The sequence below is a fragment of the Delphinus delphis genome, chromosome 15 (genome assembly GCF_949987515.2).
Source record: "Delphinus delphis chromosome 15, mDelDel1.2, whole genome shotgun sequence".
NCBI classification, from domain to species: Eukaryota; Metazoa; Chordata; class Mammalia; order Artiodactyla; family Delphinidae; genus Delphinus; species Delphinus delphis.
In genome coordinates this window covers 17,907,578-18,484,293 of record NC_082697.1, presented here as the reverse complement: position 1 = coordinate 18,484,293, position 576,716 = coordinate 17,907,578, and the positions used below count along the sequence as shown (strand labels likewise).

Below are 576,716 nucleotides of genomic sequence, written 5' to 3'. Positions count from 1 at the left end.
TCTAAGATTCCCTATCAGAGATTTGTAATTCTTTTACCAAAGATTACCTTTACCCTTTCTTAATGTAATGAATAAACAAACCCTCTTAAAGTCAAAAGTCGAAATCTCTGACCAAGGCTCCTTCATGTATAAGATGCTTCCTTGTTGATTTAACAAGCAATGGGACCATTTCAAGACTTCCCACTGTTATAACCAATTCTGGAAAAGTTGCCTTTTTCTCTTACTGAGGACATGGAATCCCATCTCTATGGCCATACAGGATAACTCAAAGCCAACCTTGATTTTACAGCACTTTGCAAACTCTGCAGGACTATTTCAGTGCCTCCGCCTTTGCCATCTCCCATATCTAAACTACACACATGATGAGGTAACACAATTTTACAAATTACTTGAGCACGTATTGGTGACCATGTTAACCTTTTTTTTTTTTTTTTTTTTTTTTTTTTGCGGTACGCGGGCCTCTCACTGTTGTGGCCTCTCCCGTTGCGGAGCACAGGCTCCGGACGCGCAGGCTCAGCAGCCATGGCTTACGGGCCCAGCTGCTCCGCGGTATGTGGGATGTTCCCGGACCGGGGCACGAACCCGTGTCCCCTGCATTGGCAGGCGGACTCTCAACCACTGAGCCACCAGGGAAGCCCCATGTTAACTTTTTAAATAAACTTTTGATTTGCCTGTTGTCTTGCTTTTTGGGGGCTAGAGTGGAAAAAGCATGGACTCTGGAGTCCAAGAGTATCCCTATTACTTATTAGCCACATAACTTTGCAGCCTCTTCATCTATAAAATGGAAATAAGTATGCATACCTCTTATGAGGATTAAGTAATATATTACTTATAAAAGTGCCTAGCATATCATAGGTGCTCTCTTGGATCATTCCTACCTTAGTTTCCTTTTTTCCAACTACTTCTCGTTTATGATTTATGCTTTATGCTTTTATGGACCTAAATGAGTCACCTTAAATTCTTATGGAACAAAAAAAAAGCACATAAAAATACAACATAAAAATAGTAAACGCTCTGCTGGGAAGTAGGGGTGGGCACTGACTGGGAAGGGATATGAGGCAACTTTCTGGATAATGATACCCTCGTAGGAGTTTGGGTTACACAGGTGTATGCATTTGTCAAAACTCAGCAAATGTACAGTTAAAATTTAACTACAATGAAATGTACCAATCTTACCTCAAAAGAAAAAAAAACTATAAACAAATAACAACCTCTACTTAGTGATAGGCATGCTGAAGCACTGAGAGGGAATGCATAAAAAATAGGATGGACAGACGGCTGGACAGAGGAACAGGAAGCACAGAGTAAAATGTTAATGGTCAAACTTGGTGGTGGGTGGATGGCTGCCCACTGTAAAATCTTTTCAATTTTGCAGTATGTTTGAAATTTTTCATAATAAAATGTTGGGAAAACATATGCTATGGAAAAGAATGGAAGGCACTCAATACACATTAGTTCTCTTCCCGAATCCTCTCCCTTATCTTCATGCATCCATTTGTTCATTTACCTGCAAACATTTCCTAGGCACACACCGCAGAATCGCCTAGTACAAGTTGCTTAACCCCAAGCCCTCTGAATACGTTTCCTCTAACTACATGTGCCTCATGGGGTTTCTGTGAGGATTAAGATGATAAACATATAACGCTTAAGCTCAGTACCTGCCCTGTAGCTGGTGCTCGACAAAAGCTAGCTATGATTATGTCAGTATTACATAAAGAGCCCAGGCATTATAGTGTATTATTCTAGTAGCAAGTAGTGGCTAGAAGCCCTGACCCCTAACTGACTGCTTGGGTTCAAATTCCAACTCTACCACTTTGTAGCTTTGGGCAAAATCCTTAACCTTTCTGTGCCCCAGTTTCCTATTCTGTGAAAAAGGGATAAGTGTTCTCTTTCATGGGGTTATTAGGACAATTCAACATGATAATATATACAAAATGCTTAGACAGTGGCTGGAACTGTATAAGCACTCAACCAATGTGAGCAAACTCACTATGCTGGATATTTAGAGAATATGGAGATGAATGGAATGCATAAGTCCCTGACACCTCAAGGAGCTGACTACCCAGGAGAGGAGAAGGCCATGTCAACAGAAGCATCACAAAGTGGTGCGCGCTGTGTGCCATAGGGAACCTGCTACTATGGGCTTGGGATACCGGAAAAACAGACTGATGATAACGACCGAGGAAGACCAAGGAAGGCCTCAAGGTAGCGGCACTGGATGACCTGGAACCTGAAGGCAGAGACAGGGAAGAAAAAGGTTGGTAATGTGAAAATACATGGTACAGAGAACTTAATAAAAGATAGGTAGGGGCGGGTTAAAAGATTTGAGGCTGGAAAGAGATTGGGATCAGATGGCAGAAAGCTCTGCTGATGAATGTGGACTTTGTTCTGCAAAAGTACTTTGAAAAAATGATCATCCATTCATATATTCCATGGATTAGAAGAGGTGAATCTTCAAAATTAATTGTTGACCAAAAAAAAAAATTCTTGATTTTTCTATCTGATAAATAACAAATACTGCTAATCATTTATCCACTGCACTCTTTATGTAAAGTAACTAAAAATTCATTACAATAACTATTTTACCAATTCACAGCATCTCTACTAGATAAGAAGGCCCAGAGCCTCTGGAAGGAGGGCCAGGGAAAAGCTTACTAACAGCATTGTGGAATCAAGTTAGTTAGCACCACTCTAACTGGTCATTGCTTTGAGGTTCAGTTTGGAATCTGACCCAAGATATTAAATTCAGGAAGGGAGAAAAGTCCAGGCAGCAGCAGAGAAGGGCTGGCTCCCTTTGGATGCTGCCAGCTGGCTACGCTGCGCCTCTCAGAGCTCACTCTGCCTTGGTAAACACATTTCTGATGGCCGTAGGCACTGAGCAAACCCGCTAAGCCTTACCCAAGTGTCTTCAGCATCAAAGCCTGAGGGGAGCGGCCAGGGGACGGGGAAGGTTTTACGATTAAAGGCAGCAAATGCTGCTTCCAAATTATGTAATTTAAATATATGAACCACCCATGAAAACACCTCTTCTTTCTAGCACTATTGGAAGGAAATTAAAATAACATAAAACATATACGGTGAGGTTTAAAAGTTACAGGATTATCTACAGGGAAACTTTTATCTTCGTGTGGACCAGGTCCTTTTAGCGGAGGCACCTTTGAATGGGCTGGTGCGCTGGCCGGCTCCGGCTCGGAGGCACAGTCTCCTGGCCTGCGGGCTCTGTGAGGAGCTCAGCTGTCTTGCTCCTCTGTGTTCTCAGGGCCTAATACAGTGCCTGGCCTGCAAAGGGTGCTCACAAAATCTTTGTTAACTCAATAAGTAAATGATCTAGTCCCCAGCTTTATAAGTTCAGAAATATGATTTGTTCTAGTTCACTGAGATTATTAAATTCTTAATTGAGTGGGGGTAGAATTGGTTTAATACCAACCAAACTCAATGGAGACACGTTAGATCTTACCCCACCCTCCCATTTTAGAGGGGGTATAGCTTTCCAGGAGCCCCACTGCTTCTGAAATTTACCCAGAATTGTCCTTTCCTAACATGAGGGCACCTGGGAAACAGAATCCCTAATCAGGTGGTTGCCTGAGGAACAAATTTAGAACTTCTAAGAAGGTTTGCAACCTAGGTATGCAGCAAGCCCAACTTTGCAGCAAGCAGAATGTTTGCCCCAGGCCAGTGTGGCATCTCGTCTCCTGTGGACAGCGTGAGATGTACTCTGACGGAGTGCAACCCTCCACATCCTTCCCAGGCTCCATGCACACTCCCAATGTGGTGTCCCTTTGCAGCATTCTTCATTTGAACAAGTCATGAACCCCTCGCTTTTAAGATTTTTCTGTTTACAGGGCTTTAATTTGGCCTCTAATGACGAAAGAGGGACTTTCATCTCCACATGCCTCCAGAGGATCACTTGGATCTGGTCGTCTCTGCATGGATGTACACCAATTTTCAGGCCATTTTGGGCTCAGCAGCAAATGCTGAGCAGTATCTTCAGAGAACCCCAGGGTACTAAGTGATACCCACCCATAGCTCTGTTTAAGACTGGTTTGGATTTTTTTTTCCCCTAAGTGCAGTATTTTGCACTGTCTAATTTTCTATCCACTTGGCCTCATAAAATTTTCAGAAAAATTTCCCATCAGCATAGCTTTTTACTACTGTACCCTTTAAAAAGGTCTCGGAAATTCAACATATCTGGAATGAGTCTCGAGGCAACACTGTGAGAGGTCATCATTAACAGTTACCCACTTGGAGAAGGGACCATAATTGTAAGCTTTCTTTCCTCTTCTTAAGACAGTTTCTACCCAGAATCAAATAGTTTCTCTATCCCATGATGGCTTTTTACTTAAAAGAAAAATGAGATAGAGAAAAAACAGAAAATTTTAAATTTTGAGCTAATTTTAGACTTACAGAAAAGTTACAAAAATAGTACAGAGAGTTTCCTTATGTCCCTGACCCAGCTTCCCCAAATCTTACATAACCATAGTTAACTGAACAGAACCAGGGCATTAATATTGGCACAGTACTATTAACTAAACCAAAGATCTTATTCATATTGCACCAGTTTTTTTCTACTAATGTCCTTTTTCTGTCCCAGGATCCTATCCAGGATCCCCATTGTATTTCGTCGTTATTTCTTAGTCTCCTGTGGTCTGTAACAGCTTATCAGTCTTCCTTGTTATTCATGCCCTTGACACTTTTCAAAAGTATTAATCAGTTATTTTGCTGAATGTCCCTTGATGTGGGTTTGCCTGATGTTTTCTCGTGATTACACTGAGGTTACGCATTTCTGGCAAAAATGCCACAGAAATGATGTTGTGTTCTTCTTAGTGCATCATATCATGGGGTTTCATTGATGTTGCTTGTCTTATTACTGGTGATGCTGACCTTCATCTCTTGGCTAAGGTGCTTTCTGCACTGTAAAGTTACTATCTTTTCTTTCCTTTATAGATAATAAATAAGTTGAAGGAGTTGATTTGAGACTATGCAAATTTCTGGCAAAGGTTTCTTAAAGGATTACTGGCTCCCTCATTCACAAGCTTGCTCGCTTTCCTTAAAAACTCGAAGAGGTTAGCTGATAGTATTTCCCCTTATTATGTTTGTCATGCAAGCATTTTGTTATTACTTTTTTGTTTGTTCAATGAGATTTATTTTTCTTCTACTTGTAAAAAGAGCACATCTTCACTGTCAAAGAAAATATGGCATGTTCATAAACATGGCTTTAGAGATTGGCACCTATCATGGACTGAACGTTTGTGTCACCCTCCCTCCAAATTCATGTTGGAATGCTAACCCCCAATGTGATGGTATGAGGACATGGGGGCTTTGGGAGATAATTAGGTCATCACAGTGGAACCCTCATGAATGGGATTAGTGCCCTTATCAAAGGGACCCTAAAGAGCTCTCTCACCCCTCTCCACCATGCGAGGCTACAAGAAGAAAAAGGCCATCTGCAACCCAGAAGAGGGCCCTCACCAGAGCCCGACCATGCTAGCACCCAGCCACCAGGACAGTGAGAAAAAAATGTCTTTTGTTTATAAGCCACCCCTATTTTGTTACAGCAGCCTAAACTAAAATAGCAACTCTATATATAAATGCAGATATAGATATACAGATATCAGTGAACCTCTTTTCCTCTTTTAATACCACTGGAGTCAGATACCATAGGCTTATTCATTAAGTCCCAGCCCCACCACGGACTTCAGGAAAGTTACTTAATTTGTGTGCTGGTTTGCCCAGCATCTGTTATTTGCTGATGGGATGAGCAAAATTAAATAACATTTTTTGGGAAGAACTATTCAGAAAGGTAGAGGTAAAAATTTTATGGTCTGTGTTTAATGGAAGTCAACTGAACACTGCCATGGGGAAGGTGAGGTCACACAGTAGACATCTGCAACTCCAGATGCCACCTGTGGACAAAGGTTCAGTGTTCACTGCTGAATTCCTTAATGACAGGAAGGACTGCTACATGGTCCCCAGGATTTGCCTATTTCCAGTTTACCAAGTGAGGCTCCAACAGACTGTAAATTTATCACTTATTTGCGTGGCCCAAATACAATCAGGAAAAGGTTATTACCTCTCCCACTATTTTCCCCCAGAACAATAACAACAACAGGAACAGTTAACAATGGTGGAAAACACGACTCGCACTGGACACTGTGCCTTCTAAGCCCGTTACGTGCACTGGTTCATTCAACTCTCATCACAGTCCTTGCTAGGAGGTATTATTATTGCCTCCAGTTTACAGATAAGGAAAATGAGGCACAAAGAAGTTACAAAAAGTAACTTGCTCAAGGTCACTCAGTTAGTAGCTGGTAGAGCCAGAATCTGAACCCAGGCAAGCCTAGTTCCAGAGCGCAGGCACTTAGGCACTATGCTCTCCTATTGTCAAGAGAATGCAAGAACACATTATCATCTAGAAGAGAGAGACAGTCCATGAATTCAAGTTCCGGGGGAAGCTGAACTGAACAAAAGATTCACATGACAGACGAAAACCACTTCCAGAATGGAAAGACCTGAGAGAAGAAACAAGAAGGGGCTCTCAGGATCGATCGCACACATAATTAGCAATCAAAGTGGGTCACTAAGACAACAGCCTGGAAACATCTGAAAACAATGCGTAGAAAAGGACTCCAAGTTGACAAGTTAAACAAGCAGGTTATGTGAAAGGGAACCCAGCAGTTACTTTTGATTTTTTTTTTAAGTAACAGAAGCCCAGAGACAAGGCGATCTAAAATATAAGACCTCAAAGGAAAAGAGATGAGTGAATCAGAATACTTCAAGCTGTCATCTCTAAACAAACAAAATGATGCCAACCCCCTAGGCCAGATGCTCTTGTCATTCCTCTACCACCAAGATGTCTCCAAGAGCTGTGGTCAACAGCGCTGTCTGCATTTCCTCAGCTGGTCTGACTCCAGTGTGAGCTGACCTCCGCACCCTGTGGACTGAGCACGGTGGAATCACTATCAATTTTCTAACTGAGAAAACCAGGGGCTGAGCTTCTCCTTCTCCTTCTCCTGCTGGACCCTCTGGGTGAGTGGCCACTGCCCCTCGTAGGAAACCATCTCTTCCACAGCACTCTTTTCTGCTTCTCCCCTACCTCTTCCTCTAGCATCAGTTTGGCGTTCAGGCCTGGTTTGCATCCCACTTACTAGCTTAGTGACAATGCCTTGGAGCCTTAGTTTCCTGGCCCACGAAGTAGGGTAGTAATAATTTCCACACGCAGGGCTATTAAAAAGATAAAGTAAGCCATCTGAAAAAGCTCTCACCGCCCCGTGCAGGACATGTATTACAGGGCTCAGTACATTTTGACTTCCTGCACATAAAGACTGGTCTTGGCCAGGAGGCCAACCTAAGCCCTTTTTTCTGCCTACATGCTCTGACAGGGGGAACTTTATATCTATTCCATGGCTTTGACCTCCTCCTTGGAGCAAGTATATCTCACAACCTTTATTTCCGGCCCCTACATCTCAACTGAGTTTCTAACTCATATTTCCAATTACCCCTAGATATGTTTTCCTGGATCTGTTGACAATTTTTTAAACTCAGGAAGTCCTAAAATGCTCTGTCTCTCTCCAAAGTAGTCTCTGCGACCCCCTCCACAACATCCACCCCGTGATATAAGGTAGTCGATATTTCCACCGTCTGTTATTACCTTCCCTAAAACGAACAAACAAGAAAACCCTCTAAGTCATCCTCTAATCCCAATCTCACCTGAGTCAGGAACGAGTATTTTTAGATTCTTCCTCAAAACACCTCATCTTCTCCATCGCCACTGCTACCACCTTGTTTGAGTTCTCATCATCTCTTACCTGGATGACTGCCACAGCTGCTCAAGTGACTTCCTCCCTGCAGTCCGTGCCTCACATGACAGCCAGAGTTATCTTCCTAAAAACAGGCTTGAACAGAGTACTCCCCGGCTTTAAAACCTTTCTGGTGGGGCCACAGAAAGCCGAAATTTGTTGGCCAGGCATTCCAGGTGCTTCGCAATCTGGCCCCAACAACCCTTTGTCCAGTCTCCTCTCCAGCCACTTAGGTACCTTCAGGCTTTTGCCCATCCGCTTTATCCTCTATCCAACAAAGCCCTACTGGCACAGTAACACTCAGCATTCAGGATGCCTTCGCTGACTCACCAAACATCATTCCCTCCCTCCCTGTGTCTCCAGGACACCTGACACATCACGTCTTTCGCCATTGTGGGTTTGCATGCATGCCACCTCCTCAACCAGAAAGGGACCTTGAAGGCAAGGACAGAGCTACCTTTCTCTTTGTATCTCCTGCACCTAGTTCAGTGTCTGTCCAGCTCAGAGTGAGGCTTCAGTGGTTGTTAACTAACTTAATCAAGAATAACAAAATACTTATGAGTATCAGGCTGAAACCTAGAAGAATTAGTGCACCTCACAGAACAAATGTAAAATGTGAAGGGTAAAAATATCTGGAGTAGATGAGAAGTAAGAAGAGGGGATGCCAAAACAGGGAGAAACTGAGTTTCCTTATATGGAAGGAAAGGAAAGTTCCTGCTTTTGCTTTGATGATAGTAAATAAATTTAGGGAACAAATGTTATTTTTAGCACTAAGAGAATTGTTCACGTTTAAATTTTGTCTTAAAGTTAAAAAGAAGAAAAGGCCACTCCATAAAACAGAAGGCGTAACAGGAAAGAGACGACTAAGCAATACAAAAATTAAGAAACGAATTATACGTAGAAAACATAACAAATGCAAAAGCAACCATAAATTAAAGATGCTAAATTCACACATAAGTTATAGAATCTTCAAGATTGGTTGAACAGAAGACAAAATCTGACAACATTCTGCTTGAAATAACAGAGCTCTGAAATAATAATGAAATTAGAAAATATAACAAAATCACTGCACAAGAAATTTATAGACTATTAAAAAAAAAGAACAGAGGACAAGCATTGCTTTAAGCATTGTTAGAAAACAAAGATTCTAAAATACTTAACTAGACCAACATCTTTGAAAAAATAAATAACTACACCCCTGCCTCCAAAGCAACTCGCCCCTGATGGTTTATTAGTGGATCATTTCAAACTCTCCACAAACAAACAAAACATATTATAGAAAACATATCTAAAAAAGGTCAAGATATAGGTTATCTAGTTCATTCTACGAACCCAATTCTAAAACTGGCAGAGAAAATGAAGAGAGAAAACTAGATGAAGCTTACTCAAAATTTATGCTCAAAAATTAAAAAAAAAACCGTAAACAGAATCTAGGAATAGGTTAAAATTTTAAATTGCATCATGTCATCAGATACCAAAAATTCATTTGTTAAACTCCAACAGATATTCTTAATTTTAAAATTCTAAAACTAATAATAAAGGTATACTTTCTTACCCTTTTTAGAGTAACTATTTAAAACCAAATGTCAACAGTATACTTCAAGGAAGAAATGAGACATGCAGTCATTAAAAACAGGCACAAAGTGAAGCAGCATTTTATCATCACTGTTAATTAATATAGGATCAGAAGTGCCTTCCAATACAAAGCAACATGAAAACGAGTAAGAAATACAAATACAATAAAGGAAGAGGCAAATTTTTTAATATATATAACACCACTGTAACTTGCAAACCCAAAGAAATCACTTAAATGGTTACGATGAGCTTAAAGTGACCAAAGTCATCACCAGTATAGAAAAAATCAACACTATTTCTGGTCCTCAAACTTGACCGCAGTGAAAATCACCCTGGCAGATTTTTAAAATGCCAATGCTTACAACTCACCCCAGACAAACTGCCTCAGCATCTTTGGTGGTGGGACGAGACATTAGTAATTTATAACGCTTCTAAGTTGATTCTAATGTGCGGCTAAGTCGAGATACCATTACTCTATACGTAATTATCTAAGTGTCTAAAAAAATGCAACGCAAAACCATTTGTAATATTCGCAAATGGGAAGAGAAAGATTGCTGTAAGGCAACAGGAGTGCAAAAGAAGAAGCCCAAAAGGGGACACTTAGCTCCTGTGCCTGCAGTTCAGGCAAAGAGGCAGGCAGCCGCCCAAGTTATTGGACGGGGACATGACCCATGCCAACAACGGAACAGTGGCAGCAAGAGATAATTAGTCTCAGTCCAAGTGCTACTGAAATCAGAAGCATGCATGAAGATTTAACAGAGGCTGAGGAGGTTCAAGATTACTTGCATACCTGTGCGAGGTTACATGTGAGATCAATTCCTAGAAATGCAATTGCTGAGTCAAATGGTATGTGCCTTTGAAAGTGAAAGATTAATTTTAAAAGATCTTAAAGGTGAAATAGAAAAAGCATGATGTGTAGAATAAACAAAACATCACATTTGATAGGTAGGAGGAGTGGAGTGGGCGAAAGGAGGGAAGCTGGAGCTAGGCGAGGTGGCTCAGTGCTGCCAGGGGCTAGGTAGGGAGACTGACATCACAGAAAATTCCTGGTGATTCCAATTTGGCTTTGGCCTTCACATTCACTTTGCCCCCACAGCAGAGACCTGAAGGAGAAGGCGGCCAGGAGCCACGTGGCTACCTGGGAGGACAAGAGTCCACGACTGACTGAAGAGCCGTAAGGAGATCAGTGTGACTGACGCAGAGTCGGTGTGAAGGTGAGCACTAGAAAATGTGTGCACAAGTGCACTTGTAATAAACTTGTCTTATGCCGTTTTTCGTTTAGAGGATTGATATACAAGGCCATTAAATAGTTTTTACTCCACCTTCCAACTCAAAGTTAAAGAATGAGAAAACTGGAATATACCTTCTATCTAACAGTAGGCCTGCCACAATCCACCATGAGACAGGAAGTTCCACAAGTGACAGCTGTGAGGAAATTCCCATGGGCTGGGTGGCCCAGGCTTGTGGGGAGGGAGTGATGTTGCCATGGAGTTATCCAAGTCAGGCTGCTGTGCACAGAACTTCCATTATATACCAGCAATGACCCTGACTCCATTTCCTCCCCTTTCTTTCCAAAAAGTTCTACTTATTAAGGTTCTTAACTTTATAATGATAAATAAGGTAGTAAATTTCCTTTATTTAAAAAACTTTAACAACAAAACCCCTCAAAATCTAAGCCTGTGAGCGGCTCAGTAACAGAATAAACTGAGTTCCCAACGCATATATGTATATACATATGTGAGTATATAACTTTACTAGGGCACATCTAGTTCATCAAGGGGAGGCTATGCCTATTTACATTAATTATTGGCCAGTCAGCTTTGTCTTTAGTATTAATTTTCATATTCCAGAGAGCAGTACCACACATCCTATAGCCTGAGAACATGGCTTGGATAATTTGGTATTCAAACCAGTGTTTTTCAAGTCAGTCATTTAATAAAGCAGAAGTATGTTTTGCACTCAGACTAAAAAATTGACCTTGAACTAAACCTGCACATCACAAGAGACACAACACACAACTCTTTTATAATACCCAATGGTCAACCTAAGATATAACAGGTTCCTATCAAGTGATCTAAGAAGTCACCTAAATTGTATATTCAATACAGATATTTTTAGATTAATCCAAATGATTAATCCAAATGATTAAAAGAATCATTTGATCAAAGAGCTCAGCAATAAAAATCAAGGAAGGAGAAAATAAAGAATGTTTAACAAAGATTAAATACAGCCATAAAGACTTAGGCATGACAAAGTAATGGTAATTGATATGCAAGAAACCTAAATTCAGAAGTGTACTATTTACCTAGGAAACATACTTTTTCCTTACTTCCTTGGTTTCTCCAGTTCCTCTCTTCTCTTTGTGCAGCCCCATATGCATCTTTAAAGGTTCACTTGTTGCTTCTGCAGTTGTATCCCGTCCTGCAAAAGAAGCGACATATCCTCACTTCATGAGAAAAGAGATAAAGTGTATTCTAGGATGCTGAGCTATCCAATCTCATCAATCTCCTTTCCTAACTCATTTTCACCAGAACTATACACAAACAGAAAAACCAAGGGGGTGGGGAGAGTAAGAAGAGGTCACTAAAATACAAACTAGCAATTTTAAATGATTAAAAATGCTAGTAGTAACTGAAAAATATCAATGGAAAAAAGGCACACTTCATTGTCTCTGATGATAGATCAGAACAAGATGACTCATTAAAATCTCTTTCCACCAATGAGTTTCCATCTTTCTCTCCTGGCTAAGTTTGAGATGGCTTAGCAGAAATGATCAAATTAACTGATGTGTGGGACTTCCCTGGTGGCACAGTGGTTAAGACTCCTCGCTCCCAATGCAGGAGGCCCAGGTTCAATCCATGGTCAGGGAACTAGATCCCACATGCATGCTGCAACTAAGAGTTCACATGCTACAACTAAGGAGCCCACGAGCCACAACTAAGGAGCCTGCCTGCCGCAACTAACACCCGACGCAACTAAATAAATAAATAAATAATATTTTTAAAAATTAATTGATGCGTAGCCTTACAACTTCAAGGGTGAGTACCATTAAGGATGTGCTATTTTCTGATGCTCTTCCATTCAAAGCCCTGGGGTTTTCCTGACATGGATTCTAGAGGTACAAAAAATGATCTAGACTGAGTTCCGGGCTAAGGAGTTATGTTATCTTCATCTTTTGTCTCTGACCCTTATCCCTATGTCATCCCATTCTACCCAATGACAGACACATGGTAGCTCTTGCTTAATGAATGAGACAGTAACTATGTTTTCAACAAACAACCAGAAATGCTTCACATGATCCTAAAATTACTTGGGAAGCAGTTGAAAAACCACTGCTTTTGAGTTCTTTATTTCTTTCCCAAAGCATTCTCTTTGGTTGAGATGCCCAGTAAAATGGCCCTCAAGTGAGTATACCAGAGGGTCTCAGAACTTCAAACGGTGCATGGGTACACGAGAGAGTAGGGACTACGAATATCTGAATGTTAACAAGTTTGCCCCTCGAAAAAGCACCCTGGGGACTTCCCTGGTGGTCCTCCAGTGTAAGGGATGTGGGTTCAATCCCTGGTCAGGGAACTAAGATCCCACATGCCGCGGGGCAACTAAGCCCATGCATCACAATTAGAGAAGCCGCGCATCCCAAGAAAGACCCAGCGCAGCACCGAGTGATCTTTCCCCATCATTCTTCTGTCTTTAGCATACACATGTCAAGCTTTTACTCTGTGTCAGGCACTGCTCTAAGAGCTTTAACTAGCTGTGGGTTCAATCCACTACAAACCACTTCGCTTTGTTTGCTTCAAGTCTGCAAACCCTTAGCCTGGATGGCACGTTGTGGGTCATGAGAGGAGCCAGGTGGAAGCGTGCAAGACAACTAGCATAAATAACATCTGCTTGAGAAACAAGTCTACATACAACACAGGGGCAGGAGCATGACCCTGAGGCAGAAGCATCAACTCCATACATAAAGAAAAGCTTCACGATCACTGGCAAAGCACTGCTACCTTTCTGAGTTAAGACTCTCTTCTCAAGCTCAGATCTCTTTGCTAGAATCTAACTTAAAGTCCCTCCTTCAAAAAACAAAACAGGTATAAGATTAAAATAAGAAACTAAGGATTTTAGTTTTTGCACACACAAAGAATTTCTTATTCCTGACACCAATTCCACTTATAATAAAAAGCACTTGTAATGGCTTTCGAAAGTGTCACAGAAGTCTCTAGCAGTGCAACACAGCAAACCACCAGAAAAATCTTACTGCAATTCCATATGTATAGCTCACATTCTTGAGAAATTACTCCTAATTTTCATAAAACCAAAAGCTGCTCCATCGCCAAATACTATAAAGTTACTTTAAACACGCTCTTTCAAATTAAATGAAGAGACCAAATCCTATCAGTCCAGATCACACTTTAAAACAACCAAGGGCGCACTCAAGGTAGAAGTTTCAACAGCTTCCACAAGTCAAAAAGAAAAGGCTATATTCCTTAACTGTTATTCTATGACGAAACCCACTTGGGATCATCTGTCTTCGTGTTTTCTTGCCCACAGCTGGAAAGAACTTTCCCAATGTATTAATGCTACAAAGTACATGGATTCCAACAGTCACAAGGTAACCATGACAGCAAAGCCACAGTTATTTATGAGATCACAAAAACTATATGATGCAATTTTTTTAATTTGAGGGAAAATTCACATAACATAAAATTAACCATTTTAATGTGTACAATTCAATGGCATTTAGTATATTCACAATGCTGTACAACCCTCACCTGTATCTAGTTCCAAAACATTTTAGTCATCCCCAAATGAAACCTTGTACTCATGAATCAGTCACTACCATTCCCCCTGCTCCAGCCCCTGGCAACCACTAATATGCTCTTTGTCTCAATGAATTTATCTATTCCGGACATTTCACATAAATGTAATCACACAATATGTGACCTTTTGCGTCTGCCTTCTTTCACTTAGCATGATGTTTTGAGGTGTTTCCACATTATCACTGCATCAGTACTTTACTCCTTTTTATGGCTAAAAAATATTCCATTGTATGGATAAATCACATTTTGTTCACCCATTCATCCACTGATGGACATCTGGGTTGTTCCTACCTTTTGGCTGCTGTGAATAGTGCTGCTGGGAACATCTGTGTACAAGTACTTGTTTGAATACCTGTCTTCAATTGTTTGGGGTATGTACCCAGAGGTAGAACTGCTGGGTCATGTGGTTAAGTCTATATTTAACTTTCTGAGGAACTGCCAAACTGTTCTCCACGGTGGCTATGCAATTTTACATTCTCGCCAGCAAAGCACAAAGGTCTGACATCCTCACCAACACGTCATATTCTGCGTTTGGGATGTTTTTAAATTATAGCCATCCTTGGGGGTGTGAAGTAGTATCTCATTGTGGCTGATTTGCATTTCCTTAATGACCAATGACGTTGCACATCTTTTCATATACTTGTTGGCCATTTGTATATCTTCTTTGGATAAATGTCCAATGAAGTCTTTGCCCATATTTTAATTGTGTTGTTTTTCTTTTTGTTGTTGAGTTTTTAGAGGTCTTTTTTTTTTTTAATGTATTATGGATACTAGGCCCTTCTCAGATTTGCATATTTTCTCCCATTCTGTAGATTGTCCTTCCACTTTCTTAATAATGTTATTTGGTTAGGACCTGTGCAGCAGGGAGAGGAAGCACATCGAAAGGAGGGCCTCTGGAGTGTGGGCTTCCAGAGTGTGGAGCCATGTGGCTGACAGGGTCTTGGTGTTCCGGCAGGGTGTCAGGCCTGTGCCTCTGAGGTGGGAGAGCCGAGTTCGGGACATTGGTCCACCAGAGACCTCCCGGCTCCACGTAATATCAAACAGCAAAAGCTCTCCCAGAGAGCTCCATCTCAATGCTAAGACCCAGCTCCACTCAACGACCAGCAAGCTACAGTGCTAGAAACCCTACGCCAAACAACTAGCAAGACAGGAACACAACCCCACCCATCAGCAGCAAAGAGGCTGCCTAAAATCATAATAAGGCCACAGACAACCAAAACATACCACCAGACGCGGTCCTGCCCATCAGAAAGACGAGATACAGCCTCATCCACCAGAACACAGTAACCAGTCCCCTCCACCAGGAAGCCTACACAACCCACTGAACCAACCTCACCCACTGGGGGCAAACACCAAAAACAAAGGGAACTACGCACCTGCAGCCTGCGAAAAGGAAACCCCAAACACAGTGAGTTAAGCAAAATGAGAAGACAGAGAAACACACAGCAGATAAAGAAGCAAGGTAAAACCCCACCAGACCAAACAAAGGAAGAGGAAATACGCAGTCTACCTGAAAAAGAATTCAGAGTAATGATAGTAAAGATTATCCAAAATCTTGGAAATAGAATAGAGAAAATACAAGAAACATTTACAAGGACCTAGAAGAAGTAAAGAGCAAACAAACAATGATGAACAACACAATAAATGAAATTTAAAATTCTCTAGAAGGAATCAATAGCAGAATAACTGAGGCAGAAGAATGGATAAGTGACCTGGAAGATAAAATAGTGGAAAAAACTACCACAGAGGAGAATAAAGAGAAAAGAATGAAAAGAATTGAGGACAGTCCCAGAGACCTCTGGGACAACATTAAACGCACCAACATTCGAATTACAGGGGTCCCAGAAGTAAGAAGAGAAAAAGAAAGGGACTGAGAAAATATTTGAAGAGATTACAGTTGAAAACTTCCCTAATATAGGAGAGGAAATAGTCAATCAAGTCCAGGAAGCACAGAGAGTCCCATACACGATAAATCCATGGAGAAACACGCCAAGACACATATTAATCAAACTATCAAAAATTAAACACGGGGCTTCCCTGGTGGTGCAGTGGTTGAGAGTCCGCCTGCCGATGCAGGGGACACAGGTTTGTGCCCAGGTCCAGGAGGATCCCACAAGCTGCAGAGCAGCTGGGCCTGTGAGCCATGGCCACTGAGCCTGCGCGTCCGGAGCCTGTGCTCCGCAATGGGAGAGACCACAACAGTGAGAGGCCCGCATACCGCAAAAAAAAAAAAAAAAAAAAAATTGAATACAAAGAAAAAATATTAAAAGCAGCAAGGGGAAAATAACATACAAGGGAATCCCCATAAGGTTAACAGCTGACCTTTCAGCAGAAACTCTGCAAGCCAAAAGGGAGTGGCAGGACGTATTTAAAGTGATGAAAGGGAAAAACCTACAACCAAGATTACTCTACCCAGCAAGGATCTCATTCAGATTCGATGGAGAAATTAAAACCTGAACAGATAAGCACAAGCTAAAAGAAGTCAGCACCACCAAACCAGCTTTACAACAAATGCTAAAGGAACTTCTCTAGGCAGGAAACACAAGAGAAGGAAAAGACCTACAATAACAAACCCAAAACAATTAAGAAAATGGGAATAGGAACATACATATCAACAATTACCTTAAATGTAAATGCATTAAATGCTCCAACCAAAAGACACAGACTGGCTGAATGGATACAAAAACAAGGCCCGTATATATGCTGTCTACAAGAGACCCACTTCAGACCTAGGGACACATACAGACTGAAAGTGAGGGGATAGAAAAAGATATTCCATGCAAATGGAAATCAAAAGAAAGATGGAGTAGCAATTCTCCTATCAGACAAAACAGACTTTAAAATAAAGACTATTACAAGAGATAAAAAAGGATACTACATAATGATCAAGGGATCAATCCAAGAAGAAGATGTAACAATTGTAAATATTTATGCACCCAACATAGGAGCACATCAATACCTAAGGCAAATGTTAACAGCCATAAAAGGGGAAATCGACAGTAACACAATCATAGTTGGGGACTTTAACACCCCACTTTCACCAATGGACAGATCATCCAAAATGAAAATAAATAAGGAAACACAAGCTTTAAATGATACATTAAACCAGATGGACTTAATTGATATTTATAAGACATTCCATCCAAAAACAACAGAATACACTTTCTTCTCAAGTGCTCATGGAACATTCTCCAGGATAGATCATATCTTGGGTCACAAATCAAGCCTTGGTAAATTTAAGAAAACTGAAATCGTATCAAGTATCTTTTCTAACCACAATGCTATGAGACGAGATATCAATTACAGGAAAAAATCTGTCAAAAATACAAACACATGGAAGCTAAACAATACAGTACTAAATACCAAGAGATCACTGAAGAAATCAAAGAGGAAATCAAAAAATATCTAGAAACAAATGACAATGAAAACACGACGGCCCAAAACCTATGGATGCAGCAAAAGCAGTTCAAAGAGGGAAGTTTATAGCAATACAATCCTACCTCAAGAAACAAGAAACATCTCAAATCAACAACCTAACCTTACACCTGAAGCAATTAGCGAAAGAAGAACAAAAAAACCCCCAAAGTTAGCAGAAGGAAAGAAATCATAAATATCAGGTCAGAAAAAAATGAAAAATAAATGAAGGAAACAATAGCAAACATCAAAACTAAAAGCTGGTTCTTTGAGAAGATAAAAGTGATAAACCATTAGCCAGACTCAACAAGAAAAAAAGGGAGAAGACTTAAATCAATAGAATTAGAGGACGAGGGGAAGATGGCGGAAGAGTAAGACGCGGAGATCACCTTCCTCCCCACAGATACACCAGAAATACATCTACAGGTGGAACTACTCCTACAGAACACCTACTGAACGCTGGCAGAATACCTCAGACCTCCCAAAAGGCAAGAAACTCCCCCACGTACCTGGGTAGGGCAAAAGAAAATAGAATAAACAGAGACAAAAGGATAGGGACGGGACCTGCACCAGTGGGAGGGAGCTGTGAAGAAGGAAAGGCTTCCACACACTAGGAAGCCCCTTCGCGGGCGGAGACTGCGGGTGGCGGTGGGGGAATCTTCGGAGCCGCGGAGGAGAGCGCAGCCACAGGCGTGCGGAAGGAAAAGCGGAGAGATTCCCACCCAGAGGATCGGTGCCGACTGGCACTCACCGGCACTCACCAGCCCGAGAGGCTTGTCTGCTCACCCGCCGGGGCAGGCGGGGCTGGGAGCTGAGGCTCGGTCAGAGCAGCGCAGGGAGAGGACTGGGGTTGGCGGCGTGAACACAGCCTGAAGGGGGTTAGTGCACCACGGCTAGCCGGGAGGGAGTCCGGGGAAAAGTCTGGAGCTGCCGAAGAGGCAAGAGACTTTTTCTTCCCTCTTTGTTTCCTGGTGCTCGAGGAGAGGGGATTATGAGCACTGCTTAAAGGAGCTCCAGAGACGGGCACGAGACGCGGCTAAAAGCGCGGACCCCAGAGATGTGCGTGAGATGCTAAGGCTGCTGCTGCCGCCACCAAGAAGCCTGTGCGCGAGCACAGGTCACTATCCACATCCCCCTTCCAGGAAGCCTGTGCAGCCCGCCACTGCCAGCGTCCCAGGATCCAGGGACAACTTCCTCGGGAGAAGCACGGCACACCTCAGGCTGATGCAACGTCACGCCGGCCTCTGCCGCCCCGCACTCCGTGCCCCTCCCTCCCCCACGGCCTGAGTGAGCCAGAGTCCCCAAGCAGCTGCTCCTTTAACCCCGTCCTGTCTGAGCGAAGAACAGACGCCCTCCGGCGACCTACACGCAGAGGTGGGGCCAAATCCAAAGCTGAGCCCCTGGGAGCTGTGAGAACAAAGAAGAGAAAGGGAAATCTCTCCCAGCAGCCTCAGAAGCAGCGGATTAAAGCTCCACAATCAACCTGATGTACCCTGCATCTGTGGAATACATGAATAGACAACGAATCATCCCAAATTGAGGAGGTGGACTTTGAGAACAAGATTTATGATTTTTTCCCCTTTTCCTCTTTTTGTGAGTGTGTATGTGTATGCTTCTGTGTGAGATTTTCTCTGTATAGCTTTGCTTCCACCATTTGTCCTCGGGTTCTATCCATCCGTTTTTTTGTTAATTTTTTTCTTAATTATTTTTTATTTTAATAACGTTATTATATTTTACCTTACTTTATTTTATTTTACTTTATCTTCTTTCTTTCTTTTTTTTCCTTCCTTCCTCCCTCCCTCCCTCCCTCCCTCTCCTTCCTTCCTTCCTTCCTTCCTTCTTTCTTTCTTTCTACTTCTACTAATTCTTTTTTTCTACTTTTTATTCTGAGCAGTGTGGATGAAAGGCTCTTGGTGCTGCAGCCAGGAGTCAGTGCTATGCCTCTGAGGTCGGAGAGCCAACTTCGAACACTGGTCAACAAGACACCTCCCAGCTCCACATAATATCAAACAGCGAAAATCTCCCATCTCAACACCAGCACCCAGCTTCACTCAACGACCAGCAAGCTACAGTGCTGGACATCCTATGCCAAACAACTAGCAAGACAGGAACACAACCCCACCCATCAGCAGCAAAGAGGCTGCCTAAAATCATAATAAGGCCACAGACACCCCAAAACACACCACCAGACGTGGACCTGCCCACCAGAAAGACAAGACCCAGCCTCATCCACCACAACACAGCAACCAGTCCCCTCCACCAGGAAGCCTACACAACCCACTGAACCAACCTTAGCCACTGGGGACAGACACCAAAAACAACGGGAACTGCGAACCTGCAGCCTGCAAAAAGGAGACCCCAAACACAGTAAGATAAGCAAAATGAGAAGACAGAAAAACACACAGCAGATGAAGGAGCAAGATAAAAACCCACCAGACCTAACAAATGAAGAGGAAATAGGCAGTCTACCTGAAAAAGAATTCAGGATAATGATAGTAAAGATGATCCAAAATCTTGGAAATAGAATAGACAAAATGCAAGAAACATTTAACAAGGACCTAGAAGAACTAAAGATGAAACAAACAACGATGAACAACACAATAAATGAAATTAAAAATACTCTAGATGGGATCAATAGCAGAATAACTGAGGCAGAAGAACGGATAAGTGACCTGGAAGATAAAATAATGGAAATAACTACTGCAGAGCAGAATAAAGAAAAAGAATGAAAAGAACTGAGGACAGTCTCAGAGACCTCTGGGACAACATTAAACGCACCAACATTCGAATTATAGGGGTTCCAGAAGAAGAAGAGAAAAAGAAAGGGACTGAGAAAATATTTGAAAAGATTATAGTTGAAAACTTCCCTAATATGGGAAAGGAAATAGTTAATCAAGTCCAGGAAGCACAGAGAGTCCCATACAGGATAAATCCAAGGAGAAATACACCAAGACACATATTAATCAAACTGTCAACAATTAAATACAAAGAAAACATATTAAAAGCAGCAAGGGAAAAACAACAAATAACACACAAGGGAATCCCCATAAGATTAACAGCTGATATTTCAGCAGAAACTCTGCAAGCCAGAAGGGACTGGCAGGACATATTTAAAGTGATGAAGGAGAAAAACCTGCAACCAAGATTACTCTACCCAGCAAGGATCTCATTCAGATCTGATGGAGTAATTAAAACCTTTACAGACAAGCAAAAGCTGAGAGAGTTCAGCACCACCAAACCAGCTCTACAACAACTGCTAAAGGAACTTCTCTAGGCAAGGAACACAAGAGAAGGAAAAGACCTACAATAACGAACCCAAAACAATTAAGAAAATGGGAATAGGAACATACATATCAATAATTATCTTAAATGTAAATGGACTAAATGCTCTCACCAAAAGACACAGATTGGCTGAATGGATACAAAAACAAAACCCATAGATATGCTGTCTACAAGAGACCCACTTCAGACCTAGAGACACATACGGACTGAAAGTAAAGGGATGGAAAAAGATATTCCATGCAGATGGAAACCAAAAGAAAGCTGGAGTAGCAATTCTCATATCAGACAAAAGAGACTTTAAAATAAAGACTATTAGAAGAGACAAAGAAGGACACTACATAATGATCAAGGGATCAATCCAAGAAGAAGATATAACAATTGTAAATATTTATGCACCCAACATAGGAGCACCTCAATACATAAGGCAAATACTAACAGCTATAAAAGGGGAAATCGACAGTAACACATTCATAGTAGGGCACTTTAACACCCCACTTTCACCAATGGACAGATCATTCAAAACGAAAACAAATAAGGAAACACAAGCTTTAAATGATAAATTAAACCAGATGGACTTAATTGATATTTTTAGGACGTTCCATCCAAAAACAACAGAATACACATTTTTCTCAAGTGCGCATGGAACATTCTCCAGGATAGATTATATCTTGAGTCACAAATCAAGCCATAGTAAATTTAAGAAAATTGGAATTGTATCAAGTATCTTTTCTGACCACAACACTATGAGACTAGATATCAATTACAGGAAAAGATCTGTAAAAAATACAAACATGGAGGCTAAACAATACACTACTTAATAACGAAGTGATCACTGAAGAAATCAAAGAGGAAATCAAAAAATACCTAGAAACAAATGACAATGGAGACACGACGACCCAAAACCTATGGGATGCAGCAAAAGCAGTTCTAAGAGGGAAGTTTATAGCAATACAATCCTACCTTAAGAAACAGGAAACATCTCGAATAAACAACCTAACCTTGCACCTAAAGCAATCAGAGAAAGAAGAACAAAAAAACTCCAAGTTAGCAGAAGAAAAGAAATCATAGAAATAAGATCAGAAATAAATGAAAAAGAAATGAAGGAAACTATAGCAAAGATCAATACAACTAAAAGCTGGTTCTTTGAGAAGATAAACAAAATTGATAAACCATTAGCCAGAATCATCAAGAAAAAAAGGGAGAAGACTCAAATCAATAGAATTAGAAATGAAAAAGGAGAAGTAACAACTGACACTGCAGAAATACAAAAGATCATGAGAGATTACTACAAGCAACTATATGCCAATAAAATGGACAACCCGGAAGAAATGGACAAAATCTTAGAAATGCACAACCTGCCAAGACTGAATCAGGAAGAAACAGAAAATATGAACAGACCAATCACAAGCACTGAAATTGACACTGTGATTAAAAATCTTCCAACAAACAAAAGCCCAGGACCAGATGGCTTCACAGGCGAATTCTATCAAACATTTACAGAAGAGCTAACACCTATCCTTCTCAAACTCCTCCAAAATATAGCAGAGGGAGGAACACTCCCAAACTCATTCTACGAGGCTACCATCACCTTGATACCAAAACCAGACAAGGATGTCACAAAGAAAGAAAACTACAGGCCAATATCACTGATGAACACAGATGCAAAAATCCTCAACAAAATACTAGCAAACAGAATCCAACAGCACATTAAAAGGATCATACACCATGATCAACGGGGGTTTATCCCAGGAATGCAAGGATTCTTCAATATACGCAAATCAATCAATGTGATAAACCATATCAACAAACTGAAGGAGAAAAACCGTATGATCATCTCCATAGATGCACAGAAAGCTATCAACAAAATTCAACACCCATTTATGATAAAAACGCTGCAGAAAGTAGGCACAGAGGGAACTTTCCTCAACATAATAAAGTCCATATATGACAAACCCACAGGCAACATCGTCCTCAATGGTGAAGAACTGAAAGCATTTCCACTAAGATTAGGAACAAAAGGAAGTTGCCCATTCTCACCACTCTTATTCAACATAGTTTTGGAAGTTTTAGCCACAGCAATCAGAGAAGAAAAGGAAATAAAAGGAATCCAAACTGGAAAAGAAGTAAAGCTGTCACTGTTTGCACATGACATGATATTATACATAGAGAATCCTAAAGATGTTACCAGAAAACTACTAGAGCTAATCAATTAATTTGGTAAAGCAGCAGGATACAAAATTAATGCACAGAAATCTCTGGCATTCCTATACACTAATGATGAAAAATCTGAAAGTGAAATCAAGAAAACACTCCCATTTACCAGTGCAACAAAAAGAATAGACTACCAAGGAATAAACCTACCTAAGGAGACATAAAACCTGTATGCAGAAAATTATAAGACACTGATGAAAGAAATTAAAGACGATACAATTAGACGGAGAGATATACCATGTTCTTGGATTGGAAGAATCAACATTGTGAAAATGACTCTACTACCCAAAGCAATCTACAGATTCAGTGAAATCCCTATCAAACTACCACTGGCATTTTTCACAGAACTAGAACAAGAAAGTTCACAATTTGTATGGAAACACAAAAGACCCCGAATAGCCAAAGCAATACTGAGAACGAAAAATGGAGCTGAAGGAATCAGGCTCCCTGACTTCAGACTATACTACAAAGCTACAGTAATCAAGACAGTATGGTACTGGCACAAAAACAGAAAGATAGATCAATGGAACAGGATAGAAAGCCCAGAGATAAACCCATGCACATATGGTCACCTTATCTTTGATAAAGGAGGCAGGAATGTACAGTGAAGAAAGGACAGCCTCTTCAATAAGTGGTGCTGGGAAAACTGGACAGGTACATGAGATTAGATCACTCCCTAACACCATACACAAAAATAAACTCAAAATGGATTAAAAACCTACATGTAAGACCAGAAACTATCAAACCCTTAGAGGAAAACATAGGCAGAACACTCTATGACATAAACCACAGCAAGATCCTTTTTGACCCACCTCCTAGAGAGATGGAAATAAAAACAAAAATAAACAAATGGGACCTAATGAAACTTCAAAGCTTTTGCACAGCAAAGGAAACCATAAACAAGACCAAAAGACAACCCTCAGAATGGGAGAAAATATCTGCAAATGAAGTAACTGACAAAAGATTAATCTCCAAAATTTATAAGCACCTCACGCAACTCAATAACAAAAAAACAAACAACCCAATCCAAAAATGGGCAGAAGACCTAAACAGACATTTCTCCAAAGAAGATATACAGACTGCCAACAAACACATGAAAGAATGCTCAACATCATTAATCATTAGAGAAATGCAAATCAAAACTACAATGAGATATCATCTCACACCAGTCAGAAAGGCCATCATCAAAAACTCCAGAAACAATAAATGCTGGAGAGGGTATAGAGCAAAGGGAACCCTCTTGCACTGTTGGTGGGAATGTGAATTGGTACAGCCACTATGGAGAACAGTATGGAGGTTCCTTAAAAAAACTACAAATAGGGCTTCCCTGGTGGCGCAGTGGTTGAGTCTGCCTGCCGATGCAGGGGACACGGGTTCGTGCCCCGGTCCGGGAAGATCCCACATGCCGCGGAGCAGCTGTGCCCGTGAGCCATGGCCACTGAGCCTGCGCGTCCAGAGCCTGTTGCTCCGCAACGGGAGCGGCCACAACAGTGAGAGGCCCACATACCGCAAAAAACAAAAACAAAAAAAACCCTACAAATAGAACTACCATACAACCCAGCAATCCCACCACTGGGCATATACCCTGAGAAAACCATAATTCAAAAGAGTCATGTACCAAAATGTTCATTGCAGCTCTATTTACAATAGCCCAGAGATGGAAACAACCTAAGTGTCCATCATCTGATGAATGGATAAAGAAGATGTGGCACATACATACAATGGAATATTACTCAGCCATAAAAAGAAACGAAACTGAGCTATTTGTCATGAGGTGGATAGACCTAGAGTCTGTCATACAGAGTGAAGTAAGTCAGAAAGGGAAGGACAAATACCATATGCTAACACATATATATGGAATCTAAGAAAAAAAATGTCATGAAGAACCTAGGGGTAAGACAGGAATAAAGACACAGACCTACTAGAGAATGGACTTGAGGATATGGGGAGGGGGAAGAGTAAGCTGTGACAAAGTGAGAGAGAGGCATGGATATATATACACTACCAAATGTAAGGTAGATAGCTAGTGGGAAGCAGCCGCATAGCACAGGGAGATCAGCTCAGTGCTTTGTGACCAGCTAGAAGGGTGGGATAGGGAGGGTGGGAGGGAGGGAGACGCAAGAGGGAAGATATATGGGGATATATGTATATGTATAACTGATTCACTTTGATATAAAGCAGAAACTAACACACCATTGTAAAGCAAATACACTCTAATAAAGATTTTTTTAAAAACCCACACAAAAAGAAATAGAATTAGAAATGAAAAAGAAGAAGTAACAACTGACACTGCAGAAATCATGAGAGATTACTACAAGCAACTATATGCCAATAAAATGGACAACCTGGAAGAAACGGACAAATTCTTAGAAAAGCACAACCATCCAAGACTGAACCAGGAAGAAACAGAAAATATAAACAGACCAATCACAAGCACTGAAATTGAGACTGTGATTAAAAATCTTCCAACAAACAAAAGCCCAGGACCAGATGGCTTCACAGGCAATTCTATCAAACATTTAGAGAAGAGCTAACACCTATCCTTCTCAATCTCTTCCAAAATATAGCAGAGAGAGGAACACTCCCAAACTCATTCTAAGAGGCCACCATCACCCTGATACCAAAACCAGACAAAGATGTCACAAAGAAAGAGAACTACAGGCCAATATCACTGATGAACATAGACGCAAAAATCCTCAACAAGATACTAGCAAACAGAATCCAACAGCACATTAAAAGGATCATACACCACGATCAAGTGGGGTTTATCCCAGGAATGCAAGGATTCTTCAATATATGCTAATCAATCAATGTGATAAGGCATATTAACAAACTGAAGGATAAAAACCATATGATCATCTCAATAGATGCAGAAAAAGCTTTCAACAAAATTCAACACCGATTTATGATAAAAATGCTACAGAAAGTAGGCATAGAGGAAACTTATCTCAACATGATAAAGTCCATATATGACAAACCCACAGCCAACATCGTTCTCAATGGGGAAAAAATGAAAGCATTTCCTCTAAGATCAGGAACAAGACAAGGTTGTCCACTCTCATCACTGTTATTCAACATAGTTTTGGAAGTTTTAACCACAGCAAGCAGAGAAGAAAAAGAAATAAAAGGAATTCAAATCAGAAAAGAAGAAGTAAAGCTGTCACTGTTTGCAGATGACATGATACTATACACAGAGAATCCTAAAGATGCTACCAGAAAACTACTAGAGCTAATCAATTAATTTGGTAAAGTTGTAGGATACAAAGTTAATGCACAGAAATCTCTTGCATTCCTATATACTAATGATGAAAAATCTGAAAGAGAAATTAAGGAAACACTCCCATTTACCAGTGCAACAAAAAGAATAGACTACCAAGGAATAAACCTACCTAAGGAGACAAAAGACCTGTATGCAGAAAACTATAAGACACTGATGAAAGAAATTAAAGAAGATACAAACAGATAGAGATACACCATGTTCTTGGATTGGAAGAATCAATATTGTGAAAATGACTATACTACCCAAAGCAATCTATAGATTCAATGCAATCCCTTTGAAACTACCAATGGCATTTTTCACAGAACTAGAACAAAAAAATTTCACATTTATATGGAAACACAAAAGACCCCAAATCGCCAAAGCAATCTTGAGAAACAAAAACTGAGCTGGAGGAATCAGGCTCCTGGACAACAGACTATACTACAAAGCTACAGTAATCAAGAGAGTATGGTACTGGCACAAAAACAGAAATATAGATCAATGGAACAGGACAGAAAGCCCAGAGATAAACCCACGCACATATGGTCACTTTTTTTTTTTTTTTTTTGTGGTACGCGGGCCTCTCACTGTTGTGGCCCCTCCTATTGTGGAGCACAGGCTCCGGATGCACAGGCTCAGCAGCCATGGCTCACGGGCCCAGCCGCTCCGCGGCCTGTAGGATCTTCCTGGACCAGGGCATGAACCCGTGTCCCCCGCATCAGCAGGCAGACTCCCAACCACCGCGCTACCAGGGAAGCCCTGGCACCTTATTTTTGATAAAGGAGGCAAGAATATACAATGGAGAAAAGACAGCCTCTTCAATAAGTGGTGCTGGGAAAACTGGACAGCTACATGGAAAAGAATGAAATTAGGACACTCCCTAACACCATACACAAAAATAAACTCAAAATTGTTTACAGACCTAAATGTAAGGCCAGACACTATAAAACTCTTAGAGGAAAACAGGCAGAACACTCTATGACATAAATCACAGCAAGATTCTTTTTGACCCACCTCCTAGAGAAATGGGAAAAAAACCAAAAATAAACAAACGGGACCTAATGAAACTTAAAAGCTTTTGCACAGCAAAGGAAAACATAAAGACGACAAAAAGACAACCCTCAGAATGGGAGAAAATATTTGCAAATGAAGTAACTGAGGAAAGGATTAATCTACAAAATTTACAAGCAGCTCATGCAGCTCAATATCAAAACAACAAACAACGCAATCCAAAAATGGGCAGAAGAGGGCTTCCCTGGTGGCGCAGTGGTTGAGAGTCCGCCTGCCGGTGCAGGGGACGCGGGTTCGTGCCCCGGTCCGGGAGGATCCCACATGCTGCGAAGCGGCTGGGCCCGTGAGCCATGGCCGCTGAGCCTGCGCGTCCGGAGCCTGTGCTCCGCAACGGGAGAGGCCACAGCAGTGAGAGGCCCGCGTACCGCAAAAAAAAAAAAAAAAAGACAAAAATGGGCAGAAGACCTAAACAGACATTTCTCCAAAGAAGATATACAGATTGCCAACAAACACATGAAAGGATGCTCAACATCGCTAATCATTAGAGAAATGAAAATCAAAACTACAATGAGGTATCACCTCACACCAGTCAGAATGGCCATCATCAAAAAAATCTACAAACAGGGCTTCCCTGGTGGTGCAGTGGTTGAGAGTCCACCTGCCGATGCAGGGGACACGGGCTCGTGCCCCAGTCCGGGAAGATCCCACATGCCGCGGAGCGGCTGCTGCCGTGAGCCATGGCCGCTGAGCCTCACCGTCCAGAGCCTGTGCTCCACAACGGGAGAGGCCAGAACAGTGAGAGGCCCGCGTACCACAAAAAAAAAAAAAAAAAAAAAACTACAAACAATAAATGCTGGAGAGGATGTGGAGAAAAGGGAACCCTCTTGCACTGTTGGTGGGAATGTAAACTGATACAGCCACTATGGAGAACATTATGGAGGTTCCTTAAAAAACTAAAAATAGAACTACCATACGACCCAGCAATCCCACTACTGGGCATATACCCTGAGAAAACCATAATTCAAAAAGAGTCATGTACCACAATGTTCATTGCAGCTCTATTTACAATAGCCAGGACACGGAAGCAACCTAAGTGTCCATCGACAGATGAAGGGATAAAGAAGATGTGGCACATATATACAATGGAATATTACTCAGGTGTAAAAGGAAACGAAATTGAGTTATTCGTAGTGAGGTGGATGGACCTAGAGTCTGTCATACAGAGTGAAGTAAGTCAGGAAGAGAAAAACATATATCGTATGCTAACACATATATATGGAATCAAAAAAAAAAAGAAAATGGTTCTGAAGAACCTAGGGGCAGGGCAGGAATAAAGACGCAGATGTAGAGAATGGACTTGAAGACACGGGAAGGGGGAAGGGTAAGCTGGGACGAAGTAAGAGAGTGGCATGGACATATATACACTACCAAATGTAAAACAGACAGCTAGTGGGAAGCAGCCACATAGCATAGGGAGATCAGCTCGGTGTTCTGCGACCACCTAGAGGGGTGGGATAGGGAGAGTGTGAGGGAGACGCAAGTGGGAGGAGATATGGGGATATATGTATATGTATACCTGATTCACTTTGTTAAAAGCAGAAACTAACACACCATTGTAAAGCAATTATACTCCAATAAAGATGTTTAAAAAAAAATGTCATTTGATGCACAAAAGTTGTAAATTTTGATGAAGTCCAATGTATCTATTTTTTCTAGTGCTGCTCCTGCCATTAGTGTCATTTCTAAGAATCCATTACCAAATTCAAGGTCATGAATATTTACCCTTATGTTTCCTTCTAAGAGTTTTGGCTCTTCCAGTTAGGTCTTTGGTTCATTTTGAGTTACTTTTAGTATATGGTGTGAGGCTGTAATATAACTTCATTTTTTTGCATGTGGCTATCCAGTTATCCCAGCACCATTTGTTGAAGAGACTGTCCTTTCCCCCATTGAACGGACTTGGTATCCTTGTCAAAAATCAATTGACTACAGATAAATGGGTTTATCTCTGGACTTCCAATTCCATTCCATTGATCTATGTTATCCATCCTTATGCCAGTACCACATTGTTTTGATTATTTGATTTTTTTTTAAGGTAATTAGTGGATTTATTTAGAGAGATACACATTCCATAGACAGAATCTGGTCCATCTCAAAAGGCGAGAATGGCCCTAGGGGAAACATACTCCATAGACAGAGTGTGGGCCATCTCAGAAGGCGAGAGGCCTATTGTAGCTTTTTTAAAATTGGGAAGCATGAGTCCTTCAACTATATCTTTCTTTTTCAAGACTGTTTTGACTATTCGGAGTCCCTGGCAATTTCATATGAATTTTAGGATCAACTTTTCCATCTCTGCAAAAAAGGCTGCCTGGATTTTGGGAGAGATTTCATTGAATCCGTAGAGCACTTTGGGTAGTATTGCCATCTTTATATCAAGCCTTCCAATCCATGGATGTGGGATATCTTTCCATTCTATGACATAATTTTAAGTTACCTTAAAATGTCCTTGATAAGGTAATGCCATAACTTCCTTTAGTGGTCTGTCTACCTCTATCTAGGTAATCTACTAAGTACAGCCTGGAGTAAGTCACAAATATGAAGTTTATATTTACCATGGAGAGCCCAGTATTCATATTCCAGAGAAGGAATGTCAATTATTCAGGGTCTTGCTGTTTGCTTTTGTCTATGCAAAAGGTTAGAACTCAAGGACTTTCATTTCCTTGATTTATAGTTAATTATCATCTTCAGTTCCTAGTAGAGGAATTGACACACATGAATCTTGTATATTCCCTGATAAGAGTAAGTTGTTTAGGAGATTTCATAGAATGGTATCATGAACTCTCTTTCATAGAGTTCAAATTAAAAAAAAGTTGATCCTGAAACATTAGCTACTTTGCCAAAGATTGTGCTCAAACACCCTTGGTTAGTTAGAGCTTAAAGTATCAACTATAATTGGGAGGGAGGGGAGGAAGTCTTTAAAAGTCTTTTCTCCAAAAAATTTTTGCTAAAGACTATGAGAGGACAATTGTTTGAAGTTATAAAAGTAACTTGGGCTGGACACAATCTGTTCTTCGCACTCATGTCAAAATTAGAACTGAAGACAATATAGTAGCCCAGGAAAAATAACTGTGGCTTTTTCTAAGAGTAGCAATTTCAAGGAATTTATAGATTCCTCAAAGTAAAAGTCATCTTAAAACCAGTGGACTATTAGTCTGAGGTGTAACAATTGCTTCAGTTCCCATGTTTGGTGTCAACTTTTTGAAGCTTCCATTTATACCTCCTCTCAACATTATGGGTCACATGGGACTCATGGTCCACGGTGCTCCAGTAAGATCAAAAGAGGCTTTAAGAATCAAACTGCCTATAATTATAAATCAATCAGAAAATACCATCTGGTGTTAAGATAAACTAGCAAACAAATCCTGGGAAAAAGAAATCCAATTCCATGTATTTTGTCATCTATAATGAAACCAAAGGCAATAAAAATATCTTCTGACAGGTGCTCAGGGTCAGTGCCTTGGCAGGGAATGTTAACTAAGGCAAAGTTAGAAGGTCCAGTTTTTAACCAGATAGTTTAAGCTGAAGAGGGCAAAAAATAAGGAGGCAAGGGGAAAAAATAGACCCGGGCAAGAAATGGGGGCCAGATAAGCAGGTAAGAACCTGACACACTGAGGTAACAAACAACAGTCCAGGGAAGGGACAGCTAGCCTGGGGGGTACGTGGGGTGGACAGCTTGCTGGCTGAGTTCACTGCCGAACATCAGAGGATGCTTTTAGCACAGTTATCAGCAAAGCTGGTCAGTATAACATCCGCAGTAGACTCACTCTCATGGCATGACTTTTGCTACAAATTCTTCTAGAACTGGAAAGCCCTTATCACATGGCAGGTGGAGAGCGCACCCTCTCCTTTGGTCCTGCCACTGCCTAATGGGGGTCCTATCTTCAGAGATCACACCATTTCCCACCCCCTAAAAGCAGTTTCCACACACTGACTAAACAACTGTACTTCTCCCTCCATGCCTCCTCAGCTCTATCTGCACTCAGTTCATCTGACCCTGTGTCAAAATTCAGGGGAAAGGCGGGAGAAAGAGGCAGTGCCCAAGGAAGTGGGATAAAGGCCATATTTTCCTTGGTGGGAATAGGACAGATGGAAATGAACTCTACAAGGAGTGAACTGGGGAAGGGGAGTGCTGGGCCCTTCCCTGTCCCAGAGAGAGACATCCTGGGCCTCTCAAACCCAGAACTCGTAATTTCTGCTCTTGTGTAATAACGGTGAATACCTGAACGTGTGATAGCCCCTTGGGTCTGAGAGGAGTTTTTTCCCAATTATCAAATCACATGCCCCAAGAGGCTGTGGGGTTTTTTATGTAGCTCTATTGGCAGTGCACTCAGAGCCACAGAGCAAGTGCTTCAAGTCATCCTGCTCCCCTCACCCCAGAAACCCCAGCAGAATGGAGTCCAGATGGGCACTCGGGCAACACCTGCTGCAGGGCCAGCTGGGGTGAGGAAGCACCCCACCCCACTCTCAGTGTAGTTAACACTGAGCATCCCGAGTAACCTCAAACAACTGCTGTGATTTGGACCTAATGTGGTAATGGCTCTCTTGGTCCCCAACTGGGTGCTCTGAGCTCTTTCACTGCTTAGCTTTTTCTTTTCTTTCTTTCTGTAAAAGGAGCGTTCAGTTAATCTGCAGGCCTGCCACTCTGTGCCCAGGAGCTGAACTCCTGGGGCGTCTGCCCTGGACTTGGTGGGCCCACTTTACTTTCGTTCTCTGATCTCTTTGTGGTGGTCTTAGTTACAAGCTCCTGGAAACAAGCCCTGATTTGCAAGCACTGCTAGTCAAGAAAAGAGAAGTGGGGGGTTAGGGAGCAGCTACAAACTCAGCATCCCTGATTTTGAAAGAGTCCAAACCCAGATACATCCTACATGTCTGTCAACATGACAGTGGATAAACAAATTGTGGTATTCGTACAATGGAATACTACTCAGCAATTAAAAAGAAAAATGTTCCCAATACACACAATACAGAAGAGTCTCAAAATCATGGTGAGCAAAATAAGGTAGACATGAAAGAGAATATATTATATGATTCTGTTTATGTGGAGCTCTAGAAGAAACAAGATTAATTTATGGTGGTAAAAACTGTAACAGAGCTTATGTTCAGATGTGAAGATTGACAAGAAGGGAGCATGACGGAACTTTTCTGGAGTGACAAAAAAGTTCTATAGATTGTTGAGGTGGTATTTACATGGGTAGAAACATCTGCCAAAACTTATTAAACTACACAGTTAAAATCTGCACATTTTGCTATATGTAGATTATATCTCAATTTTTAAAAATAAGAAGTTCAAAAGTCTTTACTAAAACTGGCAAGAAGATAGTTTTCCATCACGTTGCACCTATGTGGCTAACATTCTGAGAAAGAGACAAGATATTCAAAGTACTCAAATATATTCCTATAGACAAAACAAAGATAAATCTCTCAAAGTAACATGAAATTTATATCAATGCATTCATTTAATTCTTAAGATTGAATTAGGTAAAGAAGTCCCTCAAATTTCTCTTACTCAACATCCAAGTTAAATATTTTAAGAATGCTTTAGAGCAGAAAGTATAGTATAGAGGATAGAAAGACAAAAATAATGTATGAAAACCATTTCCCCTGATTATAAGAGCAATATACATTTAGTACAGGAAAACTGGAAAACACAGAAGATAAGACTATAGGGGAAGAAAACTCACATAATCCAAACCAGAAGCATAACGAAGAAAATTAAAAGTCATCTGAAAAATATTCCCTACCCAAAGCTAGTAAGCACTGTCAACATTTTGATACACACACACACAAATTTTAACCAAATTGGGATCATAGTGTACATATTGTTACTATTTTTTCACTTAAATTTATGTAACAAACATTTTCCATGTCATTGAGCATTCTTCGCATTTTTTGTTACTACTGAAATTAAATAGTTTCATGTGATTATTGGCCATTCTTATTTCTCTGTGAGACAGCTTGGCAATTTAAAAAATAATATTGATTCTTTTTCCTGATTATAATATAGTTACTGCTGAAATGTGGAAAATACAAAAGAGCATAAGACTATGGTGGGGGCTTCCCTGGTGGCACAGTGGTTAAGAATCCGCCTGCCAATGCAGGGGACACAGGTTCGAGCCCTGGTCCAGGAAGATACCACATGCCGCGGAGCAACTAAGCCCATGCACCACAGCTACTGAGCCTGTGCTCTAGAGCCCACAAGCCACAACTACTGAGCCCGCGCGCCACAACTACCAAAGCCTGCGCACCTAGAGCCCGTGCTCTGCAACAAGAGAAGCCACCGCAATGAGAAGCCCAGGCACCACAACAAAGGGTAACCCCTGCTCGCCACAACTAGAAAAAAGCCCGCGTGCAGCAATGAAGACCCAACACAGCCAAAAATAAATTAATTATTTAAAAAACTACAGGTGGGAAAACTCACATAATTCAAATCAAAAAACAATTGTTACTGTTAATTTTTACTTTTCTTTGCACATATGTTTTTCTTATAGAATTAATATTCTAGGTAAGTCCGTTTTAGAGTATATCTTTTTTCACTTAGCATTATTAAAAACTACATAAGCATTTTCCCTATGTAATTAAAGTCTTTCTAAACATTTATTTTTGTTAGCTTCATTTGTTTGTAGAATTTTGTTAGCTGAATAGATGTACCAAAATTTAACAACTGCTCAGTGTCAGGCACTTGAACGTGTACATTTTTGTTTGTTTGTTTGTTTGTTTGTTTTACTTTACAATGTGGAGATAAGGGCTTCCCTCGTGGCGCAGTGGTTGAGAGTCCGCCTGCCGATGCAGGGGACGCGGGTTCGTGCCCCGGTCCGGGAAGATCCCACGTGCCGCAGAGCGGCTGGGCCCGTGAGCCATGGCCGCTAAGCCTGCGCGTCCGGAGCCTGTGCTCTGCAGCAGGAGAGGCCACAACAGTGAGAGGCCCGCGTACCACAAAAATAAATAAAGAAATAAAAAACAATGTGGAGATAAATATCTCTATACATAAAATATTGTCTTAATCTATGATTATTTCCTTGGGATAGACTGCCAGTATTTTAATCCCTGGGTCAAAGAGTATGAACTTTTTTAAAGGCCCATATTGCCAAAATGCATTGAGCGTTATATCAATTTGCATTTCACAAGCAGTATATATGACCCTTGCTGGCATTAAATTCTTTCTCTGTCCCTCACATACACACACTCCACATTCCTTATTACTCCCTACCATACCTCCCACCATACCCCCCCCCAAAAAAAAACACCTTGCTAATTTGATATGTGCAAATGGTATCTTACAACTTTAAATGCAGTTTTCACTAATGGAATGAAGTCATTTTTCACTTGGTTAAACTGCCTATAGTTCCTCTTCCATGACAAGCCTGCTGAATTCCTTGGATATCTGATGTTTTTCAGAGGTAAACAAAAAGTGTTTGCGGGCTGCTGTTTCATGACAAATAATAGAGTATTAGAAGTATTTCTCCCGTCCTTTAAAATGCCAAATATAACAGACTATTTAGTTATTTATTATAACAGTAAGAATACATATTATAAAAATATAAAAGTAAGAATAAGTCCACAGCAGCACAGGATAAACAGGAACGATGCCATCAGGAGAAGAGCAAGGAATTGTGGGCAAAAAAAAAGCCATCGGAACTGAATGATGTCAGTGCTTAACCATGTAGAGGAACCTCCAACATGAACCAAGCAAAAGAAGAAAGTTTTTAAAATGTGTGTGCCCAAGAGAAGCTTGGTGGAAAACAAACCTAAATTCAGAGATAGTAGAAGCTGGATGTGGGAGAGGAAGAGCACCAGGGATGGTCAAGAGAATAATTAAAGGTCTGTGGAACAGCTACATCCTCCATTGTTCTCAGAAAGGCTAAGCTGTGAGACCAGCTCTCTATAAAGCGCGGATCAGCAGTAGGGGACCACCCACATAAGTGCCAGGACTAAAGGATGAAGAAATAGCACCACAAATGACAAGGCACACACCCACCGAGGACTCTAGAGGGATATCCTGGCCACTCAGCAGGACCTGTACTCTGAATTTACTCCTGAAAGGACAATTCTCAGGCAAACGCAAATCAAAACCACTATGAGATCTCACTCCACACCTGTTAGAATGTCTATTATCAAAAAGACAAGAAATGACAAGTTTTGGTGAGAGTGTGGAGAAAAGGAAAACTTGCGCACTGTTGGTGGAATGTAAACTGGTGTATCCGCTATGGAAAATAGTAAGGAGGTTCCTCAAAAAAATTAAAAATAGAACTACCGTTTTGTGGTGTGCTCCAAGGACAAAGAACAAGATAAACTCAAAGGGCCAATATTGTCAGAGGAAGGAGTTACAGGACTCCTACCACTCTGTCACAATGTGACCATTGCACTGTCCCAGAGCCCTCCCAAGTAGCATGCCCTGTCCCTTTCCCATCCCATATAAGAAAAGACATTTGCCCCGTTTTTCTCCTGCTCAGCACACTGAAGTATACATACTCTGCCCAGTCAGCAGATGACTTGCAGGTTCCCTGGCTATAAAAACAGACAAGCAACCCATGCTCATTGTCGACTTTCCCTGGCTACCAGGAAGTCGGCCCGCTGTTCTTGCAGCGACCCCTCCCTTTAATAAACTCTACCTTCCTTACATTCTGCCTCATGTCTGGAAATGCTTTTCCAACCCACACTCAGACCACGACATTTTGGTGGCCCATATGGCGATATCTCTTGGGGGGATCTCCTCCCCCACCTCCTCTCCTCAATTCTTGGGACCCTCTGTAAACAGGCAGGTTGCCGGGCAAGCAACAGAGGAACTCTGGCCAGGGCCACACCCTGGTGTGTTCTGAAGACTCCACGGCTCACTTCGCCTCCGTAACTACCGCCCAGAACCAGTGAGGGTCCCTCTGACTTCCTTCTGGCTGAAGACTAGGCCGATTGGTATTGTGCAGGCACAGGTCAGGCCATAGGGCGCCTGCCGCTTGAAGACTCCCGTGAAAAGATAAGGGGGTCACAGAACAGACCAGGCTGTTAGAGCATCTGCCCCCAGCAAGACAACTTCCGTGCACCGTGGGGTACATATTGGTTCAAGAAAAACCCCTCCCCTTGACCGCCACCTTCCCGGCAGGACTACGAGGCCTGTCTTCTCTGTTACTTTCACTTTTTTCTCTGTTACTTTCACTTCTCTGTTACTTTCACTTTTTTCTCAGTCTGGATTGATTTACAGGAGCCTAGGTGTTGCCTCTGAGCCATCCCAGGAGTGCCTTTTCACGTTTCAGGGAATCGCCAAACGGTGAGTCACCCGGTGGGTCCCGGGAATCTCTCTCTCTATTTCTTCCCCTGCCCGAGTCGCACGGTGCCTCAGTCTCACGGTTTGTGCCTCAGTCGCACGCTCAGGGGTCACCTCTCACGGTCGGACGCGATTGTTGGGACGGTCAGCCCATTTTGTGCCTTAGTTGCACGGAGAGATCACTGGGACAGAGGGGACGCCTTTCTGTCAGCTGGTGACTCTCAGTACCCCCTTTCTATGGCATATAGGCTAAGTAAGAACAGGTTCTGGTACGTCTCGGGAGCCTCCCTGAGACTCACCCCTCGATAGTATCCTCAGGAACTGGAAAAAATTTGACCCTGAAAATCTCAAAAAGAGGCTCACTTTCTTTTGTAACACAGCTTGGTCCCAGTATAAAGTGGGGGACCAAGAACAATGGCCCCTTAATGGCACACTAAATTATAACACGATCCTCCAACTTGATCTCTTCTGCCAGAAAAAAAGAAAGGACTCAGAGGTTCCTTATGTCCAGACCTTTATGGCCCTTAGTCAGAATCCGGATCTCAGGGACTCATGCCACATGTGTCTTTCTGTTGCCGCCTTATCCCCCCGACCCCCTCTGTCTCCCTCTCCAGCAGATCTCCTAGATGACCCTCTACTCGACCTTTCCTGTCCCCCACCCCATCAACCCCCTTTGCTTCAGCCCCCGCCCCCTCACCTCAACCCACAGCTCCCCGACAGGCACCCCCTTATCCAGGCGAAAGGCCCCCTCTCCCCTCCCCACACAAGATCGAGGACTGCCCAAAGCCAGGAAACAGATTCTGATACGCTTCCCTTGAGGGAAGTAGCAAATGGAGACATGGGCACTATTAGAGTCCATGTTCCCTTTCCCATGTCTGACATTTCCCAAATCCAAAACAAGTTAGGTTCCTTTAGTCAGGATCCCACCACTTCTATTAAGGAATTTCAGGCCCTCAATATAGCCTCTGACCTGACCTGGCAAGACATTCATGTAGTCCTGACCGCTTGTTGTACTCATGAAGAGAAAAACAGGATATGGGCATTAGCCCAAGCTTGGGCAGACGAGGCACAGTTCTGTTTCCAAAACCCGGATGGATGGGGACCCATTTTGGGCTGGCTAAATGACTCTCTTTGTAACTACACCCTCAATTCTAATCGGACTAGCCTGGAGTGGAATCCCTGTTCAGAGAAAATTAAATATGATGTACATGAAGGTAATTTCACTTTGTGCTGGGGAAATTCAAGGAAAAATGCGACTAAGAAATGTATTAATGAAGACCATATTCCCATAAACAGCTCGGCCCTGGGAACTAAATATGTGGGGAATCGGTGTGACCACCAGACACTTACTTAGTTTAACCTCCCGGCAAGATTCTCCTCCAAAATATAACATAATTCAGCTAACATTCAGAAAGTTGTTATGCCAATCCCCCAGTCACACTGATAATCAGTCAGAGCCCGGATTCTCCCCTTTATGTGTAGATGATTATTTCCTTGGAATTTGGCCTTCCCAATATAAGCCTAGGCCATGGGACCTCAGTCTATTTCCAGAGGAAAACTCCCAAAAGGTCAGGGCCTGGCTCTGGGGACCCACAACGGGGGTATCCTTGAGGGGCACCGGATTTTCATTTCTATGCGGTAACGGGGTCTATCTGGATCTTCTCACACTTTGGAGGGGCTCCTGCCCAATTATTGCTGCGGTCCCAGAGGCGACCATTATGACTACAAAGGATTTAGCTTCCTCAGGAGGCATTCCCAACCTTGGGTCCTTCCTCGAGGAGGCCTTAAGACCTGTCTGGGAGAGACAAAAACGAACCACTGATTGGGGGGGGACATGCGTATGAAACCCAATTCTTGACTGGCCCGAGATAATACACAGCATCTTCAGAGGGCTCTTCTGGTTTGCAGGCACACCCCTCTTAGAGACGAGTGTTCTCAGTTTCACCATCACAGTCCAGGAATCTTGGAAGGCTACGGTAGCAGCCACTGAGGAACAGCAGTCAGCCCTAGGCTCTCTGGCCAAGGTGGTTTTACAAAATAGAAGGGCCCTTAATGTTGTAACAGCTAAGGGGGGGTGTGTCTGTGCCCTACTAAATGGAACATGCTGCTTCTATATTAATACCTCTGGCCAGGGTGAAGAAGACCTTCAGATTCTAAATAAAAACATCAAATTAATAGGAGATTTAAAAAAGAGAGCAGGACAGGGCCCCAGCTGGCTTTCCAGCCTCCTCTCCTCTATGGGGATCCAGATATGGACATGGCTATTGCCCTTGTTGGGACCATTAATCCTGATAGCCCTTGTTTTGTTGTTTGGCCCCTGCATTATTTATTTTATTTATTTTATTTATTTATTTATTTATTTATTTATTTATTTAGGCTGTGTTGGGTCTTCATTGCTGTGCACAGGCTTTCTCTAGTTGTGGTGAGCAGAGGCTACTCTTCGCTGCGGTGTGCGGGCCTCTCATTGTCGTGGCTTCTCTTGTTGCGGAGCACGGGCTCTAAGCATGCAGGCTTCAGTAGTTGTGGCACGTGGGCTCAGTAGTTGTGGCTCGTGGGCTCTAGAGCACAGGCTCAGTAGTTGTGGCACACGGGCTTAGTTGTTCCGTGGCATGTGGGACCTTCCCAGGCCAGGGCTCGAACCCGTGCCCCTTGCATTGGCAGGCAGATTCTTAATCACTGCACCACCAGGGAAGCCCGGCCCCTACATTATTAACACATTATCTAAGTTCATCTCCTGACAGGTTCAAAGGATTCAATTCCAGATGGTGCTACAACAAGGGTACCAGCCATTTGGCACATGGACTACATTGGAACAAGCCGTCTTATCATTCCATGGGCTCTCATCTCCCTCCATAAATATACCCTGACAGAGAGCAGGCATCAGGAACCCAGGACCCCTACGACGCTCCCACCCAGAAGGAAGTAGCCAGAGAGATCATCGCCCCTTCTCCTTACAAAAAGGGTTCCCAAACGCCTGAGAAGGAGCTAGACAGGTAGGTAGACGTGAGCAGGGTATCCAATAGGGCCAAAGAATTGGCCCTGTAAATAAAGAGAGGGGGGAATGAGGTGTGCTCCATGGACAAAGAACAAGATAAACTCAAAGGGCCAATACTGTCAGAACAAAGAGTTACAGGACGTCTATCGCTCTGTCACAATGTAACCATTGCACAGTCCCAGAGCCCTCCCAAGTAGCATGCCCTGTCCCTTTCCCATCCCATATAAGAAAAGACATTTGCCCCGTTTTTCTCCCGCTCAGCACACTGAAAGTATACATACTCTGCTCAGTCAGCAGATGACTTGCAGGTTCCCTGGCTATAAAAACAGACAAGCAACCCATGCTCATTGTCGACTTTCCCTGGCTACCAGGAAGTCAGCCCGCTGTTCTTGCAGCGACCCTTTTCTTTAATAAAACGCTATCTTCCTTACATTCTGCCTCGTGTCTGGAAATTCTTTTCCGACCGCGCTCAGACCATGACACACATGATCCAGCAATTACACCTCTGGGTACTTATCCCAAGAAAACGGAAACATAACTCAAAAAGATATATGCACCCCATACATAGGACACTTAGGAAACCACCTAAGTGTCCATCGATGGATGAATGGATAAAGAAAATGTGGTATCTTTATATAATGGAATATTATCCAGCCATAAAAAAGAATGAAATCTTGCCATGTGTGACCACATGGATGGACCTTAAAGGCATTATGCTAAGTGAAATAAATCAAAGAAAGACAAATACCGTTTGATCTCACTTAAATGCAGAATCTAAAACAACAATAAGAACACCAAGCTCATAGATACAGAGGACAGATTGGTGGTTGCCAGAGGCAAGGGGTGGGGGGTGGTTGGTGAAACTGGTGAAGGGGGTCAAAAAGTACAGATTTCCAGCTACAGAATAAACAAATCATGGGTGTACTTATTTACTTATAAAATAGATAAGTACATCGTGGTGACTATGTTAATAACTGCACATTTGAAATTTGCTAAGAGAGTAGATCTTAAAAGTCCTAATCACAAGAAAAAAACAACTTTTGTAACTATATATGATGATGGATATTAACTAGGCTTATTGTGGTGCTCATTTCACAATGTACACACATATCAAATCATTATACTGCACACGTGAAACTCCTGAAACATAATGTTATATGTCAATTATATCTCAAAACAATTAAAACATCAGTTGCCTAGGCCCCCACCTTAATCCAATTAAACTAGCATTTATAGAGGGAATGAGGAGCTAGGCATTTGTATTTAAATGCGCTCCAGATAATTTAATGCACCCTTAGGACTGAAAACCTCTGACCTGGATCCTTATTTAGAAATGTGAACAGAAAACTAACTAAGGGGACTTCCCTGGTGGTGCAGTGGTTAAGAATCCACCTGCCAATGCAGGGGACACGAGTTCAAGCCCTGGTCCGGGAAGATCCCACATGCCTCGGAGCAACTAAGCCCGTGCGCCACAACTACCGAGTCTGCGCTCTAGAGCCCGCGAGCCACAACTACTGAGCCCGTGTGCCACAACTACTGAAGCCTGTGTGCCTAGAGCCCATGCTCTGCAACAAGAGAAGCCACCACGATGAGAAGCCCGCGCTCCGCAACAAAGAGTAGCCCTCCGCACCGCAACTAGAGAAAGCCCGTGTGCAGCAACAAAGACCTAAGGCAGCCAAAAATAAATAAATAAATTTACAAAAAAAAAAAAAAAGAAAGAAAACTAACTAAGAATAAAACACTAAGAAAAACAATAGATTGAAAGGAGGTACCAAACTGAATAGAGGAACCAAGCCCAGAGGAAACAGGGTTAACAAAGGAAACAAAATAATTTTAGTGTTCCCTGAAAGATCTATGAAGATACCATTTGAAAGATAAGATACTAAGGCGGGGAAAAGCACTACTATAAGTTACCAGTGGAGAATAAGGAAACAAAACTACAAAAAAAAATCATTTTTTAAATCCCTCAACAGCAAATCCCTGTATAGAAAAATAAGCATGATCAAAGATGGAAGGAGTGATCTGGAAGGCTGAACTGATAAATTCTCCCAAACCAAGGGATAAGAAATATGGGGTGGGGGGATAAATCTAGATGATCCAATGTATATCTAATATACATCTAGTTTTTTCAAAGGGAGAGGATAGAGGGGAAAGAAATATCAAAGAAAGAGCAGGAGCAAATTTCTCTAAGTTGAAAAAGGACCTGAGTGCGAGGTTGAAAGGGTCTGCCAATGGTTTATAACAACACTGAAAAAAGAAACACCTAAATACAACTTGGTGAAATTTTTAAACTGCAAAAATAAAGAGACCCTGACAATCTAAGGTGGGGAAGGATGGCGGGGGTACGAACCATAACAAAAGGAAAAGTGGATTTGCATCAGACTTCCCATCTATAACACCAGATGCTAAAACACAAATGAAACAATTTCTACAAACTTTTGAAGGAAAAAAGTCATTTTAAACTTAGAACCCTAGATCCCCCTAAAACCATCATTTAAGTATGAAGGCAAAATGAAGATATTTGGGGGTGTGCAAGAGCTCCATGAAGTTCACCACCCATGCATTTTGGAAGGGGAAGAAGTATAAGAGACATACTTAAAGTATAAGCTTATAAAGTATAAGCCTTATACTCAAAGTTGTACCTTAGCAAAATGTAATTTAAATTTAAGAAATAAAAGTCAAATTGAGATACAAGAAGCAGTGTCTATCAAAGAAATAAGTAAAACTTATAGTTAAATCTCAACAATTATTGCTCAAATATAATGTGAAGTGCAATGCAACTACTAATAAGAATTCTTGAAAGAGCACAGTATAATAATATAGAAAATTAATCAGAAACTTTGAAAAAAAATCTGGGAACCAAAGGAGTAGGAAAAAAGAAGCAGACATAGGTTAAAGTCTTTTCTTATTTGTGGAGGAAACATAAATGCTACTTAATTTTGATGCCTACAGAGAAAGTTGGGCTCAAATAAAAGGATAACCTGGCTCCAGGAACTGGACGGATGGTGCCAAACGTAGGTGAGAGGGTTCAAAATCACGTTAGCGAGTCCAAGGCCATGTCATGCAGCCTTGCAGACCAAACTGGCGATTTAAAAATTTTATCCTAAGTGCAATGGGAAGCCATTTAAGAGTTTTAAGCAGGGGAGTAAATCCACACTTGATTTATGTTTCCAAAAAGATCACTCTGGTTAAAGTATAGAATGCATGGGAGAGAGACAAGAGAGGAAGCCGAAAAGGAAGGCAGAAGGCCACCGCAGAAGTCCCAGACGGTGATGACAGCGACCTGCATTAGGGCGCTGGCAATGGAGGTGGGCTTTCTGTGTGCTGGAGGTGGGATCTGCAGGCCTTTTGGTGGAGTGGGCATGAGGGACAGAGTGGTTAAGCATGACTCCCAGGTTTCTGACTTTACCACCAAGTCTGCGAAGGTACTATTTTACCAAGATGGGGAAGACCAGAGATCAGCAAGCTGTCAAAGAAACACTAAATACCCTTTCAGTGATTTTGCTCTGGATCCTGTGGTAATACTGCAGACACTAGGGGCAATCACAGTTCTCTTCTCATCCTCCCTGCCAAGTAACAGTTTTCCTCAAGCACCTATTTTATGCATATTAAACACTGTGGAGGCAATGCCGCAGAGATCCATTAGACACATTTAGGCGCCTCTAACGAGGTCACCTCTAAATGATGGCCAAGCATCAACTCTAGAAACTTAGGCCCATTACATGCAGTAAAACTGGGCAAATAAGGAACCTAATAAAATGTACAGTGTCTCGTGACTAACTTCTCACTAACGTTCCCTAAAGATGATTATTTTGATCAGCTAGAGATTGGTACAAGTAATAACACCCACGATTCAGTGCCTCACCAAAGATACGTCACAACTCTTTAGGTATCCCGTGCGTGTGTGCGCGCACGTGTGCGCACACATATGCATGTGTTCACACGCCAATGATTTTCTATACCCTGGAAGTGAGATATTTCCCCTAACCTGCATCGGTCCAGCTGTAACAGAGCTTCGGAAAGTCCATAATATGGAGCTCCAGGTATCCACTAACTATGCAGTTGAATGACTTCCTATAAAGGCAAGGTTGCCCACCACTAAGGGCAAAGGCAAGTACATCTCCTGGGGAGGCAGTGAATGAATATTAATATAACTCATCTATGGTCACTGTGAGTCAAAGACACACAAGAGGAATCGCGTTCTCCAGTCTCCAACCTAGACGCTGTTCAGAACATAGCTTCTCTTAGGAACAGTACATGGAAAGTCATTGAAAAGTCTTGGGTGGGAAAAGGGTGAGGAGAGAGGTAAAGGGACAAATTTTGTTCTCTATACTCGTGTATTTTTTGGCTGTTACAAGTTTGTGAATTACTTATGCAAATCTAAAAAGAAAAAAAAGGAAAGGTTATTACATGAAAACCTCCATTTCTCAAACCTCTGTAATAGAAGAAAGTTTCCCCAAAGTAACAAGAAAATTGTACTTGCTTCATAGTGTTACAATTACCGAATAAGGAATGCCCTGGTGGCACAGTGGTTAAGAATCTGCCTGCCAATGCAGGGGAAACGGATTCGATCCCTGGTCTGGGAAGATCCCACAAGCCGCAGAGCAACTAAGCCCAGGAGCCACAACTACTGAGCCCACGTGTCACAACTACTGAAGCCCACGCATCGCAACAAAGAGTAGCCCCCGCTCGCCTCAACTAGAGAAAGCCAGTGTGCAGCAACGAAGACCCAACGCAGCCAAAAATTAAAAAAAAAAAAGCAATGCTTATTACATAGTTACTTCAAAAAGAACACAGCTGTACATCAAATAAATGAATTCATAAACATCTACTTGGTACTTTACAAGGTACCAAACATCATGCCATGCTAGACTCTCTTCTCTCAGACCACTCATTTTCCCTTCCTGACCTCTGCTCCAATTGTTTCAAATTCCACCTTCCATGCCAACAATCCCCAAAGCCAGTTTTCCCTCAACTACAGAGCCAGCTGTCCATCAGATACCTGCTCTCAGATGGCCCACTACCTCCCGTGTTCAACATGTCCCAAGCCAGAATCATCATCTCCCTCAGACCTGATCCATTTCCTTTATTTCACATTCAACTGCAACTTTAGGGCCACTCATTCATGAACTCTCCATGATGGTAGTTGCTTTTTGCTTGGTGCTATCATATCTTTCGCCTAGAAGAGTGACTGGTACACAATAGACACTTAATAAATATTAGCTAATTTAAAACATGGTTAAAACCATGTGCTATAATGGTAATTACAAGTTTAGAAAACTAAAAAGATCCTAGGATGTTTCTCTAGCCAGTGCCAGAGTTTACTGGAAGGGCTACAAACTGGAGGTCCAGAGGCAGAAACTGGACTGTGGAAGACAAGTCTTAGTTGGCCAGATGATACTTGGAAAAACAATTGTACTCAGACAGGGCCCAAAAGATTCCCATAGGTAACTACCACGCCTGTCTTATAAAGACAAATTCCCACCTTTATTTATTTTTTTAATCTTTTTATTTATTTTTATTTATTTATTTTTGGCTGCGTTGGGTCTTCGTTGCTGTGCGCAGGCTTCTCAATGTCATGGCTTCTCTTGTTGCAGAGCACAGGCTCTAGGCGTGCGGACTTCAGTAGTTGTGGCGCACGGGCTTAGCTGCTCCGCGGCATGTGGGATCTTCCCAGACCAGGGCTCAAACCCGTGTCCCCTGCATTGGCAGGCGGATTCTTAACCACTGCGCCACCAGGGAAGTCCCCCCACCTTTCTATTATATGCCCATGACCCCTGGTCTATAGTTAAACATTCTCCATCAGCAGAGGTGTTGGACGTAGGCTTGAAGGCATTTCTGCACTATAAGGGTGACTATCCTAAATTATCTTTAAAGCTCCTCTGAATTTTGGGACTCCATAATTATGTTTATTTATATATGTTACTTATGTATTTATTTGCAATTATTTAACATTAAGGTGTTAAAATTGAATATACACAAATATTTGCAAAGTTTTAAGAAATCAACACACTTTTTAGACATGCTAACCAATGGAACCTAACAAAGAGTCTTTTTTTTTTTTTTTTCAAAGAACCCAGGAATAATTTTAATACTAAACATACGTTGAAAACACTGCAGGTATCTAAATCCAAAAGATCCATCACGTATCACCACAACAAACTTGGCAGGTTCTTCACAAACTTAGATACCATTCTTTAGGGATTAGACTCCGTCTCCATTAACCTGAATCAATCTCAATCCTGGAAATCAGTCAGTCCATTCAAACAGTTGTGTCTCATTTCAGGAGGTGGTGGTATAGACAGGAGTAAATGCCCACTTCTTAGGTCTCTGTATGATGTGAGTAATCCTGCATTTAATAAGGGGCATTTTCAGTCCATTGGCCTGGTCTCAAAGTTATTCACATGATGGCATCATGGAGCATTCTTACTTATAGCTGATTGTAAACACTTTCAGGGAAGAATCAGGAGTAAAACACAACTGTCTTCCTCTCTTGACAGAGCACTATAAACAGAGATCTGGGAGGGCTGACTTTAGTAAGAATTCTTATTTTTCATTGACTTTTGTCAGTTTTCACAAGATCCCACCTGCAGCTTCCAGAACAAGTGGGGTGCCCCAGCCATCCCTTCATAGTCACCAGAAACTGTAGGGGAGAAAAAATATCTTTTTCCTCTACCATTCTAAGTTCCCAGCTGGGTCTCCGGGCTCCCTGTCCCGCGGCACAGGGCGGTGGTGGGGCCGGGAGGCATCCACTGAGGAGATGAGTGCCTGGGACCCTCCAGCTCCAATCCAGACCCGAAGCCGGACAAATACTCTTGAGTGCATAACCAAGAATTATTTTCAATCATCACCAGGCTACTGGTGAGTGATTATTTAGTTTCAATTGTGTTGTTTAATGGAACTGTGCTTCCAATTTCAAGTTCATGAATGACTCCAAAGTCACAGTCAAGCAGAGAAGAGATAAAGGAGCTCCTTGTCTTATTCCAAATTTGAATTTAAAGGTCTGGTTACATCATTGCACAGATACAGATCAGTGTCTCCCTCAGTACATCTCATTTATTCATAAAGAAAGCATCTGTCTTTCTTTGGAATAACATATCATGGATGTATTGGATATATCTACAAAATATTCCAAAATCTGCATTTTTCTTTTCAGCTGTTTTAACAATGTCAATTAGTGCTGTCACATTTTTGATACAATCCAAGCTGATGAAAGCTTTTTGCCCCTTAGATTACAAATGCCATGGGGAAATGACCCCATCTTACTTGTTCACTGCTATTATCCTAGTGTCTAGCAGTAGCTGACAAACAGTAGGTGGTCAATAAAAGTCTGTTGAATAAATAAATTTAATTATGTAAGTATTCACCTTTATCTTAGGCCTAATTTTAGCAAAAAGACACCTATAGACTAAAAATTAGTAAAAAGAAGTCCAAACACATTTTGAGGCACAGGCAACACTGGAATACATAAGAAGGTTTCAAGATGACCAGTTTGAAAGGAAAGCACTCCTATGTTTGACAAAGTTCTGTTCTGGTTGTTGGAAAATCTGCTAAATCTGTGGTCACAATTTTGAATGTTATTAAGCTACTAAAATTCTACAGCCTTCCTTTAGAAAGACTGTTAAGTCTAAAAAGAAGTAAAGGATAAATAGCAGCTTGCTTTGTTGAATGCTGATTACATACCAGATACTGTGCTTGGCACCTCACACACTTATTTCATTTAATCCTCACCAATACCCTATAAAACAGGTTCTCATTACCTCCCTGTTATTGATGAGGAATCAGACACAGAGAGGCCAAGGGACCTGTCTTATGTCACACAGTGGCAAGGCAGGAATTTCAACCCAGACTATGGCTTTTAACCACTTGGCTACCTTGGCAGAGGCAATGTTACACTGATCATAAAATTACCAGGGCAGCTATGAGGTCCAAATAAGCACATGGAAAAGAGATTACAGGCACTCAGTAAATACTACTTACCATCTCCCTTCCTGGTTCTCCTCTCCCACTTTGTGAGTCTAGGGGCCTCCCATCCTGGCTCCTTAGGCAATGCTCCCTAAGTTGTAATTTGGGAAGACAAGCAGTGACTCGATAATTTGTTTCCTCCCTGCCTACAGATTTGGGGAGCTTTTGGAGATTTTAAACAATTTGTGGTATTGTTTGATGCAGGCCACTGAAAAGGAAGTAGACATGTTACAAATAATTGGGGAAGTTAAATACACCACCTCGGGTCACACAGTAAGTGGTAGAACTGAGATTTGAACCCAGGCTTCTTTTCCCCCATGTAGTGCTCCTTCTATTACTGAAAGGGGAGTCACGTAACCTCAAGGTGGGCTACCCACATGAAAAAGGGAAGAGAAAAGAATTTACATAAAACTTTAAGAATGTGTGGAAGTCGATGAGAAATGCTGCCAGAGAAAAGCAAATCCAGAATAATACAATTCATTTTGCAGAAGGAGGGTTACAGAAGTGTCCGTAAATTGGTACTGTACTAGAGCAAGTTAGTACAGATTTGGAAAAGATGGCTGGATCAGTTTTTAAAATATCCTCTCTTCTAACCAAAGATGCAATAATTATGATAAAAAATGATTACATTTGTCTTTGGTACTAATTTAGCAAGCACAGAGCATGAGCATTGTATGAAAGCAGTGGTTATGTGAAAACAATAGAAGACAGATTAAGAAATATATCTTCTAAACCTACAACGATTTTTATATGGGCCATTAACTAAAGCATGAATCTAAAAAAAAAGACATTTTTGAGCAATAAGGAAAATTTTAGTGTACAGATTAGTAGGTGATATTAAAGAACTTATTGATATTTTTAGCTACGTTAATGGCACTACAGTTATAGGTTTTTTAAAGTACTATTATTCAATCATTGTTAATGCATTCAAGTCACTACTTTTCAACTTGGATTGAATATGGGCATTATTGCTTAATTTTCACTGAAAATAAAGCAGTCTAATTACTGTCAATATCAAAGCTTTATTTTTGTTGCTACTGTCTTTCTCCTGTGGTTGGGATTTCCTAATTTAATGTCTAGTCACAGGACTCAACTTTTAGGACATGTTTGAAAGACACTGTCTTTAGTACTTAGGAGTCAAAATTATCTAAACACATTAATCAACAGTGGTTGAAGTGATCAACTCATTGAGACTAATAATACTTTCTTTTTTCAATCAGAGTTAGGCAAATTGTGTTTTATCTATTCGGAATGAAAACTTACTTATATTACATTTACTTAATTAAACTGTGGACATACCATAAAAGCTTCAATTATGCACTGAAATAGGTTCAGAATGTTTAGTAAATCACAAGTTGGAGATTAACATTGATTTATCCAGAAAAGCCAGAAGTCCACCACTTGGTGCTGGCAGTGTTCTCTGTTTCTTGATCTGGGTGCTCATTATATAGGCCTATTCAGTTTGTGAAAATTCACCAGCCTCTACACTTATGTTCATTTTTATGTATATTATACTTCAATTTAAAAAGTTTTACAAAATTTCTCTGTTATGTTACATACTGAAGTATTACAGATGAAATGACAGGCTATCTGGAATTTGCTTTAAAAGACTAGAAGATGGGGCGGGGGGGAAGACCATGTATGCTAGTGGGTGGGGAAGCGGATGAAGAGGGGTGAGAAATAAATGAAGAAACATGATTAGAAAGATGCTGACATTGTTGAGATTATATGATGGGTGCATGGAGGTTCATAATACATATTTGAAAATTACTATAATAAAAGAATTGTTAAAGGGAAGGCATAATTGCTGCTGCACCTGTGCTTGCATGCGAGCTGCTGAAAGAACAAAGAGACATCTGACTGATCTTGGAAAACCATTACAGAAAGGGAGGAAATTAATGGGTGAACTACAGCAGCAACTACAGGTCGCTCCGTACCCGTCTCCCACAGGCTCAAATGACAAACTCAGGGCTAAGGGGCTTTAAGAACCCAGAGAGAGAGGGTTTTTTGATATTCAGTGAGCTGCATACCTTCCATGGTGGTGGCCACACCTACTATTTTCAAAAAAGGATAAGGGGGGAGGGATAAATTGGGAATTTGGGATTACAGATTCACACTACTATATATAAAACAGTTAAACAACAAGGACTTATTGTACATCACAGGGAACTATATACACACACACACACACACACACACACACACATAACGGAATCACTTTGCTGTACACCTGAAACATTGTACATCACCTATGTTCCAATCAAAAAATAAATAATAAAATTAAATCAAAATTCCTTCTGTTTCCATTGGGGGAAAAAAAAAAAGGAAAAGGTGACCAGGTCACAATAAGCTCTACAAAATAAGTAAGTGTCGATATTTTTTCTCTCTACATTTTGACATAATAATCATTCCTTGAACTGACCAAAAAAGTCTTGGCCACAGTGTTACCTGCCTTGTACAAAGGGCAAAAGAAAAGTACCTGTCCCCTGAGCTAAGAGAGAGAAACCTTGGAGAAAGGGGGGGTCAGGTGCTCATGACCTCCCTGCCTTGTGTTCTACAGACTCACTTGCTAAATCTGTTACTGAAAGGCTGCCAGCTACATGAGGATATTTCAGCTTAGGAATGTAATTTCAACAATGCATCCATTTTCTCCAAATTCCAATAGAGTAAAAAAATTTGGATGCTCCATAATATTTCTTATAAAAGAATTTTATCAGGAACACTGTATCTTATAACCAATGTTTAAAAAACTAAATATCCATTCAGTTTCTCTTCTGGTAACTTTCTGGTATATGAAGGTATACCATAACAATGAAAAAAATTTTAAAGTGCTCAGTTTACATGAGAACTTTTATCAAATGTCCAGATGACAAGAAACTTGAAAAGATACCAAATATGTTGGATAACAGCTAGTCAGGCTGGAATAAAGGGTCCAACAAACATGCACAGAGAGGTACATACCACTTGGAAGCTGGCGAAATAGCATCACTCTTGTTTTCTTCATTTACTTAGTGAGGTAGGAGATGAACCTCTGAGTATTTGGGGCCAAGTATCTGTATCAGAGAGTATCTTCTGGGGGCTCTGATGGGCACAGCACAGCTATCCAAACACTGAAGGGTTTTTTCTCATGAACAACTCTTTCCCAAAACTGGGCCTTTCTACTCAAAGTATGACCTGATAGACCTGCAGCATCAGCATCACCTGGCAACTTGTTAGAAAGACGGAATCTCAGAGTGCACCCAGACCTACTGAATCAGAATCTGTATTTTAACCAAACCCCCAGGTAATTTGTATGCACATCACAGTTTGAAAGAAGCATGGGATTAGGGGATTACTGTCAATGTGGAGGGAGGTTTCCAGAGCTCTTCCATGGGCCTCCCCTCTTCCTCACTTTTACTAATGACTCACATGAAGATACTGAAGAGCCTTCATCAAATCCCAAGTGACACTAATCTAGAAGGAAACACTCAATTGCACAAGCACCTCCTGGAGCAGGCCAGGCTTGATAGCAGATCACGTGAAAAGATGTAAGCAACCAGCAATTTGCTAAAGAAAAAAAAGTAGTGCACACTTGACTGTATTACTGCAAATCAGACCACTTCTGGAGAACAGGCTGCAGATCTGGCCACATATTCTAAGTGTGACTGAGAGCAAACCGTGGTCAAGGACAATGGTGAGAACCCAACTGGGAGGGAAAGGGATCCGGAGAGTGTTCCATGAGGAATGGCTGACCTAGAGGACATTAAACCCAAAGAGGAGGCGACTAAGTGGGGACATCATGGTTGTATTCACACATTTAAAGGACCGTCTCAAGACATTTCATTCTGCAAATGTGTTTTTGAGACTCTGCTATGTGCCAGGCACTATGCCAGGAGCTAAGGACAGAGCGAAAACCAGAACTGCTCTCTGATTTTCTAAAGCTTCCCGACTAGAGGAAGAAACTTGTCTGTTGTTCCAGAAAGCAGAACTGTGGCAGACGGAAGGCAAGTGGAAGGGCAAGGGCACCATACAAGGAAGCCCCTCTGGCCAGGGGGCTCCACCTTCATAAAGAGGGCACAGATGAAAGTGGCCTGGCCCCCCTGGGCTGAGCAGAATGGGTTAGGGAGGGGATGCATGCTTCCCGGGGAGTAGCCCAGGGGACTCCCGGGCCAATGCTATATTCCAGGGATGCAGGATAACCGGGGCCAATATCATTAATCAAACACAAAATTTGTTCAGAATTACACTATATTCAATTTATCCAAGAACAAATTTTTTTAAACTTAATCACAACTTAGGGTTTCAGCTAAATTTTATATGTAAATGTAAATGGTGTCTAATTTCTCTTTTAGCAGTAGTTTTTTAAACCTAGGATTTAATAAAAATCCGTATTAACATTTTAAGCAACAACTCTGCTTAATGACTCATTTTAACTGTAATCTTACTTCTCTCAGTGACCCTTAGAACTACTCTATTTAATGTCCCTTGATATACCTTCAGAGTTGCTCATCCCACTGCTGAGAAATTATCCTAAAAAAATAACAATTCCTTTCCCTCTGCCACAAAGAACAAAAAGGGAGGGGATGGGGAAACTAGATGCATGGAGATTCAAATGAACAACGTTTATAAAGAAAAACAGTAAATAAACCACTTAAATGTTCAATAAAACCACCAATCTTTTTATGGCATGAAGCAGGGGAAATAAACAACATCTAACAAGTAGGAGAATGTTTAAGGTGAATTGAAAAACTATTTTAAATAATCATGAAGGTTATATAGCAACATGGAAATATACACCTAATGACAAGAAAACAACATAAACTTGCACAATTCTAGCCATGTAAAATCTATGTATGCATGTAATGAAAACTAGAAAAAAAAAGAAAAATTTAAAGTTTATTTTCTAGGTTGTGAGAATTTCTCTTTTTTAAATTTAAAATTTCAATTTCACTGTTGACCGTTCAATAAATAATTTTACAATGAATGTATCAGGAATCAAAATAATTTTAACTTATAAGTGTAATAATTTGTGTATCAGCAAGAAATGAAATCACAAAGGTGACACACAGTTGGAGCTTAATGTTCAATTGGTTCTTTGTCTTTTATAAAGCTATTTTTCATAAACAACTAAAAGTAAAAGAAAATGAGATTCATGTTATGAACAGTGCTTAACATTCGTGGAAAGTAAAAAGGACTTTGTACAGCAGCTGCGCATGAACTTTGGGTAAAAGCAAAACTAAATTTCTGGATTCTATTTTGCTTTTCACCTTATTTGATCTCAGTTAACATCGTTCATGCCAAGTTGAATTTTTTTCCTCCTCTTTCCCCTTCTCTTCAAGTTCACAGATGTGAAGGAAAAAAAAAAAAAAATACACAGCAGCTCTTTTACAGTTCCCCCCGGCTCTCCCAGCAATGCCATGAACGGTGGCTTTCTGGAATGGGCTCAGAGAAAGTCAGATGTGAGAGCTATCTGGCTACCATCTGTCACCACGGGGATCACCAGGACTGAACTGACTTAGGGACAAGAGATTTGGGTTCAAGTTGTCCACATCTATAACGTATGAATACTTCTACTTACCCCGCAAGGTGATTGGATCAGGAGAAAGTACCTAACACGTGGCTATGGTAAGAAATGCTTACCTTATCCTTTTTTCCCACCTTGCACTACACACACACACACACACACACGCACACACACGCACACACGCACACACAAGTTCTGTCCATCGTGAAGTCACGTGGTCCTTCTGTCTAGTATCTTTCTATTGCTCTCCAGGTGCACTCTCCACCCTTCCCTACCTTGCTCCTGCCCCCGCAGACTGATCTCTATGGATCCCATCAACAAACCTCTGTGCCCTAGACTTCTAATTGAGTTTGTCCAATGCTGAGTCCCAGAAAGAGGTCAGGGAAGGAAACAGGAGGGTGGGGGCACAGGGCGAGGAAAGGGTGAGGTTAGGAATTCGAATATTCTACTTCTGCCGGCTGTATCCCTCAACCAGAAGTCACTGCTCCTCTCAAGGTGACCTCTTCTAAACGACAATCTCTTCTGGCTTCTGATGGCCACTCCATCCACTTGTCTCACTGCAGCTAGGGGTGGTATTAGTTCCACCATTACCACAGCTCTGGGTTCCTGCTCTGTCCCTTGAGATTTCCTCTACATCCTATCCACACCTCTTTTTTTCTTTTTTTTCTTTTATTATTTTTTTAACATCTTCATTGGAGTATAATTGCTTTACAATGGTATGTTAGTCTCTGCTTTATAACAAAGTGAATCAGTTATACATATACATATGTTCCCATCTCTCTTCCCTCTTGTGTCAAAAATATGGAACGCTTCACGAATTTGCGTGTCATCCTTGCGCAGGGGCCACGCTAATCTTCTCTGTATCGTTCCAATTTTAGTATATGTGCTGCCGAAGCGAGCACCTATCCACACCTCTTTAACTCTCCCATCATTTCCCTAAATTGAGAATACCAGCTTTTCCTGTCGGGACTCTGACTAATAAAGTCCTATCGACAGCATTCCATCTACAGCATTTACACCTTGAATCACAGGGAGAATGGGCAGTTCCAGAGTTCATCTCAGGCTGAGAGGCACACACAGGCAGGACCTGATGATTCTAAGATACCTGACTGGCAGGACTAGCCTGTGCTCCCCCACTAGGCCTGAAGTAGTCCTACAACTGAGCCCCTCTCCTCAGACCACAGGGGAATTAACATCAGCTCCTAAACCCTTGGGGCCCTGTGAACTAGGGGTGACATTCTGGGCAGACCTAGATTTTAATTCCTCAGTCCAGGCTCACTTAAAGAGTTCCAGTTTTCATAATTCAAAAACAGTCATGTACCACAATGTTCATTGCAGCTCGATTTACAATAGCCAGGACATGAAGCAACCTAAGTGTCCATCGACAGATGAATGGATAAAGAAAATGTGGCACATATATACAATGGAATATTACTCAGCCATAAAAAGAAACATAATTGAGTTATTTGTAGTGAAGTGAATAGACCTAGAGACTGTCATACAGAGTGAAGTAAGTCAGAAAGAGAAAAACAAATACCTCATGCTAACATATATGGAATCTAAAAAAAAAATGGTTCTGAAGAACCTAGGGGCAGGACAGGAATAAAGATGCAGACACAGAGAATGGACTTGGGGAGGGAGAAGGGTAAGCTGGGATGAAGTGAGAGAGTGGCACTGACATATATACACAACCAAATGTAAAATAGGTAGCTAGCGGGAAGCAGCCGCGTAGCACAGGGAAATCAGCTCAGTGCTTTGTGACCACCTAGAGGGGTGGGATAGGGAGGGTGGGAGGGAGATGCAAGAGGGAGGAGATATGGGGGAAAAAAATAAAAAGAAAAGTAAATAAAATAAAGAGTTCCAGTTTTACCCCCAGTTTAAAATGGTCTCCAACTCACCAATTTCTTAGGGACTGGGGGAGGGGAAAGAGCAGCTTCCCAAAGTCCCATCCTTCCAACTGTGCCACTGTCTCAAGTGTGGAGTTGGGAAACAGGGCACAAGAACTGACTCTCCAACACCAAATGGGCTATTTTAACCTCTGGAAGAGTGGGAAAAGAACGTGGAGTAAACAGCTCCCTGCTCCCCTCATACATTTCTCTCCCTCCCAACTCCCAGGAAAGGAGGACACTAAGGCTCACAGAGGGTGCGTGTGGAAGACAGAGCCAAGACTGATCTGGGTATCACATCCCTGTATTCGGTCCTGGCTGCTGGTCCAACCTCAACGACAATAACCATACTCTCCCCTTTGGTCTGTGCTAGCCAGCTGCCCAAAGGCAAATCAAAGGTTTAGTCCTAGCCCACCATGACAGCATCAGACTTTTACTGGTTTAAGATGGACTTTTCTTGGTCCTGGAGACACAGAACTAAGGACCTCAGTTCTCCTGTCAGCACCCACCATATGCAGAGCACTCTTCTAGGGGCCCTGGTGAGTTGCAAAGAACCACCCAATTCTTTCTTTTTAAAATTTACTTTTTAATTAAGAAGACCAGAGAGCTAAACGTGAGGCACAAGAGAAGGGCATGGTACACAGAGCTTTACCCAGCAGAAAGGTGTCAGAGAGGGAGGATAGTGGCATAGGAGGAGCTCAAGGTCTGGGTCACACTATGATATGTGAAACATGGGCAAGTCCCAACCTTTCTAAGACTCCATTTCTTCACCATTAAAATGAGGTCAGTAACAGTGTCTACTATTAATGATATCATTATTTACCAGGTTGTTGTGAGTATGAAACTAAATGATATGTGTAACAATCCCTGGCACAGTGGCAGCATGCTCTGAGGGCACAGTCAATGCCAGCCTTTATTATCAGACCCAACTGAACTTGCTTAAGCCTCCTCTGGCGAGAAATCAAATTCCATGCCTTACTGGTATTTTACCTGCACCCTAGGACTTAAAAGCCTTTGTTTTCTTTTAAGGGAAAGTATATTACAACATTATCAAATGTAACAAAATGCTTTCCTGTTACGTAAGACCACTGAGATAAAAAATAGTCCGTTAAATAGACATTTTAAAACCTCCGCTCAGAGGCGGGTTCCACGAGGGCGGGTTTCAGCTGAGAGTAAGTTTAACAAGAGATGGAGCCACCAGAGAAAGCTAACAAAACCATGGGATGCTCTATTAGGACCACAATATGTAGAAAAAGGAAGGAGGTTATATCTGAAGAAACCAGGAATCCACAGTCTATAAAGAAGGGCTTGGGCAATAAAAGGGAAGATAGCTGTCTTCAAGTACTTAAAGGGTTGAACATGTGGTGGAAGAGACTCACTAAGTAAATCCAAAGGGTCAAAGACTGTAGTTTCCTGTGAGGAAGAATGTTCTCAGGCTAACAGAGAGGTCCCCCACGTAAGAAGGGATCTCACTGGTGGGCACACTGGAAAACCCTGCGTCCTTTCCTATCTGAGCATCTGTAATCCTAATGTCTTGTTTGGACACCAGAAATAAACATAAGTGGGAATCAAAACAGTGGAGTTCGTGTGTGTGCAAGCATTTCTCATCCTGAGAACAGCAAACCCTCGAGAGAGTAATGTGGGGACTCAAACTTAGTCCCTTGTTACACACACTTAGGCATTCTTATTTCATTTGAGAGATGTCTAAATTTAAAAATAAATAACAGGGCTTCCCTGGTGGCGCAGTGGTTGAGAGTCCGCCTGCCGATGCAGGGGACATGGGTTCGTGCCCCGGTCCGGGAAGATCCCACATGCCACGGAGCGGCTGGGCCCGTGAGCCGTGGCCGGTGAGCCTGCGCATCCGGAGCCTGGGCTCCGCAACGGGAGAGGCCACAACAGTGAGAGACCCGCGTACCGCAAAAATAAATAAATAAATAAATAAATAACAATCTTACAGTGTTCTTTTCTTAGAAAATAATCAGCCCAACACTACATCCAAAAAACACAAGTACAACCTGCAGCATTATTTTGAGTAACGAAGCTAAGAGTTCCACTTAGTCAAAGGCATCTCTGCTTTTTGCTCTGTTAGTCTCAGAAAACTAAACACGGGGAAAAAAATTTTAAAAGATTCTAAAAATCCAGCCACTGGGAAGAAAGTGATTCGACATTTTCTTTTCTTTGTTCTACCTGCCAAAAAAGATAAAGTGGGTTTGGAACTGAGAGAAACGACAAAAAGAAAGAAAGGGTAGAAAAAGGCATTTGAAAGAGAAGCATGAGAGTTTAGTGACATTAACCACCCAGAACCTTACTGAAATTCCAGATGTGTGACGTGCACACTTTGCTGTCTCTACCCACCTCTTCTTTTTCACCCCTGGTTAGCAAGAGGGAAGGATATAAAGGCAGAAGCACATCTTTCATTCAGCCCATTTGCTGCCTTTGAAGGCGATCACACTTGAGCCCAGGAGAACGTTAATGCTCATCACCATAGAGGCAGCTGGAACGTCAAACCCAGAACTGTGGAATCTCAAAACATGAGGCACCTGTGACAGGTTTCGGGGTGGGGGCAAGGGAGCAGAGAACCAAGTTACCAGGCAATGCCGGTCTTCAGAAGCTCTTCTGAAGCAATTCATATTCTTAAATTCTCAGCTTTTTTTCCTTTCAGAAGATGGAGACAATTACTAATTCTTTGGAGCTAAATGAATTCCTTCTGTTCACAGAAGACATTATACCAGACTTCACAGCCCTCAGACCCAGTGAGAAATGAATGATCTACTAAAGGACATACAATCAGGTGTAGATACCTACATTATAAAGTGTGGCTTTCACCTGAACTGGAGAAAGCAATCTTTGTCCTAGATCACAGGGTATTTCGTTGTAATCCTATCCTTCCAGTACTGTTAGACTGGGGAGACCAATAAGTAAGCAGGGTGCTAAGTGCTACCATATCCACTTTATACTCCAGGAGAAGTGGAAATGGAGGAGAAGCGGCACCTAACCCAGCCTGAGGGGTCAGGGAAGGCTTCCTGAAGGTGGGGGGCACCTGACATGAAGCTGAAAGGCAAGTAGGCATTGTCCTGATGAAAGCGGAGAGGGCTCTTTCTTTTCCAAGAGGCACAGAGGAAATCCAGGAGGACCAAGGTCAGTAGCCTGGGTAATGCTGTCATTTCAGAACTGGTCTAAGGACTTGGGGACCACAAAAGGGCCAGAGAGACAGAGGGCTAAGGAGAATTTCAAGGCAGGAATGGCTCACAGTGTGACTGGATGCAGCTCAAGCCAGGAGAGGGTCAAAGGCCTGGACTTGGCTAATCATAAAGGGCCTTAAGTGCCCTATGCCCTAGACATTTCAGGGAAGTGGCAGTGACAGAGGCCAGAGCACAGAGGCTGGAGCTGAGGAGGCGAGGAAGTAGAGATGGTGGATAAAGCTACTCACAGGAAGCTTGGCTGAGAACAGGGAGGGAGCTAACAGGAAATACAGCATCAAATTTTCTTTGCCAGCCTGAACCTCTGCTCTGAGCTCCAGACTCACTTCCGTCTTGAATTCCTTTTCCCTTACCCACCGCATCCAATATACCCTGTGACCTTCCTTCCACCCATTCACCATTCAACAGCCAGAGTAGTCTTTTTAAGCTATAAATCAGCCCATCTTGCCCCCACGCAAAGTGTACAACGGTTTCCTGCTGCCCTTAGAATAAAATCTCATCCCCCGGCCATGACCTGTACATGCTTGTGCGACCTGGGCCCTGCTTCCCTCCCCAGCACCTTCTCCCGCACCCTCCCTCCTGCTCAGCATGGACCAGGCTGGCCTCTGTTCAGTCCCCAAACCCTCTAAGCACTTTTCTGCCTTAGGATCTTTGCTCAGGCTGCTCCCTCTGCCTGGAATGCTCCTCTCTTGCCCTCCCTCCTCCAACCCAAGCAGCCAAAGGGTGAATCACCTATAAAGGAACAGCCACCACAGAGGTGCTCCCCTCCCCCACCCCAGGGGTTCCCCTCAAGCCTACTTCAGAGTCCAGGTTCTCAGGTTCTCCAGGTGGGATATTTCCTGGCTCTCACCGCCAGGGGCTCTGATGTCAAAAACCTCAAGTCCTAGCTCATTTCTCTGCTGCCTATTAATTGGGTGTCTCTTGTCAAGGCACCACCTCACAGGGTCTGCCTCCCCAGCTGTTAGGAAGCTCATCTCAGAAGGTGTGTAGACACCCGGGTTCTCGCCCACCTGTCTCCCCCCGCCCTGGGGGCCCTCTCTCCTACCTTTGTGGTGCCCCGCCTGCCTTCATGGGGAACAGTCCTGGGCCCCTCAGCCCTTCCCCCTTCCCCAGCTCTGTCTCTCAAGGCAGGAGGAGTGTCCTCTCCATTCTGTCCTAGGCTCCACAGGTCCTGCCTCACTCTTTTCAGCCCCCTCTACCCTTCTGTGCACACTAAAACCCACACACCCCAAATTCATCTCCATCCAGTAAATGCCTCCTCTCAACCATCTCTCCTTTGGCCTTAGTCACCAGCTCCCATCCTAGGCCTGATGCATCAAAGCCTCCCAATCATAGACATTCTCTCCCCCCGCCCTGTTCCTGGACATCGATACCCAGGGCAACCATGGAAACCATGGTTTGAAGACAGCAGAGCATCCACCAGTCTGGGCCCCCCCCCACCTCCATGGCTGATTGGATTTGAAATGAGCATGAAAATGTTTTAAGCCACTGAGATTTCAGCAGGGTTTACCTGTTACAGGAGCTAGCATTTCTCTATGTAATACAGGCTGAATTTAGATAGTTGAAGAGAAGGGGACAGGACTCTAGTGGTAAAGAAGAAAGGTTATACAAACGCCTGGCTCTAGGATTATTCGTGGCCTGATGACACCAGCTCCATTTATATATTCCTTATCCTCTTCAAAATACTTTAAAATACGTTTTCTCATCTGACACAACCATCATCATCATCACTTATCATTGGTGGTGTTATAATTAACAGTTTACAAATGAAGAAGCGGACTGAGAGACGTTAAGGGGTGTCCAAGGTTCCATCGCTAGTAAACGGAGGAGCCAAGATTGGACCACAGGACTCCTGACTCACAGTCCACTGGCAGCTCCCCCGCAGCATCCAGTCTCGCAAAGCCACACTCCGGTGCTACAAGAGACACTCTCGGCTAAAGTACACAAGGGTGCTGGAATCAAGCAAGGAAAGATAGGGAGTCTGGCAGAATTGGTTAAAGGCAGACTGGAGGACTTTATAAACATCAGACTGCGGAGTATAACTTTCATTCAATAGACAATGGGCAACAATAATCAGCCTCCACTTTCAAGTCTCACAGCAGTAATTTTATACCTTTACCTCTGTCTTCAAAGACCTTACTGCACCCTCTCCCCTTGGCTATCAGATGTTGCCAGAGGTCCACTTTACAAAGAAAATAGAAGCTTTTATGAGGGCAAAACTTCCAGCCCCCTAGCTTCTATAGACATACCTGTATCCCCAAATAGCCTTTCCCCTTTCCATACCAAGTGAAAGAGGCATCCCTCCTCTGGTAAAACTACTGACCCTGTGCACATCCCTCTATCCATGGAGGAAACCTTGATCAATCGTTTGTCCTTTCTCTCCCTTCTTCCTTTCTTCTAGCTCTGTTTCTTCAGCCTCTGAACATGCTAGAACCCCTCACATCCTAAAATCATCCCTTCCTCAGGAAGTTCACAGCCCCTTCTCCTCATACGTCATAACTGAGCTCCTTAAGAAGCAGCAGCAGCAAACATGCACCTCCACTTCATCACCCCAGGTCCTCTATTCCACCCACTGTAATGAATTATGACACTGAAACAGTCACCTCTAATGATACCTCCTAAGAGCTAGGTTCAATGGACAGACAGCAACATTTCTCTCGACCTTTATATGGGACTTGACAGTGCTGCATTCTTGAAATTCTCCCTGGCCATGATTTCCATGTCCACTCTCTCCTTCCTCCTCTCTGTCTGCTCCTTCTTGGTTTCCTTTACTGGCTCCTCTTCCTCTGCCTCTCCCCTAAATGTTAGTGTTTCCTAGGATTCCATTTTGATACCTCACCTTACCTTACAAACTCTGTTCTCTCTTTCTGAAATCACCCACAAACACAGCTTCAACTGACAGCTATAGACTGGTGACTTCCAAATTTACATCCCTTCAGTCTAGACCACTCATGTGATCTCTCCACACCCTGGCTACATTTGCCTGCCGGTATCTCCCCATGGATTCCATGGGCGCCTCAAATTCAACACAGCTAAAACCAAACCACTAAGCATCTTGCTTACCACACTTGTTCCACCTCTTTCTGCATTGATAATGACAGCATTTGTTGAGTACCATATCCGTCTTGGTTCTCCAGGAAAACAGAACCAAGAGGATGTGTGTGTGTGTGTGTGTGTGTGTATGTGTGTGTGTGTGTGTGTGTGTACACACATGCAAATTAAGAGATTTATTTTAAGGAACTGGCTCACATGATTGTAGGGGCTTGCAAGTCTGAAATCGGAAGAGAAGACCAGCAGGCTGGAAATGCAGGCCAAAGTTGATGCGCAGTCTTGGACTTAAACAGGCACTCTGGAGTCAGGGTCCGGCCCTCTCACCTCTACATCCACAGCACCCTACACAATGCCTGACACATAGCAGAAGCTCCATAAATGTTGGCTAATGACCAACTGGGTATAAAACGAAATGCTTTTATTCATTTATTTATTTTTGGCTGCGTTGGGTCTTTATTGCCACGTGCGGGCTTTCTCTAGTTGCAGCGAGCGGGGGCTACTCTTCATTGCGGTGCGCAGGCTTCTCATTGCGGTGGCTTCTCTTTGTTGCGGAGCATGGGCTCTAGGCACGCAGGCTTCAGTAGTTGTGGCATGCAGGTTCAGTAGTTGTGGCACACGGGCTTAGTTGCTCCATGGCATGTGGGATCTTCCCGGACCAGGGCTCAAACCCATGTCCCCTGCATTAGCAGGTGGATTCTTAACCACTGCACCAGGAAAGTCCCCGAAATGCTTTTAAATGCGAATGGGACAAAATGATGTAGAAGGCACTGAATTGTGATGAAGAAGAATCAGGAAACTTGAACAAGGGCTGGGCTGTAAATCAAGATACAGCCCTTCCGGGGCATTCACTTGCCAGAATTACCTGACCACTATCCCTACAACCAAATGGGGGACCCTCACATTGAAAGTAGCACATCAGTTCCAACTTGAATGTCTCAACAACCCTGTGAAGTTGGTGTGGCCAAGAAAAGGCCACATTTTATGAGTAATTTGAGGCTCAGAAAAACTAAGGGTCATGTCTAGGTTGCTACAGAAAATATCTACAATGAAGGGTCTTAGTTCTTCAGTGACAGGTATAAGGGGACCATAAAAACAACAGAAAGTCAGAACCAAAAAGGACCCACGCAGTTCAAAACTCTTTATCAAAATCTGCAAAAACTAAAAGTATCTTCTACTACTTACAAGGGATACTTTTTATTTTATTATGATTATTATTCAGATACATTTCTGTCTTACTGTACTATAATTCCATGGTATATATTAGATTATTAGCACTGTCACATATACGTTGTTGTAGTTATATACTAAATACCTAGAGGCACGTACTGCTTTCTGAAGTAACTGCCAGATGTATTAAATCTGTCGTTCTTCAGGGATGACTAGGTAGTCTGTATTAACTCCAGGCACCAAAAAACCGCTGGTTTTTAAATTTATTATTAATAAACATTAGAATTAGTGAAATATTAATAATATACAGCCCAAATATTATATTCGGTGATTTTCTGAAGCCATGGAGTAGTGGAAACTCTCCATTAGCTATTCCTACTGAACAAAGCTGATTACCCCCACCTATATTTGCATATATAGTAACTTGACCTTTTCAAAACTCTTATTTATGTACTGTCATTTAAGTATGATAAAACTCTTATAAACCTTTTTAAAAGGTGTTTCAGTCCAGTTGACAGAAAAGAGAGGCAAACGTCTAACGTCATGTAATTGATAAAAGGCAAAAGCAGGACTAGACACCAGGCCTTTCCACCTCCGCCTACCGTTACACTACAAAGCTATGGTGGCTTCCTGGCCATGGAGCTGCCAGACTGTCAGTGATATGAGGCCAGAGGGAGACCACGTCTGACTTGCTCCCAACAGTGTCTAGCACAGTACCTGACACACAGTAGACACATAAAAAGTACATTACTGGTGAGCAACTGAATTCATTTTCTTAGAGTTGCTTTAGTCACCTGCATGGTAGTTTGGGACATACAGCATTGCCAAATATCTTGGCTTTTAAAATGCTATTGGCATTATCAGGAATAAGCAAAAAGTACTATCTTTTCAAAACTGTATGTGTTGATTCCCAAAGGGATCAGAATTCTGAGCCAGGGCCCCATTTCAGCACAAAAGGTAGCAAGTTGTATGTTTTTCAGCTTCCTAGAAAATTAAGTGTTGGCTTGATGGAGCAAGTGGGAGACTGAAACTAGAGTCTTCTCGTGGGAAAGAAAAAACTGCAAGGTCTCTGGCATAATATAACCATTTGCAAGGCTGGTACAATGGTCCAGCTGTCGCTAACTTACCACGGCAAGAAATGGGCTTGCTAAAGGAGTGTGGATTCACCCAGAAGGACACACATCAACACGACAGAATCTGTGGCACGAAGATGCAGGTCTGAGGCAGGACAAGCCCAGCAACAAGGAACACAGAGGCTTGGGGCAGGAAGAAAAATTCTGGGCATGGCTTCACAGCCTTCCTGTAAAACCCCACGTGCTCAGCCATGCTAGAGCAAGGAAGAACAAGAAGAAGCTGGCCGCCTTCAGTTTATTATGGTGTTCAAGAGGCCTCCTAACCCGGCAGACGATTCCTTTCCTATGAAGTTCTCACCAGTATCACTTACAGCTCCATCTTCCCCCAGTTCCTAAACCACACATCCAAACATATGCCTTCCATTGTCATTCAGATTGTCTAGTCACCACCACAGCACTGTATTTCCATTTCTTCAGGGATTTGAGATATCCACTGTGATTCCAAGATCACCTTTAAGGGCTTCCATAAAAGCACTTCCCCATCATACATTCCTTAATACTTCATATCTTACTTACAGAGACAAGTTATCCAAAATAATTAAGGCGTGAGGCATTCTGAATGAGTGAGTCATTTAGATAACTGAACGCTAATCCATTAAGCACCGAAATATTTCTATAGGCTTGCTAAAATAAATGATGCCTTAGTAAACAAAGAATATAAAAAATAGTTCAAAATTCTATCCAACTTTCAAGATCCAGTCTGATTACAAACATTCCCTGAAAGCATCCTCCAACCCCCTCTTGCCACCTCTACCCACCACCAGAAATAACCTCTCTTTTGCTGTGATCCCACATTTTGATTATACCTCCTTTGCAGCTCACTGCATGGTCTGCTTGAGGTTAGAGATTTAAATGCACCTTGTCTAACTTAAAAAAAAAAAAAGTTCCTGGAGACCAGAGACCTTCTTTTTAATACCAAGGTGCCTAGTTCAAGGCAGGCCTACAAACACTTCACAAACTGAAATACTCTTAGTGATTCAGACGTTGTAAAGGGCACCATAACACAGCAGAGCCTTCCAGGGTTCCCGAGGTCTGGAGGGCAGGGAAGTGTGACATTAGAGAATATGTTAGTATCATTAAAATCCTCTTTGGCCTCTGTCAGTATTTCTCAGCTTTAGAGAAAGTGTTTTTCTACAAGGTAAAAATACTCTAAATTCCTGTTTGTTTGGGTTTTTTTCCTAAAAGGGAATTAGTTAATCTCAACTTGCAAACAGAAAGCTCTGGTGGAGCTGGCATTGCTAAACCTCCACTGGTCTCAAGATGTGCATTCGAATGGCTGTCTGCAGTTCAGCAGGGAGATGAGACAGCGCATGGAAGGACGTGATAAGTGACAGGAATATAGCCAAGATGCTATGCCATGTTTGACATCCAGTTCACCAGTCTGAAAGCCAGACTCCTCAGTCTGGAAATAAGGAACAGAGCACACGATCGAGCAATTAAAGTTTCAGGCTCAAGGTCCAAAGCAACCACTTCTAGCAGGGTAACAACATTGTTTTCCCAAAGCTTTAGTGTTTGGGCATGACAAAACAGGTGGTAAGTATAGTTTAATATTCCAAACACTCAACTCAAACCCTCCTCACCAGCAACAAGGGATTCTAAGTGGTCAGCCCAGGATGGTGAACTCCAAGTTCCCTCCCCAGCAGCTATTCTCTTGCAGGATTCCTTTTCCTTGTCATGGAAACAAACAGAATTTTCTTCATAAAAATAGGGAGGGCTTCCCTGGTGGCGCAGTGGTTGAGAGTCCGCCTGCCAATGCAGGGGACACGGGTTCGTGCCTCGGTCCGGGAAGATCCCACATGGCGCGGAGCGGCTGGGCCCGTGAGCCATGGCCGCTGAGCCTGCGCGTCAGGAGCCTGTGCTCTGCAACGGGAGAGGCCACAACAGTGAGAGGCCCGCGTACCGCAAAAAAAAAAAAAAAAAAAAAAAAAATAGGGAGAATGGGGTGGTAGGGTTGCTGGTATCATGATATTAAGTATCTAGGCATGTTCGCAGCCCCTCAGGGATAGTAACTGCTCTTGTCTTTGCCTTGTCATTGAGTAAAGGGTTTTTTAATCCAGTATCTTCAGAGACAGAACTGCGTCACATAAGTTAATTGTACTGATAACTGAAGCACTAAAACATGCAAGATTAGAACAGAAAGCTTTCTAAATTCAATCGCATTACTTCCTTCTCAAGCTTTCTGAACTAACCAAACCATAATTTGACCTATTCCTGCTGAACAGGATAGCAATTATGATTAATTAATGTATTCGGAGACCACAGAGGCAAACAAGACTGTTTCCTCTATGAACGTCCCCAAACTGCTGTACTTTGAATTATTTTGTGGAGAGTTTTTGTCTCTGTCATCACCAGCTGTCTCTTCCTGCTTTCGTCAGGGGGTTTGCCTCTAATGGAGGGTCTCTTAATTCAGTGCATCTGGTATCAGCTAGACCTGGAAAGGCAAGCTATTAAGAGTCACCGGCTAAGGCTCTCTCTCACCAGCCTCACTTCAGACCCCGGCAGTCGGCCTCCAGACCCCGTGTTCTTACCCACTACAGGCACATTTCCCAAACTTGCCTAATTATAAAGGACTACCAGGTGTGTGTGTGGAGGGCGGAGTGTTAAAATGCACATTCTCAGACTCCTGTCCTAGAAATTCTAATTCAGTGGGCCTGGGGTGGAGCCCTGGAATCTGTGTTTTTAACACAGACCCTCAGATGATTTCCATGACCAGGTTTAGAAACACAAATCTATATGCCATCCATGCTGCCCACCTAGAATTGGGACTCCTTCAGAAGCATAATGAACCTGGGCCAAGGCCAACTTCTTCCAAAGAGACCTTGCAACCCACAAAGCTTCCAGGTCACTGCTCTGCCAATGCCCTGATCCTCTGCGGCTCCTGCAGGCTGGTCATCACACCTCTTCTCATTGCCAGTATGTCATTCACCGAAGATTTGGCACGCCTTCCTTCTCTCCACCCCAAATGTCCCGCCACCCTTTTGATGGCTTGGATAACCACATGGATGACCCAAACAACACTCGAGCCTCAGTTACTTGACCTTCTTCACTGAGTTCGCTTCACTTCAGCCACTTATTTCTGTGGCAAAACCCAGGTGCCTGTCATGTCCAGTAATTAATTGCTCCAACTCTGAAATCTTCCACTCACATGTCACTCTCTAACCACATCCTCCTATTACTCCATCGCTCCAATACATCCACTGCTTGATTTCATCCACACCTCTGGTCCTTTTCTCATCCACGTGCAGCAGAGACCCCCTTACTGCTCGTGTTAATCACTCCCTGCTCAACACCCTCAGTTCCTCTGCTCCACTGTCCTTCCGCTGCTCACCCCCAGCAAAATTCAACCCTGGCTCAGTCCAGCTATATGTCTTGTTTGCTCCTAAACCCAGGCAGCTGAATGCTCCTGGCGCCCTGATCAATCCACGGTCTCTTACCTCAACAGAGCCCTGCATACTGCCGAGAGGTCATGGACGTTGCCCCAAGTTCACTCTTCCTCTTCCTGACCTCAGCTGTACGTCAAATCTCCTTGTTTTTCCTCTGACCTCTTCCCTCTTACTCTTAGAGGACAACCTCACCCTCTATTTCACAAAGATGATGGAAGTCATCAGACTGGCACTTGCTCTTAAGTCATCCCACCAGAAAATGCAACTGTGCCCAGATATTCCATCATAAGGGCTGCCAAGCCCATCCATGCCTGTGCTGGGCCTACTGTTTGCTTGGTTATTTGAAGTAAACTCCCTGGTGATAATCATAACTGAAGTAAGCTGTAACGGTGGTGAATGGGGAAAAAAAATAGCCAGCCTCTCAAAGGATCCCTCTACCCTGAGAATCTTTTTAAGATTGGGAGGAGTTTAAAAAGAAAAAGAAGAAAACAAAACTATCTTACCTACAAGCATTGAACAAGTTTAAATACAAACATAAAGTTGCCTACATCAATAGAATGATTATAAATCCCAAGCCAAATAGTTAATTGCCTGATAATTTTTATAAACTCAAAACCAGAGTCACTGAAACACTACTGTTAGTTATGGTTTCTGTTTTTCACTCTTAACCAAACTCTAGTTTATTGATGGGGCTAAAAGTCTTTTCCTAACTTTTTTTTCCTCCTTATAATATTAATATTGATAGCTAACATTGACTGTTTTTTGCGTATAATTATGCTACTCACAATGACCCTGTGAGATAAGAACTATTATTTTTCTCCATTTCCAGCTGAAAAAAACAGACTTAGACATGTTAAGGAATTTGCCCAAGAGCTTGCAGCTAGAAAGTGGCAAAGGTAAAAGTAAAACACAGAGCCCAAACACAAACTCATCTCTGTTCTTTGGCACAGTGGTTATCAACAGAAACTTCCCAGGAAATGCACCACCCTAACCCAAGCATTTTTTTTTATACTCCAATATATGCTCAGAAACACAAACATGAGGAACCACCCAATATTAATATCACCGCATATTCCACATTCATTCACTCATTCCTACATTCATATCAGAAGGCAGCAGTGAATCAAAGGGAAGCAATGAATTCTACAGTCAGATCATACAGATCCAAATTCTACCTCCGCCACTTTCTTAGCTGCCATATTTTAAAAGTTACTTCTCTAAGCTCAATTTTCTCAAAACAAAAAAACCCCCCAAATGATAATATAATAATGATGGTAATATAATAATATAATGATGGTAATATAATAATATAATGGTAATATAATAACCATCACCACCTTAGTAGGTTCTCCCAGAGATTTAGAGATAATGCACGAACACACTTAGCCACGGACCTGGCACATAGTCTCAAGAAAGGTTAGCTGTTATTATAATTCTTATCATTCAGCAGGTACTGGGGACCTGCAGCTGGTGGAGTCTAGGCAGAGCACAGTGCCCAGACTGGACCATAAACAGGCCAAGGCTGTCCCTGCCCTCTTGGTCTTGCAGTCTACTGGAGTAGACAATAAAGAAGGAAACAAACATATGAATGAAATACTTGGAATTTTAGTGAAGTGCTAGCAGGAAATGAACACGTACTGAGAGGGGGACAATGGGGAGGAAGCTACTGTAAAGGGGTGATCAGGGAAGAGGCTCCTCTGAGGAGGGACATTTTTGCTGAGCCCAGATGTTGGAGAAGGACCTTCCACAAGAAGAGTCGGGGGAACAGTGTCGGACAGAGGGAAGGGCTGTACAGAAGAGGAGAAGAACTTGGCATTGAGAGGAACCGATGATGCTCCCACCTGACAGGAGCGCAGCGAGTGAGAAGCGGAGCAGAGAGGAGACAGAGGCCAGCACCTGAGTAAGTGTGCACGTGGGTCTGAGGGCGGTAGGGAGCCTCGAAGTGGGCAGGGGATGAGCAGGGTGACAGGGACTGGTAGGCTCACTGGCTGCTGGCAGGAGAACGGGTTAGCGAAGGCAGGAGTGGATGCTGGGAGACCAGGTGACAGGCAGGAACAGTCATCCAGCTGAGAGAAGACGGTGGCTGGATTAGGAGGACGGAGGGAAGGGAGGATCTGAAGTACCTGGAAGCTAGGCCGACAGGCCACGCTGACGGACTGGAGGTAGGGTGAGGAATCGGGAAAAATCCAGGTCAACTTTCAGGTCTCTGGCGAAACGATGAATGGACAGTAATGACATTGAGACAGGGAAGGCTCAGGGCAGGGGAAAGCTGGATGAGAGAGGGGAGAGGGGTCAAGAATGAGGAATACAAATTTGGAAGTTTGAGGGGGAGATTGAGCAATCGATTTTGGACACGTGAAGTTTGGGATCACTGTGAGGCTGCCAGGAGAGAGAGAAGGGGGGCGGTACGTAAAAATGTAAGTCTAGGGCTTCCCTGGTGGCGCAGTGGTTGAGAGTCTGCCTGCCAATGCAGGGGACACGGGTTCGTGCCCCTGTCCGGGAAGATCCCACGTGCCGCGGAGCTGCTGGGTGCGTGGGCCATGGCCGCTGAGCCTGTGCTCCGCAACGGGAGAGGCCACAACAGTGAGAGGCCCGCGTACCGCAAAACAAAAAAAACAAAAACAAAAAAAAAATGTAAGTCTAGAACCAAAGAAGGGTCCAGGCGGGAGGTGTTACTGAGGTAGTCATCTGCATCCAGAGGGTAATCAAGCCCTGGGAATGGATGAGATCACTTAGGAAGAGACTATGATGAGAGAAGGGAGGGAGCCAAGCGAGAAAAGAGAAGAAGTAATACCAAATCAGGTCGGTAATCTAAAACGAAATGTGGTAATGTAGCCCATACAAAACCACACAGAACTGCCCCGACTATGTGCTTGATAAATGCCCGTGGAACAAAGAAAAATTAATTAACACACTCCCTTTAGGCCTTAAAAGAATAAAATTTTTCATTTAGGATTTTTTTCCCCAAGTTCTCCTATGTTTGAGGCATAAGAAAAAAGATTTTGAAGGTTTGGATTGTGTTCAAAGGAATTCTTTTCCTTTAGAGCAAAAAGCAAGGATTCTTTTCAAAAACTCACTGAAATTAAAGATTGCCTACTTGAAATATAAGCTTTTAGAAAGCTTACACTCACACTATATTCTCTCTGTAAAAATTCTACCCCAATATACAATTTTTCCCTTCCTTATAATGAAAATGCAATTATATGTTCTATTACAGATGTCATTTCATCCTGAAAGATGAAGCTGGTACTTTCAAACAGTTCAAGAGTCACGTGAGAGTTGTAAAATGCTCAAGAGATCAAGGATTTATTTTAAAATGTTTAAAAAAAAAAAAAACTTAAGTTACCTGCTAGGCCATCCAAAAACTGATAACCAGGGAATTGAAAAGGATAAAACTGCCAGGAAAATAAGTAAATATAACAGCTACTCCTCAAATGAAAATGCATTAAAGCTGTAATTATATCTCTGGGTATCTATTGACACAGAAAACTCACTATCCTCTTGAGGCTAATACTATCACTACGAACTACCAGACTGAAATCATAGCAGTAAACACAACTGAGATACTTTATACGTTTCAAAGTTTTCCAATGTAACACAAGGTATAATGCATAAGAAGGAGAGTCAGTAACATTTGCCAAAACTGTTCCTTCCCTCAACTGTTCAAGTTAAATCAAGATTGTAATTCTTTTTAAGATCATAAGCCTCACTTTGTAAAATTCTTCTCCTCAGATATGTAAAGGAGAGGACTACCCTGACTTTTAAAGGATTGTTATCCCACTTCATGATATAGCAATCTAAAAGCCTAGGAGGAAAAAAATGAATGGTTCTGATGAACCTACAGGCAGGACAGGAATAAAGACACAGACATAAAGAATGGATTTGAGAACACGGGGAGGGGGCAGGGTAAGCTGGGACGAAGTGAGAGAGTAGAATGGACATATACACACTACCAAATGTAAAATAGATAGCTAGTGGGAAGCAGCCACATAGCACAGGGAGATCAGCTCAGTGCTGTGTGACCACCTAGAGGGGTGGGTTAGGGAGGGTGGGAGGGAGACGCAAGAGGGAGGGGATATGGGGATACATGTATATGTATAGCTGATTCACTTTGTTAGACAGCAGAAACTAACACACCATTGTAAAGCAATTATACTCCAATAAAGATGTTAATAAATTAATAAATAAATAAAATAAAAGCCTAGGAGGCTACCAGGAAGGTTACATGCATGGATGGGTAATAAGCATTCATTCATTCAACAAATATTAAGCACCAAAATGGGTCAGGTCCTCTCTGGGCCCTTGAAGATACACCAGTGAAAAAAGCCTCACACTTCCAGATTAATCGAGGGAAAGAGACAATAAACCAACAAATAAATAGGTATTTGCCAAGTGTGGTAAGTGCCATGAAGAAAAGTAAGGTTGGTTAAGGAGGACAGGGGAATGGGGTGTATCCTCCACAGAGTGGTCAGGGAAAGGCCTTAAAAGGTTACACCGGAGCAGAGCCTGAGGGAAGAAGAATCATGGTGTCCAGGGAACAGAGTTCCAAGCCGACGCAATAGCAAATGCAAAGGCGAGGAGGCTGGTGCATGCTTGAAGTTTTTAAGGAATAGCAAAAAGATCTGTCTGGCAAGGCTGGAAGTGAGGACACAGAGGTAGCCTTGTAGACCAAAGCAAGGACTTCAGATTTTACTTTAAGATGTGACGCTGTTGGAGCTCTCTAAGCAAAGGACCTAATCTTTTTAAAAGGCTCAAAAAAGGAACAAGTTCTTATTAAAACAAGACATACCTCTCACAATCTATTTATAAGTGTAAAAAAGCAGACAATAAAACAATCTTATGGTAAAGCAGCATTTCTGTAAGAAAAAAAAATACATATGGGAACAAAAGACTAACGGGATAAATACCAAACTATGGTTTACTATGGTTTGTGGGATGGTGGGTTTTTTCTTATGCTTTTCTTAGGTGTTTTTTTTCCCCTAGTTTTCTGCCTTAAACATGAGTTATTTTTGTAATTTTTGATGTTATCTTAGAAAAGAAAAAAACCCACTCCCACGTGAGACTGCCCTAGTCTGAAATCTTAGTTAAATATGACAAAAAAAAAAAAATGGGGACCATTTTCTCCCCAAATTACCCTGCTTCCCATGCAATGTTTTCCTGTTAGGAAGCACTGTACAAATCAAGCGCCACGCAATGTATCAAGGTCACAAAACCAACTTGGTTAATATGTTTATCATTACATAGCAGCTCTGTCCTCTACAGCAACTTTGATACCATCTTTCCAAGGCAGCAACAGAAGGGCCCTTTTCATTAATTTCCTAACACTCTTAGCTACTACTATGCCGCTTCTGGATTTTTCCACTGTATGTCTCTTAGAAACAAATTAAGCCCGAATAAGTTGTTCCAGCTAATGAAGTGCGCTTTTGGCTCTTTCCCCGTGGTTGAGAATTATCCGGCAAAATACCAATTGTTTTAGGACGCATTTTCTCTTAGTTTTGAAATATGCAATACGAAGTTACTGCAAATAAAGAACATTAAGATAACAGCATACAAGAGCATGTATAAATGGAAACTACTGTAATTCTTCTTAAAATTGAGGATGTGTGGAGGTCTCATGAATAAACATACTATACGTCCACATGACACAGATAAAGACGGAAAGGAGTGTGCCCTCCCTCCTCCTCTACACCCCCCTCCCCCCGCCCCACCACATAACATTTTCTCGCAGGGCAAAAGCCCAGGGCAATCACTGCTCAGAAATGCAAACCACGCAACTCAAAATGACTCAAGCTCTCAAAACACTTTCCACCTAAGCTCCTCATCCCACCCACTCCTCAATCACTTCCGACAGGCTTCTCTGAATGGAAATCCCAAACTGGGAAGGTTTAGCAAGCCCCCAAACTCTGCTCACATGCCACCTGCGGCATCCGGGGACCCAGAGCCCAGCTTCGCTGCCTTCTCCAGGGCAAACACCGGTCCCAGGATGGAGAAGTCTACTGCACCCAGAGTGGCTCGAGTCCCTGCTCAGCTGCCTCCCTGGCCGAGCGGACCAGAGCCTGGGGCTGCCCCCATCCCCGCAGGACGCAGCCGGCCCGAGGGACTTGGAGCAAGCGGCTCTCGGCCGCCCGGCATCTCCGCCCCACGTTGGTCAGGCCGCCCCCCGCGCTCCCCTCCCGGCGCTCGGGCGCACACTTGGTGCTCACAGCCGGCGCACACGGGGACACGCACCCTCACATGGTCCGGCGGGCATCTGCGGACACCCCCACTGCCCCGCCACAACCCCCTCGTTGCAGCCGTGTGGCCCGCGGGGGCTACTCGGACCCCCGGGAGCGGCGGCGGCGGCACCCTCACGCCTCCAGGGTGCCCGAGCCAGCAGCGAGGTCGGGAGGGGGGGGGGGGTGCTGACAGATGGGGCGGAGGGAGGGGCTTCGGGGGGAAGGGGCGGAGCGTCCCAGCCAGGGGGTGCTGGCGGCTGACAGAAAGACCCGGGGTAGCCGGCGGGAGGGGGTGGCGGACACTGCGGGCAGGGCCGGGGGCCAGGTGTGGTGGGAGGAGCTCGCGCAGACACAGGGGGCTGACAGGAGGAGACACACACACACACACGGGGACTGACAGTCGCGGGGGCACACGGGGCCGGCGGGCCGCGGCGAGCGCTCACCTGGCAGCGGCAGCGGCGGAGGCGCCCGCGGCCGGGCTGCTCTCCCCGCGCTCCGGGCCTCCCTCCCGGCGGGCGGGCGGCCGGCCTGCCGGCCGGCGCAGGCCCCACAGAGGTAAAGGCGGTGGCGGCGGCGGCGGCGGCGGCGCTGGCGGCAGCGGCAGCGGCGGCGGCGGCGGCGACGCCGGAGCCGCGGACTACTGGGCGGCGGGGACGCAGCTGCACCAACCGACTCCGGGCCGCTCGGCTCGGCTCGGCCGCACTCGGAGGCGCTCGGTTCCGCTCGGCCCCGCTCGGCTCGGCTGGGGGCGTGGCCCGAGGCCCCCCGCCCAGGTCGCCTCTGGCGCCCGGGGGGGCGGGGCTTTCGTGCGGGCGCAAGCCCCCTGACGTCGCAGAAAGCGGACCTTACCCCGGGCGCATGCGCGGGCGCCGCTCCCGCTTCTCGCCGCGTGGAGGCTGAAGGGGGCGGAGAAGGAGGGGACCGGGGGCGGATGCTGCGGTTCTGGAGGTTCCCGGCTTTTGTACTCCGTATCCTGGTCCTTCTAGAGGACCACCTGAGGAAAGCCACGGCAGGCTGTACTTTCAAAAAGATGCAGGCAGGGCAGGGACCCTGGCCCTTTCCCGGCCCCTCTGCTCCCACTCCCGTGTTTCCCAACGAGCATCGCCTGGGATTTGGTTTTTCTTTTATCCCACTAGCACAGCACCGCAATTTTTTATCTCTTCTGTTTCTTAACAACAACGACGACTTCCGATGACTGCTTTCTTAACATTAAGTCTTCAGGTACTTGAGAACTTTCAAGCATCAGTTAGCCCCCTCAGGTACAATAATGCTCTTTTTTCACAGCTTCTATTGTGGAACCTGTAACGCCTGAGGTGAGGGTGACCCTTTTCTGAGTTTTTGTCACAAGTTCCAGGCACCTTTTTTGTTATGGAGTCCATGTCTGTAGCAAATATGCCCAGAAAGTGGTCCCCACCTTTAGCATCTCTAGTCTGACATACGTAGGTTGAAATCCTGCGTCTGCGTTATACTAGCAGATTAATAATTGGCTGAGTGACTTTGGATATGCTATTTAATCTCTCATCCATAAAAGAGCAATGAAAATATCAGTAATGAAGCCAATAGGAATGACTGAAAGGATTAAATAACAGCACACGTGCAGCTTTCTGCACAGTGCCTGGTGTTCAATAAACAACACTGACTTTAACTTCAGGTTGCATCATAACCTTCAGATCCTGAAAACCAGTGAACATAAACAAGCGCTGAGCAATATGTCCAACTTGACACGTCCAAAGCCAAACTGTGGAACTTGCACCTTTCAAAGTCTTCCCCACCTCAGTTAAGGTCAATTCCATCCTTCCAGTGGCTTCCACCAAACCTTTAAGTCATCCTTGACTCCTCTCTTCCTATTATATCCCACATGTAATCCAGTAGCAAAGTCTGTCAGCTCTACTTTTAAAATACCCTCATTTGAGCCCTCATCTTCTCTGTCCTGGAATATTGCAATAACTTCCAAACTGCTCTCCTTGATTCCACTCTGCTCTCATAGAACTTGTTCTCAAGCAGCCAGAGAGATTCTTTTAAATCCTAAGTCCTAAACCTATTTCCCTCCTCTAAAGCCTCCAATGGCTTCCCATCTCAGACAGAGCAAAAACCAAAAAATTTTTTTCAAGGGCCTCCAAGATCCTATTTGATCTCCCCCTCCCCCCTCCTTACACTCCCCCACCTCTCTAACTGCATCTCTGTCCACTCAACCCCTTAACTACTTTCCAGTCACACTAGCCTCCTTCTTGCTCCTGGAATGTGCAGGCTCACTCCTACCCCAGGACCTTTGCACTGAGTGTTTCTTCCCCCAAGATATCAGAAACACATATGCCCTTAATCCAAATTTCTATTCAGAAGTCACCTTCCCAGAAAGACATTCCCAGAACACTCTCCTAAAACATCAAGTCCCAAGCCCCATCATTCTCTCCCATCATCTTGCTTTACTTTTCCTCGTAGCCCTTATGAGCTCAATAGCATCTGTAATGTTCTGAGAGCAGGAACTTTGTGTTATCCACCTGCAGCATCTGGAATATGGCCTGATGTTCTTAGCTGTTCAATAAATATTTTTTGAATGAGTAAGTATATATACAGTTGACCCTTGAACAACACAGGTTTGAACTGCACATGTCATGGATCTTTTTCAATAAAGACATACCACTGTATTACACGATCCATGGTTGGTTGAATCCGAGGATGTGGAAGCAGGGGTACCGAGGGCCAACTATGGGGCTTGAGCATCCATGGATGTTGGTATCTGCAGCAGATCCTGGAAACAACCCCCCACAGATACTGAGGAACAGCTGTATATAGGATATGTTACTCCCATTTAAAATTTCATTTATTCAACAAACTTTTTCGAGCATCTATTCTGATCCAGCACTGTGGGATACAGAGATAAACAATGCACTCTCCCAACCACTAAGAACTCAGTATTTCAGAGGAGCCAGACATGGAAAGAAAGAATTCTGGAAGAAGATATGTAACACTAGATGTATGTGTCAACTGCTTTCGGAAGCAGAGAGAAGGACATCATTCATACTACGTAGGAGAGCATGGAAAGACTTCCCAGAGGAGGTGACAGTGGGGCAGGGTCTGAAGAGTAGATGAGAAGAGGACACCAGGCAGAGGAAACAGCATGCACTTGATACCAGTGTTGGGAGGTATGTGGCAAATAATGTTTATCCAGGGAGGCAAATCATTTTCCTTTAAAAAACATTTTAAACGAATTCGAGGTGATCCGCATAATAATGTCACCTGCACTCATTCACATTCTGAGGAGCTTTCTCAAGCAGAAAAGAAACTGGCAGAAGTATAGTTGATGAAATAGAATTACAACCCGACCTCTATTCTGTAGGGCCAGGACAGTGACAGACCCCTTAGCTTAATCAACAGTACATAGTTCATTTCAGAGCAAGGGTCATATCACTCTCTATGAATCCTTATGTTGCCTTTATAAAGTCTGGAGTGAAAGAATCCCGGAGGCAGTTAGTTTAACATAGTATGTAAGTAAGTAGGATTTAAATCCAGAACTCCTGAGTTTGAATCCTGTCTTCCCCACTTACTTGCTGTGTGAGCTTGAGTAAACTGACTTAACCCCCTAATGTTGTGAAAATTGAGTGAGATAATCCACATGTTGCTGTTACCACGGTGTCTGATGCGTGATGAGAACTCAAAAGTTAAAACGGAAGTCCCATTAGTCTTCTTAAGAAAAGTTCTGAATCCAGTTATGCCAACTTATTGCCTCTCTGCTCTAAATCCACCCTTCCTTGCCTTGCTTTGTGATACTGGAGTTGAATTCTGTCAACATTTCTTTTTTGTCAGTGGCACAGTGTTTGGCTTTGTCAGTAGAGAGTGCTAGAGGGATGCTGCTAGACCAGAGATGAACTCGAAGGTCCATAAAAGCCTCCCAGCTCAAGGCACTGTCTGTCCCCCCCACCACCACTCTTTTTCCCAGTAAATATGTATTGTGCACCTACTATGTACCTGGCTGTGTTAGGCTCTGGGTATGCGGCCTTGAATAAAACCAAAGACCATCATGGAATTTACAGTCTAGTATGTCGGGCAGATATTGGTCAAATAATCAAAAACATAAATCTTACATGGTGCATGGTACCATGAGACCCAGAAATAGGCGGCTTTGGGTCAAAGATGTTTAGGGAAATAGTTGGTGTGAGATCTAAAGGGGAAAATAGGGGTTAAACTGGATGTATTGGTGTGCTTGGCCTGCCATAACAAAATACCATAGACCAGGTGGCTTAAACAGCAGAAATTAATATTCTCACAATTCTTGAGGCTGGAAGTCCAAGATCAAGCTTCCAGCCAATTCAGTTTTGGTGAAGACTCTCTTCCTGGCTTGCACATGGCTGCTTTCTCACTGTGTCCTCATATGTGTGCGTGGGGAGAGAAGAAGAGTAAACTTTCTGGTAACTCTTCTTATAAGGACACTAATCCTATGGGATCAGCGGCTCACTCTCATGACCTCATTTAACTTTAATGACTTCCTTACTCCAAATATAGCCACACCGGAAGTTAGGGCTTCAACATATGAATTTTTTGGGTACACATATGTTTAGTCCATAACACTAGGAAAATATGGGAAAGAAGAGTGCTCCCTGTAGAGGGAACAGCACGTGCATAGGCCCTGTGGCTGTCAAGGGTACATGGTGATTTAAACAAAGAGGGAGAAGGCGCACAGACAATGAGGCAGATAATGGGAGGAGATCAGGCTGGAGAGGCGGACAGTGGCCAGATCATGCAGGGCCTTGAAGGTAGTGGTAATAAGTTGAGTTGTACCCTAAGAGCCCTTCAGTAAAGGTGTAGGGACAATGTGCTGGGTGCAGATCAGAATGGAGGGCTCAGAATGGACGCAGGGAGAAAAATAATGAAGTTGTCCTGAGTGTCCAGATTCAGCCCAGGTTATACAAATGGGCACTGGTTGGCCTGGAGGAGACACTGGCCAGCCAAGCTGCCCAGGACTAGGGAAGAGAACTTGCTTCTGGCCCAGGTGAACAGAGGCCTTGGACTACAGAGTCATCCCCAGTCACATTCTCAGCTTCTCTACAGTCCTGGCTTCTCCCCTCCCCTCTTCTACCTTCTAGACCCTGTGCCTTATACCACCTCAGTCAGGACAGCCCATATCTGTGGCTGGTTCTGTTTCCCTAGCCCTAGTCTGGCCCAGCCTGCCTTCCTCGTTTTCCCACATTGGACCACAGAACCAAGATTCAACATGCTGCCCTCTAATGTAAGTTGGTGCAGCCACTGTGGAAAACAGTATGGAGGTTCCTCAGAAAACTAAAAATAGAATTACCATATGATCCAGCAATCCCACTCCTGGGCATATAATCAGACAAAACTATAATTCAAAAAGATACATGCACCCCTATGTTCATAGCAGCACCATTCACAATAGCCAAGACATGGAAACAACCTAAATGTCCATCGACAGACGAATGGATAAAGAAGATGTGATACGTATATACAATGAAATACTACTCAGTCATAAAAAAAGAACGAAATAAAGCCATTGGCACCAAAATGGATGCAACTAGAGATTATCATACTAAGTGGTGTAAGTCAGAAAGAGAAAGACAAACACCATATCATATCAGGACTTCCCTGGTGGTGCAGTGGTTAAGAATCTGCCTGCCAATGCAGGGGACATGGGTTCGAGCCCTCGTCTGGGAAGATCCCACATGCCATGGAGCAACTAAGCCCGTGAGCCAGAACTACTGAGCCTGTGCTCTAGAGCCCACAAGCCACAAATACGGAGCCTGTGTACCACAACTACTGAAGCCTGCGTGCCAAGAGTCCATGCTCGCAACAAGAGAAGTGCACCGCAGTGAAGAGTAGCCCCCCCCCTCCCTGCAACTAGAGAACAGCCCACAGCAACGAAGAAAAGCACAGCAACGAAGACCCAACATAGCCAAAAATAAATTAATTAATTAATTTTAAAAAAATACATCCAGGGCTTCCCTGGTGGCGCAGTGGTTGAGAGTCCGCCTGCCGATGCAGGGAACATGGGTTCGTGTCCTGGTCCGGGAGGATCGCACATGCCGTGGAGCGGCTAGGCCCATGAGCCATGGCCGCTGAGCCTGCGTGTCCGGAGCCTGTGCTCCACAACGGGAGAGGCCACAACAGTAAGAGGCCCACGTACCGCAAAAGAAAAAAAAATATATCCAGTCTGATTTTCTATGGCTTTAGAATTTTTACAAATTTTTTTCTTTTTTTAAAGTGGTTGCCCAAAATTAACACTTTGTGGGTTTTTTAAATGTCGTAGATACTCTACAGGCCAAATATTGCTAATATATTTGAATCAAACTGATATTTCATAGTAAAATCACAAACCATACATGTTTATTAGAGTTATTGCCAATAAACTCCCAAATAAATAGAAACAAAAGTAATTTGAGTCACAGAAGGAGAAGAGATAGTGGAAAGAAAAAAATATTTGAAGAGATGATAGTTAAGAATGTTTCAAAATTAATGAAAGATATTCATAGGTTCGAGAGGTTCAGCAAATAAATAATACATTGAATACTATATAAAGAAAACCACATCTTAGACACAACATAGTCAAACTACTAAAAGCCAACAACATAGTCAAACTACTTAAAAGTAGGCAGAAGCAAAAGTAAGACATATTTCAGAGAAACAACAATTAGAATGACAACCCGCTTCTCATCAAAAAGAAGACAGAAGACTAAAATGGTATCTTTAAAGTTTACAGGGGGAAGAAAACTGCCAACCAAGGAATTTTGTACTCAGTGAAAATAGATTTCAAAAATTAAATGAAATAGGGCTTCCCTGGTGGTGCAGTGGTTGAGAGTCCGCCTGCCGATGCAAGGGGACACGGGTTCGTGCCCTGGTCCGGGAAAATCCCACGTGCCGCGGAGCGGCTGGGCCCGTGAGCCATGGCCGCTGAGCCTGCGCGTCCGGAGCCTGTGCCCTGCAATGGGAGAGGCCACAGCAGTGAGAGGCCCGCGTCCCACAAAAAAAAAAAAAAAGGATGGTGCTAACTCTAGAGTTTTTACATACCCTGTATCAGATTGAGAAGTTCTTTCCTATTCCTAGGTTGCTGAGAGGTTTTATTGTGAGTAGATGTTGAATTTTATCAGATGCTTTTTCAGCATCTATTCAGATGATCAAATTATTTTTCCCTTTTATGCTGTTAATGTGGTTGGTAGTATTTAAATGTTAAACCAATTTGCATTCCTAGCCCCCTGGCTCACGGGCCTAGCCGCTCCGCGGCATGTGGGCTCTTAAACTGGGGCACGAACCCGTGTCCCCTGCATCGGCAGGTGGACTCTCATCCACTGCGCCACCAGGGAAACCCAACACCATCCTTAATGGTAAAATATTGAACATTTTCCTCCCTAAAGTCAGGAACAGAGCAAGGATATCAGCTAATACCACCTCTAATCAACATTTTACTAGATGTCCTAGCCAGGGCAGTAAGGCAAAAAAGAAAAAGTCATAAAGACAGGAAAGAATAAAATAAAACTATCTTTATTCAAAGATGACATGATTGTGTAGCTAGAAAATCCTAAGGAATCTCAAACAAACTTTTAGAACTAAAAAATGACTGTCTTAGTCTGGCTGCTATAACGAAATAGCACTCGGTAGCTTGTAAACAATAGAAATTTATTTCTCACAGTTCTAGAGGCTGGAAGTCTGAGATCAGGGTGCCACCATGGTCAGGTTCTGATGAAGGCTCTCTTCTGGGTTGCAAAATCAATATACCAAAATCAACCTTATTTCTATACTCCAGCAAGAATCAGAAAAGAGTTTTTGAAAAGAAGAGTCAAAATAGTTTTGAAATAGCAAAAAAAAAAAAAAAAAAAAAAACCAAGTACCTAGGGGTGGATCTTACAAAAAACATGTAAGACCTCTATGGCGGAAACCACAAACATTTTAATAGATATTAAAGAATAAATGAATAATGGAGAAAAATACCGTGTTAATTAGATGAAAAGACCCAATAATGTAAAGCTATCATTCTCTCCAGTTGGTCTACAGAGTCAAAGAAATCCCAGGTGATTTTCATATGGAACACGACAAGATGATTCTAATGTAAAATTTATGTGAAACTGCAGAAAGCCAAGAACAGCTAAGATACTCTTGAAGAAGTACAAGGTGGGAAGATTTACTCTATCAGCTAATAAGACTTATAATAAAGCTCTAATAACTACAACAGTATGGTATTGGCACAAGAGTAGACAAAAACTAATGGACAGAAGAGAGACACCCCCCCCAAAAAAAAAACCCAGGTTAATAATAAAGATAGCACTGCAGAACAGTGTGGGGTAATGATCTTTTGAATAAATAGTGTTGAGTCAATTTAATATCCTTATGGGAAAAATGACATTGGAACCCTATCTCACACCATACTCAAAAGCCAACTTCTGATGGATTATGGACCTAAATATGAAAAGTAAAACAATAAACATGGCCTGACACACAGAAGAAACTCAGTAAATGAATGGGTGTATATAGGGGATGCGTTATTCCAATTTAACTTAATTTAGTCAATAAACAAAAAACCAATTTCTGTTGGATTATGGACTTAAACATGTAAGGTAAAACAACACAGATTTAGAAGATAACATACAATAATATTTTCATGACCTCAAGGTAGAAAAGGTTTTCTTAAACAAGACAGAAAAAGCACTAATCACAAAGGAAAGACTGATAAATTGGACTTTTTTTTTTTACAGTTAAGAGCTTCTTTCATCAAGAAACATTAATAGCAGAGTGAAGAGGGAAGCTACAGAGGAGAAAGATTTGCAATGCATATAACTGACAAAGGGTTTATATCCAGAATATACCAAAAAACAACCTACTATAAATAACTAATGAAAAGATAGCCCAATAGAAAAGTGGGCAAGAACAGGCTCTTCACTTCACATCAAGAAAATCCAAATGGCCAACAACATGAAAGGTGTTTAGCCTCCTTAGTAATCAAGAAAATGAACCACAGTGAGCAACTACTACAGACCCACCAGATGGCTAAAAGTACAAACTCTGACAGTACCAACAGCTGGTGAGAACTGTTGGTGAATGTACAAGGCGAGCTCGTATATATTGCTGGGGCGGACTGTACGTGTATAATCATTTTGGAAAACAGTTTGGCATTATTTTTCAGAATTAAGCATAAGGCATACTTATAACCCAGCAATTCTGCTCCAAAGTGTATACCTAAGAGAAAAACATGCTCAGGTAGAGCAGTAGACACGTACCAAAATGTTCACAGCAGCATTATCTATAATAGTCCCAAGTTGAAAACAACCCAAATGTCAATTAGTAGTTGACGGGATAAATAAATTGTGGTATATTCACCCAATGGAATGCTATGTGCTGCACTAAAAGTGAATGGACTACAGCTGCACACAACAACATGGAAGACTCTGACAAATAATGTGGAGTGAAAGAAGCCAGACAGAAAAGCACACACACTTAATGATGGCCTTTATATAAAACCCATAACCAGACAAAACTAAATATGCCCCTGCCCCCACAGACTTCCTCCACTCCTGTACTTATGAGATATGAGAAGAGCAGTAACAAAAGACGGATTTGAAAACAAGTTGAGGAATCATTCTTTTGTCCTCAGCCGCAATCAGCCCACTGCTGGAATATCTCCTGTTTGGAGGGATGATAAGAGAAAATGACTGGGAGATGAACTGAAGGAAATTATTGACACAGCTCTCTGATGTCGGGGTGGAGAATGATAAAGTCAGGCACCCTTCTGTCAGGGTCCATTGTGATGGCCTCAGTGACATTTTAATAAAGTCACTCAAAGTTAGGGGACCATAATGACAAATTTCTAGTGTGTTAAACCTTCACTGGAAACCTGGAGACCGTGATATGGGCTAACAGGTATGGATAGTTTCTGAGGTGCAAGGTGCAATGGGGCCATGCAGCTTTTGCAAGATTCCCAATAACAAATACAATTTAGTTTGGTATACGTGCTTCCAGATTTTTTCAGGGTACCTAAACATTTTTTGTTATTATAACTATGGGATTATATTACACACACTGCTGAACTTTTTTTTTCTAACTTAATAGGTGTTCAACTTCTGTTGAACTTCATACTTTGTGGGGAGATGGATATATTCAGTAGCTTGATAGTGGTGATGGTTTCATGGGTATCTACACATGTCAAAATTCAAATTGTATGCTTAAAATATATGGGGTTTATTGTATATCAGTCATAACTCAGTAAAACTGGAAAAGCACTGTACTTTAAATCTCTTTTACTGTCTTCCCCACTTAACACTTTACGTTTCATCCATGCTGTTGGATGTACATCTAACTCATCATTTCTCAGTGCTGTATAGAATTCCAAGGTCTGCCTCCACCATGGTTTACTAACTCACTTCTGCCTCCTGCTCACCTATCTTGTCTTCTTATGTATCTGAGCAAACTTTCTTTAAAACATACTTCAAGGAGTAAGATTGCTGAATTCTCTAACCCATGCATACTTACTTTTGCTGAAGACTGCCTGTTTATTTTGCTTATTTTATGGAAGGACTGAGCAAGTTGCCATTTCTGCCAGCTGAGCATGAGAGTTCCCAGTCTCTTCACCTAGATTTCTGACCCTTCATGCAGCAACAGGACAGAAGGCATGGATGTCATTCTTGGTGCCCAGCCCCCCGCCCCTCCCCACGCTCAATTTGGTATAGACTTCATGGTTGCTGACAAATAATTGTTCAGTGTGTGACACATGGCTTTGGCCATTCCTTAGTGTTTAACAGATGGAATTTCTATTTTCACTTGTTTTTTCAATCCTGTTTTTGGGGAGAGGTGCAGGTGAGAGACGGGAGATCTGTAGCCTGTCTTTCCAAGGCACTCCCTGGCAGCCTTCAAAGGTCCCACCTACATGAAGGAACTGGGCCCCTGTGCTTAGGCCAGTGTTTTAAGCTGCAAGGAATGTGGTGACTCAGCTGGTCGTCCAGGGACACCTCGGTGAACAAGGCAGAGGAAAGGAAGTCATTACACAGACAGCTGGGTTGTAAAAAACAAAAATACTCCACACACCAAGCTTTACAAAGCAGTGTGGCTGTGTGTCCCGTGACTTAACGGGACTGCTTCTGCTACGTGGCCCTCCAGCCCACGATATGTGGCCCCCAGCTCATGACACGTGGCACCCAGCTCAGAATATGTGGCACGCAGCCCTTACTCAGTGCTGGCTGCTCCTCAAGCCGCTTGGAAAGCTGACTGGGTGGGGACCCCAGGAAAATCCGTGACTGTCTTCTCCCTTCCACCCTCTCCTACTGCTTCCTGCATCATCTCTTTTCTCCTCGCTCCTTCCTCTTGAATTCTCTTGCCCTTAAAGAAATTTAAAAACATGGAATTTAGTATTCAGTGGGAGACTTGGCAGAGATACAGCAAGATCCAAACACTGACCCCCTAGGAAGGCCCTACTGTGTCAGGCAGATACTGGCAACAAGTCGTATCACCTGCACAAGGTCCAGAGCACGGTGAGAGAGGCCAGGGGAAGACAGGCCAGAAGTACGGGATGGAGACTCCAAGGTGGAGGCAAGACCATCGAAGATGTGGACTCTCACCCAGCCTTCTTTATTGGATACCTACCATGCGCCAGACCCCATTCTTGGGATGTATCAGTGAAGACACATCCAGAGTCTTATCTCCATAGGGCCTGCATTCTCAAAGGGGGAGACAGATAAACATCAAATATCAGAAATAAGTCAATTATATAGCATGTGCATGGGTGGTTAGTGCTACTTTAAAAGATCAGAACAGGGAAAGATGCATGGGAGTGGTCCCGGTAGAAAGGTGACATCTGAGTGCTCCTAAGCGGTGAGGGAGTGAGTCACGTGGATGTCTGGGGAAAGAGCCTTCTGAACAGAGGAAACCTCCAGGGCAAGGGGGAGTGTGCCCGTGTGCTTAAACATCCATGAGGTGGTAACCCTGGTGGCTGCAGAGTAAGTGCTTGGGGGGAATGTAGTGGGAGGGCACAGCAGAGAGGTGGGAGGTGGGAGGGTGGGAGCCATTGGAGGGTCCTGAGCAGAGCTCTAACCCGAACTGACATCCCGCTGTCAGATGGCTTTGACCGCTGAGAGTCCAGCGCAAGCAGGGTGCAGAATGAAGGTGCCAATCTTGCCGAAGATGTAGAGTTTATGAAGTTGATGAGAGTGACGTTGAATACAGGTAGAATCATACAAAGCATTAGAAGATGACGGCCTGTCATTGTTAACAGGGCAGGAATTTCAGAAGAATAAGTAAGGGTTATGAGAAGGCTTTGGGGAAACCAAAGGAGCCCAGAAGCAATTTTTGATAGTTGTGCTTTTTCAGCAAATGCAATGCTCCATGAAGGATGTCATACCATGTAATCTATACCCTGCTCCCAAATCATTTATTCTTTAGTCATACTAAAAATTAGGCTACAGTGGTATGCACAACCAGAATTTTATTAAGTATAAGATAATAACATTTTGTTCAGTATACTTTTGAGTACATATAATATAATTGGTTTCCTTTTCTTCACATGTAACAATGCTTCCCACTTTACGAGATTGAGTAAAGATTAAATAAGAGCATTCACTCACTAACACATGCAACTAATACTTATTACGGGTCTTATTCTAAGTGACAGGCACCAAGTGAGGCTCTAGGGTACAGTGATGAACAGAAAGTACCCTCATGAAGACATAGCATTCATCAAATGGTATATATAAAGTTCACATAAAAGAGTAAGATGAAAAAGCACATGATGTTATGAGAGCCTATGTAAGGGAAATTTAACCTAGCCAGAAGGTGTATTAGTTAGCTATTGCTGTAACAAATCACTACCACCTTAGGGCTTTAAACAACATACATTTATTACCTCAGTTTCTGTGAGAGTCGGGAATCTGAGCATGGCTTAGCTGAGTCTCTGCCTTAGGGACTCACAAGACTGTAATCAAGGTGACAGCTTGGCTGCGTTCTCATCTGGAGACTCAGCCGGGGAGGAATTGCTTCCAAGCCCCCTCAGGCTGTTGGCAGGATTCATTTCCCTGTGGCTGTAGAACCGAGGACCCTGGCTTCTCGCTGACTGTCAGCTTCTAGAGGCCACCCAGAGCTCCTTGACATGTTTGTTTCCTCTACAGGGCTGTTTACTTCATCAAGTGAGCGAGGAGAGTCTCCAGGGCTAGTCTGCTAGCAAGACTCTTTTTTTTTTTTAGTAAATTTATTTATTTATTTATTTTGGGCTGCACTGGGCCTTTGTTGCTGCACGCAGGCTTTCTCTAGTTGAGGCAAGCGGGGGCTATTCTTCGTTGCGGTGCATGGGCTTCTCATTGCGGTGGCTTCTCTTGTTGTGGAGCAAGGGCTCTAGGCGCATGGGCTTCAGTAGTTGTGCCACGCGGGCTTAGTTGCTCCACAGCATGTGGGATCATCCTGGACCAGGGCTCAAACCCGTGTCCCCTGCATTGGCAGGTGGATTCTTAACCACTGTACCACCAGGGAAGTCCAAGACTCTTATATGATGTAATGTACTATGGGAGGTGACATCCCATTACCTTTGCTATATTCTACTGGTTAAAAGCAAGTCACAGCATATATACACTACCAGACATAAGGTAGACAGCTAGTGGGAAGCAGCCGCATAGCACAGGGAGATCAGCTCAGTGCTTTGTGACCACCTAGAGGGGTGGGATAGGGAGGGTGGGAGGGAGGGAGACGCAACAGGGAAGAGATATGGGAACATATGTATATATATAACTGATTCATTTTGTTGTAAAGCAGAAACTAACACACCATTGTAAAGCAATTATACTCCAATAAAGATATTTAAAAAAAAAAAAAAAGCAAGTCACAGGCCCCACTCACACTCAAGAGGAAGGGATTACACAAAGGCATGAACACCAGGAGGTGGGAATACAGGGGGTGACCTTAGAGTCTCTCTGCCACTGAAAGCTTTCCTGAGGACGGAACAATGGAGTCGGAATCTAAAAAGCGAGTTAACTATAGGGACAGGAGAGGGAACCACTGCCCAGGTAGAGAGAACAATGTGGGCAGAACAGTGCATATAACATTACAAAGGATCTAGCACAGTGACTACCAATACTGTGTCACTCTCCTGCTCAGCGACCATCAAGGGCTCCTCAGTGCCAATGGTTTTGCCCCATATTCAAGGTCAGACAGGCCATCTCCTTGCACTCACTTTCATGGTTTCACTCACCACCTCCACGGCTTCACTCATCACTGACACTGCGCCTGACCCTCCTGTACATACATACTCCATCTATATATAATTCAAGGCCCAGCATCAACTGATCTCTAAACAATATTTTTGGACATCTATTATCATTCTATTTATGAACAAAATTTAAATCTTTTGAACATCCATGCTAGACCCTCCTTGAATTGAAAAGCATACCGAGACATGATTCTGGATGCCAGATGGAGGGGAATGGGGCCAGAAAGTATATCTAAATAAAAAGAGGAAAAATAAGAGGTCCCCTTGCTGAAGGTTCACCCCATGGGACAGCTGCTAAGTCCTGCAGGGATTTTAGAACACACAGCTCCACTTCATAGAATGGTTAATGATCTTTTAGTTTTCTTCCCTAGGCTAGAAATCACAAATGGATCACAAAAGAGTTCGGTCAACCTGACGTTTTTCCGGGAAGGACAGTTGGAGCGGGGAACTGCCCAGCCGCAGCCCACACTGCCAGGCAACCTGGCCAGGTCGGGCCAGTCCTCGACTGGCACCAACGGCTTGGTTGGCAGGAGTAGAGGACAGCAACGGAAGTCCCCTGCCCTCCAGCCTAGGGATCCCTGACCGCATCCAGAGCTTATCCCTGAAGGGCCTGGGAGAAGAGGCCCCAGTAGCACCGCAGCCTTAGCCACATCAGCAGGGATAGAGAACAAGGAAGGGAAAAGCAACCCAGATCGCCGCCCAGAATCTGGCTTCCTCCAGCCAACAGCTGCAGGAGGGGCTGAGTCTGGGGGCGAGGCCGGCGATGGGGGCGGACCATGGGGGGAGGGCCGGTAGTGGTGGGCGGGGTCTGGTGGGGCTGCTTCCCCAGCCCCACCCCTGAGCCCCGGAAGGAGCAGGCCTTGGTTGCTGCAACTCCACCTGCCCAAAGCTGTTATTGGGGGCTGAGTCTCTGCAGCTGCCTTGGAGGTCAGAAGCAGGCTGGATCTAGGGGCGACGGAAGGCCTGACACCCCCTGGGTCTCTCCTCGCCGCCCTCCCCTCGCCTACTATCTTCCCTAGTGCCCGCTCCACATGGAAGCCGGAGGGCTTTTTCTCAATACCCATTAAAGCTTCCTCCTTTGCTTTGAGGGACCCCGCACTCCCTCCCCCAACAAACACAGTATCTGATTCCCCCCCCCGCCACTCACACTGTCACAGCTTCCGTCATGAACTATCAGACTTCCCTGGTGGTCCAGTGGTTAAGAATCCGCCTGCCAGTGCAGGGGACACCGTTTGATCCCCGGTCCGGGAAGATCCCACATGCCGCGGAGCAACTAAGCCCGTGTGCCACAACCACTGAGCCTGCGCTCTAGAGCCCGTGAGCCACAACTACTGAGTCCGAGTGCCACAACTACTGAAGCCCGCGGGCCTAGAGCCCGTGCTCTGCAACAAGAGAAGCCACCGCAATGAGAAGCCTGTGCAGGGCACCGAAGAGCAGTCCCCGCTCACCGCAACTAGAGAAAGCCTGCGCGCAGCAACGAAGACCCAACGCAGCCAAAAAATAAATAAATAATAATTTTAAAAAAAAAGACTGAACTATCCCCAGGTAGTTCTGCCCGGCCTCTGTACAAACTAGTCAGTACACTTGTAACACCGTTCCCACCCTTCTTCATCTAACTAATTCCAATTTATTTTTCAGGCTTAGATAGATATCTACTCGGGAAAACTTTCCTGGACCCTCCCATTCCTGCTACCTTACATCACAGTTGCCTGACTGCCTGTCTGTTCTTCTTCTTTCCCTTCTCCCTCCCCCCACCAAGACTGTGCCATCGCTGCAGCATCTCCAGTGCCTCACCCAGGCATGGGGCTCAGAATGATCATAAATGCCCTGCCTGGCGGTCCTCTACACCTCTATATCCTCTATACCTCTGCCTGGACGGGAGGTTCCTGCAGTTACTTCATGTCTTAGAACAACAGGTCGCAAACTAGAAACCCTTTGGTGTGGGGGAAGGGAGTTTATTCACATACAGATTGCTGGGCCCCACCCTCAGAGTTTCTGATTCAGTAGGTCTGGAGTAGGGCCTGAGAGTGTGCATTTCTAACAAGTTCCCAGGTGGTGTTGCAGCTGCTGGCCCAGGGACCACACTTTAAGAATCGTGTCTGGGACTTCCCTGGTGGTACAGTGGTTAAGAATCTGCCTGCCAAAGCAGGGGTCACAGGTTCAAGCCCTGGTCTGGGAAGATCCCACATGCCGCAGAGCAATTAAGCCTGTGCGTCACAACTACTGAGCCTGGGCTCTAGAGCCCGTGAGCCACAACTACTGAGCCTATGCGCCGCAACTACTGAGCCCACGTGCCTAGAGCCCATGCTCCACAACAAGAGAAGCCACCACAATGAGAACCGTGCACACTGCAACGAAGAGTAGCCCCTGCTTGCCACAACTAGAGAAAGCCCGCATGCAACAACAAAGACCCAACACAGCCAGAAATAAAATAAATAAATTTATTTAAAAAAAAAGAAAAGAGAATCATGTCTTACAACCTACAGACTAGGAGAAGGTATTTGCAAATGACACAGGGCTTAATTTCCAAAGTATAGAAACAGCTCATACAACTCAATATCAAAAAAACAAACAACCCAATCAAAAAATGGGCCAAAGACCTAAATAGACATTTCTTCAAAGAATCATACAGATGGCCAAATAAATGCTGGTGAGGGTTGGAGAAAAGGAAACCCTCCTACACTGTTAGTGGGAATGTAAATTCATGCAGCCACTATGAAAAACAGTATAGAGGTTCCTTAAAAAACTAAAAATAGAGCTACCATATGATCCTGCAATTCCACTCCTGTGCATATATCTAGAAAAGATGAAAACTCTAATTCAAAAAGATACATGCACCCCAATGTTCACAGCAGCACTATTTACAATAGCCAAGACATGGAAGCAACCTAAATGTCCATCAACAGATGAATGGATAAAGATGTGGTATACTCAGCCATAAAAAAGAATGAAATATTGCCAATTGCAGCAACATGGATGGACCTAGAGATTATCATGCTAAGTGAAGTTAGACAGAGGACAAATATTATATATCACTTATATGTGGAATCTAAAAAATAATACAAATGAAGTTATTTACAAAACAGAAACAGACTCACAGACATAGAAAACAAACTTATGATTACCAAAGGGGAAAGGGGGAGAGGGATAAATTAGGCGTATAGGATTAACAGATACACACTACTACATATAAAATAGATAAACAACAAGGATTACTGTATAGCCCATGGAACTATATTCAATATCTTGTAATAACTTGTAATGGAAAAGAATCTGAAAAATAATATATATATATATATATATATATATATATATATATATATATATATATAAAACCAAATCACTTTGCTGTACACTTGAAACTAACACAATATTGTAAATCAACTATACTTCAATTTAAAAAGAATCACATTTTAGAGCACCAGTTCCTTCACTGGCAAAAGAGGATAACTACTGTCCCTCCTGTACTAGGTTATGTGACAATCAAATGAGACAATGCAGATGAAAAACTCAGCATGTTGCCTGCACCCAGTAGGTGCTCAGTAAGTGTCTGCAATTACTACAGGGAATGGGCAGGAGAAACGCCAGGCAGGGAAAACATGAGAAGGGGCAGAGGTGGGAAAGGGCCCAAGCAGGGCAGCTGGCCTGGCAGAAGAGCACGGCCCAGCATAGCAGCCAGGGAGTCCTAGTTGCTCTATGGAAGCAGCTGGGAGCCACACATAGTTCTGGAGCAGGGCAGTGACAGGTGGAAGCTGTATGTGGCAACATTAAGCAGGAGGCCGTTGCAAACCCCATGTGCTGAGTACTCCTTGGCTGTTTGACCAGTTATAGGGGTGCCAGATTCAACCAGTAAAAATAAAGGATATCCCATGAAATTCGAATTTCAGATGCCAATGAATATTTTTTTTAGTATAAGTATGTCCCAAATATTGCATGGGACATACTTACACTAAAAAATCTTTTGTTATTTACCTGAAATTGAAAGTTAACTGGGCATCCTTTATTTTTATTTGCTAAATTTGACCATCCTGGCCAGACCTCAACTGCCTGCTGCCCAACCTACGAGTCTGCCTCCTGCAGGGAGCCCGTGCAGGTTCCTTTGCTTCCCTTCCCACCTTCAACGGGGCCACCAGGAGTGGTTGAGGAGACACTCCTGCAGCCAGTCTTGCTACCCATGACAAGTGGCCACAGCTGCAGGCCTGGGTGAATGTGTCCTCCCACTTCATGCCAGGTTCACCCAGCAAGAAAGCAGTGGGGAGCAATAAATAATCATTGGGTCTGAGACTTAAAGAACATATGGCCACCAAGTTCGATGAAGAAGGCAGTGCCCCCTACACTGATGGGTTACTCAAAAAACAAACAGTGGTGTAAGCCCCTCCGCCCTGCCCACAACCGGTGAGGGAGAGGAGAAAATTGCCTCTATCCTTAACACCAGAAATGGGCATACACAAGCGCTCATGCTGCTTGCACGCTCCAAGGACGCCTTGGAAATGGTGATGTAAACCACAGGCTAGAACAGGGTGGTCCCTGCCTCGTACATTTCAGTTGGGAGTTAGGACAAGTCATACCAGAGGCTGCCTGTCTTCCCCACCACCATAAGCATCAAATCCCAGATGATTCGTTGTTCTGGAAACAAGCCTGTCGGAAATCCAATTTCTGCAACAACCTTTATGTCAACTTTTTTTTTTCTAAGAAGGAACAATGAAAACAATGTGTACTCCTTTTTTTTTTAATGTGATAAACATTGTTGAACACCTAGTGTTTGCCCTGCGCTGTGCGCAGCGTTTTATTTAGCTCTGTAGTTCTCAGCCTTGACCGCACATTACAATCACCTGGAGAGTTTTTTGTTGTTTTTTTTTTAATTTCCACACCCCAGGCATCAGTACTTGCCAAGGGCATAGTGACTTCAGTGTGCACCCAAGGTTGAGAACCACTGATTTACTTCATCCTGTTTAATCCCCACAATACAATCCTGCAAGGTAGATTTTGTCTCCATCTTGCAGGTGAGGAAATTGAGCCTCAAAGAGGTAGCATTACTGTGGCATCTGTAGCCATAACCCCTGATCTGTCCTTCCTTCCCTCCCAGCCTCCCTTGAAGGATTCCTGATGTTTCCAGTTTTTCACTGCTGAATATAGTAGCTATATACAATGCTTCCACAGACATGTTTGTGGCATGGCTCTGCCCTCTGGCCACCTTAAAATAGCTTTGCTCCCGTCCCATCAGAGCTCTTCTGAGATACCAGCCAGACAGCCTGGTTTCAGGACTGACACCAAATGACTTTTGCTAAAGTAAGGACAACTGAGGCCAGTCACTTCCAGACAGGTCGTGTCATCTTGAGTCAGAACAAGAGCGGACACTTCTCACTCCCCACCGCCCAGTACTTTCTAAGCCTGACTCTTTGCCATTGTGCCCCATCCCTCCGAGCTTTTCCTGGGTTCCCGCCCTCTTTATAGCAAACTCCCTCACCTCCTGACCTTTCTCGGAGCATCTTCTTAGCAGGGGCCATCCTCACAGGTTGTGGGAGACGTCTTTGGTACAGGACAAGCCACCAACCACAGATCCAAAGGATAAAACCATTCCCTGGCCCAAGCCTCGATCCTTCAAATCTTCGCGCAACCCGGGCTTACCTGTTGCCTTCGTGGCGCCTGCCGGCGGAGAGGATGCGCAACTGGGCGAGAAGGCTGGTCATCGCCTGTCCTCTGCTGGCCAGTGGAGGTATTGACCCCGCTTCCGCTCCACCAGGGCATCAACTGGATGGAATGGAGAGTGGGCATTTATTGAGCTCCTGCTGTATGTCAGGACTGAACTGGACACGGGGGTGTAAGGATGAACGAGACCTGTTCTCACGGAATTCAAATTCAGAGAGGCTGACAATAATCAAATAGTTATTCAAGCGAATATGAAATTACAGCTGTGGGCTCTGTGAGTGTATAATACGAGGGTACGGTCCAGCCTTGGGGCGGGGGGAGTCAAAGCTGCCCCCGAGAGGGGACTTTTGAGCGCCAGGTGCCTCACAAAGTCATTTCAGGTAATCTCGAAAATCCTGCAAGGTGGCTACCCCCTTTGACAAAGTAGAAAAGTGGGGTCAGATTGGGGAAAGAATTTACCAAAGTCACACAGCGAGCTAGGAGCAAAGCCAGGAAGGTTTAGGTCGGCTCGATTGGAAAGTCTCTGCTTCTCCGCCGCTCCTGGGCTGGTGGCGGGCAACTGGGACTTTCCTTCGGGGAACGCTAGAGCGCGGGGCAGGACGGGCTGGAGCTGGAGTGGGCGGAGCCTGGAGCCTGGCCTCGCCCCTCACTCTATAAGGTGAAAGGACGCCCTTGGGCGTGGGGACTGGGCGGGGGCGGGGTCTCTTTAGGAGGTGGAGTCTAGACGGATTGAGACTTGCAGAGGCCGCCCTTGGCTCGTGGAAGGGGCGGAACCGGGATCTCACCCACTCCTAGAGGAGCCGGAAGTGCCTAGTGAGTGCGGGGCCGAAGACACCTGCTGATCTGTGCACTCAGGTAGAAGCGGCAGCTCCGGGGCCCGGAGTCCAGTGGGCAGCTCCTCAGGTAGGGCCCAACTAGAGCCAGAGATGAGGTATCCCTCCCCTGCCCCACCCTGCCCCGCCCATCTGTCCGGCCATCTGACCCTCATTCCTTCCTGTTCCCGGGCCTGAGGGGCCGGCTTCACTTCATCCCTCTCCCCGATCCAGGGGCTGCGGGCCCCCGCGGACATCCAGAATGTGGGATCGGGAGAGAGTGAGATGTAAAAACCTCTCAGGGGAAAAGTCTCACCCCAACTTCACTCCAGACTAACTGTGTCACCTTGGGGAAGACACCCACCCTCTCTGGTACTGAGTGTCCTCAGTTGCAAAACAGGGTCTGACCCTTGCCCACCTGCCCTGAGACTGGGCAGGTCAGATGAAGTAGTTGCGAAGGCTACTGGGGATCCTGGGTGGAGCTGCCTCCCTTCCAGGGCAATAGCAGTGCTGATTCTCCTGCCGCGTCTGGTCCTACACGGAGAGCCACATCCCCACCCCTCCCTGAATCTGGGAGCCCAGAAAGGCTGAGGGCTGACAACCAGGGCAGCTTGTTCTGGCTTTCCTGTGGTGGGATTGCGTGCAGGCCTGGGAGGCATGTGGATGTTCCCAGAGTAGGCTCTGAGGCCAGGGCACCTCTTGAGACCCTCCTGGAGCAAAGAGCGGGGCCACCATCATGCAGGGCCTTGAATGCCAAGTTAAGAAGTCTAAACTCTCAACTCAGGGCAGGGGCAGTGCATTGGAGTCTGACCTGTCGTGCCCTCAGGACCAGCCCGGGTGAGTGGGGCTGTCACGATTCCAGACACAGTGCTGCTGCTAGGTGGCGCGGGTGGGCGTCTACTGCATGCTGCTGCTTTACACGGGTTACGCCATGAATCCCTCATGCACCCCCATGTTACCCCATTCCAGAGGCCGAAAATGAGGCTCAGAGAGGTGAAGTGATTTGCACAGGGTCACAACTAGTAAGTGTCAGGGAGGGGATTAGAATCCAGACAGTCTCATGCCTTAACCACAGTGCCTGCTATCACCCAGGATCTGGGCATTGGTCATAAAGCCTTGACCTAGGCACCTGGAGGAGAAAGGAGGGGCCAGATGAGCAGGAAATTGGGGAATAAGACTCAGAGGGCTTGGGAGGGAGGGGTACCCATGAGTCCTGAGAGGAATTCAGCTGACCAGGTTCCCCAGGGGAAGGTGAAGTGTTTGATTTTAGCCATGTTAGTTTGGGGGTGAAGGGTGGTATAGGGGAGCCAAGAGGAGCTCTCCTCCATCGGGAGCAGACCAAGGAGGCAGAGCTGGTCCTGGGGGCAGGAGATGCCTTCAGGGATGGGGGCAGGTAGCGGAGAGGAGCCCGGGGCTTGGCTCACAGGAGTCCCCCTCCCTCTCCACAATGCTAAGCAGGCAGAGATGGGGGCATCCACTCGTGGGGCAGGAGGAACAAGGAGAGGAATGACTTCTAGGCTCCCATGACATTAGAGCTGAGAAGGTCTAAGAAATCCAGGTCTCGTTTCATAGAAGGGCAAACTGAGGCCAGCAAGTTACTTGCCCTAGAGTACTCCATGGGTGGATCAGAGTAGGACCCAGGTGCCCCCAGGTGCCCCCTTTGCCACTCAGCTCTTTCTGCTATTTCAGTGGCTCTCAACTGCGGGCAGTTTTGTCCAGCAGGGAACATTTGACAAAGTTTAGAGACAATCTGGTTGTCACAGCTGGAGGTAGGGTGCTACCTGGCATCTAGTGGGTAGACTAGGAATGCTGCTAAACATCTTAACAACACTCCCGCCAACCCTGCAACAAAGAATGATCCAGGGCTTCCCTGGTGGCGCAGTGGTCGAGAGTCCGCCTGCCGATGCAGGGGACACAGGTTCGTGCCCCAGTCCGGGAGGATGTCACATGCCGCGGAGCGGCTGGGCCCGTGAGCCATGGCCGCTGAGCCTGCGTGTCCGGAGCCTGTGCTCCGCAACGGGAGAGGCCACAGCAGTGAGAGGCCCGCATACCACACACACAAAAAAGAATGATCCAGCCCCAAGCAGCAGGGGTGGCGAAGTTGAGAAGCTCAGTAGTAGGTGGAGCCGAGCCTGTCTCCTCTGCCCCCTCCCCATCCACCCACCCACTGCCTGCTCTTTGGCTCTCCGCAGAGCAGATAGCTCAGACTTGGGCTGCCAGCTGGGCAGAACTTTGCCCCCACTCCCGGTGTGCCCCTCCCATGCGTGCTTCTTTATATTCCTGGAAGCTTCTGGAGTCTTCTCTGCTTTTCCTGGGCACAGTGGTCTAGAGCCCTGCCTACCACATGTCTCTTCTTGTCAGTCGGTCTGTCTCCCCAGACCCATATTCAGACTTTGGTGTTAGGGACAGAGAAACCAAAGTGGGAGTTTTCACCTATCACATAGCAGGTGCCTTGCAGATAAAAGATGTATTCAATTTGAGTGACGTTTTCGGGGTCCAAAGCGTTTCATTTTTTATCCCAAATTTTCACTTTAGCAAATCTCACAGGACCTTATGTTTGTGAAGCTCTCCGTTTCTAACCAGCTCCCAGGTGATGCTGGGCCCTGGACCACATTTTGAGTGGCGAGGCATTACAGGGCTGTGCAGAAGTGGGCTGGGGGCTGGGCGGCCCTCTCTGCAGACAATGGTGGTGTGGTTTGGGGACCATGGAGGGGAAGGAACCATGGTATGGAATCAGGAAACCAGGATATGAGTCATCACTCCCTCCCTCCATCTACGGCTTATTAGCTTCATAAGGTTTGGATAAGTCACTTGACTTTCGGACGCGCAGGCTCAGCGGCCATGGCTCACGGGCCCAGCCGCTCCGCGGCATGTGGGATCCTCCCGGACCGGGGCACGAACCCATGTCCCCTGCATCGGCAGGCGGACTCTCAACCACTGCGCCACCAGGGAAGCCCCCACTTGACTTTTTTGAAGGGTGATCTTGCATGGCAGGCGGAGCTCCAGGGGTTCTGTTGCAAGGTCAGAGGGAAATGCCCTGTGGAGCTGGGATGGTTTGGGGTCCTGGCAGCCAGAAGGGCCTAGGCCACTGGCGAGGCCAGCAGGGAAGGGGCGACGAGCTGAAGCTGGCAGGGCGGGCACCATGCCAGGGTAGAGGTGGCTCTGCCTGTTGTGGGAGCGCTGGAGGGACCGGCCTGGCTGGGGGAAGAAGGAGCAGCTTTGGTGGGCCAGGGGCCAGCCGAAGGCCTGAATGTGGGTCTGAGGAGTAGGGGTCGGGGGCTGAGAACTATGTCCTAGAGACACTGGGGTCAGGTTGTGGCCATGGACGGGCTTCCCACGTATCCCAGGGAGACTGGGAAGAATTTTGGAGTTTGAGCCTTAAATTTTGTAGTTTGGGCCCAGCTATAGGGGGTGCCCCAGCTATAGGGGGTGCCCTACTGCAAGCATCTGAGAACTGGGCAGAGCCTTAGGTACCTGAGGTACCCCCACCCCGGCCCCCCACAAATTAGCCACAATAGCCCAGCAAGGTCCCTTCCAACTTCTAGGACCAGGAGGCAGCAAGACAGCTGAACCCATTTCTCAGATGGAAAAACTGAGGCTCCCTCCTCCCCACTTCCTGGAAAGAGATCAGCCTTCAGGACTGTCACCTGTTACCCAGCAGGGCCCTGGGCCTGATCTATCATGAGGCTGCCCCTTATTGCCCCTCAGGGAGGGGTGCCTGTCCCCACAGTTGGGGCCATCCCAGTGGTTCACACCGAGGGCTCTGCAATCACACAGGCCTGTATGTGAACCCTGGCTCCTGACTAGTGGCCGTGGGCAAGTCACTCCACCTCTCTGAGCCTGGGCTGGCTTGTCTGTAAACAGGTATGATGAAACCTGCTCGGCCAGCCTGGCAGGTTGTTGTAAAGATGAAATGAGCTGCGGTCATTATCATTACTCATGGCATTTAGAGGCTCACAGCGCCCCGGATGGCCTTACCCGGTGCCCTGATTTGACAGATGTGGGCAGCAGCCCTTGGAGAAGGGAGGTGGCCGTCCAAGAGCCCCACGGCCAGTGGGGATTAGAGCCCACGTCTTCAGGCGCACCTCCCACCCCATCACTGCTGCCCATCTGCAGAGGTGCCCCGAGGGCCACACGCTGTAAGCTTGGGGTCCCAGGGGTCAGGCTGCAGAGCCCCGTACGGAGGCCGGTGGGTCAGGCCTTGGTCCCAGCACCACCTCCCTTTACCAGCACAGCCATGAACTACGTGGGGCAGCTGGCAGAGACTGTGTTTGGGAAGGGGCTGTACCGGGGCCTGAACCCGGCCACGCTGAGCGGGGGCATCGATGTGCTGGTGGTGAGGCAGGCGGACGGCTCCTTCCGGTGCTCGCCCTTCCACGTGCGCTTCGGCAAGCTGGGCGTCCTGTGCTCGCGGGAGAAGGTGGTGAGTGATGGCAGTAGAGGGACCTCTGCAGGGCGCACTCAGGAAGCCGGGATAGTCACTACAGTCCCAAGACACGAACCAAACCTCCCTGGGGCAGGGATGTGTCCTCTGGACAGGCTTCCCTTCTTTTGTATTTTCTTGGAAGGTTTTGGGTTGGTTTGGGGGTTTTGGTCCAGGAGGGCCCTTATTTTCCCCTGGAAGCAGCACAGCAGGGCAGCCTTCTGTACTGGGGCCATCAGACCTGGCTCCAGCTTCCTGAGACCTTACCTGTGTATTCCTGGTAAGTCACCTCACCTGAACAAATTGATACACTCTCATTACCTGGTGATTAAATAAGAGGTGGTAACACTGTCCCAGGGCGAGGCATGGGGCTGATACTCAAAAATTACCTCCTCACTCTTAGGAAACCGGCACCGTCTTCATGGGGCTCAGGTGAACGTGACAGATTTTTGTTAGCACTGAGTTCTGGTTCTGGTTTGGTGCGCCCAAACCCTCTTCACACTGGGGTGACTGTGAATCTTCCAGAATCCTAATGGGAGAGTGTAACCTTGAGGGAGACAGTATAGCTAAGTGGTTAAGAGCTTGCGTTGTGGATTCAGACCTTCTGGGTTCATAGTAATTCCCAGAGAATTACTTAACCCCTCTGAGCCTCAGTTGCCTCATCTATAAAGTGGGGATAATGATGGGAGGTACTGCCAGGGGTTGCTGTGAAGATTAAATAAGATGGTCTATGTAACACACTGGACGAAGTGCCCAGGAAAGTGTCATTCTTACTGTTGTTCATGTTACCCACAAATGTTCGGGCACTCTTCTGCGGGTTGGGGACACACAGGGACAAGATTGGATCGTGTTCTTGTTCTTATGGGCTGTGGGAGAGAGAGGAACACAGAAACCAAGGCATAAACAAGAATACTGAGATGGTGAGCAGAGACCCTCAGAGTGGGGAGCAGGGGGCTCCCCGAGGTCTGGGGGGAGAGAGTTCCAGAAAGTGCAGTGCTCTGGGGCAGCAGGGAGCCTGTGTCTCCAGGACCAGCTGGGAGTCCAGAGGACTGAAGCATGGGAGTAAGATCCGACGGTGGGGAGCCCCATCCCACCACGCCCCATTACAGGTAGACATCGAGATCAATGGGGAGCCAGTGGACTTGCACATGAAGCTGGGGGACAGCGGGGAGGCCTTCTTCATCCAGGAGCTGGAGAGCGATGTGGTAAGTGCCTCTGGGCCTGCCTGGCCCTGTCTCTTCACTAGTGTTCCCTCCAGGCGGGGCCTGGGGATTTGTCACCGTCCCCACTGTGGGGAGGACCCCATCGGCGAGGGTCTGAGGCAGGGGTGTCAGGACGTGCTGGTGGACCCTGGGGAGGGATGGGGGCAGGAAGGGCTGGCGCTTTTGGGGGGAAGTTTTCTCAGAAGAGGACACTTGAGCTGGGCCCCTGAAAGGGGAAAAGGAGGCCCTCCCTGGGCAGCTTGGAGAGGAGGAGGGTGCCGAGCAATGGCCGGGACTGGAAAGCATAAGATGGCTTGTTGTAGATCTGGTGCCGGCTCGGGGCAGCTGGAACATGGAAGTGTGGGAGCAGGGGAGGACCAGAGGGGTGTTTGCAGGAGGGAAGCAGGGCCCAGCAGAAGCCAGTAGAGGTGTTTAAAGTTTTGACAAACTTAATAATTGAGCCCCTACTCTACTGTAGGCCAGAAACAGCAGTAGACCTGGATGAGGGGTGACCCCTGCCAAAAAAGAAGGTTCCCAGACTAACCTGGGAGACAGACATGTAAACAACAGATGAAAGAACTATTTGGTTATTGCAGCGAAGGGGGCTGGAACTGAGGCTGAAAAAAGTCAGGGCAAGCTTCCTGGAGGAGGTGACACCTGGCTGAGTCTTAAAAGGGGAAGTAGGTGTCTGCTGTGGTAGATGTGGGCAGGGGAGATGAGAGGCTGATGCCCAGGTTTCTGTCTGGACTGTGTGGTTGCCGTGGGCTGCCAGAGGTGTAGGCACCCCTGGGATTGGGGCTGCTTTATCTCTGTTAGGGAACGTTGAGGCCAGCAACAGTTACAAGGCCATGCTACCACTGGCTCTGTCCAGCCTCCAGGCCTGTTTTCCTGCCCCCTGCCCCCAAGCTGCAGACCCCTCAGCCCTGCCCCCGATCTGCTCCACAGGAAGACATGCCTCCCCACCTGTGCACATCACCCATCCCTTGGGGGGGCCTGTCTGGGTTCCCTTCGGACTCCCACCTGGGCACAGCCAGAGAGCCTGAGGCCAGCATCGCGGGCACAGCCTCCACGGGGTGGAAGAAGAAGCGTCGCAGGAGGAAACCCAGGCGGAAGGAGGACGCGGTGGCAGCCGATTCTAGTTCGGAGGAGCTGGAGGCAGGCACTGGGAGTGAGCTATCCCTGCTGGAAAAGCCGAGGCCGGAGCCCCCGGGGTATGTAGGGGGTTGAGGGTGTAGGAATGCCACTTGGGGTTCAAGCACAGTGTCCTCTGCTGATGCTGTGTGACCCTGGGCTAGGTCCTTGACCTCTCTGGCCTTTAGTTGCTTTGCTTCATCAAGCCCCTGATGTCCAGGCTTCCATGCCCTTCCCAGGTTGCCTGTCCTATCACTGACCATTTATTTCCCTGTGGTCCCGCAGCAGTGTCCAGCCAGAAGGAGAGGCCTCACCGCAGCCGAAAGACATCTACCCCTACTCCGATGGGGAGCGGCCCCCCCAGGCCAGGTGAGAGTCCAGGTGGGCTACAGGCAGAGACTCAAAGCCAAGGTCTCAGAGGGCTCTCCATTTACATTTTTCTGATGAATAACGACATAGAACATATTTATTGTGTTTACCAGCCATTTGTGTGTCTTTTCAGTAAAGTGTTGACATTCAAGTCTTTTGCCCATTTTTTTTTGTTGTGGTAGAACACACATAACATAAAATTTACCCTTTGAAAGGGCATAATTCAGTGGCATTTAGTATGTTCACAATGTCATACAACCATCACCCCTTATCCAATTCCACAACTTTTTCGTCACCCTTAGTGGAAACCCTACACCCGTTGAGAAGTCACAGCCTTGCCATTGTTTCGTTTTGCTTTGGTTTTTCTACTGGATTGCCTTCTTATTGTTGATTTATAGGAGTTCCTTATACATTCTGGATCCAACACAGGCATAAATACGTGTTGCAGAAAAAATTTTCCCAGGCCAAGGAGGGCGGCAGGGGGTGGCAGGCTGGCCTGGGGGCCTCTGAGTTCTTGCTTCCTGCAGCCTCTCAACGGGTGGGCTAACATCCCCCAAGAGTGACTCGGAGCTGGAGCTGCGGACCCCCGAACCCATCCCCCTGAGAGCTGAGTCCCACATGCAGTGGGCCTGGGGGAGGCTGCCTAAGGTTAGTTCCCCTGTGTCAACCCTCCATCCTTACCTTTCAGCGGCTCCGTGGCCCCTGCGGGTCAGGACTGGAGTGACTTGAGACTTGGGCCACCTCCCTGAGGCCTTTTGGGGTGTGGGAGGCAGGCCCTGCACCGCCCCGTCTTCCCGCATTTGTTTGATCGAAGGTGGGCAACGCTGAGTGGCCCGCGTCCTCAGTGGTCCCTGATGGCAGCTCCAAGACAGCCTCTCCACCTCAGGGGGCGCCCAGCACCCCCTCTGCCTCTGTGGTTGGCGTGGACCCTTCGGGAATTCCAATCCTGCAAACAGGGCCTGGCACCCACCTTCTTCACCCTGACACGGAGGTGCCTGCTCTGGTGGGTCCCCCTCTCCAGCCCCCTGAGAGAGAGGAAACCAAGACTCAGAGTTCCGGGGATGTGGGCCTCCCTCCTCCCTCTGAGTCGTGGAGCTGGGCTGCTTTGGAGGCCCCCGCTTGCACAGGGCAGCCGGAGGGGATCTCCAGGAGGAAAGGTGAGTGATAGCTGGACCCCTCCCACTGCTGCCCTGGCCTCACGTTATCCCCTGGGTGGACTCTGGAATTTCAAGCATGTTTGAGCACCTCCTGTGTTCCGAGCACTGTTTCTGGCCCCGGCCCTCATGGGACTCACAGTCCAGAGGGGTAGACAGATGACAGACGCATAACAGGAGGAGCATGATGTTGGGGGGGCGGGACGCAGGACAGAATCATTGGTTGGGACGGGGGCTATTTAAATCATGTGGCCAGGGATGGCCTCTCTGCGCGGGTGATGCCTGAGCTGAGACGTGGGCCATAAAGATCCAGCCGAGTGAGGACCAGGGGAAGAGAATTCTAGGCAGAGAGAACATCAAGGCCATGAGGAGGGAGAGAGGTTTCATGTCTAGGAACTGAGGCAGCTGGTGTGTCCTGAGCGAGGCCAGGGAGAGGGTTGGGAGGGGAAGCTGGCACCTGGGCTATCCAGATGGGTAGTTACTGGCTATATGTGGCTATTTTAAATTAAATTTAAATTAATTAAAATTAAATAACACTTGCAGGACTTCCCTGGCGGTCCAGTGGTTAAGACTCCGTACCTCCACTGCAAGGGGTGCGGTGTGATCCCTTGCTGGGGAACTAAGATCCCATATGCCACACGGCATGGCGAAAAGAAAAAAAAGAATTAAATAACACTTAAAATTCTATTTTTCCATCACACCACATTTTAAGTATGCCCAGTAGCCTTCTGTGGCCAGCAGCTACCCTACTGGACAGTGCAGACATAGGACTTTTCTAGCATTGCAGAAAGTTCTACTGGACAGTGCCACCTTAAGGCATTCAAAGGTAGGGGGACGCACACTGATCACAACACTAGTCCTCACGGGTTAGGTCTACATATGTCCCCTCCTCTGCTCTCAGGCTCCCTGAAGAGAAGCCAGCACCTGGGCCCCAGTGAAATCTACCTGGATGACTTGCCCTCCCTGGATTCTGAGAATGCAGCCCTTTACTTCCCCCAGAGGTGCCTGGGTTCTGGACGCCAGGGTGTCCTGGGATTGGGGCCTGTGGGGCCAGGAGTCGGCTATCAGGGGCCTGGGAGGGCTCCAGCCCCTCCTCCCAGCCTCCTTGTATTCATGTCACTATTGGCCCCTTTGTCCCCAGCGACTGTGGGCTGGGGGCCAGGAAGTGGAGTGAAGCCGGAAGCCAGAAGTCTCTGGGGGACTACAACCCAGAGCCCACTCGGGACACAGCGGACACAGTAGTGCTGTCCCTCTCGGGGGGGCTGGCTGACAGCGGAGACATCTCTGTGGGTATGCTCAACTGTGGCCCCCCACCCCTCCAAGGACTGTCACTGAGCCCAGGGGACGGGAGAAGAGAGGGAAGACCCCGGGGTGGGGGGGTAGCAGAGGTGTGCACGACTCTGGGGTTTGTGGAGCCCACCCTGGGCCAGCAAGCCCTGGGCATCTCCAAGACCCCGTGAAGCAAATGCTAAGTCATGCTAGGCTGTGACTTATCCTGTGAATCCAGGATGGCAAGTGCCTGGGGTGGGACCATCAGGTGCCAGAACCCCAGGTAGCAAGGAGCCCTGCTAGGTCGAAGACCCAAGTTGCAGGAGGCCTGAGCAGCAGAGGCGGGGCAGCCGGGAGGGGCGGGGGCAACGGGTCACGTGGGATGTGCTGGCCTCACCCCTCGCTCTCTGTCTCTGTGCCCAGAGAAGTTCAACCAGCACATCGTCTCCTACCAGGACCTCGCCCAAAACCCCGGCCTCCTGGACGACCCGAACCTGGTGGTGAAGATCAACGAGAAGTGGGTATCGGGACTGGGCCGCTGGATCGCCCCGCCCTCCACGGCCCTAACACCCTATCTGTCTCTCCAGGCATTATAACTGGGCTGTAGCTGCCTCCATGATCCTCTCCCTGCAAGCTTTCCAGAAAAACTTGCCCAAGGTAATGGTTATAGCACCCCTGGGCCTCCTGGGGGACGTGGCCATAGCCTTGGGGTCGGGGGCCCTTGGCAAGGAAGTGGAGGGTGGGCAGAGATGGGCTTGGGGCTGCAGGACCCACTCTGAGAGAAGAGACCCAGGTCCTCTGAAGCCTTGCCCCAGGCCGTGTGGACGAAGCACCCCCCGCTTCCCTGGTTTCCTGACATGGCTGAATCCATTTGGATTGGATTTAGACTTGACTTCAAAGGAATTCAGGACAAACCAGAGGCGACAGGGACATGCCTTCAACAGGAGGTTTTGGGATCTGCGAGACAGTCTCGGGAGATGGAGGTCCTCTGAGACCCTCTCCAGGCTGGGCTGCAGGGGATTGCTTTATCAGCACACAGTCGTTGAGTACCTACTGTGTGCCGGGCCCAGACTGGGGACAGTCGTGCCCTCACAGGAAGACAGTTAATCAAAGACTCAGCCAAATGAATATAAAATTCAACTGGGAAGGAGAGGTCTGGGGGTTTGCTGAGCAAGCGCCCACCGGGTAGAGGTCTGAAGGATGAGTAGGCAAGGGGTGGGGAACAGCATGTGCAGGTGCTCAGAGGTGGGAAGGACCAGCCTCTATAGTCCCTCCCAGAACCTCTATCCTGTGCAGGGCTGGCCTGCACCTGCCCCTTCTGCCCCTCTGGGAGCCACCCAGTGCCCCACCCTGGTCTGGCCCATCATTACTGGCTTGGCTTGCCCAAAGAACATCGCTCACCTGATGTTGACAGCTGGTGCCTCCCTTTGGTGAAGCTCAGCTCTATCCTCTGGCTGGTTCTGGGTTGGAGCAAGGACCCAGAGCTTGTGGGAAGAGAGAGGGTCCCCCCATGCTTGGCTTTCCTCACCTTACCCAGAGAGACCCACCACCTAGGGGAAAACTCTCCCAGCCTGTTCCCAGCCCCAGTGGACACCCTGGCTGTTTTCCTCGACTTGGGTTCTCCATTCTGTGTTTGCAGGAAGCTGATATGTCTCCTAGGTGGGCCTGGGCCCTCCCTGGATTTATCTAGCACAAATCTAATCAGAATTTTTCGCAGGGTCATGTTGTCCCCACCAGACAATGACGGTAACAAGCAGAGAGGGAGGCTGTTCGCGGGATAGATCACTGACCTTAGGAATTGCCCATGTTGGTCTTGGAGGTTGAGGGTGGTACTGACTAGACTGTCCCTGCCACCAGTTGGTGGCATCATGCAGGGAGACCCAGATCTTGAGAGTCTCCCAAAGCGCTGCCTTTAGCTACTGGAATAGGGAGACTGAGCCACAAGGTCTGGAGGCCAGGCCAAGGCTGGTCTAGAGCTGGGGGTGGGGGGGTCAGGGCTGGGGTGGAGTGGAGGCGGGCAGAGGTGGCCCTTGTTCTCCCATGCTCATCTCCTTGAACCAGTGCTCAGAATCCCAAGATGGGGGTGAGGATGCTTCTTTAGCCTCCAGATGTTGGTAGCACCTTGCTGTAGGGTCAGCCCCAGACTCTGGGCCCATGGGGGCCCCAAGGGCAACGTAAGGTGGGATTTTGTGGTACAGGAAAAAATGCCATGGCCTTCATCTGCCTGCAGAGCACCGTGGACAAGCTGGAGAAGGAAAAGATGCCCCGGAAGGGAGGGCGGTGGTGGTTTTCCTGGCGATGCAGGGACTTTCCGGCCAAGGAGGTGGGTGGTCATGTCCACAGGGCGGGGCCGGCACAGGCAGGAGGCGGGGTTCACTAGATGGATATTCTCCCCACAGTGCAGAGTCCGGAGGGAGAAAACCGCAGCGCGGCAGCAGCAGCTGGGGTGAGCTGGATCTCCTGCCTGGGGCTCTGCAGCTGGAGCTCAGCCTGGGAAAGATCACTGTGGGAGCGGCAGTGGAGCCAGAACCCCTCCCCTGCCGTGGCATGTGTTTGTCCCTCTGCAATCACTTCTACACCTCTTCTTTCTCCTGGGACATGTCCCCATGTCACAGATGGGAAAGCCTAGATACACCAAAGTTCTCGCAGCCGGGAAGTGGCAGGGCTGGAATGGGTACCCAGACTCCCGGCCCAGACAAAGGGCTACCATACGAAGGCGGAGAAGGGCTTCCTCTCTCCACCAGGGGCCAGCTGGCCCCAGCTGACCTTGCTTCCTTTTTTCATGTCTGAAGTGACCCAGGATGTCCAAGGCTGGGTGGGGGGTGATCAAGGACGGGCTGACTGCCTCCCACAGCAGGTGGGATTGGCCACGATGCAATTCTAGATTTTTCTGGTGCACATCCCCAAAGCAGGTACCAGCATCCTAGCTGTGGAGAGCGGCCTGGGGCCTGGGCGACCCGGGTCTCTGCTCCAGCTCTGCAGTCACCGTTCTGGGTGTAGACTACTAGCCTGTTTCCTGATGTCTGCTGCCACCCCCAAAATGGGTGGCACCTAAAGGGAGGGGTCCTTAGAGGGGCAGAGACCAGCAGCAGGCTCCTTGCGGCCTGGGTGAGGGGTGGGCATCTACAGGAGTGAAGGCCTTGGCTGGGGGAAGTGGCTCAAGCGCCGGGCGGCCCGCAGGGAGAAGACGGAAGCCCCGAGCAGTGAGGACGATGCCCCCGACAGCCCCATCCTTCTGGAGGCCCCCTCCCCACCCCTCTCGCCTCCGGCCCACACTCCTACCTACAAGAAGTCCCTCCGCCTCTCCTCCAATCAGATTGTAAGTGTGTGCAGGTGTGGGAGTGGCGGGCCTGAGAGGACGGTGTTCCCGAGGCCCTCAGGGCCCAGCTGAGGAACGGCTGGTGTTCCGCAAAGCCCCGAATCCATCCCTGTGGCAGCCGCCTGCCGGCCTCTGCTTGCGTCATCCGGGGACAGCTTTCTGTGCCGCTTCTTCACGTGCCAGCCCATTCTCTGTTGGATGTTCTCGCTAGAAAAGCCCCCTCTTATGGCATCTTAATATACCTACCTGCGGTGGGCTGGCTGGCTCTGGGCCTGCCTTTGGGAGCTACAGGAACCAAACGGCCCATGACAGCCTCTCCGATTCTGGCAACCCCAGGCCCCCAACTCACACCTCGGAGTAACTGTGGCTCCTGTCATGTCTTCTTCCTGAGTGGAACTCTGTGGTCAGAGAGGTGCCCAGGAGAGTCTGGCGCACCTGGTACAGAGTGGCCGCCCTGTGTGGTTCCCTGGGGCTCACACCCAACTCGGGGTCAGCCAGGTCACAGGCTGTGGCTAAGAACTGCCCTGATCCTTATCTCTGGACCAAGGACAGGGCTAGGTCTCTCTTTGGCGGGGATGTCCCAGGTACCCTAGCCCCAGGCAGGAGGCTGCCTGTGAAGATCCCCACAGGGGCCCCTCTGCCCAGAGCAGTGCTGGCCCCAAGGCTGACCTGAGAAACCTGGACGGGGTCATGGGCCAGGCTTGGTCCGGGAGCGTCATCTCAAAGCTCCTGTGCCTGGAGCTCTGCAGGCCCCACCAGCACCCCTCACCTCCTCCTTGAGCCACCTTCTGCCTACATGGCTGTCTCTGCTGAGCTCAGGAAGGTTCTTGAGTTGGGAGGAACAGGAGAAAGAGAGGCCCATGGAGATGGAAGGCCACAGTTCTGGGGGGGTTGGCGGTGGGCGGACAGCGTCCAGCTGCGGCAGCTCACAGTTCCCCCCTTGCCTGGCCTCAGCGGCGCCTGAACCTGCAAGAAGGTGCCAACGAGGTGGTCTTCAGCGTGACCACCCAGTACCAGGGCACCTGCCGCTGTAGGGCCACCATCTACCTGTGGAAATGGGACGACAGGGTGATCATCTCAGACATTGATGGTACCATCACCAAGTGAGACCCGGTCGGCTGTGGAGGGGGAGAGGGAGGGCCTGGGGACTCGCCTCCCTCTGTGCTGGGGGAGGGGGGACAGGGAGAGAGGCCCTCCCCTCCCGATGGGCCATCCTGGGATGGGGGCGGGGCCACACCCACAGAGCAGGAGGGCCACGTGAGGCTGCCTTGGCGTGACCATCACTCTGGGTCTAGGTCGGATGTCCTGGGCCACATTCTGCCCCAGCTGGGGAAAGACTGGACACATCAGGGCATCACTAGTCTCTACCACAAAATCCACCTGTGAGTGCCTGGACTGGGCTGGGGTGGGACCCCAGGGAGGCAGGAATGGCCTGGCCTCAGCCCCGGGAAGCCAGGCTTGGGGACCCACAGGGAAGGAGACCAGGGCAGGTCCCTGGAGTGCTGAGACCTACTGCTCCTCAGTTCTCCTGTGAAAGACTCGTCTCTTGGGGCTGCGGTCGGGCTCTGAGTCTAGCTGCTGGCCTTCCTGCCGTAGGCAAAGCCTACAGACTTGCCCAAGTCCTCACCTGTCCTGGTCCACCTGGGCCTCAGGACTCTGTGCACGCTTCTTCTCCCTCTCAGCCCTGGCTCAGCTCTTAAGTCCCCTCCTTGCAGAGGCTCCAGGGTTGGGCTGAGCTGGCCGAAGCCCAGAAGGCGAGATGGGGATGGCTGGTCTCTTGACGGCTCTGCGCTACCCCTTTGTCCCGCCCCCAGAAATGGGTACAAGTTCCTGTACTGCTCGGCACGGGCCATCGGCATGGCTGACCTCACCAAGGGGTACCTGCAGTGGGTGAGCGAGCGGGGCTGTGGCCTCCCTGAGGGCCCCATCCTGCTGTCTCCCAGCAGCCTCTTCTCTGCCCTGCACAGGTAACCGCCCTGCACAGGTAACCTCCCCATGGGACGTGAGCCCACAGCCCAGCAGGGGGTTGCACAGGCCCACTGCCAGCCCTGCACAGCCCAGGCTGGGCCAGCATCAGACCTCGCTCAGATGTCCACTGGGTCAGACCCTGTCACCAGCACTGTCACCTCACCCTGCCATCCTCTGGTCGCTAACCCCTTCCCTGCCCATGGCCCCGACTGCCGCAGGGAGGTGATTGAGAAGAAGCCAGAGGTGTTCAAGATTGCCTGCCTGAGTGACATCCAGCAGCTCTTTCTGCCCCAGAAACAGCCCTTCTATGCCGCCTTTGGGAACAGGCCCAATGTGAGTGTCCCCTCCACGACGGGGGCGGGGGGCCTGAGCCACCTTCTCCACACCTCCCAGCCCACCGACCCCTCCTTGTCTCCTGTAGGATGTCACTGCCTACCGGCAGGTCGGCCTGCCTACATCCCGCATCTTCACAGTCAACCCCCGAGGAGAGCTCAGCCAGGAGTTCATGAAGAATCACAAGTCCACGTGAGGCCAAACCCTGCCACGTGCCTCCCCAGCCCCGCCTCTCCCTGGGACCCAGTGCCACCCCGCCCCCGCCAGGGACCCCTCCCCGGCCCAGGGCTCCCGGGAAGGACCCCTCCACCTGCCGTGGTGGGGCTGAAGCCCGGCAGCGGCTGAGCCTCACTCCAGCGCCTCCTGCCCGTAGGTACGAACGGCTCGGTGAGGTGGCTGAACTCTTCTTCCCACCTGTGGCCCGTGGCCCCAGCACAGATTTGGCCAGCCCCGAATACAGCAACTTCTGCTACTGGCGGGAGCCACTGGCCCCTGTGGACCTCGACACCTTGGCCTGAACGAGCCCTGGCTGCTCCCCAGGACTGTGTGTCCCAGGGCATGGGGGTTGGAAGTTGGATGCTGCAGGGCCAACCCACTGAAGGGGAGGAGGGGGCTGCGGGCTAGTTGTGGCCTCTCCTGTCCCCTGCCTTTGCCAGCTGAGCCGTGCTACAGGCCTCAGCATGGCCCTGCCCTGTAGCCATTAAGTGACTGGGTCCTTGCAGCATTCTCCATACCATTGATATCTGTCCCTGTCACCCTGGGACCCTGCCTCAACTCCTGATAGGACAGAGACAAGAAGGAAGCCCCTATGAGGTTTGAGACCTGTAAGCCCAGGAAAGGGTTGGTGGCAGCCAACAATCAGGGAAGAAATTTTCCCCCGACCCACTTTGGGGAGCCTGGACCATACCCTCTGAAGCTAGACCCTACATAGCCCTGGCCCCTTCCCATAGCTCTGGAGCCAGACATCACTGCTCTCCCACGCTGGTGCCCTGATTATCTCAGCACATCCCAACCCCAGATACTCTAGGGCCCCCCCAACATCTGGGAAGGGGGGATCCCAGGGCAGTGCCAGGGCTGAGGGGGTGTGGCTCCCACTTGGCCTAGTACATACCCAGCTGCCATCCCTGCCCCTCCTCACACCCCTGCTGAGGACACAGCCCCAAACCCTGCCAGGGCAGGTGCCTGGCCTCCCCCAGCCTTTGCCAGTCATTTCACTGCCCGCACAGCTGCTGAGTGAGCTTCTGCCCAAGGAGCAGGGCTGACACCCCACTGCAGCCTTCCCGCCTACTGCCTTTGGGGAAGAAAATTCCTTTAGACAGGCTAAAAGCTTTAATCCAGGCCTGCCCTCCCCCAACGGCACCAAAGTGGGGGGCAGAACACCAAATGTCAGGAACCCAGAAGGTGGGGCTGCAGGGACCTGCAAAACACCATGGAAGGGCCCGAGCTGCTGTGGGGAAACTGAGGCTGGGAACCTCAGCAGGGATGGGCCTCTGGGGCGTACGCAGGCCAGACGAACGCTTGTGTTCAGGTATGTTTTCATACCTGAATTTCTCACCACCTTGTGAACATCCGGGCAGGGCTGGGGTTTTCCAAGGATGTTGGAAACTAGGCCTGGAGCCCTTTTCCTCCAGCTGTGGCCTCCTGCGCAGGGTCTGGCCTCATTCAGGCCATGATGTGCATGAGGGCCACCCTTTGGAGAGAGGCCCTAACCTGGGGTGGAGGGAGATTCTCCTCCAAGTGGGAAGGAGAGGATCACGTGGGGACCAGAGTACCCCAAAAACATCTTTGGGGAGGGGAACGAAAAGGATAAATTACAGTGGGAGGCATCTCCAAACAGATCACTTGGACCCCATCCTTTCCTCCGGGAATCTGCGGCTGCCTAAGCCCTCACCTTGGGAGAGAATCAAAAGGAATAAAGAGAACTCTCCACTGAGTCCTTGTGTTTCCGTTCTGTCCTGAAGGACCCGCAGGGTGGTGGAAACCTCTGGTCCTTAGTTCAGGAACAGCATCCTTGAAGCTGCCAGGTGGGAGGACAGTGCCAGTGGGCACGACCTTCCTGAAGAAACCAAGCCCAGGTGGCTGAGAAGCCTCTAAGGGCTTGGAGCTGCTGTCCACAGGCGAAGGGAGATGCGGAGAGACTGCTGTCCAAGAACGGACCTGAAGGTCTGCGCAGATGCTAACTGGTGTGTCTGCAGAAGAGCGATTTGCAGACCGTGGGTGGTGCAGTCTCTTGGGGCCACCCCGGCCTTCAGGCATGACGTCCTGGCCTTGACCGCAGTCCTGAATTGCCCAGTTGGTGCCTGGGCAGTCAGGTGGAGCCGGACCCACACTGTTCCTTCAAGGCCCTCTGAAATGGCATCCGCGCTGGCCAGGGGAGGCTGGGAGGCACTGCTAGGCAAGGCTGGGCTCTGGGGGAGGGTCCCCAGGGTTGGCGGGATCTGGGGGTTGGCCTGTCCAGCCCACCTAGTCGGCCTGCCCTGCCCGGACCTGCTCGGCCAGCTGGGCCCGGCAGTCCAGCAGGTCATCCCGGAGGCGGGCAATGTCCTTTGCGTGCTGGGCCAGCGTGCGGTTCAGCTGGTCCACGTGGTCCCACAGGCCCTCCCTGGGCCCAAGGGACTCAGCCGCCAAGCTGTCCAGGCCCGCAGCCAGCAGGCCCAGCCTCCCACAGGTACCTTCCACTTGCGCCACCCTCTGGTCAAAGTGACCCACCGCAAGCTGCAGTTCCTGGGCCGTGTCCTGGCAGCGGCTCAGCCTGCCAGCCACACTGGCCACGCCGGCCTTGAGTTGTTCCAGCTGCCCCCGCAGGCTCAGGACCTGCCTGTGTCCGGCCCGAAGCCACGAGCCTTGGCTGCTGACCTGCTCCTGGATGGCGTGGACCTCAGCCTCCACCTTGCGTTCCCGCTCATCCAGGGATGTGTTGGCGGCCAAGAGGGCATCAGAATACTGGCTGACAGAGTCACTGAGGCCCGTGAGCGACTTGCTCACAGAGTTCAGGTTGACCTTGAGCAGGGTGATCTCGCCTTGGAGGGAGTTGCCCGCTGCTTCTGCCAGCTGCCCCTGGACCTCAGCCACGGTGCCATTGAGCTTCTGGAGCAGGGCCGCATGGCTGGCCACCTGGCGTAGGAGGGCCTCGCTCCGGCTCTGCCAGGCCTTCACTTCGGCCACGAGATTGTCCAGGATGGCTAGGGTGGTCCTAGGGGTACACGAGGCCTCCAGTGAAACCAGCCGTTGTTCCAGCACCGCCAGCTCCGTCTGCACGAGCGGGCGAGCCGATCTGCCTGCAGGAGCGCTATCGTGGCTCGGCTCCCCAGCCAGCGTCAGCAGGCGTTCCTCCAGCCTCTGCACGCGCTCTTCCAGCATGGTGTGGAAGCCACGCACACCCCAGCCCCCCTCCTGCATCCCCAGACAGCAGCCCCTGGCTCCACCCTCTGTGCTGTTGACGGTCTCCAAGCCCTCCAGCAGCCCATCCACGCCCCCCTCGAGCATGGCAGCAGAGAGCCGTGTGAGGTCATTCCCGTCGGGGGGGCTGTGGCCCCTTTGGGCCTCGGTCACTGCCTGCAGCTTCCTCTCGAGGCTGTCTACGCGGGTACTGATCAAGGCCAGCTGGCCACAGCAGCTGCCCCTGCCAGCCACGCCCAAGCCCTGCAGCCGGGTACCCAGCTGTGAGAGCTCCCGGCGCAGGGCCAGCTCCCGGCCATCCAGGCTCTGGTGCAGCCTCCGGCTGGCCGCCTGGCCCTCCTCGAACTGCTGCCGCACCTCCTGCACCTGTAGGTCGCACGCATTCTGGACACCCTGCAGCTTCTGCTCGACGCCATCCAGCAGGTTCCCCCAGAGTCGGTGCAGCCGTCGGTCCACATACTCGTCCAGCAGCGCCAGGGAGGTGAGCGGAGATGGGGGGCTCTCCCGCAGCCGCTGCAGGTGAGCCTCATGGCCGAGGGCCAGTCCATGCACCTCGTCCAGCAGTTGCACCTTGGTCCGGAGTGTGTTGCTCACCTCTGTCACCTTGCTCAGGATCTCATCCAGAGGAGGAGTGAGTGGTCCTCCAGCTCTGTCTCTGGGGTTCACAAACCCCTCGGGGATGACCCCAAAGCCCACAGGGGCAGCAGGAGCGTTGGAGCCACCAGTCACCCTGTTGGGGTCTTCGTGGCTGGCCACCAGGCCACTGAGGGTACCATATGCTTGTGCCAGGCGCTGGACATCACCCTCCAGGCGTTCCAGCCGTTCACCAAACAGCCCTGGGCCTTTCCTTCCTGGGAAAGAGGAGGAGAGAACCCCAGGGTCATCACTGGCCTGGCTCTCTCAGCTCGTCCTGTTGCCGGGCCACCCGAGAGGTTTTCTGGTCTGAGCCAGCCTTGCTGGGTATGGTTCCCCCAGCTGTGGGAGGGGGCTCTAGGGGCTCACCCCCACGTCCAACACGAGACGCACCCTCCCCAGCCCTGATCGGGCTCAGCCAGCTTGTGTCAGTCCCCAGAAACCGATCACCTTGGCGAGGGTCTCCATGGGCAGACTCACCGTGGGGGCTGGAGGCTGCTCTGCTAGAAGGAAGGGGCCTGGGGCCTGGGCCCACCTGCCCCGAGGGAACCTGGGGCTCAGGCTCCGGCTGAGGTGGGGCGGCCGCGTGGTCCGTGAGATGCTCGGGGCAGCCTTCTCCAGCGAGGCCGGGGCAGCAACGCCAGGCGAGGTCGGTCACTGTCTTGTAGCCCACCTTGTATTTGGGTCTGAGCACTGTGCGGTACCTGGGCCAGGGGCGGGCAGAGGGCAGGGCTCTGTACCTGTGGGCTGAGGCTCCTGCCTCCTGGCGAGTGACCTTGCCCCCTGGCTGGGGTCCAGGGCCACTCCAGACACTGGCAGAAGGTCTAGATGTCTCCCAGCTTCACTACACCATCAGCATTTTTCCTTCTTCTGTGCTTAAGGTGACAGGCGGTAGGGTGGAAGCAGGCCTTGCAGAGGCTCAGAGATGCGTTAGGGGAGGGGGCAGGTAGAAGCCCTACCCCATCTTGTTTGCTTGGGGAAAGGCTAGTGGGAATTTAGCCTCAAGACTCCCAAGACCACTTGGACACCCTGTGGCTCATACTGCCATCAGAAATTCCACTCTGGCTTTGGGGGTACCTTGAAAACTTTTGACAAAACCCCAGCCCCTCCCTCTGGGTGGATGAGGGGTACAGCACTGGAGCTGGGGCAGGCAGCCCTTCACACTGCCTGGGGGCCACTCCCTACCTGGGGGCCACTTAGTTCTTTCCCCTCCTTCCTGGCCTACTCTGGGAATTCAGCTCTGGTCCTGGAAGCTGGCGGAATGGCACCTCTGATTATGAGCACAGCAGGGAAGGCCCAGGGGTGCAGGGCAGAGCTCACCACGTGTACTCTCTCCCCTGTTCAGCCGTGTACCTGTTTACCCACTGACACATGGGAATAAACAGGTCTGTTTTCAGACACATGTTTGAACGTCTCCAAGTACATCACACCTGCATGCAACACGTCCTCACAGCCCACCTGTCTGGCTGAAGCCCCAGAAGTCTGGCTTCCCTCCTCTCACCCTTGGCCTGCCTTCTCCACGGTCACCACAACCCTCCCTGGGTCTACCCAGGGATCAACCATTGCTGCTGTTGATCCTCTGCTCTCCCCTGTCCCCAGCCACCCCCCTGTGCCTCTGCTGCTTCTTCCTTGCCTTGCACTGCTTCTCCCCTGGGAGCCCTCCCCTGGGTCCCCTTGGGGGCTCCAACCAAGCCTGACCTGGCCCCCCGGCGGCCCCCTCCAAATGGCCTGTGTTGGGGCAGGGGTAGGCTCTTTGGAGTCCAAGGAGTTACAACCCTTGTGGGGCTGGCTGCTGCCCTCAGCTGAAGACAGGCCTGGGGCTTATGCCCAGGGATCCTGAGTCGGTGAGATGGGGGTGCACTCACGTGACTGTCCCGGGGCAGTTGGGCCCCCATCCACACTGCCGGTACTCAGCCTTTATGTAGTTATCCGCTCCCTCCTGTAGGACACAGGTCACATTCCTGTGTACAATGTAGGCACAGAGGGCCCTGCAGGGGGAAATGGCATCCTTGGAATATCTGGCCTGTGCCAGGCCCACTGAGGCTTCTACTCCTCCCCTCCCCCAGCTGTGGGCCTAGGAAGGAGACCAGACTCCCATCTCTCCTCTGCCCCTTCTTCTTGTTCCTGGGATCCAGGGCCCTTGGCCTGGGGTCCTGCCCCACTGCTGGTCTCTCCAATCCCAGCCTCGCCAGTGGGCTGGTCACTGGGCTAAGTAAGTGCTGTACTGAACCAGGAGCCCAGTGCAGCTGCCTCCCTGCCTGGGGAAGAGGCCCACCCTGGATCCCCCTCAAGAGCCTTGCCACACTCCCCACCCTCCTCCAACTCCTTCACTGGCTCTCAACTCCTCATCTCGGCACTGAAGCTTCTGAGATCCCAACATACTGCCTTTGAGACCACACTTCTCATCTTTCCTCCCGACTGACCCCCACCCTGTAGTTTTCCCACTCCTGCCTTTGCTTCTGGTTCCTCCCTCTCAGATCACTTTTTGTACCACCTCCTCCAGGAAGCCTGCTCTGATGTGCCCAGGCCTACTGAGTGTCAGCCATGGGCTGGGTACACTCCTCCTATAATACCTCTCAAACTCAGCTAGAGTTCACATTCAGCTAGCACCCCAGGCAGAGGCCCTAACTCACCTGAAGCTACTAAAGACCAGAAGCTGAGGCAGGGGAGGACACAAGGGCTAGGGAGGCTACTGCCTGGCATAAGCCGACCACCTGTGGGCTGCTGTTGGGCTCTGGAGCCACAACACGGGCCCAGGACCCAGGAGCCCCCACCAGCTCTGCCGCCCATCCACGTTGGGCCTCCCAAAGGGTCGCAGGGGTCCAGGCTGAGCATGGGAGGGGTCGAGCCGCCGGGTGCACGGCCTCCATCTCCCACCTGGCGGGGCAGGGGAGAGATGAGAGGCCCTGGCACGGGATGGGGGTGGCCCCGCGTGCTCCGCGTCGCGGACCGCCCGCCCTCCCTCCCTCCCTCCTCTCCCTCCACCTGGTCCACTGCGCCCGGAGTCTGCACACAGAGCAGCTGGAAAATGTTACTTCTCTGGAAAGGTTTCCGCGGGCACTGCCAGTACCCCAGCCGCCGCGCCAGGCCCCCTCGGCTTCTTTTCCTTCGCCAGCCCCGCAGGCCCCCGGACCGTGGGGCGCCCGCCCGGGCGGGGGCTCATCCTGGGGTGCCCGGGGCCCCCGCGCGCGTCCGGGGCAGGTGGGAGCCTCGCCCGGGCCCATCCCTCCCGCTTCCCGCCCGCGGAGCGGCCCGCGCTTACTTGTGCGGCCCCGGGCGCAGCCGCGGGCGCCATCCCGTCGTGTAGAGGCTGTAGCGGGAGGCACCGGGCGGCGCGGGCCGCGCGAGGAGCGGGGTGCCCTTGGCCTGCGCCCCCGAGAGAAGCGCCGCGACGGCGCACAGCCAGACCGGCAGGCGGCGGCGACCCATCGCGGCCCCCGGGTCTCCACCTGGCCCCGCGCGGGTCCCCGCCGGGTGTGCGCCCGCCCACCCGCCGCTCGCCCGCCCGGGTCCCGCCGCCGGTCGCGGCCCCCGGAGCTCGCTGGCCCGGCCGCCTGGCGCTTCGCGGCGGCTGCGTCCCGCCGAGTGGCCGGCGCTGCTCGCGCCTGGGGCCGCCGAGGGGAGGCGGGAGGCGGGCTCTGCGCTGATTAGCATAAACTTGGGGCCGCGTCGCTCTCCTCCGCCGGCCCCCTCTCCGCCGCCGGCCCCCCGCCCCAGCTCCGAGCTGACGCCCGAGGGGCCGCCCGCGAGCGAGAGGTTAAGAAGAGAGCAGCCCCGGAGTGGCAGGGGCGCAGGCTGTCTTACCCCGGGAGGCCCCCCAAACACACCCATCACCCATCCGCCACTGTCTCCCGCGTGCACCCGGGCGAGAAGCAGAGCCAGAACCCTGGGGCCGGCCTGGACGCGGGGCCGTCTAAGAACGCCCACCCGCTGGACACACTGCTCTTAAAAACCCGTGTGCGCCCGGGAACCGCGGCCCGGGGCTCTGAAGCTGAGATGACCGTGTTTGGGGACGGGCCAGCAACACCTTCGCAGCCACTTCCTTGGAATAGGCCCCAGATCATCCCTGTTGGCTAGCTCTGCCTCCCCGCAGCGTCATTGTTCCAGGGTGCCCAGGACATCTGATAACTCTGCCTACCCCTCCCCGGACAACTTAACCCCTCTGTGCTCGAGAACCCTCCGCAATCCGTTTGGTGGCCAGGCTGTCCTTCTGGTTTCCTGGTGGAGTGCATCTTACCTCTGTCTCTCTCAGGTCTCTGGCTGCACGGAGTCCTGAACGCCTGTCACCCCTCCAGCCCCGCCAAAGGTGCTCTGCTTCTCCTTGTGCAACTAAAGCTCTTAGCAGGCTGGACTGCAGCACTGGCCCATTTTCAGCGTCTGGTCAAAGAAAACCTTTCGGTCTTTCTCACAAGGAGTTGCTGTTAAGTCAGGCTTCCTCCATATTTCCCTTGTGAAACTGACTCTTGGAACCCAAGAGTTGACCTTTACAGCCATCCTCATTCAATGTCATCTTGTTGGCTTTCTAAGCTGCAAAAAGCCTTTCGAGTCCTGCTTCTGTCCTCCAACAGACTGCCGCTTCTTCCTGGCTTGATCTTATCCACACAGATGATCACAGCCACCTGGGTCTTTCCCCAAGTAAAGACAGGTGTGCAGAAAGCACAGAACTCTGAGGCACACCTGGAGAGGCCTCTCTCCAACCGGACTTTGAGATGTGAATTCACACCCTTTGGGGAAAGCGATGCTATCAGGGGTGCTGGACTAGGGCAGGTCTGAAGCCCACATCTGCACCCCTGCCCTCTCCCAGCCGTGCTGGCTTGCGGGTCTTGGAGCAGGGGTGAGGCCGGCGCACACATGAGCCAAGCAGGCCAATTGTTCTCTCTCCTGGGTTTTGAAATTGAAACGCAGAGGCTGAGGGCGATCCGGCTTCCAGGTGGAGACTCTATTTGTTTCCTAGGGCTGCTGTAACAAATTACTACAAATATAGTGGCTTCAAACAACAGAAATGTATTCTTCCACAATCCTAGAGGCTAGAAGTCTGAAATCAAGGTGTCAGCAGGGCCACAGGGAAGATTCCTTCCTGGTCTCTTGCAGCTTCTGGTGGTTTCTGGCATCCTTGGCACTCTTTGGCTTGTAGCTGCATCTCCCAATGTCTGTTTCTGTCTTTACGTGGCCTTCTCTCTTGTCTCTGCATGGCCTTCTTCACAAGGCCCTCGTCTCTCTGTGTCTCTGGGTCCTCTCCTCCTACGAGGTCACCTGTCATTGAATTTAGGTCCCAGTCTAATCCAGTCTGACCTCATCTTAAGTAATTACATCTTCAGAGACCCTATTTCCAAATAAGGTCCCATTCTAAGGTTCTAGGTGGACATGAATTTTGCGGGAACGCCATTCAACCCACTACAGGGTCCCTGAGGGGTTAGTGAGAGGACAGGCCAGGGCACCCTGTAGCCATAGCTCCGCGGGAGTTATGGGGAAGCTGAGGAGGAGAGCTTGCAGGAGGAGAATGGGGCAGAGTGGAGGGGCTATGTACTCAGGGAGAAGTACGGTGAGTTGCCATTTGGTGACTGGCTTCCTCTGTCTGCCTCCATAACCCACTTCACTTGAGCCAGCTCCAGTGGGTTTCTGATCCCAGCAAATGAAGCCTAAGACAGTCTTCATCCTCCACCACAAATCCACCCAGTGTGCTCCAGACTTTAACAAAGACGTCCATCTCACTGGGCAAGAGACACAGTACGCATAACATGATCTTGATCTTGTAGCCACTGAATTTCTACTTCTCAGAAAGTGAGAGACATCTGAGTGGAAGATGAGCAGAGCCTGGCTCTTCCCCCTAGGCTGGGTTCTGACTGCCTGGCAGCACTGCCCATCCGGCTCTGGAAAAAACTCCCCACCTCCCTGCCCCAGAGCTCTGATCCTTTTCCAAGGGGTCCCACCCCTTCCTCTCACTCCCTTCCTCAACCCAGATGTGGGACCCACAACTCAGAGGGAGGAGGCTGGGCCTTGTCTGAACTTGGAAAAGCCCACATAACAAAGGGCCGAAAGGACAGATGGTCCCCTGCTTCCCCCTTCCCCAGGTGGTTGACATCAAACACCACGCTCCCTCTCTAATTGGAACAGTTTCGGGAGCCAGCACTGGGGCCACATCCTGGTAGGGGAGGAGGACATGGGTGGAGGAGATGCTTGGGGTCTTGGCTGTATCCAGCCAGCGGCTGAGGTTCTCCCCCTCCCCCCACAGATGATGAGGCTACTTTGCATCTGCCAGACAGGAAACCTAGGGAGGCCAGAGGCAAGGGAGGAAGACAGATGGTCGTGTCCTCCCCCCCCTCGGGCTGGAGTTTCCGCACCTGGATGGAGGTGGGCTGAGGGGCCACACACAGGATCAGGCTTTCTGTTCCCATATCCACAGCCATATCCAGACACATCCTGTCTACCCCAGTCCACTTCCAGACACGTGCAGAAGCAGATTTTCCCAACTTTCATTAGCCACTGGTGACAGATGTGCCACCTCTCTCTTCAGGAAAAAAATGGAGGATGCCATCAGGATGACAAGATAAACCTGGACAGGAATGAGTGTAGTCTTGCAGTTAGGGTTCAGCGGGGCAAGCGCAAGTGGGCACCTCTGCCAGACTCTGGAGCTTCCTTCCTTCTTCCACAGCCTCCCTGGGGCAGAAGGAAGAACTGTGTCCTAAGGGCAGAGAAGACGAGGGACTGGATCCCAGGAAGCTGCAGTGAGACAGATGGTGAGTTCACACATAGCTCCTGTGGAGCCTGGCATCCCATTGCCTGCCTCCACGCACTTCTCAGAATCTGAGGCGGTTCCTCTCCCCTCTTCGGGCTCCATCCACCTGCCTCAGGATGTGCTCTCCTTTTTCATTGAGGCCCCACCACATAAGATCATGGAGAGCCTCACAAAATTTTCTGGAATGTAGCTCCCCTGAAAGAGACAGAAATAGCAGTGAAACTGCTGACTTTCTGGCACAAGCCCTTCCCATCGCAGATGAGCCCTTGCCACTGGGAGAAGCACGCCTCCCCCTTCCCCAAGCCACCTGTGCAGCTCAGCCTTGCTGCACGTGAGGCACCTTTGGAAGTGCTGTGTAGCAAGGCTCTACCTGGGCCCACTCTCTCCTCAACATAAACATTAGCATGCTCAAAGCCCAGCTGCCATTTTGATTACACCCACACCTTCAAAAGAGGTTACTGTCAAATCCACATGCGTTTCAGAGCAGGAGCTTGGAGTGACCCCTTCCAGCTGGGCAGAAGCATGGCCTCTCTGCGACCTGGAGTGGGTAGTTATGCAGCCCCAAGGTGAGGGCCTGAGAGAGAGTCCAGAAATCAGGGAAATTGGACTCAGTAAAGCCCGGGTGATGGACTTATTAGAGTTGCTTAGAAGCAACTTAAAAATTGTGCAGCTGGGCTTCCCTGGTGGTGCAGTGGTTGAGAATCTGCCTGCTAATGCAGGGCACACGGGTTCGAGCCCTGGTCTGGGAGGATCCCGTATGCCGTGGAGCAACTAGGCCCGTGAGCCACAACTCCTGAGCCTGCGCGTCTGGAGCCTGTGCTCCGCAACGAGAGAGGCCGCGATAGTCAGAGGCCCGCGCACGGCGATGAAGAGTGGTCCCCGCTTGCCACAACTAGAGAAAGCCCTCGCACAGAAACGAAGACCCAACACAGCAAAAATAAATAAATAAATTACTAAATTCCTACCCCCAACATCTTCTTTTAAAAAAAAATTGTGCAGTGCTGACGGGTCCTCAGCATGGACACATGCAAACCAGATGCGATCATTATGCAAATAATATGCAAAATACATGTGTGGGCCTCCCGACCATTGCAAATGCCAGATGTGGCCCTTGGGGATCCAGGGTTTAGCTGAGCCAGGCTGTGGGGCTGAGAGATGACCCGGGACTAGTCTCTATGGTGGGCAGGAGGGGCTCAGCTCTGAGGCCTTTCACACACTGATGGAAGGAACCAGACGGGGAGTCGATCAGACCTCCAATCACAAGTCCCGTGACCTTCACGGAGGCACTTCACCCCTCTGAGCCTGTGTCTTCTCATCTGTAAAATGGTCGACTACGAGGACTAATTGAGAACATTGGCTAAAGGCCCCGTCTGCACAGCCAGGCACATAAGAGACACCTTTCACTCACTGAAATGCGGGACCTCCAAGGACAACATCGCAGCTGTGGGCTTGGGGAAGGTCAGGGTTGGATGGGTCAAGAATCCACATACTCCTCGTTCATTCAGAATCTGTGAGAGGTCTCACTTGACAGGGGGTGTGGTGGATGCTGGTGGTACCCAGCCAGACCCCCTGTCCCTGGCCACAGCACTCACAATCCCCACCCCCTACGCCCACTGCTAATGCCTAATACCCACAGCTGCCCCTCCTGCAGATTGCTATTGGCTAATGAGAGCCGCCTCCCCTGGGAAGTTCCAAACCCTCCCATCCCACAGCCAGTGACTGTCTGATAAAGGGATATGACGAGCTGGCCTCCTCACCTCAAGGGGACAGTCCAGCCGTGTGGTTATATCCCAGAGCACCCCTGCCCCCCAATCAGGCCACATCTAGACTCCACCTGGGATCCCTTTCTTGCTCTGCCCCTTCCCTCTGCTGCTTCCCTCCCTCCCTCCCTCCCTCCCATATGCATTTCTCCTGGGAGGCCTCCCTTCATAAATCTCATGTTCCTGAATCCGTATTTCCAGCTGTGCTTCTGGGAAACCCAACCCAAGACAGGGAGACAGCCCTGCAATCAGAGAGGGATAATGAATGTGATACTCATTATGTCAAGCACCACAGGGAGGTATGGGATCGCAGAGGAAGAAGTGACCAGAGTTGGGAGAAAGGATCAGAGACATCTCCACAGACAGCCACCACCAGAGATCAACTGTGGGGAGAAAGTATCCAGGTGGCGGGCGCAGCATGTGCAAGGCCTGGGGGCAGGAGACGGCCTGTGGGTTTGGGGAGCCCGGCAGAGCTCCAGTGGGGGGCCCGGCCCCAAGAGAGACTGGCAGGCGCCAGAAAAGAGGGGCCTTGAATCCCCCCCAAAGAGTCTGGACTTTACGGCAGGGGAACGACACATACAGAACTGCCTCCAAAAATGTCCCTTGGCTACCACTGCTCTGAGCAGGCAGGGTGCCAGGGAGGCAGCGCCTGCAACATTCAACCACCAGGCTGACAGGAATGGGGAGGGGGATTGGGTGGGGGGAGCGGGGGGAACGGGGTGAATCCCAAAGGCTTTCAGGACAGAGAGCTGACAGGCCTTGTTGCAGTCTGCGGGTGTGGGGAGGATTCTGGAAGGCGCCAGGCAGACCAAACGTCAGACGGCACGTTAGGGTGGGGCTGGGTGACCACGTGTGGTCAAGCGTGGGGAGAGAGGAGGGTGTCATGAGCCGTACGGGGCAGGGGTCTGCATTCCACGTGCGGCCACAGGGCAGCCACAGCCAGGCTGTCCTGAGCAGGAGGCCTCGGTGAAGGTGGGCGCCGATGGGAGTGGATGGCAAGCTGGCCTGCTTCCAGCAGGCGGCCCGGGAGCTGCTCCCGCTGGCGGGGCGGATGCAAGGCCCTGGGAAGACTGGCCTGCTTTCCTCTCTCTCCTATTCATGGACACCAGAGTAAAAACCACACGGGATTACCACTGCTTACAGAGGAGGCAGGCATGGGATGGGCGGGTGCAGAGAGGCTGAGCCAGGCCGGGGAGGAAGGGGTGGTCGTTGCCATGGAAAACTCATGCTTGGGTAGGCAGAACCTGACCTCTACCCAGACACTGCCCTGATCTCAGACCTGCTCTGCCTTAATTCCTAACGCAGGGACCTCTGCTGTGCACCGGCTCCCTGCTGCAAGCACAGACAGGTGGGCCCCAGGCTCTGTGCTCAAGGCACCTGGGACTGAGAGGCAGAGGTGGCCGAGAGTCGGGAGAAGCCTGGGGTTGGTGGGTTGGTGGGGAGGCCAGGAGAGGGACCTGGGGAGGGGGAGGGGCAAGAGAATCCCTGGTGGGGCGTGAGCTCCAATGAGAGTGGGGCTCTCTGGAGGGGATGTTTCTGGGATGGGGAGGGCCGTTTTCAGGCTGAGGACTTGGGGGTGGTGCACAGAGATGCTTGGTCTTCACCCTGTGAATCCAACTGTGAATCCCACGTGCCATGGTCATTGTCTTTCTGCATCGAGCTGCCCTCCCAAGAGATAGTCCGTGATGCAGGTGCCACCTCCTGCCTGTGTTTGCTGAGTGGATGAACTGTGGGTCCCCCTGTAGCCATGAGGGTACAGTGGGGAAGGTGGTGGTCCAGGCAAGAGATGCTGAGGATAAGAGAGGACAGGCATTTGAAGGGAGAGTTACCAGGCTTCCAAGAGCTGGGTCAGGGCCAAGGTCAGAGTCATGGGCCAGCACCACTGCGAGGTCCCAGGCTTTGTCTCCCTGCCTGTTTCATACTTAGTGCTAGACAGTACCTCTGGCAACTATTCAAAGGGCTTCCAGCCAGGGTCTGACCTCTCTGACCCCCAGCCACAGCGGCCCACACACCTGCTCTTGCCACCCACCATGTGACCAATGGGGCCTTCCCCAGGTTGAGCCTCCGCAGCCAGGGGCTCCCACATTCCTGGCTGCACTGATGTTGGCCGGCAGCCCCAGTTCCTTTGGGAAAGGCCAGGCAGGAGGCTCCCACGGTGGGACTTTATCCCTCCCTCCCCTCTGCCGTCCGGGGGCTGTGCTGGGATTAGGGCACCCTCCTCCCCTGCTGCGTCTCATCACTGCCCATGTGGTCCAACCACTACTGAGTGCGTCTGCAATTGCAGGCCCCTTCCCTCAGACCTCCTCCTCCCATGCCCCCTTTGTCTCCCTCACCTACCGGCCATGGAGTCCCCGGGTGGGTGATGGGAGGGAGACAGGGCAGCAGGCTGTGCTGACACCAAGGGCGCAGGCCGGAACTGCTGCGTGCAGTCAGGGTGGAAGGGAGGGACCTCCCTGGTGGCACAGTGGTTAAGAATCCACCTGCCAAGGGCTTCCCTGGTGACGCAGTGGTTGAGAGTCCGCCTGCCGATGCAGGGGATGCGGGTTCGTTCCCCGGTCCAGGAAGATCCCACATGCCACAGAGTGGCTGGGCCCGTGAGCCATGGCCGCTGAGCCTGTGCTCCGCAACGGGAGAGGCCACAACAGTGAGAGGCCCGTGTACCACAAAAAAAAAAGAATCCGCCTGCCAATGCAGGGGACACGGGTTCAATCCTTGGTCCGGGAAGATCCCACATGCCGCGGAGCAACTAAGCCCGTGAGCCACAACTACTGAGCCCGCGCGCCTAAAGCCTGTGCTCTGTAAGGAGAAGCCACTGCAAGGAGAAGCCCGCGCACCTCAATGAAGAGTCGACCCCGTTCGCCACAACTAGAGAAAGCCCGTGCGCAGCAATGAAGACCCAACGCGGACAAAAATAAATTAAAAAAAAAAAAAAAAAAAGGATGGAAGGGAGTGGAAAGCGTCCGGGAGGATTAGGAGAACAGGGAGCCTCAGTGACTTTTGAGGGGCTCCAGGAGGACTCCAGTTTTCTGGCTTGGGGGTCTTTTTTTGCTGTGACAAGGGCAGAGAGGAGACAAAAGTGTGGAGGGCAGTCACCTTGACTTGGAGGTGCCTGCAGGTGCCCTGGAGGAGTTGGGTGTCCTGTTTGTCCATTGCTCCTTCCCAGCTGAGGTGGGGGGCTGTGTGCCCCTAGGGCAAGATCAGAGCCCCCCCATACACACCATCCCACATGGATGGTGGCCAATTAGTGGTCCTGGGGACCTCACTCCTCCCAGATACTGGGGGAGAGGTCACCAGGTCAGAGGTCGTGAGGGTTCCTTCTACCTGGGCAGCTGGCTGAGGCCCCGAGCCGCCCTTTGTTCCACTGAGCTGGCACCTCCCAGGCAAGTGTTCTACCACCACCCACCCTTTCTGCTTTGGGTCACTGTGTCCTCATCCTTTCCCCTCTCCTCGCTCTCCCCCCGAGTCTCTCCCTCCCTCTCTCCTCCCCAAACTTCCTTCTCCTTTTCCCATAATAAGGAAGAGCCATGATTGCCCATCATATCCAGAACCCAAATCGTCAGCAACAGAAAAAGTGGTTTCCCCCACCTGGAGGGCTCTGACTTTAGACACCCAAGGTCCAGGCGGGTGGCATTCCCAGGAGGAGGTAGGAGATGGCTACACTCTGTCCTGGGGAGGGGCACCCTCCCCGGAAGGGGCTGATGGCTCCTAACACAGGGGGAAATGAAGACTTCCCCCCCACCCCCACGAAAAAGTTTTCATAACAAAAACAAATTGAAGGTTCATAACCTGCCTGATCTGGTTGGTCCAAAATTGGAGAGAAGTTAACTATTGGCAAAAGTTAAGACCACGGGAATGAAGAGATCCCTCTCCAAAGGAGTCTGTGTGGTGTGAAAAGAAAGCTGGGACGTTTAAGGTAAAAACCGAGGAACAAGAGTCAGTGAAGGAGATAAGAAAGATGAGGTCAGGGCTTCCCCGGTGGCGCAGTGGTTGAGAGTCCGCCTGCTGATGCAGGGCACACGGGTTCGTGCCCCGGTCCGGGAGGATCCCACGTGCCACGGAGCAGCTGGGCCCGTGAGCCATGGCCCCTGAGCCTGCGCGTCCAGAGCCTGTGCTCCGCAACGGGAGAGGCCACAGCAGTGAGAGGCCTGCGTACCGCAAAAAAAAAAAAAAAAAAGATGAGGTCAGAGGAGCAGAAGGCACTTGAAAGTGGGGAGTGGGGAGAGATGCCAGCTGAGACCAGGAGGGGAGACATTTTCAGAAGGAGACTCAGAATAGCAACAAGTGAGGGCTTGGATTTCCTGACCAAACGAGAGGGCAGTGGGGCCCTTGGCCTGGACCAAGCTGGGCTGAAACAGGATGAAGGGGTGAGGAGTGGAGACGGTGCCTGTGGGGGAAGGAGCCAGGTAGAGGGAGAGGTTGGAGGCCCAGAGGAAGGGGAGCGAGGCCCCCAAAGGGACAGGACCCAGGCCCAAGGAAGAGGATGGAAGAGGAGGGCCAGGGGGGTGCGGGAAGCAGGGCACCTGCAGGTGCAGTGGGGAGAGGCGGAGGGGCTCCTTGTGCTAAATGGCAGCTGAGGTTCTCCCCCTGGATGTGGGGTGAGGATGGAGGAGTGTTTAGGCAGGGCCAACGAGAAGTGCAGGTTTGAGGAAGGGTGGCAAGGAAAGGGCCCTGGAGAGTCTGGATCACAGGGTGTGCAGGGGCCGCCAGGCCCCCGTGACTTTCCACCGGCCACAGCCCTCCACAGCTGGAGGGCGGGGCCCAAACCGAGGCTCATAGGGTGTATCCCGGGCTGTGAGTGCAGATCCGGGGAGGAGGGACCTGAGGGCCTAAAGGTTGGGTGCTCCCTCACCCAGGTTCCCAGAGGAAAACAAATTTAGAATCAGCAGAAACATGACAGTGCCTTCAAAAAGTACCTGAAACCAGGTGTGTAAATTAGTAAACACGGCTTTGCTATATGTTTTGTGGCAATGTTAAAAAAAACCCCAAAAAACCCCACAGGTTTTCAACTTGAAAGAAAAGAAAAAACAAAGGAAAATAGGAACGTTTGGGAACAACCCAACTGGTGCTGGCATTTCCGTGGCCCTTCCTACCTGGCTGGTGTCATCAGCCTGCCCACCCGCCTGGCCTGCCTAGCTCTGTGCTTGCAAACATTTTTCATTCTTCTTCACTTTTTGACATCTTAACCAACGTTGGCTGTGGTTTCTTTCTTGGTAATTGTGATTATTTTAAGTGCAGTCTGTTGTCATTTTCCACCAAGGATCTAGAGGCTATCCAGGGAGTTAAGTGATGGTACAGAGTTTTCCAGAATCCTTAACACCTAGCACCAAAGTCGAGTGATTGATACCATTCCAAGCCAAGTGTCACTTACTTAGTGAAGGTAAACACGGGTTAATATAGCCTGTCAAAAAAATCCACAAGTTTTGTGCAAACTTCAGGATTTTTAAATCTTGGAAATCGGAAAGATTTAGCATTTTGTGTTTGCCAGTTTTCTGTCATAAAAAAGTCAATCTTGAAGAAGCTAAAATATTTACCAGGAAAAGATCGTGCCTTGTCTTTTTCTGACGGTGTACTTTTGGAGTTCTTGGAGATCAGAGTAAGAACTAAAGGAGAAGAAATGTTTTGATCATTGAGGAGGAGTGCCAGTTTCTACAAAAGTGTGCAAATTCTAAATAAACTGCTGGGAAAACTAAAAACTGAAATGGTACAGGGTTTGTGATAATCAAATATCCCCAGCTTAAAAAAAAATGAGTATTGAACCCTGGAGTGGGTCCATGGAGAGTCCTTGTCTTATTCTCTCTCTTGTAGTGTGTGTTTAGAAGTTTCCATAATAAAATATATTTTTTTTAATTAAAAAAAAAAGGAACAGATGGAACAACTGACAATAGATGCTGGTCTTTCCTCTTTTGCTTTCTCATTTTGGAAGCTTTACTGTATGTTGCCTTCCACGGTCCTGACCTTTCCTTTTCTGGTTTTCATAAAATACAAACCAACCAACCAACAAAAAAAAACACTTTCTATTATATGTCAACAAAGTACCAATCAATTCCTCCCACCCAGGGTCTCTTTTTTCCTTCTTCCTTCTGCCCCACCCAATAAGAAATATTTTAAATGCTTTTGCTGGCCCTTTCCCCCCTCCTCAACTCCTACCTTTTGTCAAGGTAATTCAGCACTTTCAGTTGTAGGTTAGCAATGGGTCTTATCGCATCTCTCTTCTGTTTTGTTTTGTTTTGTTTCTTAACTTATTTAGTGCTTATATTACAAATTCCATCTCATCTGTCATTATCCGTTTGGAGCTAACTATACATAAATCGGTAGCTTCTCAGCTACCATGGATGGCTTCCTCCTTTCTTCACCTCATCTCCAAACTGACTCTTTTATTACCTGATTAGATTCCTTTGTCAGGCATTTTCCACGGGGTCCAGGGAGAGTCTCTGGACCTTTGAGCTTCTTCTATCCCAGGTATGTAAAGGGCACCTTGGCTGGCACAGGATGCTTTTCTCTTTTCTAACTTTAAAAATGTGTGGTTCCAGGCCGATTCTCTTAACTTGTTCTCTCATTCGGGAAGCTCATAAGAGTTTTCCCTTTAATCATGGAATTCAGGAATCTTCCCAGGCTATGCCTAGATGTCTGATTTTTTCCATCATTCCTGCCTGGAACTCCACGAGCCCTTTCAAACCCAAGTCTGTCTTCAAACCACGGAAAAATTTCTTTCTCGTTTTAAAATTATGGTTTCTCCTCCATGTGTTGCTTTTTTCCTTCTAGGCTTTGTATTATTCCCATATGATGTCTCCTGGGTCTCTCTCCTCCTAGGCTCTGGGTTTTCCCTGCATGATTTCTGTTTGCTATTCTTGCTTTGTGTTTTGCGTTCTCTCTTCCATTTGGTTTCCCAGGTTTTCCTCCTCTCCTCCAACTTGTTTTAAATTTAAAATCATGTTTCCTACTTCAAGAAAGTATTTTCTTTCACATCTGATTTTTTTTAATGCTCTTATTGTTTTTTCTTTTTCATGTTGCTGTGCAGGTTGTGGTTTGACTCCTGTGATTCTGAGCAAATTGCAGGCTCTTACTCCCGGCTGTTGGTTTCCTTCGGGTGCCTATTTTCTCTTTGTCTTTGTTTTTCTCCCCAAACTTCAATATAAAATTTATTAAGTTCCACATTTTCCCCAGCTTTACTGAGATATAATTGACAGAAACTGTATATACTTAAGGTATACAGCGTGACGTTTTGATGTATGTATACACTGTAAAATGATTACCACAGTCAAGCTAATTAATCCATCCATCACCTCACGCAGTTTTTTTGGTGGTGGTGAGAACACTTACGAGCAACTCTCTTAGTGAATTTCAAGTACGGAATACAGTATTATTCATTATAGTCATACACTGTCATTCGATCTCCAGAACTGATTCATCCTGTGTAACTGAAACTTTGCACCCCTCCACCAACATCTCCCCCCTGCCCCCCAGCCCATGGCAACCACCATTCTATTCTCTGCTTTACTGAGTTCAACATTTTTAGATTCCACATATAAGTGAGATCATACTGTATTTGTCCTCCTCTGTCTGGCTCGTGTCACTTAGCATCATACCCACCAGCTTCATCCAAGTCTCAAACGGCAGGATTTCCTTCTTCTTAAAGGCTGAGTAATATTCCATGGTAGGAACAGACCTCATTTTCTTTATCCATTCATCTGAAATGATCCCAGCCATCTTTTCTGACCATAATGGAATGAAACTAGAAATCAGTAACAGTAAGAAAACAAAAATTCACTTATACGTGGAAACTAAACAACACACTCTTGAACAACTATTGGGTCAAGCAGGGAATCAAAAGGGAATTTTAAAAAAATATCCTGAGACAAACAAAACTGGAAACACAACATACCAAAACGTACGAGATGCTGCAAATGCAGTACCAAGAGGGAAGTTTATCCCCTTGCCTCGTTGCAGCTCTAATCACCCCCAGGGCTCAGGTCCAACAGACAGGCTGGCTGTGCCTTGTGATGCCCCAGAAGGGACTGCTCTGTGTCCCCAGGGACAGGGAGGGATTCCGCAGGTCCTCCCAGGAGCACCCAAAGCTGCCGGCCCCGGCTCTCTGGTGGATCCAAGCCCTCTCCTGGAACCAAGCAGACCTGATTCTCACCCAAGGCTGTCTCTGCTGTGGGTCCCTACTGTCCAGCCCGCAGGGAGCCAGCCCTCTTGGCCACGCCTGGCTGCTGACTGACCTTGAGCTCTGCTGTAGTAGCATTTTTGGAGTTGGGAAGGAGGGCGGTCCTAATCCAGGAGGTTTAATTAAAGAGAGGTTCTCAAAAAAAAAAAAAAAAGAGGTTCTCGGGTTTCATGGCTGTTGAAGAGATGACTGGGATCAATCATCTTGTGCAGCGTTATAAAAATATATCAGAAAAAGAAAAAGCAACCAAATGGAATTGACTTGAATAAAATGCACTACTAGGTCTATGAGAGGACATCTGAACGTGTGGATACTGAGTGGTATGGAAATGCGACAGGCTGGGACCTGGGACCCTTTGCTGGGACGTGGGCCCCTTTGCAGCAGTGCTTGCACCTGGACACACCTCTCCTCCAGCAACAAAATACAAAGAAGCTGTTCGGGACTAAAAATAACTGCGTGCATGAGCAGTTGGGGCAAATTCTGGACCTAAAAGATACAAAGAGACCAAAAAACCCAACTGCCAATTTTGAAGAGCCCGGGAGCAAAAACAGCGTGTCAGGAGCAAAAGCAGGGTACTGCGCATGCCCCCTGCACACACCACCCTCTAAGGGGTGGGCAAAACACCTAAGCCACCCCTCTGGCCCGACCCCTGGACACACACCTACCCTCACCCCGTATAAGAAATAAGCTTGCCTCCCCTCAGGAGGAGAACAAGCAAGGGAACCTGTTGATTGCTCTCCCATCTGCTGCAGCAGGGGCCCCAACAAAGCCTTGTATGAATTTCTTGTCTGGCCTCTAGTCAATTTCTATTGATTGGGGAAGGCCAAGAAACCTGGCTGGTAGCAGAAAGTCTGCGGGGTTTCTGTACATCTTTGGGGTCTGGTGATAGTAAGTTTTGTGAGGAAAGGAAAGGCTGTCAGATGCTCTCAGTTCTGTTTTTGGCATAGCGTGATGTACCTACCAAAAGAGTTTTGCAAACCTTTGGAAGCAGGGTGCTCATGAAACGTGCAGGAGGAAGGGGATTTCTTAAACACACCTGCAGCGGTGATGGGTGACGGACAACGCTGAGATCCCATGAGGGCGTAGGAAGTTGTAGTAAATGATCCTTCTCATCCTGCAGGTAATCGGTGGGTCCAATTGACAGCCCTGTTTCCAAATCCGAATGTATCTTTTTTATTTTAAATTCCTTTACCACATGGTAAGCTCCCAGGAATTTTTTCTCAAGAGCTTCAAAGTGAAACTATAGATATTTTCTTTGTCTTTAAAAGCCAGAAGAGATCATCTGAGAGGAATTATGAACATTTCAAAACCACTTGGGGCAGAGCGGATAAATTACACCAAAAAAATAATTCCTAAGGACTTTAAAGTTGAAAAATAAATTTTTTTTCAGGAGGAAAAAGAACTTCGGAAATAAAATAAAATGACAGCCATTTGGATTATGTATTTCTCCTGCTGGGTCAGAAGGAAAATATTCAATTAAAATCTATTATAAAAGATGGGTTTCTAGATTATCAGATTTAAACTTCCACTTCCCTAGAAAAAATCATGACCAAGTGAAACAAATTTTTGAACTGCCCCATTCAGACAGAACAAAATAAGAAATAGAAATGGCCAAACGTGTAAGACTTGCGCATGCTGGAAGCACTTTTTGGATCCCAGAATTCAGAGTGTGTTTTATGAAACTCTGAAAGCATCACATCTGCGGTGATTGCATCAGCCTAATCGACCTCAGCAGCTTGTTGATTTGACATTGATATGGTATTCACCACCCTGCTCCTGGGTCTCAGCTATTATATGTGTCAGTGCAGGAAGCTCATTTTCTACCCTTTGTGGCCTAGAAATCTACTTTTGCTGCCCTATCACGAGAGAGTTCTGGCTCTGACGTCTGCTGAGTGGGGACAAATCACAACAGGGAACGCTTCATAAGTCCTTAGTCTTTCCAGCCACTGGGAACACCCTGAACTCATTAGTTCATTCAGTCTTCAAGCAACCCTTAGGGATGGGATCATTGGCCTCTTTTCTTGGGTGAGTAAAATGAGGCTCAGTGATTTGCCCAAGGTCACACAGCAAGTAAGACTCAAACCCGAAGCTCCCGACACCAAAACCAGTGTCATTAACCAAACAGGTAAACTGCATTCTGAATGGGCTCATCTGCGCTCACTGAGATAAAAATGATGCACTACTTCTTTAATCTCATCTCTAAGAACTTTTCACTTCAGGAAGTATCATGTGTTTTATATACATTTCAGGATGATTAGACTTTCGCATATAGTTCTAAAGCTCCCTGCTGAGTAGGGCTAGCTGTGGAACGTCTTCTCTGTTGCTGGGATGACATAAAGAACATACAATAGGGCTTCCCTGGTGGCGCAGTGGTTGAGAGTCCGCCTGCCGATGCAGGGGACACAGGTTCATGCCCAGGTCCGGGGAGATCCTGCATGCCGTGGAGCGGCTGGGCTCATGAGCCGTGGCCGCTGAGCCTGCGCGTCCGGAGCCTGTGCTCCTCAACGGGAGAGGCCACAACAGTGAGAGGCCCGCATACGGCAAAAACAAAACAAAACAAAACAAAAAAACATACAATAGAGAGAAACGTTATAAAACGATTCTTCTGTCATTAAAAAATAAATTGCCCTGGCTAAACAAACTAGAATGTTTATATAATGGAATACTACTCAGCAACGAAAAGGAAAACAGTACTTACTCATGTAGCAATATAGATGAATCCCAAAGGCTTTATGCTGGGTAAAATAAGGCAGACACAAAATACATAGTGCATGAAATTCTAGAAAAGGCAAAGCTGATGTATTCACTTGCTAGGCCTGCCACAGGCTAGGAGGCTTAAACAACAGAAATTTATTTTCTTACAGTTCTGGAGGCTAGAAGTCCAAGATCAAGGTTTGGGCAGGGTTGGTTCCCTCTGAGGCCTCTCTCCTTGGCTTGTAGATAGCCGTCTTCTCCCTGTGTCCTCATGTGGTCTTTCTTCCATTCATGTGCATATGTGTGTCTTGATCTCTTCTTCTAAGGACACCAGCTATACTGGATCAGGGCCCACCATATGACCTCATTTTACCTTCATCACCTCTTTAAAGGTTCTACCTCCAAATACAGCCACATTCTGAGGTCCTGGGGCTAGGGCTTCAACATATGAATTTTGGGAAAACACAGTTCAGTCCATAACACCTAATCTACGGTGAGAATAACCTGCACAGTTGTTGTCTCTGGGAGGAGTGACGCATGGGGCTTGACTGGGCAGGGCCGTGGTGAACGTTCTGGGGCTGATGGTGAATTGTCTATGGTCATAGGGGTTTGGGTCACACAGGTATTTGCGTTTGTCAGACTTGCTGGAATCTTACACTTCAGACTTGTTCATTTCATTGAATGCGTTTCACCTCAAAGAAAACCGAAAACAACTATTGATTTCTAGTTAATGATATGCAAGCATAGTGTTTAGAGGAATAGTATAGTGGTGCCTGTAGATTGCTTTTGAATTGACTGATGAGTAAGTAGATGGAAAGATACAGCAGTGTGTTAACAACTGCAGAATCTAGGTGGTGGTTTCACGTGGGTGTTCATGTACAGTTCTTTCAACTTTTCTGTATGTTTGAAATTTTTCATCACAAAATATTGGGGAAAAAATATTAAAAGAATAAAATTTCCACTCGAAAATATTAGCGAGACATTTCTCATAAAGCATCCTCATTGCTAGATCAAGGTCCACTCATAGAGGGAACTACCACAGCCCCAGGCCATCATTTGTGGATGAATGCCCCCTCAATATTTTAGCCCCAGCCCGCCTGGTCCAAGGAGGAAGGGGAGGACGACAATCCAGGGAGAGGCCCGAGGGTGCTAGGGAGTTCCGGAGACTAGCTTAGGGACTCAGGCTCCGCGTCCGAGGAAACAGAGGTGCAGAGCTGTTAAAGCATGGCTGTTCAGCGCGCAGGGCAGTCCGTGATCTGTTTTCTTGAGCCATCATGGAGAAATCAGGCTTGTGGGGGGGTGTTAGGGTGGGCATGTGAATGATAGGGAGTTAGCAGCACATAGTAGGTACACAAGTGCCGAATAAATATTTGAATGAAATTGGAAAGAAGCATTCCAAGGCCGTAGCCCTCAGGAGATGGTGAAGCTGCCGGGCCGGTGGGGCGGCGTCTGTCCCCGCCTCTTCCCCGGGCCCACCTCTGGCCTGGCCTGAGATACCTTGAGAAACGGGCCCGGGAGGAGCCGCCTGGCCGGTAGGTTCCTGGACAGCCAGGGTGAGGGCTCCTTGCCACGTTCTTAGGAGAGAGCACATCCAAAACAATTTCTTTTTCTAAAAGCTCGGCGTTAACGGGTTCCAGATGTCTGTTTGTTATATAATGGGGTTTGTTTTAATAGCATCAACTTCCAGATGTGCAGCCTGGAATCAAGAAGCCCATTGGCCCCCGGAGGACACTGAGAGCCAAGCGGAGAGCTGCCCGGGGGAGAGAGGCAGACGTACGTGCAGGACCAGGCATGGGAGAGGAGCTGGCGGTGCCTCCCGCTGCCCACTGGGCCACTCACCTGCCCGGCAGCTGTGCCCCGACTGAGGGTGGGGTGGGGAGCATGATCCAGCCTCCTACTGGTCAGCCCTGACTCTGAAGAGGGGCCCCCGGGGAACAGTCACAGAAAGGCGGCCTGCGGGAGCATGTGCTCGGGAATCCGAGTCACACCAGTGCTGCCGGGTGACCTTGGTTACGTCTCTCGGCCTTGCTTAGCCTCACTGTCCGCGGAGGTGAAGTTGATTAACACCATCCCATCATGAGGGGTCACTGTGGAGACTGAAGCAAGGTGAGGGGCACAGAGGGGGTGCTGGGAAGCCTTGGACCTTCCTGCTTGGTCAGAGTGGAAGGGCTGGGCCCTGTGACCCAGCGCCCCCCCCTCCCCCCACCCAACCAGCAAGCCCTTGGGCAGCACAGGCGACATTTTCCCTGGAACACTGGAAAAGTGTCATCCGTGAAGCGCTCCCCACTTCCCCTGGTGGCTTGTTCCTCGTTCCGTGGCCCTGCAGCTCCAACAGACAGAACATTCTTCCTTTCGTGGAGCCAAAGGCGGTCTTTGTGTGACCCCCAGAGGTCCAAGGTCCATCCCTGGAGCCCTGCCGAGCATGTCTACTCCCTCTTCTACCTGAGGGCCCTCGGGTGCCAGAGGACAGTGACCAAGCCCCCCAAGTCCTCTTGCTCTCAGGGGGCGGCAGCTATAGAATCCCGTGGATGAAGATTAAGGTGCCCTGAGGAGGGATGTTCAAGATCCTGAACAAGAAATATCAGAGAACCTGAATGTAGTCTCAGGAGACAGTCATGCCCTTACTCACGATAGGAACATTCAGTCCCTCAAAGAAGATAACCAGCCCCAGATTAACCCATAAAAATAATGCAAGTCCAACAAATTTTCAATCAAATGGGGGACGTTTACAATATAAAGTTGACATGGAAAGTAAGTGTAGAATAGCTATTGTTATGGACTGAATGTCGGCGTCTCCTCACCCCAAATTCATGTATTGAAATCCTACCCCCAATGTAATGGCATGAGGAGGCGGGGACTTCGGGAGATAATTATAACAGAAGTTAGAGCCCTCATGAATGGGATCAGTGCCTTCACGAAAGGGACCCCAGAGAGCTCCTTTGCCCCTTTTCTGCATTACAAGGACATAGTGAGAAGTTGGCAGACTGCCTGCCCAGAAGAGGGGCCTCACCAGAACCCGATCATGCTACCACCCTGATCTCAGACTTCCGGCATCCAGATCCATGAGAAATAAATGTCTGCTGTTTGAGCCACCCCGTCTATGGTACTTTGTTAGAGCAGCCAGAATGGACCAAGACAATCATGACATCCCTGTATATGAAGATCAGTAAGGGAGGCCTTACCCTCCCAGCTGTTAAAACATATGGTGAAACTCTAATACCTTAAACAGTATGGTACCAGCACCAGAATAGCAAAGAGATAAACGGCAGGGAAAATTGAAAGTCCAGAAATAGACCCATCCACAAATGAACACAGAGTGTGGTAAAGAAATGCATTTCAAACTAAAGCAAATAGGAAATGTAGCTGGTTACCTTTGGGGCAAGGGACTTGGTGTGGGAGGATAGTGAGTGAGAGAGGTGCTGGGTTTTTTTTTTTTGGCCATGCTGTGAGGCTTGCGGGATCTTAGTTCCCCACCAGGGATTGAACCCGGGCCCTCGGCAGTGAAAGCACAGAATCCTAACCACCTAACCGCCAGGGAATTCCCTGATTTTTCATTTTGTATCTTTCAGGATGGCTTGACTTTTCCAACCCTACTATGTATTATTCTTTTTTTTTTTTAATGTCAGCAAATTTTATGTCAGTATATGTTATCTAGAGATTTTGATTCCTCTTGGGTTTTCTCCTTTGTACTTCTCTGTTTAAAGGGAAATCTAATAAGTGTTATAAAACTAATAATAAAATGATATATAACAAACTGTTGAGCCCAGGGGAGGGCTCTCACCTTTTATGTCATACATTTCCATGACATTTGGACTACTCTGCTTCCTCCTACTCCTCTTTTTTTAAAATTACAAAAAAAATTTTTTTAATTTTTAGATTACAAGTATGACTTTCAAAATCAAGAAGAGAGGAAATGAATTTTGAACAAAATAAACAAACCAGTGCAGAAGTGATGGATTACTCACTAAACAGGACTGGACAACTGGCTCACCATTTGGAAAAAATAAAGTTAGATTCCTACCTTACACCGAAATAAACCTCAGATGGCTTAAAGATTTAAATGTTGGAAGTTAAACCAGAAAAGAATTCTAATCCATATACAATTTTAGGATAGGCAATAATTTTCTAAGACAATGTCAAACGAACAGATTGATGAATATGACAACAAAAATATGTCAGGTTTCTTTCCATCAAAACAAAATAAAGGTCAAACTGCTGCAAAAAAAAAAAAAAAAAAAAAAACCAAGATAGCTACGTAACAAAGAATCAAGAGTTTCAATATATAAAGAGCTCTTACAAAAATTCCCACCCATAATTTTTTTTTTTTTTTTTTAACCTAAGCCAAGAATAGAGGGAATCTGACCACAGCGAAACCTGAGTTTCCTGGGGCAGGTGGGGACGGCAGGTGGAGGTGGGGACGGTAAGGCTGAGCCAGAGGGTTCCTTCTGATGGGAACAGGGAGAGCTCAGTGGAGCAACTCTGGGGCCAGGTTGGGTGCCCTCCATGTGGCAGGGGTTCCCTGCGCACCCTGGCATCCACAGTCCTATCTGGCGCCAGCTTCTTCTCCAGCCCAGCCTGCCACACACCTGCCCCGCCCAGCACATCTAACATTTCCCCATTCCTTCACACACATCAGGCACTTCCCATTTCCATGACTTTTGCAAATGCTGGCGCCTTTGTCTGGATCATCCCTCTCTCATCTCTATCGGAAAAATACACCCAACGGCTCCCTGAAGTCTCAGCTCAATGTCCCCCGTCCTGCATAATTATCTTTGATCCACCCAGCCTCCCAGGGGTCTCGCTTCAGGCTCCTGCAGCACCAGCCCATCATTCCATCCACCGAATCGTGCTTTTCTGCTTACCTGTCCTGGTCCCCTGCTAGATGACAGGGGTCTCCCCGGGCTCCCGCTCCACGACTCCAGGTCTGCCGTGGGGCAGGTGTTCAGCTAATACTGCACGAACAGATGAATCGTACCACGGGTACAGAGCAGAGCACTTGACCTAACACGCCCCACGCTAGGTTAGTTGAGCTTCAGGGTAAGTCATTTCCTAAAACAGAACAACTTTATTAACAATAGGGACACAGATCCTTTGACTATTATGTAATTATACACAATTATATAACACATTAAAAATACATTGAAAGAGAGGTGCCTAGTTACAGTTAGAGCAAAAGAAAGACACCCACCAAGGGGAACGCACTTGAGCTACTGAAAGCCATTGCTGAGTCCGACAATCATGGCTTCATACCAGATCTATGCCAGGCTCCCCCTTCCCCTTGAGATACCCATGGTCTCGGGGCAGGGTGGCCGAGGGGAGAGAAAGAGCTATGATAGTGACACGCCCAAGTTTTGTGGTGTCACAGGAAGGAAGTGCTGTCTGTGCGCATGGGATGATTACAGCTCTCAGGGTAGACATGGGGGACCATGTGACGCTCAAGGCCCCCAACAGTGTGCGTTATGGTAATGGTACTGGGACGTGAGCTCACAAGGGCGGAGGTTTTTGTCTATTTGTCCACTGCTGAATGTCCAGCATCTGGAACACCATCTGGCGCAGACTAGACCTTCAGTAAATATCTGTTGACTGAATGACGGGAGATAGTCCCGGCACAGTGTCTGGAGATGGTGCCGAAGTCACCTCTGGGTCTCCCTCTGCTGAATCCTACTGAGTTAGATCACGGGGCTGTTTTCGCTGGAGGCTCAGCCTGCAGAGAACCCAGCTCGGAGGGAGCAGGGGGCAGGCTGGATCTGGGGCGGGGGAGCAGGGGGGAGGCGGAGGCACCTTCAGAGTTTGACAAGGAGGCTCGCAGGGGGCCCGGGTGCCTGCAGCTGGGGGCAAGGACCACAAAGGCAGGCGGGCAAAGGGAGGAAGGAGCTCAGAGCGGGCAGCTCCAGGGACTGGGCCTGGGCAACAGAAGCTGGCAGGATGCTCTACCAGCCCCACGGCCCGGGCCTGGAGATAAAACACACAGAGAGGACAGCAGCCTCTGAGGGATCAATAAAGAGGACGTGCCTCCAGGCTCTGAGCACCGTAACAAGAACTTGAACTTAGGGCTCAAAAACATTAGGTTCATCCCGTTGGCGAGCGACAGAGCCAGGACTCAACCTCACGTCTTTATAATTCGAGAGCCTGACCTTTTTTCACTCTGCTAAAAAAAAAAGCAAGGCCACTGGCACAAGGCGAGCGTGGAGCCTGAGGCCAGAGCCAGGCTTTGGTCTGGGTCAGCATCGCACCAGACCTGGGGGCAGAGCCACGGGGTGTTCTGGGGACAGGGCCAGACCAGGGCTGGGGGTCGGAGTGGCTTTCTGGGCTCTGAGACAGTAACCCAGGGTTGGTGCAGGGCCTGCTGGCGCTCCCACTCCGCCCTCCATCCCTGGCCCCGCCTGACCTTCCTCCCCGGGGGTGAGGAACAGAACGGAGTGGGCCTGGCCCTTATCCTGGAGGAGCTGCAGCTGCTCCTGCAGCCCCATCCCAGCACACAAAGGCGCCTTCTTTCCCAGCATGAGGTCTTGATTTCATGTTGCCCTGAGTCCAAAAGCTCCTCTGAAGGAAGTGGTTCCCTCCCAAGGGGTGTGTGTGTGTGTGTGCGCGCACGCACGTGTGTGTGTGTGCGTGTGTGTGTGCCCGCGCACGTGTGTGTGTGTGTGTGCGCGCGCGCGTGTGCGTGCTGGGTGTGAGGGAGCTGGGTCATCAGGGTGGTCAGACCCTCTCCCTCCTCCTAGGTGTGGCCTGGAACTTCTCAATATGCATCCTTTGTGTGTATGCACGTGCATATGTGTGTGTGCAGGTCTGTAAGTGTGAACACGTTTGAGCACGTCTCTGCAGTGTCTGTACATGTGCCTGTGCATATTTCTGTATACACAGCACATGCCTGTCCATGTCTGCATGCCTATGGAGCTGTGTAACCAAGTCCGTAACCAAGTACTTTTGGGGGTGTGTGTGTGTGTTTCATGTGTGTCTACACAAGACACCTGGGAGCAGGCCCCCATCTCTGCTGCCCCTGGCCATGCCTCCCCAACCCTCACCTCCGCCCTGAACGTGTGCAAGCCTCCTCCCCACCCGCAAGCCCGCCTCTGCGTTTGTCTGGGAACCACCTGGCCCCTTTCAGCTCCAGGAGGAAGACAGGTTAGTACAGCTTGGCTTGTCCCATACATACTTTCCCAAAGTTCCCTGGATCCCAGCCGAACTCTATAAAAAGGCTCTTGGGGAATAGCCGAACAGGAAGGTAGAGACCCTGCCGAGGGGCCTCAGGACCCCCGCTCCAAGCCCCAGGAGGAAATGGAAGCATCAGTCAACGGAGCTTCAGCCAGAGAGAGGGCCTCGAGTCCTGAGGCTGAGCCTAGACTGAGGACCCTCCACCCGCAGGGAGAGGGACACATCATCTCAGGGCAGCAGAGCTGGCAGGGACCCCAGGAATCCCACTGAGCACAGGGAAGGAGAGACCCAGAGAGGTGCGCTGGGCCGTTCAGAAACTGAGTCCCTTCTGAGAATCCTGCTGCCCCCGGAGACCCTTCTGTGGATAAACTCTGGGCCCTCCCACCGTCAGGGAGGTGGGCACTGCTCCCGCTCTCTCTCGGCCTTGCAGGGAGGCTCCGTGGCCTGGCTGTGCTCTCTGCTCTTGGCCTGCAGAGAGCTCACAGCCACCGGGCTCCAAGTCGGTCAGTGGGCGTTCGAGCAGCCCCCGCATCACAGGGCGGGGTTTACTCAGCACCCACTTGACTTGGGGTGCGGGGCCCTTGGGCTGCTTCCTCCCAGCCCCTCAGAGCACAGTGGGCGGGTGGGCTTTCTGCACTGCTCTCCCCCCACCGATATCCAGGCCCCATCTTCTATCGGCGCAGGGCTCTGGCTGGTGTCCTGGGTGTTGGGAGGAGGGGTGTCCAATGGGGGCAAGAAGGTCTGACCCCAAGTGAAGCCTGGGGCACAGGCGACAGCCACTCTCACTGTCAGTGCATGGGGACGTGTTGCTGCTGCTGGGGGTGCCACAGCCACGCGGGAAGGGCAGCCCCACGGGCCCCCAGGGAGGAGGCCAGAGGTCTGCAGGGCTGACATCGCATCCTGCTGCCGAGAGCCAGCTGGGCTCCAGGAGCTTCCCCGCCGGTCCCCACTGACAGACCCTCCTCTTGCCCTCAGGAATCTTTTTCTAGATGGGGCGAGGGGCGGTATGGGATGCTTTGCTCTTACCTGTCCCATTGTGTCCAGGCAGGGGCTGCTTGTGAAAGTCAAAAGACAAGAGGAGATTCTTTTCTTTCCTTTCCTTTTCTTTTCTTTTTTTTCTTTTCTTTTTTCTTTTCTTTCCTTTCCTTTTCTTTTCTTTTCTTTTTCTGCTCATTGTCATATCAAATCCCTGAGAAATGAGCACAGACCCGCTGACTGGCTTAGCACGAAAGGGAGGGGAGCCAGAGGGTGCAAAGAATAATCGAGAACCCCAAATCACAAGGTCAGATGTGAAGAACATTCCCCCCCATAGTCGAATGGGCAGAGACAGTGCCACTTTGGATGGAGGTCTTATCTCCCAACTCCTGCTGCTTACGAGGCTGGGGTGCCGGGGCCAGCGGAGCCAGGGGGCGGGCGGTGGACCATGGCTGCTCCCTGGGCCTGTTCGGGATGGTGGGCCGTGTACTGAGAGCACAGCTCCAAACCCCCCCATACCCCAGTCCACGGTGGGGGGCTGTGTCTGCATCCCCTCCCTGAATGGAGGCTAATCATCTCCAACTTGTCTAGGGAAAGGAAGGAAGTGGCCACAGGAGCTCAGCTGGCGGGAACTCCTCACCAGGCCCCCCGCCCTCCAGCTGTCTCTCAGATGCACACGCACGCCAGGAGGACAAGTTGAGGGCCCTTTCCCTAGGGACACACAGCTTGCTTCCCGATGGGGAGACTTGACAAGGGACCGCTGTGAGAGTTGGAGGGTCTCCCAACTGTGGGCCCGGGGACTGGGCTTGGGGGCTTTCCTCAGCCCCCTATGATCCACCTGAGAGGCCTGCACATCCCCCCACCCCAGTCCCCCCGAAGGCATTCACTGGGGATTTGGCAGCCCCTCTGGCTCTTTGCCAGCCTGGAACGTTTGGGATCTGTGAATGGAAAAGCCTGGATCAGAGCTGGAGTGGGGATGGGGGAAGGGGTGGGCCGTGGGACCGGGATCTTGCTCTCCGGGTCGGGCCTCCTCTCGGTCAGAGCCGGGACTGAGGCTTAACACCTCTCCAGTCTCCTCTCATCACTGCCTGCAAGCTTGGCTTGGACCCCTCCCCCATCCTGCTCTCCTCCCCCACTCACACCTGCAAGGTGGCCGCAGGTGAGATCACTCACTCTTTCTAAGACCCTGAGGATTCTCAGGAACCTGCATGCGCTGGAGGATGGAGAAGGGTGAGGCCCAAGTATCAACACGACAGGCACACGCACCCAGCCAGGACCCTAGCTCCAGGGGCCCAGTGATGAGACGGAGGAGATTTCGCATGGCTGCTTCAGTCCAGGGGGTGGGAGTGGGTCCCATCAGATGTTGGCAGGTCCCCAGGGCCGCCCCATGTGCGACTGCAGTGCCTTCCTGGACATTCGGGGTGGGGGGAGCTCAGTCCTCCGGGGGCTGCTAGCTGCCAGCACTGCACCGACGTGAGCTCCGGAGCCTCTCCTCGTGTCCTGCTTCTGAGAGCCAGCTGAACACCCCAGTGGGGGACAGGATAGTCACCTCCCTTAAAACACATCCTGATTCTGCTTTCTCACATGTCACCTGAGGGCTGTATCGGGAGCCTGACAGCGCCCATGGCTCTGCCATCGCTCAGGTAGCAGACTTGTTCCCAGCGCCCTGGATCCAGCCCGTCGACAGACATTTGTCTGCCCCTGGAGTTTCTGAAAAATCTGAACTTACTGCATACACTTAAAAATCTGGGGATTCTATACAAATATCTGAATTTCCATCCTCTGTTGAAAAACAATCACGGTATCGGGCAACACAGAGCCCCAATTCCTCTATGGTACCAACTGGCTGCAGCTGGTAGCCGCTGCCCCTTAGTCAGGGCAAGAGGTTTCCAGTTGCCATTGGTCTTACGTTTAAGTCTTAAATCTTAAATTTATTGCCTTAACTCTGGCCCGTGTCACTCATGTATGTCACCTGCCTCACCCGGGAGGCATGCGAGTTTACGAACACTGCAATATATTGAATAAAAGGGCCGGCCCATGAGCCACTGAGGTCTCCCCAGAGGGACGCATACCTGTTTCTTAGTTCTCCTTGGGCATGGCCATTCAGGTCGGGACACATGCCCACAGCTCTCTGTTTTTTCCATCACTGTGAAAAGCACCCAGCACGGCTCTCTTCACCCAAGAGTCATCCTCCCAAAAAAGGATGGAGGCGGATGGGGCTTGACTTATTCTAGGTAAACCCTCGGCACAGCTTTAAAACTCCTTTCTACACTTTTGCCCACTTGCATTGATGTCAAACTTACTAGGAAGCCATTAGCCGAATCGCCCATCTTCCTCCCCTGAAAACTGCGGCACTTCCTCCCTCCCGTGCCCTCCCCCCTGTCATCGCCCACGTCTGCGCCCCGGCAGATGCTCCCCACACACAATCCATGCTGGCCGGCAGGAGCCTTGGATCCATTCAGTGTCTCACGTCCCTCTGCCTGGTGCTGGGTCAGGAGAGGGCAACGTCCGGCAGATTCGGTAGTTCTGTGGGTCAGTCCTGTCCCCCAACCAGACTCTGAGGCCCCCAGCAGCAGGGTGGTGCCTGATCTGATCTGTGTCCGGAGCACAGCCCAGCCTGCCGCACAGCAGGACGGGCCGGAAGTCCCCAGGCAGTGTCCTAGGGCCCCGTGCCTTTGGGAGGCCAGTTCACCAGCTCTCTTGTCACAAGACGGTCGAGCTGGCCGTGGGCTGGGGCCCTTTGAGGTGTGCCGGCTGCCCTTAGTCACAACGTGGGAGGGTGTGTGACGGGAACTCACTTGTCCCTGAAGAGACTTGGTCCCAGCTGCTCTTTCCTGTTTCCTCTGAACTCGGCTTCCAGGATGTGGCTGCCAGTGAGCCTTGGCTAGGGCACCCGCCGGCGGCTCCCAGCCACTGCTGCCTTGCACTCAGCAACCCGCATCTGGTCTTCCTGTTGCCTGAGCTCCGGGTGGGACCACGACCCAAGCTGGCTCGTCCGCCAGGCCCATCTTCAGCCCACACTGCAGAGAGTCAGCCCACAGCCCCTGACGGAGGACCGTCCTGGGGGCCCCTTCCCACGGCGTGGGTGGTTTTGCATTCTGGTCCTTAACCCACATCGTGTGTCTCCCTCTGCCTGTGTCCTCCGAACGCGCGTCTTCCTGCCCTTGTTGGGTCCTTTCTCTAAAAATTCCTTCTCTATCGCTGGCAGCTTCACATCTGTCCTCTGGCTTCCTTCTTCTTTGCCCCAAATAGGACATGGCGTGGAGGAGAGAGAGGGCAGGACAGGCGGTTCTGACTTTTCCTCTGAAGTGAAAGGATGCCCTGGGGGTTTGGAGGCGGAAACTCGAGATGGGCCCCAAGTCCAGCACTTCTTTGAAGTCTGTTTTATCTCAGAAGTAGATGTCACTCTTCTATACTAGTGTATGGTTCATATTTATACAAAACCACGTTTGAATTAATATAAAAATACTTTAAGTGACTTGGTTTTTGCACTGAATCTGTGAATACAATGGATGCTCCAGGACAGGAGTCTGCAAGCTTTTTCTGTAAAGGGCCACAGAGCAAATATTTTCAGCTTTTCAGGCCACGTGGCTCTGGAACAGCCATTCAAGCCCGCTGTGTGGTGTGGAGCCAGCCCTGGACAGTACGTAAAGGAACGTGGCTGTGCTCTAAGAAAACCTCGTGGTCTCTGAAACCTGAATTTGGTATGCTTTTCATGGGTCGTGAAATAGTATTCTTTTGACTTTCCCATTATTAAAAAACATAAAAGCCCATTCTTGGTGTGTGGGCTGTACCAAACCAGGCGATGGGCTGGGCTCTAGGAAGACTGGGGGGGGCTTGCGCTTTTGGATTCAGACGCCCCTCTAGGTTGCTGTCCTTCCACTCAAGGTGCCACTGGAGGAGGTGACAACCACCTGGGCCTCGTCCTCGTCTGGGGAACACGTTTCGGATGAGATCATGGGCGTCGAGGCCTGGCACAGTGGGCCGCAGAGCAGGCAGCGGGAGGTGGTGCTGGGGACCACCTTAGCGGACGTGAGGCTGGGCCTCGCGGGGGAGGGGAGGAAGGTCACCAGGGCCTGGTGGGTGCAGACGGCACCCTAGGGTGAGAGGCGAGCAGTTTTCACACTAAAAAGCCAGACCGAAGCTCTCGCGGTTGGGGTTTCTGGTCCTGCTTTCCAGGTCCTTAGTCAAAGCTTTGGAGATGATCTGTTTGCAAGTTGCCTCAGCAAAAAAAAAAAAAAAAAAAAAGTACAGTTTGGGAATTCCCTGGCGGTCCAGTGGTCAGGACTCCTCGCTTTCACTGCCGAGGGCATGGGTTCAATCCCTGGTTGGGGAACTACCTGCAAGCCAAGTTGCCTCTCTCCTCTTAGCCTCAGAGGACTCCTCCCCTCCCCCCAGACCCTTCTGGCTGAGCAGTTACACAACCCCCTGCCAGCCTTCTTTTCCACCTTCTAAGGCTGGATGCCTCCCCTTGGACCCAGGCTGGGAAGTCCAAGCACCCAGACGCCATGACCGCCCCCAGGCTTGCACAGCAGGATGGGAAGGAAATGCCTTCTTTCCTGGGTGACCTGGCTCCTCTGGCCTCAGGGCTGGCCACTGTAGCCAGGGGGCCGCACGGGCCAGATCAGCCCCTCTCCCCTTGCTCATCATCCCTGTGTACTGCTGTTTTACAAACCTGCACTGAGGGTTAGCCTCCTCCATGCCTCAGACTAGATGCCCACCCTGACTCCATTATTGGCCAGTTTATGGCTCTGGAATTGGTTTCTCTGTGTCCCCAGATCCCTTGCCATTTATCAGCTGGGTGATTGGGTGTTACTTAGCCTCTCTGGGCCTCAGTTCTCTCATCTGTAAAATGGGTGTAACCTCAGTGTTACTGTGGGGATTGGGAATATGGCCATAAAGCACAAGCCCCACTCAAAGAAGTTCCTAGTAAATGTGCATCATTACATTAAGGGACCGGAGAAAACAGGATGCCTGGTCCCTTAGTGGTTTGAAATCTAGATAAACCAAAAACACCTTAGCATAATTACCTACCAGATATTGCATGGGATATACGTGTACCAAGAATATTAGTTTATCTGAAATTAAAATGTAACTGGGTGTCTTTTTTCCCCTAAATCTGGCAACCCTACCCCAACGGAGGCTACACAGACCCGGGAGCTGCCCTGTCCCCCAGCCCCACAATAGTCTCCTCACCCCTTTAGTTCACTCTGATCAACGGGCTTGCGTGAAAAGGCCCCTTCTTGGGCTTCCCTGGTGGCACAGTGGTTGAGAGTCCGCCTGCCGATGCAGGGGACGTGGGTTCGTGTCCTGGTCCGGGAAGATCCCATGTGCCGCGGAGCGGCTGGGCCCGTGAGCCATGGCCGCTGAGCCTGAGTGTCCGGAGCCTGTGCTCTGCAATGGGAGAGGCCACAACAGTGAGAGGCCCGCGTACCACAAAAAAAAAAAAAAAAAAAAAAAAAAAAAGGCCCCTTCTTTCCTGTGTGTAGGGTCATAGGGACAGAGGCAGTCAGAAAACCTGTTTCCTGCAGGTGCTTTGAGTCCAACCACAGATCTACTCTGTACTCGCCTCAGGGCTTGGAGCAAGATTCTCCTCACCCTTAATTCCCCTGCTACACCCCTAATTTAACTATCTTATCGTTCAGGGACTGGCAATCCTCACCTCCCCAGCTATTTAAAAGGAGTAAAGGTACATGACTCAAATATAACAAGCAGTTGCACGCACTTGACATCATTTCCATCAACCCCATCAACAACCCTATAGGTTCAAGTTATAATTAGCCCTGTTCTACAGAGGAAACTGAAGCTTAGAGAAGGTGGGAATGCTGCTCCTGCCTCGGCCAGGGGAACCACAGCTCTTCCAGGGCCTCCACGCTCCTCCCCCCGCCCCCATCCTAGTTGCTCCCTTTGTCCTTTTGACCTTGGGAGCTGGGGACACCAGGATGGGCTTCCACAGCACCAACTTCAGTCATTTCCAAACACATCGCGGGGAACACCTTCCTCACGGGAGCCGGTACTTTATTCATCCCTTTCCCTCATTTCCTATCTTACCCCACGGATACCCCGCTGAGCGTGGATTACGAGGGTGGTCACGATGCCGGCCACTTGGTAGCACAAGCCGTGTGTCCTGAGGACCTGCCCGCACGCTCCTGTCCCTCGGAGACTGGGTTTTGAGTAGCCACGGTCCAGAACCCAGGTGATAGTCACTGAGCTGGGTGAACCCCACTGCTGACCTGAGAAAGAGGTCCTTTTGTGGTTTCTAGACCCGGCCAATGAACAGTAATTCTTGCAAGAAACCATTTTAAGGTATAAATGAATAGAGCATAAGGTTTTCCAGAGGGTAAGACACAACTGTTCCGTGTTTCCCGGTGCCAATTTTCCCGAGCGTAATTCAGTCAGAGCTGGTCTCTGAGGCTGAGGGGTCCCAGACTAAGTATCACAAAGGTTGGAGTGTCCTGGCCTCAGGCTGGTGGGGTTGGGGGGTTGTCTATCCCAGCTCTGTTCTCTGTGGTTGAGATAGCTTTGCAGCCTCTCCGTTGGCTTTCGTGAGGCAGACTGGACGCCAGCATCCCTCTACCCAGCAACCAAGATGCTCTGAGGACAAATGAGGTCACTTATGGTAAACACGCACGAAACATTAAAACAGTAGCCCAACGTACATGACTAATTGTACTCTCCCACCCTCGTACGAGGAGGTAGAATCTACTGGGGCAGGCCTGGAGGTCAAGAGTGAAACCAAGACTCTTTACTACTTCCACCCAGGAGGGCTCCACAAATCTAAAGATCTACAAAGCAAGCTGTAGCAGAGGTCCGTCAGGCCTTCTGGAACCATGGCCCACCCACGCTCCAGGCTGTCCATCCACCACCTGTTGGTACCAGCAGGAGACCCAGCAAGGGTGAGGCAGGTGGGGCTCCTCAGGCTCAGCCTCACCGAGACTCTGGCACTTCCCTGCCAGCCTCACTGATGACTCCTGACACAGCGACCCAAAGCTGAGGATCACGAAGTTCTCACAAGCCGCAAGAACTTCGGCTACGGAGAGGCATTTCTGTGTTTTGGGGCCTGTTCCAACCCACAGAGGTTCCCTCTTGAAGCCCCAGGTGTGTGACCTGAGGTGGGGCCCATGAAATGGGGCTTAAGAGAGTGGAGGCATCAGCTGCGAGCGTTCAGGCCCCAAGTCTGGGGAGCAGGTGCGGTGCTGCACCCCCTTCTACGGCATCTGTTTTAACTCGGTGTTCTGGTAGCTCAAGAGATAAATCAAGCCAACCCTCCTGAACGATATTTAACAAGCCCCCAACAGGGTGCCCGGCATAAACTGGGCACCTAGGAAAGACAGTGGATTCCTGTGTGCATATGATGCCTTCATAAAAATGCCCAGGCAGCAAGAGACATCCACGTGCCACTGAAGTCCTCAAATAGAAATGTGACTTTTAAACTTTTTTTTTTTTTTAAATCCAGGATCAAGACCACAGACAATTTATTATGTAAGACATGGGGTGAAGAATGATCCAGGAAGGTTATGGCTGTGAGTGACATGGAATTAGATGAAAAGGCTCAAGTTTGCTGAAGAGAGTTTAAATTTGGCTTTTGCTCTTGGAAACGTCAAAATAATCATAAGAAGCACTTATGCCTTACAGAGCAAATAATCCACAGAGTGTCATTTTCATTTTGCAAACAGGGACACAATAACAGTCAAAGAGAAGCCTAAACACCCAGAGTTAACATACAGGTTCGATAAGATATAACACGGGATTTAGCATGCTGGTGGGTTTTTAAATCAAATCCATATTGAACCCTGTGACCTACTGTAGGCTCTAAGTGGAACCTGGGGAAAGCAGCTTTTCCATACAAAACAACGACAACAAAGAAAACCCAGGCTCTGCTGGATGTCTATAATACTCATTTGCAGTAAGGCTTTCAAGATACATGAATTTTTATAGCATTTGTATTTTAAGGATTTAGGGCAAATACAGTTTTTTTTTCTACTTGATAAAAAGAAAATTAGTACTTAAAAGGTTCAAAAAATATATCAATTGAGTGATTTTTTTTTTACATAAATAAATTATATTGATTTTCAGGATTTAACAGCTGAAAAAACCTCTTCTGCTTCCACTGGAGGCAAAACTGAACAAAATGTTAGTTAAATAGAGAGAGCAGCATTTCTAAGAAATCTGTTGTCAGCATTAGAGATCATCTATGCTACAAAGATGTCATTAAATAGAATTTGTTCAATTACTGGATTCTTTCTTCTTATATGATCAGTTTATAGAATTTCTGATTTATAACTCTGATTCATAAAACTGGGACTCCAATTTTTGAAAATACAGCTGATTGATTTTTTTTTTTCCGGCCACGATTTAACAGACTTCTTTGAGATGCTCATTTTGACATTTACATAATTTATAATCCCAAATGTATAAAAGACAATGACAAAAGCATCATAAATAAATAATGCAAACTGAAATAGTTATGTCAAATTTTTGGACCTTCTGATAAATTATAGCAAAACTGTAACAGAAAAAGTAAAAAATACAGTAAATTGTGACAACAAAAGGTGAAACTGGTACTAGTAACACTTCCAACATTTCTGACGGTCCTGCACAGCCCTGTGCCCCTGGGGACTGAACCACGAGCTTCTTTCAAGTCTCAGAGTGTGAACTGTGGGTGAAAAGTGACACCATCAGAAGGGAGGGACCACGTGGGAGGGCGAAGGAAAGCAGGTGAGGGTTGCTGGGGCCGGCGGGTTCTTGCGGGCCTGGCCTGGGCAGCTGAGGAAGAAGGGGGAATAATGTTAATTTGCAACACGGTCTCCACTAAATTGATGCTTTGGGATCTGGGTCCGACTGTAAAACATAAACCGAGTAGAGAAAAATCTGGAGAGAAGAAAAAAACTTTTCACAGTCGCATTCCAAGAGGTGGTACAAACCTCAAACCCTGGCGAGTCTAAGAGTGTTGAGGGACTGTTTGCTTTGCAGGCTCCAGAAAGAGCCTGATTCTTGGCGAAGGGGAGCGTGAAGTTAGGAGCCGAGAGGCCTGGCAGTGGCCAGAGCAGTCCCTAAGAGGCCTCGGCGGGGGCACAGCTAGTCGTGTGCAGTCCTCCACCCCCATCGTCGCCGGCAACGGCTCAAGGTGTGTACAGCTCTCTCGTACTGAGAACCCCCTGTTAACTTGGGAGAGGGGGGATGCGTGTGTATCAAGTAATGCCCCATCGGTATTTCTTCTTGCTGCAGGTGCCTGAAAACCCACAAAGGTGTTACTACCAGTAAGGTTTCTGTTTTAGAAAGAAATGAACATACGTGGTTTCAACCATTAATTATATACTTCTGCCTATCCTACTCGTTTAGTAATCATGATAAAACTGGGAAATATTTTAACTAAAAAATATGCACCAGCACTTCTTCCTCTGTGCTTTTTGGTTCCCCAACACATTCTTCCCATTCAGCACAGCTCATGGAAAAAAGAGCTGCTCTCTGCCTCTCCTTCGGCCCTTCTTCACTGGTAAATCCCTAGACGGTTTTCCTTTGCCATTTTTCCTCCTCAAATAAGTGGGAAACTTGGAAGAGAAGGGGGCAGGGCGTGTCCCCACGTCTGCACTAACTACGATTGCTGGAATGAACGACTGGGTAACGGAGTGAGGATTCTGCGCCTCCTACACTAGGTCAACGACACTTAGCTGATGACGTGGCAAGACCCTGTGACTATTAACATCTGTTACCATAGTTCTCAGACAGGAAATCAGGTAGGTAATAGTACTTATGGAAACACAGGTTCTTATGACAGTGAGGTGAGGGAAGTAACAAACCTTGATGGGATAAGAAACTTACAAGTCATAAGAATTTCTTCAATGAAAAAGTTCTAATTGGTGACACTGTTAGAGTCTTGGGGGCCCCCTTCGCCGGCCTGTGCTGCGTGTCCTCTCTCTGGAGGCGCGGGGGCCCTGGATTCGGGGCAGCTCTGGGCACCGCCCGGCTCCCTCTCCAACCCGGGTGCAGGCTCTGGGCTGGGGTCCGGGTTGTCCCCTTTTGTTTTCTTCCTCATCCTCTTCTGGCTCTCCAGACCTACTATTTCCGAGTGTCTGGCCTGCTGCATGGCCGGCAGAGCCATGCCCATGCCGGGGGAGACAAACATGGATGGGTAAATGAGTCCGGGGGACACTCCTGGGATGAGAAACGGGTTAAAAGCCACAGGACTACTCGTAGTTATTGGAGGTTCGGCCTGATCGGAAAATGGACTAGGACCGGGCTTGTCTTCGGCTGACGTGTCCGTTTTGACATCACGGCCGCTGGGCTGGTCTTCTGCAGTCTTTTCAGCCGCCGACGTGCCACTCTTCGTTGTGCTTGACAAAGGCGCTGGCACAGCCGAGGCGCAGGTGGTGGCCATGGGGGCATTGAGGAGCCCCCCGACCCCAAACATCTGCGGCACGGCGGCCATCCCCGGCAGCACCATGGGCAGCATGCTCAACGTGCTCTTGACCTCTTCGCCCGTGGGCATCGCTGCAAAGCTGGCCGGGAACCCCACCAGCCCCGTGAGGGGAATGCTAGGCATGTTTCTCATGTTCTGAAGTCCGACCAGGTCCATCCCGGCGATCAGGCCATTCATGAAGAGAGGTCCCATCCCGGAGGGGGAGTCCGCCACGAGGGCGGGAGCCTTCAGGAGCTCGCTCCGGGGCCGCCTGCCCCTCCGGCGGGGGCCTGAGTCTCGGAGAACAGGCTCAGGAAGGGTGTGATTGAACTTGTTTTCCGGGAGAAACCCCTGAAAAAGGACGAAGAGACACAAGATGCTGAAGGTTACTGGATGGCGGGTGAGCAGCTGGGGGCTCCTCACCGGCCTTTCCTGTCCGCCTGCCCACCCTGAGCTGCACAGCTCTGTGCCCCAAGGGCCCCTCCCTTGAGGCTGAGAGCCTGAAACCACCGAGCCGCTTCCACTGTGCTCACGGTAGAGGGGCGCCCGCCCTGCGGAGTGGCTGCCGGAGCACTGGGAGCTGGAACCAGCCAGAGAGCTCAAGTCTTAGTCAAGACTTTCTTTTATCGAGGGATAACTGACATAATATTAGTTTCACGTGTAACATACAAAAAAGGACAACTTCATGAGTTTCCGTGTCATCCTTGCACAGGGCTGTGCCAGTCTTCTCTGCTTCACCCTGATCTGAGCGCGTGTGCCGCCGGGGCTGGCAGTCGGGACCTGCGGCTGCGACCCCTCGGCCAGACCCCACATTCGCCTCCCTCCTGACACAGGGTGGTTTTTAACTGAAGCCACAAAGCAGGGCAGGAGGATGGGGCTTGGGAGCAGGAAGATCTCAGTCCTGACCTAAGCCCCCAGCTGTGGGGGGAGAGAGGACAATGGCACCTAAGTCAGATCCTCAGAAGACGCCCCAGGTCTCTGCTTAAGAGGCAGTCACAGCGGCAGGTGAGTGGGCGACACGGGTCAAGCTCTCAGCGGGCTGCGTGCACGTGTGTGCACATCTGCCCCGACATGAGGAGTGGCTCAGATGCGCTGCTCCTCTCGGTAGTGAGGGTCTCAGCAGTGAGGGAAACTGGCCGTCGGAGGTGCTAACGAAGGGGGTGGCGATACGGAAGAGCGGCAGGGCTCTCGGCTCTCTGCTCTTTTTGGCGGTAACACGAAACAAGCATCTGCCCTGTGTCAGGCGCTGGGTGACGGGCTCTGTGTGTAGGATCTCAGTTCGTCACCACGCCCACCCTACGAGTCGCTAATACTGCTACAGCCATTTTACAGGGAGTTCAGAGATTCATACACACGTGAAAAACGTGCACTTGAATGTTCCCAAGTCCCCAGGAATAATGCTATTTTTGAGGTCTTGTATTTGTCCTTCGAAGAATTTCCCAAAGAATATTAAAGAAAAACCAGGTCATCATGGGCAAAAAGCTTTACGATGGTGAACTTTGTTTGAGGAGAAAAGTCTTCTCAAAAGGCCTTGCTTTAGAAAAGCAGAAGAGGGAATTCCCTGGCAATCCAGTGGTTGGGACTCTGCACTTTCACTGCCGAGGGCCTGGGTTTGATCCCTGGTTGAGAAGGAATGAAGATCCCACAAGCCGCACAGCGTGGCCAAAAAAAAAAAAAAAGAAAAGCAGAAGAGGAAGAAACCTCTGGAACCGTTGTGTTTAGTCACCTTTCTTTCTCACAAATCAAGAAGGGCAGGATTTGCCCCCAGGGCACAGTTGGTGAGTGACAGAGGCAGCAAGAACCCAGGCCCTGTGGCCCTAGCCCACCTGATTCTCACACGTGACCAGCCACTGACACTTTGAAAGCTGGTTTGTCCTCAGCTGCTGCTTGGGTCTGGGGATGATGCCTGGGGAGCTATTCCTGCTGGTTCCTGTCTCTAAAGAGAGACGGTTGGATGTGATGGACGGAGCCAGGCTAAAAGTATCATTTCTCACTGGTTTATCTTGAGCCCATCAGTGCAGATTGCCTCATTCTGGAGACCACAGCCTCAGGCCCCTGCTGGGAAGCCCATCTCAGCCCAGGGCCTGGCCACGGTAACCACCACTCGACTAACAGGCTTTCCAAGACCTGTTCCCTGTAGCCCAGCCACAGCCGAGAGCCAGGGGAAGGTCCCAGCTGTGTCTTTTCCCTTTATACTCCCAAATGCTCATCCTCACCCTCCTCATTACTCTCCAGTGGGAGGGCCTGTTCAATCTTAGAAGCCTTTCTGTTGGGAAGAAAAGGAACCTCGAACTTGATGAATAACACTTCCATCTTCTTTTCAAACAATCTGCTATATATAAAGCAGACGTTCTTTAACATGCTTTACTTTGAGCTCATCAGGGCATCTGGGGCTGGAGAGCTCACTTCGGGCAACCTGCATCCTGCAGGACCTTTGGTCCCTGTGGCCTTGCTCACCAAGTTCAAGTCGCACTCCTCAGGTACCAGGATGTCCCCACCCTTGTTGGGAACCACTGATATAGACAACGCTGGGCCCTTTCAGAACCGGGAACTTGCCCAGAAGGCCCAGGCTGGCTGCCTGCCCCGCTTCAGAGCGGGGGAGCAGCAGCAGAAAGGCCTGGCTGAGGAGAACAGTGCTTCATCCCCTGCACAGTGAGGCGAGCCGGCAGAGGAAGTCGGCCCCACCTCTTCCTGCGGGTGCAAGCATCACCCTAGCCAGCCCGTGGCTGCCCACCCAGGGCCGACACCCCTCCCAGCAGCTTGGCGACCACACACCGCGGGCAAGGCGGGCTTTGGCAGCTCTCCTTCTTGGTAATTACACCCTGGGAACTGACCTGCTTCCTCTTCCTGGGGAGGGTCTGGGGAGGGCAAGGAGAGGCAGACAAGAAGGGGCAGACGCTCAGCAACGCTGCAGGCGTGGATGACCGCACGGGCACTCCAACCCTAGAACATCTTTCTTCACCAATACACGGCAGCATTTATTCCAAAGCCTGTGTGTTCCAGCTCTAAAACTTAACTCCTGGGCGGAGGCAGAGAAGGAGGTGGTGACCAAAACCTACTTACTCCTCCCAGGAAGGTGAGTAGGCTCGGCCAACAAACATTCCCTGAGTGGAAAGAGGCCTAACAACCAAACGCAGTATGAGGACCCTGGTTTAAAAGTCCTAAAAACAAAACAAAGCAAACCAGAAACTAGCCCTGAAAGACATTTCTGGGACAAGTGGGGTAATCAGAATATGGGCTAGCTACAACATATTACTAATAATGACGTGTGTGATGGTGGTAATAGTGATGGGGGAAAACATTCTCAGGAGACACATGCTTAAGTATTTAGGGGTGACATGGCATCTCTGCAATTTACTGTCAAATGAATGGCTCAGCAAGAAACAAGCAAAAAAAACCCCCACTACACACAAGTATGTAAAACAAACATAACCTCACGTATAAAATAAGAGGCATGTGCGTGTGCGTACACACATGTAATGATGAGCGACCACTATGTGCCGGGCGGGCATCCCTTTTTTTTTTTTTTTGGCTGTGTCGGATCTTTAGTTGCAGCACGTGGGATCTTCGTTGCGGTGCTCGGGTTTCTCTCTAGTTGCAGCGCTCGGGCTTCTCTCTAGTTGTGGTGTGTGGGTTTTCTCTCTCTAATTGTGGCACGTGGGCTCCAGGGGACATGGGTTCTATAGTTTGAGGCACGTGGGCTCTCTAGTTGAGGCGTGTGGCCTCAGTAGTTGTAGCGCATAGGCTTAGTTGCCCTGTGGCACATGGGATCTTAGTTCCCCAACCAGAGATCGAACCCGGTCCCCTGCATTGCAGGACAGATTCTTTACCACTGGGCCACCACGGAAGTCCCCCAGGGGGCATTCTTAAAGCTGAGTCCCGCGGCCTGACCGCAGCCTGTGTGATGCTGTCTGTGGGGCTTGGCTGCACACACGGCAGAAAAGGCTAAAGGCAGGAAGAAGTTCCTTGCGGGATCTGAATGTGTTTCTAGGAGAAATGGTAAGGTGTCTAGGGGACGGACACAGAGGGCAGCACACCCCAGAGACTCCGGTCCCAAGGACCAGGCAGACGCGTGCTTTCTGTTCAGGCCTTACTGCAGGCAAAGGACCCCGAGGCAGGGCCTGAGTTCATTTAACAAAGGAGGGAAAGCACACCTCTGGTAAGAGGCTGGCTCATAAGGACAGCTCAGAAATGAGTTTTCTGGCAGGGGGTCAGCATCTGCAGGGGAGTGATGAACGTTAATTTCCAGAGAATGTGAGGGAAATTGTTAGACATGTAGAAAGAAATAAGAAAGTCAAGGGGGAAACCATATCCTTAAACCAAGAGGTCAGAGACTCCACCAAGTAAGGACTGGGGCTGTCTCCTGACAAAAGGAGAGCGAGGGGCCGAGAGAGACAGAGGGATGAGAACCGATGCGGAATCAGTCTGTACAGCACGAGCGGGTCTAACGTGTGGGTTCCAGAGGATAAAGCAAGAGAGGGGGGCAAAGGGCAGCTTTTCCAACGCGACAAACCTTCTAACAAGCAGTGGGCCCCAGCCATCCTCCCCGGTGGCCACAGCAGCCTGTGGGGATGAGCGAGGGCAGTGTTTGTCGGGCTGCTGGAGGAGTGACCCTCCAGGCGACCAAATCAGAAACAAGCTCCTTGGGAACATTAACGAGCAGGAAATGACTAGGGTGGGTGGTCTCTTGGAATTAAAAAAAGAAACGGCATCCAGGAAATCCCCCTAAGAAGGGAATTCATACCCAGGAAAGCCGTAGCTGGCAGAGCGCTAAGGAAGGCGTTCAGGAGAGCCTGCCAGTTCAGAAGACAACCCGGGGAAGGGCAGAGCCCCATGAGGATCCTCAGAAGCGCCCTATTTGGGCAGAGCGCACTTTGAGGAGGTTAAAGGCACATTTGTGTATCATCTGCCCAAGCTCCACACATTTTCAGGTTGAAATGTTACCGCCCCCTAGAGGTTACGAGTTTTCTATTCCAAATTTGTACTCATCTGTAAACTATAATTAACTCAGATTCGTTCCACTACAAGTATCTGCAGATGTCTTTGAAGTCGCTTCCAGGCTCATGATTCTATAATAGGAAGAGGGCAATGCTTGGAGTCAGCTGTTTTTCATTGCCAGCGAGGATGGAATAGGAGGAAATGTCTTAAATGGTGGCCAGAAAAACTTTGATTGGAAAATGAAAATTTCCAGTAATGAAGTTCGTTAAACGCTGGAAACAGACTCCTGATAAGGGTTAAAAGGTATTTTTCCCTGAACGGTCTAAAATGGGGGCGGTGGGGGGAGCGCGGGGCAGGAGGAGCGGGTTGGGAATCAGGCTTTGGGAATGGTTTAAGTACAGACTTAACCCAAAAGTTTCGGAGGTAAAGGTTGAAAACAAACGACCACGGAGGCCATGCTGCTGGTGAAAACACCCCAACACCACTTATCACTGCTTATCACCCTCTGCAGCTCCTGGTCCCCCTGGTAAGGTTGCCTGGCTACCGCCTTCCCCTGCTGGAGCTTTCTCTCCGAGTCTGTAAGGCCGGGCTCCGCCGCGAGGTCTGTATTCCTTACCCTCAGGCCTGGCTCCTTGGGGACGGCAGGAACCCTCTCTTCCCCACTCAGGGAGTTGACGTCTAATTTTCCAGGATCCTTACAGCGTGGCCTCCTCTGCTTGGGTTTGTCTGAAAAATTCTAGGAGGTAAATGGAAACCAACATTACAAAACGTTCTGCCACAGATTCTTCTGATGAGGGTGGTGCCTCTCAGCTGGTTTTGCTATTTTCTCGCTCATGGCCCTCTGCACAGGACCCGTCAGGTTAGGCTGAAGGGAACGGCCCCTTGGCCCTCAGCCAGGCTCTGTCCTTGAAGCCACAGTGTTCCTGCAGCAAGCCGGAAGACAAGTCTCCTGTGGGGGCCTCCTGGCCCTCCAGACCAGAGCACCTGGCTGACCCACCAGTTTCCCAGGGCACCGCTTAATCCCTCTGCTTTCCCCCGATCACTGTCTCGGATTCCCTCTTCACTGCTCCCTACTTGGCGGGCTTCGTCTGTCTCTGGAGGGTGTGCATCTGTGAATGCATCCTTCTCCTTTCCTTGGGAGCTTTCTCCTGCCACGTCTTACTAATGAGATGTACCCAGGACAAAGGTGGTGGTGCGGTTGACGAGCAAACGAGAAACAAAAAAACCAAGAGAAGATTTCGGCGCTCAGGAGCCCTCTCCTCCAGGTTCTTAGTGTGGAGGACTGAGGGCAGAGGCAGTAAGAGGAACTGAGGAAAAGTTACCGAGCAGTAACTGAAACTAACCCATCACCTCAAAGTGGAGATGCAGTAACTTGAAAAGAATACACGGGAACATTTCCACGAAGTGGCAGCGCTTATGCAACCTAAAGAATTCTCTGTGAGCTCATGAACGTGATCATTTGGGGGAAGGGAGGGCTGAGCTTGGGCAAGTTCTGTCCTCGTAAGATTTCCACGTCTACTTTCCGGCATGGCATTCTGATCTGGGCTGTAATTTCTGTTACTGGAAAACGTAACCCGAATTTAAACTGGTTTTCTCCACTTTACAATGATGTCCTCAGTGGACACCGACTTCCCTCAGGCTTCCTGGTCCTCCTGGGCCCCCCTCAGCATCTTCGCGTCAGACACGGCACTGACACACACTCACCGCGCCAAAGCCAGGGACCTCGAGGGGGCAGTCTGCCTGCTGCCGCAGCCAGTCCAGCAGGCTCTTGCTGGGAATGGCTTTCTCGGCCTGGCTGCCGGCTACCGGGGCCGGCTCCGGGGTCGAAGTGGCAGGCACTGGCCCTTCAGGAGGGTGTGAGGTGCTCAGGGGGGCTGGCCCTGGGTCTTCGTGGACCTCCTGGACAAAGGGAAGACAAGTACGTGCAGTTCATCACGACAGAATGAAAACTAGTTTCTCAGAGGAAAACACATATGGTGCTGTTTGCATCTTCCCGCCAGAACATGACTCTGCCTCTGCCTGACTATGAAGCCCCCACAGAAGCTCTGACGTGTTGGGCGTTCCCTCCACCCGACGGCTCCTCTCCCCTCTCGTCTCCGCGGTAGACTTCCGTACCGTCCTGTCTGCTCAGGTTCCCTCTTGCCGCCTTTGTCACCATCACTGACAGTCCCGGTGACACTGGCCACCCCGCTCCTCTCCCCCCTAGCACTCGTCACAGGTTTTCCCACAACAGAAAGTACCATGCTGCAGCTGCCTTACCTAGTTCTCTCTCAGCACTGCCAAAGCCTGTCTTACTCATCTCTGTATTCCCAATGCCTATATGGGGTCTGCTGATAAAGTACAACGTCAGTGCTGAATAAATACCTGCATAATACATTTTTCAAAATACTCTGAGGCCAAGGAAAAAGGTTTCACTTCTTCCATTGGAATTCTACAATCATTATAGGAAAACTGGCTTTGCACCTCTAAAAAATGAGACAACCTTCTTATAGACTTGGAGGATTGGACAGGGCAAGAACCTGCCATTTCAGCTTCCCAAATTATATAGAAAGTCTAAGAGGGAAACATATACCAAGCGATACAGCAGAGCTCTCTGGCTCTAGAGAACCAAGTCCTTGGTTTGGTTCCCTGATCTGCCATTTACCACCTGGATAATCTTGGGCAAATTATTTAACGCTTGTAAGCCTCAGTTTGCTCATCTCCAAAATGGGAATAGTAACAACACCTTCACAGGGTTTTTGTGAAAATCACACAGAACAATCATGTAAAACCCTGAATGCAGTGCCTGGCAAAGGCACTCAATAAGTACTGTTCGTTATTACTCCTTTTCAAGTAAGAAAACATGAAACGTGATTCCTGTTTCGGACTCAAAATTCAATAGATGGGAAAAACCAAATACAAAGAGAGAAGTCAGTGGTCTTCGACACATTAAACGAAGTCTGAGGGGACTCCTCTGGACCAGGTGTGCAGTTTCTGCCCTTTTCTGTTGTTTACAAGGATCTCTGAGCTGAGAACACCTTAGTGTGACCTCAGGAAGCCTCACAGCGACCCTCTGTGGTAGAAGCTGCAGCCGCCTCTTTACAGAGGAGCAAAGCGGGGCGGCTCAAGGTGGCCAGCAGCTCAAGCAGCAGAGCCAGGATTGATGTTCAGGACGTCCTGACTCCCAAATCCCAGCTCCTGGAAAGCCCACTGACCTGGAACAACGTTGTTGCAAACACAGCCCTGTTTCTGCTTTACTCTTTGGATCACCAGTGGCTCCGAGACACTGGAGGCTGGGCTGTTACTGTGTGAAATGGTGAGACCTCCTGGTTCGTTTTTCCAGGTTGCATGCAGGTTAAGGGCCCTCGATGGACTAATACCTATTTCTAAAAGAGACTGAGAGCAACTGATGACGAGAAGATAAGCAGGACAATTGAAATAGGGATAAAAGATCCATAATCAAAAAGCGCTGTGTCTGAGGAAAAAGGGTTTGTCGCTCAGTGTACAGGGGTCAGTGTTTGTACTTAGTGGCTCATATACCCACCAAGATCCCCGCCTGGAGTGTCGGCTCCTTCAGAAAGATGAGGTCCACGCCTCCGTCTACATGCTTCCGCCTCCCTCTCCGCCTCCTGGTGGCAGCGTCATCTCTCCTGAGGCTTCCGTTGACGATCTGTCCAGTCACTGGATGGATCAGGCCGGCTTGCAGAATCCCAGACAAGTCCATGCCAAGGGCTCCTTGAAGTGAACCGATAGCCCCAATCTTAGGGGTGCTGGCGCTCACTGGGAAAGGGGATGTGGCCCCCGGGGACCCCTCCGATGGGCAGGAGAGGTCTATCGCTGACTCTCCGTGCCAGCCATTGAGGACGATGGGGGGGTGCCCGTGGGTGGCGGGGAACTGCTCCAGGCCCCGGGTCTTTGCGTCCCTCTCCACCTCGAACTCATAAGGACGTCTGTGCTTCTGTTCCTCCTTTGTGAATACCGAAGCCAAGAAGCTCTCCTGCGAACACACACATGTGGCAAGAGAGGTTTGAACACCACCTCTGTGGCTGAATGCCAGCTCTTTCTAGGCCCCATTTCCTTGGGGCTAGTAATCACCTTCTCAGAACTTCTTCCAACTCAAACCTTCTCAAACTTTACTACTAAATCACCTGGACAGCTTGTTAGAATGCAGATTCAACCTCAGCGGGCCTGAGATTCTCTGCATTTCTAACAGGTTCCCAGATGCTGTGAAAGCTGCTAGTCCATGAACTATATACCTAGAGTTGCAAGATCATAGTTTAGGGAATCTCAGCCTCAGCTGTACACCAGAATCAACTGGGAAGTTAAAAAAAAAAAAAAAAAAAAAAAAAGCCAATATCGAGTCTACACCCTGGACTGATTCAGTCAGAATCTGGAGCTTCTCAAGGTCCCCAGCGGAGTCCAGTGTGCAGCTGAGAGTGAGAGCTAGTGTGCCAATAACCACGTGTCCTTAAACTTGACCTCTGGGTTTATAAACCACAAATAAAACTCATGCCTGCTTTGACTCCCCTCCTTTCTATCTGCTGCCACCGTTCTCAGTCCTCAAGTGTTGAACATCCCGATCTGTTCACGCCTCCCCTTCCTCATATAGTCATCAGTCATCACGACATGCCAGCCAACTCCCCCCCTTTCTTTGGAGCCACTCTGCCACTAAGCTGGTCTAGAACTTATCTCTTCCTCAGATGCCCACCTGTCTCCCAGCCCTGGAGGCACAGCCCCTCCCTGACCCCCATCTCCCATGAAGCTGCACACCACTCCCGTTGAGCTGCAAACACACTTTCATCACGCACTTTCCTGCTCCAAAACTACAGCCTCTGCTGCCTACAGGATAAAATCCAGATTCCTCAATGAACACTAATGGCTTGACCCCAAAAAAAAGAAAGAAAAAAATTCCTATCCACTCAGTATTTGTTGAATAAATGACTCAATTAAGAAGTGCAAAGCGTCCTCCTCCTTTGTTTCAAGGTCAAGAACATTCTTACAGCCTCACCTTCTGCATCTGGGCCACCAACGCTGCGCCACTGCTGAAGACATGTTCTGATGCCTCTGGCTCTGAAAGGCTGCTGCGGGGACCAGCGCCGCTGATTAACACAGGGGTGGGCAGCGCGGCCGAGGGCTCATACTGCTGGTTGGAGGGCCACTTCCCCTTTAACACCACATGGCAGATGTTATCCAGGCGGTTAATTATCACGCGATCCTATAAAAAAGAACAAAAGCTCTGAGGAATAAGTACCAAGTTACCCAAATTCACAAAATCCCCTGAAATCAAGTGGCAAGTTTTTTAACCAGAAGGAACTGATTAGAAAAGGGCGCACACAAATGGACTCACTTTACAAGTCTTAAAAGAAATGGTATCGGGCTTCCCTGGTGGCATAGTGGTTGGGAGTCTGCCTCCCGATGCAGGGGACGTGGGTTCGTGCCCCGGTCCGGGAGGATCCCACATGCCGCGGAGCGGCTGGCCCCGTGGGCCGTGGCCGCTGGGCCTGCGCGTTCGGAGCCTGTGCTCCGCGTACCACAAAAAAAAAAAAAAAAAAAAAAAGAAATGGTATCGTCTAGACAACGAAGATTAATAGCCACAGCGCTGTAAATACGAAGATAAGCTGACACTTCTGTCTTATGGTCTAATTAGGTGCATGTATCTTTAATGTCACATAACTAGTATCTTTTAAAGATACGAAACATTTGTCTGAGTCTGTTTCTCAGAAATATTCTAAAAGGTTTAAAGGAAAGGCGTCGAAGCTGAGGATGCTCTGGGTGGAGTGTGCAAGCTCTGGGTACCTTTGGCCACTCGGAGAAGGAATAGAGGGTTTTCTCCTGGAGCAGCTGCGCAATGGTGGGAGCCCGTGCCTCCTGCAGGTTGTCCCTGAGGTCCCCTACGATGCCCGAGGTCGAGTTCTTGCTCTCCTCCTCAGAGTATTTCCCTGGATAATCTAGGAAGGAAGGTTAAAAAAATGAATTAGGCGCTCGGGAGATACTAGTGATCTGAAAGATGAGGAAGTCTGATCTTGTTTTTTAATTAGCCCAGTGTGTGCTCATTTATTTTTAATTGAATTATTAATTACCATACTTTCTATTTCCAGAAGCACTCTATCGGTTAAGCCATAAAGGCACGACCTGCTCTAGGGCTACCCATGCAAGTCATCCAATAAGAGTTTGCATCCACAACCGAACAACAACGACGACGATGAAGGACCGCAAAGAGGCTTTCCCATTTGGTGCAGTGGGTGAGAGGAAAGTGAACATTATGCTCTGATACAGAAGTGGGGAGAGTGTAGGAAATGTAACACAGCAAGAGGCTGGTATTAATGATGAAGGAAGAAAAGTCCTGAAACTTACAACGAAGGTAAAATAGACCTGATTTATATAAAAAATGATGCAAAGAAACCCAGAATGTTTAAAGTACTTCACTGATGGAAAGAAGTGGAAATGCCACTCATTCGTTCAGTCTTCAGTGGTGAATGTTTACTATCACTTGTGAAATGGACCTTCAAAGATCCACTTAACGGAGATGACAGGGAATGAACTGTGTGTAGCATAACGTCCAAGAAAAGTTGTGAACCTCTTTCGTGGTGAAATGACACGGAACGTCTATCCTCTGAAACGTGGTGGTCTCACTTTTGACTGTGCAACAAGTCTCCCAGGGGGCCGTAGAGACCCCCCCCCCCATCCCCCGACCAGGAGCAGGGCCTTGCTAGGCCAGGGGATTCAAGGATAAACAAGACAGATGTGGCCCTGGCTTTCTAGGCTCTTACAGCTCCATGAGGGAAAGACAGTTGGGAAAATGCACTAATTATAAACGAATAGTTACAATTATAAACCAGGGTGAGGGCCATAAAGGGAAAGAGACAAGGTGTCATGATAGGGAATAAGAGGGAAAACCGACTGGTAGGAGGGAAGGCTGGCAGAGAGGACCTGTCGAAGGAGAGACCCCCAGGAAGATGAGGAGGCAGTGGGGAAAAGTACAACAAAGATGAGGCGGAGGGGCAGGATCATCGGGAACATGTTGGGCTCTGCAGGCCAGGACAGAAAATTTGAATTTTATTCTAGATCCAATGGGGAGCACCGCTGAAAGGCTTTAAGCAGAAAAGCTGAACTTAAATTTTAAGAAAAAAGCGGAATGCTGTGTGAGGGAAAACCCTGGAGAAGGAGCCAGGAGCCCGGGCGCTGGCCCTGACAGCTGTGCCAGTTACTGCTCCTTCAGCGGCCAAGCTCCGTCCTCAGAAATAGGGCAACCCCCTCTGCCTCACCTCTCCCACATCTCATGTGTGGAGGAGACCCCTGGGGTCTGTCAAAGCGTCTTTAAAAGCACTGGTGCTAGGGACACCCCCCGCCCCCGGCCGAGTGTGCGCGATGCTCACCAAAGCCTATCAAGTTCACTGCTGTCTCCCAGCCCAGCCCAGCCAGAAGGCACGGCCACCAGAGGAAGTCCAGGCCAGCACAGCTCTCCTCTAGCCCATCCTCACTGGACTGTCTACACTGCCCAGGACTGAGTACTCGCTGATTTTCCCCACAACAGAGTTCCAAGAGCAATGTATACATGTAATTCCACACGTGGCAGGGACCCTTCGTGGCCTGGGGCAAGGTCTGGGCTGGCTCCTTCTGGGTTGGCTGGGGCCACAGGCTGATGAAGCTCCTTTCAGTTCAGTTTCTATGTCCTCAGCTTGGCTGGCGTGTACATTTTAATTTGGGTTCAAAACCTTTCCCAAGTTATCACGAGGCTAAAACCAAAGGTGGGAGTTCAAAAATAAAAAGGAAGTGGGACAACCCAGGGCAGGGTTTCCCTCTTTAGATGAAGTCACTGTCCTGTGGGGAGGGGCTGGCCTGCCTGAATCCCTGAACATCACTTGGCCCCTGGCACCAGGCCAGGCACCTACAGGGTAATTTTTGTTTTTCTGACAAGGATAAACAGAACTATCTTTTGTTCACCTAATATGTCCTCTTGGGTCTGATGACATAAAGACAATAGTGAAAAAGTTAAGACCCATTTGTTGTTGCTCAGGATCTCTAATCACTGTATTCATATCCCTGCAAAGTATATACAAATCTCAGGGTCACCTAGATTAACATTTTAAAATCCCTTCATTACCTAAGATTTCCCTATTTAAAAAGATCAAGTCTATCTGCATTTTTTATTGAGTGGCATGTAATTTGGTTATTCTTATTTCTGTCGAGTTACTTAAAGGAATCTCAACCCAATGCACCGATATTACAACACAGGGTTTTGACATACACGTGAACAAATGGTGCAGTCTTTGCTCACCTTAATAAAGATGACGGTTATTTGTATTTTTGTGGCGTTCCTGAAAAATTACCTGCACCTCCGTTAAACTGCAGGTTCTTGGCGTTCCCTGGCTGTTCTACTTTAACCCACTTTGTAGCACTTTACCTGGTGGAAGAACGAATTCCTTCCCCTCAACACTGTATCTGGCATCTATCATATAACAGCACACAACCCCTGCCCAAATCACGCAGCTGACACAGCCAAGGTGCTACGGTTGCCTACAATCATGCTCAGTTTTCTGGAATGATCAGAGTTAAGCTACTCTGCCTCATTTTCAGACCAAGGCCTGTGACCTTCGCTTTTAAACAACACGGTGAGTGTAAGCAGGTCCCTTCCAGAAGCTGTAAAACCCTTAACACCCCCCCGACGTGCCCTCCCTGTCTTGCGAGAACTGGCTTATCCAAAATACAAGATCCCACACACTGTACCTTGACTCTGGCAGTTCCCGTCTCTATCATAATCATCTTTACTCTCAAAATCCACGTCTTCCGCCTTGAGTTCACTCCCTTCCAGATATGTAGGGAAACCTTGTTTCCCTTCTGCACTTTCTTTCCAGGGTTCTTTCAAAAGTTCATGCTTCACCTGAAACAGCTCTGGCGGAACAGCAGTGAGCTCGCCCCCAACTGTGACATTATTGGCTTTGCTTTTGTATGGGTCTGGGTTGTAACCCTGGGGTTTCTCCACTTCAAACTGGTCATTCTCGAGGCCGTGAGTCCACCTCTCCATGTGTTTGCAGTGACACTGACAGGCTGCGGGAAGAAAAGCGCCCTGCGGTCCAGGATGCTGGCTTCTGGCCGCCAGGCTTCCTTTCTTGGCTTCGTCCACAAGAAAGCCGCTGTGGCTCTTCTCCCCTGCCATACGAGCAGTGGGCTCGGTAAGAGGCGACACCTCTGGCCTTTCCCGCGTGCCTGCGGCCAGGTCTAGGTTTTCCTCCTCATTTTCCTCCTCTTCTTCCTCCTCATCACTGTGGTTCCGACCCAAAATCAATTTACTTTCTAAACTTTTGCATTCTAATAAATCAATTAACTGCTGATCTGATGACAGGTTTCTTTTGGAGTCATAGACACTCAGATTGCACATGTCAACAAACCCGCTCTCATTTCCTTGGTCCAAGGAAGGGGAGGCTATGCATTTGGTTTCCAGCTGCCCAAGGCTTTCAGGTCTCTGCCCTGCCTCGCTGCAGCAGAGTTCCCCTTCCTGTGAAAGAGACACCAGCAAATGTTTTCCATTTTTAATGTTCATTTGAGCTACTCCTGCTTCTAATGTATCCATAAAAGAGGGGCCTGAGGCTATTTCTGCCTCGTGGCCACCAGGCTGGAAGTTGCCATCTCTGCTTGTTGCGAGAGCCACGGCATCTTGTCTGGACTCGGTATTGGTACCTGGGCTCTCCTGAAAAGAGACTGGCTCCTGGCTTAGTGCTTTCTTACCATACATCATGCTCTCCAAGGACTCAGGCAGTAGACTCTCATCATGGGTGATGGAAATGACATCCTGAACTTTAGAAATAAAGTTTTCACAAGTCATGTCAGATAAGCTGCCCCGAGGTGGACCAAGATGATCATCCCTACCTTCTATTTTCACTAGATTCTCAGGTTCATTTTCAAGGGACTCGGAAGTCCTGCTCATTTGAGTATACGCAAGAGATTCATACAGTTTGGAGTTGGTCTGGTAAAGGCAACAGAGACTCCCTGGAGCCTGGGGGTCGGTTCTTTTGTGTTGGGCATAGTTTCTGTAGGCGTCCAGGAAGGACAGCTGGGGGTCGGTCATGATGTAGTAGTCGGTGCGGTTCAGCCCGTGCTTGGCAGTGCCGATCAACAGGTCCCGATCGTGCTTTCCACACTCCCACCAGACGGGGAGGGAGAGGCTGGGCCTGCAGAGCTGAAGGCGCTCGTGCAGCTGAGGACACTGCAGCACTTGCTCCCGGACCTTCCGCAACAGTTCAATGCGGTACAGGGTTCTCGCGGCCCGCTCTTCAGTGATGGGTTCAACGCAGATGCTGGGATCTGGGGGGCCTGCAAAGGTGAACACAGAGCCTGTCACTTAAGGTGGCCCTTGGACACTTCCTGCCCACCTGAGCACCTGCATCTTTGATCTTATAGTTTGACTCCCTGGGTCCTCAGCAAGGCAGGGCCTTAGCGGCCCCACTAAACTGAAAAGCTGAAAGAGAAGGGAAGGTTTTTATGAAACACGGACAGACCAGTGAAGGTGAAAGAAGAGCCTGAAAACTCCAGTTCGGGAAATATTAGTTCCCGGTCAATAAGGAGGACTAGGTACCTTCTAACTAGGTACTTTACGGCTGTTATTTAGTTCTCACAAGAACTCTATGCTATACCATCGTTAACCTTGTGTAAGGATGAGGAAGGAGGCTCAGATAAGCTAACTTGCTCAAGGTGACAGAACCAGGACTCCAGTCCAGGTCTTGTCAGCATGACTCCAAGGTCCAGATCTTTCCGATCTATGCAGCTCCCTGGCTTTAAAGAAAACAGCCTAAGTGTGCCACATGCAGGCAGAAGGTGGGGTGTCTGTACATGCTGCCGCCAGTCTAGAACCCACACTGAATAGGCTCAACATTTGTTTCAATTTTCCCAGAATACAGTCATACGGTCCAGAGCGAGTTAATCTATGAGTACGAGACTGAAGAGGGACACGGAGGAAGCTGCTGCAAATTCCAACCAGGAAGAAATTTCTTAGAAAAGGTCTCTAGTGGAGCCCAGGGAGTTTAAATGACGGCCACTAGTTTTCCATAGCTACAAGTCAACACATGAGAAAACATTTAAGATTTAATCTAAGGGAAGTGCAAAGCTCATAGTAGGATAATTCTCTATGAGACTTACAAAAAAAAGCACTTTGGAAAAGGTAATTAGTTTCTTAATATTTCTGTGACATTTTAATCCGAATTTCAATTTTCGTTGGAATCACATCATTTTGGGAGAGAGATTTTATTTTATGAGGGTGGACCCGATTAGAAGTCCGTGGATTTGTGAAAACCCACTGGTCTTTACCTGAATTCTTCACGTTGGCTCTGCGTCTATAGTTATACCTAACTCTGTACCTTGAAAATAAGCACGTTCTCTCCTTGTCCCACCTGGGATACAGTGACAGAGAGTGTCCTCACCACCATCCTTCCAGGCTGGCAGACGACAGACGTGCCGGCACATGGCCACGAAGCTATGGAAATAGTGCTCCAGGCTCTCGTCCGACTTCTTGTCCAAACGGGAAATGATGCGAAACTGCGTCCAGTCAAAGGTTTTCTTTTCTTGATCATAAACGACACCAAAGGAAGACACTGTTCTGTAGAAGTCGGCTTGCTCTCTCCTAGTCCACCTAGAGAGGGAATCAGAGAAGGAGAGTGAGCTGTTTTCTTTGTTTTTTTTTTTTCAGTTAAAAAAAGCCAACAACTACTTACTGAGCACCTACTTGGGAGAGCCCAGGAAGTCAAGAGAGCAGGCAGAGCGGGTCTATTTTACTGTTTATTTTTATTCAGGTTGACTTGGGTGGAGGGGCTTATAACACAGCAGCCCCTCAGCCTCTACCGCCACCTTCAAATCATGTGTGCGTACTTGAGACCTTACTTCGCCAATTTTATTTTATTTTATTTTATTCTCATTATTATTTTTGGCCGGACTACACAGCATTTTTGGCCATCTTGAGCAGCGGGATCTTAGTTCCCCGACCAGGGATTGAACCTGCGCCCCCTGCAGTGGAAGCATGGAGTCCTAACCACTGGACCACCAGGCAAGTCCCCTTGATTCATTCATTTTACAAATTACCTAGTTCATTTCCTCTTGTGGGAGATAAAGATTTTAATTTAAAAGCACTCTATATGCTTAAACATTCTGCCATACGACAACAGAGAATCACAGAATCCTGGAGGGACCTTTCAAGCCCTTAAATTCACTTCCTTCGTTTTACAGAGGGAGAAACTGGTCCAGAGCGGGGAGGAGACTCCCTCAGCCACCCACCTCCCTGACTCCCATCTCACACTGGCTTCCTTCCTGGTCTTACGTAGGCAGGTTGCCCACGACGATAACCCTTCCTAGGACAGAAGGTTCTCTAGACTTTATCTCCTGCAGGATTAAGATAATGACTTAAGGAACACGGATTATTATATGCCACTGTAGTCTTCACCAGGGGCTCTTGGGCACAGTGCTCAGCTAGGAGAGGGGTGAGAGGGTCAGTGGAAGAGTGAGAAGCAGGGAAGAAGGGGCTCTGGTTCTCTCTTTGGAGCTAGATGGGAGAAATCTACTCCCTGAATTACCAAATTTCATAAAGCCAGGAGTATACAGAAGTATCAATAATTGAATTCACTATGTGGCATTCTTTCAATTCACTGGATGTTACATCAAAAGGACGGAGAGATATAAAGACTCAAAGAACAGCAGCTTTGTTGATTTGCTCTCCTGGCATCGTTCTTAGCCTGTGCTGGCCTTAGGCAGCCATTTTTACCTTAATTCTCAGATGGGCAAGTAACTCCTTCCTTCTGGGCTGGCATTTTATGGTACTTATTGTTCTCAAAGGCTCGATAAGGACTGTTGGCTACAATAAGACAACTTCAATGCACACTATTCACTTTGCCGCTGAAAGAATATGATCTGATACATGCTAGTGTGGTGTTTAAATCACATCCCCAGAGACTGGGGTCCAACTTAGGGAAGAGCGTAAGGTTGGAAGATCACACAAGTCTGGGAACTGTGAACAGAGGGTGTCCTAGATATCACCAGACTCCCGAGTCAGCACGAAAACACCACTGCAGTTGGAGGCTGGATTTAATTCACTCTAGAGACAACCTGACTCCATATGAGAACACTGGACACACCTGCCCTCCAGCTGTTGGGTTCCCTTTGTCACCTTTACCCATTGGGCAGCTCAGCACGCCCTTTTGGCCACTGGCTTTTACCTCTTTTGGGCTTCCTTGTTGATGAGATCCATCTCTGAGGACCTCCGGAACATCTCTTCCTGGACCCAGTATCCCTGGTTTCCTGGTCCCAGGATTTCAGGTCGGCAGAGCTCCTTGCGGTTACAGCGCTGGTAAATGGTGACCAGGCGTCGGAGACGAGCTGTGAGTGCAGACGAAACTGGCCAGGGTGATTTGTCTGGGTCGGAGCCATCCTGGGCTTCAAACATCAGTGAGGATATTAGTATTTACAAACAGAACTAAAACAAAGGCAACTGGGTTTTCTGGTTGCTGTTCTTCCCTTTCATTTAAAGAAAACTAAAGCTGACTTAGTAACTTAGTGGAAGTAGCTGCTGTTCAACAATCAGCTCGGGAGCTAGGCACAGCCGGAAGGGCTGCAGTTGCACTTTAGAAGCAGCTTTAGGTACGGTGGGTTCTGCTCTCTCTCCAGTACAAACGTGCCTGTCTGTGGGGGCAGAACTGACTCAAGGGCCTTGCTCTAAGGCATCGGCTTAAGTGGATGCTCTGTGGCCATCTCCATTTAGAACTAAAGGCTTCTGTGTAGCTGGGCCTTCTAAACATCAAAGCCTCCGTTAAGTCTGAATTCAGAAAAACAAACCAACAAGAGAACACACCAAATACCCTTAACTTTTCTCAAAAGAAAAAAAAAAAAAATCACTGAAACCACGATTCCTTTTTATCTCTCAGACTCCATCCTGACTTCATTTCACTGTTGAATTCAGTGCCAGGTGGAGAAAGCTGGCCAGAGCCACATTACCGCTCCCTGGGTGACTCCCGCAGAGTTTGACGAAGGTCAACTTAATTGGCTTTTAAAAAGAGCCTCCTTAAAAAACAGCATTTTTTTCTTTTTTATTACACATGAACTCCAGGATAACTACAAACAGGGACCTTACTTTTCTTTGCCTTCAGAAGGACACAGTCTCACCTGCCCGGCTGTCATCCTTCTTTTCACCAAAAATGCCATCACCTCCATCACTGGAACTCTCCTAGGGATAAATGAAGTCATGCCGTCAGCACAACTGCAGCTCTGAAGAGACCAACTCAGAAACCCAGTCCCTACACAGAAGGAGTAAAGATGCACAAGAGACATCCCCTGCTCAAGAGCATCTCAAAGATCAAGGTAGTCCCTGATGAATAAAGCTTACTTATGCACAGAGTCTTAAAAGAGCCAGAAAGCAGTTTATTTAAAATAAGCATTTTTCCCCCCCTGGAATTGTGTGGAATGATTCTGCCCGTAGAGAATTAGCTTTAAGAATGATGAACTGGCATGCTCCCCTGGCAACTACATTTTACACGCACTCTTTTAGTTGAGAATTAAATATTTGCTTTACTATCATCACTTGCAGTCTAATACTGTCATTTCACAAAGCATGGGCCTGCATTTTTGGATTTCTGCTGTGAAAAACTGTCATGCTCATGTTCATTATGCTTCATTTACTTCACAGCAATAGACGCTATTTTCCTAAAACATGACTGCTCCAGACAGGAGACCTGATGGCACAAACCTCCAGGAATTTAAAATTAAAATCATGATCTGAGGCTCAGAATCTGAAGTAATATCACAGGCACAGAGCTTATCCAAGTTGGAGTATATGTCAACCTGGCTCTAATGGAGTCCTTTACGAAGCCATTCTTGGTCCCAGGAATGGAACTTCAGAGGCTCCTTATACACAAAGCATGTGGGAGTTTGGGTGTGGGCGAAGAGACAGTGCGAGTCTTCAACTTACTCCATTTTTAACACAAAAACTTACTTTTTTTTTTTTTTTACTGAAGTAAAGTTGACTTGCGACATCATATTAGTTTCAGGTGTAAAACAGTGATTCGGTATCTTTATACAGTAAGAAATGATCACCACCATGGGTGTACTTTCTATCTGTCACCACACAAAGTTATTCTAATATTATTGACTACATTCCCGATGCAGTACATCACATCCCTGTGACTTATTTATTTTATAACTGGAAGTCTGTACTTCTTAATCCCCTTCACGTATTTCACCCATTTTCCCACCTATCTTATTGTTTTTCTTTTATATTTTTTAAAAACCAACTTTACTTTTTTATTTATTTTTTTACAAACTTATGTATTTTATTTATTTATTTTTGGCTGCTTTGGTTCTTCGTTGCTGTGCATGGCTTTCTCTAGTTGCGGCGAGCGGGGGCTACTTTTTGTTGCCGTGAGCGGAATTCTCACTGTGGTGGCTTCTCTTGTTGTGGAGCACGGGTCCTAGGCATGTGGGCTTCAGGAGTTGCGGCACATGGGCTCAGTAGTTGTGGTGCACGGGCTTAGCTGCTCCGCAGCACGTGGGACCTTCCCAGACCAGGGCTCGAATCCGTGTCCCCTGCATTGGCAGGCAGACTCTCAACCACTGTGCCACCAGGGAAGCCCTCTTATTGTTTCTCTGACTTGCGTCTTTTGACGTGAATGACAGGCGAGAATAACCCCAGGATTCATGACTTCGGCTATGGTGGAGCACAGGGTCAGATTCTGTCAGAATAAGGGTCAGCAATCTGCAGCCTGTAGATTGTTTTTGTGTGGCCCTTAAGCTAAGAATGGTTTTTAAGGGAAGAAGAAGAGGAGGAGGAGGAAGGAAGGGAGGGGCAGGAGGGGGAGAAAGAGAAGGAGGTGAAGAAGATGTGACTCTACTGGCCCCCAGGCCTAAGATATTTACTGTCTGGTCCTTTACAGAAAACTGGGACACAGCCCAGGAGAGCAGCACCTCGGTTCAGGAGGGATGGACACACACCTATGACTGGCAATAGTTAAAATTCAAACCGCTCTCTTAGGCCCCTAATACCGGGGAAGGACCTGAGAAAGGCAGAGGGGCAGGGGTTCATTTTCTGAATGCATTTCTTTCTTACTAGAGTAGTGGTAATAGCTGACGTTACCAAGAACTATGTGTGACCGTGCAAAACCCTTTACACGGCTTATCTCCTTTGGTCATCAGCACTGCTTCCCCAGGTAGAAAGTATTACTATCCTTATTTTACAGAGGCAGAAAACAAGCCCTAGAAAGTTCTGTAAGTTGCCAAGGTCACATGGCTACCAAGGGGCAGAGCTGGGCTTCAAACACGGTAGTCTGATGAGAACCTATACTGTAACCACTGAGCTGCCCAAAACAGAACAAAAAGGGAGTCCCGGCTGAAAATCTGATTTAGAGAGCGCAACATATTTAGAATTGGAGAACACCAGTTTAATCCTCTTCTTTGCCCATGTAATATCAGTGAAGAGAAGGAACTTCAAGCTGATCTACTGTACCATTCTGAAGTGACACTTACATATGCCAAAGCAGCCTTTCCCACTATTCAGGCAGTTAAAAAGCCAGCAAAAACCAACAACCAGGCCTTCCATCCTTCCTGCCATAGAGAACATTTTTGGGTATTCTTAGAGTACCCGTGAAGACCCTTATAATGCTGAAAGTTGTAATCACAGACACTTCTAGACTGAGAAGTGCTGTACAGACTATGAGAGGTGGGGTCAGGCGCCAGGGCTACCACGCTCCTTATTACGACGATATGTGGCTGCCGTGGCACCGACTCCACAGGGGCAGCTCCGGGCTTGGTGTGGGGCAGGCACACCTGCCATGCAGGCTTCCTTTCCACCCGCCCTAACAGTTTCTGTTGGCCTTGGGCAAACCCTCAAGTAAGGAAAGATTCTGGAAGCCGTAAGTGCCTTTCTGTCTCCTGCTCTCTCTCGATGGCAGGTCCCCTCTCTATCACTGACAGAAAGGAGAAGACCTGGCTTAGCAGCAGCCGAAGTGAAAAAGATGTCATAATCTTGTGGTCACATAACCAATCTAATGTGAGTGTGACAGAGCGGTACCGCAGGGAGCACATGGAAAGCCCTGCCTCTGAAGTCTGCATGTGAACATGTAGTATCCTAGTTTCTGCCTCTGTGAATCAGTCTGAAAGAAATATTCATCTCAGAAGAAGAATGAATCAATCATTTCCAAGGGCAGGGTCCCAGAGAGTGCTGACAAGTAAGACTGTCAAAGTAAGGGCAACAGGTTAGTTCCAACCTGCAGTTTCTCCATCTTGAGCACGTCTGTGTTTGGAGTCTGACAGTCCACTGCTCTCTGGCCTTGGGCAACGTGTTTCGACCTCTCTCAAGCTCATTTCTTCATTTGCAAAATGGAGACAATAGTACTTTACGGGTGATCGTGGGGCACAAATGAGTTGATTATGCAAAGTGTTTAACCAAATGCTGGCACAAAGCAAATGCCCGACGCACGGCAGCCGGCACCGAGGAGATACCCACGTACAGGCCCAACTGCTAGAGGATCCTTCAGCGTTTCTCTCTTTCAGCTGAAGTGTGTTCTCTAAGGATAGCTTCATGACACAGTGGCCAACAGCAGCAATAACAACAAAAGTCTACAGGTAAGTACATGGCCAGATACTATACTGAGTACTTCACGTGCGTTTTTCATTTATTCATTCTAAACAACTAAATGACCCTTTTTAGACAGAAGGAAATTGTAGAAGGAGAGATTGATAATCTAATACTACATATAGTTATTAAGTGGTGAAGATGGAATTCAAACCTAGAAGGCCTGACCCCAGACGAGGAGCTCTAACCACAGGGATGTATTGCCTCCGGGGGCTGAAGACACACCTGGTTGGATCAAATGCACTGTCAGTCACTAAGAGTAACTTAGCTTCCCACGTGGCATTTCTCCGCCAAGGATGCAGGGCTGTTTCCTGATCTGACAACAGCAGATCCCCCTCACCTGTGGCTGCTCCTCCAGGCCCGGCTGCCTCCCCTCTTTGGTCTGGGTGTGGGTGCAGGCAGTGGCGCGGCAGCACAGACCTGCAGACCCAGGGAATTTCCTCTAAGCCCTTACAAAACTCCAGGGCCAAAAGAGCGGCGATGAGCTGCCTTCCTACATTTGTTCGCCAGGAACTGTGCTGGGTTCAGGAGCTCTGACAGTGGGAAGGATGGAGTCCTTATCCTTCTAGAGCCCACATTCTGGCCATTACAAGAGACATAAAATAAATACTGGCCATGTAGTGTGATGAGTGCTCCTAAACACAGTGGGAAAACCAGAAAGGGTCACCAACTCTGCATGGCCCAAATCAGGTAGGGGAAGGACATCTGAGAGGTGACTTTTGAGCTTCACATTGAAGGACACAGGAGTTCGCCAGGAGGAGAATATAAGAACTCTTTGTGTAGAGGTAACAGGATGCGTGAAGGCGCAGTTAAAAAATATCCCACAGCAGTTTTCATTTTGCAGAAAAATCAAGCATCCTACTACCTTCATAAATTTCATGTAGAAATAGAAAGTAGATACACATCAAATGTCATTAACACAAAATTCAAGGATTTTATAATGGAAAGACTGAAGGATTTAGAAAAAGATGTGAGCGGGCAGACACTGCTCCTGAGGAGTATGACTTCTTTTGCAGCTCATTAAAACTATTTGAGCTTCCCCCGTCTAGAATAGGGATAAGAACAACGCCTAACTGAAGGGGAAACGTGCTTTGTAAGCGTGGAAGTAAGCGTGGAAGTACTCCATCTACATTCAAATATCTCTATTTGAGTTCAGAGACCCCTTGATCTCTCAACTCATAAGAATAGAGTCATTGTTCAGTTCCTCATTGAACTTTTCTTATAGTGGGATCTGACCATTTTAGGCATTAAGTTTCCCTGCAGGAGTTTCTTCCTAGTTCACTGTGCACATGAACTCACCCTCCTTTTACAGAGAGCACCTGCTGTAGGAAGTGCTGCAGAGCGAGGACAAGACTGCTGGTTAGAACACAAGGACTACACCAGGCAGAGCTGGGCCACTACTTATTACTATCTCAGTTAAAGGAGATAGTAACCTCCCTGCATACTGGGTTTGATAGAGAACGATTTCCTTTACCATTCTAGGCTCTAGACCATCCCAAACACAAGTAAACTTTCTGACTAACTGCTTTAGAAGGCATGTCCACTGACTAGCTGCAACTGTTTACCAATCAAAAGCTCTACTGGTATTAAACAGAAAGGGTGGGGGAAGGGAGTAGACTAATCATCTCACATGTCCCTCTAAAGTTCTGTGGTTCTCCAACTGCCACGTTTGAAGAGGACAACAGCACAGTGAGCTCTGGAAGGCACAAGAGTAGCAAGGGGTCTGGAGACAACATGATAAGAAGAAAGAGGAATTAAGGATACTTCACCTGAAAAGAGACTTAAAGAGATTACGGTAGCTAGTTGGTCTCAAAATTTTTTAGTCTTATCGGAGAGGAAAGTAAGAACAGTTTTGCTCTTTGCAGGACCAGAAGAAAACTAGACAGAGTCCATGGAACCAACTGGGAGTCAGATATCTGGGTCAGAATGAGGAAATACCACCCAACAATGAAATGGGCTTCCTTGGAAGATAGCACATTCCCCCTTTCCCTTCATGGATTCCTGGAAGCACCTACATCTGCCTGGTATGCCCCCACAGTGATGTCGCAGTAGAAGGGATGGAACACTGAGACCATGCAGACATGCGTTAGGGTCCTTGCAATGCTGAGATTCTCCCATCTACTAACCAGGCCCCCCTCCTATGCCCAGGTCTGTTTAATTCAGATGAATTAACTTAGTGATGGATGATACGCTCTTTGGGCTTCCTTAACCTGCTGATCTGCCTGAGAACAGAACTGGGAGACGGAAACACCCAACCAGTGTCTTCAGTACAAGGGCTGGGGCGTGGGGAGAAGGCTTGGTTCAGATGTTGGCTGTTCCTCTACGTTTGTTATTCTAGCACATGGACTAGAAGTCGATCTTAATCTGTTTATAATCTGTTCACCTCAAAATCTGGGAAAGGCACTCCCCATTCCTTCTGCTTTTGATTATATTCTATAGTCCAGGTTTTAGGGATCTGAAGAGCAAAATAAATAATACAGGCATTATTTTCATAAATGAATTTTAAAAAAAGGAGTCCCAGAGGAGTTTAACCATACTATAAGGAAACTTGAGTTATTTTACCAATTCTGCCACAACTCCCACTTCAGTGCCCAGATCTCTCCAAGACTGAAGTAAGCATGAGTTAAGCATGTGAACTTTACCATGAACAGCTTTCAGAGCTGGGTCTGGCCTGTGGTTGGTCTGGGGGCTGCCTTTTCATAGAGGATGCTGCTGGGAGAAGGGGTGTGTACGTACAGCTAAAACACTTCCTACTCTCTTGACTATGAAAAGAATATTTGATCAGGAAAAAAAAAAAAGCCAGAATAGCTAGAGAATATCTAGTCTGAACGCTATCATCTAGTAGCTGTGAGAATCTGGCAACGTCCTTAACTTCCTGGGCCTGAATTTCCCCAGCTCTCACATGAGGGCAATAACACCTGAAGCTCTTACTTCACATGGCTGAGGTGAGGATCAACTGAAACAAATGGCAAAAGTGCTTTGGAAAGAGTAAAGTTCCATATGAATTTAAGGTACTATTTTCATTTCTTTGGTACTCAAGTTATTTCCACGGGAAAACACATCCCACATTCCAGACAAAGGAAGTTACTGTAAAAGCTAGGCAGAGCTTCTACCAGAATGGCAGAGCTCAGATTTTAATTGTCAAGACCAAACCCAACTTCCTTCAGGTCCAGGGTCTGAAGCTTCATGCTGATTTGCTTCAATCCACTGCTTCGCAAACCTCAAGGAGATATGGAAACATATCTTCAAAAAATAATTATTTCTTACTTTGGGAAAGTGATGTCATTGTTACTGTTACAGCAATCAGAGCTGATGGAAACCAAGGTAAATACCATTCTCCAAACTAGAGCCAAAAGAAGAGAATTGAAAACTTTTGATTGGTGATCAGGAGGAGAAGAAAGATTACTCTAGTAATGGAGTCAGGCGAGGACAATGCTACAGTAACCTCTGGGATACGGAACCCATGAAATTCTAACAGATTTATTTGCTCCACTGAAAGCCAGAGAAAATGTGGTCAAATAGTGCTGGGGCCCTAGTAAGGTTTTGGTCTGCTTATGCAAAGCCCTAGAAACTCATCTGTAAAATGCAATATAGACTTCTGCTTCTGGGAAGATGCATATTTCCCTATTCCACACAATATTTACAACTAAAACCCCTGGACATTATATATAAAACAAACCTAAGAAAACTCTGAAAGGTGAAGAGAAGGCAGACCAACCAGGGACTTTGGGACACATGGGATGACACAGTGGTGAGTTTCCTGGGTTTTCTTTTTTGCCTTATATATCCTAGATCTGGAGGTAAAGAAGCTGGCTATCTGGAAATGACAAAGGGTACAGACAAAAAAAGCCCCAACAAAAGCCTGCTCTCTCTAGTGAAGGACTAGGAAAAGGGCAAGCTAGGAATGGACAAAATGTTAAGACAAGATGTGCTACACTTCAGCTCAACATAACAGAAAAAACTTCTGCTCACCACATCCATGCCGGCAGAGGCTGAGTGGGCCTCTAGAGTCTAAAGGTGGACTCTAGACTTCCACCTTTGCCAGGCTGGAACAGGGCTCCCCATTCCCCTGCTGGGTGGTGTCAAAAAGCCAAGTAGGGAGCTGGGACTTTTATCCCTGCTAGGTGGTAATAAGGTCCCCAACACCCATGGTGTCAGCAAAGACCATGTGGAGATCTAAACTTCCATTCCTGCCCAACAGTAATGAGAAACACCCCTGCCTTGGGTATCTTCAGGGGCTGACTGGGAACATTAACTCTACTCCCACCAAGCAGTAAAAAGGTGGTGTACTCTGCCACCCACCCTGCCCCATTCCCCTGCAACAGAGGTGTCACAGGCAATCAGTTACAACAGAAGTTTTAAATAAGATCCTGAGTTTCACAATGTAATACCCCAAATGTTCAGGTTTCAATCAAAAATCACTTATCACATCAAGAACCAGGAAGATCTCCAACTGAATGGGAAAAGACAATCAATAGACGCTAACACTGAAATGACAGAGATCTTAGAATTATCTGACATAAGAATTTAAAGCAGTCCTCAATGAGGAATTCTGAACATACTTGCCACAAATGATAACACAAAATCTCAGCAAAGAAAAAGAAGATCTCAGCAAAGAAAGAGAGATCCAAAGGGAAATTTTGGATTTGAAAAATACAATAATGAAATGAACCAGACCAAACAAAAACAAGAACACAATGGACAGGCTCAACAGCGAATGGAGGAGAAAGAGAAAAGAATCAGTGAGCTCTAAGAGAGAAAAATATAAAGTACCCAGTGTGACCAACAGAGAGAAACAGATTAAAAAAAACATTAAACACGGAATTCCCTGGTGGTCCAGTGGTTAGGACTTGGCGCTTCCACTGCTGTGGCCCAGGTCCGATCCCCAGTTGGGGAACTATGATCCTGCAAGCCATGAGGCACAGCCAAAATAAACAAAACAAAACAAAAAACAGAACCTCAGGGACCAGTGGGACTATAACAAAAGATTTAACATTCATACCATCAGAGTTCCAGAAGGGGAGGAAAAAGGAATTCAAGAAATAATGGCTGAAAACTCCCCAAATCTGGTGAAAGACACTAACCTACAGATTCAAGAAGATGATAAACACCAAACAGGATAAACTCAAAGAAGTCCACACACACAAAAATCACAGTTAAGCTTCTGAAAACTAAAGAAAGAAAGAAAAAAAAATCCTGAAAGTAGCAACAGAGAAAAGACACCTTACCTAAGGGGAAAAACAACTTGAGTGACAGAAGATTTCTCATCAGAAACCAGGGAGGCCAGAAGGAAGTAGCACAACATTTTTCAAGAGCTGAAAGAAAAGAACTGTCAACCCAGAATCCTATATCCAGTGAAAATATCCTTCAGGAATGAACGGGATATTAAGATATTCTCAGATGAAGGAAAAATAAAAGAACTGTCAACCGTAGACCTATCCTAAAAGAACAGCTAATGGAATTTCTCTCAACAGAAAGAAGAAATCTTGGGACACCAGGAAGAACAAAGTAAATAAAAATACAGTAGATGTTCCTTATCCTCTTGCATCTTCTCAATTATATTTCAGAATTGCAGCAAAAATTATAACATTGTCTGATATGATTCTAAATGTATGTAGAAGAAATATTTAAGACAATTATATTATAAAGGGACAAAACTAGAAGTAAGGACACTATACTTCACTTGAACTGGTAAAATGATGATACCAGTGGACTGTGATATATTATATGTAATGAAATATCTAGAATAACCACTAAGAAACTTAAAAAAAAACCCAACAAAACATACCCAACATAGATAAATCAAAAAAGGGATCAGAAAAAAGTTTCAAATAACCCACAAGAAGTCAGGAAAAAGAAAACAGAGAATAAAAAAATGGAGAAAACAAAATGTCAGACTTAAGGCTTAATGCATCAATAATTACATTAAATGTAAGTGGCTGAATACATCAACTATAAGACAGGGTGCATTAAAAAATATAACCCAACTAAATACTGTCTATAGAAAACTCATTTCACATAGGCAGGTTGAAAGTAAAAGGATGGAAAAAGTTATATCATGCAAACATTTATCAAAGGAAACCAGGAGTAGCTATATTAATATCAGATAAAGTACACTTCAGAGCAAAAAAAACCTATCAGACACAAGCAGGTACATTATATATTGACAGCAGAGTCAACCCATCAAGAAGACATATCCTAAAGGTATATACACCAGACAAAAGAGTTGCAAAACACGTGAGGCAAAAACTGATAGAATTGAAAGGAGAAATACACAAGTCCATAATTATAGTTGGAGACTTCAATACTCCTCTCTCAACAACTAGACAGAAAATCAGCAAGAATACAGAAGAACTCAACACTATCAACTAACAGGACTGCATTGACATTTATGCAGCGCTCTGCCCAACAACAGCACAATACACATATTTTTCAAGTGCCCATGCAACATATACCAAGAGAGACCATATCCTGGGCCACAAAAATAACTTAACAAATTTAAAACCACTGAAATAATAGAGTGTATTCTCTGAGCACAATGGAATCAAACTAGAAATAAAAACCAGAAAGATTATACGACAATCTCCAAATACTTGGAAATTAAATAACACATGTCTGATAATCCATGGGCCAAAGAAAAAGTCTCAAGGGAAAAAAAAATTAATTGAATGAAAATGAAAATACAACAAATTTTACTATTTATAATAAATAGTAAAAATCGTGGGGCCTAGCTAAAGTAATGCTGAGAGGGAAATTTATAGCACTGAATGCATACATTAAATAAGCCCAAAAGTCTCAAATCAGTAATCTGAGCTCCCACCCCAAATATCTAGAAAAAGAGGAAAATAGAACAGAGGGGCTTCCCTGGTGGCACAGTGGTTAAGAATCCGCCTGCCAATGCGGGGGACACAGGTTCGAGCCCTGGTCTGGGAAGATCCCACATGCCGCGGAGCAACTAAGCCTGTGTGCCACAACTACTGAGCCCGTATGCCACAACTACTGAAGCCTGTGTGCCTAGAGTCTGTGCTCTGCAACAAGAAGCCACACACTGCAACAAAGAGTAGCCCCCGCTCACTGCAACTAGAGAAAGCCCGTGTGCAGCAACAAAGACCCAACACAGCCAAAAAACAAACAAACAAACAAAAACAAACCAAAAAAAACAACACAAAACTGGAAGGAAAAGAATAATAAGGAGCAGAAATCAATGAAATTTAAAATAGAAAACAGAGAAAAATCAATGAAACAAAGTTCCAATTCTTTAAAAAGATAAAGCAGACAAATTTCTAGCCAGAATAATAAGAAAAAAAGAAGACACAAATTATTAATATAAGGAATGAAACAGGGAATAGCATTATAAATTCTGCAGACATCAAAAGGATAACAAGATGATACCTCACTGTAGTTTTGATTTGCTTTTCTCTAGTAATTAGTGATGTTGAGCATCTCACACCAGTCAGAATGGCCATCATCAAAAAATCTACAAACAGTAAATGCTGGAGAGGGTGTGGTGAAAGGGAACCCTCCTAAACTGTTGCTGGGAATGTAAATTGATACAGCCACTATGGAGAACAGTATGGAGGTTCCTCAAAAAACTAAAAACAGAACTACCATATGACCCAGAAATCCCACACCTAGGCATATACCCAGAGAAAATTATAATTTAAAAAGATACACACACCCCAATGTTCCTTGCAATGCTATTTACAACGGCCAGGACATGGAAGCAACCTAAATGTCCATCTACAGAGGAATGGATAAAGAAGATGTGGTACATATATACAATGGAATATTACTCAGACATAAAAAGGAATGAAATAGTGCCATTTGCAGAGATGTGGATAGACCTAGCGACTGTCATACAAAAGGAAGCAAGTCAGAAAGAGAAAAACAAACATTGTATATTAATGCTTATATGTGGAATCTAGAAAAATGGTACAGATTAACTTATCTGCAAAGCAGAAATAGAGACACACATGTAGAGAACAAACTTACGGATACCAAGGGTGGAGAAGGGGGGGTAGGATGAATTGGGAGGCTGGGATTGACACATATACACTACTATGTATATAACAGATAACTAATGAGAACGAACTGTATAGCACAGGGAACTCTACTCATTGCTCTGTGGTGACCTAAATGTGAAGGAAATCTAAATAAGAGGGGATATATGTATATGTATGAATTTTTCATAGTTTTCCTCCTTTCCATATTTGACTGAATCATGTCAAAAGAACTCAGAAGCCAACTTGAGGAGTTTTCCATAGGCCATATTTTAACAGCATTAAGAAACAGGGACTTCCCTGGCGGCACAGTGGTTAAGAATCCGCCTGCCAATGCAGGGGACATGGGTTCGAGCCCTGGTCTGGGAAGATCCCACGTGCTGTGGAGCAACTAAGCCTGTGCACCACAACTACTGAGCCTGCGCTCTAGAGCCCACAAGCCACAACTACTGAGCCTGTGTGCCACAACTACTGAAGCCCGTGTGCCTAGAGCCCGTGCTCTGCAACAAAGAGAAGCTACCACGAGAAGTCCGTGCACTGCAATGAAGAGTAGCCCCCGCTCGCCGCAACTAGAGAAAGCCCGCACACAGCAATGAATACCTAACGCAGCCAATAAAACATAAATAAATAAATAAATAAATAAATAAATTAGTGACAACACCAAGAGCCAGTGAAGATGAGGAGAAAGTGGATCATTCATACATCACTGGTGGGAATGTAAAATGGTACAGCCACTCTAGAAAACAGCTTGTCAGTTTCTTGAAAATACTAAACATATAACTACTACATGACTCAGCAATTATACTCTTGGACATTTACCCCAGAGAAATGGAAATGTAAGTTCACACAAAATCTGTATGCAGATGTTTACAGAGGTACTTGCAATAGTGAAAAACTGGAAACAACCCAGATGTTTTTCAATGGATGAAGGGAGAAATACTACTCGGTGATATAAAGGAATGAATTATCATTACACACAACAATCTGGATCCATCTACAGGGAATTATGTTGAGTGACAAAAGCCAAGCCCCTAAGGTTACATACTGTATGACTCCATTTATATAATATTCTTAACATGACAGAACTACAAAAGTGGAGAATAGGTTAGTGGTTGCTAGGGATTAAAAAGGAGGTGAAGGTAGGAGGGATGCAGATGTGGCTATAAAAGGGCAACATGGTGGATCTCTGTGGCGGTGGAAATGTCCTATATCTTGATTCTGTCAATGTCAGCATCCTGCCTGTGATACTGTATCATAGTTTTGCAAGATGTCCCCCTGGTGGGAAACTGGATAAAAGGTACACGGGATCACCCTGTATTGTATCTTACAATTCCATCTAAAATCTACAGTCACCTCAAAAGCAAAAGTTTCATTAGAATAAAAGGGCAACGCAGTCTGTGAGTTGACAATTTTTACAGTAAAATGCTGGGGAAAATGCAATGCAACTGCAGCAATGCAATCAAGTTCCCAAAGACCAATATACCAAGATGGGGATTTCTCTCTTGATATTAAAGATAGTGGATTACAAACACAGCACATGTGACTCACCATTTGTTTCTGGAGGCCATCTACTTTGTCTTCTGTATTGTCTTCTTTATCTGTGTTGCCTCTAAATAAAATTAAAAATAAAAAATAAAAAGCATCACACACCACCTAGAAGCTATTTTGCAACTAGGATGCTTGCATGAAAATCCCCCAGAATCACTGACCAAAGAGAATATTAGTAGATCCCTTGCCCCACAGGCCTCAAAATCTTGGTTTTTCCAGTGTTACAACTTCTACGAGCAACGACTTCCACTCAAATGAGACTTTAGCACGAGACTCATGATCTACTCAGGCAAGTTCAGAGGCCGGCTATTCAACAATGATGCTATCTTTAAAAAGGTAATTACTGCCCATCAAGAACTGTCTGGATAAGCGGCTTTGATAAAAGAACAGAGTCTAAGGCTGACAGCCATGCAAACTAGGAGTCCTGATGTGCTGACCCCCAGATCCCACAGTAGGATGCCGTGGAGGCAGAATCGCTCCCCACATTTAGCGGCCGTCACTTCCTTGAAAGGGAGCTCTGCCGTGCATGCTGAGGAAGGACACTGCCCTCCGGACCATCAGCTGCTCGTCCCTAGATTAGCTGCCTAACATCTTCTCCCTTGTGAGCTTAACTACTGCTGATGCCTACCTGTTTTTCACGATCCCTGGTAAAATCAACTTTGAAGGATTCCTGTCTCAAATATTCTTCTCTCTGTTGTTCAGGTCCTGGGGGCAGAAGGAGCCTCCTACCTTCATTGCTTAACCACAGAAAGAACAGCCACCCCCAAAGATACCAGCTGTAAGCCACATTCGGGCACCTCCCCCAGGTGGTGTTTTCCCTGACCCCGTGTGCCCAACGTTAACACCACTGGTCCTTCGGGCATTTGTTAGTATCTCTCTGAATGCATCTTTATTATCTTCGGGGCAGAGAACGTTACAATAGCTAGGGCGTTCACCAGGAGCTAAGGACAGATGGAAAATGCATTTCATCCTTTTCTCTGCCTTAGCACATGGTTAGGGGGCCTGGCATTGTGCACCCTCATGTCCAGGCTTGCCCGTGGCCCCAGGAAATGCTACTTTTGGGGGGAAGATCAGGCCAAAAGCTTACCAAACACAAGCTAAGAGATATATGCGATGTTTTCCAGATATATATATATATGAAAACCACAGCTTTTCGCTATTTAGCTTTCCTATGAATTTACACATTTTGGAGTTATGCCCAAAGTAATTAAAACTCGACAAAGGGGATGCTTCCATATTTTTTTGCACACAACCCAGTGACAAGACCTGAATGCCACGGCCATCAAGCAGTGGCTCCTAAGTCCACCTTACTCATGGACCATGAAATCTTTAAATAACACTGGAACTTCATCTGAGGCACTTCAAGGTCAGGAAGCCTGAACTTGCTGTACCGCTTCTTAACTTTCTGCCAAGTATGAGAAGTTATGAGAGGTCTGAATTCTTCCGAGAATCCTCTGACCAGACGAGCCTGATTAAGGAGTAGGCAGGATGGTGGGCAGCTTGGGGAACTCAGGAAGGACAGGAACTGGTATCTGGTTCAAAGTGTTTGGGATTCAAGGGAAAAGCCTGAGGCATCGTAGGATGTAACCAAAGCAGCAATTCTGGAAGGCAGTTCAGGTTTAAGGGAGATGCCAGACCGTGAGGAAGAGACTATTTTAGAGTGCTGGATGTATGCGGTCAGAGATTCGTGGGGCGACAAGTCACACTGTGGTTGGCCCATGAAGCGTCTCACCTTTCGGGAATGTCTGAGGTCCCATCTGTAACACCCTGCTCTGCAGAAAGGGACTTCTCGTCTGGCATCCCAACCTTCTCCAGGAAGCAAAGTGCTGGGTCTGCTCTCATGGCATTGTACCTCTCGTAACCTGATCAGGGGTAATGAGGAACAATGAGGTCATGTCAGAACTCACAAGATCTGCCTTGCGCCCTAGACAGTCATTTTGTTTCCCTTATTAAATAAAACGCAAAACAAACAAAAAAATACTGATTTAAAAATGACCGGATCCTGTAAGATTTCCTGTCAGGGGAAGATCCTTGCGCTAAAGTGGACACCTTTGAGGAAGTAGTGCTCGCCCCAAAATGAAAGCTGATGTAAATATTCTGCATCCGTGAAGACACACAAGATACAGATACAATTCCTACTTGTTTGCGTCTTTTGGACAGCAAGGGAATCAGGCAAGCTGGTTTTGCAATGTCTTCCCCTCACCAACCCCCCAACTCTGGACACCCTATTATCTTGTCATCTCATGAACAGGCCTAGTTTTCTTATGGTCCAATTTTATCCCATGTGTTAGAAAGGGAAGCTGAGCAAAGTAATGGATGCAAAGGATGAAATATAAAGAGGACTACTGTGATTGTCGATTGGATTAAAACAGACCCGTTCCCTCTATATTCACAAACTCAGTATGAAATCCTAATCTACTGGCCAGGGCTTTGGAACTGCCTCTCACCATATCCCCAGAGTCAAAAATAGATGGAGGATTTCTGATCCAGAACAGAGACCTCAGACAGAAGGCAAAATGATGAAAAAATATCCCTTTTAATTTGATGATGCCATGCACGACAATTTGTTATTTTATTGAATCTAATGTAATCCTATAATGAGACAGGAATATTTATTTGGTCACAGCTATTGTCATATCGAACTATTTTGGGGGGAAACTCCTTCATGATCATCAAAACCCTTTCCATGTTGCCCCTAAGTAAATCAATTTCTAACTCTGTAGTATGTACAGAGAGACCCCATCACAGGTGATATAAGGTGCTGTACCTAAAATGAGCACCGGCTTGGCTGCTAGTAACAGACTTGATTCTACTCTGTTGGGTATTTCCCTTCTATATTGGTTTTTGTTCTGGTATCACTGTTGATGCTGTTCTAGCCCTCATGTGTAGTCAGCACCTGGTACTTTTTATCTGAGGAGCTGCAGGTGCTTTATCTTTTAATTCAAAGTGACATTTCTGCCATCTCCATGACAGGTGCTGCCTGCACGAGGCATATGGCAGGAGAAACTGGGGCCTTATGTTCTTCTTTATTCACTTATTCCTTAGGGCAATTGTTTGATTACTGTAAGCCTCTCTCATGAGACTGTGGGCTCCCCAGGGACAGAATCTGTATCTGTTTTTACTCATCATTATACATTCAGTACCTAGCACAGGGCCTGGCACTGTATACACTCAACAAACCACTGACTGGATGTGTCAGTTTGGCCCAGACTCTCTTCCAATAATCACTGTAGGAAGAACCATTCTCACCCTCTCCCCATGGTCTGCCTCAGCTCACATCACAACAGAAATGCCCACCATGCTCCTGCTGTCTTGAGGACATGCCTGCCATCGTCTCTACCTGCCCCCTCCCCAGGAAAAGAGGGATGCTTTATCTCATAGCTGAGATGGTGAAACCTTCCTCCTCTGACCCTTTATCATGGAGGGAGGTTAACTGTCCATGAGGGTCCTGCCCTCACGCATGCTGTGCTGGACAGGGCCTGAAGCAGGCCAGTCGCTTCAGGTGCCTACTACCTGGGTGAGTCTCTGCTCTGCAGACTTCTTCTTGTCATGTGCAGGCCTGAAGTCTAGACAAATTCGGCATTTCTATTTCTCAACCAGCTATGAAGCTGGAGGCGAGGAAGAGTGATTGACCCAGTTCCCTAGAAAACCCTAACAACTGTCCTGAACAGACAGTAGTAGGAGCTGTAATAGCAACATAAAGACATAAATAGAGCAACAGGTGGCGTAGGCTGCTTGCCTCTCTCCACTTAGTCTAGAAGTTCCTCTATAAGAGTATGAACAGAAATACTAAAATCCATAGCTTGATGAGTATTTCATAAATCCAGGCTGCCTATTTCCTAATGCGATCAAGAGCGGTCAACAGCATCATTCAGCACAGATTTGCTGCAGGGTCCTTCTTGCTGTAAGCGGAAGCTCCAGCCAGTTCTTCCACGGGGGTCAGCTCGGAGATGGAACCGGGGCTTTGGTCTTCCGATCTGAGCAGGGTCGTAGCAGGCTATGTCTGGGATGGAGCAGAAGATCCACAAAACCTTGGACGATGAACAGCTGTGTATTTCTTAACAAAGAAAATGGCTGCAGCTCTACAGCTCATACTATGTCTCCAGGGCATGGAGGCAAGGCAGAGAGAGCTCCTGATAGAACCCTGAAAAGTAAACGCCAGACAGCTTGGCTCTCTGAAAATATCACATCTCCATCGGCTGCTGGGTATCTGGGAGTTTGTCACCTGGTAAGACACGTTGTGTGGGTTTGGTTATCCTGTGGAGAGGGCTGTTTCGTGGGGTGATGAGGTGTGTTACCCAGGTGAGGGCAGGTCTAAGCCTAGGCGCACAGAATGTCTGCTGGAGCAGACCCAGCAGAGCAGCCCCCCGCCAGGAGCAGGATCTGATCTGGACTACGCAAGACACCAAGGAGGATGGGCCCACGCAGCCAAGCATCGGCATTGGTCCAACCCAGCCTAGGTTTGACTCCAATGTCACTGTCCAACTACACGGGTCTGGTCCCATCCAAGAGGGAGCCAGTCTGCATGTGTGGCTTAACACCGGTCCCCCAGCACTGGGTACAGAGGCTAAGTCTTCCCCATCTTTACAGCGTGTCTGCTAAGCTCATCACATTACACCAGGTACTTCAGGCACTGCATGCATCACCTCCCCGACACCTGCCCCCCCAGCTCTGACCCTGAATACCAGAGCTCACTCAACTGGGAGAACCTGAACGGAGTGGGTGATGCACCATCTTCAAGTCTCACAGGCGTGCTCAGGAAACACTTAGGAATTATTAACTTGCAACCCTGCGAGCTGCTTCACTGAGCAGAAGAATTTTAGATTTGGAAGTAACCTTAGATATCATCAGATTGACTCTACCATTTCTGATAAGAGACTGGTTCGTTGTGCTTCACGGAGAGGTCACATGGTTCCTCTTCTCATTTCAGAGCTGAGTTCTAGCCCTGCACTGTCCAGCAGAGGAGCCACATACGGCTAATTAAATTTGAACTAATTAAAATTACATGATATTAAAAATACAGCTGCTCAGTTGTATTAGTGACATTTCAAGCGCTCAACAGCCACACACGGCGAGCGGCATCCATAGAGGACGGCGCAGAAACGGGACACTTCCATCACTAGTAGTAGTTCTAGTGGACAGCACTGCTTTAGCCTAACCTCAGTGATTTGAAAAATTTTCATTGAATTATAGCTGATGTACAATATTATGTTAGTTTCAGGTGTACAACAGAATAACTGGACATTTAAATACATTATGAAATGATCATCACAATAAGTCTAGTAACTATCCGTCCCCACACACAAAGCTAATACAGGATTACTGACCATATTCTTTGTGACTTATTTTATAAATAGAAGTTTGTATCTCTTAATCCCCTTTACCTATTTTGCCCACCAACCCACTTCCCTCCCTTCTGGCAACCACCATTTTGCTCTCCATATCTATAGGCACCTGTTTTGTGTGTTCATTTGTTTTGATTTTTAGTTTCCACATATAAAGTGAGGTCATGTAGCATTTGGCTTTCTCTGCCTGACTTATTTTACTTGGCATATTACTCTCTAGGTCCATCCATGTTGTTGCATATGGTGAGATTTCATTCTTTTTTATGCTCAAATAATATTTCATTGTATATATACACCACATCTTCTTCATCCATTCATCCATTGATGGACACTTAGGCTGCTTCCATATCTTGCCTACTGTAAATAATGATGCAATGAACATATCTTTTTGGATTAGTGTATTTGTTTTCTTTGGGTAAGTATACAGAAGTGGAGTTGCTGGACCGGATGGTAATTCCATTTTTAATTTTTTGAGGAACCTCCATACCGTTTTCCATAGTGGCTGCACAAATTTACAATCCTGTCAAAAGTACTCAAAGGTTCCTTTTCTCCACATCCTCATCCACACTCGTTCTTTGCTGTCCTCTGATGCTTGTGGGTCACCAACCCGGGGGTGTGGGTCCCAGGCTAGACTGCACCTCCGCCTCGCCTACGATTCTTGTTGTGGCTCCTTCTTTACGTCTCCATTTGGGGAACGTCTTTTCTGCTAGTCCTCAGGTCATTCTCAGACACAGCTACTCTGTAAGCAGGTGTAATTTCCACATGCCCGTGGGAGGACGTGAGCTCAGGACGTTCCTACTCTGCCATCTTGACTCTGACTCCCTTACCCCAGTGGTTTGATAAAGGGCTCTCAACAGCACCAGACCCTCCCCCAAAGCCTGCATTTGTAACACCAGAATCTACGTTTTGAAGGGTTCTTCATTAAAATAGGTACACGCGTGGTTGTTACGTAAATATTGCAGGTTGGCCTGCAAATGTTGAAGAATTCTACTCACAGGGCGTGTGTTAGAAAGAGAGTTAACCTTCCAAAGGCAGAGGAATAAGTGACAGTGGACAGCACCAAACACTTGTTATGCACTAAGCACTGTTCTAGGCCGCCCACATATACTGTCTCATTTAATCTTCAAACAACTCTCCAGGTAGGTTGTCTTGATACTCTCCCCAGTGTACAGGTGAGGAACTAGGTCAGAGAAGTTTATGACTTGCCCAAGGTCACACATTTAGTCACTGGCAGAGCTGGCAGTGAAAGCCAAGTACACCTAACTCTTCCCACTTTAACCCCTGCTCTCCAGTTCAAAATTTTGGCTAATTCACCTGGCAGGGAAGGTGTGTATTAGGCACATTACAGTGGATATTATCTGGGACTTTCATTATTCATTTTAACAGTTGGCTGAAAACATGGGCAGGTAGTTAGAACAAGGCCAGAAATGAAGAAACAGGACATTTATTTCAGTTTTTCCAAGCTATTCAAAAACCTACCTCAGTCCCCTTTAGTCTCTAGATTACCACATTAAAAAAAAAGAAGATGTCTATGCCATCTACTATTCTTGAATTTTTATACCAATAGGGCAAAAAATACACACTAGGAATATGTAGATTAGCTAGAACGACCTTAGAATTCTGCATACATGTGACATGCTAAAACCTAACATTTCCCCCATTTATTTACTGCTTTACTCAAGAAACCCTGGGGCCTACCACGTGACAGGCACTAGGCCGGAGGCTGGGACCGTAAGAGTGAACAATCCCACGCACAATGGTGCGGTGAGGCTAGTGAGGAAGATACACACTGAACAAAGCCCTTGTGGCCACCCTTTCAAAGTGCCTCACTGATACTTATATTTGCTATATTTTCATGACTCACACATTCATCTGGCCAAATTTCTGAGAGGACAGAGGTGAGGCTCTACTTTCTAAGAGAGACATGCAACAGGCCTATGGAATTTTTCAGGACAGAGAAAATGTTCACTGAAACACGCACCGTGTTTGAACACGCCAATCAGAATCACTGAAACACTCACCGTGTTTGAACACGCCAATCAGAATCACTGAAACACTCACCGTGCTTGAACACGCCAATCAGAATCACTGAAACACTCACCGTGCTTGAACACGCCAATCAGAATCACTGAAACACTCACCGTGCTTGAACACGCCAATCAGAAGCGACTTGTCGGCCTCGGCATCCCACCAGTCCACTGGGATCTCCACGCAGTCGATGTCGGGCAGAGGCACGTCCAGCTCCCTGTGGAAGGAAGGGCGTGGACTCAGAGTGCCGTCAACACAGACAGAAAACAACACAAGAGCTCCCGGCCTGAACCCTCATACTAAGCCACATCCCGGGCTGCATGCTGAGAAGCTGAAGCAACAACAAATGAGAGGATTCAGATAGCTGGGGGCCAAGATATCTTAACCAGGGCTCTGCCCCTGGTTTACAGAGGGAGCTACATCAGCAGATGTACTTGGTATTCAGGCTCCACTCAGACTGAATGACGCAGAATCTGAAAGCACCTCGTGGAGAACGCACAGTCAGCCAGCCTGAGGGCTCTACCCGTGTCAGGTGGCTCTAATGTGCCTCTTCGGCTGACAGCCATGGCAAAAGCCAGCAATACGTTGGTTATGTGAAGGCAGAACACCCCTTCTGACTTCATACATGATACATGCATTCAGGTGTCTGAATTCATACAGGATCAAATGCTGCAAAGTGCCCAAATCATCTGGATTCAACCTTTGGAGACCCCAGGCACCATTTGAGAACAAGCCAGTCTGCACTGCTGCACGCGGGGTGTGAAGAGAGCCTTTCAGAGGCTGGCAGCCACAGCAGGAGGCACTTCCTGGTGAGGGTCTGCTAACGGACTGCTGGGTAAAACTTCTGGCCAGAGGGATGAACACAGCTCACCCCAGGGAGCTGACATGGAGGGATCAGCCCCTCGCTGAGTTTCTGTCCATGTTCTGAGAGCCCACATGGACCCTTAGCTGACTGGCTTTATTTGTCTGAGCACCATCCTTACTCTTTTGAAGGCTCTGGGGTTTTGGGGAGAACATCCATCTGGATGGCTCTTCCCTCCCACCTCCCAGCTGCCTGGGATGGTGCCTCTGCAATGCTGAAGTTTCTTCTCCCATCAGGTTCTTCTTGTTGTGACACAGGGCTGCCTGCCCCTTGCCGGGCCCAGCTCTCCCTGTGGGGATGGGGCTCCTTGGCCCCCACCTCTCCAGGCAGTGCTCCCTAGCTGGCTCCACTTCAGGGCCCAATGCTCTGCCTGCGTGGTGCCGTGGGCTGAACAAATTTTGGGGGATGAGCTGTGATTCATTCCTCACAGCACTTTCTGCACAATAAGGCATTTAACCCGCACGGGACCAGTGAGAGCTAAGATTGAGGGAAGCAGAGGGAAGGAGGGAAGCGGGGGGAAGGGGGTGGGCAATGGACCTACTCGTTCCACGTTCTACTAACTTCCCTCCAACTACGCATCTAAGAAAGCACATGATGGGGAGGAGTAAATTCAGATACATCACTTCTGCCCAGTTAACACTGGATATAAATAAGCAAGTTGAATTCTGCTGCATATACATGACTGACAAATTGAACGTTTTAGCAACACACCCCACCTCCCTATCCTTACTAGAAATGCCCATAGTAACTACCAAGTAGTAACAGTCAATGAGATGACTGGTCCTAATTACAAAATGCCTCAGGGGTAGGACTGTCATTGCCTGTCACCTCTCTCCTTCTTTAGTGCTCCTGTGACCACTGAAGTCATTAGCACTGCCCAGTGGAAAGTAAGAGAAAGAAACCAGGGCCCCAGGGAATCTCAAAGCACAGTTCAAATACCAACACTTGCTATGTCCCCTGGGAACAAGCAGCGTTGTGGGGGCCAGAGCAAACTGCCAATCTGGGGAAGGTGAAGGAGGCTGTCTGGGGATCCCACTTATACACTGTGACTTCTGACAGTCCAATCAAGTAGTAGCTGGGGGCTCAGCAGCCTCATTCCCCCCAATCCTGGGATATTCCCACAGGATTCTACAGCTTTGGAAACACTAGCTTACAAAACTAAGGCACAACACATCAAATGGTGGCAAAGTATTAGTAATACGACTAGCAAATAAAGGAGAACCACTCAAAGGTAGAAGAGGACTAAGGCCAAGAGTGGGATTCCAAGTAGAGCTTTTAGTCTACACCTGTTGGATCAAGTATCAAAGTCACTAATATCTATCGAACAATGATTAGCGAAGGTAGAGAAATGACTGCTTTAAAAGCAATTTTACAACACTACTGGGAGAAAAAAACCCCAACTAAGAACCTCACCAAGAGCTGTGTTTGTAAGCAGCTGTTTTCTCCTTTATTTCACTCGTGGATGACCTGGCTGAATCATCCTCATTCTGCCTGCCTGCTCTACCAGAACTGGTCCTGGGTGGGAGGGAACACGGGCCTCTTGAAACACAGGCAGGTTTGTCCATTTCCATCAACAGGCATTTCATGGCAATGCTTTTACACTGGGAGCTAAGGTTGACCTGTTTTACCTGGCCGGAGTGCCTTCAAATGCTTTATCCGCTGCTTCTCCCAGTATTTCAGCTTTTAGGTAGTACAGCATCCGGACCCGCAGTAGTACCCTATGATACGTGAACACAGTAATGAAACACATTAGAACCCATAAGCTGCCTGTGAACTGCCATCCCCAAGCTGACCTGGGGGACTTCCGGGCGCTCCCGGGTTGTTAGGGCTATGAAGTTATATATGAGAAAGGACTAGAAAAAGAAAACACCAGGTATTAATGGCAGAAATTATTGTGATATCTCCATTTCACTCAAGAAAATGTATCTCATCAGTCATCTGTTAAGGTCATCCTGTGGGCGTGGGAGGTGAGGGAGGGGAGGTGAGGGCAGCAGAAACAGCATCCCACCTGGTCCTTAACAGCAGCGGTCCCCAACTTTTAAAAAAAAAAAAAAATTTTATTTATTTTTTGGCTGTGTTGGGTCCTCATTGCTGCGCGCGAGCTTTCTCTAGTTGTGGCGAGCAGGGGCTACTCTTCATTGTGGTGCGTGGGCTTCTCATTGAGGTGGCTTCTCTTGTTGCAGAGCACGGGCTCTAGGCGTGTGGGCTTCAGCAGTTATGGCACGCGGGCTCAGTAGTTGTGGCTCGCAGGCTCTAGAGCGCAGGCTCAGTAGTTGTGGCGCAGAGGCTTAGTTGCTCTGCGGCATGTGGGATCTTCCTGGACCAGGGATTGAACCCGCGTCCCCTGCATTGGCAGGCGGATTTTTAACCACTGCGCCACCAGGGAAGCCCAGTCCCCAACCGATCCCTGGCACCAGGGACCGGTTTCGTGGAAGACAATTTTTCCATGGACCCGGGGGGTGGGGGGTGGGATGGTTCAGGCAGTAATGCGAGCGATGGGGAGCAGCAGATGAAGCTTCCCTTGCTCACCCGCCCCTCACCTCCTGCTGTGCGGCCTGGACCACTACCAGTCCATGGCCTGGGTGTTGGGGACCCCTGCTTAAGAGGTCTCACCCTGTCCACATGGCAACAATGATCTCTCAGGCAAAGATGCCTTCCAAGAGGCTCGTTACTAGTTTCCTAGTTTAGTGACGGGTGAGGTTATGTTGAATGGTGCTGTTTTCAAATAGTTTCACTTGCACATAGTTACATGTTACATGAATATTTTAAAGTCTTTTTCATGGCGATACTGCCAGAGAGCAATCCCGTCTTCTCTCCTGTGATTCGGCACGGACCACACTCAGGCTTCATGCAACTGCCCCAGCAAGTTTGAGATGAGGCAATTAAGCATCTGTTGGGCAACTGGTGTGTCCTGCACCGTGCTGGTACCGTGAGTATGTAACACAAGTAAACGTTAGTTTAACCTTGTTCTTGAGGAGCCTACAACAGTCCAATCGTGAAATAAGGCCAGCCACAAGAGAATCAGAGCACAGCAGACGGCCGTGGGGGTTAGGGGCGGGTGGCTGAAGGTATGCAAAACAGAGTGAAAGCCAAGGACAGGCACAGAGAAGCCCACCACATCTGAGGAGATGCTACAGTGAGGGTTACAAGAGTACCTGCCACTGTGTCGACACCAGGCAAGAGTGAAGGCGAGCTACTAAAGCAGAAGCCCGGTTTACAGGTACTTCTGTAGGAACTGATCTCCATGTAAGTTGTTTAAAAAGAGGAACGAGGGCTTCCCTGGTGGTGCAGTGGTTGAGAGTCTGCCTGCCGATGCAGGGGACACGGGTTCGTGCCCTGGTCCGGGAGGATCCCACATGCCGCGGAGCGGCTGGGCCCGTGAGCCATGGCCGCTGAGCCTGTGCTCCGCAACGGGAGAGGCCACAGCAGTGAGAGGCCCACGTACAGCAAAAAAAAAAAAAAAAAAAAAAAGAGCGACGAGAACACAAACAGCATGTAAAGTAAATACTACTTTAGAGAAGGTAAGAGGAGGCTGTGCGTTCCCACTGCTGGGCCCTGCACAGAGCATCTCTGGAAGAACCCAGTTAACCGTGGTCGCCTCTGGAGAGGGAAACAGGGGCGCTGGAGTGGGAGGAAAACTTACTTTTGACAAAAAATATTAGTTAACACGTGTATGTATTACCTATTCAAAAGGTGTTTAAATAACGAGGGGTTGAGGCCTCTAAAAAAACATAGTTTCTTAGATCTGGGTTGGAAGCGCCACTGTGGGCTTAAGTTGTAGGTGGCAACATAGAAGCCCAAACTCTTAGATGGGAAAGAACCCTTACTTTTCTGCCATACCATTCCTTACCTCAGTTGTCAATCAACTCAATTTCGAGATGTTTTTTCAAAGCTCAGAGAATGAGAACTCTAAGAATTTGCAATCGTCCCTGATCCTTCTGCCTAGCTGGCAGTAGCTGACGGCCTCCTTAGCAAGAACTGGAAAGAGGCTGTCTTAGGTATAGGATTCCTGCCCGCCTGGATCTACCTCAATCAGAGGAAGGCTTCCAGAAGACGTAAGATACAGCTGTGTCTATATCTCCAAAAAGAGGCAAAGGTGTTGACATCGGGCAGTATCTGCGGTACAGGAGAACAGAACTGAAAGCCAGTAGTATTCACCTATACTGCAAATGAGAAGTAAATCAACTCAGAGGACGGACAGACAACTCCTCTTAGAGAGCCACTTCCTCGCAGGCTGAGATGATAACCCCAGGTGGCATCTGACCTCACAGGGAAGGAGATCTGGAGCTGGTCTGTGACACCCTTCACTTCAGCCAAACAAAACCTATTAAAACTTTTGGCTGGCGGTATTCCCTTTTCTTTCATTTCTTTCTTCTTCTAGAAAACTATTCTCTTGGTATGAAATATACTTCCAGAAAGTGCATTTTGCATAAATGTACAGCTCGATGAATTTCCACATACCAAACGCACATGTGTATCCAATATCCAGATCAGGAAGCAGAACATTTCCCCGGAAGGCCCCCCCGGTAGGCCCTTCTGGTCACTATACCCACTCTGAACACACAGTCACTGTCCTGACTTCTTATAGCTTAGATTCGAAGCAGCTGCTTTTTAACCTTTTGAAGTTCTTTTGATAACAACTTCACGCCCCTAAATACTACATGTACTACTAATTACGCAAATGCTTTGAGTACTCACTATCTGTCAGCATGTATCAGCTCACTTAATCTTCATAACGATGCTGAGGTAGGAACTATTATCCTCATTTTTAAAATAATTCACCTGCAGGTAAGTAATGGGGCCAGGATTCAAATCCAGGCAGTCCTGACCCCAGAACCTTTCTTGATATTGGGTGATATCACATCTGATATTGGGGTGGCAGTAAATTTGCTAATTAACAGAGCCCACAATTCTAGAAGCTCACAGTCCAGTTATGCTTAAGAAACTCTGCCTGTTCTCTGGTGCACTTCAGGACAGAACCAGGACCCAAGATCAAAGGGTGGAAGATTCAAGGAAGCGGATTTTAGATTCAATATACAGAAGGACAATTAATTAGAATCATGGTAATTAAATGAGTACTGCTGAGAAGTGGTAAACTCCCATCACTAGGAAGGCTCGAGCAGAGGCTGGAGGAGTCCCTGTTGGGACACTGCCCACAGAATCCCCACGCTGCGTGGGAGGAGCTGCAAGACCCCTGCCGGCTCTGAATCTCTTGGCTGCTGAGCCAGGACTAAAGAGGACAGTACTCTCCGTCAGATTCAGATGAATAAACAGCAGTCAGCTTCTTCAAACCCAGAGAAGTGCTTTACTGCATTATTCTTTGATTCTCGGGGTAAGGCCCGCACTCAGGAAAGACCTTGGGGCTGGTGGTTAGAAATGTTAAGGAATTCCTCAAAGGTCACAGTTAGTTCGGCTCAACATCTGTGATCATCTGTGCGGGTGTCAAGCGAAGTTCTATGTTAATCTCTCCAGCTGGGGATGCGAGAGCCAAATGTTGCTGCTATGACTTAATAAGGCAAAACCCGAGTCCTTCGTGCTGCTCTTCATCGTTTACTGAATAGATTCTGATTCTGTCATGGCTACAAGCACCGCCATTCTCCAGCCTACGAGGCTGACGGCCACAGAGTTACCTGCTTTCTGTATTCCTCGTCACACGTGATGGATTCTTCTTCAGTCACAGCTCTCGTATTTGACCCTTTCTCCCCAATTCTACAGTCAGCACCCTAATCTAGGTCATCACGATCAATACTTAGTATTATGACAGAACTCTCCTAGTTGGCCATTCAGCTCCAGGTAAACACCTACTCCATCTTGCAAATTGTTACCGGATTAATTTTTCTCCCCCAGTATCACTTTTTATCATGTCTCACTTGTTCAAGAAATATGGTTGCTTAGTACTTACAACAGACTCCTCAGTGAGCCTGCCATACCAGGTCTCCCATCAAGGAGCCCTCGTCCCTGCCAGCTTCCTTTCTGCTCCCTCACAGTGACTCTGATCCAGTCAGTGAACATGCCGTTGGGTCCTGCCCCAGCCAGGCTCTGCTATCAGCAGCAAGTGCCCTTTAAGTCTTGTCTTGAGACCTACTGCCCCAGAGAGCTTGTACCTTTGTGTGCGGTAGTTTTTTATTACAGTATTGGGCATGAGACCTACCTTCAAATATTTGGAGGGATCAAAGGACAGGGTTAGACTTCAGCAGTAAAGGAAAAATAACCACAACCCAACAACTACAGAACCATTAGGTTGATGCTACAGGGAGGAAGAAAAGACCTAGCAAAACATCTTGATTTACAGGATAATACACTCTTTATAACCAGAGGTGTGCAAGCTGAGGCCTTCTCACTGCCTACCAGGAATACTGAGGAGGTAAGTCTTGCCTGGCCTAGGAAGCTGGGCTAGATGGTTGCCAAGGGTCCTTTTACTTCTAACAGATACACTGTACAGCGATGCAAGTACCCACATGCAAACCTGTCATTGTTTCGTGGCTGGGTGCCCTAACTCCCCCAAACTAAACTTCACAAGAACAGTTTCATTTTCTATCACTTTCTCCTTTATTTCCGCCTGCCCCACCCCAGCTCTTAGCCTCGGGATATAAAGAATACTATCTCAAACGAATGTCCACCAAACACCGGGAGGCCATGAATGTCAAAGCAAATCTGAAGAGGAAGCAACCTGGCAAGCGGGTACGGCTGAGAGCGGTGGCCACCAAGGCCAGTCTTCTGCTCTCCCTGATGTGCCCTCAGGGGTGGAGGGAGGGAGAGGAAAAGGAGAGTGAGCAGTGAAATCACCAGCGTCCTCCGTGGATTTTGAGAGTCAGGTCAGAAGATCCTGTACGAACTGCTCTGGTAAGAGAGGCCGGGTTCCGGTGGAGAAAAGGGATGATTAAAGGAGGTAGAGAGGATTCTATGCGACTGAACCCTGACCCAGTTTCGAGCACACAGCCTATCCGCCTTTCCAGACCTTGCACGGTGGTACAGGGGCATCAAGTGGCCTCCCACAGCCCTGTGGGGGGTCCCAGGAAGCCGTGCTGTCAGAGCGGAGCTGCCACCAGGGGTGAGGGGGGCACACTCACTTGTTGCAGTGCTGTTTGAGGTGCTTCTTGTAGCCATCATCGTGCAAGACCACCTCGGGGTTGCAGGTGGCCAGCCAGTCTGCGTTCTTTAACTCCGGGAGCAGCAGCTGGTTCTTCGTTTTCTTCCCCTTCCTCCCTCTGGGGACTGGAGCGGACAACCCTGAGACAGAAAGGTACGGAACATGAGCCGAGACGGCTTAAACGCAGCTGTCGGAACAGAGCTGGCCTAGGGTGGCAAAGAGGCAACCAGGCTATGCACGGTGGCCCTGGACGACAGGCCCCACTCCTCCATCCCCCAGGCAGGGATGGCGAGGAGACAGCCGGTCCCCTACTTAGTAACCCCTAGGACCATTCAGTCAGGCAGCAAGAATCTACCGAGTGTCCTGCAGGATCAAGAAAGGTGTAGCAGGGCTTCCCTGGTGGCGCAGTGGTTGAGAGTCCGCCTGCTGATGCAGGGGACACGGGTTCGTGCCCCAGTCCGGGAAGATCCCACATGCTGCCGAGAGGCCGGGCCTGTGAGCCATGGCTGCTGAGCCTGCGCTTCCGGAGCCTGTGCTCTGCCCAGTGGGAGAGGCCACAACAGTGAGAGGCCCGCGTACCGCAAAAAAAAAAAAAGAAAGGTGTAGCAGAACCTGTGCCCGTGGGGACCTCACAGCCTAGCCGGGGAAAAGGAATGCTCGGTCTGAGACGTGAAGGTGAGCTGTGTCTCAGCACAGGGAAGGAGCAGTACAACGAAACGCACAGACAGAGGTGGAACTGAGGCAGGGCACGCTGTGTGAGTCCCCATATCAGAGAAGGAACCCCTGTGACACCCCGGTTAGTGGGCAGGACCGGCACGTGGGGAACTTCAAGAGGGCCCACCTGCACTTAAACGAAACATCACAGCTAACACTGGATGATTCTGAGGGAGAATGGACATGGAAAACACCAGCATCCTTTCCCACAGGTAGCCTTCTGGAAATACACCCGAGGAAGAGATGTGCCCAAAGCACGGCAACACGGGCCCACATGGGAGGAGAGAGGGAACCACAGGGGTTTGCTTCTCGGCTACGGCCCGTGCCACCCCTCACCTGAGTGGTTCTGGAGGGTCTGGGCCTGCCCATCTTTGGTAGGCGTGATCAGCTCCCAAATGAAACTCTTGATCTTCTCGTCCCCCTTGTAGTGCTTGACACAGTACACCAGCAGGGCCCGGCAAATCATCTCCATGTCCTTCTCGTTCAGATGCCACTTGAATCGTCCATGGGTCAGAATGTCCTTCCACCGGCCCCAGCTGAGAGTGGAAATACAGAATGGTGTTAGAGGGCGGAAGGGCCACGCATGCCTTCAACATTGCAGGACAAACAGGAGCCGAGTGCTTCTCGACCCCTGCTGGGCTTCCTGATCACCCTGAGGGCTTTGTCCTGAAAGACCTTCGAGGATCGCATACTGTAGCACACCAAATGTCACTGAGGTGACCTGGACACTGGACACAGAGAGCTTCATACGACCACTAGAATGTTAAGAAGGGAGGGATGAAAATATCTGGAGCGAGGAATAAGTCTGGAATTAAAACAGAGTCCAGGACATCCCTGGTGGCACAGTGGTTAAGAATCCACCTGCCAATGCAGGGGACATGGGTTCAATCCCCGGTCCAGGAAGATCCCACGTGCTGCGGAGCAACTAAACACGTGCGCCACAACTACAGAGCCTGCGCTCTAGAGCCCGCGAGCCACAACTACTGAGCCCACGTGCCACAACTACTGAAGTCCGTGCGCCTACAGCCCGTGCTCCACAACAAGATAAGCCACCGCAATGAGAAGCCCGCGCACCGCAATGAAGAGTAGCCCCCACTTGCCGCAACTAGAGAAAGCCCGCGCGCAGCAACGAAGACCCAATGCAGCCAAAAACAAATAAAAATAAATAAATCTATTAAAAAAATTATTAAAAAACCCAACTGACTCCAGCTGCAGTATTTGAAAGCAATGGTGAGCTCCCAGAAGCTAAACCCTCCACTTCTACCAGAGCCAGAGCCCTGCATGAACCATGCCTTAACTCTAACATCTGCTACACTGATTCCTTATATGTCCTTGGGGGAAAAAGGCAGGAAATCAGTACCAGGCAGTAAATTAGTACCAGAGATCTGCCGTGACAAGCATATGAGAAAATCACGGCCCGTCTACAACATGGCAGCAGAGTGCAGTGACTGAGAGGGGCCGCGGGCAGAAGGCACAGCTCCCTCTTCTGCCAACAGAGCCTCCATCAGCCCAGACCCCAGAGGCGAGTGGAGAGACACACTGGACAAATCTCAGGGACTGAACCAAAGAGGGGAAAACAACAACAAGAACAAACAGGTGAAGCCAATACCCACCCAAAGATGAGCAGGTTCTTCTCCACCCGGAAGCACTCGGCTCGGAGGTAGCGTCTGGTTTTGTCATTGAGGCGCCTGGACCTCGTGGGCCTCTCATCAGAGTCACTGTCCAACTCTGAAAACTCCATGAGCTCATCCTCCTCAAAAGAGTTGTAGTGTTTGGTCTGCTTCCTCACGCGCGGGCGGTCAATCACTAAGCTTTCCTGGAAACAAGAGAGGACTGCTGGGGAGAAAGTCCCCTTCACTCTCCCTGTATCGCAATGCAGATCCTGCTGCTGTTCCTCAGGACACATTTGGGAAAGAACCACCCCCATCTCGTCCTCCAGCAGGAAAGCCTCTTCCCAGCACACCTGCCATGTCCATGACAAGCAGAGGGGACACTCTGGGACTTGATGAAGTTGGTGTGTCCCTCCGCCCCCAGTGCTGGCCGCCCCCATCTGCTGGTTTTGCAGTCTAACGGGGGCCTGGGCAGGCGAGGACCCCCAGCGCCAGAGTGGCCTCCTGTTCTTGCCAAGAAGGGTGGGAGTGGTGCACCCCAGCTGTTGTGCCCGGCATGCGGAGGCCGCCTGTGCTCTGGAGACAGGAGGAGTCGGAGAGCTCCATCTGCTCAGCAACTTTTGGAAGACGAACACAAGTTACCGCCACTTCATTCTGCCTTCCACTGGTGCCACTAACCTTTTGTCTTTCATGGAAAAGATAACCTCTAGCTCAGGAAACTCACCCATTCTGGCGGCTCCCTTGGCCAAGACCATCACTTCTCTGGTCTCCATCACTTCATGCTTCTCGCCCCTCCCCCCATGCCTCTTCCCAAAGCTCAGCTAAGCTCCTGCATACTGTCTCAGGGCAAGAGCTTTTTCTTCCCCCTCTTGCCCACTGTCCTGCACACAGAGTACTCCCTGACTGTGACATTGTTAAACACTATAAACAGGTTATTAAGGGGACTGCAGAATCCTCCTACCAGGAGAAAAGAGGTTGGATGAAGCAACCTTTGGCGATCCTACGGAAAAATAGTTAAGGCTGGACGCTGGTTACTGAATCAGCTAGATGTAAGCAGGGACAGTCTCCTGGGTCTGTGAGTCCATGAGAGTTCAACACTCACCCAAGAAGACAGGCAGAAAGTGATGTGTGCTCATCCCTGAGGGAGGTAACTGGGTCAGAGATGGAGGGAGGGGAAACTAACAGGTATGCTGCCTCACATGGGCTGGGCAGCCACCTTCACAATGTTATCTCTAACTCTGCCAAGTGGGCGTCACCACCTCCTTTGTTCACATGTCTTTTTTCACTCTCTCAGTGAGGTCAGTTCCCCTGCCCAAAGACATACAGCTGGTCAGTGGCAGAGCCAGTGTTCAAACTCTGGTTTTATTCCAAGGCCATTCTCTTTCTCATGTTCAGAAATAGGAAAATTCAAGATACTGAAAAGAATGGAGGTGAACCCAACAAACTTTTCTTCACCATGCTTTTTTCCTCTAATGTTCGTCGGAGGTAAAGTTCCTTGCATAGGAAGTGTTGAAATAGAGGAAAACGGTCACATGCCAAGGATAGGATTTTGGCTTGGGTCAGAGGGCTGATCTTGACCTGTCTGGCCAGTTCCAGTTCTAATTGTTTTTATCGAATTTCCTGGACACCCAGCAGACTGTATGCCCCATTAGGTCACTTTAAAGATAACATTTCTCGAGCTCTATGTGCCAGGCATGTTTTAAGTGGGTTACATACAGCACCTTATTTAAGAACTAAGGCTTAGGAGTAAATAATGATTTGAGCTGGTAGGAATTTACAGTCCCATAAGACACCAGTGAAATGTTCAATGAAATAAAATATTCTCAGTGCTGTACCTTCTCACTCTTTGCTTCAGTGTCCAGTTCAGCTATTTTAGCCCATTTCTGCCAAAAGTTTGGGTCATCTAAGGAAATATCCGTTCTGTTTCCTGAAGCCACAAAGCTAGCCTGTGAAGAAGAAAGAGCCAATAAACTGTACTTGAACACAAATTGTAAAACACCTGTGTGATCTCAAATGCACCAGAGACTCAAGATATTCTCCATCCACATTCAAAATCAAAACCCCTAACAGAGCTGCCAAAATGAAAGTGAAAATCTTGAAGCTATTGTTTTAAAATTTTATTTTAAAGGTGGGGTGAGGATATTACAATTTCAACCTACAGGATCATTTTTTATAACTTAAACTCGGAAGCAGGAGGACAACCCCTGGGAGATGATGGCAACGTATGTCCAGTTGCCCGTGAAACGGCTGATTCTTAAAACTTCCCTGGATATAGATTTTCTTTCAGTTCACCAATCCCCAGGTTTCCACTCTGGGCAAGGCCCTGGCTGGGCCATATGAGGTGTACAGAGATGAGCTATGCCTCTAAAGCACAAAATGTCCCTGAAAAAGCCCTTCCCCCATAAGCCACCAAACAGGTGATTTGATCACACAGGTCATGAAGCTCACAGAACCTACGGTGAGAGAACCTGAGAGTGATCTGACAAGTGGTCTGGTTAGTTGAGTTCTAAATCCAGCGACCTGACGGGCAGAGGAAAAAGGCACCTAGACTAGAAGCTGGGAATCTTGAATAAAATCTCTTGTCTCATGAAATGAACAAAGTACGTGTTCACTGGAATTTCAACTCCCAGATCAAGGAGTGCTCTCCAAGGGACTCGGGATGACCATTCGAGGGTTCTGGAGCAATCTCCGTGAATAGTGAAGAAGGCAAACTGCAAACCCAAGTGTCTATCCTGCCCACGGAAGATCAGCTCCAAGGATTCAGAGTGGTGATTTCTTTTCTAGATTGTGACCCATTATTCAAAGCCTCTCTAAGAACCTGCATCTTCAGGGTGGCACACAGAACAGTTGTGTAGCCAGACCATTTCAACGGTTTGCATTTAGACAAACAGAAGCCGGGCTAATGAGGGTCAAAGAATAAAGACTCTTCTTTCCACTGCCACCCCACGTGGACTCTGCGGAAAGGGCCTTATACCTTGGCAAAAGTGGATCCTTTCCCTTCAGACTGGATGGTGATGGTGTGGGTTCTCCTCTGCAGAATCTGGTCTATGTCTTCTTCACAGAACTTGGAGCCTTCGTCTTCCTCATCCATTAAGGCACCATAAGCACCTTTCCGGAGCAAGTCCTCTACCTCCATTTTTGAAAGCTGCTGTACCTGGACAGGTCACCAAAGGCTACTCACAAAGTGGGAAATGCACAGGAGAAAAACAGCCTGAAATCTGACCTTCATGATTCAGTACCCAGTTCCTCCACTAATTGCACATGTCAGAAGACTAAAGACACAAGATTTAGAAAATGAAAACCCAGATAGACACTCAAGAGAATGATGGGGAGGGCAGGCAGACAATCCTCCAGGGAGCTCTGGAATAAAACCCAGCACACGACCCAGTGGCCCTAACATTCCTCAGGATGCTGGTTATTATCAAGTGTCACAAACCATTAAAACTATGCACCACTGAAGAGAATATATTTCATGTTTATTTTATGTTTTAGTTTGAGTCTGTATCTTTAAAAACCTCCAGATGTACCAAATGAGCTAAAGAATAATGAGTTATTCATTATTAAATAAATACAACAGTATTGGAAATGATGTCATTTCTTAACTAAAGAAAGGATCCCATGCCAAGTGTTATCTTCTCAACTGCTTGTTGAAAACAGGAAATGGGAGTTCAAAACACCCTTTCCTGGTTCTAATTAAGAATCTGGTTCTCTTTATATCAATCACAGGAGGGAATTCCATGACTCCCAGCACTGGTAACTTGAAGTATTAAACTTAGCAACATACGCATAGCTAAGAGGATGTAGAACATCTGGACTAAAGACAACTCAGAAGGGCCAGAGATTAAGGAGATATTCGGCTTTGTTTGCCTAGACTTTAATACAATTCAAGAATCTTAGCAGCAATTTTTATCCCCTCTAGAGGGGAAAAGAAGATTGTATTAACTGCCATAGTTCAAGCTGATCCTTCATTCATTCATTTTTTCATTGATCATCATGCATTGAATGTCTTTAACATGCCAAGTACTGTTAGGGGTGCCGGGTAAGATAAAATAGCTCACCTTCAGGGAGCTCGAAGTCTGTAGTATGAGATAAAAAGCATGGTGATAATTTAGAGTTAAGCGTTAAGATCTACTGATTTCCAACAGGCAATGTGTAAAACTCTATTTACTGAAATGTTACTGCATGTTGGGCAATCCTACCACCCAACTGCTCCTACAGATTCCTTTACTCATCTATAAAATGCAGAGACCTGAACCTGAATTACCCTCTATTGCAGGGAATTACCCATTAAAGATGTGCGGCCTGACTCAATTTAGTGAAAGGGAACCTTAAAATGGCTGTAGGAATGAAGAATTCAGAGAGGCCCTGGGCTGCATGATAAATTCTTCTCTAGGCTCGAAAGCAGGTACCAGCATACTCACTCCATTCGTGCTGCCTTTTCGGTTGATGTCCTGAAGGACAGCCTTGTCCAGACCCAGCTTCAGGCTGGCCTTGTCAAACATTTCCCGCTCGTAGGAGTTCCGCGTAATGAGGCGATACACCTTCACGGCTTTACTCTGGCCTATCCGGTGACATCGGGCCTGAGCCTGGGAAGGAAGGAGGGTCACACACATCGTGTCACCAGACAGAACGGAAGCAGCCCAAGGAACGGGGAAATGCTTATATTCCACGTGGGGAGAGTGGCTGGCTCTCACAGTTACGAGTCATGGGACTGATTCTGGAATAGAATTCACCCAGATGCCAGCTACCCCTTCAAGAGCACCCATTTCATTGCCCGTTATTTACTGAGTGACTGCTGTATGCTGGGACAAAGTGATGAGAAGGACCTGGCTTCCTACCCTCCCTAGCCTGTGGTCTGAGTGCAGGCACTCATTCCCAGGATGCTGTCTTGCTCTCTGGGGAAATGTCTCACCCAGAGCAAGCAGCACCACTCTTTAAGTTTTCTCATTTTAATACAGAAATTTTCATAGACGAAAGTAGAGAAAAGTATAAGGACCTCTTATGGTCAACTCTTGCTTCATCTCTGCTATGCCTCTACCCTCCAAGATTACTATGAAGCAAACCCTTGGCATCATATTGATTCATCCTCACATATTCCAATATGTATTTCTAAACATAAGGACTCTTGTAAAATGTATTACCATCGCTATACTTCAAAAAATTAATACTAAGTACTAACTATCTAGTGTTCCAATTTCCCTGCTCATCTCATAATATTTCTTTAAGTTTGATTGTTTGCATCAGGATCCCAATAAAGCCCATGCAGTGTAACTGGCTGATATATCTCTGCCTTTGATCTCTCCTATTCTTCCAAATGCCAGTTACTTGTTGAAGAGACCAGGTATCTGTCCTACAGTTTCTCACAGTCTATATTCTGCTGCCTGCACTTTGGCTGTGTCACTGAATGGATTCCTCCGTTCCCTTTATTTCCTCTAAACTGGAGTTATACCTTGAGACTTGATCAGGTTAAGATTTTACCTTTGGCAAGTGTAATCCATAGTTGGTGTATAAATTTCCATCAAAAGGTACATGATGTCTGGTTGTCTTTCTTTCGAATTGATGATCATTGCCTAGATCCATGATTTCATTAGCGGTTACAATTCCCCTCATCAATTTTTTGGTTACCCTGATGTACAGTTCATATAGGAGAGACAAGCTAAATGTCTGATTCTTTCTCTTTATTTAATCAGTTTCCAAATGAACACCCTCCAAAAGTGACTAATGAAGAGTTTTATAATTAGTTTCTTAAGGAATACAATGCAAGTATGCATTTAAGTAATATCTGTGCTATTTTTTACTGCATTGCTGTTTTATTTTTTTAATAAAATTTATTTATTTATTTGTTTGTTTATTTATTTATGGCTGCGTTGGGTCTTAGTTGCTGTGTGCAGGCGTTCTCTAGTTGTGGCGAGCGGGGCTACTCTTCATTGCAGTGTGCAGGCTTCTCATCGTGGTGGCTTCTCTTTGTTGCAGAGCACGGGCTCTAGGCACACAGGCTTCAGTAGTCGTGGCATGCAGGCTCAGTAGTTGTGGCACACGGGTTTAGTTGCTCCGTGGCATGTGGTATCTTCCCAGACCAGGGCTCAAACCTGTGCCTCCTGCATTGGCAGGTGGATTCTTAACCACTGCACCACCAGGGAAGTCCCTGTTTCTTAATGCTATTCAAATACGGCCTATGGAAAACTCCTCAAGTTGGCTCCTGAGTTCTTTTTTCTTTTTTTTTGTGGTACGCGGGCCTCTCACTGTTGTGGCCTCTCCCGTTGTGGAGCGCAGGCTCAGCGGCCATGGCTCACGGGCCCAGCCGCTTCGCGGCATGTGGGATCTTCCTGGACTGGGGCATGAACCCGCGTCCCCTGCATCAGCAGGCGGACTCTCAACCACTGCGCCACCAGGGAAGCCCGCTCCTGAGTTCTTTTGACATGATTCAGTCAAATATGGAAAGGAGGAAAACTATGAAAAATTCTGGTATTATATTTGGAGGTGTCAGTATGAACTCACAGTTAGGGGTGTGTGTGTGTGTGAATATACACATAGATAAAGAAAAAGATATGGATATGTCTGTATTTATATTTGTATGTTATATCAAAGACCAGCAGTATCTAACAGCTCCCTTGCTTTCTGGTATGACAACATGTTCCATGCTCCCATTGTATATTTCCTGCCCAAACCTGGATTCAGTTATTTTTTCAAGTAGTCCAAGAGCTTCTTTCAGTGGGAAGTGGCAGTAGAGACAACAGTCTGCATGCTCTAGGGACGCTCCCTGCCACTAGGTTGGTCATTGTTCCTGGGCCTACTCAGTGGGTAAAAGCAGAAGCGTTTGTGTGTGTGTAGTGTATACGATCACGGGCACACATAAGACAAATTACATCATGAAATCATACTGATATTTTCATTCAAATTTGGGACTACGGGGTTTTAACTTCATTAACTATACATCTGTATTGCTTTTTAACCATGTTGAAAAGCTCAGTTCTTAACCATGCCAATATCATTACTCATCTGATTTATCCCGCAAATACATGAAATATCAGAAAAACGGTATCATCATGATCACCACCGAAACATAACTACTGAAAACAATGTAAGGTTTACTGCCCTCCCACACTGGGATATATCCCACCAAGAATGTACGAACTCCAGTGTTTTAAATTTTAAATACACACTGGGGCTTCCCTGGTGGCACAGTGGATAAGAATCTGCCTGCCAATGCAGGAGACGCAGGTTCGATCCCTGGTCCGGGAAGATCCCACATGCTGCGGAGCAACTAAGCCCGTGCACCACAACTACTGAGCCTGCGCTCTAGAGCCTGTGAGCCATAACTACTGAAGCCCGTGTGCTTAGAGCCCGTGCACCACAATGAAGAGAAGCCCCCGCTCGCCACAACTAGAGAAAGCCCGCGCACAGCAACTAAGACCCAACACAGCCAAAAATAAATAAATTTATTAAAAAAATAAAAAATAAAAAAATAAATACACACTGGCAGATAAGTTTCTTTTTCACAGTGGCGGGATCAGCACTTTCTGTGTAATCTAGGACTGAGCAAATGTGTAAATATACTGAGGGTAACAGGAGCCAGGGTTTTCATTGCTGAAGAAGGAAGTTACAAATATGGAAAGAAGAAAAACTAGAACAACTCTGTGGCATTAGAATGGATTTGGAGGTATCAGTATTAACTCATGGTTAGATGTGCACATATGTGTATAAAACCACACAAAGACATGAATGTGTGTGCATCTGTTTACGTAGACACATGCATGTATATACACACATATACATATGAATGCATGTTATGTATATATATTCCCTGTGTGTGTATGTATGTAGTCTAGCTGTGTCCACTGAGAGGGCCTAGAAGAAATGGCATCCCAGTAGCAAAGAACATAACGAACCCTCAGATCTTGGTTTCTAAACTCCATTCTCCATAACAAGAGAGGACAAGGCATGTGAGAGAAATGATTAATTCCAGGGCCAGGGTAGTCAAAGTACAGGATGAGCCTGAAACGTATCACTGTGCCGGAATATAAGGAAGTACTCAAAGAATGATGGAGACGCATCAAAATAACACCTGAAACCTACGAGGCTTCCGCTGGCTAGGTCCAGGACTATCTGAACATCAAAGTAAATATCGTATGGAATATAACCCACTGAATAAAAGAAGAACCCATGAGTACATACTGACATAAATAAACTAATGGGAGAAAAGGGAAAACTCTTCCTCAGAGTAGAAAGTAACTAAAAAATGTAGAATGACTGTTAGAAAATCACCACTTTGCAACCATAACAGTGATGGCTGATCCAGGCAAAAATAATCAAAGGAAACTAAAACCAGTGGGTGAAACTTGATGAGGAACAGGATATTTACATAGTCTCAAAGCTTCTCTCCAAAGCTACTTAGTAATTTCAAAGGGAAAAATAGCAACTTCATAGTAGAGAAATCCGGCAGACGCCACTAACTAAGCTCAAAGTACTTATTATCAACAAATGGACATCACGTTCCTCTCAACATGACACACTGAGAAGACATATCACTTCGAGGTATCACTAAACCTGAACTCAATCCTGAGGAAATACAGACACAAAATAAGGGCCTATCTATAAGATATCTAGCCTGTACCCTTCAAAGACATCAAGGTCGTGAAAGGAAAAGAAAGATCAAGGCACTGACCCATTAAAGGAGACATGAGAACTAAACGAAGTGGGTGATCCTAGTTTGGATCTTGGGGGACTAACAACTATAAAGAATGTTGAAAGAAATGATAAAATTTGAATATGAACTATGGATTAGAGATACTATTCTTATTTCTTTATTCTGAGAACTGAACCCTGGTTATATAAGAGAACGTCCTTGCACTTAGGAAATACACACTAAGGCACTCAGGGGACAACTTACTCTCAGATGGTTCAGACAAAAAGTGGCGTGTGTGTGCGTGCACACACGTGTGTAGGTCTCTATGTACTCAGAGAGACAGGAGAGAGTTAGGGCAGAAATGATAAAGTAAATGAGGCAAAATGTTAGCAGTTGGCGAATCTGGATAAAGGGTATATTGGAGCTGCAAACTGAAATTATAACACAATGAAGATACTGAAAAATGAAATACAAACATTTGAGCATAACTCTTGGGGTTATGCTGTCCATATCATATAGAGCTAGGTTCAACTGTTTCATTTCGCTTTTGAATTTTAGGGATTGATTTTTCCCACATTAATTTAACCACAATGAAGGGAGTGGGAAAGAAAAAAACTAAACCAAGTAACCTTGGAAATTGGTATTTTGATTGTATACTTTAAGACCAATGACCTAAAAAACACTTTAGTCCAATGTTACGCACAAGTAAATTTTTTTGTAGAATATGGGTTAGTAATTCTGAAACTACTTTATGCATATACGAAGATCGAACAAATGAGTAAATGTACTGTGTTATGACAATGAGACCAGGCTTCTCACAGCCAGAGAAAGGAGTTATGAATTCGGAAGAGTGCAGAAGGCTAGAAGGAATCCTGTGATGTTGGACTGGAATCAGAAATCTCACTACAGATGGATAGACAGGGAATAAATACAGAGGTGTGGTACCAGCGCTTGTGTCAGTATGCACATCTGTATTTCCTAGCTCTGTCTGCTCAGAGTCTAGAACCAGTAACACTCCAGTGGCAATGGGCACACCTAGTAGCCAGACCTTGGTTTCTAAATGCCATTCTCAACTAAAAGGAACCAGGGAGCCTTGGAGGAACAGTCAGTTCCATGGATATGGCAGGAAAAATGTAACATGAACCTGAGTGTCTTGTGGTGCCAGAAAATAAGAAGTGCTCACAAACTGACAGGAGCATGTCTAAAGGACAGAGGAGCCAACCTGAAGGGCCTCCTAATGACCAAATCTGGACGGCAAAATAAACAGTGCGAGTAGTGCATTATAACCTATAACGTAAAATCGATATCCAGGAGTCCATACCAATACAAATACATAAAGAAATGGGGGACAAAGGACAGCTGTTCTTTACAGTAGGACTCCAATTCCTACTATAGAAGGAATGACTGAAATAGAAAATTACCGTTTGCCAAACACCATCGTAATAATTACTGAAGGCAAGAACCACTGATGAGTGCTAAAATTAATAGGCAAAAGTATGATAGGAAACAGGATATTTATAGCATCTCAAAATATCTCCTCCCAACATACTGACTACGTTTCAAGATAAAAATAGTAACTTTACAGTGGAGAGACCTGGCAGACACCACCTCAACCAAGTAATCAAGGTTAACATCACAAGTAATAAGACATATCGACATCATGTACCCCCTGAGAAGGATATAACATCACTTCTATGATATTCTTGCCAAAAATACATAACCTCAAATCTGATCATGAGAGAAACATCAGGCAAACACAAAGTGAGAAACAATTCTACAAAGCGGCTGGTCAGTATCCTTCCAAAGTGTCAAGGTCACGAAAGCTAAGGAAAGACAGGAGATGTCACAGATTGGAGGCGGCTAAGGAGTTGTAACTTCTAAAGGAGATGTGAAATCCTGAATTGGATCCCAGACCAGAAAAAAGAACACCGATAGAAAAATGAAGGAATTTGAACAGGGTCTATAGATCAGAGCACTGTATTGATATTAATTTCCTGGTTTCGATAATTACACTATGGTTATACAGAATGTTAACATTAAGGGAAGCGGGGCAAAGGATCCTAGAACTCTGCACTATTTTGCACCTTTTTTAAAGTTTAAAATGATTTCAGAATAAAAAGTTTTTAAAGTTTTGTTTTATAACGCTATAAAATACTTAGGATGGTTCCAAAGTCAAATATACAAAAAGGCATATTCAGAAAAACTAGCTTCTATTCGTCACTTCCCTGTTCCCTCACCGCCTCCCCCCAGGAGGTAACCATTTAAAATCTTTCCATGGCGGGGAGACATGACAGACAGACAGACAGACAGACAGCCTTTTTAGATAAATGCTAGCATACTATACATACTTTTTCCACCTTATTTTTTTTCACCCAACAATATATCCAGGAGATGACTCCATAGCGGTATGTAGAGATATTCCTCATTCTTTTATCAAAGCTGAACATACCGTTTTAGGCAGCAAGTCTCCTACTGATGGACAACTAAGTTCTTTTGTTTTTGGCTATTACAACTAGTTGCCACACCTTCTTTTACTATCTTTAGTGATTGTAAATCTTCATTATTAGGAGAAAATCTGATGGATAGCTCTGGTAAATGAAGGAAGTGATCAAGGTAAATAATATGGTTTGTGGAAACTGTAAGGCAGTAATAATATGTGCTCATTAAGTACTGACACTGATTTTCTTTGTTTTGGCTTACCTGGTGTTGAGGGCAAATTACAAGAGGGAGTTTAAGAAATATTCTGAGCAAAGGTCTAATAGAGGAGAGCTACAGACATCACTAATTTATTACCTTCTTGGAATCCATATCCCCATTTGTCCTCAATACCAGAACCCTGACTCTTATACAAGGGCAGCGATGTATTCAACTGAAACCATCTCCAGCCTCCCAGGGCTGGCGAGGTAATACAGTTCTGGACAATGAGATGTAACAGCAGTCTATCAGGGATATCTGGAAAAGTTCTGCTCTCTTGAAGAAAAAAGTGTCACACCTTCCTTCCTTATTTTTCCTACCTGGGGTCTGAAGTATCCATCTTGGAAGCAAGAGCGTGTGAACCACACTCACTGAGGATGGGGGAGCAGAGAGACAGAAGGGACCTGGGACTCTCATGTCACCATGAAGCCACCTCACTAGTCCTGGGATACCCATGTCTAGAAAACAAACCTCTGCTGGGGCTGGGGGTGGGCAGGGGGCACTGTCACAAGCAGCTAGATGGTACCAGGAGATAAACATATTCTCTATCAAGACGACTTACCTGAAGGATAGCAGGATGAGTCCTGCCACATTTAAGAGACTCGCCATTTTACAGTCAAATCTCATATATTCCTTATTTTCCTTTTCAGAACTCACACACACAAAAATGTGGTAAAGAGAAACACTGAGAACTAAGTCAACAACTGAGGTGAAGCGCAAACAAAACACACCAGCAAAGGTATAAACACAGAACCCTTGGAGCTAGACCACCAGTAGGAGGCAGTGGTGCTACCCCTGGTCCCCAGGGCCCTCCATCCCAGGGGAAATTACAGAGCTCCAATGCTCTCCGGCATGATTTGTAGGCACCTAGTTTGTTCTGTACTTTTTAACACATTTGAGGTGAACAAAAGCCTACAAGAAACAAGTAGTCAGGTTCAGAAAAATTTTAAACAGACACAGATCCCAATGACTGTGATGGGTAGAAAGGCGGAGTCTCCAAACAGTGACAGATTTCCAACTGATTCCAGCCCTCAGTTCACTGTTGTCAGGTGCAAGTCCAGAACCTTACACCACGTCTTTACAATCACGTGAAAATTAAATAGCTGGTACAAAGAACCAACATAATGTTGATTCCTCTCTTGATCCTTATATTACTCTTTCAAAGTATTAGTTCTATTACATTTTAAAGGTACATTTTCTTTAATACTTTGAAATACTATTTGTACCTGAATGAAAATCTACATCATCAGAGAGGTTAAAAAATCACCTATAGTCCCACAAGAACCCAGCCACGTCTAGCATGCTGGGACACTTCCCCAGTTCATTTTCTACACATGAGTACTTTATTTCACGTCCAGCAATTTTACATTTCTCCTGGCACACAGAAAGTCTGTATCCGCTGGCCACCTACTCATCAGAAGAGGAATCAGGGGCTCTCAGTGCAGTATGGATCAGTGGGCACTGACTGGGAAGCTGCCCTCCCTCAACTATCTCCTTTGCAGGCCTACTTTGGAATCTGAAATTTCCAGCTCCAGATTTATCCTTTGGGGAGGGGTATCAACCCCTCTGAAAATGTAAACACTTCTGGGAAAGAACGCCGATAATTGCTCATTGCACTGTTATTTCCACTGCGTGGTTCAAAAGCACTGAGCACTTTTCCTTCCCCAGGGCCTGGCCTGGTGTGTAGGGCTCAATAAATGTGTCATAAGTCAGTCAAGACCTGGCTGAGAATAGGAAGCAAGGAGAGGCAAGTTAACAGCATGGGAAAAGGGAGTTTTGGGCAGCAGAAAAAAAGAGCAGGGAGTGAGAAAGAGAGGACACTGAAAAGAGAGGCAGGAGAGTACTTAAAAGAAACTTGACTCACTTTATTTGGGACTGACGCTGTACTGTAAGCACCTGTCCCACCTGCCTCAGGTGCACCACCGACGCTCACCCCACTCTAAGTCGTCACACTTCTTGTTCCCTCTGTCTGGAACATTCTTCCTACTGATTTTATAACTTAAGATCCCCGTCCCCATCATTTAGGTCTCTGCTCAGATGTCACCTTTTTTGAAGAAGCCTTCCTACACCACCCTCTACATCAGGGCGTCCAATCCCCATTATTCTTATCCTGTTTCATTTCTTCGTAATAAGTATCACTATCTGGGACTATCTTACTTATTTTTCCTTGTTTTTTTGCCTGCCTGCTCCACTAAAATGAAAGCTTCATGAGAGCACACACACCATGGGTCTCGGTCACTGCTGTGTCTCCAACACTTTAAACGGTGCCCGGCACATTCCAGTGTTCAACAAACATAACAAACATTCACTGAACGCCTGGACCATGTAATGAAGCACTCACAAAGCCTTACTTTCTCCCAGCGAGGAAAAGTAAACTAAATAGAGTTTAGTCGTCCAAGTGCAGGCATACATTCTACCAAGCAAGAGGCGGTGCCAGCGATATGATGGCGGCAGAGGGAGTGGCAAAGGGAACCGGCACCTCTGCTTTCTTGGGGCGGAGTGTCAAGCCCCTGGCTCCTCAGGCTGGATTCCCTCCTCCCTTCCACAATCCTCGGCACAGGCAGGAGCCGCATTACCCTGTGGTTGTGCTCTCGGCTAGGACACCTGCGCCCAGGCTTCCTGAATTCTCCCTTCGGGGACAACCTTATCCACAGGAAGGACGGGACCTGTGCCGTGCTACCACTGTCACCTTGTGGCCTCTGCAAGGGTGGCACGGTACCTTGCTTTTCCCACAGGCCCACTCAGCCCTCAGAGCTGGCAGCAGTGAGAAGAGGTAAAGAGAAGAAGTAAAGAAACCAGTTTTTCACTGCTCTTTTCCCTTCTCAGGCTACGGTAAGCACCCTTTGCCATTTTTTGAACTCAGGGGTTACAGGTACTATAGAAAACCTACACAAAACCTGCTGCAGCTGACGTACCAGGACTGAATCACAGCTGTCCCTCCTGGGTGAAGGCACAGTTTGATTTTTCACACACACTGATGCTAACACAGACATGTTCAAGGTTTGAGAGAGGGTGTGGCATTTACTTGATCCTCTAGATAAGACCTCCCTAATAAAGGGAGCTAAAAATTGATTTACTAGAACGTACTGTCCTGGAACCTAAGGACCCTGTGCCTTCACTTGTCTGGAAAGGGGAGCAGAAGGATTTGGGAAGGGCTGATGGGGTAGACACGAGAGCAGGAGCCCTAGTTCTCTGTCCTCATATTTCCGGGAGGGAATGTCGGCTCCCAGGTAGGAACACAACAGTCTCTTTCGCCTCCTTCCTCTCTACTCCAAAGGAATGACTGATCTCATCAGTGAAACGGGAGATCCGGTCCGAGCTCCTATAGACTCACCCCCCCATCCCCTGCGGAGGGCAGAGTCCCCCCTCTGTCACTGCAGGCATACGAGGACAGCCTCTGCTCTGCAGGTGGCTGCCAGCAGTTCTCAGTGGGCAAGGTTAACTGTGGGATGAGGGTGCACGAGTGCAGGAGTCCTCGGAAGTCTAAGTCTGGCTACAGGTCAAGCTATACCATCTAATCCACCATCACAATTTATTAAAGCTGATGCTTTGATCCTTTGCACTCCTGGGTCTATTTCTTAACTGGTTCTTTTGGAGGCAAAAGGGAGAGAAATACAATTTACTGGACTCCTCAGACTCTAACGAGACCAAAGGAAACAGGATGACATCCAATGTCATCTGATTTATGAACACCTAGGTTTTAAAAACATACATATTTCTCTAGCAAGTCCTAAGCCTCTAATTCTACCCCCAAAGCACAGGAAACCCCAGCCAAAAGACCAGAAGGCTGAATGAATGAACTTTTAATAATAACAAAAAAGCACCAGAAAAGGTAACTCTGCTCTCTGACTTCCAGCTGAGTTTTCAGACAGTGCAGCTCTGTTTCCACAGCCATGGAAGCTGGCTTGTCTGCAGGCTTGCCTCAGGGACTGGGCTGTGTCCAGCCTCCCCCTAAGCAGGTTGGTTTCCCTGTCAAGGCTCGAAGGGGGTCTGCCTAGGGGTCGAGAAGCAGTGTCCTGGCACTGTCACTGCTTCCCCATGTTGTCCCGACTCTGGATAAGCATGGACTGCACCACATCTGTCCAGGCTGTTTGAGACCAGAGTGAACACTTACATGTTCTACCATCTGAACTTGACCTCCAGAGCTATGCTAAAATTCCACTAGGGTAGAGGGTAAGACCACGCTCATAATGGGACTCTCTTTTCGTGGCCCTGATGTTTATATCAGGTAGCATGTGCTTCAATCCACTCACAGATGAATGTTCTATGCCAAGCCCATTTCTAAAGGAAATACGATCATCTTGTATCAGAGTAGGAATTGTGGTTCTTCAATAACCATGAAGAACTAAAGATGACTGAAAGCTTTCACTCATTTACAAAAAGTATCAGAATACGTGCATATGTGTGAACGACTGTGTGCAAGTTAACATGACCTAACTTCCTAGCAAGGACAGTACCAGGGAGCCGCCTGGTTGAGTTTTCTGCTCTGTTAGGGATAGGAATGCATTTCGCTGATTTTCACAGCTGATTTAGCTGCAGTCCTGTGAACCACATGATGGTCTCAGCACCCTGCTCTCCAGACTCTGTCTTCTACATCACATTCACAGCACGTGGGTGAAGGGCAGATGCCAGGGAGAGTGTGCTGAGTGCGCACCATTCGGGGGGCAGTCTCCAGCTCTCGTGCTCTCCTCCCCACGCCAAGCAAGCCGAGAACCTAGCTCCGTCTCTGGGGGCAACTCAGAACAGCCCACCAATCCCACTCCCCAATAACCACAGACCCAATTCCCTGCCCGAAAATTACTCTATTCTTGCCAATTCTTTCATTCCTACCTAGTCTGGTCAGACATCTCAAAAATGAAGGAGGGTTTCCTCTTGGTTACCAAGCTGTAAATAAAAATAACCAAAAAAGCAGCCAGTCTGGAAGACCACAGGTTGAGGAATTCTAACTCTAACGTGGACCTGGGGCTGTTCACTGACATCGACACTCATTTACCTTCTGCTACGTTCTTCTACAAGTGTTCTCCACTCCTAGCTAAGTCGCCCGAATGTTCATGGTCTTTGTTTCTCCACTGAGGTTGAGCGTTAGAAGTTCAGAAACTGACTTGGCATACAGAACTCTCACACTATCCAATTTCAGTTTGGACTTTACTGCTATTCCTTTACTCATCTCCTGCTACTCCTCCAGCAGGGGCCATTCCAAAGTTGCTCCCTTCTCCCCAGACCCTAATTCTGGACAGCGCCACCCACCTCATCTGGCTGGTACAGACAAATCAATCACCTCAGAGGACTTTACCTTCTCCTTCAGGCCTGGTCATTCTCGTTCTTGCTTTTTCCATTTCTTGGCATTTCACCTTCAATGTCTAGACTTCACTAGGTGAAGCATGATGATTCCAAAATCTCTGCCTCTGACAGTGACCTGTCTCTAAATGCCAGCCCTATGCTTTCAGTTTTTCTCCTGAAAGTCCTTCAGGCGTGCCCAGCTAACACGGCCTCCAAACGGCCACCCGTTTCTCATACCGTCACTGGCCCAGGTTCCGAGCCTCACAGTCAGGTGAGCACTGCAAAGGAGCACAGAACTTTACAGGGGTCAAGAACTTACTACTTAAGGAACAATCTGTCTCAGGGTTGGCAAACATCTTCTATAATAGTAAATATTTTAGATGTTGTGGGCTATGAGGTCTCTGTTGCAGTACTCAACCCTGCCACTGTAACATGAAAGCACCCAGAGATAACAGGTATACAAATGGGTGTGGTTATATCCCAATGAAACTATTTTAAAAGCAGGCGGCTAGCCCGCTGGCAATAGTCTCCCACCCCCTGATCTACATCACTATCCTAATCAGGTTCTTGCTGGTGACCTGATCAAATAGTTTCTACTGATTATTATTACTTTGGCATTGACTATGTTAACTCCTTTAAAAATTGGTTATTTGAGAAAAAAATATTGGTTATTCGTCATATCTAGCAAGTCATCTTTGACCGAAATATCCCGTCACCAGCAAAAAGGCCTGATGGGGAGCTGGCCATAGCCACTGATTTTTCAAGTTGGACGTTCAACATAGTGCCACAGAATTTGTTTTACGATGATTTTTTTTCCTGCGTTTTACCCAGCTGTCACCAACATAATAATTTAGAGCACTGGTTTTTCAACTAGTAGATTGTTTTCTTCAAACAAAATGTTATTTTGAAACTCGTTAAATGAAAAAGACAAAGCAGAATGACTCTGTGTGACATGGTAGGTAGAGAAGAAGCCCGGATACCCATCACCTTAGCTCCTTTTCTCTGCATCCCTTCCCGGCAGTATCCCCTAGGGCACCTCCTCAGTTTTGTGAAACAGCAGCCTTCCAACTTCTCTTATCAATCACCTGTATCATGAAAAAGGTTTTGAGGTCCCCAACGCTCTCTGAGCCACACACTCACACTCTGAGTATCAGCAGATGTCCCAAGATCCAATACACACTCAGGATGAAGTTTGCTGTTAATGATAATGGATGTAAAACTGTCATCTAAAATAGCCTTCTTGACAAGTTAGAATCTTTCGGACTGACTTATTGTGCAATCTGGCTAGAATGTCATTGTTTTTACTTTCACACGGGGTTGATGAGGAATTCTGAACCAGAAGTGTTAGCTCTGTCATTTGCTTGTTTACACTTGCTTTTAAAATGTATTAGCTCCAATCTTTGCCATAATCTTTTCAAGCCACCATTATTCAGTTTGGTTAAAACGAGCAAATTTAATCTGCAAATACGCTTAACCGGGCCCACATCAACCCTACTATGCTGCATTCACTGGAGAGCAAATGAGCTACTGGGGAAGCCTCAGTCACCCCTGCCACACCAGGGAAGTTTCCTAGCCCTCTGGGTCATCTCATGTACTGTATACGACATATGACCACCTAACAGACAAAGTGAGTGAAAACGCCAGAATCAATCCGTATGTCAAGAATTAGAGAATTAGTCAAGCTTCGTATCTTTCTTTATGTCTGATGATAAACAGTAGTTCCAATCTACATTTGGAGGCTACCACTGTGAAATACCATTTGATTTGTAGTAAAAGGGAAGAACCACTTGGATTCGTGGGAAGGCTCGATATTTACTTTTTATTCAGTTGTACCCTGACCGAGGCCCTAAGCCTGCCACCTGGCCGAAGCCATAGCAATAGCATGGAGCATGGCAGACACTCTCTATAGCTAAGCCGGGCCCTGTCATGATGTTCTTGGATTCAGGGACAGCTAAGGCAAACAGCAATCATCCTAACGGTTACCTGCAAGTCATTTTGTGGGTTCCAGTCTGAATCAAATATGATGCAGGTATCGGCAGCTGTGAGATTGATCCCCAGGCCTCCCGCTCGGGTGCACAGAAGAAAGACAAAGCGGTCTGAGTCTGGCTTACAGAACCGGTCGATGGCTGCCTGGCGCAGGTTTCCCCGTACTCGCCCATCAATTCGCTCATAGGTGTATCTGAGGGGACCCAAACGAACGAAAGCCCAGGTGTTAATCATGACTTCAGTGGAGAACAAGAAACAACGCAGGAAGCTGTTGACTAACGGCCTTAAACCCGTCACTTCTAAATATGGACCTAATGTCAGAGGTCTAAAAGGAACCCCCCCTCTACATATGCAGCAGGGCAGACACCTAAAACTGCACTGCAATATGTCCCCCTCTCTCAAAACAAACGAAAACCAAATCAAAACAAAAAACCAGCCAAACTACGGAGGACTAGAGGAACTGTAAACATAAAATATCAATCCCCACTGCCCAGGCAAACTTACTCTCAAGTGTTTCCCAATTTTCTTGCACTGAATCTAATCATAAGACCAGGAAAAGCAAATAAAAGCCTCAACCATCTACTTTCAGTAGAACTCGTAACACGGAATCAGAGTGCGAATCAGGCTCCATCTGCTTTTGGATGGACTGAAAATGGGAAGCAGACTGGATGGACAGGCAGTCTTTTCATGTCTGGGTTGGTCATTTCTATCCTAACAGTTCCTCAAAGCTTCAGAGGTAGAAAGCAAAACCTCCAGGTTTGTAGCTGAAACCAAGGTCTTCTGGGCAGCATATTGCCAAGCAAGTAGGAAGAAATCACAGGAAAGGTTTCTGAGCTGTGTCAGGTTGGAAAGAAGCCAGGAGAATCTTTAGAGGAAAATAAAGTGAGGAAGCAAAGCTGAATATCATTAAGAAGGCATATACCTGTGTAGAAAGTTAAGAATTACGGGTGGAAAGCATGGTGAGGAGAAGGTAAAAGGAAAGAGAGTAGGAAATTAAACTGCTATGGGAGCCTATTAGCATCTGTCCATCCAATTAGAAAACACAGAAGGTTTGTTTATGATGGAGATCATGTAATCAGCACAGAATTAAAACATAGTACCAATCTGGATAGCTGCTTAGTCTTATTTATTTCTTATTTACCCCTTGACAATGAACAAATTAATATGGGGATGCTACCCTGGGCCCAATTTTGACCAACAAGCAAGAACTGGTTGGTAAAGTATATGTAACAGGAACCATGTGAGAAAAGGACGACATCCTAGACCCCACGATAGTCAAGAACATGAATCCTGACAAAAACCTTCTCAGCAGCCCAGAATCTGGGAAATCAGATCTCTAAAAATTCAGATAAACAATTGGTAAGAGACTAAGGATAGATCCTCTAGGGGTAGATGACTCTGGCGGGGAGTGGCTCTAGATAACTAAATTGGGCAACATAATCCTGACCTCCTCGAGTAAAAGGAAAATCCACGTGAGAAATCACCCAAGGAAATACAGGTAGAGAAAGCAGACCAATTCAGGCTCAGAAGGGACACGTACAAAGCAAAGACCCAAGTCCAAAAAGACTGTCTTCTTTTTACAAAGCTAGAGTGCACCCACATCTGGAATTACAGGTGCAGATTCTTCCTTTCTTCTTTTTTAATGCAATAAACTTAAGAATAATACATGAGACTACAGTAGCAAATAAAAGCAGTGGTGGTTACAGGATTGTCATGAAGGCAGACTAAGAAGATTTTGTCCTAAGCTAAAAGCTAAGGGTCATAGGTTGAATTCTATACAACTATGAAGCAGTCAGATAAAATTATCATCTTTATTAATATCAGCCACAGCAACAATATTAGCAGTAAGCTCCTAAGTGCCAAGCTCTGTGCCAGGCACTGCGATATGTGATACATGCTTTATATGCATCATCACATTTACTTCTGGCAATAATCCTGTGAGGCAGTTCCCCATTTTACACCTGAGAAAACATCAAGAACAAAAACCACCACCACCACCACCACCACCACCACCACCAACAGCCTCACAAGCGAAATAACTTGCTTAGTCACCCAGCTGGTAAGTGAGATCCATTTGACTCAAAAGTCCACACTCTTAACCAGTTTGCTGTATGGCCTTCACATTGTACCCTATATTTCAATGCAGTAGGAAGATTTCCCTAAAAACTTAAAAGACAAAAATAAAGGTAAGTAAGAGACTCTGGTGAACTTGGAAAACCTGTAACTCTATCGGAAGGTTAAGAAGAGAAACTACAGATATCCAAAATGACTGCGATGAATCAATGCACCTAGGAACTGAACCGAGTTACTCGTACGTTTGGCCACGTATGTGATGCAGTGGAAGAGGCACAGGATTTGGAGTCAGAAGACAGGGTTGAGATTCAATTAAATGATAGCTGCCACTACCCCACCCTCACACACGTGAACAATTAGTGCTGCAGGCATACAGGACTCAATGTTCTTTGACAAGACACCCCTAAACCAGCAGAGAGGAGCCAGATGCCCACAGATCTGAGGTGGGGAATGAGCATACTGTTAAGGAGGAGGAGAAACCAATAAATAGAGATGATATAGCTCGGCAATCACCTAGGGAAAGAAATTCCCATAAAACTGGATAGTGTTTGGCCATCTATGATAGAACACAGTTTTAGAAATTGGGCAGGATGATTAGAACGTTAATTCTCATTTCTATCACTCAGTTTTGAGGGACTGCTCTCGAAGAACACAAAACTAAAATAAAAAGCCGGTGATCTGAGAGTTCAATTAAATTGTTCCTCACTCCCCTCACTCCTGAGCCAGATCCTTTGGCCATGCCCTCACCCCTGTATGAGCACGGCATGAAATTAAATGGGAACAAAACCAAACTGACAGCTGGCGTGACAACAAGGCTCAAGAACAAAGAAAATCTTGAAGGCTAGTAAATCTGAGTGAGGAAATCAGACATCATTAAATTTTCGCACCAGACATCAGTGCAGCAATTAACCCTTTGTGTCAACTGCATTCTGAACAAAATCCCTAGGAGCTGATGTGGTCGATCAAACTGTAATTCTGAGTCGCTGTCGAATATCAACAAGAAGCAGGTGGCACTCTGGAAAACCTCTGGGTACTCGGGGGGTGGGGGCGGGGGTGGTGGTGGTGGAAATGACACGTTTTTGGCACAACAGGAAATGTTTACCTCAGAAGGCCTGAAGGGAAATGAACAACCTCATCTCCCAGCAATAACCAGCTGGAGAACATAAAGAGTGAAAAAAACACACAAAAACCTGCCGTTCGTGACTGCCATAAACATATAAAATACTTACAATTAACCTTAATAAGAAATAAGCAGGAGTTGGCAATAAGGGTCATGTCGGTTTGGTCACCATGTCCCTAACACCTATAGAGGTCTCAGCACAAGGTTGGTACCTTATAAATATTTACCAAATCAACAGTGTATACAGAAGACCTGAGTAAGTGCAGTGAATATCATGTTCTTCAATTCTGCAAAGACGTCAATTCTACCCTACTACGTGTGTAAAAGCCAATCAAAATCCCAACAAATGGATATAGGTACACATAGATAAATACAGATATGTAAATATATAATTTTTTTTTCTGTAGTGAGGACTGGAGTAGTCAGGGATATATTAAAAAATAATAATTCTGGGGACTTCCCTGGTGGTGCAGTGGTTAAGAATCTGCCTGCCAAGGCAGGGGACACGGGTTCAAGCCCTGGTCTGGGAAGATCCAACATGCCACGGAGCAACTAAGCCCGTGTGCCACAACTACTGAGCCTGCGCCCTAGAGCCTGCGAGCCACAGCTACTGAAGCCCACGCACCACAACTACTGAAGCTGGCACACCTAGAGCCTGTGCTCTGCAACAAGAGAAGCCACCGCAATGAGAAGCCCGCACACCACAACGGAGAGTAGCCCTCGCTCACCACAATTAGAGAAAGCCTGCACACAGCAACGAAGATCCAATGCAGCCAAAAATAAATAAATAAATTTATAAAAAAAGAAAAGAATAATTCTGAACAATTCTGAAGTTCATCTGTAATAATATATGAGCAAAGGAATAGAAATATTGATCAAAAGATAGAAAGGGGGCTTCCCTGGTGGCACAGTGGTTGAGAGTCTGCCTGCTGATGCAGGGGACATGGGTTCGTGCCCCGGTCTGGGAAGATCCCACATGCTGCGGAGCAGCTGGGCCCGTGAGCCCAGAGCCTGTGCTCCGCAACAGGGGAGGCCACAACAGTGAGAGGCCCATGTACAGCAAAAAAAAAAAGAATAGAAAGGTTACATACACACCCAGCAAACATCTCAATATATTTTATGCATACTGTCTTACATGAATGGGGGAAAAGATGGACTATTTAATAAACAAACAATCAAAAATATCTGGGAATAAATTAAATTAGACCCCCATTATATGCCCTCTACCAAAATTGTAGAAGGACTGAAGACTGAAATATAAAAAATAAATCAAAGAAGTCCAATTAAAGATTATGAATTATCATGTACATTTAATTCTTTTATCTCCTCAAATGTCTAGAAAAATGATAGGTAAAGGGATTTTTAAAAAAATGCATAATAATGCCTTCCCCCCAATAAATCTACAAACAGAACAGGAGAAAATTCTGGGACTTGGAAAGTAAACCAAGTGATATTTGATTTGAAGAAAGCAGAATCCCAGGTGAGAAATAACCTAATTCAATATGGCAGAATATCCAAAGGGATCAGGCATTGGTGGCACCAGGTATCCCTGAAAGTGGAGATACAGAAAGTCTAAAAACAAGGGAACTAACTGGTTGAATATCTGTTGAAGTATCTGTTAGCCTATCCATCATCCACCCCAGTGCTGAGAGGATAAAAAAGATCTGTACCTCTCTCTACCTTAGGAGACACCACACAGTTAAAGGCAGAGGTACCATACTAAAAAAGGGAAGAGAAGCAGAGATCTTGAGACCTCCCTACCTCTCTCCACCCCTTCCCCACAGTCAGCTCCCAGTTCAATCAAGTTCCCACCCTCTGGGCAGGAGAGAGGAAGAAAAACATCCCAAAGCACTGACACTGGAGGTTCCCTGATGAAATGGTCCAGCTAGACGGACAGTGTTCACAGATGGAGAATAAGGTAGCCAACAAGCTGGCCCACATGCCCAGAGCTTCTAATCTCTGGATAGTGCCTACCATCTGGCAGCCAAAACCAGACATCTGAGGAAAGCCTCTGACCTTTGAGGCTTTGCTTCTGGTGTGGAGGGGCAAGGTCTTAACACATCAATCCTCCAGTAAACAACAACCACAAAATCTGGGCAAAATACAAAAACAAAACAAATGAACAGAAAAAACCTATCTGAGGGCACCAGAGGGTTAAGGAAAGCAGGCAGATTTTGGAGAGAAACAGGAAATTGTGGTTTTGGCCAGACAGAAGCCAGAGTTATGGCAAAGGTGCAGGGCAGCTATAAATCTTGATGAGAAGCCACTATCTTTCTGACCAGAGGCAGCAAGAGAAGGAGTCTGGGGCAACCAGGACTGCCAGAGGGTGAGGGGGGATTGCCAGAAAGTAAAGAGACAGAGATGGTGAACCTCACACACCGGGTATAAACTCTTTCTAAGTCTCTGGTGGACCTCTGACCCACACATGCTTGGGGCAGACTGAAAGTAGTCTGAGCTGAGATTGGAGCTGCTACCTACCAGAGACGCTGACAGCATTTGCATTTTGAGACTCACCTACTTAACTGCCTCCAAATAAAAACCATCAACATCATCACAGCAATATAACAGAATCCTGAATCTCTACAACACAATATTCACAATGTCCAGGGGAAACATGACCCATTCTTAAAGGGAAAGACAACAGACGTCAAACCTAAGATGTTTTAATTAACAGACAAGAACTTTAAAAGCAGCTCTTATAATTATGTTCAGCGAAGTAAAGAAATGTACATAATGAATGAAAAGATAGGAAATTGCAGCAGTGAAACAAAACATCACACTAAGAAACAAATAGAAATCTTAGAACTAAAATAGAATCTCTAAAATAAAGAAAGCAATGGGTGGGCTTAATAAGCATGATGGAAATGACAGACAAAAGAGTCAGTGAACTTGAAGACAGACAAAACAAGAGAGAGAAAAAGGACTGAAAAAAAAAGAAAAAACAGAACAGAGCCTATGGAGCTGTGAGACAATATCTAAAGGTCAAACATACAGGTAATTGGAGTCTCACAGAGCAACAAGAAAACAGGGCAAAAGGAAAAAAGAGAAATCAAAGAACTATTGACCTAAAGCTTTCCAAACTTGATGAAAGATCTACATTATAAATTTAAGAAGGTCAGTGAACTCTGCACAGGATGAATTTCACACATCAGTCAAACTGCTGCAAATTGAAAATTAAAAGAAAATCTTAGTCGTCAGAGTGAAACAATACATTATATACAGGGGAACAGCCACTTAAATGACTACAAAACTTCTCATCAGAAATCACGGGGGTGAGAACACAATAGAGTAACTTCTAAGTGCTGAAAGGAGGGGGGAAAAAAGCTAACCCAGAATTCTACTATGGAAGACAGAGACATAAACAAAAAGAAAAATTTGACTTGAGAAAACAGACACTGTAGGAAGATTGTAAAAAATCTATCATCATTAATCTCAGAATGACAAAACACTGCACCTGTGTGATAACCGGCTGAGTGCTATAAAGACTGAAAAATTACAGAAGAAAACTAGGAAATTAAAAATATAATTACACAGTGAAAATCTAGGGATTAAAGTTGGAAGACAGAATAAAGGTATTCTACCAGAGGTACAGCAAAATATAATGAGATGGAAAGTAGAGAAAAGAGAAAATTAGGTGATCAGACCAGAAGGTCTGACATGAATAACAGGAGTTTCACAAAGAGAAAACAAAACAGAAAGAAATAATGAAAGATAAAATACAAGAAAATCCCCCAGAACTGAAGGAACATAATTTCAAATGGGAAAGACCTACAAAGCATCCAGTTCAACAGACAACATACAAAACCCAGTTCATTGTCAGATTTCACAGGACTGGGACAAAGAGGGTATATCAAAGCTTCTAAACAGAAAAAACATGTCACATACACAGACCAGGAATTGGAAGGGCTGTGAACCTCTCAACAATCCTGGAAGCTAGAAGACAGTAAACTAACATCTTCAAAATTCTGTGGGAAAGTGACTTCTGACCTAGTACCTCAAACTCAACCAAACTACTGCTCAAGAATGAGAGTAAACTGAAAACATTCTGACAAAGTCTCAAATTCACTTATCATTCACCCTTTCTCAGAAGCTCCCAAAAGAGGTACATGGGATCCACCAACAAGATTTGACTCAAGAGGGAAGGAAAGAAACTTGTCCGTGTGATAAAGGAAGAGAGATCACAGATGGCAACTGTGTACTAGGCAGGAAGGGTAACTGCCCAGAGAGAAGAAAGAAGGTCCTGGGAGAGACGGCTCAGAAACGAAACTGATGTGCTTGAACGTAACAAGAGGAGATTTAGACAACCAGAGTAAATTTTGGAGCTGAATTATAATAAGTATATTTAAAAATATGCATCGAATAAAAAATAATTTTTAGCTTCAGGGAAAAATAAAAATTGTGCAAGAAAGAAACAGTAAACAGCATACTACATGGCTGAGCTATAACTCAGCATTTACATAAATCATAATAAACACTGAATATTAATTTAACCCAAAGTATTGCATGGCAGGTTGGGAAGATGAGAGGACAGGAGTTGCACATGTGGTAATTACGAGGGGCAGTGAAAGAAGGGAAATATTCATCTTCCATAGTGAGAACAGATAATACTTAAAACGGAAAAAAAAAATTACAGCTACTAACATTACTTAGAGATATAGCTATAAATACCAAAAGAAATAGCATAAGGAGTTTAAAGTAAATGCTTCAGGTGGGGGGGAACTGGGGGTATGTGGTAGTATCAGGAAATGCTATTTTTCATAGGTCTAACAGAATAATTTGGCTCTTTAAATTATGCGCATGTATAACTTTGAAGAAAATTTAAAAACTAAATCAAAAAGAGAAAAGTAATGATGATATTAAAGTCAGAAGATCCTGTTGGGTGCAGAGCTGGGGTAAAGAAGCCATAAGAGAGTGAAAAGAAAATACTTCAGAATACTGCATAGTTGAGAGGTGGGGGAAGCCTTTTTAAGCATATTAATTTAAGCATAAATAAGTACTTAAGTTTATTTAAAGCTGTTTTAAGACTGAGAGATTTGACTATTATAAAATTTAAAACTTCTAAGAATAAAATAAACAAACAAAAACCCATAGCCATAAAGAAAAAGTCAAGAACAACACTGGGGAAGTATTTGCACCATATTCTTAAGTAAACAAGCCATTCTTATAAATTAATAAACAAAAAGGCAAAGAGTAACAAAAAAAATGGAGAAAGAACATGAATAAAGCAATGCACAAAAAGAGAAATATAAACAGCTAATAAATATGAAACTGTCATTAATAATCAGAAATACAAATTAAAACAACAGACCATAATTTTGGCTTACTGAATCAGCAAAGACTAAAACGCAAAAACAGTATTGATCAGAGTATGAAAAAAAAGTCATTCTCATACGCCATTAAAAGACACAGTAAAAATGTCTTTCTAGAGGGTGTTTTGGAAATATGTATTAAATGCTTTTTAAAATATACATCATAATGTATTCTAAGGAAATAACTGGAAACGTTCACAACGAATGCAAAGCAATATTCACAGAGTTCCTTAAAATGCTGAAAAATTGAAAACAACCTATAAGACAGAGTATCATGCAGATCATCAAAACTATGTGGTAGAAGAAGAATTAAAGAAAAAAGTTCAAAGTATGTTAAATAAAAAGGTGAGTTACAAAGCAGAATGTAAAATATGATCCCAATTCAAACAAATCAACAACAATAAATATATGTATGCACAAAGAAAAAAAGACTAAAAAGATAAATGCCCAAGTGTGAATGGAAACTTCGAGCAGGTGGTGGTATTATAACGTGTCCCTAGTTTCAAGAAAAACTGTAATTTTTAGACAATTTGAAAACAAAAATAACCAATAAATGATAAGGAAAAATAGCATATAAGGGAGCTAAATAAAGACATCTGAACTTAGCAAAAGTCTGTTCATTACACATTTTGGGGTATCTTTAAAAAAAACTGCAAACTAGTAGTTGCATACATTTTGAAGAGTGAGATAATATATTTACATAAGAAGCAAGTGTTCTGGTAATTCATATATAGTGAATTTATAAAATACGAAACTGCTTTCTAGTTTCAATATATTCTTCAAAGAAAAAAAACAATGTTAAGTCTCAAGAATTCCTAACCTAAAGATCTCCATTACAGGGCTCTGAGAAATTCTTTTATTGCCTAATCCGATTTTGGAGAATTATTTATGTAATATTAAATGTCAGCATAACCCATAGTTAAATTGGTCGTTTCCTTTAATACTTTTTCTATAAATTACATGTTATAAGGACAAACAGACTCTTTAAGGAGCAGAACATTTAACACAACAGAGATTTGCTATGATGACTATATAAAAATAAGGATGTCCTTTAAACCTAGCAATGCCTTGGCTAATAGTTTCTAAGATCTGGAGAAGTCTTTATGATTAAGAGTAAATTTTAAAAATCCATTTGCCATTCAGATGATTGATGTATCCCAATGACTGGAAATGGAAGGTACAGTGTATAATGTAACAAATGTAGTACCCATATAGACTCCAAACAACCCACACATAACACCCCAGGCTTTTCACCTGCATAAGTAATGGAACTTAGGTTCAAGGAATTACAGGAGTATGAACAAAAAAATAAGCTGGGATGCCATAGTGAGTGCTATCATAAAACTTTAGAGCGTTTGCTAAGACATAAAACATCCCCAAGTTCTTTTTCTGGCAGTTGTCAGCTTGTGCCCTCCTTTCAGCAACTTGATACAGTGATGCTTTCCAGGGTGTATTTTTCTCATCATTATTAAGGGAAAAAAACAACAACATTATTTTCTTAACCTTCTGTAATGCTAACTGAATTGTTTCTTCCAACTAAAGAGAATATAAATAAACATGTAAAATTTATTTTTTAAGCAAAGCAAGGGCTCCACATCATAGGCTAGGAAATTCACTCTAGACAGTTAAAACTGGTCATAAGATTCTACTCTGAATTTTAGTCTATCTTTATGAGAAGATTTCTTATGTCTCTTTTTAATGTTTTTTTCTTGTTAAAACATAATTTTTGAATGAATCAAAAAGGCACCAAAGAAAAGGAACTGCTTGCAGTGCTTGATGCACAGCTCTGACACAAGGCTCACCTTCTCTGGATGAGATAATCTTCCAGGATGTCGAGACAGCGCACCATCTGGGAGAAGATGAGTACTTTGTGGCCGCCAGCAATCAGCTTAGGGAGCAGTTTATCAATCAGCACCAGCTTCCCTGCTGCCTGAATCATGGCCTGCAGCTGAAAGTCGGGGGCATCAGGGCTGTGGGTTTTCCGGAAGTCCTCCAGAATTTTCTCCTCTGCCCCTGAAAAAGAATGGAACAAAACTATTCTCTGAACAAACTATAAGAGTAATAGCTACCCTCTGCTTGACAGAGCCTAGAAAAAAATGAAATGAATTCTTAGGTCCCAAACCAACAGTCCAGTGAGGCAATGCTGTGTGTCCATCCCATGCCCTCAGCAGAGGGCTCTAGAGGCGGCAGGGCTGTTCTGCAGAGAACACAGGTGCTCTGCTTTCCTGGGAAGTCTGACCAAGGAGAGGAAGGATCTGAAATACCAAGCTGACTTAGGCAAGTGAAGAAACCTTCAGAGAAAGCTGACAAAAAGACACACCTCTCGTACCATAAAAGCTTGGGATCAGTAAATCCAAGCCATATTTTGATATAAAATTTTATAAAAAGTTTTATTGTAAAATAATAAAAAAAACCTTCCAACACGTTCTCTACTCAGTATAGTTAACTGTTAATTTATCTGCAGAGAGTTTTAATCTCATTGCACCATGATCATTTTTTCAATGAAGTAACACATCTCCCTACACCAAGTGGAAAGTGTGGACTAGACCACAGGTACACAAAGGACAGCAGGCTGACAATTGATATCCACCTTCTGATGGGCAGAGAATTGGTAGAGGTAGGCTCAAAACGGGGCTCTGTATACTCACAGGCCAGACTGCTTAGGCAGATCCATCAACCTCTTTGAACCTCAGTTTAATACTCTGTAAAAAGGTCAGAATACACACCCTGGCATTCCATGGGAACTTGATAACATTAGACTGCTGGCGATCAAGATGCCTGCCCCATGTCCCCCACTCACCGTTGATCAGGTAGGGGTGGTTACAGCACTTCCTCAGCTCCATCATGGTGTTGATGAGATTGGGCATGTTGTGCTGATTGGCCCCCTTGGTCAGGAAGGAAAAGTTCTTCTCCAGGATGGCACGGTAGTACTTCTTCTGGATATTGGTCAGCTCTACTTCGATGATCGTCTCTTGTTTGGGAGCAAGGTTCTTTTCCACGTCATCTTTCAGCCGCCGAAGCATCATTGGTTTGAGGATAGACTGCAGTTTCTTCACCTGCCCAGGAAAATGAGACCTGTTCACCTGCCCCAATCCCGATTCAATAACCGTTACTGGGGTATTCCAACATTCACTACAATCTCTTGAGCACCTAATCATAGTACTGTGGCAGCAGATTAAATGAAAGATCATGCCTGATCCCTGAACATGACGAGCTTATAATAGGACTGAAGGGAAAAAAGGGATCTGGTTTTAATTCGCAAGCAATTACTGAGAACCTATGTGGCAACCTTACAAGATACAAAGGGAGAAAGATACAAAGACAGGACCTCTTCTGGATGGAGAAAACAAACCTCTCTCTCTCACACGCACACTTGTGCAGCAATTACCTGAGGAATATTTTAAGCCACGTCAGAAGGTACAAGTGATACCTTACAAAGGGAAGATGCTAAAAGAACAAAGTGAGAGGCAGACGGAATCTGGGGGTGGGCAACATGGATGAAGGGGGTCAAAAGGTACAAACTTCCAGTTATAAAATAAATAAGTCCTGGGGATGTAACGTACAGCAAGGTGACTCTAGTTAGTGATACTATATTGTATATTTGAAAGTTGCTAAGAGAGTAGACCTTAAGACCTCTCATCACTAGAAAAAAGAATTTACGTATGTATGGTGATGGATGTTAACTAGATTTATTGTGGTGATCACTTTATAATATACACTACATATACTGAATCATCATGCCATATATCCGAAACTAATATAATGTTGTTGTCATTTACATCAAATTAAAAAAAGAAAAAGAAGCAGAGGCAATCTGGAAATGGATTCCTCCTACATCTAAATAACGACAGCAGCAAACAAGTTTGGGGCTAGCACTATGTAGAGCATTAATGTGGTAAGGTGACACCTCCCACTCCATCATGCAAGCTGTCATCTCAGGGGCACTTTGAGCCTGATCATATGCTTTGCTATGATTTGTCTGTTCTTCTCCTAACGGTCCAGGCCTGGACAGCAGATCTCTACGCACTTGACCGCACTGGCACAGGGACTTGCTCACTCTCCCAAGAAGAGGGCAGAGAAGGGATTCAAAGTCAAGGCACCTGAGTTCACCCTGAGCTAAAACATGATACCAATAAGATTAATCCTGGTGGGAAAATAAGAGAAAAGGCAAGTGCAAAAGATCAAGTTTCAAGTCATAAAGAGCTGTTCAAAACTTTCAGAAGGGGTAGATTCTGCAGAAATAAATTGTGGGCTGTACCAATGCTTCCTGATGAAATATAAAGTGATTTACAGAGAGTGATTTAGAAGAGTTACTTCCTGGAGCAGGTTTTAAACAATGATGAATATGCTTTACTTTATAACCAGATATATAGACAGTTGGTGCCGTTTTTGTGGTTTGCTCCTAACTAACCCCAATCTTAAATCTAATCCATTTAATGAATGCTTTGTTTTAGCAATCATGGTACTTAGGATTGTAATCCCCCAAATGGATAAGGAATTACTATGTAAGAACCCAAAGAGGAGAGACACAGCTAGGTAATCGTTAAAGACAGGGACAAATGCCAATCTGCCACATGCTGGATTCAGCTTTTGCCCTTCACTTGGTTCATACCTTGAATCATTTAGAGTATACTACATGCCAGACACTGCTGGTCAATACAACAAACACAACTTTGCAGAAGATGTGGGCCTTGTCCTCAAGGAGATCATTGTCTAGGAAGAAGAAAAAATGCATACCACAAAATAAGTGCAATGGGAGAAGAGGATGCATTTCTAATGGTCCACAAATGGAGAGAGGGTTGGAGCTGGCTTTTGAAAGATCAATAGATACTGCAAATGTCGAGAAGTGGAATTAAGTTTGATTATTCACTGCTCTCAAAGTCTGACTCGCCACAGAAGAAGAAACAAACAGACTGGGACCACAGAGTGTTCTCTTGATTTCTCTGTTACTGAAATTCCCAAACCTTCTCAGTTCCCAAATTCTCGGCCCCAACCCACTCTCACACCATTGCTAGATTAATTTAGCAGAACTAATTATTCCTGCAATCAAAGCCCTGCACTGCTTCTCTAATGCTTACCAAACCCTTCAACCTGTCTTTCAAGATCTTCCCACAATATGTCGCTAAACTCCTCCGGCTTCATACTCCTCAATTCATCCATCCTGTTTCCAGCTCAACCCAGATGATTCCCAACTACTGAATAAATTCCACGGCTGATTATGATTATTTTTTTCCTATGCAAAGCAGTCATCATCTCTCTCTCTCTGCCTACTGAAAACTTACCCACCCTTAAAAGTCTATTCTCAAATTATACTTTCTCCATGAAGCCGTTCCTAATTTCCAAACAGATGTGACCTTTCTCGCCTTTAAAAGTCCTCAGCTCTATTAACTGTTCCTCTTACGGCATTTAAACTTGTCTGCCTCATTTCTGCAATGTCCAGTTGAGATTTCTACCCGTAGTAGATAGATTGGTTTGTTTTGAAACAGCTTTGAGTCTAATAAGCTAGACGCAGAACCAGATCTTTGAAAACAGGACATTTAGTTGATTTGGAAAAAACTGGACTTGCCCACTACTCTGGTATATACACCTGCCTTCTTTTCCTCACTACCTGTGTATTTTGTTGCACTCAAGAAAATGAGCCTGGAAACATGTTGCAGGTGATGGAGGAGGGATGAAGGATGAAGAAGGCAGAGGAGGAGGGAAGCAAGCCCCTGAGGCCAGAGCTATGAACAAAATCACTGAACTTACATATGAGATCAGTGAAGGCAGGAGGCTGGATATAAGGCATTTTGGATGTTGATTCATTTATTCTTTGGAGTTATAAGAACTGCTAATAATCAGTTTATCCTCTTCAACATAAACAAATGAAATAAAGGAGGCAATGCTCATTTTACGAGAGATGTGAGAACTTGCTAACTCCTGTCCCCATGGTGACTTGTTTTTCCCTTGATGGTGAGGGTCATTACCACATTGTCTCCTCAAATCCTTCAAGCTCCTATTTACCTGCTCCTCTGTTTTCAGATCTCCAAACTCCTCCAAGAAAGCAGTCTCTGAAGGAAACTGTGACGGCTCCAGGAAGTTGAGCAGACTGAAGAGCTCCTCCACCGAGTTCTGCAAGGGCGTCCCTGTGAGCAGCACCTTGTGTTCCTGCATGGATTCACAGCACGGGATGAACAGGGTCTGAACCACCAAAACAGCAGGTTTTGGTGGGAAAATGATGCCAGGGCATTCTGGGCTTTATTGGTGGCAATTCTGTTTTGCCAGATGATGATACTTCATCATCAATATAGGAAAGAGGCAGAGGTTGGCTATAAAACATGTGACTCTACAGAATAAGTGTGACAACATCAATAACCAGATCAACCTTCCTTTCACATCCCTGAGCCCAGGAGCAATTTCACGTTAGTTAAAGCACCCATTCATTCATCCATTCATTCATTTGATATTATGGAGTGCCTGCCTGCCTGCCACAGACTGGGCTCTGTGCCGAGGAGTAATGCTGAAGGCCATCACCTTTGGTACCAGATCATTCAGGGACCTGGAAACAAGCCAAAACATCTTACATTTCCAGGTCACAAATTTCATGGTATTTAAGATTTCCCTGGGTCCCTCTGGGAATCAGTCTGTGGCAAAGGCCAAATTGTTGACCCAGTTCATAACGAAAAAAATTTGCTTCCTGCACGATCAGAGCCATGGTGGGCAAAAAGAAAATCTAGGGTGAGCAGACTGTGCACAAGTAAGCTGCATGCAGATGGCTAAAGAATGCTTCCTCTACTGTGAACAGAAGGGGCCTGTGTTTATGCAAAGAGCCTGCCAACTCTCACCAGGGCCATGAGCTTCAGGCCCTCCAGAAGTTTGCAGTTCCTATTCTTCAATCTGTGGGCTTCATCAATGATCACACAGCTCCAGTGAATCTTCTTCAGCTCTGGGCAGTCTGCCAGGATCATCTCAAACGTTGTAATGACGACATGGAACTTGAAGACTCCTGACAGTGGGTTTCCCTGAGATGACAGAAGCAAAGACAAAGCTTTACGCAGGGCCAGAGAATCCAGCTACCGGGTTACCGGCTGGGTTAGAGGAGGCAACACTATAAATGCTAGGATCTAGGTGAGAGCCAATAAGCACTTCTTCTTCAGTTGAGAAGAGAGAGAATACGACAATGAACCAGCTACTTAGACAAGAGAGAGACCCCATTACATCAATGAAACAAAAGCAAGAGAGCACGTACCCTCACAAAAGTGAGACAGAGGAGCCATGTGGAAGGCCGAAAAGGAAGCTTTTTATTTATTTACTGTCATGATAAGGAAAGCAGATGGGTGCTGATTCACACATTCCCAGCCAGAAGCTGGTCTATGCATAGCTGGAATGCCCAAGGAAACCCTCTTTGCTACTTTTCAGGTAAAATTAATTTCACCTTGTAACTTGGGTTCTAGAACAGATTCGACATCATGATCCTGATTCACCCAGGACAAGTGCTACCAGGCAGGACACACCTTTGTCTTTCAGCCTATCTTAGTGCTACCATCGCTTTAAAAAGCAGAGCTTCACGTTACAGCACGTCTTAAATTTCTTCTCAGTGTCTCCTCCTGCTGTCTGTGAAACCTCTGGGGTGAGCGCTGCCTTTCCTCTGAGTTCATTTAATTTTCACCTTATTTATAAAAACCAGTGCTCCGAACAAACATACAAGGATACTCAGCAAAGTGAGATGTTCAAAAACAAAAATGTCTTAAAAAATTCTATTGTGCCTTTAACCATTTGTTTTCTCTTCATCCTTCCACGTCAAATCTGTTAACTTCCCTCTCTCTCCAAACTCCCTGGCTGAGAATCCTTCCTTTGTACACGAATTCCTCCGCTCACTTTCTTCACTGAGCACGTAACAACTCAGATAAAACCTTGTGCATGTAAAAGCAACTTCGTAAGCCAACCAAGAAGCCAAGCTTTCCGTGTCCTAAAGAGCCTCTGGTATATGTCAGAGTGGAAAGCATGCCCTCCAATTCTGTGTTTTATCACAAATTAAATTACCAGGAAGGAGTAAGAAGTCTACCGCAATAAACATGTGACTCTACAGAGTAAGCCAACAGTAACCCAATGCAGGGCATTAAACTCTGGAAGACAAGGGACGGAAAGGCTGTTTTGAACCATGACGTCAGAAAGCTGTCCCAGGTCTCTGTGACGGGTGGAGGGCTCACCTGTGCATCTCGGTACACCATCTCATACTGCTGGATCATCTGCCTGCTGATCTGGCTGCCGTGGTACACGATGGCGTTCATCTCTGTCCACGTCCGGAACTCCCGCTCCCAGTTAGTGATGGTGGAGAGCGGGGCAATGATGAGGAAAGGGCCGTGGATTCCCCTGAGGAATATTTCTGAAAGGAATGTGATGGACTGGATGGTTTTCCCTAGGCCCATCTCATCAGCCAAAATGCAGTTTTTTCTGCAGAGTAAGAAACACAGATATCTCATCATCAATATAGGAAAGAGGCAGAGGTTGGGTATAAATAAAAAGATACTTCAGAAGCGTACCTTGACCTGTAAGGTCATCAGTGAAGGTTTTATCAGCATTTTCCAGAGATACAACGTAAGCAAGTTTCTATTGTTCACACCCTGCCTACTTCCAAAAAGGAACTATTGCAACTTGTGAGAAAATACGTGAAATAGGTCCATTTAAGTATAAACTAAAAATACCAAAAATTAAAATAATACTGAAACAAGGAGAAAAAAAAAATGCCTCAAATCTAAGCCAGTTTCTCTACCTGACAAACTTCATGGAAGCCAAGGCAAAAACAGAAACATAAGTTGCATGATTCTCATTGTCTATTACTTGCGTTATCAAAGGACAAACTTTTAACCCACATACTAAGTTCCGTGTCAAGAGTTAAAAATGCTGGTCTCCTGTGGTGATCCAGAATCATGGACTGCACACAGCTGTGACCCTGGAAGAGTGTGACCCCTGAAGAGTGTGGCCCCTGTCCGGTCTTGCTCCTAACTGTACAGGTGGGCAACCCCAGACCTGGAGTGTCTGAGTGAGCTGTGCCCTGACTCACACTGTGAACAGGTGGCAGAGACAAGGCTAGAACACAGGTCTCCAGAGTTCCAGCTTGGTATGCTGTTCCACTACATATTGTCTTTAAAAATCGACACCGGGGGTACACTCTAGAATGTTAAGAAAATCTCGACTCATCTTTCTCAAATTTCATCTGTTTCATTTAGATTCTGATAGGAACTAAAGCACAGAGTTGAAAACTGAGTATTACAAGTCTAGGCCACCCATGGCTCATAAACAAGTAGCAGAGTCGGGGCTAGAATCCAGATCCATTCCCCTTTAGAGCCAACTTTTGCTGAAGGCTGGGAGATAAAAAACAGTTTTAAAGGATCTTCTGGGTTTTGTTTCATCTAAGTTGAGCCCAACCTTTTGGTTAGACTGGCAAAGAAAAAAAAAGGACAAAGTCAGTGATGTCTAAAGATCACTCCTCTTGGTTGGAGAAACCAAACCAAACCAAACCAAATCTGACATAAAAAATAAAGTCCTGGTGTGCCTGATGTGCAAAGATCACCACCAAACCAGTGGCTCCGACGCACTCCCTTGCCGCTCTGCTATTGCTACTCCATGCGGGCTAAGCCCACAATCTCCTTCCAGGCACAAACATCTGGTAGAAACATCATCCCTGAAGACAGGACCGGTTCTGCTTCCGCACCTGTTATACCAGTTAAAAAGAAGCCAGTTCATCCCCTCCAGCTGGTACTCCCGGAGCTGGTTACTGTTCTTATACTCTCGAGACTTCTCAAGTTTCTGCCAGGAGTCTGAGGCAGGTCGCTCCTAGGGAAGGAGAGCAGAGAGCACAAGACACAGAGAATGATGCTTCAGGAGCAAAATGTGCAGAGGGACACAGGGCAATGATGGGGAAGGTGGTAAATCTCAAACGCTGTCCTACAGCTGGCTGCAAACTGCAGCTACTGTCTTCTGATTAATGAGCCAGTCCTGTATTTTCTAGATTTCAGCAGATTAAACTAAGAACACCTCTATAAAATTTGCAAGCAATTAATGAAGAAGAGAAACAGACCCACCTAAAATCTTGATAAGTATTATATTGCTTTATTGAGACTCTTAGAAATCACTCCCACTTACATTTTAATTTCCCTACAAGCCAGTATTAGTCAGGTTTTTTAGTTTTCTATAGACAGAATTTTTTTGTTGTTGTTTGTCCTTGTGGTATCAGCTCAGGAAAATATACTGGGTCAAATATTTTCTTGATTAGTTTCTAGAGTAAAGCCCAAAGCCTATATAATCAAAACTGTAAATTCTTTAAATTCACCATGAACATAATAGCAATCTTATTTTATTTTCCCATATGAAACACCAATTTCTAAATGTAATTGATCTTTATTGATATGAAATGGCATTTTTATCATATAAGTTCTAATATATCCAGGGAGCTTTATCTAGAGTCTTCATTCTGTCCTACTGCACTGTCTCTTATTGCAATAAAACCACACTTTTGAATTACTACAGCTTTATATCTGATGGGGAATTATTTTTCAAAAATGTCTTGGCTATTCCGTCTTATTTAGTATTCTGTATAACTGTAGAATCAATTTCAAGTTCCCTTAAAATTCTATTGGAATTTTGATTAATCTGGGGAAAATTTTAATTTTTAGGTATTAAGTCTTCCCACCTAAAAATTTTGTTTATTTATATTATTTGGACATAGACTTGATTATTTTGCTTCTAGACAAATTGAGCCCCTAAGTTGACACTTCAAGGTCTTAAAAATAAAAACTTTTAGCTATGCCTATAGTTATATAAATGAGAATTTTGAGATTTAGCTTTTCTAACAGCAATTGTAGTCTTTGGTAGTTCTACTTTGGAGTATTACAATAAAGTTTACTCCTGAAATATGCCATTAACTAAAACGAAGCCTTCCACTTGTGAAATTTAATAAAATATCCCCAATCATTTCATATCACTGATATTTGGAGATAAGTGTAATCTGTCCAATCTGTTCAGACCACTGAAAGTGTGGTCTTTCAGAAACTTACACACCACAACTTACCTACAAAATTACTATAGCTGTAGTTAGGCTAAGCCCCTTGAAATAGAACTCTGTTGAATATTACTATCAGCACATAGGCAAAGGTGTTTTTAGAAATAAAGGGGAAAATAATTTATTATGTCAAAAAATTAATTTTAAAGAGAAAGCTCTTAAGCAAAGATATTCCTATAGAAACTCTCTTGCTCTGTTCCCTTAAAGAAATTACATTCTTCTCAACCTACAGGAATCATTCAGCCTGGATCCCTGAAGTCCATGTAACTCATTTTAATGGCACTCTACTCTACTACATACTATGGGGAGACTTCCTGGAATGTTCCTCATCTCTAGTGACTGAAGTGGCTCACTCCTAGCATTGCAGGTTTCTACTTTGCTGCCTTGGTAGCGCTCCTGATGTAGAGGCATCACGCTCTAACCCCGTCACTCCTCTGGGTTTTCCCTCTTTCTCCAGTGCTAAAGGTTTTAGTTTTACATCACCATTAACATGACCAGCCATCTAAGGATAAGGCTTGAAATCAGCTAGAAATTCCCGATGCCTAGTCCGGTTGGCTCCTAAGTGGTACAGACTACAGCAAGTAACTTACCCCAAGGCCCCACAACCTTTAGTGGCTACTATTAAATTCAGAAGAGAACTGATTCTTGGAGTCTCCAAGGTGGGTCTTGACTATTAAATGACTGCTACTCTCTTTGCACAATCGTTACTGACACTCATTTCTTGCTCTCCCAAAATTCCATATCTGACCTACATGTGACCAATTTTTTACCAAAAAGCTTTTAGTGATGGAATGTCCTATTCATCAAGAGTGGTAGGGTTATCTCTAAACTTCAAAGCCCAGGATAAGATCCCTTAAAAAAAAAAAATTATTCAGTTAAAGTATCATTTGGAGCCAGCCCTTCTCTTAGAACATAAAAAGACAACTTTAATTATATTTTGAGCTACCATTCCAATTTAGGATGAGAAAAATTTCAAAACATACCTTCTAAATGAGAGAACAAATAAATTAGAAACCAAAAGAGACAGGTGTGAAATGATCTCATAGTTCACTGAGAGACGAGGAGGACAGGAGCATCACAACAGCAAAGAAGGAAAGGAAAAGGGAAACTGACTGAAAACACTTGCATTCATATTCTCGCCAAGCGCAGGTAGTCAGTCTGAAGAAATAAGTGGGATTCAGGCTGAGAGAGTAAGAATCTTGATTACTTCTAGACGATAACTTAGAACTAGCTTCACAATGAAATTCTCTCGACCCTCTGCTCCCCCACTGGTTTGCTTTTGCTTTGGGCCACATGCCCCAATTAGCCTGGTGCCATATTTGTCCTGCACACACATGCTTCTTCCGTCAGCCTGTGAGCTCCTGGGGCAGGGCCTGGACCTACTTTCTTACTCTGTCCCACACAAGAATCAACCTACAGCAGGTGCTTAGTAAATGACCAACAAGTTGAATTTTAAATGGATAACTGTTATAGGAGAGGGTTGAGAGAAAAATTCATTAATCAATCATGTAGACAAACACTGTAAAATACACAGGTTTCTAATCACAGTTCCGCATCTCAAGATACCTCTATACCCTTCAGAGCCAAGAAACAAAAGCAAAACTGCTTTTGGATGGACTCCGACAGGGATCTAAGTTCAGTGTCAAAGTCTTGCCTTTGAAGTCCCAACTTTCCCAGTGATATATATAAAAACAACAATAAGGAACTGCATAAGAGTTTTTCATATAAAAATAGTGATTTAAAAAAAATAGAAAATGATCATTCCAGTCTATAGTTATATTCTTTCACAGCTCTGATTCTTTTCCCAAGTTAGTCACATCTTAACTGGGCTCTATCCCAATTCTGCCTCCTCTGGCATTTTTGCAGCTTGGTGGTAATAATCCAGAATCAGAAAAACAAACCAATTCAACAAAAACGTACTGAAAACCTATGTTTTCTCTGCAAAGTCCCAGCGATCTATAGAGAAAGACAGTTCTTCCCTGTAAGAATATTCCACTTGAGTAAAGGCAAAGGATAAAACTGAAGAAAAGAGATCACCAATGGAGCAAGGGATAAGAAACAGGAACAAGAAAGATGCTAACAACTTACTGAGCTTCTTTCCCAAGCCAGGCATTTCTTACCTTCTATCTTACTGACTCCATCTGACAGCCATACACCAATAAATCAAAGCTCATAGCCAAGCTTCTGAAATGTCACATACCTCAAAGTAGAGCTGGATGTAAAGCTGACCTGAGTGCTAGCAAAGTGTGATGTGGGAGAAACACACCCTGAACCGCAGTTTCAATGGCAGTGACCAACGATAAGACACCACAGAAACCACTCAGGAGAACAGCCCAGGGGACACCCAGGATTGCCAAGCTCCTAAAATCACATGTTACAAGAGGTGCCGAACAGTGACATGGGTACATTACCACATGCTTAACTTCAGGGAGAACTTGCAGAGATTCGAATTCTTTAACTTTCGCAGGATCCACATCTTCCTCCAGTTCCCATGTACTTTCTTCGTAAGGCAGTGAGCACCACTTCACCAGGTAATGCGTCACTTCCTAGTGGGAAATGGGAGAGACACTTACATTCTTTCTACTACATTACAGGAATCAGTCCTACACTGACAGACCTATGAAAACCTCCCTACAATACAGCACGCGAATGCCACGAGAACAAGGACCACATGCTAACGAAACGTGCAAAATATCTTCGGCAAGCAGCAAAGACACTTTGTAAGAGTCGAAACAGCAAAATACCCACCTCTCCGGTTTCTGCATCCTTGGTGTGGGCCACCTCCAAGATGCGATCAACCTCCACGTAGTCTGGGTTGAACAAGTCTTCGTCAGGCTAAGGCAAACAAAAAAGAAGAGCTAAGAAGTGTCCCCCCAACCCTCCAACCCAGCATCCAGTGTTTTAAGTGACCCCCCCCAACTGGGCCCCATTGGGCGGGAAACACAGAATGAAAAGGTTCGCTTGAAAATAAAAGTCACCTCACCGACATTTCTTTACTGTCCCCAAATCCTCCTCTTCAGGACTGAATTTAAAGAAACGACGAAACCTTACAGGTTGCCCCACCAGGGTGAGATTTTCCTGTTGGTCATTACAGTACTGAGCAAAAATCAGCACAAGGAGGATTTCCAGAGATATCCCTCGGAAATCCAGAATTATAATTTTTCTTCTTAATACCAATAATAATAACAGTTAATATTGGAAGGAGGCATGGAAGGAGCTTCAGGGGTACTGATAATGTTTTATTTCCTGATCTAGGTGCTGGTTACACAGGAGTGTTTATTTTGCAAAAATTCACTGAGCTGTACCCTTAGGACTGCTTACTGTTAAACACACTACGCTTCAAAAAAAAAAAAAAGCGTACTTACAAAATAATAAGATTTAGAAATATTTAATGTGTGTCCAGTGCTTTCATTTTAGCCTATGAGCTACTTTATGGAGTAGCAGGTGTCGTAATTATCTTTACAGATGAGAAAACTGACTCAGAGAGGTTAAATAAGTACCGTGACCAAGGTTGCAAAGCCACGTGAATCAGAACATTTACCCGGGTCTTTCTTGCCCAGGAGCCCTCCTCCTGAAGTGCAGGAATGTTCTTATTACCCCTTAAGCTAGAAGGCACTTTAGGAGTCGTCTAGTTTCATCTTCCAATCAACGCAGGAACACTTTTTTTTACAGCATCCCTGCAAATCCACCCTTGGATTCAATTATCCCCGTGTTCAGGAATTTATTGCCCTCTGAGACCTGACCCACTGCCAAGACAGCTTTACTTCTGCCTGTTCAGTAGTAGCATCATGATCTTTATCATTATTACTATTAAATTACAGCCTAATTTTCCTCCTGTAACTGACTCATTGGTGTGAACTGCTTCCTCTAGAGCAGCAGTAACCAAGTTGATTCGTCCCTATCGGAACACCTCCCTAACCCCAGGTGTTCAATGTTCTTCAGATGCCACATTTCTAGATCCCTTGGTGATGCAGAGCTAACCTTTGTGGAATAGTGACTACGGGTCGGGCACCATGCTTAGCACTTCTATCAACACTGTGTCATTTAATCCTCCCAGGTAGTCTGTGAGGGTGATAGTATTAGTACTGATTTACATAAACGGAGGATACTGAGTCTGAAGGAGCTACTGCAATTTGCCCAAGGCAAACTGCTATTAGGTCATTTTCCCCACTCCAAAGTTGTAAAGATCTTTAAAATACCAATGTGTGACATTACATTTACTTACTGCCATTTTCATTATTTCATTCATCCTCGCCTGTCCAGGTAAACCTGAACTTTGATTCTGTCATTTATTCTCCCAGCACTGGGTCTGGTGTTGAGGAGTCAGGGTCTCATAGGCCTCCAGCCCTGTGGGGCGTGGGAACTCACAGCCTTTCCAACCCCACTCTCCTTCACACGCGCCCCTGGCTACCTCATAAAGCGGCTGGAAATAATGGGTATGAAGAAGCTCTATTCAAAACTAGGTTATTATTTATTTCATAAGAATATCATTTACGCAAGTTATTAACAAAAATGTTGACGAGGTCAAGACTGAAGGTAGTGTTACAGCAATTACTCTCCACTCTCACTCCTCGTTCCTTTCATGACGGCCTCCAATCTTCTCAAAAGCCTTTCCTTCCCCAAGGGTATGAATTCCCATTACAGTATTTCTACACATCCTAACACAATTTTCTATTCCCAACCAAGGGAAAAAAAATCATTCCCTTGGGAATAAATCAGAAACCAGATTCATGGGGCTTTGTAGGCTACATTAAGTAGTTTGGACTTTATTCCAAGACAACAGGAAGTGCTGAAGGGTCTGGAGCAGGAGTGGCATAGAAAACCCTCCTCCCTTACCTGGGCACAAACACATGGTGACTGAGCGCTGACCCTGCGCCTAGTACCACAGATAGGAAGTACCACGAGGAAGGCGTGGCCCTGTCTGTCTCGCAGGGCTCAAAATGGAAGACACAGACACGTAAACAAGTCACTACACTGCAAATGCTCGCTAAAATAGAGGCGTGAATAAGAAGTTCCAGGAACCGAGGGAGAGTATCCAACAGGGCTTCAGGATGGTTCTTCCAATTCTAGTCCTTCCTTTCCAATTCTCTACAGAGGAACAATGCCATAAAACACCGTTCTCACAGGCTTTACAACAATCCTGGAGAGGCCTGGGGCCAAACGTTAAGGCTAAAGAAAAAGGACTCCATATTGGGACAAAAAGAACACTTATTGACATTATCCTAAAATAGTTTTTCGTCATTTGCAGAAAAGGAGTACAGCATGAACAATGAATTGGTAAGAATGTGCAGCAATCTGCTAAAATTTGATGGCATCTCAGTGCACTCTTAAGGTCTAGTATTTGTGGCTACATTTAAAAAATAATTTTTATTGTTTTCTTCATAAGTTATCTGTATAAAATCTGTTAAAGAAAATAGAAATCACCACAATCCCATCAAATGGAGAAAATTACGTCATCATTTTCACATACACTCAGACATTTTCTATGCATTATTATGGTGATTCTTCTCTCTTGTACCCCCCAAAAATGGAACTGTCTCATATAAGAGCTTGACATTTTCAACTAACAATAGTTAACATCACTAAGCCTCTTCCTATGACGTTCATAATTGTCCTCCAATATCATTTTTACTAGCTGCACAGTACTGCATTCTGTGGGATGTATCATAATTTAACAAGTGTCTATTAACTAACATTTTGTTCTCAATTTTTCACCAATACAAACAACTGTTTATCATAGCTAAGTCTTTGCACAAAGACTTGATAGCTTCCTTAAAATAAATGGTGGGAACAGAACCGCTGGGACAAAGGATAGGCAAATATTGAGACATGTGATGTCTGTTGTCATCCTGCGTTCCTGACAGGTCATCCTAAGTTATGCTCCCAACCAGTGACGACGACAGTGTCTCTTCCCTACACCTTCACCAGCAGTGGAAAATACTTATGTTTAAAACCTTCAAATATCTGATAAGTGAAAACTAGAAGATTCCCATTTTAATTTGCATTTCTTTGACTGCTAGTGAAACTGACTACATTTTTGTATGGTTGATAAGTAATTTCCCCCTCTTTTCTGAATTCCCCATTAATTTGTCCATTTTTTTTCTATTTGGGATTTTGTAATTTTCTTTTTGAACTATAAGAGCATTTCTTATCATTAAAGCTATTTGTCATGTGTATATGTATGTGTATCATGCATGTGTGTATGCAAATATAAATAAGGTTTCCATACTGGAAGAAGAAGAATGTATGCCTTGTATGTATGTGTGCACGTACGTAATTAGGGAATACGTCTATGTACATTATGTACTTACTTAAAGATTTATTTGTGGTATTTTCTAACTTACAGGCACTACAGATGTTTTGATATCCAAATCCATCAATCCTTCCTCTTGCTGTAGGTACCACACTTAGAAATACCCAAGTTTATATATTTACTTACTTTCTAACATTTTAGCTTTGTTTTTATTTTTTACACCCAAACTTTAAGTCTTCTTGGAATTGCCCTTTTGGGGAGGGGAGAGCAGGAAATGAAAGAACTGTGTGCACATTCCTCCTGTGTGTACATTCTGCCCTAGAACGTGACCTAGATGCACGTTCTTATGAGTTATCAGTTTATAAGGTTTGATCCTTATTCCTTGGTGGATAATTTGTTTTCTTTGGCTTAAATCCGGACAAATCTTGTCACAAATCAGCAGGCACCTGAGCCATAGATCTACACAGGACTTCAACTATTAAGAAACTTAAACCCGGTATTTAATACTGCAAGAAAAGCAGTGATCAAATTAGTAAACATTGCTTCACCTCAGTAAAAATGTGCTTCATCTGGGCTTGTTTATTCCTAAATCGCTTGATCTTCTGTGCGATGCGAGGATCCTTTTCGAGTTCTTCCATTGTGGCCCATTTACAGTGTAAGTAGGAACTATCCAAAGACACACAAATTGTGAGACAAGCACAGAACCAGCAAACCATCAAGCGTTAAAGTGTTTCAATAACCGGGTGACCGTCTAACACAGCAGCAGTGGAGTGACTTGCTGTGGAACTGCTGTAGGCTGGGCTTAGAAGGGCCTTGCCCTTCAGGACTAAAACAGAATACAAAACAATGCAGCAATTCCAAGCAATTCTGTGGCTTCTAGAGAAACTGGCTCAGAGCAGAGGGAGGGCAGGTATAGGCAGGCCATCGTTAATGCACATTAGTGAAAGTGGGCACACAGCAGAGAAAGAAAGAAAAACCCAAGTGGGTAGAAAAGTATAGGCTATAGGACCGTGGTTCTCCACTCTGGGTGCAAATGGGAACTGCAGAGGGAGTTTTTAAAACACACCAATCCTGGGCTTCCCTGGTGGCGCAGTGGTTGAGAGTCCGCCTGCCGATGCAAGGGACACGGGTTTGTGCCCCGGTCCGGGATGACCCCACATGCCGCGGAGCGGCTGGGCCCGTGAGCCATGGCCGCTGAGCCTGCGGGTCCGGAGCCTGGGCTCCTCAATGGGAGAGGCCACCACAGTGAGAGGCCCACGTACCACACAAAAAAATATATATTAAAACACACCAATCCTTGAGAACTACTCCCAGAGTATGAGCCAATGGGTCTCGAGTGCAGCAAGGGCTTCAGTAGTTTTAAAAGGCTCTCCAGGTGATTCTATACGCAGCCAAAGTAAAGCACTGCCGCCTAAGGTGAACTTGAGCCAGTCAAGGTCTGTGGGTCATGCCTTAGGGGCCGTTCTTGGAAAATATAAAAGATAATGGTGTGATGAAAGAAGAAAGTTCTATTCATTTAAAATACACATACAAATAATACATTAAATAGACGTACAAATTCCTGTACTTGACGTAGAACAGCTCCAAGTCGAATGGGGGTTCTCCGGGGTGAACCTGTAACCAAAAGCAAGCAGTTATCAGCCCAGATCCCCATGGATCACCCTTATGTGTCAAACGAAAAAGGTAAATCAATACTTCTTCCTGGTTTTAGAACATATTTCTCAAGGACATATTCATTTTCCCAGGTCTTTTTCTGACAGGTCTGGAGCAGGCTTTCTAAAGGCTGAACACACAGTAAGCTATAAGGTTAGAAAAAAACAAAAATGATCCTCCTGGTGTCCAGGCTGGGAGAGCATTCAGCTGATAAAGCCAAACTGGCTCTGAGAGCTGCTGCAGAAGTGAGAACATGCATTTCCGGCGTCCTCCCAACCGTCCCCCACAAACTCCAGTGATGTTCACTCTCAAAGTAAGGAAGTGTACTTTCATAAACACTTGAGGTAAAGATGAAACTATGCCTTCACTGGCACCGGCATACTCTTTCACGCCAGAAATTTTCTCTAGAGGTTCTCTGCACAGCCCTGAGATGTTGAAAGGAAAAGATGTTTTCATTGGGAGTCTTTTCCCATCTCTTCTTCTTGGCCCTCTGATGACTTTCAGTGGGCTACGGCAACTAAAGGATCAATACCTTTTGCTAGGATCATAAGGAAAAAAAACATCGGTTTGGGCCATACTCAAATATTTCAGAATTTTATGTCTTAAAATCTTTCACGGAGGTGAAAATAAGTGTCAACTAGCCAAACAGTGCTCTTGCCTAGCTCTCAGTCCAGCCAAGAATGACCACTCCAGAAACATCTCTCCACAGAGGGTGTAAACTGCGCTAGTGATATACAAGCCAGAAACATCAGCCACGAACCTCTTGGACAGTCTTAGATGCCAGGATCTTCTCAATGATGTTTGCGTCATCTTCTGGAGGCTCCTGGAGATGGAGGTTAAAGAGAGAGACAATTACGGCACCACAGGAGCCATGAAATAATTCTAGAAGAAATACTGTAATAGGCACTTCTTTGTCCAAAAGTTCACGTTTGAGTACTGAGGTCTCCCTCCTATCAGCCCACAGAGTGATCAAAAGATCACACACATTCTAACCTCTGGGCATAACACCCTATCACCTTCCCCTCCCAAGTGAGCAGGGAAGTTATTCTGCTTCTTGATTTGCTTCAGATTCTTCATTTCAGATCTGCCTTTAGCATCATTAAGATTGACCCTAAGACTTCCCTTCTCTGCCAAAACTGCTTACACGTTGCTGCATAAATTTTCAGAAAGACCTAACACAGAAGAGTCTGGGGGCTTTAGAATCAGAGGGTCCCAATTCTGACACAGCCCAGCTATTGACTTTGGGCTAGTCAATTAACACCTCTTAGTTCCAAGTCTATTAAAACAGGAGTTAAAAACACGTATCTCACTGGATTACTGGGAGGATAAAACGGCATGTGAAAACATTTTTTGGACAGTAAGCGCTATGCAAATGCAAAGTATAATTATTCTTTACTAAATTGTACCATCTTTCCCCTCTGTACCTGGAAATGGCTTTCTGTTTCACTGATCATCCATTGACTACAAATCCCAACTGGAAACAAATTAATTCCTTCCTTTCTGCCCTAGATACACATCAACATTTCCTAATCGCCATGAAATCTCTTTCTACAGAGTATTTGACTTAAAAAAAAAAAATCTGCATTTAAAACACAATGAACTTAAAAAAGGATGCACTGGATCTACAAATATTTCTTTAAAATTTTATTTTGTTTTAACTTTATATAAAGGGTGTCATGGTGGATGTAATCTTCTTTAACTTAATATGATATTGCCAATATTCATCCATGTTGTTCATGTTGCTTTAGCCATTCAATTTTAATGCTGTATAATATTCTATTGTATTAATAAACCAGAGTCTATTTGTCTTCTTCCTTTGATGGACATAAAAAAAAAAGAAAAAGGATGCATTGGGTCACAACTCTCCTGTTAAATGTCCTTCCTCGGACTTTATTTGGGCAGTTTTATTTCCATCATTTCATATGCACTACATAACCTTACCAGATCCAGTATTTATCACAATATGAGATTTAGAACAGTATATGAAAAGAACACTCATCACAACAACCCTAACTCTCAAAATAACTATTTGGGTTCCTTATCAGAACTTTCCAAAAGGATGGTTTATGCTGCACCTCACTGCCCATTCTAGGGCTCAACTGTCCCAAAGTCATACCATTACAGAAAACATATTTTCTAAGAACTTAAATGAAGCTTTCCCCAGAAAGGTGATGGTAAAAAAAGATGAGTAGGGCGGATGGCAGAAAAGAAGTATGGGAATCAGCAGGCACTGACAGATGCTCCCAAAGGCTACAAATATTTATTACGTCCCCCCGGACACATGGCATTGTGAAGTTAATCCAAAATGACAAGTCTTTTCCCACTGCTCAACCAGAAGACAAGTGAACTGGGCCTACCATACAATAGAAGGATGGGGCGGGATACAGACTAAGCTTTTGTTTTCCTGTCAGTATGTTTCTTCTGCTTGATTCTTCTGCACAAGTAAGAAAAGGAGAAGGAGGCAGTTTACTGTGGATTGCCCGTCTTCTCCCACCACAATATAAGCCTTGTGAGGGCAGGGATCTTTATTTCTTTTACTCACTAATGTAGCTAGATACCTTGAAAAAGCCAGGCAACAGTGGGTGATCAGTGAATATTGGTTGAATGCTAAACGACAGGGAAGAGGAAAAGAGACACAGATGGAAATACACAAGGAAAGATAAAGCATTATTCTTAATCTACATCATGTGATTAAAAAGTCTCCCCCTTCTCCATATACCTAGACTTATCTTCTACTGTACAGACGGGTAACAGCAAAGGGCCCAAGCTAGATGTACTTTCCTGAGCAGTAAAATCACTACCCCAACCTTGCAGCCAAACAGAGCTCTGACTATGACAGGTGGACGGCGAACAAAGGAACAGGGGCTGAGTTACAAGAAACTAGATTAATGAACCAACTTCCTTCCTGACTTCCTACTTCATTTCCTTCCTAAATTTCTCCCACATTATTTATTGAGTGCCTTTTGTGCTTATGCACTGGTCTTATAGAAATAAATGAGCTACAGTCTTCATCATCAAGGAACTGCCAGACATGCTAACATAATGCTTTAAGTGAGCTATAGCATGCATACAGCATGCAGAGATCTCAAGTGTGCAGCTGTTGAAGTTTAAGTCCCACCAAGATCAAGTTATATAACATTTCCAACATCCTGGAAGACCCTCTTGCCCCCACTGGAAGTAACCACTATTCAGACTTCTACCACCATTGATTAGTTCTGTCTATTATTAAGTTTCATGTAAATGGAATCATATTGTGTGTGGTCCATTCTCCTGTATTACTGTGTAGTATTTTATTGTATAAATACACCACCATTTATCCATTCTATTGCTGAGGAATGTTTGGGTTGCTTTCAATGTTCACATAAATGCACTCATTTACCGTGGATATAACACAGGAGTGGAATTGCTAGGTTATGAGGTTGGTTATATGTTTAGTTTTTTTTTTGTCTTTTTTAAAAAAAATAGATTTATTTATTTACTTTTGGCTGCGCTGGGTCTTCCTTGCTGCGCATGGGCTTTCTCTAGTTGCGGTGAGCAGGGACTACTCTTTGTTGCAGTGCGTGGGCTTCTCATTGAGGTGGCTTCTCTTGCTGCAGAGCGCAGGCTCTAGGCATGCGGGCTCAGTAGTTGTGGCTCGCGGGCTCTAGAGCGCAGGCTCAGTAGTTGTGGTGCATGGACTTAGTTGCTCCGAGGCATGTGGGATCTTCCCGGGCCAGGGCTCAAACCCGTGTCCCCTGCATTGGCAGGTGGATTCTTAACCACTGCGCCACTAGGGAAGCCCGTGTTTAGTTTTAATGGATATTGTCAGAACTCTTCCCAAAGTGGCTGTAACAATTTTTACATCCAACAGCAGTGTATGGGAGTCGCAACTGACTTGATACTGTCAGTCTTGAAAATTTTAGCCATTCCCAGTGGATGTGCATCATCATCTCTTTGATTCACATTTCCCTGATAACCAAGGATGCTGAGCATCTTTTCATATGCTTACTGGCCATATGGATATCCTCACTGTGAAGCTCCTGTTCAAGTCATTTGCCTATTTTAAAAATTGTCCTTTTTTCTGATTGGCAAGAGTTCTTTATATTTGCGAGAGTTTAATATTAATCTTTATTTCTCAATAAGAGGCCTCTGTCACAATCCATACAAACATTTCCTACCAATCTATGGTTTGCATTTTCAACCTGTAAATGTATCTTCTGATGAACAGAAGTTCTATATAATCCACCTTATCAATCTTTTCTCTTATGTATTTTTGTGCTCTGTTTAAGGAATCTTTGCTGCCACCAATGTCATTCACTAAGCCATATATGTGGTTGTAAATCTTCTTGTAGCCACATTAAAAAACAGATGAACTTGATTTTAACAATATTTTATTTAAACTAATATACCCCAAATATTATCATTTCAATATGTAATCAATGTAAAATTATTAATGGAATAGTTTACATTATTTTTCTCACACTAACTCTTTAAATATCTACTGTGTATTTCATACTTACAGCACATCTCAATTCAGACTAGGTATATTTCAAGTGCTTAATAGCCACACACAGCTAAGTACAAGCCATGCTGGGCAGTACATACCACTCTATTTTGTTTCATTGGTCTATTTGTTCTTATGGCAACACTACCCTGTCTTCATTGTGGCTTGATTACAAAGTCTAGATTATGGTAAGTATTCCAATTTCTTGGAAAAGTTCTTCCTTTTCAAGACTGCCTTGGCTAATCTAGGTCTTTTGTACTTCCATCATCAATTTCTATCAGAAAAACACCCTGCTTAGATTTTGACTGGGACTGAACTATACAGACATCTTCACAATATTGAATATATGTATGTCATATATTGCTCTATTTATTTAGGTCTTCTTTAATTTCTTTCAGCAATGTTTTTCATATAGAAGGCTTGTATCCTCTGAGAGTTATTACAGGGTATCTAATACCTTGATACTATTATAAATGGTATTTTACAAGTTTCCTTTCCTGATTTGATGTTGCTTGTTTATATAAATAGTTTTGTTTTGTTTTTTTTACTATATTGTAAATGGTGCCAATACATTTGCTCGACACAAGGTTACCACAAACCTTCAATTTGTTAAAAAAAAGTGCAATATCTGTGAAGTGCAATAAAGCAAACAGCAATAAAATGAGGCATGCCTGTATTTTTTCTTTCATTAATTAATTAATTAAGTTTTGGCTGCGTTGGGTCTTCGTTGCTGCACGTGGGCTTTCTCTCTAGTTGCGGCGATCGGGGGCTACTCTTCGTTGCGGTGCATGGGCTTCTCATTGAGGTGGCTTCTCTTTGTTGTGGAGCTCAGGCTCTAGGTGAATGGGCTTCAGTAGTTGTGGCACGCAGGCTCAGTAGTTGTGGCACACAGGCTTAGTTGCTCCAAGGCATGGGGGATCTTCCCAGACCAGGGCTCAAACCTGTGACCCCTGCATTGGCAGGCGGATTCTTAACCACTGTGCCACCAGGGAAGTCCTGTATTTTTTCTTTTTCCTTAGTTCAGTAGCCAGGACCTCCAGTGTATTTCTGAATATAAATGAGAATAACAGAATCTTTTTCTTACTCCCAAATTCAGAGGGAAAGTATTCAATACTGCACCATTTAATATAATATTAGCTGTCAGTTTTTATCTACTGACTTTTAAGATGTTCTTTCAGTATTTGGTTTTCTACAGTTTAAGATATGCTTAGTATGGTTTTCTTTTTTACATTTTTCCTGCTTGGGGGTTACCTGACATTGAATGTACTGGCAGATATATTCATCAGTTTATGGGAATTTCTCGTCATTCATTTTATCTTCAAACACTCCTCTGATTCACTCTCTCCTCCACGTCTAGGACTTTAATCAGATATGTATGTGTTAGTCCTTTTCACTACACCCCAATTGTCTCTTTATCCGTTTATGCTTTGCTCTGTTCTTTCCATTCTTTTTTCTGTGTGTCAGTTTAGAAACTTTCTGTTGATCTGTCTTCAAAGTCACCAATCTTATCTTCTACTGTATCTAATCTGCTTTTAAACTCATCCACTGTGTTCTGAATTTTATAAATTGAAAATTTCAGTTTTACAGTGTTGATCTGATTCTCTTTATAGATTCAATTCTCTGTTGGAATTCTTTACTTTAGAACTTATTTTGTCCAACTTTTCCTCTAATTTCTTTAACATATTAATCATGGTTATTTAAAAGTTCTTTTCTGCCAACTCTGTTATCTGGATCATCTGGGGTCTGCTTCTATTAACATATTTATTTTCTTGATTTTCAGTCAATTTCCCAGCCTTTTCGAATGCCTAATAATTTTTTACTGTATAATGAGTACTGTGAATAGCGTGAATAAAAGAATCTTAGCAGCTCCAAACAATATCTTCTACTACAAGTGTTTCCTATTTTCTCTTATACAAACAGGGAGAAGGAGTGGGTCCCATTGGTCCAATCAGGGGCTGTTGGGTCAGGACTGGGTTACTGTTAAGATTCAGTCCATCTCTTGTTTTACCTGTTCCTTGAGTATGAATGTCCAAGGTCATTGACTGTAAGTCCAGCAGGTCTTTTTACTCCTGAGCCCTGAAGTCTCCAATTCCAAGCAGGTTAAAAATCTCTCTTAAAGGAGAGTCAGTATTTTTTGCAGTAGACCCATCCTTTTTTAGTGAGATTTTATCTCCTAAAAGTAACGTGAGACTGTGAGATTTCAATCTGCCTTCTGGCTGAGCCACTAACTTCTTGGGCTACCCCAGAATTCATCAAATGTCTCCAGGCAAAAGCTCCCTGTTTTGGGAATTCCTTTAGTTTCCAATCATTTCACCAGCCCTGCATAATCAATCACCAGCAGGGTCAGATGGTTTCTCTTCAACCCAGAATAGTCTCTGTTTGGGCCCAGCCTGATCCTCAGCCCCTGCCCAGAATTGCAGAGTGCCTCCAGAGGAGAAACAGTCAGCAACTGTCAGCTCATCTAGGAATAGCTCTTCTCTGTCTGGAATTTTAGTTCATCTAATTCTTCTTGCTTCCACAGCTATCTGATGTCTTTAAAAATATGTCCTTTGCAATTTATCTTTTTTCCCCCCTTGCAGCAAGTGTTGGCCTGCCATGCCCTACTATATACCCTTATCTGAGAATAGAATCCTCCAACACTAACTCTTATTTTTGGAGTTCCCTAGGGCCTAGTTTTTGGGCTTTCTTTTCTTTTTTATCTATACTCATTCTCTTGGTGATCTCATCTGGTCTCATGGTTTTAAATACTGGCTACGTTGTGTTGGCTGCCATATTTATTTATCCTCTCCTATGATTACAGACTCTTGTATCTAATTGTTACTTGTCATCTCCACTTGAATATCTCAGAGATATTTCACACCTAAGATGTCCACAAACTAAACTCCTAGTCTCTTAGCCAACCCCCCACCCCCACCCCTTCTACCTACAGTTTTCCCCAGCTGAGTTAAGAGGAACTCTATCCCTCTGGATGTTCAAACCAAAAATCCTGCTGTAATCCTGACTCTGTTCTTTCCTCTCCACACACGCTATCTCCTGTTGAGTTTACCTTCAAAGTACATCAGGAATCCAGCCATTTCTCACCCCCTCCTCTGCTTCTACCCTGGTCTAAACCACCTTCATCTCTTACCCAGATTATTCCCAACTGCCTCCTAAGTAGTCTACCTGTTTCCACTCCTGTCCCACTGATCCATTCTCAACATGACGTTCAGAATGGCCCTTTTTATTAAGTCATTCTTTTGCTTAAACTGCTTAAAATGCTTTTCTTTTAATTTGGAGTAAAACCAAAAGTCTCCCAAAGGTCTACAGAAGCCCACAGGATGTGTACCCAACCTCTCATCTCCTCTGTCACCTTTCAGGTCTCCTTGTCCGTCCCTCATACACACCAGGCATGTTTCCACCTCCGGGATTCTGCTATTCCCTCTGCCTGAAACACTCTTCTCCCTACACGACTCCCTCACCCCTTTACTTCCTTCACTTCTTGGATCAAATATTACCTTTGTGAGGCCAACACTGACCACCCTACTTAAAACTGCAGGCTTCATTGCTGAATTCCGTATCACGCCTATCCTGATTGTTTTTTCCCATACCACTTACCACCATTGACATACTACACAATTTTGTTATTTTCAGATTGATTATCAGCCTCTCCTTAGTTATTTCTACCCTTTGGAGGTTCTGGGCTTAGCCCTTTGGCTTTCCATCCCACGTAGGTTCAAAATCTGGCAAATATCTGGAGGAGGAGATCGGTTGTGTGTATGCTGCAGGCCTCCTCTCCATTTGCTGTAGGCTCCCTCCACGAGGGCAGGGATTTCTGTCTCTTTTGTTCCTTGATGTCATCTCCAGCACTTAGAACAGTCCTTGGCGCTCAACAGTGGTAGGTGCTCAATAAATACTTTTGAATAAATAATGTTAAGAGATTTTGCAATACAACATGGGAATAGTAGTATAAAGTAAGTGCTATGGGAACACAGAGCCAGAGTACCTGGACAAATGAGGAGAGGCTTTGGAAATGAGTTAGCTGTCTATTAGCATTAAACTTTGATAATTGCTGAGCACCATTCCTACCTACTCCCAGTTCTGTATAACCCAGACTAGCAAGCAAGCATTCATACGTGTACACCCATGCTAAAAGAACAACTGTCTCTCCTCACCAGCAGGTTGCTTCAAATAGGCTCTTACTCTTACCTACCATGAAGAGCAGAAAAAGATGGTTTCCGATGATAGGATTTTGATTGCTCTCAGAGTTTTTAACTAGGACCAAATCCAAGGAAATGTTAACATGTGGATGAAGAAAGCACAGGACTTTATTCTGAGGATTAAAAGGATGGTGGGTTTAAAGCATTCTTCATTATAGAAAATTTTCAAGTAAAAATTAAGGTATTTGAAATAAAATTGCAATTTATTTTTTTGGCACTAAAGAATAGGGGGAAACACACTAGTATTAAAAAAAAACATCAATGGTTATCATCAAAATACTGACAGCAGGTTTTTATCCTATCCTAATAAAAGGGAAAAAAGAGAGTAGCGTTTCCAAAATACACATCAAAGTAGGAAGAAAACTGGAAAATCAGGATTTTTTTTTTCCCTAAACAGAGATTGTGCATAAGCATGACCATGTGTGTATAAACACTGAGTGTATACAGATACACACAGATATAAACCAAATCTGCTTGCCAAACGTACTTCCATGACAGCCATCTGTTCTCAACTGCTTGGAGTTTTCTCAAATTATCCTTCAAAGGAGACCATTTTAGTTCATTCACTTTCATGTCAGAATCTCATGAAATTAAAAATTTATTTTCTTAGGGAAAATTTCAAAAGTTTTCAACCCACATACCCCCGACCCTCAACCAACCACCTGATTCACGTCTATTCAGCGAGCCGTAAGGAAAGGCTCTAGCAAGAAGAAGCAACTCCAAAACACAAGCATTTACCAAGTGCCATGGAAGGTCCAAAGTAGCATCCGACAAGGTGCCCAGTCCCAGGGGCTCACACTCAGTGAAAGCAAGATATAACATATTCTTCTTAGAAATGTACCAGTGGTAAATTCTAATCAGTGTGACAGTAACCCTAAGTCCAGCAGCAAGAGTGCAGAAAGCAAGAATAGCTTGGATTTCACAGAATAGTAATGTTTTAGTTGGGCCCTAAAGAATGGTGGCTCATAAGAGGACTGCAAACAGGAAGGAAACTCGAAATGCACCCAAAGGATGAAAGCACCAGGATATGGGAAGCGGGATGCAGACTTGGAACACTAAGGAACCAGTCTTAGTAGAGAAAAGCATTACACAGAATGAGGAGTGGGGATAAATGAGGGCAGACAGGTAGTATGCAGCCACATTCCTTAAAAAATCAGGCCGGAGTTTTGATCTAAAACAGGAGTTAAGAGGTAACCACCTTAGATTCTTGAGTGGGACACTGAAAAAAGCCAAAAACTTCTCTGGTATTATGGGAAAATGAGTCTAGTAATGGATTGGGAAAGACAGGGACCTAGGGCAGGGAACGACAAAAGTGCAAACCGTGGTCATTTGAACACTGGCCTCAGCACAATGGGTGGCAGCAGAAGCCAAGAGGAAACAAAGACAGGAGACAATCTGAGGAAAGACGCGGGGTGGGTGGGGAACAGTGGTGTGGCCAGGGGAGAAATGGGAAGAATGAAAACCATCCTCTCGGGCCGAGTGCATAGGAGCCTAAGCAGTGAATCACGCGGGCTGGTACAGAGCTAGAGCCATGCCAGCCAGAAGCCGCCCTGCCAAGGGGCCTGCCCACGGCTGTCGGTGTCAGAGTGAGACGTGAATGAACACCAGTGGGGAAACTATGCCAGTATGAAGAACTGGAGAAAACAAGAGCCCGAGAAAAAAGAAAAACACTTCACTCTTGTCTTTCTAATCCAGGAGTTAAGAATCACACCTGTTTCTGTAATAAGTTTTAAGCATATTTATTCATTATTCACATATTAAATAAATAAATGACAAGTACAACTGAATGCAAGTCTTTATGTTAGTTACTACCCAACACAAAGTACTACCTATGTTAGGTGAAAACTGTGATAAATTAAAAAGTGAGGCTTGTTTTGCAGAAGTGTACAATCTAATGGCGGGAACAGTCAGGAGTGATATTCAGAACAGAATGGCAGAGGCACTGACGAATCAGAACAGTCACAGGCTGTGAACAAGTGGTGGGAGGATTCTGGGGGACATCAGGCATAATATTATAAATACTCCACAAAACAGAAGAGGGAAAGTGTCATACTTTCATCTGAATAGTTCCTGGGGGTTAATGTAAATTTGACTTTATTGAAGCTCTTTCATGCCAGAGAGATACATAAAAAAAAAAATTAAAAAAAAAAAGATTATAAGCCCTACCCTAACGTAGCTCATGGTTTAGATGAAGGAAACAAAAACTGGCAGGTGTTTAAAGGACAGTGATGAAGTTAAACATATTAGAGTCAGACAGAGGAGGGGTACTTATCCCCAGCTCAGGGGGGTGCAGGGAGCTTCCTGAGGGAGGCAACAACTGCGGTCAGCTCGCCAGGCACGGGAAAAGACCAGACAAAGCAGAGGGCACCGTCTGCAAAGCAGCAGGAGGCGGCACAGGAGAACACCAGGAGTGGATGCCTCATTCACATTCAAGTCCTTCTGTCTCAAAGGCAAAATCATACAAACCACACAAACTGTAGGAGGCAGAAACTGAGACAGCCTTGGAAAAATCTATACACTAAATGTACCACAACTGTGAAAGTCTGTCTCAGTTCCAGGCACTGACATCAGCTTGACAAAGAATAAGAAGGCAAAGAGTCACAGTCAGGCTGGAAACATACCTCCAGCCCTAATCCCATATACCAGCCAGGGGACGGGCCTCTAGACTCCGAAGCAGGGCTGTGCTAATCTGCCAGTCCTGAGTTAGACTGAATCATGCGTAAAGATGTTTTTAGCAACTCACCGCTAGGATAAGCACTGCTGAGGTTGCAATTTGGGGCTGGGACAGGGGCCAGCAGCCACAAAAGTGGGCTGAGCATGCTGATAAGACACTACAAAGAAAGCAAGGAGGTAGCAGTGGGGCCTTTTTGGTGCTGACTGCACACCCTTCTCTGCCTCAAGCTAAAGCCAGCAAGCAGGCAGACACCCTTTCAAAGGGCCTTGGGAGAAGGATGAAGGAAAAGCCTCATCTTCTCCCACTGATTTTCTGTGCCACTGGACACTTTGAGGATTGCTTGGAATCCTAGATGAGATCCCTGATTTCGGGGCTTTGTGTTGGCCTGGGAAATCTCTGTTCAGACCCCCCCACCCCAGGAAGCCCACTGTGTAAAACAGGTGCAAGTGGAGGGCTCCACAGAGCACTGACCGTGCAATCCGCTCGACCCCACGCAGGCTGTCCAGTCTGCCCTGTGGCGTGGAAGCCAGAGCCACATAGCTGCCTTGCTAAACATCAATGCCAAAACCTCGTACAGGGCCTCTTTCTTGTTTAAATTTAGTCACAATTTTTGAGGTGTAATTAATGCAAATTCAGATTCCAGCTTATGTTTCACCACTATAAACTTTCTCTTTGCTGTACCCTTAAGAGGACAGAAAGAGCCTTGTTAGGATATATATAAATTTCCTGAACTATTTCTGTCTGATCAGCTAATGCTGCACTTCAGGCACCAGGGGAGAAGACAGAACAACAACTGAAATATAGTTAATGACTTGGGCTAAATGGCTACTAGGAGAAAATAAAATCCTTTGGAGTGTTTTAACTACCAAACCAACCATAAAATCTCCAAGGAAGGGAAACCCACTGTAAAACAATGTAATCCTATCACTTCACAGCAGTCTTGCAAGGGCTATTCTTAACTATTGCTTGAAAAGTAGTATTATGTGAAAATGCATTACTCTGGAGGCAAGGTGGTTTACACAGATAAAGCATCATGAGCTCCAGTAGCCAGCCACACAGTGTCCAGGAGGAAGGACAGGTATCTGTGCTATTGCTGCACACGCAGAACATGAATCCTGCCAAGTCAGCAACAGCGACTCCATAACAAAAGACAGCCTGTGTCTCAGAACGTGCTGCCGGCAACGAGGCGCCTCCTACACGCACAGCCTGTTTCTTCTCTTGCTTCTGATTCCTCCTCCGTAAGCTCCTTGGCACAGACCTCCTCCTTCTCCACATTTACCCTCTGCCTTTCTAGCATCGGGGGTACCAGGTCCTAATGCTATCCTTTTCCTGCCTGATACTGCTGCCAATGGAAATTCCTAAACTGTATATACGGGCATCCTGCTTCTCTGCTCGAACCCATCGATGCCTCCTGCCCCTCATTCAATCCACAGTATGAATGAAGGCCAAATACTTTAGCTGACAGCCTAAGCCTGCATAACATGACTCTTCCTACCATGCCAGGCTCGTCTCCCACCACTCCTCAAATCAGACCCCACCACCTGGCCGAGCTCATCAAGCTGCCATACCACATCCTCTGGGACCATCAGGCTGTGACGCTGTGGTCCATGTCAGAAACGCCTCCCCTAAAACCCTGACCTCTCTCTCCTGTCCACTTTTCCTTCTGCGTAGCCACTGTAACCAGCAGCACAGACTTCTAAGACTGCACTTATCACAATATCAGCACAGCCATATGCCTCTTCTCCCAGATAAAACTCCCTGGAGGCAGGGACCATGCCTTGATACTCATCCTCGTATCCTAGGACCTGGCCCTGCAGTGGACTCTCAATACACATTTGTAATCCAACTCCCAACTGTAATTACCAGTTCATGTGATTCCATTCATGGAACAGCTATTTACTCTGTATCAGACTTTTACATTCTACTGGGAGAGACAAAGAAATAAAATGAAATCAGAAATCAGAACACAATTATAAGCTGTAATAAGAGCTATGAAAGAAACAAACAGGAGTGAAATAAACATTAGGATGAGGGGCAGGGATCTACTTTAAATGAAAGAGTCACGTAAAGCATACGGTAAAGAGCATTCCAGGCAAAAGGGACCCTAGAGGCAAAGGCCAGTAGGTGGGAAAGAACTGCTAATTCATGGCATTAAAAGAGGCAAGTCTTTTAGCTGGAGAGTAATGAGAGAGATGGCGAAAAGCCATGTATCTGAAAAATGAATCTGGTGAATTAGGGCAAGTGTGATGACAGAGGGGTGGGGCTGCTAGGCACAGTGAGGAGTCTAAACTTTATTCTAAGTGCAACAGAAAGCCACCTGAAGGATAGAACCAGCAGTTAAGGTGATCTAACTTACGCATAAGAAAAGAGCCACAGTACAGCTCCATCAAGTAGTCAAAATGACTGTCCAGCCGAGGCCAGCAGCCCAATCTTAAGGCCGTACCTCCGCCTGCCAAGCCAGTGTAGAAGCTGAGAGGGCAGATGTCCGGCCGGCTCCAAGGACAGCGATGGTTTCCCCATCATCATCCACCACTTTGAAGTCCAGGTCCTCGTTGTATTTTCTGCGCTTCACTTGCCGTCCTGAGCGTCGTTTCTACAGGACAAACACACCCGCCAGAGAGACTATCTGTGAGTCAGAGGGAAAAGCTTGCAAAAGGACACGCTCACCTACACTCACAGTCGAAGGAGACCTCTCTAACTTCGCAAAAAGAATCTTCCCTAAACATAACTCTTTTCAGGACTAAATTCACTCAAAATGGGACCCAGGTGAGGGAGGGGATTTAAAGCACCAGGATCCAGTGAGAAGAAGGTGTAGCCTCAGAATCCAAGGAAACGTGTTTTATGCATCATTGCTTCCCCCACCCTGCTTTCTGGAATTGGTTTCTATTCCAGTAAAACAGGGATGGGAAGTAACTTCATCATCTTTGAGGTCCCTTCCAGCATAGCTGGAAGCTCAGGGTTTATGACAGTGATTTAGTAGTTATTTTGGTTTTGATTTTTTTTTTTTTTTTGCCAAATTCACCATACTTACCATGTACTTCTAAACAACTAAATAATACCAATTTTATTAGGACTTATTTTGAGAATCTCCTAACACCCTTTGAAATGCAAGCAGACATCTTAAGTGCGACAAAATAAGATTCGTGACTCACCATGAAAGGACTCATCTATAATTAAGTAGCTTGTGACCTTTTAGAGAGAGAACATTCTACAACAAAGCAACCCAGTGGCTTTCCTCAAACAGAAAAACACATGGTTCATCTCTACATACACATCATATCCAAGCAGTAGGAACCCTTCTGGGAACCATTCACCAGCTAGCTTACTCTTAGATACTTAAACCTTACAAGACAAAATGGAAAGCCAGACCTCACCCCCCCCTTATCATCTAAAAGATACCTCCTGGGGCTCTCTCTGTGTTCCCATCATTTCTTCACTGTGTCACCTCTATGACATTTAATTTTTCATGAGGGATTCCACATAAAAAGCTCTCCCCCCAATCCCACGTACAAATCACCATCCTAGAAACACTGAACCCCCTGCCAACTCCCATCAACCTGATGTACTTGCTGCTCTGCCCGTCAGGACACTTAAGAGCCACTAACCCAAGTTTACAGGCAGTGAAAGGGGGTCTCTGATCTGACACTCCAGATACTACTACTTATTTACCACTACGACCTTAGGAGCTGACACCTTCCTACAACGAAGGTCACCTAGGAATCTATGAGGGTCCAGATGATTCTTAAGGAGCAGTAAGTGGGTCTTACCCTAAATGGCCCCCATGCAGTAGCACAGCCCAGATAAACTGCTGTGGATGTCAGAGGAAACAGCACTCTCAAATATGAGAACTCACGTCCAAGAGAGGCAGCCTCAACTCAGACAGAAAATTCCTACCAATGTCCTGGGCACACTTTGGCATGTTTTCAGAAATCTCACTTAGGTGGGCGACTCCTTGTTTCCATGTTTCCTTACCATCTTGGCAAAATGAATCCATCCCTGGCTTTTCCACCATCTGGGATTATGAAAGTGTCCTTGTGTAGACTGGCCCAGCATGCTGAGCCCTAAATGTATTACCTACACAGCAAAACAGGCCCTCTGAGCCTTACCTAGTTTGGATCACAACTCCACTTGCCACATTCACTCTTACTGCGGCCTAATATCATGCTACTTTGCAAGAAGGAAGCAAACACCACTAAAAAACTGGGAGATTATTAGTATAAGGACCAGGATGCTAAAGAAAAGCCTGTGGTCACCCACTAAAACACTGAAAGCCCAGCCCAGGTCTGTGTGCGAGAGATGCAGGTTGGAGACAGGGAGAGAGGACCAACAGGATTAGTGTCAGCAAGACGCCGCCCGGCAGCCGGAACGCCCACCAGGGCTTCCGGGCACAGCTGTACCTGGCTGTCTGCAGACTCAGTGGACTCCTCGGGACTCCGCAGGGATGGGTTCGGCAGGCCCTGATCCAGCTCTAAACTCTCCACTGTGGTTTCACTTTTCCTTTTTCCTTTCTTCTTTTTCTCCACTGGGGTTGGTCCTTGCTCCTTGCTACAAGGAGAAATTCAGAATTAAAACTGTGGGGCAGTTTTTAAAACTAAGATTTCTCATGTGATTCCAGTTATGATAGCACATCCTGGAATTCCTGGGCCAGGATAGGCTTTAACGGAAAATCTACAAGAGTTTCTTCCCAGAAATTTGCCGAAATATGGGAAGAAATATCTACACAGGTTGATGCAAAATTCACTTTTTTTATACCCCCTATCATAACTATTATAGATATGTGATAAGAATGTGATAAGAAATAAAATAATATGAACAACTCCAAAAAACCTCACTTTCAGTTTCACATAAATGTCTTCTCTAGGATGTTTAATTGCTTCACAGATATTGAGAATCATCCACTTCCAATCTCCCTTTAAGTTACATGCGAAGATGTAACTTCAATCTCCCTAATCTGTCATCACCCTCTATTGAGAATGGTCTATGCGTACGAACTTGGAGTACTAGGAGCTCAAAACCGAAGACAACGCTGCCCACCCCCTGAGGAGGTTGTAACGACAGAATTCCTACAGACCACCTAGAGCTATAGCCCAGCGCAGCAGATCGATGCTTCCTGAGAGAGGTGGAAATGGGCAAAGTCCATCCACCCTGAAAGGCCCTACTAAGATGGCAACATCTCTAATAAGCCTTTTCGGGCCCTGCTGGCTGATGAAATCTCTTTTCTACACTCCCAAGCACCTCAACTGTGCTTTGCATAAGGTATTCAAACTTTAATCTTTCACCAAAGTTAGTCATTACACGTGACACCAGGCTCAGAACCATACAGGACCTGGGATCCTCTGCAGTGGCTCGATCAACATTTGCTGAATGGATGAATATTTTACACTTCTCTGAGCTGTCCTATCAGACTCTAAGTTCCCAGAGGACAGAGTATGCACTTGATTAAGTTTTGTATTCCTCACAGTGAGCAGTCTTATACCTAAAACATACTAAGTATTCAATATTTACTGGATAGATAGATGGATTCATCAATGGATAGATACGATTACGTGTCATTGGGGAGATTTGGAAAAACACATTTGAGCAGAGATATACACAGAATTTTGATAGACAGAAAAACAGGAATAATAACAATTACAGCTAATTCGTATATAACACCTACTACATGCAGGCACCGTTCCCTAATCCTTTACATGGAGTATCTCCTTTACTCTTCACAACAACCTTATAAGGCAGATAGTATTATCATCTTAATTTTATCAAGAGGCACAGTGAGTTAAGATTTCCAGGGTAATATGGCTAGTAAATGGTAGAGAAAGTATTTAAACCAGGCATGCTCGTAACCACCATGGCATTCCTGGGGAATGGAAGAGTGTTAAAGGCACATTTAGTAAAAGACAGCCTGTGTGGCTGGATGACAGGGCAAGTGAACAGAAGCACCAAGTGATGGAGCTGGAAAGAAACCAGGAGTACACGAGGACAGAGAGCTGAGACTCACCCTGTGGGAAAAGCGCATGATGGCAAGCCCGGGCAAGAGGGAATGAAGACCTAGGCGAGATATGCTCAATGAAAACTCATCGGTGAAAAGGATTTGAAAGATCCAGCCGAAGTAGTACCAGTAAGTCTTGGCAGAACGTGGAGAATGAGGAAGAGCCACGATTACTGGTATTTCCCATCAGGTGAGTTACTGGAAAGTGTGGGGGAAGACAGGGACACCACCAGCCTTGTTCAGAGAAGGGAGATCCAATGAGATGAACCCGTAGCGGGATAGCACCCAGCAACAATGGAGAGCACCCATCACATGAATGCAGACCCAGCCCACCCTCGATTCCCTAGGCTGAAGACTGGCTTCCCTATCAGCAAAGTTCGTTATGAAAATTTTTTTGAGGAAATGCAACTCAAGGGATCCTGCCATTTTAGAGAACTGTACATTTTAACAAGAGACCTGTGCTCTCAAGCCAGGGGAAAAAGTACTTCTTATCAGTTTCAGGACAGGAGACTCAGGTAAAACAGTTTAAAAAGATGCCAAATTTTCACAGGAATATTTATCTCATGTTACATGGCTTCTCACTAAGAAAATTACATAGCAATTTATATTCTACAAAGCACTTATGTGCTTCTGTCTCATTGAACTGTTACAACCACGGTTCCGTGAGGGAGCCAGGGCAGATGAGCTTCATATTCCACATAAAGAAACAGGTTTAAAAGCAACAAAGGCCCCAAAGTTAGCAGCGGAGCAGAGGCCTGCGCTCAGCTCATGTGACTCAGCCTGTCACTGTTTATACCATATCATGTTTCCTGGCTCCTTTTTTTTTTTTAGCCCCAGGCTCCCTTTCAATAAATGCAAAAACTTCAAATCTCCTTTAATCTTATTTGAATCTCAAAATATGACCAAAAGAATTGTTAACAAAACATTCCAGTGACCCAAATATACAGAAAAATTCATAAATCCATAGTTGGTTCTCTTAACAAAAGAAGGTTTGTGCTTAATTTTTTGGACACACGTTTAAAGACAGCTAATATACCGAAAGTCACCATAATGACCACATGCTCAGAACCCCATTTAATCTTCTGTAAAATCCTAAATCCTTCTCCCAACATCTGAAATCAATTTTATCTATCTACTAAATATAACTTCATATTGGAAAACTCTGTCTGTATATGTTTAATCTTCATTTTAAATATTTGTATATAGATGGGCTAGAAACATGCTTCATTGTGAAATATCCCACTGAAAACTAAACCAAGCTCAAGACACAATTAAGGAATAGAACCTCCTCAAAATATTTTTTTAAAGGAATTTATTTTTTTATTTTTATTTTTATTTTTTGGCTGTGTTGGGTCTTGGTTGTGGCATGCGGGATCTTTTGTTGCAGTGCACAGGCTCCTCTCTAGTTGTGGCCTGCGGGTTTTCTCTTCTCTACTTGTGGCACGCGGGCTCCAGTGCTTGGCTCTGAGGTTTATGGTGCGCGGGCTCAGTAGTTGTGGCACGTGGGCTTAGTTGCCCCACGGCCTGTGGGATCTTAGTTCCCTGACCAGGGATCAAACCCGCATCCCCTGCACTGGAAGGCGCATTCTTTACCATTGGACCACCAGGGAAGTCACAGAACCTCCTCAAAATGTTAAACCTGACAACAAGGCTTGTATATATTTGCCTTCCATGCTTTCAGAAACAAATTAAATGATGAAAGTAAGGAGGAACTGTAGTCAGGCACCTCCAAAGTCTAGTCTGGGGCACCACGAGATTTCCTAGCCAGAAGCTGAGGGTGGGGTGGAGTGGAGGGAAACTTCTTAAATATATGTCAGTAAAACTGGAGAATGTCTGGAGACATCTGCTTACCTATCTGGGGGTAAACAAGAAGATACTCTACCTGGGATATCTTCAAAGTGATTTTCTGGAGGTTACCTTTGACAACAGAATCAATTTTGAGTTCAAAAACTTCTTCCTGGAGCTCTTCTGATAAAGACAAATATCAGGAAGAAAAGATTTCTTATAAGCCTATAAATGGGATTTGCAAATAGGACATCAAGAAAGTATCACCTGAATTCATCCTCCAGGAAGACTAGGTGAAATGTGTTTTTCCCGTCTTTGGAATGAGCTTTGAAAACGTTATACTTGAGTGTTATCAAATGAAGCCATTTTAACCTCCACATTGCTATTTTAACCTCCACCTACAGATGCATTTGGTCCATGAATGTTTTGTTTGCTCCTCGAAGTTCTACGTTCTTCAAAAATAGTGGTCAAATAATATGTAACAAAACTATGTAGGTATGTATGTATGTATGCACCCTTTGATCCAACAATTCCATCTATAGGAATATACTCTACAGATACACCTCCAACAATACGAAAATATATATGCACGTGGTTATCCAGCATTATCTGGTAATTTCAAAATAACAAAAAAGACTTAAATGTCCGAACATTAGTGCTGAATAAATGAGGATACGTACAAAAGTACTATGTAGCTGTAAAAACAATTAAGAAAGAATTCTGTAAACTAATATGGAATGATTTCTAAGATACATTGTTAAGTGAAAAAAGCAACATGCAAAAGAGTATAGTAATATGCTACTTTTTGTGAAAGAATAAAGAGGAAGTAAGAAAACTTGCATATATCTACTTACTTTACAGAAAGAACCAAAAAACAATGATTATCCACAAGGGATAAGTGGAGGGAATGGGGTGGAAGGAGTGACATTTTTCTATCTTTTTATATAAAATCTGACTTTTGGAAGCATGTTACATATCAAAAAATTTAAAAATGAAAGATGAAAACAAGCTGAAATAAATGAATCTAAGTATTTCAAGTGAATAACATAACCACACGGAACAGATGGGAAAAAAAATCTCATAAACACAATATTTGACTATATACTTTCAGCTTTGGGGAGAAGTAGGGAGAACAGCAAACATATCCTGAACTCTCTCTGGTAGGTGTATAGGTGAAGCAATTCTGAAACTATTTTAGTTGTGGTATAGGATTAAACAAATGAGTAAATGTGTTGGTGTTAGGAGCTGTGGTTCTCACCCAAGAAGTGGGAAGACATGAATATGAAATGGTGTAAGGCAAGGAAGATATTGTGGGATGAATCTAAACTGGAGGCCTCAGTGTACTCACATGTTTTCTAAAATAAGTATCTGTATGAACACATGCATATAAATGGGTACATATGCATTATGAATATATTGTGTGCACGTAGGTGTGTACATATGTGCATGAACGTATGTGTATGTCTTGTGTATTTTTTCCTTAGCTTTGACAACGGAAAGAGCTGAAAAGCAAAGATGCTCCAAAAGCAATGTGCACACATAGCACTCAGATTTTGGTTTCTAATACCAAAGCTCCTCACAAAAATGGCTGATTCCAAGGCAGGGGAGTTATAAGATCAGCCTGAAACATCTTGTTTTGTCAGAGAGTAAAGGGAGTGCTCAACAAAATTAAGGCAGCACGTCAAAAAGGCACACACAGGAGTCAGCTTAAAGAGCTCACAGTCACAACTGGGGCCATTTGAGCACCAAAGTAATCAAGGTCAGTAATGAATTATAAGCCATTGAAAACAACAGGAATCCATTCCAATGACAGATAGACAGATAAGTAATGAATAAATGAGGGAGAAAGGAAAGCTCTTGCTTTCAGAATACAAACAGTAAATGGAGAGGAATCGGTGGAGTTGGAAAATCATTTTGTAACCACTGTCGTAAAGATATGTACAGTCCAGAATCATCAAGGAATGCTAAATCTGGGGGGAGAACAATTTGAAGAGGAACAGGATATTTGCATGATCTTACAGTGTCTTTCCACAGATTGCGTATTAGTTGTACATAAACAAAAGCAGTAACTAGACAAATGGTTACACATAAGAAAATGGTCTTACTCCTAGGAAAGATATACTCGAGTATTTAGGGATAAAAAGGCATGATATTTGCAACTCACTCTCAAATGGTGGAGGAAAAAAACATATAAATATATATAAATATAAATTATTCTGATATATATCTATTCCACGGCTGAGGTGGATACTGTTCGCTCAGCATCTTTTTGCTAATAATCAGTACTGATCCCCCAAACCACGACAGTGAACGGAAGGTCAGGATGGGCTATGGTATCCTAGTTCTTTTACCACAGTGATGGACACATGACCCAGAGAGGCGAACCTGGGACTCTTTCCCTTAAAAAAAAAAAAAAAAAAAAAGATTAATTTTTGGTAGGAGTGGGCAGGAAGATGAATCTCTTTCCTCCTAGGGTACAAGGCTGTTAAGCTATGAGCCCACAGTTACAGGCAGGCACAGTTCGACCTTGAGAAGGAAGGCAGTTGTCAAGGATGGAGCTGACACTCAAAGAGATGCAGAAGGCGGGAGACAAAGATCTCTGTGGAATCCTCAGTGGTATAGCCCCTGGTTCTGATTCCTTAAAACCACTGAACTCACTTGTTATTATTTTTTCTTTAACTTAATTCAAGTTGGGTTTATGTCACTTGTAACCAAGAGAGTTGTAAATAATACAAAGGCCGAATAATCTCACCATTTACTGGCACTTGAGGCTGGATCGAAGCAGTGTAATTTTTATAATCCTCGTTTTTCCAGCTTTCAGAGTTAGAACAAACTAACTTAGAGGACGGAAAAAAATGGCAGACAAGATTTTAGAGGCTCAAAGTCCCTTTTTCAGTAACAAAACCCAAATTGATTTTATAATAAAACATATATCCATATATCCGCTTTAAAGAAGCACCTATCAAGTATTTATGATATGCAAGAAATTTCCAACATATAAACTATACCATTCACGCAGGACAACTGTTGGGAATAACCAATTAACAGTTTATTAGTAGGCCTCGGCCCCAAAGCCCTCTCACCCTGTCTTCTACACAACTTCATTGGCCAAGATTTTATACATCTTTACTTTCCGCAGTTGCATTAGGAAAATAAATACCTTTTTTGCCTTCCATATACGGAACTGTACTATTAAATCACTAGACAGACAGACTTCCTCAACTTTCCTCCTAGCTCTATCTCCAGTTCCCAACCTCCAGCTTTCTTTGCTAGAACTGAGAGTTAGAAACGGAGTGCTGGATCTGAGTATGAGCAGGAAAGCCTGGGCATGTGTCACAACACTGTACGAGACTCACCGCTATGAGTCTTTTATTACTTTGCCCCCATGGATTCTATTGAAAAAATTTAATTGAAAAAATTTAATCTACCAAACCAAGTGCATTATTTCAAAATGACTCACCTTCCTATTTTAAAATTAAATCTTATAAAATGTCCATCGAAGTCCTAGCAGGAAACAATCAGTTACTGCCACAGTGAGTTGCCTTTACCCCCAAATTCAGGATGACTGAAAACAGCTCAGAATGCCAATTACTGCCTCCGCAGATGTGCACACACCTGGGGAGTCCAGCCCGGGATCCACTGCCCCACTCGAGGAACAACTCTCCAGAAAAGCTCCCGACCCAGGCCTTGCCACGGGCTCTGATCCTCTTCCCGGAAGTACAGCACTGAAAACGTGGACATTACCCCAGAGGGCTCATTTGCACACTTAATCCAACTTTTACTTAATGCCCATATTCGTCCAGCCTATACAGAGAGAGCTGAGTTCTGCATAAGTTTTTTAAGATACTGGTTAAGAGGCTTCCCTGGTAGTCCAGTGGGTAAGATGCCGCGCTCCCAATGCAGAGGGCCCTGGTTGGGGACTAAGAGTTTGTGTGCTGCAACTAAGAAGGCTGCATGCCGCAACTAAGAAGTCTGCATGCTGCCACTAAAAGATCCCGCATGCTGCAACGAAGATCCCGTGTGCTGCAATGAAGATCCCATGTGCTGCAACTAAGACCCGGCACAGCCAAAATAAATAAATAAGTATTTTAAAAAATAGATATTGGTTAAAAGAAAAACACATACCCAAAACAAATGGTTTGGGTGCAGATATAGTCATCTGTAGACAAAATGTGAACCATATCTCCTTGTCCTCAATCCCTTTAATCATATCATTCGCACCATCAAAACAAAGATTATACAAGTCTGTGACATCATAGTAAAAAATGAAACAAAAACATTACATATAAGATGAAAAAAGCAGAGTTTTAACAGATAATCTTATTAAAAGTGATTAAAAGCAAATGAAAATAATTTTTTTTAATGTAGAAGGGCTTCAAACGAAACATACAATCACCAAATCCCACTTTCCAGGGAGATTTGCTTTTGACTGATACCTCTCTAACTCCAAATATGTTCATGCCTCTAGTTCTTTATTTATCAACACTAAGCAATAGCTACTCACATCCTGATACAAAAGTTGATGAATTTAGACCTCATATTATCTCCCCTATTACTCTAGTTTTTTTATGAGTTCTTTTAGTTTAGGCTACCGTGCTTTAAATTTGTATTAGTCCTTTCTTGTTTTCTGACTGTTCCTTTTTCGTGATAGCCCATTCCTGTTTGCAGACAAGACATCATCTTGAATCTGAGGATACTAACTTAAAATCTTTACAAGTCCTTTTCCTTGAATTGTTTCTTCTGAGGACAGTTGTCCTGGTCATTCCTCTTTTTCCTGCTTCTTTGCTGCTTTTCCTCTATGGTCTCGGGATCTTTGGTGGACTATTCCTATTTAAGATGAATGAGGTTGATAATGCAGGTGGCGGATGAGGCTCTCTGCTGCTGAGTAAGTCACTTTCTCCAACAAGACTCAACCCTGAATGGGAGGCCTGGCCTGGGACTCTGCACACACAGGTGGCTGCCCCTTTCTCTCCCTTTTAGGGGTATGGGCAGGGAAAGGCAGAGAAGCCTGGGCTCCTGTGCCCCCTTGTTGTGGATGTCAGTCTCCACTTGGAGCCTAGACCCTCTTCCAGAGCAGACTGCTCAATATCTTTAGAGTAACTGTCTGACTTCAGCCTGGAGCTGAATAATCATGCAGCTACTCTGCCGACAGTCCCTTGATCAGCCACCTCCAGTTCTGGCCCTTCTCCAGGGCTGCCAGGGCCATTGTGAGGAGGAAGCACTTCTACCTCTGCTACAGACATAGCTCCTGCATGTGCTCTCAGCTGGGACTCCCTCCACAGTATTCACCCATCAGTATGATACTATGGGCCTCCCTCATCCAGAAATTCGTAACATCTCTTATCTTCGAAGAATTTATTCCCTTCTGTTCTTCCTGTCATTTCATTAAAGATCTGACGAAGAAGGGAAAATAAATGCATGCTCGGACTACCATTTTAAAACTGGAAATCCCACAAAGAACATTTACTTAAATACCATTTTGCTTTAAGTCTTTTCTCATCTATTAATTCCTTTAATAACTAGCTCAATACTCACCTCTTTTAAGGGACTCCCTAGACCAGAACTGAAAGACTCTATTTTTTGGTTTTTTTTCTCTTGGCCGCACCAGGTGGCTTGTGGGAGCTCAGTTCCCTGATCAGGGCTAGAACCCAGGCCACGGCAGTGAAAGTCCAGAATCCTAACCACTAAGCCACCAGGGAACTCCCTAAATACTCTTAATCCTCTAAATCCTTTCAGCTAATTCTATATACAGTTATACTAGGTTCTTTCCTTTGTTTATATTTTTCCCTGTTTTTGGAACACTTGCAAGGCTGTTTCTCTAACTTGAGAAAGTTCCCCAATGACAAGGCTCATAGATGATACCCCTGTGATACCTTCCTTCCTCCACTATCCCATTCCCAACAAAAGTACTTATAAACAAAACAAGGCACACAGGAGGCAATAAATACATACTAGATAAATAAATGAGAAGGTATTCATCAAGCATTTTTGTTTAAGTAACTGTTTCCTTACAGCCTGAGTAAAGGTCTACTATACACCAGATCCTAATTCAGAAAGCCCTGGGAATTACAGAGTAAGCACTCCAGGAGCTCTCAGAAAAACAGGAATGGTGACTTAGTCCAAAGCTTTAGAGGTGGGTCTCTGACATTATCATTTAGATTTCTTCCCTACTTAACATAACGCCCAGTGGGTTCCAAGCAGAGGGTCTCTACTCAGAACTCACTCATGTCTTTATATTTGTCTTCTTTCTTCTAATAAATGATCAGAATACAAAAAGTCTCCCAACAGAAAGAAACTTGTCAACGGACACTCTTGGGCCTCCATAAAGATCTGCACGCTGAACAAAGACAGGTGATTGACCTTCGAACAGTGAGGCACAGCTCAACTGGTTGAATTTTATTACCCTTCCTGCAACACAGTTATCAGCTGACTCACCGCTCAAACAGTGATATAATCAGGTTTGGAGCTTACCTTTCTAGAAGCAACCATCAAAGACAAAAATCAGAAAACGTAAAACTTTCCTACCAGGATGTTATCAAACCTACCGAATTTGAGAGGAAGATCTGCTCTGGGTTGACAAACCCAAACAAATGGGGGTAAAAAGCTGAGGCACAGAAGCTGGGGCTAATGAGACCATTCATTTCTTTTCATCGTTTTGGTTTTTTCATTCCTAGCAGATGCTAGATAGCCCTCCACTTGGGCCAGCACACTGATTCACTTCTTGACTTTGAGAGAGAACATAAACCATTCTGACGTGTGGAAATTCCAAAACTTATGCTCTGCCCTCAACCAACAACGTGGACACCAACACTCAAGACCCTGACTTACAAAGGCAACCTCCAGCGCAGTCAGAGCGCCTGGCTCCCGGTTTGAGGGCAACCCAAAGGGCCACTGACCTACCTCCTGACGCCCTCATGCACACTGGAATGGCCCATCTTTCCTGCTCACCAAGCCGTGCTTTAATGCCATGAAGCTGACTTTTACTAAAGGCCATTTCAAAAAAGAAATATGAAATTCATAGTCACATAGAAGCATTTGACGTAAAAAAACTGTTGAGGACAGTATCCACTACGTCACATAATGTTCTCAACTGGTAAAAATTTGACTTCCCTGAGGAACTGGCCCAGTACTTTTCTAATCTCAAAGCATTTTCCCAAAGCGTTTATCAACGTTACCTGACCTCGCAAACCTGAGGCCTGCCTTCCTCTCTGAGCCCCTCGCTGCAGCTATGCGGGCCGTGGGTGTCCACGTATGTACAGGTCTGCGTATGTGTTCGTAGGTGTATGTGTATTTGTGTATATCTTCTTATGCCAGCGGCCCCATCCTCTTCGGGAAAAGGTACTATAATTAAAAAAGAGTAAAAGCAAATAAACTATACTTGTGAATTTTAAATTTCAGAGTCAGGGAAGTGACAGAGAGCCTAACTTGGCTTCCTGGAGGAGTCTTCTTGCTTTTTATGTAATAAAGGAGTGAACTAGGCTCATACTCCAAGATAGTTTGGAGGGAAAGGCAGAGAGGGTAGTTTTTTTTTTAACATCTTTATTGGAGTATAATTGCCTTACAATGGTGTGTTAGTTTCTGCTTTATAACAAAGTAAATCAGCTATACATATACATATATATCCCCATAAGAGAGGGTAGTTTTTGTTTTTGTTTTTTTAAAGGCTTCTCCAGTATACTTGAGTGTTTTTATCCGCTAAGCAGTACGTAGATATTCGTCACTACTAGTATCATCCTTGAAGGAACATCCGCTAGACTCTGTCATCTGTTTAGGAGGGGAACTGTGTTCAATCATCTATCTGCTGCCTCAAATGCAAAGAGAAACAGCATAGGAAAAAGCTGGGGTCATCTTAGTCCTTGAGAGGATCCTACGGAGTGTGCAAACTAAAATCCTGTAGAAGAGGGGCCGTTTCCTACAAATGAAAAACCAATTTCTCTGACACTGGAATTGCCCCACTGTTATCCATTCCTGACCTTCCCCAGCAAAGTGAAAAGAGGCGCAAAGCTGTGGAGAAAAAAGTGGGTTTTACAGGCAGGTGAGCCTAGAGCCAAATCCTGACAGCGCTGCTCATTAGCTTGGTGCCTTGGACAAGTTACCTTGAAGTTTTCATTTCTAAAATTATAAAATTTATAAGAATAAAATATTTCATTATAACCACCTACTGTTATTTAACAATGGGATCTTATATGGATCTCATTTTCAGGGAGAAGAGCTCTATCCATTTGTTCTAAGAAAACAAATTATATATATAAAATATTTAAAAATAATATATAAACCCCCCCCCCCACACACACACACTCACACACCCCTTCTATGTGTCCAACAACCAACAAACCTCTCTGCTGACCAACCCCAGGGACATAAAAGACACAAAGCATGGTGGTCCTGACCTCAGGCACTTCACTTTTGTTGAGGAGACAGGTCATACATACAAGAAAATACCGGTTTATGATTGCGAGACAGCCTATTGCAGAGGTTAGTGTATAAGACTGAGAATCAGGAGGTCTGCGTTAATGACATACCCTTGCAAACAAGTCACTTCTTTGTGGGTCTGTTTCCCTGGCTGCATGCAGCAGGGCTGGACTAGATCTCTTTTATTCTTCAAGGTCTGAAAGTCTTTGATTTGTGATACAAGTGAGGCCCCAAGGGCTGTGGAAATTCAGAGGGGACATGCTAGCACAGGGTGTGGGAGCTCTGTGGAGGAACTGGGTGGGACTTGCACTCAGAGCTGAAGAACGGGAAGGGCTTGGGAGTCTGAGAGGAGGACAAAGGGCATCACATGCTGGAGAAGAGCGATCCAGAGAAGGGGGAGCCAAGTACCTCATTTAAGGCCTGAGGAGATGCACCTAGCCGGCCAGGTCTGCTGCCAGAGACCAGGAGGCAGGGAGAGGTCAGACCCCAAAGGGTTTGGATAACAGAGAAAAGAAGGAGTCTGAATTTTGTCCTGGAGGCAGTAGGAACAATCAGAAGTGTCTAAGCAGGTGTAATTGTTAGAGGGAATCCCATCTCCCTGCCCTCCATGTTTTCATGCTTCCCTACTCCCAAGGAGGGAACAATACCGGATACATATTTTCGGCCCTTCTTAGAATTCCTCTCACTGCCCTGACCTTCTCTCACTGGGGACCTATGGGACTGGTGAGACTTGGGAAAAGGAATGAAGCACCCAGGGCCCAGGGTCCTCCCTCTGCTTCAGGGACATGCCTGCAGTTCTGGAGGATAAACTCAACTGAGTGAGTAACAGGAAGCCCGATTCTGGCCACAAGCCAGTGCAAGTCCTTCAATCTGGTCCATCAATAATAAAGCTGATAGCTCCTATCTCCATCTCTGCTGACTATTTCCCAGCTGATCTGGAAAGGAGAGAGGGAAGAGGGGGTTTGACTGACCACCGCTACCAGCTACAAACATAAGTAAGATAATAGCAGGGCCTCAGAAAGATTAGCCAGGTGGCAGCTGGCAAGATGGACTGAAGCAGGAAAAGACCAGAAGCCCTTAAATCAGCTGTGAAGCTCCTGCAATAATCCAAGCACCCAGCGAATCATCTGTAACCACGGAGTGTCATCCAGGGGCTAATCAATAAAGGCTCAGATCAAAACATGCACTTAAGCCAATCTGCAAGAGAGTAAACCAAAGAGCACAAAAAATAAGACTTAATTACCAAAATATTTCTTATCAACTAATGTCCTTTCAGAACTAGAACTGCTTTTGCTGCCTAGTGGGAATCATAAATTAAAGGAGCCAAAGCAATTTTATAAATATATAAAAGATAAGAAAGGCTCACCAGTCCAGAACCCTATCTGGGCTACATGGAAGAATTCCACGATGTTAACAGGTCAGTCTTACACAGCCCCCAAATCAAGGAAGGTTGAGAGCCTCGTGAAACTTGTCCACATTCCCAAAGAGATAACCAGCCCTATCTGTTAGCATCCTCTCTGAGTGTTTCTCCTGGATTTCTACACCTCAAGAGGTTCTGCTGTCTTCTAAGTTGGCAGACTCAGAAGCACTTCTCCAACACACTTATATTTTATACAACCTAACTAGATCAAAATCATTTCCCTCAATATTGCTATGCATACATTTGACATCCAACCTTGGTTTGTGAAATGCCTCCTCCTCATTGCCCCCAAATGGAATCTACGGCAATGTCTGTATACCCGTCACCTTGTTTCACATCCCACACAAAGTAAATACGAATTCCTTTAAGAAGAAGTTGATAAAATTGTAAGCACCAGAGACCAGTGGCTAAAGTGAGCCCTGATACCTATGACTTTCTACCAAACTCCTTATTAGAGCTGTCAGACCCTCCTCTAACGGCCCTAATTCTAAAACACCATCCTTGAGGATTCTTCTTTGTTTCCTGTAATAACCAAAGTAAGTCACTCCATTAGCTCATGTCTGAATCTCCTTCTTCACACATGCTGCCACACTGAAGAACCTCTTCAGCTTCTCCAAAATAATTTGGAAAGTTTTTGGCAGAAGAAAGAAACTCCACTCCACCCACATCAGACATCAGTGTGTGCGCACAAGGTTCACCCGGAAACAGGGCCCATACGTTGCTCGTTAGTCAGACTCCTGATTTTACCTACTTCTTTTGACCTTCCGGTGAGGTTATTTTATATCCATTCACTGTGAACTACATTCCTGGGATCCCACCCAAGCCTCTATGATAAACAAAAGGTAAAATCCCCTGCCAGGCAGAAGGGAGTGAATATTATAAGGCGGTTTTAACTTGGATTAGAAAATTATCCATCTGGTCCCAACAAACTGTCCTTCTGAAAATGAACCGAACCATAAAATAATTTCTGAGTAGCAGCACACGTCACCTAAAATGCTTTCCCTCTTTAAAATGTACTTCCTTTATGCCTGACCCTGTACAGGTCTGATGGCCCCATTACTTTATATTCTGTTAGCAATTGCATCAACCCCTGCATCTTTATGGGTGCTCCTGGTCTATACTCTGCCTCTGCACTTACATTTTAGAAACTTAAATTCCTTAAATTCCCCTTAAATATATAGAGGTTACATATTTTTTATTTTTTACGTCCACAAGAAGTTTAAATATTCTCCACCAAGAATTTAAAAAGAGATGAAACGAAGAACATTACATTTGTATACAGATGACAAATATTTAACTCCCCGAATAAAGTGTACGGTTGGATCCTGATAGGATCTACAGCCAGGGCCCCCGACATCACCCCGGCAGCCAATCTGTCCCCATGCCCTCTGCTCTCTCTACAGGTCACTACGGTCTGTCTCCTCTGGTCTCAGTGACTCACCGTTTCCTGAGCACCTGCTGACATGTCAGGCACCGTGTTAGATACCGAATGAGAGAAACAGACCAGGCGTGGGCCTGCACTAGAGAGCTCGCAGCCCAGGGGAGCCAGGCAGCCCTTTTCTGCCTGGAACTCTGCGCACACCCACAGCTCTCCCAGACCCCAGCACTGTGCGCCCTCCTGACAGCTGCTCCTCTCCAGCCTACACTGCAGCCGTTCCCCAAATCGCTGCCCTCCCTGTATCACACCTGTGATGCCCCTTCCCTGACACCCTGTGTGTGCTAACATACTTCACTTCTCCTTAATCCAAAGGGAATGGCAAGAAATTGCAAGCACAGTATTAATTAAGGAGGTGAGAAGGTGGTTTACTTTGGCTGAAAGTGGGGAAGTCATGTCCAGGGGGGCTGGAGTAAGGCCAAGGCCAGCCTCTCTGTGGAGGCAGAGCCCGGGGCTCGGGACGGGAAGAAAGGGACACACCTGGCCTTCTTGGACTTTGTCCTGGCTGCAGAGTCAGGGCCGCTCCTCTTCTCTTTGGCCTCCTTGGGGCCCGAGGCCTCCCGGGGCTTCCGCACCTTCTTGGCCCCGTCCTTCTGCTTGGGCTCCTTGGGCTCCTTGACCTTCCTGGGCTCCTTGGCCTTCCTGGGCTCCTTTGGCTCTCTAGGTTCACGCTTCCTCTTTGGCTTGGGCTCCCTGTCCTTGCTTCCCTTTGCTGCCCCTTCTTGCTCTCCTGGATCCTTTTTCTTCCGTTTCTTCTTCACGCCAGTGCCGCCTCCTCCACTGTCCTCCGTCCCGTTATGGGATGTCGTTTTCCTGGGGAAAAGGGTCTCAGCGTCCTCTTCAGCAGTGTGCAGGTCCTTCTGGGGCAGACAGGGACGGGCAACATCTTCAGTTTTGTCCTCCTGATCAGTGCTGTGGTCAAACGGGGAGGGGGATTTGTAGTCAAAATTGACGGAGGCATCAGACATTGGGGAGTGATTCACAACTTTTAAATTTGACAACTGCAAAAGAGAGAGAGACAAGCATATTACTCTTCCACTGCAAGCTTCACACAAATAGTGGTATTAACTTTGAATGCATGGACTTGTTCCACATCTCCTGAGTGTCTGAGATGTGGTAGTTCCTCCCGTGCTAGGTCATGGGCACAGAGTGGCAAACAGGACACACATTATGTTTGCTTTAGCCCTTGTGGAGCAAGGCCCTTGTGGACTAAGTTGTTAGTAATATTATGTAGGTAATTTGTATGTAAAAACCTGAAGGATTTCCATGTTACGTGCAGAAATCTGAAACACCTTTTTAAGCTCCGTTTCTAGAACTGGCGACAACAGTCTCCCACAAAATACCTTTAGATTCTGCTAGCAGACACGAATCCTAGGCACACTGTTCTGACCCCGAGTGGCATTTATCATGCTGATATACAAGTTACTGTTCAAATGTATTCATGAATAAAGATGATGTCACCGGGGTGATAAGGATGTGGGGTCAACCTCAACGTGCTGCTTTATTTCCCCAAATCTCTGCTCTCACATATCATCAAGCAGCATTAACATTCACCTGGTTTGACTGTCAATGAGAACATCTGGATCATTCAAAACTACACCTTTTATTTTTAACTAGAAATAGTGTTCTTCTGTATGATCATCTAACTCTGTCACCAGACTCAGCAGCAGATAACCTTTGACCACTTGCAAAAACCAACTAACGTACAGGAGGATGCTTTACTGTGATACATGCCTTTAGAAAGGAAGTGTCATAGGTGCTGAAGGCAACGCTAAAAGAACATTTCCCAGCTGTTCTGGAGCACCACCAAACAAAAGTGAAGCCTCCTAACATGACAACATGGAAACAGCCCTTTGGAAGCAGACGGTATTATCTCATGTGTTCAGGCCTGGTGTCACAAAGTACATTTGTCATTTCATAACAAGGCTGGGGTTGCCAATAATCTGATAATAATGTGGGTGCTAGTTTCAGGGAACAAAGAAATAACTTAGGGAGAGACAAGCAGGCTTTCCAGGAAGATGGTTACAATCATCTTTGGATGATGGCTTAGGACCAGCCCCATTTGTGAGTAGCTTGCTCTCTTACCAAGGGGCCTGGCCTGTGCTGAAGGGCACAGACACTTGCCAGATGGTGTGGTTTCTCTCTGGCATTCTGGTTACCAATCTCTGCTCAGACTTCCTGGCCCACCCTGGAACTGACGGGGAGTGCAAAACTCAACTGCGTATTTCCCTGCTGTTCTTCCCAGTTCCCTTTCATAGTCTGATACTCCCAAACATAACACTGAGAATCCCAGGAGAAAACGATGAAAGAAAAGGAGGATCCTTTTGGATTTTTTATCATAAATAAAGTCCAGTGTCATAAACAGCCTAAATCCAGAGGGAACTGGTCATTCTGGCAGGACTCACTACTTGGGGGGGGGGCGGTAACAAAAGGGAAAACAATTCAGTTTGACTCCCTCATTGCTGATTCAGTGCTTAAGGCTTAGGAAAAAGAGGAACTAACTAAACTTAAAAGAAATTTAAATCAATAAAATACAAGAAGATGGTTTAGATCGTAAATTTTATAATTATGTATTTTCTACCACAATAAAAAGACAGAAAAAGAAGGGAGGAAGGGAGCTAGGGAGGGAGCGAGGAAGAGAGGAAGAGAGAGGGGGAGGGGGAGGGGGAGGGGGAGGGGGAGAGGAAGGAAGGAAGGAAGGAAGAAGGAAAGAAAGAAAAAAGAAAGAAAGAAAGGAAGAAAGGAAGGAAGAAAGAAAAAGAAAGAGAAAGAAAGAGAAAAAAAGAAAAGACAGCAAGAAACTCAACAGTACTGTAACAGGTACCCAGTTAAAGCTGGGATCCTATGACCGCATAACCATCCCTGGGGTGTTACTTAATTATGTGCCAGGGACACTTGGCCCTCAAGGAATAAGTTTTTGCTTATAATGCAAGGGTGGACACACTAAAAAAGCAAGAGACACAGGTTTGTTTATTTAAAAGGCTTTAAAAGACAATACACTGAAGACCTAATTCCATCAAGGCAGCACTCTGTAGGTCAAAGTGAGACTCTCTCCTCAACTCATACCTCATGTCAAGGTCTCTCTTTTTGGGGCTCTCCAAAAAGCTGAGCAGGTATCTCAGGCAGGCGTGGTGGTAACTGGATATTCAATCATTAGGCAATAACAGTAACAGCAGCTAGCAGCTACTGGACAGACATCAAATGGATATGCTCAGAATTATGCAAAGCATGTTTCATGACATCTCTAATCTTTTCAACAATCCTACAAACTTAGCATCATGCTGCCTATTTTGTATATGGAGAAATGAATGATTATTGATGCTACGTGATGTGCCCAAGGCCATACAACTAGTGAGCCGAGAAGCCTGGATCTGAATCCTCTGGCCAAATGCTTGTTTCGTTGAGTATTTCACCACATGTCAGGGAACCAGGCCACCAGGCCAGCATGATGACATTTGGTTAGAAACGTTAAATGTGATGGTGTGCACAACCGCTTTAGGAAAAGGTCAGGTAGTTCTTTATAAAACTAAACACATACCTACCTGATGTCCCAGCAATTCTATTCCCAGGAATCCTAGAGAGTTGTCTAGTCCACTTCTCATTTTACAGATAAGATAATCTGTTTAGAGATTTAGAGGTTTAGAGAGAGAAAGCAATTTGTCAAGATGTATTCCTAGGAAGTTGGTAGAGCTGGGACAAGACGTGAGGCACAATCAGCCCGTGTTAAAAAGGAGGAAGTGTGGGCTTCCCTGGTGGCGCAGTGGTTGAGAATCTGCCTGCTAAGGCAGGGGACACGGGTTCAAGCCCTGGTCTGGGAGGATCTCACATGCCGCAGAGCAACTAGGTCCATGAGCCACAACTACTGAGCCTGCGCATCTGGAGCCTGTGCTCTGCAACAAGAGAGGCTGCAATAGTGAGAGGCCCACGCACCGTGATGAAGAGTGGCCCCCGCTTGCCACAACTAGAGAGAGCCCTCGCACAGAAACGAAGACCCAACACAGCAAAAATAAATTAATTAATTAATAAACTCCTACCCCCAACACCTTCTTTTAAAAAAAAAAAGGAGGAAGTGTTCCAGAAGGCAGATATTAGTAACCAAATATATGAAATTATAATCTCGAAAGTCAATAATCCACCAGAAATGCTTTTATTTATAAGGCACCTTGTTGGGAGCCTGGAAAAGATATCTGCTGAGGATTAAAAATATAAGACAAAACATATTTCTTCCATGTTTCTCAAGGTCAGTGGGGGAAAAGGTAAAGAGCCTAAATAAAGTCTTTGTTTCAACTTCCACTAAGAAGGGCATTAAATTACCTTTTTTTTTTTTTTTGCGGTACGCGGGCCTCTCCCGTTGCGGAGCACAGGCTCCGGACGCGCAGGCTCAGAGGCCATGGCTCACGGGCCTAGCCGCTCCGCGGCATGTGGGATCTTCCTGGACCGGGGCACGAACCCGTGTCCCCTGCATCGGCAGGCAGTCGGACTCTCCACCACTGCGCTACCAGGGAAGCCCTAAATTACCATTTTGAAAATGGCCCTAAAAGGAACAGACTTCAGATGATGGACCACAGTAACAACATTTTACATTACATTGACAATTTAAAGAGACTAGCATCTAGGAACACAAGGATGAAACTGAGAGAGACTGACTGATGAAACATGCAACAATGATAACTCATAAACTGCACTGATAGTAATAAAACATATTTCTTTGATCGAAGACCATCAACCTACAATATGCCTAGAAAAGACACTTAAAAATGTGAATCTAGATAAACAGGTTCTGGGTCAGTTGTAAAGGATTTAAGAACTAATGGAAAGACTACAGCCTAGGTCAATGCTTCCCAAACAGAGGTCCAAGGACAAACCTGGGTTATCCCCCTAAGAATCTCTCAAGTACTTGAAAGTCAAACTAGAATCTAAGAAAATCACCCAGGCTACAAAATGGATAGACCCTGAAAGAATTATGCTAAGTGAAAGGAGCCAAGCACAGAAGACCACATATTGTATAATTCCATTTACATGAAATACCCCAAACTGGCAAATCCATAGAGACAAAAAGTAGAGTAGAGGTTGCCAGGGGTTGAGGGAAAAAACAGAGTGACTAGTGAGGGCATAAGGTTCTTTGGGGGATGATGAAATGTTCTAGAATCAGATAGTGGTGATCTTTACACAATCTTGTGACTATACCAAAACCACTGAATTGCATGTTTTAAAAGTGTGGATTTTACAGCATGTGAATTATATCTCAATTTTTAAAAATTCAATGTAAGAATATACTGAAAAGGGTCCTCTCATATGTTGCTGGCAGGAACATCAACTATTAAAAGATTTTTTGTAGGAGAGAGTAGCAATAATACTAAAATTTTAATTTTGGATATGCTTTTAAAGTGAGCAATTTCTCTTTGAGACATAAACTAAGGAAACATTTAGATACTCCAAAGGTTTATGTATAAGAATATCTGATACAGAATTATTTTTAATAGAGTAAAAAACTGTAAATACTCTATTTGTCGACCTTTAGGAAAATGCTTAAATTAACAGCACATCCATCATACAGAATACTACTACACAGCCACTGTTACACAAAGTTTTAGTTGACATTTAAAAAGTGTCCACAACATGTGGGAAAGTAAAAAAAGAAAACCTATGATCTAATCCCATTTTTGTTTTTTTAAGAAGGCTATATCAACATTAGCTTTTCTTTTTTTTTTCTTTTTTTTTTTTTTTTTGCGGTACGCGGGCCTCTCACTGCTGTGGCCTCTCCCATTGCGGAGCACAGGCTCCGGACGCGCAGGCTCAGCGGCCATGGCTCACGGGCCTAGCCGCTCTGCGGCATGTGGGATGTTCCTGGACCGGGGCACGAACCTGTGTCCCCTCCATCGGCAGTCGGACTCTCAACCACTGAGCCACCAGGGAAGCCCAACATTAGCTTTTTAAAATAAATTTAGGACACATACCATCATTATGTCTGGGAGATAACACTGTGGGCAACTTTCACTTCTTTTTTCAAAAATTTCTCTAAGTTATTATTTGTTTGCCTTTACCTGTTTCCCATGATTAGAAGGTAAGCTTCATGAGACAGTGACTTTGTGGTGTTCCCCAAGATCTTTGTGGCTTACAGTAAAACTCAATCATATGATTATTGGATGAAATTAATATTTTCAATTTGAAAAAAGAGAAAAAAGACATCTACAAAATTGTATGTGTAAACAAAAATGACAACAAATACCTGTGTACAGAAGAAAGAATGGGAGAAAATAAACAAAATGTTAATCGTTTGGGGCTGTGCAAATTTGGGTTTTTAAAATTTTTTTTATTAAACAGACATCTAAATTTTCAATAATGAGAATATTGCTTTCAATATACTTATAATAGAAAAATTTTCACATAGATGTAATAGACTTTAATAATGAAGGAAAAATTGTTTGCCAGACAATTCACACTCCTCCAAATCATCAGTATTCAGGAATCAAAGGCAGAATATGAGAGGCGCCAGCACTATGATTACATCTGACTGAGGGCAGGGCAGAGTGTACTTTGCACTCGGGCTGGAAAGGCCCCTGCACACCCTTCACCCAGAAGCGCTTCCTCCAATTTCAACCCAGCAGTGAGCGGCCCAGGGAGCCCCTGCTGCCCATCGCTTCAGGGTCTTCCACCTTCCCCAGGGAGAGGAAAGTGTTTTCTGTGTAGACTTACTTAATATCAAGAAATCGACTAAATATAAAAATAAGCAGACAAGGGGCTTCCCTGGTGGCACAGTGGTTGAGAGGCCGCCTGCCAATGCAGGGGTCACGGGTTCGTGTCCTGGTCTGGGAAGATCCCACATGCCGCGGAGCAGCTAGGCCCGTGAGCCATGGCGGCTGAGCCTGCGCGTCCGGAGCCTGGGCTCCGCAACGGGAGAGGCCACAACAGTGAGAGGCCCGCATACCACACACACACACACAAAAAAGCAGACAAGCTTAACTAAGTTTGAGATCTGTCTTTTTTTAAAAGTCCAAATAACAAAATGAAAATACAAAATAAGAAGTAGTTACTACTACTAACGAGTTGGTCTGTGGACATTCCAGGTGGCAAAGCTACTTTCCAGTTGGAATTAGAATTGTCTTATTGTTTCACCTTCTCTTTCTCCTTATAGTTACGGCCTGCCTGTGGAATGCAGTAAAGACAGAAAACCCCACATATCCTTGCCTTTATCACACTGCAATTGCACTGGGACTCATTCATTTGGCAAATACATTTGTGCTGAGGCTGAGTGAGCAAGACCCATCTGAGGAGGGACAGGGACAATGTCAGTGTGTGCATGTGTCTGTGTGTCCCCTCTGTGTTTGTGAGTTTTTTCCCTGTATTCAGCATATTCAATCCTTCCACACCCAGGAGTTCTGTGCTTTGGGTGATGAAGCAGGTATTTCAGTCCTACATGGCTCCTCACATGGTCACAGCTGGTTCGCACCAGGAGGAGAAGAGTTCAGTTTCAGGCAGAGGTGTCCAGGGCGCTCTTGGATACACTTTCCAAGGGAAATGTCTATGAGAATAAATTAGACCGCCCAAGAAGAATGGATAAAGAGAGAAGAGGAAACAGGACCTAACCTGCGGAACACTAATACTTAAGGTCCCCGGAGGGGGAAGAACCTACAGGCAGGGCGAAGGAGCAGTCAGGCCAGTGATGTAGGAGGGAAAAAGGGTAAGAAAGTGTTGCTTCACAGAAACCGGAGGATGAGAGCATTTTAAGACAGAATGATCACAGGTGTCAAATGCTGCTGAGGAGCAGGTAAGCTAAGGACTGAAGAGTGATCAACAGATTTGACGATCTAATTTCTGCAAAGCTCCTCTACCCCACAGCCCTTGAACCTGTCAGTCAAGTCTCCACCTCTATTTTCATATTTTTGCTTTTAAAACAGGATGGGGTGGTGGTGGCTTTTTCTCTTACGATGTTTCAAGACTCTTTGACTACTTTAAATCTTTAGGCAAAGTCAACCTAAACCTTGTTAATTCCATGTGGTGACAAAAGCTGGGCGCAGGTAGATTATTGAATTTAGATGCTGACAGGAAAGAGTTAGGAAGAGAGAAGGAAAATACTTAATAAGTGCCTGTTTGTTAACAAGTGTTGTTTCTAGAAACCACGAGGTTTTTTTCCAAACAACTACGGCTTTTATGAGTAAACCAAAGGCTCAAAGTGATTCAATTATCTGTCAAAGTGCAATGATGTTTGTTTCAGCCAACCAAGGCTAAGAGAGACCTCTTCTAAAATGTTTTTGTGACATCTTCTAAGCCAAGTAGATCAACAAATACAGAGAGAATAAGACTATTTTCCTACCTCTTCCTTCCTGGCCCACCTGTAATTTCACTGTAGTCCTGGGTTACTAGCGCCCCTGAGCCCAGAACTTAAGCAAACCCTGGCCAATACCATTTCCACATACCAAGGCACAGCAAGACCATTGCCTGGAGTTAGGAATACTATGTGTGGGCAGGGAACGGTGCTTTTCATATATCTCGACCTTTAGTCACAGCTACTCTGAGTACTCAGAGTTGTTTTGATATTTGAAAGATAAAATAGATGTCAGCAATGATCTATTATTAATAATGCCTGATTTTATTAAGTAATGAGTATCAGGCAATATACTAGGTTTCTTAAACAGATTATGTCTCAAAACAACTCTAAGAGGAAGTATATTATCGTTCCAAATATGACTCTATTTTATAGAGTAGAAGTTCAGAGAGGTTAAATAACTCACCCAAAGTTACACAGCTAGTGAGTACTAGAGCTAAGATTTGAACCCGGGTTTGACTCCTGGTTTTAAGAGCCACTGCTCTTGACTACTTCACGATACTGCCTCATGTTCTGCATACACCAAACTCAGAATAAGAATTAGCAAGACTCTCTAACCACCTCTACTTTATTTCCATCATCCACTCCCCAGCACCAAGGGTATCTCCCTAACCTTTCCCCCAGAAAACCGTTAACTCATTAACTTTCCTCTTCTATCCATTTCTTTATAAATCCATTTGTTCCCCAGACCAGAATGGGATAATACATGAAGAATCAAACAATCCAGCAGAACATTTAAGATTAAGTAAGTGATCTCTTTTCAACTCTACCCAGAAGGATCCCAAGATGAGGGTTAAAGAACATCAAATGTGGGCTTGGGAGCTACCAGAAGACCTACAACCACCATCCTAAGAACACATTTTGTTAGCAGTGGGTACTATATTTCCGTTTTCATCCCAAAATGAGAACTTTTGATCCTTGGTCACTACATGTTACGTAGTTTCCCAAAACTGGCACAATTTATCCAAAACCATATCAATAGTAAAGGGACGGTATAACTGAGGCAAAAGACAGTGAGTTAATGAGAAAACCATAAATTGTATCAAAAGTGGAAAGAAGTTCACTGCTGTTACTCCTGCTTTTTTCCCACAATACTCAGAATACCAGCTTTGGGTCTCAAGAGTGAATCCAAGTTAGATGGAGGGAGGCAATTCTCTACAGTCACAGCGACACTTGTCAAACGTCACGGATCCTAGATCTTTTGTTGCCACTTTGATGTTGGCCCAAGGTCTTGTTACCAGAGATTCCCAGAACCCTCTGGTCAGGACAGGAGATGAGGCAATTCTATTCACTGTTTAAAAGTGGTTGTGGGGCTTCCCTGGTGGCACAGTGGTTGAGGGTCCGCCTGCCGATGCAGGGGACACGGGTTCGTGCCCCGGTCCGGGAGGATCCCACGTGCCGCGGAGCGGCTGGGCCCGTGAGCCATGGCCGCCGAGCCTGCACGTCTGGAGCCTGTGCTCCGCAACGGGAGGGGCCACAACAGTGAGAGGCCCACGTATCGCAAAAAAAAAAAAAAAAAAAAAAAAAAGTGGTTGTGTTTATTCCAATGTTTTCTGTATGTAGACGGACTCAAAGCCACTTTATTCATAGAATTTAAAACTCAGCCGCTTATTTCTATTTTTAAAAAACTGTTTCGTGTTTGTTTCACCTAGTGATATATCGAGTAATATCAGTAACATGAGCTGAAAGAACCACTATGTAATATATAACTATTATGTAATATTTTAATTAAAAATTGTATCTACTTAGACTACTATTTATGTTGATACCACAGATAACTGCCATACATAAATGCCCTGGTAAACCCTAGGATTCTAGTCAGGATGTACCACTAAGGTCATCTGGGCCAAACGCCCACTTCCTGGCCTCTGACACACAAACAAACAGCTTTCCAGTCTCTCCCAGGAGTGGGGAGCTTAGTGCCCACAAGGTGCAGGCCACAGCTGGGCAGCTCAACTTCTCAGGACGGTCTTCTTCAGATGGAGCTAAAGCCTGTCCCCCTATAACTCTCCATTCTCACCTACAAGTCCAGCAACAGACACAGTCAACCTCTTTTGCAAGAGACACTTTTAAATATTCCCTTCTTCAGGCTACGTAATCTTAGTTTCATCTATCATACCTCATGTTGAATGAGTCAACATTCTTTTATCATCCTGATCACTTTGCTCTGGCCTCTCAAGTATATGTTTCAGAGCACAAAATGAATTAGAACAAGAAAAACAAAAATATGTTAAGCTATGTCACAAGATAGGTTTTAGAGCCCATGGATTGCTTTAGCATGCTCAGCAACGTCTTGCAGTTCAGTCGTCGGTATGGCCCGTCACCAGTACCTATAAGAGAAGCAGGATCAACTCCTCTACTTCATTAACTTGCCCCTCCACCTATCTAATATTAACTTTTAAATAAAAACTCTGCCCTGCTCATCAACATATACTATGAGGTGTAAATGAAAACCATCTCACTGACGTTACGTAATAACTGGCTGACATACCAAAGGTCTCAATATGAACTTTGAAAAGAAAAGAACCTAAATTCATGTTGGGATAATTTTGGTAAAGAATGTTTTTATTGAAATGAAAGCTTACCTTAAATAATGTTTAAAAAATTAAATTTGCAGATTGTTTTAAGAAATAAAAATCTGCCCATGTATCATAAATGACAGTAGTTTCGAGGGCTTGGGATTCTCTTCAGTAATGTGTTATTTTTAACAGCAGCAAAATATTCCACTAGGTAGATGTGCTATGATGTATATACAGGCCTACCTCACAGATATTGCAGGTTCAGTTCCAGACCACCACAATAAAGCAAATACTGTAGTAAAGTGAGTCACACAAATTTTTTGGTTTACAGGTACATACAAAAGTTATGTTTATACTATACTGTAGTCTATTAAGTGTGCACTAGCACTATGTCTAAAAAAAAAAATCTACATACCTTAATTTAAAAATATCTTATTGCTTGACACTGTACTCCGATTTAAAAAAATTAAATTACAGGAGGTCCAAAGTGCAAGATTCTTCTGCGCCTGCGCGGTCCGGGTCACTTCCCGGGCTGCTCTAAGGTGCCCGGCTCACCGCCATCTTGACCCGAGGCTTTGTTGTTCGCGCTGGGCTGGGCGGTTTAGTGTAATTGCTGCTGAAGAAGGGGACGCAGTAACCTCTAGTTGGCCGAGAAACTCCGCCATTTTGCAGCCATGGCCGCTCAAAAGATTTGTGAGGTAGTAAAGGGTAGAGAGCTGGACCCGGAGGCGCCACCGCGACAGCAGCAGCCATGGAGGACTAAATGCCTAAGACTCTATATGTCGGTAAGCTTTCCTGAGATGTGACAGAAGCTTTAATTCTCCAGAATGATTATGGATACAGCTGGAAATGATCCATATTGTTTTGCAGAGTTTTATGAGCGTCGTCATGCAGCTGTAGCACTAGCTGCTATGAATGGGTGGAAGATAATGGGTAAGGAAGTCAAAGTGAAGTGGGCAACAACCCACAGCAGTCAAAAGGAGGATACAAGCAGTAGTACCGTTGTTAGCACACAGCGTTCACAAGGTCATTTCCATGTCTTTGTTGGTGATCTCAGTCCAGAAATTACAACTGAAGATACAAAAGCTGCTTTTGACCATTTGGAAGAATATCAGATGCCCAAGTGGTAAAAGACATGGCAACAGGAAAGTCTAAGGGATATGGCTTTGTCTCCTTTTTCAACAGATGGGATGCTGAAAACTCCATTCAACAGATGGGTGGCCAGTGGCTTGGTGGAAGACAAAATCAGAACTAACTGGGCAACCCGAAAGCCTCCAGTTCCAAAGAGTACATATGAGTCAAACACCAAACAGCTATCATATGATGAGGTCGTAAATCAGTCTAGTCCAAGCAACTGTACTGTATATGATGGAGATGTCACTTCTGGGCTAACAGAACAACTAATGCGTCAGACTTTTTCGCCATTTGGACAAATAATGGAACTTCGAGTCTTTCCATATAAAGGATATTCTTTTGTTCGGTTCAATTCCCATGAAAGTGCAGCACATGCAGTTGTTTCTGTTAATGGAACTACCACTGAAGGCCATGTTGTGAAATGCTACTGGGGCAAAGAAACTCTTGATATGATAAATCCCATGCAACAGCAGAATCAAATTGGATATCCACAAGCTTACGGCCACTGGGGCCAGTGGTATGGGAACACACAACAAATTGGCCAGTATATGCCTAATGGTTGGCAAGTACCTGCATATGGAATGTATGGCCAGCTATGGAACCAGCAGGGATTTAAACAGTCTTCTGCACCATGGATGGGACCAAATTATGGAGTGCAGCCGCCTCCAGGACAGAATGGCAGCATGATGCCTGATCAGTCTGCAGAGTCGCAGTGTATGAAACCCAGTGAAAAAGGACTCCAGAACCTAAAGCCAGTGGCTTAAGGCTACAGGGAGTGTAGTAAAGCCCTTGTTTACTTAAAGATTTATCAAATCAGTCAGTGCGAATGTCAGATACAATGTATTTATTTAAAAGATTCATTTTTTAATCATGAAATTACCATCCACATTGTTTTAAAAAGAAACAATATGCTGGATGTCTGCCAATTTTTGCCTTCATTACCTTTTTTGATAAAGTTTCTCAAATCTTTGTTTCATATACAAATGCAGGGATTGCTGCCACTTTTTAAAAATAGAGGCAGAAAACTGCACAATGTTGAACTTTTTCCACTGAAGTAGTGGGCAGTTCTAGTTTGCATTCCCGATATGATTTAAAACCTGTAATATAAAGACTAAAAAAAAAAAGAAAAAAGGAAAACCCAAACTGTGCCGAGTCCAGAAGTTCTTTGTAATCTTCAGCTTATGCACAATTCTATTTTAGGTTTTTCTGAAATAGGCATTGTTTGAGCTGCCCCATCTCCAGTTTTCCCTTTGGGGTTTTTTAATATAAGATATTAGTTTACATCATTTTTGTATCTACATTTTTTCACAATTTGTCTTGCCTTATCAAAGTTCTATAAAATATACTTAAATGGAAAAAAATGATCTTTAGATTGAAAACTTTTCTCAGATGGATTGATAATTGCATTCATCTTGTGTTTTATATGAGAAGGTGCCTCAAGAACTCCCTGTTGAATTTGTTTAAAAGGGTTACCTTCTGTGATAAACTTTGCTGTGTACAGGAAATATAAAAATAAATAAAAACTTGTTACTAAAGAAAATCTCTGAAATGTGATAAGTTCTTATGAACCCATGTTAATTTCATGTGTCAACTTCTACATTTACATGTATCATTTCATTATGTAAAATGTTTTAGCAATTTAACATTTTGCACAGTTAGCAACTTTGTATGTAATTTCCTCCTTAAAGGCATCATGCAGAATTGACAGGAGATTCATAAGGTTTTGTTTGCATATAAATATCAAATGCACACTTTGGTAGTCTTTGAATACAAAGTTATCTGCTCTTGTTTTTCAAGAACTTTGAGACACAAAGTTGTATGTAAAGAAATATATTAATTTGCCATATTCTAGTTATACTTACTCAAAAAGAGTAAATCAACTTGATTTTAATATGTACAAATGATAGCTGTGAAACTGTAGAATATCCTTATGTCAGTATTAGGGTTTCTTGTGAACTCCAAAATTAGCCTAAATGACGAGACGGGCAAAGCATTTTTTAAATGTTCAGAGGCCAAAAGATAAACAAACAAAAACCCGTGAAACCCTACCTCCTTAAACAGCCTTCAAAGAGGGGAATCCTCAGTGCATTCATTACTTTGATTCTTTTCGTACCTGTTTTCCTGGAGGTCCCAATTTTATTATTTTGGGGTGGCATTCAGAGGTTTAATCTTTGATGGCATTGTTCTAGTTTTGAAATTTCTAGTACATTTCAGTCTCTTAGAAGAATTGTGGGAGATTTTGTTTTGTTTCGTTTTCAGCAAAAGTCACAAACTCTCCTCTTCTTTGACTCACAAAGGGGAAGGGTCCCCAGTGTACATATTTGGATGCTCGGTTGTTTTTAAGACCAGAGAGCTCCTGGTGTTTTATTTAGGAACAGAAAAGGCCCATATAATCCTAAGAGTTTTCTGGCCTGTATCCTCCAGGTAGGAGCAGATGGCTCTAAGCTGGTCTCTAAGCCAATACTCCTGTAAACCAGAGCCCAGGAAAGACAGCTCATAAATGTATAATTCTCTGGAGCTCAATTCTATGCAGTTGTACTGATGTTTCATCAAGTCACTGTGTATTTTTTAAGTGTTGACACATTAAAACTTGCTTTATAGAAGATGAGCAAATTTTTTAAACACTTGGAAATTTTACTTCCTTGTTAATTAACCTTCTACAGATCAGGGCATGCAACCAAAAGCAGCTTAAATACTCAAAAAATAACAGGATGCTGTTTTTAGATTCTTCTGGTTTATGTTCCTATTTTAGGACCCTCGCTTTTCTCTTATTCAAAAATATTTTATGCCCTATACATCTGTGGACTGCAGGGTAAATTATTTGGGCATAAATAATCCAAGCAAAAGTATAGTTTTTCTTTCATTTTGACTATCTCAAGTAATACCACTTTTTATTAGCCAATATTTTCTTACTGCACAATTCTAAAATGTACACTGACTACTTTTTGAGAAGAAAGTACTATTACTCAAAGGCTTACTACTGAACAAATCTGTAATTCAGGAACATTGCTAACTTTGCTTTAAATCTTATTCTCAGTGTTAAATCATTTAAAAAATTTACAGTCTAAAAATCATACTGGTATTAGTATCAGGTAAGGAAATTATAAAGTTTTTTAAATGGATTCATTCTCTGCAATATGCATTCAAATTTTACTTTAAAATACATCTGTTACTGTGAAGAACCTAAAGTGGTTCACAATTAATGGGTCATTAAATCCAGTATGCTTTGCCCTGACTGGATATTAAAGTTCCTTTATGTTTTCTATTTTAAAAAATTAAAATAAAAATACTTTGTTGCTAAAAAAAATGCTAACCATCATCTGAACCTTCAGCAAGTCATAGTCCTTTTGCTGGTGGAGGGTCCTGCCTTGGTGTTGACAGCTGCTGACTGATCAGGGTGGTGGTTGCTGAAGCTGGCGTGTCTGTGGCAATTTCTTAAAATACGACAACAATGAAGTTTACCACATCAACTGACTCTTCCTTGCACAGTTTTCTGTAGCATGCAGTGCTGTTTGACAGCATTCTACCCACAGTAGAACTTCGTTCAAAATTGGAATCAATCCTCTCAAACCCTGCTGCTGCTTTATCAACTAAGTTTATGTAATATTCTAAATCCTTTGTTGTCATTTCAACAATCTTCACAGCATCTTTACCAGGAGTAGACTCCATCTCAAGGAACCACCTTCTATGCACATCCATAAGAAGCAACTGTTCAAGTTTTATCATGAGATGGCAGCAATTCAGTCCCATCTTCAGGCTCCACTACTAATTCTGGTTCTCTTGTCTTCTCCACCACATCTGAAGTTATTTCCTCCACTGAAGTCTTGAACCCCTCAAAGTCACCCATAAGGGTCGGAATCAACTTCTCCCAAACTCCTGTTAATGTTGACATTTTGACCTCTTCCCATGAATCACAAATGTTCTTCATGGCATCTAGTATGGTGAATCCTTTCCAGAAGGTTTTCAACTTACTTTGCCCAGATCCATCAGAGAAATCACCATCTATGGCAGCTACAACCTTACAAAATGTATGTCCTAAATAATAAGATTTGAAAGTCAAAATTCCTCCTTGATCCATGGGCTGCAGATGGATGCTGTGTGAGCAGGCATGAAAACATCATTCATCTCGCTGTACAACTCCATCAAAGCTCTTGGGTGACCATGTGCATTGTCAATGAGCCGTAATGTTTTGAAAGAAAATCTTTTTTTCTGAGCAGTAGGCCTCAACAGTGGACTTACACATACAGTAAGCCATGTTGTAAACACATATGCTATCATCCAGGCTTTGTAATTTCCATTTAGAGAGTATAGGCAGAGTAGATTTAGCATAATTCTCATGGGCCCTAGTAGTTTCAGGATGGTACATGAGCACTGGCTTCAACCTAAAAGTCAACAGCTGCATTATCCCCTAACAAGAGAGTCAGCCTGTCTTTTGAAACTTTGAAGACAGGCACTGACTTGCCCTCTCTAGCTATCAAGGTCCTAAATGGCATCTTCTTCCAATAGGAGGCTGTTCTGTCTAAACTGAAAATCTGTTGTTTAGTGTGGCCACCTTCATTAATTATCTCAGCTAGATCTTCTGGATAACTTGCTGCAGCTTCTACATCAGCACTTGCTGCTTCACCCTGTACTTTTAGGTTATGGAGACAGCTCCTCTCCTTAAACCTCATGAGCCAACCTCTGTTAGCTTTACTTTTCTTCTACACTTTCCTCACCTCTCTGAGCCTTCATAGAATTGAAGAGAGTTAGGGCCTTGCTCTGGATTAGGCTTTGACTTAAGAGAATGGTGTGATTTGTCTGATCTTCTATCCAGACCACTCAAACTATCTCCATGTCAGCAATAAGGCTGTGGTGCTTTCTTATTTGCGTGTTCACTGGAACGGCACTTTTAATTTCCTTCAAGGATTCTTCCTTTGCATCCGCAACTTGGCTAAACTGTTTAGCACAAGAGGCCTCGCTTGTGGCCTCTCTGCTTTCCATGTGCCTTTTTCACTAAACTTAATCACCTTTAGCTTTTGATCGAAAGTGAGAGCCGAGCAACTGGTCCTTTCACTTGAACACCTAGAGGCCACTGTAGGGTTATTAAGTGGCCTAACTTCCATATTGTTGTGTCTCAAGGAATGGTTGTTTCCTGGGCTCAGAAACCGGAGGAGGAGGTGAAAGATGGAGGAACAGCCAGTCAGTTGGTGGAGCAGTCACAGACATTTACCAGTGAAGTTCACCCCAAAACAATTACAATAGTAACACCAAAGATCACGGATCACAGATCACCACAGCAAATATAATAATAATGAAAAGTTCCAAAATACTGAGAGAATTACCAAAATGTGACACCGAGACATGAAGTGAGCAAATGCTGTTGGAAAAATGGTGCTGATAGCCCTACTCAAGGCAGAGCTGCCACAAGCCTTCAATTTGTAAAAAATGTAATAATACCTGCACAGTAAAACGAGGCACGCCTGTAGTCTCCTTTTTGACGGACATTTAAGTTCGTTTCCATTTTCGCTATAATAAACAAAGTCGCAATGAAACCTACACACCCATCTGAGTAAATCCATAGGGTAAAATCCTGGCAGATGGAACTGCACTCTCTACAGTGTTTGTGTACTAACTTTTGACTCTACAGAGCCAGGACAGGAGGAAACCAGCGTGTAGATAGTGTTTAGGCACTGCTCTTCTTATTAAAATTAGCAGCAGGTGACTCAATTCTTTCCCCAAACAGGCCATTTTGTTTTGGTTTCACAAGGACCTATCCACTGGGAACAGAACAGAGGGTAGTCCTTGTAACCATATCCCTAGGTCACCCTGTATCCGACTACTCAGTGCTCTACAAGCAGAGAGGAAAGTGGCTGGTCCCACCCAACCTCTCTGCATAGGGTCCCAGCTGAAGGGCAGGGATTCAGATCTCCCCAGTTACCAGGTTGTCATTCAATTCTGTAAAAGGAAAACCAGCCCATCAGAGACAGCCTGTTTCTAAGAGACAGAGGCAGGTCCCCTCATCTCACCTCCCTGAGCCACACTGGTTTAGGTCTCTGGGATCCTCTGAAAACGTAATCACCTGGAACACATAAATACCAACTAAGGAAAAAGATTTTAGTAGGATGCGTCATAAGGGCCAAATGTTTTTATCAACTCCCCTCCAGGAAACCAAATGCCAAACAGTTAATGTTCACTATTTTCTGCAGGGACAAACTTCCAATTAGTTCACTATTTTCTGCAGGAGAAAACTTCAGCACATCATGATAAATAAGAATTCTGTAAGTGAATGCTTTTAGTTTAACCAAACATCGAAAATAATAAATATGTAAACTATAAAGAAGCGATCACTTCTCCCTTGATAAAAACTTGGTAAGCTATTTCTCTTTCGCATAGCTAATTCTGAATAATATTCTGATCTACAATCTTCATTACATTTATTCCTATATAGAGCTGACCTGTGCATAGTAAAAATCTATATATTAAGTCATTCAGAACAGAGCTCTCAGTTACCACGTGGAGAATGGGAAACAGGCAGCAGAGGCTAGGAGATAAGCCCAAACTGCCAGCATCTCCTCTTGTAAAAAAGCACCAGTGTATGCTGGATGCATTCCCTTAGAAGATATGTGACCACTTACCTGCTTCTCTTTCTTCTGTATTTTCATTATCATCTATTAAAGGCAATTATTTTATTTCTGTAAAACATAAAAAAGGCAAAGATTATGCTAAAATCCAAAATGAAACATTTTAGATTATCTCAAGATTAAGCTGCGACACGTGAGGAAAACACAGAATAGAGGATTACTTCTCCAGAACACTTACAATTAGTGGTCTTCTAGCCCAGCACCCCCCAGAGGCCTACATATAGGCCAAAACCTACCTTCTCCCATCCTGAACCCTAGTTTTTTGCTCCAGATGGAGTGGAGTCAAAAAGATACTGTCTTTGTAGATAAAATAAGTTATAAAAGATGCTGGCATATTAAATTAAGAAGGAAATTAAAAGAGGAGCCAAAAATAATGACATGACTATATTGAGGGGGGTGGAGAGGGGGTAGAACTAAGCAAAGACCTCATGTCTTTTGGAAGAAAATCAGTAAGTAGTATCTACAATTGGAAATCAAGAAATAGAAATATACACAATATGGGCCTCCCTCATGGTGCAGTGGTTAAAAATCTGCCTGGCAATGCAGGGGACACGGGTTTGAGCCCTGGTTGGGGAAGATCCCACAAGCAGCAGAGCATCTAAGCCCGTGCGCCACAACTACTGAGCCCGTGAGCCACAACTGCTGAGCCCATGTGCCACAACTACTGAAGCCCGCATGCCTAGAGCCGGTGCTCCGCAACAAGAGAAGCCACCGCAGTGAGAAGCCCCCGCAGAAGCCCCCGCTCGCAGCAACTAGAGAAAGCCCGCGTGCAGCAATGAAGACCCAACGCAGCCAAAAATAAATAAATAAATAAAAAGAAATATACACAATAAAATAGAGCTAAAAGAGTTAAAAGTCGTTGTCTTGAAGGAGAGAGGAGCTGGTGTGAGACAGGACAGGGCACCCTTGCATTTCATCATAAGCTCTCCTACATTACTTGATGTTTTAAACCATGTGCACTTTAAATTGACAAAATAAGTTCCATTCCAATATTTCACATGATCTTTTTTTAAAAAAATAAATTTACTTCTTTTATTTTTGGCTGTGCTGGGTCTTCGTTGCTGCGCATGGGCTTTCTTTAGTTGCAGCAAGTGGGGGGGTACTCTTTGTTGAGGTGCGCGTGCTTCTCATTGCAGTGGCTTCTCTTGTTGCGGAGAATGGGCTCTAGGCACGCAGGCTCAGTAGTTGTGGCTCGTGGGCTCCAGAGTGCATGCTCAGTAGCTGTGGTGCACAGGGTTAGCTGCTCCGCAGCATGTGGGATCTTCCTGGACCAGGGCTCGAACCCGTGTCCCCTGCACTGGCAGGCGGATTCTCAACCACTGCACTACCAGGGAAGCCCTCATATGATCTTTTTAAGTGATTTTACTGTACCCAGGACTTAAGCCCCATCCCCACTCCAACTGTAATGCCCATGATGACACCTGAACTTTTTCTCATAAATGACTTTTCAGCACCATAGCAACAAGAGCCCAGCAAGTGGCTTGAGAGGTCACTGAAGTGCACTAAGGGCATCCCAGGGAACAGAAAGAACGCTATTTTAGGAAACCCAGAACTTGGGGCTGCCTGAATCACTCACTCTCACCTTCCCCACAGACAAACAATGGAAGGATCATAGTATCCCGGCTTCTGGTTCTAGTCTGGATGTAGACACCACCTCATATTTATTGTTTACTTTGACTTCCTGGACATCCCAGAGAGCTAGGAAAACATCCCAGAGGCACACAATTATCCTTATGTTATAATTATTTCTCATATCCAAATGAATGTGATGTGCAGGCATCAAGGAGAACTTTAAAGGGAGACAGTCCCACCTTCTAAGTGGGCTCATGGTGTGTATGACGCAACTGAGAAAAATGAAGGATTTCCATCATCCCTGGGGCCACAATTACAGTTTACCAGTTTAAAGTCTGGTAACTTTAGGGGTTTTTTTCCTCCAAGAGTCAGAAGCATTTTCTATTAAAAGGACCATAAAATGCTACCAGGATATTGCTGCTTGCAAAGAGCATAGCATCCAAGGAGGTAACAAGCTGCAAAGTGGGCGCAGGCGGGGCCTAGACCAAGGGGGAAGGAGAGGAGGGCAGAGAAGGACTGGCCAAATCAAGAAAAGGGGAAGTCAGCAAACAGTGCTTCTAAGGATCAGTGCGAGGACTAGCATGTGATCGAGCAATTACCTCAAGAAAACCAGAGATTCCTGAGAAATGGCAAGGGGAGGGCTCTGAATCAGGGCAGTTCAAAGAATTTTACCACCTAAACTCCATTACAGTGGAGTCGGCACTAGGTAAACTATGTTAGTACAAGTTTATCTTCTTTATCTCTCAATGTCAAATTATCAGACCCCAGAAAACCAACACTCTCAACTATCACAAACTGCCACAAACTCTGAAACAAAGAAAGAAGTTTGGAAAATAAATTCTGGCGAATAAAAAGGGATATTATAAATAACCAGACACATACACTCAAATAAAATTCTACCCGACAAAATGAAATCAATCATTTACAAAACACAGAAAAAGTCCAGTGCCAATAAAAATTACTTTTTAATTTATAAAAGAAATCAAGTATAATGCAATAGAGACACCAAAAAATACAATTTCTGATCAAGTACCACAAACTAGCATGCAAATAAGACAGGGCCCCGACACTGCCAGGAACGCGGGGGAACACTGTGGACCCTGGTCCTTGCGATGGCACCTTTCATTGTTTCAGGCTTTCTGAAAGCACTCAGGCAACGTGCCACTAGATCTATGAACTGCCACAGTCCATTGATCTGCCAGTTCCGCTTTCAGGGATCCATCCCAAGGAAATAAGCCAGCAGGAAATAAAGCTGAGAGGAAGCTCAGCGGTGAGGTAGGGCACAACGTGAAAACGCCTGTCACGGCAGAGCTCGGGCACTGCAGAGGGCCATGGAGGTCACACGGGCCCACCATTCCCTGGGCCCGTGTCATCACAGGGCCTGGGAAGATCAGAGACGGCACATGAGCACAAGCTGGAAAGACTGGGAAGAGGCTGACGCAAGTGTGGCTTGAATGTGGTTACTCAGCAGAGACAAGGGTTGGAGGAAAAGAGCTGGGTGAAAGATTCTAAACCAAATCTTACTGCCCCTCCACCATCTGTTCACATGCAAGATACTGCCACCTGCACCCTCAGGGATATTCACACTGCACAGATAACCCCCACCCCATTCTCTGAGAGAGACAGTGTGTGTGAAATCCAAGTGCATCCCAGTGATGATGCTGTAAGAATAACTGCTCTAGTTCACTGGAAGCAGTCTTTGGCCAACCTCACATTGTTACTGTGAAACCATCTCTAGCACCTGGACGGACAGCTACACACCAGCTCACAGCCACTCCACAAGATAACAGATACAAACAACATCAATAGGGTCTTCCCTGGTGGCGCAGTGGCTAAGACTCTGAGCTCCCAATGCAGAAGGCCTGGGTTCAACCCCTGGTCAGGGAACTAGATGCCACGTGCATGCTGCAAACTAAGGAGCCTGAGAGCCGCAACTAATGAGCCTGCCAGCCACAACTAATGAATGCACGTGTGTAACTAAGGAGCAGGCAAGCCACAACTAAGGGGCCCACCTGCCGCAACAAAGACCCAGCGCAACCAAATAAATAAATTAAATAAAATATTTTTTAAAAAATCAATAGGTGTTCAATAAACATTTTGTTGACTTTTATTTCTCCAAATAGCACCTAGTAGTTTACAATGCACTCTTTCTTCAGTTACCTCTACTTTTTTTTTTTTTTTTTACCTCTTTGATGACACACGTTTGAAAAATACAAAACCACCTAGTCTTTTCGTGAAGCTAAATGTTATGTAGCAGGAATGGAGGACCAGATATACCCTAAAGCAGGTACTTCTGCACACCACTGGACATGGAGCCTCTGCTACTGTGCTGCCATCACCCAAAAGTTGTGATTAGAGAGATCTTTTGGGCTCGATAAAGTAAAAATTAAAACAGTAATTTCAGAGTCCCACAACTTAATTAGAAGCATAATACAAATATATTCTGAAACTCCTAACTGTGTGGACAAACCAGGAAATTTGTTAAGAGGAAAAAGTGTATGTAAAAAAGAAAAGTGTGTAATTTCTGAATTACATGAAAACTGGGAGGACTCCTCACTGCCTTTCAATGCTTATGTATGAAAGTAGCATTTAATTACCTTCACAAGAAGGTTAGCTGCTAATAATATAAAAAGCAAACAATATAAAAATTCCCATTCCTTCTTACACTCACCTACCTCACGATGCTTCAATTAAGAAAAATGGGTGCCAGGTTTCAATAATAATATTTTGAAATTTATTACTTTTTCTCTTTCCAGTTCAAAAATTCTGCCCCAGTGCCTGCGCCATTTCCAAGTTCCTCAGTGCTGTGTTATGGACACTTAAAAAATAATAAAACATCAGGTACACACCATTTTACCATTCATTTACGGAAATTATTTAAATTTACTCTATCTGGAGAATTCTGCCACCTGGGGTCTATTTCATTACAAGAGTGTGTGTTTACGGAAACGGACAAGTGCACACACAGCAGACCCTGCCGTGGTCCTTATATCCACAGGGACAGCAGAAGACACAGCTGACGGCAGGAGGGATGGGGACCTTCGCTGTTAACAGGCCACCAAATCCCTTCCACGCTATCAGGCACTTTGGGACAGAGAGTAAGTGGGAAGCTACTTCAAAAATCAGATCTACCTCCAATTTTCCACAATGACCATGTACTTTTATCATCGATTCATGGCCCCCTTAGGGCAGCAGGCACAAATGAGGCAATTCCACAGTGCTGGCGGGGGGTGTGGGGATGTGAGAAGGGAGCAGGCACAGGACATGCGGAATAACAACCCACCTGAGAAAAGCGAATCAAGAAGGCAGCGAGGAGCTCCTAGGGGCCACCTCTTACCGAGACTCGGGACAGACATCCTGGACCACAAAGAGGGTCCGATGGACGGGGTATCCCTCAACTTCTCACTTCCCACCTCCCCACCCAACCTGCACAAACTAGACAGATTTATCTCCGTCCTTTGCTAGGCCAGAAGCAGCCCACGGGAGGGTAACAGGGAGGGTCAGAAGTGCCAAAAAGCAGAGGAGATCCAGGCTCTAAGAACGATGAGCCAGAGCCGGTAAAACCTCTTCCAGACTTTGTTTCCTCACCTATAAAAAAGGGTGACAACACCCACACCTCAGAGAGCATCAGAACGTAAAGGGCTCAGAATCCAGTGTCTGTCGCACGGTGCACGTGAGCTGTCTGGCAGCCTCTAGTGTCGCCTGTCCTGTGGGCTTCCTGCCAGGGACAGGAGAGAAGGTGGCCCCCTCTCCTGAGGACAACTACCCTTCCATCAGTACTGGGGGTCCATCCTCTCCCACTTCTCAGCCACCTCAGCCTCTGGATCACTTTGCAGTCAGTCTCTCCTCGTTTCGTTTAGGCTGCCCCTCAGCCTTCACCCAACCCCTGAAGTCTTCCCCAGCCACGCTACTCCCCCCACCCCCGCCCGCACTCTCTTATCTTCTCAGCCCAGTTTAGCTGAAGAATCCTGGCACTTGTTGCTACCTGACATTATATTATGTCTAGCTGACTATAAATTTATTACCTGTGAGACGCACACACACGAGTGTAAGCTTTGTTTTGTTCGTGCTGTACTTCCTGAGTCTGGACCAGCACTGGGCTCATAACAGGTGCTCCATAAACATCTGTTCCATGAAGAATCACTTCCTTAAATCGTCACTAAGCCTCTCTCTTTCTACAGCTCTTCTCTCAACAAAGAAACAGGCTCAACTCTATCTCAGAACAGTAACTATACCAACAAATCCCACACCTGCATTTTCACTTCCTCCCATATTACTTCCCTAAAGCTGTTCTTAGCAATGACTCCCTAGCTGCCAAATCCAAGGCTTTAGCCTGACTTCCTTGCAGTACTTTAAACTATGGACCGTTTCCTCCTTTTAAAATTCTCGTCTCACTGGTTTCTTGGAAGCCATTCTCTCCTGCCCTGCCTCTGACTGCAGGCCTCCAAAGCTCAGCTTCCTCCATAGGCTCCTCCTATTATAAGGCCTAACCCTTAAATGTCAGTGCCCCCAGGGCTAAACACGCTTAATACCACAAGGGCTCCCTGAGTTCTCCACTCAACTCCCAGACTTCAACTCTACACCAGGACCACTGCACATTTCCAAATCCAAGTCCTCCTTCTGACCTCCAGGTAGGCATGTCCATCCACATCCTGGCCAGTTCCAATTAGGTATTCCACAGATGCCACAAAAAAAAACCCACAACTCAGTGCTGCCTTTACACACACACACCTGCTCCTATGTCCCCCACTAGAGGCTAGATTCCCATGACCTGCCACCCAGCCCAGAGTTCAGTCATCCTTAACTACTTCCCTTTCCCTTAACTCCTTCCTAATTCCTGAATCCCGTGGTTCCTCCCCAGTCCACCTCTTTAGTTTATTACCACTTTTTTGGCAGGGGGATTTTTTTTTTTACCAGCTCTAGCCTCCTAAGTGTCTCTACTCTAAGTACCTTCTACCCTCATGCCATTACCCTCATTGGACCAAGAGTATGTTTTCCTAAAGTATAAACAAAATCAGATCATATCTCTGCAGTGTCTTCAAAAAGGAAAACAAATTCCTCATGGCACAGAGCCCTGCATAAGCGATCTGGCCTCTATTCCGAGTCTGCTGCTCTGATGTTACCTTCCACTATTCACCCAACTGTACTGAATACTTGAGGTTCAAGCTATGCCTCACCAGGGAAATCCTTCCACTGTCCTTCCACTCCTGTCTCTTATCCTTCGAAACTCAACTCTGGTGTCATGTTCTCCGGGATGTCTTACCCGACTTACCTAAACCCTGAAAGCAACTCGTGAGAAGCACCAAGCCATAGCAGCTATATCACCATGTCATCTTTTCCCTGTCTGTGCATGCCATCGGCTAAGGGCCTAAGTACCCTCTGGGGAAGGGACTCTGTCCCGCAGCAGCAGGCTCAGTGCCTGACATTTGGACTCATAAATGACTATCTGTGGAATGAGTGAGTGAATAAATGGGAAAGCTATGTTTACAGAAAAGGCTTTGAGCTCCTACTTTCTTCATCATAATTGGTGGCCTGTATCTTTTTTCCTTTCCTGTTTATTCTGTTCTTTTAGTCCAATTTCTCAGCATTCATCATTCATACCTTTTCAAAGTAAAAATGTACTTAGCTTAAGAATTCAAAAATATAAAGCTTAAAGCAAAAAATATTCCCCTGACTCTACTCCCCGCCATTCCTGACTCACTCTTCCCAGAGGTAGATCTGTAGCTATTCTTTCTACTACTTTCCAAAATATTTCTAAACAACAGTGACATACCGCATTAACAAAACGAAGGATAAAAATCATAGGATAATCTCAATAGATGCAAAGAAAGCTTTTGACAAGATTCAACATCCACTCATGATAAAACTCTCAACAAAGTGGGCACAGAAGGAACATACCTCAACATAATAGAGGTCATATATGACAAACCCACAGCTAATATCATACTCAACAGTGAAAAGCTAAAAGCATTTCCTCTTAGATCAGGAACAAGACAAGGATGACCACTCTCGCCACTTTTATTCAATATAGTATTGGAAGTCCTAGCCATAGCAATCAGACTAGAAAAAGAAATAAAAGGCATCCAAATTGGAAAGGAGCTTCCCTGATGGCAAAGTGGTTAAGAGTACACCTGCCAATGCAGGGGACACATTGGTTCAAGCCGTGGTCCGGGAAGATCCCACATGCCGCGCAGCAATTAAGCCCGCGAGTCACAACTACTGAGCCCACACGCCACAACTACTGAAGTCTGCGCGCCTAGAGCCCGTGCTCCGCAACAACAGAAGCCACAGCAATAAGAAGCCCGCACACCACAACAAAGAGTAGCCCTCACTGGCTACAACTAGAGAAAGCCCGAGCACAGCAACAAAGCCCCAACTCAGCCAAAAATAAATAAATTTATTAAAAAACAAAAAAAAGAACATATGACCCAAGCTAGCCCAACGTGAGCCTTGCCTGGACCTTCAGTAGAACTTTTAAAAAACAAACTGGAAAGTAAAACTATCACTATTTGCAGATGACATGATACTACATATAGAAAACCCTGCAGATTCCAACAAAAACCCATTAGAACTAGTAAATGAATTCAGTGAAGTTGCAGGATATAAAATTAATAATAGAAATCTATAGCATTCCTATCCACTAATAATGATCTATCAGAAAGAGAAATTAAGAAAACACAATCACATCAAAAAGAGTAAAATAGGGCTTCCCTGGTGGCGCAGTGGTTGAGAGTTCGCCTGCCGATGCAGGGGACACGGGTTCGTGCCCCGGTCCGGGAAGATCCCACATGCCGCGGAGCAGCTGGGCCCGTGAGCCATGGCCGCTGAGCCTGCGCGTCCGGAGCCTGTGCTCCGCAATGGGAGAGGTCACAACAGTGAGAGGCCCGCATACCGAAAAAAAAAAAAGAGTAAAATACCTAGGAATAAATTGAATAAAGAAGCTGAAAGACCTGTACTCTGAGGCTATAAGACATTGATGAAACAAATTGAAAACAACACAAATAAATGGAAAGATATACTGTGCTCACAGGTTGGAAGAATCATACTGTTAAAATGACCATACTACCCAAAGCAATCTACAGATTCAATGCAATCCCTATCAAAACCAATGGCATTTTTCACAGAACTAGAACAAATAATCCTAAAATTTGTATGGGACCACAGAAGACCACAAATATCCAAAGCTATCTTGAGAAAGAAGAAGAAAGCTGAAGGTATCACACTCCCTGATTTTGAAGCATACTCCTGAAACTAACAAAATATGTCCATCAACTATACTTCAGAATAAATAAACAAAATTTCTAAAAAACACGCTAATAGTGCTAGTATATTGTTTTTTCCAATTTTAAACATTATTCTATCAGCTTCTCCCTATAAAACAGGAGTTGGCAAATGTTTTTATAAAAGGTCAGGTAATTAATATTTTAGGCTTTGCAGGCCACATGGTCTCTGTTGCAACTAATCAATTTTGCCACTGTAGCATGAAAACAGCCACAGACAATAGGCTAACATATGGGTTGGTCTGTGTTCCAAAGAAACTACAAAACAGGTAGCCCCCTGCTATGGAAGATGAAGCATACCTTCCCAATATAGTTATTATTACCATTATTATTAAATCAATATTCAATTCACAGCTAAGACATGAACTATATACTATGCTAAAATTTTCTTTTTTGTGTAATTTTTTCCCTAAAGATAGTAAGTACCTTTAAATTTAAAAATTTAGAAATTTGCTTTGTTTTCTATGAATCACTAACTTATCTAAAAATGCTTCTCCAAAGCCTTAAAATTAAAATTCCTCTCAATCTAAGTTCATTTTTTCCCCCTTGGATCATTATATCTGGAGTGTTACAACTCTCTTCAATCTGTTTCAAAGGCACATTTCCTAGGACTTCTCATCACCATCCTCCTGGGGGATTCATTCCCTTTGTCCCTCTCGAGTGAACTTCCAAGTTTCTTTCTTCTCTCTGAGGGTTTACTCTCTCATTCTGGTGAATCACAATGTCCACTAACTGACTAGGAAATATATGAACGAGAGGTAAGTTTCTGAGACCTTCATGCCTCACTAGGTTTATAGTCCACCTTGATGGCTTGGTGGGTAGCAAATCACAGGTTGGAGACGGATATCACCTCAGAATTTTGAGAGCATTTCACCACTGTCCTGTTCCTTCCACCACGTGTTAAGGAATCTGAACCACTGTGATCCCTAATCCCTTATCTGTAACCTCTCTTCCTCCATAGAAAGCTTTAGCCCCAGGGAACATCTTTTCACAATGATGTACTGTGGGGCTGTTTTAATCCATGAGTTTGGGCACCTGGTGAATTCTTTCACAAACTAGAAACACCTGTCTCAGTTCTGAGAAATCCTCTTGTATTATTTCCTCATAATTTCCTCCCTAATTGTTTTCTTGTAATGGAACTTCTATTATTGTATATGAAAGACAGACCTTCGGGGCTGTACCTCTAATTTTCACATTAAAAAATGTTTTTAAATCTTGTGTTCTGCTTTCTGGGGAGGTTTCCTCAACTTTATCTTCCAACCCTTCTTCTTCTTTTTTTTTTTTACGGCTAACATGTTAACCATTCAATAATTCGTTTTTTGGGACTCTGATGTTTTACTCTTGTAGTCTCCTAAGGCTGTGCCAAGTAACCAACAATAGAAGAGCGTTCAAACGACAGGCGGTGGCTCTTTCCTTTCAAAGACGACGCTGTGATCTAGTAGAAACACTTCTACTCAACCAAAACAGTCCAACTGGCATGAGAAAACGCCTCTGTAACAATTTTAAGGATTTTTCTATGTTTTCAAGGCTCTGAATGAGTTTTATATTTCTATCAAAGGTGGCACAGCAACAAAAAATGAGAATTATGGTTCAGATACATGAATTTTTTGATGCCTGAAAGTTTTTTTGGAATGTAGAGAATTTTTAGATTAGATCTATTTCTCTGAAAAGTTATCTTTTGTGTATAATTTAGGCTAGAGCTAATCTGTATAGGGTGAGCTATGATGCTCTCTGCAACAGGTTAGAGATAACACACCACCTTAATTTCATGACTACAAGTCAAAAGCATTCACATCTCTCAAGATGAAGAGGGCCATGAGAACAAAGACATCTATTTTGAATACTACTATATATCTAATTCGTAGGACAGTATTTTGTGAATGAATAAATATATTAATATTACACATGGATTTATCAATGGTGGGTCAAAAGAGAAGGATCATACTGGTATATATACCAGGTTTAGTCTAAAAACCCTTCTCTCCAAAAATGTAGGTGCCTAATTCGAAATACCTGCCGACATAACTAGGGAGAAGACACCAGTACCATCGCGACTTCCAAACTGATGCAGTGCTTTGTTTTGCCAGCTTGAAAGTACAATTACCGCCTCAAACATTAACTTAAGATGCTTCGCTCCTCAAAAGAACAGTGTTTTAAACATTCAAAGTGTTACACTAAAAGCTTTGTTACCCTGTATATGGGTAATGCAAGCCAAAAAGCAAATCAAGAGTAGTGACTTTAATCCCTGTCTATGAGAGAAGGCATAATTAGCAGTAAGAGCAATAACCTTCTAGAAAACTCTTGTTACTGGATGAAGAGTATTAGAAATGTCCATTTTAAGAGGCTTCCTATTGGTCAACTGCAAAATAACAGGACTTTAAACTCATTGCTACTGACTTCAACCAATGTCTAGCACTGCCATAATTCCTCACAATAATCTGTTTTACCTAGATGGTGTAAAGGTGTAAACGAAGGAAGCTCTCTAGAATCGACTAGAAACATTTCAATAGTGCTGCATTCACAGAATCAGAACTGAATGGGACCTTTGGGATCACACAGCCAAACACTTTGGTCTTAATGATGAATGAGACACATCTGCATAATACCAAAGGAAAAAAATCAACTCCAAACCCCAGTTCATCTCTTCAATCAGAGAAATCATTTCAACTCCTAATCTGGTGATGAAAATCAACTTGCTCGATAAGAATCACTATTAACAGTAGTAGTAGAAGCAAATGGCCAGGCATTATCAGAGCTTATCAAATAACACATTGTAAAGTAAAACCTGACTGCACTTTTTTTCTGTCATTAGACCCTACACCATAATGTCAACTGACCCAGATCAGGAATGATCCCATCTGTGAACACAGGACTGAAGAAACCGATCTTCTGACAGCCAAGTCCACTCAAAGTTCAGAGCCCTGAAAATCCAAGCTGTAACCTTATGTAGGAAGACAGAGGGTTTTACAAATGACACTCATATTCAGTCTCAAGAGACCTCACCAGTAATGCAACATCTTTTTGAATCGTTACACTTTAATGCTTTTTGTAGAGGAAGAGTAATACCTGTAGGCTTGAGTGAAGATATCTAGGTTCTGAACATAAGGGTAGTATGATTTGTACAATTTATTCAATATCTCTGGGTCTTAGTTTCTCATTTACAGAATAGGGACAAAAACTATCTTTTGGGAGAGGAGATGGATGAGTTCTACTTTGGACAGGCTGTTTGAAGGAACAGTAAAGGCTGAAGCAAAGTGAAGGGGTGGGGAACTTAAAAGCTCAGGAAATGCAATCCTTTTATCTTAAGAATGATGAAACTAAGGATCAGAGCAGTCTGATTGCCCAAAGGCTCACAGCTACGCAAAAAGTACAAGAATCAGGGCTTCCCTGGTGGTGCAGCGATTGACAGTCCGCCTGCCAATGCAGGGGACACGGGTTCGTGCCCCGTTCCGGGAACATCCCACATGCCGCGGAGCGGCTGGGCCCGTGAGCCATGGCCGCTGAGCCTGCGCGTCCGGAGCCTGTGCTCCGCAATGGGAGAGGCCACAACAGTGAGAGGCCCCGCGTACCGCAAAAAAAAAAAAAAAAAAAAAAAAAAGTACAAGAATCAGATTTCCTGGGTTCCAATTCAGCCCTCTTAGCACTATATCAAGCTGCCTTGTAGGCAAATGAAAACGGCGGGAGAGGTCAGGGCTGGAGATGTTCTATTTGGGGCACGTGGAGACTGGGCAGAGATTAGAAAGATATTGTACAGACTAATTACTACAGTCTAGGGGAAGGGAGGAAGGGAAGGTGGGAGGGAGGGAGGGAGGAAAGAAAAAAAGCAGGCCGTAGCAGAGGATGGTTTCGATCCATCCTTGGGTGAAGAGGAAGCAATTAAAAGTCTGATAAAACTATCATTCAAGAAGACCTTTTAAGCACATTTTAGACAAGGATGGACCCTTCAGATAATATTACATACAAGTGAAAAAAAATATTTCATACAAATAATTCATACGATAAACACAGATAAAAATCTTTAGGGATATAACTGCCAAGTAATTCTGTTTAAGTTCTTTATCTACTTTCATAAAGCCTGCCATTTGAATCCTGAACTGATAAAATTGTTTTAGAGCAATTTACAGTAAGGGAAAAACTCTGACGGCTAGCCAATACAGCAGGAAACGAAGTAAACACACTAACAAAATCATAACACAGACAACACAGCAGAGTTTTTACTTTGGGGTAAATAATAGAAGAAAAATCACATATTTATGGTCATTCGGGCGCAGTACTCTTTATTCTACAGGATACAGGAGAGCCAGCCCAAGTGCAAACCAATCTACAGTCTGAAAACATCTTATCAAATAAATTTGTGGAATTCCTAGTACTACAAAGACGGGCTTTTCCCCTACTTCTACAACTCTGCTGTGTTAAGAGTAAAATAAAAACCCAGGATTTTTCCAAAGTGGGTTTTTTTCTATTGTTCAAAAATGAGACAAATAATGGATTCTGAACCTGACACAAATTCCCTACTATCCAGTTTTAAGGTGCAGTCCTGAAACTGAACTTCCACATCTTACGTTAAATCACCTGCTGCACTCTGATGGATTCCACGGTCGTTTGTCTCCTAAAAGCTGTACAACTCTGGCACCTCCTGCTCTTTCCTTAGCGTCTATGAATTTTTCTTTAACAGAATCTGTGAAGGATTTTTTTTAAGCTCTGGATTTTTAAAAGATTAAGTAGCTCTTAATCCTCTCCCACCCTCAACTCCCCCCTTCCCTGAAATCTAAAAGGAAGAGAGCACTGTGATAAACACAGAACCAGGCTGTGGGTGGGTATGTAAAACAAAACTCTGCATGATGTGACGGACTAGGGAAAAAGCTCCCTTGCGAAAGCAAGCACACACAAGCACTGGCTGAATGGTGAGGCGGGTGGCTGGCAACCAGAATCTCCTGCCAACAAAATGCCCTGGTTCTCCAAATCTGCTTGTGCTACGCTAAGAGCAGAAACTGCAGGCAATAAGAAGAATACTCAAGCGGCCACCTGAGGCAAATTTAAGCCAGCTGACTAAAGTCTGCTAATACCATGTATGTTATGTGTGGTCCATCTAATCTGCCTAAATATTGGTATAGATGTATAATGTAGTCACCTATTTTAAATTAATGTATTAGCAAACAACGTATTGTTAAAACTACTGACTTCTAACACCTAAATAATCACTTAACTAGAAGTAAAACTCAGCACGTTTTCAGATTGGTATGTGGTACTATTTAAGGAGGACTGGTCTGGGAGATGACAGAATTCACGTCCAGAATGAGCAAGAGAACCACAGAGAAGGGCCAGTTAGTTTACTTGGTAAATAGTACTAATTCCCAGATCAAAAGACAATCATTTTGAAATATAAACTCAACTTCGGCAAGCGGGGGCTACTCTTCGTTGCAGTACGCAGGCTTCTCATTGCGGTGGCTTCTCTTGCTTCAGAGAATGGGCTCTAGGCGTGTGGGCTTCAGTAGTTGTGGCCCACAGGCTCAGTAGTTGTGGCCCACAGGCTTAGTTGCTCTGCAGCATGTAGGATCTTCCCGGACCAAGGATCGAACCCGTGTCCCCTGCATTGGCAGGCGGCTTCTTAACTACTGCGCCACCAGAGAAGTCCCTAAATTTAACTTCTTAATACCCATAATCTCCCACTCATATTACACTATATTTATATTACCTGTTCCAATGCTCCCTTCCATCATCAGCACAAGCATTGAGAACCAGATGTAGTGATGTGATTTAAAATTGTTCTAGATACAGATGAGCAGTTGTGGAGGACAGCAAATTTCCAACCTGCCACTCTGGAGTACACGTGCAGAATGAGATTCATACCTTCCATCACAGGCACCTTTTCCTTAAGATACTAAATTTGCTAATGAAGCTCTTTATTGGTAGCATAGTACAAGCTCAGGTTAGTAATAAAATGAAATAAATAAAAGTCAGGAAACTCTCTCATTAGCCTGGATATGAAATCCAAGTAACAGTTCTTGAAGCCTCAAGAGAATCCTAAAGGAGTTGGTGACAAAGCTGCATGTCACAGACAAGTAGAATAAAAGCAGCCCTCACACAGAGGAATACAAAACAGTAACTCCCCAGAGGGCCAAGGGACTGCATCAGTCCCTGATGCCTAGGACAGTGCCTAAGATATAGTCAATACCCATATATTTGCTTGGCGAGTACATGGATTGAATTTATAAATAAAGGCTCACTGGCTAGTTTCACCACTCACTATTTTCTTCCCTCTACTCTCAAAAGACTTAAGGGCTAAAAAATATAAGGGAACAATTTTTGCAAGGGAATCACTCCAGGTTTTCAGCCTGCTGTGTTATATGTTTGTAGTAACTCTCAGCCTGGACAAAGCCTCTCTAGATATAAGAGTGCCACCAGCGATTCAAAGCACAAAAACAACCATAGCCTATATATGTGAAGATACCAAGCTCTGTACACAAAAGTAGGTAATTCCAAGTCTATTACTGTTATTCACTTTAATTTGATTTAGCAACAATTGGGCTTTACACAGCTGACTCTAAAATTCACCCTTAATTCTATCCACAGTGTAATGTCAGAGTTTCTTAGCAACCTTCGCTTTCTGGAAATTTGACTCCTATCCAGATTCCATATCCATCTTGTGGATCCAAGTTCAACTCCTAACTTGGTGAATTTTGCGATTCTGCACCCAGAGTTATCTACTCCTGAACAAACCACAGTACTGACCTGCTTCTGCTTGCAGCTTTTAAAAGCCACACATTGAGACTCTCCTATCACCACAAATTCCTGAATCAAACATCTATGGTTCTCATTCCCATTAACGCTTACATGGGAGTTACCACTGTGGGCCCCCAAATTTCTTAGCCAGGCAAAAGGGGATCTGGTGATTTAACTGCTTCAAGAAGAAGGGTATATGGTGACAAAGATAAAAGCAAAGATAATGCTTACAGAGGAGAGCAGTGATATTTTATTTAAACTAAGAACAAAGAGATATCTGAAAAGCCATAGAAAGAAAAACTTAGAAGTTCCTGTTTGAATATTTGGTAAGAAGAATGTCAACAACGTAAGAAGTGTATGTTGCTCTATAGAAGACCTCAGCATTAATTATTTGATCCCAAATGGAAAAAAAAAAAAAAAGGTAGTCTGGCAAATAATATATATATATTTTTTTAATTTATCTTTTTTATTTTTGGCTGCGTGGGGTCTACGTTGCTGCGTGTGGGCTTTCTCTAGTTGTGGTGAATGGGGGCTACTCTTCATTGCAGCGCGTGGGCTTAGTAGTCGTGGCTCACAGGCTCTAGAGTGCAGGCTCAGTAGTTGTGGCGCACGGGCTTAGCTGCTCCGTGGCATGTCGGATCTTCCCAGAAAAGGGCTCAAACCCGTGTCACCTGCATTGGCAGGCGGATTCCTAACCACTGCGCCACCAGGGAAGCCCTAATATTTTTGCTGAATGAATCAGATACCTGTTTTTTGACATTAAGTTGAACAGCCCTCAAACAGGTTTTAAAAAATAAAAATAAGGTTGAGGGACTTCCCTGGTGGTCCAGTGGTTAAGAATCCACCTTCCAATGCAGGGGACGTGGGTACGATCCCTGGCCAGAGAACTAAGATCCCACATGCCGCGGGGCAACTAAGCCCGCGTGCCGCAACTACTGAGCCTGTGCGCCACAATTAGAGAGCCTGTGTGCCGCAACTACAGAGCCTGCGTGCTCTGGAGCCAATGCGCCGCAACGAGAGATCCTGCATGCTGCAACGAAAGATCGTGCATGCCACAGCTAAGACCCAACGCAGCCAAAAATAAAAATAAATAAATAATTTAAAAAAATAAAGTTGAGATACCCTGGATTATTTTGTATTTTCCCTGTTCTAGCCTGGATCTGGATCTTGTTTTTAAGTTTATACTTTAGGAATCAGACCATACCACACTTTTACTTTTATTGAAGTATAATATGCATTAAAATAAGTATAGCTCTTCACATACTGAACACCTGTGTAACCAGCATCCACATCCAGAAATAGGACACTCTTAGCAATACAAAAGCCCCATCCATGCTCCTTTTTGGTCACTACTACTTTTCTCCAAGGGTAACCACCAGCCTGACTTCAAACAGTACAGATTAGTTTTGCTTGTTTATGTACCTTATAAAAGTGGAATTATAGAGTACATACTCTTGTGTCTGGCTTCAGTGCCAGTTATCAATTTATTGCCTCTCAACTCCAAATTCACCCTTCAGTACCTGCTCTGTGATAATGCTCTGGACTCTTAAGCCTTTTCCCTTTACAGAAAGCATGATGTTAAGCTTGTGGTCAGTAGAGGGCGCTGGAGGGGCATCGCAGGAGGAAGGAAGCTTGTCTTTCAGGTTCAAGGGTGCAGTGCTTTTTTGCCCAGTGAGAGTATGTAGGGACATCTAGTGGTGCTCTGTCCCAGTAGCATCCCCAAAGCATTAGACTGTTTTCTCATATTCAAAGATCACCTGGAAGCTTTAATTTGCCAGCAAAGGTCCTACCCATACTTGAGGATAATGAAATTACCCCATAGTTTTTTCTTCTCTAGGATAAATATCCCCATGTATTTAATACCTCACATATTTTCAGCTCTCTCCTGTTCTTTTTTTTAATCTTTATTGGAATATAATTGCTTTACATCTCCTGAACTTTCTATGTTGTTTCCTCCTTAATCTGCAAAATCAAAAGCTGAACTAAGACACTTTATCCAGCTAAAGTAGTATCGACTCATAAATATCCATCCAAAACCAAAGCAAACCTCCTGGTGAAATGCTACAGGCACTCCTATTAAGGAGTCTGGGAAAAGACAAGGACACCATCCATCAAGCATTGCTCTGGACATTCTAGAGAATACATGGAAAAATTATGAGATGTATAAACTAGAAAGAGAGATACAAAATTATTATTTATATATGATGTGACTGTTCTTCTTGTAAGCCCTTAAGAAACAACTTCAAAACTATGAGAACCAAGAAAGAGTTTATAAGGTCAGTAAAATATATATATCTGTACAAACATCACCCACTTTGTAGGAAACAACCTCAAGTTTTCCTCAAGGATGTAGCTGCTGCTGTTCACATCATGCATACCGAGCGAGACCTACTCTACTGCTCCGGCTGTGACCACCTACTCAAGGGACTGATGCCAAGGCCCACTTACACAGGCCAGACATGAGGCCAACCTCCCACTGTAGAGTCTGGCACCATGTTGGAACTGACTCAATCAGCCACATGAGGGTAACTCACATGTAGCTTGTCTTTATTAACTCAATTCTAGCCAGAATTGTGTTAGTATGTGCCCAACACAATATTCATCTTGAATTTCTATTACACCAAATTCAACTTCTTCCTCTGGTTTTATGGTTTATCATATCTCTGAGGAGCTGGCCACCTCACTAAGCAACCAACAAGAGCAGATATACAGGACAGTCACCAATGAAGCTAAAGAATCGACTCTGGGGCTTCCCTGGTGGCGCAGTGGTTGAGAGTCCGCCTGCCGATGCAGGGGACACGGGTTTGTGCTCCGGGTCGGGAAGATCCCACATGCCGCGGAGCGGCTGGGCCCGTGAGCCATGGCCGCTGAGCCTGCACGTCCGGAGCCGCAACGGGAGAGGCCACAACAGTGAGAGGCCCGCGTACCGCAAAAAAAAAAAAAGAATCAACTCTGTTTCTTCAACTCTAAAATGAGTGTATTTGACCTCAGATTTTAAAAACCCTTTCCTAAGGATCCTATGCCCTAAAATTGTCTAATTTTGTGACCCAGTATATATAATAACCACACACCAAGAGAAAAAAAACTATGGTAAACGAATCCTGCAAAAACACTAACATATTCCCCTTTTTACCAAGTTCTCCATTCTCCAGGTGAATAAGAGCTAGGTTTTTTTTTTTTAATATAGAAGGGTAATAATAAATTCTTTTTTTTTCTCCAAGAGAAACTTACTAAAAAGGAAAGAAACTTACTAAAAAGGAAAGAATGCATGGAAGTCAAGAGGATGATTTAGGAAATCTGCTTCTGTTAGAAGGCATGAACATCTTTAACAAAATGTGTTAAGTACTTTAAGAAATTCTATAAATTTGGGAAAAGTTAACCATGGAATGATGATTACCAAAATTACATAAAAGTGTCAATATTTGAGTCTGTAAATAGAATAAATAAAATTAAGAAATATGTTGTTTTTAAATCCACCCTCGCTCTTACACCTAGAGAATCAATCCCTTGAGGCCTTTCCTGTTCAAGTTTACCACTGGTACACAGCTGCTGGAAGCTTCACACACAGACTAAAAGACACTAGATAAATCCAGCTCATTCAGCTCCTGACCTGAGGAGGCTTCCTCATAGTTTTGTATTAACTCATCCCTATCAGTGATACCCAACTGCTTAAAACATCAGATTGTTACAACAATGTTCAGATCCTTGAGGATCTAATCATTTTCTTATCCACACAGATTAACTTCTTACCAGACTAATACAAAAGAAGCACCATTCGAATATAAAAGCATAGAGAAAGGCAGTGACTTTGTTGGTGAAAGAACATGACCGCTCAGATTATTCATTTGAACTGACACTTGGTAGAAATAATGAATTTACTTGCTCAAGTAAAAACAGAATGGGGGAGGCAAAAGAGGGGAAGAAAATTATTTCACAATTTGTTGAAATATGAGACACAGTACTTCAATTTAAAAAAATTACTTAGCAAAGAGATAGCAGAGATATACTTGGGACAAATAGTCTATAGTACCTCCTGACTCTTGGTTCTATAACTGAGACCTACGGCTGCTATTTATTATGATTTGCAGAATTTGAAAATTTGTTTTTATGGTATTGGATATGAGCTATATGCATTTCTGCTCCAAAAACAACCTGAAATTGTGTAGCTAAGATCCAGGTGGCTGATTCACACAGGATACTACTCTGGCCATTGGACCCTTTTTGCTTTAAAGTTCAAGCTACTTGCTCTCTGAACAGACTGTGACCTCAAGCTGTCTGCCAAGTTTCTCTTGTGAACTTACCATCTATTCTGACCCAGATGATAATACCAGAGTCTGAGGGCTGTTTCCGCCACCTCCAACTAAGGTCCAGTTAAGAGATTCACAAAAGGTTTCTGAGTAAGAAGGACCTTCCTAAAGGGAAAACCCTACATACTTGCCCTTCCAAGTGGACATGTTACGTGTATATATGTGTCTCTCTATATATACAGACACAAGCAAACAAAACACATATATATGCAGATTATTTATATACAAATATAGATTATCCTCCAGGGATAGTAGGACAGTGCACCTGAGCTATTTTTCTAGTAACGGAGACACTACATAATCCACTCTGTCCTTCTGCTAAGAACATAAACCCTGCAACCGAACTGTCTGGGTCCAAAATTCTAGCTCTTGCCATTTATTAGCTGCGTGACCTAGGCAAATCACTTAATCTCCCTGACTCAGTTTCCTCATATGTAAAACAGGGATGATAATCATGTGAGGATTAAATAAACTAGTACATGCAAATAACAAAGTACAGTGTCTGGCACACAGGAAGTACTATATAAGGTTAAATATTACTACTGATATTTATACAACAGCCATCCAGGTAGAATAACAGGAAAAATATGGGACTACAGCAGTGAGAAAAAATGACCTATAAGAATTCAAGTGACCTATATGGATTCATGATCCATAATCCCCAACCAAAGTAACCTCAGAACTTTCTTACCCTTGGAGCAAACCCCAACGTAGATAAAAATATTTCGCAAATCATGATAATCCAAAAGCAGGAATCTAGCTCAAAATCTGTTCCCATACTTCCCTGGTGGTCCAGTGGTTAAGAGTCCGCCTTCCAGCGCAGGGAACGCGCGGGTTCGATCCCTGGTCAGGGAACTAAGATCCCACATGCCGCGGGGCAACTAAGCCCACACACCGCAATGAAAGATCCCGCATGCCGAAACTAAAACCCAACGCATTCAAACAAATAAATGTTAAAAAAAAAAAAAAAATATCTGGGCTTCCCTGGTGGCGCAGTGGTTGAGAATTTGCCTGCCAATGCAGGGAACACGAGTTCGAGCCCTGGTCTGGGAGGATCCCACATGCCACGGAGCAACTAGGCCCGTGAGCCACAACTACTGAGCCTGCGCGTCTGGAGCCTGTGCTCCGCAACAAGAGAGGCCGCGACAGTGAGAGGCCCACGTACCGCGATGAAGAGTGGCCCCCGCTTGCCGCAACTAGAGAGAGTCCTCGCACAGAAACGAAGACCCAACACAGTCAAAAAATAAATTAAAAAAAATAAAAATCTGTTCCAGTAAAACCTGTTAAAGATAACTCATTCAAAAACAAATAAATGGAGGGGAATTTACCTAAACACATTTTTTTTTTTGGCCGTGCTACGCAGCAGTGGAAGCACGGAGTCCTAACCACTGGATCGCCAGGGAATTCCTAAACATACAACTTTTAAACATTCCTTTCTACACTTCTTTCACTAAACATAATCAGACAAAAAAGTACTTTGCATAAATGAATTTTTCAGACACCTCATTTTACTCTGTTTTTTTTTAAAGTTCTTAGTCAAAACTTTTCATTTCATTTTCTGCAAGTCTCTGTCTTCTTAAAGTGTAACAATAGTGAAATAAATGATTCAGGCAACAATCATCAGTAAGGGTTAAATTAGGACCATTTGATGAAAGGTGGACAGACCTGGAAATCCGCAGGCTGTCAGAAAGTCACCCCATGGATTTTTGTTGGCCAAACGGGGTAATACAACTTGACAACAAAAGGCTATGCCAACATGAACCCGCCAATTAATCTTAGCATACAAAGTAGGACAGTCAAACATTATGGCTTTCTAATGTGAACGGGAAATATACCACCTATGAATAATGAAAAATCTGAATGATTACAAAAATAGTTTAGCTTCCAAATCTAACTACCTGTTTACAGGTAATATGGAGAAAGAGTAACATGTTATATGATACAAGGATACAATCAGCAAAATCCATAATGTGGGGAAGGGGAACAACCCAGTTTCTTCAACAAATAAATGGCGTAACAACAACAACAACAACAAAGAGGGGATTTATTACAGATTAAAAGAAATTTATTACGTGATTAAAAGATATCAATCAAATGCATTAAGTGGACCTTATTTGAACCTGATTCAAAGAGTTAACTGTAAAAAGCCATTTTTGAGAAAAATCAAGGCAAGAGATTCAGTATTAGGTAATGTTAAGGAATTAGGTTATAGGGAATCTGTTAATGTGTATGATAATGTGCTTTTCTGTCCAACAGATATACACACTAAATATTTATAGGTGAAATGATAGGTTATCGGGACTTTCTTCAAAATACTCTAGGTCAAAAAGAAAGTGAGAAGGGACACATAAGAATGGCATAAGGGGCTTCCCTGGTGGTGCAGTGGTTGAGAGTCCGCCTGCCGATGCAGGGGACACGGGTTCGTGCCCTAGTCCAGGAAGATCCCACATGCCGCGGAGCGGCTGGACCCATGAGCCACGGCCGCTGAGCCTGCGCACCCGGAGCCTGTGCTCCGCAAGGGGAGAGGCCACAACAGTGAGAGGTCCGTGTACCACCAAAAAAAAAAAAAGAATGGCATGAGGATTCACTGTATTATTCTCTCCAGTTACGTGTATGTTTGAAATTTCCCATAATAAAAACTGTTTTTTTCAAGGTTAAAGGAAAGAAGAGACAGGAATTCATAACCAGATCTAAGTTTGGCCACCATCCACGAGGCATGAAAAACTGCAGAAAGCCTTTATGTAAAACAAACATGAAAAAAGCTGACAGTAGTGGCCCCTAAAGACTGTATGTGAGATACTTTGGGCAGATTTCTTTTGTCAGCACAAATTCTCTTTACAACATTCCTCTCGAGGTATGCTTTCCATCAGGCAATGTACTATTACCAAGGTACAAACAGGATGTCCTGACACCAAACTGAACTCTTCAAGCCTCTACACCCTGAGAAAAGTTATTTGAGGAAACTGACTACCAAAATATATATATATTTTTAATGGCGTGTATGTATTCCTAAGTCTTTAGCAGTTTATCTATACTTTTCAGTTTTTTTCCAACATTTGTATAAATAAATATTTTTGTATAAGAAATACTCTTTAGTATAATGAAAAAAAATCGCTGTGGTTAAAAAAAGTTTATTTAAACTTCCCTTCTTTCAATCCCTTCTCCATTCCCATTGCTCCTAACATAGTTCGTGCTATGTTATTATCACTTTATACTTGGTATCACAGCAGTTAAAACATTAACTGATTATACCACAGATGTGCAGGTCAAATATATCACCTGTTTCCTTCCAAAACTTAAAAAGTATATGAATAATTAACCTTATCCCACATATAATAGTAGTGTACTGAATTTAGAGAAGAGAGTACTGTTCAAGTATCATAACCAATAATCTAACAAAGGGGTTCAGTAATACAGGCACCAAGGCTATTCAAAGGAGAATTCTTTTTCATCTGTAATTGTGTGTTTTGTACCTTCTTGTTAGGTAAGGAAAACAGTGAATCCAGAAAATTGCACCTTACCAGTTTTAACAATATTTTCCCAATAGCTGTCTGCCAAATATTTTAAGTAACTCTCACCAGGCTATCGTCACCTTTCTATAATTCCCCCTGGGCTTTATTTATCTATTGAACATGATTTGGTCAATAATGGTGGTAAAAAGGAAGAGACTGTAAAAATAAACAACAATAAATAATGCCTAAAGGTAAGGATTAATATAGTTTTAAAATATGCAGTTGACCTTTGAACAATGTGGGGGTGAGGGGTGTAGATGCCCCATGTGCAGTTGAAAATTATGTATAACTTTACAGTCAACCCTCCATATCCAAGCTTCTGCACCCATGGATCATGTAGTACTTTAGCACATATTTCGCAAAAAAAAAATCTGCATGTAAATGGACCCGTGCAGTTCAAACCCATGTTGTTCAACGGTCAACTGTAACTAAACATGATCTGTAGGACTCCCCTGGTGGCGCAGTGGTTAAGAATCCACCTGCCAATGCAGGGGACATGGGTTCGATCCCTGGTCCAGGAAGAGCCCATATGCCGCGGAACAACTAAGCCCGTGCACCACAACTACTGAGCCTGCACTCTAGAGGCCGCGAGCCACAACTGCTGAGCCCACCTGCTACAGCTACTGAAGTCCGAGCACCTAGAGCCCATGCTCTGCAACAAAGAGAAGCCACCACAATGAGAAGCCCACGCACTGCAACGAAGAGTACCCCGCTCACCGCAACCAGAGAAAGGCTGCGCACAGCAACAAAGACCCAATGCAGCCAAAAATAAAAATAAATAAATATTTTAAAAAAAGAAAAAAAAATGATCTGTAAGATGAAGTACCTTTGGTCCTAGGGAAGGCTGATCTGGGAACTCTATTTCTGTATTGATCTCTATGCCCCTGGGAATAGAGAGAAGGTACAACATTGCATTATTGCTAACAAGGTAGAAATTAATTAGCTCTGCTCCCTTTTTGTTGTTAATATTCTGAGCAAAGGTTACTTCCTTATTTAATACAGAAGTAGTTATATTTATCCATCCTGAGATAGATGGTTTTCAGATAGCAAAACCCTCCTACTGAAAGAACTTAGTGTCTAAAAACTTAAAGATGCCCTTCTAACATGCACTGCTAATAATAACTGAGAAGCTACAATGCAGCAACTAACATTTACTGCATTATTTTTCTTAATCATCATAATAATCTTATGAGATAGGTACTGTTATTATTCCCATTGTATAGCTGAATAAACCAAAGCACAGGATATTAAGAAACTTGCCAAAGAAAACAGAGCCAGTAAGGAATGGAAAAATATCATCCTCATCATTACTCAAAATTTTTTAGGGATAAACAGAAAAGCTACTGGCAACTCATTCCAAAATCCATTAGTATCATTACATCTCAGAAATTTTTAATTTAATTATTTGCTGAGCATCTACTGTGTGCTCAACATTGTGCTACTTATTAAAAGACACTAGAGGAGAAGCAGAAGACAGATATTTCCTCTCTAAACCATACTGTCAAGGTAGAGAGACAAAATATACATATAAAACTAGTAGAGGAAAAAAAAATGTAATGCAAGAGCTACCTCTTCATAAATTCATCCATGTCCAGGCCTCACTTTCCACTCCAGAGCATTTTTTAGATACATCACAGTTGACTGGAAAACCAGAGACAATATTCCCACTAACTGGTGGCAGCGGGTGGGTGGAAGCAGTGTGGATTTCTGGCTAAGGAATAAAAATCGTTTAATAAAATCAATTCAATTCTAACCAAATATATATATATATATATATATATATATTTAAAATGTAGTTAGAAGATCATAGAGATCCAAATATGAATAAGACACTCTACCTACTTTAAGAAATCATAGTCTAGTGAGAAAATACAAACCTGCTAACAAATGGCATTTGGTGTGGATGCCAACAGAACTAAGGAAGAGTTTCAGGTACAGTGGGAGCAGAAACAAAGGAGAAAGTAACTATGAGGGCAAGTTCTGATAAGATAACTCCTAGGGATGCTGTAAAAAGAACAGTAAGTTATAGAAATGTAAAATTTTATAACTGGAAAAAGTAAAATTATGTTCCCAGTCCCATAACAGATCCTGAATATTTTATATGCACAAATGTGATCTTCCTCAAAACCTTCCCCAAAACCTACCCTTAATGTAATCTCAATATCAATATTTAATGTCCAACTCAGTCTCTATTGTTCTATAATAATGTCCAGCAGTTGATCAAACATTACAAGGTATACAAAAAAGCTAAGTGGGTATGAAACAGAGACAAAGCTATCAAGAGAACCAGACTGAGAGACGACCCAGATAGGGAATTTAAAATAACAATGCTTAACATGTTAAAGAACTTAGTAGACAATACGCATGAATAGATGGCAAATTTCAACAGAAGGCCAGAATATGTAAGAAAGAGTCAAACAGAAATGCTATCTTTTTTTGTAAAGGTATCAGAGATGAAAAGTTCCTTTGAGGGGCCCACCAGAACACTCAATATAATCAAGGAAGGAACCAATGAACTTGAAGACAGATCACTAGAAATCACCCAAACTAAAACACAAAGAGGGGGGAATAGGGGTGGGATAGGAAGGACACAACAGAAAGAACATTCAAGAGCTGTGATATGATCAAATGATACCACAGACATGTAACTAGAGGTGGAGAACAAGGCAGAAATAATGTTTGAAGGAAAAATGGCTGATAATTTTCCAAAAATAAAGTCATCAAACCACAGATCTAAGAAGCTCAGAGACTCCTACAGAATAAATATAAACAGTAAGCAAACAAATAAAGACAACAAAGAACACATACCTGGACACTTCACAGTTAAACTGCTAAAAATCAAAGTTAAAGAGAAAATCTGAAAAACAGCTGGAGGAAAAAGACATTACCTGCTGAGAAAAAAAAAAATTCAACAGACTACTTGCAATCCAGGAGATAACGGAGTAATACCTTTTAAGTACTGAAAGGGGGAAAAAAAAACTTCATGACCCAGAATGCTATAGTCAGCAAAAATATCTTTCAAAAATGAAGGCAAAATAATGGCTTTTCAGATGAACAAAAGATGAGGTAATTCAATGTCAGCACACCTGCCCTACAAGAAATTGTAGAGAGGGTCTTCAAGTAAAAGGCATATGATACTTGACAAAAAATGAGGATCCAGCTATTAACATAAAAGTTAATAGCTCCAGAAATGATCAAAATGTAAGTAAATATAAAAAACCTTTCCCCCATAGTTTTAATTATTCCAAAACTATCTAAAGCAAAAATAGTAACAGTGTATTGTGGAGTTTATAATATATGTAAAAGTAAAACACACGATACCAATAGTCACACAGGATGGAAGGGAAAAACTAGAAGCATACTGTATTGTTAGCATGTGAAATGTGAAATAGTATAATATTATGTGAAGGTAGACTGTGATGTATATTGTAAACCCTAGGGCTATCACTAAAAATTTTTTAAGAGGTACAACTAACATACCCATAATAGAGATAAAATGAGGGTTTAAAACCCCTCAGTCTAGAAGAAGAAATAAAGAGAAAAGGGGGAACAGATCAGATGGAACAAAGAGAAATCAACTAATATGATGATAGATTTAAATCCAACCATATCAGTAATTATGTTAAATGTAAATAATCTCAACATCTCAATTAGGGGATTCCCTGGTGGTCCAGTGGTTAAGACTTCGTCTTCCAATGCAGGGGGTGCAGGTTTGATCCCTGGTCGGGGAGCTGGGATGCTACATGCCTCCCGGACAAAAAGTCAGAACATAAAGTAGAAGGAATATTGTAACAAATTCAATAAAGACTTAAAAAAAATAAACATCTCAATTAAAAGGCAGAGATTATCACAAGACCCAGTTACATACATTCTGTAAGAAATCTACTTTCAAGACAAGTTAAAAGAGATAGAAAATGAAATTTCCAATCAAATGATGGAAAAAGATAAACCATGCAAGTATTAATCAAAAGCAAGCCAGAGGCTCCATTAATATCAAACGATGTAGGCTTCAGAAGAAGGAATATTAAGTCATTCACATAATGACAAAGAGGTTAATTCATCAAGAAGATCTAATAATCCTTAATATGTATGCACCTGACAACAGAGTGTCAAAGCACATGAAGCAAAAATTGATAGAACTCAAAGAAGAAATATATATATAAAATATATATACTATAATTTAAATCACATATAGCATATAATTATATATATTATATTTGGAGACTCAACACTCCTCTTTCAGTAATTCAACAAGTTGACAAAGAATGGGTAAGGATATAGACGGTATGCATAACACTATCAACCAACTTGCCTAATTAACATTTACAGAACATTCCACACTACAAAGGCAGAATATTTATTTTTATTTTTTTGGCTGCGTTGGGTCTTTGTTGCTGCATGCAGGTTTTCTCTAGTTGTGGTGAGTGGGGGCTACTCTTCATTGTGGCTTGCGGCCTCTAGAGCGCAGGCTCAGTAGTTGTGGTGCACGGGCTTAGTTGCTCCGCAGCATGTGGGATCTTCCCGGACCAGGAATTGAAACTGTGTCTGATCCTGCATTGGCAGGTGGATTCCCAACCACTGCACCGCCAGGCAAGTCCCAAAGGCAGAATATTTTTCAAATGCATGGGAACATTTACCAATATAATCTATATTCTTGGCCATAAAACAGATCTCAACAAATTTAATTAAAAGAATTGAAATTGGGCTTCCCCGGTGGCGCAGTGGTTGCGAGTCCGCCTGCCAATGCAGGGTTCACGGGTTCATACCCCGGTCCGGGAAGATCCCACATGGCGCGGAGTGGCTGGGCCCGTGAGCCATGGCTGCTGAGCCTGTGCGTCTGGAGCCTGTGCTCCACAACGGGAGAGGCCACAACAGTGAGAGGCCCGTGTACACCCCCCCCCCCAAAAAAAAATTGAAATTATACCAGAGTATATTCTCTGCCATAAAGTAATTAAATTTGAAATCATCAAGAAGAAGGTATCTGGAAAATCCACAAGTAATGGGAAATAAAACACATTTCTAAACAACCCTGGGTCAAAACGGAAGCGACAAGGGAAATTAGAAAAACAATTTTTTTTGGCCACATCGCACGGCATGTGGGATCTTAGTTCCCTGACCAGGGATCGAACCCACACCCCAGTGGAAGCGCAGAGTCTTAACCACTGGACCACCAGCAAAGTCCTAGAAAATATTTTTAACTGAATGAACATCAAAACACAACATATAAAAATTTATGGGACGCAGCTTAAGCAGTGCCTAAAGGAAAGTTTATAGCACTAAAAGTTTATTAAAGAAAAAAAAGAAAAGAATAAAAAACGGCTTACTCAAATTAAGCTTCCACCATAAAAAACTAAAAAGGGAGATCAAATTAAAGTAGAAGGGTAAGTTGCTGCAGCCACTATGGAAAACAGTGTGGAGGTTCCTCAGAAAACTAAAAACAGAATTACCATATGATCCAGCAATCCCACTTCTGGCATACATCCAGACAAAACTATAATTCAAAGAGATACATGCACCCCTATGTTCACAGCAGCACTATTCACAATAGCCAAAACATGGAAACAACCCAAACGTCCATCGACAGATGGATGGATAAAGATGGGGTACATGTAAACAATGGAATATTACTCAGCCATAAAAAAGAATGAAATAATGCCATTTGCAGCAACATGGATGCACCTAGAGATTATCATACTAAGTGAAGTAATTCAGAAAGAGAAAGACAAATATGGCACAAATGAACATATCTACAAAAGAGAAACAGACTCACAGACATAGAGAACAGACTCGTGGTTGCCAAGGGGAAGGGGGGGTGGGGGAGGGAAGAAGTGAGAGTTTGGGATTAGCAGATGTAAACTATTACATATAGGATGGACAAACAACAAGGTCCTACTGTATAGCACAGGAAACTATATTCAATATCCTGTGATAAACCATAATAAAAACGAATATTTTAAAAAGTCTAAAAAAATAAAGTAGAAGGAAAGAAATCATAATAAGAAGAAAAAACAATGAGGTTCAGAACAGAAAAATAAGAATAGAAAAATTAATGAAACCAAAATCCAATTCTTTGAACAGATCAATAAAGTTGATAAACCTCTAGCCAGAATGATCAAGAAAAAAAGAGAAAAGACAAAAATTACCAACATAAGGACTCAAAAAGGAGGCTCTAGGAATCCTACACACAGTTAAAAGGAAAATAATATTAACTTTGTGCCTCTAAATTTGGACATCTTAGATGAAATGGATGAGTTCCTCAAAAGACACAAACTAGCCAAGCTCACTTGAAAAGAAAAGAAAAAAAAACCTGAACAGCCTTCATCTATTAAAGATGGTGAATTTGTAGTCAAAAACCTTCTAACAAAGAAAACTCCAAGTCCAGACTGCTTCAGTGGTAAATTTTACCGACTAATTAAAGAAAAAATTACAGACATACCTCATTTTATTGTACTTCACTTCATGCACTTTACAGATACTACATTTTTTACAAATTGAAGGTTTGTGGCAACCCTGTGTTGTCAGATGATGGTCAGCATTTTTTAGCAATAAAGTATTTCTTAATTAAGTTACATACATTGTTTATTAGACATAATGCTATTGCACACTTAACAGACTATAGTATAGTATAAATATAACTTTTATATGCACTAGGAAACCAAAAAATTTGTGTGACTCACTTTACTACAATATTTGCTTTATTGCAGTGGTCTGGAACTGAACCTGCAATATCTCCTGTATACCAATATTTTACATAGACTCTTCCAAAAAAAACAGAAGAAGAGGGAACACTTCCCATCTAATTTTATGAGGGCAGCATTATGCTGACACCAAATCCAGCAACAGCAATACAAGAAGCCACAGGTCAAAGACAAAGATCAAAACAAAGACACTAAAATCCTTAACAAAATACTATCATATTGAATATGGCAATGTATAAAAAGGATAATACATCAAGACCAAGTGGGATTTATCCTGGGTATGCAAGAGGGATTCAACATCAAAAACCAACTAATGTAATTCACTGTATCAACAGACTAAAGACAGAACCCACATGATCATCTCAACAGATACACAAAAAGTAACAAACTCCAACATTCATTTATGATGAAAACTCTCAGGAAACTAGGAGTAAAAGTGAACCTCCTCAAGCTAATAAAAAGCACTGACAAAAAAACCTACTGTTAATGGGGCTGTATAATTTTCCCCTAAACTCAGCAACAAGGCAAGGTTGTCTAATCTCATCATATCACTTCAACATCATACTGGGGTCCTAGACAGTGCAATAAGACAAGAAAAAGAAATAGAAGGCATACAGATTAAACAGGAAGAAATAAAATTGTCTTTATTTGCACTCAACATAACTATCAATACAGTAAATCCCAAACAATCTACAATAAAGTTTCTAAAATCAGGAAATTAGTTTAATAAGATCATAGGATTTAAGATCAACATACAAAAGCCAACTTTATTTCTATATACTAGCAAGGAACAACTGTAAATGAACATTTTTAAAGTAGCACTTATAATAGTACCCCAAAACATAAATACTTAAGAGATAAATCTAAATTAAGCACAACCATATAACTGCTATAAATCAGCTTTAACTTGACCAGTCTCTCCCCCTATACAGAAAAGCTATGGGAAAGCCTAAATAGCCTAAAACTTCAGAATAAGGCCAACTTATTTTCTTCTCAACTCTCTGGAATGTTTTGCCATGAGTCAGCTTTCCTTCCAGTAGACAGTCTCTTCTCTCACATTTTTCCTTGAAAGAGGTTCATCCTGAGAACTCATGCTGTAAGGCTGGTTATCTTGGAACTAGGAAACTGAAAAATGGAATGCAGCCCCAGAAAATTTTAAACTTGCAAAAGCCAAGTTAAAAGCTTCCCCTCTGGGGAACTGATGAGGCCAGAAACTGACAAGCTTCAATACTAGCTAAAATCCCCAGATGACATATAATACTGTGTAAAAGACTTGTCTTATCACTAAGCTTTCCACACATTCATGGCCTCCATTAGTAAGGCAGTATTAGGCACTCATGTATTTCAAGACATGTCCCTCATCCCAACACGTCCCTGACACATTTAACTGGACCAGAGGTGGGCGCCTAACCTAAGGGTGGCCAATGCCTAAACAGGCCAACAACTGAGGACATGATACTTCTGGGGTGGAAAAAAAACCTGCTGGGCAACGTCGATTTTCTCTCAGAAATCTGAAATGGAAGGTACCGAAAGAATAAGGCATAAGCAACAGGAGTAGGAGCTGAGAAGTTACGAGTGTAAGGCAAACTGGAGGAGTCATAAATGGCTTTGGACATGGAAAAGTTAGGAGAGAACATAATATATAAGTAATAAAGCTATAAAGCTATAAAGTAGAAGAGAACAATAAGGTAGAATGAGGAAAGCAGTAGGTGGAAAGAAAAGGGTGGGGTGGGCCAGCTGAGAATCCTGTAAATGGCCAGGTAGGAGGAGAGACCATCCAAGAAAGCCTGCTACTAAGGTCCTGGAACTGTCCTGGATGCAGCAGGGTGACTGTATTAGTCATCTATTGCCTCAATAATTCTGTACAACAACAAACTACAAAATCTCACTGGCATAAACATTTAATTTTCCCTCAGGCATCTGAGTTGCGTTGGCTCTGCTTTAAGCTACAGATGTGCTGTGGTGGCTCTGCTCTATGGTCTCACTCTGAGGCCCACACTGAAGAGGCTACAGCTACTCAGGGTTCTTCTCACGGTGATGGCAAAGGCACAAGAGGACAAGCCCACCAGCATGAGCACACTGCAGACCTCTGCTTTCATCGTGTTCACCAACAACCCACTGGCCTATAAAGCAAGTCATATAGCCAAGCCCAAAATCAAGGAGTAGGGACATAATGCCATCCACCATGACGTTATGGCAAGGGTATGAATGTAAAATACTACTAGAGAAAACTGAAGAATTGGGGTCAAAGACTCAAAGACACACTACATTGGGGGCATCCACTCCCCAGTGCAATGTTACCTATGGATCCTACCTCATCCTTCTTCTCTTAAGTAGGATATCATCTGAATTACTTTGTTGAATATTTCTAATTTAAAAAGGGCGGGCAGGGGGGACTCAAGAAAGTCAGGAGACATGTCTAGAAAATATGGCAGCAAATGCTCAAGGATTTCCACAGATGGAAGGTGCCAACAAAACATACCACTCTACCAAGTTACACCGAATCTCAAATCAGTCTGTTGTGGGTCCAACAGTCGTAGGCGCCCTATATCCACAGCATTTGAGCATTGTCAGCACCTTTGTGGTTAAAAAACACTTTTCAAGAATAGTATTATCTACCTAGTTTATAAAAAAGAAAAAAAATCAAGGACCACCAAAAAAAAGTCAATGGAGTCAAATCTAAGAGTAGAGGAGAATGAAACGGTAGGAAACAAAGTAGAAAAATGTGGAAAGTTAAAACATTTAATTTGCTGAAGGTATGAGAAATATTGTTTACTAAACAGAGAAGAACTTTGTTAAGAGAGATACAACTGAACCAAAATGGAGTCACCTGTGGAACAAAGACTTAACACCTAATTTACAGTTGCAACCTCTCCCAGGAGTGGAATCTTAAGCCAGTCCATCTGGAATTACCTGGTCAGCCCTAGTGCTTGACAGACCCCTGCAGTCCTCTAAAGGAAAGTGACCTTGCCACCAACAATCCACTCTTTGCTAGTAACTTCCTCGTCCCACCCCCTTCTGCAAATTAGTCTTTCATTTTGTACAGCTCTTTAGAGCTCCTTTCCATCTGCTGGATGGGATGCTGCCCAATTCATGAATCGTCGAATAATGCCAATAGGATCTTTAAAATTTACTCAGTTGAATTTTGCTTTTTAACAGATTTGAAAGAGTTTTGTTTCTTCAAAAACTAAGTAAAATTCTGGGTACACTTTTGAACTATGACCCATTTCAAACAACTAACTTACTCCTTATAAAAGAATTAACATATACTCAGTAATATCTGTTAAAGGAACCTCATTCATCAGTAAACACCCAAGCAAGTCGAAGAGAACATGAGTATTATATTAATATAAACAGAAATTAGAGCCACAGTGCACACTACCTTAGAATGCTGTTCAAAGATTTTTATTTTTATTTTATTTTATTTATTTTGTTTTTTTGCTGTACGCGGGCCTCTCACTGCTGTGGCCTCTCCCGTTGCGGAGCACAGGCTCCGGACGCGCAGGCTCAGCGGCCATGGCTCACGGGCCCAGCCGCTCCGCGGCATGTGGGATCTTCCCGGACCGGGGCACGAACCCGTGTCCCCTGCATCGGCAGGCGGACTCGCAACCACTGCGCCACCAGGGCAAGCCCCCAAAGATTTTTAAATGCTTATTTCTGACCCAGACCATCCTGGCAAAAATCAAACTCATGGTCAACCAGCCCACAGCTAAGCAAAAGAACAAACAGGCGACGGAACTGCACTGGCATTTACACTGATGCAACATGAAAACACTTGGGCATTTCATGACTTCCCCAAATCCCCGCTTCACATTAGGCTGGGTCTAATATGATGTGAGCTAACACACCTCATTCAACTCTGCATGAGTTCTCTTAATAGCCTAGAAGCTTTAAAGTTCTAATTCTGAAAAAGGGTCTTACCACAGCAACTCTGGGACACACACCATTATAATAAACACTATTACACTAAAAACCAGATTTCCAGTTCCCAGGTACCTATAACAAGCCTCATCTGCCACCATAGAATCCCAATGTGGATTAAAACAAAAGCAGCCCCTACAAAATTCATCCTAACAAGACTTCTGTCTCCAATGAAACAAGTTTAAGAGGTGACTATCTAAAAGCACCTCCTTAAGATACTTCCTTAAAAGAAAAATCCCCACTCTCCACCCTCTCAGGTGGCCATCACAACAAAAAATTCAAAATAAAATCCTCTACAGAAAACAACTTTCCGCCTACAAGGATGAGGAAGTTTAAGGTGATCTGATTTAGAAACTGCTCTTTGGTATTCAAATGTTTTGATGTGGAGAATGCCAAGGCTGTTTAACTTCAGCTAATCAAAGCAAAGGGTTAAACGGCAGGAGAGGGAGATGGTTTGCTCAGCACTGGAACAGATTATTAAAAGTTATGAAATCACTTTCCTTGTGACATTCACCTGGCCTTTACAGGTTGGATTCTTTTCTTCTTAGGCCCTATTTTCAATCTCTGTTAATTGACAAAATACCAGTCTTAACAGTTTTAGACATATTACCCAAGGCTCACAGGTTTATGTGTACACAGACAGCTACGAGGAAATCAAGAGACGGCAATTTAAGAGCAAGCCCAGCCCGCACAGGGGTCACAGCAGACTCTGGTCTACAACACTGCTCCCCACTTGTCTTGACGTGGTTCTGACCCCTGAGTTTCCCAGGTGACAGCCCTCACACAGCCCAACAATGCTAGAGCAGGTTCTGAAACATGGGTATGAGGAACTGAACTGTGTCCGGCCTAAAACTCATATGTTGAAACCCTGACCCCCAGTACCTCAGAATGTGACAGTATGTGGAGAACAGGCCTTTACAGAGATAATTATGTTAAAAATGGGGGTCACTGGAGTGGGCCCTAGTCCAATATGGCTGGTATCCTTTTAAGAAGAGATCAGGGCTTCCCTGGTGGCGCAGTGGTTGAGAGTCCGCCTGCCGATGCAGGGGACACGGGTTCATGTCCCGGTCCAGGAAGATCCCACATGCCGCGGAGCGGCTGGGCCCGTGAGCCATGGTGGCTAAGCCTGCGCGTCCGGAGCCTGTGCTCCGCAATGGGAGAGGCCACAGCAGGGAGAGGCCCGCGTACCGCAAAAAAAAAAAAAAAAAAAAGAAGAGATCAGGACACAGACAACACAGAGAAAAGACCACGTGAGGACATAGTGAGAAGGAGGACTGCAAGCCAAAGAGAGAGGCTTCAGAAGAGACCAAACCAGCCACCCTGATCTTGGTCTTCTAGCCTCCAGAACTGTGAGAAAATAAATTTCTGTGTAAGCCACCCAGTCGGTGGTATTTTGTTATGGTAGCCTCAGCAAACTGATAGAAGGGGGAACACACTTTGCTACAAAACCCCACAATTAAGGAGAGATGCTGCATCAAAATCCACCCTTAGGAAATTTTCGATGGCTTAACGGGACATCTCAAGTCATCTCAATTATTGAAAAAAATACCACATTCATTATAAGCATCTCTGTAGTTTTATCTAACCTCATAGAAGTCTTCCACAACATCAACAATAAAGCACTGCAGGGAGTTTTTCCTTGGCTACAGCAATCACCAAATTTGACTTCCATTCTCTGCCTTCTCCATAATGATGCATTTACAACTGTTCACTAGAGTGGTCATCTCCCACAGCTCCACCTAAAACAGAAGCCAAACTTGCACACCAAGGTTTCCCTCAAAATTTCTTCCCAAAGTGATATCTTTGGCATTCTTACACATCTTAATCAATCTAAAATCAAAGCATCACTAATGCAGGTCTCTGAAGATACCATGCTGCTTCACATCTCCACACTCGTACTTGACCACCTGGAAAAAGTTTAATCCTCTGACAATCAGAAGACATTCCACCTCCTCTAGAAAATCTTTCAAAATCCATTTTCATCCATAAAAGTTGACCAATTCTTCACTTTAATTATGTGTATTATGTCTAATCATGTATGTGTCTATCTCCTTCATTAGACTGAAAGTCCCTGATGCAGGAACTTCTTCATCTTTAGTCCCAAGCCCTTGCAAAGCTCCTGGTGTATGGCGCCTGTAAATGGGTACTGAATAAACAAATGCCACCAATAAATCCATGCCAGCTCTCCACGGCATAAATCACATTCTGGGTGTCTTCCTAACAGTCTGACAGGTTATCAGTGCTCTCCAGCAATTTGTATGAATCTCACAATTACAAAGCTGAGGAGAAGAAACCAGATATAAAACAGTACATTCTGTATGATTCCATTTAAATAAAGTTCATGAACAGGCAAAGCTAATTTTTGGTGACAAAGTCAGAATAGTGCTCAGGGGAGATTGTGGGGGAGTAATGGGCATTACCAGAGAAGGGGCACAAGAGAACCTTCTGGGGTGCTGGAAATGTTCTCCATCTTGATTTGAATGTGGGTGGTTACAAAGGTATACACACATGTAAAAACCCATCGAGCAGTATATTTGATATCTGTACACTTCACTGAATGCATGTTATACTTCAAAAACCCAATTTCTGTGTATGGCTCTCACCTACCCTCCATACAAAAAAGTCAGTGCTCAACAAACTTTCGTGGCTGAATGCTTAATACCTTCTCAGTAACAGCAATCAATCAACTATTTACATATAAGAGAAGAAAAATCTCACCGAGCAATTGCAATCAGTCTTGGGTTGGAGCTAGGCTACAGGGAATACCATCATCTTCTCACACAAGTAGAAAACTCTGCTCAGAGTTGCAGTGTACCTGCAGGTGCTACATGGGTAGCAATTTTGTCCCTCCTACAACCGGCCCAAAGTATAATCCCTAGTTGTCCAACCCTACCATTGAGGCATAGGATCCCAATGGCATTTCAGGACACTAGTGAAAAAAGGGAGATTTTACAACTGGAAACTCCTTCTACTACATCACTAAGAATCTAAACACACTGGCAATAATATCAGAAGGAAGCCTCTGTTCATCTCTCTAGCAATTTTCACTTAATTATTCTGCAACTACTTACCTACCAGGCAAACTCCTATTCATCCTTCAAAACACAACTCAAATGTTAACTCTTCTGGGAAGTTCTTCCTAATCTCCCATACTCCTTAATGTTCCTTTTACTGTTCTACTTATATTGTTTCACTGCAATTTAAACATTGGTTGTGTCTATTTCCCCTACCAGATTGTGATAACATTTGTCACCCTGGCACCGAGTACATCACAGGGCACTTAGGAAGCATGCAAATGTCTGTAGAACTAACTTGAAATATGACTACCACTTAACAAGTCCTACCATTTAAGTGTCCAACTCTAGAGTTCTAAAATAAGTGGTATTTCCCAGATAGGCACAGTCTGTACTCAAGAAGAGGGAGTGAAAAAACTATAAATATTCTCTAGGACAATATTATTTTTAGTATTGTGGTCACCAGCCTCTAAGAGTGAACTTCAGGGTAGCAACCTGGAGACTAAGCAACTTAAATGAAGACCATGGGATCTGCCAGGCACGCTATACTCCTCAGAAGTCTGGTGCAGCAGACATGGTCCCAGAGGCAGTGGATTCACCACTTCAAGTCAGGGTCTCCAGTGCCCTGCATTTACATTACATGTAAGAACAAGTAACTGTGTGACTCTGAACAAGTTTCTTTACCTCCCTGTATCTCAGTTTCTTCAACATAAAATGGGGTGTTGGGGAGCACTAACATAACCTACAGCCTCACAGTTTTAAAAGATTAAATCTGAGAATATAAAATGTTTAGTTTCTAGCATGCAGTAAGCACTCCATGAATATTTGCTCTTATTATTCTGCTGCTCTGGGATGGGATGCCTCAGTTTTACTTGGTCCTACCATATTCCTGCCCTGCCTGGCACTGGGGTCAAAAGTAAGCAGAGGCAGGGACTTCCCTGGTGGTCCAATGGTTAAGACTCCACACTTCCACTGCAGGGGGCACAGGTTTGATTCCTGGTCGGGGAACTAAGATCCTGCATGCCTCAAGGCGCGACCAAAAAAAAAGTAGTAAGCAGGGGCAAAATCTCCTCTCTGGACCTTTCGACCACTCACTTCCACGTCTTCACAGCTGATTCCCTCTAGCTATAGGCAAGGCCTCCCTTTGACCATGTATAGACCCCAACAAAGCACAGCTACACCTCATTCTTTAGACCCTCTCTTCTTCCATTCTCCTAATGAAAACTTAGTAGTTTCCTAATTCACTTCCTCAGTGCTCTATCCCATTTTAACAGATTAATGACAGCAAATTAATCAAATATACAGATCCCACTCTCTCCAATATTCTTATGGATAAACCCAATCTTCCCTCCCTCCATCTCCCCACTCACCTTCTTTCGGTGGGGAGAGGGTTATGTGTGCTGGCATCACAAAACACAGAATGAAGATGCCCATTTCACCTTCCTTGGGAGGCAAGCCCTTTGGCTGCCACCAAACCAGTTTTTACCTGTGGGCTTAAAACGCTCACTGCAGCCCTCCCCTGCCATGAGCTCTCCAGCCTTCACCCCTACCAAGGAGTAAAACAGCCAGTTTGTTCAAGTGCAAGGGCATTTATTAAAACAAAATCCAATGACTACAGTAACTACAGGGGTTCAAGGTTAGGACTCTGCCACATCTTCCTTCTCACCTCTCTGGTAGACTGTGGGTAGTCTCTAGACCCGCTATGCCTTGGCATTGCTCTGCTGGCTGGCTGTCATGCTTTTGCAAGTCAGTGGGTCACAACCAGCATTTCTTTTTACAACAAAAAATATATAAAATAAAAACAGCTGAATTTTACACTATGCAAATTATCTCAATAAAACTACTTTTTTAAAGAATACAGAAAAATAGAGTACATCACAAGCAGTACGAATAAATACTGAGTATTAAAACACTTGAATTACATATATGAGTATATACTGTGCACAATATTATGTTGTTATTACTGTGAGTAAAAATCACAACCAGACGACGAAACCCTGGCTTCAGCACTCAGATGTGAGCCTAAGGTAAATTTTCTGTGGGTAGGCAAGACAGCAAGCAGACGTTTTGGTCTCGGTTGTTTCTAGACTTTAGACTGCCTCCAGCTTAGCTTAAAACATGCATTCTCAATGGGGCAATATCGCCCCAAGGGGGCAAAAACTGGTTCTCAGGGATTAAAATACCTTACTTGTTCTTAAGCAAACATATATGCAGTACATAAACAGATACACTGTGTATTTGTGGTATTAAATCTTCATGGGTAGGAGGGTGACAATACTAAAAAAAAAAAGTCTAAAAAGCCTCCTTAAAGAAGATGTACAGATTGCCAACAAACACATGAAAGGATGCTCAACATCACAATTCATTAGAGAAATGCAAATCAAAACTACAATGAGGTATCACCTCACACCGGTCAGAATGGCTATCATCAAAAAAATCTAGGGCTTTCCTGGTGGTGCACTGGTTAAGAATCTGCCTGCTGGGAGACTGGTTCAAGATGGCGGAGTAGAAGGACATGCTCTCACTCCATCTTGCGAGAGCACCAGAATCACAACTAACCACTGAACAATCATCGACAGGAAGACACTGGAACTCACCAAAAAACACACCCCACGTCTAAACACAAAGGAGAAGCCACAATGAGACGGCAAGAGGGGCGCAATCACAATAAAATCAAATCCCATAACTGCTGGGTGGGTGACTCACAAACTGGAGAACACTTATACCACAGAAGTCCACCCACTGGAGTGAAGGTTCTGAGCCCCACGTCAGGCTTCCCAACCTGGGGGTCTGGCAATGGGAGGAGGAATTCCTAGAGAATCAGACTTTGAAGCCTAGCGGGATTTGATTGCAGGACTTCAACAGGGCTGAGGGAAACAGACTCCACTCTTGGAGGGCACACACAAAGTAATGTGTGCATCGGGACCCAGGGGAAGGAGCAGTGACCCCATAGGAGACTGAACCAGACCTACCTGCTAGTGTTGGAGGGTCTCCTGCAGAGGCGGGGGGTGGCTGTGTCTCACCATGAGGACAAGGACACGGGCAGCAGAAGTTCCGGGAAGTACTCCTTGGCGTGAGCCCTCCCAGAGTCTCCCATTAGCCCCACCAAGGGGCCTGGGGAAGGCTCCAGTGCTGGGTCGCCTCAGGCTAAACAACCAACAGGGAGGGAACCCAGCCCCACCCATCAGCAAACAAGCTGATTAAAGTTTTACTGAGCTCTGCCCACCACCAGTCCCTCCCATCAGGAAACTTGCAAAAGCCTTACATAGCCTCATCTACCAGACGGCAAACAGCAGAAGCAAGAAGAACTACAATCCTGCAGCCTGTGGAACAAAAACCACATTCACAGAAAGAGAGACAAGATGAAAAGGCAGAGGGCTATGTACCAGATGAAGGAACAAGATAAAACCCCAGAAAAACAACTAAATGAAGAGGAGATAGGCAACCTTCCAGAAAAAGAATTCAGAATAATGATAGTGAAGATGATCCAGGACCTCGGAAAAGCAATGGAGATAAAGATCGAGAAGATGCAAGAAATGTTTAACAAAGACCTAGAAGAATTAAAGAACAAACAGAGATGAACAATACAATAACTGAAATGAACAATACACTAGAAGGAATCAATAGCAGAATAACTGAGGCAGAAGAACGGATAAGTGACCTGGAAGACAGAATAGTGGAATTCACTGCTGCAGAACAGATTAAAGAAAAAAGAATGAAAAGGAATGAAGACAGCCTAAGAGACCTCTGGGAAAACATTAATCACAACAACATTCGCATTATAGGGGTCCCAGAAGGAGAAGAGAGAGAGAAAGGATCCAAGAAAACATTTGAAGAGACTATAGACAAAAACTTCCCTAACATGGAAAAGGAAATAGCCACCCAAGCCCAGGAAGTGCAGAGAGTCCCATACAGGATAAACCCAAGGAGAAACACGCCGAGACACACAGTAATCAAATTGGCAAAAATTAAAGACAAAAAAAAAATTATTGAAAGCAGCAAGGGAAAAATGAAAAATAACATACAAGGGAACTCCCATAAGGTTAACAGCTGATTTCTCAGCAGAAACTCTACAAGCCAGAAAACAGTGATATGACATATTTAAAGTGATGAAAGGGAAGAACCTACAACCAAGATTACTCTACCTGGCAAGGATCTCATTCAGACTTGATGGAGAAATCAAAAGCTTTACGGACAAGCAAAAGCTAAGAGAATTCAGCACCACCAAACCAGCTCTACAACAAATGCTAAAAGAACTTCTCTAAGTGGGAAACACAAGAGAAGAAAAGGACCTACAAAAACAAATCCAAAAAAATTAAGAAAATGGTCATAGGAACATACATATTGATAATTATCTTAAACGTGAATGAATTAAATGCTCCAACCAAAAGACACAGACTTGCTGAATGGATACAAAAACAAGACCCATATATGTGCTGTCTACAAGAGACCCACTTCAGACCTAGGGACACATACAGACTGAAAGTGAGGGAATGGAAAAAGATATTCCATGCAAATGGAAATCAAAAGTAAGCTGGAGTAGCAATACTCACATCAGATAAAATAGACTTTAAAATAAAGAATGTTACAAGAGACAAGGAAGGACACCACATAATGATCAAGGAAGCAATCCAAGAAGAAGATATAACAATTATAAATATATATGCACCCAACATAGGAGCACCTCAATACATAAGGCAACTGCTAACAGCTATAAAAGAGGAAATCGACAGTAACACAATAATAGTGGGGGACTTTAACACCTCACTTACACCAATGGACAGATCATCCAAACAGAAAATTAATAAGGAAACACAAGCTTCAAATGACACAACAGACCAGATAGATTTAATTGATATTTAAGGACATTCCATCCAAAAACAGCAGATTACACTTTCTTCTCAAGTGCACACTGAACATTCTCCAAGATAGATCACATCTTGGGTCGCAAATCAAGCCTCAATAAATTTAAGAAAATTGAAATCATATCAAGCATCTTTTCTGACCACAACGCTATGAGATTAGAAATCAATTACGTAAAAAACGTAAAAAACACAAACACATGGAGGCTAAACAATATGATACTACATAACCAAGAGATCACTGAAGAAATCAAACAGGAAATCAAAAAATACCTAGAGACAAATGACAACGAAAACAAGACAATCCAAAACCTATGGGATGCAGCAAAAGTGGTTCTAAGAGGGAAGTTTATAGCAATACAAGCCTACCTCAAGAAACAAGAAAAATCTCAAATAAACAATCTAACTTTACAAGTAAAGGAACTAGAGAAAGAAGAACAAACAAAACCCAAAATTAGTATGAGGAAAGAAATCATAAAGATCAGAACAGAAATAAATGAAATAGAAACAAATAAAACAATAGCAAAGATCAGTAAAACTAAAAGCTGGTTCTTTGAGAAGATAAACAAAATTGATAAACCATTAGCCAGGCTCATCAAGAAAAGGGGGAGAGGACTCAAATCAATAAAATTATAAAAGAAAAAGGAAAAGTTACAACAGACACCGCAGAAATACAAAGCATCCTAAGAGACTACTACAAGCAACTCTATGCCAACCTGGAAGAAATGGACAAATTCTTAGAAAGGTATAACCTTCCAAGACTGAACCAGGAAGAAACAGAAAATATGAACAGACCACTCACAAGTAATGAAATTGAAACTGTGATTAAAAGTCTTCCAACAAACAGAAGTCCAGAACCAGATGGCTTCACAGGTGAATTCTATCAAACATTTAGGGAAGAGCTAACACCCATCCTTCTCAAACTCTTCCAAAAAATTGCAGAGGAACACTCCCAAACTCATTCTATGAGTCCACCATCACCCTGATACCAAAACCAGACAAAGATACTACAAATAAAGAAAATTACAGACCAATGTCACTCATGAATATAGATGTAAAAATCCTCAACAAAATACTAGCAAACAGAATCCAAGAACACATTAAAAGGATCACACAACATGATCAAGTGAGATTTATCCCAGGGATGCAAGGATTCTTCAATATACGCAAATCAATCAATGTGATACACCATATTAACAAACTGAAAAAAAAAACCACATGATCATCTCAATAGATGCAGAAAAAGCTTCTGACAACATTCAACACCCATTTTTGATAAAAATTCTCCAGAAAGTGGGCATAGAGGGAACCTACCTCAACATAATAAAGGCCATATATGACAAACCCACAGCAAACATCATTCTCAATGGTGAAAAACTGAAAGCATTTCCTCTAAGATCAGGAACAAGACAAGGATGTCCACTCTCACCACTATTATTCAACAGAGTTTTGGAAGTCCTAGCCACGGCAATCAGAAAAGAAAAAGAAATAAAAGGAATACAAATTGGAAAAGAAGAAGTAAAATTGTCACTGTTTGCAGATGACATGATACTATACATAGAGAATCCTAAAGATGCCACCAGAAAACTACTAGAGCTAATCAATGAATGTGGTAAAGTTGCAGGATACAAAACTAATGCACAGAAATCTCTTGCATTCCTATACACTAATGATGAAAAATGTGAAAGAGAAATTAAGGAAACACTCCCATTTACCATTGCAACAAAAAGAATAAAATAGCTAGGAATAAACCTACCTAGGGAGACAAAAGACCTGTATGCAGAAAACTGTAAGACACTGATGAAAAAAATTAAAGATGATACAAACAGATGGAGAGATATACCATGTTCTTGGATTGAAAAATCAATACTGTGAAAATGACTATACTACCCAAAGCAACCTACAAATTTATGCAAACCCTATCAAATTACCAATGCCATTTTTTACAGAACTAGAACAAAAAAATCTTAAAATTTGTATGGAGACACAAAAGACCCCGCATAGCCAAAGAGGTCTTGAGGGAAAAAAAACGGAGCTGGAGGAATCAGACTCCCTGACTTCAGACTATACCACAAAGCTACAGTAATCAAGTCAATATGGTACTGGCACAAAACCAGAAATATAGATCAATGGAACAGGATAGAAAGCCCAGAGATAAACCCACGCACCTATGGTCAACTAATCTGTGACAAAGGAGGCAAGGATATACAATGGAGAAAAGACAGTCTCTTCAATGAGTGGTGCTGGGAAAACTGGACAGCTACATGTAAAAGAATGAAATTAGAACACTCCCTAACCATACACAAAAATAAACTCAAAATGGATTAGAGGGCTTCCCTGGTGGCGCAGTGGTTGAGAGTCCGACTGCCGATGCTGGGGACATGGGTTCGCGCCCCGGTCCGGGAAGATCCCACATGCCGTGGAGCGGCTAGGCCCGTGAGCCATGGCCGCTGAGCCTGCGCATCCGGAGCCGCAACGGGAGAGGCCACAACAGTGAGAGGCCCGCGTACCACAAAAAGAAAAAAATAAAAAAAAAAGGATTAGAGACCTAAATGGAAGACCGGACACTATAAAACTCTTAGAGGAAAACATAGGAAGAACGCTCTTTGACATAAATCACAGCAAGATTAAAACAAAATTACCATATGACCCAGCAATCTCACTACTGGGCATATACCCAGACAAAACCATAATTCAAAAAGAGTCATGTACCACAATGTTCACTGCAGCACTATTTACAATAGCCAGGACATGGAATCCACCTAAGTGTCCATCGACAGATGAATGGATAGAGAAGATGTGGCACATATATACAATAGAATATTACTCAGCCATAAAAAGACATGAAATTTCTTATTTGTAGTTATTTGTAGTGATGTGGATGGACCTATATAGTCTGTCATACAGAGTGACCTAAGTCAGAAAGAGAAAAACAAATACGGTATGCTAACACATATATATGGAATCTTAAAAAAAAAAGATTCTAATGAACCTAGAGGCAGGACAGGAATAAAGAGGCAGACGTAGAGAATGGACTTGAGGACACAGGGAGGGGGAAGGGTAAGCTGGGACGAAGTAAAAGAGTGGCATGGACATATATACACTACCAAATGTAAAACAGTGGGAAGCAGCTGCATAGCACAGGGAGATCAGCTCAGTACTCTGTGACCACCTAGAGGGGTGGGATAGGGAGGGTGGGAGTGAGATGCAAGAGGGAGGGGATATGGGGATATATATAGCTGATTCATTTTGTTATATAGCAGATACTAACACAACATTGTAAAGCAACTATACTCCAATAAATGTGTTAAAAAATGGACATAAAAAAAATTTTTTTAAAAAGTAAAAATAAAAAGGCTCCTTAAAAGGAGTGATAATGAAAAAAAACCATGCTGAGAAACATTTCATAAAACCTAACTTCCAAGACTCCACATTCAGACGGAAATGGTCTTGTTAGCAAAGCCTTGCCTTTGGTTGTCCTATTTCCCAGTAAGTGTGGGGGGGGGGGGCGTGGGGGGGGAGAGGAGGGAGGGGTAAGCGTTACGGAGGGCAGGAGCTGGTAAAGGACATGAGCCTAGTGTTCCTAGTCCCTTGGTCAAATACCATCTCATTCTCACCCCCCACCCAATTATTCAAACCAGGGCTCAGGTTTACACAGAAAGATACCGAGTTCAGTTTTGCATGTGGAACAGAAAGGTGAAGCTGCAAAGTATGTGGTCTGAAATGAGGGTTTGGAGCTCAGAAGAGAATAGGGGCAGAAACAAAAGACCTTAGGGTCATCAAGAGCTGAAGCAAGAAAGAAGTCTGCCCAGGACGGAGTGTCAAGCAAGAAGGGTAAAGGAGCAAAAGGACACGACCAGTAGATTATTTAAAGGTGGGGTGGGGTAGGGAGGTTCTTAATAGTTAAAAAAAAATTAAAGCCCCATGAAATATGCAGAGACAAGATCATAACGATCAGTGGTCCTCAAGAAATGTCCTCAGAAGACAATTCCTAACTCCTAATGTTTCAGGTGATTTAGAGATAACTATGAAAATCTTTTCCCAAAGTCTCATCAACACTACCACATTCTCTTTATTTTCTTAACCGTTTTTTAAATTGAAGTATAATTTACAATTTTGTGTTCGTTTCAGGTGTATAGCAAAGTGATTCAGTTATGTATATGTGTGTGTGTATATATACATATTCTTTTTCAGATTCTTTTCCATTATAGGTTATTCCAAGATATTGAATATTGTTCCCTGTGCTATACAGTAGGTCAAACGCTACCACATTCTCTTAATCAGGTACCTAGGCAACCTGAATGGCTTAATCCTAAAATGGACAGTAACTCTGCTCAGGACAAAGCCTCTCCAAGCATCAGGAAGATGTGTACAAGCAGGTCTGCACTGGGTGCTAGGTTCTACTTTAGAACTTTGCTATCAGTCTAAGAAGGCCAACTCCCAGACAGTAGTGGGGGGCATGGAAGGAGGTAAACATGGAAGCTGGGCCACAGCATGCTTTAAAGGGAGTTTTCATTCCTATTCCTGAAACCCTGTGACTACCAGAGCACACTAATCCATACTGAAAGGAAAGGACACATGACAACTTAATACAACGCACGATCCTTGACTGAATACTAGATCAGGAAAAATAAAAAAGCTAGAGAACAAGTGAATGGTAAGATTTAAATATGCACTACACGTTGGTTTTATGTCAAGTATCCCGAGTGACGCGACTTTATTATAGTTATGTACCCTTTCTCTCAGAATAAAGAAGCAAAAGTATTAAGGGGTGAAGTGTCACAGTGTCCGCAAGGAACTCTCAAAGGATATGGCTTTAAAAAGAACTATATATACAGACAGGAAAAAAGACATAAAGCAAATTTGGCAAAACATTAATCATTGGTGAATCTAGGTAAAGGTGAGGTGGTGTTATGGTACAATTCTCATTAACTTTCTGTAGATTTGACATTTTTAAAAATACAAAATGGCAGGGGGGTATAAATGCTGTCAAATATTTTTAAAGTTCTTAATTTCTGTTATGTTCTAACTCCCCTCCATTAGAATACAGAATGAAAAGTTGACACAGAAATGCTTCACAGCATTTTAAAATACTGTCCCCATGCATAAATAAATTTGTTTGGCAAAGAGAAATTATTTCAAGTGCACAAACCAAGTCAGTTTCTATACCACATCCTGAGTTACTACCTAGATTAACAGAACCTGGGTATTATTTTTGAGGTTTACCTTTCACATGTTGTGGAAGGTAAACCTTAAGAATACTTTAAGAATCTAGGTACTCTATCTAGATTCTTTATTTTAAAGGGTATATTAACACTACTGGGTTTTACACAAACGCCAAGAGTTGAAGGCCAACTTAATTATCTGGGCTAATGAGAGACAGCACAGATAAACCAAGTCCATATGAAGACACTGTTTTAATCACTGGATTTTAACTTCCTAAATCTTTAATCAGAATTACAAGGAAGTAAAACTGACCAAAAAGTCTCATCTCCATCCACTCTCATCCCTAAAGAAATTTCTACTTAATAGCAAAAAGGAAAGAAACAAATGAAATAAAAATGCCCTAAGAGCTCAACTATGGGTACTTGAACAAAAGAAAACTGACTTTTATCAAGGCAAATATTTATTGAGAACTTACTACCCACAGATCTCTATGAAGAATTCAAAGTACAAAGATTGGACCTTGTACCCAAGGGGCCACCACTTTATTGGAGAAGACATACAGCAAACTGAAGAACAATAATAATGGTTGACTCTGTCTTCCCTTATCCCTGCTCCCAATGCTTCAATTCAAAGACTTATCTCCTAGTCAGGCCACTGCAATGGCCTCCTCGTTCATTAACCGGCTGTCACGCCTCTCCAAACCACTGGTACTTAAACTTGGATGCACACTGGAATCACCTGAGAAGTTAACAAAAATCCAATGCCTGGGTGTCTCTTCTAGAGAATCTGATTTTCCTGTATGCAGCCTGGGCACTGGCATTTACTTCAAGCTTTCCAAGTGATTCTAATATGCAGCAAAGTTTGAGTGCCACTGTTCTAAACCAATCGCTGCTACAAAGGGTAGAATACAACCTACTCTCCTGTGTTAAAACCTCTGACGATTCCTCATTGCCAACACAAATCTAAACTCCTTACCACGATCTCCAAAGTCCTTCGACATCTCCAACCTACTCCTCCAGCCCTACTACCCACCCAAATCCACCCACAGTGAACTAACCATTTGCCTCTGTTCCCTTGCAGGACACTTCCTATGCATAAAGGGCTTTTCACATCAGACACCAATCCCAGTCTCTGATCATTAAACTCCAAATCAGTTTTCAAGAACCAATCTAAAAGTTCCTTCCTTTCAAAAGCCTTCACCAACTCCCCTGGGGAGACGGTTGCTTCCTCTCCTTGCCTTCTAACAAAACTTTGGACATGGCTCTAACTTGACATTTATTACGATGTTTGTAGTAGCAGTTTACATTTCTCTTTTTTTTTTTTTTTTTTAAATTTTTGGCCACGTTGGGTCTTCGTTGCGGTGCGGGGCTTTCCCTAGTTGTGGAGAGCGGGAGCTACTCTTCATTGCGGTGCGCAGGCTTCTAATTTCGGTGGCTTCTCTTGTTGAGGAGCATGGGCTCTAGGTGCGCAGGCAGCACGCAGGCTCAATAGTTGCAGCACACAGGCTTTAGAGTGTGTAGGCTTCAGTAGTTGCAGTGCATGGGCTCTAGGGCAGTGGTCCCCAACATTTTTGGCACCAGGGACCGGTCTCATGGAAGACAAAACTGTGGGGGGGGGGCAGGGGGATGGTTCAGGCAGTAATGTGAGTGATGGGGAGCAGCAGATGAAACTTTGCTTGCTTGCCCGTCGCTCACCTCCTGCTGTGCGGCCCGGTTCCTAACAGGCCTTGAGGACCCCTGCTCTAGGGCACGCAGGCTTCAGTAGTTGTGGCACACGGGCTCAGCAGTTATGGCTGTGGGCTCTAAAGCACAGGCTCTCAGTAGTTGTGGCACAGGGGCTTAGTTGCTCTGCGGCATGTGGGATTTTCTGGGACCAGGGCTTGAACCCGTGTCCCCTGCATTGGCAGGCGGATTCTTAACCACTGCGCCACCAGGGAAGTCCCTGTCTCTTCTAATAGACTGTGCATTCCTCGAGGGCAGAGACCAAGTGCATTTATCTTCAAGTTCTAGTGCCCAGTAATGGCTGAAACAAAATGAAAGTTCAATAATTGTTTACTAAATGAATGGGCATCACATACTTGTGGAATAAACGAGTAACAGTACGAGAAAAGACAAAGGCAGTTCAATATGAAATGCCAAGTCAGTTACATAGGCAAAACCTGACTCCAGAAGTGTAGACGGGAAAGAGGGTGCTTCTGGCACATACAGAGGGGGAAGGCCCCATGAAGACACTGGGACTTATTCTCAATCTCAAAGGAAGGAAAATATTTAGACAGGCCAGAAAACAAGGGGCAGAGAACTAGGAGCATGGGAAACCGCAGAGATATGGCCCATTGCACAAGAAAAGCCATTCGGCTCTGCCTTGGGTTTCTTCAAGAGATAACCTTAAAAAATATTTTTTTTTAATTTAAAAAAGTTTTAGAAATTAATCACGCTTTTCTTAGTTATTTAAATCTATTTTCTGTCTTCTTATCCTGCTTTATTTTTCTTCCGAGTCCTTACCACCACTTGATACATTACAGTTCGGCATATTCAAATAACCACTAGAACATAAAGTCCCCAAGAGCAGGAACTTGGTTTTGTTTACTGCTGCATCCCCAGGGTTTACACCAGTGCTGGGCACAAAGTAAATGTTCAACACATATTTGCTGAATGGATGAAAGAACATATTTATTATGGCCTCTGATCTGATCTTTCCTTTCACACAGAGATTGGCTACCTCACCCAGTCTGCACATATCCAAATCCTGTGTATCCTTCCGACCCAAATAAATGCCCAGTCTGACTCAAAGCCTTCTCTGACTCCCCATCCCTCCCCTTTCTGAACTTTCAAAGCCCTTTATCTTTCTCATCTTGGACACTTTTTATGGGCTACCTCATAATAGCACAATTCTCTGTGCACAGGTATTTATGTATATATATCTTATTGCCCCTGTAAATTCTTCAAGGGTAAGCTCTAGGTCATTTCCCCCCCAAGAGCATCGTGCCTTATAGAGTTGCTCAGTAATTCCTACTGAATAAAATGAAAAATTAAAGGTGGTATTAAACCTCTGATATCTTTTTTATTTTTTCAGTTGCCCCGGGTCTTAGTTGCGGCTCACGGACTCCTTAGTTGCGGCTCGCCGGCTCCTCAGCTGCAGCAGGTGGGCTCCTTAGTTGCGGCATGCGAACTCTTAGTTGCGGCATGCATGTGGGATCTAGCTCCCTGACCAGGGAGCCTGCAGGGAACCCGGGCCCCCTGCATTGGGAGCACGGAGTCTTAACCACTGTGCCACCAGGGAAGTCCCAAACCTTTGACATCTTAATATTAACCTCAGAAAGATTAAAATCAGTAATGATTTACCTCCATTCATCTTGGCCCTGTGATACCCGATTCTTTAAAATTATAATAGCTAACACTTAAATCATGCTTTCAATGTGTGAGGTATTCTTCCAAGGCATAACATAAATTAACTCATTTAATCCTCAACAAAACCATATGGGACAGGTATAATCTCCATTTTACAGATGAGGAAACTGTGGCATGGAGAGGGTCACACACCCAGTGAGTGGCAGAGCTAGGATTCAAGCCCAGTGGTCTGGTTAGAGAATCCATGCACTTAACCACTATGCTGGAGTGTCTTACGACTGCTGGGCAGCCTCCTATTCATAAAGCTAAATGTGACCTTCTGAGAAATTTACTTTGAAAATATTAGAGATGTGAGGATATTGACGGCAAGAAACTGTCCTCATCACGTGAAAGATGGAATTCCAGAAGGCAGTAAAAGTAGAGAACAGATGACAGAAGAGGAATGGAGGATGTGCAGCACAACACTGGGAAGGATAAATGCTGTTAAGAGATAGACAGCCTTGGACCTAAAACTGCAGGAGCATCTGTAAGAAGGAATGGAACAGAGAGGTAAACAGAAGCTCTGGCAGGAAGTTATCATGGACAGAGCCCATATTCTAGATACAGTTGGTACTGAGATGGCACAGCATAGAGAATGGCAGCAAATGATACTGCTTAAGAATGTAGGGCTCAAACTGCCTAGGTTACTAGCTCTGAAATTACAGACAAGTAAACTCCTTTGCCTGTTTCCTCAACTGTAAAATGGGCTAATATCAGCACTTAGCCACGAGGATCAAGGAGAATAATCCATGTACATTCATCAGGATGGGATTGGTTATGCTGCAGTTAAAATTCCTGTTTAAAAAACTCAGTGGTTTACACCGCCCCTCCCGGGAGCCTGTGCAGCCCGCCACTGCCAGGGTCCCATGATCCAGGGACAACTTCCCCGGGAGAACGCACGGCGCGCCTCAGGCTGCTGCAACGTCACGCTGGCCTCTGCCGCCACCGGCTCGCCCCGCATCCGTACCCCTCCCACCCCCACCCCCCGGCCTGAGTGAGCCAGAGCCCCCAAAGCAGCTGCTCCTTTAACCCCGTCCTGTCTGAGTGAAGAACAGACGCCCTCAGGCGACCTACACGCAGAGGCGGGGCCAAATCCAAAGCTGAACCCCGGGAGCTGTGAGAACAAAGAAGAGAAGGGGAAATCTCTCCCAGCAGCCTCAGGAGCAGCGGATTAAAGCTCCACAATCAACTTGATGTACCTTGCATCTGTGGAATACCTGAATAGACAAGGAATCATCCCAAATGGAGGAGGTGGATTTTGGGAGCAAGATACATTATTTTTTCCCCTCTTCCTCTTTTTGTGAGTGTGTATGTGTATGCTTCTGTGTGAGATTTTGTCTGTATAGCTTTGCTTTCACCATTTGTCCTAGGGTTCTGTCCGTCCGTTTTTTTTTTGTTTTGTTTTACTTAAAAAAATTTTTTTTCTTAATAATTTTTTATTTTAATAACTTTATTTTATTTTATCCTCTTTCTTTCTATTTTTTTCTCCCTTTTATTCTGAGCCGTGTGGATGAAAGGCTCTTGGTGCTCCAGCCAGGAGTCAGTGCTGTGCCTCTGAGGTGGGAGAGCCAACTTCAGGACACTGGTCCACAAGAGACCTCCCAGCTCCATGTAATATCAAACGGCGAAAATCTCCCAGAGATTTCCATCTCAACGCCAAGACCCAGCTTCACTCAACGACCAGCAAGCTACAGTGCTAGACACCCTATGCCAAACAACTAGCAAGACAGGAACACAGCCCCATCCATTAGCAGAGAGGCTGCCTAAAATCATAATAAGGCCACAGACACCCCAAAACACACCACCAGACGTGGACCTGCCCACCAGAAAGACAAGATCCAGCCTCATCCACCAGAACACAGGCACTAGTCCCCTCCAACAGGAAGCCTACACAACCCACTGAACCAACCTTAGCCACTGGGGACAGACACCAAAAACAACAGGAACTACGAACCTGCAGCCTGCAAAAAGGAGACCCTAAACACAATAAGATAAGCAAAATGAGAAGACAGAAAAACACACAGCAGATGAAGGAGCAAGGTAAAAACCCACGAGACCTAACAAATGAAGAGGAAAGAGACAGTCTATCTGAAAAAGAATTCAGAATAATGATAGTAAAGATAATCCAAAATCTTGGAAACAGAGAAAATGCAAGAAACATTTAACAAAAACCTAGAAGAACTAAAGAGGAAACAAGCAATGATGAACAACACAATAAATGAAATTAAAAATACTCTAGAAGGGATCAAGAGCAGAATAACTGAGGCAGAAGAACGGATAAGTGAGCTGGAAGATAAAATAGTGGAAATAACTACTGCAGAGCAGAATAAAGAAAAAAGAATGAAAAGAACTGAGGACAGGGCTTCCCTGGTGGTGCAGTGGTTGAGAGTCCGCCTGCCGATGCAGGGGACACGGGTTCGTGCCCCGGTCCGGGAAGATCCCACATGCCGCAGAGCGGCTGGGCCCGTGAGCCATGGCCGCTGAGCCTGCGCGTCCGGAGCCTGTGCTCCACAACGGGAGAGGCCACAACAGTGAGAGGCCCGCGTACCACAAAAAAAAAAAAAAAAAAACAACAACTAAAAATAGAACTACCATACTACCCAGCAATCCCACTACTGGGCATATACCCTGAGAAAACCATAATTCAAAAAGTCATGTACCAAAATGTTCACTGCAGCTCTATTTACAATAGCCAGGACATGTAAGCTACCTAAGTGTCCATCATCGGATGAATGGATAAAGAAGATGTAGCACATATATACAATGGAATATTACTCAGCCATAAAAGGAAACGAAATTGAGATATTTGTAGTGAGGTGGATGGACCTAGAGTCTGTCATACAGAGTGAAGTAAGTCAGAAAGAGAAAAACAAATACCGTATGCTAACACATATATATGGAATCTAAGAAAAAAAAAGAAAGGTCATGAAGAACCTAGGGGTAAGACAGGAATAAAGACACAGACCTACTAGAGAATGGACTTGAGGACACGGGGAGGGGGAAGGGTAAGCTGTGACAAAGCAAGAGAGAGGCATGGACATATATACACTACCAAACGTAAAATAGATAGCTAGTGGGAAGCAGCCGCATAGCACAGGGAGATCAGCTCGGTGCTTTGTGACCACCTAGAGGGGTGGGATAGGGAGGGTGGGAAGGGAGGGAGACGCAGGAGGGAAGAGATATGGGAACATATGTATACATATGTATATGTATAACTGATTTACTTTGTTATAAAGCAGAAACTAACACACCATTGTAAAGCAATTATATTCCAATAAAGATGTTAAAAAAAAAAAGCTCAGTGGTTTAAAGCATGGGTTTGCTTACAACATGTAACTACTGCAGATTTTTTTCAGGAAAAAAAAAAGGTATCTGCCTAGAAGTGTCTCACATGACCTCCAGTCAAATTTCAGTATCCAAAGCAAGTCACAGAGCCATGCTCAACTTCAAGGAAATGGAGAAGTGCAATCCCACCATGTACGCAAAAGAAAAAAGAATATCGACGCACATCCCTAACCACCACCACACCACGAAAGAAGCTCAGACCACACGTGGCACACAGTAAGCACCCAATGACTGGTAGCTGCTGTTATTATTATCATGACTACTGAGGGCTCTGGGAAAAACTTATTCTAATAACCCTAAGGCATAAAGCTGAATGAACATGCAGATGTGAAAACAGCCTCTCATGCACGTTATTTGCAATAAAGCAAAGGTGAATTTATAAGTATCTCACCGTGATATGATGGAGGGACATGCCAAAAAGTTTCTAGTAAGCAAAAAGTAGTAAACAAGAGTTACCAAAATAGTACCACTATTCTGACTCCTTTAAGACATGTAAAATTTCAGTGACAATATATTTTATTTTGGAGAATATATGAAAAAATTATGCAGCCTTTGTAAAGCAATTATACCCCAATAAAGATGTTTAAAAAATTTTTTTAATTAAGAGAAAAAAAAATTATGCAGCCTTTCACAAATTCACTTCTAATCTCAGAGCACTGCTTCCCCTACTCTCCCTGTAAGTTCTTAAGTGAAATCCTCCTGTGTGGGTTTTTAGGACCCTAAGCATCAGAGTTAGGGAAAGAGTCTTATTTAGTGAAATGAGAGTTGAATTCTAATCCTAACTTGACCATAAACCAGTTCTATGACCTATCAAAATTTTTGACTAGGACACAACTAGTTACTCTGTTCCATCATCCACAAGATGACAATATTGACTAGATGCCCTCTGAAATCCCTTCCAACTCTACTCTTCTGCAATCCTGAGAAACCAAAAAGAAACTCTGGTTTAGCAGAATCTAGTTAAGATGCTGAATCATGTAAGACTTGACAACACTTAAATCTTAAACTAGAAGTAACTGCCACAACCACAGCTATGATGGTAGCAACAGAGCTTAGTTCAAGAGTGAACAACGGAAGAAAAGTCAGGAGCACCCGGGGAGAGCCCTGATAGCATGAAATGTTGCAGGGAGAGCAGATAAGGGTGGACAGAGCATGACTATATGTGTAAATAAGGAGTCTGGTATTTGAGCATGGTTTATGAAATCAGTCTTTTAGTAACATCTCATACCACATTCCAGCCATAGCTCTGCAAATCAGTGAAGGTGACAGGAACAAACCTGAAGCAAAGAACCTCCAAAACTTCAAGACTTGGGATCTGTCAACTACCAGATCTCAATTCCAACAGACTGGATTTTCCAATTCCTTAAGACGCCAAAGCAGTAGTCCAAATATGTGCCTAGGGATCAAGAACTTGAAATCCTTCGGAGAAAGTCAAACAAAAGAGCTCAAAGCTGCATGTTACAAAATGTTAAGCTCTCCCAATCAGTGATACTTGTGTCTCAGTTAAACAGTAGCCCCTGCCCATACAACCTACCATATACATTAACTCACTCTGAGAGTATAAGCCTGTCCCCTACAACAGAATTTAAGGGAAAACAGTGCTGCTTTTTAATGAACACCAATGGAAAACAATACAACATTAATTCATGCCATAAACAAGAGACACTGCTGCATCAGTAATTTGCTCTTCCTGCAGCCCTATTTATTATCTTTAAGAAGCCTTCTGATTCTAACATCTGTGAGTGTATAAAGCATATGGGAACCCTCCTCACTGTCTCTCATGCTTCAAGAGTCACTGCTAAAAGACTAAAAATCTCCTGCTTGAAAACTTAAAACCTGGCAAACAAATTTAATAAAATTATGTTTAGAAAGATCCATTTTATTATGTCTAGACAGCATTCTAAAAAGCTATAATTCTACATGTGGATCTTCATTTACTTCTATAGCCATACTTCCTTCCACTTGTCAATCACAAAATAATTTCCAGTTCTACAATGACTATTAATCAATATATTAGAATCACTGCTATTCTTGATTTTAATGAGTTTAAAATTTGAAGTACAAGTAGATGGGGCTGGAGGCAGGGAAGCATATACAGCCCTGAATGAGTAAAAGAAATCCTTTCTTTTAACAAATCAATTTTTAAGTATATTGGAAGAGGACAGAGGATAAGGCTCAATCCTTCAAGGGAGCTTTGATGAATATTATTAAAAAAAAAGATTATACCTTTATAAACTGAAAAACCAACCTCTAAGTAAGCTGGTAAACCAAAAATACTTTACATAGGAAAAATCTCCATTAACTAGTCTAAAGTAATGAGAACCCTCAATAACCAGCGTTTTATATTGAGAATTAAGTATTACACTTAAAAGCTGCCTGTGTTAAATCTTTATATGAAAGAAAAAAGCTTCAGCAGTCATGCTGAAGGACATGCATGTTAGTCACAGCCATGAAGGGTCACAAGGCCTCGCTGGAACAGCTACCTTGGTATTTGCAAAACCTTACAGGACACAGATCCAAATTTATTTTCTGATCCTATTATTTTCTTAACATCAAATCAACTTTTAGATAAAAATAAACAGGTAAGCACAAATGGAAAAAATAGTGCTAAACTTTATTATATGATTTGTTTAGTCTCATTTTAGCCTAAAGGACAGTCTTGTCCCATATTGTATTTTCCTTTCTAAGTGAAAAGAAAAAAAAAGTCCACTATTTTCCCCAAAAAGCGGGGGGTGGGTGGGTGGCAGGGGTGTTAAAGGGTCTAGAGTTGTGCTGTCAAATGCCAGAGCCACTAGCCGTATGTGGCTATTTAAACTTAAATTCACGGATATTAAATAAAAATTTAAATTCTGTTCCTCATACTAGCTACCTTTTAGGAGCTTCAAAAGCCACATGTGACTTGAAGTCCTGCATAGATATAGGACATGTTACATCGTAGTATAGAGTTCTACTGGACAATGATGATCTAGAACAATGTTTCTCAAATTTAAAGGTACACAAAGTCATCAGGATAGTTTGTTATAACACATACTACTGGGTCTCCACCCCGGGTAGTTTATTTCGGTTGTCTGGAACGGAGCCTAAAACCTGCATTTCTAACAAGCTCCAAGATGATACTGATACTGCCTATCATCTTGAGTAGTACTCTCTATGGTAAAGGACTAGCTTTTGTTTTTTCCTAATCCACCACTGACCAATACTTTTATAAAATACTAGAAAAGTTAATTATCAGGAAAAAATACTTTAAACAAGGACTATACCATAAACTTATACTCTTTAAATTATCAGATTCAACAGACAAATCATTTTTCTAAAAAATGTAGTAAAAGCAGCTAAATACCTTCTCTCAAGTTCTGAACTTACCTCATCACAGACAGGTAACAAACAGTTCACAGACCTGCACAGATCCAGACTAAGTGTGAGTAGCCCTTAGATCTAGAAGAACTTTTTTTTTACGATTATCTTTTTGGAGCCGATCATTAATGATCTCTTTCATATCCTCTACCATTTCCTCAAGGTATTTTTACAACTCCAGGCAAAAATGTTATTTCCATTAAGCAGAAACCTCCCCCCGGCCCAGTGTCTTAAAACAATAATATACAGGGTCTGCTCAAAGAAACAACCTGACAGGTCATCATTTATGTGATCCAAATCTGTCACATGGTCAACAAAGATGATGGCTTGACTTTTTCATGTTAACCCAAGGTTGAATTTAGACTGCTAACACTGCAAAAGTTAGTAAGCCAAGATACACAATGAACATTAATAGAGTCTCTGCGTTAAATCACAGAAAATTTCTTTCGGTAAATAAAATCAACGATCTGGACCTACCTTTCCAGACACAATCCTTAAAAGGATTTCTTATGAATACTGATGATTTCCCCAAACCCAAAATGAACAGTCCAGGTACGTTTCTTTACTCTTGTATACTTAGGGAAGGAACACATCAAACAGAATCCCCTTTTAGGACTCAATGCCCTTCAGCAAACTACCTAAAGCTTAGGTGTTTTCCTCAATCCATATACCAAACCAAATAAACTGATTTTTCTTCTACTCAACTTCTGGTCTGGCCCAACAGATGGACTTCTATGAGAAAATCTCCAGGATAACTTCAGGTCGGCCACTTGCTAGAGATTACTCTTAAGAATTTTCTTATTGCTCTATAATTTTGTTTTACCAGTTTGTTTGACTATTACTTAAATAAATTATAAAATAAGGCTCTGAGAACTTTAATATGTGATCCTTTTTCCTATAGTAATATCTGGTTTAACAGAACTTCACATATATGCATGTTCTGTATAAAATAAGGTTACATGCTCAACTAGACATTATTTTAAGAAAAATACCACTTAAAATTAACAACATTAACAGGAAAGTTACAAGGTATATATCTCATATAACATCTGAGGAATATAAAAATGGGGGGAGATTTTTTTTAAATGTACCGTTTTAACCATTTTTTAATATAAATTTATTTATTTTTGGCTGCGTTGGGTCCTCGCTGCTGCACAGCGGGCCCTCCCCAGCTGTGGCGAGTGGGGTCCACTCCTCATTCCGGTGGTGAGGCGTGGGCTTCTCATTGCAGTGGCCTCTCCTTCTGCGGAGCACGGGCGCACGGGCTTCAGTAGCTGTGGCTCACAGGCTCCAGAGCACAGGCTCAGACCCGCGTCTCCCGCACTGGCAGGCGGATTCCCAACCACTGTGCCACCAGGGAAGCCCCATCTTTTTAACTGTTCTGCTTACAGTGTCAGAAAGAAAACCCTTTTCCTCCTAACATATCGAATGAAGCACTAACAGAATGAGTAAGAAGTAGAATCCAAAGCAAGATAACATCAGGAGCTTCTGCCACGGCCACCCCCTCCAGTCCCATCTGCAGAGGCAGATGGCTGGGATCGAGAGGCCCAGGACCCTCTAACACTGTCTTGTCACCTGCTCCAACCTTCACTCTATCAGGCTGCATGGGCAAAGCAATGGAACAGCTTCCCATGTATAACAATAAGGTAGGGAAGAATTTGGGGGTAACCCTTGCCTGGATGTCACCCTGAAGGATGCAGAAGGACCTCCCCAAGCCTAGGACAACTGATCCAGACTGAGACTGCAGGAACTGCTAAAGGGCAAAAAAGATCCAAAGAAGTCAGCCTCTGGGCAAAAAACTTTTGCTCAAACAAAACAACTGTTTTGTAAGGACCTAAATCAATGACCCTTAATATTATTTTTGCATGCAGGTGGGAAGAGATGGGGGAGAGGAGAAGGTGGGAGCGGGTCGGGGGTGGGGGGGAACCACAAATCCCTTTAAGAATCATAAGAAACGATGGATTGGCTTCCCATAAACATGCACACACAAACAATATTTTGCATACTATTTTGGGCAGTTCACAGATGAGCTAAAGACTCCCTGTGTGTCCATGAATCCCAAGATAAAAAGCATCAACCTAAGTAGGTAGGAACCAAAGGTCAGTGCTACAATAGCTAGACCTTCATTTAACCTGAAGCTTGACCTTTTACAGAAAGACAATTTTGGAATTTAAAAATACAGGTATTCCAAAAATAAAATGCCTTGATCACATAGCTGTACAAGAAAATCCAAAATATATTAAAAATTTTACTGATAATGTATTTGATCCATAAAATTAGATCAGTGAAAACTCCCTACAAGAATCTTTAATAGAGTAAAAAAGTAAACAAACAGAAATCTCCCTTGGGAATTCCCTGGTGGTCCAGTTGTTAAGACTCCATGCTTCTACTGCAGGGGGCACGGGTTCGATTCCTGGTGGGGAACTAAGCACCAGCATGCCGCCCCACCAAAAAAAAAAAAAAGAGAGAGAAAAAGAAATCTCCCTTTACTCTTTCACAAAATTCAAACATGCACCCATCACTTTGTAAGTGTTTGGATTCATGTCCTGAAGTTATCTTAAAATTCTGCTTCCCAATTTTCCTGGAATTTTCAAACACTGTCTCAGTATGTTGTTCTTCTGAAATAGCTAGTGGATAAAAGCACCATGGAAGTCTACTGAAAAATCAGGTTTTTTTCTTTGCTAAAAATTGTAAGTCCTTCATTATTACTATAAAGAAAAAGGTTCATCAATTTTTAAAAACTCCTCAAAATATGAGCTATTTATGTCATATATTATCAAAGATCCTAACAGTCTCGATGGCAAATGACACAAAGAATAAAAGTAGGAGAATGTAAGGAATCACTATTACAAACTAGAAAAACCAACTAATACAGGTACCACAAGCAAAACTAAACATTTTTCTCTGGATTTTATGCAAATAATCTGGTTCGGAAATTGGAAAAGAGGTGGATATTTTAAAGTAACTCCGGTTTACTACCTTCAAGACTTTTATGGAAGTAACAGAATTTCTCATGAGCCTCCACAAAAGCCTCCACAAAATGAACTAAAGAGAAGAACATTTTGGCAAGGAAAAACTGACTGCATTCTCTCTCTGCACTTCATGGTTATTACTGTACTAGGCTAACTGTGAACTCCTAAGTGCCCTAGAAAGACCTCTCCTACACCATGGAGACAAGGGGGGGCCGGGTGCCCTCACTGTATTCCAACTTGCCTCTTCAGTGACAAATTCTCGAAATGGAGAAGTAAAAATGGACGGGTGTACAGAACTCACGCAAAGTGTGCTAGTTAATCTAGTACCATACCACGAAAGCATGACAGCACACCCCAGCTTTTTAAGAAACCTTTAGAGAGTGCTGGTGGTGAAAAGAATATGTGCTTTGGATCAAGATGATGTGGGTTCAAATTCTGACTCTAACCTGAACCAGCTCTGTGGCCTTGAACAAGTTACTTCATTTCTTTGAGCTGCAGACCATGGAGCTCACGGAGTGGCTAAGAAAATGGGGATATTTTTTCTCATCTCTGTAGTCCCAGCACCTGGCTAAGTGCTGGACACAGACCAGGTATTCATTCATTCAATGCTAGTTTTTTTGCTTCCCTCACAAGTGTGTTATATTCTACTGCAAACAAAAATGTTCTCTAGGGAACAGATATCTAAGCTCTAGCTATTTTCTATGTATTTCGAAGAGTTTTCAATATAGTAATAACCTGGTACGGGGGAATGCAGGCAGTCCCGTGGAATCCACTGTAGCTTTTCACCTGAATTAGACTAAAGCTTTGTATGAAGGATGGAAGTATAAAGAGAAATACTAAATAATTTTTAAAAATAAAACGATTTCGGGGGAGAGGGATAAATTAGGAGTTTGGGAATAACAGACACACACTACTATATATAAAATAAACAAGGACCTACTGCATAGCACATGGAACAATATTCAATATCTTGTAATAACCTATAATGAATAAGAATCTGAAATATATGTATATATAACTGAATAATTTTGCTGTACACCTGAAACTAACATATCATAGCAAATCAACTATACTTCAATTAAAAGAAAATTTTCAAGAAACTCACTAATGGAGGTATGTTTTCTCTTAAAGGTAGTTGTTATCAGTTATTACCCAAAATTTTATTTATTTCTTTTTTCATCCTGCTGGCACCTGAGCTTATGTACATGAAATAAAATGGTATTGTTGGACAACTTAAAAAAAATTATTTCAGGGCTTCCCTGGTGGCACAGTGGTTGAGAGTCCGACTGCCGATGCAGGGGACACGGGTTCGCCCCCTGGTCCGGGAAGATCCCACATGCTGCGGAGCGGCTGGGCCCGTGAGCCATGGCCGCTGGCCGCTGAGCCTGCGCGTCCGGAGCCTGTGCTCCGCAACGGGAGAGGCCACAACAGTGAGAGGCCCGCGTACCGCAAAAAAAAAAAAAAAAAAAAAAAAAAAATTCAAACCTTGCTATACTGGAGGGACAGAGAATAGGGTGAGAACATAGTCTCCTCAGTTGATTTAGATACTGTCATTGTCATATACCAAAGATATTTATGCAGGTAGAATCCTTAAATCCTAAAACCGGTTCCAAAGGGTTCAGAACATGAATCCATATGTGATCCACTCGGTTATTACAAAGTCTTCCCATGAAAGCTGAAAAACATAGGCACCTGCAGTGAGAATCAAGCCTGAGATTGTGGAACCCTTTTTCCTCGTGGTTTAACCACAAACTCTGCTTGGGGCATTTTCCTGACCCCCAGGGCAGCATTTAGGAGAACTGGAAGAAAAGCTGGTGAGGTCAGGGAAGGCCAAGGTCAAGAAGGGGGGACGGTGGTCACAGGGCTGGATGAGGAAGGGGGGGGCGGTCGTCACAGGGCTGGATGAGGGGCAGACAGGGCTGGGGGCTCAGAAGGAAGAGGAGGAGGTGGCCAGAGCTCTGATTCTGAGGAGTTTAAGCTGCACTCTTCCCCCACTGGTCACCACGTGGCTGCCTCTGGGGACAGTAACTTGGGAGGCAGCATTTGTGGTGATGTCCCATCAGCACCTCACACACAGCACGTCCTTCTGCCGGCCCTGCTCCTCTCCAGGGCCCCCCAAGCCAGGACACCCCCAGTCTGCCCATTTCTCCCCACTGCGGCCCCTCCCGTCCAGGCCACCAACATCTTGCCCGACCACTGGTCACTCTCCCTCGGCTCCCTCCTGCCCTCTGGCCACCATAGTCCACCCCTCCCCAGCAGCCAAGGGATCTTTCTAGAAAGCCAGTTGGACAAGCCTTGCTTGGCCTCTGCAGCACTCTGAATGAAGTCCCGGTCTCTTATCACATCTCCAGCTGCTCTCTGGCTCCACCCTCTCGACACCCGCCCTGCCCTGCCCCCGCTGGCCTCAGAGTCTCTGCCCCAAGCCATACATCCATCCAAGAAAACTGAAAAACGTCTTCGAAACTTCTCTAAATCAGAGATCCCCAAGACACAGTAGCCCAAGGGCCTGTTGTTTCTGATAGATTTTCTGTAATATAATAGCAAAACTCACAAATGAGATGTAGTTTCTAAAGAGATAAGCTTCTGCTTCAGATTTTCTTTGGTATTTGAAATAGTTATGAAAAAAGTAAATCAATAAATACAAAAAAACGAACTGCCAAAGGATTTTCCAGAAATGTAGTAACGTCACTTGTGGCCTCCCACTTCACTTTCAACTGGCCGTTCAATTTCTCCCGTGATTTGCCTGAAGTAATATACTGATGAGTTCAGAGAACTTCGGACTATACTAATAATAAATTATAAAAATATTTAGAAAGCTATAAAACATTAAAAAGTTGTGGGGAAAGTGATCATATTCCAAGACTTTGCAGTGCTATAACAGAAGAGCTAATGTAAAAAGCAAATATATAAATGCAGTGTAAAAGATGAGACTCCAGGCAGACTGTAATACTGCGATGAGACACAGCTAATTTCACAACAGATCTAGATTTACTTTGCCCATGGCCACACTACAGCAAGAACAGTATCATAGTCTGGTTACTATATGGGAGAGTCCAAAGTTAGCAAAAAAAAGGGCAGGGGGGGGGATTGTAAAGGTTAGCTTTTAATAGTCCATTAATCAAGAAAAAAGCTTAAATAATTCATCTAGGAAATCTGCCCTGGGACAGAAAAGATGTCCAAAATTAACCTTTTTACAACTCCACATTTTCCCAGGCCTTTTGTTACAGTCATGCATTGCTTATATGAAACCACCTGTTCTGGTTGGCATAAACCCTTTTACTTGACATTTCACGCCTAATCATTTTATCACACATGGATCTCAAACCTTCTCTCTATTCCCAGAGAGCCACAAAGTTTAGAAAAACTATCTCCCTGAGGTTGCCAACCTGATCTTCCAATTTGGAATACCAACAGATTCTCCTGTGCCATGCACAGTCGATGGGTACAAATCCCCAGTAAGAAAGATAGCTCATAATTAGCCCTGAGAACACAACACTGTGGCCCTTGTCTGGACTCTTCTAGGGGTCACAAGCATATCCCCTTAAAGTACGTCGAAATTTGGAGCCTACCGGGATGGTATTCCTATGAGCCATTTGCGAAACAATAGTCGAATCTCAGGCCATACTGCAGACACTCTAAAAATTGTAAAAAATGTTAAATGGGTATTTTCTCCGTTCACGGATCTGCTACACCAGAAATGAGCAGTGTGGAGAATAACGTGCACACACAGTCCCAAAGATGCCTGGAGATGCCAAGGATTCACTAGAAACCTTGGCCGGACTACTAATGGTCCATAAACCCTAATTTGGAGATCACGGGCCTACAGGTTCAAAATTGAATTATACTGCCTTATTAGATCACACACTACCGAAACCACAGTCACATCAATCGTAACTGGAACTAGGAACACTTTAGGTACACAAATATGAGTCTGCTTATGCATTTTTAATTGGATCAAATAAAACAAGCTGCAAACAAACTCAAATTTCAATTATCTCACTAGTGAGGGGATTTCCTAACAGCGTCTTTTTAAAAACCAAGTAGCTGCCAACCCTCTACACATCTGACAGGCATATCTCTGGAAATTTGGGAACAGACTCCGTTACTTCTCAACAGCGAAGGAAATAAATACCCTGAAGGGGACAGATTCCGTTTTTGTTTTTGTTTTTTAAAGCTCAAACATGCAATCTAATAATGCACAGAACTTGGCTGCGGGGTTGCTGGACATCTCCAGGGTTCCAATTCTCGAGTGCGCGCTAGTGCGTAAGAAGGGGGCGGAGGGGGTGCGCGCTCGGAGGACGCGCCGGGGCCCCCGCCCCCTCCCGGAGCAGCAGCCTGGCACCAGCCCACCCTCCTCCACCCCTGCAAAGAGACGCAGGACGCCAATAGAGCAACTTCTCCGCGGGGGCGGCGGCGCGAATAGCGGTCACCCCCGCCCCGCCGCTGCACGGCCGGGGGTCTCTCCTCGGCCGGGCCCCGGGGAGGCGGGAGGGAAGGGGGAGCCCTCCGCACGCCCCGCCCCCGCACGCCTGGCCCGGGGCCGGGGGCTGCCCGGACCCCCAACCCTCCGCGCGGCCCGCAGCGGCGCACTCCCAAGGACGGCCGCCTGGCCTGAGCGCGAGGCGGAGCGGAGCGCGGCGGAGGCCGGCCCCTCGCTTCAGGCCTCAGGCCGCCGCCTGCCCTCCGCCAGGCCGCCCGCCGCCGGCCCCGCTCGGACCCCAGCCCGGCCGGGCCTCGGCACCGCCGCATCCCCTCATCCTGGCTTCATTCATAGGGGCACCGCAGCCCGGCCGGCGGTGCGGGGTCGGGGACCCGCGGACAAGACCGACCCGCCAAGGCCGGGGAGGAAAATAAAAAGTTAAGAGAAGAACTTACCTAAAATGGCTCCTGCAGCAGCCAAAATACAAACAGCTATTATTTGGTGAAGTTTAGCTCAGACACCCTGCAAGGACACCCTAACCCGTCTCGGGCCCGCCTTCCCTGCCATGCCATTGGGCTTCGCCGGCCCAAAACACAGAGTCATTGGTCAGCATGGCTGCCGCTCAGACAGAAGCCCATTTCAAGCTTGCTTGCAGGGGCGAGTGATGGGCTCGCTCCATTGTGCTCGTATTTGCATGGATGTGATAGCGGCGCTGATTGGCCGGCGCCGGGGCCGCCCCGCCCCCTGCCTCGCGCCCCCCGCCTTAGAGACGCCGCTGCGCGCGGCCCCGCCCCCCGGGACAGAGCGGCGGGGCCACGGGGGCGGGGCGGGGCCGGGGTCCTGCGGGCCGAGGGGGCGGGGCGGGGTCCTGCAGCCGCAGACAGCGGGCAGGGGGCGGGGACCTGGAGCACGCGCGCGCGGAGCGGGGCGGGGGTTCAGCCAGCAGGTGGAGGTCTCTTAGGTAGCGGGCTAGCCATATGGAACACCCTGGGCTGGCGTCTCCGGGGCTGGGAGAGGTTGTGACTGGGGTGCCGCGACAGAGAGATTCCGCTGGGGCCGAGGTCCTGTTGGTCAGGAAAAGAAGATTCCGAGAAGCCAGGCGAAGAGCCAAGGAGCCCCGAGCTCTGTCTCCAGCCGCATCCCTGCCGCTCCTCCTGGCTCCCGGGCACTCCTGGCACACGGGCTTCTTCCCAAGGACCCCCCGCACACCCGGGGAGTTTTTAGCCCCGGCGGTCTTGCGGCGCCTTGGATATACCTCCGTAAAATCAGGTGTCGAGCTATGGTGTGTTTATGTTCAGGCCTGTCTCCCTCACCATCCTTGTAGCATCCTCAAGGACAGGGCCCAGCATATGGCAGTGATTCAACTAATTGTTTAATATTCTTTAATTCGTTCGTTAGTAGCAAATTTTTGAATGCCCACTAAATGCCAGGCATTGATCTAAGACAGGAGATACAGCGGTCAATAAGACAAAGACCTTGCTGTCGTGGAATGGACCTGCTAAGGAGAAAGAAAGACAATAAACAAATACAGGGGGAGAGGTAGTGATAAATGTTATAAAGAAAATAGATGCAGGCAGAAAGGAATGGGGAGTTGGGCCTGTCTGGCTGAATACTCTGTATGGCATGCATTACTGCCCCCCTCCCAGATGTGGCAGTCACCTCACCACCTTACCCCCTGCTTGCCTCCATCACAGGTGTTTCCTTAACACCCACAAAAAATAAAATGGTTGGCTTCTGACTGTGGAGGCTCATTTTACCTTAATTAAAGTAGAAATGATCTGAGTCCTGATGATTCCAAGAGCTGTTTGTCTGATACTTTTAAGATGAACATGGTTTGACTTTGTCAGAGGTAGCTGTAATGATTTAGCAGAGCCTTACTGCACCCCCAGAGAGAGGATATTTTTAGTGTCTTTGAAACCCCAGCATTCCTATGATTTTCATCCCATGGCCCTAACTCTCTTCCGAGGACCACTTCTTCCCTTCTCGGCAGACACCAGAGATTTCTCCAGTTTGAAAAATACAAAGATAGCAGCCCCCGCCCCCTGCCACCTGTCTACTTCACCTGTGCACATTTCTTTCATTTGACTCAAGACTGGCCAAGATGTATCACGGTCCTTCCCTCCTCCCTCCTCTTTCTTCCTTCCTTACACAAATATTTATTAAGCACCACCTATGTTCCAGGTATTGTTCTAGATATTAAACAAGGCAGATGACATCTCTGACCTCAGGGAGCTTATAGTCTAGCTGAGGACAAGGCAGAGTTTGACACATGGATCCTGAAGAGCTGCTGGTGAGTGAGTATGCAGAGAGCTGCTTGTCCCCGCTGACTCTCCCAATGCAGAGCGGACTTGCTCTCCTGAACCAGCGGCTGCAGGGGCTGAAGCAGGACCAGACAGCTGGTAGCTACAGCCTCTTCAGTCTGACACCAGGATCAAGGGTCTAAAACTGCTCATGGGACTTGGGTTTGTGAACATTAGCTTCTGGAAAGGGGCTGGGAGCAGAGTTATATCAGAGGCAGACTTGGTGAGTCCAACATGGGAGTCGAGTGGCCATCCGTTCACACAATCAAATCCTGTGCCCACAAAAGATGACATAGCACAAATGAGGTGGGGGAGGAATGGGACTCCAGGCAGAGGGAGGAGAGTGTGCATGCCAAAGCATAAAAGCAAGGACACTGTTGTGAGGTGTGGGAGGGGGAGAGGGGAGGGAGGTAGATTTGTCAGTAATTCCTGTTCTTAAACTTGAGAAAAGTCAGTAGCACATAAGAAATTAAACACACGCAAAGACACAAATGTTATATCACTAAACAAGAAATCAATAGGAATGCATGATTGATTCACAAATGAATGGTACAGGTACAAGCAAAGGAAAGATTTGGTAGCTATACTCAGGAGAGGTAGCAGGCTTGACCTTCAAAGAGTCAAGTCTGTAGAACCGACCAAGGTTAGTGGAATCTGACCCTTAAAACACTTCCGCAGTATCCAGGGGCTAGAGGGGAAACACATACAGCTAAGTGTCTTTTAGCTGTACCCATCCATGGGGACATATTAGCCTGGGTTCTCCACAATGCAGAGGCTGATTCTGTAGGGCAGGAGTGAGAGGCAAAAGGAGTAAGGTAGGGGACTTTCTCCTTCTGCCAGTCCAGTGGGTAAGACTCTGTGCTCCCAATGCAGGAGCCTGGGTTTGATCCCTGGTCAGGGAACTAGATCCCACATGCTGCAACTAAAAAGAGCCCCATGCCACAACAAAGATCTCATACATGGCAACGAAGATCCCACGTGCCACAACTAAGACCTGGTGCAGCCAAATAAATAAATAGTTTTTTTAAAAAAAGGAGTAAAGTAGGAAAGAGGGAAGAGCTATTACCAGGATGATTATTCATGTGGCCTCCACTAAGTGTGGCTGATTGCTCCCACTCAAGGGATTATCCTCTGAGAAGCTACATAAAATGAGTCTCAGTACAGCCTGTGGGAGAGGGAAGGGAAGGAAATTTATCCACCAGCTCATCTTGACTGAATTCTTATTCATTCCAGTTTTTCACACATAGGTGCCAAGTGGGGTTCTGTGGTGTCCCAAACTTCAGTGTTAAGGAGTGTGCAGCAGGGCCATAGGGCAAAGGATTATCAGGATGCAGCTTTGTGGAACTGGAGCCCATGCAGAGCTGGATGCCACAGCAGCGGCTGGGACAGAGATGGCTGACGCTAAGAGGCCCTGAAGTTCTGACGTGGGGGTGACATCGGTGATGCATGACTTTCTGTACCACATAGTACATCCATGTTTACAAAGGGCCCCAGAAGAACAATCCTTAGGTGCTCTGAAGGGGAGACATGAGAGGGCTGCCAACAGTTCTGGAACTTTGTGACAGTAAGTCTAAAAACACAAGTTGCATCCTGCCTGACCATGTTCTCTCTTGCCTTCCTGCCTCTGTTCACTTGTCTGTTTCCTCCATTTGACTTTGAGCGTCTATATTGTTCTTGTTTATATATCTCTGGTAGAGGAAAGGCTACTTTCCCCCGCCTATTTCATTTTCCTCCTAGGCTCATAGCAAAACTACATTTCTCAGTAATCAGATAGGTCCTTGTGACCGAACTCTAACGGAATCTGGACAGAAGTGACACAAATATATCCCATGTCTAAGCATCCCCTAAAACTTCCTATGTGATCCTCCAAACTCTTCTCCTATCCTCATCTGCTGGCCAGATGCAAAACTATCCAGTGAGGAATCAAGAGGCCCCAGAAAATGGCAATGGCATGAGTCTGCGTCACCAACTGACCGCACGGAGCAGAACCCGTGTGCTTCCCTGCACTGGACTGTGCTATGAGGGAGAAATAAACTGTCAAAATGTCAAGTCACTGAAATGTGAAGGTTGTTTGTTACGGCCATTAGTACACTCTGACTAATGCAGTTCTTATCTACATTCATTTGATTCTTTGTCCCTCCAGGGCAAGGACTATTTATTTGGCTTTTTAACTCAAGTACTAGTACAATGTCTGGCTACATAGTAGGAATGGCTCAAAGTATGAATGGATATGAATGAGCTGATACCTGAGCCTGGTCTAAAGCATCAAAGGCAGAATGGCAGGTAAGGTGGCAGGTGGAAAGTGTTCCACTCAGGAGACACAGCATGTGCTGCAGAGGCAGAGAGACTGGGGTGAACATATGCAATTCTCAGCAGTACAAATAGTTCATGATTTGAGAGTAAGATGGCTAGGGTGAGGCTAGAGAGAAGACAGGGGCCAGATTACAAAAGGTTTTATTCATTACATGAAGGAGTCTGAACTTTTTCCTACAAGAATCATTCAAACAGGGATGTGATACCATCAAGTTTATGTTTTAGAAAGATCTCTCTAGCAGCCTAGAAGAAGGATGAATTAGAAAGGAAGAGGCCAAGATGTGGATTTCTTTAAAGTAACATTTCCCTTTGCTCTAAATCATTCTTCTCATGAGATGCTCCACTAAAGAGTTTGGGGGTCAGGTTGGTTTGGACATTGTGCATACTTGAGCCCCTCTTGGAAGCTCCCATTGTTCATTAAAAACTCTGAGAAGTCCTGCATTAACGAAATCTGTTAAACTTTAACATAATATTTCTCAAAATTATTTGGCCCTTTTCATTTAATACCTATTTAAAGTAGTATTAGGATTAGAGTTGCCTACATATCACACACACACAAAAGGACAAAGGGCATTAGTAACACTGAAGTTTATTTTTGTCTTGCATAAAAGAAATCTGGGAAGCAGGCAGTGCAAGGGAGGCATGGAGCTCTGTGGTACTGTCAGTAACCCAGGCTTCAGTATTTTTGCTCCACCATCATTGACTTTCATTCCCAAGGTCACTTCATGGTCCAAAGTGGCTGCTGGAACACCAGTCCCTATTTTTTTGGATAGAAAAAAGGAAAGACAGGAAAAAGTGGAGTTGAGTCATGTCCCTTAAACAGCCTTCCTGGAAATACTACACATCACTTCTGCTTACATCTCATTGGCCAGAACTCGGTCACATGGCCACACCAAGCTGCAGAGGAGGCTGGGAAATATGGTTTTAAAAAAATTTTGCTTGGTTATGTGTCAAGTTAAAAATTGAGGTTCTTGGGACTTCCCTGGTGGTCCAGTGGTTAAGACTCTGCGCTCCCAATGCAGACTGCCCAGGTTTGATCCCTGGTCAGGGAACTAGATCCCGCCTGCCGCAACTAAGATCCGGCACAGCCAAATAAATAAATAAATATTTTTAAAAATTGATGTTCTTAAGTTTCCATCAACAGATGAATGGATAAAGAAGATGTGCTATATGTATATATATATATATATATATATATATATATATATATATATATATGTGATGGAATATTACTCAGTCATAAAAAAGAATGAAATATTGTCATTTGTAACAACATGGATGGACCTAGAGATTATCATGCTAAGTGAAGTCAGTCAGACAAAGACAATTATATATTACTTATATGTGTAATCTAAAAAATAATACAAATGAACTTATTTACAAAATAGAAACAGATTCACAGACATAGAAAACAAACTTATGGTTACCAAAGGGGGAAGCAGGGGAAGGGATAAATTAGGAGTACGGGACTAACAGATACACACTACTATCTATAAAATAGATAAACAGCAAGGACCTACTGTATAGCACAGGGAACTATATTCAACATCTTGTAATAACCTATAATGGAAAAGAATCTGAAAAAGTATATATATATATATATATATATATATATATATATATCTGAATCACTTTGCTGTGCTCCTGAAACTAGCACAATATTGCAAATCAACTATAATTCAATTTAAAAAATTGAGATTCTGTCACTAAAGAGTTGAGAGACTCACTTAGCAGTCTCTGGCACAATGTCCCACAGAAATAGTATTCCCAGAACATAAGATGGGATAAAATGACTAAGTAAGGAGACTGATTTTTTAAACATTTTTAACAGTTTTATTGAAGATAATTTGCATACCGTACCCCACACCTACTGCAAGTGTACAGTTTAATGATTTTTAGTAAATTTATACAGTGGTGCGACCTTTACCACAATCCAGTTTTAGAAAATTTCCACCTCCCCCAGGAGCTCCCTTCTTCCTGTCTGCAGTCACTCCCCACTCCCACTCCCAGGGCCAGGCAACCATTGATCTGCTTTCTTCTCTATAGTTTTGCCTTTTCTAGAAATTTCATCCTTACAGAACAGTGCAATAGGCAGTCATTTGTGTCTGGCTTATTTCACTTAATGCAACATCTTTGTGGTTCATCCACGTTGTAGAATATATTATCTGTTTATTCCTTTTTATCACTGCAGAGTCCTCCATTGTATGGATAATGCCGTCTTTTTACAATACTTATCCACTCGCCAACTAATGGACATTTGGATTGTTTCCACTTTGGGGCTATTATGAATAACGGTGCTATGAACATTTACATGCAAGTCTTTGTGTGGACATATGTTTTCATTTATCTTGGGTGGATACCTAAGGAGATCGATGCTTACAATCGAACACATACGTTGAAAGGACATTCACTGATTGCCTGCAACTGGCAAGCACTGTACTGGGTGCTGGGGATACAACGGTGAATAAAATGCAGCACAAACTCAGCCTTCCTGGAGCTTGCAATCTGTGAAGAAGACAGACGTTTAGTCAAATAATCGTGCAAACAAATGTAAAACATAACAGCAGTGGTAAGTGCCATAAAGGAAGGTCACTTGGTGCCATGAGAGCCTGTGCTGGAAGGATCTGCCTTGATCAAGGAGGTCAAGGAAAGCTGCCCATTAGCTGAGATCTGAAGTATACCAGGATGATCACCCCAATGAATTTTGTCCTTCAAAGTAGTATCTTATGAGGCCATACACTTATTTCCAATAATGCTGCCCTTGCAAACAATTCTGAGCCAATTTATAAGCATGTTGGTCCCAGACCTCTTTGTCCTCAGATAAAGTCCTCGTGTTTTAACCTCTCAGAATGTTTTGTTTTCTGATTAGACCGTGACGAATCCAACAAACCACATAAGAAAATCAACTGCATCCCTTTAGAGTCACTCTCACCAATTGCCAAAAATGGAATTCCCTGCTATATCATGGACCTTATCCTCCAAGAGCTGGTGGAGAGGGGTTCATGGCAGTTTGCAAAAATAAACTCACAGAGGGACTTCCCTGGTGGTCCAGTGGCTAAGACGCCGTGTTCCCAATGCAGGGGGCCTGGGTTCGATCCCTGCTCAGGGAACTAGATCCCACATGCCGCAACTAAAAGATCATGCACGTGGCAATGAAGATTCCAGGTGCCGCAACTAAGACCCGGTGCAGCCAAATAAATAAATGTATAAATATTTTTTTAAATAAAAATAAAAAATGAACTCACAGATATCATCTGTAACAGGAGGAGAGTGGGCAGTATCAGCTCTATTCTCCCTTACAGCTCGAAATCATGTGCCTGTGAATTTGCCACTGAGAAAATGCCAGTGACCCATGGTGTGTGGAGGTAACTCCCAAAAAAGAAATAAAAAAACCATGTATAGCCAGTGGCACTGCCCTGGCCTGCCAAAAGCACTTTCCCCAAGACAAAACTGGATAAGAATAGTTAAGCCCACAGGCTTTGGAGACAAAGAGATCTGGTTTCAATTCCAGCTCTACCGCTGGTGACCTTAGGAAAGTCACTTAACTTAGAGTTTTTTGATTTCGATAATAGGGTTGTTGTGTGGATTAAATTATTTGCACAAATTTAGCACATGGTAACTGATGAACAAATTGTTAATTACATCCTTTCCTCTGGCCCCTATTTTCCCAAGTTCTGTGTAGATCTTCCCCCTTCTGTTGACTGGCTTTTTTTTTGCGGTACGCGGGCCTCTCACTGTTGGGGCCTCTCCCGTCGCGGAGCACAGGCTCTGGATGCGCAGGCCCAGGGGCCACGGCCCACGGGCCCAGCCTCTCCGCGGCATGTGGGATCTTCCCGGACCGGGGCACGAACCCGTGTCCCCTGCATCGGCAGGCGGACTCTCAACCACTGCGCCACCAGGGAAGCCCCTGGCTTTTTTTGGAAACATATTAATTCCATTGATTCGACCCAAGTCCATCTCTGTCCTTCTTGCCTTTGGCCTGAGGGACCTTCTGTCTTTTCAAGTGCCTTCTGCTGATATATGACCTCCATCCCTTGTGTATTAATTGGGCTGATTTAACTCTTAAAGTGCTGTAGAGCTCTCTCACCCATGTACGGCACAACTACTATTTTGATTTTCTAAAATCTGAGTTTATATGTATAAATGACTGTGCTCACTTTCGGTAACTATGATTTATAGAAAGTCACACCTCAAATGTTCTTGGACAGGATTTTTTGAAAACACTGGTCACCCTACCCTGAAATAGCTCCATAAATCCTTCGTTCTCACTCAGAAGTGTACTTTCCTGCAGCCACAGACCATTTTAGACATAAAAACTTGCTTAAGCTGAAGCTTTTTACCAAGCCTCAAGTTGCTGTGGAATTCTTTTCCTTATGTACACAATTCTGCCATCAACATTACTGACCAATTTAGAGACATGACTATCTGCAAATTGACTATTAAAAAAAAAAAGCAATGCTGTTTTCACTGTAGGAATAAAGCACTACAGTTTCTTTTTAATTAATTGATTAGTTTCCATGTTTTTGCCAGGGAAAAGTGTGGTAGCCATCCTCCAAGATGGCCCTCAATGGTCTCCACATGCTGAGATTCAAACTCTTATACTGTCCCCACCTATATGGGGTAAGACCAACTAGGAAGGGCTTGCAGTGTAAAACCTATTTGCCATCTCCAGACATTAACTTTGACAGTGACCACAATGATGTAGCCATTTCACCTGTAAAAGGGGGATAATGCCGTCTAGGCAACTTATTAGGGTGCCGTCAGGGTCACATGAGATGCATTTGGCATAAACCCAAGAATTATTACTGAGGATTTCAGGTGTAGTATTTTATACATGAGACATCAGAGTATAAACCCATTCTGTATAATTTGCATGTGTCTTAGTGATGACCAGAGGCCATATTCATAAACCAGTGTCCTCACATGGTTGAAATGTCAGTGCCTCCAAAATCTTTTGACGCAGGGCTGTAGAATCTTCGAACTGCTAAGATGTGACGTCTTCCCAGACCAGACTACTGATCGGTCATAGAGAATTGCCAGGGCACTGTCCCTCTTCATGCATTTCTGAAATATTCTTTTGGATAAAAGCACACTTTTCATTAAATTTTTCTTGAATGGTTTTGAAGAAGTGTAAACAACGCCCTCAAAGGACTGGCCAGTGTTGAGCTCCATGAAGTACCAGCACTTCTGCCTTCTGCTTACCCAACAAGTGAATGGCATTTGCAGGAGAAGAGCTGGGCTACCAAGACTTGCTCAGACAATTTCATTCCAATTTAAACATGTGCCCGTGATGGATTCTTGACCTTAAAACTATACAGGAATCTAGCAGTCATTTAGCCATGGTTCTCAGTGTTAGGTCTTGACATGGCCAGTTATGAAGTATATGGTAATTTGTCACTGATCCTATACAAAGGAGCACAGTCTAAATGATTTACCTTTTAAAAAAATAAATAAATGGGAGCAGATATTCTTATAATAATGTAACTCCTATTCATTTGTATTCTGATGTGCTCTCCTGAGCAACAGAGCAGGGGGTGGCATTTAGCTGAGCACTGGCAATGTCACATAGCCCATGGTGTACCTTGTCTATGGCTCAGCCTGTGGTGAGAGACCATTACCAGTTCTGACAACTATAAATCATGATGGTGTTGGTGAGGGAGTGGTGATTTTATAGTTATTGCCACTATTAATGCTTTTGCTTTAGTAGTAGATGCTTTCTCAACTTATTACTAGTATTTGTTGGGCAAAAGTCTGGGAGAAGAACAAAACTTGTTAAAAATAAAGTTAGCCATATTTTATTAGTTTTTCCTTATATAATGGCAATTTTTGAGATTTTTTGTAATTTTCAAAATGGTTTTATGACCATCACACCATAAATATTTTCACTACTATTTGTCTTAATTCCCTGGGGGAAAAAATCAACCTAGATGGTGAGAAGTATAGTTTTCATCCAAACCTCCTCACTGGAAATGGAAATAAAAACAAAAATAAACAATGGGACTTAATGAAACTTAAAAGTTTTTGCACAGCAAAGGAAAACATAAAGGAGACGAAAAGACAACCCTCAGAATGGGAGAAAATATTTTCAAATGAAGCAACTGACAAAGGATTAGTCTCCAAAATTTACAAGCAGCTCATGCAGTTCAATATCAAAAAAAACCAAACAACCCATTCCAAAAACGGGCAGAAGACCTAAATAGACATTTCTCCAAAGAAGATATACAGATTGCCAACAAACACATGAAAGGATGCTCAACATCACTAATCATTAGAGAAATGCAAATCAAAACTATAATGAAGTATCACCTCACACCGGTCAGAATTGCCATCATCAAAAAATCTACAAACAATAAATCCTGGAGAGCGTGTGGAGAAAAGGGAACCCTCTTGCACTGTTGGTGGGAATGTAAATTGATACAGCCACTATGCAGAACAGTATGGAGGTTCCTTAAAAAATGAAAAATAGAACTACCATATGACCCAGCAATCCCACTACTGGTCATATACCCTGAGAAAACCATAATTCAAAAAGAGTCATGTACCAAAATGTTCACTGCAGCTCTATTTACAATGGCCAGGACATGGAAGAAACTTAAGTGTCCATCAACAGATGAATGGATAAAGAAGATGTGGCACATATATACGATGGAATATTACTCAGCCATAAAAAGAAACAAAATTGAGTTATTTGTAGTGAGATGGATGGACCCAGAGTCTGTCATACAGAGTGAAGTAAGTCAGAAAGAGAAAAACAAATACCGTATGTTAACACATATATATGGAATCTAAAAAAAAGAAGGTTCTGAAGAACCTAGGGGTAGGACAGGAATAAAGACACAGATGTAGAGAATGGACTTGAGGAAACGGGGAGGGGGAAAGGTAAGCTGGGACAAAGTGAGAGAGTGGCATGGACATATATACACTACCAAATGTAAAATAGGTAGCTAGTGGGAAGTAGCTGCATAGCACAGGGAGATCAGCTCAGTGCTTTGTGACCACCTAGAGGAGTGGGATAGGGAGGATGGGAGGGAGACGCAAGAGGGAGGAGATATGGGGATATATGTATATGTATAGCTGATTCACTTTGTTATAAAGCAGAAACTAACACATCACTGTAAAGCACTTATACTCCAATAAAGATGTTTAAAAAAAACAACAAAAAACACAAACCTCCTCATTGGGGTCACAGGGGGTATAGCAGAGAAAACATTGAGACACAGCTCTGATCCAATATCTCCCCTGCACAAATACTCACATATTGCAAGTTTGCTTATTCTCCTTACTCCTGGGCATTAACAAGGGCAAGGGCAAATCAGGGTCACCACAGGCAGAGCTCTGTAAACGAAGTAAAATTCCTGGAAGACCCATTGACATCAAGCAAGTACAAAGTACCACAGGCAAAATGGAGTCAGGATTAGGAGCCAGGAGCTCCAAGTCATTTGGAGTTAGGATCAAAAAAATAGGTGGTTGAAAACAAATGGCAAAGATGCAGGTAGGATGATCTGTTTTGGTAAGTAGGTCCAAATGGTTATCTGTGTGTGTGCGCGTGTGTGTGTGCGTGTGTGTGTGTGTGTGTGTGTGTGTGTGTGTGTGTGTGTAGTCTTGGAAGCATATTGTTTAGTTAATTAAAAGAGACAAGGTAGATAAGGGTAGCTCATGAATGATTAGATGGACGGTTGGATAGTTAAAATGATGCATGGAAAATAATGAAATATCTGTGAAGCAAAGGAAAGCAAAGCACAATAAAGTGAAGAAAAAATGATGCATGAATGATTGGTGGAGGAATGGATGATCAAATGGATAAATGGGAATAATGAAATTAGGATGGATGGCTAATATGACAGATGAATGGGTGGTGGGCAAGTGAATGATTAGTTGGATGAATGGATAAATAAGTGGACAATGGATGGATGAATAGATAGATAGATACATACATACATACATACGTACATGGGTACATAGGTACTAGATGAGTGAATGGATGACCAAACTGATGGATTGGTGGATGAACACAAAGACGGACTAATGAACAGATGGATGAATGAATGCATAAATGGACAGATGGTGTGCTAGAATAATGGCTCTCAAAGATGTCTTAATCCCTGAAATTTGTGAATATTTTCGTTTACATGGCAAAGGGGAATTAAGCTTACTAATCAACTGACCTTGAGATGGGGAGATAATCCTGGATTATCTGGGTTGGCCCAATGTAATCACAAGTACCCTTATAAGAGGAAGGCAGAAGGGACAGATTTAGAGATTTAAAGATGGTAGGCTGCTGGTTTTAAAGTTCAAGGAAGGAGACATGAGATCAGGAATGCAGGTGGGCTCTAGAAGCTGGAAAAGGCAAGGAAACAGATTCTCCCCTAGGACCTCCAGAAGTACTGCTGCTCTACCCACATTTTAATTTTAACCCCTTAAGACCCATTTTGGACTGCTGAACTCTAGAACTGTAAGATAATAAATCTGTGTTGTTTTAAGACACTAAGTATGTGGTAATTTGTCACAGAAGCAATAGAAATGGATGAATGTATCAATGAGTCAATAAGTGGATGGAAAATGGATGAATACTTGGATGATTAAATGGATGAATGATAAATGGATGAATACACTGATAGTTGGGTGGACGAATGGATGGATGGAGGGATGGGTGAATGCATACACGAATAAATTGTTGGTTGGTTGGAGGGGTGGGTAAAAGAAAACTTGTTTCTCCATTCATAACACTTCTGACACCAAATGTGTGGGGTTTTCCCTCGCATTAATCAATTCTGATACTAACTACCTGGAGTTAGCACAGACCCCCACAGGTTAAGGGCTCATCCCCACAAGACTGCTCCCCCAACTTTGAACGCCAGTCACAAGTAGAGTGTTCCCAGGTTACTCACACTTCTATCCAACTTGGCTACAAATCAGGGCTGCCCATGACTCTCTCCTCAGGTTTGATAACTGGCTATAATGGATCACAGAACTCAGGGAAATGCTTTAGTTATGTTTACCAGTTTATTATAAAGAATATTGTAAAGGATACAAATGAACAGGCAGATGAAGAGGTATATAGGGCAAGGTCTGGAAGGGTCCTAAGCACAGGATTTTCTGTCCAGGTGGAGTTTGGTGTGTTCTACCCTCCCACTATCTGGATACATTCACCAACCTGGAACATCTCTGAACCCCATAGCTGGAATTTTTATGGAAATTTCATCACTGTAGGTGTGATTAACTCAATCTCCAGTCCCTCCCCCCTCCCCAGAGGATGAAGGGGTGGGGCTGAAAGTTCAAAACTTCTAATCATGGCTTGATCTTTCTGGTGACCAGCCCCATTCTGAAGCTATACAGGAGCCCACCAAGAGTTGCCTTATGAGAACAAAACATTTTTCTATCCCCCAGGAAATTCCAAGGGATTTAGGAAATCTGTGTCAGGAACCAGGGGTAGAGACCAAACATATTTATTACGTCAGAGAGGGGTAAATGAATATATGGATACATCAATGGATAAACGAATTGATGGACACATGGATAAACGAATGGATGAATAGGTAGGTGGGTGGACAGATAATATATATATAAACAAATGGTGAGATAGAATGTGAGTTGGTGTATAGATGCATGGATAGATGGATGGTTGTCTGGGGAAGGGGTAGATGACACATGGATTGATGATTTGTATGATGGATGATTAAATGGATATATGAATGGGTAATGAATGAATAGATAAATGAATAGACACTTGGTTGGAGACCTGATTGGATGGATAGGTACTTGCATGTATGTATGTATGTATGCATGAATAAATAAAAACCATCTTACGCTCAAAGACAAAAGCACTATCTTTGACCTGAAATGTGGACTTTTTGTCCATTAGGGAAGTTTCCAGTTAGGAAAGGAGAAATCCAGATGGACTGTAAAATGTGTACAAAGTCCTGAACTTGCACTAAGCCTCCATCCTCCAGTATGAACAATTTAAAACAAAAGACTTAGGGAGGGCGGGAGGGAGGGAGACGCAAGAGGGAAGAGATATGGGGATATATGTATATGTATAACTGATTCACTTTGTTATAAAGCAGAAACTAACACACCATTGTAAAGCAATTATACTCCAATAAAGATGTTAAAAAAAAAAGAAAGAGAAAAAAATAAAACAAAAGACTTTTGCACTTGATGGTTTCTCCATTTGGAATGTAATATTCTTCCTTCAAATAATTAACTTCTACTCATTCCCTGCATCATAGCACAAGCATTGCTTTCTCAAGGATGCCTTATTTATTATGCTCTTACAGTATTGCAAAGCCTTCCTTTGAAGCACTTTTAAAATTTCAATTTTACATTTATTTGTATGATCATGTGATTAGTATCTGTCTCCTCCACTAAACTGTAGCTGCAAAGGGCAAGGATCAAATTATTTGGGCATGCCATTTTATCCCCATCTCTTAAGTCATGCCTGGCACATAGAAAAAAAAATGTGGGGTTTTTTGGTAAGTACTTTTTGAATGGATTGAAACCTTCCTGTGGCATTCCTACTCATATCATCAGAAAATATCTTGATGGGTTGCTGGAGCATTATTGATAACATGGTGGCTAAGTCTGGCTTTCCTGATGGAAGCTTTTGACAAGGAATCTAACCCTCCAAAAGGGAGGAGCCAGGCACTGAGTTCAAGTCTTCTTCTGTGCTAGAGAGGACCAGGGCCCTTGTCTCTGCACCAGGCCAACCATGTCTTTACCTTAACTCAGGTCCTCCTCACTCAGCTGTCCTGGAAACAACAGCCTCTCTGACTTGCTGAGGCCCTCTAGCCATCTTCCATCCTGACCTCCATCAGCACCAGCTCCAGCCACCTGCCCCTGCCCTGCTCCAAGCCGGCAGATTCAGAGGCCACACCTCTTCCTAGTGACTAGTAGAACCTCTCCGGTCACTCTGATCATCCTTCTTTTCTTCATCTCCGGTTAGTTTCATTTTGATCTTTTCAGGTCTCTGCTAGGCTTCAGTTTGAATTTTGTGATATTTTCTTCCTTCCTGTGTCCAGGGCACTGAGGGTCTAAGAGAACTGTACTCAAATCACCTCGCTGTATGAACTGGGCAATTTACTTAACTTTTCTGAGCCTGTTTCCTAATCCATGAAATGGATGCAATAAATCTATGTCCCAGGGTGGTTGCAGAGGTTAAACAAGATGATATAAATGAAGTATCTAGCGCAGTGACTGGCAACGGTAAGTGATCATCAATTATTAATTTTCCTTCTTTTCCCAAGGTTTTTCTCTCTTGTTTCTTCCTGAGGCACAATGTACTCTCCTTTTCTATTTCCCAGTTTTCTGTCTACAGAACGTTTTCTAGTCTTCATAAAAATAGCACTTCATAAAACAAAATTGCAAAGTATTTTTATATTTTTCAAATAACTTAATTCAATTATAGACTGGTCAATTTTAGTTATTTGAGCATTACTAAAACCATCTGAAGCTGATAAATAAAGTTCTATATTCACATTCAGAAAATAAAGAGCTAAAGCAATACTTTGGAAAACGGTAAGGAAAAGACATATTCCTTGAGGCCTAAGATCTCATATGGAACATGTCAGCCTATTGCTGCTTCTTCTGGCTCGGAGACAGTGCACAAGGAACTCTTTATATTTTAAATTTCACTTCACACAGCAGCCATGAAGCTAGTGGAAGAATGGAAGCCCACATTTTCTGGGAAGAAGGATTTGGCAGGTGGTACCTGTGAGTTACCCACAAGGTGCCCACGTGCGTGATTTCGTGCTAGAGATCTGAAAATTCACAAGGAAATTAAGAAATTAGTGAGAAAGAGGTTATCAACTTATTTTTGGAATAGTGGAATAATTATGGTGAAGATCTCGAAGCTAAAGGAAGAATTCAAGACAGGGTCATAATTAACTATTACCAACATAAGCACAGAGGAAAACAGATGGTTCAGGGCTCAAATACTGACAGCACCACTTTCTGACTTAGTAACTTTGGTCAAGTTACTTACTCCATTTCTCTGGGCCCCATTTTCTTCATCTGTAAATTAGAAACTAATATTGTTGACATCATAGAAATGTTGTGGTTATTAATTAGTGCATTAAACAGTGCCAGACACCTAAAAAGTGCTTATTTAGGGGGTAAGTGTGATTATTAATTATTATTAGTTATGGGGTTTCTATTCTTCTTCACCACCTATTATTGAGAAAGGTACTTGCATAGCAGTGGAAATGTTGGGGATCATCTCCAAGAAAAGGTGGTAAGACTGACCTGTCTCAAAAAGGTCTGGATGAATTAACTCAACTCAGACCCTGATTCTCAGACTTACAGCTCAGAAACCTGATTTTGCCAGTACTGAGAACAGCTTCATCTCTAGGGCAGACTCACAGTTACCAAACTCTTTAGACCTATAAACCAGATCGTAGTCAATTAATTTTCAATGAGAAACACAGCTTTTGAGAGGACTAGCATACTCAGGTCTGTGTGATCAGAGCATTTTCTCCCTGGGCTCACACCTATGTGGGAAGCCAAGTCTTCATAAGAAGACTTCACCGTGGGCTTCCCTGGTGGCGCAGTGGTTGAGAGTCTGCCTGTCGATGCAGGGGACACGGGTTTGTGCCCCGGTCCAGGAGGATCCCATATGCTGCGGAGCGGCTGGGCCCGTGAACAATGGCCGTTAAGGCTGCACGTCCGGAGCCTGTGCTCCGCAACGGGAGAGGCCACAACAGTGAGAGGCCCACATACCGCAAAAAAAAAAAAAAAAAGAAGACTTCATCGTAAGAAACTTAGAGTCAGAGACTAGGAGTGAGACTAGGAAGATCTATATAAAGTAGTCTCAGTCCATGCTACCCCAAGCCAGCAGTCTCATGTTAGGAATAGCCTTTCCTCTGCTGTGTATTGTGAAACTTTATCCTCTTTGCCAAGCCAAAAAGGAAAACATTCACTGGTGATTTGGACTGCATAAAAAAATTCAAACTTCTGTACAACCAAAATACCAGAAATGAAGGCAAAAGACAAATGATAAACTGGAAAAATATTTGTAACACATATGGCCATCAAAAGGTTAAAATCTAATCTATATAAAGAGCTCTTACGAACCAATAAGAAAAGAGCAACACTCCATCACAAAAACTGGCAAAAGATACAAATAGGTAGTTCACAGAAAAAGAGTACTAATGCTTTATAAATTGTGAAAGGGATCACACTGTGCTTATGACTAAATGCTTTATAAACTTTGTCAAGCTGTTATTTTATCATTGCTATAACTTACCTTTTTTGTTAATGAAATATATATATCAATATATATGGCTGTATATTTGTATGTATCTGGTATTATATTTATATATGATTAATAGCCATTAAAATGTATTCTTCTACTAATTACTTCTATCTGTTGCCTATTTTTCTTTTGAAGTATTATTTCTCTTATTGATTTAAAAAGCTATGTATCCAACTATTACCCTTTATACACATTGAATAAAGTCATGGGGGAGAAGCAGAAGAGAATCCCCTTTAACCAAATATCCACTGTGTGCCAGATTCTTTCACATAAATTATCTCATTTATCCTCAAAACAATCCTAGGAAACAGGTGCTCTAATCTCCATTTCACAGCTGAGGACCCCGTGGCTCAGAGACTGGGTACTTGCTCAAGGACACACAGCTAGCAAGGACTATCTGAACTCTGAAGTAAAAGCTGTGCTCTTCTCTCTCAGTCATGCAAGTGCCGTCCCAGAAGGCTCCCAGCTCTCCTGACCGTCACGTAATCTCTACCCTGCTATAACATCTGGGAACCCAGACGCAGGGTCAGCCCCAGCTCATTCTTGAACCAACGCCAACCGGGGAGAAGTAATGGGTAGTCTAACATTAATCATACTGTCCTTGTTCCAGCACCTTGTGAGTTTGGGGTTGAGTCCTGGACACCTGAGTACCCACTGAGTTGCAATTTCCCCTCCTCACCCTGAGGCCAGGCCAAGTCAGATGCCTACACTTAAAAGAAAAAAGGAACTCATACTAAAGAGGAGTAAGCTATCACTCATCTTCTCTCCTTAAGAGGAAGAGTTGTAATTTGATCAGGTCAGATGCAAGGGCAAGGGGGTCAGGACCACTAAAGTCATAACCAGGAGTACAGCCCTTTCTTCTGCCTCCCATCCACATCTGCTACATTTGCAGCCACATTTTCATACGCACCCAATGCATCAGTTCCATCTGATTGCCTGCAGTGCCCCAAGCAGGCTTTGCCGTAACGTACCTCCATGCCAGTACACAGGCTTCTCTCTTCCACCTAGTAAATGCTTTTACATCCTTCAATTACCAACTCGCCTCTACTGTGAAGGACCCTCAGTCCTTCCCCGCCACTATAAAGGACTCCCAGAGCCCCCCTCCGTTAGGAAGGACCTCTAGACCCTCTTTCCGAAAAAGCAGAGGCAGAGCCTCATTCTCTATGCTCCGCAGCCCCTGTGCTGACTTCTGCCATAGCCTTAACCGACTTTTACTGTGTCTGGGTTCGCCACCCAGCTCAAACAGGGATTTTCTCCAGGGCTTCAGTCACCTCAGCGCCTCCAGCGCCCAGCACAGAGTGATGAATGGACGATGGTCCTTCGGAGCCTAAGGTCTCTCCTCCCCCCCAGGGTGTGCCCAGACTCACGGGGCTGATTTCTGTTTTAGATCTCACTCTAATTTGTTTCTTTGAGTAATTTGCTTCCTTCCCAACTTTCATGAAGACTGGTTCCTGTCTCAATCTTGATATAAGGGCCTGATATACCTCTTGCTTTGTATCACCTGCCAGCTGGACTCCCACCACTAATTCTGGCTGCTTGCTGGGAGAGTCCTAGAGCCTGGGCTTTAGTGTGAACCCTGCAACTTTTTAAATCCTTCCTGAGCCAGCAGAGTTTCCCCAGCTCCTGCCATACTCCTGGGGTAAATTCAGGACCAGGTCCTAACCCTTCTGGCCCTCTCCATGGTCTTATGGGCGTGAGAAGAGGCCTCCTCATGACCATAAGACTCCAACTTTGGTTGCAACTTGATCCCCTACCATTCCGCCTCCCTCCTACACCACTTCAAGCATGTCAGAAGGCAAATCAGCTGAGTCATTCCTGAGCCCAGCAACATCACAAGCGAAATCAACAGAGCAAAAGGAAATTAGCTCATTGCACAGAGAGGCACTTAGACCAGGCAGGCAGTCCCAAAGCCCCAGGCAGGCCAGGAAAAGGACCACCTAGATTGTCACTGTGTTGTCCTCTCAGCTGTTGCCACTCTACGGAGAGACTTGCTCTCGGGACTTAGCCTGCAGACCCATTCACACCTGAGCAGTCTCTGGCATAGGGGAAGGACCATGGGACCCTACTCAGCTGTCTCCAGGACCCTCATTTTTACACACCTCTTCAAGATGAGCTGCTGGACCAGGGGACGGAGGGGGTGATGTATCCTGAACTCTAGGGGAAAGATCTTTGAGGGTCATCGCCGAGTTGGTCTTTAGATACTGATATCCACTCTGGACCAGGCCCAAAGATTAATAAATCATCATTTCTGCCCTGGAGGTCCATGGTACAGCAGATGAAGATGTTCAAGCACTCCAGACTGGGCTCTCGTAGAGAAAAGGAAATACAAGTTGAGACAGAAGTCCAAACAAAGCTCCCTTGTGTGGAGTGTGGTTGAAAGGAGAGAGCACTGGCTAGAGGGTGGGGAGAGCTGATTTGATTTTAAGAAGTACGTATTGAGAAGTTCAGATGGTTGTGATACAGAGGGAGCAAAGAGAGATGAAGCTGGAGAGGTAAGGTATAGGAGAGGACTTCCTTTTGAAGACCAGATCTCTACGGCAGAATGTTCGCTGTGCTCAGGAGAAGGAACAGACCTGGAAGTGAAGATGACAGGCTTAGGTTGGTACACGTTAAGTCTGAAATGCTGGATTGGAATGGAATCCATTTGCTCTGTGTGTTTGACACTTCTTTAGCCTTTCTGAACGAAGTGGCCATAAACCATAGGCCTTGTGCAGGACTCTCTGGATGAGCAGTGATCACAGACTAATCACACTATCTTTTGGGAAGTTTGCATCTATAGGATCAACTTACGTAGCAGAGTGGCCTGCAGAAGCAGTGAGGCAGGAAAGTCACCGGGCAGAAGAGACTGTGGGGTTGACAGAAGGAGCCTGGCGAGAAGCTATGACCCAGTGAGAGCAAATAGTTGGTAGGGGTAAGAGAAATCAATACACCCACCAGAGGGAGAAGCCAGGAGATGGAAGTAGAGATAGAAAGGCGATAAATCATGAGCATGGTGAAGTAACAAAGGCAGGGAGCAATGGTGCCAATTTATCAGGGAACAACGGAATGTCTGGAAAAATAACAAACATTTTCTATTCATCCACAACTACTGGACTCCAGGGAGAGGTCCAGCTCCTCTCTCCCTGGCTTTGCCTCCAAGCAGGAGGCATGCCAATATGCATGGGCCACAGGCCAGGATACTAACTGGGCCACAGGGCCAAGGGTGAATCTCCCTCCTTTACAATTAGCTCTTTTTTGAAATACAACCTCTGGTCCTCCCATGTGGCTGAGAAGATAAATGGCCTGGATTTGTTCCCATTTAAGATCTGTGTTTCCAACCCATCAATGAAAGCCTGAGATGGGTGGGTAAGTCAAGACCTGCTGTGGAACTATCCTGCTCAAGGATGAATATGTCATCCTTGGGGTTGACATTTCGTGTCATTGGAGTGTGGACTGGGGATTGGCCCCATGGTGGGGATAAGACAGAAAGGATATTGTACCATTCAGGTTGTCTGGTTTCCAACAATAGAAACCACATCCAGTTGATGGAAGAAATTTTCACATGCTGAGGTATGGGGAAGTCATTCTGGTTCATACACGATTTGGCTTGAACTTTACGCTAACTAGAACAGCCCGTCCTATGTCCTGTCAGATATGCATTTTACATCTGCTTTAAGCATTAAAGAATGCATTTAAAAATAAAAATGGAGTGTCTCTGGTTCAGGCATCCAAAATGGGGCTGGGTGGCTATCGTGGATGTGGTCTCAGACACGTTTCCTGCATCGCTGAGAACTTGAGTTTTCTGAACTGTATCAAACTCAAGGACACCACCAGCCATTCTCAAAACAGCGTCTACTAGCAGCTGCCAGCTCCAACTTCTGGTCTCAAAGTCTCCCCCGTGTAACTGTGTGACCATTTTGACTCCCAACCTATCCTTGCTTAATAAGCATCCTTACTTCTTGGCAGCTCCAGTCCTAATTCTTGACAAACAACTGTATGTAATTTTTAAATTTTTGCCTATACTGTATAAGCCACTTCCATTCTGGAGTCTGGAGGAACACAATTCAAGCAATTCTTGAGTCTGTGTCTCCCGGGCTATAGTCTTCAGTTTGGCTCAAATAAAACTTTTCTATTCCTACTTGTTTATTATTTCTGTTGACATAGTGGTCCTAAATAGAGACAGTGACTCATTGGAAGAATATCAAGTAGCTCGTAGAACTGACAAAAGGGCTGGAAAACTGGCCTCAGAAAAGCCAGCTGAGATTCTATTGCAGGCACAGTCCAGTTAGGTCATTCCCGCCAGTGCTGCTGCCACTAGACAAACACCGCCAACGTGCTGGGCTCTGGCCTCCTCCAAATAGAATGGGTACTCAGGTGCTCAAATGGTGAATGTCCTTTTCTGAGGTCAGTTAGGTCTCCCTCCAGCCCAGGTCAAAAAAATCCACATTGTTCAATCCAGTGCAAGAGGCCAGAACCTCAGAAAAATGCACACAAAAGTGTGCATTTATCTGGCCTTGTTCTCTAGGCACAGATTTCTTTCAAAGACTTGGGGAGAAGGAATGAGCAGAAGTGGTTGGGACAGGATGGGTTTCAGGTCTCAGAGAATCCTGCACCTCCTCCAAATTCCATTATCCCCATCATGACTTAACACAGTTGGCAATCCTGGCCAAGAGAGCTCTGAGCCCAGACCTGAAGGGTGAGTAGCAATTAGCAAGGCAAAGTGATGAGGGGAGGGACCTTCCAAGATATGCAAAGGCTTGGTGCATTTAAGCCACTGAAATTGAGGGACTTCCCTGGTGGTGCGGTGTTAAGAATCCGCCTGCCAATGCAGGGGACACGGGTTTGAACCCTGGCCTGGGAAGATCCCACATGCCGTGTAGCAACTAAGCCCATGAGCCACAACTGCTGAGCCTGCGTGCCACAACTACTGAAGCCCACACGCCTGGAGCCCTGCTCCACAACAAGAGAAGCCACGGCATTGAGAAGCCTGTGCACTGCAATGAAGAGTAGTAGGTCCCGCTCGCCACAACTTGAGAATGCCTGCGTGCAGCAACAAAGACCCAACGCAGCCAAAAATAAACAAATAAGTAAATACATTTATAGGTCACTGAAATTGTTTCCATATGACTGGGAAGATAAGCAAAGGGGATAGTGGGATGAGATGAGCTAGAGAGGAAGAATATAGTAGAGAGTTTGGATTTTATGCTGATGGCAATGGGATGCCATTGATATAAGTTGGGGACAGACATGATGATATTTGTGCTTTAGGAAAGACAACTGACTCCTGTAAGGATGTTAGTTCCACGAGGACAAGGACTTTGTTTTGCTTTCCACTGTATCACCAGCACCTAACACACAGTAGGAGCTCGATTCATTTCACAATTGTGAAATGAATGAATGAATAAATGACCACTCTATGAAAAATGTAGCCAGATCATCAGTTGAAAGGTGACACGGAGTCCAAATATTAAATAACAGGTGTTCTGAACTATAGTGATGGAGAGAAGTGGCCAGATTCATGCCATGTTTGGGAGATAGAATAAATTAGATGTTGGTAGGCGTGTAATGATGCTGGTAGGGGGAATAAGGTAGCCAGGATGATACCCTGGTTTCTAACTTAGATAAAGGAATGGCCAGGGTACCATTACCTAAGATATGAAAGACTGGGGTAGAGATGAACAAATTCATGTGTCAGAACATTGTTTTAGGTGTCTATGAGACAGCCAGGTGGCAACTTCCCTTGGGAAGTTTATTACAAGAGAGGTCCCTGGGAAAGCACACCTACACCCAGATAGACGACAGGTGGAGATGTAGCAGTTCATCTGGAGAGCAATGCTAGGGTTTGTGGCAGCTGGGACACATGAGCCCAGGATACTGAGACCCTGGGAAGTTCCACAGCCCAGATTCCAGTGCTGTCTCTGCCCTTGACTCCGCCATTAAAGATTTATGTAATAAATGTTTAAATAAACATCGAGGGCTTATTCTGTGCCGGGTCCTGATGTCTTCTCTTCCCCCTCTCGTTCCCAGGCTCACCATTCTGTTACAACTGCAGGAGGACAGCCAGCCCTGATTTTTTTGGGAGACTGAGCCTAAACACTGCACCAGAACCTCTTTCTCAGAATTATGTAAGCTAGGACAGAATGCTGGAGCCTCGATTTAATACAACACAGACTGATAAAATTGAGTGCTCAAATCACATACTTGCATTACTTTTAGAGTTAAAATTGCAAAATGAAATTAAAACAAATCGTCTAACAAAATGTTTGTTTATACACATTTTAATGACTCCTTATGTAAGAAAGAGAACCCTGCTTTGTCACTGTGTTGTGGTCACATCACTCCCATTTCTCTGTGCTCTCTTGTGAGGCCAGCCTGTCTTGTAGTTGGCAGCTGGGAAATAAGCCAGGAGAAGGCAGGAGGGTAGGGGAGGAATTGAGTAATTTGCGTTACTAAGTTGCCAAATAGTAACTGCCCTGTTTTTTGGCTTCTGCAGGGTCTGGAGGTGTGGGGATACTGGGGCACTACTTCTGCTTCCAAAACTGCTCTTGGTCATGGTGGTGGGGATTACTGCATCCCTTCACTCTACAAAAGTATGAGTCAAAGAGAACAGTAAAGACAGGAACAGGTTTGTCAATTATGTTGAGACCATGGTCAAGAGACAGCTGTTGCCAGTAGAGAACACTTTTCTATTTTGCTTGGTGTGATAATGTCTGTACTTAAGAAGGAATGAAAATAATGCATGCATTTTGAACCTTGACATACACTTATTAAGTGCTATTTAAATGCTAAATTCATTTAGTTTGAAAATGAAATCATACTCTCATAAAAGTCACTGAAATAACGAAGCATGTGCTGTACAAGGTCTTTCTGCTCTCAGATCCCTTCCTTGTCTTCTCCCTGCTTTGCTCTGTCACAGCAGGGCTGACCCCGTAGCCTTCTTTCCCAGCCTCCTCTGTCAGTTGGGTGACAGTTGGGTTGAGCATGGGAGGCACTGGTAGAAGACTGGAGAGCAGGAGGAAAGGAGAACCCACGGTGTTTATCCCCAGCTCTACCACGGGCGGCATCCTCAGCAGTAGTTGTGCCTTCTCTGTCCCTCCAGCCTAGGTGTGGTAGTGGCTTCCTGTCATTGTTAAGCTCTGAGTTGCTCTGCAGTCCTCCGTTTGGCTTATCAGTTCTTCCATCATTTATGTAACCAATTCTTTGCCTTGAATTCTCTCTCCTTTAAATATTCGGAGTGGTTCTGTTTTCCTGGTTGAGCCCTGTCTGATATGGGTAATATCGATGGAGAGGGATCACGGATGGGAGCTTTTTGTTTTTTAAACTGAGGATGGCCACTTTCTGAAAGAAGGTAACAAAGAATCAGAAGCTGTAGTTTGCCTGGGAGTTGTGGGCATGTGGCAGGGGGATGAGCCTGAACTTTCCTGCCCCTGAAATGAACCCAGGCGACAGAGCGTGGTGGAGAAAGGGCTATCCCTATGGAATCGGGTAGGGCTCTTAGTGGCAAGCAACAGATACAGACTTGGGCTAACTTAAGGTTAAAAAGGATTTATTGGAAGACTATAGGAAAAGTCACACAATTGTCAAGAAATCAGAACAGTCAGCTTTCGGAAAGATCGGGAACAAGGGGAGCTCCAGGATCTAGGCAGCAGGAATTAGCAGCCTCTTTAGGAAGCTGGGTTGGAGTAGCTCTACTGCACAGGAATCACTTTTGTCCTTGGATCATTCTGCTCCAGATTCAAAATCCAGGGAGGAAGGGAGAGGGTCCAATTAGCATGAATTGAGTGCCTACGATGGTCCAGGGAGAGGAGTACCCCAAGGCCAAGTGCAATGTAGGCAAGGAGTTTCCCCCCAAAGAGAGCAGGTGGAGAGCTGTGTTGTTTGCACCGTGGGCCCACAGTAAAAATAAAGAGTAAGGCAGGAAGAGGTGGCCCCAGAAGGAAACAGGAGTGTTCCCTTCTCTAGCCAAGAAACTGAGCGAGAACCCAAATGAAGGCCAATCTGAGGGCGGCATGGCTGTAGCTGGAGATACTGGCTGGGGATTGGATGATCCATAAGGACTTGCTTCCACCTTTGAGCCAAAGACAGCTGCCTGCTTCCATGTAACTTGGGGCCTGACAGGGGAATCCTCAAACCAATCAATTATGGGGGTGGATGAGATTGGGGGGGATGGGGGATCGAGTCCCAGACCGGAGGCCAAAGCACAGGGCAGGGATAAGTCTTACTTACTTTGTTTCTCCAATATATTAGTACAGCTCTTGTTTGTACTCAGAGCTCATTAGGACAGAGTTATTTAGCATATTGTATCATTGTTCCTGGAAGCCAAGCTCCAAAAAAGCACTCAAGGGCTCTGGTTAATAGAAGGATCATATTTTCACTCTTTAAGGTGGAATTGGTAGGTGAAGGCAGAGGCTCATGAAAGAGACTGGAAGAGATTTACAGGGATCAGGAGGGTAGCAGGGTTGCCAGCCTAGTCTAAGCTGTGTCCACGTGTGGGGTGTAGAAGTGTCTGGTTATATCTCCATAGAACTAATGGGCTTGCCAACCAGATGTCTATTGGCATGAGGCTATAAGGGGCTTCATGGGAGAAAAATCACCCTAAACAAAGAGGGAACCAGAGAACAAGATGACCTAGTGAGTAAGGCCTTCGTCCTGGGCAATTCTGAGTTCAGAGAGGGGGCTCCCACTTAGATTTGTGTCCAATGGACATCATACCTGAATCTTAGGGTGGAGTGGAGAGAGAGAGAGACTGAACTCGAAGAACTGAAAACAGACTGTAATATGAATTACAAATAATCTGAATAATCTGTTCCTGAGATTCTCCCCTGGAAGTGGAAGTTTTACGTGTGAAGCTGGGGGTAAGAGCCATCAAAATACAGGTTACTGGTTGAAGAACATTCCAAACAGGGCATGGTGACAATGATAACATGAATAGCTGCATCTTCCAGGACTAGCCCAGTTGCTATCTTTTAAAAAATGTCTAGTCATCTTCAGCTTGGTAGTGCCTCTGCAGTGGAAAAACCTTGCCTGGTACACGCATTTATGATAAAGAAGCCTTGTTTCTTAAAGGCTGAGTGCAGGGTTCAGCCTGGGGGCAGGGGGTGAGGGGGTACCCTCCCTCCCTCCCTCTCTCCCTCACCCCTTCTTTTTCTCCCTCCCTCCCTCTATAGCTCCTTCTCTCCCTCTCTCCATGCTTATCTCCCTCCGTCTGTCTCTATCTTTCTCTTTCTTTCCCTCTTCAGTCTTTTCCTCAACAATTTCAAGACCCTGCAGCAGTTACTTTCACAAAACCTGGTGGCTTATGCCTTCCAAGAGGGGAAGTTTGCAAATTGCAACAGAGTGTTGTTTTGTTTTGTTTTTCTTTGTTTTAAAGCTGAGCAGCACGATCACAGAACCTGCAGGTTTGCTGCCTACTCAGCAGGACAAACAGAGCAGAGCTTGGAAGATGAAAGCCAAGCCTACCAAAGGAAAGGAAACATGAAGGAAGCTCATTGAAAGGGGGAGGAGACTTTGCTTAAGCCATTGGAATGGGAGAGGGACACTGCCCCAAGCATGTGCTGTTTCCCTCGTCCAGATGGTGTCATTTGCCCTGCAAAACAAGTAAGAGACAACATGACTTGGATGCTCAGAAATAAATGTGTGAGTAAGTCATGTGGGAAATGATGCCCACAGCCATTGTACTTAAACAGAAGAGATTCAACCATATTTGAAAACAACTGCCCTGCATTGCTAGCCTCCAGTTCATTTGAATACTCTGTGTACATTGTATGTTTACCAGCCATATTTGCACAACAAGAATTTCCACCTGCTTCTTGTTTACTTAGGGCACATACTGTATTTACATGGTATAGACCAGAGTGGGAAAACTAGTCATACCAGTTTGGGACTGGAAAGAGTGGAAGCTCACATGATATGTTCATCTTGGTTTCCCCAGACTCATTCCCCCTGCCACAGGTGTTAGCACATGGTAAACACTACATTTTCATCATCATCATCACCATCATCATCATCATCACCATCTTCTCATCTCATCTCATCATCTCAGGTAGAATGGTTTACTATGGGCTAGGCACTATTCTTAGAGCTCACAACGTTCAAGGGAAGTATATACTGTTACCAACCAGGGTTCTCGGCCTTCCCCAATCAATAGAAATGGACTAGAGGACAGACAAGAAATTCAGGCAAGGCTTTACTGGGGCTCTGGTGACTGCAGGAGGGAGTGAAAACAAGTAACAGGTTCCCTTGTGCACTCTCTGAGTTGGGGGCAAGCTGGTTCGTTATATGGGGTGAGGCTAGGGGGTGTGTCCAGGGGTCAGGCCAGAGGGCTGGCTTACGTGTTTTGCTCACGCCTTTGGTGGTGTTGAGTGCAGGAAGCATGCACAGTACCCTGCTTTTGCTCCCGACACCATTTTTGCTCTCTGCTCTTCAGAAGTGGCTGTTGGTTTTTTGGGTCTTTTTGTATCTTTTTGTCCATAATTTGCCCCAACTGCAGCATGCACACAGTTATTTTTAGTCCCTTATAGTTTCTTTGTATTTTGTAGCTCAAGGAGACATTTGTCCAGGTGCAAGCATGGCAGCACTGCAGCAAAGGGTCCCAGGTCCCAGGCCTGTCTCAGTACCACTATTATCTCCATTATACAGATGAGAAAACTGAGGCAGAGTTTCTGAAACTTGCCTATGGTTAAGTAGCCAGTACATGCTACAGCCAGGATGCTAAAGCCAGCATTCAAATCCAGGCAGTCTGGGGCTTCCCTGGTGGCGCAGTGGTTGGGAGTCCGCCTGCCGATGCGGGGGATGCGGGTTCGTGCTCCGGTCTGGGAGGATCCCGCATGCCGCGAAGCGGCTGGGCCCGTGAGCCATGGCCACTGGGCCTGCGCGTCCGGAGCCTGTGCTCCGCGGCGGGAGAGGGCGCAGCAGTGAGAGGCCCCGTACCGCAAAAAAACAAAACAAAACAAACAAATCCAGGCAGTCTGGACGCATGTGTTTAGTGCTGGTTGTTATTCAAGACTTTCTATTCAAGATAGCAAATTGAACAAGTGTAACTGATTACTAACCTTCTTCCCCCAAATCCTATTAAATAATCCTACTAAAGTAATAATAGTGCAGGAGTTTTTTAAAGGTTTAAATCTACAAAGATGAAGAGGGTGGGAGAGGGGATAATGTACCCAAGCAGGAATAAAATTTTAGAAGCTGGAGAGCAGATGAACGAATGCGGGTTGACTTAGGAGACCCAGAAAGCTATCTTAAACTGGCCGTGGGAAAAGCCAAGAATCAGAGACTTGTTTTCACAACAGAATTCCCCCCCTCCAAAAAAAAAGCTCGGTGATTGGTAGCACCGCCAGATGGGGCTAGAACAGGAAGATTGGTTTAAAGTCTAAAATGTGGACCCCCAGTTCTCCTCCACAGCCCCAGCAGATTATTCAGAGAAGGTAAAATTGGACTTCTATATTTGGGGATGCCAGGTACAACTGAGGCCAGGGGTGTCCCCTGCTGAAAACAATGTTTTCAGACTGAATGTTGAAACTCCCACTCATTTCTTCTTTCAAAGCTGCTAGGATGCCAGGATCATACCCTCCAGGCAGGATTGTGGCCAACCCTCCTCTCTGAGGAATCTGCCCAGCCTAAGAAGGGTCTAACAAATGGATCCTGGGGGTCACCTCACAGTGAAGTTCTCAAACCACATGCCCAAGCCAAGTGCAAGGAGCTTCTGATTAGCTTTTTGGTGCTTTCCTCTTATGTGTTATCAGGTAACCTAAACTTCTAAACCTAAATCTAATCTAATCATCCAAACAACCACTAAACATCCCCAAACATCTGAGAAAAGCTCCAACGTGAAAGACAGAGATCCAAACTAACAGGTGCAATTTGAAGGAATTCAAGATGATAGACAGGAGATAAGATTAGACACTGCACCCATGAAAAAAGAACAGGGTGTTATAAAAGGGGGATGCATCACATCAAGAAAGAAGTCTTGGAAATAAAAGCAGCTATAATGGAAAGGATGAAATCATTTTCCTTGGATGTTTAGTGGATGTTGCTGCATGGTCTTCGTCTTCCACTTGCAAAGTCCGACACCATTATGATTTTGATATTTTCTATGAAAATCGTTTGAACTCCCTAGAAGCTTTTGGGATGTTCTGTCACCAGTGATCTGATATTCCTCAAAGGTGTGATTTGGGAGTAGAAATATTTTCAGTGTTGGTTTTGGCTATTCTTTAGAATCTTTGTATCTGAAAACTCACATTTTCTGGGATATTTCAAGTATTTTCAATATTTTTCTACTACTTATTGGATAATTTCCTTCCATCTGTTCTCTCTGTTCTTTATTTTTAGAACTTCTATTACTCAATTGTTGTACCTCCTCATTGGTGCCCAAATCCTCTCATATTTCCTTTCTTATTGCCCATCTCTTTATCATTTTGTCTTTCAGAGAGATTTCCTCATTTCCACCTCATTTCTGGGCCAGTCCTGTCTAGGGAACCCCAGGAAGTCTGGATTGGAGAATCCAGGGAGGCAAGCCCTCCAGGGAGATTGTGACATCCTCTGATGTGGCATCCATCTTCCTATAGTGTTTGAGCTGTAGGTGTGTGGGATGGTATTGGGAGCAAACCCCTGTCTGGCTCTCTTGATGCTGTAGTACTGAGACCTTGCTATGACCCTCTTGTCCATAGCCCCTCAGCTTTCCCAGTCTCCAATCCAAATCATTTTCATTCTGCCCCTAGAGCGGAAGCTATAGATAGAAGTGGGGGAATTGGGAATGTAAGATTGTCTTCTGAGTCTTGGTATATTAAAACATCCCTTTAAAGCCACTCTTGCTACTGACCATCCCAAAGAACTGGATTCTATGAATGCCCAAGAAATGACCAAGACTCCAGTTTAGGTACTCCCTTCAAAGAGCCAATGCCTGGGTAAAAGGCAGGGGTCAATCTGATAGTCTCCTATAGCAGTTTAGAGACTCACAACTCGTCAGAACATGGGACAGGAAGATTTTTGTTAGACCTCAGGTAACACACCGTTGCCTAGGCCTTGCTGCGTCCTGGGATGCCAGAGGACTTGTTTCCTTAGCAATGATAATCATGTGACAGGAACACAAAGAGATCCAGAGATGTTGCTTAGCAACTAGGCTGCACCTGCTGGGGCTCTAGGCCGGCAGCTTGGGCTGGGGAGCTTGGCTTTGAACTTGGAATCTCCCATCAGGGCTGGCAAAAGGGGGAAGACCTAATTTTGGCACATTCAGTTTTGGCCCTGGGCTTTTGCAGGGATGGCTGTGGTACAAATGGGGAAATGGAGGCAGAGGGGACTGGCTTTCCCACAGTAATGGGATGTGGGAAGTAGTGGCAGATGTGGGAAGGGCAGGGCTAGACAGGAGAAGTGACTGTTGGGCTGATGTGGGGAGCAGTTCTCTGTCTGACTCACCCTGGAGAAAACTCTGACATCTCAGATGATGGGTCTCCAGAACCTGAGGACAGATGTGTCTGGCTCAGGACCCAACTCCACAGGGCTTTTCAGGAAGTCTAATCAAGCCAGAGCATTTGGGCCCTCAGTATCAGTCCAAGGAGAATTTCCTTCTGCAAGAAATCAGAGCTCTTCACAATGGGCAGATATTGGTGGTGGTCAGGAGGTACAAGCAACCAGCCTCAGGAACCTGGCTCTTCAAGCACAGGGCCACAGGGAGCTGTCCATGGTTTGGGTGTCCTCCCCACCTGCTCTCCCTCTGACCTCTGCCAGGGCACAGTTGGCTGGAGGGAGGCTGTGGAGTTAAACTGCTCGGATTTTGAATTCAGCTTCTTTTTCCAAGGGCAAGGGATTAAATTTTGTGTTTCTGATTCTCTATCTGTACACGGCAATGATAAGAATGACCACCTCCTGGATCATCGTTAGGATTAAATGAGTTAAAGCATGAGAAAGTGATTATCACACTTCTTGGCATATAGTATAAGTACTCAGCATACTCCCAGCCCAACCCTCTGCCCCCAGCAACTGGCCCAAGAGACAGATTCACCAGGTTTTCTCTCATCTCTCTTGATGCTCCCAAAGCCCCCTTCCCCTGAGGAGCTCGCTGAAGGTCTGAACATCCTTGATCAGGACTTTGTTTACTGAGCCAATGCTTCTCCAAACTTTGTTGCCCCAAACACCCCCATTCTTTACGCTGGTGGTGCTAGAAAATTGCATGCGTAGCATGTTGCTTTAAGAGCTCATTATTAGAGAAATGCAATTCAAAACTATAAGGAGGGGGTTTCCCTGCTGGTCCAGTGGTTAAGACTCCACGCTTCCACTGCAGGGGGCATGGGTTCAATCCCTGGTTGGGGAACTAAGATCCCTCATGCCATGTGGCGTGGCCAAAAAATTAAACAAACAAACAAAAACACTACAATGAGGTACCACCTCACACCAGTCAAAATGGCCATCATCAAAAAAATCTACGAACAATAAATGCTGGAGAGGGTGTGGAGAAAAGGGAACCCTCCTACACTGCTGGTGAGAATGTAAATTGTTTCAGCCGCTATGGAAAAGAGTAGGAGGTTCCTCAAAAAACCAAAAATAGAACTATCATATGATCCAACAATCCCACTCCTGGGCATATATCCGGACAAAACCACAATTCGAAAAGATACATGCATCTCAATGTTCACTGCAGCACTATTTACAATAGCCAAGACACGGAAGCAACCTAAATGTCCATTGACAGATGAATGGATAAAGAAGATGTGGTATATATACACAATGGAATATTACTCAGCCATAAGGAATGAAATAATGCCATTTGCAGCAACATGGATGGACATAGAGATTATCATACTAAGTAAGCCAGACAGAGAAAGACAAATATCATGTAATATCACTTATATGTGGAATCTAAAAAAAAAATGATACAAATGAACTTATATACAAAACAGAAATAGACCCACAGACATAGAAAACAAACTTATGGTTCCCAAAGGGGAAAGCAGGGGAGGGATAAATTAGGAGTTTGCAATTAACATATACACACTACTATTTGTAAAATAGATAACCAACAAGGACCTACTGTATAGCACAGGGAACCATACTCAGTACTTTGTAATAATCTATAATGGAAAAGAATCTGAAAAAAAAATAGATATATAGTACATCCCTTCTCCGAGCCTCAGTGTTCTCATCTGTAGTACAGGAAGTGACAGCACCTAACCTCCTCTGTATGCGATAGGACCGACTTTTGATAAATGTTAGCAATGTTGGCGTGTGTTGATAGAGGCAGGACCTAAGATTTCTCTCTTTCTGTGGATGACACCTTTGTGAGCTGGCTCCAAATGAGACTGTGAGGCCGAAGGGGATGACTGATTCCCGCGTGTCCCTCAAAGTGAGAGAGGAAACAGTTAAAGCAGCTAGTGATTGACGTGCCCCCATCTCTACCCTGAGCGGATGCTGGCAGCTGCAATAGCAGCTCTGCCCTCCAGGACCCAAGACCCTGACTTTGCTGCTCTCTGGTACCGAGGGAATCCCGGCCAGCCTGCCTCAGGTCTTCTCCCTGCCCTTCACTCCAGCCAGCCCTGGGGCCCCCCAGCTTGCCCCCTCTCCCTCCAAGCGGAGGCTGGTGCCTGCTCTCTTCCTTCTTTCTCAGCTGGGCTTGTTCCCCAGATGACCCTACAGCTGCATCTTTCCAAAATTAGCTGGATCCTGCATTTGACTCTGGTAATAAATTAGCCAAATGGAGAAAATTGAGTAGTTAACTGGTTCACAGGAAGATAATTAGATTTGCTGAGTCCCTGTTATAGGCAAATAAAGAGGAGGATTGTTTCTCAATCGCCTTCATTAAAGGGAGTTGCTCTCATCCAGGGGCCCTGCCCTGGAGGTCATCAGGGCCCTGTAGGGTTCCCTAGCGCTCCTGGTGCTTCATTCCCAAATAGAGAGTCAGGTGATACAGCGTAGCCAGTGCAGGCTTCCAACTCTAAAAGCCTGGGCTTGAAGCCCCAGCTCCACCACTTACCACCTTTGTGACCTTGGGCATCTGATACAACCTCTCTGAGCCTCACTTTCCTCATCTGAAAATGGGAATAGTGCTGTGTGCCTCACAGGGGTATTAGAAGAATTGAATGACATAATGTAAAAAAAATACATGGTTCTTCACTCATTGATAAATTTTTCATTGATAAAGTTCATGAAGTTCACTGTTCGTTGATGAAGTGTTCATTGGTTGGGAGCTAGTTTACCACAGTATCATCATTACTGTGGCCACCACAGCACCACGCCTCCCTATCATGAGAACAGAACAGATTCTCTCAGCCAGTGCAACATACATGGAACCAGGGGAACGTTAAGTCAACATTAAATCAAGCATTATATGCTGATTGATGCAAAGCTTACACAGGATGGGGAAGACGTGAGGGTCTCTTCCAGCCTATTCAGCTCGTCCCTGTCTTCCTGATATTGGCTCTGCCTTTTGGTCCTAGGCTCTCTGGGTCACCATGTGGCCACCCATCTCTCAGCAGCAAGTTCCCAGAAAGCCCCTCCTAAACACAGCATCTCATACCCACCTATGAGCCCCAGCCCCTTGACCTTTTAAAATTTCATTTACTCCTCTCAAGCCCAGCACCCTCTAGGGTTTATCACTCTGACACTTCTGGTAGGTATAGATCTACATGTAGAAGTCAAGGGAGTTCTCTGGTGGCCTAGTGGTTAGGATTCCAGGCTTTCACTGCCATAGCCCAGGTTCAATCCCTGGTCGGGGAACTGAGATCCCTGAAGCCCCTCGGCATGGGAAAAAAAAAAAAAAAAAAGGAAGTCAAAAGCCAGCCCTTTGACTGGCAGTTCTGGAGCCAGACTGCTTGAGTTTGAATTCAGTGTGGGTATCTGTTGTGCCTTTCTAAAATGGGGTTGATAACAGTAGTACCCACGTCATAGAGTTATTATGACTAAATACATGTGTGGTGATTAGAGCAGTGCTTGGAATTTGTAAGTGCTCAAAAAGTGTTATCTATTATTACCATCTAGTTCTGATGTTGGATTAGGGCAAGGAGAGGTCTATAGATAGAATGGAGAAAGGCAGGGCCAGAGGGCTTCACCTGGGTGTGGACTCAGAGTGGAATATCTTAGAGACACTTGGACCATCTCCACTGGGAAGATTAACTTCTGGGTATAACTTCTCATATCCTCTTAGGTAACTATGTTGTATTGTCTTGTTTCTGCTCGAACCCTTGACAGTTAATCCTCCGGACTCACTCTCAGCAGATAATTTTGCTTTTTGTTTCACTGAGAACATACAAGTGATTGGAAAAGAACTTTGACAAGCACACATTTACTCCCCACCTGGACTCTGTCCATATATCCTGCTTTTCTTTCTGTCACTACAGATGAACTGCCTGTGTTCTTTCCCAAGGCCAACCTTTGCCCTATCACTAGATCCCATCTTTTCTTTCTTACTCAAGGACATCACTCCAGCAATTTACTCTCTCTTTCCTGAAGCATCATTTTTTTTTCTACTGGAAGATCCTATCAGCATAAAAATATGCTTTATTTCTTCATTATAAAAAACAAAGCAAGGGAGTTCCCTGGTGGTATAGTGGTTAGGATTCAGCACTGTCACTGTTGTGGCCCAGGTTCAATCCCTGGTCGGGGAACTGAGATCCTGCAAGCTGAGTGGTAAGGCCAAAAAAAAAAGGAGCAAAACCCTCTTGATCTCACAACCTTTTCAGCTATTACCTCACTGCTTGGCTTCCCTGTACAGCAAAACTTGTTGAAAGTAGTTGTTGATAATTGCTGTGTCCAAATTCTTCTCCTCCCATTCTCTCTTGAATCCACTCCACTTAGGTTTTCACAGCCACCACTCTACCAAGACTGGATTATTGTAATCACTAATGGCCTCCATATTGCTAAATCCAGTGGTCAATGGACAGTTATTATCTTGCTTGACCATGAGTTGGAGAGGGGTTATCTGGCCACCAAATCTCTCTTTCTTCCTAACTGGACCATATCTCCTAAACTTATCTGTAGTTACATATGGCCACATGACTGGGTTCTGGCCAATGGAATGTGGGTGGAAGGGAGTTATGCAACTTCCAAGCCTGACTCATAGAAACGTCTTGTACTGGATACTTGCTCCTCCAGATCCACTCCTCACCTTCCTCATGCTGTTATGTGCCTCGGGAGCCTAACCGCTGGGGACTTTTATCAATGAGCCTTCTGGTTTCTGGTTGGGTTGAGTCAATGGGAGGTACCTGCAGGAGACTGAAGGGAGGGAACAGAGTGGGGTCAGGGTATTTGTTCCCCTGGCTCTCTCCTGTGGGGTTGAGTTGGCTGTTTTCCTCTGATTCAAATCAAAGCTTCAGTCTGGCATCTCTCCTCATGTAGTTCTTTCTCTCCCCCATTTCCACTACCATTTACTTTCTCTTGTCTCTTCAGACCTGGGGTGGTAATAGCTCCCACTATCAACCATATCAGAGTTACAGGAATCCTATAATAGTTTTCCTGCCCCTGCTCACAGCTTTTTTTTTTCTTTCTTTTTTTTTACTTTTTGGCCATACTGCACAGCATGTGGGACCTTTGTCCCCTGACCAGGGATGGAACCCGTGTTCTGTACATTGGGAGTGCAGAGTCTTAACCCCTGGACCACCAGGGAAGTCCTACTCACACCTTTATAGGTAGTCTCTTTGTTAAACCCTTCTCAAATTACCCAACTTGAATGTGTCCTGTTTCTTGCCAGACTCTTACCAATACATTTCCCGTGCACCATCCTCAACTGCCACCCCCATTTACTGGCTGACACCGGCACCCTTAGTGACCTTGAAAACCACAAGGTGAGGGACTTCCTTGGTGGCGCAGTGGTTAAGAATCTGCCTGCTAATGCAGGGGAAAAGGGTTTGAACCCTGGTCTGGGAAGATCCCACATGCCGCGGAGCAACTAAGCCCGTGTGCCACTACTGAGCCTGTGCTCTAGAGCCTGCGAGCCACAACTACTGAGCCTATGTGACACAACTACTGAAGCCTGCATGCCTAGAGCCCATGCTCCACAACAAGAGAAGCCTCCACAATGAGAAGCCCACACACCGCAATGACGAGTAGTCCCCACTCGCTGCAACTAGAGAAAGCCTGCACACAGCAGCAAAGACCCAATGCAGCCAAAAATAAATAAATAAATAAATAAATAAAATTGAAAAAGAAAACCACAAGCTGAAGATGACTCAGCCTCTGGCATCATGGGACCCTGATTATCATCATGGAGCAGAGAACCGCTTCTCCTCTCCTTTTATCCTTCCCCTCTGCTGCTGAATATACTGTATACGAGTGAGAAATAAACATATTGCCTATGCCACTGAGACATGGGGATGTCTCTATCACGGCAGCTTAGTTCTGCTGGGACTAATATAACCTACCTGCAGTATTTGGCACAGTTGATGATTCTCTGTTCTTGGAAACACTTCCTGTGCTTACCTTCCATGACGGTGCATTCTTCTAGTTTTCCTTCTACTTCAATAACTACTCTTTCTTAGTCTTCTCTGTTGCTTCTTCCTCAACTCTCCAACTAAACTGGATTTCCCCAGACTCAGTCCTTGATGCTCTTCTTTATCTCTACTTCCTGGTGACCTCATCCAGTCTCAAATTTGTATCTCCAACCCTGACTTCTCTCAAGAACTCTTGGCTTGCATATCCAACTACTTGCTTGATATCCTTCTTTAGATGTCTAATAGCATCTCAGACATAACACGTCCAAAATTAAATTTCAGACCTGTTCGAAACTTGCTCATCCTATAGCACCACCATGTCAGGAAACAGCAACTCCATGCTTCCAATGGCTTAGCCCCAAAACCTTGGTCTATCTCTTTTTCTCTTATCCTATGTTCAATTTGTCAGCAAATCCTATCAGCTCTATCTTCAAAATATATTCAGAATCTAACCGTTTTACCACCTGTGCTATCTTGGCCTCAGGAGGTACCAGGATTTGAGACGGGAACCAGTCCTGCCACACCACTGTCAGCATCATCTATTCCTGAATCCTAGCCTTGAACTGGTTTGATTGTGGATTCTTCCAAGAACTCTTTCCTAAACCCCATCACATCTTCCTGGTTCTCTCCTCAGACACAGACCTACAGACTGGACTGTTTCCAGAGAACTCATTCCCCCATCCCAGCAGACACAGGGCATCAAGACCTCCTATAAGGAACATTCAGCAGAGGAATGGGATAAGCACCATTAACAGCTTTTAGCACAATTTGAACTGGCTCTGGGGTGGGAGAATAAATAGTTTTGAGGAGATCTTCACCCCCAAAACCTCAAAGAATGGTCACTGGATCCTCATTGAGCTCTGTTTCCCTAGCGTAGAAACTGACCTTCTCCTTAGGATTCCAAAGATATTTATCTGGATCATTCCCCAGATAAATATAGGTAAGTATAAAAGCTAGCTCATTCCTATCAACCAAAGGATGGATGTTGACACAGTCAGGAGCTCACCTGGGAAGTCTGGATCCCATAGAAGCCAGAGTGATGCTTTACTGACTCCCAATAATGTATTTTTTTTTTTTTTTGGCGGTACGTGGGCCTCCCACTGCCGCACCCCCCCCCCCCCCCCCCCCGCCCACCCGCCGCGGAGCACAGGCTCCGGACGCGCAGGCCCAGCGGCCATGGCTCACAGGCCCAGCCGCTCCGCGGCACGCGGCAGCCTCCCGGACCAGGGCACGAACCTGCGTCCCCCGCATTGGCAGGCGGACCCCCAACCACCGCGCCACCAGGGAAGCCCCCAATAATGTATTTTAAGCAGAAGAATGGCATGACTAGATTTGTAACCTAGAAAAGGTTTACTCTGAAAAACAAAACAACAAAAACAAAATAAAGGGATTACCTTGGAGGCTGATGTGAAAAATGAAATGACGAGGGACAAGAACGTATGGAGAGAGACCAGGAAGGTGTGGCAGCAATCCATACGTTGAGAGGAGATGAGTGGGGTGATCTGAGGAAAGGCGATGCAAATAAGGATGGAGGGAAATGGCTGAATTCAAGAAACAGTATTCTCTTTTCTTTAGAAGGAGTGATCTTCCTAAAAAGCACCTCGAATAGCATGACTCTCTAAAGTTCTTCCATAGCTGCCCAGGGCCTCCAAGCTGGAGCTCAAAGTCCTCAGCATGGCTCATCTCAGCTCTGTGTACACCACAGGCTCTGCCATCCTGAGATGCTGTCAGTGCCCCGTAAGCACGAGGGGAGCTCAGGCACCCAAAGGTTTGCACAAAAAGTTCTTTCATGCCTCATGTGCCTTATTCCCAAAATTTCTGTCCTGTGGCTTCTGTCCCAACCACTAAAATACTAACACCAAGTTCATCAATGACTTTCTTCTTGTTAAATCTAAAATACATTTTGAATTCTTATCTTATTTGATCTCAGTGAACTCAACATTTGGCTACTTCTGCTTCTTCAAATATATATATATTTCCCATTTTTATAGTATGTGCTCAGCCCTATTCCGGGTGCAAGGGATAGAGTGTTGGGAAAAGCAGCCATTATTCTCGGCCTCGAATAAGTTGTGAAGTGGTCCAACCAAGGATAGAAGTGGAGGGGGCACTTCCCTGGTGGCGCAGTGGATGAGACTCCATGCTCCCAATGCAAGGGGCCCAGGTTCGATTCCTGGTCAGGGAACTAGATCCCACATGCATGCTGCAACTAAGAGTTTGCATGCCACAACTAAGGAGCCTGCCTGCTGCAACTAAGACCCGGTGCAACCAAATAAATAAATATTAAAAAAAAAAAAGGATAGGAGTGGAGGAACACTAGCAATTGAAGGAGAGGAATAAAAAGCCAAGCAACTTGGCCTGTTATTATTTATCATGGTTTTGGAGGTTCTAGAAAATGCCAAAAGAGAAAATGAAATAACTAACATAAGCATTGGAAATAAAAAGCTAAAAAAAATCTTATTTTCCTTTTTTTTTAAATTTATTTATTTATTTACTTATGGTTGCATTGGGTCTTTGTTGCTGCGCACAGGCTTTTCTCTAGTTGCAGCAAGCAGGGGCTACTCTTCGTTGCGGTGCATGGGCTTATCATTGCAGTGGCTTCTTTTGTTACAGAGCACAGGCTCTAGGTGCGCAGGCTTCAGTAGTTGTGGCTCATGGGCTCTGGAGTGCAGGCTCAGTAGTTGTGGCACATGGGCTTAGTTGCTCTGTGGCATGTGGGATCTTCCTGGACCAGGGATCGAACCCACGTCCCCTGCATTGGCAGGTGAATTCTTAACCACTGCACCACCAGGGAAGTCCCTAAAAGTATCTTATTTTCTAATGTTATTGTTTAATAACAAAATGCAAGAGGTTCCACTAAAAAAAATATATATGAGTAAGATAATTTGATAAGGCGGATTCTTACAAGATAAATATATAAAAAATCCATAGCATTTCTCTCATTTTACTAATAAATACCTAGAAATGGAAATGGGGAAATATTCTATTAATAATAACTTCAAAACATCAAGAATATTTAAGGATGCATTTAATAAGAAAGCCATAGGAGGGAACCCCCGTCTGTCCAGTGGTTAGGACTCATTGCTCTCACTGCCGAGGGCCTGGGTTCAATTCCTGGTTGGGGGACTAAGATCCCACAAGCCACTCGGCACGGCCAAAAATAATTACATTAAATTAAAAAGTCAAAAACTTAAGAACTAATTATAAAAAAGGAAAGGCATAGGAAAAGCTGTATACAAACTATACAGTTTATTGGAAGACATAAAGAAATCAATAAAAAGTGGAGGGAAAGCTTAATATAAAAATGTTAATTTTCTCCAAATTTATATGTCAATTTATTGGAATTCCATTTAGATTATCATAGGGTTTTGTTTGAATTGGATAAAGTGACCTCGTAGGAAAGAACAAATGCCTGAAAACTAAGAAGAGTCTTATATTATCAGATATTAATTAATAGAGAAAAGCAAATTGAGGTAACAAGATTTTACATCCACTAGACTGCTAAAGAATAAAAAGGAACTATTGCTGGTGAAGATGTGGAGAAATGGTGCTCTCATACATTGCTGATGGAAATGTAAATGATGCAGGGAATTCCCTGGCAGTCCAGTGGTTAGTACTCCACGCTTTCACTGCTGAGGGCCCAGTTTCAATCCCTGGCTGGGGAACTAAGATCCGACAAGCCACGGGGCAGAGCCCAAAAATAAAGAAATGTAAATGATGCAGGCTTTCTGGAAATCAATCTAGTAACATCTATTAAAATTTAAAATACATACACCCTAAGAAAAAAAGTACATATACCCTTCATCCTTCATCCAGCTAGCCTACTTTTAGGATTCTATCCCTCAGAAACAACAGCAACAGTACACAAGAACATATGTTTACTACTTCATTGTGTTAATAGTGAGAGAAAAATTGGAAACAAAGCAAATGTCCAATAATGGGAGGATTGGGGAATCAGGTCTGGTACTTGTTTGAAGTCACCAAAAAATATGAATTAGAGCTATACTAATTGACATGGATAGAATTTCACAAGGTTGTATTTACTGAAGAAAACAAGATGAAGAAAGTATTTTTTCCCTCCCTGAAAATAATGAAAAAATCCTATACAGTAAGTCCCCTACATATGAACCTTCCAGTTGCGAACTTTCAAAGATATGAACATGCGTTCACATGTCCAGTCACATAAGTTAGTTCACGTGTCTGGGGTACATTGTCATGTGCGTGCATCCTCTACAAGTGTTTGTGCTTTTGTGTTCTTTACTGTACAGTACTGTATAGAGTACAGTAGTACAGTATCTTTATTTCAAGCCCAGGATATCCAGAAGCAAGTGTAAAAGCAGTGGTGATACAGCTGGTATTGCTAAAAGCGCAAAGAGAGACAAGAGGAAGAAGGAGTAACTGAAGAACCGAAGAGATTCATGACACAGGCACTGGCAAGGGGATTTTCTTTATTTGAGGAGGCACTGTTAATTTTTGAAGCACAGGATCCAAATGTAGAACAGTACACGAAGGTCGCAGCAGCCATTCAGAACGCAATCCAGTGCTACCTTTATCTATGACGAGAAAAAAAGAGCTACTACCCAGACATCACTGGATTATTTTTTCAAGAGGGTAGATAGAATTGAATCCAGCAAGGAACCAGAACCTAAGCCATCAACGTCAGGCGTGAGTGAAATTACAGCTTGCCCTCCATCTCCTATTGTTGACGATCCTTCAGCTCTACCATCTCCCACCTCCTCTCCCTCCTCCAATCAGTAACTCTTCTTGCCTGTTCACTCGATGCCAACCTCTGTATGCCATCTGTTGTACTGTACTACTGTACTTTTCAAGGTAATGTACTGTAAGATTAAAAATGTTTTATTTTTGGGTTTTTTAAAAAATGTATTATTTATGTAAAAAGTATTATAAACCTATTACAGTACAGTTCTATATAGCCGATTGTGTTAGTTGGGTTTGTAAGCTAACTTTGCTGGACTTACGAACAAATCGGACTTATGAATGCACTCTTGGAACGGAACTCGTTCGTATGTACGGGACTTACTGTATAATACTTGTGTATGTGTCTTAAATAAGTCTGAATATAATTATATAAGCATGAGGGGAATATGAAAGTTTATTAAGATAGGATTAGATTCACCTGTAAACGAACAAAACCCAAAGTAACAATGGCTTAAATAAGATAGTCCCAGGGGCTTCCCTGGTGGCGCAGTGGTTGAGAGTCCGCCTGCCGATGCAGGGGACACGAGTTCGTGTCCCGGTCCGGGAAGATCCCACATGCCGCGGAGCGGCTGGGCCCGTGAGCCATGGCCGCTGAGCCTGCGCGTCCGGAGCCTGTGCTCCGCAACGGGAGGGGCCACAACAGTGACAGGCCCGCGTACCGCCAAAAAAAAAAAAAAAAAAAGATAGTCCCATTCTTCCCTCATGTTAAGGTCCAGATGTAGGCAATCTTGAGCTGATGTGGTTTTTCTCTTTCATAAAATCCTCTGGAACCCAGGCTCCTTCCAGCTTTCTGCTCTGCCGTAACTAGCATGTGAACTTCATCCTCAAAGTCCAGTCTACCCAGACTTATCCTCAGACTTCACGTCCCAAGCAGCAGGAAAGACAAAGTGGTTAGAGAAGGGGAAAGGATGCATGTAAGCAGTCTCTTGAGGAAGATTTCTGGATGTAGCCAAAAAAAAACACGCTCATTGGTCAAAACTTAGTCACATGAACACATCTAGCTGCAAGGGAGAATGGGAAATGTAGTCTTGAGAATATCTTTTTTTTTTTTTTTTGCGGTACGCGGGCCTCTCACTGTATTTCTTATACTGAACCACTTTATTGACTTCTCTTATTAGTTTCAGTAATATTTTCAGTTGGATTTCATGGATTTCCTAAAATGAAAAGAGTATAGTCTGGACATAAAGATAATTTGCTATTTATTTTAATATCGATCTCTTTTATTTCTTTTTCTTAACGAATGACATTGTTCTGAGACTTCAGAAACATTTTGATTAGCAGCAATAATAGTTAGCACCTCATTTAATGGAAACAATGTTTGATGTTTTACCATTAAGTTTGCTGCTGTGGCTTCTGATTTAAAAAAAAAAAATGTGTATTCTTGGCCCTCCCGTTCTTTGCTTACTAAGATATTTACTGCCATTGTTGCCATTATTGTCATTATCATGATCTGAAATAGATGTCACATCTTAATTAATGCATTTTTGGCATATACTGAGATGACCATAGGCTTTTTTCCTTTCACCATCTAATGTATTACAGAATGCTTGATTCAACACACATTATTTAATGTTGAACCAATCATTCTTCCTGGAATAAACACTATGTGATCCTGATGCACAATTCTTTTAATATACTGCTGGGTATAACTTACTAATATTTTATTTAAGACTTTCATGTCTATAAATGCCTATTTAGACTTTTGTATTAGAAAACACACTGCATTTTTGTATTATAAATTACATCTTTTCCTGTGCTAGTTTAAATATCTAGTTAAAATGACATAGAAATAGTATTTTAAAATAAGATTTCCTAGAACTCATTCATAAAACCATCTGGGTGCTGTTGCTTGTGAGCTTAGATTATTTACAACCTTTTCTATTTTATCAAGGGGTTTTGGTTCTTTAGAATCAATTTTAGGAACTTATATTTTCACGAAAGCCATTTCAGATAAATTTTTAGACATATAACATAAATTTCAACATTTGGCATTGTGGGTTTTTTTTTGTTTTATCCCCTATTTTGTTGCTCATGCTTGATAGTTCTAACTTTTTCTTCTTCTGTTTTACCGCTTCCTTTTTAAAAGAGCCAGCTCTTAGGTTTATCAACTCTATTTTTTTTTTTGCTTTCTAAATTATTGATTTCCATTTCTATCTTTAATAAGTCCTCTTTCTTAAAATATCTGTGTTCTACTCTCACATTTGTTGATGACTCTGCTGGGAGAATTCCAGTTCAAAAAATATGTTTTTTTCACAAAGACATAAAAATGCCACTATTCCATTATAATAACAATGAAATAAAACTGTTTACATTAGCTATGTGTGTAATACCCAGTGATGTCAAGTATGTGAGGGAAAGCTACTTTCAGACATCAATGATAGGAATGCATGCTGATACAGCCATTCTGGCAGGCAACTTGGCAATATGTATGAAAAGTTTAAGTGGGTATGCATTTCAACAAACTATTCTACTTCTAGCAATTTATGCTTAGACAAATAACTAGTCCAGTAGGTATATATATATATACATATGTGTATATATATATATATATATATACATATGTGTATATATATATATATATATATATATATATTTTTTTTTTTTTTTTGCAACACGTGGGCCTCTCACTGTTGTGGCCCCTCCCGCTGCGGAGCACAGGCTCCCGACGCGCAGGCTCAGCGGCCATGGCTCACGGGCCCAGCCGCTCCGCGTTATGTGGGATCCTCCCGGACCGGGGCACGAACCCGCGTCCCCTGCATCGGCAGGTGGACTCCCAACCACTGCGCCACCAGGGAAGCCCGTAGATATATATTTAAAAGTATATTTTTCAGAATATAATTTCTAGCAGTGAAAATTAAGAGATTGAATAAATGATGTTATAGCCATATAATAAAAGACAATGCAGCCATTAAACAGGATGTGATAGGTTTATGTTTTGAGTTGATATAAAAAAAGCTGGTTAAAGATAACAATATATGATTCTAGTTATGTAATTACATTGCATGTAATCTGAAAGGCTATTGATTCAAGTGTGAGGGTGGATATTTCTGCCAACAGGCTATGCATCTTTCCTATTCACGATTTGTGCCATTCTTTCAATAAGTATGCCTTAATAGAAAAAAGTAATTTTGAAAAAAGAATTCCCAGTTGTTCACATATTCTGGGGTATATATAATAAACATTTACTAGATGCTATGCTGGGCATGGGAGGTGATGAGGAAAAGGAGAATTAATGAAGTTCTTTACTTGGATGGTGAAGAGAAGGTAATATTGGTTGCCTAGAGAGCACAGAGGATTAGTGGAAGGATCCCCCCATCCAGGAAGTAGGGACTTCAAAAGACAGAGCAGGAACCCCTGAAAATCCAAAAGGGAGGGCAGGCATCTTCTCTTGCCCCAGTCTATCCAGATCTTTTAGGTTTCCTCCAACCCTGAGATACTGGCTCCTGTCTCCCTCTGTTGACTTAGCTTCCTACACATACTCAACATCTCTCACAAGTGCCCTGGGCTTCTGTCCTTCAAAACACCCACAATTCCCAAAATGTCTCACACATCCTTGTGTCCCCCTGTCTTTCCTGATGTGGTTCCTCTCTAGTCGTTCCTATTACTTTTCCCTAGAACAACATCCCTTGGTTCTATAAGATCCTGCTTGTGGTAGATTAGATGATTATTCAGCAGATATTCATTGCTTCTCACTACACCTCCATGGGAAGAATGTATTTCCTTGCACCTTGATTGTCAGCTTTGCCATATGACCTACTTTGGCCAATGGGATATTAGTACACATGAGGTCCAGAATGCACGGAATAGACCTGAACCAAATCCATGGCTTAGAGCCACGCTCATGTAAGCCCAGACAAGATCAAGGTCAATGCCCAGCAAACCTCCAGTCACCTGAGTGAGAAATTTACTAATACTATATGTATTGTTGCTTGACACTGAGATAATTTCAGTGTTTTTTAGGCAGCAGTGGCTGACTGATACACAGTTAATAAGGTCTTTCGCCCTTGCTTGTTGTGTTTTGGACTTAACCTCTGGGTTCCCCCTCAAATCCTACCTCCCATATAGTACAACTTCAGAAAAGCTTTTATCCTACTGTATTGTGATTATCTGATTAACATGCACTGTTAAGCTTCTAAGTGCATCTCAACCTTCTGGGAGATCTGTAGTTGAATTCCTCTTTGGAAACCTAAAAACATCCATTGACACTCACTGAATAGCTAAAATTTGTGATTAGTGAGCAAGTTACACCAAAATCTATGAATCTGTGATCATGTGAGCACAGGTTGCAACAAGTTGAATACATAATGCTTGATATTTTCATGTACCCGTTGGATAAGAGAGAGAGGCTGGCCATTGAACCTACCTCAGAAAAGGGAGAATAACATGGATGGGGATCACGATCCATGAATTCTACCCTAGGGGAGGAAATAAAGGGGGCAAAACACCTCCCTTCTTTGAAGCAGTGTCTCAGTCTGTTTGGGCCGCCATAACAAATTACCATAGAGGAGGTGGTTTGCAAACAACATATATTTATTTCTCACAGTTCTGGAGGCTGGGAAGTCCAAGATCAAGGTACTTGGTAGATTTGGTGTTCGGTGAGGGTCTGTTTCCTGGTTCATAGATAACCTTCTTTTACTTGTGTCCTCACATGGAGGAAGGGGTGAGGGAACTCTCTGGGGTCTCCTTTATTATTTATTTATGTTATCATTTTTAATTTTGGCCACGCCACATGGTTTGTGTGATCTTAGTTCCCCAACCAGGAACTGAACCCGGGCCCTCAGCAGTTAAAGTGTGGAGTCCTAACCACTGGACCGCCAGAGAATTCCCTGGGGTCTCTTTTATAAGGACACTAATCACATTGGTAAAGGCTCCACCTTCATGACTTAATCACCTCCCAAAGGCCCCACCCTCCTCATACCGTCATATTGGGGATTAGGTTTCAACACATGAATTTGGGGAGGGACACAAACATTCAGCCTATAGCAAGCAGTGATTAAAAATTATAGGACAGGGCTTCCCTGGTGGCGCAGTGGTTGAGAGTCCACCTCCCGATGCAGGGGACACGGGTTCGTGCCCTGGTCTGGGAGGATCCCACATGCCGCGGAGCGGCTGGGCCCGTGAGCCATGGCCGCTGAGCCTGTGCGTACAGAGCCTGTGCTCCGCAACGGGAGAGGCCACTACAGTGAGAGGCCAGCGTACCGCAAAAAAAAAAAAAAAATTATAGGACATCAAAGCTGTTTTGATGTTTGAAAAAAGGAGAAGCCTTGACCAATAAAGTCTGAAGGCAGTGTGGGTGAGAACTGAATGTTGTTTATGATTGTCTGGGTAGGAAAATAATGGCTGGTCAAATGATCTTTGATCACGCTCTGTCTCGCATTGTAAGAAAATTCTCATTGTTGATTTAAAAAATACCAAATGCCAGAATTGTGCCTAGTCTGAAGGAAGGAGTCACCCATGATTCTGGCAAAACTCTCAATCACCAAAGTCTAGGGGACTTCCCTGGCGGTCCAGTGGTTAAGACTTTGAGCTTCCACTGCAGGAGGCATGGGTTTGATCCCTTCTCGGGGAACTAAGATCCCACATGCCATGCTGTGTAGCCAAAAAGAATCACCAAAGTCTAGTCCAGGGTCATTACTAGCACATGGCACATGCTTGATATAAGTGTGTGCTGAACAGATCAACAAATGAATATTTAAGTGTGCAGAAAGGGGACTGGGCATGTCCTCTGCAAACCAACCAATCCACAGAGATATTCCAGAACATGAGTGTCTTCAAGGACCCTGGAGAAACATGTGTGACCCCATCTCAAATCTGAGGTTGGTATGAACTTAAAGAAGTCCAGTTACATGTGCAATATTCCTGAAAAAGCAATTTTCCAATTATATCACAAGCCTTAAAAATGCCTGTACCCTTTGACCTAAAAATACTCTTCCTAGGGAGCGCTCTTGAAGGAATTAATCAGAGACATAGATAAAGATCTAAAATCACATTTGTTACACGGTTATTCCTAATAATAACAACAACAAAAATAAGGACTTGTTACCACAAACTGCTTTGTGACTTGTCAGTTACTGTGGGCACTGTCAAATTTGCTGTGTCATCTGTCTTCAGAGATTCAGGACAATTTAATTCAAAGGGGCCAGGACTGGGAGAAGGGATAGAGAGAGGGAAGGGGAGAAAGGTAGAGAGAGAAAGAGAGGAAAGGAGGAAAAAAAGAGTCAGGAATGGAGTCAGGGAGAGAGAGTAAAAAAGAAACAGGAACAGGGATGGAGACAGAACAAAGACAGCAGTTCCTGGTGAGTTGCATGTGGTGAATAAATGTTTGTGGAATAAAGACTTAAAAGGGGAAAGAGTCAGAGATGGGAGTGGATTGAGAGGCGGATTCCCAGCTCCCGACCACATTAGACCTCATTCACCCTGGAACACCCGCCGCTGAGACCCTGGCACACAGGGAGAGGAAGCTGGCAGCAGGGTGGAGAAGAGGGAGGCAGGGAAGGGGCAGGGCTCTTGGCACTGCTGCTGAGACCCTGGGTGAGCAGGGCAGAGGGAGGAGGGCTGCCTGACTCTGTCATGGGCTGGGCTTGCAGGGAAAGAGCTCAGGTCACGTGGGGTGGTGGTGCCATGTTGTAAGACCCTTGTGGTGGGTTTGGATGACGCTGCCTCCCCCACCTTCCATGAACTCCTGTTTGCTGTGGGAGTCACCGTATCGATTTTCACTGGGAACTGCTGTTGGTATGCTGTAGCTGCCTTTGGATATTCTTGCAATGACTTTAGAACTTATCCTTCAGTTATTTCAAGTTTGTCCTTTTCATGCATAACTCAGATCTCAGAGGAGGAATCTTATCCCTTTCCCCTCTTGGTAGACGTGTGTGTGTGTGTGTGTGTGTGTGTGTGTGTGTGTGTGTGTGTGTGTGTGTGTGTGTGTGTGTGTGTGTGTGTGTGTGTGTGTGTGTGTGTGTGTGTGTGTGTGTGTGTGTGTGTGTGTGTGTGTGTGTGTAGTGCACGTGTGGTGCATTATATTTTCTCTGGCTCAGAATCCCTGCTTCCACTGAATGAGCTCAGTTTCAGGACCGTCTTCCCTTCTCATCCTGCCCTTCTGGTGCGCACTGCAGCATCGCATCCCAAGCAGCCTTACCCCAAACATCACGCCCACACAGTGTCTGTATGAGTAGCAGTCCTTACTGAAGGTCTGGTGCAACAGAGACATTTTATACTGCCCTGTGGCTCATCCCCTTCTCCACCTCAAACTCCCAGCTTTTGCCTCTTCTTACCCCTCCAGGTTTCCTTCAGAAGCCCAATTCTCTCCCTTTGATTTGAAACAACAATTTAAGTCTCCACCCTTTCCTCATCTCAGGGTCTACCTTTCACATCTGCAGCATGTTTACAGTGCTTTATAAACAAAGGGCTGCCCACTCTGTCCCACTTTGCAGTAGCCAAGAACCAGCAAGGACTCTGAAAGATGAGGCTGTCTTAGATTGAGTTTCCAGAAGCAGAGACTTGAAGAAGAGGATTCATGTAAAAATTATTTATTTAAGAAGTGTTCCCAGAGGGCTTCCCTGGTGGTGCAGTGGTTAAGAATCTGCCTTCCAGTGCACAGGACACGGGTTCAATCCCTGGTCCGGGAAGATCCCACACGTCACGGAGCAATTAAGCCCGTGCGCCACAACTACTGAAGTCTGCATGCCTAGAGCCTGTGCTCCGCAACATGAGAAGCCACCGCAGTGAGAAGCCTACGCACTGCAATGAAGAGTAGCCCCTGCGCACAGCAACGAAGACCTAATGCAACCAAAAATAAATATAAATAAAATAAAATAAAATTTAAAAAAAAGAAGTGTTCCCAGAAAAAAAACTGGTTGGGCAGTGAGTGGGGAAGTGAGACCTGGGAAGAAAGGAGGCTAAGGAAACAGAGAGAGCAAGCAGTGTCCCAAGGCGGGGCAGGCCTGAAGCAATCTCTCATGGGAACTCTGGAGACATTTTAAAATTAACCCCACAGGGACTTCCCTGGTGGTCCAGTGGTTAAGACTGCGCTCCCAATGCAGGGGGCCCGGGTTCAATCCCTAGGTCAGGGAACTAGATCCCGCATATACACCGCAAATAAAGATCCTGCACGTGGCAACTAAGATCCCCGAGTGCCGCAACTAAGACCCGGTGCAGCCAAATAAATAAATAAGTAAATAACAAAGGAGCAAGAAAGCTGGAGGGCTATACCCCCATGTTTTCAGTCATTTGTTAAGGGCTAATCCTGAAACCGGGCAAGACCCTGTGGGGCTTCTGGGCACAAAAGCCTTTCTGTGTCCCCTTCTCTGAGTTCCAAAGGGCAGGTTCAAACAGTTGCTAATCAGGGAAAGGAGGGGATATGGAGATTAGGGAGGAGCAGTCAAGAAACAATACTGCAGCCCTGGGGTAGGGTTCTGCTTCCTCCTCAAGAGATATACATAATATCTTTGAGCCCTTCTGCAGAACTAAACCCCCCACCAAACGGAAGATGTTCCTGAGAGAAGGTCACAGTTCAATAACCTCGAGAACCACAGATCACGAGACCACCTGATGCCAGAAGATCTCTAGACTGAAGGAATGCAGGTCCTGCCTGCACCTGGATCCTTATCAGCAACCCCTCCCCTTGACTAAAACTCCTCACAACCCTCCCCCCACCCCAACCCCCGGGTTGGGACACACAGTTTTGAGGGCATTAGCCCGCTGTGAGCCCCTTTGCCTGGCAAAGCAATAAAGCTATTCTTTTCTAGTTCACCCAAATCTCTATCTCTGAGATTTAGTTTGGTGTTGGGGTACAGAGGCCAGATTCGGCGTCAGTCCTGGCGGGGGGTGGGTGGGACACACATTCCTAGGTTCTCTACCAAGAGATCAGGTGCAGGCTTCTGGGAGCGACATCACAAGGAGACCTAGTGTGCATAAAAACAGTCCAGGAGTCCTGGGGGCTCTGGGCACAGCACCAATAGTATCTGCTTCGGGGCCTTTCCCTTCCCCTCCCTTCCCCATCTCTGCGAGGGAAAGGTTGCCGTGTGGAGGATGATTTCCTCACTGATGGGAGTCATGCCACCCCTTAGCAGAAGCAGCTGTCACTGAGGATATGGTGTTGGCACGTGTGGTATAATGAGAAATATACTTGGTTTCCATCCCTGGTCCCGGGAGCCGAGCTCCTAAAATCCCCGTACTTTCCTAAGGGATAGGAGTATCTTTTGTTATTCACAACAAGCCCTCTCTAGGACATCTGAGTTTATGCTAATGAGATGACCTGGGGGAGGGGGCCCTGCATAGCCTCAGGAAGGGGCTGGTCACTAGAAAGACTGAGTGATTCACAAGATTGGAACTTTCAGTCCCACCCCCTGATCTAAGGGAAGGGGTTGGGGGCTGCAGATCAAGTTCCATAAAAACTCTTGCGCAAGGAGATTTGATGAGCTTCTGGGTTGGTGAACACATCCACTTGCTGGGAGGGCAGAGCACCCTAGACCCACAGACAGAAGAAGCTCCTGAGCTCAGGAGGCTTCCTGACTTCACCTCCGTGGACCTCTTCCGTGGGCTGCTCATCTGTATCCTTTGTGATATCCTTTTTAATAAACTGGTAAATGTAAGTAAATGTTTCCCTGAGCTTTGTGAGCTGTTCTAACCAATCTATAGCCGGTCGGTCAGAAGCAGAGGTGACAACCTGGACTTACACCTGAAACCGAAAAGGAACCTGTGGGGCTCCTGGGCACAAAAGCAGAATTTGACAAAAGACAATACCCATTCATGATAAAATCTCATAGCCAACTAAGAATAAAAGGGACCTTCCTTTTCCTGATAAAGAATATCTACAAGTGAAAAACACTACAGCATACATTATGCTTACTGGTAAGTTATTGAACACATTCTCTGTGGAATCAGGAAAGGGACAAGGATACGCTGTATCAACACTTCCAATTTATCATTGCATTGGAGGCTTGCCAGTAAAAATAAAATAAAATAAAGATTGAAGAAGAAAAAAAAAAGCCTTTCTGTGTCCCTCGAGTTTTGTTTGTATGAAATAGGCTTCATTCAGCCTCCATTACCTTCCCTGAGCTCTAAAGGACAGGTTCAAACAGTCCCTAATCAGGGAAGGGAAGGGATGTGGAGACAAGGGAGGAGCAGTCAAAAAACATAGTGCAGCCTTGGGGCAGGGTCCTGGTTCTCCCTCAAGGGATACACATAACAATATTTTTGAGCTGTTTTGCAGAGACTAAAAGCCCCACCAGGTGAAAGAAGTTAACAGTATGCTGCCCACAAGCATGTAGACTCCAGACCAGCTGGAACCAGAAGGTTGATGATGATGATGATGGCTCCCAATTACCTCACCACCAACCAATTAGAAGAATGTCCGTGAGCTGATCATGCCCTCCTCTTTGAACCATTATGATAAAACTCCTCACTACCCTCTCCAGGTCGGAGCACACAGTTTTGAGGGTATTAGCCCACTGTGGCCCCCTTTGCCTGACAAAGCAATAAAGCTATTCTTTTCTACTTCACTCAAAACTGTCTCCGAGATTGAACTCAGTACTGGTGTACAGAGGCCGAATTTTGGCATCACATCTGAATTTGGGGCAGTCTTGCAGAACTGAGCCCTTAAACTGTGGCCTCTGGTGCTAACTCTAGGTAGACAGTCAGAATTGAGTTCAACTGTTGGACACCCAGTCGGTATCTGCTAAGAGCTGGAAGACTTGCTTGGTGGTATTGAAAATACCCCAGAGCATACTTCTTCCTTCTCCCATTTTCCAGCCTCTCTCAGGCATGGGTTAGCATCTCAGGAGGGCTGCAGGGTGCTCACGGTCGGAAAGGAAGGGTGAGCACTCACACCAAGTCCTGGGATCAGCCCCTCAGAACCTGCACGTGGAACTACTCAGCTCCCCTCCTAGAGGGGGAAATAAAGTCCCCACCCCAGGTCATGGAGCCCTGGCTGCACAGGCGACTACTGCTCTGTTCCCTTTCAGAACCCGCCCCACCTGACTTTGGTTTGCTAGATGCCAAGGGCAAGTTAGCATCATGTTTGAGACACAGCTCTCCTGTCTGTGGCTATCTACCCCATGCTGGAAGCAAAGTAGCCGGTGTTGTTGTTGCCCAAGTCCTGGCTTTTGGGGATGGCCCTCTGACAGAGGATGAGAAATCTGCTGTTTTCCCCACTTCATGAAGTTACCCTCAGGGACTGGAGTCATAGCCACATGGACCCCTTGAGTCTGAGGGGCTGCTGGTGACCTCTGCGACCCTGGGCTGTCCCTCAAGAGTGTGCAACGGTGCCTCCCCTGGGATTAACTCTCCTAACGGGGGGAATGGGATGGGTGAGATACAGCTGGATCTTGGCCATCAATGCTTTTCCAGTAGACTTGCGCTTGCTCCAGCCAAGCCTGACTCTCTTTCCTCATTTCAACAGCACCCTCCTCTGCTGTTCTCCGCACAAGTGTCACTGTTCTGAACACACGCGCAGAGAACTCCTCTCTGCTCACCACAGAACTGGATACCATGTCAGGCATCTGGCCAGCCATGGCAAGGCTCTGAGAACCGGAGGCTGCTGCAGACTTCCTGCAGTTTCCTCTGCTCCTCCTCTCGGGTATTTTCCACATTCCAACGCCTGTGCATTGTGGAGGCAGTGACACTGAAAACACGTGCATTTCTTTCCACCTTGTCCCCAAAGCCTCAGAATGAGAGTAGAGAAATTAACAGGGAAAAAGCATGTATCCACAAGGACCAAGAGGGCTGGAGAGGATGCAGGAACAGAAGACAGATGACAAGAAAAGCTGAAAAGTCAGTGGTAACTGATTTAGGAGAGCAGAGAAGGCTGAAATCTAACCCTGAGAAGGGAGGTCGTGCACAGTAAGAGGAGCAGGTGGACTCCTTGCCACAGGACTCCAACTGGAACAGCCCTGAAGATGGGGATGAGGGGTAGGACTGAAAACAGGAAGGGAGTGTTGGCTGTGCATCTGTTTGAGGCACAGGGAGACCCCCAGACCTCCCCTCCCACCCCACACAACCAGACGACTGCCCTCCCCTGCAGTGGAAGACGATGGGTAAGTCAAACTAAGAGACTCGGAGACACGAGGCACAGTTGAGAACAGGGCTAAAAATGGGCATTCAGTGAAAGCCTACCTGGAGGTGGGTGGCGAACGCCTCACTCACTTTCCCTGCCCAGCAGCCAGAATGATGGTAGATCAGCTTACATCCTCTGGGAGGAAGAATGGAAGATTCCTCTCTTGGAAATCGACTAGGCCAAGAGAAAAGACCTATTAGCATCTGGTGTTTCCCTGGTGAAATAGCCGAGTGCCCAACTGATCAGCCTACTGTAAAGCCCACGTGCAGGCAAGCCCCACCGATGTACCCAGGACTCGGCATTGTGGTGCCTTTACTCATGTCAGAGACAACAGCTAAGCATCCCTTGACATGAGAGGGGAGTTTCTAACATGAAAGAGAGAGACCTAAATGCATTAATCACCCAACCAACCACCCTAGGAGGAAACAGGGAATGCAGAAAGCGAAAGAAAATTGCAAGAAAATTCTAAACCTTGTTTGTTTTGGGACCCAGGGCAGGCTGCCTCAAAATATGTCTCCATGGCATATTGATTATTTTCAATTAAGGTTACTTGAGAAACAGCTGGTAAAAAAATGATTTACATAGAAAACCGCACTCTAACTCCCTGAAAAGCGGGAAATAATTCTCCCATATGAAAGTACCCTTCCAAACCAGGAGGAAAGCAACCTTATCACCAGAATTAGGGAACTCAAGGCTAAGAAAGCTATAAACAAACTTCATTACTTATTCTTTAGTCTGTTACCTTAAGCACAAGCCCCGCTGATTTATGAAATCCTCACAAATAATTATGTATTTCTTTGTCTAAAAATGATATATAAACAGTCTGCTTTGGTCACTTAGAGGGTCCTACTTCTATGAGACCTCTGTGATCACAAATTAATTTTTTTTCTCCTGTTAATCTGTCTTGTGTCAATTTAACTATTAGAGCAGCCAAAAGAACTCAAGAGGGGAAAGGGGGAAATTTCCCCTTCCATGATATTTGTATCTACGAAAACTACAAACAGGAGTAACAGAAGAAAAGGAACTTAGAGAGAATAAGAGCTTTAAAAAATTCAAAACATCTTAGCAGAAATTAAAAAAAGCCAATAGATGATTTAGAGCATAATTTGAGAAATTCTGAGAGTAGAAAAAAACTACAAAGAAAGAGCAAACAGGACAGAAGAGCTAATAGAATTCAAGGCTTATCCCAGAAGATTCAACAATTGACTGATGTAAGTTTCAGAGAAGAGAGAAAATGAGGGAAGGAAATGACCGGACTAGTAGACATGATAGGGGGAAAAAAAAGGAAATAACTTAATTCTCCTTTGGAGAATAGTTAAATAAATTGTACTATCTCCATACAATGGAATGCTACACTGCAATGAAACGATACTAAACTATAGGTATGTGCATATATGACTCTAGGAACAATGTGGAAGGAGATGCAAGCCACAGAAGAGTGCTGTTTCTGTGTGTGATGCCATTTCTACGATGTTCAGAAGCAAGCAACAGTCAGCAAGGTACAGTTTAGCGACACACACATGAATAGTAAAACAATAAAGAAAAGCAAGTGAATTAGGAGAAAAGTCATGAGAGTGGTTATGTGGCTGGTGGAGTGTTAGGGCATGAGGGGTGGCCCTGGAAGGCAGGGCATGGGATCAGAAAAGAGCACATGGGGGACTTCCCTGGTGATCCAGTGGTTAAGAATCGCCTTCCAATGCAGGGGATGCGGGTTCGAGCCCTGGTTAGGGAACTAAGATCCCACATGATGCAGGTCAACTAAGCCCGTGCGCCACAACTCCTGAGCACGTGGGCTACAACCAGAGAGCCCACACGCCACAACTACAGAGCCCACATGCTCTGGAGCCCACTCGCCACAACTAGAGAGAAGTCTGTGCACCACAACGAGGAGCCCGCGCGCCACAGCAGAGGATCCCATGTGCCGCAACGAAGATCCTGCATGCCACAACTAAGACCCAACGCAGCCATAAATATTAAAAAAAAAAAAAAAAAAAGAGCACATAGTGAAGTTCCAGGTATTGATAATATCCTACTTCCTAAGTTGGGTGGTGGGTTCATGGGTGTTTATTTTACTATGATGCTTCATAACTGATATTATTCATATTCTTATATATTGGGTTGGCTAAAAAGTTCATTCGGGTTTTCTGTAAGATGTTAACAGAAAACCTGAACGAACTTTTTTTTTTTTTTTGGCAGTACGCGGGCCTCTCACTGTTTTGGTCTCTCCCATTGCGGAGCACAGGCTCCGGACGCACAGGCTCAGCGGCCATGGCTCACGGGCCCAGCCGCTCTGCAGCCTGTGGGATCTTCCCAGACTGGGGCACGAACCCATGTCCCCTGCACCGGCAGGCGGACTCTCAACCACTGCGCCACCAGGGAAGCCCCTGAACGAACTTTGGTCAACCCAGTACATGTCAAATGTTTCCCTTTCTCTTTCTCTGACTGTCTCTCTCTCTCTCACACAAACACTATAAGAAAATTTCTCTGAATTGGGGATATGAGTTTCTAGATTAATAGAGCCTTAGAGTCCAATGCAATGAGGGGGAAAAAACCCTACACCAAAGTACATCTTTACGAAATTTCAGAACATCAGAGATATCATACAAGCAATAAGAGAGGAAAGACAACTCATATTAAAAAACTGAGAATCAAAACAGTTGGTCCTCTCATCAGTAAGACTGAAATTAGAAGACGACAAACCTAGATTCTGAAGGAACAAGATTCCTATCTAGAATTCTAGGCCCCTTGAAAGTAGCAAATGAGAGAACAGAATTAAGATAAACTCAAACAAGTAAGGCCTTAAAATTTTTATTTTCTGTGTATCCCTTCTCAAAAGGAGAGAATTGTGCTCCACCAAAAATGAGCCCGGAAATCAAGAAAGAGGAAATCATGGGAACCAGGACACGGGGATTCCAAGACAGAAAAGAGGCAAAAGGAATAAAAAGGATGCTAGCTGAGGGAAATTTCCCCAAAGCAGCAGGAAGCAGGCACAGCACAATCTAGTTTGGAGCAAGGGAACAAGAAAACTCCAGGAGAGATTTCTCCATGAAAAACATACAGCTGACCGTTGCCTAATACTTAAATGAATGGAGAGGAGATTTACAGTTTTGTGCAACAGCTTCAGGAAGAATGACTGATCGGCACATAGAAAACTAAGCCAAAACCAACCAACCAAGATCCCACTTATATACTCCAAGGAAAACCAAAAGTTGTATAGGAAAGGGTATGTAAATGTAATATACAATGTGGCTCATGAGTATATAATATTTACATAATCCTGAATATTGATGGAACCAAAAATTACAAAACAACTACATAGGAAGAATGAAGGCATTGAAAGTATGTTTGTGGGTAAGAGTGCGTGGAATTTAAGAGAATCAAATCTGTATCTTCTGTAGTTGTAAGTAAATGCTTAAGTTCTAAAATGAAAAGAATCGACCGAAATAGTAGGATAGGGAACACTCCCCAACTCAGTTTGTGAGGCTATCAAACCCTGAACCAAAACACGAGTAGGACAGCCGAAGATAGGAATTTATAGCCCGGTTGACTCATAAACATAGACGTGAAATTTTGAATTAATATTCAGCAAGGTGAATACAGCAGAAGCAAGCTGTTCTTACCTCATTAATGCAAAGTTTGTCCAACTTAAAAAAAAGTATTACTATAAATCATCACAACAATAGCTTAAAGGAGAAAATCTACATGATTATCTTGATAGGCACAGAAAAGGCATCTGATTAAATTCAGCACTCATTTATGCTAAAAATAATCTTAGCCAACTAGGAGAAGAAAGAAATTTCTTTAACTTGATGAAAATTTTCTACCTATAATTTATACATATAAAATACTTAAATGGTGAAGTATTAGACACATTCCCTTTAAAATCAGGAAGGTGATTTATCAAATCAACACATTGTACATCTTAAACTTATACAATATTATATGTCAAATACATTTGAATTAAAAAATCAGGATATAATCTTAAAAAAAAATCAGGAAGATAACAAGGGTGTCCTATAAAATCTTTCTATTCAACATTGCATTTGGACAGTCTGGCCAGTACAGTAAGACAAGAAAAAGAAATGATATAAAGATCATAAAGGGAGAAAAAAAACGTATCTTGTTCTGAGGCAACAAGATTCCAGCCTGGAATTCTAGAGCCAAACTCAAAAATTAGAGAGAAGAATTAAGACAAGTTCAGACAAGTATCAAAAAGTGTATCTTCCACGCATCCTGTGTTAGTTTCTTATTGCTGCTATAACAAATTATCACAAATTTAGTGGTTTAAAACAACACAAATTTATTCTCTTACACTTCTGGAGGTCTGAAGTTAGTCTTATGGGACTGAGGTGTCAGCAGGGCTTGTTCCTTCTAGAGGCTCTTGGGAAGGATCTGTTTTATATTTTCTGGCTTCTAAAGACGGCTTGTGTTCCTTGGCTTGTGGCCTCTTCTGCCATCACCAAAGCATATCACTCCAACCCTTGCTTCCATCATCACATCATCTCTCTCTGCCTCTGTCATCACATAGCCTTCACTGTCTATGACAAATTCTGTCTGCCTCTTAAAAGGAACTTTGTGATAATCCAGAAAAATCTCCCCATCTCAAGACCCTTAATTTTGTCACATCTACAAAGTCCATTTTGTCACGTAAGATAACATAGTCACAGGTTTAGGAGACTGTGATGCAGGCATCTAGGATGTGGGTACTCAGTCTACTGCACATCATTCTCATGCAGTCATTCACAGGTTACATGATTGTCTACATAGAAAAGGCCAAGATAATTTACAAACAGATTATTAGAAAAACTATGAGAGTTTAGCAAGGTGATTCAATTGTTCTCCTATAATTCAGACACAAAGATGTGGAAAATATAATTTTAAAAAGATGTTATTTACAGCATTAAAAAATTGTAAAGGACTTTTTGATAAATCTAACAAAAGATGTTTAAAACCTTTATTAAGAATTATTTTTAAAAAGACAGAAAAATCTTAAAGATGACCTAAATAAAGAGAAAAACATATTGTGAACCTGGACAGAAACAGTATCATAAAGATTCCCCAAGGGAATATATAGATTTTATTGCAATTACAATAAAAATCCTGACATGTTTCTTCGGCAACTCAACAAGCCAATTCTAAAATGTAAATGGCAATGTACAAAAACAGGTAAGACACACATGAGAAAGAAGCAGAGGATGATGGACTCACTCTAGCACACAACAAGACTTATTTTATAATAAATATTTTATAATAAATAATTACCATAAAGTATGGTAATTAAGACATTGTGACAATGGATCAGGGGTAGATATCTACACCACTGGAACAGAATACAGAGCCCAGAAACACAGCCATAGAGGGACATCTGACATCTTTAACAAAATGGCTTTGCAGATCAGTGGAGAAGGGACAGATTTTTCCAAAAATGAAGATGAGTAATTGGTTATTCATATAGGAAAGAATAAAACTGAAACACTTTCTTGGACCAAATACAAAAATCCAAGTGGAATTTAAGAACCCAGGAAGAAGAGAAAACTTTTAGAAGAAAATAGGAGAGCATGTATTATGATCTTTGTTTAGAGCAAAGATTTAATAAATTACAAAAAGCACAACCCATAAAGAAAAAAGCTGATAGTCAACATCATTAAAATAAAAAAATGCCTGAGTATCAAACGACATCACTAAAAATACGAAAGGACAAACTGCAGACTGTGAAAAAATATTTGCAACATACATCATTGACCAAAGATTCAAATCCATAATATATAAATAACTTATAAATCAAAAATTAAGAACACTCAATAAAAAAATAAATAAAAGGGCATCCCTGGTGGCGCAGTGGTTGAGAGTCCGCCTGCCGATGCAGGGGGACACGGGTTCGTGCCCCGGTCCGGGAAAATCCCACATGCCGTGGAGCGGCTGGGCACGTGAGCCATGGCCGCTGGCCGCTAAGCCTGCGCGTCCGGAGCCTGTGCTCCGCAACGGGCGAGGCCACAACAATGAGAGGCCCTCGTACTGCAAAAAAAAAAAAAAAAAAAAAAGAAAAGAATAAAAGATAAAGAGGTAAATCATAGAAAAAGAGGCCAGAATGGCTAATAAATGTATGAAAAGATGCTCAACCTCATTATTAACTATGGAAATGCAAACTAAACCATATGAAGTACTATTTCATATCCAGCAGGTTGGGATAATTAAAAAGTCTGAGAATTTTAAATGTTTGTGATCAAACGAAGACTTGGGAACTCTTCCACACTGCTGAAGTAAACGTAAATTGGTACAAGCACTTTGGAGACCAAGTAGGCAATATCTAAAAGTGAAAATGCATACATCGTTCAACCCAGCAATTTCACTCATGGGTCTATGAATCACATAGGATAACATGAGTTTATACCCTAGGTTCTTACACTTGTGCACGAGGAGGCATTTACAAAAATGTTCATTCCAACATTGTTTGTAATAATAAAAAATGGGAAACAATTCAAATGTCTGTCAACAGGACAATGGGTAAATAAATTGTGGTATATTCATATACTGACAATAAAAGTCAGTCTTATAAAAATAATGGAAGTTTGAGCCAAAGAATGATATGCTTTTGAAAGATCTCCATTTTTAGATGCTTTATCTTAGTGCTATATGAAATATAGTCCTTGGACAAGGGGGGTTGATTATCTGGCTTCCATGAATTAAATATAGAATTGAGACTGTTTCAAAACTTTTATAGCAATATTTCTCTTTCTGTTTTTTTTTTTTTTTTTTGCTGCACCACATGGCTTGTGGGATGTGGAATCTTAGATCCCCGACCACGGATTGCACCCAGGCCCTTGGCCGTGACAGCGTGGAGTCCTAACCACTGGACCGCCAGGGAATTCCCTTATAGCAACTTTAGAGTGATTTTATGTATGTTGACTCTAATCATTAAAAAATGGGGTCACTATTTTGTATTTTATAATTCATTATAATTTCATTTTTTCTAGAAATAAACTCTTACTTACAAAAGTATTGGTGTGCAAAGAATTGAAAACAACCAACCAAACTGGTCCTGAACAATCTGAGATGAATCGCTCTACCTTAAGGAAAATTGATATCTATGTGATTTCTTTTTCTACAACGTGTAGGTTTTCTTGTTTATTGAAGATCTTGTGCTCTACTCCTAAAATATTAATGTCCAGCCTGGGATTCCAGAATTGTTTTCTTTGGTTTCGGATATTTGCTTTGCATATAAAGATGTGGTTATTCTCTGCAGGCATTTCCCCCACAGACATATGTAAATGTAGCTGTAATTTCCTGTTGGTAAACAGCAAGTATTTATTTACTGATTTTTAAAAAATTTTATTTATTTATTATTTTGGCTGCGCCGGGTCTCAGTTGCGGCATGCAGGATCTTTAGTTGCGGCATGCGGACTTCTTAGTTGCGGCATGTGGACTCCTAGTTGAGGCATGCAACTAAGGGATCTAGTTCCCCCACCACGGATCGAACCCAGGCCCCCTGCACTGGGAGCGTGGAGCCTTACCCACTGGACCACCAGGGAAGTTCTTAACAGAAGTATTTAAATTTAGAATCGGGTGGCAAGGTTGATATACAGATGTGTAATAAATTGGATTGTTTTCAAAGCAATACCCTTTCCAGTTAACTGTTAACAGACAAGTTTGCTGCTTTTCTTTATCAAATACCATGTGGTATGTGAAAACACTAGATAGGGTTTAAGGTACTTCATGGATTTTTTACACAACAAATGGACCCTATGCTATAGAGGAACAGAAAGATATAAGTTAATAACACATAATCATTGTGAGAGAACAAAATCAAACTAAATCTCCTCTCCAGTGCTTGACAGCACACTTCCTGAGAAGTTTCAGGCCGTGTGTGGTCTCCCCCTGGGGCTCCAAAGCCTGCTTAATGGCCTTTGTGACAGCAGGAGCCCAGCCTACTTGGGATTCTGCTCCTAAGATACAACACAGTAGGGGCCTCTGATATGTCCAGACATATTTGTTTTGGATCTCCGTTTCCCCTCATGAAAAACCTCCTTTTTCAAAATTATATTTTTGAAGCCAGGTTACTTACTGATTTCCAGGATCCTCTTACACCTGCCACTTCTCAAAGGAATTTTTGGGTATAATCTTTTAATCTTTCTGGAAGGCTGGCCATCAGAAACACGCAATCCCTTTCCATCATAATGCTTTTTAAAGGACTTTATCTTGCTCTCTGAGTTTATTTAAAACTTTTAACTACACCGATTTAGCATCTTTGCATGCTTTCTTGCTATTTCTCATTTCATTCTTCATGTTACTTAACATTTGTCTGAGTCTCTACAGGATCTTCTATTGATACTTTCTCACCAACGTGCCATTCTAGAATATTCTCATCACTAATATTTTGCTTTGCTCTACATTTCATTCTCAGGCTCTAATAGGACAAACATGAGGTGGGATGCGACAAAAATGGCCCTTGCAAAGCCTTGTACTCCCACCAGAGGTCTCAGCAGCAAACTCTCCGCCTCTATTTTTTTGGCCTCCCAGTGCTGTCCCAATCCCACGGAGCTTAGTTTAGCTGACAGCTGAGATCTTGATCCCAGTGGCACCAATCTGTTAAGTTGGTGTTGTATCTTTCCCCCTCCAGAAGCACCTAGCGACCCCAAAGCAGGCGATTGTATTAATCGACGGTCTGGGGTTGTTACAGAAGCACATGAGGCAGGACAGGATTCTGAGGATTTAGGCTGGGTAGGGAAAGAAATGAAACTAGAGGCGGCCGATAACGAGATATAGACGGGTCCCAGGACTTAAATTTCGGAGGCGACAAGGTCATGGGTGAAGACACAGTGGCCGAATCAGAACACAGAGTAGAAAAGGTCCCCAAAGATGAGGCGAACCCAACAGGTGACGAATGGTTTTATCCAATAAAGCTTTGAAGCAACTCCAGTGCCTCAGTTTGGCTGCTGCACAGGCCAAGGCAGGAGATGAGCACTGCAAGGTCCTCCAGCGCCAAGTTCAAATATATGCACATATGCGGTCAGCGCTGTGATTGGCCAGCGGGGACGGCTCAGGGGCTGAGGAGGCCAGACCAGGCGGCGGCAGTAGCTTTGCCCACAGCTCCGGACGCCCCCTCCCGCAGCCAAGCCAAGGCCCCAAAGCAGCTGACAGCGCGAGTCACGTGACAAGCCCCGAGCCCGGCTCTTAATTGGCTGGCAAACCTCGCTGCCTCCCTCCGTTTCCCAGAAATATTTTTGGAAACTACCTTTCCTAGAGTGTCTTGCTGCGCTTATTTCTTCACGGCTGATTAGATGGGGGCTGTTCCGGGTGCGTGGGGACCTTGGCGAGCGCCAGGAAAGCGACACCTCTGTGATTAAAACATCCCGCAGTGTGGAGGCGGGGGAAGCGAGCCGCTGCCCGGCCCCTCTCTTTGCGCAGAGGCCTCTGGGAAGTGTAGTAACTTGAAGGTCTCCGGGTCCTGCCGGGGCTGGCGTCTCTCCTGGGCCCTGGGGGTCGCGGGTGAGGAGGGAAGTAGTGGGTACACTGTAGTCCTGAGAATTCTCCAGGCTATTCTATTCTCCAGGCTATTCTATTAAGCAAATGTTTGTGAGATCTTCTGAGAAATGAGGGGCTCTACTTCAAAAGAAACAGAGGATAACGGCCCTAAATTAGCCCCAGCCCTTGCTGCTCACCGGACACTTTACAAGGGTGCAAAGAATCATGGCGCTGCGCATGTAGGGGGATCTATTTTTTGTTGGGACTTGCATCTGGCAGTGACCTTCGCCCTCAGGGAGCTCCGCTGTTCTTCCCGCTTTTCTCAGCGGTAGCTGGTTCTTGTTTGGGCCACCAGGACTCTCCCCTAGGCTTACTGTTTCTGCACTTGAGGATATTCATTCTGCCCAGCTGCAGGGTATTTGCATTTTACGGAGGGGAAATCTGAGGGTGTGGTGGATAAAGGTTGTTGACCTGCCCAGACTATACAGCTAGTAGTGTAGTCAGAACTCAGTACAATTGGAACTACAATAAATCTACTGCATACGAACCTTCAAGTTGCAAACTTTCAGAGATGTGAACCTGCATTCGCGCGTCCAATCACATAAGTTAGTCACGTGTCTGGCGTACGTTGTCACATGCGTGCATCCTCTACAAGTGGTTGTGCTTTTGTGTACTTCACTGTACAGTACTGTATAGAGTACAGTAGTACAATATCTTTATTTCAAGCCCGGGATGTCCGGAAGCAAGCGTAAAAGCAGCGGTGATGTAGCTGGTACTGTACTGTACTTTTCAAGATACTGTACTGTAAGATTAAAAACGTTTTTTATTTTTCTTTGTTTTTTATGTATTATTTGTGTGAAAAGTATGATAAACCTATTACAGGACAGTACTATATAGCCGATTGTGTTAGATGGGTACCTAGGCTAACTTTGTTGGACTTAGAAACAAATTGGACTTACGAACGCCCTCTCAGAATGGAACTCGTTCGTATGTATGGGACTTACTGTAATTCTAATTCTTGTCTCAAACCTGAGAGGATAGGAACCTAGGTCTTTCTGACCTCAAAAGTTGAGGCCCCCTAATACTCCCTCTACTCCCCAGCACCTATTTTGGCATCTTTTATGGGCATAGAAGTCTGAAAAGTTTAAAGAGCTGACCTCCAAGTGCCCTCTGTCTCAGATGGGTCATTTGTACCTCTGAGGATATCAGATCTGGAACAGCCATGGAGCTCTGCCCCTTGCAGAAACCAGTGACTCATATCACTCTCTTGCTTATGTCAGTATCTGAAGGGCCTGGAAGAACTGGTAAGATGCAGAAAATCCAGGAAAGGGTGCTCTTGGCCAGTGCTGTCCAGTAGAACTCTCTGAGATGACGAAACTCTTCTATATCTACACTGTCTGATATGGTAATGTCTCAAGTTCTGCCTAGATAGTAGCTTCCATCCTCCCCGTGGTCCCCTGACTCTAGGCTGTTTCCAAGACAGCTCAGCCTCAGACTACGGACCCCTGGGCTAAGTCTTCAGGGGCCCTCCAGATCCAAGCTATCCCTTAGCTGCAGCTCAAGCCATGCCCAGGAACACACATCGGGGTACAGACAAAGAGAATGTGTATGGCTCCTGGATATGGCCAGTGCCTTGCTGATTTTGCTACCTCAGCATCCTGCCTGGAGCCTGGTGCAGAGAGGATGCTGGGTTAACACTGTGGCTGAATGAACTTACCTTCTCTTCCCCAGGCTGGAGCTCTCTCAGCTACCACGACTGGCTCCTAGAATCCCTCCCCGTCATTGTGGACTAGTGGCATGAGCCGTCTAGTGAAGGTTGGTGAAGCCAGTGTTTCATAACCACCTTCATCCTGACCCTCTGTGGGTGTGCCGCGGGGCAGCTGCAAAACAAGTGAGTAATAATTCCTTGGAAACCTGCTGGATCCAGCAATTTTTGGTGACAGTCCAATTTTTTATTTTAAAATCCTGTGTGCAAAAGGAAAGCCCAAATGAACACCTGTTACATATGATTAAAAGCAGTGTGGTACTGGGAAAAGAGGACTGGTCTCAGGGTCATCCTGGACCTGTGAGTAACAGGCTGTATGACCTTGGACAAGGTGTTCCGTGCCTCTGGGTCCCAGTTTTCTCCTGAGTAAAACGAAATTAGACTCTAAGCTTCTTCCTATGGTTAACATGAATGCTTAAAAAATGGCTGGTCACATCTGCAGTCAACCCACATTAAGTACCTTTCAAGTGATCTTCTGCCTGCATCAGGTCTATTTTCATTGTTCAGTTTTTCTAACACCTTTCACTTAACACTTCCACCGCCAGTGCCTTCCTCATTTGCTGGATCTTCGCTATTTTTTTGCTTCTTTAGATTCCAATAAATCATGTCCGATTCTACCCATTGAATCACCTGCTCCTTTGCCCTGCCTGTAGTCTCTTTAATCCCCAGCACAGTCTCAATTCCCTGACAAAGCACAGAGAGCGGTTCTGGTCTCCCTCCTGTTCCACACTCCCACACCACCACTTCCCAGAAAAAACAAATCTGAAAAATCAGGGAGGTTTCTATTCTGGCAGTTATCACTGTCACCACTAGATGGCACACCTGTGCAAGTCATCAGCGTTTGGACACGAACTTTATCAGTGTATTTATACTCCAATCCACAAAAGCTTTGAGAGGAATTATAAAAGTCCAAAACATACAAAAGGATAAAATGAAAAGTTGAAGGGTTTGGAAGGAACTCCTTGGTGGTCCAGTGGTTAGGACTCAGCGCTTTCACTGCCAGGGCCATGTTCAATCCCTGGTCAGGGAACTAAGATCCTGCAAGCCACGTGACATGGCAAAAAAAAAGAGAAGGGATTGGAGGGGATATAGAACAAGTAGAAGAGGTAATTCCAGGGTGACATTAGCTCAAGGAGATGGACACCAGCAGAGGCTTACACGGTTGGCTCCAAGCTTCCCAATAGCCAAAGTAAAGAGGGAGACGTGAGTGGTAACAAAATCCCACATTTTACATGAGAAAAACAAAGTAGTTATTCAGGAGAAGCACAACTTTTCCTGACCCTGAGACCAGAGAGGTATTTTTCCTGTGGGTCCTCAGAGGGAGGACACTAACAGTGAAACAGACACGGATGACTTAATTGGAGCTGCTTCTATGATGTCCAGGCCTATGGTGTGGTGCTGAAGTAGGATTGAGGAAAGGCAGTTCTCTGGGGTTCAAATACTGAGTTTCCAGGACAGAGTGAATTTACTGCTGTGTGCCTTTGTGTTTTCACACAGTGGAATTTGCACGCACACCCTCTCCCCCACTGGAGTTTGGGTGGAGTTTGGGGAGAGGAAGCTCTCCTTGAAGGCTGTGGTAACTAGTCTCCAAGAGGGCCTCCAGTGACCCCTGCTCCTTGTTCCCAGACCCTGTGGAGTCCCTGCCAACATTGTACCAGAGGGGTGGTCTATGTGACCAACAGAGTACAGGAAAAGTGATGGTTTGTCACTTCTGAGATTAGGTTATAAAAGACATTGCAGCTTCTTTCTTGGTCTCTCTGTGTCTGTCTTTCTATCAGATCATTTGCTCTGGGGAAAGCTAGCTGCCGTGTCAGGAGGAGCCCTATGTAAAGACCCGTGTAGCAAAGAACTGAGGTCCCCTGGCAACAGTCAGCATCAGCTTGTTAGCCTTGTGTGTGAGTCACCTTGGAAACAGATTCTCCAGCCCCAGTCAAGCCTTCAGATGATGGTAGCCCCAACTGACACTTTGACCAAAACCTTATGGAAGACCCTGAGCTGGACCGCTGAGCTAAGTCAGTCCTTATCTCTCTAAGATAATGAATGTTTGTTATTTTAAGCTGCTAATTTGGGGGTTAATTTGTTACACAGCAATAGATAACTAATACAAAGTTATTTAACAGAAATCCAAGGTGGCATCATGGATCATTTTACATGGGTGTGTCAACTTGGTTTTAAAGACAAAGAAAATATTTTAGAAGAAATGTATAGGCTTTGGGGACTTCCCTGGTGGTCCAGTGGTTAAGACTCCATGCTCCCAATGCAGGGGACCTGGGTTAGATCCCTGGTCAGGGAACTAGATCCTGCATGCCACAACTAAGAGCCTGCATACTGCAACTAAAAGATCCCCCATGCCATAACAAAGAGTCCTGCATGCTGCAACTAAGACCTGGAGCAGCTAAATAAATAAATACATATTTTTAAAAATGTATAGGCTTTAATCTGTTAGACATGGTCACCAATTCAGGCAGTGTTTATGGAAAGACAGAGGTAGAGGGACCCACATAAAGTGTCTGCAAAGGAGATTTCTCTGCAGAAGGATGGTAAGGACACGGATCTCAACTGTCTTGTTCACTGTGGCACCCTCAGGGCCTAGCACAGGGCCTGGCACATAGTAGGCTTTCTACAAATCTTTCTTCAACATGTGAATGAATGACGAGCTATAACCTTGAGTGAGCCATTCAGTTACCTGGGCGACCATCATTCACTGAGCTTCTACCATGTGCTGAGTACATGATGTCGATTAGGTTCCCAGGAACTTTTTTTTTTTTTTTTTTTTTTTTTTGTGGTACGCGGGCCTCTCACTGTTGTGGCCTCTCCCATTGCGGAGCACAGGCTCCAGATGCGCAGGCTCAGCGGCCATGGCTCACGGGCCCAGCTGCTCCACGGCATGTGGGATCTTCACGGAGCGGGGCACGAACCCGCGTCCCCTGCATCGGCAGGCGGACTCTCAACCACTGCACCACCAGGGAAGCCCCTCCCAGGAACTTTTGTGTCCTATACAGATTACATCCACATTTCCCCCCATTGCGCCTTCCCTCACTGTCTTATCTCCTTGAATTCTTCATTATTTTTGTAGAGACTTGCATGTGCTTTAACTTTTATGCTGAAAACTTTCTTATGGGAATAGTGTTCTTAGGTCATTACAACAAGTAATTTCTGGTTACCATTTTTCCATATGAGGACCAGAGTTGTTCAGGACATTGGGTTTATTTTGTGCAGTTTTGTCTTGGGGCCTGCCCTACTTCTTTCTTCTTCTTTTTTCCCCGTTCTTTTTTGTTGAAAAATGACTTGAAATGGCTGATGCTAAGTAATAACAGTTCAGTCTCCCCAAGATGACAACTATGTAGGATCTATTTTGCCCCTTTCCTACTGACTTTGGTATTGATTTTAACCAGATTTTACTGTAATAGAAATATTGTGGGGGTGGAAGAGAATCAAACAGCGTGATTTGCTTCAGACTCTTGTCCCACCAATCTATAAACACTCCTTTCTCCATGGCTGGCTCTGTACTTCCTCCTTCTCCCCCCTCTCCTCCCCTTCTCCCTTGTCTCCCTCCTCCTCCACTACTACCAGCATTATCACACAGCCATTATTTATTGAGTGCCTGCTACATGCTCATCCCTGAGTTATGCAGCTTCTATATGCATTATTTAAATAAATCTATGCTAGAGACTGTGAATTGCCTTGCCAATTTTGTCAGTCCAGGTCCTTCAAGAAGCAGACACCAAGCTGGGATTAACCGTGCAAGGATTTTACTAGGGGGAAATGCCTGTGTGAAAGGAAATAGGGTGCGATCTAGAGAAGGCCAGGAAGGCCATCAGACCCCAAGTGAAGGAGAGAGGGAGAGAAGGTGGGAGCAAGTGTCCCAGACTGCCCTGCAGATTAAGGAAGATTCAGTCTAACGAAGGTTTGGCAAAGCTCTCAGGGAGTCCTTGAGCCAAAGTTAGCCAATAAAGGAATCCCTTGTCTCTCAGGACTGGGTCTGACTTCGTACGCCATCAAACTCAGCCATGGGTGGGGTGCACCTCCTGGGAGCCATGGCCAATAGATTTCAAAGCATAGCAGCAGGTGTCCTCAGCTCCCAGCAGTAGGAAGTTTGTGGAAGAATATCTTTGTGGCTGCACCACACTGCTTGTGAATCTTAGTTTCCCGACCAGAGATCGAACTCAGGCCCACAGCAGTGAAAACACCTAGTCCCAACCACTGAACTGCCAGGGAATTCCCTTGTGGCTGCCAAATTTTATTAAACTTCTTCTTCTTCTTCTTTTTTTTTTTTAATGTAACAGAAGCCTGATTTATTTAGGGGTGGCAAAGATCTGATTCTGAACTAAAAGATTTTAGTTCTCAGGCTTCCATGCAACTAGGTGTGGCTCTGTGACTATATTGCATGACTCTTGGTCATTCAACATAAACAGGAGTGTTATGAAGACCTGCCAGAAATACTCCTTAAGGGGATCTTGAGTAGAAGCTGCATCCCTTCTTCCCTTCCCTCTTGGTGGGACTATGGAAAAAATGGCTGCAGCCTCAGCAGCCATTTTGTGCCAAGAGGCAATATGCTACTAATGAATGAGGATTGAATGAAATCCTCATTGAAATCCTGTTCAATGACAGGGCAGATGGAAAGACAGACAGCAAGAGTCTGTGTCCCTAATGATTAGAGACCTCATATCAGTTCTGGATTGCCTAGCTCCAACTTTTACCTGAGAGAAAAATAAACCCTTTTGTTTAAGCCATTATTACTTTATGTTATACACAGGTAAGTCTAATCCTAATTGGTACAGTATCTCATTGTCACCCCAGCTCTACCAGGTGGGCATACTTATGCCCACTTTATAGACAAGGAAAATGAATCTTGGAATAATTAAGTGTTAGAACCTAAATTAGAGTCTGGGGTAGTGCTTACAATACTTTCAGCTGCAAATAACAGAACAATATTTCTCAGTCTTCTCTGAAGATACGAATTACCTGGGGAACTTGCTAAATACACAGACGGCCAGTCCTCTCCCCTGGAAATCCTCATTCAATAGGCCCAAGTTAAAGCCTGAGAAATTATTTTATCTCAAACAAGCAGTCCAGGCTGTCTTTAACCTCAGGGAAGAGTGTAAATCCCAATGTGGATGACAACCAATGACAGGCAGCTCGCACAGTAAGGAGGTAAAATTCTTCACATAAGAAGACTTCTGTGAGCATGAGAAGCTCTGATTCTGGGCTCCACTTTCACAGATTGGGAGTCAGTAGATCTTTTGTGGAACCTGGGGATTTGCATGTTTCCAGTGCTCCCCAGGTGACGCTGATGCCTGTGATTCATAGAGTCCAGATTGAGGGACCCCACCTTCATGTTTAGGAGCACTGTTGGGAGAGAACGGACCTGGGTTTGAATCCTGATGCTGCCGTTTCTTGGCTGGATGACCTGTAGCAGGCTAATGAAGCTCTCTGCATCTCAGGTTTCATCATTTTCAAATTGGAGGAAATAATAAGGCCTACCTCACAGAGTTGTTGTGAGGATTAAATGAGGTAATTTGCATAAAGTTCTTAGCTCTGCATAAATAAGCTCTCCATAAATGGTGACTATTGTTCTTATCATACCCCATGCATAGGTCTTGCAAACAGGCTGGGCACTGAGTTCTGTTACTATGGATAATTTATACCAATCCCCAGGGAACCATGATTCCGCTGAGGCTGGTACAGGAAGCTGGGGCTCCCGCTTTCTCCCTCCAGCTACTTATGGCCTTGGGTGTGAGTAAACTGCCCACGTAGATGCAGAAGTGGAGCGAAGGTCTTCTGGGACATGCTCCTTGGTTCCCACAGCTGCCTCCTCCCCCCACCCCTCCCACCTTCCCAATCAGTCATCGGTACATCTATACTCAATGGCCCCATTTCCTCACTTCCCATTCCCTCCTGAAGCCACTGCAATCTGGATTCTGCTGTCACTGCTTTACTGAAGTGACTCTCAGCCAGGTCATCAGTGGCTTCCATGTTGCCAAATCCAATGTTATTTGAAAGTTTTCATCTCACTTGAACCCCTGCAGCTTTTGATACAGCTGTCTCCTTATTCCTTCTGGGAACTTGGCTCTTTCGGCTTCCAAGCCTCCGTGGCTCTTTTCCTTTTTCTAAATCTGTGGTGACTCCCTCTAGCCTTTACTGAAACTCTCCCTCTGTCATAGTCTTACACAGCTTTGTTTTCTGCCCTTTTAACCTTTCATTTGCCTCGAATTCCTTTTCACTCTTCCATTTCTTCCTCTGACCACAACCCACTATCACAGGTGAATTATCTGCCTTCGTAGGATATCCTGGGCTAATGTAACCTCTTCCTTCCTCCCTCCACGAGATGGATTCAATCAGGCCCAAGCAGTGTGCTCCAAAGTCTTCCTAAGAGGCCTAGCAACACCCGTGAAAACAGGACCTGGATACCCTGCCAATCAGGCCCCAGGGTGACCCTGAGACACCCTTAATTGTCCCATGTTATACTGATATCAGAGACAGTCACTCTGTCCCTGGACGTGTCCCTGGGACTGTTCCCCAGTCCCCTTAGCTCAGACTCTAAGGCCTCATGTCCAGTTTGTTGCTCCACTGATACCCAGTGCCTTTTAGAGGAGTTGGGCCATTCCTACTTCTGCCACTGACTTGTCTGACTTTGGAGCTTGCTTTTACCTTTCCGGCTTCAGTTTTCTCCCCAATGAAACGTAAGAGTTGGACTAGTTATCTCTGGGGTCACTTCTAACCTCTGCCACCATCCTGATCAGCATTCTCATCCACTGCACAACCCTTGATCCCACTCCCAGGAACCTCTCCCATAGAAATATTCTCTCAGGTGCATAAGATGTATGCTCACTTGTAGGAACCTCAGTGCCAATCACGAGGGGATTGGTCAAATAACTTACAGTGTGCATACTCTAGGGCTATTCTGGGGCTGCTTGAAGTAGACATTCGCTCGTGTGTTGCTGGTCTGCTAGGAGATAAGGAATTGGAGCCAGAATGTAAAGCAGCGACTTTAACAACAAAATCTCACTGACAAAAGTATACGTCTGTCTCACCTGAAGGAAAGCGTGTATTTAGAGACGGAGTTGATTTGCATTCTGGTGCAAGCTCTCCATTAGGTTTTCTCAGAGTGGAACACACATTTCCTGGCCTAACACCGGTGCCCAGACCACACTTTGAGTAGCATTGCTAAAGCTTAAGAAAAGTGAGATAGCTCTGTGTGTGCAGATGTAGAATGATGTCTAAGGTACATGATTAAAAGAAAAAAGCGTGTTATAGAACAGAATAGTGTCTTCAAAAACAGGAAAAAACAAAAAAACCCAAAAAAAACAACCAAAAAAACAGGGATCTCTCCAAAAAGGGGTGCATAGGCACATAGATATGCTGGTAGAGGCACAAAACATTTCTGGAACAAGTCCGAAGAAATGGACAGTGGTTCCCCGTGGGGAGTGCAAGTGGGATTCTGGGGTGCTGGATATCCAGACCCTTGGGTTGTACATAGAGACTGCTCTTCAGTGGGTCCTACTCCGTACAATGGCTGGAATCTATTCTGATGGGTCTGTGCCTTTCTTGCTGTTGTAAAATATTTTGAATGTAATTCCTGTTATATCCTTTTGCTGACTGAACTTAAAAAAAAAAAAACAACTATGGGCATGTATCACTTTCATATTTAGGCGCTGGGATCAAGGAGAAGTTCCCCAGGATCGAACCCGGATCCTTAGCAGTGAGAGCGTGGAGTTGTAGCCACTGGACCACCAGGGAATTCCCTCACTTTCATATTTAAAAACAAACTAGTTACAGAGAGAATACTGATGCTTCTAGAGCCTCTATTTGCTGGATAACAAGCCTCCTCTTTTCATTTTTCATGGACATTTCTTCCCTCTATTCTCTGAACAAGGCAGTTCCCTCTGTCCTGTACCTTGAAGCCTTCTCCTGCAGATACATTCACCCTAAGTCATTTTGGTTCACAGCCTAGTGATGAGGACAGTCCAGGGGCCACAGGGCTGATGACAGTTCTAATTTACAATGACGCAGTGATTTTTCACAGGCTCGTGGAACCCTGACTTCCTCCCTGATTGACTTGGAGAGTTAGAATGTTCTGATTTGGCTGAAGTAGTATAGGTTGTGCTTATCATAAGAACTTGGCATATTAAATTGAATTGGGAAGTATTGGGCAACAAATGTAAATGACTTTCTTCCATTCCTTTACGCCTACACAGCTGCGTATTTCCTGTTTGCAGCTGACCCTGTGCAGAAAAGTGAAATGACTTATCCTGATGCCTTTAAATTGAGAACTGTGTGACATCTAAGTGGCCTCTTTAAACTTAAGATGCAAACAGACTGTGCCGTTAGAGGCTGCATGAACCTGAGACAGGGTTGCTGGAGTCTGGTAGTTTTTGATTCAAATGCTCTAGGTCCACTTGTGTTTTTTTGTTTGTTCTGTTTTGTTTTTTGAAGTACAGTTCATTTACAATGTTGGGTTAGTTTCAGGTATACAACACAGTGATTCACTTTTTTAAGTGTGTGTGTATGTGTGTATACATATATATACTTTTTCAGATTCTTTTCCCTCATAGGTTATTACAAAATACTGAGCATAGTTCCCTGTGCTATACAGTAGGTCTTTGTTGGTTATCTATTTTACATATAGTAGTGTGTATATGTTAATCCCAACCTCCTAATTTGTCCCTTCCCCCAACCCCTTTCCCCTTTGGTAACCATAAGTTTGTTTTCTATGTCTATGGGTCTATTTCTGTTTTGTAAATAAGTTCATTTGTATCTTTTTTTTTTTTTTTTTTGCGGTACGCGGGCCTCTCATTGTTGTGGCCTCTCCCGTTGCGGAGCACAGGCTCCGGACGCGCAGGCTCAGCAGCCATGGCTCACGGACCCAGCCGCTCCGCGGCATGTGGGATCTTCCCGGACCGGGGCACGAACCCGTGTCCCCTGCATCAGCAGGTGGACTCTCAACCACTGCGCCACCAGGGAAGCCCTTTTTTTTTTTTTTTTTAAATTCCACATGTAAGTGATATCATATGATATTTGCCTTTGGCTTACTTCACTTAGTGTGATAATCTCTAGGTCCATCCATGTTGCTGCAAATTACATTATTTCATTCTTTTTTATGGCTAATATTCCCATTTATAGATATACCACATCTTCTTTATCCATTCACCTGTCAATGGACACTTAGGTTGCTTCCATGTCTTGGCTATTGCAAATAGTGCTGCAGTGAACACTGAGGTGCATGTATCTTTTCAACTTATAGTTTTTTCTATATATATGCCCAGGAGTGGGGTTGCAGGATCATATGGTAACTCTATTTTTGGTTTTTTAAGGAACCTCCATACTGTTCTCCATAGTGGCTGTACCAATTTACATTCCTATCATCAGTGTAGGAGGGTTCCCTTTTCTCCACACCCTCTCCAGCATTTATTATTTGTAGACTTTTTGATGATGGTCATTCTGACTGGAGTGAGGTGATATCTCATTGTAGTTTTGATTTGCATTTCTCTAATAATTAGAGATATTGAACATCTTTTCATGTGCTTGTTGGCCATCTGTATGTCTTCTTTGGAGAAATGTCTATTTAGGTCTTCTGCCCACCACTTCTGTTTTGATGCAAGTTTTTTTTTTTTTTTTAATTTTTGTTGTGAAATATATTTTGTCTTATTTCTGTGTAATAAAGAGGTTGGCTGGCCCTAGTCCCTGTTTCCTGGGGATAACCTCTAAATCCTTGGAATTTCCTGAGTGACAGGAATGTCTTTGTTACTCATGGTGGGCCATGAAGGGTTTATATAATGAGATGACCTAGGATGGAGACAGGCCATGCCGGAAAGACCAATGGTGTGTTTAGAGGGTTGGGGCTTTGAGCCATGTGTTATCAGCTCGAGCTCTTGGGAGGGGAGAGGGGCATAGCCAAGGACTCGATCAATCATAGTTATGTAATGAAACCCCAATCAAACTCTGGACGCCAAAGTTTGGGTGAACTTCCCTGGTTGGCCATACTCTGTGTACTGTCACACATCGAGAGTGTAGCATGTCCTGACTCCAGAGGCAGAGAACAATGAAAATTCTGCTTTTAGGACACTCCCAGACCTTGCCGTGTTTGGCTAGTTCTGCTTATTCTTTTGCTGTATAAAACTAATCGTAAGTATAGCACTTTCTTGAGTTGTGTCTGGTGAATTACCAAATCTGAGGGGGTAGTGGGCACTCCCAAATTCACAGCCAGCTTATCAGACGTGAGGGTGGCCTGAGGACCCCCAAACTTGTGGCTACTGTCTGAAGTGAAGGCAGTCTTCTGTGGGGCTGGACCTTTAACTTGTGAAGTTTGCCCTAACTCTGGGTGGTTGGTCTCAGAAGTCATTGCAATTTCCCTATTTAAGAAATTTAAGACTTAAAAAAAATTTCCAAGAACAGTGCAATAAATATTTATGTACCTTCACTTAAAGTCTCCAATTTGTTACCATATTCCAGTGTTTGCTTTATTTCTCTCTCTTTCTTTCTCTTTCTTTCTTCTTGAACTAGTTGAAAGTTGCCGACATATCATCCCTAAACACTTCAGCATATACTTCCTGAGAACCAGGACATTCTCCTACATAACACTAATATCATGATCACATCCAAGGCATTTAGCATTGATACAATAAATATTCTCTAATATATCATATTTAAGTTTCCCCTATTGTCCCTATAGGGGAGCAAAATTTGCCACCCCAAAATGTATGTCTTTGGTTTGAGGATTAATTTAGACAAGTTATTTTTAAGAAACGGAAGACTCAGGAGATTTCTCTGTTTACCTCCCCCTTAGCTGCCCAGAGAATTTAGGTGAAGGGTCTGTTCCCCAATAGAGCTACCACCAGAGGTATCTGCAAAGAATATGGCCTAGGTGTGGTGGTGGGAAACATGGCAGGGCTTGGAGATCAGAGTCCATTCTGTGTCCTGTTGTCTCTGCAGCACCCAGAGACATTTGCTTTTCTATCTCCAAGTGAATTGCCTCCTTCCCCTTTGAAGTCCCCAACCACTACCCCCAACATCCTCTTTTGTCTTTAGCTGAAGATGGTATTTAAGGTGAGGGCTTGGCCATTTCGGCGAGTTACTCTGTTTCCCTGGGTCTCTCCCAAGTATACATGTTATTAGACTTTGATTTTCTCCTGTTAATCTGTCTCATGTCAATTTAATTCTTAGTTCAGCCAGAAGAACCTAGAAGGGTAGAGGAAAATTTCTTCCTCCCCAACATCCCCCAAATATCCTTTATATTTTTTTTCCTTTTGACTTATGATCTAATCCAGGAGCACAGATTGCATTTGATTGTCATGTTTTTCTCATCATCTTTAATCTAGATTCTAGAACTGTCCCCTTGATTTATTTTATCTGATTTTTTTTTTTGTCTTTCGTGACATTGACACTTTTGAAGGGGCCAGGCTGCTTGTCTTGTATATTGTCCCATGATCTGCATTTGTCTGTTTCCTCATGATTAGATTCAGGTCATACATCCTTGGCAAGAATACAAACTGCAGAGATGATGTTTTGATGATAAGTTTGGATTGGAAAAGGGAAAAAGTACACTAGGAATGAGGTACAAATATGCTACCCATGGCACATGGAAGAAGTTCCTGGGCGAAGGGCCAAAGCACATAGAAGAGACAGTTTTACAGAGCAGGAATCTTGGAGTTGCCTAAAGCTTCTCTTATCTTCTCACTCTTGTGACATCATTTCATCCAAGCCCAACCCAAGGCTTAGTGGGCTCTCCTATGTCCATCTCCAGCCCAGACTGCTTCCCCAGTCTTTATTTCATCTCAAAGCTGTCTCAAGTGTCCCTCATATTCAATGTGTTCAACACTGAATTCGTGAGTCCCCACACCAGCCCCTCCCCAAGTGTGGTCCTTCTCTGGTGTCCCTTGTCTCCATGAATGGTACCACCACCCATTCAGTTACATGAGCCAGGAACTTGGGCATCATACTTCATACCGGCTTCTCTTTCCCCTCCTCCTATAGCCAGCCCATCACCAACTCCTGTTGTTTTGATCTCCTAAGTATCTGTCAATCCCATCTGTTTTCTCTATCCCCAGCTTAATTCAAGCTGCTATTGTATTATAGCCTCATAGCTGGTCTTCAGGATTCCATACGAGCTCCCTTCTGAATCTGCTCTCCACAGAGCAGCCATGTATCTTTTTTTTTTTTTTTTTTTTTTTCCCGATACGCGGGCCTTTCATGGTTGTGGCCTCTCCCATTGCGGAGCACAGGCTACGGACGCACAGGCTCAGCGGCCATGGCTCATGGGCCCAGTTGCTCCACGGCATGTGGGGTCTTCCCGGGCCGGGGCACGAACCCATGTCGCCTGCATCAGCAGGCGGACTCTCAACCACTGTGCCACCAGGGAAGCCCCCAACATATCTTTAAACATTTAAATTTGATCACACCATCCTCCCACTTAGAAACTTTCAATGGATATTCATTGCTCTTCCAAAAAAGACCAAAATCTCTACAAAGTCCCCTGGCCTCTATCCACCTCATTTTTATGCACCATTCTTCCCCTTGGTCTCAGCTCTGCAGCCACACTCTCCCCCTTTCAGTCTCTTAAACTTCAAACAACTCCTCTCCTGTTCCCCAAGATGCATGCACATGTGTTCTCCTTATGTGTGTTTTTTCTTTACATCTTTGCTTGTTAGTCCCTTCCCTCAAGGGAAGCCCCCCTGTTACAAGATCTTAGAGAACTCTATTTTTAACTCTTAGCCCTCATTACAGATTATATTTCTGCAGTTGTTCGATGTTTCCTTAAGATTTATTTCCCAGACTGCCAAGCTCCGAAGGACAATGACCATATCTGTTTTCTTCTCCTTGGTAGCACATGTAGCACAGTGCCTGGGGTGGGGGAGGAAGAAGCTTTTCTACCCTTCTAGGTTCTTCTGGCTGGTCTAAGAATTAAACTGACATGAGACAGGAGAGAATCAAATAAAGTTTAAAAACATGTATACATAGGAGAGACCCAGGAAAACAGAGTAACTCACCAAAGTGACCAAAGCCCTCACCCTAAATATCATCTCCAGCTAAAGGCAAAAGAGGATGTTGGGGGTAGTGGTTTGGGACTTCAAAGGGGAGGAAGGCAATTCACATGGAGAAAGAAAAACAAATATTTGGTAGACATCTGTTTGCTGGGCCCTGCAGATACAGTGGGATACAGAGTGAACTCTGATCTATAGGCGCTTCCCAGTTTTCCCCCACCACACCTAGCCTTTATTTTTCACAGATGTCTCTGGTCTATTCCAGGAAGAGGCCCTCTATCTGAATCCTTTTAGGCAGTTAGAGGGAAGGTCAAAAGTTCTTCCTGAGTCTTTTGGGCCTGCCTTATCTACAGGCCAAAGAGACATTTTGCAGAGGCAAATTTTGCTCCCCTACAGTCCTGCCTTTAAAACTGCTCCAAGAAGTTTCACAGTCTAGAAGTTGAGTTTATAGATTGCCTTATATCTCATTGAACCCGCATCTTAGTCCTGACAATAGGTCAGTTCGGTTACTTGTTTTAGGAGGTGGTGATGCAGGTGAGCTCTCAAAGTTGAGCCTATAAGGTGCAAGCAATCAGGTATTGAATAAGAGACATTGCAATAAAGACAAAGGGAAAACAAAGGTTAATTGTTGGAGCAAACTATAAACCCAGTGTCTTGAGACCTGAGAGCTGCAATTGAGAAGATTTTTAGATGTCAGGGTCAAAGCATCTTTTGCAGTTTGCAATGTCTCTGATGATGTCATCAGGTGATTAGGTAAACTTTTTGAGTGGCTTACACAGCAACAGGCATGAAGTTGGTCTAAACATGGGCTATTGTGGTGATCTCTCTTAAGTTTATATCAAGTTGTTCAGCTTCAGTTTGCAGGACTTCAGGAAAAGGGCAGCTTTAGTTCTCAATGATTCTGAATCAGAAGTGGGAGAAAAATTGGAAATGTTAGTTTGGAGAGTTGTAGCCAAACATTTGAGGAAAGAAGAATTCAGGATCCAGTCCAGTTTATAGGGGGGAGAACAAAAGCAACTAAGCAAGATACCAGGCAGTTTTTCCAAGGGGCTTAATGCTCTGTAAAGTCAATCTTAGTTCCTTAAAGCTGTCTGCTCATATCTGATTCTATGCACGTTCTCAAATATGACATTCCATTCAAAACCTTGGTAATATAATCAATGCTTCCAATTGTATCCTGTTACAAGGAGAGCAGATTCTTAGTGAACTTATGTAAATAACTATATTGCCATGAAAATAAGAATCCTCACTAAGAGTTTCTGAATTCTGGAGGGATTAGGTAGGGAGAAAAAAGATAAATGTTTCAATTCTGCTTACAAAGGCATTATTTACCAAATTGCTGTAAGTAATAGTTAGCATAAGAGAAAAGGCTTCCTTATAACTGGAAAACAAAGATCAAAAAGCCAGTAATATTTCACACAAAAAGTCATAAAAATTATAATCATATTCATTAGTTCACTCAGTCCCATGTAATTAATTCTTATTAATCTTGATCTTTCATTAGCAGTGTTATGAAGCCATCAGATTTTCCATTAGAGTTCTATAATTTCTTACCCAGTTCAGTGGTATGATCTGAAGGTTATCAGAAATCTGTACTTGTCAAAAAGTCCTTTCTATGAATCTTCTTGAATATGAAGCATTTTTGTAAAAGCATCAGAGTAAAACAATAACTGTCTAAAAATGACAAGACTTAAAATGACATGGTTAAAAATCTGATTCATAATAATGCAATTGACAGGGAAACTTGGTTATTTCTGTGATGCATAACATTTTAAGGTAATAACTAGAATTATGACTGATAACATTATACCAAGACATCAGATTTTTAGGAATTTCATTTAATTTTTAGAACAAATATTAATAACATTCCTCCATGCAATAACCTAAGAAGGTTTATCAACACTTATTTGACAATGCTTCCCATGTAATTTAATATGCTAAATAAGCCTAATTAGTTTAATATCTCTCTTTGAGATATTTCAGGGGGCCTGTGAAAAATCCCCAAGTAAGCTAGAGGTCAAAAGGACTTTATTTGATTTGGGGAAGTTTGTCAAAGATATAAAAGGTTTTAAAACACTTGGTCAAGGAGGATCATAGGTCACTGTGAAGTAATACTTAGCTACCACTTAACCAAAGTGACAAAAGATTTCAAAGGCAAATACAGAATGTTACAACAGATTACTTGAAAGATAAAGAAAATGTTACAGTATGTTATCAAAAGCAGATCAATAGTTCATGAAAACTTTGTCTCAGAGCTTACTTCTGATAGTAAAATTCATTCACTCAATTAAATTCATTCTTTACTGAAATTTTATTTTTTAAATTGAAGTAGAGTTGATTGACAGTGCTGTGCCAATCTCTGCTGTACAGAAAAGTGACTCAGTTACACACATAGAGACATTTTTTTAAAATATTCTTTTCCACTATGGTTTATCACAGGATATTGAATATAGTTCCTTGTGCCATACACTAGGACCTTGTTGTTTATCCATCCTATATATAAGCGTTTACATCTGCTAATCCCAAACTCCCAGTCCTTCCTTCCCCCACCCCCTCCCCCCTGTCAACCACAAGTCTGTTCTCCATGTCTGTGAATCTGTTTCTGTTTTGTAGATAAGTTCATTTGTACCATATTTTAGATTCCACAAATATATGGTATTTGTCTTTCTCTTTCTGACTTACTTCACTTAGTATGATAATTTCTAGTTGCATCCATGTTGCTGCAAATGGTATTATTTCATTCTTTTTTATGGCTGAGTAGTATTCCATTGTGTATATGTACCACATCTTTATCCATTCATCTGTCAATGGACATTTAGGTCGTTTCCATGTTTTGGCTATTGTGAATAGTGCTGCTGTGACCATAGTGGTGCATGTATCTCTTTGAATTATAGTTTTGTCTGGGTATATGCCCAGGAGTAGGATTGCTGGATCATATGGTAATTCTATTTTTAGTTTTCTGAGGAAACTCCACACTGTTTTCCATAGTGACTGCACCAATTTACATTCCCACCAACAGTGTAGGAGGGTTCCCTTTTCTCCACACCCTCTCCAGCATTTATTATTTGTAGACTTTTTAATGATGGCCATTCTGACTGATGTGAGATGTAAATTCATTCTAATTTTAGCCCATCCTGACTGCACACAATAGTCTTTTCTCAGGATTCCTTTCCATAAACCTTCTATAACTCCCTCTTTTACATTCGGATTTTGTCCTATGCTTTCTCTTTTTTTTAAAAGCCCCCTTTTTTAGGACAATATTACTTTCTTTTCCTTTAACAAAATGCTTTTCCATTTTTTATATACATTAAAAAATTTTCCTTACATATGAAGATGTTTTCCTTATTAAGTTTAGTAGTTTTAATTATATATCTTAATTAGAATTCTTAACCCTCAGAAACCTTAATTTCTAGTGAAAACTAAGAAGAAGTTGTGAACTGTTCGTTCTACCAGTACTTTTTGATAGGCAAACTTATAGATACATTTCATAATTTCTAGAAACATACATTTCCTCATAGCATAAATTTTTTCCAGTGTGATACAAAGTAATGTTTACTAATAAATCTAACATCCTTAGATTTTCTGTAATAAGACAAAAGTAAGTAAACTTAGACTTTTTTAGCAATTAATGTTTAAGTATTTTATCTTATTTGGAAATGATCTAGACATCCAATGAATTCCCATCACTGAGCTTAACTTAGCAAAACTCTAAAGTTTCAAGTTACCAGAAAGATTTGGAGAAGGTATTTTTAAGTATATGTACCATAATTATTACTAAGGTGTTCACCTTTAAACTTTTGGCCCATTTACATCATTTAAATCATTTGTTCTCAACAGTTATGTTTAGATTACCCATGAAAACTTCATGAGACTAAAGGCAGCCCTCTGAGCTGTTTTTCTTGCTGACAAGTTTTGTAACAGAGGTAATATAAACTTATTTGAACTTTGGTACACCCAAGTAGAATAAAAGTTTTATTTTTAACGCTGATAACTCTACAGACATGACTATTTTACGTAAACCAATAACTTAAATTTTGCTTCTATTTACTAAAGATTAATCCTAGATCATGTGAATTTGAAAACATTTGGGTTAGTTTCTACTATATTTTTGAGAGTTTTTCATAAGCACTTGTTTGTTTTAAAACCAATTAAATAGAGCTCTTTTTATAAATTAATTTTGACAATAAATCTAAATTTGACAATAAATCCAGAGGTAGAAAAATGCTATATCTATAATGTACATACATCAACATCTATACACACAGATACAGACAGAGATCTCATAGTTTTCATTTTAAAACTTTTGTGATGAATTAGGTACAATATAAAACTTGCTAGTTTATAAATAGTAGTTTCTAAACAGTTGGAATAAAGTAAGTTTATCTGCTCAGATGGCTAAGGCTTTTTATTATTTTTGAAAAGACTTTTAAGATTTGTGTAGTTGACCCTTGAACAACATGGGTTTGAACTTCATGGATCCACTTATATGTGGATTTTTTCAATAAGTATATTGGAAAATATTTTGGAGATTTGCGGCACTTTGAGAAAACTTGCAGATGAACTGCATAGTTTAGAAATATTAAAAAAAAAAAACTAGGAAAAAGGTATGTCACCAATGCTTAAAATATATCTAGATACTAGTCCATTTTATTATTTACTACCATAAAAATACACAAATCTATTATAAAAAGTTAAAATTTATCAAAACATGCACACAATCACTTATAGACTATACACGGTGCCATTCACAGTTCAGAGAAATGGAAACAAACATAAAGATGCTGTATTAAATCATAACTGCATAAAAGTAACTGTAGGGCTTCCCTGGTGGCGCAGTGGTTGAGAGTCCGCCTGCCGATGCGGGGAACACGGGTTCGTGCCCCCGTCCGGGAAGGTCCCACGTGCCGCGGAGCGGCTGGGCCCGTGAGCCATGGCCGCTGAGCCTGCGCGTCCGGAGCCTGTGCTCCGCAACGGGAGAGGCCACAACAGTGAGAGGCCCGCGTACGGCAAAAAAAAAAAAAAAGTAACTGTAGTACATACTGTACTATTGTAATTTTGTCGTCACCTCCTGTTGCTATTGCAGTGAGCGTAAGTTTTGTGAGTGTCCACTTAAAATGCTGTGTGATGATAATCATCTCCACGTGAGCAGTTTTCTCTGTAGTAAATGGCATATCACAGTAAAAAGTGATTTCTCGTGGTTCTCACATATTTTTCATTGTATTTAGTGTAATACCATTAACCTTGAATAACGTCAGGGGACCCATAGAAAGTACCACTAGTGATGCTAAAAGTGCCTCCACAATGCAGAGAAAAGTCATGACATTACAAGAAAAAATTCTTGATACATTCCATAGACTGAGGTCTGCAGCTGTAGTTGCCTGCCATCTCAAGATAAATGAATCCAGTGTAAGGACCATTTGCAGCTCTATTTACAATAGCCAGGACATGGAAGCAACCTAAGTGTCCATCAACAGATGAATGGATAAAGATGTGATACATATATACAATGGAATATTACTCAGCCATAAATAGAAACGAAATTGAGTTATTTGTAGTGAGGTGGATGGACCTAGAGTCTGTCATACAGAGTGACGTAAGTCAGAAAGAGAAAAACAAATACCGTATGCTAACATATATATGGAATCTAAAAAAAAAAAAAGGTCATGAAGAACCCAGGGGCAAGACAGGAATAAAGATGCAGACCTACTAGAGAATGGACTTGAGGATATGGGGAGGGGGAAGGGTAAGCTGGGACAAAGTGAGAGAGTGGCATGGACATATATACACTACCAAACGTAAAATAGATAGCTAGTGGGAAGCAGCCGCATAGCACAGGGAGATCAGCTCGGTGCTTTGTGACCACCTAGAGGGGTGGGATAGGGATGGGAGGGAGGGAGACGCAAGAGGGAAGAGATATGAGAACATATGTATATGTATAACTGATTTACTTTGTTATAAAGCAGAAACTAACACACCATTGTAAAGCAATTATACTCTAATAAAGATGTTAAAAAAAAAAAGCAAAGGGAATTTGTAAATCTGTCACTACAGCTACTCTATCAGGCATGAAAACCTTGCACTTTTTGCAAAATACCTTTTAATTTTGCATCAAAAATGCAGCTTTTATGTGGATGTAGGATTGCTGTAAGAAAGGCATACCTATAGATTCTAACAATTCAAGAAAAAGCAAAGTCATTGTATGACAACTTAAAGCAAAAGGGAGGTGAAGGATCTAAAGCTGGAGAATTTAATGCCAGCAAAGGATGGTTTGATAGTTTTAGAAAGAGGTTTGGCTTAAAAAAATATCAAGATAATGGGAGAAGCAGCTTCTGCCAACCAAGAGGCAGCAGACAAGTTCCCAGAAGCCATTAAGAAAATCATTGAGGATAAAGGATGTCTGCCTGAACAGGTTTTTAATGCAGATGAAAGTGCCTAATTCTGGAAAAAAAATGCCTGGAAAAAAGGACATTTATTAGTAAGGGAGAAGTGAGTACAGGATTTAAGGCAGGAAGGGATAGTCAAAGTCTACTGGTTTGGGACTTCCTTGGTGGCGCAGTGGTTAAGAATCCGCCTGCCAATGCAGGGGACATGGGTTCGAGCCCTGGTCTGGGAAGATCCCACATGCTGCAGAGCAGCTAAGCCCGTGCGCCACAACTACTGAGCCTGTGCTCTAGAGCCTGTGCTCCACAACAAGAGAAGCCACCACAATGAGAAGCCCGCGCACCGCAACGAAGAGTAGCCCCCACTCGATGCAACTAGAGAAAGCCTGCGTGCAACAATGAAGACACAATGCAGCCAAAAATAAATTAAAAATAAAAATAAAAAAATAGGCAATGGGGAGTTTTCCCCATTAGTCTTAAAAAAACCAAAAACCCACCCACCAACCAACGAACAAAAAAACAAAGTCTACTGGTTTGTGCAAATGCAGTTGAGTTTATGATCAGGACTGCCCTTACCTATAAAGCTGCTAACTCCTGAGCCTTGAAAGGAAAAGATAAACACCAGCTGCCAGTCTTTTGGTTGTACGAAAAGAAGCCCTGGATAACGAGAAAGATTTTTCTGGATTTCTTTGTCCCTGAAGTTAGGAAGGACCTTGCCAGTAAGAAACTGCCTTTTAAAGTTCTTTTGATACTGGACAATGCCCTTGGTCACCCAGAACCCCATGAATTCAACACGGAAGGCATCAAAGTGGTCTACTTGCCCCCAAACACAAGGCCTCTAATTCAGTCTCTAGATCAGGGGATCCTAAGGACCTTTCAGGCTCATTACACACAGTACTCTATGGAAAGGATTTGTCAGTGCTGTGGACGAGAGCCCTGATAGAACGTCATGAAAGTCTGGAAGGACTACACCATTGATGATGCCATCATTGTTATAGAAGAAGCCATGAAAGCCATCCAACCTGAAATAATAAAATCTTGCTGAAGAAAGCTGTGTTCAGATGTTGTGCGTGACTTCACAGGATCTACGACAGAGTCAATCAAGGAAAACATGAAAGAGGTTGTGGATATGGCATAAAAGGTGGGGACTGAACAGTTTCAAGATACTGATCTTGAATTCAAGAGCTGATAGAGGAATTAACAGGAGACAACTTGATGGAGCTGAGTGCTTCTGTACAGTGCCGGATGATGGAGGAAGAAGAGGACTAAGCAGCGCCAGAAAACAAATTGATATTAGACAAGCAGGCAGAAGGGTTCCGACTATTCAGGACTGCTTTTGACTTGTTTTACAGCATGGACCCTTCTATGATACAGGCCCTGAAACTAAAGCAGATGGTGGAAGATGGATTGGTACCCTATAGAAACATCTGTTACACCGGGTGTGCCTGCCCCTCCTGCCTCCCCTTCCACCAATCCCTCCTCTTCCTCCTACGACGAGGATAAGGACATTTATGATGATCCACTTCCACTTAACGAATAGTAAATGACCACCGTTCCGTACAGTTAATAAACTTAACTGTTGTGTATGAGTATATCTTTGTGTGAAATCTAATAACCGTACATCAAGAAATGTATGAGACATTTTTCTATCATCATCATCACCATCCTCCTCCTCCTCCTCAACACCTAAGTATTCGTCATGTAGAACATCATCTACAAGACTTGTATTGAAGTGGACAGCCTATCCTTACATAGGCATAAGCTGAGTGATATGTAATATAAAGTTAATAATGTGTTAGTTTTCTTACTGTTTTATAACTTTGCTTTCAAAGAATTACATTACCAGACAGCATCTCTCTTTCTCTCTCTCATAATTGGAGAAACTGTGTATCAGCCTATCATCATAGGTAAGTGGTTTCAAACAAAGGTAACAATGCTTCCCATGTCGTATTATTAACATGACTGTAATACTGTATGCCATGAAAATTTTATAATGATTCATTTATTAATCTGTAGGCTAGGCTCCTGTGAGGCAATCATACACCGGTCTGCCGTAAAGTAATCACATTGCTGCTTCTTCATTGTCAGTGTGTGAATCATTATACCTGTAAATACATACACATTTCTTTTTCACATTATCTTTTCATTTTTAATGTTTAGTGTTAGTAATACATATAACATTTACAGTGTTTTGTATCATATCAGACGATAATGATGTAAGTACTGACAGTTCATCTTTAAACAGACAACATAAAGTTACAGTATTGATAAATGTGTTTTCTCTTATGATTGTCGTTTTTAAAATATCTTTATTGGAGTATAATTGTTTTACAATGGTGTGTTAGTTTCTGCTGTATAGCAAAGTGATTCAGCTATATGTATACATATATCCCCATATCCCCTCCCTCTTGCGTCTCCCTCCCACCCTCCTTATCCCACCCCTCTAGGTGGTCCCAAAGCACCGAGCTGATCTCCCTGTGCTATGTGGCTGCTTCCCACTAGCTATCTATTTTACATTTGGTAGTGTATATATGTTAATGTTACTCCCTCACTTTGTCCCAGGTTACCCTTCCCCCTACTCATGTCCTCAAGTCCATTCTCTTTGTCTCTGTCTTTACTCCTGTCCTGCCCCTAGGTTCATCAGAACCTTTTTTTTGGTGGTACGCGGGCCTCTCACTGTTGTGGCCTCTCCCGTTGCGGAGCACAGGCTCCGGACGCGCAGGCTCAGCGGCCATGGCCCACGGGCCCAGCCTCTCCGCGGCATGTGGGATCCTCCCGGACCCGGGCAGGAACCCGTGTCCCCTGCATCGGCAGGCGGACTCTCAGCCACTGTGCCACCAGGGAAGCCCAGAACCATTTTTTAATTTAGATTTCATACATATGTGTTAGCATACGGTATTTGTTTTTCTCTTTCTGACTTACTTCATTCTGTATGACAGATTCTAGGTCCATCCATCTCACTACTAATAACTCAATTTTGTTTCTTTTTATGGCTGAGTAATACTCCATTGTATATATGTGCCACATCTTCTTTATCCATTCATCTGTCGATGGACACTTAGGTTGCTTCCATGTCCTGGATATTGTAAATAGTCATGCAATGAACATTGTGGTACATGACTCTTTTGAATTATGGTATTCTCAGGGTATATGCCCAGTAGTGGGATTGCTGGGTCATATGGTAGTTCTAGTTTATGTTTTTTAAGGAACCTCCATACTGTTCTCCATAGTGGCTGTATCAATTTACATCCCCACCAACAGTGCAAGAGGGTTCCCTTTTCTCCACACCCTCTCCAGCATTTATTGTTTGTAGATTTTGTAATGATGGACATTCTGGCCGGTGTGAGGTGATATCTCGTTTTAGTTTTGATTTGCATTTCTCTAATGATTAGTGATGTTGAGCATCTTTTCATGTGTTTGTTGGCAATTATGTATATCTTCTTTGGAGAAATGTCTGTTTAGGTCTTCTGCCCATTTTTGGATTGGGTTGTTTGTTTTTTTGATATTGAGCTGCATGAGCTGCTTGTATATTTAGGAGATTAATCCTTTGTCAGTTGCTTCATTTGCAAATATATTCTCCCATTCTGAGGGTTGTCTTTTCATCTTTTTTATGGTTTCCTTTGCTGTGCAAAAGCTTTTAAGTTTCATTAGGTCCCATTGTTTATTTTTGTTTTCATTTCCATTTCTCTAGGAGGTGGGTCAATAAGGATCTTGCTGTGATTTAGGTCATAGAGTGTTCTGTCTATGTTTTCCTCTAACAGTTTTATAGTGTCTGGCCTTACATTTAGGTCTTTAATCCATTTTGAGTTTATTTTTGTGTATGGTGTTAGGGAGTGTTCTAATTCCATTCTTTTACATGCAACTGTCCAGTTTTCCCAGCACCACTTATTGAAGAGGCTGTCTTTTCTCCATTGTATACTCTTGCCTCCCTTAACAAAGATAAGGTGACCATATGTGTGTGGGTTTATCTCTGGGCTTTCTATCCTGTTCCATTGACGTATATTTCTGTTTTTGTGCCAGTACCATACTGTCTTGATTACTGTAGTTTTGTAGTATAATCTGAAGTCAGGGAGCCTGATCCCTCCAGCTCCGTTTTTCTTTCTCAAGATTGCTTTGGCTGTCTGGGGTCTTTTGTGTTTCCATACAGATTGTGAAATTTTTTGTTCTAGTTCTGTGAAAAATGCCATTGGTAATTTGATAGGGATTGCATTGAATGTGTAGATTGCTTTGGGTAATATAGTCATTATCACAATATTGATTCTTCCAATCCAAGAACATGTTATATCTCTCCATCTGTTTGTATCATCTTTAATTTCTTTCCTCAGTGTCTTATAGTTTTCTGCATACAGGTCTTTTGTCTCCTTAGGTGGGTTTATTCCTAGGTGTTTTATTCTTTTTGTTGCAATGGTAAATGGGAGTGTTTCCATAATTTTTCTTTCAGATTTTTCATCATTAATGTATAGGAACGCAAGACATTTCTGTGCATTAATTTTTTATTCTGCTACTCTACCAAATTCATTGATGAGCTCTAGTATTTTTCTGGGAGCATCTTTAGGATTCTCTATGTATAGTATCATGTCACATGCGAACAGTTACAGTTCTACTTCTTTTCCAATTTGGATTCCTTTTATTTCTTTTTCTTCTCTGATTGCTGTGGCTAAAACTTCCAAAACTATGTTGAATAATAGTTGTGAGAGTGGACAACCTTATCTTGTTCCTGATCTTAGAGGAAACAGAAAGCTTTTCACTGTTGAGAACAATGTTGGCTGTGGGTTTGTCATATATGGCCTTTATTATGTTGAGGTAGGTTCCCTCTATGCCTACTTTCTGGAGGGTTTTTATCATAAAGGGGTGTTGAATTTTGTCAAAAGCTTTTTCTGCATCTATTGAGATTATCATGTGGTTTTTCTCCTTCAATTTGTTAATATGGTGTATCACATTGATTGACTTACATATATTGAAGAATCCTTGCATTCCTGGGATAAACCCCACTTGATCATGATGTGTGATCCTTTTAATCTGCTGTTGGATTCTGTTTGCTAGTATTTTGTTGAGGATTTTTGCATCTATGTTCATCAGTGATATTGGCCTGTAGTTTTCTTTTTTTGTGACATCTTTGTCTGGTTTTGGTATCAGGGTGATGGTGGCCTCACAAAATGAGTTTGGGAGTGTTCCTCCCTCTGCTATATTTTGGAAGAGTTTGAGAAGGATGGGTGTTAGCTCTTCTCTAAATGTTTGATAGAATTTGCCTGTGAAGTCATCTGGTCCTGGGCTGTTGTTTGCTGGAAGTTTTTTTTTTTTTTTGCGGTACGCGGGCCTCTCACTGTTGTGGCCTGTTCCATTGAGGAGCACAGGCTCTGGACATGCAAGCTTAGCGGCCATGGCTCACAGGCCTAGCCGCTCCATGGCATGTGGGATCCTCCCGGACCAGGGCATGAACCCGTGTCCCCTGCATCGGCAGGTGGACTCTCAACCACTGCGCCACCAGGGAAGCTCTGCTGGAAGGTTTTTAATCATAGTTTCAATTTCAGTGCTTGTGATTGGTCTGTTTATATTTTCTATTTCTTCCTGGTTCAGTCTTGGAAGTTTGTGCTTTTCTAAGAATTTGTCCATTTCTTCCACGTTGTCCATTTTATTGGCATATAGCTGCTTGTAGTAATCTCTCATGATCGTATTAAAATCGTATTAAAATGAACTCTGCTGAGCACTGTGGAGACTGCAAAGGGTATTGAAACCTGAATCTCCTAGGGACTCTTGACTTCTTGATATTAGAAAGGATTCCAGTTTCTTTGCTTAGGATCCTATGAGAATCTGCATCTACAGCTGTATTAATCACGATAGGCTAGGTTATGCTGCTATAACAAATCAGTCCTCAAATCTGAGTGTTTTAACAAGACAAAAGGCTTGAGGATGGCAGATGGGTGGATTCCAGGAGCTTAGGTTCTTGAGATTGTTGAGTTGCCCCTCCCCCAATCTACCTTTGAACTTCTTGTTAAGTACAACGAATGTTCTTATGGTTTAAGCCATTGTTAGTTGAGGTTTCTGTTACCTGCAGCTGAAAACAGTATAGTGCTCTGCCCTGTGCTTGATGCCAGGGTGTGGAGCTGAATCGGATACATCTGCCCTCTGTGAGCTCATAGTCAGGTGGAGGAGCTTCTCTTTGGAGCCACAACTGGGCATGAACCAAGTGCATTGATAATACTGAGCTGAGAGGCAGTGGTGGTGCAGAAGGATCAGGTGCCTGGCCCCTAGGACACCTATGGTCCCATGTGTCCTGTGTCCCATCATTCTTAGACCCATCACACTCTCAGGACATGAGCCGTGATTGCCAGCTGTCGTGGGCAGCTCTCTCTCTCTTTGAAGAGAGACGCTCACTTTTCTGAGAAGCATTCAGATTACACTGGGGCTACAAATTAACACATTATTGTAGGCCATTTCTGGGCCATCATTTTATCTTCCCCTTAGCTATTTACTGTATGCAAATTTTCCACTCCATGCAAATAGCTCACTTTATGTAAATCATCTACGGTATGTTCCTAAGCCCCAGCACCTGTGCCACGCAGAATCGGATGATTCAGGCCTTGGAGATTAAAGTGCAAACACTTAACTCAAGAAATCTCTCGGGGGCTGGGGGGTGGGGGGGGTGGGGGGGCTGGGGGGTGGGAGGGATAGTTCAGCAATGGATGACAGGGGACAGCAGCCTCTGCAAACAGCTTGCTTCCATTCAGGGTATGCTGAACTCTGCTGCCTCCCCCACCCCCTCTTGCCTCACTACCTGCAAGCCCCTTCCAGGTGGTAATGACTATTTGTAGTAAATATATATATATATATTTTACATCTTTATTGGAGTATAATTGCTTTACAATGGTGTGTTAGTTTCTGCTTTATAATAAAGTGAATCAGTTATACATATACATATGTTCCCATATCTCTTCCCTCTTGCGTCTCCCTCCCTCCCACTCTCCCTATCCCACCCCTCTAGGTGGTCCCAAAGCACCGAGCTGATCTCCCTGTGCTATGCGGCTGCTTCCCACTAGCTATCTATTTTACGTTTGGTAGTGTATATCTGTCCATGCCACTCTCTCACTTCGTCCCAGCTTACCCTTCCCCCTCCCCATAGTAAATATTTTGATGTGAGTGAAGTGATTAAGTCCCTGCCCGCTCTGCACAGAACCTTAAGGCAGTTAGATTTCCCAATCAGTGCAGGTGAGTGCATCGTTTTGCCTGGCTGGGCTCAGCTAGGTGCTGTAAGGAGCCTGCTTTCTAAGGTAGGCCTCCTGGGGGAGGGTGTTCAGCGGGCAGCTTAACCTTGGATGCCTATTGCACTTACCTAGGGAGCTTTAAAAAATACTCATGCCTGGGTGCCACCCTCAAGTATTTTGATTTAATTGATCTAAGTTGTTATTATACCTTAAGTGTGGGTATCTGTGATCACACAATTGACCTATGATTCAAGGACACATCTTCATACGAGACACAGGAAAACCTCACCCAGCACACTGACCACTGAGTTATTCTGCGTCCCCATGCCAACCAGTGGCCCCAGCACAGGGCGTCACAACATTGACCCCTTCTGTGGACACCATGTAGGAAAACCCCCCAAAACTCTTCTGTACAACCTATTATTTAATCATTCCAACCCTCCTGGAAGAGAGCCTTGGTCTCATTTTATTGACAAGGAAATTCTGTCTCAGAAAAGTGGTTCACCCAAAGTAGCCCAGCTAGATAGTAGCAAAGATGTCTCTAGAAGCTGAGATTCCTGCCTCCAGTTGTATAGCTGGCCGTTCAGTCCTAGGACATCACTTATTTTCTTTTAGGATTTAAACCCTGTCACAGTCACCCCACTCCCGGTCCCAAATTGAGGACCTGCACGTTAAAATTCTGCTTCTCAGGCTAATTCCCTGACCCTCTGTAGACAGGAGATCTGGGCCTCCCCCTCTCATCCCAAGGGCTATTCAGGAAGTCCTGAGGGGCCCAGCCAGGTAGATGCGAAGATCTTTCCCATCATCTCCATGAGCCATGCCTGGAAACAGGGGAGCTTCCTGCCAAAGCTGGACAAAGTTGTCCTATTATTGGATGAGGGGCTCAAGTGGAAGAAATTAACAAAGAAAGCAGTGGAGGAGGATGGGTTTGGAATCCAACAGACTGGAGAGTTCTAAACCAGGCTCTGCTCTTTTGTATGACCCTGGAGAAGTCTCTTTTCCTCTCTGAGCTTCAGATTCCTAATTTATCCAATGAGCATTACAGCCACAAGTTCCTTTTGAGTTTGTGGGGAGGCCGACTTCAGACAATGGATTTAATGTCACTGGAACAGTGCCTGGCACATAGTAGGTATTTGTCCTGTGATATTCCTTTCTCTTCCTCTTTCCCTCTTCCCTTGACTATCTTTGGTACAGATGACATAGATTGTGATTTTTAGAAAGCTTGTTACTAAATAACAAACAGGACACAAAGGACATAATCACAGAGAAGCCAAATGGGGACATTATTGATTTAATTCTTTAATGTTAAAAAAATTAAGCTTCTAAAAGAGCCTTTCAATCAAACATATTGTGTGGTTCCAAAAACCCCAGCAGGGTGAGCACAAGGCCTGCTTTTTCATTCCACGCTGCAAATCTGCACCTGCTGGGTTGTTCCCAGGACAATAGTGAATGAAGGAAGAGCCACAGCTGGGTATCACCACACCCCCAATGGGCTCCATGGTTCTTTCCTCCTTACCTTTCTTGGAGTGTGGCATCTGAACTCTCTAGGACCATTCTGAGGCCCCCACCCCCCGCCCCCGCATCCAACAAAAGGCCTCTGTATGGCTGACCTAAAAATGTCGGACCAAGGGAAGAACGAAGGAAGGAATGAGTTCTTCCCAGGTCTTGGAGCCCGAGGGGAGTTTCTTCACTTTCCAGAATGACTAGGGTCCCATAGCTTCTGTTCACTGGGGTTTGCTGAGGGTTCACCTGTTCTGTGTGGGGTAGAAAGGGTTGCTCCTCTCGGCCAGCCTGTGCTGGGGCTGGATAAGCAGCAGCTGCTCTCAATTCACGGCACCTCCAGATTTCTCCGGGCTGTACCCCTTTGCCTGATCCTCTGGTCCTCAGTTTTAGGTGCCCTCAGTCCCCTACATTAACATTTTGCCTCCACACCTGGTTCCTATCCCTAACTGCAGCCAGTTTCTTGAAGCTGGGCTTGATCTCACGCAGCTTGTCCCCAGGACACGACTTCTAGCCTCTGTGCTGGCCACATACACCACTTCCACCTGGGGATCCCCATCCCCCTTTCTCCCCAGACCATAGGATTCAAGAGTCAGGTCTTCTCCAGCTGGAGAAATTGGGCCCTGATTCTAGCATTTACTATTTACATGCACTTAGGCATTATTCTGTCTCCCTGAATCTCAGTGAAAGAAACTGTATCTCAGAAGGGGATGGCCGTCACTCCTGGTCACACGTTGGATACCGTTGAGTGAGAACCAGAATCCTAGGCCCCTGAACCTAAAGCCAACACATTTCTTCAATGAGAATGTTTCTTTCCACCTTAAATCCCAATGTCCCTCTTCTCCTCTCCTCCCTCCCCTTCCTCCTTTTTCAGACAAGGATGGGTCATTTCCAGGGCCGACTCTCAGTAAATGAAATTGCTAGCTGTATGACCTTGAGCAAGCCAGTTACTCTCCGTATTTCAGTTTCACCTTCTATAAAATGAGGAATATGGTGGTATTCTGTGCGGTATATACAGTGTGGTAGGATCTGTCTAAGCAGGATCCTATCTGGGCACCTGACTGGTCTGTTACGTGGCCCATTGAGGCCAAGGGTCCTGCTTTACCCTCCAGGTCCTGCCACCCTTTCCCATCAGCTGGCTGTCTGATAGTTGACTCATCTTACCAAAGCTTACTTGTATCTGCTTGAATAGACAGAGGTTACTTGTGGTCCTGCTTCTTCCCAGATGGCCCTTGTTTCAGGATGGGAACTCTTTAAATGACACTCTCCAGGGGCCCAGGAAACATATGTCCCAATCTGCCTTAGCTTGCGAGGCTGGCCCTGTCCCCTTCAGAGCTATGCTTTCCCTCGTAGAGCTGGCTGCCACTTTGAGGCTTTGGCACTACTGAATGACTTGGACTCATCCTCTGGGTTCATGGTGTGGGTGTGTAGTTAGGAATTGCTCAGCCATTTGCCCCTGGTAGAGCAGCATCCTCAGGGGATTCGGGGGGCTGGAGCTGCAGTACTACATCAAGCTGACTCTAGAGCCCATCTTACCTTCCTTTTACACAAGCCTATACCTTTCCTTATTGAATAGGCCAACTAGAATTAGTTTTTCTGGTACATGCAGCTGAAAGCATTCTAAACGATAAAATGTGAAGAGACTTCTGGTTGAGATGGTGGATTCATGATATGTATTTATCTCTTCTCCCTCCTGAGACCCCACTACAGAAATGAAAAAGGAAGCAAGTCACGGTGACGCAAAGAACAGGAGAAAGATCATTAGTGGGTAAAAGATTTCAAGAAAGTTCTAGAGGTCAGGAATGAGACGGCAGATGATGTCTGAAGGAAATTTTGCTGAAGTGCATGAGCCCTGAAGATGTCGGCTACAGCAGAGGCTAAGCTGAAGGCGTGTGGCTGAAAAATGGGAATTAAACAGAGTTTTGTTTATAGAAAAGTCAGCTTCCCTCCCTCAACGCAGAGTGGCCAAGCAGCAAAATGGGGTAGTCTTTTCTTGAGAAACTGAATGGTCTCAAAGAGGTGGCCTCTGGCCTTTGGCATCTGGGGTGGGTGGATTTATCCACTAGGCACAGTGACTAGAGCTCACAGTACTTTTAGGGGATGGATGGAGAGACTGTTGGGATTAATGGCTCTGGACATAGTTATTAAGAATGAAACAAAGGCAGGGACAGAGGCCACTCCACTTTCCAGGAAAAGTGTCCTGGGGGGAGTAGGGAGCTTGGCTGGAGACAAGACAAAGGCTCTAACCTAGGCTCTGGCTGGCAGCTAGGGTGAGGAATCATTTTGAGTAAGACTCAGAATGGTGTCTATCTAAAACATTTTGACTCCTTCCTTGGAAATCTACCTAAGTCCTTTGGCATGGAGGACTAAGCAGAAAGATCCTGGTCACTCTTTGGGAAGAGGAGAAATATTTGCTAACACAGCTGGAGGGAGATATCCCCATGCCTTTGAAGGTGGCTGTCCTGTGGGAAAACTGCAATTTCCGGATCTGGCCACCAGATGGCAGAGTGGAGAGCAGCGCTGGTAGTTACAGCCTGGGTGGAACTTGACCCGTGGGAGGGAAGCAGGAGGCGCTTGGGCCCCCAAGGATGCTCCAGTGAGGCCCCAAGCTGCCCTGCCTTGACAGAGTGTGGGCTGCTCAAGGGGAGAGGAGCAGTCAGTTGTTCCTGTGTCCCTAGGTCAGTCCACTGGACTGGATGCTTGGGGACCAGCATCCTTGGGGTTTTCATGGTTCCTGGTTTCCTCTGTCCACACCCACTACCACTGGGCTCAGTCCATTTGCTGGGAACATCTGTCAGATGAGAAGGGAGGAGCAATTTATCTTTTGTATGTGTGTCCACATTGTTTGGAAACGAAGGTGTGTTTCCTGTACTGGCATCTACACTTCTACACTAAGGCCAGGCTCTCCCTCCTCAGTCCTCCACACTACACTAGCCCATCACTGGCCAGGGTTCCCAGCAGCCACTCCCTGGTCACTCAGAGAGGAGTTTGACAGCTCTCTGAAGACAAGAGCAACTGGACCGTTTGCTTTTGTAATTTCATCACACAAAAGGGCAGAGAACACATTGCAACAAAGTTCCCTCCCCGCTTCATTCTCAAAATGATGTGTCTGGAAATGAATTAGAAGCTGATTTGACCCGGATTTTAAATGACAAGGTCAAAGGCATTGCAACTCAAAACATTCCTCTCTGTTTAGTTGCGCCTGACAGCCTGTGACAAGGGCCTCGCAACGAGAGAGGTGAACTGACACTAGTGCTGTGGGCCAGGCAGGTGGCGTTTGCTTTCAGCTACTTTCTGTCTGTGAAGTGGGCTTTATATTATGATCATTCATAGCTTACAGATGAGGAAGGTGAGGCCCAGAGAGTGTATTAGTTATCTATAGCTGCATAACAAATTGCTCCAGAACTTAGAGGCTTAAAATAACAAACATTTATTGTCTCACGTGGTTTCTGAGCACTGGAATCTGGGAGTGGCTTAGCTAGGTAGTTCTAATTTAGGGTTTTTCATGAGGTTGCAATCAAGATGTTGGCCTGGGCTGCAATCGTCTGTACATGTAACTGGGGCTGGGTAAACTGCTTTCAAGGTGGCACACTCACATGGCTGATGGCAGGAGGCCTCGGTTTCTCGTTGTGCGATACTGATGAGTCCTCCTCCATAGGGGGCCTGAGGGTCAATTTAACATGGCAGTTGGTTTCCACCAGGGCTGTGATCCAAGGGAGAACAAAGGGAAGCCACATGCCTTTTTATGAACTGGCCTCAGAAACCACGTACCATCACTTCTGCCTTATGCTATTGGGCACACAGACCCACCATGATACAGTGAGGGAGGGAAATCCACATGCATACCAGAAGACAGGGATCACTGGGGACCTTCCTGGAGACTGGCCACTGCAGAGCCTAGTAACTTGGCCATCAAGCAGAGAGACGGAACTTCACTCAAGGCACCCACATCTCCCTTGCAGTATGGGCAGAGGCCTTGGAGTGACATTCAGATAGGCTAAATAATTCATTTTTTGCCCATTCTATTGAAAAACTGGAAAAATATTGATAATTATTATTTGTCAGGGTATGGGAAAATGGTCACTTTCCTTCACTGTTGGTGGAAGTATGCTCCAAATTTAAACTTTTTTTACATTTTGACTCAAGTTCTCTCATTCTGACTCTCTCTCTCTCTATATAATACATACTTATATAATACTATATATAATATTTATATATAATTATCTATATTCTATGTATATTCACACACACTGAAACACATACAACACACACACAAGCTTGTATAGCAGCATCATTCATAATAGGGAAAAATTGGAGACAAATCTGAGATTGGTTAAATACATATTTATCATTATAATAGAATATTATACAGTCATGAAAACAAGACAGATATATAATCTAAGATACATAGCATGTCATAGAACCATATATATGTATATATATATATTAGAATTCCATTTAAGTATATGTACATAAAACATGAATATATATATATTTGTTTTATTTATTTTTTAATATCATCTTTGTTTTTTTTAACTTTTATTTTATATTGAAGTAGAGTTGATTTACAATGTTGTGTTACTTTTAGGTGTACAGAAAAGTGATTCGGATATATATATATATATATATATATATTTTCAGATTATTGTCCATTATAGGTTATTACAAGATATTGACTATAGTTCCCTGTGTGCTATACAGTAAATCCTTTTCGCTTATTTGTTTTATGTATATTAGTTTGTATCTGTTAATCCTATACTCCTAATTTATTTCTCCCCCCGCCCCACTTTCCCCTTTGTTTTCTGTGCCTGTAAGTCTGTCTCTGTTTTGTATATAGATTCATTTGTACCCTTTATTTAAGATTCCACATATAAGCGATATTATACGATATTTGTCTTTCTCTGTCTGACTTACTTCACTTACTATGATAATCTCTAGCCCATGTTGCTGCAAATGGCACTATTTCATTTTTCATGGCTGAGTAATATTCCATTGTATAGATATAGCACATCTTCTTTATCCACTCATCTGCTGATGGGCACTTGGGTTGTTTCCATGTCTTTACTATTGTAAATAGTGCTGCTATGAACATTGGAGTGCATGTATCTTTTCAGATTAGAGTTTTTATCTTTTTAGGATTTATGCCCAGGAGAGGGATTGCTGGGTCATATGGTAACTCTATTTTTAGTTTTTTAAGGAACCTTCATACTGTTTTCCATAGTGGCTGCACCAATTTACATTCCCACTGACAATGTAGGAGGGTCTCTTTTTCTCCACACCCACTCCAGCATTTATTACTTATAGACTTTTTGATGACCATTCTGACCGGCATGAGGTGATACCTCATTGTAGTTCTGATTTGTATTTCTCTAATAATTAGTGATGTTGAGCAATCAATATAATATTATTAACTATTCTACAGACTTTATTCGAATTTCATCAGTTTTTCCACTAATGTCCTTTTTTGGGTGCAGGATCCGATCTAGAACTTCACATTGCATCTAGTTGTAGTGTTTTCTTAATTTTCTCTAATCTGTGACAGTTTCTCAGGGTTTTTTTTTTTGCGGGGGTGGGTGGGAGGAGTCTTTCATAACCTTGATTATTTTTGAAGAGTACTGGCCAATTCTTTTGTAAATGACTCTCAATTTGGGTTTGTCTGGTGTTTTCTCATAATTCAACTGAGGTTATGCATTTTTGGCAAGAATATCACAGAGGCCATGTTATGCGCTTCTCAGGACATCATATCACAGATGTTGAAATGTCTTATTACTTGTGTCTGTTAGCTTTCTTCACTATGAAGTTACTATTTTCCTGTTTGTATTTAATAAGTATCTTAGGGGAGATACTTTGAAGTTATGCAAATATCCCGTTTCTCATTGTACTTTCCACGGTATTTGCTTGTGACAGTTATTACCATGGAGTTTGCTTACTGGTGATTTTCTATTTCCATCATTCCTTCTGCATTTATTAACTGATATTCTTCTGCAAAGGAGAGCTGTATATTTCTACTAGCTTATTTATTCAATGATTTATATATATCAGTATGGAAAACATGTTCTAAAAATCTACTCTTTACAACATTGATACAAATTAAAAATCTTGAATTTTGAGGGTTTCTTTTTCCAGAAAAAAAAAAAGAACCAATAATATTTAGTGAAACAATTCCATATCATGCAGGGCAAGGGAAAGCAGGGACTTTCAGGGGAAGGAGCCCAGCCTTGGGGACGAGAACAGAGTGTGTCTCCGTTGCAGCATAGGGATTCTTAATTTCATTTTTCAAATGATGAGATGCCTCAGAGAATTTAGTTTGTCAAATCATGCAGGAGCCAAAGCGTTAGAACCCACGTCTGTCTGATTCTAAGACTCATATGCATTCCACTATCTGTCAAGTAACAGAAGGAGCTGAGTTTGAAGGTCCCTGAATTTCTGCACCTCTGAAGTACCCAACTGTGTTGAGCTGTAACACATCTCCCCTTCCTCGGGGGACTCAGGCTGGAGACTCACTGCCCTGGGGCTGTCTCAGCCTCTGTTCTACACACTTACCTTGTCTGAGCCTCGGAGATAAAGTTTCCTTTTAAAGAACCTCTCAGCTCTTCCCTACCTGAGCAGGACTCCATCTGGCTGCAGTTCTCATCTGCACGTAATTTAATTCTTCTTCAGCACAAAGAGATGAGAAATCAGTTGTGCATGTGCATGTATGTGGATGTGTGTGTATCTCATGGTGGTGGTGGGGTCGTGAAAGGGAACCAGATAAAACACCCCCAAAACTGGAGACCATTTCAAATCCCATTGTTCTCAGCCATCATCTCCCTCAGGCTTGTAGAATAATGCACCAAAAGCTCTCATCCTGTCTGAGTTTCCTGGAAGAGAATTCAGACTTTTACGTTGGGCTTAAGCATCACAGGGGAAGCCTTATATGATCCCCTGGACTACATCACACTTCCTGCCCCATCACCTTGGCTCATGGCCCCTGTGTCCTCCCTTATAGCACTTTCTCCGGGGCACTGTTATTTCAGGAATTGTTTGACTTATGCCAGACATCCCGACTAGGCTATAAGCAGCATGGCAGACAACTACCATATTTCCTTTTATGAGCAGAAAGGTGTGCCTCCATAGGAAGGCGTGAGTACTTGGGAAGTGTCGTCTTTCTCTGGTTGGCCCCTGGGTATCGCATCCCAGTTAGCTCAGCAAAGGCCGACTCACCGTGGGAAGCTCTGAGTCTTCTGAAAACACAAAGGTCACTGAATTCACACTGAATTTGGGGATGGATTTTATGGTTTTGATCTTTATAAAGGGTGGATTAGATTGTTAAATAGTAGGGCAGATGTCCTTATTAAGATATCCAAAGTTGTGGATTCTCAGCATGGGCTGTGCATACCCAGTTGGGTGAAGGGGCTGAAACAGCCCTCTGATGTTCTCAAAAGGGCCACCAGATGGCGCTGCTGCTGCTTCCCAGGCCTGACCCGGGAAGAGACCAGGCAAGTAGTGGCTGCAGTAATGGCTGTTAAAAGCGCTTTACAAATTAGAAGTGATTGCCTAACGAAAACCCTGCTCGACTGGCCTTGAATTTCACCTAAAGATGGTGGCTTACTCACAATGAAGACTTTTGGAGAAGGCCTCAGTGAAAGGCTTGTCTTGTTGGTGATGTTTGCCTGGGCTCGCCTAAGAGAAGAAGACGTGGCCAGATTCTGAAAAGGCAGCCTCTCTCCTCTGAAGCATCAGCAGCTGTCAGCCCTCTAGCAGAAAGGCTCCCAAACCTGTCTCGAATGAGCTTGTCCATCCCGGCCCCTTGCATCTCCTCCCATAATCCAACTCGTGGGTTAGCAGCTGTACCATTGAGCTGGGCCCCGTTGGTGGTCTGAGGATCTGTTGGAAGTCGGCTGTTGAATTGTGATGGCCCAGCATGGCATGCCTGTATCCACTCATGCAATATGCATGGAGCTCTTGGTACGTGCCAGACACTGTGCTAGCAACTGGGGTTACAGCTGCATATATATAATACAGCCGACGATGCAGACCGGGGTTTCCCCTCTGCCCTGCCCTGCTCCAGCCTTTCCTGGCCAGCCCCTGACCATCATGGGGGCTCCTTTTCCCTCTGCCTCAGTTTCTGGCTGTGTCTTGCTGTGCCTGAATGGATGTCTTACGCAGTTTGATGATCTGAATTGTAGCTTTAATACTGCCTCTGAGCTCAGCTCCAGGAGCCCTGCTGATCCCTGGACACTTCATCTGATGGATAAGAAAGTGACCTGAGTGAGGGTGACTAGGTGATCCCACTTATTTGGGACTGAGGTGGGGTGGGGGGGGTATTCCCAGGATGCAGAACTTTGAGTTTCAAAACAAGAACTGACAGGTTATCTGGGATGTGGGACTTTCAATGCTAAAACTTGGAAAGTCCTAGGCAAATTGTGACAAGTTGGTCACCCCAGGCCAGTTTTCCCGGTCATATTCCTGACAGGCCTGTCTAAAGGAAGACCACCACCCAGTGTTTCTGAGGGCCCAGCTATTAGACTGTGAGAAGCCTGTTATAGCCCCTGCTGTCCTGTGCTTACTGTCAGCTTTGGAGCTGATTGGCCGGTGCCCCATGGGAGGAGCATAGCTTAGCATGAGATATCACTTTGGTCTAGTCCCTTAACCTCTCAGCCTCAGTTTCTTTGGTTGTAAAATGGGTATAAATAGCCCTGTCTCACAGATTTGTTGAGAGGATTAAATGAGTTTGTGCATGTAAAGTGTCAGGTATGTACCTAAATGTGGGTATAGCAAGATGTCGATGATGTATTAAATGAAAAAAGCAATGGCAGAACAGTATGAATGTAAGTCTGATACTCAATAGACTGGGATCAGAGGGCAGGGCCGGCAGGGCCGGCTGGTGGGCTGTGTGGCTGGGTTTAGCCAGAGGTGAGCCTGGAAAGGCAGCTAGGGGCCAGTTCACAGGAGACCCTGTAAGCATCCTTAAGGCATTTAGATTTTTGCTCTGATTACAGTAGGGTGTCATTAAAGGCTTTTAAGCAGGGGGATGTCCCGGCCTGGTTTGCGTTTTGGAAAGACACTCCCCCTTTCACTCAGCCTGGCTGCTGTATAATGCCGATGACACAGTAGCTACTCAAAACTATTCCCATTTTCCTTATGATTGTTGCCTTTTTTTCCCCCTTATAGTCTCTCCTGTCCCTTCACCTCATTTATTTATTAAGCAAATATTTATGAGCATGTACTCATTTAGGACTGGGGGCTGGAAACCCCTGGCAGGGGGGCCAGGTTGCTCAGGACCCTCACCTCCCGTAGAGCCAACCCAAGGCGAGTCTCTAAGACCCTGGCTGAGCGCTGGTCCTGGGGGTCTCCAAGGGTGCCCGAAGATCAGACCATGCCTCCCTGTGGAGCGCCAGTGGAGGCTGAGCAAGTGACCCAGACTGTGGGCAGGCCCTGCTGCCTCCCTGAACTGCAGTGTCTCTCCCTTAGGTGAGCTCCGAGCACGCCTCATTGAGCATTGCTCTTGAGACTCTAGAACCTTCTTTGCTTCTGAGTCCTGCTCTTCCAGCTCCTGGATGCTGATCTGTGCTCCAGGACTTGCTTCTGGACTGAGGTGGCAACCTCAGCTTTGGAGAGGGACATGGGTCCACTGAGACACCATGACACAAGGGGCTGTACCCTGTCCCTGGCACACCCTGATTGTTGGCCCCAAACCTGGCTTTGCCCTTTCTGCTGGCAGGATTCTCACAAGCATCCTTCACCTGCAGCCCACAAAGCATCGGTGAGATTCCGGGCCTCTGCTCTGCCTCCCCTACCTCCTTCCCTGCTCTGACCTGGCTCTTTCCCTCCCCCTCCTCTTTCTTTCCGTGACCCTGATTTTAGTGCAGACCAGGGATTTATACTTGCTGCCCCCAGCGTTTGAACCCACAGATGCTGACTTCTTTTATTCCTCCTGCTGTCCTGGGTAAAACTGGCTGCCCAAGATCCAGCCCTAAAGATCCCGATTCCTGGTGGCTGGTGGTCACCCAGGACAGCCAGTCTCATAGGAAGTGTGTGTGTATATGGGGGGTAGGGAATTGGGGTGGGCACCACAGGACTCAGTAGAAACGGAATGAAGGCTGGACCAGGTTAGTGTGAGGGGTCCTGGCATAGAGCCAAGCCATGCCCGACCTCTGAAAGTCATCTCAGGGGTGAGTGTGGGTGGAGGGGTCCTAGCAGGATTTCCCCACTCCTGGGGTCAGCCAGAAACACCAAGTTTAGGATTAAGTGGAATTGGGAACCAGAGAGGTGGCTGGCTGTCAAAGGTAAGTGTAGGTGACTAGTTAAAATTGACACTGGGGACTTTTGTCAAATGTTTGTTGGTTCAACACAGCATCTGTTTCCCTTGGAGATGTTGGAGGGGCAAAGAATCCCACCAACTCCAAAGTCCTGCCTAACCCACCTGCAAGGAGTTAACAATGAAATACCCTTGTGCAAGCCTAGTGGGAGAGTCGTAGCCTCAGTGGAGAGGAGTCCCACTGCAGCCACAAGACTGAGCTATGACCTGCAGCTGAGTGAGGCCCCTGGGAGGGGCAGTGGGGTCAGCATCACTGAGAGATGAGGCCAGGGGTGACCACAGAGGGGAGCATGAGAGCCACCAGCAGGGTCTTACGCTCTCCACTGCCAGGGAAGGGAGGAATCCAGGGACTGCTTGCTGCTAGAGGAAAGAGAATGAGTAACCACAAAGAGAGGAGGCAAGGCTTGCTCTTCCCCCAGAAGCACCGCCTGCTAGTGTGGCCTTCCCCCACCAGGCAGCCCTCGACCCCTGTGTGGGCTGCAGATGGGCAGAGGTGCTGGGGCCATATTTCTGTAGAACCACAGCTCTGCCCTTTCAGACCAAGAGTGTTTATGCATCATTGGAAAAGGATAGAGAAGTCAGCGTGAGCCCTCGGATTCCCACCCATGAGGCTAATTAACCTCTGAAAGCCTCACATTTTCTCATCTTTAATGTCTTTTTTAAAAAAAATAACAGTTTCCTTGCAAGTTTGCTTCCAGCATTAAATGAGATAAACAGGTACAATAGGTCTGGCGTAGCGTCTAGCTCACAGTGAGTGCCCTGATTCCAGACCCACTGAGCTCACCACTCCCAGACTTGTTTCTTAAACCTTGGCCTTTCTTCTGGGCCCCAAGGTCACACTTGTAATCACCTGCTGGGTAACGTCAACCCCTCTGCCTGCCCTGCACAGCACTGCAAACCGTCACTAAACACCCAGGTGTTAAAGAAGGTGTCAGTGCTAGTCATCAATGGTCAGATTTCACATTTGTGGGGGGCTTTTACAGGTTTCCACATCTGTTCCCTTGACTTAAGTGGCATTAAATCTTCTCTGGAACAAAGTGGGGTGTAGGTTAACTTTAAAGCAAACCCAATCTATATAATCTTTTTCTTTTTTAACATCTTTATTGGAGTATAATTGATTTACAATGGTGTGTTAGTTTCTGCGTTATAACAAATTGAATCAGCTATACATATACATATATCCCCATATCTCCTCCCTCTTGCGTCTCCCTCCCATCCTCCCTATCTCACCCGTCTAGGTGGTCACAAAGCACCGAGCTGATCTCCCTGTGCTATGCGGATGCTTCCCACTAGCTATCTATTTTACGTTTGGTAGTGTATATATGTCCATGCCACTCTCTCACTTCGTCCCAGCTTACCCTTCCCCCTCCCCGTGTCCTCAAGTCCATTCTCTACGTCTGAGTCTTTATTCCTGTCCTGCCCCTAGGTTCTTCAGAACCAATTTTTTTTATATTCCATATATATGTGTTAGCATATGGTATTTGTTTTTCTCTGACTTACTTTACTCTGTATGACAAATTCTATGTCCATCCGCCTCACTACAAATAACTCAATTTCGTTTCTTTTTATGGCTGAGTAATATTCCGTTGTATATATGTGCCACATCTTCTTTATCCATTCATCTGTCGATGGACACTTAGGTGGCTTCCATGTCCTGGCTATTGTAAATAGAGCTGCAATGGACATTTTCGTACATGACTCTTTTTGAGTTATGGTTTTCTCAGGGTATATGCCCTGTAGTGGGATTGCTGGGTCGTATGGTAGTTCTATTTCTAGTTTTTTAAGGAACCTCCATACTCTTCTTCATAGTGGCTGTATCAATTTACATTCCCACCAGCAGTGCAAGAGGGTTCCCTTTTCTCCACACCCTTTCCAGCATTTATTGTTTGTAGATTTTTTGACGATGGCCATTCTGACTGGTGTGAGATGGTATCTCATTGTAGTTTTGATTTGCATTTCGCTAATGATTAATGATGTTGAGCATCCTTTCATGTGTTTGTTGGCAATCTGTATATCTTCTTTGGAGAAATGTCTGTTTAGGTCTTCTGCCCATTTTTGGATTGGGTTGTTTGTTTTTTTGATATTGAACTGCATGAGCTGCTTGTAAATTTTGGAGATAGATTTGTCAGTTGCTTTGTCAGTTGCTTCATTTGCAAATATTTTCTCCCATTCTGAGGGTTGTCTTTTTGTCCTGCTTATGGTTTCCTTTGCTGTGCAAAAGCTTTTAAGTTTCATTAAACTTACTCCTCTGTTTAGAAAGGTGCAATTAGTCCCAAAAGTCCCCTGGAGAGAGTCCACATTCTTTTTTTTTTTTTTTTTTTTTTGCCGTTCGCGGGCCTCTCACTGTTGCGGCCTCTCCCATTGCGGAGCACAGGCTCTGGACGCGCAGGCTCAGCGGCCATGGCTCACGGGCCCAGCCGCTCCGCGGCATGTGGGATCTTTCCGGACCGGGGCACAAACCCGCGTCTCCTGCGTCGGCAGGCGGACTCTCAACCACTGCGCCACCAGGGAAGCCCGAGTCCACATGCTTTACTGTGGTGCCCAGGACTCTCCATGATCTAGCGCCTGCCTACCTTTCCCGTATTATCTCTCATCACACCTTGCCTTGCACCCCACTGGTATTCCTTCTACGCCAACGTAGACTTTGCTCAGCTTGATAGTATACTGGTTTATCTATTTTATTATTAACATTTTTTGAAATTTGAGCTCTTGGAGTTTTTAAAAATAAATAGCTCAGTATTTTTTCTGTTTTCAAGTGAATTCCTTCCTGTTATCTTGAGTTATTCCTGTTGTCCCCTCTAGATAGGATTTTTTCTCTGTGTGGACTCCCTATTCTGCTCCCCACTCCAGGTGGGCTCAGTCTCCCTTGGCAACAGTAAGAGTGGGAACAGCATCCCAGCAGAAGTCTTCCTTGCTTGCTTTGATCTTGGAATTTGCCTCTCCAGTGCATGGTTACTTCTGTGCAGTCACATGGACTGGTAGAATGGTCAAAGCAGCGTGCTTGTGAATTTTTACCTGCATTGACTGCTGAGAGTCAGTAGGGAGAAGGCAGTCTGTGGTGCCCCCAAAGCTTTGAAACCTACAACTTTGGTTTCACACATTTAGAAAAGTGAAATCTTCCTACTTTTTTCTTCATTTAGGTCTTTATTTGTAGCTGTCTTGGGAGGGGGCAGTCTTTCTTTGCCACCTATCCTGAAACCATTTTAGGCGTGCAGTTGTGGTTTCTTTTATCATGCTTTTTTTTTTTTTTTTTTTTTTTTTTTTGCTGTACGGCTTGTGGGATCTTAGTTCCCCAATCAGGGATTGAACCCAGGCCCTCTGCAGTGAAAGCGTGAAGTCCTAACCACTGGACTGCCAAGAAATTTCCTATCATGCTATTTTAAAATGGGGTTTGTGGTCCTAGACAACGTTGTTTGTGGTCTTAGGCAATCTTGTTTGGTACCCGTGAAATAATAATGAGAAAACTACAAATCTTATAGTATCAATACTTGTACGAGTGTGCAAAGATGTGTAAGAATGTTCATTGCAGCAGTATTTGTAATATCCCAAAACTGGAAACAACCAAAACATCAATCAATGGCAGGCCTGTTAATGATTGTATTCACATGTCACCATTGAGAGAAGCCTGTATGTACTAATATGGAAAGTTGCCATTTATATGGTTAAGTGAAAATAATTCTATATCAGGTGTGAAAGTATGATTTCATTTCAGTTAAAGAGAGATTATTATTATATACATGTATATTCTAGGACAAATTTGAAGGAATATTCAAATTGTAACATTAGTTAAGGGAGTGGGTGTTGTGGTAGGTGGCAAAATGATAGAAAACAGAGTACTTTCTCATCTAAGTCATACATTATTGAATGTTTACTTTTTTATTTACAAAAAATATTACTTTCATAATCAGGAAAAATGTTTTAAATGTTTGTCTTCTGGGAAGCAACCAAAGCTACCATCAGTGGAAAATTAATTGCCTTTAATACTAGAATTACTGAACAGAAAGAATGAAAATAAACAAATTATAAAAGTAGGTTTCATGATGGTTTAGAAATAAATGGACATATGTAAAAAAGTAATAAAAAGGCACAGTTAGGTGTACAAGGACAGGTCAAAGGGCATAGATTTTTTATTTTGTGGTTTTTTTTTTTTTTTTTTTTTTTTGCGGTATGCAGGCCTCTCCTGTTGCAGAGCACAGGCTCTGGATGCGCAGGCCCAGCGGCCATGGCTCACGGGCCCAGCCGCTCCATGGCATGTGGGATCCTCCCGGACCGGGGCACGAACTCATGTCCCCTGCATCGGCAGGCGGACTCTCAACCACTGCGCCACCAGGGAAGCCCCATAGGTTAGTTTTAACACCAACTGGAGCCAATGACATATAGTGGGATGGAAACCTAGCATCCATCTAGTTATGCTTCTTTGGAAAAGTATGGCTTGCAAAACACTTGAAAGGAGTAACCAAGTCTTAGAATTTGTAGAGCATACAGTCTAGGGCAATTTCAGTTTTGATTTCTGTTTGAAACAAAAGTATTTCAAGAGGTAATTTATTTCTTAGTGATATGGTTTTCTTTCTTTTTTTGTTTGTGTCAACTTTTGTGCTAGGTTTTTGTTATTAGGTTTTATGTCTTGTATTTGAAAAATATGCTATGTACTCATTCTACTTTGTTGAATTTACTAAGGTTTTCTTTAGAGTTAACTTCTGTAAGTATTCCATAGGTACTTAAAAAGCATATGCTTTTTTGAGGGTGTAGAGTTTGAAGTTTATCTGTTGGTTCTCTCATCAATTTGATTACTTAGGTCCTGTGTAGAGCTGCTTATCTTTAGTATCCTTGATGTGTCATGGGATAAGAACTGAGTCCTTTTTTTTTTCAAGTTCTCCTTGTATTTACAACAGTTTTTGTATTATATATTTTGATGACATGTTATTTGGTACTTAAAGTTTCGAGGTGTCTGTATTTTCATTGTGGAATTAAACTTTCACTATAATTGGCTCCATTCTTCCAGTTTAATATCTTTTTACTTTGAATCAAAATTTGATCCTATTATCAAGAACATTGATTTTTAAAAAATGTAACAGGTTTATTGGGACTTCCTTGGTGGCCTGGTGGGTGAGACTCCACGCTCCCAATGCAAGGGGCCCAAGTTCAATCCCTGGTCAGGGAACTAGATCCCACATGCATGCTGCAACTAAGAAGTCCACATGCCGCAACTAAAGATCCTACATGCTGCAACAAAGATCCTGCATGCCACAACTAAGACCCAGCACAGACAAAATAAATAAATAAGTGTTTCTAAAAATTATAAAAATATAACAGCTTTATTGAGATGTAATTCACATACTATATAATCCACCCATTTAAAGACTACAATTTGATGGGTTTTAGTGTATTCAGAGAATTGTGTAACCATCACCACAGTCAATTTTAGAATACTCTCCTGATCCCAAAAAGAAATTCTACACCTCAATTAGCCGTCACTCTCCATTTTCCCCAATCCTCTGAACCTCATGTAATCACTGATCTACTTTCTGTCTCTATTGATTTGCCTATTCTGGACATTTCATATAAATGGAATGATACAAGATGTGGTCTTCTGTGATTGGCTTTTTTATTTTTTTACCTAGGGTGTTTGCAAGGTTCATCCATGTTGTATTCATGAAGAAACAGAACTTCATTTCATTTTGTTGTTGAACAATATTCCATTGCATGCATATATCACATTTTATATATAGACATTTGGGTTGTTCCAACTTTTTGGCTGTTATAAATAATCCTGCTATGAGCATTCATGTACAAGTTTTAGTGTGGACATATGTTTTCACTTCTCTTGGATATATACCTAGGAATGGAATTTCTAGGTCATATGCTAACTCATTTTTCTTTTGGTGATGTTCATTTTTTCCCTTACTTTTTGGTAAAGTTCTCTGTCTCTATGAGTAATGGTAACCTTTTGTCTGTAACATATGTTGAAAATATTTTTCCAAGTTTATTTATTGGTCAAACAGAAGGTTTATATTTTTATGTAGTACAATCTGTCAGTCTTTCCTGTTTGGTTTCTATTCTTGACTTGATGTTTAAAAAAATTGTCCTCACCATTCTGGAGCTATAAAACTCTTTGCCTAAATGTCCTTATGGTATTCTTCTGCACATCCTTTTTATGTTTACATCTTTGATTCGTCTGGATTCTATTTTGGTGTCAAGAGTGAGATAGGCATCCAGCTTCATTTTTCCCCTAAAGGACTAGTCAGTTGGGAGAGATCTAGCAAGGCTGTTTTCCTTCATCTTTTCCTGCATCTTGATCCTCTGATAGTAGCAGCTTCGGCTCATTTCTGGGGGCTCCTTCTTGCATCCTGGAACCTGAGGACCCACCGCAGATGCAAGTTGGTGTGCAGCAGAAGTCCACACCACCCCAGCTGTATGCGTGGGTAACCAGCATCATTTTTCAAGGAGGGTGCACCAAGGTTTGGTGAATTCTCTAGGGTACTTGGGTCTAATTGGGCAAGTGGCAGTAGGGTTATCAGCATCCCACTTCCTCTCTACTTCCATGAAGGTAAGGTGAGGCTAAGGTGCACCTGTATTTCGTTGGGTACGTTTCAGAGAGGTTTGTCAGCACCCTGCTTTTTAAAAAATCTCTTTTCATATCAGCATTTTTCTCTGCCTCCCACGATGCCACAGATCTCAGCATCCCCTCGTTTCCTCCACATCCTTCCTGACCTTCAGCAAGGCTCTCATTGCCTGCTAACACCTACTCCCTGCCTCACAATATAGGATGAGTGTTATACTCTTCGATACAATAAGGCAGGATGGGACTCAGAGAGGGGGAGTGACCTACCCATGGTCACACAGCAAGTGTGTGGCAGAACCAGTGATACAGCTTAGATGCTTTAACTCCTGGTAGAGCTACAGCTAAAGCTTGGGTGCTTTGACTCCTAAATGAAGGGTTTCTTCTATCATGTTATACATCTATGTGGTTATGAGCACACAGGCTAGAACAAGAGTGCCTGAGTTCATATCCCAGCTCTGCTGCTTATTAGCTGTGTGAATTTAAGTTTTTACTTCCCTTCCCTGAGTTCATTTCCTTAACTGTCAAATGAGGATAAAATACCATTTATCTCAGTTTTGTTGTGAGGATTATAGGAGAAACTACATGTCAGACACTTAAAACACTAGAGGTTAGCTGTGTTTTTTTTTTTGTTGTTGTTGTTTGGTGGTTCTGGATACAATGCACACAGCAGTGTGAGATCTTATCTTCCTCCTGCCCATTGTTATAAAGTTTTGATGGTTTGAAGAGTTCCCTAATTAAAAATCAACCATTGTTTGTACAACTTTGTATGTCCTCAAAACAAACAGCAGCAGCAACAATGAGAGGCATTGGCTATTCTGCATATGCCCATCTGGAAATATTGGGAACCAGAGATGTGGATCTTAACCATTTCTTTGATTACAAATTGCAAAAAGCCAAGAGAACTCATGAGTGGATCCAATAAACGCCACTCCTTGCTCAATCCCAAATGCAAATGGCAAAAGGAACTAAGTTGGAAAACCCTCAAGCATATGCTCAGATAATTTCCAAAGTTTTCAGTCTACATTTGAGAGGACAGAGCTTTGGCAAGAGAGCAAGTCCCTTCCTACAGGGCGGGTTGGAGGCCAGGGTTGGGTTAGGGAAGGTGTGTCTTCAGGGATTAAAGGCATCCCTGTTTCCTCTTTTGCACACACTTGGCCTATTGATTGTTTAATTCTCCAACGCACTTCCTGTTGGCTTCCTTTCATTTTGAAGTGTTCCTAGGTCAGTGTATGAACACGTACTCTTACTTAACTGAGGCGAATCTGTCACTATCCTACGTGAGTATCACATTGATGTTCACACAGAGTCCATGCGTCTTACCACAGGGTAAGGTCAGCTCAGGGAGAAAGGGCTGGTCTTCGTAGTATGTTACAGGGTACCTCCAAGGCAGTAGCTGGTTCTCCCCTAGTTGGGGCAGTGATGGGTATCATGCAGTAGAGGCTGCCCCAGCTTGGGACTTGAGGTGGCTGCTGTAAATGAGTGGGGGCTGGCGTCCTCTTGCCAATGTGTGTTGTGACTGTGTAAAGTGTGATATGCACTTTACACAAGTGAAGATGCTATAAAAAGGGGTGATGTGAGCTGGAGGCTGGAAAGAACTGTGGGGTGTGGTTTTGTACAAATAAAGAGAAAAGTTAGTAAGAAGGGATGTGATAAAAGAAGGAATAAAGCTAATGGCAGGTATGAAATCATGGTTCTAGGAAAGAGCCTAAATGGACAGGTGGGGGCAGGGTACTGGGATACACAGGCTCAAGGAGCCTGTGAGGATGGATGCAGGTTCGGGGCAGCCTAGGTCAAGGATGCTGACTTAGAAAGCTCTTCTCTCCTTCCTTTTACAAGGGGGTGATTCAGTCTGGGATTAGAGCAGGAATTTTTTTTTTTTTTTTTTTTTTTTTTTTTTTGCGGTACGCGGGCCTCTCACTGCTTTGGCCTCACCCGTTGCGGAGCACAGGCTCCGGACGCGCAGGCTCAGCAGCCATGGCTCACGGGCCCAGCCGCTCCGCGGCATGTGGGATCCTCCCGGACCGGGGCACAAACCTGTGTCCCCTGCATCAGCAGGTGGACTCTCAACCACTGCTCCACCAGGGAAGCCCCTGAGCAGGGATTCTTAATGTGGGGTCCATTGAAGGGTCTTAGATAGAATTCTGGGAGTCTGTGAACTTAAGAAAATATTATATTTTTATTTTGACTAACATCTAATTGAAATTTGCCATTTTCTTCAATTATTAAACATAGATAACAAACTATATTAGTATTAGCAGTATCTGTGACTTTGTTACCAATGAAAATCACCGATATTTTAATTTTATTTCACATTGTAGTTATTGCAGAGATCTCAAACATCATTCATGTTCATCACTACTTTGAAGTTATGAAAGTTTTTAGATCCTCTGATAGATCCTCTGTTTAATGCATTAATATATTCCCATATCACATTTTAAAAAATTAATTAATTTTTTAAAAGTTTTGGCTGCGTTGGGTCATCATTGCTGTACGCGGGGTTTCTCTAGCTGCAGCGAGCAGGGGCTACTCTTCGATGCGGTGCGCAGGCTTCTCATTGCAATGGCTTCTCTTGTTGCAGAGCACAGGCTTTAGGATGCACAGGCTTCAGTAGTTGTGGCATGCGGGCTCAGTAGCCGTGGTGCACGGGCTTAGTTGTTCCGTGGCATGTGGGATCTTCCTGGTCCAGGGATCAAACCTGTGTCCCCTGCACTGGCAGGTTGATTCTTAACCACTGCGCCACCAGGGAAGTCTCCATATCACGTTTTAAAAACACAATGATAACTGTATTTTACTATCTTTCATTTCCTTTGTAATCCATTGTATTTTATTTTACACACTTAAAAATATTCTGAGAAGCAATTCATAGATTTCAACAGATTGCCAAAGTAGTCCTTGGATAAAAAAAGTCAAGAAACTCTTGGTAATGTGGCATGGAAGGAGGCAGATAGCTGGAGAGACTCTTACCCTCTGAGCCTAGGGGGACGAGGTTTCGGTCAAAGAGAAAAGTGAGAAGATGCTCTGGGACGTGCTAGGACCTGTGTCTGGACTTTTGACCACCCACTGCTGCTGCAGTATGTGGCTGGGTGGTCCTCAAGTTTGCTCCAGACCTCAGGGCAGAAGATGGAGCTGGAAGGACCTGGGTGCCAGGAGATGTTTTTCAAGGTTGGTGGACGTAGGTCTGGGAGGATGAGCTAGGGTGGGGATACTGGCTGCCTCACTGGTCCCAGATTCTCCATCTGATAATTGAGTTGGCAGATCTGAAATCAAGAGCGAGGCTTTGCCCCAGACTAACAGCGTCAGCTTGGACCGGCTTCTGAGCCTCAGTTTCCTCATCTATGAATCTCCATTTATTCAGTAATATTGATGATCCTTCTAGCACTGAGTAGGAGGATGATGCCTCTACAGTCACTGAGTGGATTAAGTGAGATGCTGTGTCTGAAAGCACTCCGAAAATGGATGCTCTCTTTGAAGTTTTTTTTTTTTCTTTTAAATTATCATCTCTTTTTGCTTTTAATCAAGTTGACCTTTGAAGAGAAGTGACTTGAGTCTTTCCAGAAAAGGTCCAGGCTTGGGGATTTGCAGTTCCACTGGGTGAACCCTTCCAATCGTCCTGACAATGCAGTGTAAAGTGTCAGGACCAAATTCCAATGGTTTCTACCAGATGAGACCAGACTGCTGGAGTTAATTAGAGCCGTCAGCCTGGCTAACAGGGTGTGCATAGTTATTTATGCACTGAAGTACCCTGATAATTAAACTCATTCAAAGTCACGATGACTGGTTACTTAAGAGGCCCGAATAATCATAAGCGAGGACTGTAATTTGAATGTACGTCGCACTGTTTGGCTTAGAAGTGCAGCGCAGTTTGTTGCAAGGAGGGCAAAGAAAAAATGTTCATGTATCAGAGGCAAAGCAGGGATGTTAGGGCAGGTGGAGCAAGCCCTGCTGTGATCCAGGAGGTACCCCAAGGCTTAAAGATGCCTCATTCTCCTGGTAGAGCAAAGAGGCCACTCTGACTCCTCGGAGCCAACAGAGTTCCACCTCCCCCAGGTGCCTTCCGGAGAAAAGATGGTAGGCCATCACTGACGATGACGACCATTGCTGGACCACACCTCTTCCGTGGTCTATGTTTCAGCCTTGGCCACCAGCCCTGCTAACTGCAGAGACCACTGAATGAGATGCTGAAAAGTTTAGGCTCTGTTACCAAACTCCTCAAATCCCACCTCTTGTATTAACTGTCTGGGTCTCCTTTGGCTAGTTGCTTAGCCTCTCTGAGCCTCAGTTTCTGTTTTTTTTTTTTTTTTTTTTTTTTTGGCCACACCTTGTGGCATGTGGGATCCTCGTTCCCTGACCAGGGATCGAACCTGTGCCCCCTGCAGTGTAAGCTTGGAGTTCTAACCACTGGACCGCCAGGGAAGTCCCTGAGCCTCAGTTTCTTTATCTGCAAAAATGGGAATAACAGTAGCTATCATATTAGGTTTTCTGAAGATTAAATGAAAGAATGATTATAACGCACTTGGCTCAGTGCCCGGCCTACAGAAAATGCTCGATCATTGCCAGTTGTCGTTGTTGTTGTTATTAGCGGGTTGCTGTGGATGGACGCAAACTCCCTCTTCTGCTTTAGCATCCTGTCCTCTGCACCTGTTGGCGTCTTCTCTCCACTCATGGCAAAATCCTAGCACATTCCTTTCTTGACCCTTTAGCTCAAAAACTTGATCTGTATTTGCCCCTGGAACAGGACAAATGAACCTCTGCTTGTAGGGGCTACAGGAGTCTGATAAGAAATTTCTTTAGCATCTTAGGGCAAGGTCAAGAAATGTCACCTTCTGACCCCAGTGCTTGGGGTCATAAGTGAGAGCTAAGGGACGGGAGGGACTTGGCCACTTCTTAAACTGAAGGGACAGTCACACCATTTGTGAGTGGCATGCTCTAGGATAAATAGCTTCGCCTTTCTGAGCCCAGGGCTGTTGAGGCCAACACTGCTGTTTGTCCACCATCAACTCATTCTCCCCTTCCCACAGTGTGGTGTTGTCACTGAGAGGTGCCTGTCCAGCCAGAGATTCCTTAGCTCAACTTCACTTGCTTCCAGATGGGGCCATAGGACTAGTTCTTCCCAAAGGGATGTAACTGGTAGTGATGTGTTTCACTTCTGAGCCGAGGCTCTCTTTCTGCTTCCACTGGCTGGAAACAAAGGACATCGAGGCCCTGGGACATGGTAGGGCCACAAAATGGAAGGTGCTTGGGTCCTTGATCAGTAGGTAGAGGAAGACCACCTACAACCAAGAACACTTTCTATTGGGTGAAGATACTAAAACTGTCGAGTTTATTTGTTATTGCAGCTCGTGTTATTCTAACTAACATATATAAAGTGGATCTACTGGTTTGAAGTATTCCACAAACTCAGGTTGCGAATCCCCCATTCATTGATTTATTCATCTCAATTGATCTAAATCAATGTTCATTTAAAAACATTATGTCTTGAGTACCACTAGGCCCTGTTCTAAGAGCTGGAGACACAACAATGAATAAGACAAACAGGGGCCCTTCTCTTATAAGCGATTTATATTCTGGTTGGGGAGAATGCAAACAAATAAACCAGTAATTAAGGTAACTTTAGAGAGTGTTAAGTGCTGCAAAGAAAGCAAAACAGGGAGAGGCCATAGGAAATAACAATATTTTAGTAGACTGGTGAGGAAAGGCCTCTTTGAGGAGGTGGCATTCATGCTGGGGCCTGGCCGGTGATAATAATCATCTCCTTCTCCTCTTCCCACATTGGTGAAACTTCAGCCATGTCAAATTACTCACCCCTCTAGACCATGCCCTTTCTTGCCTCTGTGCTGTTAGAGCACCTTTCTCTTCCTGTGACCTGCTTCTCCTTGTAGACCCAGCCCCCCATCAGCAGCCCCCAAGGCGATGAACTGCTTGGGCAGAAACAACAGCTCCCCTCTCTCTATGTGCCTGCGTCTGCGACAGCCAGCTGTGTTGTATTCTATGTGCTTCTTTATGCATCAATTTCCCCCAGCAGCCTCTGACCTCTTACTCATTCATCTTTGAATTCTAGACTATTGCACAGTGCTGGGCACACAGCGGGTGCTTGACGAACATTTGTGGAATTGATTGGACTATAAACCACCAGAAATGACTGTTTAATAATTGTGTTTAAATGATTGTGTCGGGAGCCTGCATAATGCATAGTGTTTTGAAAGGGCTCTAGTTTAGTCTCGGTGTCTAGAACAGCCTCTTTAACTATGAGCATATGGCACCTGAGCCAATGGCAGTTAGGATGCACATAAACACTCGTATTTCTCAAGCACAAGGCAGAATCTCTGTTTCTTGTTTCTTTCCTTTCTTCCCCCCTGGTTGCAAAACACATCTTTTCTAGCTCCTGGGGAACCTGACAACACTTCCTCAGGTGGACGAAATGGTTCACTAGATCCTCTATAACAGGGGGCATGAGGTTTGGGGTAAGGGTAGGATGAGAACATTACCACCTGTGAAAGCCTAGACTTTTTTGTTTTTTGGCAGTGCCCTGTGTCTTGTGGGATCTCAGTTCCCCAACCAGGGATTGAACCCGGCCATGGCAGTGAAAGCGTGGAATCCTAACCATTAGGCCACCAGGCAACTCCCGAAAGCCTAGACTTTGATCTCCCTTCTTCAGACTCTCATTGGACTGGCAACCAGTGATGCATGGGTGAAGATAAAACTGTATTTGAGAAATCTTCTGTTTATGACAAAGGTCATTCTGTCGTCATTTACTGGGGAACCTGTTGCAGGAAGGTGGGGAGGAAGAGAAGAGAGTGCTTATTTAGTGAGGACTTCTGTCTGTAAAAGGTCCCAGGTTTCCAAAATGTCAGCCCCTGGCCCCAAACCAGGTCAACACTGCAGTGTAACTTATGCTCCAGAGGCCCCTGTGGATCAGGTTAAGGCTAGACTTTATCCCAAACCCCATCGTTCCTGGGCCCCTCTCCTTCCCTCCCTCCATTGCTGGTTTCTCCTGAGAGCATTCCCGCAATGCATCATGTGCCTCTGAATCCCTGTCTCAGGCTCTGCTTCCAGGGGACTCACCCCAAGATGCCTTCTCTGTGCCAGGTGTCATGGTGGGTCTTCATAATCATGCCTGAAGGAGGGAATGCCCCACACTGCTCCCCTGGCCACACAGGGGGCTTCCAGACCCCTCTGTACCCCCTGTATGGTTGGCAACCCAATTGTCCAGCATTGGCTCACATCTTGCCAGTGAGTGAGGTCACTGCGTTTCCATGAGCCAGATCTCTGCTCCTCCTGCCACTGGGAAGTAGGGACTGGCCGTCTAGGTCCACATGGCTGGTGGGGTCCATGGGCTCTGGGTCTGCTCTGATGACCTTGCCACATGGCTTTCTTCTCATAGATGAACATGCCTATCCCAAGATTTAGATTTGAGGTCGAGAAATAGGAGGTCTCACTCAGACCTCGGGACTTGTCTGTGCTCTCCTCGAGACCCTTGCTTTTGTTCACTGTGCATGTGTCTGGCCATTAATAAAGCTGAGACTCTGTTTCTTATCCATCCACAGATCCTCAAGTGACTGGTTCCTCAGCAGAAACCCAGAGGGGAAGAGGAATGACTAGGAGGGTTTAAGCACCAAAGCCTTACCCTGAACCTTTGACAAACCCTACAAACTAAATATTATGATTCCCCTTTGACTAACGACTAGAAAGCCTGCCTAAGCACAGCTTAGGACGTTTAGGTAGCCTGAGGATGCATTAGTACTGTCTGAGCTGGGATTTGAACCTCGCATTGCCCAGCTCCAAAGCTCAGGCTTTTTCGTCCACACCAGAGGTTGACAAACTACAGGTGATTTCCTGCCCACAGCTGGGTTTTGTAAATAAAGTTTTAGTTGAACACAGTCATGCTCATCCGTTTACATTACGTTATGGCTGCTTGTGTGCTATAGCGACAGAGTTGAGTAGGTACAACAGAGACAGAATGGCTCCAAAGCCTCAAGTATTTACTATTTGAACCTTCACAGAAATCGTTTGCTGACCTCTGGTCTACACTCTACTCCCTTAGGGAGTATTTTTTAAAATAAATTTATTTATTTAATTTATTTATTTTAGGCTGCATTGGGTCTTCGTTGCTGCGCACGGGCTTTCTCCAGTTGCGGTGAGTGGGGGCTACTCCTCGTTGCAGTGCGCGGGCTTCTCATTGCAGTGGCTTCTCTTGTTGCAGAGCATGGGCTCTAGGGTGTGCGGGCTTCAGTAGTTGTGGCATGTGGGCTCAGTAGTTGTGGCTCGCAGGCTCTAGAGAGCAGGCTTAGTAGTTGTGGCGCATGGGCTTAGTTGCTCTGCGGCTTGGGAGATCTTCCTGGACCAGGGCTCGAACCTGTGTTCCCTGCATTGGCAGGCAGATTCTTAACCACTGTGGCAGCAGGGAAGCCCAGGGAGTATTTTTTAAAATAGTCCAGGGACCCCCCCCCCCCAAGACACTGAGCAGTGGAAGTATACCTGGTCTTAAAATCAGAAGATCTGGGTATAAATTCTGGCCGTGCAACCCTAGTCAAGTTCATGGATCCTCTCTTAGCCTTGGTTTATTCACCTATAAAATGGAGATAAGAGCAGTCTTAGTATAGTTTTGTTTTGAGGATCAAATAAAGTAACAGTGATAATTAATGTTTTTAGTTAAAGGTTATTGAGCGCTCATTTGTGTGTTAAGTATGTGGGTACGTACCTAATCTCTTTTTGGTCCTTCCAAATGTCTGGCACATGGTAGACATTCAATAAGAAGTTGTTGAATGAATGAGGTTGGTAGTGTTACTCCCATTTCTCAGTGAGGAAACTGAGGCTTAGAAGAGTGAAGTAATTTACTCAGGTCTTGGCTGCCTGCGATGGTAGAAGCTATTGGGTTCAGGACAGGCATGAGGTGGGAAGGGTTATGGAGGGCAGTGTTCTCCTGCTGAGGATAAAGTTTTTCTCCTTCTGGGAAGACCTGTGGTGTTTGGGACTGGTTTCCACTGAAGGTAGCAAAGATTGCTTCCTCTCAACTTCTCCTCCTTGGTGGAAATTCCACCGTTTAATCAGATCCTATCCTATCCTCTTCAATCCCCTCTGCATTATCTAGTGACTGGGATTGTCAGCAAACCCATCATCTTCTTGTTGATGTGCATCTGTAAAACAAAGATTAGCTGCTTCAGAAAAGCGAACACTTGGGAGTCATAATTATGGGAATCACTTGTAGTTTGGGTTCATTTGAATGAGACTCAGCCATACAGGAGCCAGATGGCATGTTTGAAAACATTTCTAGTTGTGGCACTGGTGATTTTGGTCAATCAAGATGTGGAATAGTCACTCTGCCTGCATGAGGCAAATTAAACCACCTTTACGCACCAGCTGCCCGTTAACTATGTGGACAGTTATGGGTGGAATGAGAACAGAATTCCTAAAAACTGCTCAGGAATTTTGTAGCTTCAATGAGGAAAAAATTTCAGTTCTAGGAAAATGGAAATGAATGAATTGAGTTGATTTGAGAAAAGATCATTGTCTTAGTTTGGGTTTCCCTGGAAGCCAACTCTGAGACACAGATTGGAAAGCGAGAGCTCCATTTGGAATTGGATTCCAGGAAACACTGGTAGGAAACACTGGGAAGCGAGACAGGGAAGGGAAGAAAGCCTGTACATTTTCAGGCATTTTCAAGCCAATTATCACCGTGGGCAAATGAAGATTAATTCCTTTGAGAAACCCTGGGAGCCAGAAGAGAAACACACTTCAGAGTTATGCCCCACAAAGGAAGAGGGAGCTGAGATATTTATACACCAACTCCCATTCGTCACTAGCTGGTACTCGCATTTTTAGTCTGCTTTGCTGGTGGACCCAAGAGACAGAAGTTGGTTGATGTGTCCTGAAATGGTGAGGCTCAAGGAAACATGGGTGAGACACCTACAGAAACTGCTACAAGCTTCCACTCTGAAATCAGACTACCAGGATTCAGACCTCAGATTCTCCTACATATTTGCTGTGTGACCTTGGGCAAGTTACTTAACCTCTCTCGTCTTATCTGTTGGATAAGAAATATGATGGTACAGACCCTACCAGGTGATCGTGAAGATTAAAAGAGAGAAGTGTGCAAGACCCTTATAGGGTGCCTGGCACTAGGCAGACAATCAATTTTAGCTATTATTGTTAATAACCAGTATGTTTATTCCACTGAAATTGAATGGGGAACATTCAGACATAGAAGATGTTATGGGGGAAAAGGAACAAGAAATAGTGACCCAAGGTTGTGTCCAATAGCTGTGTGATGTAGAATGAAATAATTCATGAATAAAACCCTAAGGGGCCAGTCCTTGCAGAGATGGGATGTTTTGAGAATGGCAGACAGGAAGTACCCATGGAAGAAAGGGCACTGGAGTCAGGCCACGTTCAGCTCAAATAGATTCTTTTTCATGCTTAAAATGTGGAGGTCTATTAACCCTCTTCTGCTGACAGGGAGTGTGGAGTCCCATTGCATGGAGCCACAGTATAATTAGGGACAGAATTTGCAGTAGCCATTGGAACACAGAAGCCATTCTACTCAAGAACTTCAAAGATATGAGGTTAAACTTCAGAGCTAACAATTTGTCAGCAGCAGACAGCGTTGTGGATATAGTGTCCCTTTGGTGTAAACATGCAGACTCTGAAACTGTCTCTCAGGTCCTAACCTATTTGTAGGCGGATCCTCTCTACAGTTGATGATGCCCATGTACCTAGAATCAAAAGCTTCTGCATCCATGGGCTGAAGTTGTAGTAGCAGCAAATGACCAGTTACTATAGAGCATGATGCCCAAGGTGATGGGAACCAGCTGCGATGCAGGTCATAACCATGACAACAACAGGTAATGCTTATTGAGAGTTTTCTACGTGCCAAGCCATGTGCAAAACACTTCACAAGATTATGTCATTTTCTGATGAGAATAGTTGGAGGGGTGTGTGTGTCATGGCAGCCTGCAAACCGTCTTTCCATCATGCTTATTAAAATAACTTCTGCAGGACTTCCCTGGTGGCACAGTGGTTAAGAATCCGCCTGCCAATGCAGGGGACACGGGTTCGATCCCTGGTCTGGGAAGATCCCACATGCCGCGGAGCAGCTAAGCCCCTGTGCCACAACTACTTAGCCTGCACTCTAGAGCCTGCACGCCACAACTACCGAAGCCTGCGTGCCTAGAGCCCCCACTCCGCAACAAGAGAAGCCCCTGCAATGAGAAGCCTGTGTGCTGCAACGAAGAGTAGCCCCCACTCACCACAGCTAGAGAAAGCCTGCATGCAGCAACGAAGACCGAATGCAGCCCAAAAAATAATAATAATAATAATAATTCATGAGTAAAATTAAAAAAAACAAAACAAAAAAACTTCTCTGCAACCCAACTTCTCTGCTGCTTTCCCAGCAGCCTTTTCTAGGCTGGCCTTTCATCACAAACCCCCAACTGTGTTCTGAGTTGCTGGGCTGGTGATGGAGAAGGAGTTCTCTTCCATGAAGAGCAAACGTGCCACACTGGGGGAGAACCACTGGCTCATTTTCAGTAGCAAAGCAGAGGCAGGGGGAAGACCATTTTGTCTCTGCATTCAGCAACCCTCCTAGTGGTTAGCAGACAGCAGTATAATGGCCAGCCAGCGTGACACTGTGCAAATTGCTTCATAAATAAGTTGTAATGGCAACAGGGAGAGGCCGTAGCTCATGGATAACTGACTCCCTGCCATTTTGGAATAATAAACGAGGGCTAATCTGGACCTCTCCATGGGTATTCATTAAGTGCTATGGGTTTCCCATGTGCAGGCCTGCTGGGACGTGGGCAAGCACCTCACTTGGCACTTCTGTTCGCACTGTGGTGAGGGCAACACACTCTGAGCAGGACAGTTGGAGGGGAAAGTAAGTACCTTTTACTAACAAGCTGGGACGAGCCCTGCAGGAAGAATATATTTGCTCTGGAGAACTTTCTTTCTTTCTTTCTTTCTTTCTTTCTTTCTTTCTTTCTTTCTTCCTTCCTTCCTTCCTTCCTTCCTTCCTTCCTTCCTTTCTTCCTTTCTTCCTTTCTTTCTTTCTTTCTTTCTTCACCACACAGCAAGCAGGATCTTAGTTCCCTGACCAGGGATCAAACCCATGCCCCTCGCAGTGGAAGCACAGAATCCTAACCACTGGACCACCAGGGAAGGCCCAAGGAGAACTTGCTTTCTGAAGAAGTCTCTCTGTGGGGTAGAGGAAAATATAATAATAATAATGATAACGACAGTGATAATAATATTAGTTAACATTTATTGGATGCTTGCTCTGTGCTAGATACCATACTAAATGTTCTCATACATTATCTCATGTAATTCCCACAAAAATCCTATTAAGTAGATACCATTATTATTTTTTTTAATTTATTTATTTTATTTATTTAATTTTGGCTGCATTGGGTCTTCATTGCTGAGTGTGGGCTTTCTCTAGCTGCAGCCAGCGGGGGCTGCTCTTCGTTGCAGTGCGCGGGCTTCTCATTGTGGTGGCTTCTCTTGTTGCGGAGCACGGGCTCTAGGCACACAGGCTTCAGTAGTTGTGGCTCATGGGCTCTAGAGGGCAGGCTCAGTAGTTGTGGCACACGGGCTTAGCTGCTCTGCAGCAAGTGGGATCTTCCCAGAACAGGGCTTGAACCCCTGTCCCTTGCATTGGTAGGCGGATTCTTAACCACTGTGCCACCAGGGAAGCCTGGTACTATTATTATTAGTTTTATTATTATTTTTAACATCTTTATTGGAGTATAATTGCTTTACAATGGTGTGTTAGTTTCTGTTTTATAACAAAGTTAGTCTAATTTTTAATAGAGGAAGAAACTAAGGCTCACAGAGTTTTCTTTACTTGCTTTGGGTAATATAGCCAATATGTGGTGAATGTATTAGTCAGCTTTTTGTTATGTTGTGGTAACAAATGAGCCTAAAATCTCAGTGGTTTAAAATAATTAGTTTTTTCACTCCTATCTTATACCACTCGTAGACCAGCTGCCCTACTCTACCCATCTATATTCCAGGATCTAGATTGAAAGAGTAGCCCCTATTTGGGACATGCTATTATCATGGCAGAAGAAGAAAAAAGCAAGAAAGCTGATGTAGCCAGCCATAGTTATTAAGGTTTCTGTTCAGCATTGGCATATATTGCTTCTGCTCAGATTTCATTGGCCAAGGAGGTCCATGGTCAAACCTTCTTTCAATGGGGCAGGGAAGTTTACTTCTCCCACAGGGAAGTACTGCAATTAGTGACAATGGGGAGAGATATTTAATTCTCTTACAGGGAAGGTAGAGAAAGGACAATAATATAATCTACACAGGTGATTGAATTCAGACCTTTGTGATTAGATATTTTGTGCTTTTAATCTCTGCCTTCATGGACTTGGAGTTGGTAGACCTAGCTTTGGGTCACGGCTCTGCACCGAGAAGCTGTGTGACCAATGGCAAATCTCTTCCCCTCTCTGGGCCCTAGCATCCCCATCTTAGTCAGATATCCCTTGAAGCAGACCCAGAGACAAAGATTTGAGTGCAAATAGTTTATTTGGGTGGTGATCACCAGAAGCCCCAGTAAGGATTGGGAAAGTAAACCAGGAAAGAGGTAGGAATTTAATGAAGTGTAATATCAAGCACCCTACCCTCGGAGCAACTGGGGCACAATTCTGCTGAGAAATATGGGGGAAGACACACCTCAGTTATCTCCCCCAGGGGGCAAGGAAGCTGGGTTAGTTATTCCCCAACTTCCAGGCCATCATTGACAGAGGGCAGCTTCTGGGGGAATTGACTCTTCTGCAGCCAGAAAAAAGCCTTTGGGCAGAGTTTTGTGTTTGCAATAAGCATCTCTTGGCCTGCAGAGGTGAGCTAAAGACCTCATCTATACAGTGAGCAGTGTTGACTAAAAAACCTTTAAGGCTCTTCCACTCTTTGTCACCTGTGCTTGCCGTCCAGCCTGGTGCTGGGCCAGCACACTGGTCATCTGGTTGAGTTGGGGGGCTGATGGGCATTTGTATTTCCCCCGCATTCTCCTATGGAACATCATTACTGGCTCTCCTTTTCCTTTTCCATGGCAAACCCCTCTTTGCTTTGCAGGATGCTCTATCTCCTGCCTTTCAAGACCCTGGCTCTTCCTCAGGGTGCAGCAGCTCTTGCTGCCTGCTTGAGTGGAGGGGGTTCTTTCTCCCACAGGTCACGCTTTCCATGGGCACAGGATGCAATATCAATAATATCCTGGTTTCCTACTGTCACTTGCGAACCAGGCTCTTCCTTTCGACGCAAAATGCCCCTTTGCTTTGAAGCCCTTACTGTGGCAATCTGGCACCCCCTGTGCTGTCATCTTTCATGCACCATTCACCATCCTCCCCCTGACCCCATCCAGGCTCCATCCACCGAAAGCTGGCTCCCAGCCTGCCTTTCCACTCTGAGCCATCACCCTGGGCCTCTCCCTTGTCTACGAGGTTGACGCACCTAGAGTTCTTGCATGATGTTTCTGCCTAGTTCAGGTCACTTACATCTTCCTGCAGGACAACTACAGCAGCTTCTTCACCAGTCTCTTCCTGCATTTCATCCCCCAGCCCCCTCAATTTCTGTCTTCCTATTCATCCATACTTTGGCCAAATCAACCTCTCTAAAATAGGAGTGGGCAGAGAAGTAGTAAAGTGTAGTGGTTAAGAATGGGAACTCCAGAGACAGGCTATCTGAGTTGAAATTCTGTATCTGCCCCTTATTACCTGTGGCAACTTGGACAAGCCGCTTACCCGCTCTGTGCCTCCATTTCCTCATCTGCTAGATGGACCTACCTCATAGGGTTGTTGCAATGATTAAATGAGTTAGTGTCTGTAACGTGCTTAGAAGAGCACCTGGCACAGAGTGCTTATTTGTTAAATAAATTGAATCCACTGATGATATCGTCTCACTGCTTCAAAGACTCTGTCCCTCCCAATCACACAGGGCAGAGTTTGAGCTGGCCAGTTGGGCATGTGAGGCCTTGGCTAATTGGCCTCTACCTCCCTTTTCAAAATCAATTGCTCAGTACCTTTTTACCCCACAGCTTATGACTCAGCTGTTTCACGTCTCTGAGTCTTGGCACACACTGTTCCCTTTGCCTGGTATGCTGAGCCCTGCCTTGTCCACTTGCCCATTTCCTCCTGACGCCTCAGGCTTTGCCTCCCCTAGAAAATTCCTGGGTCTGTTCAAGTGGAGATAATTGCCCTCCTCCATGTAGCTGCTGAGCACTGTCCCTCTTTTAGGGCTGGGACGAGGGTGAGGGGCAAAATTTACAAGAGTGTCCAGAAGAGTGTCCAAGAATGCACAAGAGTGTCAGTAATCAAGATAGAGGATATTTGAAAAAAATAAAAGTGGATACAATAACTCTGTGTTGAACAAAGCATCACAATTTAAAATGAAGATGGCATCTAACCCTGCACTGGTAAGAGTCACCCCTTTTGCCTAACTCTAATCCTGGGTGAGCTAGCTGCAGGATGAAAGACCATGTGGAAGGTGGATGAAAGCCCACCCAATTGTCCGGGCTGAAGTCATTCTAGACTAGTCTGTAGCCAGCTGACACCGTACTTGTCAGAGAGCCCAGTCAAGATCAGCAGAGTCACCTCCATGACCTGCAGTGGACAGCAGACACGTGAGCAAGCCCAACTGACCCATAGACCCATGAGCAATATCACTGCTTATGTTTTTCAACATTTGCGTTTTGGGGTGATTTGTTATACAGCAATGGCTAATACACTCCCTCTAGCCATAGAACCTTGGAACACACTTTACATTTGCTTGGTGGTATCTTTCTCCCTTGACCCCCTTCATTCTTCAGACCTTGACCTAAGTGTCACTGCTTTAGAGAGGCCTTCCCTTACTCCCCTGACTAGGTCAGAGCTCCCTCTTCCAGGCTCTCATTTTACAGTGTAACCCTCCATCTTTGACCTTAACTACAGTTGTAATTCTGCATTTATTCATGTGATTGTCTGATGTCAGTTTCATCTGCTCCACGAGGAGTTCTAGCAAGCTCCATGAGGGTGAGAATTGTGCCATTTGGGTCTCCCTTGTGTTTAGGCACATAATAGGGGCTTGATAAATGTGTTGGGTGAATAAATTCATGAATAAAGTTTTTATACAACATTTGAGAGTGTCAAGGAAGCCTGATTATTTCTCTGCTTTTTATCGCGTGATATAACAGGTAAAATGGTCCTCTGATGCAAGGGCTAATGGGCTTCTCCTGAGAGCTTCTCCAACCCCGGCCTCCTTTTTCTTCTGAGCAGGGTTGACTGGCACAACGTAAACTATGATGTGAATGCACCGTGTGGAGCAGTACATAAGCTATGGGGCTACGACCAGCAGCCCTGCCCTGAGAATAAAGGAAGTAAAGTCTGGCTAAGCCAGGGCCAGGGCAGAGCAGAGGAGAGGGCATATACTTGAAGGTGGAAGCACCTGTGAATGGGCCAAAGAGGGGGATTGGGGAGCCCATTTGGGGCCCTCATCCTAGCTCACCCTCCAAGCCTCCCCCACCCCTCTTCTTCAGCAGCTGCCACCTCTGGCAATTTGAAGTCCTGCCCCAGACCCCTCCCTGTGGCCCTGGAGGGCTTGTGGAATCCAATCCCTGGTTTCCTGATCTCCACCTGTCATGATTCCTAACTCATTCTTGTTTCTCAGTCAAGGAAAGCAGTATAGTCTAATATGGTGGAAACTTCAAGCCTTCAAGCCACGCTGCCTGGCTTCAAATCCCAGCACTGCCTCTTACTAGTGGTATAGCTTTGGGCAAGTAACTTAACCTTTCTGCGCTTCATTTTCCTACCTGTAAAATGGGCTTGCCCCTACATCATAGGTGGTTATGAGGATCAAACCGAGCTGGAGTGTGTTAAGGCACAGTAGTGCTGCTACATGGTAAGTATATCACTGTTTTTCTTCTTCCTCTTGAGATTGGCTAGCCTGAGGCCCTGGTGCGAGGCTGACAGCCCCAGCACATCTCACCAGGCTGGGCATCCTGTTCCTTGTCAGGGAGTGCTGTGAGGCTCTAGGCTACATCTCGGGTGAGCTCCTGTCTCTGTTCTTTGAAGGGCTGGCTCTGCGGGATAAATGTCCTTGGGCAAGAAGCAGACCTGTTAACACCATCTCCCAGACACACACATACAGACACACACACACACACACACACACACACACACAGACATAGACACACACAGGCACACACACACAGAGGCCTGCCCACCCTCTTCAAGTTTCTCTCTGAGCTCTTCATTCCTTGTTCATCCTCATCAGTGCTTTATTATAAAGTCCTCTCCCAGCTCTCTGTTCAAAGGTCAGCATAATTATAATTACTGCAGCAATCACGTCCAATTTCTAACCCCCCCACTGATGAGAGCATCGTCATGGCCTAAGAGGCCCAGTTCTGTGGGGCCTGCCTGTCCCACCTCTCCACCCTGGGCACAGCGAGGCCACCTCCTCACCCCCTGCAGAGATGGTGGTGGTCAGGGGGCCTTGCCCTGCACCTTCTGAGACGCCTCCCTTGTTCAAGCCATGTCTGTCCCAAACCTGCTGTCCCTGGAGTGCTCTCTGCTCCTGGGAAGGCCTGGCGGAGGAATGTAGACCAGTGTCACATCAGGTAGGGGATGACAGTTTTTCTCGCATCCTCCTGTGAGGCTCTTCAGGCATTTCTCCTGCTGTTCCTAATGTGAGTGCTGACCATGTAATGGAGAGAACTCGAGACACAGCTGTTGATAGCCAGGGCCTCGGTGGCAGGGTGGAGGTGAGATCCCCGTGGCAGGTGAACAAGTCCTGTGTTCACGCAACAGAGTCAGGCAGGCCAACATTGCATGGGATACTGCAGCAAGGCTGTGATCTCCAGGGACTCCACACCTTGAAATACTTAGCCCATTGTTATAATCTGGGATTCAATATATAGATTCATATGTTGAAGTCCTGACGCTAGTACCTCCAAATGTGATTATGTTTGGAGATAGGGCCTTTCAAGAGGTGATTAACTTAAAATGTGGTTCATGAAGGTGGGTCCTAATCCATTGACTGGTGTCTTTATAAGAGGAGATTAAGACACAAATAAGCTCAAAGGGAAGAACAGATGAAGACACACCTACAAGGCAAGGAGAGAAGCCTCAGAAGAGATCAAACCTGCCAATACCTTGATCTCAGAGTTCTAGTGTTCAGAACTGGTCGAAAATAAATTTCTATTTTTTAAGCCACCCAGCCTGCGGTACTTTGTTACGGCAGCCCAGGCTGAGTAAGACACCTATCTTTTATTTCCCTGTGGGCAGGTGGGGGACCCATACGAGTCAGTCTCTTAAGATGCTCATTTAGGAGCCAGGGGCCACCGGATTAAATTTTGGTTGAGGAGAGATTTTTTCCAGTGGCCACAACACCCCGACCCTACAAGTTGCCCTCTTGTGATGGAGGGTATCTGGGAGGCAACATGAACAATTTCTCACTTGTGAAGCTCGTTAGTAATTATTATTCACTACATATTTTCTCTGTGCAGGGTGCTGTGCCCATCTCTTCATGAGCGTGTCTATTTCATCTTAACAGCAATCTGACGAGGCAGGCTCTATTCCGAGTCCCATTTTTTGGAGGAGGAAATTAAAGCTGAAAAGATGTTAGGTAACATGGCCAAGGGCTTACAGCTAGGGAGTGGCAGGGCTGGCATTTGAACTGAGTTTTGTCTGAGGCCAGAGTCCTGGCTGATCAGGGACTATATCATCGGGGCTTTGAGAAGTCTTAGAGGTCACTCCTGCTTCCTACAAAAAAACTCCTTTCAGGTATCCTTTCTGTGTGATTTTGCTTTTCTTTCATGGGGCCACCTAGAGAAAGCCTCTTATTGGCTCTCGTTTTCTGGTCTCTTTGTAGACCATCCTTATGGGAGGCAGCCTTCAAGGTGGTGCCTGAGGATCTCTGCTTCCTTGTGTTCATGCTCTTGTGTAATTCCCTCCCGCTGAGTGTGGGCCAGATCTACTGACCTACTGACTCACTTCTAACAAACAGAATGTGGAAAAAGTGCTGGCATGTCACTTCGGAGGTTATGCTGTAAAAAGACTGTGCCGTAGGGAAATAGAAGTCTTTAGGGTTGGTAGCAACCAGCTATTTTTCCTAGAATTGGACTCACTGGCCAGGCATCCTGTGTCTAGGGAAAGGGAATTGAGTTAGCCATTCTTATTATCATTTTTTTGGTTGTGCCATGTGGCATGCAGGATCTTAGTTCCCTGACCAGGGATCGAGCCCGTGCCCCCTGCAGTGGAAGCACAGAATCTTAACCACTGGACTGCCAGGGAAGTCCCGAGTTAACCATTATTGAACACCTATGATGTGCTAAGCTCTTCACTCAAGATACCTTGTTTATTTCTCATGCACAACTCTGTGGAGTAGGTAATATCACCACCTATTACATATGTGAAGGCTAAAAGAAGAAATCCCAGTAAATTATACATGTTAAAAAATAAAAGGCTGTGGCTTTTGTCTTGGGTGCTTGCTTTCTCTTGCTTGCTCTGAGGGAAGTCAGCTACCATGTCCCATCCTGTGGACAAGCCCATGTTCAAGAGACTGAGGGAGGCCTCCAGCCAGCAGCCAGGTGAGCCTGGAAGTGGTTCCTTCTACACTCGAGCCTTCAGATGAGTGAGCCATGATCTGGTGGGCAGTTTGATTGCAGCCCAATTGTGAGAGGACCTGAAAAGAGGACCCAGCTAGGCCATGTCCTGACTCTTGACCCACAGGAACTGTAAGACAGTATGATTTTGTTATTTTGAGCTGCTGAGTGTTCAGTTAATTTGTTACAGCAATAGATAACAAATACACCCCCCTTCCTTCAAATCTCCTAATGGGACCGAGGAAACTGCAGTTCTTTCTCTTTTTAACAAACATGCCTGCTAGGTTTGGGCAACCTTAACATGAGAATGGCCTGTGAGGCATCCAGGGTGTCCTCTGCCTACCCCAGCAAGGCTGCCCAGAGCCGGGGCTTTGGGCTCCTGTGAAGGGAGTCAATGCCTGTCCTTCTGTGGTGATCTACCCTGTCCTGGTTTTGAGTCCTTCTTCCCCTCCCCGTTCTCCAGTGCCTCACCCTGGCAGTCTGTCCTGCTTGTACAGATACCCATTTTTTTGGGAGGGGTGGGGCACATTAGCAGGGAGTTAGCACAACCCAACAGAGTTAGGGACGGAAGAGTAAACAGAGCACGGGCAAGCTCTAAAGGGGAAGCCTCACCTTCATCCTGGGAGATGCTGGGAGCAAGGGCTGAGTCTCTCAGGGGCCTGTGACCTGGTGGTCAGGGCACAGGAGGCCCCCGTCTCATGCATGGAAAGTACTATGCTGGTGGCTTTAGCCTTGTAGAGTACCTTCCATACCCCCTGGCTCTGCCACAGTGTGGCTTCTAAGCTAAGGGCTGAGGTCAGTGTCAGTGGCTTTGCCAGCCTTGGACGTCCCTACAGCAGATTCCGCTCTGCAGTGAGAGACAGAGCTGAGGGAGAAGGCAGCCGAGATGACTGTATGTAATTCCCAGGAACACCCCCAATACAGAGGAGACCTTGAGGGCTTAAATATCCTTTGGTAGTGCATACAGTCAAAGCAAGAGAAATACGCCAGGTGGTGAGATTGTTACCCATTTTTACAACCAGACCAGTGTGGCCTGGAGTTTGGGCAAATATTACCAGTGTTTGTAAAAACAGCTCATTGAGCACTTGCTAGGTATGTAGTGCACCCCAGGCAATGTGTTGTTACTACTTCCCAGGCACTAAGACATTTAATCCTCATAACAAACTCGACACAGGAGGGCTATTCTCAACCTCTTTCTATAGAAGCTTAGAGAGGTTTAAGTAACTTGTACAAGGTCACTGACCCCAGAAGTGAGGAAATGTCCCAATAGACCCGATGTCTAGCTTGAAAGTCCACGCGCACAACCACTTCGCTGCCTCTATCCATCACTGGGAAGCCTGCGAGCTGGATGTAGTGTGTGGGTGGACTCATGGCTCCAATGATAGTAACGCACCTACTGTGTGCCGGCGTCATGCAGTTCACCTAGTCCATTTAATCGTTAACAAGGCTTGGAGGTAGGTAGCAATAGCTGCATTTTGCAGATGAAGAAACGAAGACTCGGAAGGTTAAGTCATTAGGCTATAGTCCACCACTAATGAACAGCACAGCTGGGGTTCAAACTCAGACTGTTTGACATAAAACCCCCCTTCCTTTTCAGCCTCATGTTAGAGGAAACAGCAGGGAACCTATGGAGAGGTTTGTCATGAGCCTCGAATCACCTGGTTGATTTCATTCTGCTTTCCAAAAGCACCTGGAGGCACAAAATCCAAGGCAGGGTCTGGGCATCCTGACTGTGCCGTGGACAGAGGGCTTCCCATGGCAGCCCTGAGTGTGCACACCCAGCCCACACGTGGGAGAGCTGAGCTGATTCCCTTTCCGCTTTATTGATGTGGAGTGAGTTGAAGCTTATTGCAATGAATAATAAATGAGCTATCATAGTGGAGCCGGTTATTCCAAAGTGTTACCGATGTCTGTGTTGATAAAAATGAATAAATGGCTAAGCGTTTGCAGGGAATGGAAGAGAAAAGACATAAAGAGGAAATTCATATGTGCCTCTGCTAGTTAGAAACAATGAGTCTTGAAACAGAGGCAGTCAAGGAATGGGATAAAGCAGCTCTCTGATTTGTTATGTAGGGAAAATGACAGAAACTTTCACCGCTGGCCATGTTGGCTGCAAAGAGGTAACAGACATTGGCTTTGAACAGAGGAGATAAGAGACCAAGAGAAAAGTAAATTTCAGAACAGTGACTATGAGAGCCAAATTGTTGCTTGGTTTTTCTCAACAGGAGACAGGAGACGCAGAGGAAGGATGGGGCTGCAGCCATTTCAGACTTCTCTGTAGATAGAGGAGAGGACCTTCCTGGACCCAAATGGGGGGGAGGGGTTACTCTCAGGAGTAGAGCCAAAGTCAGATGCAGGTGGATTAGGAGAAGCCAAAGTTAATGGATGGGGTCATGGAGTTGATCCTTTATACTGATGATCCTAATCCAGGTGTTTGCAACCTTTTCCTTTTTTTCCTGCTGAGATCGATTTGCAGATTCAATCCCTGTTAAGCTGCCCACAACTCTTTCTCTTTCTTTCCTACTCAAAAAGCAAACAAGAGTCCAAGAGAGTGAGAATGATGCTATGACTGTGGTTCCCAAACTGTACCCGAAGATGCCACAGAGCACCACAGTAAGCTCAGGAGGGAACCTCGGGATATTTCAAATGCTTTGAGGGAAACTTGACATCCTCTGGACATCATGCTAATGACCAGCTCAAGGTAATCCACAGTTGCAACGTTAGATCGTACTACATTCCTTTTGATGACATCATATCTTTGCAAAGCTGGGTTTTCAGTTGCAGTGATAAAAATCAAATACTGTATATAGTGAGCAGTGAAGATGGTGGGGTCCAGTCTCATTCCAAAGTTTGAGAAGTTGTGCAGTGCTCAACAGGTACACACGTTCCATTACTAAGTACAGATATTTGAGAATGAAGTAAAAAATAGTATTTTTTCTATCAACTTATGTACATTATTAAAAAAATTAGCTATTAGTTATGTTAGGACATAAATCTTGCTAAATTGTTTGGACCTAAAAAATAAACAATTGTTAGGTATTCCTGTTAGCCTAGTGCTTCCATGAAAAAATTATGGAGACACTAAGGATTCTGTTGGCAGCAAAAGTTTTGGGAAATTCTGTGTTAAGTATCAGTCAGGTCTTAGTGAGAAGCCAAAAGCACACTCTAACTGGGTAATTTGAAGAGCGTTTAAGAAAAGAATTCATTCCAAAGGTGTGGGCAAAGTGTAGAGAAATCAGGAAGAATAGGCAGTATCCTGGGGTTAGAAAGGGAGAGGGGGATGGGGGAATTGGGAGGAAGAAGGAAGGAGGGACTGGTCACCACAGCTGTAGACAGAGAGGGTTGTTGGGAGAGGATTGCCTGACAGTAGGTATGACGTGGTCAGTTTCAGCTCTCTTCACAGAGGGACCTGGGAAAAGAAATGCCCTTTCCTCACTGGCATCCCTCCCTCCCAGTTCCTGCAGGTGCTTCCCATTGTCCAAACCCAACCAGTAGCCAGAGGGCAAGGGAGCCTCTTGATAGGACCACAGACGTCACAAAAGGGGCTGGCAGAGTTTAGAGACGAGCCATGGAGAGGCAAATAGGAGCTCTCTGATATATGCTATTATAGGGCTAAACTGGAGGCTGCTCTTGTCTCCACAAATAATAGAAAATCCTTCTCAAAACTTTGGAATCCGTAGGAACCACAGTGAACATTTATCAAGCACTTTGCTATGTGCTCTGCTGAGTTAAGCACCTGGCACGCAGTCTCTCATTTAATCTGTCATCAGCCTCACCAAGTACGTTGGATTGTTCTCTTTAACATGGAACCTATAACCAGTACATGGTAGAGTGATCATAAAGAAGAGAGAAAATACATCAAAGCAACCTCATCTATCGTGCACATAGTGGGGATCAATGGAAAATAATTTTGTGATAATTCTTTCATTTAAAAAACTTTCCAGTAGGAAACAGAAAGTGTTGGCCAACTAACATAAAAATATTCCTTTTTACGGCAGTTGCATTTCCCATTGGAAATTAATAAAATAGCATTTGGCCCTTGTGAGTTACATATATATGGTGGAATCCTCCAGAATCCAGTCTCTTTTGCATTTCTCATCCCGCAGTGCTGTGGGTTGCAAAGCCACCATGGTGGCTTTGTCAAGGTGCTGTGTCCACAGAGCTCAACATGCAGTATTGGCCTAGCATAGCTGCACTAGTACTTATCCCAGACATCACACTTGCTCATCCATACAAGTAGTGAACAAAGAAACTGTGTCTGCTCTGTCCATTTGTGGAAGCTGTACCAACAGGTAAGGTAAGTTGCCAGAACTTACTCTTTTAAGAAGATAAGGCAGGAAGCATGTAGCAAGTAAGTGCTAAATGGTATCATTACCAGTCAAAGAATTTCAGAGAAGGAAGATAGTGTGTACTGAGCCCCATGTGAATGGTGCCCTCTGGAGTTGTTCTAAGTGCCCCAGGTTGCTAAGATCCTGATCAGATATCTCCAGAAATAGGTGGCCCTTAGTTAGGTCTGGAAGGACAAAGGGGATGTGTGTGGGTAGAGGGGGAAGGGGAGGCATTCAAAGGTTGATTAACCAATGGGCAAGAAGGGAGTGGCCTTCAAATGGTGAAGCCAGGCAAAAATTAACTCAAAATGGATTAAGACTTAAACAAGACCTGAAACCATAAAACCCCTAGAAGAAAACAGGGAAAAGCTCCTTGACATTGGTCTTGGCAACGATTATTTTGGATGTGACACCAAAAGCACAAGCAACAAAAGCAAAAATCAATAAGTGGAACCACATCAAGCTTCTGCACAGCAAGAGAAACAATCACCAGAAGGAAAAGGCAACACTGGAATGGGAAAAAATAGTTGCATATATTTTAGACATACGTTTTATGTCTGATGAGGGAATAATAACCAAACTATATAAATAACTCATATAACTCAATAGCAAAAAAAAAGAAAAAAAAATCGATCAAATGGTGAAGTCAGGTTAAAACTGAAAGGTGGCAGCCAGTAAATCCTTGACCGAAAAATGAGTGTTATGGGACCTCTCACTGAATAAGTGTAGTGGATGGCATCTCCACCTGTTAGCTGGGAGACTGATATCCTTCCACAGTGAGGAGGTAGCCATGCTCTTCTCACATCCTCTCCCATTTGCCACTAGACCAGGGGTTGGCCAACGTTTTCTGTAAAGGGCCAAGCAGTAAATATTTTAGTCTTTGACATGCGTGTCATCTCTGTTGTAACTCTTCAGTTCTGCCACTGTGTGAAAGCAGCCAAGGCAATATGTACATGAATGGGTATGGCTGTGTTCCAATAAAACTTTATTTATAGACATTGAAATTTGAATTTCATATAATTTTCGTGTTGTGAAATATTCTTCTTTTGATGTTTTCAACAATTTCAAAGTTTAAAAACTATCCTTAGCTTGCAGGCTGTACAAAATTGGGTGGTGGATCTGATTTGACCTACCAGCTGTTGTTTGCTGACCCCTGTACTAGACCATAAACCTCGTGAGGGCGGAGGAAATTTGCTTTGCTATCATTCACTCAGAACCCAGCACAGTGCTTGATACACAGTGGCTACTCTGAAAAAAAAAATCTATTGAATGAATGAATGAATGAATGAATATGATACATTCTCCTTTGTTTCTTCTTTGAATTAGTCTAAAGAAAATGTGAGGCAAAGGAGATGAGAGGGAGTCATGAGAAGGAATTCAGTGGCTTCTCTTGTCTATATTTTAAGTTGGAATTTAAAAAGCTTCTGATTTTAGTGAAAGGAAATATTAAATAAGTCTCCTATAAGGGTTTTAGTTGTTAATCTGTTATGAGGCTCTGAAATGAAACCCAGAACACAAACATGACAAGAATGTTTTTTTAAAACATAAGATGAATCCAGAATTATAATGTTGTTTTCCATTTAAGTCCAGAGGGAGTTTTAAGATTAGATTAAACATGATTGTCACTGAAAGTTAGTAAAATTGTGTTCATAATACTAAGAACTGTGTGGTTTTAAATTTTCTAAGTCGTGAATTTCTTTTTAAATATATGGTAACTAGATATGAGTAATTGGTATTGGGGTGAGACTGGCGGTTTCTGTAAAATGTGTTCTAGACTGTGCATTCGAGCTGGAAGCGTGCATTACTGGCTCCTCCTGTGAAATACCAGCTGGGCTGGAGGCCATAACTAAGCCAATGTTGAACATCCTGGGAACAAGTGAACGAACTTTAACCAATGAAGCATCTTGGAAATATTCGAGAAGATAAAAAACATGAGTTTCAAAGAGTGATTATGTACATGGGAAGAATAAATGGGAAAGAGCCGCAAAGGCTGAACTTCCTCCTGGGAGAGATGTGTGCCAACTCACCTACGTGAAGGGAACAGAGCAGTCAGGATTGTGGGTGGCAGCAGTACATTTGTGCTGGCTGGAATGTCCCACTGCTCAAGACTTTCCCTTTCTGGCTCATTCTTAACGATTATTATTATTATTTTAAAAATATCAATATTTATTTATTTAGCCTGCGCTGGGTCTTAGCTGCAGGATGTGGGATCTAGTTCCCTGACCAGGGATTGAACCCGGGCCCCCTGCATTGGGAGTGTGGAACCTTAACCACTGGACCAACAGGGAAGTCCCCTTAACCATTATAATACTTTAATAATTCAATACGGAATGCTTATACATACATATGACTTTTTTTTTTTTTTTTTTTTTTTTTGCGGTATGCGGGCCTCTCACTGTTGTGGCCTCTCCCGTTGCGGAGCACAGGCTCTGGACGCGTAGGCTCAGCGGCCATGGCCCACGGGCCCAGCCGCTCCGCGTCATGTGGGATCTTCCCGGACCGGGGCATGAACCCGTGTCCCCTGCATCGGCAGGCGGACTCTCAACCACTGCACCACCAGGGAAGCCCCATATGACTTTTTAAAAAAAATAAATGTATTTATTTATTGGCTGCAATGGGTCTCCATTGCTGCGCACGGGCTTTCTCTAGTTGTGGCGAGAAGGGGCTACTCTTCATTGTGGTGCACGGCCTTCTCATTGCGGTGGCTTTTCTTGTTGTGGAGCACAGGCTCTAGGCATGTGGGCTTCGGTAGTTGTGGCTCACGGGCTTAGTTGCTCTGCAGCCTGTGGGATCTTCCTGGACCAGGGCTCGAACCTGTGTCCCCTGCACTGGCAGGCAGATTCTTAACCACTGCGCCACCAGAGAAGCTCCCATATGACTTTTTAAACAGAATGCACTTAACCAGGCAGAAGAAGGAGACATTCACTGTGTCTATGGGAATCCCTTCTGTTTCCAAGTGTAGTGGAAATCTTTATTTTTTTCTGCTTCTCCAGCATTCCTTCCCTCCCCCACTGCTAACAGCAACCCTCCTCCCTTATTTAACTGAGGCTGCTCCCACCCCCCCAGACCAGGTGAGGGCACATGATCCTGGCCTAGCCAATGAAAGCATTACACTCGCCTGGCCATAGTGATTGGTTCAGGTATGAGCCTGTGACATGAGCTAACCCAGTGAGAACTGTTCCCAGGTCTTTGGTGAACAGACTGATTACCTGGTGTTCTCCTTCAGTGGGGGGTTAAATGACTAGGCTGCTAAATGGGAAGCAGCTGCTGGTGGTCTCGCTGAGAGGAGGAACTCCTGAGAGGGTAGGCAACACTGTTAATTTGCTTAACCTCGTGAAACTTTTGCTTCCTCAATCTGTAAAGTGGTGGAGAATAATATCTATCTCACAGTGTTGTTTTGTGAGTTAAATGCCAAATACTAAGTGAGTATTTGGAAAGCATTTCCATCTTCCTTTCCCTCCTGTCTTCCTTCATTTTTTCTTCCTTTCCTCCCTCTCCTTGTTTCTACTTGACCTTACTTTCCTTTTAAAACCCTCCCCCCACCCCAGAAGAAAGGGAGATTATTTCGACACAGACTCAACAGCTTTTACCAGTAACTGCTCTTCCATGGGACTGGGAAGCTAGGGAGGCTTCAGTGAAAGGTACGTTTGCAGGGTGGTGTGGCCACCCAGTGGGTACAGGGCTGATATAGGTAGAGGGTAGAGGTTAAGGGAGCAGATCTTTGTTGACCATAAGGAAGAAACTTCTAACCCAAGAGCTTTACAATAAGATAAGGGCATTTTGATTTATTTATTTATTTTATTTTGGCCTTGCCACGCAGCATGCAAGATCTTACTTAGTTCCCCGGACCAGGGACTGAACCTGTGACCCCTGCAGTGGAAGTATGCAGTCCTAACCACTGGACTGCCAGGGAATTCCAAGGGCATTTTTAAAGGGTGATGGGTTTCTAGTCCTGGGGGCATCTGGCCAAAGATGGATAGCCATCTATCAGGTATGCAATAGAGAGGACTTGTGTGCAGGGAGCAGTTTGGACTAAGCTTCCAAGGTGGCTGCTGGCTATAATCTATGATTTGTTCATCTAACACTGAGACAAGGCATTCCCTTCAAGCTAGATTGAGAAAAACATCAGGGGATGAAAGTATCCTTTCCTTATGGCAGTGGTTCTAATTTTTCAGTGTGTCAGAATTGCCTGGAGGAGTTGCTAAAAACACGAATTCTCGGGTCACATCCCCAGAATTTCTAATTCAGCAAGTCTGGGATGGATCCCAAAATTTGAGTTTCTAGCAAGTTCTCAGGGGATGCTGCTGCTGCTGGTCCAGGGACCACACTTTGAGAACTGCTCTCCTATGGGCTCACTAATGTTATGAATGCCAATGGATATAGTGTTGAAAAAGCACCAGGCTAGGGGATAAGAGACCTGAGTTATTTCTTTTTTAATGTATACATATTTTTTATGTGGACCATTTTTGAAGTCTTTATTGAATTTGTTACAGTATTGCTTCTGTTTTATGTTTTGGGTTTTTGGCCGTGAGGCATGTGGGATCTTAGCTCCCCAACCAGGGATTGAACCCACATCCCCTGCATTGGAAAGCAAAGTCTTAACCACTGGACCTCCAGGGAAGTCCTGAGACATGAGTTCTTGCTACTTGCTACTCCATGTAGCTGTGAGCATTGGGCAAGTCACCTCCTCTCTCCGGACCTCACTTTCCTTATTGCTAAAAGGAGACAAGTTAAACTAGATCCTTGGTGATCATCTTTTCAACACAATGCGTCTCCTTCAGTCAACTTTTCTTTGGTGGACATCATGTTTTGAGAGATTATTTTTTTCCCCAGATACCTAATGTGTAATTAAATAACAGCCTGGTTAACTCTGTTTTTGGCAAGTATATGATTTTCTTTGGTCTTTCTGAGCTCTTGGACAGTAGCTCAGGGATCTCTGGGTCCGTAGCCACTGAGTCAAATGATATATAAAGTGTCTCCTTAAATATCGTAAAGATGTGACATTCTAGGATATTCAGGACCCAACGCCAAACCTTGAGTTACTTTTTGGAGGCTGGTGAGCTTTGGCTCCCACAGTTTGTCAAGGATGTAGCCAGGGAGCTCTCAGCATCAATGGGAAGTTCAGGTGGGTGCCTTTGAAAGCTTCTTCCTTGGTTCTCAGACTGGTGTTAAGTCCCCATGGCTTCCCTGGGGTCATTTCTTGGGGTACCACATTTCAGAGTTTGGGGCCAGTACATTCAAAGATTTGGGGGCTCATGGCCCAGATATGTTCTCCAGGAGAGCCGTTAGTTTTTAAAAGAGATTACAGGATTAACGGGTTTAGATGTTTCCAGTTAGAGTTAATTTTGATTCTCATTAGGCTGAATGAGTGCAGATGTGTCTTATGTTGATAAGTATATCACCTACGCTTCACAAACCCAGAAAGGATGGCTGCCAAACCTTTGGGCCTCTGATGGCTGCTGCAAATCTTGCCTGTACTGCTTGGCAACGCCTCTGTACCCACATCTTTTCCAGCTAAGTGAACTGTTAGCTTATGCTAAAAACACATGTGAGCTTGATCATTTGTATGCCATGCTTGGAGCTGAACAGCTACCCTCATGGGAGGAGAGAGGGGACTTGCTGTTTCGAATACTCTGTCTGTCTGGGAGCATATGCAGAGCCAAATGTGTTCGTGAATTGCAGTGATTTTGAGAGGTTTTCCCCATAACACTCAAGTTGATAAGATTCTTTTCTGCAAGTGTTTTCTAAGCACTGACTCCCTCTCAGGCTCCATGCGAGGTACCGAGAAGATCCTGTTTTTGTCCCCGCCTCCCCCTGCCTCACCCCCAGTTCCTCACAGTTAAGCGGGGCAGCCAGTCTCTAGACAGACAGGAAGGAAACAGAAAGTTCAGTGGGGACTGATGAAAATGACCTCCCGGGGCTCCCGGGAAAGGCTGTTCTTCTGACCAGCTGAACAGCACACTTGGAGAATGATGCAAGCAAGGTAGAAGGTCGGCCATTCAAATGGGAAAATAAATGGACATTTTCATGCTGGATCTATGAAGGATGTGGTGCTCACCAAGCAAAAGCGGGAAGCCTTCCCAACAGAGAGAGCGTCACATACAAACCTGCAGTCTCTTTGGATGGGGTAGAAGGCTCCGTGGCTGGGAATAGGTGGAAGGCGGGGTGGGTGGGACGTAGGGGTAAGAAATCAGGAAGAGCAAGGCCAGACTGCAGAACTTCTTTGTGCCATACGCTATGAAAGCAGTGGTTCTCACACTTGAGCATGCATCAGCGTCGCCTAGAGATGAAAACTCAGATTGCTGGGCCCCTCCGTGAGAGTTTCTGATTTAGTAAGTCTGGGTGGGGCCTGGAAACTTGCATTTCCTTTCTTTTTTTATTTTTTAATTGAAGTGTAGTTGATATACAATATTGTGTTAGTTTCAGGTATACAGCAAAGTGATTCAGTATACATAAATATATACTCTTTTTCAGATTCTTTTCCATTATAGGTTATTACAAGATATTGAAATAGTTTCCTGTGATATACAGTAAATCCTGTCCTTTATCTATTTTATATGTAGTAGCGTGTATCTGTTGATTCCATACCCCTGATTTATCCCTCCCCCACCTTCCCCTTTGGTAACCATAAGTTTGTTTGCTATGTTTGTGAGTCTGTTTCTTTTGTAAATAAGTTCATTTGTGTCATTTTTCAGATTCCACATATGTGATATCATATAATATTGGTCTTTCTCTGACTTCACTTAGTGTGATAATCTCTAAGTCTATCCATGTTGCTGCAAATGGCATATTTCATTCTTTTTTATGGCTGAGTAATATTCCATTGTGTATATATCACACCTTCTTTATCCATTCATCTGTCAATGGACACTGAGGTTGCTTCCATGTCTTGGCTATTGTAAATAGTGCTGCACTGAACACTGGGATGCATGTATGTTTTCAGGTTAGAGTTTTCTCTGGGTGTATACCCAGGAGTGGGATTGCAGGATCATATGGTAACTCTATTTTTAGTTTTTTAAGGAACCTCCATATTGTTCTCCATAGTGGCTGTATCAATTTACATTCCCACCAGCAGTGCAGGAGGGTTCCCTTTTCTCTACACCCTCCCCAGCACTTATTATTTGCAGACTTTTTGACGATAGCCATTCTGAGCAGAGTGAGGTGATATCTCATCGTAGTTTTGATTTGCATCCAGTCATTAGCAATATTGAGCTTCCTTTCATGTGCTTCTTGGCCATCTGTATGTCTTCTTTGGAGAAATGTCTAATTAGGTCTTCTACCATTATTGACTGAGTTGTTTGTGTTTTTGATACTGAGTTGTATGAACTGTTTGCATATTTTGGCAATTAAGTCCTTGTCGGCTGCATCGTTTGCAAATAATGTCTCCCAGTTTGTAGGTTGTCTTTTTGTTTTGTTTATGCTGGAAAGTTGCATTTCTAACAAATGTCCAGGTGATATTGCTGGTCTAGGGTCCACCTTTTGAGAATCACTGCTAAAGAGTTTGGATCTTTGAGCAATGGGCTGCTTCTGAAAATGTTCCAAGGGGTGTGACAAAGTCAGACTTGCCTTTTGGAAGGAGTTTTCTGCCCGAAATTATGGAGACTTAGTTGGAGTGGTCAGTCGGAGATCAGTTAGATGGTGAAGCAGATGAAGCAACAGATGATGGGTGCGGCCTGAACTAGGTGGGTTTAAGGGGGTGGACGTTGGGGAGGTGGCAGTGATGCTGGGCTTTCAGCATACGGGATACAGTCCACGTGCCCTCGGCCCCCCCCCCCCACCCCGCCGCTGGCATCCAGTTCAGTCCTCTTTGCCTGTGAGTCATTCTGCAGGTGGGATCACTGAGGCTCCGATTCACACACCAGGTCCATCCAGGGCTGCACCAAGGGCACGGCACTGCCTCTCGGTGACAGGAGAGAGATATTATTTTTAGCCAAATTCTGCAGGATGATCTATTGCAGCTTTCATTTTCTCAGCACATTTTATTGAATTTTATTAGGTCATTTAGCAGATAATTTTAATTTTCTGCTTAGATCAGAATTTCAGGAAGTAATGTACTGTTGTACTCTTAATGAGTCCTCTAATAAGCTCCAGGAGAATACCATTTGCAAATCATTCCCGAACATAGCTGTCACTCAGCCTCATTGCCAATTAGCTCACTCCTCAGCTGTTCTCCCTGAGAGGGCCTGGAGATTTCTGGAAGATGCCTGTACCTGGCTGGGCCTTCTGTGAAGGGGAAGCAGGTGAGGGAGCCCTAGGTCATTTTAGTACTGAGCTGTGGCACCTGATGTTTTCTTGTTCCCTCCATGGGGAGCTGGTTCATAACTGAAAGGCACCCTGGGTTGCATGGATCAAGTAATTGTGACAACTTAGCAGGTTAACCATGAAGGCATCCTGGGATGTCAGCTGCAGGATGCTGATGGCCAGAAGAGGGGATAGGATGCAAACTTAATCAAAGACTTCTTTATGCCAGGCACTGGATTAGGACACTCTGTTTATTAATATTTTTAAAGTAGAAATAATACATTAATACTTTTTTGTACACTATTTTAGCAGTAAACCATTTACTCCTTGCTCTGCTAACAGGTTAGGAGAAGGGTTGGCAAGACTATGGCCCACGGGCCAAATCTATTCTGCCGATTGTTTATGCAAGTAAAGTTTTATTGGAACACAGCCAAATTCTCTCAGTTACATATTGTCTATGGCTGCTTTCAAGCTACAGTGGCAGAGCTGACTAGTTGTGACAAAGACAGATGGCCCACAAAGCTGAAAATATTTGCTGTCCAGCTCTTACTGCAGTTTGCCCACCTTTGGTTTAGAATATGGACTCTCATGCTGTTTTCTATTCATCTACATACCAGGCATGTTCACACACTCTATTAATTTTGCACATAACTGAGATTGTACCATAGGCGTTGTTCTGAGACCTGACTTTGTTTTTTCCTCTTGATTATGTGTCTTGGGGATCATTCCATGGCAGAATATTATTTTATTTATATTTTGTGGCTACCTAGTAATCTATAATACAAATACCTTGTTAATTTATTTATGCTTTCCTTTTTTGTATTTCAATCAATTATCTCAAGTTTTTCTAAATAAACTTTTTACTTTTAGTTTACGGAAAAGTTGCAAAGATAATACAGAGGGCACTTGTATACCAGTCACCCAGTTTCTCTTAATGTTAACAGCTTACATTACCGTGGTGTATTTGTCTGACTAAGAAATTAACATTGGTCCTATTTACTAATTTTTAATTACAGCAATAATTCATATAAACTTTCTCCTTGTAAAAATAAAACAGTATAGATTAGGCTAAAGTTCTTTTTGACCTTCCACCCTAATCTCAGGACCCCTACCCCAATTCCTACCCCCACTTTGATATTTATTTTTCAAGCCTTTTCTATATGTAGTCACTACACACACACACACACACACACACACACACACACACACACGTGACATTGAAAGTGTAATACTGTTGTGTAGTTAAAAAATATAAATAGTATCATACCATGCTTATCATTCTTGAACTTTTGTTTTCCTCTCAAATGGTCTTGGACATCTATTCATGGTCATGTACAGAGACTGGCCTCATTATTTTACTTGCTGCATTGCTTTTCCATAATATGATACAACATAGTCAATTGAGCCATTTTCCTTATTGATGGCAATGCAGGTTGTTTCTATTTTTTCACTGTTATGAACAATGCTGCAATCAGCATCCTTGTACATTCAGCTTTTTTTGCACATGTGTAATTATTTTTTTGAGGGATAGATTCCTGTAATTAAAATCACTGGGTCAATAGGCATGTATGTACATTTTTCAGTAGATACTACAAAATTTGTCATCTCAGATGGTTTGTTATTATATTTCCCCACCACAGTGTGTGAGAGTGCCTTTTCCTTATAATTGTCACCCATGACAATTAGATTTTTTGGGGACCAGGTTGAGAAATGCTATATTAATATAAGATAAAGTAAACTTCAGAATAAAGAAAATTACCAGAGACAGAGAGGGACAAAACAGAATGATTAAAGGGTCAATTCACTGAGAACACACAACAGAGGGCACATGTTGTATAGACATGGCTATAAATTACAAAGTACAACAGCAAAGCTGTATCCACTAAAGCTAAGCATGTGCTTACCCCTTGAGCCAACAATTCCAGACCTGGCTACATACCTGAGAAAAATGAGGACATATGTCCACCATACACCAGTGGCAAAGACAAGTGTGAGTATGTTCATAACAGCGTGATTCACAATAGCCAGAGACTAGAAAACAACCCGGATGTCTATCAACATAGAATGGATATATCAACTGTAAAGTATTCATGCGTTGGAATACTACACAGTAACGACAAAGAACGACTAACATTACATGCAATGACATGGATGGATATCAGATGTCATGTTGAATGAAGAAAGCTAGTATCAATGAGTAGATACTGTACGGTAAATGAAGTTCAACAAGAAGGAAGGAAAATTATGGTGTAGAAGTCAGTAAAGTGTTTCCTTTGTGACTGAGAATGGGCATGAGAAACTTTCTGGGGCAGCATGCTATATCTGGAAGTGTACATTTTTTTTTTTTCCTTTGGCTGTGCCACATGGCTTGTGGGATCTTAGTTCCCTGAACCTGCGCCCCGGCAGTGAAAAGTACCCAGTCCTAACCACTGGATCACCAGGGAACTCCCAAGAAATGTATATATCTTGATCTGAATTGTGGTTACATGGATGTACACATAGATAAAAATTCACTGACCCTTAAGACTTGGCCTTTTATCTCTATCTTAATAAAAAAGTATATAATACATGACAGATTGTGACTTGAGCAGCGTTGTTAACTATCAGTACTTACTTTATGCCAGACGCTGTTGTCATCTCCTGAGCTGCAGTCTTCCCGCATCTGTAGCCCAGGGTACCTGTCTCAGTTTCCCTTCTGCGTCCTAGTTCCTTGCTGGATCTGAGTGCAGCCCCTGCTCGTGCCCCTTCTTGGGGAGGGGCTTTGATTCTGTGTCTCCAGCCATTGGCTGGGCTCCATTCATGGATATCCTGTTTGCTCTTTTTTTGACCATGAATATATTTTCTGTTTGAGAGGTTGGCTGCCAATTCCGGTCCCAGAAGTATGCTCCTTAGCATTCTCTAGCTTGCACAGACCACCTGGGACACTTGGCCTCTTTGTTGAAGACCCCTAACCCACTTCAGTTTTTGCAACATCTCCACTTGCCACCTTCTCTGCTTCTGGAACCCTGCAGCCTAGTCCCCGCTCACACACCGTTGCAGGTGCCCCTCTAGACGGTTATAAACAGCTCTCATGACACTTAGCAAAGCTGCTGTCTCAGTCATAGGCGTCAGCTGGAGCACAGCTGAGAGCTGAGACAGTCCCTCTCATGGTCCCCTCTAACTTCCCCTCTAATTGGCCTCCCTGATTTTAAAGGTACGATTTCCTGGGTGGTTAGAGGAAGATGAGATATTTATCAAGGGATGTGCCCGGGCGTCATCGTTGCCAGTGAATCCACCCGGGTGTCTTTGCTGCAAACGTGCCTGTTTGTCATTTCACGCCTTGCTTGGAGCACTGACTTTACTGCCAGGAATGATCACATCTCTTCTTGCCAAGCCACCACCGGAACAGATGACTGGGAAGATGACCCCAGTGACAGCCCATTACTATATGAATTGAAAAACGATTTAGCAGTTCAGGGACAAGAGCTCCATGTGGGTGCAAAGTCTTCTCAGACTTGGTGATGGAGTGGGATGGGAGCCTTGGCTGGTGGCAGGTGATGCCAGCTGCTTTGTTCCTGAAACAAACGTGTCCATGTGCAGTTGTGTCTAACAGAGCACTAGCTGGACCCGTTTGTGGGCTAGCCCAATAGTCTCTGGGCTGGTGGGTCCAGGTTCCTTGTTCTTCATTGCCTTTTCTTGCTTTTCATATGGAAACAGAGTAAGGAGCAGTTTACTAGCCAGTTCACTTCGACCAATTTCCATTCCTTCACAAACTTGCAATAATTCGCAGTATTTCTGGAAAAAAAGCAGCAGACGGCTCCTCTGGAGTTAATACTGGTGAGTCACACGTTCAAGATAGGGTGGTTATCAGTTACGTAGGGTGAGAAGTAAGCCTTAGGTGCTGCACAGTGCTGGTTGTGCATAGCTGTTCCTTTTTTTGTGTGTGTGTGTGTGTGTGTGGGGCCGTCCCTGTATGCCTGTCTCTTGGCATTAATCTGTTTCCTGTCACCAAGATACCAGGGACCTGGGCTTGGCTGAAGTAGACCTGGTTCCAGTCCCAGCTCTGCCATTTTCTAGCTTCTCCACCTTGGACAAGTCACAGGAGGACATAGTCATAGAGCTGGAACAACTCATCTGTGGCCTGGCCCTCAGCTGTGCCTCAGCTCTGCTGGCTCAGCCTCTCTCTGCTTGGATATTTCCAAGACCGGAGTACTCACTACCTCTTGAGAGGCACCTACTTCAACAGCCAAAAAGTCTGAATATCAAGCATGAGATGGAGCTCATTCATTCCTTTACTCATTGGATGCTGGCCGTATTTGTAACCACATCTCCAGGTTCTCCGACCTATGGGAACATAAATAGTCACACCTTGTCCGTTGCAGGAAGGCAGTCCCTTGTGGAGTCCTCCTAGGATTGTGACGTGTCCACAGATTAGACCTGGTCAGTGTGGCTATCAGGGCCAGCCAAGGTGGAGCTTTGTCCTTGTGCATTGGAGCAGGTGCAGCAGGACCTCTCCCTTCCCCCTTCTGAAATGCCTTGAAGTGCAGGGCTGTGTGTAGGAAATGGGGAGAGTAATCCTCTTGCCATCTCTGTGCTGCACTTGGTTGTTTGGGTCTCAGAGGTGCACTGCCGAGATTATCCCAAGAGATTGGCTTCATGGAAGACACGCACTGGACACGCTATGGGCATGGGCGGACCATTTGGGCGATTACTGCCTCCAGGTAAGGACTCAGACTCTGATGGCCTCACGCCCACTGCACTCCATCTTAATCCAGTCCTGTTTATGTCCCTATGGCAACACCAGGTCAGGACTCCCAGAGACACTGATCTTAGGGTGTTGGTGCTGGGCGGGAAGGCTATGGGGCTTTTTCAGGGGGATCCTGAGGTGGGGAGATCAGAGAGAGAATCTGAAGGTTAGAAAGAGAAGAAGCAAATCCTGAGGCTGGGAAATGGGGTACAGATCCAGTTGGCATAATTTGGCAAGATTGAAAACTGGTTCACTGTGGCATGCAGAGCGGGTCAGGGCAAGCTGTCCAAGACCAAAGCAGTGAAGGGGACAAGGTTGTGTTGGAGGCTTCCTTTCATGCTCTGTGGGCATGAGTCTGGGTCACCCTGAATGGTTGTCAGAGCCATGTAAGTGTGGGCACTTTCATTTTATTCCCTGCCAATCTGTTGGGTTTGATTCTATATGTTTCCAAAGATCTGCTGGACATCCCCGTAGGCACATCCCACAGCCACCTCAGTCTTATATCCCAATAGAATCCATATTCCCATCCTCACATTTCCTTTCCTGGGAATGGCACTACCATCCACCTTATCCCCTGAGGCAGGAACCTTTCCCTTCCTTGCCATTTGGGATCTCTTGCTAAGTCTGTTTTCCCCCCTAAATATCTTTTGAAAACCATCTCCCTCCCTCTCTGTTCTGTGTTTGCTAGTTCTAGTGTTTGTACCCTGGGGCACAAGATCCTTCTGATTCTGCCTTGTCTCTTGAAAATCTACCTTTCATGTTGTCCCCTTTCTACAGCCAGACCTTAAGCGTGTCACTTCCTCACCTAGAATGAATCCTTGCTGCCTTCAAGGTAATGTCCAGACCTTGCATGACTCATGATGCTCCTCAAGTTGAAGTGTCTGGCTCTATCTCTCTTCACTTTCCCACAAGCACTCTTCCTCCAGGGCACCACTGAAGTTTATTGAGTACTTACTGTGTGTTGGGTCCTGTGCTTGGAGCTTTTCATAAGTGATCTCACTGATTCCAAGAACCACCTGATCTATAGGTCTGCCTGTGCTTTGACCACCACCTGGAACCACTTCCCTCCACCCCAGCTACGAGTTGCCCCAACAATCCATGTCTTTTGGAAAGCAATGCATTTACACAGACTTTGTATTGGACTTGCCTGGGTTTGAATCCTGACTTTTCCACTTAGAAGCTGGGTTACCTTGTGCATATTATTTAACATTTCAATGCCTCAGTTTCTTCATCTATATAATGGAAGTGATGATAGTCCCTACCTTGTAATAGAACCTACTACATAGTGCCACTGTGAGGATGGAATGAGTAAATACCTATAAGGTGCTTAGCATGAAGACTGGAATGCCAGAACTACCTCCAAAATGCCGGGTGTAACTACACATGCTCTTTTTTAAAATTGAAGTACAGTTGATTTACCGTATCATGTTAGTTTCAGGTATACGGCACAGTGATTCAGTGATACATATATCTTTATTTATCTATCTATTAATATCTATCTAACATTAGTATCTATGTATCTATCCTTCTTCAGATTCTGTTCCCTTTTAGGTTATTACAAAATACTGAGTATAGTTCCTGGTGCTATATGCAGGGCCTTATTGGTTATCTATTATATACATGGTAGTCCACGTGCTCTTTGTACGCCTTCTTCCTTCTGGAAGTGTCCTATGCCAGCTGGATAGTCTGGCTCACTTGTCATTCAGGACCATTACTTCAGGATCATTATTCCCTTCCCCCAGAGGCCTTGGGCGACCCTCTCAAGCTGGGAGAGATACCCTCCTCAGTGGTCTCAGAGTGTCCTGTGCTTACCGTCAACACAACACTCCCTGGAGCAGTTGTGGTTTTCTTGTTTCTCTGATGTTTGAGCCCCTCAAGGCACAGCCTGTCCTTGGTCATCTGTATGCTGAGGGACTGAGCACAGCTTCTGATACAGAGCAAGCCCTCGGTGGTGGGTGTCAACCGATGGACAAAATGAACAAGCAAGCGCTCGCAAGATCCTCAGTGGAAGAGGGATGCCTTCCACTTCGGCTGTTTCATTGAGCGCCCTGTCCTACACCCTGATGTGTGACAGAACTTAGGATGCCTGTCGCGCCTCTGGCCTCCTGATAAATTTAATGTAGGTATGGGGCTGTCTTTACCCTGGACCCCGCCCTACAGCCCCCAGCGGTAGAGTCACATTTGCATTCTACAGCCATGATCAAGTTAAAAGAATAGTGGAGATGAAAGGAGCCAAAAGCCAGGTCTCTTGGGCAGTTTCCCTGGTAATGCAGGAACAGAATTATCCAAGGAGTGATTGACAAATTAGAAGCACTTTGCACCTAATTTTAATACATTTGGCTCCTTGAAAGGAGGAATATGTTAAAATTATTCACCTTGCAGAAACTTCTTTCAAATCAAAATCAATCTTCACGTGGGGTACTAAATCTTCAGGAAACAAATTGCTTTCTATGGCACATTGCACTCTTTAAATGGCTTTATTTGGAGGGCCAGCTGAGCAAGTTAATTTCAGCGGCACAGCTGGTTGGCAATAGTGGAGTGGGCGCTCTCCAACTCGCCTGTCGTTGGAGGGAGCCTGGTCTGGCGTTCATTAACCACCCTTGGATTAAAGAAACAATGAGAGTGCACTGGACCATGGGGTGGAAATTAACACAGAGTGTCAAGACTCAAGTCAGTATGTTGATATACAAGATTGTGAACTTGGTCCTCGGAGCGTCCTTTTTCTCTCCCTCTCAGTGGTTCCCAAGATATGGATGCTTTCATAGCTCAGGACCATATTATCCTTCTTGTTAACCTCCAGGGAAACCTATTCTTGGGAAAGGATCATATAGACTCATTCACGTGGAGGTGATCAGAACCGATAACAATTTATAGTATTTAATCTCAAATGGTATTTTAGTATCAAAAGAAGATGAAGCCAAAGGAATGCTTCTCTAATTAGGGAATTGGGGGCATGAATTGGTGAGGAGGGACTTGCTGCTATCCCCCATGGAGCTGCCTACTTTAGAATCTTCACATTTTTGAGCTGAGAGGAAACACAGAGGTTTTTCTAGTCCAGTCTGCATTTTCATAGAGTGCAGAAATTCCATTACAAAATACTTTAATAGTTAACCATTCTTGGCTTGAATGTTGTCAATGATGGAGAACTCACTGCATTATAAGGCAGCCCATCCCATTGTTGGGTAGTTTTTTTTTTTTTAAGATTTTTTTTGGATGTGGACCATTTTTAAAGTCTTTATTGAATTTGTTACAATATTGCTTCTGTCTTATGTTTTTTGGCCACGAGGCATGTGGGATCTTAGCTCCCTGACCAGGGATCGAACCCTCACCCCCTGCATTGGAAGGCAAAGTCTTAACCACTGGACCGCCAGGGAAGTCCCTTGGGTAGTTTTAATTTTAAAAAGTACCATCTTATTTTCCACTAAAATAGGTCTTCCAGAAACTTCCATCCGTGAGATGTAGCTCTGCATTCTAGATCAAGTGTCTTCTGAATGACAGTCCTTCAGATGTTTGAGGGTCACTCCCAAGTCCCCTACTTCATCTCATTTGTCACCTGCTCTCTGGGTTAAACACCCCCTATTCCTTCTGCTGTCTCTCAATACATGTCTTCCAGCTGCCTATGGGTCCTGGCCCTTTTACTTAGGACGTATTCCAGTTTGTTCATGTTCTTCTTAAAATGCAGTTAATGTAATTTTTCTAATGTAATTTTTCTAAGTGTAGCCTGGCTTTGGAGGGAGATTATCACTCATTCACGAGCTTTGAAGCTGACCCTGCCCATCCTGGAGCTGTGCAGACAGACTTTCATGGTCTCCCAGGCAGTAATGTGTCCTTCGACCTGTTACATTTGATTTGGCCTATTCTGGTCATCATTCTCTGCCATCCCATGTGTCTGCTATTTCTCTCAGCAACTTGCCACCCTCACATTTGATGAGCTCTCTTCCTGCCAGTTTCTCTGATAAGATATGAAAGTCCATTAAGATAATTTACTTGGTAACAAGAGGTGGTGGCAACAGCAGCAGTTAAAAAAAAAAAGAAAACCTACTTCTTCTAAAACTCATATATGTATGTTTTTTGGTTGCTTAATATGTTTTTACTTTAACATCTTTATTGGAGTATAATTGCTTTACAATGGTGTGTTAGTTTCTGCTGTATAACAAAGTGAATCAGCTATATGTATACATACATCCCCATATCTCCTCCCTGTTGCGTTTCCCTCCCACCCTCCCTATCCCACTCCTCTAAGTGGACACAAGCACTGAGCTGATCTCCCTGGGCTATGTGGCTGCTTCCCACTAGCTATCTATTTTACATTTGGTAGTGTATATATGTCCATGCCACTCTCTCACTTCGTCCCAGCTTACCCTTCCCCCTCCCCGTGTCCTCAAGTCCATTCTCTACGTCTGAGTCTTTATTCCTGTCCTGACCCTAGGTTCTTCAGAGCCATTTTTTTTTTTTTTTAGATTCCATATATATATGTTAGCATACGGTATTTGTTTTTCTCTTTCTGACTTCACTCTGTATAACAGTCTCTAGGTCCATCCACCTTACTACAAATAACTCAATTTCGTTTCTTTTTATGGCTGAGTAATATTCCATTGTATATATGTGCCACATCTTCTTTATCCATTCATCTGTCGATGGACACTTAGGTTGCATCCATGTCCTGGCTATTGTAAATAGAGCTGCAATGAACATTTTGCTACATGACTTTTTGAATTATGATTTTCTCAAGGTATACGCCCAGTAGTGGGATTGCGGGCTCCTATGGTAGTTCTACTTTTAGTTTTCAAGGATGCCCCATACTGTTCTCCATAGTGGCTGTATCAGTTTACATTCTGACCAAAAGTGCAAGAGGGTTCCCTTTTCTCCACACCCTCTCCAGCATTTATTGTTTGTAGATTTTTTGCTGATGGCCATTCTGACTGGTGTGAGATGATATCTCATTGTAGTTTTGATTTGCATTTCTCTAATTAGTGATGTTGAGCACCCTTTCATGTGTTTGTTGGCAATCTGTATATCTTCTTTGGAGAAATGTCTATTTAGGTCTTCTGCCCATTTTTGGGTTGGGTTGTTTGTTTTTTTGATATTGAGCTGCATGGGCTGCTTGTATATTTTGCAGATTAATCCTTTGTCTTTTGCTTCATTTGCAAATATTTTCTCCCACTCGAGGGTTGACTTTTCATCTTGTTTATGGTTTCCTTTGCTGTGCAAAAGCTTTGAAGTTTCATTAGGTCCCATTTGTTTATTTTTGTTTTTATTTCCATTTCTCTAGGAGGTGGGTAAATATGGATCTTGCTGTGATTTATGTCATAGAGTGTTCTGCCTATGTTTTCCTCTAAGAGTTTGATAGTTTCTGGCCTTACATTTAGGTCTTTAATCCATTTTGAGTTTATTTTTTTTAATTTTTATTTATTTACTTTTTTTGCGGTATGCGGGCCTCTCACTGTTGTGGCCTCTCCCGTTGCGGAGCACAGGCTCCGGACGCGCAGGCTCAGCGGCCATGGCTCACGGGCCCAGCCGCTCTGCGGCATGTGGGATCTTCCCGGACCGGGGCACGAACCCGTGTCCCCTGCATCGGCAGGCGGACTCTCAACCACTGCGCCACCAGGGAAGCCCCATTTTGAGTTTCTTTTTGTGTATGGTGTTAGGGAGTGTTCTAATTTCATTCTTATACACGTAACTGTCCAGTTTTCCCAGCACCACTTATTGAAGAGGCTGTGTTTTCTTCATTGTATACTCTTGCCTTCTTTATCAAAGATAAGGTGACCGTATGTGTGTGGGTTTATCTTTGGGCTTTCTATCCTGTTCCATTTATCTATATTTCTGTTTTTGTACCAGTACTATACTGTCTTGATTACTGTAGCTTTGTAGTATAGTCTGAACTCCAGGAGCCTGATGCCTTCAGCTCCGTTTTTCGTTCTCAAGATTGCTTTGGCTATTCGGGGTCTCTTATGTTTCCACAAAAATTGTGAAATTTTTTGTTCTAGTTCTGTGAAAAATGCCATTGGTAGTTTGATAGAGATTGCATTGAATCTGTAGATTGCTTTGGGTAGTATAGTCATTTTCACAACGTTGATTCTTCCATTCCAAGAACACGGTGTATTTTTCCATCTGTTTGTATCATCTTTGATTTCTTTCATCAGTGTCTTATAGTTTTCTGCATGCAGGTCTTTTGTTTCCTTAGGTTGGTTTATTCTTAGATATTTTATTCTTTTTGTTGCAATGGTAAGTGGGAGTGTTTCCTTAATTTCTCTTTCAGAGTTTTCATCATTAGTGTCTAGGAATCCAAGAGATTTCTGTGCATTAATTTTGTATCCTGCTACTTTACCAGATTCATTGATTAGCTCTAGTAGTTTTATGGTAGCATCTTTAGGATTCTCTATGTATATTATCATGTCTTCTGCAAACAGTGACAGTTTTACTTCTTCTTTTCTGATTTAGATTCCTTTTATTTCTTTTTCTTCTCTGAATGATGTGTCTAAAACTTCCAAAACTATGTTGAATAATAGTGGTGAGAGTGGACAACATTGTCTTGTTCCTGATGTGGAAATGGTTTCAGTTTTTCACCATTGAGAACAATGTTGGCTGTGGCTTTGTCATATATGGCCTTTATTATGTTGAGGTAGGTTCCCTCTATGCCTACTTTCTGGAGGGTTTTTATCATAAATGGGTGTTGAATTTTGTTGAAAGCTTTTTCTGCATCTATTGAGATGATCATATGGTGTTTCTCCTTCAGTTTTTTAATGTGGTTTATCACATTGATTGATTTGTGTATATTGAAGAATCCTTGCATTCCTGGGATAAACCCCACTTGATCATGGTGTATGATCCTTTAATGTGCCGTTGGATTCTGTTTGCTAGTATTTTGTTGAGGATTTTTGCATCTATGTTCATCAGTGATATTGGCCTGTAGTTTCCTTTTCTTCTGGCATCTTTGTCAGGTTTTGGTATCAGGGTGATGGTGGCCTTGTAGGATGAGTTTGGGAGTGTTCCTCCCTCTGCTATATTTTGGAAGAGTTTGAGAAGGATAGGTGTTAGCTCTTCTCTAAATGTTTGATACAATTCACCTGTGAAGGCATCTGGTCTTGGGCTTTTGTTTGTTGGAAGAGTTTTAATCACAGTCTCAATTTCAGTGCTTATGATTGGTCTGTTTATATTTTCTGTCTTCCTGGTTCAGTCTTGGAAGGTTGTGCTTTTCTAAGAATTAGTCCATTTCATCCAAGTTGTCCATTTTATTGGCATATAGTTGCTTGTAGTAATCTCTCATGATCCTTTGTATTTCTGCAGTGTCTGTTGTTACTTCTCCTTTTTCATTTCTAATTCTATTGATTTGACTTTTCTCCCTTTTCTTCTTGATGAGTCTGGCTAATGGTTTATCAGTTTTATTTATCTTCTCAAAGAACCAGCTTTTAGTTTTATTGATCTTTGCTATTGTTTTCTCGATTTCTTTTTCATTTATTTCTGATCTGATCTTTATGATTTCTTTCCTTCTGCTAACTTTGGGGTGCTTTTCTTCTTCTTTCCCTAATTGCTTTAGGTGTAAGGTTAGGTTGTTTATTTGAGATGTTTTTTGTTTCTTGAGGTAGGATTGTATTGCTATAAACTTCCCTCTTAGAACTGCTTTCGCTGCATCCCATAGGTTTTGGGTTGTCGTGTTTTCACTTTTATTTGTTTCTAGGTATTTTTTGATTTCCTCTTTGATTTCTTCAGTGATCTCTTGGTTATTAAGTAGTGTATTATTTAGCCTCCATGTGTTTGTATTTTTTACAGATTTTTTTTCCTGTAATTGATAACCAGTCTCATAGATATCAATCTCATATCAGAAAAGATACTTGATACGATTTAAATTTTGTTAAATTTACCAAGGCTTGGTTTGTGACCCAAGATATGATCTATCCTGGAGAATGTTGCATGAGCACTTGAGAAGAAAGTGTATCCTGTTGTTTTTGGATGGAATGTCCTATCAGTATCAATTAAGTCCATCTTGTTTAATGTATCATTTAAAGCTTGTGTTTCCTTATTTATTTTCATTTTGGATGATCTGTCCATTGGTGAAAGTGGGGTGTTTAAGTCCCCTACTATGATTGTGTTACTGTAGATTTCCCCTTTTATGGCTGTTAGCATTTGCCTTATGTATTCAGGTGCTCCTATGTTGGGTGCATAAATATTTACAATTGTTATATCTTCTTCTTGGATTGATACCTTGATCATTATGTACTGTCCTTCTTTGTCTCTTGTAATAGTCTTTATTTTAAAGTCTATTTTGTCTGATACGGGAATTGCTACTCTAGCTTTCTTTTGATTTTCATTTGCATGGAATGTGTTTTTCCATTCCCTCACTTTCAGTTTGTATGTGTCCCTAGGTGTGAAGTGGGTCTCTTGTAGACAGCATACGTATGGCTCTGGTTTTTGTATCCATTCAGCCAGTCTATGTCTTTTGGTTGGAGCATTTGATCCATTTACATTTAAGGTAGTTATCAAAATGTATGTTCCTATTACCATTTTCTTAATTGTTTTGGGTTTGTTATTGCAAGTCTTTTCCTTCTCTTGTGTTTCTTGCCTAGAGAAGTTCGTTTAGCAGTTGTTGTAGAGCTGGTTTGGTGGTGCTGAATTCTCTTAGCTTTTGCTTATCTGTAACGGTTTTAATTTCTCCATCAAATCTGAATGAGATCTTGCTGGGTAGAGTGATCTTGGTTGTAGGTGTTTTCCTTTCATCACTTTAAATATGTCTTGCCTCTCCCTTCTGGCTTGCAGAGTTTCTGCTGAAAGATCAGCTGTTAACCTTATGGGGATTCCCTTGTACTTTAATTGTTCATTTACCCTTTCTGCTTTTAATATTTTTTCTTTGTAATTAATTATTGATAGTTTGATTAATATGTGTCTTGGCATGTTTCTCCTTGGATTTGTCCTGTATGGGACTCTCTGTGCTTCCTGGACTTGATTGACTCTTTCCTTCCCCATATTAGGGAAGTTTTCAACTGTAATCTCTTCAAATATTTTCTCAGACCATTTGTTTTTCTCTTCTTCTTCTGGGACCCCTATAATTCAAATGGTGGTGCATTTAATGGTGTCCCAGAGATCTCTGAGACTGTCTTCAATTCTTTTCATTCTTTTTTCTTTATCTGCTCTGCAGTAGTTATTTCCCCTATTTTATCTTCCAGGTCACTTATCCATTCTTTTGCCTCAGTTTTTCTGCTATTGGTTCCTTCTAGAGGATTTTTAATTTCATTTAATGTGTTGTTCATCATTGTCTTTTTGCTGTTTAGTTCTTCTAGGTCCTTGTTAAACATTTCTTGTATTTTCTCCATTCTCTTTCCAAAATTTTGGATCAGCTTTACTATCATTACTCTGAATTCTTTTTCAGGTAGACTGCCTATTTCCTCATCATTTGTTTGGTCTGGTGGGTTTTTACCTTGCTCCTTCATTTGCTGTGTATTTCTCTGTCTTCTCATTTTGCTTAAGTTACTGTGTTTGGGGTCTTTGTTTCACAGGCTGCAGGTTTGGAATTCCCATTGTTCTTGGTGTCTGCTGCCAGTGGGTAAGTTGGTTCAGTGGGTTGTGTAGGCTTCCTGGTGAAGGGGACTAGTGCCTGTGTTCTGGCAGATGAGGCTGGATCTTGTCTTTCTGGTGGGGAGGACCATGTCCGGTGGTGTTTTTTGGGTGTCTGTGAACTTATTATGATTTTTGGCAGGCTCTCTGCTAATGGATAGGTCTGTGTTCCTGTCTTGCTAATTGTTTGGCATAGTGTGTCCAGCACTGTAACTTCCTGGTCGTTGAGTGGAGCTGGGTCTTAGCTTTGAGATGAACATCTCTGGGAGAGCTTTTGCCAGTTGATGTTATGTGGGGCTGGGAGGTCTCTGTTGGACCAGTGTCCTGAACTCAGCTCTCCCACCTCAGAGGCTCAGGCCTGACACCTGGCCAGAGCACCAAGACCATGTCATCCACATGGCTCAGAAGAAAAGGGAGAAAAAAGAAGAAAGAAAGAAAGAAAAATAAAATAAAATAAAGTTATTAAAATAGAAAAAAATATTAAAACTAAAATAAATAAAAAAGTAATAAAAGAAAAAAGAAAGAAAGAAGAGAGCAACCAAACCAAAAAAATTATCCACCCATGATAACAAGCACTAAAACCTATACTAAAATAAAAAAACAGAAAAAAAACCCAAAAAACGGCCAGTCCAAACCCTAGGACAAATGGTGAAAGCAAAGCTATACAGACAAAATCACACAAAGAAGCATACACATACACACTCACAAAAAGAGAAAAAGGAAAAAACAATATTTATAAAACAAAAAAGGAAGAGAACAACCAAATCAATAAACAAATCTACCAATTTTAATAAGCTCTAAATACTAAACTAAGATAAACATAAAACCAGAAACAAATTAGATGCAGAAAGCAAACCCCAAGTCTACAGTTGCTCCCGAAGTCCACTGCCTCAATTTTGGGATGTTGTTGTCTATTCCGGTATTCCACAGATGCAGGGTACGTCCGTTTGATTGTGGGGATATAATCCGGTGCCCTGAGGCTGCTGGGAGAGATTTCCCTTTCTCTTCTTTGTTTGCACAGCTCCTGGGGTTCAGCTTTGGATTTGGCCACACCTCTGTGTGTAGGTCGCCTGAGCGTGTCTGTTCCCCACCCAGACAGGACGGGGTTAAAGTAGCAGCTGATTAGGGGGCTCTGGCTCACTCAGGCCTGGGGGAGGGAGGGGTATGAAATGCGGGACAAGCCTGCGGTGGCAGAGGCTGGCATGATGTTGCAACAACCTGAGGCCCACGGTGTGTTTTCCCCGGGGAAGTTGTCCCTGGATCACAGGACCCTGGCAGTGGTGGGCTGCACAGGCTCCTGGGAGGGGAGGTGTGGCTAGTGACCTGTGCTTGCACACAGGCTTCTCGGTGGCTGTAGCAGCAGCCTTAGCGTTTCATGCCCGTCTCTGGTGTCCATGCTGATAGCCATGGCTCGCGCCTGTCTCTGGAGCTTGTTTAGGCGGTGCTCTGAACCCTGTCTCCTCCTGCACCCCAAAACAATGGTCTCTTGCCTCTTAGGCAGATCCAGACTTTTTCCCGGACTCCCTCCCGGCTAGCTGTGGCGCACTAGCCGCCTTTAGGACGTGTTCACACAGCCAACACCAGTCCTCTCCCTGGGATCTGACCTCCGAAGCCTGAGACTCAGCTCCCAGCCCCCACCTGCCCCGGCGGGTGGGCAGACAAGCCTCTCAGGCTGGTGAGTGCTGGTTGGCACCGATCCTCTGTGCAGGAAGCTCCCCGCTTTGCCCTCTGCACTCCTGTTGCTGTGCTCTTCTCTGTGGCTCCGAAGCTTCCCTCCCACCACCCCCCAGTCTCAGCCCGCGAAGGAGCTTCCTAGTGTGTGGAAAGTTTTCCTCCTTCCCAGCTCCCTCCCTGAGGTGCAGGTCCTGCCCCTATTCTTTTGTCTCTGTTTTTCTTTTTTCTTTTGCCCTACCCAGGTATCTGTGGGGAGTTTCTTGCCTTTTGGGAAGTCTGAGGTCTTCTGCCAGCGTTCAGTAGGTGTTCTGTAGGAGTTGTTCCACATGTAGATGTAGTTTTGATGTATTTGTGGGGAGGAAGGTGATCTCCACGTCTTACTCCTCCGCCATCTTGAAGGCGCCTGACAAACTAGCCCCAACCTGCAGGCCCCAGCCAGTTCTAGGCCGATCGCCGCTGTCGGCACACCACAGCCTCGCAGCCTCTCACCAGGCCGGCCCCTGCGGCTGCTCCTAAAAGTCATATATATTTATTTAAAACATAAACACCAAGAAAATAACTATGATCTATAAAAAGGCCATTTTTGTGCATATCTTTTCATAACACATTTATCCAATGGGTTCATATGTTTTGCTTACTATGAATATTTTCGTATGAAACTTACATATGTCTCACTTACTGTGAATATTTTCCCATGTTAAATAATCTTCTGCAAGAGCATTTTTTTTTTGAACATCTTTATTGGGGTATAATTGCTTTACAATGGTGTGTTAGTTTCTGCTTTATAACAAAGTGAATCAGTTATACGTGTACATACTTTCCCATATCTCTTCCCTCTTGCATCTCCCTCAAGATCATTTTTAATGCCCCCATTATATGGGCATACTATAATTTAATCCCCTGTTGTTGGGCATTTGGGTTGGTTTCTAATTTTTCCTTCCTGTAAACTGTGTTGCTAGGTTCTTATACTCATCTATGATAAATTCCTAGAAACAGAATTGCTCAGGGCTATGGGTAGGCAAAACTTTTGATATTTGTTGCCAAACTGCACTTCAGGAAGATTGTGCCATTTTAAACATACTGTTTTATGTCTCAAAAAGCAGGAGCAGAACTAAATGCCCAACTTAAAATTCTTTCTTTAAATATGTGTTTCTTTTTTTTTAAACTTTAATTCTTATAGAATATCCTTATTATTTTAGACTTCCCTGTTAAGAAAGTTTATTTCTTTAGAATTAAAAAAACAAAAAAGATTGTGGGCCCTTCAGAAAGTGAACTTGGTATCTTTTCTCATTCAGACCACGTGACGTAATTGGCAATGATACAATGAGTGTTTCAAACTTAAGATCCCAGATCCTAGGGGCTTTGAGGAAGTAACCTGGAAGATTCACCTTGTCTAAAACACACCAAAATATCTGGTAAATCTTACTCAAAACAGGCACTAATTTCTAGTTATATTGTAGTGGAATCAGCTTAGATTGTAGAAATTGTAGAAACTGTAGTAGAATTAGTTTCTGGATTTTTGAGATGTAGCATAGTTAAGTGGATCCTTTAAACTGGAATCTGATTTTTTTATTGTTATTTTCAAGAGATATGGAATACACTGATTCCAACTAAATATAGTAGGTCCAGTCTCTCCAGGAATGAATGAATATAAGGCAATCAGACAGCTGCTGACTGTCAAAGGAACTGATTCTTCTAAGGTTCCAAAATGGGTTGTTAAAATGTAAATCACTTCCTTACACATTTACAAAACTATAGAATCCCACAGGGAAGCAAATTTTTATTTTAGCCATAAAACTCAGAAGATGCTTCTAATTTGTTGTCCATCTGAGCACAGAGGTGTTGTAGAGCAGCTGGGATTGCAGTCGGTTGCATCTAACAGAAACCTGACTATGGTGCTTTAACCAAGGTGGGATTAATTTCTTTCGTACAACAAGAAGTCCAGAGCTGGTACAGCTGCCTGAAGACATTGCCAAGAATCTAAACACCATCTAACTGCTTGGTCTACCACTTTTGTTACGAGACTTTTACCCTCTGGGTGGTAAGATGCCCAGAAGATGGAGAAAAGCTAAAGCTGTGTGCAAGCTACTCATATCCTTTTTATTACAAGAATACTAATCTGTTTCTGTCTCATTGCCTCAAAGTCTACATGGCCACCCCCTAGCTGCAAGGGAGTCTGGAATTGTGAAATGTGTGTCTTTTCAAATGAGGGTTATTAATAAAAATGAAGGGGGAGAATGGAACTTCCCTGGTGGTCCAGTGATAAAGAATATGCCTTCCGATGTAGGGGACCCAGGTTCAATCCCTGGTCAGGGAACTACGATCCCACATGCCACGGGACAACTAAGCCCACACACCACTGAGCCCGTGTGCCACAAACTACAGAGCGCACATGCTCTGGAGCACATGTACCACAACTAGAGAGAGAAAAAACCTGCACGCCACAACTAGAGAGAAGCCCGCGTGCTGCAACAAAAGATCCTGCATACTGCAACTAAGACCTGATGCAGCGAAGAATAAAATAAATAAATAATAGATAGATAGTTACCTAGATAGATAAATAAATGAAGGGGAAAACCATTAGCCCAAAGAGTTGAAGTTTTAATTTCCCAGGTTTTAATTTCAGCTGTACCAGTTGTAGACTCTGCAAATGTGGACAAGCTACATTTATTCTTTGGCTTTAGTTGCATCATCTGTGAAGTGATTAGGTTGGAGAAAATGAAGTCTGAGTGCATCAGTGTCCTGGGGCTTGTTCATACTGACCCATGAGAGCTGAGTGTGTTCTTCTCAACTTTGTGTTCAGTGATGTTTTGTTGGCGGTCTGAAACTGGCCCTGGGGGTGGTGGTGGTCGTAGTATTTACACCATGGAAATTGGCAAATGCTATAAATCAGGGTTTCCCATCCACCTCCTCCCAAGCAGGCTGTTAAACATTGACACTCTCTAAGAGACTTTCCAGTGTTAACAGCCTCCGAATCTATCATTTTATTTCTATAACTCAGTTTCACAGGGCAGTGAGGGCTCACCGCAGAGACCCTCTAAGCCTCTCTTTGCTCATTTTTCTATCCCATTTTTATGGATCTCTCTTATGTCACTTCCTTCTATACTTAGTCTTTTTTTTTCTCTTTTCTGATTTTCCTCCTTGTCAGCTTTTTCTTTAAGTGACCATGTTATAAAATTTAGAAACAAATGCATTTGCTATGATTATATACCAGACTTTGTGTTTCTGATTGTAAAATAAGATTGGCGTGTTTTTTATTTAAAAAACAAATCCATTCTTTTCTTTCTGCTGTTACATCTAAAGTTGATTTCTATTTAAATGCAACTCTAATCCCTCTTTTCTTCCTCGTGCTTTTTTTTTTTAATCATCAAAACCTACTTGTAATGATCTGTTAACCAACAATTCGACTTAGTCCTTTCTCAATTTTGTTGAAAGCACAGAATTGGAAACTGTGACTTACCAAACTATTGGCTACCATTTCATTCATTCACATATTTTTATTGTGGATTTTTAAAATTAAACCTTTTATTTTGAGACATACATTCACATTCACATATAAGAAATAATACAAAGAGATACAGAGTTGAAAGAATAATACAGCAGTAACATCTTGCAAAACTCTAGTACAATATCAAAACAAAGATATTGACATTGATATATCCTAGTGCATTAACATTTTTCAATCAGATATTTAAGATTCCGTGGCATGGTTTTGGGTATGAAGGGGAGGGGTATGCCTTCCACTATTATTGGGCCCAGAGCAGATACCAGAACTCCAGCCAACTTCTTGCTTCTCTTTAAATCTGTTCCTGTCTTTTCTCTTCCTAGCACTTCCACAGCTGGGTCTTTTTTGTTTGAGTAGAATAAAAAAAACAAGGAGGGTTTAATATCTTCCTCCTCAAAAATGTGGTTTTTGAACTAGCAATGTGGGTATCACCAGAAATCTTGTTTAAAAAACAGAACCTTGAGCTCCACCCAGACCTACTGAATCAGAATTTGCACTGTAACAAGCTCCCTGGGTGATTTGTATGCCCTTTAAAGTTTGAGAAATTCTAGTGTAACAGATTACTGGACAATCTCTAAACCAGACACATCTGTCCCTTGGGCCTCACTAAAGAGGTCTACCTGCAGTTGTAAACACCTCCTTGCTGCAAGGAGCTATGACCAGTCCTATGTAGTGGGTCATGGGGTCAGTAGACCTAGATTACCAACTGACCTCTCTCCCCTCATGGAGCCCAGGGCATGTAAAGGTAAAGGACTCCCTCCTTAGGACCCATCCTTATGCCACTGAGCCCAGAGTTCAGTCTCTGAAGGGGTAATGAAGGCAGAAATCCCAACAGCTTGTGACAGTTTTTCATAGTGACCTTAAATTCTGCAGAAATTGTCCTCATTCTTGCTTTTTCATTCATGACTTGATCAAGTTGTCCCTTTTTCTAGGCTTCCCTTTTATAAGTTTTATGAAAGGAAAGTGAATGAGACTAAAGCTTGGATGGTTACCTGTTCTGTGTCAAGTACCAGATGCTTAATTTATGTGATCTCATTTAAGCCTTACCTCCCACTATGTAAAGTAAACCTTATCACACCCCTTTTACAGACTTGAAACAAAACAAAACAAAACCCAAGGCTCAAAAATTAAGTAACTAGCCAAAGATCATTCTTAAATGAGAAGATAATAATTGTTTGAGTGGTAGACCTTGAAAAATTCTCCTCCACTGGATAGAAATAAGTGACTCAAATAGCATTTCTTTCCTCTGGTCTTGTTTGTTTTCAACTTCCCACCTGATTATAGCTACTGGAATTTCATTAATGATCTCATCCATGCCCACAATGCTTGGGCATGTTTATAAATACTTTCCATGTTTTATTTCATTTAATCTTCATAGGAACCCTGTGACATTGCTTTTATGACTCCATTTTATAGATGGGGAGACTGAGAGCTGTCAGAAATGGAAAATAGCCTGGCAGTTCCTCAAATGGTTACACATAGAGTTACCATATAAGCCAGCAATTCCAGTCCTAGGTATATACCCAAGGAAGTGAAAACATACGTCCACACAAAAACTTGTACACCATTGCTCATAGCAGGGTTATTCATAATAGCCAAAAAATGGAAACAATCAAAACATCCATCATCTGACGAATGGCTAAACAAACTGTGGTATATCCATGTAATGGAATATTATTCAGCCACAAAGGGAATAAACTACCGACTCATGCTACCACATACACGAACCTTGCAAACATTATGTGAGAGAAGTGAAAGAACCAGCCACCAAGGACCACGTATTGTATGATTCCATTTATAGGAAATGCCCAGAATAGGCAAATGCATAGACACAGAAAGTAAATTAGTAGTTGCCTAGGGCTTGAGGAGTGATGGGGAGAGTAAGGAGGGTGAAAGCTAAGGGAATGGAGGGTTTTTTTTTTTTGATTCTGAAATGTTCTAAAATTGATTGTGGTGATGGTTGCATAACTCCATGAATATAGTAAAAGTCATTGAATTGTATACTTTAAATGAGTGAATTGTATGGCAAGGGAGTATCTCAAAAAAAAAAACTGTACAAAAACCAGAGAAACTAAACTTAAAACAACTGTGTGGCAGAGTCAACAGTTCAAACCAGAAATTCTCTGTCCTGCACCCCCTTCTACTTACTATACGCCATCCCACCGTTCAGTCATGGCTCCCACCCCAGGCTCTGCACTGATATCCAGACGCTGGGCACCCCTGCTCTGTTAGGTTAGAAGACCTGGAGTGGGACCTGGGAAACAGCAGGTATTAAAGTTTCCCGGTAATTCCCAATGTGCACCATGTTCTGGATGGAGAAATCTTCTCAAGCCTGGCTCCGGGGGCTCTGGTACCATGTGTCTGTGTTCAGAGACTGTGATCTACGTGGTCTCTAAAAGATTTGGCATGACATTTTGATCAAAGCAACTACTTCTATGCTTTTTCAGTGGAGGTTGTTTGTGGCATAGCAGTCAGAGAAATTGAACTGTCAGAAACTAATATAAGAATAATAAGGGAATATTTCTTCATTGAACACCCAAGATGAATAATAGCAGGAAAGATAAAATTTAAATTAAATTGAATATGTATATGATGTTACTTTTTTGTTAAAAGACTATATTAAAAGGAGACCACCAGACCCTCAATTTTTTTTCAATAATGTTAGTGTTGTATATCCTGGCTTGAACAAAACACATTTCATAAAACACCTACACAGTTCTGCAATGCATTGTGAATGGCCTCTCTGGAGAAATCTTACATGCCTTTCAACTTTAGTAAGACATAGTAAGATGGTAATAATAGAAGTTTTTGGCATATAATTCTGCAGACATTTTAATCATTTTTAGCTTTACTGATGAAAACCAGGGCTCACCTCACCTGCTACTGCCCTGTAGTAGTTTGGGAGAGATGAATAGGGCAGAAAGAACCTCTTTGTTCCCCACATAGTTGGGGCCATGGAGTCAAAAGCCAATGGGAATGTATTTGAAATTATATTAGTTGCAATAGAGTTTAGCTGCTCTTGGAGAAACTCAAAATGAGTGTGGCTTAATAAATGAGAAGTTTATTTCTCTCTCACATAAAAGTCCAAGATGGTGTGGCTGCTTTGTCCTTCACTAGTGCTCGGGGATCGGGATGCTTCTATACATGCTGCTCTTCTGCTCCTAGGCTATTGCCTTTCTCCGTATGGTCAGGTATGGCCCACCATGACCACCTCCACCACATCTGCATTGGAAAGAGAGGGAGAAAAAGAGCAGAGCCTGCCTCTTCCTTCTACGGACAGGAACTGGGAGTTGTATACATCACTTCAGCTTACATCCTACTGGCCAACTTAACTGTCTTAAACATAGGACCACATCTAGCTACAAGGGAGGTTAGGAATTGTAATATTATTTTGGTTGGCTAAATGCCCAGCTGAGAGTCCAGGTTTCCTATTACTATAGAACAATGAGAAAATGGATATTGGGGCATAACAGTTTCTGATAAAGGGAGACCAAAGGGCTTGAAATCATGGATATCACAAAGATAAAATGAGTTTTCTCCTTGGAGTTGTCTAGTATTACCTCTCCATCACGTAATGCGGAAGCAGATCCAGTTAGCTCCTTCCTTTCTCCAATCCTGCTTGTCTCAGGGTCCTCCTGAAACTCGGGTTCAGGGAAAACTTAGTGAGGGTCCACTCTGTGTTGAGTGCATAATGAGCCTTCAGTTACTCACAAAAATCCCATGAAATAGGTCCTATATCTGTTTGCCAGTGGAAGACAGGTGGATCAGAGAGGCTAAGTGACTGTCCCAAAGCCACACAGCTGACTGAATTTCTACTGATTGGTGTGTCTAGATGCTAATGAGTTAGATCTTTAAGGAGACCACACCTGGGACAAGGGGGGAAGGTAATGGGGCTTAGGAAGATGGAAGAGTAGGTACTAAGGGCAGTACAGCTACAAGAACTTCTATCGGGTGGAAATTTAGGGTTCGTGTGGGAGTGGTGGGAGATGCAGTGGAAGGAACAGGCAGAGGCCGGTTAAGTGGGACATCTATTAATAAATGGGCTTTTGTAGGCAAGGGGGAGCCCTGATGGGTTTAAGCGGGAGAGTGACACGGTCAGGTTTGCCTTTTAGAAATCTTCTCTGGGGGCAGATCAGCTGGGACCTGGAGAAAAGATCTAAGCGAGAGATGAACTAACACCTTCGTGGTGCCAGTGGCAGCACAGGGACAGAGTCAATAGATGTCAAGGAGGTAAACCTATAGTTCTGATTGAATGTGGGGGTGAGGAAGAGAGAGAATTACAGGACAATTCCTAGGAGGACCTAGCTCGATGGTGTTGATGATGGTGTTGATGATGGTGTTCCATTTATGAAGAAAGGTTTAAGTAGTTTCTCTCCAACTGCAAAAATAATAGTTCCAAACACCCTCATGGTACGAGACTCTACAATTGAGAAATCTGTGGGAATCAGGTGACCAGGGCAATTATCGATACAAACTTCTGAAAGCCCTTATTAATACAATTTTACCCTTACAACATTAAGGCAATGATAGGGTCCTGAATAAAGATGGTGTCAATGACTTTTTGCACATCTTGAATTAGTAAAATAGCAAAAATAGGTACTGTACCATTAACTCCCACTGACTGTAGCTCTCTTGAAGTTTTTGGTATCATCTTTCTCCATAGTTTCAATGGACTACATGTACATATGTTTTGCTCTGTTGAAGATAATAAGAATATTCAGAGGCATTTTCTTTTAGTGTCTAATGCTCCACCCCAAAGCTTAATGCTTTTCTGATTTTACGATCTGGATTGTCAAAGTCACCATATCTAGGTCATGATTCAAAGTAACTATCACTGATTCATGTGTAAACTTGATGCCAAGTTCTCATATCTGCAGTAGAGGCATAGAGAGTTTTGAGTAAGGGGAGATTGCTGCAGGGGAGGGATTGCCACATTTTAAAGCTGGTTAGGAGTACCCTGGACCATAAACGTGGGAGTCAACCTTCACTTCCCCTGCAGTCTCTGGTACTTCATGCATGTGCTTCTGTTCACTTGACTCCAGCTGCAGGTCCCCCTGAGACCGAGGGGGATGGGAAAGGGGAAAGGCAGCTTGAGTCCCCCTCACAGGTGTGAGCTCCAAATCCTCTCATGGCTGAGCTAGCTTTGCCCTTAGGTTCGTGCTCAGATAATGGCTCATCTGCTTTGTTCCTGAGAAGTTGAACTACACAAAGGAAAGAGAGGAACTCAGGCTCTGGCATTTGCTGACTGTGTGACCCTGGGCAAGTTCAACTGCACAGTCTCCATTTTCAGGGGCTGATAGGGGAGCCATAGCTGCAGAATTTCTGTGTAAGTCAAGGATGAAATCTGTTGGGAATTAGCGCAAGGGGGTGTTGGCTAATGGACTTGCAGCTGCATTTACATGGCAAACTGTCCATGTTTAGTCTCCTTATACTATATAAAGTACAAATAAAAACACCAAAGTTTTCAAAAGGTGAAATTATTCATAATTCATGTGAAATTAAGGAAAATTCACTTGTCTGTCCCAAAGAAGAAGAAAAATAATGGTATGAAGTTATATCAATAGATAATCCATCAGAATAGGGAAAGATTGATTTTATAATGGAATGATGATAATACAGTACATCCATCCTACCTTCAAAAGGGCCACAGAGGTTGAGGACTTACAGCAGTGTGATCCTTTACTTACAGTGGGAAGCAAAGGCTTCAATGATCCCAGTGTAAGTGCTTCTCTCTTTTTGAATTTATAACCACATCAGTTTGTTCTGACACCATTATTGCTACTCTTCAAGAAAGGTTTTGATAGTCACAGGCAGGAAAAAAAATTGTTTCACATACTGTAGAAATAATTGGCAAAAGCCATCAGAAAGGAGTTGAGGTGGGACAAGTGGGAGAATGAATGCTCCCTAACCCACAGGGCTGTTGGGAGAATTAAATGAGATGATGCATGTGAATCGCTAATGGTACACAGCATTGGCTCAGTAAATGTTACCTAGAACTAGAATTAATTTTTCAAGATGCATTCCTCACTCATTCCCCAATTCAATACTTAGTCTTGTCTCTTACTGATAGAAATAGATATAGGCAGGATCCCAAACCCGACATTCTTGGCCAACTTTCTAAGAAAGCATACGTTAGTCCAACTTTTGAAAATTATCAATGCCTTCTGAATAATAAAGGCTCTGAGAAGTTCTGCAGGAAAGAAACTCACTGACCTTTGTTTAACCCAGTGTTTTCCAACCTTTTTGGACAACAACCCATCTATTATGTCGTATTATTTTGTTTGTGGACCACCTGTTGGCATTTTTTTGGGGACAAGAGTTCTATGGAACAACCTATGGCAAAATGAAAATTTCACCATCAGCAGTTTGTCAGGCTAGGGACTTCTAAGGAATGAGTGACTGCAAACTTTTTAGGAGAAAAATTAAGTTCTCTTCTCCCCATCAATCAAGTGAAGATCGCTTGACTTTGTGAGTAGAATTTTATGACAGATGAAGTGGCATAGTATGACTTGACTGATGTCACTGATTTCCAGCCCTGGATGTCAAGGGGATGGTGAGGTGGTGAAACACCAGGTTACACATTGGTCTTGGCATTGCTTGGCAATTATCCTTAAATCATCCTTCACACATGAACAGAGGTCCAAAGTTCATAGTCCCATTTACTCCAGCTCATCTTCTTTGGCCCTAATAACAGCTTTAGGAAGTAGGCAGGTGTTAAAGGCTGAATATTTGTGTGCTCTCAAAATTCGTATGTTGAAGCCCTCGTAAGTGTAATGGTATTTGGGAGTGGGGCCTTTGGGAGGTAATTAGGTTTAGATGGGGTCATCACGGTGGGGCCCTCATGATGGGATTGGTGCCCTTATCAGAAGAGGAAGACAGATCTTGCTTTCTCCATGTGCATACACTGAGGAAAGGCCATGTGAGCACCAATGAGAAGATGGCCATCTACAAGATAGGAGGAGAGCCCTCACCAGAAACTGCATCAGCAGGCACCTGATCTTGTACTTCCCCAGCATCTAGAACTGTGAGAAACAAATGTGTAAGTCACCTAATCTATGGTATTTTGTTATAGCAGCCTGAGCTGACATAGACAGTAGAGTAGGAAATGGTTGATCTCATCTTATATCCAAGGAAACTGAGATGTCAAGAGATGAAGCTATTTAAGAATAAAGAGCTAGAACTAGAACTTATGCCCCCTGAGCCCCCAATTCAATTTAATTCAACAAGCATTTATTTAGTGCCTACTATGTACTGTGCTAGGTTCTGGGAGTGTAGGGTGACAAAATCAGAGATTCTGCAGAGTTTAGAAGAGACAGATGTGAATAAAAGTCACGACAGTGTGAAAAGTACAACAGTAGACTCAGAGGGGATCAGGATGGGGGTATATGAGTGGGGTTTTGAAGGATAAATAACAGTTCTTCCAAGGGAAACAAGCAGGGAAAGACAGGATATTTCTATGATTTTGTTACAGTCCCCCTCTACTTACCCCTCATAGGAGGAGGCTGGCCTTAGAGGATATTAGTTGTGTGTGGTGTGTCTAGTTTCCAAGATAACAAAATTCTGAGGATGTCGCCTTCATTCCTTTCCACTTATTTTTGAACAAAGTTGGAGGCATAAGTGCTTTGCAAGAGCCACGTCACATTACAACATGATGATGGATGGGAGAAATTCATCAATGTTGGCTGAGAAATTCATCTATTTATTCATCTATTTATTCAAGTTTTAAAACTTTAATAAATCAAATGTTTTAAACCTGGGATTGAAAAAACAGCCAAAGACACAGCATTCTGGTGTTGGTTTACACCCGGTTCCAATCCATTTGCTAGGAGTTGGGGAGGCCTTTTCCCTGGGGCCTGATTTGCAGGGACTCCTGCCATGTTTCAATCCAAAGTTCCCTTCCCTTGATTAATGTGATTTTTCTGTATTTTCTTGGTAACTCTGAACCAATGAGAAACAAAGATCTTGGAAATCACCTCCTCCAGTTCCTTTTGATAGGGTCCTCAGTAGAACAGAACAATTAATTATGGGTGGCACCTGGGGAGGTTGCTTTTTAAACAGCCACAGTGGTAACAGTCACAGCAGCCCAATATCACCTCCACCGCCACCTTTCTTTTATCTTTTTAAATTTATTATTATTTTTTATTGGAGTATAGTTGATTTACAATGTTGTGTTCGTTTCTGCTGTATAGCAAAGTGAGTCAGTTATACATACACACATATCTACTCTTTTTTAGATTCTATTCCCATATAGATCATTACAGAGTATTGAATAGAGTTCCCTGTGCCATTCAGTAGGTTCTTATTAGTTATCTATTCTATATATAGTAGTATGTATATGTCAATCCCAATCTCCTGATTTATCCCTCCCCCGTCTTTTCCCCCCTGGTAACCACAAGTTAGTTTTTTTTTTTTTTTTTTTTTTTTTTGTGGTACGTGGGCCTTGCACTGTTGTGGCCTCTCCCGTTGCGGAGCACAGGCTCCGGATGCACAGGCTCAGCGGCCATGGCTCACGGGCCCAGCCGCTCCGCGGCATGTGGGATCTTCCTGGATCGGGGCACGAACCTGCGTCCCCTGCATCGGCAGGCAGACTCTCAACCACTGCGCCACCAGGGAAGCCCCAGAAGTTAGTTTTCTACATCTGTCACTCAACTTCTGTTTTGTAAATAGATAAATTTGTACCATTTCTTTAGATTCCACATATAAGTGGTATCATATGATATTTGTCTTTCTCTGTCTGACTTCATTCAGTATGACAATCTCTAGGTCCATCATGTCACTGAAAATGGCATTATTTCATTCTTTTTTATGGCTGAGTAATATTCTATTGTATATATGTACTACATCTTCTTTATCCATTCCTCCATTGATAGACATTTAGGTTGCTTCCGTGTCCTGACCATTGTAAATAGTGCTGCAGTGAACATTGGGGTGCCTGTATCCTTTCAAATTGTGTTTTTTTTCCAGTTATATGCCCAGGAGTGGGATTGGTGGATCATATGGTAGCTCTATTTTTAGTTGAGGAACCTCCATTCTGTTCTCCACAGTGGCTGTACCAATTTACATTCCCACCAATAGTGTTGGAGGGTTCCCTTTTCTCCACAGTCTCTCCAGCATTTATTGTTTGTAGATTTTTTTGATGATGGCCATTCTAACCAGTGTGAGGTGACACCTCATTGTAGTTTTGATTTGCATTTCTCTAATAATTAGTGATGTTGAGCATCTTTTCATGTACCTTTTGGCCATCTGTTCCACTGGCACCTTTCTACAACTGGGGAGGCTGTGTGCTGTGAGGCTTGTGGACCAGATAGACCAATATTTTTCTGGGCCAAACTGGTGCTGCTTTTGTGAGCATGTGTGGAAAGGGTTCAATTTTAATGATGCCTCTTGGGTGAAATCAGAAGGTCAGGGCAGTGAGAAAATGATCAATCCATCTGGGGATTCTTAAAGGCTGATGTGTACAACCTCGAGTTGCTCATGGAAATTTCTTTTCCTCCCCCCGCAAAAGGGAACAGGAGGGTGGGTAACAAGAGGCCTCTAGGTACCAGGAAGCAGCAGCTGTGCTTTGTTCCTCTGTGGGTGGGAAGTATTCTGGGACTCAAGGAGGCAGCTGGGGACCAAAGGACTGCTTGAAGCTGGGCAGCAGCACGGGAAGGACGGCTTTTAATTAAAGCTCTCTCTGCTTCGTTGCAGTGGCTAAGAGGTCAGCTTCCGAGAATTCTGTCCTCTAGCTTGTTAGGACCCTCAGTCTTAGCTGGGTTTGAGAAATGTATCCTTCTTAGCACATCTTCCTTTACAAACTTTAAAAGGGGTATCTATTGGCTTTTGAAGGAAACTGGCTAAATTTTGGTTAGACTGTCCCAGCCCTATCAGCCAGCCTGGGTGTGCTGGTCATTCCATGTTTGAGTCACCATACACCCTCCCCACCAGTTCAATTTGTACCTTTCCTTTTTGCTCTGTGCCACGTGAGGCTATGTAATTTGTAAATTGCACTACCTGGGCTCCCTTACCTTCTGCCTTATGCTTGGGTTTGGCCAATGAGAGGAGGTCAGAGTGTGGGAAGGGAGAGACTAGGGTCTTTATTCCCTCCCACTCTGTGGAGGTACCATGTCTCTGACACTTCCATGTCTCCTTCTCATTGGGTGATCCCTCTTCGATGGTTCCATTTCTTACTGGGCTTTACTAAACTACTTGCTCTGGAATCCTTCTCCTTCTCTGGGTCAGCTTCTGGCGGACCCAACCAAGACACCACCTAATTGGCTATCTTGAAAGAATGGTCAGCATGAACGTGGGTAAGAGATGTTAGGATTCAAACAACACTTGTGCTGTTACAGCCCTGAACCAACCAGAGAGGAAGATTGTCTTTGGAGTCAAGTGGGTTAACAATGGGATTTCATCCTGTTAGATAACTGCTTCCAGCTACTTGGGGAAGGAAAGCAAGCACATGGCCCTTTTTGGGATTCACCTTGGATGTGTGTCTAACTCTGCTTGTTCTGGGTTGCTACCACAGTAACAAGAGTAATTAATTTTAGTTACGACATCTCTCTCTTCTCACCACCTCCCTCCACTCCAGTTCATTCTGAACTTGCTTTGAATTATTTTAGTGAAGCAGTCAGAACTCCTATCTACCTTCATCTGAACATTGATAGTGTCCTCTTTCTGATTTTATCAGGCACCATGTTCCTATCGTATGTATCGCCATTTCTTTGGTGACAAAGCACATGCATATGATAGCTCAGGCCCTTAAACAGGGTTCAGCAATTAAAAAACCCAGATGCATCTGGGACAGTGGTTGGGCCCCTTGTCAGCTCAGAACATCTGCTTGGCAGATGGGGCACCTTGGTTTATTGCTGTCATTAGGAGCTGTCAGTCAGAGGAACTGAGACCTGCATTGCCCTCCAAGGTGTTACATATTAAAAGCTTGCATTTCCAACCAAGAGCTCAGTTCTACTTCACATTTTATTTTTAATTCTCAGTTTTTGTTCACCAGTGTGTATTCATTTCTAGGAGTTGTTCAAAAGGCACATGATGGTCTTTTTTTGATTGACACCTCTCACCCAAAAGTAATAGACATGATAAAGGCAGCAGCTTCTTGTGATTCTCTGGGCTGCTCCCCCTCAGCCTATCTGATTTCAGAACCTCTGGGGTAGACGGTTCCATGTTGTTATATCAGAACCATGGAATACTATGCAACTTAAAAAGTCATGGGTAAGTCTACTCATCCACTCAGTAGCACCTGGCCCTGGGATGGGTTCTTGGAAATAAAAATATCAGACCTGATCCCTGAAACGGTATAGTTCACAAGACCACCTCCATGAGACCATGGGGGTTGATGAACATGGACCAAGATAATTAAAATATACCCTGACAAGTTAATGGAAATACAGGAATTAAGGAAGTTTGGGGTGATGAGCATATTTTGGGCAGAGACCCCAGATCCCAGTATGTAAGTTGTGGCAAGTATCATCAGCGACCAGACCTAAAGACTTAGCCTCAGAGGAGACAAGTGGACTGCCCATTGTTCGTAGGCCTTTCGCACTGTAAGACCTTGGATGTCAGCTGGCCCAGTGCTCACTTGTCTCCTCTCCACAAATCCCTACAAGGTAATCATCCAGCCTCTGCTCGGCACCGCCTGGTACTACCTCTGTTGATGAGCTGCAGCCTGACTGGACAGTACAGACAGGAGGAAGCCATTCCTTGGGACTTTGCCCATCGACTCTGGTCTTACCCAAGTATTTCTGCTTCTTTCACACAGCAACCCTTCCTATTTGGGCCGGCACTTTGCATATTCTGCTATCTGTACTGCCCACTTTGGACCTTTGCCCATTAAGATGCTGCTTAAAATACTATCTGTAGAGAATTGCATTATTGTTAACAATTATTTAATTCTACCTTCTCTTTTGTCAAGTTTGATCTTGAACCTGTGTGTGGAAGTGACTCTCTGTCAGTCCCAAGCGTAAACCAAGAGATTTTAAGAGACGTTACAATTATTTACTAGCTTTCTGACTCTTTTCCTCTGCCCTCCAGATGAGCATGTTCCACACAGGGAATGCTCCTTTAGCCTGGGCCCCTGAATGCAAAGACACATGGAACAGAGGTGCAGCTGGGGCCAGGGCCTCAGCTGACCTGCAGTCCACGTGTAATATGAATGAGGAATAATCTTTGTTTGTGTAAGCCGTGGAGATTTTGGGGTTGTCTCTGCAGTAAAGCTGACTAATTAATTATCCATATCTGGTTTTTAGAATCCAGGTTAATCTAGTCTCATAAGATGGTCTGGAACCTTTCTTTTCTTTTCTCTGAAAGAATTTATACAATATAGAAATAGTCTGTTCCTTCCTTGAACATTTGGTAAAATTTGATTATAAAACTTTCTGGGCATAGTATGTTTTTGGGGGGGTGTAGAAGAATTTTGACAAATGCTTCTTAAAAAAATAGTTATTGACATATTCAGATTTTCTATTTTTTTCTCTGTCAATTTTGGCTTTCTATACTTTTATAGAAAAATTCTCCTTATATCTATGTCTTATGTCAACCTAAAGTGATTTGTAAGAATCTCTTATCATTTAAAAAACAAACTTTTCTTGTATATTAATTATGATCTAATGAGAATATTATTTGTGCCTTCTTTTTTCCTTGATCACTTTTGTAAAAAAGTTTATCTACATAATTATTATTTTCAGAGAACTTGCTTGTTCTTTGTCAAAACTACTTTTTTCTATTTCATTAATTCTGATCTTATTTTTACTTGCTTATTTCTACCTTTTTGAGTTTTCTTTCTAGGTTTAAAAGTGAATGCATAATTCATTTATTCTCCATACTTCTTACATTAGTTAGCATTAGAGAGTTGGCTGCATATAGCAGAGACCCAAAATAACTACAGCTTAAACAAGACAGAAGTTTATTTTTCTCACGCATGAGAATGTAGGAGGTAGGAAATCCAGGGCTGGCATAGCAACTGTGCTTCACAAAAGCCTAAGGATTCAGGATCCTTCTATTTTGTTGTTTGTACGGTTTTCCTCTTGTCCACTTGTTGCAAGATAATTTATCTCTATGACTCTGTTCCAGCCAACATGAAGGAGGAGGAGAAGAAAGGATTCCCTCCCTTGAAGATATGACCTGGAAATTACATGCATCATGTCTGCTCATATCCCATTGGCAAGAACTCTTTTGATGACCACACAAGAGATGCTGGTAAATTTGGTTTTTATTCTGAGAAGCCCTGTGTTCAGCTAAAAATTAAGGGATCTGTTACTGTGGGAGGAAAGGATAACGGATACTGGGAACAACTAGTAGCTCTGGCCACAGTCCATCCCTTTGCTACCCAAACACCCATGTGTTCCCATCTTCCCAACCATCCCTACACCAAAGGAGACAATTCCAAGGTCTCTTGTAGTTATTGAACCCAACTCAGAGTCTAGGATCTCTGGGTAATGCACAGTCCTCTCCATTAGGTCTATGTGTGGCTCTTCATGGTGCAATGACTTAAAAAAATACAAGATAAATTATCTGCCTCTCATATAGCCAATATACAATGATGAAGTAGGGTTAGGAAAACAATCATAAAAAAATCTCATTTGGACAGCGGGGAAGGTGAAACACAGAACAGCAAATGCCCCCTAATGACTGATCAAACCCCATTGCCCATCCAGTATGATTCCCTCTCTTGGACGAACTCTTTAGTTCATCATCTTTTGATGTCGTCTGGCATTACCATTTTGGATGTTCTTTCTTATCCATGATCCTCCCTTGACACATTTGAGGTGGGCCATTCAGAGCATGTTCTCCTTGTGGACTAGAAAGATTTTGAAACCCACTTCTTGATGGTACATGTCAAGTCAATTCTTTGTCAAACACCCACAGCCAGCTCTCTTTCTCTTAGAAATAAAAATTTAAACCTGAAGGTTCTGTTTTGAATTTACTTCTGTGCTTTGCTCATTACTCTCTCTTTCAACTTAGTGGCAGCTAACTAGTTGCACCTAACACAAAGACTTCATTCATCTAATCATTTCCTAGAGGCTGGCTCCAATGTTCTGGCAAAAACATCTCTTAAAAGAAGGTGTTGAATACATTTGGGGGCCATGGTTTTATCTCCTGCTAAGTCTGGCACTACAGGGCTATCACTCCTAATAGCTGTATTTGGGAGGTAGAGAGGCAATTTTCAACCCTGAAAAAACCCAAGCAAATAAACTCCTGGTCAACTTAGACTGTAAACCACAGGCAGAGTGTGCTTCAGTGCTAGCTGTCTAGCTTTATTTTGGATTTATATCTCTTCTCTAGGATTTAGATCTCTTCTCTGAAAACCACGAGCAGTGCTAACTCAGACCAGCATACTCTATATATTATATATGTATTCCTCTAGCACTATAGCCTCATTGAATCTGTGTTCTATCTTCCAAGGCAGTGCAATACTATTCTGCCAAAGATTTAGTCCCTGTGTAACAAGGCTTACTAATTTTCCAACCTGCAATATCTGAGTCAACGTGGCCATCACCCAGTTAGTATTCTAAAGCCACGTGGATATTTGTCTCTGTTATGTTCAGCGCTCCACTTTAAGGTACCCAAATTAGGTGAGTCTGTGTTTAACAGAAATGGTGGCTTTAGCAGGACACATGTTTTTTTCTCATGTAAAATGCTAGAAGTAGCCAGTCCAGGTCCATAAGGAGGAAGTTCTGCTCTATGAAATCCTTAGGAACTCACGATCTTTCTGTCTTTTTGCTTCACCAGTCTTCAAGGTGTTGCCTTTGTCCTTATACCTTTAGAAGCACCACAGCACAGAGTGATTTGTCCTGGTTTGCCTGGGACTTTCTTGGTTTTAGCACTGAAAGTCCCATGCCCAGGGAAACCCCTCAGTACTGGGAAAACTGGTATAGTTGTTTGCTACTCTGTATCCACCCCAATTGGATGGACTGCAATACAGTCCCACAAGTTAAGGGTTCATCCTTTCACAAGACTGCCCCCACTTTAGACAGCAGCTGCAAGGGGGTCCCCAGGCCACCTGAACTTCTGACCAATTGGCTACCAGTCTAGGAGGTTCCCACAGCTCCACACAGGGGTGATAATTTACTAGAATGATCCACAGAACCACTGAAAGTATGATATTTATGATTATAATTTCAAAAGGATACACATAGGGAGAGGTCCAGAAGGGTCCTAATGCAGAGCTTCCATGGCCAATGCCACGGATTCAAGGGTGCATCACTCTCCCAGCACAGCAGTGTGTGCACCAATCAGGAAGCTCCTCTGAGCTTTGGTGTTCAGAGTTTTTATTACATGGGCACGATTGATTAAATCATTGGCCACGTGACTGAACTCAATACCCTGCCCACTGCCCTCTCCCCAGAAGTTGGGTGCTTAAAAGTCTTAGCTTGTGCTTGGTCTTTCTAGTGACCAGCCCCTATCCTGAAGCTCTCTCGGGTTCCACCATGTGTCATTTCATTAGCATAATAGAGATGCTCTTATCACTCAGGAAATCCCTAGGATTTTTGAAGTTCTATGCCAGGAACCTGGGACAAAGACCAGACAAATTATTTACTATACCACAGCCAACCTACTGCCACCATGTCTATATTTCCATCAGCAGGAAGGTGAAAAGTGTCAAGAAGTCACTTTGAGGATATGATCAGAAAACTGTACATATTACTTTTGTTTACAGTCCACTGGGCAGAACTTCAACACTGGCCATTCTAACTATGAGAGAGGTTGGGAAGGGTGGTCTTCATTCTGAGCAGCCATGTGCCTACCTAGAAACCAGAGGTTTTATTATTACAGGAAAGAGGGGGCATAGATATTAAGGTACAGGTCCCAGTCTAAGCCATATGTCTTTCTTTGATAATTTATTAAGCCTACACATTTTCTTTGATGTCCTGTTTTAGCTTGTAGGATGCTACAAGATTGGTATGCAATATTTTCTTTGCTTCTCAGTTCCCAGTATTTTGTAATTTCCCTTGTGATTTCCTCTATATCCCATGGGTCACTTAAAGATTGTTTCTTAATTCACAAAATGATATTTTCCTTTTTAGTAAGCATTTTGTTGATTTAAAATTGAATTCTAAGCAGGACAGGAATAAAGACACAGACGTAGAGAATGGACTTGAGGACACAGGGAGGGGGAAGGGTAAGCTGGGATGAAGTAAGAGAGTGGCATGGACATATATACACTACCAAATGTAAAACAGATAGCTAGCGGGAAGCAGCCGCATAGCACAGGGAGATCAGCTCGGTGCTTTGTGACCACCTAGAAGGGTGGGATAGGGAGGGTGGGAGGGAGGGAGACGCAAGAGGGAGGAGATATAGGGATATATGTATATGTATAGATGATTCACTTTGTTATAAAGCAGAAACTAACACACCATTGTAAAGCAATTGTACTCCAATAAAGATGTTAAAAAAATTGAATTCTGTTGCTATCATAGAATATGAACTTATGATATCAATTCTTTGAAATTTATTGACTGTCTTTTTTTTTTTTTTGCGGTACGCGGGCCTCTCACTGTTGTGGCCTCTCCCGTTGCGGAGCACAGGCTCCGGATGCACAGGCTCAGTGGCCATGGCTCACGGGCCCAGCCACTCTCCGGCATGTGGGATCTTCCCGGACCGGGGCACGAACCCGTGTCCCCTGCATCAGCAGGCGGACTCTCAACCACTGCGCCACCAGGGAAGCCCTATTGACTGTCTTTGAGACTAACTACATGATCAATTTTTTAAAATTTTTGATGTAAGCTAAAAAAAAATCTCTGTTGTCTGCAAGATTAAAATATGAACTCTCAGGCTCCCCTGGTGGCGCAGTGGTTGAGAGTCCGCCTGCCGATGCAGGGGACACGGGTTCATGCCCCGGTCCGGGAAGATCCCACGTGCCGGAGAGTGGCTGGGCCCGTGAGCCATGGCCGCTGAGCCTGCGCATCCGGAGCCTGTGCTCCGCAACGGGAGAGGCCACAACAGTGAGAGGCCCGCGTACTGCAAAAAAAAAAAAAAAGAACTCTCATCACTGTGTTGATCAAATGTCTATATCTATATCCTTTTCTAAAAACATAGGATCATATTGTATATATTATCTTGCAAAATTCTTTAAAAAATGTAATATTATAGAAATATTTCCATGTAAATACCTACAACTTGGTACACATCCTTAATTATTTCATCAGGATAAATTCCATGTGTGGAATTGCTCCTTCAAAGGGTAATTTAAAAAAAAAATTACTTCACTTTAATTTCACCTTTATATTACAATTAGGTTATTATATTGATTTCTTTCTTTTTTTTGGCCATGGCATGCGGAATGTGGGATCCTAGTTCCCCAACCAGGGATCGAACCCACGCCCCCTGCATTTGAAGTGTGGAGTCTTAACCACTGGACCACCAGGGAAGTCCCTAAAGGATATGCTTTTTAAAAAGGCTTCTTCTGGGTCAGTGGTTGAGAGTCCGCCTGCCGATGCAGGGGACACGGGTTCGTGCCCCGGTCCGGGAAGATCCCACATTCCGCGGAGCGGCTGGGCCCATGAGCCATTGCCGCTGAGCCTGTGCGTCCGGAGCCTGTGCTCCTCAACGGGAGAGGCCACAACAGTGAGAGGCCCACGTACCACAAAAAAAAAAAAAAAAAAAAAAAAGGCTTCTTCTAATTATTTCCACGATTGTCAGTTTGCCTCCAAGACTGGTCAATCCAGTTTTTACTCCCTTCAGTCCTATAGAACATTGTCCATTTCTTACACCATCTTGAGCATTGTGTATCATCATAATTTTATCTTTGCTGATGGTCAGAATACCTCCTTTTGCTAACGAGGAGATAGAAGCTTGAACATGTACAGCCGTTGGCAAAATAAAGCAGAGGGAGCTCCGGGAATGGATCCTGACTCTAATTTCCTGCCCAGGACAGGGGGTAGAAAAAAGACAAAATCCAGCTGTGCCTGTCTTTTATATCCAGAATTGTGAATTCTAGAATTTGTTTATTCTGTCCAGCACTGACTGAGCTGAAATTTTGTGAAAGAGATGTCCTTGCCAGAGGGATGAATCAAACCTGCCAATATCTAAGCCTCATGCAGGACACAGGAGCTTGACAAATATTTTTTAGCCAAATGTGTTTTCTTAGCTGGAAGCCAGAGAACAATCAAGTTTCTCTTTTGCTGGCTGTGTAGCTCAGCGGGGTCCTAGGAGCTCTGGTCTCTGCCCAAATGTTTCTAGGATTTTCCTTCAGAAGCTGGCAGCAAAGGGACCACCCACCTATCCCAGTTAAGGTTATTGGTCTTTTGGAAGAAGAAATGTAACCACTTAAGTGCAGAAAGTAAAATAACAATTGAATGTTCATACTTCTGGTCCCATTTGAGCCTCACACCACCCTGTGAGCTAGGAATGATTATTGTTTCCCTTTCATAAATGAGTACACTGAGGGTTAAAAAAGGCTAGGGAAATTTTGTTGTTTTACACAGCTAGAAAGAGGCCTTCCCTGACCCCCTTCACCGTGTAACCTGCTGTCCCTGGCCAGTCACTATCAACGTTACTCTATTTTCTTAATATCACTGATCACAATGTGCAATTATTGCCGACTTTCTTTGTTTACTTACTGTGATAGACAGTCTCCAATATGGCGCCCAGTGATCCTCACCTTCCAGTATTCATGCCATTGTGCAGTCTCTTCCGACTTTGAATCATGCTGGTCTGTGTGACAGAATGTAGAAGAAATGATGTATGACTTTCAGGCTTACATCAGAAAGGGCATAACTCTGCCCTGCTTTGGGAATCCAGCAGCCTTGCCATGGGGACACTCAAGCATCTCAGGGAGAGACCCACATGAAGAGTAACTGGGGGCTCCTGCCAACAACCAGGATGAACTTGCCAGCCATGTGAATGGCCCACCTTGGGCATGGATCCAACAGTCCATGTGAAGGACTTCCCAGTGAAGCCTTCAGATGACTGCAGCCCAGATGACTCTAACTGCAATCTCACAAGAGACCTTCAGCGAGAACCACCCAGTCAAGCTGCTCCTGAGCGCCTGACCCATATGTGATCCCATTTGAGATACTGGAATTGAAAATGTAATACATAATAAATGTTTATTGTTGTTTGAAGCAATTTGTTAGACAGCAATAGATAACCTAAGACAATCTATTCCCCCCGGCAGACTGTAAACTCTGTGAAGTCAGGGCCCATGCTCTGATTCACCACTCTCACACCTAGAATGATGACAAGCACACAGCAGCAACTTAATACATATTTAGTAGCTGAAAATGGTAGAGAGAGGATGAAAATCTTCATGCTGTCTCCTCACCTCTGGCCCCTTCCCACAGCACTCTATTGCTTCTCTTTCCTCACAGAGTTGAGTCACACAGCCACCTGGGGGGTGGGCTTTTTCCTGTTGCCTACACAGCAATTCATAGTTAATTAAACCTTTGCATAAACGGAACAAGAGAGGATGTAAAAGTAATGAGCTGACAGCCCAGTGTGTATTATGTGGGGCTGAGGAGAGAATTTAATTTAGAGAAGAATTATGTAGAGGCGGAAGAGCAGTCCATTAAAACAAACCAACTGTCTGGAAAGAGAGAAAACAAAAATGGATTCTGCATCCTGTGAAATAAATAGCGAAGCTGCACATTCAGGGCACTTTGGGATCTTTAGAAATGAGACTGAGGATGAGTGGGAAAGGGACACGCTGGGTTGGGGGAGCAGAAGGGGGTCCTTTCAGTTCTCCCGTGTGAGTTGCAAGGTGTGTCTTGCTGGAGCTTAGTTCTCCTACTAGGATTGCTTTACTCACAACCTATGTCTTAGTGTGGGTTTCCCACAGAGTAGATTGTGAGCTGTGGATTCAAGTGCAAGCATTTTATTGGGAGTTGTAAAGAATACAAGTAGATGGGGAGTTAATCTAAAAAGGAAAGGTAGTAAATAGAGAATGAGTTATTAATCCAGCTACCATACTAGGTAACTGGAGATTAATTCCATGGGGGAAATTTTGAGAGACCTCGAAAAACACACACATCAGATTTATCTCAAAGGGTGAGGGAGCTGAGACAGTTACACCTCCACACTCATTAGGGGATGTTAACTCGGTGCTTGGTGGATTCTCACAGTGACAAAAAGCCTGAAGGCAGGCCACTGGCAGAGACGTAGTTGTCAGCGCTGGAAGTGAGGCTGATATGCACAGAAATGGTATGGGGTCTTGGGGATTATGGCCAGGGCATTGAAGAGAATTGGCTACCTCATTCCTGACTTCTGAAGAACTTTGCAAATTTGGCTTGTGGGCCCCCAGATTCCAAAGAACCAGAGGTGCTCACTGACTTCATTGGCCACCTCTATATCCTTAATCAAATCAGTTCCCAAGTTCTGCCACTACTCTTTTGTCATTTTTAATATTCTCTTCATTCTCATTATCTTACTTCATTTTACCTGGATCATTCATTCACTCCACAAAGACTTATTTCTTGCCCCCTAAGCGATGTGCTGGGGACACAGAGTGAACAAACCCAGATGTGGAAGTGACAGTCTGGCCTTTATTTTTATTTTAAAAATTTTATTTTTTAAAAAAATTATTTATTTTTGGCTGCGTTGGGTCTTTGTTGCTGTGCGTGGGCTTCCTCTAGTTGCGGCAAGAGGGGGCTACACTTTGTTGCGGTGCGCGGGCTTCTCACTGCGGTGGCTTCTCACTGCGGTGGCTTCTCTTGTTGTGGAGCATGGGCTTTAGGTGTGCGGGCTTCAGTAGTTGTGGCACGTGGGCTCAGTAGTTGTGGCTTGTGGGCTCTAGATCGCAGGCTCAGTAGTTGCGGTGCACGGGCTTAGTTGCTCCGCGGAATGTGGGATCTTCCCAGACCAGGGCTCGAACCCATGTCCCCTGCATTGGCAGGTGGATTCTTAACCACTACACCACCAGGGAAGTCCCCCAGCCTGGGCTTTAGAATCCATAGTAACTCTTTAACATTCTCCCAGAAGAAACAAGTTGGAGTACAGGATTTACCAAAACCATTCAACTGTGCAAGGCTCCCAAAACTTAGACTACAGGCCCAGAACATCCCAGGAGATAACAAGCTCCTAACTCAGTCATTCTGTCAGAGGTATTGCAGTAACAATGGTTTGGGGAAATCTAATCCTTTTTCTGATTTGTCTACAAGCTGAGTCCTCTTCCTTCTCTAATCCTAAAGTATTTACTGCAAGGAGGCACCAGCATGCTATCACCTTTGCAGAAGCTTTATGGGGTAGATATCAAATTAGTACCTTAAAATAAAGCCCAATTCATAATGATATCTGTGATATACACTGAAACTAAAAAGAAGTGAAGAAAACAACCATGTTGAATTTTTTAGAGACAAGTTAATGCCCAATTAATCAGCACATGTCAAGGGAAGAACACAATGTTCATTCGTTCATTCATTCATTCAGTGAAGAAACATTTATTAAACACTTATTATGTGCCAGGCTCTATGCTAAACACTGAAAATTAGCAATCAATAAAGCAAGATGACATCTGAGGTCAGGAGGGCCAGATCATGTAGGCTTTGGTGAGGCACTTGGATTTTGTTCTATGTGAGATGCTATGACCCCAGTTCTTCACTCCTCCTTATATGCGTGACTGTTGTCATGTAACTTAGTGAAGTAGGAGATAGATGGGCCCCTGGGCCAGAGAGCTTGTGTTTGTCAAATGGAGCAAAACTGAAGTTTTGTCCTTAGCTAGACAAGAACGATGCCCATTTCCCTTCCTCCATTGATATGGAGGGAATGAACTAGCAGTGGGGAATCTGTTGCAGCGAAAACAGAAATGAGACTTTTCTGATAAACAAGAAAAATAAGGAACCAGTGAACAGGCTGGGGAAACAACATAAACAGGCCTGTAAGAGTTAAGCAATCTTGATTATTCTTAGGCTGTTACTACTAACAAACACTTGTAGCTAGACTTGTCCTTCACAAAGCTGATTACCCTCTGACTCCATGTGAATTACCCTTTGCACCTGGCATTTCTTCTCCCCCTATACTCCCTTGTAGCACTCTTCATCTCAGAAAGAAGGTCATGGCTGATAACTTCAGGGAAATCAGACCCAGTTGCTGAGCCACCTGATGCCAGCTTTGGCCATGAATTTTCAGAAGAAAGAAATGCAAGACCTTCATTAATTTGAGCCTTATACCTACCCCAGACCACGAGACCCAGGCTATATAACCTTTCCCTATTCCCCAGGGAAGGGAGGGGCACAGTTCTTGAGATGCTAGCTTGTTGTGTTTCTCCCTTTGCCAGGCAAAGGTTAAAGCCGTTTTCCTCGTTCCTCCAAAACTCTGTCTCCATATTTCTTTTCAGCACCGGTGCACAGAGAGCCAAGATTTTGGCATCATTAGCACTGCCTTTCCATATGATTCTGGGCTTGGCCGTGCCACTTGCTTTCAACAATGGTATGTTAGCAAACAGAATTCAAGTGCAGGCTTGAGAAACACTTGCCTGATTAGGCTTACTCCCTCTTGCTCCTCTGCCTTGGCCAGCCTGCTGGAGGATGGAACTATGGAGCTGTGGCTGGGGCAATCCAATATCCCAGCTGAGGGATCTAACAACGTGCAGCTGACCCCTTGGGTATATTGCCTGAACCCAATCAAGATCAGCTGAGCCCAACCCAATCAGCAGAACCTCTCATATTCGTGGTTATATCCCACTGGGGTTTTGTGGTTGTTTGCTATCTAGTATTATTGAGGCGATAGATAACAGATACAGACGGAAAATCTTTGGAGGGTTTGAAGCTGAGAGAGAGATTGTCTTATCAGTGTTTTCAAAAGAATTCTCTGGTTGCAGTATAAATAATACATTATAATGTGGTAAGGATAGAATCAGGGAATTTAAAATTATTCCAATATCAAGGACAATCTTTGGGTGGACTCCGAGTAAGCACTGACATTTTCTTAACATTTTCATGAGAAAATAATAGTTTCATTTGGGGAGGTCCAGGACCTTGCAAGTATCATGATAGGATATTGAACACTTAAGCACTCCTATTTCAACTGCAGTCAATGTCTTTTACCTGGGATAACTTCCTTTAATTGTTAAACACCATTTCTTTGGAGAAAACTTCCCTGACACTCCCAGATGAGATTAGATCACCCTGTTGTAAAGCCTTCTCCCAACACTTACCATAACTGCGATACAAATTATATAATTTGTTTAATATCTACCTTATCTCACTGGAAGCTCCAGGAGGGCAGGGACCATGCCTGTCTTCTTTAGTTCTATATCCCTTGCACAGTGCCTAGCACACAGAGGGCTCTCAATAAATATTTATTATGTTAGTGATACACTGTAACTCCTATTAGAAAAGTTGCATACTATATTAGCTAGTGTAGGCTAGGCTGCAGTAATGAACACAATAAAATGTCTCTACAAATTTTTAATATATAATTTAAAATTTATAGAAAAGTCGCAAGAATTGAACAAAGGATTTCTGTATACTCTTAATCTGATTCTCCGGTTGTTACTATTTTATCATGTTTGCCTTATTCTTTTTCTCTGTGTCTCTCTGTATACTTTTCTGAACCATTTGAGAGTAAGCGCAGATAGCATGGCTAATTACTTCTAAATATTGCAATACTTCAGTGTGTATTTTCCCCAAACAAAGACTATTTTACCTGACCCCAGTAGAAATATAAAAACAATGACATTAACATTGATACAGTAATACTATGCAATCCACAGATTCATTCAAATCTTGCCAATTACCTCAATAAACATCCTTTATAAGCACCCTTGTGTTTCTGGTCCAGGATCCTGCATTGCATTTAGTTGTCACATCTCTTTAGTCCACTTCAGTCTGGAATAGTCCCTCAGTTTTTTGTCTTTCATATCTTTGTCTTTCATACCTTTGACATTTGTAAGGAGCACAGGCCAGATACTTTCTAGAATGTTACTCAGATTATACTTTCTAGAATGTTTCTCAGATTATTCCGTTTGTTGTTTCTTCACGATTAAACTCTGGTCATACATTCATTTGTAGACATTAAGCATTGTGAGTTCATGGTGACATCTCCAGTTCCAATCTAGTTCCTAGCCTCCCTCCTTTCCATATTTGTATGTTCCTTCTCTGACAGCGAGAAACCTGGCTTGCCTTATGCCCAATCTGGTCAGTTCTTTTCCCATCTCCCCTGTGTGCAACCAGTCTCCTGATTATACAGACCAGCTCCTCTGCCTTGATTCCTACACATGTCACCTTTATGGGCTGTGTCCTCCCCCCATTTCACTGTGGCCTTGCTGGACAACCGCTCTCCAGCACTGTCCCCCGCTGCCCCAGTTCCAACAGGCATGGCGTGAGCCCAGACCCCAATTTCTCAGTGGTCATGCAGGCTAAGTGAGCACCCTGACTCCAGACCCCCTCGCTGGTACTGCCAGGTGTTTACTTTTCACTCACATAACAGTCGTGGGCAGATGGAGAGTTCCATGGTGTTGGAGGAGGTCAGGAAGAGGACATGACCGCAGGTTGACTTGTGAGCTGGACCAGGGCAATCAGAGGCTCCTCCCCCTCCCCCCTCCCCCCTCCGTCCTTGGAATGTAAGTTCCGCCAGCCATTCCCACTGTGGGAGCCATTTTCAAGGATGCAGCCCTGAGAGAGTAAGGTGTTGAGACCATCTGGACGGTGTACGTGGTTGAACCCCATTAAGGCCTCTATTTAAACATTTAAGATTCTGATGGGCGGGTTCAGAGATCTTGCCGCGCTGGAGACAAGGCTCCTAAGTAAGTTTCCTTGCTTATTAAATCTGCTTCCTGCCAGTCTGGAGTGGCCACCTCCTTCTGCGGTCTGCCCTTGAATGCGGACGGGTTTCAGATTTCACCTGCGAAACTCCCGAGGCTCTGGACCAACAAAAATTAATTACACCGATAGCTTGAATTCGACAGGTGAATTTTGGTACGTGGGCCTCTCGCGTTGCGGAGCACAGGCTCCAGACGCGCAGGCTCAGCGGCCATGGCTCACGGGCCCAGCCGCTCCGCGGCACGTGGGATCTTCCCGGACCGGGGCACGAACACGTGTCCCCTGCATTGGCAGGCGGACTCTCAACCACTGCGCCACCAGGGAAGCCCTCTGGTTCACTTTTTACTGCAAACTTCCCATCTTTCCCTGTCCCCATCTCCTTTAATGCGAGAGACTCTTTAATCTGACCAATCCCCTGTGCAGGGTGGTTGCGTGTGGACTGCTGCCTTTAAAATTGCCTTTTAACTTTCTCTTCCAGGTTTAGGCAGCATGGAACAGTATTACCAAGACGGGATTTGGAGTCGCAGAGTTCTGGGTTCAAATTCCAGCAGCACTGCTTCCTGGCTGTGTGACCCTGGGTGAGTCACTTCCCTCTTCTGAACCTTATTTCCTTACCTGTAAAAAACAGTCTACTTCATAGAGTGGTGGTTAGGATTAGATAATATAATATGTAGAAAGTGCTCAATTCAATTCAATGCTGGCAGTTGCTCTCTTGCTCCTTTGTTGGTCCACTTGTTCTAATAAGGATGTTGGAATGTGCCATCCACATAGTAAACGTTTTAATATGTTGTCCAAATGCAATGGATTAAAAATTATGCTGAAAGCCCTCCCCTAACCTTGGCTGCCAGTAACTGACCCGTCCGCCCGTGAGCATGCACTCACCTGAACATGGGCAGGAATCTGCACCAGCCACCCTCCTTCAGAGCATCACACTGGCAGGCATCCCAGACTTTAGCTGCGGAGCAGTAGAGCAGCCAGTGTCTCCGGAGCCCCCAAGCAGGGCCAGCATCAGAGATGAGGGGTCTTTTAATTGAGACTCTGGCAGTGAATAAGATCTCATTATAAGGCAGACCTTGGAGCAAGTGTTTGAAGGCTTGGGGAGGGCAGGGTACTCCTGTTGGGAAGACCACTCTTGCCTCTCAGGACGCGGCTCTGATAGGTACCAAGGAGGCTGTCAAAACTCCCTCTGGGGCTCCCCTGGTGGTGCAGTGGTTGAGAGTCCGCCTGCTGATGCAGGGGACGCGGGTTCGTGCCCCGGTCCGGGAGGATCCCACATGCCGCGGAGCGGCTGGGCCCGTGAGCCATGGCCGCTGGGCCTGCGCGTCCGGAACCTGTGCTCCGCAACGGGAGAGGCTGCAACAGTGAGAGGCCCGCGTACCGCGAAAAAACAAAACAAAACAAAACAAAACTCCCTCTGAACTGGAAGTTGGACACAAGGACCAGTGTTTCCTGATAACCAACCACCCGTACAGGTCTAACTGCCTGGCTCCCTCCTTGGAGCTGGTGCCTGTGTCTCCCCTTCCTGCCCACCCCCCTTTAACCTGGGGGCAGGGTGGAGAGAGAGGACTTGGGGAGCCCCAGCCCTTACTGGAGTATCAGCACATGCTGGCTAAGGCTGGAAGTTACATGCACCCTCCGACGCTGCCCATGAGCTACGCAGAGATCGTGGATTGATTTTTAGATGATGAACCATTTAATGGGCCTCCTCAGGTGTGAGTGGGAAAACTCAGGACCACCGGATTTGAACCTGGCTTAATGGGGTGGTTTGGGCTGATGACTCACCTTTCTTCCATGCTGGGGGCTTCTGTGCAGAGAAAGCAGCAGGCAAATTCACCTCATAGGCTGACTTGAAATTACCGTGGCCACCGACAGTTACACTGAGCTGAGTGAAAAGGCAGGCCCTCGTTGCCTTGTGAACCTGGCGGTGTTGATATGGAAACCAGAATTCTGCTATCCCTCTGGTTCCCTGGGGGCAGGAGGTGTCTGCTGGGAGTAGAGGGGCCAGGCCAGACTGGGGGTGTGCAGGTAAAGAGGTAGAAAACACGAGCTTTGGTAGGTGAGGTTAGGAGATGAGCTGGGAAAATCCCTCTTCCTGAGGTGGAGACTGAGTCTCCATTCTCAGCTGGGCTCAGACTTGAGCCGCCAGGAACCCTTCCTCCTGGAGATGTGCCCCTCCCCGGGGTTCAGAGCTGGCTGGGGCCAGGGTGGTGTCTTATGTATTCCCTCAGCAGAAATCAACAGTTTAGCTTAGCCAAGAAGACTCCTAGAAGCATGGGGTCCTGGCTGACTTCAACCCTTAGCTAAGTCTGCGGCAACACAGAGCAGCAGCAGGACTTGTGAGCTAGTTGTGCTCTGACTTGTACACGTTTGGACCTCTCATGTTTCCCTGACATGAAAAATGGCATGAACGACGATAATACTATTCCCATTTACCAATAAGGCTCTTTTATTTATTTTTTTTGCGGTACGCGGGCCTCTCACTGTTGCGGCCTCTCCCGTTGCGGAGCACAGGCTCTGGACGCGCAGGCTCAGCAGCCACGTATCACGGGCCCAGCCGCTCCGTGGCATGTGGGATCTTCCTGGACCGGGGCACGAACCCGTGTCCGCTGCCTCGGCAGGCGGACTCCCAACCACTGCGCCACCAGGGAAGCCCCTATAAGGCTCTTTTGAAGGTGAAACATAATAATGACCTGTGGAAACATCTTATAGACTTTGCTGTCTTCAGACCCAGGAGGCTTGGAGGACCTCCACTTCAGGAGCAGTGGCTGCTGGTGGCCCCTGCTCCTAGTGGAAAATGCAAGGGTCTAATCTGGAGACCTAAGGCTGGCTTGATGCATCTTCTGTTTCCTGCTTTCTCTATTTCTCTGTGTTATCGTAGGTCAGCTCCCCTGGCCCCAACTAAATTGTCAACTCTGTGTGAGGTGGGGACCATATCTCACTCGTTTCTGCAGCTTGGTTCCTCATCCTGCCCCTCACTCTTTCCTACCCTGTGCCCTTTCTGGGGCGAATACAGAATATGATCCCTGGTGGGAATGCGACGATTATTACTTGTATCTATGGCATTTTAAAATCTAACCAAGATTCATAATTATCTCATTGTCTCTGGCTCTTGTCTCTTTTGAGGGGGCCTCCCAGGAGCAGAGCCTGAGAGGATTCGAGGCCAAGGACTGTGTTTAGGAAGTGATCCCAGAAGCACCAGTAGGGGAGGGAAAGCGAGACGGGGGATGGGGGGAAAGATGGCAGTAAAGGGTGCAGGGTTGAGAAAATTACCACTGTGGGCAGCTGGGGCTCGGCCCTGCTGGGGTCTCTGGGAGCCAGTGCAGAACAAGCCTCATTGTTGCTCTCCCTCCCCCAAGGAACAAGGGAGCTGGGGTAGTTATCTCTTAATGCCCATCAGTATTGGAGAAGGTCCCTGAGAGGACATGACTGTAGGTTGACCCTTGAGCTGGACCCGGGCAATTAGAGGCTCCTCACCCCTCCCCTGTCCTTGGAATGTGCGTTCTGCCCACTGTTCCCACAATGGGAGCTGTTCCAAGGACACAGCCTTGAGAGAGTAGTGTGTGTTTAGATCATCTGGATGGTGGTGTGTGACTGAGCCCCGCTAAGGCCTCGACATAAGCTTTAAGATTCTGGTGGGTGGGGAAGGAGATCCACCATCTTGCAGCGCCCAAGACAAGCCTCGTGTATAAGTTGCCTTGCCACCTGCCAGTCTGGGGCGGTCTCTCCTTACCCTCTGTGTACAAGGACTAGTTGCAGATTTCACCCTGGAAGCTCCCAAGTTTGCAAACCTACAGTCAGGTCAAGGGCTGTTGGGGACATTAAGTCCCTGGGCTGGGCTGTAGTTCCTGAACTGCAGGGGCTGTCAGAAGCACTTGGTGGCGGTGGTGGTGGTGTGGGGGAGGGGAGTGTGTGTTAAAAGTGCAGATTCAGGCTTCCAACCTGGAGGTGTCTAACTTGGGAGGCATAAGGGGGCCTGGAAATCTGCATTTCTAAGAACACCCGCCCCCCCCCCCCCCCCGCAGGTGATTCTGATGACTCTTCTTTAAGACAGAAGGGTCATTTGTCTAGAGCGCTTTGCTTCAAGCAATGGTCAGCAAACGTTCTCTGTAAAGGAATGTATAGTGAAGATACTAGGTCACGTGGTCTCTGCAGCGGGCCGCTACTCAACTCTGCTATTGCCATGTGCAAGCAGCCACAGACAATATGTAAACGAGTGGGTGTGGCTGTGCTACAATCAGGCTTTATTTACGAAAACAGGGGGCAGGCTGGGTTGGGTCTATGGGTCCTGGCTTGCCAATCCTAGGTTAGAGGAAAGAACATGGACTTCAGAATTAGACTCAAGTTTGCCTCCTGGCTTTGCTACCAATCAGCTGTGCAATTTCTAGGGGAGTCACGGTTTCTCTGACGCTCACGTTCCTCATCTGGATAATGCAGATGATAATTGCCAACTCGCCGAGTTGTTTTGAGGATAAATAGCATATACATAATTCCTGCTATATTGAGGGACTTAACCATGGCAGATTTCCCTATCTCCCCCTCCACTTCCTCCATGCCTGAAAGCCCATGGCTGATTTGCTTGGTGGGTAACTCACCAGGTGAACAAGGCTGAATGTGTAAGCTTAGACCCATGTGATTCCTCATAACTCTGCCTCCAGGGCCACTGAGATGACCCCCTTGGTCCAGGCCATCAGTTCAGATCTGAGGTAGATGGCAGGCAGAGATGCTACAGGTGAGAAGGTAGTCTGATGATGCCTGGATCTGAGCCACACACTGTTTTACAAGAATCTCAACCACTCAGTTTGGCTCTGAGCTGCCCAGACAAGTGGGAAGGCATGTCAGTGACATGAACCACAGGAACCATGGAGGAAACACAGACCAGCCCCTCAGGAGAGTTACACCGCTCGTCCTAACAATGAAGGCATGCTGGATAAGGCCCCTAGCCCTATCATCAGATCAAAGACAATACTGGATTTCACGGGCTTTTCCTTAAGTCCCATAGGATAGGAAAGTGGGCTGGATGCCAAAGTGAAGTTCAATAAAAGCAATTCTTTGAGGGCCGAATCAGCATGGTCCTTTCATTCTCTGATGATGTGGCCTTACTCAGGGATGTCACTTAGAATACCAGGAGGATAGAATGGGTGCTGTAGCCTTCAGACGCTGTTCCACAAATACTGCGCTCTTGATAATGACTGAGTGGCAGTGAGTTGGAAGTCAATTATTTGGGAAGTGACGATTTTATGAAGCTCATTAAGGACAGAGCTGTGTGCTTTCGACTGTCCACTGGGCTGGGGCAGCCTGATGAACTCTAATGAAGGTGCAGGATCTTTTCAAGGATCCAGGCCTAAATAAAAGGCGGCCCCCCTCCCTAGTGAGGTAAGCCTAGGACATTCCTGTTGGCAGGGTCAAGGGTCTTAGACCACCCTTATAATTTTACGCGATTGTAAACATGGGGCTTATGAAATGTCCAATTCAGACATAAGAGATTTCAAAACATCTAACTTTAAACAAAGTAACTTTCTAGGGAATCTTCCAAGATAAACTGGTTTTGAAATATGTAAATGCATTCACGTGTATGAGTTGCGTTGACTTGTATGAGTTAACTTTTATTATGTAACAAAGTACCCAGTACTTTAGTGTGTAAAATTGACAAGCGTTTACTTAGCTCACAGTTTACAGGTATGCAGGGCCCAGTGAGCCTTTTTTCTGGTCTCTGCTGGGCTCAGTCATGTGTCTGCAGTTGACTGCTAGGCGGGCTGGGAGCCGACGGGTCGGGGATGGCTTCATCTGGGATGCTTTCTTTTGTTTCACGTGGTCTCTCATCCTCCAGCGGACTGAGTGTTGTTCACACGGGGTCTGGTCAGGGTTCCAATAAGAAACTATGAAGTCTTGAGACCTTGTCTTGGCATTGGCGCAGCATCACTTCTGCCATGTTCTTTTATTTCATTTTTTAAATTGAAATGATTAGTTTGAGATAATTGTAGATTTATATGCAGTTGCAAGAAATAATACAGAGAGATCCGTGAACACTGTATCCAGTTTCCCGTGGTAATGGCTTACAAAACTATAGTACAATGCTACAACCAGGATACTGACCTTGATACATGTCCAACACCACAAAGATCCATCCATTTTTTTCTCTTTTTTAAATTGAAGTCTAGTTGATGTACAATATTATATGTTACAGGTGGACAATATAGTGATTCACAGTTTTAAAGGTTATACTCCATTTATAGTTATTATAAAATATCAGCTATACTCCCCGTGTTGTACAATATATCCTTGTAGTTTATTAATCCCCTCCCCCTATTCTGCCCCTCCCCCCTTCCTTCTCCCCACTGGTAAGAACTAGTTTGTTTTCTGTATCTGTGAGTCTGTTTCTTTTTTGTTATATTCACTAGTTTGTTGTATGTTTTAGATTACACATATGAGTGATATTATATGATATTTGTCTTTCTCCATCTGACTTATTTCACTTAGCATAATGTCCTCCAAGTCCATCTGTGTTGCTTCAAATGGCAAAATTTCATTCTCTTTTATGGCTGAGTAATATTCCATTGTCTATATAACCACATTTTCTTTATGCATTCATCTGTTGATGGACACTTACATTGCTTCCATATCTTGGCAATTTTAAATAATGCTGCTGTGAACATTGGGGTGTATCTTTTTGAGTATTGGGGTATCTTTTTGAGTTAGTATTTTTGTTTCTTTCAAAAATCCATTTATTTTATAACCATGTCCACTTCCCTCCTTCCCTCATCCCTTCCTTTATCCCTGGCAACCACTAATCTGTTCTCAATTTCTATAATTTTGTCATTTTAAGAATGTTATATAAATGGAACCATAAATTATGTAATACTTTGGGATTGACTTTATGCACTGAGTATAATTCAATAGAGAGTCATTAAGGTTGTTACATGAATTAATAATCGTTGTTATTTTTTACTATTATTTATTTATTAATATCTTTATTGGAGTATCATTGCTTTACAACAGTGTGTTAGTTTCTGCTTTATAACAAAGCGAATCAGCTATACATATACATATATCCCCATATCTCCTCCCTCTTGCATCTTCCTCCCATCCTCCCTATGCCACCCCTCTAGGTGGTCACAAAGCACTGAGCTGATCTCCCTGTGCTATGCAGTGCTTCCCAATAGCTAGTTTTTTACATTTGGTAGTATATATAAGTCCGTGTCACTGCCACTCTCTCACTTCGTCCCAGCTTACCCTTACCCCTCCCCGTGTCCTCAAATTGATTCTCTACGTCTGTGTCTTTATTCCTGTCCTGCCCGTAGGTTCTTCATAACCATTTTTTTTTTTAGATTCCATATGTATGTGTTAGCATACGGTATTTGTTTTTCTCTTTCTGACTTACTTCACTCTGTATGACAGACTCTAGGTCCATCCACCTCATTACAGATAACTCAATTTCGTTTCTTTTTATGGCTGAGTAATATTACATTGTATGTATGTGCCACATCTTCTTTATCCGTTCATCTGTCGATGGACATTAAGGTTGCTTCCATGTCCTGGCTATTGTAAATAGAGCTGCAATTAACATTGTGGTACATGACTTTTTTGAATTATAGTTTTCTCAGGGTATATGCCTAGTACTGGGATTGCTGCATCATGTGGATTTCTATTTTTAGTTTTTTAAGGAACCTCCATACTTTTCTCCATAGTGGCTGTATCAATTTACATTCCCACCAACAGTGCAAGAGGGTTCCCTTTTCTCTACACCCTCTCCAGCATTTATTGTTTATAGATTTTTTTGATGATGGCCATTCTGACTGGTGTGAGGTGATATCTCATTGTAGCTTTGATTTTCATTTCTCTAATGATTAGTGATGTTGAGCATTCTTTCATGTGTTTGTTGGCAGTCTGTATATGTTCTTTGGAGAAATGTCTATTTGGATCATCTGCCCATTTTTGGATTGGGTTGTTTGTTTTTTGATATTGAGCTGCATGAGCTGCCTGTAAATTTTGGAGATTAATCCTTTGTCAGTTGCTTCATTTGAAAATATTTTCTCCCATTCTGAGGGTTGTCTTTTGGTCTTGTTTATGGTTTCCTTTGCTGTGCAAAAGCTTTGAAGTTTCATTAGGTCCCATTTGTTTATTTTTGTTTTTATTTCCATTACTCTAGGAGGTGGGTCAAAAAGGATCTTGCTGTGATTTATGTCATAGAGTGTTCTGCCTATGTTTTCCTCTAAGAGTTTGATAGTTTCTGGCCTTACATTTAGGTCTTTAATCCATTCTGAGTTTATTGTTGTGTTAGGGAGTGTTCTAATTTCACTGTTTTATGTATAGCTGTCCAGTTTTCCCAGCACCACTTGTTGAAGAGGCTGTCTTTTCTCCATTGTCTATTCTTGCCTCTTTTATCAAAAATAAGGTGACCATATGTGCGTCGGTTTATCTCTGGGCTTTGTATGCTGTTCCATTGATCTATATTTCTGTTTTTGCAACAGTACCATACTGTCTTGATTACTGTAGCTTTGTAGTATAGTCTGAAGGCAGGGAGCCTGATTCCTCCTACTCCGTTTTGCTTTCTCAAGATTGCTTTGGTATTTGGGGTCTTTTGTGTTGCCATACAAACTGTGAAATTTTTTGTTCTGGTTCTGTGAAAAATGCCATTGGTAGTTTGATAGGGATTGCATTGAATCTGTAGATTGCTTTGGGTAATATAGTCATTTTCACAATATTGATTCTTCCAATCCAAGAACATGGTATATCTCTCCATCTGTTTGTATCATATTTAATTTCTTTCATCAGTGTCTTATAGTTTTCTGCATGCTGGTCTTTTGTCTCTTTAGGTAGGTTTGTTCCTAGATATTTTATTATTTTTGTTGTAATAGTAAATGGGAGTGTTTCCCATTTACTATTATTAATTTCTCTTTCAGATTTTTCATCATTAGTGTATAGGAATACAAGAGATTTCTGTGCATTAATTCTGTATCCTGCTACACTACCAAATTCACTGATTAGCTCTAGTAGTTTTCTGGTAGCATCTTTAGGATTCTCTATGTATAGTATCATGTCATCTGCAAACACTGACAGTTTTACCTGTTCTTTTCTGATATGGATTCCTTTTATTTCTTTTTCTTCTCTGATTGATGTGGCTAAAACTTCCAAAACTGTGTTGAATAATAGTGGTGAGAGTGGGCAACCTTGTCTTGTTCCCGATCTTAGAGGAAATGGCTTCAGTTTTTCACCATTGAGAATGATGTTGGCTGTGGGTTTGTCATATATGGCCTTTATTATGTTGAGGTAGGTTCCCTCTATGCCTACTTTCTGGAGAGTTTTTAATCATAAATGGATGTTGAATTTTGTCGAAAGCTTTTTCTGCATCTATTGAGTTGATCATATGGTTTTTATCCTTCAATTTGTTAATAATGGTGTATCACATTGTTTGATTTGTGTATATTGAAGAATCCTTGCATTCCTGGGATAAACCCCACTTGATCATGGTGTATGATTCTTTTAATGTGCTGTTAGATTCTGTTTGCTAGTATTTTGTTGAGTATTTTTATATCTATGTTCATCTGACATTGGCCTGTAGTTTTCTTTCTTTGTGACATCTTTGTCTGGTTTTGGTATCAGGGTGTTGGTGGCCTCGTAGAATGAGTTTGGGAGTGTTCCTCCCTCTGCTATATTTTGCAAGAGTTTGAGAAGGATAGGTGTTAGCTCTTCTCTAAATGTTTGATACAATTTGCCTGTGAAGCCATCCGGTCTTGGGCTTTTGTTTGTTGGAAGATTTATAATCACAGTCTCAATTTCAGTGCTTTTGATTGGTCTGTTTATGTCTTCTATTTCTTCCTGGTTCAATCTTGGAAGTTTGTGCTTTTTGCGAATTTTTCCATTTCTTCCAGGTTGTGCATTTTATTGGCATAGAGTTGCTTGTAGTAATCTCTCATGATCCTTTGTATTTCTGCAGTGTCTGTTATTACTTCTCCTTTTTCATTTCTAATTCTATTGATTTGAGTCTTCTCCCTTTTTTTCTTGACGAGTCTGGCTTATGGTTTATCTATTTTGTTTATCTTCTCAAAGAACCAGCTTTCAGTTTTATTGATCTTTGCCATTGTTTCCTTTTTTTTTTCATATATTTCTGATCTGATCTTTATGGTTTCTTTTCTTCTGCTAACTTTGGGGTTTTTTGTTTTTCTTTCTCTAATTGCTAAGGTGTAAGGTTAGGTTATTTATTTGAGATGTTTCTTGTTTCTTGAGGTAGGATTGTATTGCTATAAACTTCCCTCTTAGAACTGCTTTCGCTGCATCCCATAGGTTTTGGGATGTCGTGTTTTCACTGTTATTTGTTTCTAGGTATTTTTTGATTTCCTCTTTGATTTCTTCAGTGATCACTTCGTTATTAAGTGTGTGTTGTTTAGCCTCCATGTGTTTGTATTTTTTACAGATCTTTTCCTATAATTCATATCTAGTCTCATAGCTTTGTGGTCGAAAAAGATACTTGATATGATTTCAATTTTGTTAAATTTACCAAGACTTGGTTTGTGACCCAAGATATGATCTATCCTGGAGAATGTTCCATGAGCACTTGAGAAGAATGTGTATTCTGTTGTTTTTGGATGGAACGTCCTATAAATATCAATTAAGTCTATCTTGTTTAATGTATCATTTAAAGCTTGTTTTTCCTTATTTAGTTTCATTTTGGATGATCTGTCCATTGGTGAAAGTGGGGTGTTAAAGTCCCCTACTGTGGTTGTGTTTCTGTTGATTTCCCCTTTTATGGCTGTTAGCATTTACCTTATGTATTGAGGTTCTCCTATGCTGGGTGCATAAATATTTACAATTGTTATATCTTCTTCTTGGATTGATCCCTTGATCATTATTTAGTGTCCTTCTTTGTCTCTTGTAATAGTCTTTATTTTAAAGTCTATTTTGTCTGATATGAGAATTGCTACTCCATCTTTCTTTTTATTTCCACTTGCATGGAATATCTTTTTCCATCCCCTCACTTTCAGTCTGTATGTGTCCCTAGGTCGGAAGCGTGTCGCTTGTAGACAGCATATATACGGTTCTTATTTTTGTATCCATTCAGCCAGTCTATGTCTTTTGGTTGGAGTATTTAATCCATTTACATCTAAGGTAGTTATCGATATGTATGTTCCTATTACCATTTTCTTAATTGTTTTGGATTTCTTATTATAGGTCTTTTCCTTCTCTTATGTTTCCTGCCTAGAGAGGTTCCTTTAACATTTGTTATAAAGCTGGTTTGGTAGTGCTGAATTCTCTTAGCTTTTGCTTGTCCCTAAAGGTTTTAGTTTCTCCATAGAATCTGAATGAGATCCTTGCCTGGTAGAGTGATCTTGGTTGTAGGGTTTTCTCCTTCATCACTTTAAATATGTCCTGCCACTGTCTTGTGGCTTGCAGAGTTTCTGCTGAAAGATCAGTTGTTAACCTTATGGGGATTCCCTTATATGTTATTTGGTGTTTTTCCCTTGCTGCTTTTAATATTTTTTCTTTGTATTTAATTTTTGATAGTTTGATTGATATGTGTCTTGGTGTGTTATTCTTTGTTATTGTTGAGTAGTATTCCATGGTATGGATGTGTCACAGTTTGTATAGCTGTTGACTCATTGAAGGACCTCTGGGTTGTTTCCAGTTTTTGTCTATCATAAATAAAACCTCCATAAACTTTTGCATGTATATTTTTATGTGAATGTAAATTTTTACTTCTCTTGGATTAATGCCCAGTTGTATAATTGCTAGGTTGTATGGCAGTTATATTTTCGGTGTTTTTTTTCAAAGAGACTGCCAAAGACATGTAGGATTCCCATATAGAATCTATTGACACCCAAGTTCCCGTCCCACATTCCTTTGATAAATGCAAGGTGCCAGGCCAACCTAGATTCAAAGAGTGAAAGAACAGACTCTATCTCTTGATGATAGAGCTTCAAAGTGACACTGAAAAATGATGTGGATACAGGGAGGAAATAATTGTGATCCCTTGCTTTAATGATTCTGGTTATTTGTGGGAATAACTACCAAAAGCTATTGGTAGTTACCAAAAGAATGGCTTTGATTTGGAACAGTTGATATTAAGTTATTTTTGCTGTCAGTGATTTCAGCAGGGACAGTTGTACAATAAGAGCTCTTAGTATGGTGACATCAAAACCACATTATCAATTTACAAAAGAATGTCTATCTTTTTGCCCTCGGTACCTAGTAGATATATGTCTATTTCACCCAAAGGCAGATTTAAATTACTGAAATACAAGTCAAAAAGAAAGATGGCTAGACCGTATCCTGTTTTGTTCCCCAGTGAAAATTATATTCATTCTGTTGACCCGACCCTCATATTGATAGTATTAGGGACTGATTCTACATGAGCATAAATAAATAGAGATATATACTAATCTTATGTAGTCAATGGCCAGTTCCTATATACAGAGGAAAGGGCAACAAAAACTGCAAACAGTCATATATTATATTACCAGATTTCCCAAAGGGTGGTCTTACCAGATTTCTGTACTAGGTGTTAAAGAGTGTAGTCAATGTAGAATAAATGGACTCAGTGATTATGTCTCATAAGAATATTGGCCTGCAAAGATGATAGGGGCCCATATTTTCAAGGGTAAGAAGAGTAAAGTAGATTGGTAAGAGTGAGTTTTCTAATCAGAGCAGCCTCAAACGGTCCTGGAAGCAAGAGATATTCCATAAGTATTTTTTAGAGTTTTAGCTTTTCAATGAATTTTATTTTGTGAAGGAATATAGTGAGGAAACAGGCAGAAAGAACACCTGGATCAGAAGTTCAAGGCACTTGACTTTGTTTTTAAAGGAAAGCATCACCCACTGTTTTGGCTTCCATGTCTCTTGTATTGAAAACCCATCTTGGGTTATCGTGACACAGGTTTCCCATTGTGCCTATTTTAGGATCCCGTGTTCTGCTTTTTCCTGCTCTCCAAATGTAGCTCTCATCTCTTCCCAAGATGCATGCACTTCCATGAGTGTGTGCTTTCCTTTTCTTTTTATAAAATGATTTGATTTAAGTCCAAAAGAGCACAATTCAGTTTCACTCGTTATGACCAGAAAAATAATTTTGAATCTTATGGCATAAATATCCATATATTAGTTATACACAGGAAACATAACCTTACAAAATGTATCTGCCAAGTAAAAAGTATCAATTGTTGTAGCTGTTATCATTAACATATACCACTTGTTGTGAATCTATTCTATGCTCATTACTATTTTCTTAAAATTTTTTATTGAAATATAACTGAATTATAATATTATAGTAGTTTCAAGTATAAACATAATAATTCCATATTTTTATAGATTACACTCTATACAAAGTTATTATAAAATGTTGACTATGTACCCTGTGCTCCACATTATATCCTTGTAATTTATTTATTTTATACCTAGTAGTTTGTACCGCTTAATACCCTTGACCTATTTCCCGCCTCCCCCCCACTCCCCTGAGGTAACTGGTAGTTTGGTCTCTGTATGTGTGAATCTGTTTCTGTTTGTTATGTTTGTTTATTTGTTTTATTTTTAAGTTTCCACATATAAGTGAAAACATGCAGTATCTGTCTTTCTCTGTCTGACTTATTTCACTTAGACATAATACCCTCTAGGTCAATGCACATTGTTGCAAATAGCAAATTTTCATTTTTTATGGTTGACTAGTATTCCATTGCATGTATATGTATATATACATACCACATCTTCTTAATCCATTCATCTGTTGATGAACACTTGCTTCCATATCTTGGCTGTTGTTAATAATGCTGCTATGAACATTGTGGTGTATATATCTTCTTGAATTAGTGTTTTTGTTTTCTTTGGATAAATACCCAGGAGTGGAATTGCTGGATTGTATGGTAGTTGGTAGTTATATTTTTTGAGGAACTTCCATACTGTTTTACATAGTGGCTGTACCAATTTACATTCCCACCAACAGTGCACAAGGGTTCCCTTTTTTCCATATCTTCACGAACACTTCTTATTTGTAGTCTTTTTGACAGTAGCCATTCTGCAAGGTGTGAGCTGTTATCTCATTATGGTTTTGATTTGCATTTCCCTGATGATTAGTGATGTTGAACATCTTTTCATGGGCCTGTTGGCCATGTGCATGTCTTTGGAAAAGTGCTTGTTCAGGTCATCTGCCTATTTTTTAAATTGCATTTTTTTTGACATTGAGTTTTATGAGTTCTTTATGTATTTTGGATATTAACCCTTTATCAGCTATATCACTTATAAATATCTTTTCCCATTCAGTAGCTTGCCTGTCTGTTTTGTTTATGGCTTCCTTCACTGTGCAAAAGCTTTTATATTTGATTAGGTCCCATTGTTTATTTTTGCTGTTATTGCCCTTGCCTGAGGAGGCAGATCCAATAAATACTACTAAGACCAACGTTTAAGATCGTACTGCTTATGTTTTCTTCTAGGAGTTTTATGGTTTCAAACCTTACATTTAAGTCTTTAATTTGTTTTAAGCTAATTTTTGTATATGGTATGGGAAAACTTCCAGTTTCATTCTTTTACATGTAGCTGTCCAGTTTTCCCAGCACCACTTATTGAAGAGACTCTATTTTCCCTATTGTATATTTTTGCCTCCTTTGTTGTAGATTAATTGACCATATGTTTATAGGTTTATTTCTGAACTCTCTATTGTGTTCCATTGATCTATGTATCTGTTTTTGTGTCAGTGCCATACTGTTTTGATCACTGTAGCTTTGTAGTATAGTCTGAAGTCAGGGAGGGTGATACCTCCAGCTTTGTTCTTTTTACTCAAGATTGCTTTGGCTGTTTATTGTGGTTCTATACAACTTTTAGGATTATTTGTTCTAATTCTGTGAGAAATGCCATTGGTATTTTAATAGGGATTGCAGTGACACTTTATATTGATTTGGGTAGTATGGACATTTTAACACTATTAATCCTTCTAATCCATGAACACAAAATATATTTCCATTTATTTGTAATGTTTTACTCTCTCCTTTCACATTTTATATTTTGGTATCATATTTTACATCTTTATGTGTATCCTTTAACTGTGTATTGTAGTTATAGTTGACCTTACAATTATTGTCCTTTAATTTTTGTACTAGTTTAAGTGGTTGATTCACTGCCTTTGTTGTATATTTACCTTTACCAGTGAGATTTTTTTCCTTCATGTATTTTCTTATTTCTTGTTATGGCCTTTTCTTTTTTGCTTAAAGAAGACCCTTTAATATTTCTTGTAGGGCTGATTTAGTGGTGATGATTTAGTTTTTGCTTGTCTGGGAAACTCTTTATCTTTCCTTCAGTTCTGAATGATAAGCTTGCTGGGTATAGTATCCTTGGTTGTAGGTTTTTCCCCCCACAGCACTTTAAATATATCATGCCACTCCCTTCTGGCTTGCAAAGTTTGTGCTGAATAATCAGGTGATAGCCTTATAGGAGTTCTGTTGTATGAAACACTGTTTTTCTCTTCCTGCCTTTAAACTTCTCTCTTTATGTTTAACTTTTGCAATTTAAAATATCATATGTCTTGGTGTGGGTCTCTTTGGATTCATCTTGTTTGGGACTCTCTGTACTTCTTGGACCTGGATGTCTGTTTCTTTCTTCAGGTTAGGGAAGTTTTCAGCCATTATTTCATCAAAATAAGTTTTCTGCCCCTTTCTCTCTCTTTTCCTTATGTGACCCCTATAATGTGAATAGTGTGCTTGATGTTGTGTCCTAAAGGTCCCTTAAACTATCCTTATTAAAAAAAGTAAATATAAATATATAAGTATATATATAACTATATATAACTATGAATATATATTAAAATATATAAATATATATAAATGTGTATATATATATGTGTGTGTGTATATATATATATATATATGTTTGCTCTTCTGATTGGGTGATTTCCATTTTCCTATCTTCCTGATTGCTTATGCTTTCTTCTGTATCACCTAATCTGCTGTTAATTTCTTCTAGTGTATTTTTCACTTCAGTTATTGTATTCTTCAGCTCTGATTGGTTCTTTTTTATACTTTCTAGTTCTTGGTTGAAGTTCTCACTGTGTTCCTCTATTCTTTTCCTGAACTCAGTGAGCATTTTTATGACCATTGCTTTGAATTCTTTATCAGATAAAGTACTTATTTCTGTTTCATTAGGCATTTTTTTCTAAGGTTTTATTTTGTTCCTTCCTTTGGAACATATTCCTCTGCCTTCTCATTTTGTTTGACTTTCTCCATCTCTACGAAACTAGGCAAAACAGTTACCTGTGCTGGTCTTAAAGGCGTGCCCTTGTGTGGGATTGTCTCTGTGCAGTCTGTGTGTGCCCAGTGGCTTTGGTGGGACAGCTGTATCTGAAGTGAGGTGGGCTGTGCCTTCTCCTGGGGTACACTGGCTGCCGTTGACTTGGTGGGGGTTAGGGCTGGAGGCTGTGGGGATAGAGCTGGGGCCAGGTGTGAACCAGATCTTCTCCCCTGGCATGATGGAGGTTGCCACCTTCGTAGGGGGTGGGGTCCTTGGTAGGAGCTGGAGGGGCTGGAGCTGAAGCCCAGTATCAGCTGTGGCTTGTCCTCAGCTGGATGGTGGTCGTTGCCTTTTCCCTGGGGCAGGTCCAGGGCTTGGGGGGCTGGAGTAGTGGTCCAGAGTGACCCACACCTTCTCCCTGGGAAGATCATGGTCACTGCATCACTGCTTTAGCTGAGGTTAGGGCCGAGAGGCTGGAGCCAGAGCCCAGTGCGGGTTGGGGGTCCTGCTGGTCCTGGCTGGCCGACCAGAGCACCAGGCAGTTTTCAGTTTGCTACCCCTGCTCTGGGACTGGGAGCAAGCACATCTGTGTGTGGGCTCTTCAAGAGTGGAGTCTTAGTTTCCCACAGCCCTCCAGTAAGCCCCACAGGTTTTCAAACCAGCCCAGGGAGCTTGTCTCACTGGTATTGGACCCCAGGACTGGGGTGTTCAATGTGGGACTCAAACCCCTCACTTCTTACAGATGATCCCTGAGCCTGTGATATCCCCCTCCTCTTCTGGGTCACCCACCAGGGATGTGGGTCCCAACTAGATCACTTCTCCTCCCCTCCTACCGGACTCTCTGTGGTTCTTTCTTTAGATTGTTGGTTGTAGAAGGTCCGTTTTGCTAGTGTTAGGTTGTTCTCAGAGTGAGTTGCTCTATATGCAGTTGTAGTTTTGATGTATTTGTTGGGGGTGGCAAGCTCAGGGTCTTCCTACTCTGCCATTGGTTCTACCTCCTCCCATGAATGTTTTCTTACACCTTAGAATGTTCTTTCCCCATTTGTCTTCTTTGCTAAATCCTACTCATTTTCCAGACTCAGTTCATGAGTCATATCCTGAAGGAGCTTTACTGACCCACCATGTGGAGTTAACCCCCTTGTCTTTGTGTCCACCCACCTTGATTTTCCATGGTTGCTTCTATAGCAGGTTGCAGTTATCCATTTTATTAAGCCTGTGTCCCCTTTAATAAAGTGTCCCTTGGGCAAGGACGGGGTCTTCTCCACATTCCTAACGCAGTGATGGCTACATGTTTATTGAGTAGCCAAGGATCTCATGGCCTTGATATGGTTTTCCTCTGTGGTGGGTCTGGACCCTCATCCTGCATCTGGATCCAGCATCCTGGAGCTGGTCATTGTAATGCCCCCCACCAGGCTGGGCTTCACAACCAGCCTTCCTTCTGCCCTGACTCTGTACCCCAGAAAGGGCATGTTCCTTTTAACTTGTACCAAGAGCTTTACACACATTCTTAATTACATTTTCAGGTCAGTTCCTAGAAGTGGAATTATTGGTTCAAAGTGTGTGATTAATTTTACAGCTTTTGAAATGTATTGTCGAATTGTCCTCCAGAAAAGTTATTCACTCCTTCCCTTTCTTTGGACACTTGCTCTCACTCCATATTATTTTGAAAAAACCTTTTCCAATTTGTTAAGCAAAACAATGTTCTTTTATTGTTTCCTTACTGTATCCATATAGGTTTTAATCCAGGCTATTGTTTTTATGTGCTAAGTTTCTTTCATAGAGGATTAACAGACATTGATGTAAAAGCCTTGTCTCCTCTTCCTAATTTTTTTCTGGGCATCTCAGAGTCCCATGAAGGAGGTATCAAGACTGGGCTTCACACCAGGGCCAGTCAGTTCTGTTTGAATCCTCCACTCAATCCTGAGTTGTCACACAGTATTGGGAGTGGTGTGGGGATCTCTGTTCCCTGTGTTCCTGGTTTTCTGGACACAGGTTCTGGGAATTCCTTTATGTCCTGCAGTCGTCATGCACCGAGTCTGTTCTGGGCTGAGCTTTCTTGTCTTGTTTGGTGTTAGGAGGAGATTGGAAGTGTCCTCTGCAGGTGGCAAGCAGAACAATAACTGGAAAAACAAGTGGGATCAATACCTAATATGCAGCCAGCCAGCCTTTTTCAAAGCCTCATCTGTATTGATTTCTGTGGGTGACACTTCCCTTTCTTGGATAATCAGTCCCTTTGTTCATCAGGTGAACAAGTGAGCAGTCTTACTCTTGCTTTGTAGGAGCAGGGATAGCTGTTTAACTCTGAGCTGCTGAAAGGAGAGGGAGGGAGGCCCAGAGTGGCCCCTTTGGGCTACATTCTCTGTGCAGTGGCCTGGGTGACCTGGGTATTTCTTTTGGCCTCATTCTTTTTCTAGATTGAAACCTCACATGTCCAGGTGGTGGCATGGAGCAGAGTGATGTGGCTTAGTGGCAACGTGGAGGAGAAAAGGTCAGTAAGGTCAAAGGAAGATAATGACTTTTATTAAATGCCCACGGTAGCTTCCAGTGAGATAAGCATGACGACTTTCGTTCTACAGATAGAGAGTGTGTTTAGGGAAGATAAGTTACCCCAGGTCACACAACTGGTAGTGTTAAAATTTGAACTCAGATCTGAAGGATGCCAGAGTTCCTACACAACACTATATCCTACACCCTTGATCTGAGGACCCCAAATCGAATGTCATGTGTTCAACTACTACGTGGATGAAACTCTTCAGTCTGGGGCATTGACAAGAAACCAGGGATGCATAGGTTTGGGAAAAGGGGACATGTCATCAAGTATTTGAAGGACTGCGATATGAAAGAGAAGTTAGAATTCTTTTTGTTCATTCAAAGGGCAAAATTAGGATGAGAGAGTGGAAGTTACAGAAAGGCAGATTATGTCTCCCTAGAATGAAACGTAATCTCAGCAGCTGTATATTTTATTTTATTATTTTATTTGTTTTTTACTTTTAATTTTATATTGGAGTATAGTTGATTAACAGTGTTGTGTTAGTTTCAGGTATACAGCAAAGTGATTCGGTTATACATATACATGTATTTATTCTTTTTCAAATTATTTCCCCATTTAGTTTGTTACGTAATATTGAGCAGAGTTCCCTGTGCTATACAGCAGGTCCTTGTTGGTTATCCATTTTGTATATATATGGAATCTAATAAAAAAAAGGTCTGAAGAACCTAGGGGCAGGACAGGAATAAAGATGCAGACGTAGAGAATGGACCTGAGGACACGGGGAGGGGGAAGGGCAAGCTGGGATGAAGTGAGAGAGTGGCATGGACATATATACACTACCAAATGTAAAATAGATAGCTAGTGGGAAGCATCAGCATAGCACAGGGAGACCGGCTTGGTGCTGTGTGACCACCTAGAGGAGTGGGATAGGGAGGGTGGGAGAGAGATGAAAGAGGGAGAGGATATGGGGATATATGTATACGTATAGCTGATTCACTTTGTTATACAGCAGCAACTAACGCAACAATGTAAAGCAATTATACTCCAATAAAGATGTTAAAAAAAGAACTGGAAGTGATTTTGCAGACTTATAAATGCATGTCTGTGATTAGAGGGAGCATGTGTTTATTTTCTGTTTTCCTGTTTATATTTTATTTGGCTAAAGTATTAATAGGTATTTAGCATTCATTCAATAAATGTTCATAAAGCACCTAAAAAAAATATAGCAGAGTGTACATGTCAATCCCAGACTCCCTAACTCTCCCTCCCCTCCCCCCAACCCTTTCCCCCTGGCAACCATAAGTTCATTCTCTAGTCTGTGAGTTTGTTTCTGTTTTGTAAATAACTTCATTTGTATTGGTTTTTTTTTAAGGATTCCACATATAAGTGATATCATACAATATTTCTCTTTCTCTGACTTACTTCACTCAGTATGACAATCTCTAGGTCCATCCATCCGTGTTGCTGCAAATGGCATTATTTCATTCTTTTTTAATGGCTGAGTAACATTCCTTTATATATATATATAATCTTTATCCATTCATCTGTCAATGGACATTTAGATGGCTTCCATGTCCTGGCTATTGTAAATAGTGTTGCTATGAACATTGGGGTGCATGTATCTCTTTGAATTATGGTTTTCTCCGAATATATGCCCAGGAGTGGGATTGCTGGATCATACGGCAACTCTATTTTTAGTTTTTTGATAAACCTCCATACTGTTCTCAATAATGGCTGAATCAATTTACACTCCCAGCAACAGTGTGGGAGGGTTCGCTTTTCTCCACACCCTCTCCAGCATTTGTTATTTAACACATGCTTCATTGGCTTTTTTTCCCTTCTCTGTCTCACTTTCTCCATTTCCTCACCTGCCACAGCAAATCACCTGTGTCTAAGTCCTTATCGAAAGGTCCAACTTTGAGGAACCCAAGCAAAGATAACCACCATTTTACAGTCAAGAAAATTGATATTCAGAGAAGTCAAGTGACTTGATCATGGTTGTTTAATTAACCAGTGGTGGGTCCAAGATTTGAACTCATCTATTTTTCTGAATATGAGCACTCAGTTCTATGTGCTGTCCTAAAATAAAGAAGAAAATCATATTCAACCACAGAAGTAGGTCCCTCATGCGTTCACAAACACCTACTCTTGTCCAGGATCTGCCTTGGGGACTAGAAATAAAGAGTGAATAATGGCAGTGCCCAATTCCCAGGTGTTTTAGAGTCCAGTAGGGGAGTGTCTTGGTCACTTAGGTTGCTAAAACGAAATACCATAGGTGGCTTAAACAACAGATATTTGTTTCTCCCAGTTCTGGAAGCTGGGAAGGCCAAGACCAAGGTGCTGGCAGCTTTGGTTCCTGCAGGGGGCTGTCTTCCTGGTTTGTAGATGGCTGCCTTCTCACTGTGTGCTCCTGTGGCCTTTCCTTGGTGCGTGCATGTAGAGAGAGAGATTTCATGTCTCTTCCTCTTCTTAGAAGTGCAGAAATATTCCAGCTTAATAACTCAAGAGCAGAGTGGAAAAGTCAGTGATACGATTATGAATCACTTCTACAGGAGCAATAACTTGGTAATTATATTTTCATACATTCATTAAGCATATAAACTTAATTTTTATACACAATGGGGTTATAAAAAGGCAGCGTTAGTTGGTTCATTTTGTATTCAGTTTCCAAAGATGTTAACTGACATTTAATAGTTTGGTAATTGAGCTATGTCATCTTGAGTTATTGTTACAAACTTCAGTGAAGAAAGGGAAAGGATTTCTGGAAACTCAGTGCACCTTCAATGTTTAATTTCTGTCACTTGTGGCTAAAAGTTGGGTCACTCTAAACTGTCACAAATAGGGAAATGTATGCAACCTCACTTTTTTGTGAGACAGTATCAAAAGTCTTTGGTGCGGGGGCTTCCCTGGTGGCGCAGTGGTTCAGAGTCCGCCTGCCAGTGCAGGGGACACGGGTTCAAGCCCTGGCCTGGGAAAATCCCACATGCCTCGGAGCAACTAAGCCCACGTGCCACAACTGTCGAGCCTGCGCTCTAGAGCCTGTGCACCACAACTACTGAAGCCCGCACGCCTAGAGCCTGTGCTCCGCAACAAGAGAAGCCACTGCAATGAGAAGCCCGCGCACCAAAACGAAGAGTAGCCCCTGCTCGCCGCAACTAGAGAAAGCCCGCATGCAGCAACAAGGACCCCATGCAGCCAAAAATAAATAAATTAAAAAAAAAAAGTCTTTGTGGGGTGGTAGCTCACTTCACTAGTCCTTCATGGTGACCTTTCTGGTTGTCATGTGGTATTTGTCATTTTTCTTCTTTCCTAACTCAGCTCACTGTGCTGTCTCCCATCTCTGATGATGTAAAAGAGCATAGACATCACTGCATCAAAGTCCTATATGCTGATGCCCACTGATGCGTTGCTGATGCTTAACCTGGGGACAAATAGACGCCCAGTGCATCCTCCCATGGCTGACAATGTACCCTCCATGTCCCCGTCTCTTGAAGGAGTCTCGTCTACCTGCTCCTGACTGGCATGCTTCCAAGGGGGAAATATTGGCTAGAATTGTCTGTTGGAAGAGTGAATTCCATGTCTGCTCACTGGTAAAGAGGGGATAGTAGTAGGGTCTCCCTTAAGGGCTGTAGCAGACACTCTTTGGGATCCACTCATATCTCTTTGGCTCTTACAATTTCTGTGCCTGTTGTCCTAACTTTTCATGGCCAACACCTGCTATTTCTTCTTCTGGGGGCTCTCTCATGCTGCCAAAGACTGTTCTACTCACAGGTATGGCAGCTGGAAGCTTCCTGAGAAGCTTTGCAGCCAATGATTAAAGGGAGCTGTTCTGTGAATTTCCTACGAATTTCTTGGCTCCTTTGCTCCTTGAATGGGTAACTGAAGTGCGTTAATCTACACAGTATCGCAGAGCTCCTGGTGGTATTGAGATCCAAGTGCCCATGGTGGTAACCACTTCTGATAGCACACCCTTTTCTGGCTTCCTTCCTTTCTCTGTTTCATCTCTCCACTCCCCTACCAACGTTTCTTGCAGTCACCTCTGTATCCTGTAAAAGAGGATTACATTAAACATATTAACACTTTAGCACCCAAAGAATGGAATATAATTATGCTCTTCACAACCGAATTACAGGATTAATTCATGGAGATTAAAGATGAAACTTGTATGATGAACATTAGTCATTTTGTTCTACAACTGGATATATAACCAGTCAATGCAGGATAAAGCAAAAGTCTGAGGCCTTTTGGAAATGGGGGTGCTGGGAAAAATGACTCCCAAGTCCTGCCCAATAATAGTCCTTGTTTTAAACACATCAGCTGATTTAATATCATTATCCTGGCTTTTAATCTGGGATATCTGCCGCCCTCCTTGGTCCCTTGGATAAGTCCAGTGTAAAAATCTCTTGGATAGACTTATTGTTAACACAGTATAAAAGGGAGTGGGTCTCTGAGTGTATCTGATAGAAGATCACATGTTCCTGCTCTTTGGGTGGAAAGACGGTGTATGTGTTTTTCCCTCTGAGCAGCTGCATCCTGAATAATGCACAAAGGTTTGGTCTAGTCAGGAATGTTGAATACTTGTTTATCTGTCTCTCTATTTCCCACATCCACGGGGGATCAACAAAAGAACAAATACTCTGCTTTGGTAAATCACATCCACTCAGATTAGTGTCAAATTCTTTAATGTCAGGTGGTTTCAATAAAACTGTCCTCCCAATTTATCCATATTCTTTTCAAACTAAAAATGATTCTAAAATATACAGCACTGAGGATTTTTAAGCGTAGCCATTCTCAGCAATGCCAGTGTGCGCTGGCTGAAACTGGTCAGATCCCGCACGTGGATTAGGTATGCCATGCCTCTCTCTCTTAATTTAACGTTCTGTGGTGATTTGGCTCCCAAATCATGAGCACACTGTCAGATTTAGTGACCTCATCTTTCATCCACGACAGCCTTAATGACACTCAAATATATCACTCACTTTTCCCGCATTCCAAAATATACCAACATTGTATACCATCATTTACCCAACTTGACTTATAGGCTATTTTTTAAAAATTGTTCTCATTCTGTCCAGACAGGGTTGATAGTTCAACTGGAACTTATATCTACAGGAATTCAATAATTATCAAATTTGGAGGAAAAATGAATTACCAGGTTGGTCTTTTCCTATTTGAATACTGGCCAGTTTTTCTGAAATTTGTGACTTTTTAAAAAAAATAGAACAGATTTTAGACCCAATTTAACTTTCAATTTAGCATACTGTTCAAAGGAAATGAATATAATTTCCAAGTTTGAATTAATTCCTAATACTCAAGAGGGCAGGTGTAAACAGTAGGCAAATACAGCACTAATAAAAATAACAATTTTCCTTCAGCTCTATGCCAGCTCTTTAGCTTTGTGAAGGGACCACAGATGTAACCATTCTCTGCCTCATGTCTGGATTAGCTTTTTCAAGAAGAAAGGCATGGGGTGAGGTCCTGCAGCTCTGAGCACATCTCCCAGGAAACTTCATTTCTTCCTTTGCTCTCTCTAGTCACTTTTTGAGCCAAACTCCTGAGTCTTCATTCTTTTTTCTTTATGGGGAGCTTTTCAGTCCCTTCATACTCCTTGTGAAAGCACTAAGCAATACATGAGAATATACACAAGGTAAAAAAAATCAAATTCTTTTCCAACACTAGCCCTCCCACTCCCACTTTTCTCCCTAGAGGAAACCATGGTTAACAATTCTAAATTTCTGATGAAAGGACAAATTCCCCATTCTTCTTTACCATGTTGCATTTAGATGCTGCTAATTCTTAGCAAGTTGGAAAGTGATGCAAATATAAAAGTCAAAGGATCAGTTATTTGGTGTATGTGTAACCAGTCCACTGCTGACTTGTTTTGGCTTGATATAGACCTGGCTTAAGTGTATTGTGAATAATAAATATACCTGCAAATCCAATCCATGGTACTATGACAGCACGTAGAATACCTAACCCAGAGATGTCCTAGAAGGATGCCCTAGATATGGGGAAAGAGGGGAAGCTCCCCAGAGCAGGGACAGGGGAGAGCTAGGTTTCCTTTGGTGCAAAACACGAGAGTTTGAGGATGTGGAAACATTTTTCGTGGTTCAGAGGGCTCTGATTTATTGGGTGGAAAGATTTGGGTAAAAGGAAAGCAAAGTGCAATTAGGGCAGGGGAGAGGAAGCACAGAGCAGCAGGGGAATACGTATGGGAGAAGACAGCTAAAAGGGGAGATCACCAGACGTGAGCTATGGGGAGGGTTAACTAGCCATGAGGTTTTAAAAATATTTAGTTTGTGGGAAGGGAGTGGTGGTTGGCCCAGTCTGTAACATTGAGGTACCTATGTTTACCTTGGGACAGTTAAGTGCTTATGTCTAAAGTGGTAATCTGTTGATCCATTGAGGCCTGTCCATTGATCCATCGATCCATCTATTTATCCATCCATCCATCCATCTTCCCAACCATTCATCCATCCAGCCATCATCTGTCCATCCATCCTCCCATCCATCCACCCAACACTTATCCACTCATCCTCATTTATTGAGCTCCTGTCATGTGCCATAGCCTGTGTTACTTGCCAAGGAGAAGGATGAAAAGACATGATTCTCACCTTTGGGGTACTTCAATCTAGGGTTGGAAAAAGATATAGAAACAGATCATTGCAACACAGTTTGCTAAGTGCAATAATAATGACTTTTGCAAAATGGCACATTGGTTGTGAAGATTAAATGAGGTTACATGTATGAAAAGCAATCTGTGAGCTTTTCAAATATCAGTGATTATTACAATCTTCTTAAAAATTCTGGGAGAAAGGCTCGAATTATTATACCTTTAAACCTTTTTTTTGTTATTGTTGTTATTTAAAAAGGAATCGAAGTACTCTAGTACAAGTCACAAAATAGAGAAAATAAGACCTCACCCATGAGTCACTTGCTTTAACACTGACATTGTTTTACATTTACTGAATTTCCTTAGGGTCCACATAGCAATCATGCTACATATATCATGATACTGATTTTTTTCTCTTTTAGTTAAATTATATACATTTTCCCATGTAAACTTTTTCTTGGGTCACATCCATGAAGAGGTGGGGTTGACATATTAAGAGTTGAATGGTCTCTGGCTCATTCCTGGCCCAAATCCCACGCTCCTCGTTCTGTATGAAATACTGGGACCCTTCCTAAGAATGGTCACATAGGTTTCCTGTCTCTGCCGTGGTCGTCTCTGCCACTGCAGGCATAGAGCTGTGCCTGGTACCCATGTCATTTTCCTCTTTGGTTTCTTGCTGACTCTGAAAATCCTCTCTCTGTCTGCTAATGAGAAGCTACCCCGCTGTCCTAAGACCTGCCACCACAGCAAAGGGATAAGTGACCTCTGTGCCCACCTGAGTCTCGTTGGTGGACCTGTTTGTGCCTGTAGGAGATGCCTGAGGTGGAGGGATATCCGTGTGCCACCAACTTTGTCTCCTTTTATGCTCTCTTGATCTTATCACACTTTCATTTGCATCACTCCACCAATACAGCTCTTGAGAAGGTCACCTATGACCTCCGTATGTCCACATCCAGTGGCCAGCCATTATCTTACTTGACTTATCAGCAACATTTGATCACTTTTTCCTTTTCCAAGTCCTTCTTCACTTAACGTACAGGACACCGCACTCCTGGTAGCCCCTTCTCAGTCCCCTTTGCTGCTGCTCCTTCATCTCCTTGACCTGTGAAGGTTAGACTGCCCTGGGACTGTGCCTGTAGACATGTTCTTCATCTACACGCACGACTTAGGTGATCTCACTCAGTCTAATGGCTTTAAGTACCACCTATAGGCTGATGACTCTCAAATTTATCAATCCAACTTGGATCCCATCTCTGAACTCCAGATTCAAATTTCCAATCAACTCTTCAACATTTTCACATGGATGCTTAATAAGCATCTCAGACATTCCTGCCCCCAAATCCAAGTCATGGTTTCCTCCTGTCCCAACCTATTCTTCCCACAGTTTTCCCCATTTCGGTAAGTGACATGTTCAGTTGCTTTGGAGTTATCTTGGCTGTCTTTCTTCTTTACCCTGGCTCCGATCCATCAACAAATCCTGTTGTCTCTCCTTCAAAATATATCCTGAATCCAACCACTGCTTACTGCTTCTACTGCTACCATCCCAATCTAAACCCCTAGTCATCTGTTACTAGATTACTGAAATAGCCTCTGAACTGGTCTCCCCACTTCAGCCCTTGTCTCTCTGCAGTCTGGTCTCAATGTGGCAGCCGGAGTGATTTTTTTCTTTTTACAACCCAAGTCACAATGTGTCACTTCTCTGCCCCAAACCTTCCACTGGCTCCCATGTCATTCATAGCAAAAGTTGAAATCTTGCTATGGGCTACAGGAACCTTTGGGCCACTCACCTCATCAGCCATTGTTCTCCCTCTTGGTCACTTCATTTTAGTACCACTAGCATCCTTGCTGTTCCTCAAATACAGCGGCACACCCCTGTCTCTGGGCTTCAGCATTCGCTGTTTCTCTCTGCCTGGGATGCTCTTTCCCAGTTTGTGAGGCTCACCCCCTCACTTCCTTTGGGCCTCTGCTCAAATGTCACATGAAAAGAGAAGCCATCTCTGGTCACCCTGTGTACCAAAACAACTCTGTCTCATGCCTAGCATGTTTTAGGCTTTCTGTGTATTTTTCTTTTATTGCCCTAATCACCAGCTGACTACATATACATTTATTTGTATATATACACGTATACATAGGTATTTTTGAATTTAATTTTTATTGAAGTATAGTTAATTTACAATGTTGTGTTAGTTTCAAGTATACGGCAGAGTGGTTCGGTCAGATTCTTTTCCATTATAGGTTATTACAATATATGGAGTATAGTTCTCTGTGCTATACAGTGGGTCCTTGTTGTCTGCCTACTTTATATGTAGTACTATGTGTACGTACATACGCGTTTTGTGTGAGTATATGATATATGTTTGTTAATTATCCCCCCTCCTGCTAGACTCTGAATTCTGTGCCACAAGATCCAGAATTTTGTCTCTGTGCCTGGCTGTTAGTTCATGGTCAATAAATATATGTTTATTCTATTTGCCACTCTTTTCTTACGCTGTCCCCCTATGACACAGGTGTACATTCTACTCAAATCTTTCCTCCAATGATGTGAAATTGTACGTATAATGGCCAGCTTATCTACTCTTTGAACCTCAGTTTTCCTCATCCATAAAAGGAATCTGATAATTGTACATACCTTTTAGGATTGTAAGAGATAAATAAACTATTGCAGCTAAAGGCTGTGGTAGAGTGCCTGGCCCACACAGTTATTTTTAATGAAATTTTGAGAACTGCGGAGTCACACAAATCGGGATTTAAATGACTTATTATATGCAAAACACTTAGAACAATGCCTAGCCCATAATAAATGCTATATAAGTATGAGGTCTAATAATAATTATTATTATTTGATTCACCATCTAGAGTTATTCAATCTAGGGCAAATGACTTACCTTCTCTTAGTCCCAATTCCTCATGTCTACTATGGGGATAAAGTAGATAGTGTGGCAGTTAAATACACTAAGTCCCCTACATGCGAACCTTCAAGTTGAGAACTTTCAAAGATGTGGACCTGAGTTCACATGTCCAGTCACGTAAGTTAGTTCACGTGTCTGGCGTACATTGTCACATGCGGGCATCCTCTACAAGTGTTTGTGATTTTGTGTACTTTATTGTACAGTACTGTATAGAGTACAGTAGTACAGTGTCTTTATTTCAAGCCCAGGATGTCTGGAAGCAAGTGTAAAAGCAGAGGTGACGTAGCTGGTATCGCTAAGAAGCGCAAAGAGAGACAAGAGGAAGAAGGAGTAACTGAAGAACCCAAGAGATTCACGATGCAGGCAATGGCAAGGGGATTTTCTTTATCTGAGGAGGCACTGTTAGTTTTTGAGGCACAGGACCCCAACGTAGAATGGTACACAAAGGTCGCAGCAGCTGTTCAGAACGCAATCCAGTGCTACCATGTCATCTATGACGAGAAAAAAAGAGCTACTACCCAGACATCACTGGATCATTTATTCAAGAGGGTAGATAGAATTGAACCGGAACCTGTGACATCAACTCACGTCAGATGTGAGTGAAATTGCAGCTCGCCCTCCGTCTCCTATGGCTGACGATCCTTCAGCTCTACCATCTCCCACCTCCTCTCCCTCCCCCAGTCAGTAACATTTCTTGCCTGTTCACTCGATGCCAGCCCCTGGATGCCAGCTGTTGTACCGTACTACTGTACTTTTCAAGGTACTATACTGTAAGATTAAAAATGTTTTCTTTATTTTTGTGTTTGCTTTTTATGTATTACTTGTGTGAAAAGTATTATAAACCTATTACAGTACAGTACTATATAACCGATTGTGTTAGTTGGGTACCTGGGCTAACTTTGTTGGACTTACAAACAAATTGGACTTACGAGCACGCTCTCAGAATGGAACTCGTTCATATGTAGGGGACTTACTGTAAGACATAATGTGTCTCATGCCTGCAACTCAAGATGCTATTAACTATGTCTCTGATGTGGGACAATCAGATTATTTCATTTTTAAACCACTAGACCATGCTGAAATGCATATCTTTGTGCATAATGCCTGTCACACATTTCAGATTATTTTCTTACCTTGGAATTCCAGAATTAAAATGTAGAAATATTTTCATGGCTCTTGTTACACATGCCAGATGGATTTCTTATCCATACCATTTTGTGGTTACTTGGCTGGTAAGGGTTAGAATCAAGATTGGTGCTCAGAGTGTACTGTATTTTGCTACCTTTCACTCTGTTTCCCTCTCTTGTTGGCTGGGCCAGTAAATGATTCATGAGGCCATCTACTGAATAATAAATGACCTCATTCATAGTTTCTGTGCATCAGGCATCTGGGAGTGGCTTACCTGGGTGGTTCTGGCTCAGAATCTCTCAAGAGGTTGCAATCACCTTGATTGAGGCTGGACTTGAGGCTGGAGAACTATCTTCCAAACTCACTCATGTGGTTGTTGACAGGGGGCTTCAGTCCCTCACCATGCAGACCTGTCCATAGGCTACCTGCATGTCTTCACATATGGCAGCTGGCTTCCCCCAGAGCAAGTGATCAAAGGGAGAGAGCCTGAGACCTAAGACACAGCTTTTTGTAACCTAACCTTGGAAGTAACACACCATCATTTCTGCTGTATTCTGTGGGTCACAGCTTGACCTTGGGCATCTTGGAGGCTGGCTACCACAAGAGTGGACTGTGGGCTCACACCTGTATCTTCTTTATGTCTCTCTCTGCTCTTATTCCTTAGTCACATTCTGCCTGGCTTTGTAACTGCACTCTGACATCATCAGACATTTAAGTACCCACTATGTGTAAGGCACTGTGCTAGTCGCTTTCACAGA

General features: G+C 44.4%; 4 protein-coding genes, 3 long non-coding RNA genes, 2 other non-coding genes and 1 pseudogene across 18 annotated transcripts in view; 4 read left to right on the top strand and 6 right to left on the bottom strand.

The window, feature by feature from the left end:
* Nucleotides 1–73,758, bottom strand: part of ZHX3 (zinc fingers and homeoboxes 3) — a 127,556-nt gene extending 53,798 nt beyond the window's left edge. For 3 of the 7 annotated variants that reach the window (XR_009522071.1, XM_060030780.1, XM_060030779.1), the window contains exons 1-2: nucleotides 73,614–73,758; nucleotides 11,677–11,792 (exon numbers count right to left, since the gene is read on the bottom strand). The gene's annotated coding sequence lies outside the window, so the exon portion shown is untranslated. Of the gene's footprint in view, nucleotides 1–11,676; nucleotides 11,793–73,183; nucleotides 73,309–73,613 lie in introns of those variants that run through there. The other 4 variants (XR_009522074.1, XR_009522072.1, XR_009522073.1 and 1 more) reach the window with 3 other exon arrangements.
* On the bottom strand, nucleotides 53,931–54,037 carry LOC132439058 (U6 spliceosomal RNA). Its single transcript, XR_009522290.1, has one exon. It is a non-coding gene; the product is annotated as a U6 spliceosomal RNA (small nuclear RNA).
* Nucleotides 73,759–94,581: 20,823 nt separating the features above from the next.
* On the top strand, nucleotides 94,582–110,680 carry LPIN3 (lipin 3). 2 transcript variants are annotated; one of them, XM_060030776.1, is made up of 20 exons: nucleotides 94,582–94,650; nucleotides 98,044–98,236; nucleotides 99,346–99,441; nucleotides 100,384–100,649; nucleotides 100,855–100,938; nucleotides 101,466–101,586; nucleotides 101,753–102,095; nucleotides 102,994–103,093; nucleotides 103,234–103,382; nucleotides 103,785–103,878; nucleotides 103,949–104,018; nucleotides 105,592–105,684; nucleotides 105,761–105,807; nucleotides 106,542–106,680; nucleotides 107,635–107,783; nucleotides 107,976–108,062; nucleotides 108,495–108,647; nucleotides 108,867–108,981; nucleotides 109,070–109,173; nucleotides 109,355–110,680. In XM_060030776.1, the coding sequence occupies exons 2-20, from the start codon at nucleotides 98,051–98,053 to the stop codon at nucleotides 109,497–109,499; spliced, it is 2,541 nt and encodes an 846-aa protein (XP_059886759.1). In that variant the 5' UTR covers nucleotides 94,582–94,650; nucleotides 98,044–98,050; the 3' UTR covers nucleotides 109,500–110,680. The 2 variants fall into 2 exon arrangements, with proteins under 2 accessions (XP_059886759.1, XP_059886760.1); XM_060030777.1 differs by lacking the exon at nucleotides 94,582–94,650 and having other exon boundaries at nucleotides 97,924–98,236; nucleotides 101,960–102,095.
* Nucleotides 110,681–111,444: 764 nt separating this feature from the next.
* On the bottom strand, nucleotides 111,445–116,457 carry EMILIN3 (elastin microfibril interfacer 3). Its single transcript, XM_060030778.1, has 4 exons — nucleotides 116,276–116,457; nucleotides 114,879–115,001; nucleotides 113,494–113,717; nucleotides 111,445–113,231 (listed from the first exon to the last, which is right to left on the bottom strand). Exons 1-4 carry the CDS (start codon nucleotides 116,440–116,442, stop codon nucleotides 111,445–111,447), a joined length of 2,301 nt encoding a protein of 766 aa, XP_059886761.1. The 5' UTR covers nucleotides 116,443–116,457.
* A 10,582-nt stretch (nucleotides 116,458–127,039) lies between these two features.
* LOC132437545 (uncharacterized) lies at nucleotides 127,040–130,814 on the bottom strand. The gene is made up of 3 exons (XR_009522070.1): nucleotides 130,713–130,814; nucleotides 129,100–129,241; nucleotides 127,040–127,109 (listed from the first exon to the last, which is right to left on the bottom strand). It is a non-coding gene; the product is annotated as an uncharacterized lncRNA (long non-coding RNA).
* A 17,063-nt stretch (nucleotides 130,815–147,877) lies between these two features.
* On the bottom strand, nucleotides 147,878–360,677 carry CHD6 (chromodomain helicase DNA binding protein 6). 2 transcript variants are annotated; one of them, XM_060030773.1, is made up of 37 exons: nucleotides 360,625–360,677; nucleotides 295,632–295,688; nucleotides 277,519–278,039; nucleotides 262,398–262,545; nucleotides 260,444–260,593; nucleotides 247,408–247,470; nucleotides 246,550–246,608; nucleotides 245,543–245,660; nucleotides 241,490–241,576; nucleotides 241,153–241,287; nucleotides 237,395–237,516; nucleotides 235,890–236,133; nucleotides 234,525–234,701; nucleotides 233,704–233,847; nucleotides 230,501–230,756; nucleotides 229,503–229,713; nucleotides 219,196–219,391; nucleotides 205,034–205,198; nucleotides 203,587–203,766; nucleotides 202,448–202,558; nucleotides 200,616–200,818; nucleotides 199,339–199,538; nucleotides 198,269–198,428; nucleotides 192,827–192,916; nucleotides 190,450–190,553; nucleotides 184,696–184,825; nucleotides 182,964–183,024; nucleotides 169,956–170,016; nucleotides 169,013–169,229; nucleotides 167,231–167,439; nucleotides 164,544–166,127; nucleotides 161,613–161,764; nucleotides 160,825–161,031; nucleotides 159,361–159,813; nucleotides 157,542–157,736; nucleotides 156,454–156,573; nucleotides 147,878–151,250 (listed from the first exon to the last, which is right to left on the bottom strand). In XM_060030773.1, the coding sequence occupies exons 2-37, from the start codon at nucleotides 295,662–295,664 to the stop codon at nucleotides 150,354–150,356; spliced, it is 8,163 nt and encodes a 2,720-aa protein (XP_059886756.1). In that variant the 5' UTR covers nucleotides 295,665–295,688; nucleotides 360,625–360,677; the 3' UTR covers nucleotides 147,878–150,353. The 2 variants fall into 2 exon arrangements, with proteins under 2 accessions (XP_059886756.1, XP_059886757.1); XM_060030774.1 differs by lacking the exon at nucleotides 360,625–360,677 and adding an exon at nucleotides 319,858–320,020.
* On the top strand, nucleotides 288,370–290,111 carry LOC132438500 (cytotoxic granule associated RNA binding protein TIA1 pseudogene; annotated as a pseudogene).
* Nucleotides 360,678–365,387: 4,710 nt separating the features above from the next.
* LOC132438499 (uncharacterized) lies at nucleotides 365,388–423,561 on the bottom strand. 2 transcript variants are annotated; one of them, XR_009522202.1, is made up of 4 exons: nucleotides 423,426–423,561; nucleotides 414,253–414,367; nucleotides 367,163–367,287; nucleotides 365,388–365,539 (listed from the first exon to the last, which is right to left on the bottom strand). It is a non-coding gene; the product is annotated as an uncharacterized lncRNA (long non-coding RNA). The 2 variants fall into 2 exon arrangements; XR_009522203.1 differs by having other exon boundaries at nucleotides 367,177–367,287.
* On the top strand, nucleotides 395,533–395,604 carry TRNAD-GUC (transfer RNA aspartic acid (anticodon GUC)). Its single transcript has one exon. It is a non-coding gene; the product is annotated as a tRNA-Asp (tRNA).
* A 397-nt stretch (nucleotides 423,562–423,958) lies between the features above and the next one.
* On the top strand, nucleotides 423,959–547,134 carry LOC132438498 (uncharacterized). Its single transcript, XR_009522201.1, has 4 exons — nucleotides 423,959–424,070; nucleotides 425,387–425,546; nucleotides 534,997–535,122; nucleotides 547,099–547,134. It is a non-coding gene; the product is annotated as an uncharacterized lncRNA (long non-coding RNA).
* The last annotated feature ends 29,582 nt before the right edge of the window (nucleotides 547,135–576,716 follow it).

Coding starts and splice junctions, on each gene's coding strand:
- EMILIN3 (XM_060030778.1), bottom strand. CDS start 116,442: ATGGGTCGCCGCCGCCTGCCGGTCTGGCTGTGCGCCGTCGCGGCGCTT. Junction 115,002..116,275: donor CTGCGCCCGGGGCCGCACAA/GTAAGCGCGGGC, acceptor TTCCCCCTGCAG/GGCCCTCTGTGCCTACATTG. Junction 113,232..113,493: donor AGCAGCCTCCAGCCCCCACG/GTGAGTCTGCCC, acceptor CCTCTTTCCCAG/GAAGGAAAGGCCCAGGGCTG.
- LPIN3 (XM_060030776.1), top strand. CDS start 98,051: ATGAACTACGTGGGGCAGCTGGCAGAGACTGTGTTTGGGAAGGGGCTG. Junction 98,237..99,345: donor TGTGCTCGCGGGAGAAGGTG/GTGAGTGATGGC, acceptor GCCCCATTACAG/GTAGACATCGAGATCAATGG. Junction 106,681..107,634: donor GCCTCTCCTCCAATCAGATT/GTAAGTGTGTGC, acceptor GCCTGGCCTCAG/CGGCGCCTGAACCTGCAAGA.
- CHD6 (XM_060030773.1), bottom strand. CDS start 295,664: ATGATAATGAAAATACAGAAGAAAGAGAAGCAG. Junction 229,714..230,500: donor CCACCCCTACCTGATCAACG/GTGAGTGGGGGA, acceptor ATTCTTTTTCAG/GGGCAGAGGAGAAAATTCTG. Junction 198,429..199,338: donor GACCCTCCAGAACCACTCAG/GTGAGGGGTGGC, acceptor TTTCTGTCTCAG/GGTTGTCCGCTCCAGTCCCC.